General features: G+C 47.5%; 7 protein-coding genes across 27 annotated transcripts; 3 read left to right on the top strand and 4 right to left on the bottom strand.

The window, feature by feature from the left end:
* Positions 1 to 6,677: 6,677 nt before the first annotated feature.
* On the bottom strand, positions 6,678 to 159,004 carry EXTL3 (exostosin like glycosyltransferase 3). 18 transcript variants are annotated; one of them, XM_065630786.1, is made up of 11 exons: positions 135,248 to 135,597; positions 134,504 to 134,543; positions 117,507 to 117,600; positions 113,956 to 114,030; positions 68,375 to 68,467; positions 45,588 to 45,704; positions 39,047 to 41,670; positions 14,553 to 14,680; positions 9,696 to 9,840; positions 9,035 to 9,163; positions 6,678 to 7,227 (listed from the first exon to the last, which is right to left on the bottom strand). In XM_065630786.1, exons 7-11 carry the CDS (start codon positions 41,192 to 41,194, stop codon positions 7,018 to 7,020), a joined length of 2,760 nt encoding a protein of 919 aa, XP_065486858.1. In that variant the 5' UTR covers positions 41,195 to 41,670; positions 45,588 to 45,704; positions 68,375 to 68,467; positions 113,956 to 114,030; positions 117,507 to 117,600; positions 134,504 to 134,543; positions 135,248 to 135,597; the 3' UTR covers positions 6,678 to 7,017. The 18 variants fall into 18 exon arrangements, with proteins under 18 accessions (XP_065486858.1, XP_065486857.1, XP_065486860.1 ...); XM_065630785.1 differs by lacking the exons at positions 117,507 to 117,600; positions 134,504 to 134,543 and adding exons at positions 100,051 to 100,245; positions 104,219 to 104,364; XM_065630788.1 differs by lacking the exon at positions 117,507 to 117,600.
* A 14,091-nt stretch (positions 159,005 to 173,095) lies between these two features.
* FZD3 (frizzled class receptor 3) lies at positions 173,096 to 230,463 on the bottom strand. 3 transcript variants are annotated; one of them, XM_065631166.1, is made up of 6 exons: positions 230,221 to 230,463; positions 204,363 to 204,559; positions 201,960 to 202,991; positions 177,504 to 177,595; positions 175,494 to 175,632; positions 173,096 to 173,345 (listed from the first exon to the last, which is right to left on the bottom strand). In XM_065631166.1, exons 1-6 carry the CDS (start codon positions 230,407 to 230,409, stop codon positions 173,132 to 173,134), a joined length of 1,863 nt encoding a protein of 620 aa, XP_065487238.1. In that variant the 5' UTR covers positions 230,410 to 230,463; the 3' UTR covers positions 173,096 to 173,131. The 3 variants fall into 3 exon arrangements, with proteins under 3 accessions (XP_065487238.1, XP_065487237.1, XP_065487239.1); XM_065631165.1 differs by having other exon boundaries at positions 175,494 to 175,727; positions 177,461 to 177,609; positions 201,974 to 202,991; XM_065631167.1 differs by having other exon boundaries at positions 175,494 to 175,727; positions 177,461 to 177,609; positions 201,974 to 202,262; positions 204,432 to 204,559.
* Positions 230,464 to 241,816: 11,353 nt separating this feature from the next.
* On the top strand, positions 241,817 to 270,827 carry FBXO16 (F-box protein 16). Its single transcript, XM_065632616.1, has 8 exons — positions 241,817 to 241,912; positions 247,863 to 247,898; positions 254,132 to 254,338; positions 255,673 to 255,837; positions 256,536 to 256,741; positions 263,798 to 263,903; positions 267,748 to 267,973; positions 270,760 to 270,827. The coding sequence occupies exons 1-8, from the start codon at positions 241,817 to 241,819 to the stop codon at positions 270,825 to 270,827; spliced, it is 1,110 nt and encodes a 369-aa protein (XP_065488688.1).
* A 2,768-nt stretch (positions 270,828 to 273,595) lies between these two features.
* On the top strand, positions 273,596 to 369,329 carry ELP3 (elongator acetyltransferase complex subunit 3). The gene is made up of 15 exons (XM_065631645.1): positions 273,596 to 273,703; positions 276,340 to 276,439; positions 277,306 to 277,444; positions 279,677 to 279,747; positions 282,095 to 282,158; positions 283,855 to 283,923; positions 286,378 to 286,532; positions 309,803 to 309,964; positions 313,922 to 314,048; positions 329,353 to 329,546; positions 334,826 to 334,916; positions 338,586 to 338,651; positions 343,978 to 344,205; positions 346,254 to 346,335; positions 368,286 to 369,329. The coding sequence occupies exons 1-15, from the start codon at positions 273,685 to 273,687 to the stop codon at positions 368,360 to 368,362; spliced, it is 1,644 nt and encodes a 547-aa protein (XP_065487717.1). The 5' UTR covers positions 273,596 to 273,684; the 3' UTR covers positions 368,363 to 369,329.
* A 14,342-nt stretch (positions 369,330 to 383,671) lies between these two features.
* LOC135987550 (serine/threonine-protein kinase 35-like) lies at positions 383,672 to 387,661 on the bottom strand. The gene is made up of 3 exons (XM_065632541.1): positions 387,116 to 387,661; positions 385,870 to 386,086; positions 383,672 to 383,907 (listed from the first exon to the last, which is right to left on the bottom strand). Exons 1-3 carry the CDS (start codon positions 387,659 to 387,661, stop codon positions 383,672 to 383,674), a joined length of 999 nt encoding a protein of 332 aa, XP_065488613.1.
* A 15,389-nt stretch (positions 387,662 to 403,050) lies between these two features.
* On the top strand, positions 403,051 to 407,642 carry PNOC (prepronociceptin). Its single transcript, XM_065632674.1, has 2 exons — positions 403,051 to 403,170; positions 407,172 to 407,642. The coding sequence occupies exons 1-2, from the start codon at positions 403,051 to 403,053 to the stop codon at positions 407,640 to 407,642; spliced, it is 591 nt and encodes a 196-aa protein (XP_065488746.1).
* A 3,269-nt stretch (positions 407,643 to 410,911) lies between these two features.
* Positions 410,912 to 428,264, bottom strand: ZNF395 (zinc finger protein 395). 2 transcript variants are annotated; one of them, XM_065631305.1, is made up of 10 exons: positions 428,173 to 428,264; positions 422,331 to 422,583; positions 419,602 to 419,816; positions 419,129 to 419,241; positions 418,204 to 418,439; positions 417,985 to 418,085; positions 416,300 to 416,564; positions 415,330 to 415,422; positions 415,022 to 415,125; positions 410,912 to 413,901 (listed from the first exon to the last, which is right to left on the bottom strand). In XM_065631305.1, the coding sequence occupies exons 1-10, from the start codon at positions 428,256 to 428,258 to the stop codon at positions 413,790 to 413,792; spliced, it is 1,578 nt and encodes a 525-aa protein (XP_065487377.1). In that variant the 5' UTR covers positions 428,259 to 428,264; the 3' UTR covers positions 410,912 to 413,789. The 2 variants fall into 2 exon arrangements, with proteins under 2 accessions (XP_065487377.1, XP_065487378.1); XM_065631306.1 differs by lacking the exon at positions 428,173 to 428,264 and adding an exon at positions 427,873 to 427,909.
* Between the last annotated feature and the right edge of the window lie 46,066 nt (positions 428,265 to 474,330).

The following is a 474,330-nucleotide window of genomic DNA, read 5'->3' as shown; positions in this document are numbered from 1 at the left end:
AGCCTGGGGAGGAACGAGGAAGGTGAGTGCTTGGGGGTCGTGGCTTGGGTGGATTTGTGATCAAAAGGCATTGAATCACAGGATGGTTTGGGTTGAAGGGACCGTTAAAGCTCAGCCAGTGCCCCCCCTGCCATGAGCAGGGACATCTGCACCAGCTCAGGTTGCTCAGAGCCCCGTCCAGCCTGGCCTGCGATGTCTCCAGGGATGGTTCATCCACCACCTGGGGAACACAAGTCCCATCCAACAGGTCCCCATTTACCTGGGACTCGTGAACTGTGAACCCTTGGGCACCCACCACCAGGGCCCCATCACTTTGGGGACCCATCACCAAGTCTCGCCTTGTGACCTTGGGGTTCTGGCCAAGTCCCCACGTCCTGCTCCATGCAGGGGGACGGCTCGGTGGGCTGTGGGGGATTTGCGCCTGTGGGGACAGAGTTCTTCAGCCATCGGGACACTTGGGGACCGTGGGCAGGAGCCGGCAGCAGGTAGGATGCCCTGGGCAAGGCTTGGTTGGGGTTGGAGATGACGGACACAATCCTGCGTCTGTCCCAGGGACTGACGTGACTGTCGAGTGTCACCACAGCAGGTGGAATCAAGCAAATTAATTCAGCCCCAGGACGCAGTAATCACCCCAAACTCCTGTTTCTGAAGTCACAGCATCAGTTTGCTGCATTTTTACTGGCAGGGCTGAATGATTGAAAGCTCTTTGCCTTGATTAATGCAAAAAATTAAATTATTCCCCAGCTTTTCTCTCCCTTGGTCCTATCGCTGGCTGTCCCTGCATGTCCCTCGGACACGTTCTTCTCCTCATCCCTGAGCACACAGGTGATGTCTCCACCTCAGCCCAGGCTGCCGAGGGGTAATTAAAGCTCCATCAACCAATATCCTGAGGCAGAACATAATTCAGTGCGACTAGGCCAAGCTTTGGGGTTATTACGAACCACTAACGACCAGCCAGTTCCTATTGGGGCAACAGCCAAAGATGCAAATACTGAAACCAGCTTCCTCTTGGCAAAACTTTGCATTATGATGATGATGATGATGATGATGATTATTATTATTATATTGATGTTGATATTGATATGTGCTCAGTAACAACAAGGCTGAGGGACGGAGCAAAGCAGCCCCGTGTGTGGTGCTACATGGGGAAGCCCAAACACACCCAAACACATCGTGACTTGTCTTATTTTTATTTTTTTTATTATTATTATCACGTTGGCAACGAAACGCACAGGGTCAGAGCTTAAAAACCAGCTGCGCAAGAGAGCAGGGCCCTCTGCCGAGAAACGCCTGCAAGAAGAGCATCCAAAAGGCTTTAAAACCAGGGGGTAGGAACTGGTGTTAAACCCCACTCCTCTCTTTATTATCCCTGAAGGGCAAAAAAAATAGAAAACCAAAACCTGTTGGGTTTCTGCCCCAGCGCTGCTCAGGGACTCGCTGCATCCCCAGGGGAGCCTGGTGGTGACCGACTGAGGGTTATTTTATTTTATTTTTTACTACATTAAATTACTTAGTGGGTTAAAAACCACCGGGCACAATTATCCCCACCTCGCAGGCACAACGCTGAGCACAGCACGGCTCTTGTATTAATTGCCCGGCTAATAACTGCTCATTTCTATCTGACTGCTCTTCATATTTATTATTTCGAGCCTGTGAATTCCACGGTGCCGCCGGGCGCTGCCGGAGCTTTGCGGCAACGCTGCCGTTTCGCCGGCCCAATTCCTCCTCCACCTCTCTGCAGCCTTTCGGTTGCCCCGTGGCAAAACCCGGCTTTGCCTGGGTTTAAGCCAAGCCCAGGGCTCCCAAACACAGCTCCGTATCTGGGCTAAAACCAGAACCACGTGGTGATGGTGGAGAATCCTCCCTGTGCGTCAGGCACCCATGGAAATGCAACCGCCCTTTGCTTTTCAGCCTGTGAATAACTTCTTAAAACACTGGGGGAAAAAAATCCTATTTTTCGGCCTAAAGCCTCTGACGGTTCATCGCTGGCAACCAACCCAAGGTATAAATCCCCCGCAATGCTCAGCACAGGCCCAGCGACGCTCTCTGGAAAATTAATTCTATGGCTGTAGGGATTTATAACACCCCCAGCATCAGCCCGACCCTTTCCCTGCCCGTCCCGCTCCCCCCAACGCCACATGCTCTTGAATTTAAGCCTTTTTTCATTTATTTTAAACAGGAAAGTGATGCCGGGGTACGTGGGCTGCCCTGGTCTGTGGGTGGAAGCAACGATCTAATTAACCTGGGAACGACGGACCCGGCGGGACCTCGGCTTTGCGATGCCGCAGCGTTTTCCTGCATTTCCAGCTGGGAAAAAACCCCAAACCAGCTCATTTCCCGCTTTCTGCCCGTCCCAGCTTGGCTGGGGCCGTGGGAGGGTACGAGTGTCCGTGAGTCCTTCACCTGGGCTCTTGCAGGAGCTTCTATGGCATCGATGGGCAGAACGGAAACACGGGGAGAAATTGCAGTGAAATGGCTTCGATCAAGAAATGTGTCATCTGAAAGGGACAATTTCTGGTGCGGAGGAGTGATGTGAAAAGCACTTCTTCCCCCTGCTCTCCCCCCTGGTAGGAGGGGGATTTATTCCCTGCTGCCCTCGCCAGGGTTTGTTCTCCCATCCCAAGGTACAAACCATCCTGGAGATGGAAGGCAAGGCGAGGCGAGGCGAGGCGAGGCGAGGCGAGGCGAGGCAAGGAAAGGAAAGGAAAGGAAAGGAAAGGAAAGGAAAGGAAAGGAAAGGAAAGGAAAGGAAAGGAAAGGAAAGGAAAGGAAAGGAAAGGAAAGGAAAGGAAAGGAAAGGCAAGGCAAAAAGGCAAGGCAAGGCAAGAAAAGGCAAGGCAAGAAAAGAGAAAAGAAAAGAGAAAAGAGAAAAGAGAAGAAAAAAGAGAAGAAAAGAAAAGAGAAGAGAAGAAAAGAGAAGAAAAGAAAAGGAAAAGAAAAGAAAAGAAAAGAAAAGAAAAGAAAAGAAAAAAGAAAAGAAAAGAAAAGAAAAGAAAAGAAAAGAAAAGAAAAGAAAAGAAAAGAAAAGAAAAGAAAAGAAAAGAAAAAGAGAAAAGAAAAGAGAAAAAGAGAAAAGGAGAAAAAGAGGAGCCGGGACCCTGTGACTCCTCTCACCAAGGTCGCATTAGTTACAGCTGTAAAAATCATTTGCCTTAACAAGAGATTTTTATTTGCTGTGGAAAAGCCTCACAAATGAATCTGCTACAGTTGGATGTCTCAGAGAAGGAGCCTCCACAGCCGCTCTGGGCAGCCTGGGCCAGGCTCTGGCACCTCCCAGTTTCTCCCCATGTTCAGCTGGAGCCTCCTGTGTCCAGCGGGGCAGCCGGAGGGAACAGCCCCTCGCTCGCCTTGTTTCAGGATCCCTGGGGCTGGACCGGGGGCTCTGTTGGCCCAGCCATGAGCTCCCCAACGGGTACAGCTGGTTTTAGCACCAGCCGCTGCCGTTCCCGAGGGGTTTCCACCATTCCCGACCAGCTCACCCGCTCCTGCTCCCTTGGGAAAGGCAAACCTGGGGTGCCGCTTGTTTTCGGGGTACCCGGGGCCACTGAGCCGCGCCTGCTGCAACCCGCTCCTGTCCCGGCCCCCGGCAAAGCAGGCACGGAGACACTCTCAAGTTAAACTCTCCATTTATTGGATCCTTTTACAAAAAAAACTCAACATTGTGCTCGTGTTGAAGGAGTGTTTCTTTTCTCTTGTATTTTTTCCTTTTAAACCTGGTGCTCACGGAGCAGTCGGCACGACCACAGCGCAGGGGAGGGCAGGGGCTGTGCCGTGCGACGCGAACCGGGCGCGGGGGGCTCCATGTCACCGCAGATTATTTTATTTACAGCAAACGCGAGCAAGACCTCGCTCCACACCCGGCACCCGCCGCTGCACCCCTGGGTGGAGCAGCAGGAACGGTGCGAAGGGGAAAAAGCTTTTCCCGGGGGAAAGGGGCAGCTGCGGAGACCTTCCCGTCTCCTTGGGGCAGCCAGGACCGCGCTGGGGCCGGGACGAATCGTGGAACCTCACCTGAGCTTCGGGGTTACCCTGGGACCCCCTGAAAACCACAGGTGGCGCGGGAGGATGTTCAGGACGGGCTGGACCGCTTCCCAGAAACACCTCCCCTCGGAAAGCCGAGGACAGTCAGATCCCGGGATGGCTCAGGAGCAGAAGGTCGGGGTGTGAATCATGAGTCTGGATTCTGGAGGGGTTTGGGGGGCTATTTGGGAGGATTTGAGAAAAAGCCACAGCAGCAGAGGTGCCGGAGGGACAGCACCAGCCCTGCGGGTGGGGAAGGAGATGCTCTTGGTATTTATTTTCTGTCCCCCCCTGGAGCAGCCACCAGCGACTCGCAGCCCCCGTTTAACCCTTCGCCCCCAAATCCGCCTCCTTCGGGGGTCTTGACAAGGACGAACTGGCACACACAGCGATCCCATCGCGCGGCCACGACGCTCCGAGCCTGACCCTGGGCTGTCACGGCACCGGGGATCCTCCAAAAAAAACCAACCCACCACTTCGGGCAAGAGTTGAGCGTGTTAAGAGCCTGGGAGGAAGAAAAATGTGAATTTTTCACTGCTGATCTCTGCTGGTCTCAAACCGAAACACGTCAAGAGAAAGGGAGAAACCCCCAACCTTGGGCTGGCCACCAGCTCCAACCGCAGCCAAGGGACTTGGCAAATGGCAACACAAATATTTCACGTCACATCCCTATTTTCCAAGCTCTCTGCGTTAAAATCTCTCACCAGAATAATAAAATTTCCCTTAAGGTTTTTTGAAAATAGGTTGCTGAGAAGTGTCTCATCTCTCTATTTATATAAAGTGCAATCCACAGCTGCTCCCGCTGGACTCGCTGGGCTGGACCCCTTGGCCCACACCAGGGACCTGAGGGACCATCGCTGCTAACGACCCACCCGTAACGAGGGGACAATTAACGCCCACTAACGAGGGGACAATTAACGCCCACGACGGGAGCGTCAGACCCTCAGGGACGCTGAGGCCGGTGCAGCTGCTGCCAAGTGCCACGTTTCCACTCCGAGTGCCACGTTTCCACTCCGAGCAGGGGCAGAAAACGTCCTCCCAGGTGTTCCGGAGCCTCGCGGGAGTCTCCGATGGCATTTTTCAAGACAATGAGATTTCACATGCTCCATATTGAGCACCTGAGGTTAGAACAAAAAGAGTGTGGAAAGGAAAAAAACATATGGAGAGGACACGATACTGTGATCCATATTTGGCTGCGGTCGGTGCCCCCACCCGTGGGGCTGACGTGAAAACTGGCTGAAACGTGGCTGGAGAGGCCACTTAACACCCCAAACCGTGCCGTGCGGGCAGGGCTGACCCTGGAGCTGCTGACGGCCCGTCCCGGCTCCTCTTGGGACATGGCGGTGACACAACCAGGTGGTGACATCGGCTGCTGCGCCGGGGTGCTGAGCTGCAACCTGCTGCTGTGGGAGCCGGGCCAGGAAAACCGGGTGCGTGGAGGTGAATCACACAAGCTTCACCTTCTCGTCTACCCAGCGAGAGCTTCTCCAGGCTGCCCTTGAACATCTGGGGGACAGCAGGACACGGAGAGAGCGCCCTGTGTCCTTCTCTCCTGCTACGGGATGGGATCAAAGCAGAATGGAGCAGAGTTGAGCACAGAGGTTGGGTGATCACACGGACACAACGGTGTTTCGCTTTGGTGGGAGAGAAACCAGCTCCGAAAACAGCCCCGTGTCACGATCCCAGCAGCATTTCTTGGTGGGATTTACCCTCAGCCCAAAGCCGGGACACGGGAGCGGAGGGGACGGGGCTTTAAGGCAGCGACGCTGAGGCCCGGGGGCAAACCCGACATGGGGGGGACAAGGGACACACAGGCCGGGCTGGCGCTTCGCTTCAGATTGAGGGTCGATGTCTTCTCCTTCCTCCACCTGCAAAATGCCAAGTGACCTCCAGAGAAGCCCCGACACCCCGACTCCCACCTCCAGAGAGGGCCCCGCGCAGAGTCGCTCTCAGCAACCGTGGCCACGCTCGGGTGCTCTTGGCAAACTGGTTTATTTTATCAGCAAAGGCTCCCATAGCCCATGTCCGGGTGCTGCTGGAGCAGGTCTCCGGGGCTGGTGAACGAGGAGGAAAAGCCCCAAAGCGCTTTGTGAAAAGGCCAGGCCAGAGCCGGAGGCTCCACAGCCGCCTTTGGCTGTAGAAAACCGCGGGCCAAGGCACCGCCAGCCCCGTCTGTGCTGCGATGGGTCATTCCCAAGCCCCCAACACGCTCCCCGTCTTCAGAGGTTCAGCAGCGCCTGCCGTGGGCCGTGTGGGGTGGAAAAGGCCACAGAGAACGAGGCGGAAGCGGCCAAACTCGCCAGGGCTGCGGCACAGCACCCTGAGCGGTGCTGGGAGCTGGGGAAGGACCCTCCAAGGTCAAATCCTTCCCTGCTCATCCTGCTTCGAGTGAAGGAGCAGAACAAAGAGCTCGTCACCAGATGACACCTGGAAGTCCTCAGTAGTAGCCACAGGGCAAGGTGAGCCAGGCCCTGGTGTGTGGGAGGAAGGACGGGGACCTCAGTGGTGACCGGAGCTGGGAATAACCTCGCTGTGCCGAACAGCTCCGACCCGGCCTCGCTACGGTCCCCCCGAGTGCGCGGATAGAACCAGAGGGGAAAAGCGGGTGGGTAGAGGGGAAAAAAAGGAAAAAAAAAAAAAAAGCCTCACGCGGCAAATCTAAACCACTTTCATTTTAAATAACAATAATTATAATTAAAAAGAATGGTTGCCCTTGGCTAGCAGAGGCGCAGAGCCGCCAGCCAACGTGCCATTCCTCAGTGTACGATCCCAGGGAGCATCTTCACAGGAGCCGTGAGATCCTGATCCACGTCGCTGCAGGGAGAGCGGGGGAAACGTGCCGTCCCAATCCAGGGCGTCCCTTTTGCTCTGTGGGGGAGGCCGGAGTCTGCAGCACAAGGTGTTTCGCACTCTCGGCCCTGCCAAAAACCCACCTCCGCCCTCGCCCGCCTTCGGATGAAGTCGGGAGAGCCCAGGGGGCCCGGCTGCCTCGCGCTTCTAGATGAATTTGAAGCATTTTGTCTTGTCGTGGGGCAGGCGGGTCTTGAAGAGGACCGAGTCCACGCGGAACTGGGTGTACAGCAGGGGCATGTACCCGTACACCTTGACGAAGAAGTTGATGCACTTGTGCCGCTCGTGGAAGTGAGAGTCGTCGTGCGAAAGCGCCTGGGGGCACCCGGGGCAGCGGAAAGTCCAGCGGGAGGTGACCTGGCAAGAGAGGGACACGGAGGGTCACTGTCACACGGCTCTCCTGGACAGCTGGTGGCCCAGCAAAGAAGGACAAGGTCCACACTAGCTTTGTCACAGCAAAGGCTAAAGGGGACACGATGATCTACGTATTCTTAGTTATTTTTTTCTGGTTTAAGGTTTGAGAAGCTGTCTGAGGGAAAAAACAAGACTTTGAGAAAGGAAATCCTTTCCTTTCACCAGCTACAGACAGAATCACAGGATGGTTTGGGTTGAAGGGACGTTCCCAGGTCCCCCGGTGCCACCTCTGCCATGAGCAGGGACATCTGCACCAGCTCAGGTTGCTCAGAGCCCCGTCCAGCCTGGCCTGGGATGTCTCCAGGGATGCTTCAGCCACCACCTCTCTGGCCAACCTGGGCCAGGCTCTCACCACCCTCAGCACAAACAATTTCTTCCTCATGTCTGGCCTGAATCTCCCTCCTTTAGTTTAAAACCATCACCTCTTGTCCTATTACAACAGGTCCCGCTAAAAAGTCTGTCCCCATCTTTCTTATTGGCCCCTTGAACTATGGAACGGCCTTTTCTGTGTGGAATCGGGCCTCCCATTGCAGCGCCCTTTGTTTTTTGCCTGATTCCACCCTCAACTGCACCAAACTCTACAACCTCCACTTCGTAGTAGCTCCAGATGGGAAGAACATCACACAGAAAAACCCACTCATCATATTTATGGCTGAGACCCATCTCCACAGCAGCTGGCCTGCCATGGGGAGACATACGCAGGGCTGTAAAGAGCAGTTTGGCAGCAGCGATAAAGAGCAGAATGATCTGCAACGAAATTCACGCTCAAAACGGTGACACTGATTTGTTATCACGGAGCAGGGGAGTTTCAGCGGCACCACCGTGTTCGGACCAACAGCCCCCAGCACACAGAGGGGCCTGGATGGCTCTGGAAAGCTACACAAAACCTGCAAGGAAATCATTCCTGCTTGTGCTGTGTGTTATGGAAAGAAGAAAATTTGCCTTTTTGTGATCAGGTGCTTAGAAGGACCTCTGCTGACCCAGGAAACCCTCTGGTCTGAGCAGCAGTGTAAGTCAAACCCCAATTTATCTGCTTGCTGTGGTGGGATTTGGCTGGTTCTGAGGGTTGCACCGAGTTTTCACACGTTCTTGAACACGCACGACACCTTCTCGAGGCCAGAGAGCGGACATGCTGACAGATTTTGGTAAGGATAGTGTGTCCCTCAGGCCAAGAAAGGCCTTGAGGTGCTGGAGCGAGTTGAGAGAAGGGAACGGAGCTGGGGAAGGGGCTGGAGCACAAGGGTGATGGGAGCGGCTGAGGGAGCTGGGGGTTCAGCTGGAGAACAGGAGCTGAGGGGAGACCTTCTGATCTCTGACCTGCCTGAAAGGAGCTTGGAGCCAGGGGGGGTCAGGCTCTGCTCCCCAGGAGCAAGCGCCAGGACCAGAGGAAACGGCCTCAAGTTGCGCCAGGGGAGGTTGAGGTTGGATCTGGGGAACAATTTCTTCCCCAAAGGGCTGTGGGGCATTGGAACAGGCTGCCCAGGGCAGTGCTGGAGTCACCATCCCTGGAGGGGTTGGACAGACGGAGATGAGGTTCCCAGGGACATGGGGCAGTGCCAGGGCTGGGGGAACAGTTGGACTCCATGATCTTCAGAGTCTATTCCAACCAAAATGATTCTGTATTTCTGTGATTTTACTTCCCCCGGAGCAGATCAGCCTCCTAACACCACTTGCCTTTCAAAGACACTGCACAACCCACCGCTTGTCCAGAAACGCAGAGCCCAGAACAAACTCCCACCCGGCACTTTACCTTTATGGGAGGTTTTCTCGTCAGGTGAGAGACCAGGAAGTTCATGGCGATGTCCTCACAGTTGATGTATTCATCCACCATGTCCCGGATGGCTTGTGGCATCACGTAGGAGTACAGGTAGGCGTAGTACTGGGAAGGATATAAAAGCGCAACGTTGCTCAAGGTGTCCCAAGCAGAGAGCTCAAGGATGCAGCGGAGAGACCCCCCGTTACAGTCAATCCTGCACCCAGATCTGTTGTATCCGCAGCAGCAAATCTACCCCAAAGCCAACGCTGATAGAGTCCTGAGGCTCCTGTAACCTCAGAAATCGTGACACGACGGCTCAGGACAAAAAGACATCCCCTCCTTTTCTCGAGGTTTCTTTACTCACTGCTGTATCTCGCATGGACAGAGGCACAATGTGACGGAGCCACTTTCTGCTCTGTTCCCTTCCAACACAAACCAGTGCCTCTCACACCCCCCGGCCAATTCCCCGCAAATTACCGCTCGCAACACTTTGTAGGGCTAAAGATGCTACAGAAAAGACGCAGCATAGGAAAAGGAATGGTGAGCTCCAAAATTTGCTCTTTTAAAGAAAAAACTACAACCCCACAAATGTGCAGACTCCGGTCACTCTGAGAAGGAAGGGAAAGCTCAGGGCGTTGCGGCCACAACGTCTCACCTTGTGGAAGAAGGCAGCACCAGTGAGCACCATCGAGAGCTCGCAGGAGTAGTTGGAGTTGTAGAGCCAGGACTGGTGGGGGATGTCCCAGGCGTGGTAGCGCCCCGGGAAGCCGACGATTCGGTCTCTCGCCTCCCTCCAGACACTGCGAACACAAAAGCTTTCGGTGAGACACAAACCCAACCACGACGCACAGGATTTGCTCTCGACACCGATGGAGCGGCTTCCAAGGTGGGGCTGCAAGTGATGAGGATGCCTACACATGAAAAGGTTGGGCAACTGCTTGTCCAAGGAATGGCCAAAATACCTTGGAGTCTAGGAAAAAAGGATAAATGTTGTTAAAATGTGCAATTACCTTGCTTTAAAGTAAAAATAATTTTTTTAGAATAAAAATTCAGACAATTCCTACATGCTAAAGATGACTTTTCATGTAAGCTATTGAGCTCAAGCTCGCTCAGCTCCACAGGGTGAGGGGCAACGGGCACAGACTGAAACACAGGAGGGTCCATCTGAACATGAGGAGAAACTTCTTTGCTGGGAGGTGCCAGAGCCTGGCCCAGGCTGCCCAGAGCGGCTGTGGAGTCTCCTTCTCTGAGACATTCAAACCCCCTGGACCGACCTGTGTGATCTGCTCTGGTGACCCTGCGTGAGCAGGTGGGTTGGACTGGGGGATCTCCAGAGGTCCCTTCAACCCCAACCAGGCTGGGGGTCTGTGATTCTGGGATTCAACCAAAGCTCTGCTGTCAGTAGGAGGGACCGACCGGCCGTCGCGGCTGCCCCAGTGACCCGTGAACAAGGTCCCTCCCTGAGATAACTCTGATTTTTTTCCTGTTGTAGTGCAGGGAAGGACTGAACGCAGAAATCGTGGCTTTAACGGACAGGCAGAATTTGTTGACCTTCTTGTGTTACAGGTTAGAAGCTGGTAGGTGTGAACTAAAGCATCCCCTGGTCAGCTCTTCCAAGCCTGGGCCACGAGCACTGACCAATGTTGTTCAGCACAGAGGCACCTTCGAGTTGTTTATTCACAGAGGAAGCACTCCTAACTCATAAATTACGGATTTTCTAACTCATAAGGGTTGGGCAACTCTTCCGTTTGCCACCAGCTCCCCACAGCCCATGCAGGGGCATCCACGACACGTTCCCCAATGCTGCTTCTGTCTCATTTTCCTCCACAAAAAGTCAAAAGCAGCCAAGACTTGGCGTGGGGTTAACCCAGCATGTCCTGGCTTCTTCCCCAAACCCCTGGGACTTTGCATGTCCCAGAAGCTGTTTCCTCCTTTGTAAAGTTGAGATAACATCAAACTCCCTTTAGGAAAGCTGCTGAGACGCTGAAGACCCTGGTGTCTCCAAACGGAAGATCTGGAGTGCCAAACTGTCAGTTTTCCACGCCAAACCGGCATCCAGCGGCTTCCCGGGCTCTGTCCATATGGAAAAAAACACTTCACCCTAACACAGGTTTGCAATCGAGCCGCAGGGAATTAAATCATGAGGTTCACATGTGAGCGCGTGGGCTCGCTTAATATTCTGCTGTGAAGCTTGATCTCCTCAAGAGGAATCCCACAGGACAGCTGCAGCGCTGGCAGGAATAATTAAGAAAAATGTCAGCGCCTAATGCCTTGCTTGGGAAATAAACCCACTGGCAGGGGTGCGGGATTCCTGCGGATCCTCCGATGCCACCTCCCCAACGGGTCGTGCCTGAGCTGCGTCTCCAAACTCGGTGACTTGGGGCCACAATAAACAAGTCCCAAGTGGGTGCCTGTTGGACACAGAAGAGTTTTTCCTTCTTCACAGGTGCAAAATCAAGGCAGAAAGTGGCCTTTTCAGGTTTTTTCCTTGGGGATGCACGTTCCCCTTCCCGTGGAGTCACAGAAGCGATGGCTGCAGGGCGATGGCCGGCTGTCGAGGAGACGGAGCTTCTGCGAGCCCTGAGCTTTCCTAGCAGTTACTGACACAGTCAGGGGCAAAAATGTGTTTATTGTTATGTGCCCTACTCAAATTAATGAAACTCTGCCATAACCTGGTAATGAAAACCAAGTAATTAACACCCCAACAGCTTCCCAGGTACCATCCTCCCCGCGAGTGCCTGTTTGCTGCAGTTTCTGTCAATCCAGCGTGATGGTTTTGAAAAGTCAGAGTTGAAACTACTCATTCCCTTCCACTTTTCCCACGTCTCGCTTTCCTGCGAACGTGACACTTTTTCCTTCCCAGCTCAGCCTCAAAAATAAGGATCTTTGCGGAGAATCATTCTGGGTGTGCTCTCCAGAAAGGTTTGCTCTGGGCACCCGCCTCCGGCTTGCTCTTGAGCAGAAAACCGAGCAAAAAGAGGCTTTTGGCCCCAAGAATTACAGCCTGAAGCAAAGTTTCAACAAAACCCAGTTGTTATGGGCCAGTTCATCCATCACCCATGTTCAGTCCATCGCCCAGACACCGTCTGGTCCCCGGCTGAGCACAGGGAGGTTTTGTGTGAACAAGGCATTTTCATGCAGGGGTATGAGTGAGAATAATACTCCCAGTTTTCGTTTGATGCTCTCCATCGCTGACCGGGAAAGCCTCAGCCAGGTGCTGTGGCAAACGGAGACCAAAGAGGGGGAGAAAACGGCCAAGTTCAGATAAAGAGCCTGAAACGGGGCACGGAAGGGAAGCCAGGAGCCCTGACACCCACTCCTTTGCTTTAATCACTTTAACACCTCGTTTCTCATCTTTCAAAGAGCTTGTTGGGCTTCCAGGCATTTTGTGCCTTTTAATCTTCCTCCCAAACATGAGCCAACACGTTTCAGTGGGAGCTGGTCCCCGTGTCCCGCCCCCTCGCCAGCTGCTCCGGGATGAGCAATCACCACCCCCCTCCCAGCCGCTAACGAGCTGTGGCCAAACGAGCTGCAGAGCTCACTCCTTGTGCCGTCCTCACTCCTTGTGCCATCCTCGTTCCTTGTTCCGTCCTCGCTCCTCATGCCGTCCTTGCTCCTCGTCCAGTCCTCACCCCTCGTTCCGTCCTCGCTCCTCATGCCATCCTTGTTCTGTCCTCGCTCCTCGTCCCATCCTCGCTTCTCGTCCCGTCCTCGCTCCTCGTGCTGTCCTCGCTCCTTGTGCCATCCTCACCCCTTGTTCCGTCCTCGCCCCTCGTGCCATCTTCACTCCTTGTTTCGTCCTCGCCCCTCGTGCCGTCCTCACCCCTCATGCCATCCTCACCCCTCGTGCTGTCCTCGTTCCGTCCTCGCTTCTCATGCTGCCCTTGCCCCTTGTCCCATCCTCGCTCCTCATTCCGTCCTCGCTTCTCGTTCCGTCCTCACTCCTCATGCCATCCTCACCCCTCGTTCCGTCCTCGCTCCTCGTTCCATCCTCGCTCCCCGGCACTTCCTTGGCGGTCGGTGAGGTTTCACCTGCAAAACCCTCCCGCAGCAGGAGCCCACGGAACCGCTCTCCTCCTTCGCCCTGAAATTAGGAAGGTTTTCACCAGGGCAAAGTCAAGGGAAGATGCAGATGCTGGAGCAAAAAGGGGGTGGGAATGGGAGCAACCAGCACCAGTCTTTTCTGTGTAACGTCTGCCTTTTCTATCCTTTCCATAAGTCTTAAAAATCTTAAATAATCCTATCGATCGACATGCAACTTCACGCAAATATTGTCTAGATATTTTGATGTATCCTTGTCAGCTCCCAGAAGGCCTTGAGAAGAAATGGTCTGAGGCAAGACGTGAAACCACCGCTGTGCATTTGCTTGGCTCACCTCTGTCTGCATTTGCAATGAAAACAAATACGAGGAATGCACATGGGGTTGTCCTGTGCAGGGACAGGAGCTGGACTTGATGATCCTTGTGGGTCCTTTCCAACTGAGGACGTTCTATGATTCTATGAAACAGAATAAAATGCTCCATAAATGTACTATGCCTAAATCATAATGATTTTTTTTTTACATGTTTTTGAAAAAAGGAAAAGTTAATGAATATCTTGGGTTTTGACTTTCAGCAAAACATCTGATTTGGTACAATATGGAAAATTCTTAGTTCAGGTAGAGAAGATGATGATGAAGTCATCAGTTTGACACATGTAAAAATGTAATATAAGGTATTGAGCTGCATGTTGTATATGGGCTGTTCTGTAGGGCGTTAGAAAAGAGCAACTGCAGCCTTTTTCCAGTAAAGATAATGAAATATTTAGATTACTGACGGGAGATGCTGCACCCATTGCCTGATATCCACCTTCAGATGACGTGAACCCAGACTGGAATAGGTACCGAGAAGGGGTGAAGGATCCCAGATGAGGAGAGCTTGTTTACAAAACCAGATTTGTTTCTGCTAAAACATTTGGCACTGTGAGATTAACAGCTGGACTCGATGATCTTTGGTCTTTTCCAACCAAAACGATTCCATGATTCTGTGCTCTGCAGTGAAAAATACCAGAAGAGCTGTCACATCCCGGTGTCACAATGAGCAGAGGACGGCAGCAAGCACATGAGCATCGCGTCCTGCAAACGTCCCAGCCTTGCCACAGGCACGTGAAGGATGGAACGCAACAGCCTCTTGGACTTGTTTTCCAGTTTCCTTCCACCCTAGGAAGCCACGCACCCCCCAAAATCATTAAGAGAACATGATCAGCACAGCAAATGCCAAAGAGTCAAGGTTAAGAAGCGTGAGAATCAGTGTTGCCAGGACAACCTGAAACCAGCCCACCCGCCTGCAGTCATTAAACAGTTCATTAGCGCGTATTCCTCCTCCAAGAAATTGAGTGGAAACCACGGGAAGGGATGTGCTGGTCCTAGTTCTGGCCCCAGCTTTAGCCACGAAGCCGGGCTGCATCTGAACAGACCCTGGATGCAGAAAACCTCAGGTTAGGTCCAAAGGCGACGTGCGCAGAGGCTACTCACCGGAACCCAAACATGATCTCGTCGTGGCGCAGGTGAGCGTCGTCATCGATGGACAGGATGGCTTCCGTCTCGATCTCATCCCACGGCAGGAACCGGTTGTTCAGGCTGTTTTTCTCTGTGCGAACAACCTAAGAGGTGAACACACAATAGTTATGGTGGCTGTACATGCCCAGAGGAGAGATTTAGGGGTTGGGGCTGTGCACGGTCCAGCATTTTGTCTCAGCTTCGTAGCTCCTGTGATGGGAAAACACTTCCTAAGCAAAAAGCATCAGCCTGGCACCAACTCCAGCTTCCAGCCCGTCTCCCTGCTGCCTCCTGCCTGTCTCGCCAGACGGCCAAAGCCGAACCCAAGCGATGCCCGGTACCAGCTGTAAGGGCTGCGCTTGCGGTCGCTGCCCGAGGATGGTTCAGCAATAACAAACCAGGAGAGGGCGACACGGCAGCCGCGGCCGGTCTGTCCTACGGCTGCTGAAGAAGTGGCCCATGCAGCGTTTCTCCAGCACTGATCTGAACTGAATTGTTTCTGCAACTGCCCACAATTTCTGGCTTGGACACAACTCATTTGCAATGCCTCCCTCTCTCAAAACTCTTCCAAACCCCACACTGTGCAATGTCCCTTATCCCCAGCCATACATGTGTAAGATCAGACTGAATTTCATCAAATCACAGGATGGTTTGTGTTGAAGGGCCCTTCCCAGCTCCCCCAGTGCCCCCCCTGCCATGAGCAGGGACATCTGCACCAGCTCAGGTTGCTCAGAGCCCCGTCCAGCCTGGCCTGGGATGTCTCCAGGGATGGTTCAGCCACCACCTCTCTGGCCGACCTGGGCCAGGCTCTCACCACCCTTCATTGTAAACAATTTCTTCCTCATGTCTGGCCTGAATCTCCCTCCTTTAGTTTAAAACCATCCCTCCTTGTCCTATCACAACAGGCCCTGCTCAAAGGTCTGTCCCCATCTTTCTTCTTGGCCCCTTTTAAGTCCGGAAAGGCCGCACTAAGGTCTCCCCAGAGATTCTCTTCTCCAGCCTGAACACCCCAACTCTCTCAGTCTGTCCCTCTCCTTGACACCCGTTCCACACCAGATCCCTTCTCTCCCTTGCTCTTACACTTTTCATGTGCCCTGGATGATCTATAGACACTCAGTCCATCCCAGGCTTCCCATCCTGTTCAATCCCTCCAGTCGTTTCTCTGGCTCTCCACTGAACAATCCCTCTTTGATTTAAAAATAAAGTCCAGCCTGGTAGAAAGAATAAGGCATCACAGCAATAAAACTCCATTAAATAAGATTACATTTGATCACATTAAAAAAGCCCACGCTGAAACCATTAACAGTGGAAAATATTTGTATCGGGTATATGCATGGCAGCTGGGCTGATGAAATTCCCATGTAAAGCCTGTGTTAGTGCTTTCATCTGTCAATAGCTGCTGGGGGGGGTGGAGAAACAACAAAAATCGGTCTCTGCTCCCCAGGAACAAGCGCCAGGACCAGAGGAAACGGCCTCAAGTTGCACCAGGGGAGGTTGAGGTTGGATGTGGGGAACAATTTCTTCCCCAAAGGGCTGTGGGGCATTGGAACAGGCTGCCCAGGGCAGTGCTGGAGTCACCATCCCTGGAGGGGTTGGACAGACGGACATGAGGTTCTCAGGGACATAGGGCAGTGCCAGGGGTGGGGGAACATTTGGACTCCATGATCTTGAGGGTCTTTTCCAATCAAAACTATTTTGTGACTGAGTTTTCTGGCTCAGAAAGAGGTGACACAGATCTAGATGTGGCAACCAGGCCCCACTCAGGGACACTTTTTGGACGGGAAGAGACGTTCTTCGGACTGGAAGAGCACTTCGTCAAACCAATATAGCGACAAAACCAAAGCAAACGCTGGTGGGGCCACTGAACGCCTCCAGTGGGACACCAACACTTCACCACTTTCATCAAGAGCTATTAGCCCTAATTTTCAGCCATTTTCTAATTAATCACCCAGCGCATTTTGGCATTTATATGATCTAATTTTAGTACATGCGTGGTTAAATGCTTTAGGAAATTTTCTGCCTCCCACGCCTGGCCGGCTCCTTTCTTGGTCAGCACGAGCAACCCACCCCAAACATTTCTCTGAAGGCTTCAGACTTGCAAAAACTACCCAAGAGAAGCTTTCATGGTTTCCAACACAGGCAAGGGCCCCTCCAGTAAATTCCAGCCTAGACCAGTTGGGAACTGGTCATCCGTCTCCCCAACTTAACGATACAAGATGGATTTCAGCTCCTCACGAGCATCGTGCAGCGTGTCTGAAAGCAGCACCATTTCTCCTGGTAAAGTCTTGTGCCACCCAACTTTTTCCTCCTGTTGCAGGTTCTGCCTTCTAGAAAGTTTGCAAAATTATTAAAAATTATTAAAACCAGCTCTGATAATTTAGCCTTCTGCTAAAAAGCATGTGTTACAATGGTATTTCCTCAGAAAGCTCGATTTTGGTGAAGTCTGGGGGGTGTCTTGCTCATTAGGATTAGGGGACATTGCATTGGGTCCACGGTAAATTGTTTTATCAGGCTTTCCAGGCAAGGTCCTGCTGTGCCTGCTGAAGATGATGGATGGATGGATGGATGGATGGATGGAGGACAAAGGAAGAGCGAGAACCACCAGGCTGAGCAGGAGAACCTCATCTCTGCCTCACTGATGCACTGGCAAGTGGGTACCGCTTTGAATTTATCAGATTCCTACTCACCGTGGGTCTTCAACTCAGCTTCTCAGAAAAGATTTGAGGCCCATGTCTGCAAACATCAACTCATTTCTGCTCCCCAAAGCTGGAAATGGCAGCACGGAGGTTTTGCCCACAGCACTGTCCTACTTTTGTGGTCAAACCGCTTCTAAAGCTCTTCTGCTGCCAGAGCGAGACCCTGTGGCAACTGTGGGGTTTTGTGTCACCCATTTCCAAAGGGACTGTGCAAAAGATTAAAGAGAATCCAAGGCTAGGCCCGAGCTTTGGCCGCGATTTGATAGTGAGGGAGAGATAAAGATGCAATGTTCAGCTCAAGAGGTCTGAGGACCAACAAAGCTGAGGCTGGTTTTCAGCTGAGCTTTGGGGTCAGATCCACCTTCTCATGTTGTAAAGATCTGGACAAGAATTAAAACTCAGCACAAGTTCTGCAATGGAAAAGTTTCAGGTCACTCCATCACAGCTGAAGCTTTGCAGGTCTGGAAGTGCTTTTGCATTTCACAGAAAATAGGTGTACTCCTGCCTTTCAGCTGGGAGTATTTAAGATAAAGCAGCCTGTAAATCAATAGATCCCAAGGAAAAAGCCAGCAAATTTTATTGATTCACTTGTTTTCCTGTAATTTGCTGAACAATAACATGATGCAACTACTGTCAACTGAGAAAGTGAAGCGGATCCTGCCTGAAATGTCTGAAATTGGGGACCCCAGAGGACAGAGAGATCAGTGCACCGGTATTTAACTCCTCCCTGAAGAGAAACACGTTACAAAGGAGATGGATGCCCCCACACCTCGACAAACACATTCAATTCATCACATTAGCACCAGCAAAAGCCAGAAGCAACTTAAAGCTGTTATTGCCTTGGATGCCTTGTTTTCAAAGGAACTATCCCGATTTACAGCACTTTTAGGATGCAGCTGATTGTCATCAGACAACTGTTTGGTGGCTCTTGTAAATCCCTGTGCTTTCCTCTGGGTTACCACATCAAGGACCCTCAGACAGGGACCTGAGATGGGAACGAGATTCAAAACCTTCCTCTCGTCTGTCGTCGTCCCCCAGGACGGTTCAAATGTGGTGCCTTCTCAGGCAAGACCAGGTTTTGATCTTGACCACATATTCTGCATTCCAAGCTGCGGAAATGAGGGCATCGCGTTATTAGACAGAAAACACAACTCTTGAGAAAGATAAATGGGGATTTTTGGAAAATTTTTCGGCTTTGATTCAAGCAACTAACCTTGTAGAAACAGGTTAGGAGGAATGGGGAGAGTATTTGATTCAAGGACTTGAAACATTTTTATCTCTTCTAAAGTTTTTACATTTCAATGGGCCTCTAAAAACATCAGATTCCTCAGGCATGAAATGGACGTTCTGGGCACAAACGTACTCAGAAGCTCATTAGGCTGGCTGAAAAAAAGAAGGGTTAGTACACCAGCAAAGAATTAAAAAGTCCAATCCTCTCCCTCACATGGCATGAAGTGAGATTTAGCAATTTTTCATGACTTCATCACACGCTTAAAATACAGCTGAATGACACCTTATTGTGCCATGTCCTCGGCTGCAGGAATCTCTAATCTTCAGCAAGAACTACTTAATCACCCTCCACCATGTGTGGGGCTGGGTGGAAAAAGCCAGTAGATGTTATAGTGACCACAGATCTATATGTACAGACGAGAGGCATGTTGCCAAATTCAGGGATTTACAGGCCAGAGAAGGTAATCTTGGTCATCTTCTGTGACCTCCTTACGTGGTGGACATGGGGACTCCAAGCAACCATCCTTCCTCTGGTAGACTCTCATCACATAGCACCATAAACCAGCTGTGAAACAACTTGGACAAAACCACAAAGCCACGAGAACGAACTTCATGGCACCAGCTGGACTCTAAAAAATTTCTGGATGACCATCTAAATAATTTCTGGATAACCAACAGCAGACAGGTGGTGGGGCTGACAGCAGCAAGTTAAGCCAAAAGGGACTTTGAAGTCACCTACATCAACCTTCTGCATGACCCAGGTCACAGGGACCTCGTCTCTGAGCTGTGGCCACCAGAAGCATCTCTGCTGGAAAGTCACCCTGCCTCCACGTCAAGACATCAAGAGCAGGGGAATCCACCTTTCCTGGGATGTTCATTCTCAAACGTTAACAACTCCTCATGAATTATCAGCCTTTGGGTCCCAGCCACTGCTCCTCATTGGCTTCTTCCACCCTAGAAAACCACACAGGTACCATAACCAAACCTTCTCGCTGTTCCTTTTTTAGATCGACGTCTCGACCTCTCACCTGTTTCTCCTTCCCTCCCATTGTTTTAACGACCACTTTCTACACAACCTTGTTTCTCAACAGTCTTGAGTCAAAAGCTCTGTCAAATCCCAACAAAACATGTTCCCTCAGCAAAGCTGAAACACTGCGGTCTGGCAAAACAGAGTCAGCAGTTACCGAATCAAGGAGATGAAAACAGTGAGGAGGACATGAAATCAGACAATGAGCTACAAGAAAGACACAAACACACCTACCAAAAAGCCACCTTCCCGTACAGCAAACGTTAAGGCTTCAAACACTGATCAGTGGTCGGACCTGTACACAAACCCCAGCCCCTCCACACATAAAAGTACCCCAGATTGTGTATTTCTGGCTGTCTTTATTTTGAGCTTTTCCTTGGGAATACTAAAATGCTCCCTAGCTCAAAAATCATGAACCTCCTAAACAGTCCGCAAACTTTTGAGACAAACTGCAAGACCTAAAATGCCTCTGAGCACCCAACACACCACATTAGAAGTTTCTGCTCCTTTCAGCAAATCAATTCGAGGTCATTCGGTTCAACAACATGGGAGTTTTTTTGACTCAAGGAGCATAAAACCCCACAACTCTATGCAAGTCCATTTGTTCCTGGTGTTGTTCATAGTTATGTTGGCCAAATGGATCTTAGAAATGTTAGACAGAACTAAAACAGAGCATAAATCTAAAGTTTGCCCAGCAATAATTCCCCTAATCAATACATTATTGTAAGTTTTTACACATAAATACAAAAATGCAGTAAAATCAATATCTTCCAGCAATCTCCTTGCTAGTGAGGCTTTACACTTAAGCTTTAAATTAAGTGTCACATACAATTCGACAGTGAAAACATGAAGAATGTCTATGCCCTTGGAGAAGTTTTGGCAGTTCAACGGAGTGAACTGGATTGACTTCTGGGCAAAGAGCAAACTCTGCAAAAAACCCAGGGACCTGGTTGCTCACGTCAGGTCTTCATCAATAAAATAAAAACCAGAAAGATGCCCTCAGGAGGGCTGCATAATTTGAGGAGACAAAGAACAAGCTCTCGGGAAAAGCATCCGTTATATCACTCCCAAATATGTGCCAATTCAAGCCAAATGGGCTGGGGGAAAATAGCACCATCGGCAGAGTGGGGCTGGGGACAGCACGAGTCCTTTCACCACGAGGTTGAGAATTATGGTAATGAAGATGTGGGAGCCAAATGCATCTGAAAATGCACCTGAAGAGCTGACCTCGATCTACGCTTTGAAGGAAAAAGCTCCTGCCAGCAGTTCTCTGGGGAGAATGCAGATTTACAACACGTCAATCCTTTTTCTTGGCACCAATGCTGAACGTTTTATTAAGAAGACTCAGTGAAACACCTTTCCTGCTTTGCAGGAGCCAGAGGTTCTGAGGTTGTGCCCTTTTGCTCACCGTTGTCCCAAGGACTGATCCACTGGACCAGAGCAAAGCCCTCTGCAAAACCCAGCTTAGCCCCATGGGGACAGCAGTGACCTCAGGGTGGGATCAGCCCAGGACCTCATCTAGGGTAGAGCTCCCAACAGGGAGCTTCCTCATGTCACGCCAGACATGAGGAAGAAATTTTTGCCCCTGAAGGTGGTGAGAGCCTGGCCCAGGTGCCCAGAGAGGTGGTGGATGAAGCATCCCTGGAGACATCCCAGGCCAGGCTGGACGGGGCTCTGAGCAACCTGAGCTGGTGCAGATGTCCCTGCTCATGGCAGGGGTGGGACCGGATGAGCTTTGAAGGTCCCTTCCCACCCAAACCATCCTGTGATTCTATGACCCTGCTCCACATGGAGGAGCAGGTAGGAGCTCAGATCTCTCCAAGGAGAAAAGGGATAACGCATCTGCCAAATCATGGGTGACCAGCCTGACCACCTGGACCTGGCTCCAGAGATGGTATGGTCATCATCTCCACCCATGGAGGAAAGCAAAATTTGCATAATTGGGAACTGATGATCTTCATCCCACCCATATCCACATCCTCGTTTCAAGTCGACCGGGCTGCTTCCCATCCACCTTCATGACGGCTTTTTCCTTCTGCAGAAAGCACATGGGAAAACAAATCTTCTGCAGCTTTTCCCTGTGTCTGCACGCTCGCAGCACACATGGTTGCTCTCGGTGGCTAATGTAGTACGGAATGCAATTAAAATCAGCCAAACTAGGCTTAATAGAAGTCAGGGAGAGGTCTGTTAGCAGGCCTTGGGAGATGGCAAACTCTAGCAGAGGGGAACAACGAGCAGGTACGAAGCAACCCTGAAACTATTGTGTAACCAGGCATTTATTTTCAACTCCTAGTCTGGAAAAATTCAGACATCCTCTGATGAAGAAAGTTGCCCAGATCGGCCCTCAAGACCCACAGACTCCCAGATATCCCAGGGTCTTGTCCCCCTGTGCATCTGCATACGAGTGCTGAGATTATTTACCAGACTCCTTAGAAAGAGTTCTGTGTGTGCAGATTCACGTCTGCATGAGCAGGATAGATCACGTCTTTATTTTTACCATGTCTGACTCCATTCCCTGCTCCCTCTGTGACCGAGGTGTTAGATCAGACTGACACTCGCTTCTCTGCGAATGCGACCAGAGACGTGGATGAGGAAGACGATGATTCTGCCTGGTCCCAGGGAACAGCAGCATCCTTGAAGCTGCGTATTTTTGGGGAAGTAAAACTGTCAGAACAGGTTTGCACTGACCTGCTAGAAATGGAGTAACAGCTTTGGGATGTCAGATGGGGCTATGGCAGGAATTTAGGCAGCAGGAGAGGCTCCATATGGCAACTACACACCTGAGGTTTGCTCTCTTTTGAAGAGGACTTTGATTCTGATTTCTCTCGTGCTCTGTGTCATCTTCCCCCCATTTAACATGTCAGGGAGCTGAAAAGAGAAGAAGCCGGTCCCAAGGCAGGCACCGCGCATTGGCTGCACACTGAGAAGCCAAGCTCTCTGCCAAGGAAAAGCCAAAGGAGCTGTTGCCATCGCTACAGGTGCCACCAAAAATCTCTGCAGCCCTCTACCCGTTCCCAGCGAGATGATGTTTGTGTGAATCGAGCAGTTCTGACCAAGACCGCAGGCTTTTTTTTCCTTTATTTTCTCAGCGTTTTATCACTACCTGCTCCTGGGCAAGCTGAGATGCTCCACAAAAGCTGGCAAGGTCACCATGGCTCTCAGCCCAGACCTCAAATCTATTTGACTGCCCTTACCAAGGACAACTCCAGCAGTGCTTATTGAAGACGATCAATTGCCTCCTGAAAGCACAGCATCCAACTCAGCGGCCTCGCAGTCCTGCCCTGCCCACGCAGAACATTTTCCTCCTGCCAATCCCAACTCCTACCATGAGAAAATCCTCTCAATCTGCAGAGGATAAAAATTCATCCAACTCCTACTGGCCAACGTCCTGCTTTCCAAAGCCAAAACCACAGTGAAAAGCACAGATCCAAGCCTTGAGCTCAGCCAGCAATTCTTCATTTAATGAGAAATAAAAAATCTGGCCCCACCGATAAAACACGATGCTCGTCCCGGCATGCGGCCAGGCTGCCGGGGCTGTGCGGGCAAAAGAAGGGATGCTAGTATGGTTTTCCACCCGGGATGATGGTTTTCCTCCCTGCAAACATGCTCTCATTCCCAGCCCGGACCCGAAAATTCAAGGAAACGAGTCCAGTATGACACACAACATGTCAACAGTTCCCAACAAGCTGCAATTTGCAGCCCCGCACCTCGACACACATAAATATGGTGTTAAAGCTCCTTCTAGAAGCCCTGCCAGCACTGTCAGGCCTCAGCAGCCTGGCATTTGGTAAAGAAATGGATGTTCTTTTGATTGTGAGTGTTTATGATAATTTCAGGTTTAAAAACCTTGGGATGCAAAGGCACAACCATGGATGCAGATAGCAACTCATTCAAAACCTCTCCTAAAACCTTAAGATGTTCGTTAAGACAATGATCTTTTGCTGTTATCCTTATGTTAACATGCCCAAATCCAGAAGATATTGATAAATCATAGAATCATGGAACAGTTTGGGTGGGAAGGGACCTTCCCAGCCCTCCCAGTGCCCCCCCTGCCATGAGCAGGGACATCTGCACCAGCTCGGGTTGCTCAGAGCCCCGTCCAGCCTGGCCTGGGATGTCTCCAGGGATGCTTCATCCACCACCTCTCTGGCCAACCTGGGCCAGGCTCTCATCACCCTCAGGGGCAACAATTTCTCCTTCTTGTCTGAATCTCCTCTCCTTTAAATGAGCACGGATGTGTCCGCAGCTCCTGAACGAGCCCTGATACCCCAACCAAAACCATTCCAGAGAGAGATCCAGGCTGCTCGGAACCACCTGCACGTGAGGTTCAGCCGTTCAGGGGATGTGCTCCTCTCCTGACTGGTCTCTCCCCAGCAAACTGGGAAGTGCTGGGCTGGTTCCCAGCTCCACTCCAGCTTCTCTGGATGAGGCCCAGGCCACTGAGCGCTTGGCTCCGAATGGTGCCCCACCAGCATCTGCTTTGGCCGGGCAAGGAGAAAGGAGACGGTAACTTCTCCTCCAACGCCCATTTCCAGACCTTTTCCATCTCAATTCTCACCTACCCAGTACAGATTCTCTGGCATCTGCGCTCTTGCTTGATTTGATGGCGATTGCATCAAAAATACCATCATTTATTTGAAAGTCCACCCAAAACCTGCTCTTCAGAAACACTCTTAGCGGGATGTTTCTTCATCTATTGCCTGATGAGACATCCTTGGTTTTTATAAGAGCTTCCCCTGGCAATTCTTCACCTTCTTGTTTTCTCTTTAATCTTTGCTTGCACAGATGGTTTGGAAAGTCACCGTTGTCCCCTTTCTCGTGTATTAATTATTCTGCTGCTCCTTTCCCAGCGCTTTCTCTTCACCTTGAAGCAGCTCCAGCCCTGAACCAGCCTCTCTAGACTCCAGACTTCTGCACTTTGCTACTTCCAATTTAAGGCATCTTCAAAATTTGAATGAAAAGGATTTATAGACTATTTTAAGACTCATCTCCAGCGGTATGAAAACTGTTTCACTGGAAGGATATTTAGCTGCAGAGCTACCCAAAGGCAGCGTACGCTGCATATAAATTGGCAAAACAGATGCATTCTTAAAATACGCGTAATTAAATAATGCAACATAAAACCAAGCATAAATTATCCCCCACTGAGAACAAAACCACACAGGAAGATACTAGTGGAAATCCTTTTTTTGTAAATGGATACTGTGTCCATACACATAATATGTGCAAAGACTTGGTCTCTCTTTAAGCTGCTCAACTGCGATCAGTGGGTCGCTCGTCTCCGAGATGAGAAAACAGCTTGAGATACAAATAAAACTGATTATTTATTCCTTTTCATATGGGTGCAGCTGTTGCATCTTTCTAGAGAAACTAAAGGAGAAAAATGCTTATTTTAACACTAAAGGCATCTAGAGACTCACTTGTTTTTACTCTCTGTGTGTTGCTGTTAGTGGCTGTGCAATTAAAGATGCACGTTGAGTCGGTTGTCCGATTAGATTTATTTTACAATTATTTGTAATTATTTGGCTCCAAAGCAGGTCCCTGGGATAACAGGGTGTCACTTGCAGTTGAAGGTTTCAAATATCTCATCTCTCAGTGCTCCACCTCCCTCCTCCCTCAGCCTTCTGAAACTCCACTCCGTGCTTTACACGAAAGCCGAGCGCGAGGGGACAGAAAAGCTCATGACCCAACTTCCATTAGTAGGTCTGGGATCACGAGCCAGACACACAAATCACTGTTTGCTGTGAAATGAGAGAAGGACATTTGAGGAGGGAAGATCTTCCACTCGGGGTTTGGATATGAGATCCAAATCGTGGTGGTTAGGGGTTTTTTTTCCAATTTAAGTGGCAGTATCCAAAGGAGTAGTGTTCTGACAGATGTCATGGTTCTTCTTAAAACTTAAAAAGTACTTATAAAACTTTAAAAGTACTTAAAAGGAGCCAATAAGAAAGACGGGGACTGACTTTTTGGCAGGGTCTGTTACAACATGACAAGGGGTGATGGTTTTAAACTAAAGGGTGGGAGATTCAGGCCAGACATGAGGAAGAAATTGTTTGTGCTGAGGGTGGTGAGAGCCTGGCCCAGGTTGGCCAGAGAGGTGGTGGATGAACCACCCCTGGAGACATCCCAGGCCAGGCTGGACGGGGCTCTGAGCAACCTGAGCTGGTGCAGATGTCCCTGCTCATGGCAGGGGGGCACTGGGGGAGCTTTAATGGTCCCTTCCCACCCGAAATGTTCTGCGATTCTATGGTTCTCTAGTGACAGCATCAAAAAACTCATCTAACAACAAAAAGACATTCTCAAACCCTCTTTTCTCAGCCTTCGTTTTACCTATTGAATCTTCAAGCTCTTGCTTCTGGTGGCCCACCTCAACTCTGAACTTCATCCTCTCTCCCTCTTCCTCTTCTCCAAACAGACCTCAGCTGCTACAGTGGTAATTTTAATAGTAAAAAGTCATTGGATAAAGCAGCTTTCTCTTGTAAAGCTCGGTGTAACAATATAACGCACTGTTGAACTTACTGGCATGCTCCAAGCTGACGTGGCTGTGTTTTAACAAACCAGCACCGTTAATCCTTCCCTGATCTTGCAGGGCAATTATTTGGTTTATGAACATTTGCTAACAACTCAAAGACCTTTGGATGGAAAGAAACTGCTGTTTAGCCTGGAGAACAGGAGGCTGAGACGTTATCGCTGTCAACAACTACCTGAAAGGTTGTAGCATGGAGGGCGCTGGTCTCTTCTCCCAAGAGGAAATGGCCTCAAGTTGCACCAGGGGAGGTTTAGTTTGGATACGAGGAAAAAAATTCTTCCCATAAAGGGCTGTCGGGCATTGGAACAGGCTGCCCAGGGCAGTGGTGGAGTCACCATCCCTGGAGATGTTTAAAAGGTGTATAGACGAGGTTCTCAGGGACATGGTTTAGTGCTAGAGTTGGTTAGGTTACGGTTGGACTCGATGATCCTGAGCGTCTCTTCCAAACAAAATGATTCTGTGATTTTCAAGGTCAGTCCTATATGATGGAACTGAAGGGGCAATATTCCTAAATCATGAAAACTAAATGCCTGAAGGCGCAGCATTAATTGAGTGGTGGAACAAGAGGGTTGGATACACAAAGCTGAGACCCAGGAGCTCGGTGCTGGAGAAGCACAGCTCTGAATCACTTCAATACAACACAGAGATGACATTTCTAACCAGCCCTCGCTGCTGAAAAAGAGAACATGTAAACAGACATTGAGCTAAAGGGATCACTGATCTGCACCAGCTTTCCTCTCCTGGGCCTGTTTTGGGTATCGCAGGGAAGCTGGCGCTGCACCACACAGGGCAGAGATGCAGAAGGTGGGAGCGATGCCCGCGGCCAGCACGGCTGCACGCCGCTCGGGACGATGTGTTTTCAGAGCAGCTGGTGAATTCAGAGCAGCAGAGTGAAAACAGGCCAGGAAAATGCCCATGGCCAGGACTACCCTGTTCCTGTACTTGAACCACAGAAATACTGTGTAATACAGCCTGTACAGATGAAGGAGAAAACAGACCAGCTCACAAAGGAACATTGGAAAGCCTGACCTTATTTTGTGTCCCTGCCTCACTTTCCCAGCTGAGCTATGCAGGCAGAGCGCTTATCACAGATGTGTGGTTGGATGTGTTGGGCCAGGTACGATCTCGGTGCGTTGTCCTCCTTGGAAGAATCATAGAATAGTTTGGGTGGGAAGGGACCTTCAAAGCTCACCCGGTGCCCTCCCTGCCATGAGCAGGGACATCTGCACCAGCTCAGGTTGCTCAGAGCCCCGTCCAGCCTGGCCTGGGATGTCTCCAGGGATGCTTCATCCACCACCTCTCTGGCCAACCTGGGCCAGGCTCTCACCACCCTCAGGGGCAACAATTTCTTTCTCACGTCTGGCCTGAATCTCCCTTCTTTCAGTTAGAGCCAAACAAGAGCCTGGAACAACCATGCAAGAGCCTAAGAAAGATGCACAAACTGCAACTCCCTGACCTTATTTAAAAAAAAAAACAAACCAGCAAGCAACCCCCCAAAAGTTCTAAAGTACTGAAGCCCACATCTCTCAGGCCTTGACTCTTGAGATGACTCCACTAGCTCATTCATGCACTTCTAATTTCATTGGAAAAGACATGTTGCCAGTCCCCGGGTCCGTGCTGAGAAGTCTGGCAGCAAATGGACTGAGAGCCGAGGGATGGATCTGAGAAGGGCTGTCATATCTCATCTGCAAGACGGAGAGCGTGTACGAGTCAGCGCGGCAGTTTAGGAGCACCCTTGAGATACCCTCTTTGTGTCAAGCCATCAGCTTGGTGCAATACCAGGTCATCGGTGTCTAAAGGATGGAAACGCAGTGATATTCACCTCAGAAATACAGAATTGCAGAACGGAGAGTCAGAGCATCTCCAGTGGAAGAACGTGCTGCAAGCCCAAGGGATGCAGACTAGGGGATTATTGGAAATATCTTCTTTCCGTTCAGGAAGCGAGGCAGAGCTTATCTCTCCACACTTTGCTCTTTGGCTGATAGCTCGGCTGCTTTAATTAACAGAGACTTTCGTCAGTGCAAATCCTCGGTATTGTTGTGCAATTACTTCTTCTGCAGGTTCCTTCTCTCTCTGCTCGGTATCTGTCAAACAGGATTTCCAGTACAGCGGTAAAACAAAACGCCTGGCAGAGCAGGTGTGATTATTTTTAAATTTGTTAAAAATGATACGTCTGACTCTTTGGAATACATTACATTTAACGATGCTCGTTGATGGTGTTCAGCATTTAAAAGCCGCTGTGTCCCATGCTAGAAGAGCTTTAGCGCAGGCATTCATATCTGGGGGCTGAAGGCATCAAAATGAACGTTACATCTCAACTAACAGAGGAAGAAATTGGGGTCAGACTATTAACTTACTGAGCAGCTACTAAAAGAGCACGTATATAAACCTGGTATATAAGCAAAGCCAAGAAGTGATCGAGTTTGCAGGTAGGTTATTTTTTTGGTGGGAAGAGGGCAGAGGATTTATTAATGCTGACGTGGCTGGGAGCAGCAAACATCAAGAGCACTCGGGTGCGTGAGCCCAGCTTCTGGCTGTCAGGTTTATTCCAGACTGGGAGCTCTGTGGGGACCTCGGAGATGAGAAGGCTGAGATCTCACTGGGGAAGTTCTGATGGGTCTGGATGAAGACAGCTTTCTGCCAGCATGTCTGTCCTCAAATCCATCACAGGACGAGAGGAAACGGCCTCAAGTTGCGCCAGAGGAGGTTGAGGTTGGATGTGGGGAACAATTTCTTCCCCAAAGGGCTGTGGGGCATTGGAACAGGCTGCCCAGGGCAGTGCTGGAGTCACCATCCCTGAAGGGGTTGGACAGACGGAGATGAGGTTCTCAGGGACATGGGGCAGTGCCAGGGGTGGGGGAACAGTTGGACTCCATGATCTTGTGGGTCTCTTCCAACAAAAATTATCCTATCATTCTACTATCTAAAGATGAGAGCTCTTTTATGTAATGTTAGAAGAAGAGAACAAGCAAACCCACACTCTGATTCCCTAATCAGCATTTAGCTGTTGTTGTTCTTGTTGTTCCATGAGTACAGCTCGTCAAGAAAAGCAATTTCCACAGGCTCAAATATCAGAGAATAAGGTCAGGATATTAAGCTGAGTGTGGTCAAATAAAGGGGAAAGGCATTTTCGCCAAACACACAATCTCACCCCTGCAAGCAGTAAAAGCCTTCTCACTCAACATGGCTGAGCCAGTTGATGATAAACCAGGATAAAAACCCCAGACGGGTTTCTGAGGATCTTCTCTTTGCTCGTAGGCTTCACTTGCTGGATCCTAATTGCTGGAACCCTTGGTTGAATCCTACTTCACCTGGCCCAGGTCTCACACCATCCAGAGGAGCAGAAGGCAGCAGCAAGAAGAAAACCATCCCAGGCTCTCCAAACCATGGGCTTTACGGTGGCCGACATCACATTCTTCAGACCTTGGCTTGCCCTGAGCCTTTGATTACCTAGCAATCTATTTAAAGTTCTGCCGCTTGTCAATTAAAAAGTAAAACAAGATCAAGGGGGAACAAATGCTTCCATCAAGAGGTGGTTAATACATTACAAATACATGGTCAGGATGAATCCAGACTGCCATAACCACCTCCCACAATCCACAGCATGGGTCGGGAATTACGGACCAGCATGTGTTAGAAATTATAGAATTCACATAAATGAGGCATAATTAAAAACAATTCCTTCTATAAATGTCTGATAAAATCAACCTAATTATTACCAGTGTTTTGAAGCCAATTGGCTTCGTCACCTGTATTCAGAGCAAGAGGGCAAAGAGCCTTATTGCAAAGAATTATCTAGTTTACAGCTCTTATACTCCCCAGAAAAGTGCTTTTCTTGTCCCCTCTTAGCTCTCTTCTTCCACAGTAAAGGATAGGCTGTCCCCTGCTGTTGGGATAAGGCAGGTTCCCACCAGCCTGGGCAGCTCAGGAGATCAAAATGATGACTAGTTCCTTCACATGGAAGCTGCAAACTGAACCTCCCTGCCCAGAATGTTTTTAATGTTCCATGGCGAGAAGAAAACCCATTTCCCTTCCCTACATGAACCTCAAAAAACCCCGGAGTTCAATTCAGATAAGCACGCAGAAACCTGAAGACTTTGCCACATTATTTTGATCTGAAGATGTTATCTGGGAAGCCTAAGAACAGCTTCACCGCATTTCCCATCTTTCTGCTGCTAGTAAATCTGGAAATAGGTGAAAATAGCATTTCTGTGAGCTTATAAGATGTATAAGTGAATGCTTTAGTGATCAGGTGTGACTTTCTGCTCTCCGTGCCTCAGTTTCCCCTCTGGCTTATTAGCAAGATGCCCTTACTCCCTGCTTATGGTCTTTTTGCCAATATCAGGAGAAGGGAAATATTCCCCAGCTTTCTTCGCAGGGCTAACACAGATTTACATTAATTAACTCAAGGCTTTAAATGAAGTGACTTTAATCTCCTGCTTTTTCCCCTGATTTTCTTATGTTCTCCAAAATGGCATCTCCTCACCGTCACCAGGAAACAAAAAAAAAAGCTCCATCTTTTCTGGGTATCTGTAGTTAATCAGTATGATTTCAGGGATCCAGCACTCAGGACAACAGGAAAACAAACTGCAGCCCTTGGTTCTGACTCCAGCCACTCCATCACCTTCCTGCTTATCGATCGCATTTACAGGAGATGAACCTGCTCCTCCTCCAGAAGCTTTTTGACGAGGGGAGCGCTCCGTATGTGCAGCACGGCAGGGAGATCCGTCACGCTTTATCACTAACCGCAGAGTTTGATTTCAAGCAAAATAGGAAGAAAAAGCATCTATCAGTTCGATAAGGGAATGCAGCATCTGCTTTCTCACCAGATACAGGCAGGTGCTGCAGGGAAAGGGGTAAGAAAGTGTCCAGGAGGTCGATAATCTTGTGGCTGCTGTGCTGCACCATCGCCAGCCCACCGTTCAACTTGGAAATAAGTCACCATCTTCTCTTTGAGAGCTGCAATATCTTTGCTCATCGATCCCCCGGAGCTTGGGAAGGCATCTGTGAGCTACACCGGACACGTAAGAACAAGCAGAGTGATTAAAACCTCTCCCTTGCTCCTCTTGTCCTTCTCTAACCACGTAGCCAAGCGTCACCTTCCTCTTTACAACCTTCTCATGTCCTCCACAGTTGCCTCCCTGATGTCCCAACGCCCTGCAAGGTCCCTGCTGTTCCAGTAAACTTTAACAACATGCATCTTCTTTTATCCTATCTATTTAATACCCACAGGCCGATGCCAAATCCACGACCTCAGTGACTACAGCTCGTTCCTTCTCTCCTGTGCCTCAGGGCCCATTCATTGCTTGTGGTACCGCGTCAGCTTACGGCTGCTCCAGGAGACAAGGCTGACTTCACTTCACGAATCAAGCAACCTGTACAGAACGCACAATCAAATCATTTTGCACAGCAAAACCACTCCACCAAGATGGTTAAAACCATGGGAAGAAACGAAACGCAGACACTCGGGCTCTGGGACTTTATCAAAAGGGCGTAGCTTGAAGTGGATGCCAACACACGGTGTCATATGGACTAAGTAAGATCTGCAATAACAGTGTCACTGAAAATGAAAAGAAGGTGAAACAGAAGGAAAAAAAAATATATATAAATAATGCATCCACACACTGTTCCCCCCACCACTTGTTTCCCTGTATGGAATAATTTGGGGACACTACATATTCTCTTGTTATTTAAACAGGCACACGCAGGCCACCATGCAAAGCCTAAAAGCAGCAGGAATCCAGCCCTGGCAAAACAATGTGGTGTTTTGATTTTGCTGCTGCACTGACACCAGTGCCAAGTCCTATCGTGCCGCTTTTGTCCCTTGGCTGTTGTGACAGAGTCTGCTCCGGAGTGGGGAGCGTTTTAAAGATGCATGGACAGCTTTCGTGGTGATGGTTTAAAGGCTTCAACCCTGGGGGACTGGCCCCCGGGGCATTTTCAAGCTTTTACGTGCAAGAAAAACCATCGGATTATGTACATTGCAGTGTACAAGGCCACTTCCCTCCCTTGTTTTTCCTTTTTAATGCCTTCTTTCTGGTCGTCGACCCCGTTAGCTGCATCCTAAGCCAAGGGAATTGGGAGAGGCTACGGTCCCATCTCATCTACAGAAAAGCTACGACAAACCAGCACGCAACAGAATTAAGCGCTGGTTTTAGGCAGCAGCAGCGGAGTATTGTCAGAGTGTTTGAGTTAATATTCAGAGCGCAAATCCCTAAGAAGTCGGCGCTGCTTGTTAAATTATCAGTGCACATTCACGCATCGCTGCACCTTTGCTTAGGCCCCGCAGTGACAAGCATCTGGATTTTAGCATCGCAGGTAAACTAAGCAGCAAATTTGCTCCTTCCTCTTCTGCTATCGAACGGTAAAAATATAAACGGAGACGGCAAAACTCGCAGGGATTTGAGATCTGATCTGCCTCTCCAGCAGCACCGTGGGCTGCAGGCAGCAGGTGGTGCTGCGTACCCGACAGCAGCACACAGACATTTTCGGGGAACGTCACCCCGACTTATAAAATTGCTCTCATCGAGAAATTTTTTTAACTCATAAACCTGCCATACACTGTCGGTAAAGCTGGTGTGCTGGATGGGGCTCATTTAACCCCTGGATGGTGCGAATCTCTTGTGTGAAGTGACTCGGTGCTAAGAAATAAAGGTGATTTTCTCAGCTGATTTTGTCATGGAAAGCAGAGCCTGAACTGTTCCTTCTGGAAGCAAAGCTGGAGCTCCCCAGGACCTGAATGTCAAGCTGGGTTCCTCTTGATTTTGCAACAAGGTGGTAAGTGCTCGGGGTGAAGCTCTGTCTCACCAAGGAGCTTCTGCAGGTGAGCTGGCCCAGCAAAACCCAAGTCATGTCACCAAGGGTCAGGTACGTCCTCAAGTACCTGGTTGAGTCAGGACTTGAGCTGGTATTTATGTAAAGCTCCCAGGAAGCAAAAGGAACGATTGAAACAGTGGTGTGATCAGTGTGGAGAGTTTTAGTCTCCCATTTAACTGATGGTTCCCTTGAGGACCTCACCATGGATCACGCACACCAGTTTAGCTCAAGTTACTGGTGACTGTGTGAGCTGTTAGTCTGCAAGGTTGGCTCTGCTCTTATCACAAAACCAAATGTGATGTTGGAGGAGAAGCAGAGAAATGCTGCCCCCACGTCTTGCTACACACTGATGTTGCAGTCTGAGCAGCATCTGCTCCTCCTCTTCTGAGCCAGAAGCATCACCCAGGGACCCCCTTGTGCTCCTTAAAATGGAGACACCAAAGCACCTTCACGTATTTTTGGTACAAAAGGTATGCAAACCTAACACATCCGTCCTCCAGCAGCCAGCTCAGCACAGACGCTGCCTGAACAGAAGGGAAAGTGGTGACGGCATTTCCCCCTGTCTGCTCCGGATTAACCAGCAGCGTTTGAAGGGACGCGGCGAGCGGCCAAATGGGTCTGCAGATGCGGCAACGCTTCCGGATTCAACATTTTCCAAACATTATTCCATTTGAAACAAGCGGCTAAATTGAATGAGCTTTCTCAGCTGGCCACCAAGCCCCCAGAAAAGGACATTACGCTGCTGGAACTGGCTGCAGAGATCAAAGTCAGCTCCTTATTCTCTAACGAAGCTGAAGGAAGGGATTAGTCAGTGCCGAAAGCCACAGGAGCTGGCGCTGGCAGCGAACCCAGCTAAATTGCTCAAAAATACCTACAAGCACACACCACGTAACCCCGGAGGAAAAGGAGACAGCAAAGAGCTGCAGGGCATTTTCAGCCACGGCTCCGTCACCGCAGGACCCGCACGCACGCAGAAAAGAGAGAGGAATTGGAAGGTCAAACTGTAATTCCTTAGAACACGAGCAGAGGTTGTGAAAATATTGGGTTTGGGCTGAATAAGGTTTAGCCCCAAATGTGGGAAGCGCTTTCCCAGCTCAGCTGGGTCCACACTCCACATGAAAACCATTGGGATTCCAAAATAACCCAGCTGAAATCCAGTTGTTACTGGGCCAGTGGGAGAGATGGCTCAAAACAAAGTGAAGCTACGACGCAACTGGTTAGTCCTGATCCAACCCCCCAAAACCCAGTAATACACCCTGATATCAGGTCAGCACAAAATCTCAATTACCAGCTAACGAGGACACATGTCACTCTTCCTTTACCCCAGGCTCAGGTGGTGTCACCTGCAGCCCACGCGTCAAAGCGACGGATTTGAGATCGGTAACGCCAGCAGCCACGCTGAGCTGCATGTGAAGGGCTCAGGGCAGGGAAAAATAAAGAGAAATAAAGGCAACATTGCTTGGAAATCACTGCTCGAGGTTCAAACACCCTTGTGAACAGATGAAGCATCTGTCCCCATGAAGCTCTTTGTTCTCCACAAACGTTTTTCTCCTCTGGCAAGCAGAGATTGCTGCGCTGGCAACACAGTGCGGAGCCTTCATGGTTTGAAAGCAGCGGTTCCTCTCTCTGGCTCGCAAAACCTTTACTTCAAACAAGATACTTTCTCCTTACACAACTGAGGACATGGGAAAAAAGTGTTAAAAATGCATCTTTGTCCAGTGTGAGAGACAGACTGACCCGAAGATGCTGGAGTCGGATGGCAGAGGGTGCATACGACAGGCTGAGAATTCTATTTATTTGAGATTATAACCAAATCTAGGCTCCTCCTGAGCTCAGTCTTCTCTTTCCTGGTCTCCTCCCATGTCCAGGGAATGACCCACAGGCTGAGAAATGTGGGTAGCAGAGGAGATAAACTCCTGCTGAACGCACGGTTTGCTTCCCTGGCTCCAACTGCAACTCCTGAGGGGCTTTAAGGCAGTTTTGGAATGGGAAATGGATAATTTAATTGCTGCATTAGAGGATCTGTGGCTGTTCTGAGTGCAAGCTGTTCCAGAGCTTAATCACCTCGCTGCTCTGGGCTTTGTGTTCTCCGCACCGAACCAAGGGCATGTGCAGCACTGGCAGCCTTCTGAAATATATATTAAATATATCAAAACAAACTCTCTTCAGGTAACCCTGGCTGTTCAAGCTCAACTCATTATTTTACATTTCTAGGATTAAAACCTGAGCAGGAACAGGGAAATTAATCCTGTCCCCCTGCCCCAAGCCATGTCCTGCTCAGAGCTGCAGGGAAGACGGACGGTGAATCAGCTCCGGAGGACCTGAAGAGCTGCTAAAACCGCATGTTGGGTTTATTCAGCATCTGGACCGGGCTCTATGCAAGCAAGTGCCCTGCAGCAGCCAAAAAGCAGCAGCACATCAGCGCTGAGCACATGGCAACGCACAGCGGGATCGGAATCTTCCTGGGTGCATCTTATTACCATTTGCGTGGGCTGGATGTGCAGTTGCCTGAGTGTTTTGTTTCATTTGTTTCCCTTCACGTTGATTCAGGCGGATGAAAACGCTGTCAAGGAATGGCAAAGCAAAGAGCGAGGTTTCTCCTGTATGCTATTTAGAAATCCTAGGCGCGGAGATGCTGAAAGGGGATGCTGGAAGTCTCTACCCCGAGATCACACCAGATCTTCTCCTTAACGACTCCTTCTTTATTCCACCACTGGAAATCTTTCCAAGATTAACGTGCGTCCAAGGGGAGCACGGGAGCAGTGGCCAAGTGTCGCCACCTCAAACCTCAGTGCTGTCTTTTCCCCCTGCTCAGAGCAGAGATTTAATCCAAATTCCTTTCTCCTTTTCTTCCCTGGAAGGATGGAAATAGCGGCAGTACTGGCTGGTGAGGTGCGAGCTGTGCCGCATCCAGGAGGGCTCTCAGCCCCGCCACGAGGAGTGGAGCTCAACTGCTGCCAGGTGGTCCAGGCAGTTTTAAAATTACAGGATCAAAGGTTGGTTGGGGTTGAAGGGACTTCTGGAGATCCCCCAGTCCAACCCCCCTGCTCACGCAGGGTCACCAGAGCAGATCACACAGGTCGGTCCAGGCGGGTTTGAACGTCTCCAGAGAAGGAGACTCCACAGCCGCTCTGGGCAGCCTGGGCCAGGCTCTGGCACCTCCCAGCAAAGAAGTTTCTCCTCATGTTCACGTGGACTCTCCTGTGTTTCAGTCTGTGCCCGTTGCCCCTCACCCTGGCGCTGGGCACCACTGAACAGAGTCTGCTCCATCCTCTGACACCCACCCTGAGATATTGAGCCCATTGATCAGATCCCTCTCAGCTTCTCTTCTCCAGTTGAACAACCCCAGCTCTCTCAGCCTTTCCTCTTAAGAAAGATGCTCCAGATTTTGAGTATCCTTGAGTAAACTGCAACTTTGCCAGACGCCGCAGAGATATCTTGAAGGACGTATCTTGAAGGATGAATAAATGCTGCAAGGAAGAGCTCAGAAGTCAAGCAGCAGTTGCAACGTCACTGTTGGTGCTGGTGGAGTCCTGGCCTCCAGGTCCTTCTGCCTGGGGAAGTTCTCCCAGTGCAGTGCTACACATACAAACCCTTGCAGAAAGCAAGTTTTTAAGCTTGCACAAACGAGACTTCCCATCTTTGTTCTTCTGCCGCGATACTATTGAATGTGAGATGGGAGCAATTTTTACAGCTCAACTCCAGCACAAAGGCACTTTAAATTAGAGGGTAACCTACCTACATCTGTTCCAGGGGCAGCCTTGAATGACTACACACACAACTTCACGTTAAATTACATTTTCACCCAGTCACTTCAGGCTTGGTGCAGAGCCAGAATATTTTAACAGACTCCTGTGCACCTAAGGAATTTCACTGATTTTGTAGCAAATTGTGCCATCACAAGAAATCTACATCTAAGTAAAAGCTTTTTCAAAAAATCAAATATATTCCATAGCCCTGTTTATCTCATTATCCATGAAAGATTCAAAGATCCAACACAGCTTCAAGCTTTGCTCTTGATTAACTCCAGCCCACCGGGGAAAAGAAACCACAGAACCTGCTTTGGAAAACCAAATCACAACCAGGGCGAGCGGTTTGCAAGTGAAGTTTGGAGGAACTGATCGATGAACTAACTACCCATGCAGCAAGGAGCCCAATGCTCCTTTGAGCACAAAGCTAAAGCCTAGTCCTAAGTCCCACAAAGGTCCTGCAAAGCTCTGTGCTTTGGGACTTGGGACAATTCTTTGCACCCCAAAGTTACAGGAATGTATTTTTACATAGAGATACAGTGCTGCTTCAAGATCTGAGAGAATCTGATATTCCCCATCAAACCCCATTTTTTTCCCATGAGGAAATTAAATTTACAGCTCTGTCATTTCTTTTGACATCGGCAGTCGTACGGGTTTGTGTTTCTTGCCTCTCACCCTGGTGACCACATCCCACGTCTCAGTCAGCAAAGCTCCAACGGAGCCTCAACCTCTGCTCCCCAGGTTCTTGCTGCCCTTTTCCACAGTGGCTCTTAGGATCTGTCACTGTTTGATGAACCCAGGTAAATTTTTATATCATTACCACACTAAACCATCCATATAGATGAATACTACGGACTCCCGATGTGGTTTAAACACCCCCCTCTGGATGCGGACTTAGCAACAAGCAGAGTAAAAAAAAGGCATTAATGTCCATCAACAGAAACATATTTTTCTTTCACAAATAACACCCATTAGCAACTCCAAGGAGAACAATCCCCACTCCTCGGCTCTGAAGGAGTACACGGTTTTTCAGCAAACACAATGTGAAGATTTTGCAGAACTCAGGCATTCAACAGGACTAATGTGAAAGATTATTTTGCAATTATCTAAGCAATTTTCTCTCCTCATTGTCCCTGGACCAGGCGGGTTTTTCAATGTGAGTAGAAGGATTTATTCATCACGATAATAATAAAACGAAATATTAAATCAATGCATCTCTTTGCATGAAGCATAAAGCTCACATTGTTATTAAGCTTAGCAGCATCCTGTCACATAAACCACATGCAGCTTGTATACTTAAGTACCATCTCCCTCTTTTATTTTCCTCTTCCCTAATTTGTAAGAAATTATCCTTCCATTTGTCCTCTAAACACGAAGGGATTCAGACAACAGCGCTGCTTTTTGTTACTGACTCTCTGCTTGTGCTCTCTTTACGAGAGCACCTGGAGATTTACATTTAATATTGATCACTAACAATGGCCAGTGCAGAAAGTTATGGTGGAATGACAGAGAAGTCCTAAAAGAAATAAATACATATGCAAGTAATAGTTTAGGGAGAATTAACTACAAGCAACACTGCCAATACACAAGCAAGTAGCCGGGCATGAAAAGGAACATCGTCAGTTTTTGGGGGTGTCACTTACTCAGTTTGGCTGGAAAAAAACAAAATCGACCCAATCCTAAGCAAAACTCAATGACAACCTTTGGAGCGTGGAAGCTGTCACGGGCACATTTGCCTTCATTTGTTTTCCCCTGTTTTCTTCTCTCCCATCCTTCGCAATGTAAAGCAATAAATGCCTCCTAAGGCCCTTGCAGTGGATCCCTCTTTTGTTTTTATAAAAGATTTATCTTGTAAAGCGCAGAAACAGTCACTACTTAGGTATTTATAAGGTGCCAACTGTCCTCACAGTGCGACACTTAAAGAGCCTCAGTAAGATTTTCAATCAGCAAGAATCTCTGGCTTTAAGCCTTGAGATCCATATCAGGCTCCTTACAAGCCATCACCGTTTCATGGCACCTCTAAAGATCCCGTATTTTTACAATTTAGGCTCTCCTGCGTAACAGCTCCTGTATTTCATAACCGAACAAATCCTCCCGTGACAGCAAATCATTCTGTGTAAGTTCACATGTCGCAGAGCGCAGCCTCTGAACGCCGGCCTCCCTTTAAAGCCGGTGGAGAGGACCAGGCGTTCCTGGAGCACGAGCCACCGTGTCCTCATGCAAACACCTAAAATGGGTCAGATGAGTCACACCTGTCATCTCCCTGGTTTTCTTCACTGATAAAGCGTCCAGATCAGGTACAGACATCTACAGCCACGTGAGAGAAATGCTGTCCTAGGTGACTTAAGCTAAGCTGACACGCTTAAATTTTAACGCACAAATCCCACCGGAAAGCGAGACTGAAGTAGCTACATCTTTCTTACCATGATTGGGACGCCAATGTCTGGCCACAAGAGATCCTCAGAGGGCAGCTTGGGAGAGTTCCACACTACCACAACTTTATTTAAGTATGGGAGACCATTGAGCCTTTCTAGGGAGTTCATCAACACTTCCTCCCGCTCGTAAGTCAACATCACTACTGTGAATTGCTCCCGGGGGACGTTGCCACCCAAAGCAGCCTGGAACTCCTTCCCAGAGCCACCTGCTCCTCCACCAATTGGTCGAAATCCAGTCCCAGACCCCAAAAATTTCGCTTCCGATGGTAAAACAGGGTCAAAGGGAGTGTAGGGGAAGAGGTGGAAAGGCCCCGGAGCAGAATTCCAATTCCTGTAGATGTCCATTGCCGTGAGGGTGAAATTGCGGAGATATTTGGGAGATGCATAGGGTGGTTCTGTTTCCACAGGCCCCAAGTCCAGGTCACCGTTGTCTGCCATATTGGGGTCTGTACCAGCAGCTTTGCCAGACCGGTGGGGAATCTCCACGGCCGTTTCTTCTCGGATGGGAGCAGCCGGGATTTGGATTCGAGTCCTTATGATAGCTAAGACTGTGCTGAACACGTTGTCAGAGGTGGAGAAGTAGGTCTCCCACAAGAAGCGGCCTTGCCTCCTCATGGCAAGGAGATCGTTGTCAGAAATGCTTCTCAGAAGAAAGTGCACTTCTGTGATACGTGGCTTTGGTATGATTAAGGCTGCCTCGTTCCACCGGATCACATCGTGGTAGGGTAGTTGAACTTGCTCTCCGAGAACTACCGGGATGGCTCCGACTTCCAGAGCCTCAAACAGTCTCATGGCACACCCGGCGGAGATCACCAAATGGGTGTCTCCTGGGGTGATTATCAGTGCAAAAGTAGATAGCTTCAGTAGCTCTAGTCTGTCATCCCTTTCTCCACACAGAGCCCACTCAGTGGGCAGACTCGCCTTAGGCTGGTTCTTACAGGTGAACTCCACCAAAACAAAGTCCAGCTTGCTGTCCTGAACAGCCTTCAAGGTGGTGATGATCCGATCGTCGTAGTCGGCTGGGGCGTTGCCTTCTATCTCCTCTTCGAAAGAGCGAACCTCTTGCAAGCTCGATCTGAGAGACTCGATCTTCTCCCCCTGGAAACTAAACAGATATTTACGCTTGACCGGCACCTGGGGTGGGATTTCTAGGAAATTGGGTTCAGACATAGCGTGGACCAGAGGCGATACCACAATATCGAACCCTGGTCGATACTGCACATCGTAAAAGGTGGACTGGGCGATCATGGCGCGCCCCGTGCTGATGTTGTAAATGAAGTTCTGAGTTTCCGATTTCCTTGACAAATTGATGATGAGATGGTTATGTCCATCAGTCCTCCAATACGGCAAAGAGTGCAACTGTTGCTCTAGTTCAGTAGGTTTTGGCATTATGGGCTCTTGCAATTCCCCCACTAAAATTATATACACACAAGCAATATTTGCATTTTCAGTAACATAAACATTAGTTCTGACAGTCGCCTCGAAGGCTTGTTTAATTAAAGGGTCTAAGGAGCTACCAAAAGGGTAATCGTCACTGTTGTAGACATAGACTGGAAAGCCCGATGTCAACGGGCAGCGTGAGTAGTCAAAGCAGTTGTGTAGCCTGCAGTTCCGATTGGATTTTGGCAGGGGGAAGGTGACATCGTCTTTGTCTGGCAGCAGCCGGATGGGCAAGGAGAGCTTGGGCTGGTTCTGAGCCATCAGCTCTTTGTAGGAATGCTCGGTCTGGCTGATGACGTTCTTCAGCTGCAGCAGATCCTGCTTGGCATTTTCGATGCTCTTCTTGCAGGCCTCGATCTTCAGGTTGAGCTTGGCGATCTCGCTGTTGAGCTCCTGCCGCTTGGCCTCCAGCTGGAGCAGCTCCTCGCTGACCGACTCGCGGATGCGGCACAGGTCTTGCACGTGCTTCACCTCGCACAGCTCGTTGCCGGTCCGAGGGCCAAAGATGCGCTTGCCGGCATCGTCCGCATCATCGATGGTGGTCAGGTAGTAGTGGGCGATGAGGGGAAAGAAGACGAGGATGATGAAGAGGGTGAAACTAAGCCAGGTGAGCCGGATCCGACTGGACCACCTCAACACCCATGGCTGGCCTCCGTTCCCCACTCCCCCATTCCGCAACATCGTATATCCAGTCATGAGTTCCAAAGTCGCTGAGCGCCCAATCACGTTGGATCAGTAGCCATAACCAAAAGAGTTTTTATAGCGAGCCTCTCGAAAAAAAATGTTATTGTGCCTGCTTAACGAGAAGCCAATAGAAGGGGAATTTCATCTTCTTGTTGTGCTGATGGCTCTTCCACGGTCGTTTTGCTGCAGGTGCAACTTTTGATCCCGTTAGACTCAATCATTGACCTCCTCACCCACCTCCAACCCACCCCAGCCTGCAGGCAACCGTTGCTGGAAGTGTCACAGTGTTGTCATGGTGATTCAGAGTCTCAACCAGCAGAAGAACAACACAACGGGATGAAGCCAAACTCTACCGCTGCTCTCGGCATCCTGCATTACCATCCGATGAATATGCAGAGGCAGCAGCCATCGTGGAGAAGGAGCCAGAAGAGACTCGTACAAATGTCAGTCTCTCTCATCGCTGCTGCGCGGCTGATGCTCTGCCAGTCCTACAAGAGAACAATCGTATATTCAGACAACGCAAACAAAACGACTCCTCAGTGACCCTAAGACATTGCTAGTTTTTAAAAACGACTGTCCTCTCTGCAAACGAGCAACCTTTGTACACGTCTAACACCTCTGGGGTTAATACCAGTAAACCTGGGAAAGCGATGGGATTCATTAGATGTGGACACACGGTTTTCTTCAGGCACTTTGCTCTTCATTAGGGCTGCATGCTTCAGTGGCCAGACCAGAAAAATCACAGCCCCTGCATCTGGTTCCTTAGTTCTGCCTCTGTCACTGTCTTGGTGGGTAGCTTTGCAGAAGCTGCTCGACATCTGCAAGCCCCTGTCTCCTCGTGTACAAAATGGAGATATTGATGTACACCCGTCTTCTCCACCCACCTTTTAAACGGCACGTTGTGACCCTGGGCCACAGCGGTGCTGTGAATTTGTGCTGCGTAACCGAGTGTTATCACTATTGTTCTAGTCGAGTGAGTAGAGCTGATGAGGAATTTTTAGATGAAGTGTTTTGCTTTAATTTCCTGCTGGAAAAAATGGGATTCATTGCAAGAGAAAGTTTAAAAGGGAACGTACTCATGTTGGTTACGATCACCTCTACTGCCTGGCTGCATATGAGAATTTCTGGTCAAAACTGGAAAAGTCTACACTGTACATCAAAAGCAAAGATGCCGAAGTTGGGATTTGTTGGGTACCGCACCACCCAAGCGGTATCAGCTGGCTTAGATGTGTGTTTTGCTTGGAAAACTCTGCTATGGCACTGAACACCCACCTAGCATGGGCATAAAAATCAAGGACGTGGCAAATTCAGCTCCAAGCCTTTGGTTTATGTCAACAGATTTAAACTTGAACTGAGATTTAAACTCTGCGTTCCCTTTCACTAGCATCCTCTGAGGTGCCGACGTTTCTGGGATACTCTTTCATATACTGATGAATTTAGTGCTGGACTTAGCATCAACTCTTGCACAGCCTCAAGAGAAGCCTATTCATTTCTGCTTCAATTTTTAATTAGAGGAAAGTCATCTACACTGGTGACGGTCATTTTTCACTAAATCTATTTAATACTCCTTTCATCTACTCATCAAGAATTAGCAGAAAGAAGGCGAGGAAGCAAATCTCAGCTAAAACAGAGAGCTGGAAAAGGGCCAAAGCAAAACAGGAGTTCACCTTAAAGGAGCAGAGAGAAGTCAGGAATAATTTTCAGTGTAGCACCCAAGTGCATGTCAGCAAAAATAAATAGAAGGTTTGATTTTAACCAAGAAAAATCATAATGAAAGGGGAAATAAGTGGAGTAATAACACATAATTCTTAGGCCTATTTTGTTACCAGGCTGTCTGTTTTCCATCACTTCATGGAATCATTGAATCATAGAATAGTTTGGGTTGAAGGGACCTTCCCAGCTCCCCCAGTGCCACCCCTGCCATGAGCAGGGACATCTGCACCAGCTCAGGTTGCTCAGAGCCCCGTCCAGCCTGGCCTGGGATGTCTCCAGGGATGGTTCATCCACCACCTCTCTGGCCAACCTGGGCCAGGCTCTCACCACCCTCAGTGCAAACAATTTCTGCCTCATGTCTGGCCTGAATCTCCCATCCTTTAGTTTAAAACCATCACCCCTTTTCCTGTCGCAACAGGCCCTGCTCAAAAGTCTGTCCCCATCTTTCTCATCAGCCCCTTTGATTAAATGAGAACCCCCTCAAATCTGACCCACAACTGGGAGTTACACAGCAGCACGGACACTTAAAATTAAGGCAGATTTAAAATTCATAACGCTGTCTGGCAAACAGCACTGGTGTAAATCTCTGAAAGCCGGGTGGATAAAAGGGCTAAAAAGCCAGGAAAAGGCTGAATCAGCTTTCTTAGACCTTGGCAGCACAGTCGCTGCGGGCAGATGGGGGCGGCTTCGGTTCTGCTGGCAGGACATTTTATTAATAATTCTGTTCTCTCCACACCAACTTGCATTTGCCCTGGCTGGGAGAGAGAGGCTGGTGAGGAATGTAAATCTTTCCTTTTTTAAGCTCTCCCCAGGAAATCAATCTCATGCTGTCACCTTGTGCGTGCACCAGCTGGTCAGTTTTGAACCTGGTCACAGAGGGTCTGCAAAGATCCTGGAATTGCTGCGAGTTTTCTGCAAACAGCCGGCCAGGAGATGAGAGTTGCCTTAATTATCCTTTTCCTGAGGGACATGGCAAAGCACACAGTCACTCGAACATCAGCGAATGCAAAAAACAGCTTAACTTCAAGGCACATGTGGGAAAACAAGCTCTGTGGTTTTTTTTGGTTGGGGTAAGTGTGGTCAGACCCTGCAGGGATCATAAATGCGGCCAAGAAAGGGTGAAGAGGTGTATGGACACGCAGCTCTGGACCAGCCAGAGAAAACTGCAGCCCCACGGGCAGTAAAGGCAGTTCCAAGGGTTATCAGCTGAGACTGCACCTAAATCTTGTGCCTTTGTAGTTGCTTTGCCCATTCACGAGCCCTAAACAGTACCGAAATGGCAAACTGGACTCGGTAAAATGGCAGCTGGGGTCCTTGAAAAGCTAAATTGCCCCACACATGATCCTCTGCACCTGTTCTGCCACCTAATCCTTCCAGTGGCTCCTCTGGCCCTTCCAGAGAACAAACTTTATCCTCCTGACCTAAAAACGTGGGCTGTGAATTAAAAAAAATCCGTACACTCAGAAACCTGAAGCTGACAAATTGACTCTGCTGCTAACTTGGGAAAGACCACACGGGAAAGAGCAGAACAGGCTGGGGAGGGATTTAAAATGCAACACGCGTGGCTTGGGATCAGTTAAAAAGTATTGACTGTCAGTATGAAATATGTGCTGGTGATAAAGCCAGCACTTCAGACACACTCTCAGACTCTTCTTCATTACTAAGACTTTATTCCTCATCAACTCGGTAGAACCTGAGGTTGTAACACATTGTTATTAGGACTTAAAAAAAAGTAAAAACCCAATGCGTGGTTTTACCAAGAGAGACTTCAGTGTTGTATTTAAAGCAATAAGCAGCCTTGGGGAAAAATGCTGCGATTTCCACAGTTCCCCAAAAGAAATCTGGGAGGGGGAGAAAGGACTTTTTAGTCCTTTAAACTGATTGAGCCCAATGCCAAGAAACTCTTGTTGATGTTACAACACAACATTACCGCCTGATAGACCTAATTACACACACACAGAGGAAAAAAAAGAGGAAGAGCTCTTGGGAAATCAGCAGCTCACTGATTACCAGAGCCTCTTCCCAAACGCCAACCTGACCGACTTCTCGGCACGCCGGGTTCGCACGCTGCAGCTCCCGCTCCTGTGGGGCTGCGAGACTGAATTGCTGAATTGTCACATCTCGGTTCAAATCCCAAGCTGTGCCCCCAGCTTTCCTCAGCTCCACGGCAGGCACTCCCTGTGCCGATGAAATGATGGGAATATCTGAGGTTCTCCCTTGTTTTGCATTTCTAGTAGGAAGAGCCAGGCTGGTCTGACCTGTGGATGCTCGTGGAGTCACCGCTCTGCAAATGTTCAGTCACTAAGGTCCTTCTGCAAGTACCTCAGCACACCTATTCCGCCCTGCTTACACCTCCTTCTGCCCATCTCCCTATAAAATCAGGGAAATATTGTTTCTTTCTCAGCATATTTGTGAACAGAGCCTGGCAATTTTAAACTTGGAGTCCTCCAGAGCTTAGCACAGCAATAAATAACCATTAGGCAGAATGCGGTGACACACACCGCACTGAATTTTCCAGGAGGAAAATCCACAGAGATCCTGCGTGCGCTACATTAGAGCTCCCAAACTCAGTCTGTATGCACCCACACTTGTCCTTACTCTTTTTCCTCATTAAACGATGGGTCTGCAGAGTTATCGCTGCTGCATCACCCCACAAAATTCCTGCTGTGGAAGAACGAAGCACCGGACCCACCTCTGTCCCTCCTGATGAATGGCAAAGGATGTCAGGGAGTGTGCTAGAGGCTCCTGTGCTTTATCTGTCCAGTCTTGAATAGACGGTTTCTATTGCCAGGTCTTTTCTTCACCAGCACTAGAAATAAAATCAAAGAAAAAAAAATAATTTTTTTGCCTTTTTTTTTAAAGGAGAAGCAGAAAATTTGGCTCAAAAAGGAAAATACAGCACATTCCCCTCCTTCAGAAAAGAGTTTCAGGTGAAATGGAAAAGAAATGAACACAGAACAGCCCTTCAGCAATGATAACTTTCTACTTCCTAATGCTCCCAAAGAAAAGGATTACACCCCAAATCTCTGATCGCTTCAGGAACAGGAGCAGTTGGAGGATTTTCCTTCTGCAGTTGAACGAGGAGAATAAATCTATCGGGTGCGTGCTTTAAGGTATGTTTGAGAGCAGATCTTTCAAAGGAGCAGATGGAAAATTCATTCTGAAATGCTTCGCATGCTACAGCCTCAGGGATCATCACGAGGGATTTGTACCATCTCGAGAGCTCATAGGTACAGGGAAATTCTCCCAGGCAAAGATTAACGCTGCTACACGCACCGGCAGTAAAAGGGCTTGTAATCTGTAAATTCAGGGGATAAACTGTATCCCCGGCTTTACAAAGAATTTATCTAAACTAAGGAGCATTCACCACATTTGCAGCTCCACGAAAAGCCAAACCTCCTCCCCATCGGCAGCTGCACATGTCGGGTAACGAGGTCCTGGACGAGCCCTCTGAGAAAGGCCCTTCATGTGCTTGCTCCAGTAAAGTCTTTTGGAAAACCACATGTGCTGGTGATATTAGGGGAAGTATCGCGTACATTCATCCTGATCCTCTGCTCTTAGAGGTTCCTTGCTTATCTTGCAAGTAGATCTAATTTTGACACCGGCTTTGCAGCATCCTTGCTACCTTCTCTCCAGGCTGGTGTCCTCCTGCCCTGACCAGTGCTCCCAGTACAGCATCAGTTCATTCTACAGTCTTCACAAACGCGTCTCCTGCAATTCAGAAATCCTTGAAGGGCAAAGAAAAAGACACACTGCATGTGCAAATTAGCCCAATGGCTCATCCGGATGGGGCACCAGGGCACCAGCCCACAACTCACGTTCCCGCCTTGGAGCTGCTCAGTGCCAGGACCTGCAGGGTCTCCAGGCATGAAACGGATCAATAAGTCTGCAGCAACTGCCAAAAGGATCGTTATAATCAGCACAAACCCTTCAAAATGAAAGAAGGTAGATTGAGATGAGATATAAGGAAGAAATTCTTCCCCATGAGGGTGGTGAGGCACTGGAACAGGCTGCCCAGGGAAGCTGTGGATGCCCCATCCCTGGAAGTGTTCAAGGTCAGGTTGGACGAGGCTCTGAGCAACCTGGTCTGGGTGAAGGTGTCCCTGCCCATGGCAGGGGTTAGACTGGATGATCTTTGAAGTGTCTTCCAACTCAAACCGCTCTGGGATTCTATTCCATGGCTGCAGAGCCGCAGCAGGCAAGGTCAGGATCAAACCTTTCTCAGAAGCAATCCCCTGTTCTAAAGTTCCACGGCAAGAAAACTCAGAAGCAGCAGCATCAGCTGATAATTCCCAACAGGCAAGTCCTCAAGAAGCACATTGGTTTGTACTTTTGCTGGTGTTTTTGGGAGCTTATCACACACAGAATCACACAGAATGTTAGGGATTGGAAGGGACCTCAAAAGATCATCTAGTCCAATCCCCCTGCCAGAGCAGGAAAACTTAGGTGAGGTTACACAGGAAGGCGTCCAGGCGGGTTTTGAATGTCTCCAGAGAAGGAGAATCCACAACCTCCCTGGGCAGCCTGTTCCAGTGCTCTGTCACCCTCACTGAGAAGAAGTTTCTTCTCACATTTAAGTGGAACCTCTTGTGTTCCAGCTTGAACCCATTACCCCTTGTCTTACTGTTGGTTGTCACCGAGAAGAGCCTGGCTCCATCCTCGTGACACCCACCCTTTATATATTTATAAACATTAATGAGGTCACCCCTCAGTCTCCTCTTCTCCAAGCTAAAGAGACCCAGCTCCCTCAGCCTTTCCTCATAAGGGAGATGCTCCACTCCCTTAATCATCTTTGTGGCCCTGCGCTGGACTCTCTCCAGCAGTTCCCTGTCCTTCTTGAACTGAGGGGCCCAGAACTGGACACAATATTCCAGATGAGGTCTCACCAGGGCAGAGTAGAGGGGAAGGAGAACCTCTCTGGACCTACTAACCACCCCCCTTCTAATACACCCCAGGATGCCATTGGCCTTCTTGGCCACAAGGGCACAGTGCTGGCTCATGGTCATCCTGCTGTCCACCAGGACCCCCAGGTCTCTTTCCCCTACACTGCTCTCTAATAGGTCATTCCCCAACCTGTACTGGAACCTTATGACACCTTATGACAGGTGAAGAGAGGACTCAATATGCAAACGAGATGGTAGAGTTAACTATTCCAAGTGTGGAGGTAAAATAGAGCGCTGCTCCCTCCGGGATGGACGTTGAGTTGCCTCATCATCACAGAAAGAAGGAAAAGGAGAGAGGGAGAACTGGGAGATGTGCACTGGACATCTGGGCTGGGAGCAGGGAGAAAAGGACTGGAAGGGCTGGGAGTGGGGACTCCTCCTGCCAAGCACCCGTATCCTCAAATCTATCTGTGGTGGCAGCAACCAGACCATCCAGGGGTCCCACACTGGCGGAATGAAAAAGCACGTGGAGGTTGGGAGTGCCATGGAACTGCAGCTCCGGCCACCACCTGCTTGGCCAAAGCTGGCCCTTGTGATGGGAAGCTAAAAGAGATTCAAACCTCATCTGCACAATGCCCAGGTTCAGAGGCTTCCAGAGGTCATTTCCAACCTAAATGATCATAGAATTCTGCGTTCAGGCTCTTAGGTGGCAATAATCTAGAAATGCAAGCAGAAACCTGGAGTCAGGATGTCCCCAGGGTCTGTCCCCAGCTCTAACATTCATTTATTCGGATGAAATTCCTAGACAGCAAAACCGTGTCTGGTTTTCAGAGAGGTGCAGAGACACAATTTGTGCAAGGTCACCCCAGAACCTGCCTCAGCTTGAGGTTCACTCCACATCTAATTGTTGTCCTGTCCGCAAGATCGTCTGTCTTCCCAGCCTGCCTTTTTCCAGCGGATTCCTTCTCCGGTGCCTTCTTGCTTATTGCATAATGCATTGTGAAATCTACTTTACATACAGAGCTTTTAGCTCTTAAATGTATTATTTAGTGTTGTTTTCTGGTAATAAACCAGCCCCATTGTTTTATTTATTCTTCCAGGCTGCACACAAGCAATTCTCCGCACAAACACCCAGCTTGCCAGCGAGTCCTTTTACATTCTGCGGTACCAAAGGGCAGAGCAGTCGGGATGCAAAGTTCACCCCCTTCCAACTCTCGAAGCAAGGGACCGCAGGGCAGAGTTTTTACAAGAAATCTGGTAAATCCGCACAACCATACAGCGGCTGATGTTGTTCTGCTCATCACATTCCCATTTACACAGTGCTAAAGAGTTTTTGGAACATGGGAAACAAACTGAGGAAGCGGGTACTTCGCTCCATCATGTGCGGTGGCACAAGCTACTCAAGGAGTAGGCGTGTGGCTGATCTTTTCTTCACCGCTAAAAGGGATAAATCAGGTGTGGGAGGAGGGGAAGGTTATTTTTGCTTTTACCTTGAAGCAATTAATCAACAAGAACTGTCTTGAGGTAAAACCACAGACCCAGGCGCTTTACGTGGTACGAGAGAAGCTCGCAGAGGTCAAGTCCAGCCAGGAGGAGAGGGCTGGCTTTCCAAACGCTGACTTGGTGAGGCAGCTCAAGTCCCTGGTATTTCTTTGTGGTTTTCAGCCCTAGATAGCTCAGGCACATTATTTTCCCCAAGGCAAAAATACAAACCTCTCTCGCCTCCCTAAAACACCATCGTGACCACTTCCTCAGCAGCAAGTAAGCACATGGTAGAATTCAGGCTACTGTTCTCTGCTAGATGCTTCAGGTCATAATTAAGCACAAATTTACAACTTTCTTTGTCCTGGATAAGTTGTCTGAACAGCACAGAAACACACACGATATTTAACAGCATCTCACTTAGCAGGGTGGGTCACTACAGAAAACAATCTGTCTTTATGGGTGTTCCAGAAAGTTTGCAGCGAATGAGGCGGTTCTGGAGACTGAGCATCTCCATCGAGGGGCCTCCACAAAGCATGAAATCGTACGGGTGGCTTCTCAGGGACATCAGCGGGCAGGGGGACAGGTCAGCAGCCAGTCGCCGGGAGGTTTCCATCCACGGAAAGCCTATAGAAACCAGGGAACCCCAGCTGCTACATCACAGCAAGGCGCAGTGACATTAGATTTATCAGCGCTACACAGCCAAATTAACCAGGCTAAACAACTCCAAACATACCTTTCCTCCCTGTTTAGCTCTTTCACCTGCTCCCCATTTGTATCCGTGTCTAACACCAGCTTTTCGTCTCCTCCCGGAAAAGCCTTTGATGCGGGGGGCGGGCAGCTGCACCCCATCTCATTAGCGACAGCCTTCTGTGCTTTTTGGAGAACACTTCGTCACCACGTAGAGCAGAGGCTGCTCCGTCTCAGACAGACCAATCGATCACGCCAAATAACTAAATTACCTGATGCGCCGTAATCGCCCATATTTATATAATGGGCGGGTTCTTATCCGACACAGTTCATTACAAAGCGAGTTAGAAATTCGGATGCGCAAACGCAAGTATTGCTAGGACTCTGGACAAGCTCTAAAGAGGGTCTTACAGGCCAAAGTCCCTCTCTTATTACCAGACACACAAGTCGAAGGACATTAAATGCTGGTGTGCGACACAGTAGGAATGCAGTGGCTCGATTAACCTGCATCTTCACCATCTGCAGAAGTTTTAGGGGAAAGATGTCACCATGCCGCACACCGTCATGCCATCATCTCCGCTGGGCTCATATGAAAGCTGTCCCCCTTTAACCGTGACAGCATCCGAGACCCACGGCTACGGCTATACTGGTAGCACTTCTGCATGAGCAGGCTTTGGACTGGGCATATTTATGAAGATTTGGCCACATACGGGACTAGAAATGCACTTTGCACACAGATGGAATCGCAATAACCGCTTCTGGAGAAATCACACCTCCCACAAAACCCAGGCCGTGGGGCAAAAATATATCTAAGGATATTCTGCCTTTTCTAGCCTCTGAGAAAGGTTCACGATTGTCCTGCTCCGTCCTCGCCCATCACAAAAATGGGCCCAGCTTTACTGGTCCTTCTGGATTGCACCACACAACATTTTCCTCTTATTTATTTCTTGGACTCCTCCAGGAGCAAATTTCACTCATCAAACCAACACCACATCTTAGTAAACCTTTTCTAAAGACCTGGCTCAGTGGTGGAACAAGCTGTGGTGAACATGTACATGTGGCATTCTCACCCCCATCTGTTTAACCTCCCCAGGCCACGGCCTAGAGAAGATCAGGTTCGTGACCACCTGAGGGATCTGGACATACATAAGTCCATGGAACCTGATGAAATGCATCCCCAAGTCCTGAGGGAACTGGCTGATGTAGTTGCCAAGCCACTCTCCATGATGTTTGAGAAGTCCTGGCAGTGACTACATCAGTGGACAAAGGAAGGGCTACGGATGTCATCTACCTGGACTTCTGTAAAGCCAGTGACATGGTCACCCACAACATCCTGCCCTCTAAATTGGAGAGATGAGGGTTTATTGGGTGAACTGCTCGGTGGATGAGGAACTGGTTGGATGGTCGCACCCAGAGAATAGTGGTCAATGGCAGAATGTCTGGATGGACACCAGTAACAAGTGGTGTCCCTCAGAGGTCCATACTGGGATCAGCACTGTTCAATATCTTCATCAATGACATAGACAGTGGGATCGAGTGCACCCTCAGCAAGTTTGCAGGTGACACCAAGCTGAGTGGTGCAGGTGACACACCTGAGAGACGGGATCCAGCCAGAGGGACCTGGACAAGCTGGAGAAGTAGGGCCATGAGACTTGCCTGAGGTTCAACAAGGCCAAGTGCAAGGTCCTGCCCCTGGGTCGGGGCAACCCCGGTATCGGTCCAGGCTGGGGCTGGAGGGATGGAGAGCAGCCCCAGGAGAAGGACTTGGGGTGCTGGGGTGAGACATTGGCCATGACCCGGCCATGTGCGCTGGCAGCCCAGAAACCACCCGTGTCCTGGGCTGCATTCCCAGCAGCGTGAGCAGCAGGTTTGGGGGGATCCTGCCCCTCTGCTCCGCTCCGGTGAGACCCCCCTGCAGTGCTGGTCCAGCTCTGGGGTCCTCAGCACAGGACACACATGGACCTGCTGGAGAGGGGCCAGAGGAGCCCCAGAAATGATCCGAGGCTGGAACAGCTCTGCTGGGAGGACAGGCTGAGAGAGTTGGGGGGTTCAGCCTGGAGAGGAGAAGCTGTGGGAAGACCTGATTGCAGCCTTTCTGTACTTGAAAGGGGCCGAGAAGAAAGATGGGGACAGACTTTTTAGTAGGGCCTGTTGCAATAGGACAAGGGCTGATGGTTTTAAACTAAAAGAGGGCAAGTTCAGACTAGACATAAGGAAGAAATTGTTTGCGCTGAGGGTGGTGAGAGCCTGTCCCAGGTTGGCCAGAGAGGTGGTGGATGAACCATCCCTGGAGACATCCCAGGCCAGGCTGGACGGGGCTCTGAGCAACCTGAGCTGGTGCAGATGTCCCTGCTCATGACACGGGTGGCACTGGGGGAGCTGGGAAGGTCCCCTCCCACCCAAACTATTCTGTGATTCTATAATTCTCTCCTTAAAACACACCGAGAACACCACTAAGTGTATCTACAGACCTCCCTCCTGTGCAAGGCACCCACGTGCTGGCAGAAGCGATACAGTCTGTAGCATCCTTGGTGTAAAAACGCTGCTGTAGGAGAGAAAGTCCCCACCTGAAACCAAGAGGCACCACTGGGATGGACCTTTCAGGCAAGATCTCTGCCAGCTAAAGGGATGTTATGATGGCTGAAATAAAGCAATCAAAACTAATTACCACAGACTTTCAAAGCAAAGAGGAACCCAAGCAGGTGGCTCAAGCTGGTCTAACAAAGCAGATGTTTGCAGTCCAGTGAATGAAAGTCTGTGCAGGACATGTGCACTGTACAGGTTCAGATGTGGCAGCAGCAAAACACAGCACTTCAAAATACACAGAAAGGATGAAACACGGTGCCTGAAGCTTGTAGGTGTGCTTAACCAAGTTATTAGCCAGGAGAAGAGTGTATGATAGAAGATAAGCACTAGCAGAATGCGCGATAATTGAATTTCTACAAAGCGAAGTCACTGCTCGGATTTGAAATGCTGGATAATTTGATACACGGTGTGTGCTGTTTTGTCACTGAGGCTTTGCTTGCAAGATATTGTAAAGAAACATAAATGACAACCCCAGTCTCAGGCTGTGTGGCTGCAGGAGACCAAAACTGGCCAGTCCCTGGAAAAGGCAGATTGGGAGACATCAAACTCTGCTCAGCATGTGTGTCCGGCACAGAACCCCCTCCTACCGTAACAGGGAGGGAGAAAAACATACAGAAAACACAGGGGGACAGATGGAGTAATACAGGACCAGTTAGGAAAGGCAAAATGACACCGCTCTGTTTAACGAAGGCTTAAGAGAGAGGTCAGGGAAAGAGGGATCAAAGGAACTTGGCCAAAGCTGGAGGTGAAGGAAGGAATTCACTTTTCACCTGCACAAGGTAGACTCAATCACCAAGCAAGATTAGATGGGTTTTGGAAAGTCACAGGTTATAAAAGTTAAGCTAAGGGTTAGACTGAGTCTGCCTAGAAATAAATTGATCGATTAAATATACCCACTTGCTAATTTTTAATAATAATTATTTTTATAATAATATTAATAATCATAGAATGCCCTGAGTTGGAAGTGACCCACAAAGATCATTGAGTCCAACTCCTAATAATATTTTAATATTTTAAATAATTCCTTTTAGCATTTCTTAATGTCTGAAACTTAACAGGAAAAAAGAAACCTCACCAAAACCGTTAATAACAAAACCCCATAGTCTCATAAAATTCCTGTCATATACATAATTTGCATATTATTTTATTTGGACTCTTCTGGTTTTGGACACATCTGAGGCTCAAGAGGCACCAGGAACCCACGACACTCCAGGAACCATGAGTGTTATCCCATAATGACATTTTTTTTGCGCTCTCACATGTTACACAGTGTTATTTCTTACTGAACCGCCACTTGACGCCTCCACGGGGGCCACTGTTGCGAAATACACTTTGGGATCCTTCGAAGTAAAAGGTAATTCTGCCAAGTCTCAGGGTTGGGAACTCGGGGATATTAGGACAGAGTACAGCTGCAAACCTAATGAGCAAACCCAGCACTTCTTTTGACCTCAAAAATTACTTTTTAGGATAAAAAAGAGGTCTTAAAATAAAAAAAAAGCAGGATGAAATGCTTTAACCAATGGCGCTGCCGCATGGAGCCTGTTCCTCAGCATCCTGGAGCAGATGTGCTGCACTCAAAACGTCTTTGTCTATTAAAACTGTGTCAGCTTCAGAGACTCCAAAACTCCCTGTGGCATAAACAGAATTTCTAATGAACAGCTGCAGGATCCAGGAGTCGCTGCGCAAAACGCAGCTGCCGAGATCATTTGCTTCACCCCTTTCTCACTTTGCTGCCCAAATCTCACCTTCCCCTGGGGTCTCTCCTGTCCCGCTCTCCCACCACCTCACTGTGTCTTCTGCACCCTCCGCAGATGAGCATCGTCAACCCGTCGGTTTAATTCATTCATCTCCTTCACGCAACCCTGTGACCCACCTCTGTCCTCCCTCTTTGCAGAAGTCAGCTAGAAACCAGTAATTTGAGGGCAGATGCCTGGCACCAGTTTCCTCTATTGACATTTATTATTTCCGAAGCCTGCGAGCATCTCTCGTCTCCTTAGACCACATCTTACTGTGCCCGAACGTCTCCTGGTCCAACAGAGCCCTCGAGCGCTCTCATGCCTCTTCAAAGCTTCGCTGCCGTTTTGCCTCCTTGCACCGAGAAAGCGCAAAAGGGAGGAATAAAGAGGAAAAACATTATCACGCCAAACCCTGTAATTCCGCGGAACATGAGAAATCCTCGGGGAAGGATTCAGCCTGAGTAAATTGAAACCCACTAATAGAGCTTTTAGCATCGACGCTGCCTGCCAGGCCAAGGCACCAAAGCGTGACTCTTTCTGTGAGTTGTGTTTTGGCTTTTTTTTTTTTCTTTTTCCTTAAATCCTCTGTCTTTGAAACCAAAAACCTGTCAAGCACGCAGCCTGGTCTGAAGGTACTTCCCAGCTGCTCTCCCAAACCTCATGGTGTCCTGTTCGCTCGCTGGAGAAACAGCTGGAATGGTTATTAATTTAGTAACAGCCCCTGTGATGCTCAGCACTGAAAAAAATATAATCTTTTGACTCAACGTAGCCCCACCAAGTACTTCTGGGAACAACAGCACAAATGAAGTCTGAATTCTTACTGTTTGATGCCTTTAACCTCCTACAGGGCTCTCCAGTACCCCATAAACACCCTCAGTTTCCTATTTTCAGGACATTTATAGGGAGTTAACGCTTTGGTGAGCTCTGTCCCTCTAATTTCAGTGAAAACAGCTGATGAGTTCAAAAGTCACTGGAATAGTAACCAGATAAGACCGGATGCCAAAGTCCCATTTTAGTAGAACACTCTAACATTAAAGAGCGTGTAATGCTCAGCACTAGTGTCTTTCTAAAGAAATCCTTATTAACTGGTATCGGACAGGCAGGACAGCTAAATACCTTGTGGCTTTGAGGCAATCTACCTGATGTAATCATGTAACGTCCAAAAGCTCTAGCGATGAGTGGTAAGACTGGTTTTAGCGCTAAGCAGCTTGAAGCAGCCAAGTTTTTGCAAAGTTAATGGCTTAACAGCTTCCCTGGATCAGTAGTGGGATGTGCAGGATGGATCTTCACAGCTGGCAGGGCTTTGAACAGTTAATGTTCCCAGAGAAGAATTAAATTCCCAGAGAAACTGTGTTTTGGATATTGTGGATATGCTTTGCGCTTCGGGGATCGCCCCAATAATCCTCACCATGCACTGTCCCACCTGCCCCTTCACAGCAGAAGGTGAAGAGAATCCAAATATTAGCGGAGCGGGTACATTTGGGAAGGCTGAAAGTACTTTGGCCAGGATACACCAGGCTTAAAAATACTCCAGGCAGAAATCTCCAACGCACAACAGCTATTTTTGCTGGGTAAGTGGGGCCAAACATCCTCCGAGCAGCTCAGGAACGGGCAGGGAGACATTCTGCCAGATGAACTAATCTCCTCCAGCACAAGCTGCTGTCTCCAAACCACCATCCCAAAGATCAGCCCATTTCCAACTCACGCCAGCGTCAGGGACCGTTTGCAGAACAGATGTCAAGAAGTCCTCATGGACAAGGAAGTCGCAAACATCTTTTCCGGCCGCTGGCATCGGTTCTTGTGGACAGAAGAGCAAAGCCTCGCATCTCTCATGCTTTCCATCTCACTAACATCTCAGTGGCTTGAGCCACAAATGCCTCAGATCGCACAAAAATATTGGCAACAGACACTTTGAAGGGCTCAGCAACACGGCCACCAACTCCACTGCAAACGTGCCGCGCAGACGGACACGAAGGCATCGGCTTGGAACGAAGTCATTAAGATAGGCACAAAATTCACAACTCAGTTTGACCCACTGTACAGAATCCAATAAAAATAATAAAAAAGCAGGAGGACGGCTATATCAGATCAAACCAATGATCCATCCACTTCAACCCCTTGCTCCTGAGTGCTCATTTCCAGCCGCTTTGCTGCAAAAATACTCGTTAGTCATAGCCGCAGAACAGCTTATTCAGAGCAATTTTTCCCTAACCACTAACAAATAGGCGTTGCATAGGCCCTTGAAGAACAGAAGCTGGCCACCAAAATAATTTCTTGAAGCAATCGGTCATGTACATTCTCATCTGTACAAAGTTAGAAAAAAAAGGAAAAAAAAGGAAAACCACATCAGGCACTTGGTTTCACGGCTTCTTGCAGCAGTGAGTTCCACAGCTCAGCTCCGCATGTGATTTCCTTTCACCGGCTTCAGATACAAACCCTCCTAATTCGGTCTGTGCCCTGTTCTGCAGCATCACCCACCTCTGCGGTGACGGGTACAACAGGACTCTCATCACTACGGACCCAGAGGAGCAAGAGTAAGAAAGGCACCGGCACAAGAACTGCAACCTCACCTTCTCTAATCCCACCATGTGCCTCTCTCTCAACTCGGCAGCACGAATCTTTTCAATCCTTGCGATCATCAGCCTTGGCAGAGAAGTCGAAATACGAGGATCCTACTGCCAAGGGGATAATTTCAGCGGAAATCTGCGCGTTTGCTATTGTCTCATCCTTCCTGACGGACACCCTGGATCTCCGACACGCTCCTTTTCTGGACCACCCTCCCTTTCTTTTATCCAACCTGTTTCCATTCCACTCATTTCCCAAATTTGTGCCGAGTCTCCTTTTTTTTTTTAATTGCTCTCAATATGTCACACTATATTACTCAACAGCAGATTTATTTAAACGTGTCAATGCTGTTGCTTAGCAGATCTGGCTGTGCTTTACAATTTAAGCCTGCTTCAGAATCATGTGTTCTCCTTCCCAGCGCTCCCCGGCACGTCTGGATCATCGGGAAGCTGGAGGAAAATAAAAATAAACTGACTCTAAAGGCAGTCAGTCCACTGGCCTGCCTAGGAAGGCTTCACCAGAGATCCTTAAAAAATAAAATAAAATAAAACAATACCATAAACCACCCTAGAAGAAGAGGAATTCTGCGAAAAAAACCCACCCGACTTTTTTTCTCAGTGAGGAACCAGTATCAGGTGCTATTTTGTCTTCCATTTTCTACCTTGTACCCACCAGTTTCAATAGGAGCCCATCAGGTAAATGATCATCAAGAGCTTTGAAATGAGTCCTAATACAGAGCTAATATCAGCTTTCCCCAGGCAGCAAGTTAATTTTAGGTAATGGCCTTCAACCGCGCTATAAAAGGCCTGGAACACCCAGGTGAGAGCATGTTCTGACCTTTAAAATTAGATTTGGGTCTTAGAGAAAGAAGATAATGTGCAGGTAAAGCACACACACAATGTTTTCTGCGTTTCAAGCTCTCCAACCAGCAATGGTGTCGAGGTTCAGTCATCGCCCCCGTGGACTCCAACCCACACGATCACAGCGAGTAACCAGAGGGTCTAATGGCTCCGCACGCAAATCCAGCTAGAGGCAGAAAGGGTCCCAAAATGCTTATGAAAAACACAGTGCAAACCCAAGAAAATCTCTTCTTTCTGCAGCCCACTGAAGCAGAATAAATCCAAATGAGCTACCTGCTACGTGGCCACCGACAGATGCCGAATCTTCCACGCTTTCATCCAGGGCTCGGATTCTGAGGTCGGGTCCATGGGCTTGTCTCCGCTCAAGGTGTATTTTAGACGTTGTCCCTAAACTGACCTCATCCTCTGCCCCTAAATCTCTGGCTCCATCAGCACCCTGCATCCCTCCAGGCCAGGCTCGTTTAGGGGGAAATTCATTCTCATCAACTGATGGCACCACGATAATCTCCAGCAGCTGCTAATTCCAGATTTGGCCTGAAAATCACACCCAAGGAACCAGGTTCGCAACCTCGGGAACTGATCCCACAAGCTGAGACAGCCCAGCCGAAGCCAAAACTTGCAGCAGGACCAGAGCGGCTGCTGATGGGTTTCCAAAAATAACCCAGTTCCATTTCTTCGGTGCCTGATGTCCATTTACTAACAGCCACCTAAAAATAGCCCTTCCCACTTGGATCGATGAAGGGAGCTGAGAGAAGTGAAAGACGCTCATCACTCTGCAGACACACAAAACTAAAGGAGACAAAATACTTTAGAAAAGCAGCGTAGGGAACAATCCCGCGCTGGCCCCAAGAGAGCCAGCTGGATGAGCCTAATGATTCTTCTCCAGCAACAGCTGTGATTGGGTTTATTTCCATTTTACGTGATTAAAAAGACAGATAAAAGGGAGAACTAAAAGTCCAAGATTTCAAAAGGCACTAAAAATAAAATAGTTTGTATTCACTTGGCACCCTACCTTGACAGCATTTTATATATGATAGCCAAGCAGTCCTCAATAACCCAAAAGGAAAACGCAAGTAATTTATAGGCAGGGAAAACAAGGCATGAAAATGTGAAAATACTGACTCAATCATCAATAAAATCAACAGCAGGAGTAGGTTTAAAGGGCAAGTGTTCCTGACGCATTTTCCTATATTCATGCCGCCTCTGTTTATTCTTCATGGAGCCAATGTAATTGTTTCCTTCGCCTGGCAAGCGTAAATCAATGCCAAAGACTTCGGTGGCTCCTCACCAGGAGTCACAGCCCATTTAGCTGATAAAAGTTACCCGGTTTTCAGAGCCTGTTCGCACCTCGCAGGGAACACGCACTTTTTCAAAATTCAAATGTACAAGTTTAGCAGCAGGACGCCTGAAATTAATCCCTTTATTTAAACACTAACAACTTTAAGTGTCTCTAAGCGAATGTAAAGGCTTTATTAGCTCAGGCAATGAAAACCCACGAGCAGCCAAGACGAGACGAAGCCAAGGTTATCAGCAGTAAGCTTCCAAGCATTAACTTTGACAACACGAACTCGCTCTTGGGAGTATTCATACCTCAGAGGCAGGAATAAAGAGAACAGCAACGCAACTGGAAAGGCGGATGGATGGACGGATGGAGGGATGGACGGACGGAGGACCGGGCTGGAGGGCTGGGCAGAGAAGAACCTGATGAAGTTCAACAAAGGCAAGTGGAGGGTCCTGCAGCTGGGGAGGAACAACCCCAGGCACCAGTGCAGGTTGGGGCTGAGCTGCTGGAAAGCAGCTCTGCAGAGAAGGACCTGGGAGTTCTGGGGGACAACAGGGTGACCATGAGCCAGCAATGTGCCCTGTGGCCAAGAGGCCAATGGGACCTGGGGTGCATGAGGAAGAGTGTGAGCAGCAGGGGGAGGGAGGTTGTTCCTCCTGCTCTGCTCTGCCCTGGGGAGGCCCCATCTGCAGTTGTGTGTCCAGTTCTGGGCTCCCCAGTTGAAGAAGGACAAGGAATTACTGGAGGGAGTCCAGCGGAGGGACACGAAGATGCTGAGGGGTCTGGAGCATCTTTGTGATGAGGAGACACTGAGAGAGCTGGGGCTGTTGAGCTGGAGAAGAGAAGCTGAGAGGGATCTGATCAATGGGCTCAATATCTCAGGGTGGGTGTCAGAGGATGGACCAGACTCTGGTCAGTGGTGCCCAACGCCAGGGTGAGGGGCAACGGGCACAGACTGAAACACAGGAGGGTCCATGTGAACATGAGGAGAAACTTCTTTGCTGGGAGGTGCCAGAGCCTGGCCCAGGCTGCCCAGAGCGGCTGTGGAGTCTCCTTCTCTGGAGACATTCAAACCCGCCTGGACCGACCTGTGTGATCTGCTCTGGTGACCCTGCGTGAGCAGGGGGGTTGGACTGGGGGATTTCCAGAGGTCCCTTCAACCCCAACCAGGCTGGGATTCTATGAATCTTCCTGGAAGCCATTCCCATGGCCATGAAGGGCAAGTGGGTGACTGGGGACACCACAGAGGTGATGTGGGCAAACTGACCGATCTGATTGTCTCCTGGAAAAAGTGACTGCTTTGGCAGTTGACGTTGGTTACCTTGACATCGGCAAGGTTTCTGATGTAATCTCCTGTGACTGGCTATACAAGGGGAAAACAAATGACTGGAACAGGAGCCCAGAGAGGTGGCAGATCCTCCACCCCAGTGATGGTCAAACCTCAACAGGACAAAGCCCTGAACAACCTCATCTACCTTTGCAGTTATCTCTACTCTGAGCAGGACGTTGGCTTAGAGACCTCCAGAGGTCCCTTCCAACCTGATTTGTTCTACGATTCAAAGATGCGAAAGAAAAGGTGAAAGTCTTTCCTAGAAATACCTTAACTAGATAAAGCTGTAATTGTATAATAAAAACAACTCTTTGTAAGCTCTTCATTGAATGGATGACCTGGCGACACGGGGAGGTCTCCCAGCACACTGTGCTTCCTCCTCTCTAAAGTCTACATCTTGAAAGAGGAATATATCTGTCCAATTAAGACACATACACCAATTTCACATTAAAATTTGAGGTCCTTCAGTGGCGTCATAGGACTTAATACCTGTAGAAGGTGATAAAACATTAATGAGAACAACATTGTGAGATTAAATGGGCTGGGCTGACATTAAAAGGCATTTTAAGAGTCATCCTTTTAAGGGTTCCTCTACTCCCATCTCTCTTGTTCAATCACTACACCAACATTTCCCCAAATCCTTTCATGTGTCCAGCACACAGAGGGATACACAAGGTGTGCACATCGCAGATTGGATCCATTCTGGTTGCTTTAGTGGGATGGAAAAAGAATGGATCAGATGCTGTCTTTGATTTCTAGGTGTCACCAAGTTTTAGATTTTTTTTTTAAAAATGTCTTCTGTTGTTACTGGAAAATGTAACTATTGAGTTTCTTTCCTTTCACCTTACTCTAACAGTTGTTCTTGCCAAAATCCACAGAAAACAAAAATCCATAGTTCCTAGATACACATTTTGAAATGGTTTCAAAGTGCAGAGCATAGTTTTCATCCTTAACGTGACCTTGTAAGTCATACAGATATCTTCCTGATTTTGCTGGTTCTGATCCAAAAGAAAAAAAAAAAATCCCCAAATGAAAAAAATCACTGGTTTTGCTGACCAGAACTACCTGACTTAGTGAATATCAGCAGTCAAGGACACACGATAACACACCGGAGTGGAAATCACAAGTGCTGGATGCAGTTTCCTTAAATCCTCTGAGCCTTTGCTTCTCCGCTGCAACAGCCATTTAAGTGCTGATAAACTCACTTTTAGATCATTCTCGGAAAACTGAAGGTCAGCAAATGATTTTGTAATTAAGGCCCTCGCATAATTCTCAGCCTGATGCAGAACTCAAGCCTACGCCACCGAACAGACCAGGACTGGAAAACTCCTCCTGCTTCACCAGCTCAGAAGGTGCCTCTTGTCCTGGGTGGCTTTGCAGAGGAAGAGCGAGCAGCTGCACCGACTGGTTCTCAATAACCCATTTCTGCATCTAAAATGCTCCTCTTTTCAAAGCCAATCTGAGGAAACACACTGATCTTGGCCAAAAAAGGTCTCTGATATAGAGAGGTCATTCTAATATCAACCAGTGGAGGGCAACCACACACGTGCACAAGTCAGCATCCTACTGCCTGATACAGAAATAAAACCACTTTCTTCCCATTCCCAACTATCATAGAATCATTCCAGTTGGAAGAGACCCTCAGGATCGAGTCTAACCGTAACCCAACCAACTCTAGCGCCAAACCATGTCCCTAAGAACCTCGTCTAAATGCCTTTTTAACACCTCCAGGGATGGTGACAGAAGAGTTTTTTATCTTTCCCATTCCACATTATTTATGTCTATGCCTTTCCTTGGGACACCTGAACAGCAGCCCCCAAATGGCAGAGTATATTCACCTGGAATTAGGCAAAAGAGACCCTGAATTCCACAGCTCCCCTGCTCAGCAGCAGTTCTGCTCTTCTCCCCAGACATGAGAAGGACCTGCCAGGTCACACAAGAAACCACACAGCAGAAAAGCAACACATTTCAGCATAGAACCATCTGGACAAGATCACTGGAAGAGTTTTACCACCTTTTTAATTTTTGTGGTTTTTTGGTTTTGCTTTTTTTCCAGATACGAGGATTGAGCTGCAAGGGGCCACCCAAATTACGCACTAAGAGAAAACGGCAGCTGCGATCTAGCAGGAACAGATCAGCACCTGGCAGGTCTTCAGCAAACAGAATTCTTACCCAGCTCAGCAATCTGGGTGGGATGTAAAGGAGGCAGGTGAAGGCTGGATGGGTTCTATGCCATGAAGATAAACCACAGTGCCTCTAACCCACAGAAGGCAACAGCGCATCCCCTCCACTGGCAGCTTCTTTCATGCTACCTGGAGACGAAATGCTAAAGCAAGCTGTTATCTTTGGAGACAACACAGCACGGCAAATCAAATAATGCTTTAGCGAGACGCAATCCAATAGTTTCAGCTGAGCGACTGTTTGAATAGTCACAATGCCTTGGTACGAAGACAAGTTAAGCGTCAATAATTCCAAAGTCCAGTCCAAGTAGATCTTAAGCAAATAGAAAACAAAATTCTCATTTTCCTTCACCGCCCCGGCAGGCTCAGATCCCTTTCCATGGTCTGACCAAGCGTGTCCCTGCCCCAGGGGTGAGCAGAGCGGTGCTGCTTGCTCGGCTGAACCGATAACCCCCCGCGCTCGTCCAGACAAGCCGGTCGCTGTACGTGCCGCTGACCTAAGGAGAACACAGTCACAGCTGGTAATTCGGGCACTGGAAGCAAAGAATTTGCTTGTGAACTGGCTATAAATAGCGAAGGGACTGAAGATGTTTTCTCCCTCTCGTGTACACTGTGTGCCGTGCTCGCACAAACCCTTCGGAGCCCGCATCAGCCTGCTCTGATGCTCTGACGAGTCAAAATAAACAGGAGATGGAGGGGAAAGTGTTCAGGAGAGCCCAACAACCGTAACTTTTATACCTTATGGCAGGATACCCTGCAGTAATGTCATTCCTCAGCACTCAGCTGGAAAAGCCAGAGAAAGGCAGGTGTTTGTGGGAGAGGCACCGGGTGAGCTGGCTCCTCACCTTCTCCTTTCTCCCCATCAATATTTCGACAGCACAACACACCGGTGTGACGGGGTGAGACACAGGGACTCGCCATGTACGTGAAATGGAAAGTCAACAACCCAATCACCCCTGATTTTTAACGATACTCATTTCTTCATCACCATTACACTCTGCCGTAATAGTCGCTTTACGAGCTCAGCTAATCTGGGATGCTGTTGCATCATCGCCTGGGAGAATGTTGTTGATAAACAATTATTAAAGAGGAAAAAAAAAAAAAAAAAAGAGGCAAACAGAAATCGTGCTGCTTTTCTGGCCTCCAAAGGATCTTTCTGCACTCAAAGCTGTTTTGGTCACGAGGTTTTTCATTGGCAATTTGGCTGTAGGTTGTGCACAGCACCCAAAGCACAGTGTTGCAGCACTCCTTTGCTGCGTGCCAGTAAAACACTGTGGCTCTCCAGCCAGGGCTGGTTTTCAGTATCATTATCACTGGAAAAAGGGGAAAAAGGGGCTCTGCGGTTTTGGTTCAGCTGCTGTGATCCCAAAGCTGCACCAAGACATCTCCTTGTCCTCTGGCCTCAAGTCCAGCAGGTCTAATCCAGCCACTTTCATGCTCTTAAACTTTCTCACCTTCCTTAACACCGATTCCTGGTTGCACCAACTTCTGGACCCCGGCCGGGGATCGTGTGGGTCAACGGCAGCCGGCTGAGGCCACCGCCGGGTGGGTGACACCGAGTTCCCGTGCCCACGCGTGTCCCCTTGTGCCCCAGTGACCAGGCTCCTGACCCTGAGCTGTGCATCTCGGAGCAGAGCCTGGCAATCCTGATGTTACACTGATCCGCAGCATTTTATAACAAATAAATACCCATGAAACAGATGGGAAGGGTTATCACTTCAGCACGAATAAAGGAGACACTGACGTGACAGGGAACTTCACTTCTCACCTTTTGAGGAGCTGATTCCGCTCTGCTGGTTTGTAAGAAATCCAAACCGTCATCTATCAAAGCAGCAACAAATTTTTCTGTCAAAGGAGAGATTTCACAACAAGGATGCTTTTGGTACGGGCGCCTTCATGGCAAAACAACAGAGCAATGCGAATGGTCTGTGATCGTTTCTTTGCACAGAGCACCAAAAAGCTTTCAGCAGCTTTATAAAATTAGAGCTGCTTATGTTTAACAGCTGAAATGAAAAGGTGGGGAGGGAGCGCTGCCCTGTGCAGCTCTCTGGAAGCTGAGCTCATGATTGTGCTCTCAGTACCTTCCCCTCCCACTGAGCTGCAGGCACAGGGGAAGCTCCACAATTTGCAGAACTGGGTCTTTGCTTTTGTTCCGCTCACCTCCTGCCCTCCCCGCGTCCCCTCCATCCTCCCTTCGACACACACAGATGGAAAGACTGACTATAACACACCAATTAGGTTATTTGAAGCCTTGCACTAGCTACTCTAAATGCAGGCACACGAAGCAGCAGGATTCTGCCGGTGACATTTGGATCACAAATGAAGTCCCCAAGCGTAATAAACAATCAGGTAAAGAAATCTGGAAAGAAATTACCCAGCACACCTCGTCTTCTTGGCCCCCATGAGATCCATATAAAATGTGTTAATGCATCTGATTATGATCTAAATTATGTACAGAGGCTCCTGCCAAGCACTCTGTGAAGTTTCTTTATTGTTAAGTTGGAAGCTGTTTAAGAATGGTCCAGTCATCGTGTTTCAAATTAGATTTGGGAAAAAAACCATTTTCCTACTTTATTGCTGGCTCAGAACATCGGTTTGCGGGAGAAGGTCCATATGTGGTTTTTCTCTGCTGAAGGAAGAGCAGGAGAAGTGGTGAAAGAACAAAAGAAGAATCAGTCTATTATCGTCCTTGTAGCGTAAACCTGAGCTGTTCGGCTTTACAGACACGTGTACAAATAACCGCAGTTTCAGCTGCCTTTCTAGGTCTGTTTTTTCTGAAAGGTGGGTATAAACACCAAGGTGTTCTCATATACACATTCCTTGGACTGTAAAATTTTGAAAGGGTTTCTGAAAATGAAGAGTTTGGTGAGAATGGCCTGTAAAACATCACACAAGACTTCCACCTCGCCTGTAAGGGCTGGCTGAGCTGTCGCTTGCTCTACCAGCGAATCATTGTGTTGCTCAGAGGCAAGTAAAAAAAGCTGGTTTTCTCTCTGGTATGCCATACTAACCTTAGAGCTTTTTAAAAAGCATATAGATACACATGTCCCAGGTATATATTCAATACATACAAGTCTGGGAGGGCGCCCAGAGTTTTATAGGTCAAGCCTAACCATCCACTTGTTGAAACTCCACCAACCCAACCTGCGTTTTACCTTCTGCTGGCGTCTGACCAAGACTTCCCTGCACCCATCAGAGCATCTACTGCCACCGCGCTGCTGGTTTCCCGAGTTAGCAGCCGAGTCAAGGTCACCTTGCTCAGAAATGCTAGGTTTTTTTCAATAGGAGGGTCCCTGTATATTAAAGATCTTCCATCTATTAGCTCTGCCCTTCCGAACACATCGCTGTGTAAGTCTGGACTAAGCACGGCCCTATGGAAGAGAGCTGGTGTATAATAGCTCTTACATACTTATTTTGCTCTATACATGCATATAAATAGATACACACACATATATATATGCCAGCTAGCTGTCTGCACCTCCTCTCAAGGTGCAGAGCTCATCTTTGCTATATAGGGCTTAACACTTCATATTCGTCGCTATAGTGTCCAGCATAACAGACATTTTGAGGTATCAACTGCACCCAACCCCTCCAGTATGTTAAGACCATCATTCGATCTGCACAACAACTGTTGGACGCATTTCATGTTGCTCCACAGGATGACGTTAGAAGTTAAGCATCAGAAATCCACATTTAAGACAAGCCTTTCTCACTCGGCGTGTGCACTAGAGCCCATGTTCGAGCGGCTTCACTTCCACCTCTAAACAGCTCGATTTGCGCAGCAAGGAAAACAAAATGCAGAGCTTAAGGCAGATGTTAAGCCTAAATGTTGAACTGAAGTGTCCTTGTCCTATCTTTCAGTATTCGATCCTGAAAACATCAAGCAATGAGGCAATTACGCAGGTGACCAACGCTCCTGCCTGCGGTGAAATTCAGCGCAGATGTAAAGACTGAACTCGGGAGTTAGCCTGAGCCAGGCCTTGTTATCAGCAGATCTGCAGGAGATTAGGGATCAGAACTACCATTTCTAGCCACCGCGGTAATGTAGCGGTTTAAACACCAAAAAAAATGCTTTAATGTAGGATCACAGGCTGGATCCCAGCCAGCCAGCAACAGCATTGCTTTAAAAGGAACTATTTATCTCTGTGAAACACTTACTAACACATGCTAGGTGCTCGAAAATAAAGCCTTCACTAAACAACCAGATTTTAAACTAAAATTCTGCACGTTGGCATTCTCTTTTGCTGCAGGTAAGACTGACTCCCTTACACAGCTTCTGTATTTTCTCTCTTTTTAAGAAAAAAAAAGCATTTTCTCTTTCAGTTTAACTTTGAGGCAAGAGCACAGCCTGGCCTCAAAGACATGAGATCTTTTGAACTCCAAGTCAGGAGGCTCTCACAGGAGCTGAGCTCGAGGGCTGCTCTGGAATAAATCAAAAAGGATTTACTCTTTCACTTGAACAAGGCAGAAGAAAAACCCCAAACCCTAGATGTACAGATATGTGGTTGGGGATGGGGAGACAGCTAACAGGTTAAAAAAAAATTAAAAGGCATTTAAATTGAGTGCCATTATGGCTTGATTGCCACGATCCCATAAATTAAAGACTGTCTTGCACGGTTGGATTTCCTGGAGGAAACCACCAGCGCAGTTGCTAAGTCTGCTGGAAGCGGTTCAGCCCAAGAATATATGGAGCAGATGCTCCAAACATGACACACAAGGACACGGCGCTCCCGGAGAAATCTTCTGACAGCAAGTCAAAACAGGGCTTTGAACCGGTCATGCGCTATTAGAGATGCAGCTGGGAGTTTTTCCACAGATTAGCAGAGTTTAAAGCAAAAAGGGACCTTGAGAGCACCTAGTCTGCTTCTTGACGTATCGCGGGCCATTACATTTCATCCACGTTTTCCTAAGAGCGGGAGTTAGATCTGGCAGCCAAATCCCAACTTGAGTAACCGTGGCAGCTCCCAGGAACAATCCACGTGCTGCTTCTACTCAAAAACTCCAGCTGCCAGAGCAGCTTTGCGTAGGATGAACTGCCTCTTGGTGCCTTCACGTCCCTCCGCCAGAAAATGCCGCTCCCTGGCATGGGCAGAGGTGACTCCACGCTCCAGCCACTTTGCTTCACGCTTGACACTTTTGCTCGAGCCCAAATTCATCAGCAGCTTTGACAACGCTCCAGAGAGATCAGCACAGGGCACAAAATCTCATCCTCTGGCTTCATTGCAGGAGGGAGAGGAAAACTGGAGGAGAAATGTGCTGCTGGCAGCAGTCTCTACCCCTACAGCGAGATTGCCCGTGTTCCCTGCAACAGCTGAGCATCACACCCATGGACTAATCCTTACGCAGTGAACCTACCTTGGTTACAAAGCTTTTGGGGACAACAATCCACCCAATGAACAATGCTAAAGGAGAAAAATGTTCAGATCACACACGTAGTTTCAGAGTCCAACTCCCCGCATGGAGCTGGATTTGGATCCTGCAAGCTCAGACCATCAGTGACCTTCAACACCGCTTTTAAAATCTGAATTTAAACTGCTGAAAGCAGAATATTGTGAAATGCCTCTTCTTTGCCTGCAGTTCTGCCAACTGAGTTTGGCTAGAACTTTCAGCAAACAACAGATGATTAAATAAAAGAGTTGATGGCCAAAAAAACCCATAGGGGGTTTGATGAAGAGTCCATGGGTGACACTGGACTGGTGCTGCCCAACTTTTACAAGCTTTCCCCACCTCACCGTTACTTTAACTTGACTACAGGGAGAAGGAAGAGTGTTGCTAGAAGGGTCCAGAGATATTTTGGTAAACTGTGTTAAAATACAGTGAGGGAAAAAGCAATTTAAAGCCAGGCATGGAGCAGACTGACACCGCAGGGATTATTTGTGCTTTACCTTCTGTTCCTTGGCTCAGACCTGTCCAGCATCACACAGACTCCTTCACTGCTTTTCTTCCTTCTCCCAGCGCTGATCTCAAGGGTTCTTCTCCTGTTCAACATAAAAACACAAGCAAAACCACATGTGCTTAAGAAAAATATTACCCATCACCTAGAGGCATCATGCAAGAGAGGCTGCCTATTAGCACATCGGCTGAAAACCAGCTCCAAACAGCTGAGAGATTCATAAGCTGTCGGCTTTTAGCCTGAAAGCTCCCATGGGATGGACAATCTGGGCTGCTGAGGAGTTTCAGAGGCCAAGGAGACAAGGACAGGATTAGGCCAAGGCAAAGGGCACCTCCTCAGCTGCTCTGATGCCCATTCTCAGCTCCTGTGTGCTCCTCACCACGGCAAAGACTCACAAAGGGAGCGTAGGGCATCTGTCATCAAAAGAAAAGTGGCCAAAATTCTCCAAGCAGTTTTGATGAGCTGGGCTTCTGGTTCTGAGCTGCTTCCATTGCAAGAATGTGAACTCTGAGCCTCCTCCACCTGGATTTGATGCTTTGGTTTACAAGCGCTGCATATGTACTCACAGGGACAGCTGGGTCCAGAACAACGACGTGAGAGATGCTTTGGGTTGTCAGTCCTGTCACTGGCTCACTGAGTTACCTTCGCTCCACCATTACCTGGTGAGGGATGAGGATCCTCGGGCTTCATAAGAGCCAGTACGATCTCCAGCAGCAGAACTGCAGCGGGAAATGATCAGCACGTTCACACATGCTGCTGCTGATGCCTCTCTTTAAACGAGACAACCTGGAGAAGGGACATCTCCAACCCTGCCTAGCTAAATGAGATGAGACGTGGGTCTCCAGCTCCGTGCTCCATCAGCTCAAAGACGGCTCGCAGGTGGGCTCCCTTCACAGAAAATGTTATTTCCACTGCAACACCTGGCAACCGATAGCTCTCAAGTCACATACATACGACCGCTTCCCACAAAAAATAAAATAAATATCAACTACGTTGTTCCGTAAGTGTCATGGTCAAAGGGGACCACCACAAGCCATCCAGTCTGACCTGTTGCATGACACCCCATGAGCTGCAGCTGCCAGTTCCAGCCTCAGCTCCAGCAACTCACAGTGATTTTCCATCCAGCTTTTTCCCCAGCTCCAACCCTCTCTCAGACATGCTCCTGCTGCAGAAAACTGCCTGATCTCAGCAGCTGAACGTACAGAAAGCTAAAACAAAATAAAATACCTTTTGCTAACTGAAGCCCAACGCTGTGGGGCTGCCGTTCAGCAGGTGGTACCTTTGCTGTAGGTGGCATTTCTTTGTGTTTCAGAACAAAAAGCGCTGTGCACCAGGGCCATCCACGTCCTGCCTTTGCCCTCCTACGCAGCCTTTTGGCCAGGGACAGTTTTGGCGGCCGGTATGAGTGTCCCAAGCCTCTCTCTTCCCACCCCTGCTCTTACTAACGTGTTCCATACTCGGGGCTTTTCACACAGTCCCAGCTCTGCCGCCGCTCCCAGCAGGGAGCTGGTGCTGGTCTCAGTGCTGAGACTGGCAGCTGCTGGTGAAGGCTGAGACTCCATTCTCTTCAGCTAGCAAAATGCTTCCCAAGCGCCTACATCTCTGGGCTACAAAGAAGGAAAAAATACCATGACTGTAGCTCTTCTCTCCCCTGGCAGGCTGCAGGACGTGGCACATTTCCATCTGCTTGAGGCTACAAGACATTTGCAGAAACGAGATCCAAGAGCCACGACTGCTCTCTGTCCCTCACTCCTCCTCAGATTGCAAAGCTCCTTCCAGAGTTCTGCAGAAATCACGAGTAAAGATGTTACTCAACAGCCACAGTTGAGGATTTCATGTCACGCAGCGTCTGTACACAACCCTCACTGGCTCTTTGAGGTCTGGAAATGTTTTATAGCAAGCTTTGAATAGATATAGCTTACAAAATAAAAAGCCATGTTGGTTAAATTATGTTCTTTTTCACAGTCGCGAATAGTTCCATGTCCCCAAAACTCCGGACTCTTGGAGCAAAGGACTCCGGGAGTCAGAGCAGCTGGAAATGGGATGCCCGAATTCTCATCAGCCAAAAAAACCACTCTCCTGAGAGCTCTGTTTTTTAAAAGCGTAATTCTAATGTAAGCTCTGCAAAACATTAGGCTGCTCATGGGATAAATGTTACCTTATGATACAAGCAAAGCCCCTTCTCTAATAAACACTGGGTAACTTATATAATGTAAAAATTACAGCATATGTTAATGACAGTGATCAGAACATAATATTACCAGCAATAACAGTACACATGAAAGAAAAGCAGTTTCTCTCTACTCCCCATCAGAGAAGTGGTGGCAAGTAGCTGTTATGACTTCATTTTATTTTTTATTAGTTTTTACAAGCTAGCTACGCTAAAAGGTTGCACCAGTGATTTAAACTGCAGTTGTCAGCAGAAGTGAAGGACATTGTGGGATACATTTTATTCCAGCTCTTTTATTGTTCGGCTCCTTGGAGGGATTCAAGCAACTTAAGGATTTTAGAGGTACTGTCGCAACAATATCCGGCCCTTCGCAAGCTGCCATTAAAAAAAAAAAACAAACAAGAATACATGGCCAAGCGTGGTCGGGTGCAATGGGGTTTCCATGGGATCAGGTGTGGAAGGAGATCTTGTGCTAATTTGCTTCTAAACAACCCTCTCCTTTACCCTCATGCCTATGCACAAAAATTACCACCTCTCACGGACACTGTGGTTGGAACGCGGCTCACCAAGGCGCTGCTGGCACACCCTGCAGATGCAGGTTGGGGCCGTCGCTTCCTCCAAGTGTGGTCCCAGGAGATGGGAGACACAAGATATCCCCGGGGTATCTGTTTTGCTGTTCCCATCAATCGAGGGCAGGTGATGCCACTTCCCTGCTGTGCCAGCCCCTGAAGGGGACAAGTGGAGGACAGGAGCACAACGTGGCTGGCACAGCCCCAAGCCAGGACAGCCTCAAACAGCACTGGCAAAAGGAGATGTGTTTTGAAGATCCCCAGACAGCAGGCATCTGCTTTTTGTCCAAGCACCGCTCCAGGGCTCTGCTGGACTTGTCTCTATGGACGATCAAAAAGCGATTTAATTTGCATCAGCTTTTCCTTGAACTGGTGGAGCAACCCAACCTGCTTCTGCCCACTAGACTGAGGTCGTAAGAGACGCTGGTCTTCACAGAGCCACAGCCTGGCTGGGGTTGAAGGGACCTCTGGAGATCCCCCAGTCCAACCCCCCTGCTCACGCAGGGTCACCAGAGCAGATCACACAGGTCGGTCCAGGCGGGTTTGAATGTCTCAGAGAAGGAGACTCCACAGCCGCTCTGGGCAGCCTGGGCCAGGCTCTGGCACCTCCCAGCAAAGAAGTTTCTCCTCATGTTCAGATGGACCCTCCTGTGTTTCAGTCTGTGCCCGTTGCCCCTCACCCTGGCGTTGGGCACCACTGAACAGTCTGCTCCATCCTCTGACACCCACCCTGAGATATTGAGCCCATTGATCAGATCCCTCTCAGCTTCTCTTCTCCAGCTCAACAGCCCCAGCTCTCTCAGTCTCTCCTCATCACAAAGATGCTCCAGACCCCTCAGCATCTTTGTGTCCCTCCGCTGGACTCCCTCCAGTAATTCCTTGTCCTTCTTCAACTGGGGAGCCCAGAACTGGACACACAACTGCAGATGGGGCCTCCCCAGGGCAGAGCAGAGGGGGAGGAACAACCTCCCTCCACCTGCTGCTCACACTCATCCTCATGCACTCTTCATCCTCATCCAGCTGCCCCGAGCACCGTGGGGCTGGAGGGCAGAGAACATCCCTGCTGAGATGTCTGCTGGCTGCTTGCCTGGCAAAGGACTTGTTTCCAAACACGATTATGAAAACTAACCCAGATAAACGGAAAGGAACGTTACTTTGTGGGAGGGCAGAACGAACGGGGGCTTCCTTGGTCAAAGCAGTGGGTTATTTTGGGCACGAAACAAATCGTATGACTAAATTCAAGTCCTCCATGGGATGCTGAGTTTCCCCGTGATCCCAAAGTGCCACCCACACACCACCAAGCCATGAAATGCATGTGGACCATCCCACCCCAGCTCTCAGGGTGCCCGCGGTCAGGGGTTGCCCCCAGGCTGACCAACCTCTGCTGGGAGGGCACACGGGGCTGTGCCCCCATCTGCATCGCGGATCCTGATTCAGGAGAAGGTAAAACCAGCTGAACCCAGGTCACTCCACACGTGGGGCAGAGGCAGCCTTGCTGTCTGCGCATCTCGGTTACAACACTCAGTTGTGGCAAGAGCCCAACCTGCATTGCCCGAGGCACAAGGCAGCGTTACTTGGTGCCTCAAAAGCGCCTCTATTACAACGGTGAGCAACCAACGCTCTAAAGATAATGCATTTAACCTGCACAGACAGAAGCCTTAAAACAGCATTAACAGCTCCAAGTAATTCCTGCACCAACAGCCTCAGCAACTCCACCGCTGTCACCACAGATGAAACCGCCAAACACCATGATCCCCAGCGGAGTGACAGAATCACAGCTTGGGTTGAAGGGACCTTCCCAGCTCCCCCAGTGCCCCCCCTGCCATGAGCAGGGACATCTGCACCAGCTCAGGTTGCTCAGAGCTCCGTCCAGCCTGGCCTGGGATGTCTCCAGGGATGCTTCATCCACCACCTCTCTGGCCAACCTGGGACAGGCTCTCACCACCCTTGGTGTAAAAAATGTCTTGTGTCCAAACTAAACTCCCCTGTTTCCAGCTTAAAACCATCACCCCTTGTCCTATTGCAACAGGCCCTACTAAAAAGTCTGTCCCCATCTTTCTCATCGGCCCCTTTTCAAGTACAGAAAGGCCACAATCACGTCTCCTGGGAGCTTCTCTTCTCCAGCTGAACCCCCCAACTCTCTCAGCCTGTCCTCCCAGCAGAGCTGTTCCAGCCTCGGATCATTTCTGGGGCTCCTCTGGCCCCTCTCCATCAGGTCCATGTGTGTCCTGTGCTGAGGACCCCAGAGCTGGACCAGCACTGCAGGGGGGTCTCACCGGAGCGGAGCAGAGGGGCAGGATCCCCCCAAACCTGCTGCTCACGCTGCTGGGGACACAGCCCAGGACATGGGTGGTTTCTGGGCTGCCAGCGCACATGGCCGGGTCATGGCCAATGTCTCACCCCAGCACCCCAAGTCCTTCTCCTGGGGCTGCTCTCCATCCCTGCAGCCCCAGCCTGGACTGATACCGGGGGTTGCCAGGGGTGGAGAATCTTGCACTTGACCTTGTTGAACCTCACGAGGTTCACACGGGCCCACTCATCAAGCCTGTCCAGGTTGCTCTGGATGGATCCCGTCCCTCTGGTTTACCAGATGACAGCTGATGCTACACGGTAAGTGGGCATAATGGGCCATTCTCAACCGCCCACTTGCAGCGGGTCCCTCCACGCTCCCCTCAGCGCATGTGGACACCGCTCTAGGAGAGCTCCATGCTTGCCAGAGCAAGAGGTAAAGATCCCCCTGTACCAGACAACCATGCCTTAAAGTCCATGAAGACAAGCAAAACTTACTTTTCAAAGTATGATCTTCTAAGCAGAGGGATGGCTTTTTTAGCTAGACTCTAAGATTCTTAAGTTTGGCAGCTTTTTTTTTTTTTTTAGTGTATTGAAAAAACATTTTTCAGGTCATCTTTGATGCAAAGCGTCGTCTAAAAGGAGGAGGCTGTCAGATGGTCTCTCAGCAAGGGAGTATCTGTTCCCTAGGCATGGACTCCGAGCCTTGTGAGCTCCCTGTGCCATCTGCATATTACATGTTTGTACTCCGAGCCCCACGGACACTTGTTTGATGTGTTACCGTTTGGTGAGCTGGAACTCCCAAAGGTCTCTCACAATCACAGGAATCCACGTGATATGATCTATTTAGAGGACAAAAACCCTTCCACCCTGTGAAACACAAGTTTCTTGTTGCTGTCTTTTTTAAAGAACATTTAAACTGCATTTTTTCATGTCACTCCTGTCTTCCATCCTTGGTTATTTTGCTGAGCAAACAGGGTTGTGTTTGGCACAGAGCAGAATAGCGCAAACACTGCAGAGACGACGTTTACTGACATCTGCCACTCACCCCATCATCGAGCTCCAACTGCGCTCCCGTCCAGAGAAGAAAAGCAAGTAACAGATGTCTGCTGCAGAGAGCCTCAGCGAACGTGTGTGCGCGTAAAAATCAGTTCAAGTAATAAAAAGGAAACTTCACTCTAAGCAACCACACTAAGCACTGGAGATGGGGGAACTGCTGGAATACATAAAGGATTAAACCTGTCCTTAAGTCTCAGCAAATCTGTGCTGTTATAAGATAAATGTTAGTATGTGGAACATTTTTGGGATGCAGGGAAGGAGGAAGGCAGCAGGAACACGGGCTGAAGGCGGAGTGGGGCGCAGTTGGTGCAGGAAAGCAGCGATGCAGAGATGCCCGTGTGGGCTCCTCCACCTCCTGGAATCCAGCCCTGGTCCAGGACACACGGGCTCCTCCTGGTCTTTCCAGCTCGCTGCTCCAACCTAAACAAACAAGATCTACATCCGCCTGGAAACTAAACCCAGCATCTCAGGTCTGTACACAGACGAGCGCTGCTTGTCCCCAGCAGGAAATAGGGATGGAGAATGTGCAGCCCCAGGTGGCCTGGAGCAATCCGCGTTAAGAAGGTCAAGAGTAAAATGCACGGCACTAAATGGCATCTTGGGACATTTAACTACATCAGTTTTCTGACCTCCTCTCTTCACTAGCCAGCTAAATTTGTCCATTTTCTTTTGCTCATCCTTGCAGCGTCCACTGAAAAGCTTTTTCTTTTATCCCTCAGTCACAAAACCATCACAATCTGCTTTCATCTCGCCCTTTCCTGACAATTACACCCACTTACTTCCCCATTTTCTCCTCTGTCAAGGCTCTCACCGACACTGTTTTTTTATTTCACTCATCTGCCTGTACCATCATTATTTTTCACACTGTCAGGCATGCTATTGCATATCTAAAATTTGTTTTCAGTATGGTTATTTAAGCTCATTCTCCTGCACTAAGGTAGACAAATATTGCAACCTAACACAGAAACATGCCCGTGGAAATCATTCTTGGCAAGCAAGGCTCTAACCCCATCTGAGCAGAAGGCCGAGGCCATCATGGCACATGTGAGCCAATTGTCTGAGGTTCAACAAGGTCAAGTGCTGGGTCCCGCTCTTGGGTCACAACAACCCCATGAACGCTCCAGGCTCGGGAAGAGCAGCTGGAAAGTGTCCGGTGGAAAAGGACCTGGGGGTGTTGGTGGCAGCGGCTGAACAGGAGCCAGCGTGTGCCCAGGTGGCCAAGAGGCCACCAGCATCCTGGCTGGTACCAGCACTGGTGTGGCCAGCAGGCCCAGGGCAGTGACCGTCCTGTGCTGGGCACCGGGGAGGCCAAACCTCCAACCCTGGGGGCAGTTCTGGGCCCCTCACGCCAAGAAAGGCCTTGAGGTGCTGGAGCAAGTTGAGAGAAGGGAACGGAGCTGGGGAAGGGGCTGGAGCACAAGGGTGATGGGAGCGGCTGAGGGAGCTGGGGGTTCAGCTGGAGAACAGGAGCTGAGGGGAGACCTTCTGATCTCTGACCTGCCTGAAAGGAGCTTGGAGCCAGGGGGGGTCGGGCTCTGCTCCCCAGGAACAAGCGCCAGGACCAGAGGAAACGGCCTCAAGTTGCGCCAGGGGAGGTTGAGGTTGGATCTGGGGAACAATTTCTTCCCCAAAGGGCTGTGGGGCATTGGAACAGGCTGCCCAGGGCAGTGCTGGAGTCACCATCCCTGGAGGGGTTGGACAGACAGAGATGAGGTGCTCAGGGACATGGGGTAGTGCCAGGGCTGGGTAACAGTTGGACTTGATGATATTGAAGGTCTTTTCCAATCAAAATGATTCTATGATTATGCAGAAGGCATTTCTGGCATCCTCATGCCTTCAGTACCAAGTGCCGTTAAGCAGATACCGAAGTCCGGCAGAAGTTCGGACAATGCAAACATGACATAGAGCTCTTTGATATTTAAGAGCAGAAAGTTTCCCAGGCTGATGCTGGCAACACGTCACATAAAACTGGCAACACAACCATCTGGGTCCATTAGCTGCACTTGGGCTATAGCATTTGCTATCCGAATTGTTCATGCCTCGTTTGAGCGCACAGGCTGCCCGGCACATTAATACTCCGGAAAAGAGCATCATGTATAACAGAGCTGGAAATGAAGGGCTGTTTGGGTGCCTGTTGTTGTGCAACAATTACAGTGCAGACCGCGCTGGGATAAGGCCAGAGGGGCCTGTGGGGGAAAACAAACAGAAGAAAACCCCAGAGAGCCCCTTTCTAGCTTCCACTTCAGCAAACAAAAAAAAAAAATCACACAAACAGTGAAATTAAAACCCGTTGTTTTAGAGCAGAGAGAAAGTCAAAGATTTCATGATCCCACTGCAAGAAAGGAATTTTTAAAGGCTTGCAAAGAATAGGGATAAAACTGTTAGTTTCTTCTGCAAACCTGAACAGAAACAACCGGGAAATTATTTCCCCCCTCTCAAGAGCTGAGTCCAACCCTGTCAACTAAGGATTAGTTTTTACCACTCTCTCCTTACCCTTTACCTTTCAAAACTGCCCGGCTGGATTCAGACTCGCAATCCAAAGTCAAACAGGTCAGAGATGCCCTAAAAGCTCCTGCCTGCCGAGTCACGGTAAGGAAAAGGGATTTAAACCACTAATTAAACTTACAGCTGACGAGGAGCTTGTCTACACACAGGCCGGGTGCAGCTCACGTTGGAGACACTCAACTGAAGGGTCTGTGTGTCCTCAACCACCCACTCCGGCGGCCACAATTTCCCTTGCAGGGGACGCAACTCTTGACCATGTGGCTGTAGACAGCCAAGTGACCACCTAAATCCCAAACTGTGCAAGATCCCCTTAAAAAAAAAATCCCTAAATTTCCTCAGCAAGCTCAAGTTTGCCCATCAGCTGACATAAAAATGCATAAGGAGAGTTTGTTTGGAGGGAGCGGGGCTTGGCATGAGAAAAGGAGGAATGCACAGGGATGATCAATGCAGAAATGAGCGTGGATAAGGAAAACTGAACATTTACTCTGGCATAGTTAGTCTTATTATTTATCCTCAAGTAGTAACAAGACAAGACAGTATCAGGATTTACTTTTGAGGAAGAAAAAGGAAGGGATTTTTCTTTAGCTACCTCAGAACAAACCTTTAATAAAGAAGCCTCTTGCGTGCTGCTCAGGCTCAAGACATTTAGGGATAAAAACTGGACCTTCAAATTAAGGTCCTCTGTGGCTGGCTCGTCCCTCTTTACCCAATGTCACATCCCACTGCTGAGGATTTTACAGAATCTTTTCACGTTAGACCAGTTGGGTGGCACAAAGAATCCACATGCAAGTGGAGAGATGCTCAGCAGAGGCAAACTAGCTGCGTCAGAGGCACAGCACAGTCTGTCTGAGCACAAAAGAAAATATATAAAGCAAAAGTAACTCGTTATGTGTCTCCCAATGTACCCAGTTACCTGCTTTTAGTTCAAGTACAACTTCTAAAGATGCATCAAGGCTCCATCCAAGTCGATACTGAGTCCACCCCTTCCTGGTAATTTGCTCCGATGATTAATTGCAGGCTGTATCCACTTTCTGAGATCACCCTCCAAAGAGCTGGTGCTTCTCCGAGTCCTGTCCAACAGCCTAGGCAGCACCCAGCACCCTCTCTCCTCACAAGGGAGTTGTGTTTCCCTCTCTCTCTTGACCCAAAAAACACAGCAGGAGATTTGTTTTTAAAAGCTGAAGTCTATGGGTATTTTCTCCCCACTGCAAATACCACCCTGCTGTTCCCGCTGCATGTTTTCCAGCTTCTCCCATGTCTATTTTAAAATACAGATATCAGAGCTAAATAAGTTATTCCACCAGTATTTTCATAAATGCAGTTTTTGGAAGCAAAAACATCCCGTGCTCCCGTTTCCCAGTCCACATGTCCGTAGATGGCATTAAACACTTCTTACCACATCACCACTCTGGGAATTCAAGTAGACTGGGCTTCTCAGAACCACAACAAATATTAAAACCTTTTGCAAACATTAAAACCTTTCCAGAGGGGCTGTTTCTCCCTCTTCCTCAGCCACGACCCAACCTGCAGCTCCTCCACACGCAGCTTCGTCATGGGTCATTTCACAGATGATTTGCGGGACTGCATCATGTGGCTTTCTCCAAGTCATTTCTCGTCTTCTCGTAACGATTTTATTGCTCCATCGGTTTTGTGAAGTCCGCAGATTTTCTCGGCAGCGACTCTATGCTTGATGAAAATCACAAGAACTGCAAGGATGCAGCTATTCCTAAGAACTCCCGTGATCACATTTACCACGCTACGGCTTACCACAGCCTTTACGGGACTTTCTTTCATACATTTGATGAAAAAATAGCAGAGACATGGGCTTACACTGTCTTCATGACAGCTTTGACACTACTCACACAAAACTAGATTTGTTCAGAGCCGTGTTCGACCACAAGCTCGCAGAGAACCCAACTCCTACCTATAAGCACAGGATGTTACCCTCAATCTCTCTTAATAACGGATAAGAGAAAATTGATTAAGCAGAAGTCACCCTCGAAAAATAAATCTGTTTGTCTACTCTCTATCAAATCAGAATAACTTGAAAAAACAACAAATTTAAGTATTTGCCCAGGAGTTAAGACAAATACATCCTTCAGTGACTCTCATGCTTCTCCCATTCAGTATTTCTGTAGGTCTCTGTCACTACAGGAATGATGCTGTATTCTACCAGCAATGATTCTATATTGTCAAGTGCACAAAAGCTTTATTAGAAGGTCATTAAGGCCCAGAGGCTCTTAGGACAACTTTGATTCCACCTACCCCGATGCCAGCTCCATCTTTAAGTCAAGTAGATTGCTCTGGTTTGGTTTGTTCCAGAAGAACATCTCACGCACTTACTAATTCCTGCTGGGCAAGTGGAGCAGAGACAAGATGTCTGTTTGTCTCAGCCATCCTGCAATTAAAACTGTCCCTTATGAGGAAGATAGGCACTAAATTAAATTCTCTGTAATGCCTCAACATATTTTTTTTTCCTGCAGGTCACCACCACCAGAAAGAAAAAGAAGGATCAAAGGCAGGGATGGACTAGGATCAGCAGCTTCTGCTAAGGTTGGGATGCCTCAGACCTCAATATATCTATATATATAGATACATTTTATCTTCTTCACCAACATACATCTATATTTTCACATACAGGCACACACAGAGAGGACAGGTCCCACCAAACCCCACTAACCCTGCACAACTACCCTGTTTACCCGAAAATAAGCCCTAGCGTGATTTTTCAGGATTTTTGAGGATGCCTGAAATATAAGCCCTACTCCAAAAATAAGCCCTCATTACAGTTCATTTAAAAAGTCAATTTAAGTAGCATCCAGGCAGCTATACATGTAAAAAAGCAAGCATCTTTTGGAGCTAAAATTAATACTGACCCTGTCTTATTTTCAGGAAAACAGGGTAGATTCAGGGTCTCAAAAAAAAAAAAAAATACACACTGCTCCGAGGATATTTCTGAAAATGACACATGATGTTTCCCAAAATGACACATTCTATGGCAACAGCAAGGAGAGGATTCAACTCAAGGGTGGTACTAAGGATGCTTAAGCAACACACATTTTTTTCCCTCCTCATCCAGTTTCCTGCCCCTGTTCCCCCACACGTTTCCAAATTGGCCCAACTTTGGTGGATTTTAATGGGATCTGCAAAAGAGACATCTGCCAAACATCAGACTGCTCCCAAGCGCGGGTGCGTGGCAACTTGAAATGCTCATTTTTTTAGTTGTAGGAAAGGGTGTATTTTCTCAGCCTCATTCTCCAAAACTGAATGGTTTTCACTAGAGGCTGGATCTGGGATGTCTCCAAAGTAGGAGAAGAAGGAAAAAAGAAGCAGAAAAGTTCCTCCGAAGGGCAGTTCAGGACAACTTCGTGTTTGCTCAGAAATCCCCCCTCCGAGTCCTCACCTTCCTTCAGTGCCGAAAATCAACCTCCAGCTTCAAGTACCAATTGCGGCAAAATAAGGCGTAATAAAGGCACGACCTCCCCTATCAGTGCAACTCTGTTCAAAATAGAACAATCATACCTTAAGTCACTCCAGGTATTTTTATGAGATTGATTACAGGGGAATCTAGCAGGGAAAGGCTTAGGAATGACACTGTTCGCCTCTCCCAGATAAAAACCTGCATCAATCCCCGCTCAGGGCTCGTCACCCGCCTTTCCCTGCCATTTTCCTTTGCTGCAGTATCCAATCTTAGCTGCATGCTCCTTTGGAAAAAGACCTCGACATTCTATTCATCCATAAAAGTTACTCAGCACATCAACGTTGCTTTGCAAAAAAAGACATCGATTTTAGCCATGAAGGTATGAGTTTTACATAGGGATCCTAAGTAAAACTCTCTTTAGATGTCCTTCTGTTCATGCAAGGGCCACCACCAGGATTTCTGAGCATGCTGTGATACACAATTAGCGTTTCCATAATCAGGATTTCACGTTACTCGAACGCAATTTGGTGGTGGTTTGGGGTTGTTTTTTTTTTTTCAAGTCTCTGACAATCCCTGAAGCAAGTGGTGTTTGGGCCGAAGGAAAAGCTACAACCCTCGCAGGTCAAACGCTTCCAGACCTTTTGCTGCTTTGCACAATCCTTCACCCAACTCTGCTTCTCCGCGGCCAACCTGCAGAAAATGTCAAATGACAAAAATCAGACGGCGCGGTACCCAAGCTCACCAAGAATAAGGAGGAATCGGAAGCAAATGAGATCTTTGCAGGATGCCGATGTGATCCGACACCGCCGGCCTTGTCGGCTCATTACTTTTGGCAGGATGGGCTCCCCGTGGGGTCCCGTGAAGCAGGAACGACTTAATCAAGGGACCTCCCTGGGGGTGAGGGAGACAAACAGGCTCTGGCAGGCTCATGAATAAAAGCATCAAATCAAAGCCTTGGAAATCAGTGTCACCCTATGGAAAAATTGACAGTATCAGCTGGTAAGTTCTTCAGCTGTTGAGTGGTGCCTTAATTCTGCCCCCGTACCACAAACTCAACAGTGCTGAGTGGAGCGGGAGATGCAATGAAAGCAAAAAAGCCAAAAGAAATGCATGTGTGACCCTGTATTAAAACCCACGGTAACTCTCTAAACATATCACAGAGCTTCAACACAGGGAAGCAGAGAGTCAAGAGGCTGATGAGAATAATTTTCTAGTGCATTGGAAAGGACCAAGTGTCTTTAAGAGTGTGTGTTTTATAGCCTGTTTTTTCAAATTAAAACTAAAATAGTTCCCAGATGGAAGCTGTTTCATTCCAACTTCAAGTTAAAGAATACTTTTAAAAAAGTACAAAAAATAAAACAGGCAAAAATACAGAAAACTGGACTCCACAGAAAGGCTGACAGCGTCTTGTGTCTCTCAGAGAGGACTCAGAGGCACGGTGAAAAAAAGCCTTGAGACTTCTTGATTGAAGATTCAAATAATAAGGAAACAGTTACAAAACAGCGGCAACAAAGTTTGTCCCTAATTCTACAACATGTGCATCAGACTGTGGAAAATCTCTTCACAAAGCTCCAGGCATCCACACAGACAGCTGGACTGGGAAAAGGATTCCCTTGCCCGCAGTGAGCTTATCCACTGCCTCTAAGTAGCTTTCCTTCTGAAAAATCAATATTTTTCTTTTTTTATAAGTGTCCCACACAGTCAACATGGCTCTAATACTCCTTCCAGCTCACAGCACCTTAAGAAGCAAACTCTAAAGCTTGAATTTAGTTTTTAATTTGCATCAGTAATGTCTAATGTAAATGACAGTCCAGCTCATCTCTTATTCTGGTGCTGGAGAGGTGATACAGAGCTGCACATTTTCTCCAAGCAAACTAATACTTGCAAAAAGCAGAGAACAGGAGAAGATACAGGAGATGAAAGCAGGATCCTTGAAGTTGGACTTCTGCTCACACGTGAGGGTAGAAGTGCAATCAGCACCTGGCTTCATGTGCATCTTCCAGGTATTGCAGAGAGATCATATGTTTATAATTTGGTAGGGACACGTGTAGAATCATAGAATCATTTTGGTTGGAAAAGACCCTCAAGATCATGGAGTCCAACTGTTACCCACCCCGGCACTGCCCCATGTCCCTGAGAACCTCATGTCCGTCTGTCCAACCCCTCCAGGGATGGTGACTCCACCACTGCCCTGGGCAGCCTGTTCCAATGCCCCACAGCCCTTTGGGCAAGAAATTGTTCCCCAGATCCAACCTCAACCTCCCCCGGCGCAACTTGAGGCCATTTCCTCTGCTCCTGGCGCTTGTTCCTGGGGAGCAGAGCCCGACCCCCCCTGGCTCCAAGCTCCTTTCAGGCAGGTCAGAGATCAGAAGGTCTCCCCTCAGCTCCTGTTCTCCAGCTGAACCCCCAGCTCCCTCAGCCGCTCCCATCACACTTGTGCTCCAGTCCCTTCCCCAGCTCCGTTCCCTTCTCTCAACTCGCTCCAGCACCTCAAGGCCTTTCTTGGCGTGAGGGGCCCAGAACTGCCCCAGGATTGGAGGTTTGGCCTCCCCATTCCCAGCACAGGACGGTCACTGCCCCGGGCCTGCTGGCCACACCAGTGCTGGTACCAGCCAGGATGCTGGTGGCCTCTTGGCCACCTGGGCACACACTGGCTCCTGTTCAGCCGCTGTCACCAACACTCCCAGGTCCTTTTCCATCGGGCACTTTCCAGCCGCTCTTCCTCGAGCCTATAGCGCTGCCAGGGTTGTTGTGAATGTAGGAGCGGTTTGATCCACAGGAGCACAACGTCCAGCTCTGGAGATCTTGCCTGCTACAGGGCAGGAGGCAACAGGACAGGAACCCCTACCAACTCCTGCTCTTCCACTTGCCCCTAAGCATTCACTGCCGCGTCCACACAGGACACTGCTCTAAACAGACATTTGGCCCAACCGAGCAGTACAGGTCTTTTCTTTCAAACAAAGCTCTGAGCAGCCTGCTGCGCACTTACTCTTCAAATACACCAGGTTTCAAGGAGCAAAATCATTACCACGGTAGATAGGCTCTCCTCAGCATGTCGTCCTCCAGCCCTCTGCCAGAGCGAGTTCACTAGCGATCACCAGGGAACAGAGCAGAAAGAAACGTGTGTGCTTCAAAAGAAACGCTCGGGAGAACTGAGAGCAGAACCTCATGTCCTCCCCTTTACTCAGACACTCCTCATTTCCTCATCATGCACCTCATCTCTACCTGTTCACGCCGTCCGTACTCCAGTTTCTGGCTCCTATCCCATTGTGCAGCAGCCCTCCCTTCTTTTCAACATCCTCCTGCCAACACCAAGTTCCAACCTCTGTTACAATTTCTGCTGGGCATGGAGATCCTGTTACAGCAGGTGACTGAAACACTGCCTGTGCGGTGCAGTTTAGCGAGGATCAAGTTACGCTACAGCTCACCCAAGTTCATGATGCTCTCAGTGACCATTAAGAAACCTTTCACTCCACTGGATGAAGGAGAAAACTGTTTGGGGCAAACAGGAGACGTGGGAGGGAAGAGAAACGCTTTGGTTGTAAAAGGATCTTAAAACTTGGTAGAAATTGTGCTGTCAACAGGAGCAAGACACACCACACTGTTACCGCACAGTCAAGAGCTTATTCCGCACTTGTTCTCTCCTAAAATTAATTTTCCAACCCCGCATCCATGGCTCACCTTCTTAGTGGCCATAGCATCCCTGTACTCACAGTTCTTATTCTAAAATGATTTTTAAAAAGCTTCTTTCAAGCAGACAAAACGTGCAATATTAACCCCAGGGCCGTTAGCCCAAGCGGGCGATCAGAAACCCCTCGATGGCCACCAGCTTTGCAGCGGATCCCTGCGGTGCTTCCTTCCCTGTGCTGCGTTCAAGCCGCTCTCACCCTGGCTCACTACAACAGGGGTAATCCCTGGAGCTGGGATTAAACACCGACATCCTCAGGCAGGGATCTTACCCCCCTCCATGTCACCAAACCCACTTTTTGCTAAAAAAAAAAAAAGAAAAAAAAATAGCATCAAACGGGTTCTTTAAACACCAACCTCACGTGAGGCTCCGCCAGCAACCACAACAGAAAGCACAGGTTTCTGTATTTGTTTCTGCTCGCTGAAAACCCTAGGACACAGCAAGACTGGAATAATAATACCAATTACAGATATTTAATGCAGTAATTTCAGAGCCAATTAACATAATGAACCTCCGTCTCTTTCAGATAAGTAATCTCAGAACAATCAAGTTAAAGGTGATCGGGCTGAAGCACATAATAAGAATGCTAAACACTGATTACATGAGCAGAACTGGGAAAGATTTCTACACAATTCTTCCTCAAAAAAACCCCCACTACATTCTCCAGCCTCCCTCCATCTCCACACACATATACAAAAGCAAGATCCATGGTGTTTATTATCTATATTTTGATAGCACACAGAGGGAATAGCACTAAAAGCTTTTTATAAAAAAGATACTGAGGCAAACCAAGCCCTGCAGCAGATGATCTGGAGCCAGAAGGGTTTTAAGGGGGTCTTGCAGCAAACGAGGAAAGGAATAAGCAGCAAGTCTTGGATGAGAAGCAGCACGTTCCTTCTGTATTCACTTGCACGACAGAGAATTATCTGTACTGGAAGAGCAGATGTGTCCCTGTTGTAGGAAATACCCGCAGCCACGTGTGGTGTTTGCTCCATGGCGTGCCTGCCGCAAAAGGCGGCCAAAGAACCCATGAAAGATCCACACAACACACATTTGTGACACTTCAAATCAATATTCTGGGAAAAAAAAGTAACACTAACATATAGGACACTAAGTGGTGGGGAAAGAGGTTACTGATGACTTCCCCCAGACATAAATTTCTCTGCCAAATTAGTCACAACATTAACGCTTTGTGGTGTGAACATGAGAACTCACCATAGATGTGGGACGAGAGACCATCGCAGCGGTGCCCGAGGGGTCCCCGTCTGTCTGTCCGGCACAGCCTTGGTTTTTCTAGCCAGACGTGCAACTCCCAAGAGCCACAACAGCCCGGTCCGAGCCTGCTGAGCCACAGGAAGGGACGTCAGGGTGGCAAAGCTCAGCACGCCAGCGTGAGAATGGGCTGATAAGGCCACACCACAGCTAACAAGGATTTCCTGCTTTTGAAGCTGCAGAAACGGTTTAATTTTTTCTTTTCCTTTTCTTAGAAATTAACTCAAAGTGTCAGTATGGTTAGTGCAAATAGCACAAGAAGGAAGTAAAAACAGGGCGGGAAAAAAGGAATGAAATCAGGGCATATAGCCTACAATCTGAACCTGTGTCCTTGGCCACCAATCCTCATCTGGGACACTTCCCTCCTTTGCTTCCAGTTTAACCACAATTCTTACTCCATTTCTCATCAAGTTCCTCCAAGATTTGGTCCTTTTCATCATCGTTTGGTCCTTTCCATCAGAGAAGTCCTCCAGGATGCTCCAGTAGATGCACTAGGATTTCTTCCTCTACTTCTTTATGTAGAGTCACCCCAAAACCCTCATCCTTGCTGCCCCAACTCTCTCCCGGCATCCCTTGTGCCCCCAGTACCAAACTGGATGCCTCGGAGGTTCATCTCACCCCAAATGGCCCATGTAACACCCAACTGCTGTGCTCAAAACTCGTTATTCCCCACACTGAGCCTTTGATGTGTGCATGAAACACAAAAGAGATCCACAATACCCACAAAAACGAGGCAGCCCAAGAAGAACAATCCAACAGACATAAAAGATGCAAAACACTCTGTGAGCTTAACCCAGACATGTGGGGCACACAACCATTTCTCCTCCCAGGCAGAAAGGCTTGATCACATTTAATAACCATAAATCTCATTGTTCCTCTAATAATACGCACTGTAGACAGGCAAAAGATTTCTAGTCTAAGCTCAGGAAATAAACAGGGTTGTTTGATGCACTAAAGCTTTCGCTCTGTCACTTCAAACCACAGCAAAATCTACCCCAAAATTCAGAAGAAGACCAGTACCAAGGATATGTTTCGATGAGCATTGAATTAACAAATGGATCAAAATAACATAATTGGATTTCCAGACAAGGTCCCACCAGCACCACCTATTAGGATCCATGGTAGAATGGGCAAGGAACCCCACACTGACACCTAAACCTTGTGTTATAAACTCAGTTGTCACCTCTAAGTTGTCGTATTAAACACAGTAAAGAGTTTTGCTGTTCATTTGGCTACAGACTAACAGGGAACCACGCTGAAACTGTCCCCTCTGCAAGCCCAGAGTTTGTGTCATTGCTTCAATGTACAACCAGCAGCACCAATTACCAGAACTTCAACTTGGAAGGCAATAATTAGGCAAATTAAGGCAAGGAAGAGCTAAATAATTTACCCAGAACCACAGATGGCAGTCAGTGATGGAGAAATAAGTTGCATTTCGGAGTCATGTTTACAGCCCTGTTCCCCAAGCCCTGACAGAACCCCCACAAAACCGACTCACGCTGGAGCTGCCGGGACAAAGCGTCGGCATCTCACAATCCACCAAGGGCCAAAAAAACCACGCTGCAGCCAAAATCAACTTTCTCCCCACAAAGATAAGAGGTTCTGCTGGCCACGCAAGTCCAGGCAAGATGTAGATCTGAAAACAGAGAGAAAAAAAAAAAAACAACAGTCCCTCACCCCCACGGTGCTTGGGGTTCAAACAGCTGCTGAAGGGACGCTTGCTGCCCAAGACATCGCACAGTACACGCTCTTTTATGAGCAAGCAAAGCTACAAACAGAAGGAAAAATAAAAGCTTATCCTTGAGAAAGCATCTATTTGCCTTTTTTTCCCTTGAGAAAGCACCATGGGGAGCAGAACAGAACAGGATAAAGCTTACAGGACTCAACCGCCTATGACTCAGGTATCCTGATACTCCAATTACCCTGGAGACAGCAGTAACTAATTAATAGGGAGTCATGGGATGTAAGTGAGGAGCTAGATATTTAGGATAAATTTAATTACTTCAGTCTCAAAAGCATCCCAAAATTACAGCAACAGGAGATTCTCTTTACAGCATCCCCCTAGTAGAGCAACACTTAGTACCTGCACTCCAGCCTCTGCTGCAGCTCTTGACGTCTCCAGTAGCAGAGGTTTCCTTGACAGAGGTTTCTGGCAGCCTGGCTGATTTTCAGTGTTAGGATGTAATAAAAAAGGAAATTCATGAATTGGCTGCAGCAATTTGAGGGAGATTTGTGGCCATAGCAACGTTACTATAATCTATGCTGCCGGGAACAAAAGCTATGCTGATCACCTTGTTCCCCACGTCGTCACACTTGACAACGTCCAGACACTCTCCCACTCGCTACCCCTGACATTAAATCACTGAAAAAGGGACTAAAAGGGACTTTGAAAGACTGTCCAGTGCATCTGCCATCCAGACAGACTCAGCCCAAGCAACTACTCTTGACAGACGATGCTCCAGAGCTGGTTTCGGAAGGGGGCGATGCCTGGCTCCACAGGCCAGCATGTGACAGCGATGATTCCACCAAGGATGAGCTGAGGACACTAATTGTGCTGGTAACAGATAATAAACAGCTCACTCCAGCTTTACCGCCAGTCAACATCACATGGCTTCTGCCTTCTGCTTCCTTTTGCTACACTTGCTTACTCTCAAATCCATCTAGAACACCTCTAGGCTCAGAAAGTCTCTTACATGTTGTGCCGTGATGTTCTAACAGGAGGTCTGAGCTCCACTCAGGCCTGTACAGGTTCCTGTAATACAAATAAAATAATAAAACACGCTGTAGAGAAATGAATCTAACAAGCAGCCTGCAGTACATCTCCTACAAAGATGCACGTGGAGAGGCCGGTCCGCCCAGCGAGCTGCAGGGAGAGATCCATAGTAATGCTCTCCTTATTTTTAGCTTTGCAAATGAGGGGTAGCTGATTCCTGCTTCCTGCCCCCGGACACAACATCTGGGCTCTTCACAGTCGTTCAAGTTCTTTTCCCACAGTGCAGAGCCTGGAATGCGGCAAGGTGGAGCACTGGAGGGGAAGAGGCAGCAAACTTTCCAAATTAGTAGCAAAGAGCAGAGGGGCTGCAGTAATTCTGCAGCTGGGATAGCTCAGCGGCAGCGATTACAATCTGCCTGCTTAATTTGGCCCTGCAGTTTCTATTAGAGAGACACAGTAGGAGGAAATTCTTGTGCAGTAGTTAAAGCGAGGGCCGGGGTATCGGGTGACTGGGGTTTTATTCCCAACTGCGTCTCAGACCTTCCGCACAAGCTCAGGGAATTGGCTCCATCCACTCCGGCTCCCTCGCTCGCAGCATTCCTCAGGAATTCACAAGGGATCTCACGGGTTGCAAATAGCAGCTCGGACTAGAAATATAACTAAGACTTCCTGTCAGCGGGATAGAAAGCATCTTACAGATCTGCTTGTAAGAGGACCAAGAGATGTAACTACACAAAATTGATTAATCTACACCCTCCAACCACCCCACTTCCACAGGAGTAAAAGGGGACACCCATGTCAACCTGTGCCCACAGCCCACCCGGGACATTATTTGAGGACACATCTTGACGGTCTCAAAAGATGACTTTGGGAGACAGGAAAAATTAAGCATTTTTCACTAGTCTGGGTTCAATTATTTCATAGCTCTGACTCTGAAATAAAACCTGAGCATCGGAGTGAGACACGCCAGGAACACTCAAGAACTCTTAGTGGAGCCCGCCTGGCCCCTCAAATTCAACCAGACCCAAACTTCAGTCTTAAAAAAAAAAAGTGTGATAGGAAACTCGCACGAGTTAAACAAAATAACAAAAAGAAGAAGGAAAGGAGTGCTTATTTCTGACACTTCAATCATGCAGTTCTGAAGCTTGATGTTTCTTCAGAAGTGAACGTATTCTAGTACCCAGGATCTTTTGCTGGTTTTCCTTTGCAGGAGGCAGAGCGAGTTCTTTGTAAAATGCCCTGATGTCCTCGAAAACAGGGCCAAACTCAATTAATATTGCACATTCCAGTTCACAACTCTTGCACCAGATGGACTGTGAATCAGTGACAGTGCATTAACTCCTCGGAGTAGCTTCAACACCAGAAAAGCAATTTGGGGTAATTTGTAAAGAAAAGACACATCAGAAGTGGGAAACCCTCATCGGCATCTTCTCCCCATCGCTTTTTGCGCTACCTGCAGCACAGAGAACCAGTTAGTTAATCAGCACGTTTGCGTTACAGGATTCACGGCACAGACCTCTCAGAAGAAAGGGAATGTCACAGCAATGATTTGCACGGATTTAAATCATCATGCGCCAGTTTGAAGGCGAAACACGTACCGCTGAATGAAGCGAGCGGCCGGAAAACAGACCGAGGACGCTTTGCTTTCAGGGTGAAGTGTCACGAGTGCCACTTGGTAACACTGACCTACTTATCCCTACAAAAGGGCCGCACGAACAGCCGGCAGCTCCGTCGCCGGCTGTACACAGCTCCTACAGTTCCGAAATCTCTCTGGAAAACAAAGAATACAGCATGAGTGGGACCTCCCAAGAGCTCTCCAGCTTCCACAAAAATAATTGCTATTTTGCCACTGTGTTCTGTGAGGGCAGAGTCAGAGCGAGGCTGCATTGAGGAAATTCCACTTTGCACCTTTGCCTTCCAACAGCATCTTTTGGCCAGTATCTCCCAAATATTAAGACCCCTCTGCAATCTTTCCAGGATGAAAGGGCAGACAGACTTCATTTTTTCCAGGACAAAAGCTTTCAAACCTGCAGGAGGGTTTCAAAAATGATCATTCACGCTCGCCAAGCCAAACAAAAACCCACACACAAGTACATGGGAATGCTAAAGAGAAACAGCCCACGCAGCGAGTGGCATTACACTGACCTACAGCCCCATGGGCCCGGCAACCTGCTGCTGCTCCAGCCAGAGCCGCCACTCCAGCGATGCGTCCACAGAGGGAGAATAAAGCTGAGGGAAACAGCACAACTGTTGATTGAGAGCAAAAGAGCCGTTTGACAACTGGGAAACACGCTGTGTACAACCAGGGAATGGGATGAACCCAAATCACTACAAAGGTTGGGAGAGGTGGGGTGTTCAGCCTGGAGAAGAGAAGCTCCGGGGAGACCTTAGTGCTGCCTTTCCGGACTGAAAAGGGGCCCATAAGAAAGATGGGGACAGACTTTTTAATAGGGACAGGACAAGGGGTGATGGTTTTAAACAAAAGGAGGGGAGTTCCAAGCCGGACATGAGCAAGAATTATTTTTACACCGAGAGTGGTGAGAGCCTGTCCCAGGTTGGCCAGAGAGGTGGTGGATGAACCATCCCTGGAGACATCCCAGGCCAGGCTGGACGGGGCTCTGAGCAACCTGAGCTGGTGCAGATGTCCCTGCTCATGGCAGGGGTGGCCCTGGATGAGATTTGAAGGTCCCTTCCCACCCAAACCATTCTGTTACAAAGCCCAACACCCCCTTCATGGCACCTTGCGAGGTCTGAAGTTACACCTTTACTTTGAGTTAAAATAAAGCCCCTAGTAAAAATTTAAGTTCAGAAATTCAGTATTAAAGTAGACTTTGCCAAGAACAAAAGGCTAAATGATAACTCCGTAATAACGGAGAGCCAAAAAGTTTGCAAGGCAGCAGAGACACACAAAGCTGAGGGGACCCAGGACCTGCCCAGCCAACCCCATCACCAACCTCTTAGGACATCCTAGAAACAGATCCTGCTGCACAGCATCATTTATAAACACAAGACATTGTTTATGAACACAAGACTGGAAGCCCAGCAGGGTTCTGTTGTTTCATTTGCAAGGAAAGAACTTCAGAAAACTCTTCAAATCAAAGCTTCCTGAACACCAGCCACAACTTCTGAATTAACACTCCGGCAGCAGATTCCTCCTCTATCCCAGCTGATGGTGTGATGGCTCTTTACTTGCCAAACACCTGCTCATCAGAGATGAAGCTTAGTCCTTTATAGCATGAAACAGACTCTGCAAACATATGAACTAACCATGCAAATGAAGCACTTGCTCAGGCTTCACGCGCGGCAGATCTGCCGTTCGGGCGGCTCGCGGGGATCACACACAACTGGAGCCCTGAGAGCTTCAGTCAGTCGCCCATCCTGGATTCTTCTAAATCCTGGCCCCCGTGAGCTGTTCTTATTCATCCCAGAAGCCACCCTTAGGGAACAAGAGCGCTACAGGCAGTGCACACATATAAATAAACATTTAAGAGTTGACAGAGCCTCCATTGCCCCAAATCTCCTAAAGACCTGAGATTTTTATGACGTTTGGCATCTAACTGCTTCAATGTGCCACAAAGACGCGCAATGACAAGCAGCTGCATGCCATTAACGCGAAGCATCGCTGTCTTCAATTAAAGTGCCTCCATTTCATATGACTCAGGGAGCTCGGTGTCATGTTTAATTTTTTTATACAACAGACTTTTCCGGGGACAATAAACCCAGATCCAGACTTGAGCCATACAAATAAACTGATTCCTAATGAACCAGTTTAACCCTTGTGCTTTGACTTCCAACGCGACTATTTCTTCTGCTAAAATCTCAGCGTCTCCACAGATGATCCACAGGGTCAACTAAACAGAACAGACGGAAAATCTGTACGTAATTCTCACTGAAAATGATGCACAGGTACTTAACCCTATTCAAAACAGTCCCCTTCCTACACAAATCTATATGTCAACTCCAAAGGCTACTGGCGTACAAGAAGTGCTGCCCATAGCACGTATACAGCACTTTGCTCCTTCAGCTTCAAAAGTATGGGCGCAACAAGAAACGGATACACACAAAAGGCAACTCAAAGACATTTAGCTGACCTAAATAATGGCAATTTCCTAGTAATTTCACGTATCAACTTTGGAATTTGCAATTGACGCACACTGGCTGCACAGATAAAAGCCGATGGCTTTAACTTTCCCATCTGAGACATCCCTTCCAGTGTGCACATCTCTGACAGGCACCCAGCTGGTGCAAAGAAGAACCGCAAGACTGAGAAGTCTCAGATCTCCTTTTGATTCTTCTAGCTCCTAGAAGGCGCTTCTAGACTGCAAAAACCTGTGAAAAAGCGCTAAAGAGAATAAAAACAAAAACAGTGACTTGTTTTCACTGTATCAGTTCAAAGAGTCACGTATTCTTTAAATCAGAAACCCCACTCGAGAAAGGTGCACGTGAAGGTTGAAAGCAAAGCATTTCTTAAAGATCTGGATTCATAAGGAGGTAAAACTCTGTTTGGAGAAGGAAACAAAATATTCTGACTGAAATGGGAATTTCATAGTAACAGTAGACAGGAATGAAAGATCCACTTTTGCTACATTTTTATGTATTAGCCTCAACTGCGTCTGATTCTGCTAACACAAGATGTTTGACGTGCCTCCAACGTGAATAGCAAACAGGTTTCAGTACTTGTCTTGGATTTCTCCTAAAAAAAAAAAAAACCAAACCAAACTATACAGTTTTTGTAGAGTCTAAAGTTCTAGCCGTGGTATGAAGAAATAGAGTTCATAAGGTATCATCTAAGGCAACCTATTGGTTTTTTTAACTTCTTTGCTCACCAAAAGAAAGCAGCCTTGTTCTTTCTCCTCCAAAACCTTCAAGACCATGTGGGATAAAATTTTTTACATTATTTAATGGATTAAATATATATATATATATATATGTATATGTAATTTGAGCAACATACAGCCCCTGCCTCTCTTCTTTTGGTGCTGGGGAAGCCCAGTCCCTTGGATGGTGCAGACCACGGATAGAAACGTGGACATTGCTTCTCCCACCACCCTCAGCCACACACCTCGTAACCACAACTTGTAGCTAAAACCTTTTGGTGAAACACGGATTTCCCATGTTTTCATTTCACATTAAAGACTGGACACACTGGCAGGGGAGGGAATACTTGAAGGTAAAGACCAATCAGAGAAAGATCCTGCATTGTGGCAGGCAGTAACGCCACAAAAAAGAGAGAGTTTTAAGGCTGCGAACAGGACTGCAGAACAACCTTTTAACAAAGAAAGACAAAGCAACACTTCTATAGTAATGTCAAACAAGAGAAACTAGAACAAGGACAATCCTGCCATGGGAAGACCAGTTATTACCAGCAAGTTTAATGGTGATACAACTGTGTGCTACTGTAACGTGAACAGAGATGGTCCCAAGAACATGGTCCCCGTGCACCGTCCTGGAAGAGAGTCCCTCACCTGGAAGAGTTCGGTCCCTACACAGAGACATGACAAGAGAAAAGCGATTAAGTGACAAAGACAAGGACTAAAGTGCCTATAGCGGTGAGGAAATCCTTCTTTGAGCTGTTCTGGAGGTTTCCTTACACAGCATATTCTAGCATCACCATGAGACACCTCAGCTCCAAAGAACGAGCGCTCTTGGTCCTGAGAGCTTTGAGCTTCTGGCCGATAAATTCCTGTACTCTTGCCTGGGGAAAAACCTTGACCTGCGGGCCAAAACAATTCCTGTCTTAAAGAAACAAAATAAATGAAACTAATGCTTCTCTTCTTCCTCCAACTGCTCTGAAACCAACACGTAAGACTGAAGAAGGAACCTGCACACCGTCTGTCCCCTTATCCACCGTCCCCAGCCTTCACCTTTGGAAACGTTCACGATGCAGCACTGGGTCACCCTGCAGCCACCTCCACAGAAGGGACGAAACCCTTTGGGAAATCCTGACACCGCCACGCAGACTTTGTAAGCTCTGAAAAACAACGGATCAAATCATCGTACGTATTTTTAAGTGCTTACAGGTGAGAGGAGGCAGAACCATGTGTTTCTGCAGCTCCTGCAGTCTGGACGTGTGCTGAGTGGCTCTCACTTTGCGTCTGTTCCTGACAAAAAGGGAACCCGTCCACCAAAGTTTCCAGCTGTATTTGCTTTATTAACTAAACAAAATGAACTGAAAGAATATAAACATTTAACATTTAAAAAGCAGGTTAATCTCAAACTAAATTATCAGGCTAAAACCCCATCTACAAAGCCCATTTATCCTTTATCTAATACTTAAATAATCATTTCATTCATTTGGGAAGGGCGCGGTATAATTTTAATCCTCATGACAACAGCATTATCACGGTGTCAGTGACAACCGATAGCTGCATACGACAGCCACACAACTCATACAGGCTTTGTGTATTTACTCACAGGCTGAAATCGATGCCGAGGCAATAATTCCTGATGGCAATCAAAGCTGTTATAGGCACCTAGGATCCCAAATTATGAAACAGTCATCACAGTCAAACTATGTAATTTGTTACAATTAAAATGCAGTAACACAATTCAGGTAGAAAACAGGACTACGCAAGATAAAATATACAAGGTCTAACATTAAGGGGCTTTTATATAATTTTATTTAGTGGCGCTCAAGAGAAATTGTAGGTCCCTCTCCTCTGCTCACACATTAAACTATAATAACAGCCATCTGGGAGAGTTCAGATGAGCGCAAGTGTTCCCCTCCCAGCAGGAACTGGAGAATGAACAAGATTTTAAAAGTCAATATGTATAAAAAGAACAGCAGCTCAAGATGAGGAAAATGGCTTAAATTTCACTTCTTCCAAGTACCTGCAAAAGCACCAGCTCTTCCCCTTCACTCAAAGATCTTAACGCTTGTTTTTCTTCTTTATCTCCGTTTATTGATTTTACAATGAAAACCAGCACCAGAGCATTTGCCAGGGAAGATGAATTACGTGTATAGATCCAGGAGGTTTAAAGCAGATTTGCCCTGAAATCTGAGAATCAAGTTCTAAGCAAGATTATTCAGACTTTACTATGGCCACAAGGGAAACACGTTTTCAATGGGAGAACAGATCCATGAGCTGCCTAAGCTTTCGTTTTAGACTATTTTTCATTTTTGGAGCATCTTTAAAACCTTTACATTTCACAGCAACATTAACGTTTTCATCGTTAATTTCAGAAAAATATATAAACAAAAATGGTAATTTCCTAAAAGTATGGAGGAAGCTTTCCTTGTTTATTACTTTACTGCTCTGGAAAGAAACATTACTTGCTTTAGAATAAATTTAAAATGAATACTGGTCTGCTAGACTCGAGGCATCTTATTGCATAGAAAGGCAGATTTCACTTGGCGACATGGTGGATTTGCTGCACGCAGGGAAAGCTCCACACCCAGTAACACATGGCAAGAAATAAAAAACACCCTCATCGAAAGCACAGAAATGGGGCAGGAATAAAAGCAAGCGAAAAACCCTTCGACGACGGCAAGAATTCCTGGGTCCTAACCCAGTGTCGGCTTCACTACAGGGCCACTCAGTGAAAATCACTCTATTTTAACTAAAAGGGTATTAATCCAAGCCAATTAATTCAACCATACTACACCTCTATTTGCAGAAGTGACCTTCTTTCGAATTAGCTTAATTTGACTCTGGAAGGAAATTAAACCAAACCTTCAGGCAAACTTCACTCGGAGCAAGAACTAAATTCCATAAACTTCACACAACCAAAGAACCTGGGGAGTGGAATTCACGTTACTTTGCATATCCCTGTGCAGATGAGCCACGAACCGCCCAGCAATTCTTCCCAACACCCCACAGCAAACTTGCTGCTCCTGGACTGAAGCGTGATACGCTTTTCTAGTCGATAATCAGATTTTCGCCTCCCAGATGGCTGTATTTCCACCAAGCTGTGAAAGTATGGCTGCTTGAGATCCTGGGAACGCAAAGCATTATATGACGCTTAAGGATATTAGACTTGTTCGTTGAGTGCTGTAGCCCGGTTAAGAGAAAAGCCATGATGAAAAGCTCTTTAAAAGGGCTCAATAGGAGGTTTCTGTTAAAAAAAAATCTATATGGGAGACTAGGGAGTTTGAAAATATTAAGGAATAACAAATTTGTTTTCCCAGTTCATTTTACTGAGTCGACTCTTAAGTGAAAAAGACGGCTCAGAGGGTACAAACTGAATCAATCACAGCAGTTTAGGGAAAACATGACCCGGCCGCAGGGGGAATAACTAATAACTCACCCGGCTTCAGAAACGCCGGCCTGCTCGGAAAAGGAAAAAGGGCAGCGGGGCGGGCAGAGAGCAGAGAGGTCAAACACGAGGAATGGATTTCCGCCCAACTTCTAATGCGAGCGATGATTAAATACCAGCTGAAGTTGCTGAGACGCAGCTCAGCAATTAAATCCAGCCCAAAAGGAAAGGGCATACAATGAGATAAACTAAACAAGATGGGGGGGGCGGGGCAGGGGGCGGAAAATTCCTCAAGTGTTGTAATTAAGGCATATGTAAGGAAACACATCATGACGAACTTGCTTGTTGATCTCTTCTGCTCCAGGAACAGAAGAGCCCCAGAGCTGAGAGGAGTTGAAAAGCAGCTGAGAGAGGAACGCATTATGATGGCTCCCCGTATTTGAAGGGAGAGGAATTATCCAGCAATGATACACAAGGCTGTGCTTGAAATGACAGAAGTACAATTTCCGAGATTAATTTTGAGCTTTCTTCAGATGATGGAACCCTACTGGAACATCAAAAAGTCCCCGAAGAGCAGAAGCCCCATTTTTTCAGCTATAAACCCACGAGATGATGCATGGTAGAGAAGCAGTTTGGATCCCGGTCCCAGGGTACGGCTTGATGGGCTCCCTGGTTGCTCATCTCACTCAACTTGTCCGTAGCCGTGAAGATCATTACGTTGCAGAACTGCACGTAATCAGAGCTCAGGGTTACAGAAACAAATTTTGCACATGTGTTTGGCTTCATTTCCTCTTCCAAGTGTCTCCTCAAAGCCACTTTCTTCTCCCACTCAGGGTCGTTGGTCATGAACAACCAAGTTGCCACAAGAGGCATCTGCACACATGGTGTGAACGGTTGGGTTGTCACATGCAGGGACAGGAGTTGGACTCTATAATCCTCTTCCAGCTCAGGACATTCTGTGATTCTATGATTGCCCCAAATGGGGCACATGGTCATCAGATGGGAAAGGGGGTCGGGAGGGGAGAAAACCCAACCCTTCCAAATCAGATGGTGAAGCAAAACTACTTCCAAATACCAGGCAACATTTCTTGACATTTCTCAAACCAACACCACAAGCTCTTTAGCAAAAAAGGTTAACTCAAAAGCTGAGACCAGCATTTGGAATGTCCCTCTTGGTGAATCACTTCCACCAAGGACAGGCAGCCCATGGCAGCAGGAAAAGTGCTGCCACAAGCTCAAACCTCAGCAGTTGTTTAAAAAAGCAAATTATTATTAGGATGCTCAGATGAGCTCATCTCTGGTTTTAATCAAACCTGCTGGTTATGTCACTGTTCACTTGAAGATTTTCCATCCCCTCTTAAGGCACAGGGAGGCAGTGGGGGATCGCAGCTCACCCAACAAATGTCCCAGACGCCAGTGAGGAGCGAGGTGCACGCACCGTGCTGAGATTTATTACATTGAAAACCATCAACGACACACTTGGCAGGATTCAGACTTCTCCTCTGGGGAGAAGAAACTTGGTACATTTTATGTGGGAGTCAGACATCTCCACACCCATAATGAAGTTCACGCTGACAAACGGGGACACAAATCTTCATGAAGTTACGCAACTCCCCCCACTCTTAGTGCGAACCAGGGATATTCATTTCAATTTGGAGCATCAAATCCCTCAAGTCAGAAGCCCCAGGCAGAGAATAACCACATCTTACCGTGTACTCCGCAATGTATAACTTGGGATTTAAAGAGAAGAAAACAAGTTATCACGCTGCATTTTATTTTTCTGGCTCTTAAACCCTTGCCAATAATATAAGAATCTGTCGCTAAGAACCAGCTCAATTTTCAATCGCGGTGGGACAGACTCCAGTCCGTTCTCCCACAGCATCGCTCCGTCTGAAGGGCAAACAGGAGCAAGGGTTTAAGCACTAAAGCAAACAGACCCAGCTTTAACACACAGGCTGATGAAAGCTGCTGTACGTAGCTGCTCTTGAAGTCATTTCTTTGTAGCCTTCATTCCCACAGATAATTATGAGCTTAAATGTTCCAAGACTTCAAATTATATTTTGCACTTTCTTCAAGTTGAAGAAAAAAAAAAAAAATCTTATGCTTTTTAAGTCGAGATGAATGAATCCTCACAAGAATAACAGTAATAGCCACAGTTACCTAAGCGATAGATTTGTGGGGGCGCTCTGGGGTGCCCAATTTTCCCAAAAAGCTGTTTCCCACGTCTGTACTTCCCTGGTCGGCTGCCTGTGCTCAGCCCACCTCCAAACCCACCAAACCCGGCACCAATACGTAGAATCATAGAATCGTTTTGGTTGGAAGAGACCCTCAAGATCATCAAATCCAACCATAACCCACCCCTGGCACCGCCCCATGTCCCTGAGAACCTCATGTCCGTCTGTCCAATCCCTCCAGGGATGGTGACTCCAGCACTGCCCTGGGCAGCCTGTTCCAATGCCCCACAGCCCTTTGGGCAAGAAATTGTTCCCCAGATCCAACCTCAACCTCCCCTGGCGCAACTTAAGGCCGTTTCCTCTGATCCTGGCGCTTGTTCGTTGGGAGCAGAGATCAACACAAAAGGTTGAACCCCTAACTAATTAATCTAAAAATTGTTAAGTTTAACATTATTGTCTTGGAGACTATATACATACAAGCCTTCCTTAAAAACTAAATTTGAGTAATATTGATTTTTACAAAGAGGCTTTTGCAAAGTACCGCAAGAAAATCAGCATTTAGGAGAACAAAGCTGGAGGTCTCAACTCCGCAAATGCTGCAGGTATGAGCTCAGGAGGAATTCATCTAGTGTTTTGCATGCACCTTAAAATAAAAAAAGAACACCAAATGGGCCAGCATGCCTATCTGGAGTGACTGGGTTTTAATAAATTACAGCAATATTTTTAAAAAAGAAAAAAAAAAAAAAAAGAAACGGACACCGTCACCCCCAAAAAGGGTACAGACCAAAAAAGTGGGGCAAGAGAGAACATAAAGTGAGCCACAAATAATTTGTGATGGAAAAGAATAGGTTTTATTCTCTCCCCCAGATTCGGAGAGCGTGCTGTATTTTGCGTAGCAAGTGTATGGGGAGAAGGAGTGAGGGGAGAGAATATCAAAATCCAAACAAGTCACAAGGCATCAACAATCCCTTGATGACAGGAGAGTAGTTTTTGTTGGCACAGCTCACGACAGCTGGAGGAATAATTGCAAAGCTGAGCGAGAATGCCTAGAACATATTTTGCCTTGAGATTCTCAGATGAAAGATGCTATCCACAAGCACTTTGTGAACGTTAATTAAACCCACACAGCCCCTTTTGGCAGATCAAGAGGTATTTATCCTTATTTTGCAGAGAGGAGAATGAATGTCTCAGGCACTTCTAACATAACTTCTAACTCTTTCTACTTCGGAAGTGCTCCACAGATATATCCACCACCAAAAACACAAATTAACCTTCTGAGTCCAGCAGCTTTTCCCAGCACACAGCCAGGATAGAGCTTTCCCTCTGATCGCTGCCCCAACAGAAATCTTGACTCTGCAGAAAAAACAAGCCAGCTCTGGCTGTGCAGGTCAAGAAAGATGCGTATGAGTACTACAAACAAGCTTTAAAGCAACATCGTCCCCTTAGGAGCTGTAAAAATCAATTTAATCGCTCTTCCTTTGGTTTTCCTCTTCATCAAAGATGATTCAGCCTTTCCAGACCAACTGGGCTTCATGATGTGAAGTGTCTCCCACGTTTGAGCGCCGTTCCCTGCAGAATTGCTGCTTCTCAACACGGCTTTAGAGACACCCACCTTTGTAAAGCTGCTGTCCAGAGAAATGTCCCAGCGTGTCCTCGTCACCCCCAGCGATCTGCCTGCGCTAACACCAGCTCTCTCCTCCTGGAAGAGGAAAATTACTTCTAGGATCTTCCCCGCGTGATGCTCCAATTAGGAACTTAAGTTCTCAGCTTTGGCCGCGTTCCTTCTCGCCGAGCCCAAGGCAAGCACCTGCAAATCCAGTACAAACCAGGTTTCATCCATCTTCCCCCTAATTAGACGTTATATCAGCATACATAAGTATTTCAAAGTAGCTTTATGCCATCAACAGCTACTGCTACCGTTCCAAACGAGCTTTCCATTCCATATATTGATATAATACACCACTCTCCAGTGAGGTAAAATAAAATAACGTTAAGTGTAAATTTAATCCAATACGCTGGGTTAAAGCAGGGAGAACCAGTGGAGATAAAAATGAGCAGTGAAATATTTACCAAAAGAAGCAAAAGAGGCATGAAGTATTTGAGACACCTACACTGGCAGGGCTGTTGTATTCTGTGAAAAAAGAGCTTATCCTCAAAAGAAAACCTGCCAATTATTTGCTAAACTGACCTGGAAAATTTTGTATTTAAGAGGAGAAGGGTCAGTTTATTGGATCTACAAAGAGTAGCTGAGAACATCTGCAAGGACAGGAAGAATATGCATAAGCACACATGTGAACTAAAAACCCAAAATACACAGTGATGGCCGATGTCTGTGATCTTGTCAGGAAAATAAGTGTATGTGGTCTTTGCTGTTAAAACAACACATCCTTGAGGCAGCTGATGAAGTGTATATTTCAGCTGGAAATACATTTAATGATGCAGTGGGAAAGGAAACCTAAGAATAAGTGGAGCACATTCAAAGACTTAAGACACTAAAAGGCATAAAATCCTATTCAAAAATCTCACCCCAACATATATATAGCTTAGGAGAAGCTTAGATAGGAACATAATAGTATAAAATATGTAGTTTAAAACCTTGTTTCTGTTCTAATTTCTTGTCTAACACATACTTGACAAAGACCCCTTCAGCCTTACGCTGCTGAACAGGGAAGGAGGATCTCGGAGGTGACAAAGAGCATTGGCTCTTCCCCCACCATCAGGTGCTGCCCCAAAGCTGGACAAACAGGTCCCTTTGCAGATCCTTTGGACGTGCCAGTTCAGCAGCAATAACAGGTCCACCAGTTTCTTATTCATTGAGTGCACTGAGTTAAATTCTTCTTCAACCTAAAGGAACTACCAAGGAATTAAGAGTTTGGGGATACAAACTGCCATTCAGATCATCTAGTCTCATGCTCTAGATTCTGCTTTACTCAAATTCAGTGTTACTCAGGTTATGTTTTCCTGCAGCAGTGGAGGTGAGGACATTTTCAAATTGGCCATCGCATCAGCTGCTTTCTGACCCTGCTCCACCAGCCTGCCTGGCTTAAAAACCCACCTAGTGTGGTCATTTTATTCAGAAATCGGCATCCGCCAGAAATGCTGCCGGACAGCGTGACTTCTGCAGAGCTCCGATACTCAAGGGCACCCACTAGTTACACCAACCTACTGTAACTCTGTTATACATACATACATACATACATATATATACATATATATATATAAAAATTATATTCTGTTGATGTTTAGAGGGTTACACCACGGCCTAGAGGGCACAGCACAGGTTTCACCACCACCTGGCCACTGCGCTCAGCAAGTCAGAACTGCCCGGGGCCGCAAGCAGAGCTTAGAGCAAGCACAGAAGATGAAAAGCTTTCCCTAGACTAAGCCAGTGTCCCAACTGGCTTTCTTGGGAGCTTGCAAGCTCACAGTAACTTTCCACAGGAGCTGCAAGGTTCAGTTTGTAAAACCAGGCTACCAAAAGCCACAGCCACCACTGAGAAGCCAGCCTTGTCACACAGGTGGCCACCATCATCTCTTTGCTAACCCAAGGCAGAGGCAGCTCCTAAGCCCATGAAAACCTGAAACAGAGCCAGGGAACCAGGTAGCTGGTTGTGCAATTCCAATATTACATGTGCTGTTGCAACCTGGCACCGCCAAGAGACGACAGAAACATTTGGGTTGGAGCCAGCAGATGTTTGCTGCTGCATTTAGTTACCCCTGCTCTGACCCTTCACAGGGAGGCAGGACCCACGGGGAACCTCAAACGCTCCCTCCACCCAGCCCCACGTGCCAGATCCAGCTCTTCCCAAGCAGACACACGATTCCTCTGCCATCCAGCTTGGAGCTGCTTCTCCAACCCGCTCCCTCAGGACAGTGGTAATACAGGGGTTAAAATAACACATCTCAGCTGCATGTATTAGTTTTTAGCGATAGATAGGATCAAAGTTTTTTGGCCTAAAATTTCATCTATGCCTTTGGTTTCTGGTTAAATTAAGAGTGCACACAGCGAGGTAGATATGGAGACTTTATTAAAGGCGTCCATTGCATTCAGAGCAATTTCCACAGAAACGTATGTAGAATGTCCTGAGTTGGAAGGGACCCACCAGGATCATAGAGTCCAACTCCTGCCCCTGCATGTGACAACCCCACAGTTCACAGTGTGTGTTTGAGGATGTTGTTCAGCCTCTTTGTGAATGCTGTAAATTTGCAGTACACTCCATCCGGATGACAACTTTGAATTGAGCCAATTCCAAATGAGAAACGTTGCTGCGTTCTAACACGCACCGCGACGCAAAGCAGCCGCACTGACCTTTCCTGGCTGCCTCCCCGGCGTCCTTCCGACAAACGTTGGCAGTTTTCAGACTGGTGTGGATTTCCACTGCCCTTTGAGGACGCAGAGCAGCACCTTCCAACACGGAGGAGCAGCAACCCTCCTCTTCTGATCTTCAGGGAGAGGTTTGAACTCCAAGGAGAGGTTTGAGGCTCAGTGCGAGGCGCAGGAGGAGCAGCGCTAACAGGGGGTATCTTCTACACGCGTAGGCGAGGGCCAGGACTTGTTATTTCGTTCTTTACGATAAGAGGCAGAGCACATTTTTGGCCTTCCCACGCAAGTCCATAGTTGTATGACAGCCAGCTCTTTATCGCTTCCCATTTCACTTTGTTTGTTTGTTTTAAGCTTTGCCCAAGGTTATGTTCAACAAGGGTTTCTCCCTCCAAATACAGCATTAAAAGTACTATCACGTTAACATCTGGAAATTGCACTGAAATCCTGCTTGGAATTGCACGCTTTTCAAAAGGAAGCCCCAACCAAGCAGAAGAGCAGCAAATTTTTGCCTGACGTCCATTTGCAGGTGAAGCATTTTGCAGAAGCCGCCTTGCAGGTCGTCCTTACGCCTTTCCATGGATCAATAACCACCCCCTCCTGCCCTCACGGGAGGCAAACCCCACAGCACACACATGTCACACAAAACAACCATCACTCAGTATCCCTGAATCATGATAGTGAGTAGAAACAAGCATGGGATCAACCTCCTACATCAAGCACAACCGGCTGCAGACACCAACTCAAACCTTTTCTGAAAAGCATCAAAATGTTTTCGAAAAAGCCCATCTGGCTGTTGAACTCACCCTCTTTTTCCATCCAAACTACTATTCTACAGCTGCAGATCTCATGACTAAAAGCTCCCTTCTAACTCTCAGTCCCTGTATATTTGTGACCTCATAATATCATTTTTCTTTTGGAGATCACTGTCCTTTAAGGATTTTTACCCCCTCTATGATATAATCTGTATTACATATTTAAAGAGAGAGACCGTAACCCTTCTGGCCTCCTTTCAGCATCCCAAACATATCTCTTATCAACCCGGCAGCTGCTCAGGGACGGTGTCAGGGTCCCTTTTGCAGCTCCTGTGTCCAGAAAATGTTCCACGCTTCAGAGAAGCAGCAGTTTCTTACATCACAGACTCTTCCACATCATCCTTTGCTGAGCCTAATGACTCTGGAAAGATCCCTGGGGAGGGATCTGCCAACAAGCTCTATTAAATATCCAACAAGAAACAGCAAAACTTTTTTTTTTTAAATTATGTTTTCAAGTTGGCTGTAACACACAGAACATCACATGCCATATAAAAGATTTGCCCTCAGTTCTCTGCACTTACTTTGAAGCAAGGTGGCTGTACGCAAACGCAGCTTTTTCCAGGAGAATTAACAACTCAGGACCACAAAGAAATATGAAAACACATCACTTGTCACAGGACAGAAAGCAGAACAACTGCAAATACCTTTCAAATACTGGCACGAGAGACTTCATCTAGGATATGGTTTCGTGCAGTCGCTCAGCTGATCTAATGGCCTGTTGCTGCCAAAAAGAGATCTCTTTTCCAGCTTCCAAACCTGGATCCACAGCGAGCTGATTCAGGGAGTCAAGCTGGAAGGAAATTATCTGTACTGAGAAGGAAGGAATCGGATCCGTATCAAGACAAAAAGATCAGCGGGAGCACAAAGCCGGGAGCAAAACCTTTCCATGCAGCACCAGCTTGACGTGATAGCAGTTCAGCTACAATGCAAAACCACACTCTAAATTTAGACAGCTTTAGAACTATAAAGCCGTATCTCACGTCCATTATTCCTCTCCCAACGCAAGAATGAGCCATTCTATTCTAAACGCTTTTATATCACCGTAGCGCTCCCTACCCTACAGGAGCACACATCAATTATGGATAAAGTGGTTCAACTTTTGAATGTAGACAAAAATTGAGACAAAGCTAATGGTGGTGAAGGACAGGTTGCCTGGGGAGGGAAATGATCACAAGTTTAGGAGAAATGGGGAAAAAAAACCTCCAGACAATTTACCTGGGCTTGGGTCACCACTCATTAATGCACTGAAGAGAATCACTTCACACGTTATAAATCATGCTGCTCTTGGCTTAATCCCTTTTTATCCACCTCAGACAGCATCCAGTACCTTTCACACACACAATCTAATGGGAACACTTAACTCTGATAAAACACACAGGAGGAAAAAGAAAAAAAAGAAACCTGAGGGCCTTAATTTGAGCAAGAAAAACCATCAGGAGATGTAGTAATGGCATCAGTTTTCACCACTCACTTCTCTAAGCCACTCTCCGCATTTCCACCTCCTCCAGAAAAGGGAAAACGCCTCTGCAAACAAACCCCGGGCGGTGCAGGCAGAGAACATGGTTGTTTTCTCCTGTTGATGTGTTTCTGTCTACCCCCTGCTGATATGGAATTTCCAACAGACTTTAAAAGCTTTCCCATTCAGGCTGTGCTCCGTTTTAAGAAGTTTCTGGATAGGGCCAATTGTGTTCAGTGCAGACATATAAAACTTTTAATTTTGGCTATTAGGCAAAGCTCAGGGTTCAACAACAAGTAGCCAGTCTCTGTCCCAATTTTTTTTTTTTTTTCTTTCTAATCATGGCTTGAAAAAAGCAGCCATGACACACCCTTCCTTAAATATGTATCAATTTTTTAATGTATTGAAACAAAATTTAACATCAGACAGTAATAGAATCATAGAATCATTTCAGTTGGAAGAGACCCTCAGGATCATCGAGTCCAACCATAACCTAACCAACCCTAGCACTAAACCACGTCCTTAGGAACCTCATCTAAACGCCTTTTAAACACCTCCATATACCAGTGATATCTTCTATCAGGGCTGGCAAGGGTAAGAACACTTTTTTCCCCACACACACTTTCTAATCTTCTCCTAGTATCACTGATAATATAAACTAATAACAATTATTAAAAAGTGCTTTAGTCTAAAGGTTCAAGGTTGAAAGAATCCACAACCTGCCGAAAGAACAAAACCCAACTTCAACCAGAAAGGCTAAAACATCCAATTCCAGCCTGAGTATTTTTGTCAACTCTCCTCCTAGTGTTTGCTAAAGCTCCAAAGCTACAAACCGTGCAGTTACAGTCCCACAGACAGCAGCAGACTGACGCTTCATCTCACTCTTACAATACGATCTCAGGGGCAGAACCACATAGAAACAGACACACTTGACTGGCGAACCCAAGAGGATCGGTATAAATTGGCTCCCTAGAGACCTAACGAAGGTTTCCTCTCCTCCTCAAAGGCATCAGCTCTGTGATGCCTCACGGTGAGCACTGGAGACAGAATTAAAAGGACACAAAATCTGTGCACAGGGAACGGCAGCAGCTGGATCAGCGGGATGAAGCAGAGGATCCAAGCAGCAGACAGGAGGGGAAAGGAGAGAAATGCCCCCTCCTTTCCTTAGGGACAGTGTCAGTGCGGCAATGCGTTCACCTGCCACCCTTCCCAGCTTAGATCTCTCTTCTGAAAATGGTTTCGTAGGAACTGCCTTATAAAACCTGAATTATAGCCTGTATGAGCTGTGCTGCCCAGGGCAGCAGCCACCACCGGCCACTTGTGCAGAGGGTTGAGGTTCTGTGCAACACACCTCAACTCAGTCCAGATCCAGACCGACTTTGCACCAGCTTTCAAAATCTTCCCCGTGTTGTTTCAAGTGTGTAAACACTAATATGCAAACCAATAATCTGACTCTTCATCAGTTACTAATGCAGGTCCAGGCTGAAGTCTGTTCATAGAGGCAGAAGCGAGGGAACCCGCACCCTGTGCTGCACCACTCTGGAGGAAAATTTCCTCTTCTAAAATTAAGTGAGACGTCCCCGACTTCCACATCAGCCTTTGTGCTGCCCAGGGGAGGTGGAAATATAGGCTCACTTTGGAGGGAGTGACAGAAGAAAGGTCTGTAGAGAAATAAATATCTCCAGTCATCGGCATCACCAGCTAAACGGCCAGAGAGCAGCAGGCCTGAGAGCCACTGAATGCACAAAGCACACAACAAAAAACACTTCCCAAAGTGGAAAAAATTAATAACCTGGTTATCATTTTTGGAAAAAATAACACCACTGATTCCCACTCTTCCTTTGATTTGCAACAGGAGGAGGAAGGAGTGTGAAGGAGGGAGAAACAAGTTGTTGAAACAACAACAGCTGCTACATCAATACAGGCATAATTGAGTCGCAAGCATCGGAGCAGCCGCTGCCTTTTAAAGGGGACTTTACAACCTCAAAACACAAACGTCCGGCTGTATTTTCTTCCTAATCAGAAGTCAATTATCCTGCCGAGCGATGACAGAACAATTCCACAAAGTAAATCCTTCGCATATCAGGGCCTTCTGTGATCACGTTGCACTGGAAACTTCCTCGCCCGCACAAAAGCCAGGAGGGTTTCACTCCCGGTCCCCATGGTTGCTTCCGACGGCCTCTCTCCAAACTACCACGTGAACCTTCAGCATAAAACAAAAATCTTCAGCTGACAAAGTGAGCTAATGCACATTTATCCAAATAGAAATTTCACCTGATCTTTTATCAAGTCTGAGGCTGTCCAGAAAGTGTGTCTGTCCAGCTGTCTGCACATTTTACTCCTAGAAGCAAATGAGAGCTGCTGGGAAACATTGTTCCCTCTTCCCAATCATTCCCATAGTAATACAAACCTCTCGGAGAGTCCCTTTTAATACTCTTTTAACCACTTTGAAATAGCTTTATTATAGTAAACCATTACTGCAACATTTTCATATCACGAGCAAGTTTTAAACTGTTCTCTGGCTTCGTACATTGGAACATTCTAGTCTCCAACACCATTCCCTTCCCAGATGCCAAAGCCCAAATAGATTTAAATTATTTCCAATGGAGCAGGCTGCCAGTACCTGCTTTTGGATAAATTAATGACATTGCGCTCACCAGAAATCAAGGAAAGTGAGAAGTTCTTAAATCAAACTGAATTCTGGCCAGTCCCCAGGGTTACTAACCCCATTCTTACAACAGAATCTTTTAATGAGCACAAACAGTCAAGGCTTCTGCTTTACAAATTATCCGAAAAGCTGCTGATTCCTGTCACAGGGAGCCCTCATACCCCTCAGCCTATCACCCTGTTGGCAAGTTTGGATGTGATTTGAATTCAGATTTATTTCCCTGGCCAGGACACAGGTTAGAGCCAAGGTACCTTTTATTTTACAGAGATCCCACACCATCCCCCAGTTCTCCAGGTTGGTATAAGCTCTACTCCCAACTTGTTCTGTACACAGCCCTACAAAACCATCCACATTGTCTGATCAGCTGTGTTATATCGAGAGCAAAGCACATGTTCAGTGAGAGGTTCCCACAAACCACACTTGTAGATAAGTACGAAGACAAGGCTGGTGGAAAATGGTCCCTCAGAGAACATGTGAAAAGCCTCATGATCCTGGACCTCAACATCAAAATTGCAGCTACAAGCTCAGTAACTTTCTGCCTATTTCTCTCTACTGCTTTAGAAGTGTCATCCCTGCTCCAAAAGGGAAGTCCTGCCTCATATTTCTGAACAGGAATGATTAGATTCTGCCCCCTCCTTTTTAGATGGTGACACAAGACATCAGAGGAGAAGAAACTGCTCTAGAGCCTTGTTTCTATAGCAGAGACAACATGAAAAATACAGCTAGGGAATTTGCTCAGATACCCTCCCAGGAACAGCTCAGGAACAAATCCAAAAACAGCCTGAAGAGCAGCAGGGGAGCTGGAGCCATGGTCCAACATGGGAGAGCCAAGCCTATTTATTTAATATCGAAAAAAATAGCAACACCAAGAGGATAAGAGAGACGGAGGGTTGCAGACCTGCATTAGCACATTACAGAGCATGCAACCTGATGGCTTTAGCCTCACTCGAGTGCTCTTCCTCTAACCTACCATGTGATTCGAGAAGAACTGTGAGCAGAAAAGAAATAAACACGCCAACAGTGACTTATTCTACCTAGATACAAACCAGTTCCTGGAGGGGAAAGGAGGAGAACAGAAGCCGAACTGATAGGACAGGCTTAGCAAACAGGAGCACTTGAGCACATACTGCCGGCTTCGTCATCCTGCCACAAAGGCAGCCTGTTCCAGCTCTGCCGTTCCAGCATTGTCCCACGCAGCCTCAAGGCTCCGTTTCAATGGCTTTATTAAATTTAAAAGTCCCCTTGGTGATGGCACTAGTTGGTTTCTCGGAGCTCCCCATTGCTGGATCACAGCAGAGATCCCTCCAAACCTTCCCTCGCTCCAAGCCAACACGTGAGGTTTAACCTACATGGAGTCTCCATCACAACAAATTTTTCTGGGCTCAGCAAAATTCCAACATACAACTCAGCATTTTACATGCTCTTTTCATGCTGGCTATATTATTCAATGTACTAGTAAAAATAAAATATAAATAACGCAGTATTCCAGTGCTGTCCAGGATGAGCTGATCCTTTCAGAGGGATCAATGTCTGGCACATCTACACCCTCTAAGGGCTACTCAGCCAAAAATAACGCCGAAACCAAAAAGAGAAACAGCCAGTTTGGTTGTTCTTATCCCAATCACATTAAAAATTATTCTCCATTTACTATCTTACTGAACTACATCTGAAATTGTTAGAGTAGGCTGGCTGAGGGCTGGCACGCTAGCTGCATACAACTTCACAGAAGCACATGTAAAAAGAAGAATGAGAAAGAACCCTAAATATTATATTATGTACAATAATATATTATGTACATGAAGACGACAAGAATAAAAAAACCTCATGCCAACAGTCCTTCACTTCGAACAAGCAGGGGCTGGGACATCCTGCGTAGTGACAGAGCCCAGATCAAGCTATGGTTTCTGGATGTATTTTTCTCCCTCTCTCCTCCTCCTCGTGCCGTACATGTCCCCTGTCCCAGGGGACTCCACAGCTCAGATTTGGGACTGTGTGACTGCACGAGGCAGCTCGGTGTGCCCAGGGTGACACACCTTGGCAGGCCAGGTGAGGCTTCAGGGACCTGGTGTTCTATCACCAGTGCTGGGACAAATCTGCTCCATTAGATTATGATACATTTGTTGACGTGCTTTCCTGGACACAGCAGCAACGCTGGCCTTTTCAAGAGAAAATTGCTGTGAGGACTTGGTCTGTGCACATCTGTAGGTCTAATTTACAGCACTGTGATACCACAGACTTGCGGCGTAAGAGTTGGTATCAGGCTGGCATCATGGTGTGGCAGAAATGGTCACCATGCCCTAACTCTGATCAACATGGGCCCCTTGAAACATGGGGCTGGTTGATGCGGATGGAATCTGGGTCCTGAACAGCACAAAAGCCACCAGGAGCACAGGTGAGCCTGAACGATGGTGTGCCTTCTTCAGTTTTATTAATAAAAGCAGGAAGGAAGCACTTGGGAAGGTGGCAGAGAGGAAAGAAGAAGAAAAGCCCAATGGCAGGATGGCCAAGGATGCCCCAGGACTTGGGAGATAAGCCCCCGACACAGGGAAAAACTGCTCTGGATGGTCCACGGAGCTCTGAGGAAAACACCCGAGTGTCCTGAGCTGAACCCAGGTCAGGTTTCCCAGGCCGCCCCCAGGGCAGGACTTTAACCACCCTTGTGGGAGGTTTAACCAACCTTGTGATTCAGCTCGGGGCAGCACAAAAGCCACAGGGATGAGTCAGGGCAGATACACAAAACTTGTGCGAGCCTGCAGACCATCGCTGCAGGCTGGGACCACAGCCCTGAACGTTAAGATTTCAATCACGTTGTATTCCGGTTCTACTTTTTGGAAGCCACAGCACTAATAAAATAAATATGGCTTATGCAAAGAAGAGGGGATGGAGGGGCAGGCCTTTCCCTTGCAGCCCTGTTTGATAACACCAGTTTATATTTACCTAAATAAGAATAATTCTCTCTTTTGGTATCATTTCCCCTCTGAACCAACGGCTAGGGGAAGGTTTAACATCCAAAGCATTTCTTGTCCCCATTCAGAAGATGCAGTGCACACCAGCAGCCATTTAGTTTCACAAAATTGCTGCAGGATACAAAGATACATCCCATATCCTGGCTGACAGCTTTAGCACAAAGCCACACAATGTCTGCCAGGGCTCCTTGTTAAATACTATATTGTTCTAGTGACTCAGTGCACTGGAACGTATCAGGTTTATTCATAGCTTTTCTGATAGTGTCTTTAGATTAGCCACATAAAATTCTGCTTTTTAGAAAAAAAAAATAAGTCTATGGCTTATTATGTGGAGCATACAAAATTCCTAGTTTCTTTTCTGGGGTTATAAATACAGAGAACTGAAGCAAAAGGACAGGCTCTCAGAAATCTAATGGTTCTTTCAAGCTTTCTAATAAGTAGAACTGTAAGAACATTCAAGAGCAGAAAAAACAGACATGCACCGTGACCAAATGTTACCATCAAAAGGCAAGAGGACAGAAGAGTAGTGAAGATGGTCAAAGACACAGAGCACCTTCTCTAAGAAGGACAGTTGAATTACTCAGGACATTTTAGTCTGGAAAATAAACCTCTGATAGGGGACATGGCAGAGATTTACAGAACCCAAACCAGCACACAATAGACAAACACAAAAGCAACAATTCCCAAAACAGGAGGTTATTACAGTAAACTAGTTGGAAGAAGGTTCCATTACCAAAAGGAGGTGGTTCATCGCACAAAGTTAAACTTTGAAATGTCTGATACCAAAAGCACACGTGGGTTTAAACAGCAGCTAAACAAATTGATGCGAGATGAAGGATATTTCTACTGGCCGCTGTGGGAGACAGGACAGATCTCTGGCCTCCCGCAGCTCAGGTGTTTGTTTGCCATGCCCTGAGTTTTTAATAAAGCAGGGAAGTCTATGGTACCTTCTGAGAAGAACAGCAGCAAAAAGCAGGAATTCATCTCCCCTGCTGTCTAGTGCTCCTCAGGAGGACTGTAGGCAGCACAAATCCTTGCAATACCAAACTAACTGTTCTCACTTCACCTTCTTAATTGCAGTCGTGAGCAGAGACCACAGAAGCATGTACACAGCTGAGCCTGGTGCTTGGACTGGAAGCATCAGACATTCACACAGATGATGCCACATCCTCCTAGGAAGCAACCTGCAGTACAACCTCCCGCAGCACTTAGCTTTGCTGCCAAGCCAGGAAGCCTCAGGTGATGCTCAAAGATGAGTCTCCTGAAACTATTTTTATATTCCAGCCACAGCCCAGTTATTGAGATATTTAGTGCCGCAGAGACAGTCTTGCATAAGAATGACTTGAGGACGCCCTTGGAACAGGTTATTTTCCCGTTCTGTCCCACGGCAGTCACAGACAGCGTTTCCAGCATCTCTTCTGTTCCAGCTCTCTGCCAAGAGCAGCCCTTCGCTCAGCTATCTCCTACTGACCTAAATTCACGCGTGCAGTTCTCCTGCTTTAATCACGATCTTCCACCCTGCAAAAAGACTCCAAGCCTGAAATCCTTGTCTCCTGTGTTCACTCTTCCAGCCACCAGGCCCATAAATGCATTAGCATTGCTTCTGAAGGTCAATGCTGAGCCCGCTCCACGCAACACCGGCCATAATAAGTGTTCTGCAGGCCAAATTATGCCCTCAGGGAAGCTATGCAGCCCTGTGGCCTTCTGCAGATTGTACAGCTGTCAGGCTACAACTTACTATGTTCTACTTAAGATATGCAAGGAGAAAGAATTCAATGGTATCGACTTATTTTAGCTCCTGAAGTCAGCAGATCTGACTCTAAACACACACTGGGATTAGATCCGTCGATGAAGACCATGGCACGACAGCACCTTTGGTCAATAACAGCTTCATTTGTTCTTCATATGACCTCTCTGCTACTTCCAGTTTTATTATTCACCATTGCGTCTGTTACAGCAGCTATGTAGAGAGGAGAGAGTCCCCACTGTGTTTGGCACAACAAAAGTAGAGTAAAAAGACTCCTCTGAATCCAGAAGTAGAACGAACTAAATCAATGCTGTAGTAAGTAGGACTAGAACATCTGAACCACAAACATCCTGCGTGTCATGTTATACTGGTCAGATAGAGAAGTTAGGAAGCCACAAATAAATAAGCCTCTTTTTCCCCTTCTTTCACAGAAGCACAGGAACACTCTGCCCTGCTCCCAGGATGGATTTAAACCAACCTGACAATACGCTCCAGTCTCAAAGTGTATTACTGCATCCTTGTCCTTTATTAATGAACACCCTCAGTTTTAAAATTCATCATCCCATGTTATCCTTAGGGGAGCTACCTGCTAGGACTGTTAAAATAAACTTAATTGTGCAGTGGTCTCTATCTGTGCAGCTCCTACACTCTGTCTGCACCTGCATTTTACACCCAGGAGTAGAGTGTCGTCCAGGCTTGCAGACAACTACTGTGGGCAGTTAACTATTTCAGTCTGGCTGTGCCCCCCGCACCAGATGGGCCAAGATGCTCCAATTAACCAGTACTTACCGGCTAAAGTCCCACACAGTAGCAAGTCTAAAAATACTCGTAGACACCTCATAAAGCATGGGCTCGTTATTATAGCCCATTTAGCATGCATGCAAGATATTTTAATGTGTAAAAATTCCCCATGAAATAAAGATTTTCTCCTCTACTTTCAGAAATAAAAAAACACCACACTGTCCTTACCATGAACTAAGCAACACTTTCCAGTTCTTTTTTCTTACACTTTTCAGCCCACAGGACAAGCAAAGCCTAATTTGCCCAATTTCACAGCACGCCTTTATGAGGAACCCCCACGTGTGTCACGGCAGGTCCCTCATCCACCCTCCTTGCAGAGTCCAACACCTCCAACAAGGCTGGAATAGAGGAGAACATTTGCTCTCCTGACTCAAGAGCCTCCTCTGCTCCGCACCACAGGAAACCACGCATGACACATCGCTAAATTATGTGGCAACACCTTTAGTGTTGATTCCCCCACAGCCTTGAGCAGGTCCAAGCCATAACTGCACCAGTTCTCCACTCTGATAAAACACGCACGCTATTGGAAGTAGGATACACATAAAATTTACCACTTCAGATAAAAGGAGCAGGAGCCAACAACATCTGCTTCTCCCAAAACAAGAGTTAAGCCAAGGAAGCTTGTTTTTCTAGGACAACATCGTCCAAGCATGCAGACGTAATGATGCTCCCCAGTGAAGTCAATTTTAAGCCAACATTAGGCACTACAGAAAATCTTATTCTTGAAATATTAAGGTACTCACTGTACAAGGTGATCAACTGGAAAACTGGAATCTGTCCCTCTTCTGTACTCAAGTCTCTACTCATTTGTCTGGAGCCTATTAGAGAGGAAAAAAGTTGTAAATATAGACAAGGCAACCAAAAAAAAAATATTAAAAAAAAAATCAAAGCAATGCAAAACAGACACACACACGCACCCAACACCGAGGTCAAGAAAGAGCTTATAAAGCTCACAGCGAAGTCCCTCAAGCAAATGCTGTGATGTTTGAAAAAGAACTATGGCATTGGCTGCCTCTGGAGGTTCTCAAGAAGGTCAGACCTGCTCCAAGCCAAGAGTAAAGCAAGATGTTTATACAAGAGAGTAGCAGCAAGAGCTACACAAAACTCCAGGAACAGCACATAGCAGCTCTTTGTGACACATGCTGATCACCAACGCACCATTACACGTGTGGTCAAGAACATTAAACACGGAAACGAATTTTTCCTCACTGCCCACAAAAACTACTTTATCAAGAAACAGTCCTGAAGGGTTAATGGGATGTGATGTAGCATACAAAGAAGTTCCTTTAATACATTGGTTGTTTCGACTCACTTTATCTCCTTAATATGAAGCCACTGAACTTCTGCTCAAACCCATTTTGATTAAGTGAAAGATTACCCATGGAATGGTGCTTGGATGCAGACAAAAGGAAAACCCGTGGCTAGACATACATGTTAGTTTACATCACACACAGACCAATTATGCTTCAGGGAGACATTAAATCCCTGTTCAATTAATAGAGACACCTCTTAAGATGAGCATTAAATAATTCCCTACGATGCAGCGTGACAACTGGCTACTTCAGTAAATTGGAATAGAAATAACATCTCCCTACCAACAAAATCCACATCAAAACTTGCCCTTAAAACAACAAGAGGTCAGGAAGGAGGGATGGGGGCAGGAATGGTGCTACCACAGCACTATTGTATGCTTATATTAAAGACTCCTCATCAGAAAATTAAACGAAATGGATGCCTTTCATGTTTACCAATAAGAGAGATAATGGTTTTTATGTAAATGACATTACTTCCAGCCAGATCTGCAAGAGACTCGAGCCATACAGCCCCATCTCCCCTTGCAAGCGACTCCCCTTCAGGCAGCCAATCTAAATGCAAATTATAATCAAATGGCAAAACCAAGAGTTTTCTGGATGATGCCGAGAACTTAAAACTAGGGACAAAGCGTACATATTTGAGAATGACCCTCCTCTTTTGGGAAGATAGGCTGATCTCACGTTGCTTTTTCAGCCTGAACATGCATAAAAATTCAAGTATAACTTGGTTCTCATTTACAGCCATATTATTTACCTTTACAGCGAATAGTATCATCTGCTTCCATCCTACTGCCCTTGGTGTTAAAACAAGGGGGGACGTTCTTCTACCACGCTATGGAGAGAGGATCTGTCTCGGAGGTGTTTCACCCACAATGAGAGCATCTCATCAGCAAGGATATTAAATCGGAGCAATAATAAAGCCCCAATTGGACTTTGCAGAACAAATAGCACTTCTATATTATCAGGGGAAAATTTCTCCTTAGATCAGAGTTGTTTGTGTAATTCGGAGGAGGAAGGTGTTATCACAGGATGGTTATTAGGAGGCAGAGATATAAAAGTGTCGTCAGCACAAGGAGCACCGCTCTTTAGCATAAAAGCTTTCTTGAAGAGCACTTAAATCCTGACCCCTACCTGGGGCATATATCAAGTCAGGTGCTTTCCCAGCACTGATTAAAACAAGGGACAAATGGCAAATCTGAAAAGAACTAATATTAGAAACTGCAGTGTTTAATAAGTAGAATGCACAGAGGAGAAACTAATGATTAAAACAAAGGCCAAAAAAATCTGTCAGCCTGACTACGGCACAAGTCCACAAGCGTGTCTCGGAGGGGACTTGTTACTACCACAAGCAGCTAAACACCAAAACTACTGTTCCCAGGAGGCACACACATCCTCAGAGGGATGCAGCTAATTAACGATATAGGCATATACATGCTCGTTACACGGGTGAAGAGCTTCACGTTTTGTATGTTTTGAAAGCGCAGACTGCAGGAATATTCATAGAGCAGAACCTCGCTAATTAACATTAATAACCGAGGGACCACTTCTGCAAACAGCTGGATTTTGTGAATTAGGCAGCGAGAGGACACGCAAAGCTGGGAAGCAGAGAGACAACGCAGCCCAGCAGGCACCTGGCTCGCTTCACTGGATATCCATAAATAATCTATCATTGTGCCTCAATGTATATGAGTGAATGTGCAGACTATAAATAAAGCACCTCTCATTATGCAAGGCCCTGCTAAATTTGATTAGTAGGGTTTGACTGCCCATCTGAGGAGGTTATTAAATTAAAGAACACAATCTGGACTACCTTCTCTCAAACTTTTCACGTGTGCCAGCATTTCGGAGAACTCATCAACATTTTTTTTTCAGCTGTTCTGACATACTGCATGGTTAAACAATTACAGATCAGACGAGGTTCTTACAGACATGGTTTAGTGCTAGAGTTAGGTTACGGTTGGACTCAATGATCTTGAGGGTCTCTTCCAACCGAAATTATCCTGTGATTCTATTGATTTATACACCAAAATGCTGCTTTTCAGTCCTCGATCACAATTTGGAATTGCCAAAGATCCCTTCTTCTCCTCTATAAGTCCGGTGAAGCAAATCTTGCTGTGCTGCTACATGGTGGATCTTCTCTAACAAAAAGGGACAGGAGCCTCAACTCAGAGCTTCTCACCACACCGACCACACGCAGGATCAACCTGTGGGGGGTGAAGAAAGGAAGAAACCCTTCCAAAACAAGCACATCTTTTCCCCAATTCAGACATTTCAGCAGCGCAGTTCGCAGTACAAGCCCGTGAAATGTCCTGGCAGAAGTGGCAGCGCAGGGACACAATTATTCAGGCACAGCAACTCGGAGAGACGACTCCGCTGCTCCAGAAAACATGTCATGCAACCACACAGCGGCGAGTCGGCGACGGTGCCACCCGGGATTTCACACTCGGCCACCACACGCAAGCGGAATCTGATTTCGCAGTCGGATTCTGACTTCATCCGTCAAGCCACAACCACGGCACATTTGCTGCAGCAGCATGCGCAGCGATGTGCTTGCAAACCAGAGCTGTTCTGGTAGCAAAGCTATTTCCTCCCAGAACTGAAGGTTTCAAATCAGGAACAGCGGATCCGTCTGTCAGCGTCACACGCGCCCCAGCCGCCACTCGCACGCTGCCACACGCTCAACCACTGGCTTTAACCAGGAAGTTCGATGCCAGAAATTTAAAGATTTTCCTTCAGAAGCTTCCAACAATCACTTGAATTTTGCAATTTTGCAAAGGGAAGGAAAAAACCTGGAAATATTTCCCCTTGCAAACTCCTTTCTAATGGCTCCTGTTCTTAGCTGTACAACTCAAGCCCGTGCTAAACTTACCCGACGCTATTATTTTTTTATTTTTCCCAAAACAGTTGCAATCACATGCAGCCTGTGGCTTTCCCTGTTTTTTCCCCGGGTTTATGCACGCCAGAACAGAGTCTTTTCTTACCGCCTTTTGTGAGAGGCTTCATGCTATGATGAGTGCGTAGAATTGCAAAGCAGAAGTCCACACAAAAAGAAGCCAGTGTGTGAGGTGGTTTTGTCTTAAAAAGAAGAGAGGCAGGAATGACTTATCGCCTCATTAAAGAGCTCCAGTCTGCATTTTTATTAGATATATTTAGACACCAGTGGTTAAGGAGGAAAGAAAAAAAAGGCAGTTAAATTCTTAACATATGGCCCTGGATCAGTCACATGGATATAAACGAAAATAGGCACAGCAGATTCTACAAATGCAGGAATGGAAATCATTTTAATGTTGCACATGACCTAGAAAATTTCAAGTAATACCAAGCCACACAAAGGTGCGATGGGATTTAGCGACTGCAGGGCTGCGTCTTGTTCCCATTAGCTTGCGTCACATACACCTGCACATATCAGATACTACAGAAGACAGTAAGAGGGAGGAAAAGTAACTCCTGCTTGCTGCTAATATATTCTGCCTAAAATAATTTCACACCCCAGCCATCAGCCTCTTCACTACCAGGTGTCTTCTCCCGCATGGCTGCAGCCCAGTGTCACCCCAGGCAGCTCCTGCCTCCATCCTGCAAGGAACACACAGCTCCAAGAGAAAACTTATCTCAAAATCAAGAGTCAATGTATACAATTCTGGCCTGCATGAAGCACAGATCACTAATGTAAATGATATCTCTCCTAGCTTAACGGCAATGACAAATTATGGCCAATCGTATCTGCAGACACTTGCACTGAACAAAACAATGCGGCACACCCAGAGCAAGCACGTCCCGCAACCACTAAACACACGTCTTGGTGCTGTACATGGGCAGCAACTGCTGTCCGGAATATTTTACCAGCAGAAACTGCACTGCTTGCTGTAGAAGAAAAAACAAAACCCAAAAACCACACATGCATACACACACAAAATACATGTCCTTACAGTAAAAAAAAAAAAAAAAAAATTTCCTCCTCATACTCAAAGCCAGAACATAAGAAACAAATGACATAATTATTTCCACACAAGAAGGAAAATAAACCCAAGAACACACATACAGAAAGAAATAACCCTCCAAAACTGGATTTACAAAACAGTTCAGGGGCTTCTGTGCAGGGCTACAACCTCACAGCGGAAGCTGGGAAGAGCAAAAGTTACAGCTAAGCCAGCTTGAGGCTGAAAGAAAAATACTTTCCTGCCTTTCACATCAACCCCAGTGAATGTCAGTCCCCCCCACCTGCCCGGAGATATTAATCCATGACAGGTGCACCATCCTCTCCATCCCGAGGATGCATTTAGTGCGCCCGTCCCAGTACCAGCCCAGGTTCCCCAGCTGGACCTAAAATCCTTGAAGGTCGCAGGCAAACCAACCTTCAGCAGGAGCAGATAGCAGAAGCACGGCTTAGACACAGAGTCTTCACGGCTTGGACACACTCACTCTTCACGGACAAGTAAAAGCACTTTAGGGAGGGCTTTTTTCCCTCCTTTCACTTTGTTTTAAATGGCTGAAGAATTTCCTCTGTGAATGCTCCCAATTGTGGCTCACGCTGAGTTATTTTTAAAAGCACAGAACCAGATTTTCAAGACCCTGAATGAGGAAATGTAAAGCTTTTATTAAGCAATAATAGCCCAGACAATGGTCACGATTTCCCAAGGGTCTGAACACGGCAGCTGACAATAAGCTTTATTTCTCCACAAAACCCCCTTCACAGGCTCGGAGGGTTTGCTTTGTATGATCTAGTCTTAAGCTAGAGAGTTAAAACAAAAAGCTCCGTGGTCGTTTTCAGTGCGATTTCCTCCACCAATGCACATCTGACCAGAGATACAAAAATCACTGGGAAAAGACCCTTTTCGCTACCTCATTCCTCCCTTTCCTAGTGCAGTAAGACCCCTCCAAGCTGCTGCCAGGACATCGCCCCATCAAGCTGGACCTTTGCCTTGTGGACGGACCACAGCTGACAAACTGGCCAATCCTTCCAGGGTCAGGAGACTGAAAGAAAACTCTCCAGCCTTCTTCACTAATATTTGAACCATCACACAATGAATGACTGTCACTAAAATGGCCAGAAACGCGCTTCAAATCTCAGACCGGCTCCCCTGTGGTCTAATCAGAGCCAGCGATCATGTCAGCTCTTCCTTTTTCTGAGAAGGAATTTACAACTACGAGGAGTCTGTACAGTCTCCAAAACTACCCAGCACGCAAGGTCTGGCTTTGCGTAAGCCACTTCTCATTCAATAAGGTGTCGTGGTTGGCCACAAGCGGTTACCATTACACCTAAACGAGCTGGTCTGGCTCTCTCTACAGATAGCAAAGGAAACAGGCACTTCTGGGGCACATAAAACTTGATTGGTTCAAGATGGGTACTCAGGACAAGACGAACTGTGCTACAGAAATGGTTGTTTTTCTCCGCTGACTATAAAGTGGACCTCAGAGGAAGAAAAACAAATCCAAACCACAATTTGTAGACGACTACATCTGTACAAAAAAGTTGCAACCTAAATGTTTCCCGCTTGAATTCTGCCCTCATCTTAAATAGCAAAGAAGCTAACACCATAAATTCATTAGTTCTTCAAAACCAGAGTATTTCTACCCTCCCACCATCTCTCCTTGTCCCAGCGAAAGCACAGTGTGGCTGCACAGCAGATTGAGGTTACAATTAACCCCGCAAACAAGAAGCAAGCTTAGATTCAATCCGATCACTTCCCAGTCTGGTCTACCACACAGCCAGGAGAGACGGACCACAGGACGGCTTTTTTCCAGCTTACCACAACTTCAAGGGGTTCTGAAAACATTTCCTAAACTTCCGCCCATCTGTCAGTCTGTAACCAAGAGAATTTCCGAGCCCAAAAGGAGAAATGCTTCAATACCCTTCACAAATACCTGTAACACTCCTGCTGCTGGTGCACCCTCCCCAAAACAGCCACCATGAGCTGCAGATGAGAGATATGCACATCTGCTGCAGCTGTTTTCCCCCTCCATCACTCACAGAGGTACCAGACACTGGAAAAAGGTTCCAAGTTTGTCTACAACTTCCTAAGGGACAGAAGGAAAAGGTGTTTACAGGGTTTCATTCAAAATATGCTTCAACCCCTTCCCTTTTTTCAACTCTGCCTGTAAAATCAGACATAAGACAACAGCCTCTATCATCCTTCGTCTCTTTCTCTGTAAACTTCAAGGATTCTTGACCCAATGTACCCCCTCAATTTGGCCCAAAACGCTACTGAAAAATTATTAATAATCTGCTTATCTGTAAAACAGCTGTCCATGTTATATGTGCAAGCAACTGCATAGTCTGTCCAGAAAAGTATGCAGAAATTCAGGATATGTTCAGAAAATGGATGTGCTGAGAAACTGAGGATGCCAAACACACCCAGATATTGCTATTCAGAGAATTCACAGAAGCCCTTTTTGTGCAGCAACATCTGTAAATCAAAGCATATTATTTTCCACCTCATAATCAAGAGATTTGCTAGATTATCTAGAGATCTGTCTGATCACGACAGACAAAGCTGTCGAACCTCGCGCAGCTGCCTGAAACGCGCACTCGGGCAAAGAGCTCGCTCGTGACACCGAACAACAGACGCAGCCCCTTCAGTGTTCACTTCCAATTAGCGAAACTCTCAGTGCGAGGAGGAAAGAGCAAGAGGAGTGGCCACAGGTGACAAATGTGCGTGCCAGCAGCCGCCACTTGGCAGACGAACCGCAGTCCCCCGTCTAACGAAGTGAAGATCAGAGGCAGACCACAGTTAGCGCTTCATCTGCAGGAGAATGAGAAGCCAGAGAGACTGGAATATCATTAGGACAGACAGCAGAACTTTAAAAGGCAGCCTTGACAGCGAGTGGAGCTTCAATTAACAAGCTGTATTTGCAAGGCCAGATTCCAAAATGCTCCTCAGCATCTAATCATTTAACTGTCGCTTAAAGACATATCATTATAAGAAGGAATTGGGTATCAGCTGCCTGAACAACTTATCCCAGCCAGATGCTAAAACTACCAGCAAATATTCATCTGTCCCACACCATTCAGGGCCCTACAAGGGAGAACAGTCACGCACCACCGCTGTGCACCTGTGAAAATGGTTCAAGAGGTTCCTCGCGGTCCCGAGTCCACTTGCCAAATGATATTTCATTTGGTGGTTGAGGGGAAGGCAAATCCCGGCCCACCTCATTGCAGAGAGAAGTCTTTTCATTGCTCTCTTTCCAAATCATGTTACGCAACAAGTAATTCACTCCTACACGTGTAGGAGCAAAAAATGCCCTTCAGCATTAATAACTATTCTAGATTACTATAATATTCATAGAAATAAGATCACAGAGATTTTATTATACAACTCGGCAAATTACTTAAATCAAGCAAAAAAGTACAAGGTTAAATTAAGATTCCTTTCCTGCATTACCCTTCATGTCGGCCTGTGAGAGCATACACAACAAAATTAAATTGAGCTGTTAACTTTCAGACACAATGTAACAGCTATTTAGTGACCTTTGGAGGATCTGAGCACCCACCTCAAAAAGCATGTGCCACAGCTAAGTTGTTCCAGGTACTTCAAGAGACGCTGGTCTCGAAAGTGGGGACAGATACCATCTTTGGAAAGATTCAGGACCATATTGTACTGAGCCTTCATTGCCACCAATGGCTTTTACAGTAATACGATAAATATTTTAGCATATAAAGAATTTGCTGCATTACACTTCTCTCTGAGCTACTGAAGATCAGCTTGGAACTCATCAATTGTAGGGATAAAGCTCCCACGAAGCTGAAAGCTACAATGGAGATCTTACTGCCTGCATCAAAACTGCAGCAAAAAGATGGAGAAAGGGTGAAGAAAATAAGAGGTGTCTTCAAAAAAACCCAAGTCATGAGCTCACAATTTACATAAGCTGTCACCAGATCCGCAGTACCAGCAGTGAGATGCCTGCAGTCACTCAGGCAGGACATGTCCTGAAGTTGAATGTTTATTGTTTGGATCCCAAGATTCATTTATGCCAGCAACAAACCACTCAAAGATAACCTCCAAAACCCACAATCTTCCCAGCAGTTTGAAGGACAGGCTGCACAGTGGAACGTTGCGTATTTTGGCTCCATTTCTGCCATCAGCTCACTCAGATGACTCTTAAAACTTCAGACACGTTTTTGTGTCTCCATTTCTTTGTTTGGAGGCACCGGTGCTTTGTCATTTTGCAGAATCATCTCAAAAACACTTGGAGTTGTCCATATCTCCTCAACCCAAGGAAAGGAGATGCCAGTCTCTTTCTATATACCCTTATCTCCGCAGAGGGTAAAGCATCCAGAGAACATGTGAAGCCAGCAGATACGAGCCCCGTGTCTGCTGATGTCTGCAGAAACCTCAGCCAGCCAGATTGTCTCATTTTTTTTGGATCTCATTTTCAACAGATTAAGAAAAATTATCCCAGCAGTATGGCAATGGACCAGAACACAGGAGATCATTTCAAGACATCTGTAATAGCACACAATTAAGGACAACTCCTCAATTTTGTGTTATGACCTCACTCATTAGGAAGAGTTTTTATCACCCCCAAATAACATCTTTACAAACACTCCCGCCCACATCTCTGCCAAGTCTTTCCTTACTGTCATTGTAAGCCTGAGGCTTCTCTTTCCTCCCCTTGAGACGGAGTCAAGGTAAGATCTTAATTTCCTCTACCATCTGCAATGAAACTGCCAATACACACGTGCCAAACAAGCTAAAATTACACCATTAATTTCAGCTTAGTCAGATCACACCACAGACTAAGTCAATATTAGACAAATATTCAGTGAAGAGTACAATTTATTTAAAAATCAGCGCATCGTGCCCACAGGAGCAGATATAGCAAAGGATGAGAGACAGCAGGACACGCCGTTTGGGATTTGGGGGACAAACACTTGCCACTAAATAACTGCAAACTTCTTTTGGCTGGAGACCTCCTGTTGTCAAAAAAAGAGGGCTGAGAGAATAGAAGGACCAGTGTCTCCTGAGATCAGTCTACAAACCAGGCCTGCTTCACGAGAAACAACCAGCCTTCCTGCGAACAACACCATGTGTGAGGGAGAACATCTCTTTCAGAGAGGCGGGGTTGCTAAGGCGATCAAACAAGAGTCCCGTTGTCCACACCAGCCCATAATTTCTCAACACATCCCCATCACCAGCTATAGGGCAGTACAGCCCATACAAGGAGCTAAATCTAGTCTCCATCGCAAAATTGGGCATCTGTGAGCCATTCTTGAAAGCTCTTCATGTCTGTTTGTATCTTCACAGCTGTGCCACAGCTGGCAGAGCACAAGGAAATCCTGAGGAAAAGGATTTATGTGAAAATAATGCTGAAGAGGAGGAAGTCAAGTCAGCAAGCGGAGCGTGAGGAATCTAACAATAATGAACAGAACAGATTAAGCACAACTTCATCATAAATTGAAACCGGCCCACCGCTCTTGCTCTGAGTTTTCAGCAGCAACCATGGGAAAATTAAGAAACCATCGACTGCAGAGCAATCTCTCAGCTTCCCACCCCTTTCTGCAATTTTTATAAGCTTCTAAAATCCAGTTGTTTAAAACAAGCACAGCCCAGCAGATATCGGTGCTGTGAGTCAGCAACATCTCTTCACAGATGTCATTCCTCCCAAAGGAACTGTTTTCCAGAGCAACATCTCCAGACCAAGCGCAGCATCAGCACAACTTGCTCTCAGAGTTTTCTGCCTGCACTGTTTAGAGGAAAAAAAAAAAATTGCTGAAACCACCCGGCATACCAAGTTGGTTAATGACATCGCAAAGAAATAGGTGTCAACTTTCGCATGAAGCTGCTCCAAGTTAGAAGACTGACATTTTTTCCTTTTTAAATATTAAGAGCTAGAGAAATTAGAAACAATTCCTTAAACTGCCACCTCATTTTCTCACAATAGCATTGTCTCCCCTCCTCTGTGGTTGCAGGCTGATCCTAAAGCTTCTGGATCTGTCTAACCCCATTGCAAGTGCTGGTTCATCCTGCTAGTTGGCAAAGTTCTCGGTACACATGAGCCCTGGGAAATGGTGCCAAAACTGAAGATTAAAGGAATAGGTCAGTGAAAAATCCCAATGAACAGAGCATCTCAAGGGGGAAAAAGAAAAAAAAAAAGCAGCATTGATACAAACCTCTGTCTTACACAACCAACCACAGTAAGTCCCCTGCTGTCAGCAGACATGAAACATTACATGGGTCAGAGCTGCCACCGGCAGAGAAAGCTGCTCATAAAAAACAAAACTACATGAGTGAAAACTAAGTGTTCCTTGTTTTGTACATAACTGTCTGGGAGAGGAGAGTCCAAACACCAGGAAAACAGCCCAAAGCAGCTGCAGAGTGTGAAGCTTCCCACCCAGCAGCATCCCTGGGACCGTGCAAGGAGCTCATCTTGCTTGGCAAAACGAAGGTGCCGTCAAAAACACAAGATCCAAATTCAGAAGAAACTCTGTTTCGCAGTGCTGCAGCTCACCAAAGGGATAGTCTGGGTTTTAATTCAGTTGCAGAATAAAAATTAAAAACAAAAAGATACATATCAAGGTTTACAGCAACAAAAGGTTTATAGCAATATTTTCTCTTGCCCCTGGACAAACTGTTTGGCTACAGAAGCTGAAGGAAATCACACTGACAGCAGTGGACACACATTTGTATCCTGCATTTAAAAGCACAAAAAATAAAGCTCTGCTGAACCTGGGAATTAGAAAGCCTGATAGATTTAACTCTGGTTTATCCCCTGGCAAATTAGCTACTGTTTAAACATGGGGCTTGTGCATTACATCATCTGTTTTCAGGGAGGGTTTTTTTTTAATTTTTTTAAAACGAAACCATTCTTGCATTCACAGCTTGAGGAACATCATTCATTCCTAATAGGCTCAACAAAATGAAGGGGTGGATCAAACTCTTTGCAGGAGCCCTGCAAGCAGGGAAGCACACACCTAAACTGCTTTGCAAGTTCAAACAGCAGCAGATCTTATCTAGAATTTAGCAGGAAATACTGAGTGCCCCTCAGGTCTGACTATTCAGATCCAAGGATGAAAAGCCTGCAAGTAATGATGTGCAAAAAAACCAGCCTGATTAGGGGGCTGAAATCACACATGCTTCTGCTCACCCAGCTCCAGTTCCATGTGGATCTAAGGAGACATGTGCCTGGGTCCTATTTGATTCCTCCACTCATTTCTGTCATCTATATATAAATAACTCCAGCATTTCAGTCCTTCTAGAAACCACGGTGCCTTAGTAGAGCAGACTGAGAGGCAGGAAAGAACCAGATGCAAACTGGAGGTATTTTCAGTGTCTGTTCTCTTGTTCCAGCTTTGACACTCATTTTGGAGACTCATTTTTCCCTCGGGAGATGCAGATCTCCGTCAGCACAAGTTTGTTTCTCAACACTTGGCAGAACCCTAGTTTTGCAGCACCTGCTCTTTGACGTCTGTTTTGCGGAGCTTTGGTGTACTGGAAGGACCAACCTCTCCAAGTACGGCTTCGGAAAACACACAGTGCAACAGGCTTTCGTGTGAAAACTCAAACACTGAGCTGATCTGAGAGGTTTCACACAATCTGTTTATCTGACCCTTTGAGCTCAAGAGTTGTCAAATTTTAGAGATGAAAGAGGAAGAATGACAGAAGAGACATTTCAAAAGGGTGAAAGGAAGAACCATTGGTCTCATCCCCGAGAAGAGCAGTTTGTGTGGAGGTTTTTGGTTTTGTTCTAAATCTGGTAAGGTTCTATGACCTAAGCACATTAAAACCTCTTAAACTAAAAAAAAGGAAAAAAAAAAAAAAAAACACAACCCACACAACCAAACCCAAACCAAAACCCCAAACAAAATCCAACAAACCACAGCCCTTTCATCATCACGCCTCTAGACATTCAAGAATACAGTGAGAATTTTCTCCTTAGATTAAAAATCCAAAAAGCATTATTTCGATATAACACCAAGGACAAGCAATGCTGGCTATAAAAAAAACACGACACCCCAAAGTTTCAGAAAACTACATCAGTGGAAGTCTTGTTAAAGACAGCTTAACCTTTAAAAAAGCCAGAAGTGTAATGCACACAGAAGAACAGGCTTTGATGTCAGAATGTAATTAAAAACAAAAAAACCCCCAAACAACTCAATTCTGCTCTCTATCAAGATAGCCAGGAGCCTGGGAGAAAGTCAAGTAAACAAATTTTCTCTCCGAGATTCCAAAAGGTCATCGCAAACAATTACTAAAATGCAATACCAAAAACGACATATGCTGATTCTTTTTTTTCAATTTAACAAGTTATCTTTACTGCTCTAGTTATTACTTGGAAAGAGTAATAATCCCAAGGATCACATAGCCAGTTAGATAATGATATGACTACCAAAGAACCATTAAAACTGCATTTCAAAGTGAGTAGGCTACACAACTGTTTGTTTCCTCTTCCTCTGCTTTTGCATAATGTGGTTCCCAAAACAGATCTCATCTGCAGTTAAAGTTGGGCCAAAATGAAGACATTCCTTCCCATGTATGGGAAATCAGGGAGATTATTAATTTTGCTTCTCATAACAGAAGAGCAGAAGTCATAGTGAGAAGGCCTCAGAATAAAAAGTCAGGCAATAAAAAGAAGCATCGAAGTCTGAAAAGCTCTGTACCAAACCCACGTCTTTCCAGTTGTCTCCCTGCCAAGCAGCCTTCAAAATGGGGCATTTTCTTCTTTCAGTGCAACTCCAGTCCCCATTAACAGGAACTGTGAGTGTCAGCACAACTCTCGACTTCACCCAGCAGCATGTGGGAACTGAAAAATGAGCATCCTCTTCTAGGGACCTTCACAGTCATATACAACAGCCAACTACTCCTGTCCAGTCAGCGCGTTCATTTATAACAAGTCCCCCTGCTTCATTAAATTACTCTTGTTGGTCCTGAGCAGGCTCTAGATTTGCGATGAAGATAAACGAGCGCTAGAGCAGCCCTCTGATGTGGCACAGCAGCTCTGTCACCGTCCCATTACCTATTCGACGTCTGCCCAAGCCTCGCAATGCTCAGCCACTCCTGTCGCTGCCAGGGGAAGGGGACAAGAACATAAAGACACCGTCCTCCCTTCCCAACCTCCCCTCCAGCTGCAAAGCAGCAGCAAGTCCAGCTTCTCATTGCTCTGCCTCTTGCTTTGCCTTGTGAGTAGCAGAAACATCTCAGCTCCTGCCAGGCAGCTATCACTCACAGCCTTGGGGCAGCAAAATTCAGAGTACCAGAGCTGGATAAAAATATTAAAATACAGAGATCCTCCCCGTCCTCCACCAAGTGAGCAGGTCTCCTCCTCGGCACTGCCAATGCGTGTATCTCACATCTTGGGAGAGACAGGTTAGACTGAAGAAGGGAATATCTTAATGCAGGATCATTAAGACAGTAAAATATCAGTAAGAGAAGAGGAGAAGGGGTGTCTGGCAACCTCACCCCCAAAGCCTACCTCCTACCTCCCCCCAAAAAATTCACAGGCAGTTTCTGAGAGAGGGAAGGGGACCCAGACCATCCCTTCCAGCAGCAAGCTACGGAATCAGTTCAACCATGTCATGAAGCCCGCCTCTAAAGGTTCATGTCAACAAGTCCAGGGCAGGACTTCCCTACATCCCAGAAGCACTGCGATATGTTCAGAAAATACAGAAACATTAACCTCCATTTCCTAAAGATTTATAAAGCATGGAAGCAGGGGAAGGTGACAGAAGAGCTCGGGTATAAACCCCTCCCTCCCCAAAAGGCTCCACGTAAAAATACAAATAGTCCATACATAGTATGAGTTAACAGAGCACTCCCTCGATACGCACAACACAGCTTTCGGTAAACAGGCTAAGAATAGGCACAGGGACAGCAAATGGTCCAAGCAAGACACCTCTGCAAAGCAGCATTAAGCTCACAAGGAACATTGGCAATGCTGCTTTTGCTTTAATCAGTTTTAAGGAGAGGAAATTCACTTTCATTCTTTTTATAATACCTACTCTATTACGTTTGTCAAACAGCTGCCACTTTCTGTCCCACATATAGCTGCTTTCAGTGGTAACCAAAAGGATCGCTGTGACTGCGCATGTATTATAGATCAGAGATGCATATTAAAACAGACTTGAGATCCATCTAGAGATTACATGTCACTCCTTCCAAGTCAATGGAATTATACAGAGATGCAAGTCGGTGCAAAGCCTGGGTCGTATTTGTATAAATGACTCCGGAAGATGCTCTGGGCCTTGCTGCCTGAGAAATCTTGTTTGAAACGAAGCTCAGTAAGACAGACATTCAACTGATGCAAAAACATCTTCCCCGACAGCTCCTTTGACGAGGAAGAAATAATTGTGTTGCTTGGCCTTTCTAATCAAAATCATCATTGTCCCAGCAATGTAAAAGTCATTTCCAGGGAAAGAGCAGGTCTGCTTCCGGAGGGGTGGGGGAGAAATTATTTCTGTACAAAAGCCTTGAGATACCTGCCAGCTCCATCGCTACTCCTGCCTAACTGCACCCTTGAGACACTCGCAAAAGGCTGAGTGCTATTCATCACTGCCACAAAGTAAAAACAAAGTCAGAAGACCCTGGAGGCAAATGTGAGAAAGCAACTCCAAGCTTTGAGTCTTTTTATTATTACTGTTTTCATTAAATCTTAATTTTTGTCCAGAATTCCAAGATTAACGTCAACACTAACACTTTGCAGATGTTACTGATTTACAGTTTTCCTGTGAAGTAATGTAGCCTCCAACCTGTTTTAGAGATGAGAGGTGTAAGAAATTTGCAGAACGTGACAAAGCCCAACAGCGAAAAAATCAAAGATCTTCTGGGTGCACCAAAGCCTGCGCACTCTGCTAGAAAAGAACCACGTCAGAACCAACTCTATGTTCTGCTTTTAGTAAGATCAATGAAACAACCACCACCCAGAACTGTTTGGTTTTGTTTTGTTTTTTCCACAAGATCATTACAAGGACAGCTCTTGCCTTTCTCCAGGTCCTTGTTGTTTCCTGATGCACGGTTGAGAACTTGCAAGGAAAGGCTTAACAAGAGCTAATTGTCAGACACCACAGTAATTAGTGGCAACTTTCCAACGAATCCATCTCTGGCTGGTTTTCCGATAGCTGGCTCCTCCTCAACCCCCACATTAAAATGAAGGTACACAAGGTAGGCGGCACATTCATTTACAAGTACCGAGGTCTTCCCAGGAGAGATGCCTAAGGAAAGAAATATCTTCCCTAAACAATGCATGGGTTGGGTTTTTTTTTTTTCTCCTTCCCAGTTGCTATAAGACTGCTATCTTTATTAATAATCTGAGAATGAACTTAACCTATTCACTGACATAAATTATAAGATGCACACTGCATTTCTGGGAGTCACTGGGCTCCTGTATCACTTGTTATCTCTGGCCAGCAAATTACCTCTAAATGAGGAGGACAGGATCATATCATTCTGCCTTCTGCCCACCTGCTGGTTACCCATCACAGCTTTGATATTACTATTCCACTTCCATCAAAGGTTTCCAACCTATTTTATTTGCAGGCCCTTACCCTGCAGACAGAAACGCTCCCAGTATCAAATTCACAACCACTTTGCTTAGACCTTACAGACCCCTTAGAAGAAATTCACAGCGCAAAGGCTCACACCAGTGCTCTATATATTTAGGCTCGGCTCTTAGCTCCAAGGCTCCCCGCTTGTTTGGCAGCTCTTCTTGTCACAAGCCCCAACGCTTTCATGCCAACCTTTTCCAGGCGTCATCTGCATGTCAGCGGTACTCCACAGCGTATACTGTGCTCAACACCAACACAATCCAGAACACATCGCTTCCCAACTAAGTGCCTACACAGAGCAGACCTGCAGTATAATTACTTCCTCATGCCTGTAATAGAAACGCTAGAAGACGTGTACAAATTTCATCCTGGCACGCCCCTACGTTACATATGATGCAGAGGCATTCAATCAATGGAGGAAAACACAAAGTCTTTCCTGCGTTTGGTGATGTGTTTAATTCCATCACGCTCAAATTTGGATGCAGAAGGTGGGGTACATACGGGACAGGGAAAAGAAAAGCTTATCTTCACATTGATAGGACAACATAAATGTTTTTAATCGTACTGCCTTTATATAAGCAGAGGACCCAATTTCCACATTAAGTTGCCAAACTTGAACTCCTCATCTGTTTGACCAGAATTAGAAAGTACTCAACCTGTCAAGAAACATTCCTTAGGGAACACAACACATCCATAGAGCAATTTATTTCCCTCTCCATGGCGTTTTGGCATTCAAATAAATATAATTCACTTCCAAATGAATATATACATCACCAATACACTAGCATAGATTTGAGATGACTACATAGCTCCACAATCCTTACATGTGACACAGAAGGGCTGGCACAAAACAGTAAGAAAGCTCATCCTACAGAGTCAGATGTCAGAATATACACTTAACACAGCAACACTTGCACCAAAACACAACAGGAATGGAAACAAACCTCAGACTACATGCGCTGCCACTATCCTGAGAAGAAAGTCAGCTAAGAAGATATCTGCAAGTATTTTGAATCATAAAAGAAAACATTTTATGAAACAAGACAGATAAAAAGCTAACCAGCTGGAAACAGTACATTAAAAAGGAAATAAAAATGTTACTTGTGCAGTGGGAAATGTTAGTAGCATTTTTTTATTAGAAGAAACTTGAGAGGGTTTCTTAAGTCCGTGTGTAAATCCCATGTTCTTATAATACTGGGTGATGGACCCAATTTGAAAGCAGTAGTGATTTCAAATTGGGTCCATCTTTTTGGAACACCCTGTACTGTCAGGCAGCCATATGCATTAGAAAAGTAAACCACTTTCTTAATGCACCAGAATTCATGGGCAAGGGGGAGGGCGGGGAACAGGCAGAGAAAACACGCCCCCCCCCCCCGCCCCAAATCCAGGTAATGAGATCCCAGCCATCTAAGAAACTGACTGTAAGGGAAGAAATTTTGAGACTCATTAAAACACACACCTTTAAAAAAAACTCCTGTGCATCCATTAGTGGCTACAGACTATCTGCTGGTTTGGAGTTTTACGATTCCCTCCCCTTCCTGACAAACATAAAAGATTGATTTGCGTGATTTATGAGTCTCAATTTTCTGTATTTCACTTAATTTGATCAGTGAGGGACAGGTCATTTTGTAGTGTTATTGGTTATGTCAATATAGTCCTGAGAAACCCATGTCCACTCACCAGGAGTTAGCAGGGGCAGATGCCAATGGATGGAGCACAGCACACCTACACAATTCTTATATGAAAGACTGGATATTGTAAACTTCTTCTGCAAATGATAAATTTAAAAAAAACCAAAAAACAAAAACAAACCCTGGAACTTGCTTAAAAATTGCTGTAGTGTTGTAGGGAACGTCCAGCAAGTCAAGATACAAAATGTCCTTTCAAATCCATTTGTGATGGATAAGTCAGTCCTCTATAAACTGCTCTTGCTGGTAACAGACATCAATTAACTAACAGCAGTGATCTCGCAAAAATGGGATTTCAATTTGCACTTCAAAACCGGCCCTGCAACTGCTGTGTAATAACATCAATTTACCTGGTTGGCCAGCACTCAAGGCTTCCTACACCCAGGCAATCCAGGGATCGATTAGCTGTAAGCCACGGAGCTGTACATGCTTCTGTCTTTATCCAGCCTAACAAACCCCAAAAACCTCAAACTGGCTTTGCACCTCTTCTCAGGCAACATCCACCAACAGCATTTGCATCTGACAAGCAGCCGGCTGAGCTGCAGGAGCCAAACTCAACCACGACAATCCCCAGTAAACAGTACTTTTAAATATTCTCCAAGAAGAAAAACCATGGGCTCTTTGCTTTTGAGGATATGTCTAAATTGCAACCACAAAAGTGCAAGCACAGCCTGTGTCAGTACGGGTTATGAGACAGCTCAAAGTCCCAGCTGTGTTCCCCCAAATCTCACGTGAATGCTTCCCCTAGGAGAATCGTGCCTATCTGTACTGAAATGGCACCTGTCTAAATATGTCTATCACTTGCTTTTTTCACAAGGAAGTAAACAAAAACCCACATATTTTGCTTGCTGGGTGGTTAAGACATAGGAATCTCAGTCTGAGTCAGGATTCGTTTAGCAAAAAGTCCACCCTGGTTTAATACTCCAGAGTTAGGAACTGCTTCAAAGTGTTCACAGTCTGCTCCTGCCCCCCAAAAAGGGGTATCTGGCACAGACCACAGGTAGAGAAGTGAGATGACAAGCACTGGAAAAACCTATCTGCTGATGAGGAGATCAGATGAAATGATCCAGAGGTCCCTTCCACTTCAGTGTTTTTATGGGGTTTCTAAAGCAGAAATATTGCCTCTGGACTCGGAACCAATTCACATTTGACTGCTGTGATCTTGGCTTCAAACAGTTAGGATATGCGGTGAGCTGCATTTCCCACCCCGGTGAAATTGTTATTGGGCAGGGGGAGGAACATCATGGGAAGACGGGCAAGGGAACTGGTAGAGGCAGTAGGAGTCAAAGAGCAAGGAGAAAAATCAAGCAGCAGAGACTGAAAGGAAAAAGGAACAAATACAGTCAGGAGGAAAGCAGCAAAGTCTACAAACAAGATGATTGTATCGTGGCATTTCAGGACATAGTAGTCATGGAGGGCACACTCAAGATGGGGTCTGGCTCTACATATCTAAGCAAGCCCTTGGAATGCAACAACATTCAGCTCCTTGCTGAATAGTCCCAGAGATCCACACTACAAATATTCAAGGGAAGATGATGATGATGATCTTTCCCATTCTAACAGCACACAAACAGCTCTCCAATTTTGCCATATTTTGTTGAGAAACTGCCTAAACGAAGGCAATTTAACAATCATGTTTTTCTTGGTTTGCATTATTTGCTGCTTTTGCTCTGACTTGACAACTGCCAAAAATCCATCCTCGCATGCAAACAAACATGAGAGCTAACAGCTTTCACTTGAAAAATTGGAGAGTTTCAGAAAGCTTCTCTGGACTTCCCTTCTGCAAAGAGACATCAAGAACTTCAAGAACTGTCTGTACCACAGCTGAGCTGCCAGAAGAATTTGACTGTACTGGACTCAAACGAAGACAGCCAACTACCGCAGCTCCAGAATCTCTTAATGCTGAGCTGAACCAATGCAAACTCCCATTTCTGGAACAAAAAACTGAAAAGCAGAGGCATCCCAAAGCTGTGAGTAAATACAGATAAAGCTACATGCAATGACGTGTCTCTCAGATGGTACGTGAAGTTAAGGGATTTGTTGGGGGGAGAACACTGTGGTTCATTTCTGATGCTATTCTGTGCATAAACTAGCTTAAGATTCCTCGTTAGTTGATAAAACCTGGCAACGTACAAAGCAGACCTCACGTTCCAAGAACCTTGCTATCTAAAATATAATAGAAGCACAAATCAAAATACATTTGTAACATGTTTTAGACTTTGATGTCTCACATATATCGATTTCTCCATCAAAACAGAAGTATCTGGAAGATAATCACCTGCATGTGACAACCCTTTCAGGAAACAAGCTTATTTATTCTTCTTTATACAGCCGTTAGATTTGCAGCACGGAAACCCAGAAATTTTAATGCCAAGTGATCATATCGGCATATCAACACACACAATTTATCAGGCACACACAAGCAACAAGAGATCGGAAACTAGTCAATGAGACACACAATATTTTAACACGCGCAGCAATAGAACGGCATATCTAGAATGCTTCTCAGCATCTTTGTGAACCCTTAATACCATTTTAACCATTTCCAGATCTGCCAGGCTCCAAACTGGGTTGGTACCAGCATAACGGGGTGTTCTGCAGCCAGCAGCAACGCATTAACCCCACATCGGTAAAATTTTTGATTGATGAAAGACCCCTATGTTTCTGAGCAAGAAGAGACCTCATGTGGGGAAAACAGCCAGGAAAAAAAAAAACCAAAACCAACAATAATAACACGAACCTCAACTTCAGCAAACAATTCACAGGAGCGTTAACACGAGCATACCCGAAATGCTGAGGAGCCCAGAGACAATACCTTTGTGGTTTCTGTCCTCACCATCTCCCAAGGCAAAACCCTAGAGAAGCAACAGGGAGCACGATGGTGAAAAGCCCTGGAAACTGAGGGGTTGGTCAAGTTTCCAGGGCACGGGACACGCCGGGGTCAGTGCTCTGGGTGACCCTGGGAGCCGAACCAAGCACTAGGCCTCAAGACCCACCTCAGAGGGAGCGGACGGGGCTGCACCGGCCGTGGGGGACGCGACATCCCCCCAGAAGGGCTGGAGGTGTTGCGGGCAGCCCGGAGACAGGGAACAAGGGGGTCTGGGGGCGCCCCGGCTCCTCACAGAGTTAGCTGAAAAAGGCGGCAGGGAGGGAGGGCGGGGGGGGCGCTGCAGGCGCCTCCCGCCATGAGGGTCCCCGACCTTATGGGACCCCCCAGCCCGCGGTGTCGCTCGCCCTGTGAGACCCCCACAATGTCACTCACGCTTCCCTCGCAGTGTCCCCAGCCCTGAGGAACCCCTCACCGCAACACCATGTCCCCAGTTCTGAGGGAACCTATCCCACCCCCCCCATCTGCCTCTCACGGACACTCCGGCCGGGCTGGGGAAAGGCCGCCCCCCCACCCCGCCGCCTCAGGGGGCTTCCTCCGGACTGTACCACTCCTGCCCCTCACTCGGCCTCACGGGCTGCCCCGGGGGGTGCTACCGCCACGAGTCGCTCTGCCCTCCCCCTCCCCGCCTCACATACACACACGCCCCGTACGGGGTACGGTCCACCCTACCTCTTGGCGCCCTCACTTCACCCTCCTGGCGGAGCCGCGGTCCCGGCGCCCGCTGCGCCGCTCTCCGCCAGTGGCTGGGGGGGGAGCCATAGCCGCTGCCTTGTCCTCCCCCGCTGTCCGCCCTCCCCTGCTCCCCCCCCCCGGTCCGGACACAGTTGGTTTGCTCCGAGAAGCCGGCCGGTCTTCTCCTAAACCGCTGGATCTCTCACGTCTTCGGCCATTTCCGACCGAACCGGCGGAAGCTGCCGAAGTGGTGGCGGAACTTAACGGCCTTATCCGAAGGACAGGCGGAGATAGCCGAACCCCTGGCGGAGCTTGCCGAAGAGCTGAAAGGGCGGGGAGCAGAAACGCGGGGGAGGAGACTCTTGGCTCCGGAACCTACCGGGAGTAGCCGAAGCTCTCCATCTGTGCCCCGGAGAAAGAGCCCAAAGCTGGCAAGGACTCGCACCGTTACCACTCGCTCTCTCCCGGCTCCGAGGAGGGGAATAGGGCGGCGAAGCGAAGGCGGAGCTCTGTCCCTTTAAATGATGGCGGGGGCGGAGCAGCTGCTCCCTCCCCCCCGAGTGCCCGCCCATCTGCCACTGCGCATGCGCGCTGCGCGGAAGCGCTTTTCCCGCCTAAAGACGGGCAGGTGCCCGGTCCCCTCCTCCCCGTCCCTCACCAAGGAGCCGCCATGAGGAGCCGCTGTCCCCTCAGTGCCTGACACTGCCTTGCAGGAGCTGCCATGTCACACCCCTTTAGCTCTGTCCTTCCCCAGCTGTCCCCCAGCACCCCTGCGGCGCTGCAGGCGCGCTCATAGAGCTCAGTTACGCCTCAAGACATACCAGTCGAACCACTGTGGTGGCTGCAAACTTTCCACCAATCTCCTCAGAAATACGTCCGGGTGACTCCTGGAAAAAAGGGGTTATGAAATCAACTATATTACGGAAAGCCTCCTTACAAGTACAAAAATACCACTACGGCTTCGAATTTGTTACAAATTTACACCAAGTTCCAACACAGAGGGTCTGCATTAACAGCACGAATTATCACTCATTCTGGACAAAATACTATTAAATACTACAGAGGTGTTAAATGCCATTAGTGGTTAAATGTTGTTAAGCCACAGCAGCTATGTAAAATTTAGGGCTGCAATTATCGAACATACCATGCAACAGATGGTGACTGAGACAAAAGTGGGGGGAAAAAAAGCAATGGGAAAATAAAGTCAAGTAATGGTGCCAACATCTCACAACAAAGCCAAATCAAACAGGTTCAGTGCTCTGCTTCCTTGCTTTATGCACTTTAATTTTATATTCCACGGCCCCCATGAAAGGCATCTATGGGCATCAAATCTCACCTCAGAGCACACAAACTGACAACTTTTGGGGGAATTTCAGAGGAAAAAGCAGGGGTTTATCTCCATAGGAGAGGAGAGGGTGGCAACTCCAGTGTGTCTGTGGCCACAAAGCTCCAGAAACCTCAGTTTTAATAAAACATGAGCACTTCAAATCTGCGAGAAACCACTTTTCCACTGTTCTGCACTTTTTAACAGTCATTTACATGTGTGTGAAGAATGCAAGGAGAAACTAACTTTTATACTGAGATGAAAAAACGGCGGAGAGTGAGGAGGGGGGGCACAGGTCTACCCTTTGATAAACAATACAAAATCCAACCTCACGAGCGGGGAACGTGCTGAACTGCAGGTTCAAAGGCTCTAAGAAACAATCCTTTATATTTTTCAGGGGAAAAGGAAAGGCAGACTATGACTGCATTGCACAGTGTGAAGAAGAAATTAACATCCGAACCATCGAACACACCCACGTTGTTCTAGAGCACACATCTGCTCCCACTCTACCAGGGCTTGACGTTTTGCTATTCCACCCGGCTCTACCTGGAGTTCTGCTTGAGGAAATGGGGAGACAATAAATTCCCTTTCAGGACCTCGCTGAGGAAGAAATTCAAGCAGAGAACATGCACTCCAGGACACAAGAGAACAATTTCTCCCAAAACAAAACAAGCTTTCAGGATCAGCAGCCAGCCTGGCAAGTCTTTATTTCAGAAAGTGCTGTCAAGGCTTTACACATTGTCTTGACGAAGACACCTTCAGATTTAATTCCCTTCTCCGTGTGCCTACCCTTCTTGTTCTAAGGTAAGAGCAGATCAGTACTAAAGAGGAGTTTTCAGTTTCCCTTCCACCAAGCTAAAAATCCACTGCTCAACTGCCTTCTGTAAATCCCAACAGAAAAATTCCCATTTTCAAATATCCTCTTTTTCCACCTTTTCTGCTACCCGGGTTTTTGTTTTCTCATACATAGTATACAAGAACACGTATAAAATTTTCACAGCAGAAGTGGATCCTGATGGGCAGAGTCCGTAACCTGGGATGAATAACAGTTTAAACAGGAAAATAAGTGGCATAGAAAGTTGACCGACTCCTTCCCCAGCGAGGAGAAGCCTTTTTACTCCTCCTACCACCTTCTCAGCCTGGTTTCCCAAAGGAAAGCAGCCTAAACAGCAATAAGAAGGTTTGGGATTTGGGGGGTGCTTTGGGCTCCCAGGGAGGCAGCAATAAAGAAGAATCTGAGGATTTACAATAACGACAAGAAGGAGGTTTGGGGGTGATGAGAAAGGGAAATGGGTTGAGGGCCTGTGGTGGGGGGACAGAAGAAATGGTGGCAGTCAGAGGCTATAGGTGATAACAGGAACAAAAATATTTTAGAAACCCCAAGGCATAATGTAGCAAGACTCAGCCTAATGTAGCAAGACTAGGTCTAATGTAGCAGAAACCTAACAGAGAAACAATAGCTCTGTAGAGACTGGACATGAGGTAAACGGGATGTCCTTGGCTTGCAAGCTGGGAAAGTGGAATGTTCCACTAAATGAAGAAAGAGCTACGTTACTTTCGCTGAGTAGCAGCACAAAATGACAATATGCTCGAGAAATTAAGCCAAGAAGCCGACACCGGGAGGGCACCATGCTGTGAAGACACCGGGGACCACTAGAGACCCCTGATGAAGACTCTGGAATACCAAAGATGGACTGTCGGCAAAGGGCGGGGTTATGGAAATAATTTCTGTTTAATGCATTAACTAAGTGGTAGAAACAAATAAATATGCAATAGGTACATATAATAAATATCAAGAAGTGGAATCACGCGCACGCTTGATTAGAGGAACGATCCTCAGAGTGTCCGTCGTGCTGCAATAAAAGTGCTGCTTTTTAACACTTTCAAAACAATGTTAAGGAGTCTTTTTGCCGACTTTTCGGTATTGTTTTCTGGCGACCCAGGTGGGACAATCTGCCTGACTTCCCGTGGATCCCAGGATCTCTGGAACCTTACCTCAGCACCAGCGAATTCCTGGAAGGGGCCACACATCCTCAGACCAGCCTAGGACGTGGGTAGGACCCCATCAGTAGAGATAAGGCACTTTTCTTTGTTTGGTTTGGATGCTGCCTACATAAGACGTGTGGTGACCCCAGCGCTTTAGGTGGGTTAGTAGATTCCATGGAATTTGGATATCGATACTTTTGACCCAAGTGAGACATGTGGAACTTGTCTGCTTCTCGGGAGGACACCAGCACACTGGGTGTTTGGTAACTTTGGTAACTTTAAAAAAAGGAAAAGGGAAGGGCCGGGCAGGGCAGAGCAGGGCAGGGCAGGGCAGGGAAAGAAAGGGAAGGCAAGGGAAGGGAAGGGAAGGGAAAGAGAAAACAGTGTTAAGGAGACTTTTTGCCAACTTTTCAATATCAGCGGGAAAAGACAGAATCTAAGAAAAACTGCATTCCTGAGTCCCACTGCTCACAGAACAACTTATTTAGACACCTCTGTATGATTCCATGCTGGGAACCTCCCTTATATTACCTTTTAAGTAGCTCTGCAGTTGGCAGCTGCAGCTGAGTACAGTGAATGCCCATGACGCTTTTGCGTCCTCCTCTTCTTTACCTCTTTTCCTCACCAAATTCCCTCTTCCTCATCCCACTTACTTGTAAGCATTTCTCACATACAACATACCAGTGTCTCCAATCTGCTGTAAATTACGCCAAGTCACTTCGAGCAGGTATTAAGGCGTTCCAGAGCCAGCTAATGCACAGTTCCATGGCATGCTTCCAAGGCCTGAAATAAACCTCAGAAAAACATGCATCGCTCCTCAAGGGAATGGCAATCTAAGGGGAAGACCCCGAATTTTCATCTTTTCCCTTCTGCAGACCTTTTGGTAGATCTTTTTTTAACCTTTCTCCTCCTTTCCACAGGAGACAGCACCAAAGCCGGACCATCTGCGGATTTTACAAGCTTCATGGAACGTTTTCAGACCACACTTTTAACATCAGACGCTCCTATCAGATTTCATAGGATTCAGTCAGTTCTTAGCCCCAGGGTGCTGTGGGTGCTAAACAGATAATAGACATTGCTCAGCCACCATGGAACGACTACAGAGCAAAGCTCCGTTTTTAATCCTGCTGAGACTCTGACCGCTTTTGGCCATCAGGTATCCCACAGCATGCTTCACAAAAGAAGAAACATTAATCTGGAATGCTGGCCAAATTCCACTTGAGGCAATTAGATTCTGACAATTTACATTCTCCCTGCCGTTTTTAATGGATATGGGTATTTTTTTTTCTCCTTTGTGTCATAAAAGCCGTGACCTGGTCCTGCTCCTGCTGTTAGAGCAGCTGCCAGGCTTTGCAGAATAAGTAGCTGTATTTCAGTGGTAGGTGAAGGCATCTCAGTACGTTTAAATAAAGCACTTTGAAGACCCCATGGGCACAAGAAGTATTTTAACAATACATCCTACTGCTGGCCAAAAAGCACAGCAAGGGCTAGAACATGAAACGAAGCACTCACTGGCAATATCTATGTTGGGAAAGGAAAAGTTAGCATAAAAATGGACACATGGACGTAAAGATGTTTCCCTCCTAAATGCTAATTCTAGTTTGGATCCAGTGCAGTGCCAGCTGGGATCCAAAGAGCAAATACAATGAACTGTTGGCATCCTGCACAGGGGAACCAGATCCTGATGGCAGAAGAAATTAAGTTTATAAAAGCAGTGAAAGCTTTTGGCAAGATGCTGGAGGACACTGCCTGGTCGTAACACAGGGCGAGGAAAAGAAATGCCTGTTCCCTTGTTAATGAAAGCACAGTGAAGTGTTTCTGATTTTACCTAACTATCTGAGAGAAAAATCTTGAGGCAGGAAATGGGGTAGAAGGTTTTGTTTCAGGTGGAATATTATGGATCACACTCTGAGTTTGTCTGCCACACATTTGAGAATAAACATTCTAGCTAAATTAATTAAATGACTGTATTATGCTTTGTTTATAAAACCATGCATAACCACACAATGTTATTTTCTTCAAGAGAACCACAATGCCTAAAAGGTTAATTTTCATATTTCAGCAAAAATGAAGTAAGAGAGATGAGGACAGTGGTTACAAGTAAACCCTGAGAGACCAGATGGCTCAGAGGATGGGTAGAGACACATGGAGCTTTCCCTCCTCCCCCAACATGTCCCAGATCATTAGCAACCAAATGCTGTTACTACCACTGCGTGAATATTTTTCACAAGAAGCTTATTGACCAAAATGTGGTTTTCCCCATCCTTAAAACTACCAGCAACCCAATTTGAGTATAACAAGTCACTCCAGGCTGTGGTGGAGCCAGACACAGGGTGACGGTAGAGTGGGTTTTCTTCCCCTTGTGCCTCTGACTGCTCACCGTAATTTTACAGCAATTCTGCGAACCCATCAAAAAAAATATCCAAAACATATCTAGTTAAAATTTATCTACAGAAATAATTTTAAAACCTCATATTAAGAGACTTCATATTGCAATACTCCTGGAAATTTCAGTGGCTATTAAGAAAGACGCGATCAAGAGCAGGAAGCAGCAACCCGGTCTGGTGACAGCCAAGCAAAACTCTTGAGCCCTCAGTAATGGCACAAAACCCCAGCGCTGCCTCTTTGCTTAAGGCTTCTTCCCCTCCCGAGCCCTGCTACAACTAAGAAATCAGCTGCTTTTCTGTAAAATTCCCTTGAATTCCTTGAGTATTACAGCTAACCATGCTTCCCCTTCACTTCAGACACTTTGAAGTTTTCCAAGGACACCCAAGAAAGAAGACACATCCAAATACCTAGACAACCCCCAAACTCCACCCTGGAACAGATGGTGAGGTTATAAATACAGAAGCATCTGGTAACCACTGGTATGAAAAAGCTGGCAAGCGACAGCTTCTTCTGTTCTACTAAATATTCCATAATTCAAACTATATTTAAACAGGAGTTAAAAAGAAACAATCACTTCATTTGTATATAACATAATCCCCAAACGCCTACATATTGTAAATGCAGGGCAGCTTGGGCATTGCACTCTTGTCTACCAAAAGCACTTCTTTTAATTAAGCATTCAGCACTGTCTAAACTTAAATTCAAAGTGACTGCAAAACAAGCAGCTCAGGAAAGTACAAAAGCATCATTTTAAGCGTGTGCTTTGTTGCACTGGACTCAACGCTGTGAGTTTCCAGCACTTCAGCTCAAACTTGAGTCCATGTAGCTTTGAGGGGCCTTGACAACCCGCCAGATGGGCAAGAGTGCTTGAAAAGACGGAGGACTCGAGGAACGCAGACTCTGTTCACAGAGACCTGTGTGCTTCAACCAGCTCTTTTGTTTGTCCCCGGGTTTGGTTACCACAAACTGAAGATAATTCTTGCTACATGACAGTCAGAAAAACAACCTGTTAGAAATTGTAGGCATCATATAGTAAAGAAGGTCAGTAAACATGTAAAAAGGTGGTTAAAAAAAAAAACCAAAACAACACACCCTCAATGCTCCAAAGCAAAGTCAGACCCGAGCATGCACACTACCCACAGTAACCCCAAATCCACTTTCAAAACTCTATTGAAATAATCTTTTGGGACACTGCTCCGTGGTTCTTTCTGTGAAGGGAGTGAATCATCTGTGTTTGCTAGAAATCCAAAGCGATAGCATGCATAAAACGATCGTTCTGGATTAAAGTCACTTAGGGAAAAGACTGTAAAAGGCTGTCTGCTGGGATTGTGTTAGAGGTGCACTGGAGACCCCACCGTTGGATTTGGATCTGTGCAGAGAGCTTTTAAAAATGACTAGAGAGAGAAAGAAATACTCCTAGGAACTGGCTGATAGGGAAGTCTTAAATTCCAGATATAGAAGGAAAAACAAATACTAACAGCAGGGCTCTGTAAGCCTGGGATGTAATAGCCGACAGACTTCTGTACAAAATAAGTGCCGAGCAAACGAGAGGCGATTCTGCTGTGGACTTCGGGCAAACAGTGAGATGTTGTAATAAAAGCTGCTTGTAATCACTCAATTCGAGCCTGTTTTCCACAAATTGGTTCAGCTTAAGCAAAATAAAAGCAGGTCTGTGAGGTTTTCAATTTCAAAAGGAAAAGTTGAGGTAATTAAGGGAACTAGTCTGTGAAGCTAACGGGGTTGAATGGCTGAAAGGCTCCAATGGGAAGATCTTGAAACAGAAGATGAAAAACCATCTGCCATTTGCATCCTGAATAGAGGAGGAGAATGAAAAGCACATGCAGGGAGGCAATGAGGACATGCTGGAGATATAGGCAGCGTCGAGCCCTCAGACTGAATATAGATGCTGCCTCACCTTTGAGTAATGAGGAGAGCGTAGAACGGAGGGATGAAGGCAGGGTGGGCTACGAGAAAGTCTGCCCGCGATTTCCCCAGCCGGGGGAAGGTCAACTGCACTGCTCGGTGCGCTCTGCTCCAGGCTGCCGAAATGTCGTGTCCACCAGCAAAGCCTTCTGACAGGTCTACACAATCCTCCAACTCAAATTCAGAAACCTTCATCATAAAAGCTTGGAAGTGCTGGAATGAACCTCCCGCTCCCACAGCTCGTGTTTGGAAGCACCGATGTGCGTGACTGGTGTTTTCGTTTAGGTGAAAAATGTACATTTTTCATTACAGCGCGGCATCCCGTCAATACCAGCCTCCTTCAAACAGCAGCTCTCCCGAATCACGGCGATCGGCAGCGCTCAGGGAAGCCACAGCTCTCAGTCGCAGACAAGATCTGAGAACAGAGCCCAAATCAAAATATAAAAGGCACGGGAATGCAGCATGTAAGTGCACCGTGAGATCACGGTTACATCGTGCTAAAAGAACCTGGCACTCCTCTTTCATAAAATAACCGGCTTCTTTTGACAAAAAGGCAGTCAGTCTTATTTACTGGGACTTTAGCAAAGCAACAAGAAAACTGGGGACTATTAGTAAAGGAGGAAAATGGGGATTGATAAAGAGAATGGTGAGATCGATAATAAATGTTATTGTGCATTAAGCGCGGCAGGTTTTTTTAAAAAGCATAATTACAAAGGTAAACAATAATGTCATCATTTTGAGCACAGTCTATTTCAAGGCCTAACTTTACTATAATGTACCAAAATGCTCTAATTTTTATATATATATATATATCTCTCTAAGCAGTACAGGCCTGCTGCCAAAATCAGCCACTAAAATAGGGGAATGGTTGCCAGCTGCTGCTTTTTCCCAGCGCAGAAAGGACCTTCCTTCTTTCCGCAGTTCGCTCAATTCAGTTATTGGTGCATTAGAAAGAGAGAAACCAACTCCAAGCTGAATCATTATGAAAATATTTCTTAAAATAGAAGCCTTCTATGTTTTTACCTGCAGGATTCTTAAGTATATTTACAAAAGCACAGGACCGGAAATCCTGAGTCTGATCCCTTAATACCGAAGTCAACCACGTATCATAATCCCATTAATACATTTATCAGGCTCCATCTTCACAGTAATCAGGTTTTTAGCCCCTGTTACACAATTCCCATTAGAAGGCTATTCAAAAACCTCACTTGGTTTGAAGCCATTCTGCTCATTTCCAGCCTAAACTTATTCAGAGCCATTTGTTCTAGTGCCAGAATTGACATTCAACTTAAATAACTCTTCTCTCTCTCTGGTATTTATGCTAGTGTATTTATAGAGAAGGAATATAATTTTTCTCTGCCTTTTTTTGTCACTGCCTTACTGTCCAGGCTCCTCTAATTGTTTTGTGAACCGCTTTTTCTCTTTTCCAGATCATTTCTAGCATTTTCTAGCGGAAATCAATCTTTCTCCCACATGGACAAGGAGCGCATAGTACATTTTAAACAATGCCTCACTAAAACCTTTTGCAGTGGCATTCACATTTCCTTGTCACTCGTGGAAATGACTTGGTTGACAAAGGCGATCCCAGTATATACATCTTTGTCATTGGGACATCAGAATTAGCCTATGATTGATTAATACATTCCAGTTCCAATATAGAAACCCCAGCTTTCTATCAGAACTTGCATTTGCTTACAGGCAAATAGTCCTAAAGTCATTCATTCTTCTGACGGGATGTCCTATTTTTCCCTCTTTTGATGACATCTCCAAATCCCATTTATTTCTGCTATATCATTAGGTAATACTTTGATTAACACTGGTCTTGAGACGAGTCCTTGAGAAACACTATTGCTAACTTGCCTGCCAATCCTTCTTCAACCATCCTACCCTTCCTACCAGATTTATTGATGCAAAACAGAGAGCCAAATACTTCAGTTCTAAGTGATTGATTGAAACTGTCTTGCCTTGTATTTTTTGTCTTTTTATTCTTAACGAAGTGCTGACTTTTGCTGGTGGAGAACAGGCATATTTCTCTGTAAATCAGGCCTTTGGCTACACTGGAAATCTGTCCTATTTTCACAGTTGGGCACTTGTAAAAATTAATAAACCATGCAAGTCAACACAATTTATGTTAAAAATGGTAAATGAAGTTTCTTAATGACTGGTCTCACTTTTTAACTGTACTTAGGATTTATGTCACAAATTTAAAAAGCAATTAGAATGCAGGAAAAAGGCATGTAAAACTTGTAGTTAAATAAAATTAAGCTAAATGTGCTGAATACATAGTTTAAATTAAAACAAACTGGTTTATTGTACAAAGGAATTCTGCAGCCTAGAAATAGAGCCAATTTCTATCTGTTCAGCATGTCTTCAGGTTTTCAGAACTTGAAAGAAAATTAATTTCTATTCTCATGCAAAGGAAGAGCTGACGCTCAAGTAAAATGAATGTGGCAAAAACTACTTCATTAAACATTTTCTTTTAACCCAGATCACTGGTGCCACCCAGTCGCCCACGCAGCCATGCCCGTGTTGTCAGCAACGCTTTTGTTCACGGAACGGAGGAAAAGCAACACCAGCGAGCAAAGGTGGGCACGGGGGAGCAGGGTTTGTGTAGTCCTGCCTAAAATGTTTGCGAAAGTATATTTATGGGTGGAGTTCTGGGGGCAAACCGATCTGATCTAGACTGCACTCAGTGCCATCCCGTGATCTTCAACGGGCAGTTGCATTTGCGGTGTCTTATGTTGGCGCTGGGGATGGCAAGATCGCAGAGCAAGACAGTTCAAGGAGATAATAAAAACCCAAGTCTGCCCAAGAAAGCGATTTCTCTTCTGTTTTTTCCTAAATGCAAACCCACGCGCTCAGTGCCCGGTGATGGATGTGCAAACGCTGGCTTCTTTAATTTGGTTATCGCTCACGGATCTCCTTGGCGGCAGACTGACTTTGACAACCACCAAGGCAGTAAGACGGTGGTTCTCCGCAGAGATGGACACGAGCTGCTTGGACCTCACGGAGGAGAGGACCGTGCACTCACGCAACCCCAAGCACACACACTCTCCTCCTCCCGTCCCTTCTCTCCCTCTCTGTAAAGTCAAGTCGACTCACAGCAGCTCTGCAGAAGCACACGGGCTGACAACACCACGTCGCTTTGAAATCTCATCACCTACCAAACCAGGCAGTGAAGCTTTTTATAGCATCAGTGCAGAAAAGCCGAGGTCAATGAGAGGGGCAACCGGGAGAATAAACATGGAAATCGCTCCAGCTGGTGTGGGGAGGGATGTGATGTAGCACAATAAATAGGCTGCTGTGGATCAGGAGTTGTTGTCCCCAGTAGTCGTTACCTCAACCTGAGCCCTGGAAAGTTGTTTCGGCTTCTGCATGGGTAGAAGAACTAATGACATTCTCCAAGTCTTCTTCATTCACTGGTCCCGAAGTGCTTCGAGATCATCCAACAGATGGCAATACTTGTGTTTACTCAACACTAGTACTGGCTCCCAGGAAAGCAAGGACAAACAATAATTTGCCCTTATGATTACAGCAATATGCCACTAAAACCACTATGTCAAGTTTTAAATTCAATCATCTCTAAAGATTAAGAAAAATCCTCCCTTTCTCCCACCAGTGACAGAACAATACAATGCTTTGTCCTTTTTTTGTGTGTGTGTAATTAAAATATAGGTTGAACTTCAGGAGTGTTATTGCACTTGAAGCAGTAGGAGCAGCTGAATAAAGTGCATCATAAAAAGACACCACTGGGATCAGTTGAAGCCAACAAAATTGAAAACATTTAGAAAGAACAAAGCCAAAAACACAGAACCAGATTCAAACTTGGCGCACACTGTGGCAGGAGGCCAGAGGAAGAAGTTGTTGCTGGAGGAGCAACGAGAGGGCTCCAGGTTTCAGCCCACGGATCAGGTGTGATGGGCCAGACCATCAGGCGTCATCACCTGGGATGAGATCAATGAAGTGATGCCGATCTCAACTTGCCGAGGTTCCGTCCTGGCGCATCTAAACTCAGCTGTAAAAAAAATCCTCATCATATCAAGCCATGCCGTTTATAAACACTGAGCTGTTCCACGCCACTTGCCATCTTCAGAGAGCTTTAAAACCAATAACTAATCCTCACAACCACCTCCTTGGGTGCCAGGAACTGTTTAAAGATAGGAACAAAGGCGAAATGGTGAAGTCGTTGGCTACAGCTCCTAAAACACAATTTTTAAAACCAGCCGAGCACAAGCAGAAATTCGGGGCTCCCAGTCATGTACTCTCTTCACTAGGCAGAATTTCCCTTGCGTTTCTTTTACGGGAGACACCTACAACCTAAAATATTTACCCCCAAACCTGAAACCTCATAGATAAATTTACTTCTCAAGTGGGTATGAGACCGATTTTGTATCTTCTGTGCACAGGCAGGACAGGCCAAGCAGCAGAGGAGGTAAAATGCGTGAAGTGATGGTACGATGGAGATCAACAGGGAGTTTTGGCCACTAACTTGCATTTCAGCTGATGTGGTTTAACCAATAAAATAAAAGCAGCTGAGCCTACTCACTAGAAGGTCAGTAAATCACAATTTCTAGATTCTCTTCTCCATCTTAGTTTTTCCTCCAGCAAACAAGATTACCTTAAAATTTACAAAAAAAGACATGAAAAAAGTCATGCTCATAACAAACTCACAGAGAAAAAATGACATACAGAGCAGATCCGTTACTAATGCTCTACTCAGCAGAGATTTCCAGAAGACACCAGAACTGAAAAAATATTTTAGCAAAGTGCCAGAAACAAGAATAAGTTACTAAAGGGAGAATAAACCCAACACACTTGTGTTTCTAAGCACCTCGATAACATTATCAATAAGCCCAGGTGCATCCTTTCCACAAATGCAGCAGCAACAATTGACTCAAATGGATGACACTTCTGTAATGCGCCTATTTGACTTTTAAACTGAAGGAGATAAAAATTCAAAGATTGGACTTCCTTGGTGTTTGTATGTTAATACACAAAGCTTTAGTGAAATTGTTGCAACTCAACCTACAATTCATTCTGTGCAGTCAGTGACACTCAAGTACCTACTGGCAATTTTCATACCTCTCACGGTGTATCTCATGGGCTGTCATCAATCTGATGCATTATCTTTTTTGCAAAAAAATCTGTCATGCATGCCAGGCAGGCTTCCCCTTGGTTCAGGTAGGCAGGAACAGATCTGACTCATCCTCTTTGTTTTCCCTTTCATCCTGATCTATCTTGTCTCCTTTTCAGTTTAGTTCTCTCACTTTACACAAGGAGAAGGGATCTGGCTACACATGCATGTGCAAGGAACAGCAAAAGAACGTGTTTTTAATCTCCACCTATTCCTCTTGCTAACAGCTCCTTTTACTTCATCTCCTTGGAGGTATTTTTTATTAAAACCAAATGAATTCTCGTTTTCTCTTGCTTTCGTTGAAAGAAAACAACAGGACTTGTGAGAAACCCAGCTAGGAGGAAATGTTCACAACCTGGAGTCCCTTGGATTTGCTGAAGTCCTTCGCTGCTCCAGAAAGCAGGCGAGTGGCTACACTTTCCACCAAGCCACTGGTTTCCCCAGCGCCATCCAGTTTCTACTCGGGCTATTTCTGTCCAAACCACCATCACATTTAAACTGAGAACAAGTTTAACTGCAAGTAGAGACCACAATCCATGGGCCTGGGGTCTAGCAGGGCAACAGAAGGGCCACGTTCTGGTCTGGTTGGTGGTTCTCCTGACCGGAATCGTTGGAAGATCTCTCCCTCATAGGCACTGTCTGGTATTTGCTCACACAAGCTGCGGCTGCACCTCTCCCTGAGGCTCAGTAAGTACCTGAGCAATCCCTAATGCCTGTCTGCCTGTTTGTCATGAACTTATGCAACCTTAATTACCCTTGCAGACCTGTACCTCTTTGTCAGGCTTGACTAAAACAGGCCGACAGGTTCAGAAGTTATTGGGGTGGCGCAAACACACATACATATGGGGTGATAAGAAACTTGGATGAGACTGAGTCTCATTTTGTAAGAAAACAAGATGGATGTTGATTGTAAGGGCAAAACAAGAGAGTGTTGTCACAGATCAGAGGAGAGATCCTAAGCAGTGAGCCATCCACAGTGAAGCAACCTGAAGATCTAGGTATAGCCACCCAGAAAAATGAGTATTTGGATGTACTCAGGAATACGCAAATGTCTAAAATACCACATTCATAAAGAAACCTCCAGCCCACCTTCTTTCTTCAAGACTGATGAAGGGCTAGAATGCCACTGCCATGGTCTCAGGGTAGCTGATGCCAGACAGGACCAACCCCAACAGAATCAGAGGTTGCACCAACCTCCCAAACTACTTCACCAATGAGTGAGACCACAGAAACAGAAGAACAAAGCTGAGATGGACCTGAGAAAGCCTATCCCTTTACTCCAGGCTGCAAGAAGTTTTGCTTCAGTCATTTTTTCTGCAGCTGCCCACCCAGAGTTCTCCAGAATCTAGTCAGACTACGGTTAAGCCAGCCTCAGCTCAGTGACAAACCACGTGGAGGAAAAGCTCTAACTCATGAATCCCTTTAATTCTTTAAGCCCTGTCTTTTCACCACCATTATGGTGATGTTTTGCTTTTAACAGGCTTGGCCGAGTGATGGGAGATGCACTACCTGAAGGTTTGGCATCAGGATGCAGAAAGCCCTGCAGTCGTGAGACTGCCGTGTGGTTTTAAGCGTCCCACGGTCGACGGGACAGCAAGGAAAGAGCACGGAAACCAGCACTCCTACTTCAAGCTAGTGCCAAGACACGAAGAGTTGAGAGATTTACGTAAATTCAACAGCAAACACAGCCTATACTTGGGTAACAACCTACTTTGCACTCAATACTCGTGATTAATATTACGCATATTTACTCATTAACAGTCAGAGGGTGAGACCTTGTCTTTGCTCAACAGCTACCAGGCAGCGTCCCCATCCTCTCCTCCTGCAATCGGCACGGCACAGTGCATGGAACAAGTGTTTCCATGCACAAAGCGTGAAAATACAACACAAAAAACCAAGGCTGCTAACAGTAGCGCGTCGCCCATCTGGGCTCTCCTTCTGATGAGCCTTCGAGGTAACATGAAACACAACAAAACAACCAGCAAAAAAAGTCCTCAGGTGGCCAAAGATTCATTTCAACAGGCAGAATCATTCCCTTCATCCTCTCTCCAGCCCCCACTTAATTGAGTTGCCTGCTAAATTGATGAATTACAGGTAAATGATCTCGCTGTGATGCCTCTTGCTGATGAATGAAGAATGCCCTGCCAGAGCCTCCTGATTTCAGGTGATGGATTCGAGCTCAGGCTGAGACACAATTCCTTGTGACTGACAAGCTCAGCTATTTTCACTCTTAATCTTGGTATTATTTGATTGAATAAATCCAAGGTCATAATTTCCTAGCTGGATATCGAAATACCACCAGCCCTCCAATTACTTTTATCTGCATCTGAAAAGAATTAAGAACATTCATGTAAGAGCTGGTAAGATCTCAGCTTTGTTGCCAGGAAATACCTACACCCAAAACACACCTTTACCGGAACACAAACGAGCAACTGTGAAGTGACATTTTTAGGATGCAAACTAATTTTTCCTTCCCGTGTTCTTCTTCAAAAAGGCACAAACGGGAGCAAAAACTTCTCCAACTTGGCTGCACAGAACTTTCAGACAGATCTCTGCCCAGCATCAGCTGGATCCAAAGATGTTGTGTCATGCGTGAAACATTCCAGCGCTTTATTGTGCAAGCTCCTAATTATCAATGTCTAGGCCCTGTATTTCTGCAGCGAGATTTATGATGCAGCTTAAGGGCGGTGGATATGAACTAGTTTTCCCTCAAATCTACAGACAGGGAACAACAGAAATGTTTTTTATCCCCTCAACTTCTATAGACTCCGGTGCAGAAAAACCCCAAGGAACAAACAAGCCCCTCAAAGGAGGAAATCTGGGCGAAAATTGTCCTTCCCCGCCTCCACCACTACCACAGGAGCACAAATGTCTTTTAAACAACTCCACGCTGTCCCTTGGGGACAATACACCCAGATCTTGAGAAATTTCACTGTTGTATCTGTATTTAGGGGATATAAACATCACCACTGCAAATCTCCTTCCCTCCCACACCAGGTCCAGAAGGAAACGCTGTCGCCGACCTGGCTGCGGTTCGTGCCTTCAAAACCAGTCGGTGGGGATGGAAAAGTCTTGCCAAGGAGAAGCAGAAAACTTCTGGGGATAAAGGGTTGCGCTTCTGCATGTAAATTTTCACAGCAAACTAAAAGGGAAAAAAAAAAGTCTGGAAATTAAGCTGATTTTGGAGGTAAACGCTCGGTTGGGAAGTCAGATCAAGCTAATCTCCCTTGCTCCCCAAGAATACGATACATTGGAAAAACCTGTAGATGAAACAACCAGTATCCAGACTAGTGGCACACGCTGCTCTTACTGGTCTAACAGGGGGTTAACACGGCTTGTGCTCCAGAAAACAACCATATTTCATATTTATATATATGTCTGTGGGTGCATATAGATATGCTGAATCACTTTGTCTGCAAATATTTTTTAAAAATTAATATTTTGGCTCCAAGATGTAAGATTAAACAAAAAAAAATTAAAAAATCTACACGTGCTATTGCAAGAGTTGCAATAAAATCAGCGCTTCTGGTGCCGGTGAGTTATAGGTGCTCACGACAGGCAGGATAATGGGATTTTACCATATTTTGTTTCCTTGGAGGTAACTGCACTTTTATCAGGACATGCAGGATATGAGGCTCCGACACTGCTCTGCTCTGATTCATACACTGGAATAAAGCAGAGATTTGATGGCATCTGCATTGCTGACTCAATCACGTATCTTCGCTGTTGATCTTGTCAGTGCCGGGAAAAAGGATTTGTGGGGAAGAACGCTCTTCTTGCCTGCATGCAGCCGGCAATGCGGCCTCAGCTTTGCTATTTTGCCTCAGGGCCTCGCTGGTAAAAATAGGTAAATAAAATAAATGCATTCCTGTCTCCAGCCCACATCCAGTGAGGCAAGGTTTTCAGCTGGTTTTCTCCACCCAAACTTGCAAAAGCAATTTTAGAAAAGAAAAAGAAATCCCAATTGCTCCGCTTTTGGAATATATTTGAAATTAAAAGAAAGCAAAACCTTGCCCCTTCTTCTCCCTGTGCTTTACTCCCAGCCGGCCTCAGAAAAAAGTGGAAGACAAACACTTTTCGCACTGAGGCTCATTCTACCTCCCAGTGGTTGTTTCCAAAGTCTAGATTTATTGTATGGTGGTGGTTTTTGTTGTTGTTTTGGGGGGGTTGTTTGTTTGTTTTTTTCCTAAAGTTTAAGCCCTGGCACATCTAATTTTCCTCCTTTTTGGGGAACAAAGAAGAAGAGCAGCAGCTCAGCAGGCAACAAAACAGCTTCTCCTCCAATTCTAAAACTACAGAGCTGAGACCACCGAGGTGACAAAGAAGATAAATTAGCACCTCAGAGGATGCTAATTGCACGTGGGAGCGGAGCTTTCCGGCGGGCGGGCGGGTTTTGCCTCGTCTCGTGCTCTGGCAGCCCCTGGTGAACATGCACAGCCCCACACGCCAGACCCATGGGTGGGACTGCTGCTCGCGTTCTCCTCCTGCCAGGCCCACACCACCCACAGCTGCGATGGAGGGAGCTCCTCAGCCTCTTCCCCGCTGTGGTTGTGGAGTGAGAGGGGCTGTGACACTGTCTGAGTTTAAAAGTTGGTGATTTAGCAGGAAAAATATTCTGCCGCTGCAGCCGTGGGCCTTCATCCCCATGGCATGACCCAGGGTGGGTTGTCTTGCGTTGGACAAAAACGACACTGGAGAGGACTGGCTACGCCACATGTCCCTCTTTGTATTTTATAGACTCACAGAATCATTTTGGTTAGAAAAGACCCTCAAGATCATTGAATCCAACCATTAACCTCACGCTGCCAAGTCCAGCACTGCCCCATGTCCCTGAGAACCTCATGTCCGTCTGTCCAACCCCTCCAGGGATGGTGACTCCAGCACTGCCCTGGGCAGCCTGTTCCAATGCCCCACAGCCCTTTGGGGAAGAAATTGTTCCCCACATCCAACCTCAAGCTCCCCTGGCGCAACTTGAGGCCGTTTCCTCTGCTCCTGGCGCTTGTTCCTGGGGAGCAGAGCCCGACCCCCCCTGGCTCCAAGCTCCTTTCAGGCAGGTCAGAGATCAGAAGGTCTCCCCTCAGCTCCTGTTCTCCAGCTGAACCCCCAGCTCCCTCAGCCGCTCCCATCACCCTTGTGCTCCAGCCCCTTCCCCAGCTCCGTTCCCTTCTCTCAACTCGCTCCAGCACCTCAAGGCTTTCCTGGCGTGAGGGGCCCAATCCTGTTTAATTCCTTGAGGGTGCAGACAGGACCACAGGTTGGGGCAGAGTAAAGGTTGTCTCCTCTGCTGTCCTGTCTTCGGTGGACACATGATGCCAGAGCTCTTGAACATCCTCCCAATCTGGCTCACTTGAGCCCACGCGGTCAACATCCATGATGTCCACGCTGGCTCTGGAGACCTTTGGGATGAGCCAGGAGAGCATCCCCATGGGCTGGTGAGGTGGCCGAGGCCACTCCAAGTCCCGATTCCCACCCTCCCACCTGGGCCCCACCGAAATGAAGACCCAAAGGAGCCAGAGGAGTTACAGCAAACAAGAGCAGGCCTGGGGTTGATGGACTCAACACCTGGTGCCAGGGCGAAGCCTCCTCTCCAGGGAAGTCGTGTCTCATCTTGCACAAAGCCCGTTGGGGTTCCCTTCCCTCTGAGACCCCACCACTCTACCCAACATGGTCAAAATTAATTCAAAGCATCACTGGGGATGGACAACAAGCAGCATCTCGTTAAGCCTCCTGTTTTTGGGAGCCACCATCGATGTCACCGATGTCACTCCTGCTCATGATGCCTGTTGCATTCACCTTTGGAGCTCAATACTTGCTGAATTTTCCCCGTTCCACTTCATGTCTACTGTTTTATTAATCACATACAGAAATTCAGGGGAGCGTGGCTTTCCTAGAAGGGTGGCGGTATACACTCATTAAATAAAATATAAACACCTCATCTATACGTAATGTCAGGTTTGATCTTCACTGTTTTCTTGCCCCTTTTTCAAGCCAATTTGCAATTGTTTTTTGGTTGCTTTTTGGGAAGGGAGAGTGTAGGGGAAGGCTGACTTAATGCTTAATCTCATTTTTGATCTATTATTAAATGGCTGCCTTTTTTTTTCTTTTTTACCCTTTCTTTAGGAAGCCAGAAGCCCCAGCAGAAATTACAGCCAGAAAGAAAGGTGAACTGTGAAATGAAAACTGGGGGAAAAGGAATTGCTTGGGCATCTTTTTTTTCAGAGTTTTCTCATGTTCAGCTATGAGAAATCTCTACGATGCCAGCCAAGTAAAAGAAAATATGCCAAAAGTGATGAAAATGCAAAGTTTTGGCCCCGATCCCACCGCTGACACACGTAGCCAAACCCACCGATTGCAGCCGGCACGTGTGTCCCCATGGGATTCCTCCACGGAGCCGCTTTTCAAATACAAACACGTCGACGTTTCCTCACCATGCACCAGCGTTAGTAATTCTCCAGCAAATCCCCAGGCTCGGGAAACTGTGCTTTTGTGCCACGAAGCCACGCACTCAGATTTTTAAACTGATGCCAGAGCCAGGACGTAGTGAAAGCCCGGGACAGGACCGCACAGCATGAGGCCAGTGGCACTCAAGACATCCAGGAATATATGTGTGTATATATATATATTTACCATTTTTATGCTGCATCTTTCAACGGGGAGCCTCACTGAAGGAATTCCCACCAATATGCAGGAGGACAAGCCAAGGGACCATTAAAACTCCTGCAGTGCCCCCCCTGCCACGAGCAGGGACATCTGCACCAGCTCAGGTTGCTCAGAGCCCCGTCCAGCCTGGCCTGGGATGTCTCCAGGGATGGTTCAGCCACCACCTCTCTGGCCAACCTGGGCCAGGCTCTCACCACCCTCAGCACAAACAATTTCTTCCTCATGTCTGGCCTGAATCTCCCCTCCTTTAATTTAAAGCCCATTTGCCTCTTTTTGGCCCTTCTACATCGCTCACATGGAGAACACCCCTTGGCAGCCCCGGGGAGGAGAAAACACTCCTTAGCATTTCCTGTTACTGTAATTAATCAAGTTAAGCATTTCCTATTCATTTCCTATTATAAACATCACCTTACTGGCTCGCAAGAAGAGAGCCATCCCCTAACCATCAGGAACACAACCCAGCATGAGTCCCAGACACCAAAACTATTTTTAGGGGAGAAAAAGCAGGTTTTTAAGTGCCTTTATTTTAAAAGAATGACCCGGGCAAGCAGCTGAAGATTTTGCGGCAAAACTGGGCAGGATCAGACCCAATCTGGAGGAAAAAGCATCACCAGGCCACGTTCCATGGCAAACCCTCTGTTTTTTCCAGGGGAATATGGAAAGGGCAGGGAGGTGACATGCAGCCCAAGAGAGCAGTGGGGAAGATGCCACCATCTCCTTCTGCCCCAGCTGTCACTGGACATCCCAGTACCTCCTCTCTGGGAACAGCCAGAGGATGTTTGGGAAAGAAACCCAAGAAATGGCCCATCCAGAAAGAGCCATCCCTGGGTGGGAGCAGCCAGCAGCTGTGTCCACCTGTCCCCTCCCGTCCCAAAGGCCACCAGGACCGTGTCCTGGTCCTGCTACGAGGCAGCACACACCACAAAACCTTCCGTTTGGTCATTTCCAGCCAGCCGCTCCCAGGGCCCACCAGAGAACAACCTTGGATGTAATAAAGGCAAATACTGACGTGGGACGAGAAACCCTTTTCTCCTTCCCAAGTGAGACAAGACAAATGGAAGAGATGAAGGACGCAACCACGAACCTTTAACTCCAACTCACCTGACCACCGCAAAATCCTTTTTGGGATCCCCAGTGATCCGATCGCAGCTGCCACAAAAATTGATGCTGGTGACGCTGGAGCAGAGGTTCCCTCACCTTCAGATTTTGGCTGGAGATGATTGATTCAGCTTTCTGGGCAAAAGTAAAGTTGGAAAGAGCCTGTTCCCAGAGATACATTTCTCCTAAAAAACCCAGAGCGGGATGTCACCGTGACGCAAGGGGCACACGTGCCACCTCCTTTTTCCATCTCCAGCCTAAACCCCCTCCTGCCTCCCCCTTAAACTCAGCAAAACTGAGCCAAATCAAAGCAACTGTCTACATTTGGCTTTATCTGCTACAAAATGTCAAACTTTTCTACAGGGATGATTACATTTCCATCCTCCCTCCCCCACAAAGCATGAAGACTGGTATAAAGAAGTCAAAAACATGTCAGAGAAAAGAAAGCGTCATCTAACCTGGTCACAAATTGTGGGATCAGCTGCAGGTGCCTCTTGGAGAACAAGGGGTCCTGCTGGGGAAAAACCCACCTGGGTTCCTCCATCCCCTCCTGTCACCTCTGATTTTCCTTCTCACACATTTGCTTATATGGAAATGCGAGTACACACGTGGTAAAAAAAAAAAATAATGTATATATATAGCCTGTGTGCTGGAAATATTATGACTAATGGATGGGCACCTGTGCAGTGTGTAAAAAAATCATCCCTCTGTCCCGATCTGACAGCATTTTGCATGAGCTTGAGACGTTGGCACCTACGTTTCATCTGCTTTCTCAAAAGATGATGGAATCCATTTAATGAATTACACTGATTTTAAGTCTCAGACATAGATTCTGTGCTGGCATCACTGCAGCGAAGAAGCCACAGGCTACGGGGCCCATCGCTACAGGGTCACTGGGCTCCCATTTATTTTGGAAGAGCACATCAGGGCATGGCACATCATCTAATTTTGATCTTTCTTTTATTTTTTTTTCGCTAGTACTCTGCTTTCCCCAGCATCCCTGGTGTTTGCCATCCAGCCGGGTGGCACAGGACCACATCCCACACATCCTGCCGCTCCCACACATAGAATCATGGAATAGTTTGGGTCGAAGGGCCCTTCTCAGCTCCCCCAGTGCCCCCCTGCCATGAGCAGGGACATCTGCACCAGCTCAGGTTGCTCAGAGCCCCGTCCAGCCTGGCCTGGGATGTCTCCAGGGATGGTTCATCCACCACCGCTCTGGCCAACCTGCGCCAGCGTTCTACCACCGTACACGGTGCCCACCCCACGTCGCTGGGACTGCACAGGCTCACGCTCGAGGTTTCCACGCAGGCAATTTGGGACCATTTACAGCCTCCTAGAAATCACGTGTACCGACCCCCCCAGCACTGGAGCCCCCTCGGTTCCTGCATTGGAAAGACACATTCCCGCGCTCGCTGGGTTGGATCCAAGCGCCAGCTCCCCGACCCAGCCAGCTCTGCAGCAGTGGGGATGGGTAGAGAAATATCTCGAGGCTTTTTTTTTTTTCCTAACAGCCCTTCCAGGGACAAAAATAACATGAATTACCTGTTTTTCCAGCATCCTTTCCCTCCCGAGCCGAGCAGCAGAGCGCGCAGCCCGACCGATGTGCAGCCGCTGTCAGGTCAGTGCTCGCACCTTCCACACCTGCAGCATCTCTCACCTGCTCCCGAGCTGCTTCGTGGGGACAGGGCTGGAGCAGAAACCCCACAAAACCCTGCAAAACCCCTCCCACATCAACCAAGAGGAGAAACACCCAAAAGAAGAGCACGCGGGATGACGAGGACGGAGCAGCTTCTGTAGGCAGCGAGGTTTGCAGAAAGGAGGAGAAGTTTTTTATTGCTCAGCCCCTAAGTTTGAAGATGAAGGGTGGACGTGGAAACATTTGTGGCTGTAGGGAGCCCAGACTGCCCAGACCAGGGTGGAAAACAAAGAAACCCAACCTCAACATGATGAAATACAAGTTTATTTGCTTTAGCCTGTGTCCAACTTCCCTCTCTGGCATAGAAAAATTTCATTAGTGCTGCTCTGGCTGGGGGCTTTTGTGCAAAGCTGAGATTTTTAAACAACCAACTGACCCAAAACATGATTTGAGGGAGCTGGTGAGTCCCAAGCGCCTCCAGATCCCTCACACGAAGGGGGAAACAAGCAAGATCGGGGCATCCTGACTCCCGAGCCCTTCTGCTCTCCCTGCACTCTCCTGGGTCACGTCCCAGGACGAGGAGTTAACGCAGCCACAGCCAAACGATGGAGAAGAACCACTAACCCAGCAGCGATGGGCACACGAGGGGTCCCGATACGCCCCTCTCAGGGGACACCAAAGCCATTCCCCGCGCTCGGGGGCCACTTGCTTCCCCCCCGGCCACCCCGGGCTGGGATTCCTCCTTGCGGCTCAAAAGCCCTTTTCAAAGCGGCCAATTTTCCTGGCGTCCCCCACGGCCCAAATGACCAAACTCTAAAGCAACTTTCCCCAGGGGCAGAGGATCCCGCTATTTAAACAGCTGCTTTCATATTAACCATTAATTTATGTTGCACCATCCCAGAGGAGCCGGAGACGAGCCGGTGCCACCCAGAACCACGGGGACAAGTTTCCCTTAACTTTGGGGCTGTGTGTGTGTCCCTCGCCAGGGCTCACCCTCTGCTGATGCTGCTCCAAAAATTCCCCACCCCAGAGACACCCCCAGCCCGGGATGGGGAGGGAAAAGGGGGGCGGTGGGGACCCTCCAACCGGGATCCATCCTGGCAGAGGAGGGTGCTGAGCCCCGGGGTACCCCCCCATGGACTGGGGGGATTGTAAAGGAAAAGAAAAGAAAGATAACAATAAATTAAAATAGGAAAAGTGAAATAATCGAAATAAAAAAATAAAAGTAAAAAAAAAAAAAAAAGAAAGAAAGAAAATTTAAAAAGAAAATAAAATAATAGAACGAAACAGAATGAAACAGAATAAACCAAAATAAACCAAAATAAAAATTAAAACAAAAACTAAAACAAGAAATAAAACAAGAACTAAAACAAAAAATAAAACAAAAAATAAAACAAAAAATAAAACAAAAACCCTCAAAAAATGTAAAAATAAAAAATAAAAGGAAATAAAAAATAAAAAATAAAAGAAACCAAAATGTAATAAAACAAAAGAAAATAAACCAAAATCAGATAAACCAAAATAAAATAAACCAAAACAAAATAAAGCACTCGAAGTAGCCGAGCTCGGCGCGGGGGCAGCGCTTACCTGGGGGGCTGCGGAGGCTGCGCGGGGGTTGCGCGGGGCTGCGCGGGGGTTGCGCGGGGGTTGCGCGGGGGTTGCGCGGGGCTGCGCGGGGCTGCGCGGTCCCTGCGGCCGCAGCGCTGCGTGCGGAGCGGAGCGGAGCGGAGCCCCCGGCCCGGCTGCATTGTGGGAAGAGGCGCCCAAAACTGGGGGGGCGCTGCCCTCTGGTGGCGGGTCCGCCGGGAGGGGTTTTGGGGTCCTGAGGGCCAGATGTCTGTAGGTATCTATAGTAACCTATATGGCACCGCAATAATCCCCATGTGGGGCTGACATCCCAGTGGGCTCTGACCACCCCCGAGGAATTTGGGGGGGCTTCTCAGGGGCAAACAAAATCGGGGTGCTGGGGAGCGGCGGGGATTTGTATGGAGCTGCTGCTTCTCTCTGCCGTGCCAACGCAGCACCCCAAATCTCTGCTTATTCTCACCCAGAACCCCAAATCTCTGCCCGTTCTCAGGCAGCACCCCAAATCTGTCTGTTCCCATGCAACACCCCAAATCTCTGCCCGTTCCCACCCAGCACCCCAAATCTCTGCCTGTTTCTATCCAGCACCCCAAATCTCTGTCCCCAGGCAGCACCCCAAATGTCTGCATGTTCTCATGCAGGACCCAAACCTCTGCCCATTCCCATCCAGCACCCCAAATCTCTGCCTGTTCCCATCCAGCACCCCAAATCTCTGCCCATTCCCACCCAGCACCCCATACCACTGCCCATTCCCATCCAGCACCCCAAATCTCTGCCTGTTCCCATCCAGCACTCCAAATCTCTGCCCGTTCCCACCCAGCACCCCAAAGCTCTGCCCATTCCCAGGCAGCACCCCAAATATCTGCATGTTCTCATCCAGCACCCCAAATCTCTGCCCATTCCCACTCAGCACCCCAAATCTTTGCCCATTCCCCGGCAGCACCTCAAATCTCTGCCTGTTGCCATCCAGGACCCCAAATCTTCACCTGTTCCTACCCAGCACCCCAAGTTGCTGCCCATTCCTAGCCAGCACCTCAAATCTCTGCCCATTCCATCCAGCACCCAAAAAAGGTGCCTTAAAACACCTCGGAGAAAATAAGCGACATGAGACGCAGCGGTTTGGGGAGGAAGGGGCAGGCATTGGGGCACATCGACTTTTGGGGTGCAGCTCGTGGCTAGAGGTGCAAGATCTTGTGTATTAGACACACCTACAGAATAATAGATGGCTATAGAAATGTATAGGTATACTGTATATACCCCATGGGGGCTGCAGGAGGGACGAGGGGCCAGGGGGATCTCCGACTCTTTCTGTCCCATTTATTCCCCCAGGTATCTCCTCTCTGCTCAGGCTGCTTGGATGGGTAATTAAATGCTGCTCGGGTGGGTAATTAATACTGCTTAGGTGGGTGATTAATGCAGCTTTGTGGAAGGATTGACTAAATATTAATGAGACTCGGTGGCTGGCAGGAGATGTCACCACCCCGGGACACTGATGGAGGATCTCAGCGGTGGGATCCTACTCAGAGGCCAATAAATAATTCAGTAAAACCCCAGAGAAAAGGAATCCCAAAGGGGTAATGACCACAGTGGAGCGGGACCCTACACCCAGCCAGGGCTTGGCCACCCCAAAAATGGGGTTAAATCCCAAATATTACTCTGAAAGGGGGTCAACAGGAGGCCCAACGTGCTTTGGTCCACATTCCCCATTTGCAGTGGGCTCCTCTAATATAATTCCTGGGTTTTTTCCAACAGCAGAAGCCCCCAGAAAAGAACCACCGGCAACGATGGAGGAGAATTATTGAAGGAATCGGCAGAAAACCAGAAGCACAAGCAGCAGACGTGTGCGCGGCTCGAGCTCCAGCTTTGTCTCGTGGGTACGACCTGGCTTTCCGATGCCACCCTGTGCCTTTATGTGACATTTCAAATCCCACCAGTCACTCGCTCTGACTCAAAAAGCCTCTTTTTCAACCAAATTCCCCATCCCGTTGGCTCTGTTCGCGCTCCCGTTGCTTCCCGGGAGCAGGGATGTGACTCTGGGGACATCGATGTCCCTGTCCCAACCAAGGCTTGGCCAAATCTGGGGGCGAGGCTGCAGAAATGTCTCAAATCCAAGGGAATCCCACGTTTTCCTGCTGTGACGTGGTGTGTTTGCCAAGTCCTGTGTCTAGAGCAGCAGCGGCTGTTTCATACAACTGCTTAAATAAAGTCAAACCTTGGGGGTGTCCCCTGGGGCTGACCCAGGACCGGGACAGGGGGTCCCTCCCAGGAAATTTTGCCTGTAACTGATTTTTCTGGCACCGTTTCCTCCGGCTCCAGGTGGCGGCTCGGACACGGATAATCCGCCGTCCTCAAAGGGGCCGGTTGCTGCCGGGATGTCCGCGCAGGGATGGGATTTGCAGAGATTACGGAGGCTCAAAATGTTCCTCCAGGCTACAGAGCACCCCAATCTGGACAGACCCGCGATGGACAGACGGACAGGGCAGAGCGAAGCCACCGAGGCCACCAAGGAGCATCTTGTCTCCATCACCCACCGCTGGGGCGGCTCCAGGGGTACCCAGAGGGAGTGAGTTTAATCTTTTCCATTCGATTTCAATCAGCTCATCAGTGGTGGGCACGGACGGCGTGGCCGGCTAAGAGGCTTACGGCTATTATTCCCGGAGGATTAGCCTTTGGGATCGCAGCCGAGGGAGCGGGGCATACGTCGTGCCAATGATCGGACGTAAAACCGTCTCTGCCCCCGGTTATTTGGCAGCCAGCAAAGGCTGCTGTCAATTTATTTGCACAGCCCGGGGGGCCGTCTCCTTCCTGCTGCATGTCCAGCAAATCCCCCCACCAGCCTTAGGGGCACGGTGATCCCATATGGATCCTATAGGATGGGGGGGTACCCCCCCCAACAGCCTCGGTGGGACCGTACGGGGCGTGTGGCCACACTTACGTATTCGCACAGGTGCCCTTCTGTGTGTGCGGTACTAAAGGAGCAAAGCTTGACCCTAAAAAATGCTCAGGGGCAGAGGGGTCCTGTTCCAAAAGCTTCTTGTCCCCATTTTGCGCCCTGAAATAGTCTCTGGGGTACGTGGGCACGGAGGGAGTTGGATCACGATCCTGCATTGAAATCCTCCGTGGCAGGAAATTTTGGGGACGTCTCTGTGCTCCCTCCTCGTGGGTGCTTGTCTTACATGAACTGAGCTGCACCCAAAAGCACCCTCGGGTCCCTGGGTGTCGGGGAGATGCCCATTGGGGTGTCCCTGGTCCCCGGGTGTCGGGGAGACACCCGTCACCCACCTGTGCTTGTTGCTGTAGCTTGTCCGGCAGCGGGATTTCAGGATGCGTTGCTGCTGCCTTAAACACCGCCCTATATGTGCACAAAATAATTCCTTCCCTCCCATCCCTCCTGCAGGCCCTGCAAATACAGCGTGACAATGAAATAATCCCAAACATCCCGTATGAGGTTCCTCCCAGGGCTCAGGGAAGGGCTGGGGACACGGGAGTCCCCTCGCAGGGTCACCCATGGGATATTCCCGTGTCCCCCCCACCTCATGTCCCCCTGGGGCAGGACATGGAGCAGAGGAGGGGACCGCGTGGTCCAGGAGCCACCAGCCAAGATACAGAGCATCAAACAGCATAAAACCCCCTTTTGCAACCCAAGAAAACACCAAGTGTGATGTGATTTCCGCACATTTCACGTTTCTGTGGGTTTTGTGTTGTCCCTACAAACCCCAGACAGTTCTGGCATCTGCAGGATCCCAACTGCAACGGGATCGAGTGGTTCCCGTGGGGACACGGCTGTCACCCCTTCCTCACCGCCGTGCCCGTCTCCAGTCCCTGGGTGTTTCGGCCCCCGGCGCCACCACCCCGCTGTGACAATTGACCCCGTCCTGCCTGTCACCCAGCTGTGTCCCAGCCAAGGCCACTTGGGCCACCGACGCGCTCGTCACGGCGGCCCAGGGCTCGCACAGCGCACGGGGTGGCACTATTGCGTTAAAAATCCCAGCTGGCCTCGGGGGACGATGCCTTTTTGGGATCATTCCCCACAGCCCTCCAGGCCCCCAGGGTTTCCCCAGGGGCTCCCCAAACTCAGCGGCAGCCGGTGCTCAGCCTCACCGGGTTGAGACCTCACATTTCTCCAGGGGTTTTTCCTTTTCCGAGACAATGGAAGAGTTTCTGTCCTGGGATTCGGGTGGAAAAGCCTCAGTGGGTCCTGCCAAACTGCCCCGAGTGGCAGCAGCTCAAGGGACAGTGTGGGACGTGGCCCACACCCAGGACCTTGTGCAGGGCTAATGTCACGGCTTCTCCCATAACACCCTCCCGTAACCTGCCCAGTTTGGTCCTACAAAGCCGTTTACAGCACTCAGCAACTTTGCAAGCCCAGGCTCATTGTCTTTGCTCTAAGCAGGCAAGATCTTGAGCTGCCTCAAGTTCCCACGCCTGTTACCATGAGCAGCCACCCCCAGGAGCATCCCTCTCTCCTCGGGAGCATCCCTGTGAGCATCCCTGCATCCCCACAAACATCCCTCCCTCCATGTACATGTCCCTCCACCCCTACAGGCATCCCTTCGTTCCTGTGGGCATCCATCCCTCCTCATGAGCATCCCTCCATCCCCGCAAACATCCCTCTCTTGCCATGAGCATCAGTTCCTCCCTGCGGGCATCCATCCCTCCCTCCCCGTGAGCATCCATTCCTCCCCAGGGGCATCCCACCATCCCTCCATCCTCATGAGGGTCCCTCCGTCTCTGCACAGGAAAGCATCCATCCTTGGAGCAGATTGCTCCAAGAGCTCTTTTCCAAGGTCCCCCAATTCCCCACTGTCCCAGGAGGGAGGAATCACAGAATATTTTTGGTTGGAAAAGCCCCTCAAGATCTTTGAGTCCAATTGTTACCCCAGCCCTGGCACTGCCCCATGTCCCTGAGAACCTCATGTCCGTCTGTCCAACCCCTCCAGGGATGGTGACTCCAGCACTGCCCTGGGCAGCCTGTTCCAATGCCCCACAGCCCTTTGGGGAAGAAATTGTTCCCCACATCCAACCTCAACCTCCCCTGGCGCAACTTGAGGCCGTTTCCTCTGCTCCTGGCGCTTGTTCCTGGGGAGCAGAGCCCGACCCCCCCTGGCTCCAAGCTCCTTTCAGGCAGGTCAGAGATCAGAAGGTCTCCCCTCAGCTCCTGTTCTCCAGCTGAACCCCCAGCTCCCTCAGCCGCTCCCATCACCCTTGTGCTCCAGCCCCTTCCCCAGCTCCGTTCCTTTCTCTCAACTCGCTCCAGCACCTCAAGGGGTGTCATGAGGGCCCAGAACTGCCCCCAGGGTTGGAGGTTTGGCCTCCCCATTCCCAGCACAGGCCGGTCACTGCCCTGGGCCTGCTGGCCACACCAGTGCTGGTACCAGCCAGGATGCTGGTGGCCTCTTGGCCACCTGGGCACACGCTGGCTCCTGTTCAGCCGCTGCCACCAACACCCCCAGGTCCTTTTCCACCGGACACTTTCAGCCGCTCTTCCCTGAGCGTTCATGGGGTTGTTGTGACCCAAGTGCAGGACGCGGCACTTGGCCTTGTTGAACCTCAGACAACCGGCCTCAGCCCATCGATCCAGCCGGTCCAGATCCCTCTGTATGGCCATCCCGCCCTCCAGCAGATCGACACTCCCACCTAACTCGGTGTTGTCTGGAAAGGCCCTTAAGGCTGTTTTGTGCCTGGGGAAACAGCGCACAGAGGAGCAAATGTTTCAGACCGAGCTCTGCTCACAGCAGGAGCAGAGGAGGATGAGGCTGATGCCGGGGTTGGGTTGTGCTCAGCCTCAGCCCTGGTGTCCGTCACACGAGTTGGTGGGATGGTCCAGCTCTTTGCCTGTTCCCGTACTGCCCATGATCCAACTAATTTGATCAGTGCAAAGCCCCAGAGGGTCTGGGGCGGCATTGGGAGTTTGATTTATTGCTGCTCAAGGGGGGAACGGTGATGGCTTGTGACAGCCCCCGGTGCTGCCGCAGCCGCAGGGCTCCTCACTCCTGGGCTTTAAACAAAACCACAAAAGTTTCGGTCCTGCCGGTCACAGCTTTTCCACCAGCAGCTGCTCCATGTTTTCCCCCCGTTATCCCGATCCCACACCCTGTGGGATGTGGGGGACACCCCTGGGGACACAGGTCACCGCTGCGCCTCCCACCGCTGCACAAAGACGGATCAAAACCCCTCCCCAGCAGCTTGGAGGGAGAAATGTCCCCCTGGAACAGGTTGAGGGGTCACTCACACTGAGTGATGGGGAGACCTGGGGTTTTGGGGGGCTCTGGGGGTCACCCAGCACCTGTTAATGGCCGCAAAGCTCAGCACCTCTTCGTTGCATCACTGATAATTTATCGCAGCCCCAGAGGCCGCTGCGGCGAGGCCGTCACTCCAATTAGCGCTGTTGCCCTTCACCCTGCTCATGGGCTAACGAGCTCTGGCACGATTCAGGGATTTTGCTCACAGTTAAAGGCACCCAAAGACCATCATTAACCCTTCATCTGCCGCGGTGCGCCCAAGCTCCGCTGCCGCCATGGTCAGGTCCCCCCGGGGGAACTCCAGGAGATTTCTGGACAACCAAGTCCTTCAGGATTGTATTTGGGGAGAAACTTTTCAAGGTCAAAAAAAGATTTGAAATATAAAGATGGCTTCTTGTTTTCATTGGGGTCCAAACACTCGGTCAGTCCCAGATTTTATTGCTTCTCCACCAACTGGCACATCGCCGGCCCCGGTCCCTCCGTGCATCGGTGCCACCGTCCCCAAGGGCCTGGCAGCACCTTGGGGTTCAGCGACCACCGTGAAAGCCCCAAACCCCCCCCAAGCAAGAGAGAACCTGCACAAAGAGCCGCTTCCCTCCCCCAGACGTTAAAAATTAGGAGCGAGTTTGGCTTTTGTCTAATCCCACTTTCCGCGGCCAAGCAGATGTTTCACCTCTTCTGGCAGGGGCTGAGCTTTATCTGACAGCCGCGTTTCCACGGAGAGATCAGAGGGCTTGGAGCTGTGTCGGGGCTCGTCACTCCTGACGGATTCCAGGTGGGATTTGTAGCTGGATTATGTTGCAATTCAGGGCCTTAGGGGATTTTTTTCAGCGCATTCTCCCAAAGGCAGGAACCCTCCGCACCAACGCCGGGCCAACAAACACGAGAAGCAGTGGAGGAAACGTCTACGCCAGGCAAGACGGATTGTAAAAGCCCACAGGAAGAAAACAAAGGATGTTTTCTATACTACAAGACAAAACAGTAAGAAATAAAATCAATATTTGAAGCTCTAAGAGCCAAAAATATGTCCTCAGCCGGTGCCCAGAAGGAGCAGAACAGGCTGCTCCGAGGTGGAGCTGGAGCTTTGCTGGGTTTGCCTTTTTCTCCAGAAATAAAGATATTTCACACTTTTTAAAAAACCCCAACCTGTTGTTGGAAAGACAAGCTTGGTTTAAACCAAAAGATGAAACAGCAGCCACCTGAGGAGGCTCCTTCTCTTTCCACTTCGGCTGCCGAGGTGTCTCCAGGTCTCGTTTGAAACCTTCAGGGTTAGAAATGCCTTTTGGGGGTTAAATAATTATTACAGTGAGCTCTGAGACACAGAATCCTGTTTTCTGGGATGGCCGCAAAGCTGCGAGGAGTCTGACAGGACCCTGCACCTTCCTCATCCTCATGTGGCTGGTGCAGATCGACGTGAAACCATCATCATTTTTCTGATGAAACCAACATAACCCCCAAAGGACAATATAGTCATCAAACCCCCAAAAAATCAGAAATCGGGGAGAAAGGTGATTGGGGAGAAAAAAAAGAAGGCAGCAGCCTAATGCTGGGAGCTAGAAATGCAGAATTAAAGCACCCGAATGGAGCGTTTTGCTGGATTTTTGCCTTGCACACCGCCTGCCCTCGGGAGACATCCCGGCCACCCAGGAAACTTTTTCCAAGCCGGTGGCAACACAAAGGCATCAAAACATACCCAAGAGCCGCAGGGGGAACTGCGGAGGCGATGGGATAAATGGGGAGCGAAGCAAAGGGTCTGGGCAAAGGGGGTTTAATAAAACAGAAGAGCAAAGGGATGAGGGAGGAGAAATGGGGCGAAGCCCTCGGAGGTGTCGCCGTGGGATGGAGGGGGAGCGGGAGATGCCGGCGGGAGCGGGATGTGGGTGTTGGGAACAGGCACCGAAACCGGAGGCTGAATATCAATCAAAGGCGCTCGAGTATTATCCTAAAAACCAGTCGGACCGGTAGCAAAGCACGTCTGAAACGTGGATCTCAGCACACGGTCATGTTGGAGGGTCCGTGGCTTTGTCCCGCTGCGCGGGAGCAGCTCCGAGCTGGCGATAGTGCCTGAAGAAAATGAGTTTTTTAAAAAGATCCTTCTATTTCTACCCATTTTGATTCAACCTTTTGTTATCAAGGATTTCCTGGAGATTTTACTTTCTTTGGGATTTGTGAGTAGCCGGATGCTCTTCTGCCTTCAAACTGGCGAAGAAATGGCAAAGAGGGCACTGGTCGGCAGAGCTGAGGGGCAAAGCTGGACCCAAAACAGCAAACAGGGTCCGAAGGTGCATCAGGAACGCGACAGCAACTAAAATTCGCTGCCCTTAATCTCAGCGTGGGCACAAACGGGGCTCTGGGCTGCCTCAAGTTCTGCCATGTCTCCTCTTCCATTTGCTCTTTCTTATTTCATACTCGTCCCCTGTTCCTCACCTGCAAGTCATCTAAAACATCTTTAAACCTTGTTTCCGTGCATCCCAAGGGCTGAGTGCTCTCCGGATGACTACGATCTCCCCCTAAAACCCTTCATCCCCTCCATGAACCCCTTTGGGTCCTGCTAACGCAGCGCAAAAGTGAGGAGATAAGTGATGCGAGCTCCGATTCCTCATCCCTGATGGTTTTAGCTCTAGTGAGAAACCCCCCGGCTGCCCCAAGCTGATCAATTCATCAGCTGCTCAAGTTGCGCCAGGGGAGGTTGAGGTTGGATTTAGGAACAATTTCTTCCCCCAAGGGCTGTGGGGCATTGGAACAGGCTGCCCAGGGCAGTGCTGGAGTCACCATCCCTGGAGGGGTTGGACAGACGGACATGAGGTTCTCAGGACATGGGGCAGCGCCAGGGGTGGCGAACGGTTGGACTCGATGATCCTGAGGGTCTTTTCCAACCAAAACGATTCTGTGATTCTGATTCGGAGCCAACACACTCACAAACCAGAACAGCAGCAGCTGAAATTCAGGGAAGAAGGAGGAGAAGGGCTGTTGTCCTTACGGCAGGACGGGCAGCGGCCTTTTCAGTGTCCCCAAACCAGCTCTGAGAGTCCCCAGCGCTCGGTAGCCGCAGGCTCGGTAGCCACAGCCCTACCTGTTTTTTCCCTGGAAGGAGTTTTCCGTGGCCGCTGTCTCCGCACCGAGGGGCTCTTCAGGTGCTGCAGCTGCAGAATCTCCGGAGAGGCCGATGTTTCAGGATAAGCAGCTCTGCCGAGGACGCTGTGCCGGGACGCGCACACACCGGCTGATTTCACCGCTCCACATGGCCCTGCAAGAACCGTGTCTGAACCAGCACCTCCTAAAATGTCATCACTAAAATGAGTTATTTATCTTAACGAGACCCAAACCAGCACCGCGTGTTAAAACAGCACCATCTGCGGTTATTAAAACTACATATTTTATCGCCAGCCGTGCGAGACAGAACGCACGGCTTTCCAAACCGCGTATCAGCCCGATTGCTAGACAGCTACTTAAAAAAAAAATAAGTCACCCTGGTTTTGGGTTTGATTTGGCAATAAAAAACCCAGCACAAAGCCCCAGACACCCCTGGTACTGCTGCTCCCAAACCCGGCCGCCGTTCCTCAGCTCACTCGTCTTTTTGCTCGCAGAACGCCGGTGGTTTCAGCGGCCTCTTGATTGTAAAAGTTTGGAACGAACCAGAGCCCCAAGTCTGCGGAGAGTTTGTGTTTGCTGGAAGGGTGCCCGGCATCCACGAGCGCAGACGTCAGGGGAAGATTAATCCTAGAAAAGCTTTCTTCAAATTCGGAGCGCCGCTAGCCAGAGTAAGATTTAATACTTAAATCTGAGCTACCGCTGATCCAGGTTTTAAAAGGAGGGGTGGAGTTGCACACATCGGAGAGGGTTTGAAAGCCTGTTGACGAAGAGACTGGGATTTTTCATTCGTTTTATTAAAAACTTTGGAAGGTCTAAAATGAAAATGTACACCCACTACAACAGAATCAGTTTGTACACTCACAGTTAAAGTGCTAAAAATTAAACGTTACAAAAGCGACACCGGACTAACTGTAAACAAGTCTACCAAGAGCCGAGTGCAAGTCGGGTCAGCGACGCTGGGGTATGACCCCACGTACAACACAAAAGCTTCTTCCTCTCTCATTCAGAAATGGATGAAATTATAAAATATACACGAGCGCGTCAAGGGGAAGCGCTGAAGAGGCGGCACCGAGTTCCCCAGCGCACGGACCCGACAGGCAAAACCCACATAAAACATCCCACCTCGGGGGAAAATAAATCCTGATCCGCGTATAAATGAAGTACATTGGGATGGGGTGAAATTTCACATTCAATTTGACATTCTGCTGTCCCCAGCTCCTCCAGCTCTTCTCAGGGTCTCCCAGACCCTTCCCAAGGGGTTTTCTCTCCCCTTCCTTGCTGGAACCATTTGGCTGCGGCTGGATTTCAGCTTCTATCTACAGCTTCTGTAGCAAAATTCAGGTCAAAGCGCTAAGAAAAGGGAGAGCGCTTGAGAGCAGATGAATTTACAACTAAACGTGGCTTTTTGCTGCTCTCGGGATTTTTACACTTCAAAAAGATGAGCAAGAGGCAGGTGGCTGCGCGTGGCCCTAAGAGCCTTTTCCATGAGACACGATCACATCTCTGATTCGTGATATTTCAATGAACGACGAGAGCTATGAAGGGATTAAGGACCAGCAAAAACTTGGGGGAGTCTGTTGTCAGTGGCAATCGGGGCCCCCGTCTGGATTCACCAGCCCCAGCTCTGCCCGGACAGGACAGCAAAGGTCTCGGAGAAAAGCCGCGTTGTGGATAAAACCAGAGATTTAGTTCCCTGGGAATACTGAGAATAAGAAGCCGGGGATTTTATAGGAAGCTTCAATATTGCAATATTGGAAGGCAGCATTTTGGGGCTTCAGTCATCGTACGTGTAGGATGGAGATACATGAACTTGCCGGGGGATGAGCTGGAGGAACTGGAGCTTTGTACAGCGAGAGGGTCAGACTGAGCAGTGTGGCCAAACAAAATGATTCTGTGATTCCGTTAATTCTGCGGAACATGAGCTCAGCTCCAGGTATGTCAGCTCAGCCCAAGCACAAAGCAACCGGAACATTTCGGCAACTGCGGAACCGCCGTCCTGGGCGGGGGTTTAAGCTCCGGGGGAATTTAAAGACTGGCACAGGTCCCAGAAACCAGGCACCGGAGCTCTCGGCGGTACCAGGTAGGAAAACACCCCAAAAATGTGCCCTGGTACCCCTGTGGAGATGGCGCTGGGCTGCATTGGAACTCAGACACGCTTCAGAGACCTCGAGCATGTGGATTCAGGAGGTGAAGCTCTGTGAGTGCCCCGACCGGGGAACCCTACACGTGAAACCTGAAACGGTCGTCGGTAAAGGGCTTTGAACTCCCAGGATGGAATGTTTTGCAGAGAGAGCGACGTGCTAATTCAGGCGTTGGAGATAAAAGGGAGGGTTTGGGGTTACAGGGGCATAAAACCCAGCAAGAATTTGAGTTTTACGTTTTAATCACCTCTCTGGGGTGATGGGAGCCTGTCCCTCATGTACAGGACACATGGGCTAGGAACAGATCAGATATTCCCATCTGGAAGCAATACGGGGACTAAACCTCACAAATTAACAAACTCGCAAGCAGGATACATTTCAAACTTCCATCATCATTCCCCTCTCTGACAAGTTAAAGCATTGGCTACAATTAAAAAAAAAGTACTGGAAATTGAGCCAAGAAGATCAACGTAAACACTTGAGCTTATTTAGTTCAGTTCCAGCATTCAGGAAAACTACCCAGCGCCTTCCGCAGATCCAGATTCCTAAAACTATCATCCCTTGGAAGCAGCAAGTTACTCAGTAGAAGCTGAACTGGAAAATAAAAACGGGTTTTTCACCTTTGTGGCTTATGGGGATTATAGTTGTGCCAGTTTAAGTCACTCTAAAGATTTTTCATGCCCCTCTGCTCTCAAAGAGGGGATCTGGTGGACCTGGACGGTTGTCACTGTGGACGTGTCCCTGCAGTCATCCCCTGGGGCTGTTTGCTGAGCAGAGTTTGCTCTGCCCCGGGGCGGTGGGATCAGCAACATCCTCACCTGGATTTACAATAAAGCAAGCGCCGAGTTGTCGCTAAACTTCCTTATCCCACGTTGGGTTTGGTTTGTGCTTCTCCTCTGGAGCAGAAGCCTGGTGGAAGCAAGCAGGACAATTTACGGTAAATATATTTCTAAGACACGGTGAACTCCCAGGGCGAGCTTTGATTTCAAAGAGCACACGGTTACGTGCTTTGCTGTTGTGTCATCGGCTCCCATTAAAATGAGGAATCGCAGTGCAGCTCCGCTTGTGCTGTTCGCCAAAGCCTCTGACGTTCGCACCTCGGGTTTTTCCCCGTTCCTGCTCTTGAGGTGGTGCCAATAAAGGCTTTTCAACACGCCTCAAACAGGTCAAAAAGGGAATTATGTCAGGACAATGCAAAAATAACTATTCATTAGCAGGGATCTGTAGTAATTACTGAGGTAGGTTTCAATGCAATCAGTGTTTCCTCGTGCTGAATGAATCTTGCAGGAGATGCTTCAGAAGATCTGCTGCACCATCCAGGACGTGCCTTGGCTTTTGCCTGCGGTGCCAGTGACGACTCGCTGTAGCCCAACAGATTATTTACACACAAAAAAAACCCCAAACTGAGAATTCTCTACCAGGGAATGAAAACAAAACAACCTACAGCAGAGGTCGATGGGCAATGCAAGCTCCTCGGCTGGGAAGGAGACAACAATTCTTGGTGGATACCAGTCTCTTCAGGGCAGCAATGCAGCGGCTGCCGCATCCCGCTCTCTCCCTACCTTGATTTCTCCCACTCACATCTAAATTCTTGCTCAGCACAAAGAGAACCCCCCCAAAAAACAGCGCAAGGAAGGTGGGACATCCCTGATTCAACTCCTCCTGCTTTGGCCTCCTTCCTCGCCCAGGCTACGGGGTTTGTAAACAGGCTTTGTTCTGTTTGGAAGGAAAAGGATGTACATTCCAGTTTGGGCGACAAATTCAGCTTTTTCTATTATTATTATTATTATTATTTTAAATAGATCAGGAACAGGCAATCTCAGCTTTTGTACATTAATCTAAAAAATAAGTGGCTGAATATTATCTAGATAACCGGTTTTAAAATTGATCTCTTCCTACATAAATTGTAAACAAGTAGAAAATTTAAATAGTACTTTGTAAAAAAAGCAAGGACAATACAAGTTATACAAAAATCACTCTTCCCTGCCTCTCTGCCCCCCACCCTCCCACCCCATCCCACCCACTAAGCCCGAACAGCTCTGGAAAGAGCTGGTGATCACCCCCGGAGTTTCCTTTCCTTCTCCAAAAGGCTCATTCCTGTGTTGCATTTCCAGTGTAATAATTAAAACCACCCGCCGATTCCGCACAGACGTCCTTTATCTGGCATTTCACGTGCGTCCCCTCCTCCTGCGCTTGATGAAAAGAAGTGCCAGTTTGTTATCTAATCAGAGAGGTGCGCGGAGGAATTCCTGCAATATTCAAGAGTTCCCTTATGCCTTGCAAGAAAAAACCATCTCAGCGTGACCCTGCCAGCGAGTTTTCAAGGGGAACACCTACCGACATGCGGAGCCGTCAGAGGGAGGGGGAGACGCTTTTCAACAAAGAAATTCAGCAATGGTGTCTGATGTGTAGCAGTTGTTGAATAAATAATTACCTACAGATAGGTTCACATGAGGCAACCGGCTTTTTACTCAATAATTCAAGATTGCTGAACGCTCCAGCTCTGACGCAAGCATGAGAACGCGCTGGCTTCAACGCGACGAAGCCAGTTTTGGCTTCCTGACGCGCAAAATGAGCACCCGATGAGAGGCGTGATAATACTGAGCGTTATCGCATCACCAAGGATGGCACCGCACGCCGGGCGGCTCCTCCTCGCCGAGCAACGCGGCTCAAGCACTGGTGCCGTCCTCCTCGATGACGCGGTTCATGCTGGTCCCGTGCGTGATGTGTGTCATGGGGTTGGTGCTGAGGTCCCTGATGCTGCTGTGGCGCGACTGCTCGTTGAGCCGATGGGAGCTGCTGTGCCTGGAGTGGTCGGTCAGCCGGGACATGCTGCCGTGAGGTAGTCGCTCCTCCACGCCTCTGTAGCTGCAGGGAGTGTACCTAGTTCATCAAAACAGAGGACAGTTACAGAATCACAGAATCACAGAATGTCAGGGATTGGAAGGGACCTGGAAAGCTCATCCAGTGCAATCCCCCCACCAGAGCAGGAACACCCAGATGAGGTTACACAGGAAGGTGTCCAGGCGGGTTGGAATGTCTGCAGAGAAGGAGACTCCACAACCCCCCTGGGCAGCCTGGGCCAGGCTCTGGCACCCTCACTGGGAAGAAGTTTCTTCTCATATTTAAGTGGAACCTCCTGTGTTCCAGTTTGTGTACCCATTGCCCCTTGTCCTGTCATTGGTTGTCACCGAGAAGAAGCTCCATCCTCGGGACACTCACCCTTTATATATTTACAAACATTAATGAGGTCACCCCTCAGTCTCCTCTTCTCCAGCTCCAGAGCCCCAGCTCCTCAGCCTTTCCTCACACGGGAGATGCTCCACTCCCTTCAGCGTCTTCGTGGCTGCGCTGGACTCTCTCCAGCAGTTCCCTGTCCTGCTGGAACTGGCGGGCCCAGAACTGGACACAATATTCCAGATGAGGTCTCACCAGGGCAGAGCAGAGGGGCAGGAGAACCTCTCTGACCTACTGACCACCCCCTTCTAATCCCCCCCACGTCCCATTGCCCTTCCTGGCCACAAGGGCCCAGTGCTGGCTCATGGTCACCCTGCTGTCCCCAGGACCCCCAGCTCCCTTTCCCCTACACTGCTCTCTAATAGGTCATTCCCCAACCTATACTGGAACCTGGGGTTGTTCCTGCCCAGACGCAAGACTCTACACTTTCTCTTCTTGTATTTCATTAAATTTTTCCCCACCCAGCTCTCCGGCCTGTCCAGGTCTCTGGATGGCAGCACAGCCTCTGGCGTGTCAGCCACTCCTCCCAGTTTGGTGTCATCAGCAAACTTGCTGACAGTCACTCTATTCTCTCATCCAAGTCATTGATGAATATATTAAATAGTACTGGTCCCAGAACTGACCCTTGAGGGGCTCCACTACATACAGGCCTCTGTATGGACTCTGCCCCATTGACCACGACTCTCTGGCTTCTTTTCCTTCAGTTGATTTCCTTCAATTATTACTATTGTTACCACCACGGACATGAAAGAATGTAAATAAATCTCACAAACTCTCTGCTTTTGTGAAAAAAAAGTCGTTCTCTGTTTAGCTTAGTCATTTAGCTCATACAGCCTCCAGGCAAATGTTTCAACTCCTTGCGCAGCTTGGTTCTTGCTACAGCGCTGTGTATTGTATTGATAATTAGGCGAGTAAACCACCTGATGATAAATTATGTTCTAAACCTTTACTACACCTCAAATTAGAGTGGGTAACTTTTATTATTGTCTACGTCAGCAGGGCTAAGGCTATTTACAGAAACAAAATCAATTCACACACACACAAAAGCAGCCACAAAAAGCTGATTTGGGGAGAGATTTCTTTTCCCATGCACTGAGATGATGTAACACAGATCGTGGCCTTTGCAGGAAAACCAGTGCTGAACACGTTCATGCCGTGTAATTCATGAAGACTAGCACAGACTCTGAAAAACATCATGGTATTTTTTTCCCTTTCCAACCCAGACACTAGAAAGGAGACGAGATGCAATCAGAGAAGTAAATATGAGCACAACTTCCAGTTTTAGCAACGCGATGACCAAATGCCCAGCTAAGCAGAGGCCTGTCCAATTTTCTCCATGATTTTAAGGAGAACGAAAGATGCTGAGGGGTCTGGAGCATCCTTCTGATGAGGAGAGACTGAGAGAGCTGGGGCTGTTGAGCTGGAGAAGAGAAGCTGAGAGGGATCTGATCAATGGGATCAATATCTCAGGGTGGGTGTCAGAGGATGGAGCAGACTCTGGTCAGTGGTGCCCAACGCCAGGGTGAGGGGCAACGGGCACAGACTGAAGCACAGGAGGGTCCATCTGAACATGAGGAGAATCTTCTTTGCTGGGAGGTGCCAGAGCCTGGCCCAGGCTGCCCAGAGCGGCTGTGGAGTCTCCTTCTCTGGAGACATTCAAACCCCCTGGACCAACCTGTGTGATCTGCTCTGGTGACCCTGCGTGAGCAGGTGGGTTGGACTGGATGATCTCTAGAGGTCCCTTCACCCCCAACCAGCCTGGGATTCTGTGATTCTGTGATTCTGGGAACGTACCGGCCGTCGCGCGATCGGTGCAGGCTGCCGTGGTAGCTGCTCACTTTGCTGTGGATACTGCCGGCCTTGCTCCTCTGGTCGTCCAGCATGGCCAGCTGGGTGGAGGAGGCGTGAGTGGAGGTGCCCTGGGTGGAGGTGCCTCGGGACTTGCGGATGATGGGGGTGTTGGGATCTCGCAGAAGAGACTGAGCGAAGTCCGGCTCTTGCAGCACTTGGCGACTCTCATTTACAACTCTGAACGAGACACGTGATTGGAATACTTAACGTTGATAACAGCAATATATACATGATTGCAGCAACAGTGCTGTAACTATTTTATAAATGGAACAGACAAATATTACAGCTTGGCAAATCAGACTATTTATTTACATTATAATGTCCCTATTTGCCTGATTTTGGATATTTTAGCAAAGTTCATATTCTTGAATCCTTCCTACTCCCTGTATTTGATGCTCTGGCCGAGACATGTGGAATAATGGCAGCGTATTTTGCCTTAGTTTGTGAATATTGTTACGAGAACATCCTTGGGACAGCGCCGCAACTGGGCACACTCGGGTTTCCCAGGGAACTGCCTCTCAGGGAATGCGAGAAGCTGCTTCCCCACTCAAATGAGCATTTAAAATCTGGATTCAAACTGGCAGGAAGAGCAGATGAAATACAACATATCTAATAATGCATAAACAACCCTTAGATCGGTGGTTACGGCCCCACAGCTCCTCTGTTTGCCGGAATCCCTTGCTGGGAAGGGCTGGCAGACAGGCACACGCTTGGCTGCTCTACCACAGCATGATGAAAGGAGGTGCTATCACATCCTCCACATGCCTTTTTTCTTTCATTTTAAAAATACTTTTAATGGAGAGGCTTTTTCCTCTCTTCCCATTTTCTATATTATCCTTTCATGTTCTGTTTTCTCCACCTAGCGAGCTCCTCGTCTTAATTTTTGTGCTCGCAGAGGATCACAGGCTGCCCAAGGAGGGAGGTTTGTATCGACTCCTATTTTATAGGAGCCACCCAGCTCTCTCTGAAACAGGATACGACAGTCCTGCAAAACCGCTTCCTCTGCCTTCATGAACTCTATTCCTGTCCTCTACCCACCCAACTAGTATGTTACCTCTATGTAAATCCTATCTAAATGTATATAAGTGTATTAAGATCATATTCATTTGTTGTTAATCCGGGCATATCTTAGTAGGTCATCTTCTGAATAAAGAAAAATTTACTCCAACTCTACAGAAGTAATTTTACTCGAACCTCAGCAGAAGGCCAGTTCTGTTAAGGGTGTACAAGTCAAACTCATGGAGTAGTCACTTAAAGGCTTGTTAGATTTATGCATCTCTTTTTGAAACATCTACTTACAAGACAATATTTATAATTATGAAAATAGCTACTACATAACCATATAGTTTGTCTCTGAGTTTATGACATACCTTAGCCTAAATTAATTTCAATCTCACAGAAGTGATAAGACATTCTTAAACGTCATTTTATCAAACTGCACTTTGGCACTAATGCATAAGGGGAGATTAAAAGCAGAGACAATTGCTTCTAACGGCAATCATGGTGAGAAGAGCTTACGTTTAATTTCAACTTAAAGGTCTGATTCAGTTGACTAGATAAGGATGTTTATAAATTAAAACTTTCAATTCCACCTCTCAGTAAAGTTGCAATATTCAACTGAAACCTAATTCTTGTTTAAAAATACTTTGCAAACAGATGGAGCAATGTAGATTTGATTCTGGGACTAAAGAATAATTTTGGAAAAAGTAAGTAACAATTCTTCAGCGGTTTTTTGAGCTGTTGCTTGTCTTGCTCCTTTTTGGAGAGGGAGGGATTTCTAAGAAAAATGCCCCTATCTATTCCAGTCTCTGCCTCCATGAAAACCCAAACAAAATACTCTTCCAGGACTACAGGGGAAGAGATTATTCACCATTACTCAACCGGTTTGTCTATCAGATAGCGATACGCACTCTTTTTTCCTGCGTCCGTGGAAGAAGCTCGCCCACTCAAAACAGGTCTTCTTGCTTCCGACCCAGAAGACAGAGGGTATCCCGACGACCAGAGCCATGAGATATTTCATGAGAAAGAGAATCAAATCCGGACGACTCATCTGAGTGACCTAGGGCGAAAAAAAGAGAAAAATATTATACAAACCAGCATAGTTCAACACTCTGTTTATTAACTCATTTAAAATAACTGTCTGTGCCTTCAGCCAAAGTAAACATCAACAGGGTTCCTTTGTTCCGTGGCTCTAGGGAGCACGACTGAGTGTGTTGTACAGCCCCACTGTTGGGTAAAACAAAAGACTCAACTGCTGTGAGGTCCTGGCCTTGATTTGTATTTCTGGTCTTTTGTCTGTGCCCTGAATAATTGTGAAATATTTTCTAGTCTAAAAACCATAAAGTCTCGATTCTTTGATGGAACGAACCTATATAAAGCCAGGTGCTACATTTGCTGTTGGGAAAAATCTCAATGAAATGCTCCAAGGGATGTGCAACGCTGATCCTTTATTCCTTACTCTCCAGCACATGGTTATATCCATAATTTCCGTCCCTCAGGAACTCGAGGCATCGGCAAGGTATGACCAATTCTTACTGACCTGGCAAAACTGCCCTGCTATTCAAGGGGATCAATTTAATCTGAAGAAGCTTACAAAGCCGACTTTTGCTAACATTTTGATATGCAAAGGTTTTTTTTTTTTGGAAAAGGTGCAGAGAAGATGCAAAGATATTATTTCCAGGTAGGTCTGTAATGTAGCTTTAAAACAAACAGGCATCCAGGCACTCTTGAATTAATAACCCAGCTCAATCACTGAACCTTCAAGGACAGAGAACTTCCAAGTGTAAGCTTGAAAGATACCACTGACTTCCTACGAGAAGGCTGTAGAGAAGAGGAACCAACTTAACCTGGTGTAATTAAGTCCTCTGTAAGCATTTGTGTGACACTGGCACTTAAGGGTGCTCTAGATCTCGAACATGCACTGGTCATTAATCATAGAAGAGTTTGGGTGGGAAGGGACCTTCTCAGCTCCCCCAGTGCCCCCCCTGCCATGAGCAGGGACATCTGCACCAGCTCAGGTTGCTCAGAGCCCCGTCCAGCCTGGCCTGGGATGTCTCCAGGGATGGTTCAGCCACCACCTCTCTGGCCAACCTGGGCCAGGCTCTCACCACCCTCAGTGCAAACAATTTCTTCCTCATGTCTGGCTGGAATCTCCCTCCTTTAGTTTAAAACCATCACCCCTTGTCCTATCGCAACAGACTCTGCTCAAAAGTCTGTCCCCATCTTTCTTCTCGGCCCCTTTTAAGTCCGGAAAAGCCGCACTAAGGTCTCCCTGGAGCTTCTCTTCTCCAAGCTTAAACGAATGGGAATTTGATTGATCTCCCATTAAATTCTCCTGATCCCAACAGAAATGAAGCAGGTATGTAATAGGACAACAAAGATCCACAGATGGCCCAAGGATTAGTACGGTAGGAAGGTTCGGGGCTGTTTAATTGTGGGGAGATGCTCACGAAACTCGGTCTCTTTCTAACAAGGAGTCACTGCAGCAACAGCTGTGAGACTGACAGGGACGCAGCTGATAAAAACCATTCCACTTAAGAAACACGTACACAACCTTTTAAAACTATACAAAGAACCGTTTTTTTTCCCCAAATGAAAATCTGAACTCATTGTATTCACTGTGTCAAGATGATTTGCCAGAAGAAGGTCCATGCCCCATGATTTTCCAACCATATAATGCTGAGGGGCAGCACAGCGTCTATATGGACCAGTGAAAATCCAGCAATCAGTGCTTTAACACTTTGTATTATGACACATTTTTTAGTAATATCACCATTGTAGATGGATGTTGAAGGTCTTTCACAACACTATGGACGTTCCTACGCTTGCAACCATCTAACCGTGCAAAACGAGTCTGAAAGTGGTTTTGTAGGTGGTTTTGCAGTCGACCTGTGAGGTTCCACTCAAGGAGAAAAATATTAACAATTACCCAATTAAAAATTATCCAACGAAATTAAGCTCTCAAAAAATTAACCTCATTATCTCATTTCATAATGCGCAAATGTGGCATTAAGTGGAATAAATGGCGAAATTCATAGTTTCCTAATGAAAGTCATATTCAGGTAAATTTTTATATTTATATATAATGCTCGTTCGCTGGGCCAAATCTCCCCTGGCATAACTACCGCCCTGAAGGGAATTTAATTTTGATTTTTGCATTAAAAATAAAACAACGGTTTAGTGTTAAAGTTCTTAGTTGCTCATTGCACTACAGGACATATTTATTTTATTGACTGAGTCATTCTGCTTTATTTTAGAGCAACAGAAATCAGGAGCTGTGATGTGTACTATTGCCCACACCGAATAAACAAACTAAATAAACTATATTATTTCCATGAAGATATTATACTAAATCATTTGATATCAAAACTTCTGGCTCAACATATTCGTGCTGGGTGTTACAAATAATTCCAAAGGAAAAAAAAATCAATATATACAACTAATTCTTTCAGGTGGAAGGAAGAACATCCTACACTTTGGCAAAGTTATTAAACATCATTACATACATTTCTTGAAAATAAACCTCTTTGCACAAAGCAAGCTATTCAAGTAGTGACACATATTAGACTCCCCAGCCATTAATACTCAAGTGACTGCATCTGTTTTAAACAACCTACATCTGCGGATTATGAGACATTTGTAATCATTAACATAGGGAAAATAAAACTTGAAATTACTATTCCAGGCTTATAAAACTGAAAATCCCAGGTGTTTCAACCCAAACCCGAGCCCACTTCCCAGAGCGTGGCGCTCACGTCAGTCCCAGCCCAAAATGCCGAAATTTTCTGTCATTAGGACAGAGAACAGGCTGCAGAGTTTTTAAAAGCAGTAAAACTACACAACAACTCACGCTCACCCTCAGAACTTAAATTTGGGAGATATTAACTTCGGCTGCGCTGCACGGCTGTGTAGGAAGAGTAAAAAACACAACTTAAAACAGCAAAGCATTGCATGGTTAGATATATGCACAATACTTGAAATCATCATTTGATCTGGAACATCCAAACTTCACCCATCGCTTTACTAAAAAGCCAAACATTTTCCGAAAGCTCGCCTATTAATATTTATGCCTCCCGCTGAGAAAATCCAGGTAATTAGGATTTCTGAGGCAAGTTTGGGGTGAAGCATCAATGCCAGCAATTCCAGCACTATGAAATCACTTGCTTTTCCTTTTCTCCACAAATTCATTGTGCAGGACCCAAACTCTTCCAGAATATCCAAGTCCAACACATCAAACCTCGATAATTTTCTGGGGGGGTACTTAGATGTAAAGCTTCTGTTGTAAACACTGTCACACTTCTAAAATACTCAGCATCTTAAATTTTACAAATTCTCTCGGTTGAACGGCTAAAAGAGACACAACACTAAATTCCAGATTTTTGTCTCTGAAGACAACAGTGAAAACTAGACAAGATCCCCAGTTTCTATTTATCTTCTTGGAGAGCGAAGATGATGCAGGCAATATAAATATTATATATATATATATATATAATGTGGTCCTAGGTGCTGTTGAAGACCATCCTCCTATGCTTGCAGAGATTATAATTTTCTCCTCTCCTCCAGTCTGTTCGCTCAGCTTTGCTTGATTCTTCGCAGAAAACCTTTTGTAAATTTGAGGCAAGAGAGGATTCATTCAAATTTTGGATACAAGAGAAATGGGCAACCGACTGATCGACAAATGACACATTCAGGTCAATGATGCCACCCACGCTTATGTAATAAGGTCACTCGATGCACAATCTAGTGTTCGTAAAAATTCAGAATATAAGCAAAATTCTTCTTGAAGTGCTAATTGAGTCCACATGCCTCCTTAAAAGTGAGGACATTGGGAAACATCTAAAGAATCTGAATGTATCTATTGTTCTTTCTAAAAGAAATACTACAACTTTGAGCAAAAAATGGTTGGAATTTATAAAGCACCAAAATTGAAGTGTGGTGGAATATACAATTTGGAAACTGAGAGATGGCAAGAATGGGAAGAGAAGTTTTCCTTTTAAAATTGTAAAATTCTCAGAGAAAATCTCTTTCCAGTTAGAAGCTGTGAATGAAAATGTGGCAGATCTTCTATGAGAACAACAAAATGGGCAAGCTTATATCAGTGATACTGTTTGCCACAAATATCAAAGTTTCTTTAAGAAACACCCCTGAAAACGAAACTATTGACGTATTGAAAGGAGGAAAAGAAACTGAAATGCAGTTACTAAGAATTTAAAATGTATTTTCACCTCTTATGGACTTTTCTACAAAACCCTCCACAGCTGTTGGTTTCTGCTGTAACTATACATAAAAATTCTGTAATAACAAGGGATAAAAATCACTAATATGTGTTCTATGCAGAATCTCTTACAGAAATACAACGCAAGCAAAGCACTGCTAATAGTCATTACGCTGTAATTTACTCAGGAGATACTGTTAAATATAAAAAGCACAATCTCAGTGGCGCAAAGGAAAAAAGAGCCTAAGAAATACAGTCTATTATTTGTGCTTTGATTTTAAGCACATGGTAAGTAGCTTCTGCAGGTACAATTAAAAGAGTATTTTAGCCAGGTAAGTTGAAGGCATTCTTTGTTACATTTTTGGGTTGTACGGCAATAATTTTCGTTTTGTGATGCGCTACATCCCTCTATCCGTCATCTCGAGATATGGGATGTCCTCCTGCCCTCCTCCACTGGTTCAAACACTGAAGAAGTTTTAGATATTCAGCTTAAAAGTGGGGATCTAAAGGGCAATTTGATCACAAAATACCCTCTGCAACTGCAGCACAATCCAGCTCACCTTAGTTGTCTATTTTAGGATTTCAATATCAACCCCAGATTATGTATCATAGTAATTTCCCTTGAAACTAGTTCCGTATGAGCATTAACGTCAACTTTAAGCTCTGTTCCGCAGGTAATCAAAGCTGTGAAATGCTAATAAAAAGTCCCAACATGCATCTAAAAATCGAGGGTGAACGCTGTTTCAGCTATAAAATAACTGCTCTCAAATATTATGACTTTTTGGCACAGATGGAGAAACATGAATCCCATTAGAAAAGTGATCTTGTTAATATTAGAGATTGAGTTCCATGCAGATGCAGCCAATAAGGGAAAAAACACTTAAACCATATGATGGTTTAGCCCTCCTACACTCACATTATCAACTAAAACAATAAATGTGAACATCTACTAAGTAATTTAATTCAGTCATTTCTTCAGTTTCCCTCTTGGCACCATTGCCAGACTCTTCTTTACATCTGTTAATCTCAGCGCTCCGCTCATTATCATGTATCAAAGGCTTTCAGAAGACCTCATATATCGGCAAGCGACCGACTTGGATCTAGAGACACCACAGATCTCCTCTGGGCCTTAAAAAACTGTGATAATACCTTTTTTTCTAGATAAAAGTCCATCTTACAAGCATCAGAGCTGCTTTTCCACGAGGGCAGCCAGTGCCAAGGCAACAAAGAGCAGAAAGTGGCCGGCGGCGATGTCCTTCAAGATGAGAACCTCTCCTAGAGGAAAGATAATACTGGTGGCGATTCTCCGTTTTCCTCCATACCCGATTGCTTTCCCAGAGATGTGAGAGGGGCTCGTGCACTTCGGCAACATGAGAACGTGGCGATTTAGCAAAGCCGGCGCAAACAAGTCTGTGTGGGTCTCAAGTGACAGCCCGTCCATCGCACACGGAGTTGGACCCGCCGCAAAGGCGACTGCAAAACCTTGACGGGCTTCGCGCAGACGCCGTGTGATTGCACAGATCAAAGGCCCTGAAATGAATTTGTTTTGTTTTGCAGCGCTCGGCCTTCGGAGGCATCCAGCTAACAAAAAATAATAGGCAACGAGACGCAGAGGTTTGGGTTGCGCGCTCTCCGCTCCGCTCTGTTCTGTCCAGACACGTCTCGCAAGCAGCGCGGGCACCGACGTTTCACCTCCTGAAGACCAACGAACAAGTTCTGTCAGATACAAAGATTGCATATGCGATAGCAAGATTTCCGCAACCCTTTTTATGTCTTTTTTTTCTTTCCTCCCATCTGCTGGGTTGGCACAGATCATCAAACAGAAAGGCGCTTTCCTCGGTGAAGAGGAAAAGACGTTCGTCTGAACGCGTTGCCTCCCCGCTGAAACTACCCAGTGGCAGGTGTTCAGAAAGGAGGTTAAAAACATCAATTTCAGCATTCCTCCGGGGAAAAACAAGGCTGCTTTGTAGGCACACTGTTAATTTAAGATGCTTATATAACTAATTTCTGAATATTTTCCCCTTCTGCCCCCGAACGATCAATCACGGTTTCTTTTTAGTGACAGAGACCAGTGGCCTCTTCCTACTAAAATGTATGAAATCGCAAATTAACGAGCTCGCTGCACACGTGGAGCGAAAGCACAAACACGACACCTGTCCCCCTCCTCTGGGGCACGGTTCCACAATAATGCTGATCATTTGATATTTCCCTCAGGATAAAAAGCACTGAAATTCAAATTAACCCATCCTTTTGTTGAAAACGGGAGGAGCAGGGGAAAGACCAAAGGGAATCTGCTCCAACAGTCTCGTTTTCATAACCATTTCCATCACTGTCACCGCTTTGAGACTTAGAATATTATGCTCACACTGCTCATTTCCCAGTAAAATGTAGTAGCATTTGTCACTGTAAAGCAAAATTATTTTTCAGGGTTATTAAAATCTTACGGTTTGCTTGTTTTACTCTTATCCAGCCAGCAAATCCACGCCACTGTTCTGGCTACAAGCTGAAGAATTGAGAAACTAAAAGCACCTGAAAAAAAAAAGGCAATGGCTAAGCTGATTTAACCCTCATTTAAGAGCTCATGACAAAGCCAATATTTGTTTCAGGAGCTTCATGGTAGCTCAAGTCTGTGTGAAACAGTCTCAACGGGATCAGGAGACTTCCCTGCATCCCAAAGAAATGAAACTTCTCTGGTTCTAAATACCAAAAGCCACATGGCTCGCGACACATCCGGACTATTCCAAGCAGAATCAACAGGATCATTCAGAGCAGGGGATCACGTGAGAACATGGATCCTCTTTGTTTCTTACTCCCAGTTGTAACTCTACTCAGCCACAGGAGCACGAAAGCGCCATGCCTTAACTTTGCCCATTGGCTTACATTAAAACAATTAAATTCACAGAATCACAGAATCACAGAATGTTAGGGATTGGAAGGGACCTCAAAAGATCATCTAGTCCAATCCCCCTGCCAGAGCAGGAAAACTTAGGTGAGGTTACACAGGAAGGCGTCCAGGCGGGTTTTGAATGTCTCCAGAGAAGGAGAATCCACAACCCCCCTAGGCAGCCCGTTCCAGTGCTCTGTCACCCTCACTGAGAAGAAGTTTCTTCTCACATTTAAGTGGAACCTCTTGTGTTCCAGCTTGAACCCATTACCCCTTGTCTTACTGTTGGTTGTCACCGAGAAGAGCCTAGCTCCATCCTCGTGACACCCACCCTTTATATATTTATAAACATTAATGAGGTCACCCCTCAGTCTCCTCTTCTCCAAGCTAAAGAGACCCAGCTCCCTCAGCCTTTCCTCATAAGGGAGATGCTCCACTCCCTTAATCATCTTCGTGGCCCTGCGCTGGACTCTCTCCAGCAGTTCCCTGTCCTTCTTGAACTGAGGGGCCCAGAACTGGACACAATATTCCAGATGAGGTCTCACCAGGGCAGAGTAGAGGGGAAGGAGAACCTCTCTGGACCTACTAACCACCCCCCTTCTAATACACCCCAGGATGCCATTGGCCTTCTTGGCCACAAGGGCACAGTGCTGGCTCATGGTCATCCTGCTGTCCACCAGGACCCCCAGGTCCCTTTCCCCTACACTGCTCTCTAATAGGTCATTCCCCAACCTGTACTGGAACCTGGGGTTGTTCCTGCCCAGATGCAAGACTCTACATTTCCCCTTGTTATATTTCATTAAATTTTTCCCCGCCCAACTCTCTAGCCTGTCCAGATCTCGCTGGATGGCAGCACAGCCCTCTGGCGTGTCAGCCACTCCTCCCAGCTTGGTGTCATCAGCAAACTTGCTGATAGTGCACTCAATTCCCTCATCCAAGTCATTGATGAATATATTGAACAGTATTGGTCCCAGAACTGACCCTTGAGGCACTCCACTAGATACAGGCCTCCAACCAGACTCCGCCCCATTGATCACAACTCTCTGGCTTCTCTCCTTCAGCCAGTTTGCAGTCCACCTCACTACCCGATCATCCAGTCCACACTTCCTCAGTTTTGCCGTGAGGATGCTGTGGGAGACGGTGTCAAATGCTTTGCTGAAGTCAAGGTAGACCACATCCACTGCTCTGCCATCGTCAATCCACCTTGTTACGTCTTCATAAAAGGCTATGAGGTTGGTCAAACACGACTTCCCCTTGGTGAAGCCATGTTGACTGTCCCTGATGACCCTCTTATCCTTGATATGTCTTAAGATGGCACCAAGGATAAGGTGTTCCATCACTTTCCCAGGGATGGAGGTGAGGCTGACCGGTCTATAGTTGCCCGGGTCCTCCTTCTTGCCCTTTTTGAAGACCGGAGTGACATTTGCTTTCCTCCAGTCCTCAGGCACCTCTCCCGTTTCCCAAGACTTGGCAAAGATGATGGAGAGCGGTCCAGCAATGACTTCAGCCAGCTCCCTCAGCACCCGCGGGTGCATCCCATCTGGACCCATGGATTTATGGATGTCCAGATTGCTTAATTGCTCCCTAACCCAGTCCTCATCAACTGAGGCAGACTCCTCCATTGTCCTGCCTTCCTCTGGGGCCTCAGGGGTACGGGGCTCCTCAGGACAGCCTCCGGCAGAGTAGACAGAGACAAAGAAGGCATTCAGTAATTCTGCCTTCTCTGTATCTTCTGTCACCAGGGCACCCACCCCGTTCATCAGTGGGCCTACATTGCCTCTGGTGTTAGTTTTATCTGCCATGTATTTGAAGAACCTCTTCCTGTTGTCCTTGACCCCTCTTGCCAGGTTTAACTCTAAGGAGGCCTTAGCTTTCCTAGTTGCCTCCCTACATCCTCTGACAACAGCCTTATATTCTTCCCAAGTGGCCAGCCCCTCCTTCCATGATTTGTAAACCCTCCTCTTCCACTTGAGTTTGCCCAGCAGTTCCCTGTTTAACCACGCAGGTCTCCTGGCTCCCTTCCTTGACTTCCTGCGCGTCGGGATGCACTGATCTTGAGCTTGGTAGAAGCAGTCCCTGAATGTTAACCAGCTATCTTGGGCGCCTTTACCTTCAAGCAGCCTTGCCCACGGGATTTCCTCCAGCAACTGTTTGAAAAGGCCAAAGTCGGCCCTGCTGAAGTCCAGGGTTGAAATTCTGCTCGGTATTCTGCTCCCACCACAGGAGATTCTGAACTCCACCATCTCATGGTCACTGCAACCAAGGCAGCCCCCCACCTTTACTGCTTCGACCAGACCCTCCTTGTTAGCGAGGACAAGATCCAGCAGCGCACCTCTCCTAGTCGGCTCCTCCACCATTTGCATCAGAAAGTTATCGTCAATGCACTGGAGGAACCTCCTAGACTGAGGCTGGCTGGCTGAGTAGTCCTTCCAGCAAACATCAGGGTAGTTAAAATCCCCCATAACAACCAGAGCCTGTGACTGTGAGGCCACGCTCAGCTGCCCATAGAAGGCCTCATCAACTTCCTCACCCTGATCTGGTGGCCTGTAATAGACACCCACAACAGTATCAGCCCTGCCAGCCTGCCCCTTAATTCTCACCCACAGACTCTCAACTCGCTCCTCAACCGCACCTGGACAGTACTCTATACATTGCAGTTGCTCTCTCACATAAAGAGCAACTCCACCACCTCGCCTGGCTGGCCTGTCTTTCCTGAAAAGGGCATAGCCATCCATGACCACATTCCAGTCATGTGAGCTGTCCCACCATGTCTCTGTAATTGCCACCAGATCATAATCTCCTGACCGAACGCAGGTTTCTAACTCCTCCTGCTTATTCCCCATGCTGCGCGCATTGGTGTACAGGCATTTCAGGGAGCGAGCCGAGTACACCGATTTCACCCTAGGGGCCTGGGGGGCCTCCCGGTCTTTATTGATTCCAGTGTGCTGCCCCACTGATGCAAGCCCAGCTACAACCCCATCCCCCTTCAAATCTAGTTTAAAGCCCTGCAAATGAGCCCTGCTAATTCCTGTCCCAGCATCTTTTTTCCCCTGTGGGATAAACCTTTCCCACATATCACTGACCGGACTGGTGTCTTATAAAACCAGCCGTTATCAAAGAACCCAAAGCCCTGCCTGTAGCACCAGTCCCGAAGCCAATCATTTACAGACTCAATTTTTCTATTCCGTCCCACATCATCATCCGAAAATGGAAGGAGGGAAGAGAAGATAACTTGAGCCCCAGACTCTTTCACCATTTGTCCCAAGGCCTTGAAGTCTCTCTTCATTCCCCTCAGACTACGGGATGCCGCTTCCTCCCCATCTGTCTGGAAGATCAGGAGGGGATAATAGTCCGTTGGGCGCACCAGTTTGGGGAGGGCCCTGGCGATGTCCCTGATCCGAGCTCCAGGTAGGCTACAAACTTCCCGATGCTGAGGGTCAGCTCTGCATATCGGGCCTTCTGTCCCTCTCAGAAGGGAATTGCCTACCACAATTACCCTTCTTTCTTTTTTATCGGAAGCAGTCTTGAGGCGTGGAGTCGATCGCCTCTTCCTATGTGACTTCGTAGGCGGCCCTTGCACCACATCCCCACCTACATCTTCTTCAATATCCAGGGCCTCAAACCTATTACGGAGGGGCACCCGGGGAAGCAAAGCAGGTAGGGAGGGGGGTTGCCCGCGACGCCTAACTGGAACTCGCTTCCAACCCTCCTCAGCTGTTTGGCCCCCTACTTCTGCCCGACAGTGACAGGGCAGGGGCTCTCTCAAATCCTCCCTCTCTGCCCGACAGGGCAGGGGGTCCATCACCTTTTGGGGGGTTCCCCCTTGGGGCCTTCCTGCCTGGCACGCCAGGGAGTTACTCCACCAGTCAATCTCCCTTTCACACTCCCTGATGGACCTCAGCGTCTCAATCTCCTCCTTAAGCTTTGCAACCATGACGAGCAGATCTTGCACCTGCTCACACCTCACACAGGCTGAATGCTCATCTCCCTCCCCCGGCAGCAGCAGGCTCTGGCACTCCCTGCAGCCGGACACCTGGACAGCCACGGTTCGAGGCAGTAGCTCCGTCTGAGTCGACACAGTCTTCTTTAAGCAAGCTCTCTTCCTGGAGGAGACCATGTTTGGCAACAGTCAGGGACACTGGCAGTAGGTAAGAGGGTCTAACAAGCGAGGAGTGATAGTCTCTGCACCCTACTGCACGAGCTGCTCCACCTGCCGCTGCAGCACAGTGTGGGTGATACTCACCGCGTCACAAGCTGGTTGCCTCTCCCAGCGCCTGGTGGGCAGCGACGTGTCGCTGCCCTCCCTGAGGCTTTTTCAAGGCGAGGGGCAGGGGTGTGATCGCCGTCCCCGTGGTAACGCCCACGCCACGTCAGCCGCTCTCGCAAGGGCTGCCGGGGGCTGCCGGGTCCCGAAACCGAAACCCACCCCCACGCTTCTCCTTACCTCGAGATCGCTCTGAACGGCTCCGGCCGAGCTGGTCCCGATCAGCTGATCTCGACGACTCAATTGTTAGAACAATTATGAAAAAAAGCCCTAAGTACTCTCCAGACTTACTTAATAACTACTGAGTTGCTGTAGAGTGGAAATTAAAGTAAAATGCTCAGCCTAGGCAAGACTTGAGCCAGTAATAGATAGCTTAGAAACCTAATCCAAGTTAAAAATAAATAAGACTCTGTAATAAAAGCTTATAAAACAACCATCCGAACGGGATACAGGCTGTTCTGGAGGAAACTTATTCACCACAGAAGTTAAGCACTAGCACTACACATCCACCTCACCATGCCGAACTCATCTACAATACATTCTTTTTTCAAGAGTTTAATACGTGTAAGTGCCTAAAAACACATTTTTACGAAAACTGCCTATACGGAACACTTTCAAATGCAATGAGTTGTATTTTGGAAGAGTTTCTCTGGGAAATAAATATATGGGAAATAAATATTTGGGAAAGAAATTCTTCTGTCCATAGAAGAACACCACTGGTTTCCACCAGAAGTCTGCGTCGTGCCAGGGGAACACACTGGATTCTAATCATCTCCTGGAAAAATAGCTTGAATAAAGAACATCCCAGCAGAGAGTGGCCTCTCACAAGGTAACGCTGCAGGGTTTTCCTCATCCATCTCCTTGATAGGATCCCAGAGGACAACTAAAAAGGTTCTGACTCATGACTGGAGTCTAATAACTCGCCTCCAACGCCTTTGCCCTGCAGCTAGTCCCAGCGTCAGCAACTGGCGATCATCAAGAAGTTCAACGCCGACGGCTCTTGCGCTCGTGGGATGGGAATGTAGAAGACAAGAGCTTTGGTATCTCACAATCATCATGGGACGGGTTGATTCTGCAGCTTCCGGAGACTAAATCTGGGAGAGCTGAATCTCAGTGACTCTCTCAGGGTGTCTGATAGTCTGTGGCTTTACCTCAAAAGAGGAGACAGCGTTCAATCGCAGCAACTAATTTTTTAAGTGGTTTGTAATTAGAGAGATTGCTCAAGCACCTGCCTTCTGTTTTACCACGATGAGGAACTGGTGTCGCGAGTCTCTTAGCACTAAAATGGGACAAGCAAGTCTACATGAGCATCCCACCCAGGAGAGACTTGAACCTCTCTTTGCTTTTCCTGAGAACATGTAGGGGTGTCCTCTGGAGAGACATAAAAAGCAAACAAGTCCTCACCCGCCACACAGTTGTTTTCCCCAGCACAGCTTATCTTTCCTCTTGTCACTAGAATAAAAGACTCACGTCACAATTCTTGAACGCATTGCTCACTTTGGACCGTTCAGATTAAAACGACAAAGTATTACTTCAAGTCAAGGAATGACTCACCTAAAGGTGTTGAAAAGGAACGATGAAACAAAACTGATCTACTACAATTTATCTTACTTAAATCCCAATGCTCACAAAAAAAAAATGCCATGCAGTTGTCCTCACCCCTGTTGTGGAACCAGATGGCGTTACTGAAATATTCTTTGTGCAAACGGGGATTGTGGTTGGCATGGGCTAAAACAGGTCAATAAACTTACAGCTGACACCACGTTTTATCAGCAAATGCTTCTTTATGGGCACCTGCAACACACCGCTTGACATATCTGCCTTTCACAGAAAGGAATTCCTGGCAAGTCTGTCAAATTAGGGATACTGAGGGGTCGCTGCGGTAGGTTGCATTTGGAAGATTTGTCCCATGGCCAAAGAGGCTGGCAGCTCCCTGTTGCCATTCAGAAACAAATAGCTTTTTTTTTCTTCCTTCAGATATCAGCACTTCATTGAGACTCAAACAGTTAAGTCAGGAAAAAAAAATAATGAATGAGAAAATCTGATTTCTGTCAACCCTGCTGCTAAAAATGTGCTTGGACTAAAATCTTAGCAGCTTTAATATCTGTTTTGGCAGTAGATAATTCTTTCTCGAATGTATTCAGTTCTTACAAGACAAAATTTAGCAAGCTTACTACGATCCAGGCATGGAGTATATCCCCATTAATAAATTAATAACGACTTGAATGAAGACGCTTGGCATGAAGGACACAGAACAAAAGACACATCCTCGGTCAAATCAAGTCTTCTGCTGCCGGTGATGGCACACGAGCCCGTTCCGTTATCAAGCTTTGTCCTGAAATCATCAATTCATCATCTAATTCTCTAATTTCCAACCGAAGTTTATTCATGGCCATGTTATCATTCTGCTGTTTGACTTGAACAGCTCTTATTTAATGTCCTTTATGGATTTTTGCATCCTTTCTTATTCTTCTTTTGCAAGGCACCCTTCTCCCTCAAAGGCAAGTGCTAGCAGAACCTTGTTCCTGCCACCCTTTAATTACTTTTCATTTATTTTTTTCTCCATACAGTCTTTTTTCATCCAACGCAATGCAGTCTCTCAATGCCATACAGAAAAAACTAGTTGCGCATGAGATTTTATTTGTTCCAAGAATGGAATGAGTAATTGCCACACTGTGAAATTGCGGGAGCTGAAGTCGTAAGAAACAAATTAGTGTAATTTTGTAAAGATGCAAATAATCGCCAAAGCATAGCTTAAAGCAAAAGTACACAACTTAGGAGAGAAGAAACAAATAGCTATTTTAGCAAACATAGTATTTATAAAATATTTCTTATCCTCTCCAGACATAAATACCGTATTCATTAGTCTAAAGGCCGCCTTTTTCAAGTTAGAGTGTGAATGGAGTAACGTTAAAGATCACTTATATTATTTGATTAAAAAAAAATCAGTTCAACTGAATCTTTGACAAATAATTTGGTGTCAGGGCTGTCATATCAATTGAGAAAATTTTACAGGGTAATGCTGAATACTCTAATGCTGTCAGGGTGATTGACCAGGTTGCCAAGGGAGGTGACCCAGCTCATGAGTTTTGATATCGCTTATCAGTTTTGATATTCATCAGTTCATGATACTGCTCATCACTTTGGTGTTCATACTCGGACTCTTTTGTGGTGAAATTGAGAAATACTCATTGGTCTTAGGGTTTTGAGCGTAGCAGATATTTTAACATAAGCCAGCGTTAAAGATTATCTATAATGACTTCAGAAGCTCTATTAATAAGAAAAAATGCATAAACAAAACACAAGTAAATATATAGCCATATTACTAAGAATATAAACTCTTAACGGAAAACGTGAATAATGCGACTCTTTAGATAACTCAAATATAGTCTTTTTGGTATAAAAAGAGTATTATTTATATTTTTTAAAGTATTTTTGTGTTCCTCAATTGAATTTTGCAGCTGCACCTGATTCTTGAGTGGGCTCAGCTGATGTGGAAGCGATACTCTACTCTTTGTCTGCATTTACTTTGCTAGGAAACACAGTAATTCTCTGTTAAGAAAAAGAACGAATAGAAGGATGGTGCTGGGGAGCACTGTTTGTTCCGATGAATGATGTAAACCAAAAATCAAACTTGAAATGTGCAACTATTTGTTACATTTTCATGCTACGTAGCCTAGACATGTCTGAGCTAAGCAGATCAAGGGCCATATGGAACATGTCTCAGAGATCCAGACCAGTCTTACAGGTGAACTTGAAATAGTTTATATATCTCATTATTAGGATATAGCCATCATTAGAATAGATCTATTATTTTTAAGTACAGACTTTACCTAAGAATACTTATTTCAGGTCTAGAAACAAATTATTTTAATGCAGAGAACAACCACCTTTCTACATTTGTGTATTTACAGGCTGTATTCTGAACTGCTGGATGTTACGCCACTAAGTAAATCTCTCAAACCACTCACCACAGGAGTTGGGTGCCCACGTTACACCCCATGGTGTTACAGATCCGGCGATTACAATCGCAATTTCCTGAAAAGCCAAAGATTTCTGAAGAAAATCTATTGTCAGGAGTGTAACTGTCAGAGCTGCTTAGTCCTGAGACCAATGATATTCAAACGTAAGTACCTTTCCAAGACTGGAGTTTTAAAAATTGGTCGAAAATAACAATGATACTCTGGAATAATTAGGAATAAAGGTACAGGAGTGCAGTACCTCTGCAATTTATTGTATTATACCTTGTGTTTCTGTGCTGACGGGACAAGCTGTTAGATGGTCAAGGAACGCTACGGAGAGCACAACGAAAGCCATCGTACCGAAATTCGCTCAGACGCAGAATATTCGGACTTAGAACCATCGAAGTTCAGCATTCGCTGGGATTTTGGCAGAAATCTACAGTTCTTATAACTCCCCATTAAAGATTTTCTCTTTGCAAGCTGCTCGACAGCTCTTTTGGGGTGACTGTCCAACAGCTCAAAGCAACTCTGCAAGCCAGTGAAAGAGCCATAATCGTTAATGAATGCACTGCTATTCTGAATTATCAAATGCAAATTACAGGCAATTTCCTTTCATTTATGAAAATTAAAAGTTAAAACTTTTTGGAGGTGACTGATTTCTTAACATATGTATTGCAACATTCAATTCTGACGGTTAAAAGTCACTGGTGCTTCAAAACCAGAGAAATCAGAGCTCCTAACTTAGGTTTTGTTGCCATTTTAATAGCAATTAAAAGAGTCGGCGGAAAAAAAGAGCTGCCTTAATAATCAGAATTAAAGGCTGTTCCAGATATACGGCATGCTTGTTAAAAAGAGAATGGAATGAAACGGAGAACTCAAAAATAACAAGATCTGACCTCCTTTGGCAAGTCACCCTCAGCAAAATAGGGAATAAAGAGAAAAAAGCAAAAGGTGACCTTGAGGAGTCAGACTTGGGTACAAGTGCAAATGGAACGGCTGAGAAATCAACATCTCCCTTTGTCTCTAGCTCAGTCAATCCAATTAAAAAAACGCAGCCAGAAATGAGTCACGTGAAGGAAATGATTGATTCCACTCAATATGTTAATTGACTGGAAATTGCATACGTGCCAAGGTGAGATAAGAGAATATATTGCATCCTATGTAGGATTTATCAATGTCCTGGATGCGTAAGGAGACAGGATGGATATTACTAATGCTGAAAAGGAGAATTCAGAGAAATTAACTTGAGTATATTCTTTTCCTTGAATATATTCTTTTTCCTAAGCATCTAAACCAGGAGACATTAATTGAATCACTGCTAGGAAGCAGTGTATTAATAATACTGGCATTAAGGTTTTTCTGAGCTGACATTACTTCTGTTTTTGAAAGAGGCCTAAGTCATAATTCAGAATTCCTCAGTCTTTTCTGAGTAAACAGCAACATGGAAAATATGTTTTTATTTCAACCTGTTTTTTCTCTTTTTTTTCTAGGACAGAATAATCACATTCAACAAGAAGCAATTCCTTAGGGCAGATTTAAGCAAATCCATTACCTCTTCTAAGAGGAATTCTAAACAATCACTAACGAAAAAGAGGAGGGAGGAGAAATGTAGATTTATAGACATCTCTAGATATATTCTCTTCATGCCTGTGCCACACATCAGCGGCGCTAAGACATTTCCTAACAAAGCCCCTTTTCTGTACCCAGCACGTTTCTGCAGACCCACTGTAACACAGACGGGAAAATAGCCGAGATGTTTTGTATTTAAAAAGCAACACTCCTGATTAGTGGAGGAAACGGCAAAAAAATGGAAAACGCCGTTTATTGCAGCCAAAAAACCGGGGAAACACCATCTCAACTTCACCAGCACCCCAAAACCACAAACCCTATGTCTCAACAGTTATTTCTCGCTGCTGTTTTGGGCAAGATGTTTGCAAGCCCCGTCTTTTCTTCTCCCCGGTCCGCACATGCGATTGTTCTGAAGCGCTTGTGCATGAAAAGAAAGGCTGTGTCAACAGGGGTTATGCTTCACCCACAACGCGGCCATGGGAAGAGACAGTCGGCCGCAAGAGCGTCGCTTAAGCGCACGCGATGCAACTTCGCCACCCTACAATGTAAAATTTCTACAGTAAATTCAAATGTCTATCAAGAATATTTTTGGGGGATACAAATAGAGTTTATAAAGTAAGGTTTCTTCTTCAATTTAATTACCTTCTTCTGGAGAACGGGGGAGAAATGAAGAGATGTAGCTACAAAACCTGAGCTGGAACTTAAGGCAGCTTGTCTCAGCGTCTCTTTTCCTTCTCCCCAGTTTTATTTAAAAGTAGGCGCTATGAGATATAATATTCCGTGGTGAAATAACATCAGAGGAGATGACTAAACACTCCTGGCTCCCAGCCGACCATTACTTTACCCCCACGGTTGCTTTTCGGTTGGCACCTGTTCATAAGAAAACTTCCCTGTGCTGAAACGGTTCCAAAGTCGGCATCGCGTGGTCTCCGCTCTCCGGAACGTTCCTGCGGGGTTTGTTCAGAATGTAAAAAAAAAAGGACAAAGCCACAAGAAGTGGGAATAAAATGCACTTGAAAATGGTACCTGGGCAGCCTTTAAAAAGGATGCAAACCAAGCGATGCGGTTTATAGTTGTTCGTGATCCAAACCAGTCTGAAAGGGAGAGACTTTTATCGCAGTGTTAGAATCATGGAATCATCAATTTTGAGACATCTAAAATGACCTTGCAAACTTAAGAATAAAAAAAATGAATAATAGCTGTGATTAAATCACAAAGTACATTTATGAAAACAAGAAAGCTGACAAATTTTTGAGCCAAAATCATCAGCAGGTAACAGAGATTAATCCTCGTATTAAAATCCATTTCTCCAACGTTAATTGTCAAATGATGCCTTAAAATAATCTGTAATGCAATGTAATTTAAATATTAAGAGCAATCTCTTAGCAAGATTCTACTTTGTTTTCCTTTATGCCCGTACTAGATACATATAACTGGCACTGACAGATGAGAGGTACTATTATATTAACAAAACATTCTTCCCATTTACGCTTTTGGTCTCTTAGGTAACCACAATTAATCCTCTCTTCTCTCTCCGACACCAGCAACGCACAGAAGTGAGTGGGTGAGAACTCCCATCTTCAGTAAAAACCCGTTTGAATCTATTCCACAGCAAAACTGGGGCCTTGTACTGGGGTGAAATAGGTAGAGCGGGGAGGAAAGAAAAATTAGCTGATGGAAATGATATTGCTGCTGATGGAAATGATATTCGGTATTACATCATCTTATGGCATTGCTCTCAATAATTCAGTCTCTAAAAATACCGAGGCAGGTTTGATTTTTGTTTTAAAGTGAAGATCAGAAGAAAAATAAGAACGATTTAAAGAGATAAGCGTGGTGACTGCTTCAAGAACTCGGAGTTGGTTAAAATTACATTTGCAAAAATAGTTGTGTTGGGCTCATTGTTCTTGCAGGAAAAGTCTTCTCCATCAGTAGTTGAAACATGTTTTTTGATGCTTAGCAAACCAAAATTACCTGTCCATAGGATTCCCAAATTCAGGCCTATGTCCTTCCAGGTACTGCGGTCTTAGGTGCTTATTTATGCATTTTCGTAAAAAATGAGCAAAAATCATGTTACTAAGTTTTCTTTCTGGATTTTTTTTATTCAAATCAAGATGGGTCAGGTTCTAAAAGTGTATTTAAAAGGTGTCGAGGCACATCTTGACTTTTGAAGGGGAGAGATTGCAAAAAAAAACCCCAAACCCAACCTCTCCTCATCCTTTCCCACAAAAAAATTCCCCGGAATTTTGCAGCAAAAATCCAGACATAAATATATCCAGTAAGAGCACACGTGACCTCTTCAAACAGACAATTAATTAAGCCAGGATTCATTGGAATTAATTTTTATAGTTAAAAATGCCATTTTTCTGCTTCAGCTAGAAAAGGAGGCCAGGATGCCTGGCTCAGATGGAGGCATCTCAAATGAGATAAACGGATGTTGCTCTCAGTAGCTGCTCTTGATTTTCATATCGTTTTCATTCTAATATATGCCCATTATTTTCTCTCTGACATTCCTCTGGTCAAGCCCCAAAGCTAAAGAAATGATATCGGGGTGTAGACACCTAAATTGAGTTCCTAATGAAAAATAAAAGAGTTTCCAATACAAAATTCATTCTAAACTCACCCTGTTATTAAGATTTCCTCATCAAGAGGAAATCAAACGTGTTATCCAAATCTGCTTCTATTCCTCTAAATAATATCGAAAAGATAAGCGGGGTGTAGCACCTTCACTCTTAGCAAGTTAGCACTAAGGTCTTTTAATGCGGCGAAACAGCGATGAATATCAGATCTCAAGCAAAGATAATCACGCTGCTGAGATAATTTCTCAAGGACTCCCACCAGGGCAGCAAATGCCTTTGAAATAGTTTATTTTTCTTTTTTTTTTTCCTCTTTAATATCTAAATTAGATGTTTCTCCCATCAGTGCCCAGCCTAGCCCTGAGGCATCTGTGAAAACGGTGGAGGGTCTATTTACATTTGGATTTATGAGAAATGAATCTTAACTCGGAAGCTTCTTTACTTCGCAGAAAATCTGATTTTGTGGTTCAGCCCAATAAACCTTCTCAGGCCTAAACTCCCTCACACAGCTCAATTATGGGACTCAAAAAAGAGGCAAAAGCTTTAATTCCATGCTCTACCATTCTGAGAAAACAGATGCATTTCCTTATCTTGGGAAGATGACAATTATAATTTTCTTCCACCTTTGAATTTTCTGGCTTGATGCAGCCCGTTCCTTCTCTCTGGGCTAGAAAGGCCATATCGATGATTAGAATTCCTACTTTTCATAAGAGAAACATACATTATAACCAGTTTTGCAGACAGACTTTGCTGAGTATCTCTTGCACTTTGTACCCAAATTCATCCCAGCTTTGAGACATATTTTCACAGACTGGGGCAGGTCACCATGTCCCAGTTTTAACTCCCAAAAGGAACAAACCCAACACTCTCCTTGTAAAGAACAAATCACCGTGGTGCCTGGAGGACGAGAATACGTAACAGCAGCTAAACGCACTTCGAACTTCTTTTTCCCTTTCACCCTACATTAGACATATCTGAGGTTAGATGTCCGATAGAAAGGAACTTCTTGCTTTTACGGCAACAGGAACTGAAAACCCAACTGGACGTGGTCCTGGCCTGACCCTGCTTGAGCTGGAGGGTTGGAATAGATAATTTCCAGAGGTCCCTTCAACCTGAGCCATTCTGGGCTTCTGCAAAGCGACAGGCCCAAATCATCTTCATCTGATTAGTCACCATAGCACAACATGCTCCATCAACATACAAGGCAGAAATTGCAAAATAAGGAAGAGACAAACTTGGAAAGCCAAGGACTGCGGATTAAAAAGCCAAGCCAGTATCCAGAACTTGTTAAAAATGGTAAAATTATTAAAGAGATGATGAGGATGATGGCCGCACTGAACGGCACCAGGAGCACAGCAAACCTTATTTCCCCAAATACTTGTCCATGAGTCCAGCGTAACAAAAATCCAACTCTCTGCTCCAAAGCTCTGTCCTCTGAACGACAATATCATTTTGGTAGAACCACCACAGTTACAATCAGAAGCAGGAGGAGGAGCAGAAGAGGAGGTATTATATTTTTAACCATAGCAAAAGAGATGACCAGATGTGATTATTTTAGGTCACGCTTCCTTGCTTTTTCTCCCTTCATTTCTGCATTTTACCTTGACGTAAAATCGCGCTATATGCTCTTAAAAATATTCTGTACAAGATAAAAGTCTGTCCTGAAGAACACGGAATGCACACAGCCCAGCTAAAATGGGAATGTGGGCTACCACATTCTGGTATAATGGGAGTACTACAGCTACTGAAAATCAGTTTTATTTTTCCCTGCATGAACTCCTCTTGCACAAAACCACTTACTGAGGCCAAGCAGCAATTCCTTTTTTCAAGGCAATGAGTGAAAAGTGGGATACTAACAGAAAATTCAGCTCTTCCTTTGAGTATTACTGTGCTGAAAGTCGATTATAAAGGTGCTTATTCCCCCTCCAGAAAAAGAAAAAATGTCCCAACCTTGGTGGGAATGGAGATGGATGGTTAAGGCATTTTTAGGTTGCTGTGAGCAGGATTTCACAGAGAAATAATACTGACTGGAAACAGATTACACCACTGTGAATAGTCCTAGCATCAAAAACCATTAAAATAATTATTTGTGACAACACCTGAGTCAATTTGCCTTTATTCACGCTGAAAGAAGGATGCTCTAATATAGCAACCTTGATATTTCTAACTAAATTAAGAGATTTATCCAGATTGATAGAAAACGTAAATCCCCCCACCACATGTTTAAGTTGACACCCACAAACCCAATTCATTTCCCCTATAATAGGAACTAAACTAAATTTCTTAATGTGAGGTAAATTGTCTATACTGTAAATAAACCTCACCTCTGAGTGTAGTAGTGTTTTCCTCATGAAAGGAGACTCGAGGAAACAATATTGACTCAACTTTCGAGGGCTCAGCTCAGAGCCCACCTGAGCCCTCGCTGCCTGTTTTACCTCCCGGTGCTGTCCAGGGAACAATTAAAGCCACTGCCTGAACCGCATGTGCCTGTGATGCTGCAAAAATCAAGGACGGGGACGTGTTCACGGGCAGAGAGCTGCTGCTGGCTTTTACAAACCCTGCTCCTCCTTGGTCTCTCCCAGAAACTTGGACACTGGTAACATGAGCAACTTTCTGCCCCTCGAAGAGAGGGAATATTGGGATATTGATTGCCTGTCTTTGTGAGAAAAAATCAAGTTTTAATTTCACAAGGAAAGCAACAGATCTGACAAATAACCATAATTATACGCAGCCTGCTCAACCCAAGAAACATCCACGCAGCCAAAAATCAAGATCGAAGCGTAAAGATATCTTGTTGCTTCCTCCATTTGGGGAGTACTTAGTCCTTTAGGTAAAGAAACGTGATGATTATTTTTCATTTGACCGGTTTAGCAGCAGCCAGGAGAATCTGCAGCAAATGATTAACCCCATGGTACCTCCTGCATGAAGCAGCTGCATCCCCCGACTCCCCCATCAGCGGTTTTCCAGAACGAGTTCCTGTGGCATCGGCCTCTGATGGCAAAGATGATGTAACGGTTGAGCAGACTAATGAATTTTTAACCTCAGATTTGCTGGTGTTAGAAGCAAAGTGCGGCTATGCAAGCAGCAAATTCTAACTATGGCAACGCTGTACAGCAAATTCTAACCGTGGCAACGCTGTCTAAGGTTTGCACGTAAACCCTACGTCCGCTGTGGAATCGATTACAGCTCTCAATTTAGGATAGTTTAGTATCAGACACTGATATTCAAATATTTGAAGTTAAATTACATCAAGGCTTAGAAAAAATACAGTCTTATTTCGCAAGCAATAGTCTCCACAATGCTTTAAATTTTCCCCTAATTTAATAACAAATTTTACTAGCACAATCTAAGGATAAAATTATTTTTCCCCACAGCTTTGGAAATCTGTTTCAATTATAAGTCTGGGTAGTTTAATTAGGGAAACATGTTTAGTTTAAGAAAAAAAAATTGGATGGGTTAGAAGAAAAACCCTTCTAATGCTCCCTAGGGTCTCTGGGTCCTTCAACCCAATTTGATGTGAATGAAACCATTATTGTTCTTTTGACTCCCACTGAGCCATTATGGCAACGGTTTTCCAGAGATTTGAGTAGCATTTTACTACATGTTTTCATTATTCCACTAGCCAGGATTTTGGTCCTTTGACATCAGAAGATTTCAACTTTAAAATAGTTTTTGTTCAACACATCCTTTTAATTTTGGAGATTAGTATACACAGTTCAGATTGGCATATGGTGGGTATTTGCAATTAACTGAGAGAAAACTGCATGTCCCTCATTTTCTCTCTTTTTAAGCGTCAATCAGTTTAATGTATTAAAACCTGCAGCAATGAGGACTCAATCAAGCAAATTAAACTGAACACACCCACTGACAGATATTTCCTGCGATAAAAACGCTCACACGTTGGATGGGAGGGAAGAGTCACACCCTAATAAAATCGAACAGAGACAACAATAAAAAGTTAAAAGGTAATAAAAGGATTATTATCGAGCTATATAGGCTAAGCCAAACCTTTAAGTGATATGTTATTGTACTAAAATGTGAGCTTTGAGGATCCAGCTGGTGTTTTAACTGCTTTAGAGCCAAAATACTAACTTTTTTTTATACCCCTGTGTGTGCAGCTATATAATAGATTCTTGCTGGACAACCTGCTTGAAATGAAGTTGCTTTCAAATAAGTTGTAGAAAATATCTATGCAATATCATTCCAAAAACCAATTTGCCACTTTGGCTCAAAAAGCAAAGTAGGCTTCAAGTAACTAATAGTTCTAATACTTTCTTTGCGACCGCAGCAGCCTAACGCTGCAGTGAACAGGGGGCAGGTTGATATCTGGTGCTCTTAGAGGCTTCTGTCCTGGGATAACTCAATAAAACAAATGAGCAGGTAAGCGTAACTTCCTTGAAATAACAGAACTGATGAGCTGTAAGCTCTGTTTTTCTTCAGAAGACACTTAACTAAGATTTATAGAGACGTTTCTGACACGTGCGTAGACTGCACTAAAACGAGCACAGAACCTCTAGGCTAATCAAGGCAACAAAGCTGTTACAGACGAACAACAAAAACTAGAAAAAGCAGCAATCAGGCCGATGACAGCTCAGCGTAAATGCCAAAATTCCATCAGAGCAAAACTTCTAACGTGTCTATAATGACCAAAAATAAACTCATCAAGTCCTGTTCTTGAAGCCAGTTTAAAATAGCATCTTTATACTCTGTATAGGTCCCATACAGCCTACAATCTCCACAAAAACACACCAAGCAGCTGACGCAAGTCTCGAATTTTCCAATAATACCTAGTCTTCCAGAAGGCCTAACACATTATCCAAATAACTTCAGTACGGCAAGAACCTTCCCTTGTAGGAACAACAGCATTTTCAGCTTGGGATGACAAGTAAATCTTAACATATCCCCTCGTTCCCCATTTTCAGCACTCCCGAATATGTCACGTTGGTTTCCTCACCTGATAGGGACACGGGATGTGATATTCTCTGCAGCGTTCTTGAATCCACGTCGTCTCCCACACGCCGCGATAAGCCTGCTCATAGAAATAGCAGCCAATTACAACCAACAGTGGCACGAGGTACAGAACACTGAACACGCCAATCCGGATCATGAACTTCACCAGTTTGTCCTGGTTCTCTTTTTCTAACGGGATTTCAATGCGGACCCGATTGAGAGAGATAATCCCAGCTAGCAGGAGGGAAACTCCGACGACAACATACAGGCAGAGAGGTGCAAGGACAAAGTATCTCAACGCATCCACGTCATAGAGGCCGACAAAACATACGCCGCTAATATTGTCACCTTCGATTTTATTCATGGCTAAGAGGATGATGGTGAGAGTTCCCGGAATGCCCCAGGCGCTGGCGTGGAAGAGCAACGCTTTCTTCTCGATGGCTTCGCTGCCCCACTTTGGCACCGCCGCCAGGAACCAGGTGATGGTGAGAATGACCCACCAAACGCTGCCGGCCATGGTGAAGAAATAGAGCACCATGAAGAGCATGGTGCAGGCTTTGTTGTGAGAGCCCTGGGTCACCGTGGACGCCTTGTACTGGGCAGGGCTGGAGGCGTTACACGCTACTCGGTCTTCGAGCAGGAAGCCGATGAAGAAAATTAACGACACCATCATGTAGCAGACGGCATAAAATATGATGGGTCTTTCCGGGTAGCGAAATCTCGTGACATCGATCAGAAAAGTTAAAAACGTGAACAAGGTAGCGGAAAGGCAGACGATGGAGATGACGCCGATGAAGTAGCGAGCAAAGGAGAGCTCTTCACGCCGAAAGTACATGTTTGGGCAAGGAGGAGAACAGTCCCGTACCCTCAGGAAAGAGTAACCCAGATCAGGGTCTATTTTCAACTCCCGAGGACACCAAAACCCATAATCCCTCTGGACTGCCATTGGGGCCTCTTCTGTGGGCTCCCCAGCTAAATTGAGGTCAACGAGGCGAGGATATGGCTCATCACAATCTGGGAATCTAAAAAGGAAGAAAAGAATTATTTACGAGAAATATACACATACTTGGCAAAGACTAGTAACCTTATTTACACGTCTGACTTTAGACACACCAATTGGAGCGAAAACAAAGACAATCTAAATAATGGGTAATCCATGAAATACTACACTATGTTTAAACAAACTCTAGAACTCATTGTTCTATTATGCGGTGGATGTTGAAACCATGAAATCAGTTTAAAAATAAACCACAGAAATAAATGGACCAAAGGCCCATTAGGGCTTTAAACATAAAGGTGAGGAGGATACAAAATTCACCTCAGGAGGTCTATAAATTCAGGCTTACTGCAAACTGAGACTATGCGCCCAAGAAAGCACAATTTTATTGAACGTCTTAAAACCCTTCCCTAAGCAACTGTACCAGCCGCTATCAGACAGGATGGCAAGCTAGTTAGACCAAAAATTCAACCGAGAATTAATAAACTGAAATCATGATGAAGACATTTCTGTAATGAAGTCCTCTGCCACAGTTCGTGTTCTGGCACAATGGCACTAACACAGCACCAGCAAACTTTGTTTCTGAGCTCTGGTTATGAAATTTCACTGCCTGGGTCTTACTGAGGAGATGGAGAGACCTAAAGGGCCCAGGCACCTGTTTGGAGTATGGAGTTAGAGCGAGTTTTGATCTACATTATCAGGACCTAGAAACATCTTATTCTTTTGCTAAAACATTTAATTATTTTTCATCCTCTCCGATCCAACTGTAAGAGACACTATTTCCTCCTGTATTTTATCAGCTGTTGGAGTCATTTATTAAAAAAATAAAGCATAAAGACATTGTTCTCAATTTAAGGTATATTCTGTTTCAAATATCATTGAATATTTTTCTGTTATTTGTGTAATGTAAAGCTGAAAACTGCACACAAGCTCAACAAGAGGTGGATGCTCTGAAAATAGAGCTTTGAGATTTTATACACCCATCAAAATCAGACAGCTCCCCTTTCAGAGGAGACTATGAATCTTTAGCGTATGTAATTTTGCCTCTCAGAGAAATTTATAGCAGTATCACCTATTAAACTTCGGTATAGCAGACAAAACCAGGTCAGTATAAATGACAAAGAAGGAGAAAAAGAGATGAGTATATAAATTCATTTAAGAATACGCATGTGCAGAAATTGCCCATAGAAATTTTCAACTTATCTCTTGGGCAGATGATAAAAATACGACCTCAGTTTCCACGCCAGGAAACAGGCTGTAACACACATGGAAGAGAAAATAAGGGCGCTTAGAATGGAACAGATTTAAAATAGCTGTTTCAGAACATAAAGTGTCCTACATCATAGTAAAATTTTATCCTGGGATTCTGAAAAAAACAAAAACCAGATTTGCTCACCTTGTGCACTCCATATCCTCAGGCCAAGAGACCCCAAACATCTCCATGAGCTTGGAGCACTCGCTGAACGCTCTTTGGCAGAGCCGGCGACACGGGAGCGTGACCCGGCCGTACTCCATGCACACCGGGGCGTAGAGGGCACACAAGAACGGGCGGAAATCGCGGGAGCATTCCAAATTCACCATGGGATGGAAGGGCTGGAAAAGAAAAAAAAAAAAAAAAAAAGAATTCAATAGGTACAAACAGCAATTTGGTAGAACACTTCAGCACGAAGCTGTAATTTGTCTCATGAGGCATTAGGGCTTTGACAATCATAACCATGACCTTATTTTTCTGAACGTTGTTGGAAAAAGTGCTCATCGTAACACAGCACTTAGATATTTTAGGAAGACAGGCAATGAAGAAGCCTGAGGACAATGACAAAGACTCACATGGGACATTTATGTACTCGATTTGCATTAAAATCAACAGCAATCAGACAGCTAAACACCTCTGAGGATTCAGGCTTAGCTTCACACTCTCCAATAAGTAACATAAACTCAATTCTTTTTAGTGCTTGTGTGACTGACAGACACATCACAAATCAGCAGCTGCTTATTTGGTAGGATAATACAAAAAACTCGCGTTCAATTGATGAGATTATAATCTGAGGAATGTCAGATAACGCAAGATTCCTCGACAATATAGAAATACAGCAGACTATGATCCTTCAAATATTATTTTCAGATCACGGCATAATAATTGTAAATAACCTATTTCTTGAGTTTCTTCAGCAGGGCAGCGTTCTCCCTTTCTTTCTACAAAATGCAAACACAGGATATTTTCCATTGCGTTCTTGCCACAGTGTCTTGTCCAACTGAAGAGAAACCATCTGCTAAAATCTCAGTTCTATCATGAGAATATATCCAGAGACAGAAAACAGTCCGCATGTGCGTGTTCTCATTGTTATATACATTTTCATACAGACATAGAACTTGGTAGTTTCCAGAACAGGGCTGTAATCACAGTGAAATCACTTTTTTTTGACTAACCATCTGAAAGCACTGGGAAATCAAACCTGAAAAAAATCAGTCATAAAAAACAACTGGTGTTTTGTGCTGCTGTGTTGCCTTATGACAGCTTTAAGTAACAGTGATAACAACACTCCTCGGAAGCACCGCAAGAAAATCGATCACAATTAGCCAATATACAGCTGTTCTCAAGTATTTCTGAAGATGAAAAAGAAGGGGAAAAGTAGGACAGGGATTTATGTCTTAATAAAAACTGGTGTGCATGGATAATCTTCTTACTACCCCATGTGGGTTCTCTTTAACTCCCTAAGAATCAATCAATAGAATATTCTGAGTTTGTGTGGCACCTACCAGTATACAAAGCCTCACCGTATCTTTGGATATTAATATAAGTTAAATTATATCCTCTTTGGACTGGAACTACAGAATACCAAAATACATTAGTACTTATGACTCTAGAATAAAACAAAATTGCGTGTGAATGCTGAATTATTCTGTGACCTCCAGACGGGAGAAACAGCAGTGACATTTACTTTAATAAGTCACTTCTTTTCCTTGACTTATATTTCAAATCATAGCTTGAAGGGAAAAGGCGACAGTTGCTTGATCAATGGCAATGCTCATCTGAGCTCCGTTCTAGATAGATTGTTATTAAAAGTCCATTATCTTGATACCAGAGTTTCCTCTTCTCCAAGCCCAGCAGGATTATAGAGCAAGAAGTCTAATCTTCAGAATTTGTGGGGCAACAGCAGAAGCACAAATGAACCTGATATATATATATATATATCTCTATAAAACCTAAATCTTCTTATAACTGAAGCTGAAGAGTAGGCTGTAGAAAGATTATGTTTTGAAACAGTAATTTCCTAAGAAGTATTCTAAACCACTTCAACAGTTTCTTTTTTCCAAACTATAGAACAGAACAGACCTCACAACAAAAAATAGGTCACCTTCTGTGGCAATATAATGACAATTACCAGAAACAATGAGGAAAAGTTTCACATTTCAGTTCTTCCTTATCCCTCCCTTACTCTTCCAATTCTTCCTATACGCCTCCTTCTCTTTGCAAAAGGGTTATTTTTGGAATATAAGACACAGCCATGCTGTGATTTTACTGATTTTTTTAAACATAAATATTATTTACTAAGCTGAATAAATCCTCTTCAGTGCTATGCATTTCTGGAAAGGTTGTCACGTGTCACCAAAGCCGTGCAATTCAGCAAGAAGAGCCGCATAAAACTTCAGAGCTATTGACAAGGAAAAAGGAAGCGACAGTTGAAAAGTATTAATATTTACATTTACAAGCTCGTTGTTACTCCAGGAACACTTTATGTACGACTGGGCATTTACTTCAGATGCATATGTGGTTTTATTTTTAAACAGTTATTGCCTATAACACAGTTAAAGCTATTGTTTGACAACAGGGATACAGGAAATGGATTCTAAGTAGTTAAGTCACCTGAGACAACTGGAAAAACATAATATAATAGTCTTCCTTTATTTGATACAAAGGGAAAATAAAACTCCACTTTTATTTTGGGAAGTGTTTAACTTTCCTTTTTTTTCAAAGAACCTTGAAAATAAGAAAATGAAGTTATATCTTTATGAACTCTCTCATGTCTTTCTACTATGCTGTCACTGACTTGCATTTCAATTTTCATGAAGAACTATTTGCTTTTTGTTGTAAAAACTTACTTCTTTGGAGTCCTTTTGTAGCTTTGCTCTCCTGATGGGTATTTTAAAGTTTTTTCTTCTTCTTAAAGAAGTGTAGAAAAAATTTTGGATTCCAGTTGATAAGCTTCAGTCTGTCATCACTCAGGTTTTATACTTTTAAGATTATAGCTGTGTAATAGCTGCATCCTGCTCAGTCAGGATTTTACCTTATTACTTACATCTGCCTGAAATGCATTTATTTCAGAATTTGAAACCACACTGCCTCTTTTGCTTTACTCAAAGTGCTCATTAGATTCTTATTAGAATATGTTTCCAAAATAATTTTGATTTTTATGTACCAGAAGTTGTGACGCTAAGTATGTTAACTGACGATGCACAATGACAAATAGTCACACCCTTAACAAACGCAAATTTATTTGTTTCATAGTCTGAATTTTGCAAAACGACAAGTAACAAAGCAGGTTAAGAGAACAGAGAGTGACCAGCATCTCCCTGTATCCTGTTGATCCTACGAGGGACCAGCGGCTGTTGAAATGGCTTTCGGCCAACTCCAGAGGACACTGGGCAATGATGTCCCAGGGAAAACTGGAACCGAGACAGGAAACACCCAAAAATGGGGATGCAGATGGTGTTTTTTGGCAATGAAAGGGCACTCGCCATCCGAGCAGAGCGTTCCCTGGCTGTCACCTTCAGGGCTAAGTTACAGGGATTCAAAGGCGCAAGATGCCAGAGAGCTGCTGAACAGCAGCTTCTGCTGCCATCAAAGGGTCTGGTGGACAACAGGGTGACCATGAGCCAACAATGTGCCCTGTGGTCAAGAGGCCAACGGGACCTGGGGTGCATGAGGAAGAGTGTGAGCAGCAGGGGGAGGGAGGTTGTTCCTCCCGCTCTGCTCTGCCCTGGGGAGGCCCCATCTGCAGTTGTGTGTCCAGTTCTGGGCTCCCCAGTTCAAGAAGGACAAGGAATTACTGGAGGGAGTCCAGCAGAGGGACACAAAGATGCTGAGGGGTCTGGAGCATCTTTGTGATGAGGAGACACTGAGAGAGCTGGGGCTGTTGAGCTGGAGAAGAGAAGCTGAGAGGGATCTGATCAATGGGATCAATATCTCAGGGTGGGTGTCAGAGGATGGAGCAGACTCTGTTCAGTGATGCCCAACGCCAGGGTGAGGGGCAACGGGCACAGACTGAAACACAGGAGGGTCCATGTGAACAGGAGGAGAAACTTCTTTGCTGGGAGGTGCCAGAGCCTGGCCCAGGCTGCCCAGAGCGGGTGTGGAGTCTCCTTCTCTGCAGACATTCAAACCCGCCTGGCCCGACCTGTGTGATCTGCTCTGGTGACCCTGCGTGAGCAGGGGGGTTGGACTGGATGATCTCCAAAGGTCCCTTCAACCCCAACCAAGCCAGGATCCTGTTATTCTAAGGTCCCATCTATTTTCCAAGACACCCACATAGGCCTGGACAATGAGGCCCAAGATCTGTCCTCTCTTGGGCCTGACAGATACGACGCAGGGTCTGTGTGGAGACTCACTCCCTTCTGGCACGGCAGCTGGAGGCTGGGTTGAAGATGCGGAAATATCTGAAGTACCACGAGTGTCACTGAATCTTCCCTCACGAAGTCCCCCAGAAGGCACGTTAGAGCTGCAGAAAACAAGTCTGGTTTTGGGTATGGCCTTGGTATACTCCTTAAAACCCAGTACAGATACAGTCGGCCCCAACGACACTGAAAAAATACACTTAAGTAGGGGTAATTTAATAGGACTGTTCCCCTAGTGCTGGCTGTTCTGTTTTTCAGCAGCTCCAGGCCTCTCTCACACCATCCTGTCTCTCAAAATAGCAACTGCAGGCAGACAAAAACTCTCTTATGAATTATATCAAATCAGTTTATCTTAAAATCACGATGAGGCTAAGCTAGACAACACAAAAAAATCCCCTACAACCACTCCTCAAAATGCAGAAAAAGAGACTCACTTTCATTTGTGCCTGTGAGCAGCTTGGTCTGTAAGCACGCTGTCTCTAAAATTACCATTTTTCATTGTAGCGCCTAAGATGAAAAGTCACTTACATCTACTGATCGTGTTGTTCACTATTAAAAATAAAGCCAGAGAGATTAAGAGACTTTTTTATGCTCTTGCCCAAGGATGCAGATAAATGTTTAAGGAGAGATAAACACTTCCTCAGTCCTGAAGGTACTTAAGTATTTAAAATATGCCAGATCACATAACTGTATAATATATCTACAGTTGTACACCCGCTGGTCCTTCTACTCCTGAGAATGATCTTTATGACCATGCAAATTCCAAACCCAGTGCTAAGAGCAACATCATGAATTTGACTTTCTCCAGGCTGAGTCAGAACACTCTCATCCCTCCTCTGCTTTGCCGTGCAGGTGTTGTGTAGCAAATACAACCCAAAAACATATCGCTGCTTTTCTCTGAGCACTTCACCCTTGCCCGTCTCTTCTTTCCCTCTTCTCCAGAATTTTCTTTGCTCGGAGCGAAGCTGCTTTGAGAAATTCCCCAATTCCCAGCAGTGTGGCTCCAGCTCTTTCCCTCCCTACAATTCCTGTCTGCTCAAAATGTTTGCATGGCCATGCTCTAACAGAGAGGAGAAATTTCCTATGGTTTTCTCTGTTTTTTTTCAGAAAAGGATGAAAGACAAAGGAAAGCCAGAATGGCATGTGTAGATTTTTCGCCCCACATAAACTTTTAAACACATTCTCACTTTCAGTTACAGAGCAAGAGCAATAACTATCTATAAAAACACTGTGGAACTGTGTTACAGTTTCAAACTTCTCATATCGCTGAGATACAACACAATGAACCAAATTCTACCTTTTATTTTCCACAGCAGTAGCCATTTAGCTGGCTGTCATCTGGACAGTGACGCTATTGCTAGATTTAAACAAAATAATTTTGGTAATCTTTAATTATTCTGTTTCTATATTCCTCTCTTCTAACAGAAAACTAACCAGGACGCATTCTCATAAACTCACAGACGGAAGGAGAGAAGTTTTCCTCCGTCGGGCTCAGGGGACGAGAGCGATGCTATGACTATCGATTACTGCTGCAATTCCCTGGTGGACGCAACCGCCTCGGGGCGCATCCTGTCTCAGACCAGCCACATCATCTGCTCTGGGTTGCCTGTGTTTGAATTTAGCTCCCTGTTCATTAGGGAAAAAACCCTGAATTGTATCTCAGAGTGCACGGGCAATGATGCTTTCCAGGCTGCTTCCTGAGTGGAAACACAGACGCTGCAGATTTAACTCTGCAGACAACTGCTGGTTAGAGTGAACACATCACCGCCTGCTGCTTTTGATACCTACATGTCTTCTCCAACCAAACTGCCCTCACAGCTCTGACAGTTCATGTCAATGCTCTCTAGAGACTGTTACAAGCAGAATTGGTTTTCACAGACCCCCAGCCTGGCTGGGGTTGAAGGGACCTCTGGAGATCATCCAGTCCAACCCACCTGCTCACGCAGGGTCACCAGAGCAGATCACACAGGTCGGTCCAGGCGGGTTTGAATGTCTCCAGCGAAGGAGACTCCACAGCCGCTCTGGGCAGCCTGGGCCAGGCTCTGGCACCTCCCAGCAAAGAAGTTTCTCCTCATGTTCACATGGACCCTCCTGTGTTTCAGTCTGTGCCCGTTATTCTATCGTTGGGCACCACTGAACAGAGTCTGGTCCATCCTCTGACACCCACCCTGAGATATTGATCCCATTGATCAGATCCCTCTCAGCTTCTCTTCTCCAGGCTGAACAGTTTTCTTGAGACAGTGGGAATCTGTTCTCCGACAGCTCTGACCTGCACGCTCCTCTGAATCCTTCTGGGTTTGCTGTATCCCATCGCCACGCTGGTACGCAAACGTAACCTGAAAATATTTGCTGTAAGCTAATATCTTGAGCTGTATAACTGCTGTAGAACTTGAACTGCCAATGCTGCCTTCAAATGAGGCTGTACTTGCGAATCCGGCCTTAATCATGTTGGTATCTTCTACAGGAATCCAGTGAGTGCTCACACAGGCACAGCAGGGCTGATGCTTTGCAAAGAGCACTGAGCAGGGGCACCAACTGCTTCAAAAAGGAGCACAAGTGTGATGGGAGCGGCTGAGGGAGCTGGGGGTTCAGCCTGGAGAACAGGAGCTGAGGGGAGACCTTCTGATCTCTGAACTGCCTGAAAGGAGCTTGGAGCCAGGGGGGGTCGGGCTCTGCTCCCCAAGAACAAGCGCAAGGACCAGAGGAAACAGCCTCAAGTTGCGCCAGGGGAGCTTGAGGTTGGATCTTGGGAACAATTTCTTCCCCAAAGGGCTGTGGGGCATTGGAACAGGCTGCCCAGGGCAGTGCTGGAGTCACCATCCCTGGAGGGGTTGGACAGATGCGGAGATGAGGCTCTCAGGGACATGGGGCAGTGCTAGAGTTGGTTAGGTTATGGTTGGACACGATGATCTTGAGAGTCTCTTCCAACTGAAATGATTCTATGAAAAAAAAATGTAGCCGGATCTAACAGAAAGCTGCTTTTTTTCCCAATCAGTTTGTTCCACTCAGATAGCGCCACGTAGCCACAGATGTAATGGCTGCAAAAAGGGACAGAAAACACCCAGATGTGTAAGGGGACGGCCACTTCTTTTGGAATCCACCCACACTTGCTCAGCTTCATGTGACTCTGGAAGCACAGCTTTACTACGGACATTTTATTTTGTTTTCCAAAGGCAATAGGTTAATTTGCCCACGCCTGCTTTTAATGCACAGTGCCAAGGCCAATTTAGCATGGAGCACTTAGCATAATGCACGCTCAAAGCTTACAGAATCATTAACTTCCTTGTCTGAAGAAGCTTCGGTCTGCTTTATATTTTTAAATTATTTTTAGCTCTGCACGGTGATGCAGCTGTCAAAACCCAAACGTGGTACCAACAGCAATGAACACCAATGGGTATTTTCCCATTACCTGTGGGAATCCTTATGAACCACACAACCCACTGCCTTCTGATATCCCACGTCTCAAAATTCGATGTTCGCTGGAAAAATTACAGTTGCAATGAGGATTAGATTGACACTGTACTACCTTAGGGACCGGGAAGTAAAAAAAATTCAAATTGTTTTGCCTTAGTACTAAAAATACACTTCCACATTTAAATAGCTATTAAGTCATTCCAACAATAAAAATGTCAGGTAGTTAGTATGGTTTTAAATTATATTTTTTTCGTGCTATAGGTTGAACCAGACACTAACCTTGTTACTCACTTTAAAACCAAAGACCAATTATTTCACCTGCCTTGTGAAAGGGCAGGAATCATACAAACCATCCTGAGCTTCCTGGGCTGTAAACAGACAGCTGAGGTTAATTTCACAACTGCAGAAAAAAATAAGTAGGATAAAGATGAAAGTAGTTAAAAGCCAGCAAACGACATTAATCTCTGTCTATGTGACTAAAGAGCAAAGCCATCTGCTCTTGTTCTTCAAAGGGGTCTCGTGCTTCATTTGAAATTCTGAAGTTCCTTTGGACGACACTGAAAAGATGGCATCCATCTGTCAATGTGCACTTCTCCTAAATGCGATCGTGATGTTTTAGGGACTGACGAATGCAGATGGGTGGTCCTGGTAACAATTTCCATTTGCAAGAAGTGTTAGTTTTTCTAGCAGAGCTGAGACTGCTTGGACTTCCTCACCATACGCCTGCTGCGATGGGCTTGGGACTACTCCAAAATATCCCAGAGAAATAAATATATAGTCCTCTGGACCGTGTTTTAGATATCATTAAGTTAAGAGGCTATAAGGCACACTTGCCTGGACAAGCAAGAGACTATTGGGCAGGAGCTGTAAGCCTTGGTAAAATAATATTTTTCACTTAAATGACACATTTCTATCTCCTGTGGTTGCATAGACGACCTTCTGAGTACAAACCATGTGTGATCGCTGCTTTGATGCCTGCCGAAAAACGCGCCAGCGCTGCTGTCGCTGTGGGAAGGAGCAAGATACCCGTTACGAGAAGTGGCGCGTTAGCGAAAATGAGCTTTTCTTTCCATCAACTCCGCCACCGCAGACTGATCTGCGTGTCAGGGACTCACGGACTAATTGCCAGCTCAAGGGAGGTCTGTCTCCTTGAGGAATAACAAGAGCAAAGAATATTAATATAACCAACTTGCTGCTGGCATGGCGCTCAAAAATTTATCTTGCTAGGTGAAGGAGAAAAGCATTTGTTATGAAGATTTCTTGGAGGACTTGATTGACACTGACTTGAGAGCACACAATGGAGTTGGGAGCCAGATCGAGTTCTTCAGAGCACATAAAAAGGGAATTTCCAAAACTGGGAAACACGAGGGAAGATCCAGATAAGGACGCAGCCAAGTTGCAAAATCACCAATCAGATTAGCTTCGTCTTTTCATTTTTACTGCCATCGACATACAGAACGACAGGGTCTGCCAGCTAATAAATGACATTAATACCCCGCAGAATAAAATTAGAGAAGCTGGATTTCTAAAATACAATGAAACTAACACTGAATATGCCTATTGAAGAGAATTTACTTTTATTTCTCAAAGGCTTGATGACTTCTGCTGTTGCATGTGTGGCTTCGCTAACTGTGGTTTTTTACGTGATGTAAATGTACATGTTTTAATATGACATAGCAGAATATCTAAGAGAGCTTATTATTCCAAGCCAATGCGGACTGTACGAAGTTCCATGTTTTCCACTGGGTTGAGGACAGAAGAAAGCTGCTGTTTTCAGAATTCTGACCTCCAAGGTGCTTCTTGACAGACCAACCAAGGGAATCTACAGTGTGCTGACCCCCTTAAAAGTAAACTTGCCCTGTGCAATTGTCATAATCAACCTCCTATATGGCTGTGAAATGAGGACAAATTACAGTTGTCATCTAATGCACTTCAGGGAGCAGTTTCACAACAGGCCACCAGCCTCCTTTGCACTGACCTGAGCTTAAGAGTGATTTAAACTGCCCACAAAACCAACCTCAAAGCCACACGTGCTCTATTTGGACCAGTAGCAGCATAAAAAATCAGGATAAGATCCTGAATGCTGAGATCTTTAAGTGTTAGCATCTAAATACCATTCCTGTAGGCTTAGGATAAAACTTCATAATACACCGAGGCTGATCAAATCGCTTTTTTCTAAGCTTAGGTTTTTGCTGGTTTAGCTCCTTACTGGCCTTATAATAGGTTTGGGCAAATGGAAGAGGTGCCAAAGGGACATGTTACTGGATAAAAAAATGGGGCACAGCTAAACTCATCTTTCAGGTAATTAACACTGAACCCTAAGCTCAGGACATCCAGTGTGTTCATAGAATCACAGAATCATTTTGGTTGGAAAAGACTTTTCAGATCATCAAGTCCAACTGTTAATTGAGCACTGTCTTAACTACCTAAAACAGAGTTCAACTGCCCTGGACCCAACTAGACCCAGAAAATGTTATAAGGATGTGTTTCAAGCAAACCTTTGAGTTTTATAGCACTATTTCCTCAACGCAGAAGACAAAGACTTTGTGCTATGGTGGAGAACGGGCGTTGATGGCATTAAAACCCAGGAGCACAACCTTTTGCAGACAGAAGGCTGCAAGAGTAAAAACACACAAAATGACTTCAAGAAGCTCTATTTGCTGCTCTCTTGGCATCCAGCCTGCTGTCAAAATCATCTCATCCAATTCTTCTACTAGCCAAAACACCTGGTTGCATTTATGAGAAAGCGATGGCAGATTCAGTCATCATAACAAATAAATTTACTGTTTGACCTTTGAACATCAGACAGTGTTCTCAAAGCAGGAGTTATCATTCAAAAACTCTCATGTCTTTCCTCGTTGCATTACGATCGACATCTCCTTGGGCAGAGGTTAAATTACTTAATTTTGTTCCTCTGAAAGCCCATCAAGAGTCTAACCAAAATACTTCAGGGAATGATCTGGCAGCATCCACTACGATTGTTACTTTGTCATGTACTATTATATAAAAAAACCAGAACTAGTTGTGCCAAATGAATTTACAGATGTGTTTGGCTACATATTGAAACTTTTCTTGACTCTGCCCAGTATTTATTGCCCAAATTGAAAATCAAATTAATACTCAGGTAATATAATAATGTCTCTCTAACAACAGTAAAGTCGGGGGGTGGTATATACGGCTCAGAAAGAAACAAGAGCATGACACCGATCCAGTACAACTATGTACGTAAATAATGTGACGCAAACTGAACCAATAACATAATCTGTTGGATTAATACTGTAAAAATTATGCTGAATAGCAAGCAAAAACCTATCTGCAAAATGAATGCTAGCATTCTAACAGCTGGGTCTTAATCTAACATTATAAACCATCTGTTGTATCTACATAGCAGTAAAAATACATACACGCACACAGACGTACACATACATATGTCAACAGTTGGATAGGAGGGACGATTTGCATCTTCGGGTCTCAAAATAAAGGATATTTCACAGGGTAATATTTAAAACATATTGTCGATTGGCTTGACAACTATTTATTTTCCTTCCCTCACAATTTCCAGGAAGGCTCCACTAGCAGTCTAATATATTAATCTGTCTCTTGGTATAGGTAATTCTAAAAATTAGCAGGTTGTTTTGCATGTATAACCAATGCAGGGTAGTTTTCCTGGCTGTGTGGTCTACGCTGTACAAACCCTGCAGCCCTGCCATCCTGTATATGCATTTACTGGAGTATTATCCAATTCCAATCAAGCTGCACCACCTCCAAATCTCAATTCAACAGCAGTTTCCACTTCATTTTTCAGAGTTACTCCGCTAGAACTGTTAAAATTTATCCTGTCTCTCATACACCAATTACAGTTTTCAGACTATTTTGATTGTAAGGATTCTCAGGGGATTACGTCTGGTTTTGCAGTTATTTTAGCCGATTTCTAACACAAGAAAAGTAAAGCTGCAGTAGTTAGTGCTCTTCACTTGCATTAATTGGGTAGAAGTGGGCAGATCATGATATAATCCAGATTTTATTCAGGAAAATTTGGATATTTGCCTGGCAGCTCGAGTGAAAAACCAGCAGCATTCTCTCTTGGTGTTCCCAGGGGCTCCACGCAGAATTGTCCTGTCCTGTTGCTGTTACTGCAAGTACAATAAAGCCATTAAAAAACATAAAAGGTCACCCGTATAGTTGAATCTTGGGATCAACTTCCTACATTTTGGTATCACGCATTAAATTCTTCCGTTGTGCCGTTTGTACAGCATGTACAGCTGGACACAAACTATGGGAAAATTAGGTGGATTTTTGGGAAGTTTTCAATCTTTAGAAAGCGAATTTTCTCTCATTATTGTAATTCTACAGTGAGTCTACACATTCCGACCAAACATCGACTCTATCTACTGAATGGCTTTTTTAACTTTTAAGAGAGATTGTCCATCCCAATACTTATTTGTTACCTAATTAGAATTACAACAGGGTCACTAAACAGGCACCTTTACTTCATCAGACAGTAACACGAAACAGAAAAGTTAAGACTAAGAAAATCTCAATTTACTCCAACATATTAAATGAAAACTAATTCCTGCTCAAAATAGAAGCTTTAAGATAATTAGTTGGTGACTTCAATTTAAATAATTAACCATTTTTAAAAAACATGTCTGAACACAGCAGCTGTAAATTAAAATTCAATATTCATCAGGGGATCCTGTCCCTCCCACTTAGTGCCAAGTTAATGAGGTCACTGATGAACTCTACAGGGGAAGACAGAAAAAGAGAATTAAAAAAAATAATTGCAATGACAACACTTTTCCAGCTGTTATCCACCTCACACGCATCTGAATGACCAGTTCTGAAAGCCGCACCAAAACCGTCAAATTAAGAATAAAACCAAGCTCCTGAAGTTGATTTTTCTTCCCTACAGTTAATAATTGACCAGCTAAATATTTGACAGGAATCCCCACAGTGCGTCGGTTTCTTTGTTTCTGCAGTACCCTAAAAGTGTGCTGGCTTCTTTCGAAATACATTAAATCATATTTTGCCCTCCAACGGCCAGAAGTTTGTCCCTGTTGAGGACAAAGTTTGTGTCTGCTTCTCTTCTGTTTCACTAGTGTCATTTTGGGAAAAACTGCTCCCACGGCATATCCTGCACGTCTTCAAAACACCCTCGACAAGCAGGATGAGCCCTAACACAATAATGGGATTAATAAGACAGTGGGAGGAGAGGGGGGACACAGATGGAAGGAAACAAGGGAACGCAAAAAGATTATGCATGTGAGGCCCCTACACAGGATGACAGACCCAAACTATTTTCCAGTTAAAGAAATAAAATAAAGAGACGCAAATATCTATAGGTGTTGCAGAAGAAGTAAGTCTTCAAAAGAGATTTCAAACGGTGACACTCGAGTGTACTCTGTGTGCCAGGGTCTGTCTGGAATACACGGCGGGGGCATTTGCAATGAGGAAATCGAGAGAAAATGGAATTAGTGGGATCAAATGATAAAAGAGCAGGGCAGATAAATAGGAAAGACTCCATTAAATTGCTTGGAGATGTAAGAGTGATGCAAGACAACAGGAGATAAGCGTGTTTTCCCATTGATTGCCTCTTTGAATAATTGCCCAACGCTGCAAAAATCTCTTTTATATATATATATTGGTGTCTAAAAGGCTTGAAAATGCATTTGAGCAAAGCCCAGGTGTGGGGCTGGAAGGTGGGGAAGTCAAAAGAGCTGGAAACCTGCCGTGATAAGCCCCCGTTGTCTGGCAGAGCACACAAGACCAGTCCGAGGCCGTTTCTGCTCCAAAGAACCATAGGAAGTTCACAGAGAGCTGGTTTTCCAGCTCCCCTTGTCCCTTAAACCACCAAAGCAGCAGGATGGGGACAGGAGAGTGGATGGGAGTGTACAGACGTGCATTTGTTAATGTTTCACGATGAGTTCTGTTTAACAGCTTGCTCAATTTTACTCGTACTTACCTCCCAGGTGAGGACTAACACCTGGAGATCAAAACCGCGTCGTTTAATCCTCTCGGATGGGTACAACAGGTTCTGGCAGAAGAATCGGTTGCCGCTGTAGAACCACAAGCTGTAGATCTTTTATAGTCCTGGTTTCAATTCAACACCCCTTTCTTGAGTCCCCTCCGTGACCCTGGCTAATAAGAACAACTCGTACAAAGTGGGAGGGGAACCAAAGCCTAAAGTTTCAAAGCCTGGAAGCTTAGTATTTCCAGACAAAAGCAACAGCCTCCTGTTGTGTCAGGGGAAAAAAAAAAAGCAAGTGATGTATCGGAAGAATTACACTGCCTTTTTATGATGCCACTTAATTAAGGTTATGCTGAAGAACAGGAGAAATATTCCTGTAGGTGCAAAGTAAGACTAAGGAAAATGTCTGTGAACTCTTCAGGATTTGAGATTTTTCAGGATTTTAGCCACAAGATTTTGTAGACGTGCAGCTGGAGGGCAAATTTTCAAATCAGACCATTTAAATGATGTTTCTTCTACACAAGGTAAGGACTATTCTTCTGTAAGAACCAAACAATTTGTCATTCAAAAAGCTACCATGGAAAATCTGAAGACAAATTCACTTCGTTGTTCTTTAAGAAATCAATATCAAACTTTAATTATTTAACACATTCGTAAAATATGCAGATCAACTATCCCAGAAGGCTCTTACTATCCTGTGACACGTTTTTGTTTCCTTGATTATTTTCTTTATTATTGACAGTAAGCATCAAAACTGAAATCCAAGGTCAAACTTCGTTACCGTATTCTTCTCTGCAGTTATATTTCCATATCGCACCTGCCCAGATCAGACCACAATGCTAAAAATGTCCAATAAGAAACCGAAAGAAATAGTCATGAGCAGCAATCCAACTAATGGGTCTGCTGATTCTGAATGGCGGATATTCATCCACTCCTCTGCAAAAAACAATGCACGGATGTTAGATAATTGGCAGTATGACTGAATTATTACGAAGGGAGAAAATGTAATACATGTCAGTTTTCCGAGAAAAATATTAAAAACATGAACGATGCTTTTGGACCTGTGAGGGCACAAAAGCTAAATGAATGGCTGACCAGAATTTTCCCATTGAATTTTAAAAGAAAGATGTTTCGACTTGCTCAGTGCCACAAACATGACAACTTTTGTTCAACAAATCAAGAAACAGGGAATATAAACAAGTTTACAAATTGAAAGCAACTTCTAAAAGATAAATTTCAGGTTTCTACAACACACAAAGATGAACTACAAGGAGCCTTCCTCCCTTGTTCAAATTCAAATTAACCAGCCCTTTGTGCTTCTGTTTTCTCCTCTTTTCAAATTTCCTCCCTCGTTTCCATAGGAACCCCCTGGCTGACAAACCTCCGAGCAGAGCCAGAGGCCAAGCTTAGCAAGGGGTGTGAAAAGGGGAGAGAGTCAAAGGGCAGAATTTGGCTGGGGAGAATCAAGATGCCAACCTTTGTCACCCCCCAAAGCGGGGGTAACCATAGGAACTGACTCTGCGGGACAGAGATGGGAGGAGGAGGAGGGAGAATCATGACCAAATTCACAAGATGGGAAACGGAACAGGAAAGGAGTTATTAAAAACGCAAGACTAGAACCTACAGGGAAAGTAAATCATCTTACAAATTAAAAAAAAAAAAAAAATATATATATATATAAGGGATTGAGAGTCCAACTTTGCGCTGGTTTTAAGTTCACATAATAGCATCAAATTAATTTATATGAAGCCACAGAGAAACTGGGCAGATCTGATTCTCAAATCCAACACGAGTATTTAATGTTCTCCTGAAATGAAGCAGAATCATAGAATCCCAGCCTGGTTGGGGTTGAAGGGACCTTTGGAGATCATCCAGTCCAACCCACCTGCTAACGCAGGGTCACCAGAGCAGATCACACAGGTCGGTCCAGGCGGGTTTGAATGTCTCCAGAGAAGGAGACTCCATAGCCGCTCTGGGCAGCCTGGGCCAGGCTCTGGCACCTCCCAGCAAAGAAGTTTCTCCTCCTGTTCACATGGACCCTCCTGTGTTTCAGTCTGTGCCCGTTGCCCCTCACCCTGGCGCTGGGCACCACTCAACAGTCTGGTCCATCCTCTGACACCCACCCCGAGATATTTATCAGCATTGATAAGATCCCTTCTCAGTCTGGGCCAGCTTGTCTAGACCGGGCTTTTGCCATGAAAGGTTGGACCAGATGATCCTTGTGGTCCCTTCCAACCTGGTATTCTATGATTCGATGATTCTCTTCTCCAGGCTGAACAGCCTCAGCTCTTTCAGCCTTCCCTCCTAAGAAAGATGCTCCTGTCTCCTAATCATCTTTGTAGCCTTTTGACTTCGAAGATGTTTTCTAAATGCCTCACAGATAATGGGAAACAACACGGCTTCAGGAAGATTGTTATTGAGCTATGGCTTCAAAGATGCAGAGACAGTTTACACTAACAGTTCTGCAAAATATGGAAGATAATCTAGTCATTGTTACTGCAGGAGCAATCTGACAGCCTGGATTTACATACAGTATATTAAAATGATACTGCATTCATATACTACATAAAGTATAGATTTGGGATACTTTTATTCTTATACCTTGTAAAAGAGACAGCAGGAGGATGAGGCATGAAACAGCTCTATAAAATCACAAATGATACTTAAAGGAAAAAATATGGTCCAACTGCTCACTGTATCTTTAGCATTAAAAGTAGGGACATAAAACCAACAGGCGGCATGTTGGAAGAAAAAACAAAACAAAACACAACAACAGCAATTTTTTCACACACCACCTTAACTTCTGTACCTCTTTGCCACTGATTTCTGTGGATGCTAAAAGAACGTTTGAGTTCAGGAAGAAAACTGATTAATTTGTGGAAAAATACATCCGAGGTTACTAATGCAAGCCCCGATTTGCAAGCCCCGATTTCCAAGCCCCAGGCTGCTGACCACGGGAGAACTGATGGCAGATGGTCGATGGGTGCTACACACCTGATCCGCTCCATATGACACCCACTTAGGGCCGCCACCGGGTGACAGAACACCCGGCTGAGCACAGCTCTGCTCTGACTTCATATCACTCTTCTTAGCTTCCTACATTTATCCATCTCGTCCCCATTTCCATTTCTCCTAGCCTGTCTCTCACACCAAATATATTCTTTAAAAGCACGTTTTATAAAAATGCTATTGTTTTGCAGGTCTGAAGTGTCGCGAAACTGAGTAGTGAACTCAGTTCTAAAGTGCTGGGTTCCTTCAGTACCAGTTTGGTGCTACATTTAAGACAAGCACAGGCTCTGTTTCCTTCAGAAAGTCGCCAAACCCTCATGCATTTGCATCTCTTAATGACCAGGTTACAAAATGGAGAATAAAGTGGCAGCGCACAAGTGAGGAGCATGTGAATTTCAGAAGATTTTTCCTTTGAACATTAACAGCATGCTTTGGTGAATTCTTCTTCTTATACCACAGAACACAATAGCTTCACAGCCACACAGGAACATCCCATTGATACAAAAAATTATTCAAATCCATAAAAGCCATCCTAACTGTCTCTAAAATCACCACAAATGTCTCCCAAAACAAAGAAGAGAACTGCAGCCATACCAGCAAGAGAAACGGTAAAATTTATGGCAGCTGCTCCTTGGGCATTTATTTCATACTCTCTTGTCTTGACAGCCTGTTGTGGCTTTATTTCTGAATCCGATTGTCCTATAATTAGAACCATCATCACACACTAGAGAAAGCAAGGAACCACCATTTCCAAACGACCAGTAAAATAAAAAGTTCATCCTAGCCAAGCCATACGATTTTTAACTAGTCGACCGTTATCTGCATCAATGCCAACTTTTTGCACAAAAAACATATTCTGAAAGAATGGCAAGTCAAAAAGACAGAAAACTAAAGAGCTTCCAACCTATTATGTCAGCTTACAGGTTGTAAGTCAGATATCTAAATAATCTTAGTATCAAAAGAGTGTAAAGGGGGAAGAGAAAGGTCTTGCTGGTAACTTGGACCAAACCGAAGTGGTGACTTGATTCTCCAGTGGAGAGTTTATGGTTGCAGATGTAAAGCTACAACTGACTATAAAGCACATCGTCATTTAACTATTCAAAATAAATTCATGTGTGTTCCACCTTTCCTAATAATTCCTCTTTAAGCCGGCACCAGATGCTCCAGAATCAGCCACAATGCAGAGCCATCTGCCTTCACGACCCTGAAAACAAGCCCGCTGTGAATACATGTTGATTAAGATGTAGATCATTTGCTTTAAACTGAAACACTACGTAAAACTAATGTTTTTTTCATATGCTTGCACTAAACTATCAAGGCTAAACTTTGTTTCCATATTTCCACTGAATCGTCATTCAGAATTAATCTTTTATTCAATGAAATATGAACATGGTGACAGAATTCATCTTCAATTCACAAGCAAAAAAAAAAAAACCCCAACCCTACTTCTCTTCATTTTCCCTCTTGCTACTAGTCTGCATTTTGAAAATATTCATGTGGCATCTTGTTCTCATTAACAAACATAAAAGACTAGGAAACAGTATTTCTGAAATTATTATTCTCTGGAGAACGTCTGTTAGCCAGGCAAAAGAAAATAAGGGTTTTTACCACTTGCTATCTAGCTCTGCTATCTGAGTGTTGATGATCTGGATGCAGAAGTTTTAACCCTTGCATTCTTTGTATTTTAGAAAGAAGCATCTCTTTAGTACTCTGTTCTTACTGCTCTGTACAGCACAGCACTTGAACACCTTTATCTGGTTTCTGGAAATGCAATGATGTGGGCCCTGGAGGCAAGAAAAAATAAATCAGAGACACACCATTGTGATTGTTCGCATTAAACAAACATCCATTCCTCCTTAAAATGCCACTTATAGTTCATATTCCCTTTAATTGTTGTACTAGGATAGATCACATGCTCAGGTATGATCTAGGTCCCCAAATCTATTCAGTTCGCTATTCGGGATTCTATATTTGACAGTCTAATTGTCAGAATTACAGTGTTCTCCCAGACACAAAACACTGCAGGGAACAGCAGCGGAAAAGTCCATTTGTGCATCTATTCCTGGATGTTACTCTGTTTGGGTCAACAACTTCACAAGACTTCCAGCCAAAGACAAAGCTCTTTCTCTTTCTTCCTTATTGAAGCCTCTACCAACTTCTAAGTAGGTACATACAAGTAGCTCTATGATTTATCTCAACACAATTATCTCAGTTGGCTGTTCCTCCTGTCCAAGGAGTCGAAACGCTTCCGCATTCATAGAATATTCTTCATTCAGATTATCTTGAAGTTCACTGGACCTTAATGTGAAAAGGATCGAAGGTTCTAATATGAGACCATTTAAGGCTACGTCCAAGAAACAGCTTCCTCAGCAGCCTCATTGTACAAAATTGTCAGCTTGTACTGATTTTTGTATGGATCTGCTTGGGGATGTAATAGCTTTAGTTCTTCCCAAATTGTTCTTACCCACTCAGGATTTCTATTACCTTTGCACAACACTCACGGCCCTTACAGGTCAAGATTGAAACCATGAGTTGATGCGTTTCAAACAGACAGTCCTCAGGTATTCCTAAACCAGAAATTTTTAAGCAGTATATTGTCAGGAATTCCTTTGCTCTGCCTGTACTCTGCAGAATATCTTTGCAATTCTAGCTTTGAGACATTCTGGTTTAACAACAACAAAATCTAAAATCTTTATGTGGCTATTTCTAGGGTGAAAATTCAGAGTGGGAATAACAGAATATAAAGTTAATGAAAGAGGAGGCTTTAATCAGCTAGTGCACAGTTTGCTTATGATCATGTACAGCTCCATTGTTCTGTAAGCATCATAATCTTACACACTAAGGAGAAAATTAATCCTTACTGCAAATTGGTGTCTAAGATTAGAATGCTTACAAAACACCAGCTGATTAAAACCTACTTCTCCATTAGCTTTATATTCTTCTACGAGTTTTGCATGCAGAACTGAAGAATACAGAAAGCCAAGGAAAAGTGCTAAGATTTAGCAGGGTATAGTGCAAGGGAAAAGAAGACGGGGGACAGAAAGGAATAAAGATGGGATTATGGGGGGGAGAATTTAAAGGTCTTCCACCCTACATTCACCCCATCCCTGCTGCTCAGTACAAAACCAAAAAAAGGTGCTTCCCACTTCTATCCAAAAAGAATCACTCAGAAATAGAAGAGGAATGGGGCAGCACTACCTCCCAGCTCCAGGGAAGGTAAGAATCACAACCACGTTAACCAACATCAGCAAATTTTGCACACTTTTCCCCAGCTCTTATACAAATCAAGATTCAAGAGACAATATTCCACATTGAGTCCAAACCCTGATTATCTGAAATCAGCTGTAATATATGCCTGAAAGAAAAGCTATTTGAGAAACACCATTAAAATGGGCCACTTAATATTTGACCTTTCTATATCGGAAAAATGCCTAACTCCTATCCCACATACTAAGACCAGGCTGGGAATAAATACTACGTCTTCTTCTGATGTCATTTTAAAGCATACTCCAGTTCTTTTCCACAAATAAAAACCAAAAAACCAAAACAAAACAACCTAAGACTCCAAAAAGCACTGCTGGGAAAAGAAAAAGATATATTGCCACTAAAAAGAAACACACAGAGATAGAGTTAGCAAGATACACAAACCTTGCAGCACGCATGCTGCTCTGTGGCAGGTCAACGGCATTACTGTCTACAAGAATCAGTGCAAGCCAGAAACCACTAAAATTGAAACAAAACATGAAAAATCAGCTGTCTTCACATCTGTAGTTGCATATCTGGTGACAAAGTCCATTAACTATTCACTACCTCTGCCATCTAAATATTCAGAATTCCATGACTGGTTAGTTCATTTATATTAATGCGATGATTCCCAGCTGGTGAATGCTGCCATGCTGATGCAGTAGAAGTATATGAGTCAACATCACACCTCTCCCCTTCCAGCTACCTCCCTCACCCTGAAAATAAAAGAGTAAACTGCAGAATAACATTATTTCTCTATTACAGAACCACAGAAAGATTGTCCCTTTTCATCTCCCACCTACACACTAATCAACCTAGCCATGGTGGATTCGTAGTCCCTACTACTGCTCTTTTTTGATAAGGAAAATAGGAATTCGAGTTGAGACACAGTGCAGGGGAGTAGCATGTTATCTATTCTGCCCATATGGTGAGTGTATCATCTCATTTCTGGAGCGCTCGACCTCTGGCATAATCCCAAAAGACAACGCTGCTGCCTTCACAGAGAGGGACCCATTTAGCCCTTGACTATGTCTGGTTCCTGTCCTTCAAAGCCTCTTTTATCTCTAGTATCATTTGCAAGGTCCCATAAACATCAGGGTAAGGAGAAGGAAGAGCTGGCAGTATATTCAAGTGCCAAAAGACTGGCAATCATCATATTAAATCACTTCTCTTCATCAGTGACAAAAGCTTTAATAGCACGCTCTCATGCTCCAATGGGTACCAAGTTACATGTTCGCCGACAAAAACATTTGTCTACAAAAATCACACTATAGGCAGATAAAAACCACTGCTTGCTGGTGTTATGCATAAGCAAATCCTTCAAAGTCAAAGGAATATTAAGTGAAAAAGGGAAGGAAGATAATTCTTCAAGTTGCAGCAATAATAATCCAAGAGATGGGTAAACAAGGGCAGGACAACTCCTGGCTCCACTCAGCTGGGGGCTCCAAAAAATACACACCCTTTATACCTATTGTATCTCCATCCTGCATCACAACCAGTGTGCTGCTCCATAGGAACCGGCGTCACTCCTTTTAGAAAGAAGCAGATGTAAAATGACTCTCGCTGTAGTCTCTGGCCAAGCAGATGTTAAGAGAAGTTGGACCAATGCAGCCAGTGTTTATCCCCCAGCAAAAGGAGCCAAGTCCCTTTAGAGATACTTGGGGATAAAATAATGTTCCAGGCCCTTAAATGGAGAAACTCCTCCCTTCCGTCTCCCTGGATTAAAGCAAACCTTGCTGCTGTAGCGCAGCAGAAAGGTTAAGGCATCCTCGTAAATAAAGGCACAGGAACTGATTATTTGAGTTTTGAAGAAATAACAGTAAATAAGTTTTTAAACAGTTCCTTCAACAAAGCAACCAGTGGTACGGGAAGAGAAGTACACAGAATTTATTGATGGTAAGACAATAGCTGTAGTGGTTCTCTTTTTCACTTCACATTGACTCTTTCTCGTATTGTATTCTTACAGTACAAGCTGAATTTGTCTTATGGGTTTTATTAGGAACTATTGTAAAAAAGCACTACCGAAAAACTGTGAGAACGACAAGGCCTCCCCCTGCAATACACAAGATGAATCACACTGATTTTGCCGCTATATTATATTATTTTATGCCAGGGCAGTTAGGGAGGGCTTGGACACGAAAGACGTTTACCAGAAAAAGCCACAATGCAAGTTTTAATAAACATAATTCAGTTCAAAATTTGAGTGCTCCGTTCATTTGACTGCAACATGAAATAATGTCTAAAAAGCCAAATAATAAAATCTTACTTCTTGCCAAGTACAGATTTAAGGGGCAATCTAGGCTAATACAAGGAGTGGAAATAGACTTACAAAAACCTGTGGCTTTTCATTCTTTTTTTCTGTTCAAACACCTAAAAAGCTCTGCAATGGAGGTACAGGCCCCTGGATAGGGAATTTAAGTTTGATAATAGCCTTATTTCCCTGCACAGTCTTCACCATTTTTCACGAAGCATTCAGAAGCAGCCCACAGCCCATCCCCAGACCAAATCCACTGGCCTATGTGCCCATTACATTGGCAGAAGGGAGTTCTATACACACCCACAACACCACTGCGCTCATGCTAAGTTTAAGAATGGCTTTGGCATCGAGTCAGTGTATGAATCGCAGCACCACAGTGTTTCACACGAGGTAATTTCTGCTCTTAAATTGAGCTTTATACCACAGAGTGCAGAGAAGTAACATTCGCTTCTCAGCTGTTTCTCTCTCCGTAGCAGAAAGCTATTTTATGAAGATAAGAACAATTATGTCAGTTATTCTGGCTCAGTCTGAGGGTCCATATAATCACTGCTCTGCTTCCAACAGTGGCCATAAAAAGCCTGTTAGCGAAAGCGATATTTTTGACAGTTCTCTGAACTCATTGGTTTAACGTAACAAAAGCCAGAAAAATGAATGTCATATTGGCCATTACTAGGAGGCTATTAACAGCAAAAAGCGTGATTTTATTTATTTTATTTATAGAAAAACCCTAGTGTGCCTGCATGTGGAGTGGCGTGCCATTCTCATCTCCACACCTCAACAAGGACAAGGCTAGAAAAAGGGATGGAGAAGGGTAACTAAAATTATTACAGGAATGAAGCAGTTGAATTGCAACAAGAAAGCCAAAACGGCTGGAACACTTGAGTTTGGAGAGGAAAAGCCTGGGAGATAAAACTGAAGTTTCCAAAATCACAAGTGTAGCAGAGGATTTAACTGCAGCATAATATTGCACAACTCTGGAACAAACAGATATTAAATGAAAGTAGCAGGAAATTGACTTAAAACAGGTTAGAGAATAAGTGCTTCTTCATGCAGCGGGTAGCGAACTGGTCGACAGTATTCAATCATAAAATAATTTAGATAAATTAATCACTAATAGATCCATTAAATCATACTGAAAGGAACTGGCAGAGAGGTACTTTCTAACATCCATAATTCAAGGACTGTGGGTCTCAGGGAAGCACCAGCCCATAGACATGAGTTCCCGCTTGTATCCTTTCCGAAAACAGTCCCTCCTCTTCCCATCAGCAGATACAGAGCACTCGGTAAAACAAACCATGAGCTGGACATTTCTTACATTCCCTAAACGCTGTCCCAGCCTGTGACAACTTACTGCTGCATGGAAGAGCCTGAAGTGCTTTGTTTCTACGCAGTCACCCTCATCGGCATCATCTTCCAAGTTCTGGTCCAGTCTCCCCAGACTTTTTGCATCCACAATACTGGCTAAGAGTTTCACAGCTATTTTTGAAGAGTCACCTCTTCCTCTTTCTTCTGCCTTGGCTTCTAGCAAATTCATTTGATGGAGCCTGGTTCCTGTGCTGGAAGAGACAGTCCATCCCTATAGCCCTTCGCATGCCATTTATGATGGCAGTTTTTGTTTTGGTTTTTTTTTTTTTTTTTTTTTCTATTTTAAAAGTAGGCTAAGCCACCCTGTCATAGTCTAACATTCCTCATATGGGAATTTTTCCTTTTCTTCTCTGGCCCTCTTTCACTTTAAATGCATTTTTTGCAATAGCTCAGAACTTCACCCAACACTCCAGCTATTTGTGAGCCACAGGATTCTATAATACCACGGTCATGTCTGGTCTTCATTTCTTTCTTAATTATTCCATGTCTGATTTGCCTTTTGGTTTTCTTACTGCTCAGTCATGCTTCCAACTCATATTTCAATGGAACAAATCATCCTAAGTCCAATGAAATCAGCTCATCACCACTAATGTGAGGAATATTATTCCCCCAACATATACATATTTATCACTTTGAATTCTCTCAGCAATTTTATGGCTTAATGTATCGCAAACGTAGTCTCCAGATCTTTACAATTCTTCATTCCAATTTGACCTCAGCTTTAAGTTACCACAGTATCAACAGGCTTTCTCATCTCACTGCCAGTCTTCTCTTCCAGATCATTTAAGAAAATACTGAAGTGCACAGATCCTGAAAGCCTTTGGCTGATAATCTGCCCCTCCAAGAGGTGAACATCTACTTCTCCAACTGCCCAACAAAACCAAAACCCACTATTATCTCCACATCTCTGCAAGCCAGTCTCAGAAGCCTTTAATCCAGTTGGTTTTCATCAATTCCTTTAATATCCTAAATTCCACCTTCCAAAGATGAAATAAACAGTTTGTACACACCTACATGTTCACCCTGTTATCCTATTAAACTTCGTTACTTGCTCTGGCTCCATCGTTCCTCCTTACAGTTAGATCTTCAAAGGTCCTCAGAATTTACCCCAACCAATTTAAAAAAAAAAATCATTCCCGTTGCTATGTATTTAGCATAATGGGAATCCCTGGCCACATCCAAACAAGCCATTGAAATGCAAGTCCATAGTTCTTTCAAAGAAAGCAAATTTAAGGGTAAGAATCTCTATTTTCTTCTTACAGTAAAACACCTGTCAAGTCTGGTTCACAACTCTTCCATAGAAAAACTATACCAAGCTTTGTCTTTATATCATTTCACAAGAACAATTAAATTAGGTTTCTATATCGTCAGGGAGAGCATTCAAAGATGAAAACATATGATTAATCTTTCTGTTCTCAGTATACAGTACAGCGTACCTATCAGTGAGGACTCCCAAGCACTTCAAAAATACAAATAATCCTCATCTGCACAAATCTCTCATGAAAATTTGAACAGGCTGACAGCAAGACTTGCCTAATATTCTGAATTTCCACAGAATACCAAGGAAGGCAACTCCTTAAGTAGGGTGGCAGGATAGAAGACAGACTGAAGTGAACTTAAATGTCTTGTACAGATAAAAAGAGGCTAACGGTGTTGTTGAAACCCCATCAGGAAAGCTCTCCAAAGAAAGATCAGACAAATATCAGTGGAAATGCATTGGGTTTTTTTAAAAGGAGAAAATTATTACGTTTAAGTCCAAATAAGATTTTAGGGGATAATGGCAACAGTAATAAGGCACCATTATAACAAAGCAAGTGCAAGTCTAAAAGCTTGTCTGCCTGGATAGAGAACAGAAAAAGGTTAAATAAACGGTCTACAAGAAAAGAGACTTTCTTGCAGCTGAGAAAAGCAGTACTGATGAATGAGCAATTCCCATTATTTTCATAATATGCCTTATTATTCTAATTTTCTTCACACCAAATTTCAGGCGAGTAAGAAAAGGTCAAATATGACAAAGCCACCAAAGAACGTACTCTTCAGAACGCAGAATATTCTGTTTTTCTGGCATTTAAATGCGACAGACCATTCAAAATACGCATCCTTGATCTGTCTAAATATTTAAAGTAACAGACTACCATACAAACACATCCAGAGTATTTCACACTCAGTTATAGTAAATTAGGCAAACTTTGCAGTCATAGAATATTTTAGTATATATTACAGCACATATTTTGCAAGTGGTGTTTGCTTTTATATTTAAATTACTAATTATCTTGATTTTTCTTTTTTTATTTTTAATATAAATACCTTCCTGGCTTCTGTTACCAATTAATTGTCAACCAAAGGCCAAAAACATTAATCTTGCTGAAAAAAAACCAGTCTTACCTCCATTGCTAATGCTGCTGTTTGCTGGTCATAATGATTCAGAAGATTAGGCATAAAAGTGGTGTTGTAAGGCAGATCCTGGCACATCCGCAAGATGATGGGCTCACAGGAAAATAAACTGTGCCCTCTTGTGTGCCCCAGCAAAACATCCAGAAGCCACAGGTAGCGCAGCATCCAGGTCCCAGCCATCCTTCCACACCGGGAATGGGGCCGGTCACTGAGTCCCGCCAGAAATCTCCTTCAACTCCTCATGTACCTTCAGATTTCACTTCCACAGCGATATTTTCAGTCCTTGCCTAAGGTTTTTCAGAATTGGGATGCTCTTTGTGTACGACATCGTTGGCTCAGTCCAGAAGATGATGTATTTGAGATGGATGTGCAAGATATCTTGCCTTTTCTCAGTATTATACAGCGTGTATTAGGCTCAGGTATTAAAATGTTTAACCGCATTCCCACACAATTGACCCCATCGTGACAGAACAGCAGTTGAGTTACGTTCTTCTTTTGTTGGATAACCTAGAATAAAAACCACAACAAACAGAATACAGTAAAAAGTCTTGTAATTGATTAAAATATTTTAGTTCTAAATAGCCCGGTAGACAAATTGCTTCAAGTTCTCGTGTGCAAGACTAGAGGGTCCCTTGACGAGTTTTAATCCTGGTTTCAGACGATTTCTGGTGGAAAAAAGACGGTGTGCTGTAAAACTCAGGATAGCGAACAAGGAGAATGTATTTAATATGAAGAAAATACTTCTAGAAAACCCCACACTTTAAATTTAACCATGTGAGCATTACAATTGTTGACCACACTGAAACCAAGCTATTTCTGACTCAGCATCTCCACCGGTGCATTCGCAGCGATAGCATCTTTTTAGCTGCGTGGCCTCACAGCTTCTGCCGAATAATTATAAAACAAAAACAAAACAGTCACCACCACCAATACACAAGTCCCAGCTTGCAGGACTACAGGCGACTGTTCTGTCCAACAGACACGGGTTTGGCTACCTGTGTTCAAATACGGCATTTTAGTTGTAAACAGCTTTTTTGTTGTCTCTAAGCCATTTTACTTGCACAAATCTCATATGTTCCTCTCCAGAAACCATGAGAACAGGTAAGGATAAACCAGAAGACAGCATTCTTCGAGCAACCCTTCCTCCACACGCTCTCAAACATGGAAATTACAAAGGGAACTACGTATGGTTGTTCTGCCAGTTCCACTCTACCTATAGAGCCAATTTAAACAGCAATCACTCCCCAGGCTGGATCTGCAATTTCTCAGCACTAAGGGGCTGGAGTGGAACAAGCAGAACAGGGACTCAGCATATTGTGCTCATCAACCGGAGAAACAAACTCTGAAACTGGAGGTAAAAGCATGGCAAAAGCTGACAGAGCCATAAAAGTAGAAAGAGGCCCCCTTCTTAAAATAATTTTGTCTTACGGCAATAAAATTTGCAAAATTCAGTCTCTAACCAACTGCTTTAAAAAAAAAAAAAAGGTTTGCACTTAAAGGTAACAGAAACTTGAAATTGTTTGAATCAGAAAACCCCAAGTACTTCACCAATATTCCCCAGGGTACGGCAATTTGAATGGACTTCCAGTCTTGATAGTTTAATGGTTTTTTTTAGATATTCAGAAAGGGAAATAAATTCTATATTCAGAGAGGGGAAAAAGAGTCTTTCCTTTTTTCCTAATGCAAACTTAGGGAGAGATATGAAAGAATTAATTCCCAGACTTCAGCTGGTATCCGCCGATCAAGAAAGTTCTGCGTGCACGCTTTTGTTTACACAGGCCCATCTTATGGTCAGAAAAATTAAATACCTCTTTAAACCCTCAAATACTTTGTGGGTTGGACTAGATAATCTTGAGAGGTTCCTTCCAACCTCAACAATTCTGTGCTTCTCTTTCAGATCATGTGCGGCAATGGTTTTGGCTGGAGCTGTTCAAGACAGGCTGGTAAAAACAAATATGCAAATAGGAAAAAGCCCAAGATGCTAAACATAACCATGTTAAATTAAGTTATTGACAACTTGCTTTCACAGGCTGCTTACTCTCTCACAGCTATTGACAGGGAATCCATGTTTGACGCAGCGCATAAAGAAAATAACACAAACAATACTGTTCCAAACCTAGGAAAAAATAAAACATGGCAGAAAAAGCAGAAAAGAGAATTATCTACAGCTTAAGCCAGGCAGAAGAATGAACAAACATAGCTTAAATTGCTTATATTCTGAAGGGAGCAAGTGCTGCTGTGAAGAGCAGTCAACACACCGAATTTAAAAGACCAAAATTAGCCACAAGACATGTTACATCTGACCACACCTAACTTCAGTCCAACCTCAAGTTCATATGGCATTGAGAAGCTGTGGCCTCCTGATCTAAGGAAGCCATTTCTCAGACTTATTTTTCAAGAATTTAGCATCTCTTTCCAAAAAAAAAAAAAGCCAAAGACCTGAACTATGCCATCTGCGAGGCCAGCATTACTTAACCCCCAAGGACTCTGCATATTCTCACACCCTGACCAGAAGATTACAAGTTACAGACAGACAAAATCCATTCCTATTTAGTTTCGTACAAGGCATCTAATCCCCTTTGAATCCAGCCTTTTGATTTTGATATTTTATTAACAGGTTTCCGAACTCAGGAAAAGAAACCTGAAAAGTTCGTTGCCACCTCCAAAACTTTGGTTTCAAACAATTTTTTTTTTCTTTTTCCCAAACACTTCAGCCACCAGTTGCAAGAGATTTTATGCAATAACTTCAGTGAAGTCAATTTGTAGCGTGGATTAACAATTGAATTTTTAGCATGCTCCCTGTAATTCAGGTGCCATTCCAGCAGTGATCAGAAGATAATGCTTCATAAGAGTGGTTCAGAAGCAATTTAAGATGAACTGTACTCACACCAGGTATTGTGTTCAAGCTGGAAGCACAAACATTGGGCAAATCCCGGCCAGGATCTTGGGAAAAACTCCAAGAACACTTCGCGAATCATCATATTAATGACATTCAAAGTAGAGACTCCAAACAAATCCACCCATCCTCTGACTTCCTCACAACCTCAAACTGAAAAAAACCCCATGCAGAAAGCTAGACTCAACAAGCCACAAAAAGTTTTAAACTGTGCAAAAAGCATAAAAAATTTCATCGTTTCCTTTCAGGGCTTTTCAATTTTATGTTCAAGATCTTATAACTATACAGTAGCATAAAGGAAACAAAGTCTATATTTACTAGAGACAGAAAAGAACATCAGATTATATAGCCTAGTCATGCAGCGCCCTTTCATGGAAACAAAAAAAGAAATCTAGGTGAAAGTAAGAAAAAAGACAACCATATAATTGCGAAAGCAGACGAAAGTTTTGCAAACGAGCATATGGATGACCTATTAATTGGTGTAGACAGATGAATGCTGTAATAAGCAATCTTTAGTGTCAAGATAGTTTCTTACCACACATCCAGTTCTGTACACTCATTGTTGAGCCTCTACATATGAAATTTTGTGGTTATTTTTATATGTATATAAAACCAAAACACTTGTGATGACACTGGGGATAAAAGAGGAGGAGGGGATACCTGCCCATCTACCCCAAGGCACTGCAAAAAAAGAAAAAAAAAACCAGCTAGTTTGTTGGTGTGGTTACGGATTTATACAGTATTTACAATCATACGAAGCTCATGCAATTCCTGCTGTAAAGGATAAATTAAGACACGGGTAGATGACTATTATAAAGAGTGAAAATCATTAAATGAAAGGGTCGACTCCCACAAGTGATGAGTTTTTTTAATATAAATTTCAAAGTTCCTAAAGGAGCAATGAGAATAACATCATCAGACTTTAGAAAGAAAGCACGTAGGTGGATTAATTAACAGTTATCTGTCCCAGAGAAATGGGGTGATAAAACAACAAACTAGACTCCTCCTGTGCAAGTGAGAAGAGGAGAATGTCACCTTAGTCACTCCCCACCCAATTCTGATGGTGGAGAAAGGAAAGGAGCTCAGTCATTGCACACAAGCACCGGCAGCACTTCCCCAACCCATTCCCACCCACATGAAGGCACAAAAGGAGAATACATTATTCTCCCAACTCCATTTTAATTAGGCAGTGGGAAAGAAACTCCAGCGCTGCACTCCCCTTGTTCTCCACTTGTGTTATGGATTAAGGGAGAACCACACTATAATCCCCTACATCCTCTCTTTCAATTAGGAGACTATGGAGGAAAGAAGGCACATCCTGCACTCTTCCACACTCCTCCTCACTGTACAACGGGACAGATGCTGAATATCTCCTCTTAACCTGTCCCTCTGCACAGGGACAACACGATGGTCCCTGCTCCAGTCCCCATAGGGAGGATGGAAAGACAGAAATGCTTTCTGGTGAGATTCTCTATGTATATGGAGTGATAATTCTACCACCTCTCTCCATTTGAGTATTTGAATATTGCTTGGCAAGCTAAAAGGACCAGAGAAGGAGCCTTAGCCTAGAAAAGGAGGTAGAGTGCAGATTGATGCTAATCCCCTTTCCTGTTGAATCCTCACTGTGTTTTAAGGGGAAAAGAAACAAATGCACACACAGAACTAGCATTCTCTTGGATTCCAGCTGCACTGCAAAGGAAAAGGAAGGATATCATAGAATCATAGAATGTCCTGAGCTGGAAGGGACCCACCAGGATCATGGAGTCCAACTCCTGTCCCTGCACAGGACACCCCCACAGTTCACACCGTGTGTCTGAGGACGTTGTCCAGTCTCTTCTTGAACACTGTCAGGCTTGGGGCCGTCACACCTCCCTGGGGAGCCTGTTCCAGTGTCCAGCACCCTCTGGGTGAAGAATCTTTTCCTTGTGTCCAACCTGACCCCCCCCGGCACATCTTCCTGCCATTCCCTCCCGTTCTGTCACTGGTCACTAAAGAGCTCAGCACCTGCCCTTCCTCCCTTCCTTATGTACATAAGACCTGCACCCGTCCCCCTGGGTCCCCACTGCATTGCAAAAGGAAAAGGAAGGATATATATGTATATAAAACCAGCAACCCTTTCCCCGGGTGCACACTGTATTGCAAAAGGAAAAGGGGAGCGTGTGGCTGGAGCTGGTCCCGCACTGCACAGGGAAAGGGGGAGCCGGGTGTGCGTGGGGGTCACGTCCCTTTGCTCCTGGGTCACTGCAGGATGGAATGGGGGAAGCGTGGGGCTAGAAACCTCTTGGATCCCCAATGTACCGCAGAAGAAAAGGCTGGGGGGTGTGGAGGGGGTAATGCGGTTCTCAGGGGCAGCGCATCCTCCTTTCCTTTTGGATCCACACCAAGGAGAGAAGGGAGGGGGGTGCACATGGCCCAACACCCCCCGGGCCCCCAGAGCACTGTGTGAGGGGGAGAGTCCCTGGGACCGCATCCCCCTCCCCTCGGCTCCCTGGTGCAAAGGGAGGGGACCCGCACGGGACGAGCATCCCCTTGTGCGGCTGGAGGGAGCGGGGATTCGGGACCAGCATCTCCCGGCCCCGCGGCGCTGATCCAGCACCTCCACGGCGATCAGCGGAGGGCAGGACCAGCATCCCCTGCCCCGCGGTCGCCCGACTGAACCCTCCGCTCCGCTCGCCCCCCTCCCCGCCCGCAGGACGCTTCATGGCCGCCCCCCGCCGCGCCGCCTCCCGGAGCGGGTGTCTCTGCCCTTGGCGAGCCAGGCGGCGGCTGTGGGGCTGAAAGAACGACACCCCTGAGGGAAAACCCCCGCTCATCTTTCACATCCCGGGGCCCGGGTCCCCGCCGTTACCTCAGCGCAGGCTCCCGCCGCGGTGACCGGGGTCCGCACCTCAGGTGGCGGCGGCGGCGGCGGAGGCAGCGGCCGCGCCTCCTCCCGCCCGACCCCGCCGCAGCGCCCGCCCCGCCCCCCGCGCGCCGGCCACGCCCTGCCGCGCCCCGCCCCTCTGCCCTGCCGAAGCGAACGGGCCAATCAGAACGCGCCGAACAGGTTGCTAGGTGAATCGGAACCTCCGGCCGTTCTGCCTTCCCGCCCCCCCGCCCCGTTGCTAGGAGCTGATTGGCTAGATGCCTCCCCGAGGGGGCCGCGGGAAGCGGTTGCCATAGCGACGGGAAGCGGCCTGGCGGGAGGACTAGGCCGCGCTGCCCGCGGGCGGGAGGAGGCAGGTGAGGGGGCGCCCGGGGTCTGTGGGGACACGGGGCTGAAGGGTCCCCTGGGAGAGCGGGGGGCACGCGGGGGTGCGTGGGGAGGGGGGTACAAATGCACTGGGACACGGAGTGGAAAGAGGGGGGAGAAAAAACCACCTGCAGTGCTGGTCCAGCTCTGGGTCCTCAGCACAGGACACACATGGAGCTGCTGGAGAGGGGCCAGAGGAGCCCCAGAAATGACCCGAGGCTGGAACAGCTCTGCTGGGAGGACAGGCTGAGAGAGCTGGGGGGTTCAGCTGGGGAAGAGAAGCTCCGGGGAGACCTTAGTGTGGCCTTTCTGGACTTAAAAGGGGCCCATAACAAAGATGGGGACAGGCTTTTGAGCAGGGCCTGTTGCAATAGGACAAGGGGTGATGGTTTTAAACTAGAAGAAAGGAGATTCAGGCCAGACATGAGGAAGAAATTGTTTGTGCTGAGGGTGGTGAGAGCCTGGCCCAGGGTGGTGAGAGCCTGGCCCAGGTTGGCCAGAGCGGTGGTGGCTGAAGCATCCCTGGAGACATCCCAGGCCAGGCTGGACGGGGCTCTGAGCGACCTGAGCTGGTGCAGATGTCCCTGCTCATGGCAGGGGGGGCACTGGGGGAGCTTTAATGGTCCCTTCCCACCCAAACCAATCTATGATTCAATTATTCTACACTTCAGGGCTGACCAAAAGTCAAAGCATATTGTCCAAATGCCAGTTAAACACTGACAGACACGGACCATGAACCCCCTCTCTAGGAAACCTTTTCCAATGTTTGACCATGCTCTTGCTAAATGCTTCCTAGTATTTAGTCCAAACCTCTTCTAACGCAGTTTTGAGCCACGGTCATAAAGCGAATGGGTGTGGAAGTTAAAGCAGCGCAGCACGGACATTGGCAGGGGACAATGGTGTGGAGGAGCACAAGGGATTGGGGTCTGTGGAGATTGTCACCTCTGAGATGGATGTGCCAACACCTTGGTGGGCATCATGGACCAGGGAGGAGCACAGAGTTAGTTACTCACTGCCTGGGCTTGGGGTACTCAGACCTTGGGTAAAAACACAGGGGTATTTCGAGCACACTCTGGCAGGCGTAAGGGTGTGGATGTCATGCAGCGCAGGGTGCACAGGGTGATGGTGCTGGGGAGAGGCAGAAATATCAGGGGCACGAGGTGCTGCAGGCGTTTGGGTTTCTCAGTACATGGCATTGCCACGTTTTGGGCTTTATTGATGCTGCAGCGTTGGTACCACAGAGATATCTGAAGCCAGGTGGACAAACGTCTGTGCCAAGGTCACAGAGCCTTCCACGGGACTGGGGACACCCGTGAGGAGATGGATGCGGTAGCGGGGATCTCGGCCAATATTGTGCGGTCAGAGATGATGTGTTAACCAAGGACAGGACGTTGCTGTGCAAAGTGCAGGTGACAAATGTGGAAGGCTGGATGATATCCGTGCTTTGCAGCTTGTGGGTTAAGGGCTAGCTCAAGGGAAAGGAGGAACGCAGTATTGTTATAAATCATTGCAAGTGTGCACTTAGCCTCCTGCCCTTCTCCTCTCGCCATCCTTCTAGGTGTCTCCCTACATATGAGGATCTGTTTCACATTATCTTTTCCACCCAGAGCTATCCTCTTGAATTTTCCCATTTTGAATGCTCTGTAGTTTGGCCTACATTCTAGATTGTTTTTCTGTTACTGCTGTTTGAAGCATTTCTTCCATAGCATAAATCATCACGCTGTTTATTGTCGATATAATAATTTACAATAAAAATTACTTCCCTGCCTGATCTTGAGATTGATTCAGTTAAATTCTGTTTATTCGCAACGGAACTCCTCGACTGTGTCGTTGTCATCACTTGGATGAATGTGATGAGGCTCTTTCTCTGCAAAATGCGTCTTTAAACCTCTGAGTGCACCAGGCTCTGTTGAACCACAAAGACTCACTGCTATAGAGATGTGGCCAAAAACATGAATAAAGTGGGTCTGCCTCTGAAGGACTTGTTTTGAGTATGGTTTGCACAAACCTCTGGAATGCCATTCCAGAGGGTTAAGCAGAGATTAACCCAGCTAAAGGAAATGATTCCAATGCCCTTAGTTATTATGATATGATCACTATGTATTCTTAATCTTTCTTAAATGCAATCACGTTTGTTTTTTTTTTAAACCGAGGGCTTGACCCAACTTGTACTGAAATCAGTGAAAGTATTTCCATTGGCTTCAGCGGGGTTTCGATCAGTAGTGAAATTGTCTCGCTGTTAGATGCCATTGGTCTTTCCAGCCCTGTGAAATTAATGTCTTTCTTCTTCATACATGTCAAAACCCACGAATCTCCTGGCTCCCCACTCAGTATAACCTTTCACTTGAACTGTAAACCATTCCTAGGTACTTTTTGGCTGTAGTAACCCAGGCAGTTTCGCCCTTTTTTAACATTTGCGCTCTGCCAGGCTCGCCGGCTCTCTGCAAAGTGGGTAAGATAAGTGCTTTGAAACAGCTGGAGATCTCTGACCAACTTGGTGTGAAGTTAATCAGACAGAACCAGCTTGCAAACACTGTATGTACTCATAAAACTTGGTCTTTCACCCAAATCACTTTTGCACAGATATTTATTATGCCTGCCATCTGCTCCTACATTGCCTTTTCTTTTTCCTAGGAGAAGGATATTAGATTTTTTTTTAGCATTATCTGTCAACAGCTTTTCCTCTCTGGGTACTGAACCAGCATCTTCCTTATCTATATTTAAAGCCCGATTTCTTCTTAACCTCATCTTGCATCTCTTGCTGGTTGAATGTTTTTGGATCAGCTGAGCTGGATGAATTTCATCCCAGGATACACAGAGAACAAGCTGGAGCAATCTCTGGAATGTTATTTTGGGCAGCCAGTCCAAAGATAACGACTATTGCAGAAGAAAAGTGGGGCCCTGGCTAAACAGCTTGACAATCGCTGGTCTGCACGGTACACCAGCTGCTTTTTAATGCTTTTTTAACTCTGATCAGAGTTAGTCCAGGCTCTTGAGGAAGCCAGATTAGTTTTTAATCCTGCCAGGGACAGGGAATTCAGGGTGAAGACAAGCGCAGGTTTCCCTTTGGGGAACAAGCAGCTAAACTGTAGTTGATAAACCAAGTCTCTCCTTAGAAGACCTAGAAAGAAATTTCCGTCCAGTTTTCAGGCTCGATGATCTTGGGGGTCTTTTCCAACCAAAATGATTCTATGTTTCTAAGTGACACCGCACAGTCCTAAAATCACCAAAGAATTCCTCATGTGAACACACGCCGCTGAGGCTGGATTTGGGCTTTCCTCCCTCCCCTCATCATGATTTTGAGTGTGGCCAGGGACACGGGGAGCAGAGCGGTCGGTTGTGGGGCGACGCGGCAAAGGGGCAGCGAGGGAGGGATGTCAGGCTGGCACATCGCGTTCAGAGTTAAAACGTTTGGCTCCGCTCACCTTTGTGCCTGATGGTACCTGCCCTTGCAGCCCTGTTTCCACATCATGCTCAAACGCAGAGTTTTACGGCATGTGCAGCTGGGGGCATGATTTCTGCCAGGTGTGTTGTGAGCCACAGGTTTGGCACGGAAGCAGCACAAGAGGGTCCGGAGGCACAAATTTTGGGCTAAAGGTTTTTAACACACCAGCTTTGTGAACGCAGCTGCTCCGGCACCAAGAAAACAGTGTCCGTGTAGGGAAACTGGAACGTGAATCCCGAGCTGGGAGTGTGTTGTGGCGACAATTGATGTTTTTGTGACTAATGTAGAAGGTCATCCCTGAAAAACAGGACATGGTTGCCTAAACCTGTTTTTTTTTTGGCAGTGGAGCTGTTTCCCTAGCTTGTAATGTTGTGTTTTCTGTGCATTGGAGAGGGCAGGGGCCTTGCAGAAAAACAAAACAAAACAAAAGCAACCCAGTAGGTGATCCCATCGTAATGCGTATCCCAAATGCACCTACTCAGTTGCACAAGAAGCCTCCGACATTGGCCAACTACAGAATGTGGGACTTTTAAACCTTAGCAAGTCTTTTAACTTCTCTGTGGGAAGTTAAAATTGCAGCGTGCGGACAATAAGTTATTTAAGGGTCTCTAGAAAGAATAAAAAAATCTCAGATTCTTGTTAATGAACTTATTTCCTAACCACGGAGCACGTTACATCACTGGATGCAGAGACAAAGATATAACAGCTTTTACATTTTTTCTTTACACTTCTTTGATTCCATAATAACTTAGGAGGGAAAAGGAGGAAAAACTGCTCCGAAAGGTGATGTGCCCAGACAGATCCTGGTTTTGAAGATTAATCTCCCATTGATCTGGACAGGAGTTTTGTTTGGGGAAGGAACGAGGGACTGGGCTTTCATGAAGATGTGTTTTGTGAGCCTCAGAGCTGTATTAGCTAGAAAGGTCCATTTGCTGGGTGGTTTTGAGATGCTTGGGTTTAGGGTTGGCTGGCAACACAATATTGGAGTTACTGAGTGGATTTGCCTTTTCTTTTGTTCCAGAAGTCCTATTATTCAACTTGCCACCCTGGAGCTTTAAAGCGATCTGAAGTGTTTACAGAAAAATTGCCTCATAACTATATGCAGGGAAGTGAGATATTTTTTAATGTGGTAAAGAAATTACTTGGTTTTCAGGCTGCTGCAGCTTAAGGCTCCAGTCTGGAAATTGGATGCCTGAGGCGAGCAGTGACATTATCCTACAGAATCCAACCGCGGGATACAAGATGAAGCAAAAGAAGCTTTTCCGATGTTTGGGCAAAAATTTATGAAGAAATGGCTTTGTCTGAACGTGGTCCAGTTATTTGGTGTCACAAAAGGGGTGGGAAAATTTTGTTAAATGTCCAATTTACTTCAGATAGAAATTTTTCTTTAAAAGAGCAGCACAGTCAGTCTAAACCATCAAAACCAATCTGGCTGAGCACGGGACTCTGAGAGATTTCAGTCAGTTCTGAACCATTCCGGATTTCATTCTTTCAGTTAAGTGTTACAGAAACAAATTGGCTCTTTGAGACCTGGCATTATACGCCCATCGAAACCAGTAAAAGCCCATGTAGTGTCACTGAAGTATCTGAAGTTATCTGCAATTTCCAGTGCCAGCAACTGGAAAGAGAAATTTCATGTACATTCTAGCTCGCTGTAAATAATATGTTGTGATAATTCATGCAGCAAAAATCAAAGGCATATTCAATAATATTTCTGATGGGGAAGACCTGCTTAATTATGATTTATTTATGTGATATTAGTTCCGTCAGGAAATGTGGCCTTTACTGTCACGATTGCTGTGGGTACATAAAATAAAAGGCCTTACCCTAGCCGGCTATTCAAATAGTTTTACTTGTGTCATTGCTATGCTGTGAAATCATTGAATTCCTTCCTAAAATGATTTGCTTTTCACTTAGTGAAGTAGCACAGAGGTAATATTGGTCTTTGCTCTGTTCAATCCTTGTAGCCGCCGGTGCTGACAAGACGGCAGAGGACCCACCATCTCCCACACCGATGGCATTTTCACCTCCGAGAACCATGGATGGCCCCAAGCTCCAGACCAAGATGAGCACGTGGACTCCGCTCAACAATCAACTCATGAATGACAAGGCGAGTTCCGTGCGAATGGGTCAAATTCGTAGAGTCGCACAATTGTTGAGGTTGGAAGGGACTTGTGGAGATCTCCCAGTCCAACCCCTTGAGGCAGAGCCAGCATTTGCTCAGGGTCTTGGCTGGTCAGAATTTGAGTATTCTCAAATCCTAAGGCAAATTCTCGTGTTCAATTCACAAATTCTCAAGCCGTAAAAAAAACCCAACAACTTATCTTTTTACCCGTGTAGATCATGAGTAATGGAATAAGAACTTAAAGATTTTTTTACTATTAGAAGTATACATCAAACACATATACAGTCTTCATTATGTATACCTATATATAAAACCTAATATGTAAAAACTGAAAGTTCTGATGTACGTTGTTTAAAGCACGTAAGTGTTTTATTCAAATATTGTTATTTTGCCAAATCAGTTGATTTTAAACAAAAAATGTGTATCTGTTTCTTAGTGAAAATTAACAAATCATTCTTTTTCTGTGCTAGAAGGCTTCAATTTAACCGCGGAGCAAAGCGCGTGGCCGGTGTGCTCCATAGGAGCAGCTCATAGGAGAGACCTTCGTACCTATGCCCTGGCTTTTCTACTAAGCCTGGCAGTGCTGACGCAAGCTTGATATTTTGGAAACCGAAGTGATGCACTTAATTTATAAATAATGAGTTGCATTTCCATGCCCTCCCACTCTGTGTACTTTATCTGGGATCTGCTAACATCACTGAGGGGGGTTTTGGCTCATGTATCACCATATTCCTCCCTCAGAATTCCGTTTAAGTTTCTGTTGATGATTCATATTATCAAATTTGATCCCGAGTGGGCCATGACATCATGTAGTCTGGCTTCCTGGGTTTCTTGGGCCCTCTTGTTTCACACAGTTCTCCCGGTCTTGAGCTCAGGAACTACAACTTAGCTAAAATATGTCTTCCACAAAGGTATCCAGGCTTCCTTTGGGCTTATCAAGAAATGAACATTTCATCACTTCCCTTTAATTTTCTCATGATTAATTCTCTATACCATCAAAAGATAAAACGTTGTCTCCTGTCTGAATACCTCTAGCATTAGCTTCCATCATTTAAATCTTCCTCTGCTAGCTTATTAAACTCTTCTGTAACTGGTATTTTTTCCTTCTGGAAGGATTTTTGCCCTGCTTCAAGCCAACACTTGAACTTTTTTTGATAAACTAAACAGATTGAGCTCTTTGAAGTCCTTTCAATCTGGCATATTCTCCAGCCTTTGAATCATTTTAATGTCTGTTTCCTACACCCTTTATAACATATTTTTATAGATGCACATCACTGTGCAATAAAGTATGATCTAACTAGAAATAAGTATGTGGTTAAAACCACCCTTTCCCACCTTTTTACACCTCTGCTTTTTAAGCAGTCTGATGTTGCACTGGGCTGCAGCAAAACTTTTAGGAACTCATATTGGATTGTTGTATACTCCAACACTTAATGATGTTCCAGGTAGGAAAGAACATGCCATAAGCTCCCAGACCTCTGCTCAGTGATGAAATTCATGATAAATAGTATTTGCTTGTTTCTGATCCAGGTTTTAAAGCATTGACCTGCCTAAAACTCCTTTTCATGTATCACTCCACTGCTTTCAGTGCTGGCTCTGCAGAAAAAAAAAAATAGTTGCAATAAAAATATTGCTGACAGCTAAAATCAGGAGATAATCCAATTGATATATACAGGGAGCTAGTGAGTGACAATGTGCCATTTTCATACAATCGTATGTCTGTTCATTTTTGCACTCGAGTTAAGAGAAAGCATGAAGGGAGAAAAGAATTTCTAGATAAAAGGTATGTGAAAAACAGTGAGAAGATGAAAACATAGAGAGAAGAGCTGCGTAAGAAATGTACAATGAGGGGCAGGAGTGGTGGAATTCAGAACTGATCCAAGGCAGAAGCATTTAAGCAACATCTAAACCACTCTTAGGAGCAGACCCAAGAACAGTTAGTAGCGTAAACCTGTGTAATTTGGGGTAATCCTGGGTGTATTCCATCAGTAGTTGCTCTAGGTCTTCCTGGATTTTTGACATGCTCAAGAGTACGTTCGTCTGCATTGTTGGTAGGACCCAGCTCTCTCCTGCATATTGTACCTTGGGGGTTGGACTAGATGACCTTTAAAGGTCCCCTCCAACCCAAACTATTCTATGATTCGACGACATCCCAAGTCCTGCTGCCTCCATCTATGGTTTTGTGCCCTTAGAGCAGCTGTGAGAAAAGTCTATTCAGGGTGTGACTACTGGGATGTGGGCAGTCGTGCTGGTTTTAAACCCAGGATCACCATCAGGGACGGACCAAAGTCAAGGAGCGAAAGGTAGGAAACCTCAAATTATGCAGTATTCATGGTCAGAAAAAGAGAGGCAGAGTCTTAGATACCCCAAGGTTGTTCTACGGCGAAAGACAGACTAAAGGAAAGAGACGGGGCAGCCTGCTCGCCCGCAGCAAAACCAGACTTCAGCGTCGGTCCTAAAAGGCTGTGATACCTTTAAGGAAGGACTGGAAGGCAGAAGATGATTTGTCTTATGCTGGGCGGTGATTCAGCCGTGGCGTAAAAGAGCCTCCAGCGGCATTTGCAGCAAGGGCTGGAGGGATTTGCCAGGCAGCCTTGAACCTGAGCTTATTTAAAACCACCTGAAGGCATGGATGGGAGGTGGCAGGGCTCAGGAGCAACCTAAGCCTTGGGGCACATCCAAAACCAGCCAGCTTAGGTACGGTATAGGTTTAACTCCAAGGCCTTGGAGAAGAGGACAGCAAACATGGGCTCGATTAAGGCAGTGGATGATTACACCAATTTTGGGCCATTCTGTTGCTAATTAATGCTTCCAAGTGCCTGGAGTAGGCAGAACTTGCTGTCAGAGTTGGCTCAGATGTATCTCCAAGAATGCTGAGAGCAAATATGCGTCTTTCTTTGATCAAAGGCCATTAACATTGCTTGCAGTTATATAAATAGCTGCCTGCTTCACTTGAATTATCCAACCCAAAACTTAGATCTTTGACTATTCATCACATGCCTGCGGCAAATCCTTTTCCAAGTTCCGCTTGTTAGAGTTTGGTTTTTTTTTTTTTTTATTTGCCAAGTGTCCCGCATGCAAATGGAGCAAATAGTAACTGTCAACATACAAATAAAAGAAATGTCATTTTCTATTCCTCACAAGAGACATTCCTGCTGAGAGAGACAGAGCTAATGCCGTCAGCTGCTGCACCAGACATCAGCACTGATAATGTCTTTCTCTGCAGGAACCTTCTTTGCAGGCTGTCACAGCGATAACATGTTTGGAGTTTCTAATGATCAAGCATGTTTTCCTAGTTGCGATTAATAGCTGATTTTATGTGCAGTTATAAGCTGGGCTTTTTCCTCTTTGATCTGTCTTCTGGAAAAATCACCCACAGCATTTCCTCACTTCCCAGGTCACAAGCCTGAGTGCAGAAGTCAGTTTTGTGATAGTGGGAAGTCACTTGCTAGTGCTTTCAGGTCTAGCTCCCTATGGATAGAGGTCAACATCATAAATCCTCCTCTATATTTTGATACTGATTATCCTTCTTGTTAGTTGTCACTGTAAAGTGGCGAGAGAACAAAGACTGGTCTTGCTATCCTACTCCTAATGGTCTGGCTGCACCAAGATTGAAGCCGTCACTAGGGTTGTGTGATAGGACCTATGTTGTGTCCACTCTGGGAGATTTCAGGCACCCAATGTTTCCAACTCAGGAAAACTGAAATTTCTAACACAGAGAGATGAGAAGCCCAGTGTCTGGTCTCACCGAAGCATGTGAGACACCATGCATCAGGACCAGAGGAAACGGCCTCAAGTTGCGCCAGGGGAGGTTGAGGTTGGGTCTGGGGAACAATTTCTTCCCCAAAGGGCTGTGGGGCATTGGAACAGGCTGCCCAGGGCAGTGGTGGAATCACCATCCCTGGAAGTGTTTAAAAGGCGTATAGACGAGGTTCTTAGGGACATGGTTTAGTGCTAGAGTTAGGTTATGGTTGGACTCGATGATCTCGAGGGTCTCTTCCAACCGGAATGATTCCATGATTCCATTATTCTGTAATCACTCTATGCCCAAGAGAGCAGAGAGCTATGTTGGCACATCGCATGTGCGGTAGCTGCAAAGTAGGGAGCTGGAGATGAGAGGTTCACATCGCAGCCAGTCTGCAGAGCTGTTCTTCAGTCATGCACACATAGCCCTTGAACTTCAGAGAGTTTCTTCATTGAAAGGAACCTTCCACAGGAACCAATCTGTAGAGTTGCAGAAGATCAGGAAGAAGTAGATGAGGCCTTTCTCAGACAAGTAGAAGAAGCTTCATGTTCACAGGTCCTCATGGGGAACTTTAACTACCGTGATGTCTGTGGTAAGGGCAACACATGCACTCCAGGAGGTTTCAGGAGTGTATTGATGATAACCTCCTGACACAGGTCATCGAGGAACCAACAAGGGAAGATGCTCTGCTGGACTTCATACTTACAGAGAAGGAAGGACTGGTTGGGGTTGCGAAGGACAGGGGCAATGTTGGCTGCAGTGACCAGGAGATGCTGAAGTTCAAGATACCCAAAGGGAAGGGCAAGATGAATAACAGGATCACAATCCAGGTTGACCTCTTCAGGGATCTATGTGGAAGAATCACATGGGATATGGTCCCGGGCAGAAGAGAGGTCCAGGAAGACGGATTGATTTTCAGCCTTTAGTAAGGCTTTCAATACTGTCTACCATAACATCCTCAGAGACAAGGTGATGAAGAACAGATAGAGAGTGAGGTGGACTGAAAACCAACCGACTTACTGGCCTCAAAGGATCATGGTCTGCAGCACAATGTTCAGCTGTAGGCCAGTCACTAGTGGAGTACGCCAGGGGTTGGCGCTGGGGCCACGATCATTTGAAGTCTTCATTAACAACTTGGATGATGGGGCAGAGTGCACTCTCAGCAAGTTTGGAGATGATACAGAATTGGGAGGAGGAGTTGATAGACCAGATGTTTGTGCTCTCATGAATCATAGAATCATAGCACAGCCTGGGTTGGAAGGGACCTGAAAAGATCATCTGGTCCAACATTTTGTGGAAAAGGGAGCCTAGATGAGATGATCTAGCACTCTGTCTAATCGCATCTTGAAAACCTCCAGCGATGGGGACTCTACCACATCCCTGAGGAGGCTGTTGCAGTGATGAACAGGGACCTGAAGAAATGGGCTGACTGTCTGGAGAGCAGCTTAGCAGAGAATGACCTGGGAGTCCTGATGAACACCAAGGTGACCACGAGCCAACCAAGGTGGCCATCATCATCCTGGGCTATATTAGGAAGAGCGTAGGTGGCAAGTGAAGGGAAGTGATCCTTCCCCTTGACTCAGCAGTGGTGAGGACAGATCTGGAATGCCGTGTCTGGTTCTGGGCTCCTTGGTACAATAAAGACTGGACTTAATGGAATAAGTCCAGTGTAAGGCTGCAAAAATGAGTAAGTAATTGGAGAATCTGATGTGTACGGAAGGGTTGAGAGCTCTGGGTTCAGCCTGGAGAAGAGAGGCTGAGGAAGGACCTTATCAATGTGTGTAGATATCTGATGGGAGAGATAAAGAAGACAGAGCCAGACTCTTCTTGATGGCGTCCAGTGAAAACACAAGAGGTGGTGACCACAAATTGAAATACAGGAAATTCCATTTAAACATAAAAAAGAATGTTCTTACTATGAGGGTGGTCACAAGTTGCCCAGAAAGATTGTGGAGTGTCCATCCAAGAAGATATTGAAAACCCAGCTGGACGTGGTCCTGAGCAACCTTTAGTTGACCATAGCAGAGCGTTTTGACTAAACGATCTCCATGAGTTCCTTCCAAACTCTACCATTCAGTGATTCCATTGATATTTTGTGGGTTGCATAGATTGTTTCTCAAGCTGTATTTTTCTTAGGACATACTGAATCCCCTTTAAGTATTAAATTTTATTTACATGTCTGTTTTATAGATATTCGAAGAAAGAAGAGCCCTGCTTGGAAAATGGGTAAACTTTCCTCTTTAAATATATATTTAAAGGCACCTGGATTTCTGAACTGATCAAGAGATTACTCTAATGGGAATGTAAAGAAAATGCTGTTTTGAAAAAGGGGTTCATTTTTCCGATGTGAAATTGAGCTTTAGCTGCTTTACTCTAGAGGAAGGTAAAGGTGTAAATTCCCTCAGTGCCCACATTTTGTAAGTTCTGAACTCGGGAAATCATATTCCATCATCAGAATGATCTGAAATGGGATAAGACACCCTGGGAAAAGCCTGAGAAGTCTTCAAAGAAGGTGCTGGATGTTGAGATATTGCCGTTGCCTGGTAGCAGGTCTTTGAAACCTGTAATAAGTGACGTGTTATCTCCCAAGCGCACACATGTGGCTTCTCATCCTGTAATCACTGAGCACCTCACAATCTCTTACTGTCATTATCTTCACAGCTCCTACACGAGACAGGAAAGTGCTGTCACCATGTTTTGTAGATGAAAAAAAAAATGGGGCACACAGAGATGTGAGGTAGAATTTGTTTACCCCGACCACAGATGACTGCAAGTCAGACATTTGGCCAGGTCTATATGTCTGAAACATAACATTTAAGCCTGGCTGGTTTGGTCATCCCAGGCTCCTTGTACAGTCAACAGAGAGAAAGTGGTAATTCCAGAGAGTAACTCAATTTGCCCTAGTCCTAAGCTCACCCCTTAAAAATTGCGTTGGGCTTTCTTTTTTATAAGGCAAAATCCGTTTACAAGCCATTCCAAGAAAGCAGCCGTAATCTGCTCAGTCTCTTATGCAGACAGGAATACAGACTCAGGGACTTTTTTGCAATAAATGAGTGAATTCAGCTGAATGTAGCTTGGTAGTAACTGTATGGTCGAGTTCTGGGCACATCTTTATAAATGGAACCAAAGAACCAGTTACATGGTCACATATGATACATAAGCTAAATCAAAATACAGAAATGTTGCTCCTTATCAGCACTTTGATAAAGAGCATTTGCACAGCAACTTTATTTGAATGATAATGCTATTCTTTATGCCTACTAGGTCACTCATGGGAATTTTTTCCATTTGAACTGGTCTTTACAGACAAGTATTTTGATTTTAAGATCCTAGGGATTATTCATCTTCATAGGCAATATGCTTTCCATAACTTGTTGACATGCACGTGTTTTGATACTAAGGGATTTCTTGGATACTAAGAGAACAAAATACACCTTTTAGCTTGATAGTCAGGAGCTGACAGGCCTAAAACCCGTCTCTTGAAAATTGTTGCGTACTTTAAAACACCCATGGGATAGTCTACGGCAAAGGGAAAGCACAAAAGCTGCTCTTAACTCTTAACGGGAGAAACGGTGTCAAGAAATCACAGTGCTCTGGGCAGGACTTTTTACATTGATTCACATGAGCCTCTCGTGCTCTCAGGGAGAGTGGACTGGATGAAACTGCTGAAGGGTGGGTTTGTAAGGCTGGGAACCCATATTCAAAGTAGTTCTAAATGATTTATTATGAAACTGGAAGGCTAAAGTCTGTCCTAAGTCCAGAACTGTGAAGTGTTTCCAGCAATATCTGGGTGACAGAATGGAAAGTACATACTCACCTGCAGATGATAACGGGCTTGGAGGGATTTCAGGAACTTTGGAGGTTAGAAATCAGAATGAAATGTTCTGCAGTGTGATAAGGACAAGTGAAAAGTGCTGCTTGTAATGACGACATTTACAAAAACTGCAGATATGAGAAAACCAAAGTATGCCAGAGTTCTGCAAAAAAAAAGTTGCTGGGAATTATGGTGGATCACAAACTGAATATAAGCTGACAGTATAATTGTAGTAAAAGGAAATATCCTGGAGGGCTGTCTGAAATGTCCGCGGTTCTGGTCCCTGCATTTTGAGAAAGCAAAGGACCGGCTGGAGATACTTCTGAGAACAAGTCATATGTGAGAAGAGTCTCAGGTCCAGAAAATAAGAAAATGATCCCTTTACTGTAGGGAAGATGCAGAAAAGATGTAATAACATCTTTCCAATGACACACAAAAGATTTCTGGAAAGACGGAATGATCTGATCTCTGTGATCACATCGGGTAGCACAAGAATTCATGGCCTTGAGTTACAATGGTGGAGACACAATTTAGACACCAGCAAAATCCAGCGCTACAGATAATTCACTGCTTGCCTAGGGGTTAGGGGTGGAATCTCCATCGCTGGAGCCTTTTGAGAACAGGTTAGACAGACACTTATCAGGAATGGTTTAGGAAGAGTGGATCCCACTGTGCAGCAGGAGATTTTAGCCTGGAGAGCAGGAGGCTGAGGGGAGACCTTCTGATCTCTGACCTGCCTGAAAGGAGCTTGGAGCCAGGGGGGGTCGGGCTCTGCTCCCCAGGAACAAGCGCCAGGACCAGAGGAAATGGCCTCAAGTTGCGCCAGGGGAGGTTGAGGTTGGATCTGGGGAACAATTTCTTCCCCAAAGGGCTGTGGGGCATTGGAACAGGCTGCCCAGGGCAGTGCTGGAGTCACCATCCCTGGAGGGGTTGGACAGACGGAGATGAGGTTCTCAGGGACATGGGGCAGTGCCAGGGCTGGGGGAATGGTTGGACTCAACGAAAGGGACCTGGGGGTCCTGGTGGAGCCAGCACTGGGCCCTTGTGGCCAGGAAGGGCAATGGGACCTGGGGGGGATTACAAGGGGGGTGGTCAGTAGGTCAGAGAGGTTCTCCTGCCCCTCTGCTCTGCCCTGGGGAGACCTCATCTGGAATATTGTGTCCAGTTCTGGGCCCCTCAGGTCCAGCAGGACAGGGAACTGCTGGAGAGAGTCCAGCGCAGCCACGAAGACGCTGAAGGGAGTGGAGCATCTCCCGTGTGAGGAAAGGCTGAGGAGCTGGGGCTCTGGAGCTGGAGAAGAGGAGACTGAGGGGTGACCTCATTCATGGGGATCAATATGGAAAGGGGGAGTGTCAGGAGGATGGAGCCAGGCTCTTCTGGGTGACAATCAATGGGAAGACAAGGAGCAATGGGTATAAACTGTAACACAGGAGGTTCCATTTAAATATGAGGAGAAACTTCTTCCCAGTGAGGGTGCCAGAGCCTGGCCCAGGCTGCCCAGGGAGGTTGTGGAGTCTCCTCCTCTGCAGACATTCCAACCCGCCTGGACACCTTCTGTGTAACCTCATCTGGGTGTTCCTGCTCCGGCGGGGGGATTGGGCTGGATGAGCTTTCGAGGTCCCTTCCAACCCCTGACATACTGTGATTCTGTGATCTCGGGGGTCTCTTCCAACCAATATGATTCCATGATTCTATTCTAAGATGGCTGGGGAGGGAGGGGAAAATTGCTTCTTCTGAAGTGAATCATCTCCATCTACTTGCGAGCCATTCCTCAAAAGAGCCTCGCTGACCCGAGCGTTCCTTCCTACGTTTGCAGAGCACGGGGATGCCTGCGTGTGATTGTAACCCCGTGATCTCCTGTCCATATGCTGGTTTGGAGCTGAGGATCACGTCCCGTTGCAGCGGTTAGTTCAAGTCAGTAAAACAACCTGTCTCCTATAGCAGAGAGCGGCTCTTTAGGTGAAGCGACGGAGCCGCTGTACTTGGGTGCTGCGGTCCTGGGCTCTCCCCTTGGCGTCAGGCCGCGTTTTTTGTGTGTGTGAGCTCATGGATTAATTGTAAACTGATCGCAGACGCAGGGGCTGAGCACTCCCCATTGCCAGCGTAGCCTTATGTCATCCAGTCCCTGGGGAGACATTGTTTGCTGGGGCTCAGGGAAAGGCACAGAAAAGGGAAAAAAAATAAAAAATGTTCTTAGCTGGGGACAGAGAAGGTGCAACACCTTGAAAAGGGGAATCCGGTCCGACTGGTTGGGTTGCTGTAATCAGAGGCAAGGGGAGGAACTCCGGAGAAAAGCAGCCAAATGTAGGATGGGGACATGCTTGTTAATACTGGAAAAGAGACAAATTATGCCGGCTTAAGTACTTGGCTGCTGCTGAATGTGGCGGGGAAGAAGCTGCGTGTTCCCATGGTCCTGACTCTGTGGTGCTGATTTAAATGAGAGTTTCCCTGGCAGGCTGAGCACAGGCTGAGGATGCTGCAAGGAATTGCTTTACTGCAAAAGCCGGGGCAGAATGGGAAGAGTTACATGGAATCATATATTCTGTCTTCTCTGAAGAGAAGCTGCATTTGCTTTGATTAATTCACTTCATCTCTTGGTGTGGAAGGGAGTAAGCCAGTTACCCCCTTGTCTCTGGAGCTTATATGGGAGAAATTTATCTTTGCAAAGCGGTGATTGCAGATTGTTTTAATGAGAAGAGGATGTAGCTGTGATCATGAATGGGGAATCTGTGCAGCAGGAGCTTTTCCCCTTCACCATGTGACAGAAAAAGCTTTTCATATCAAGCTGAGGGTGAGAAGGGGACAGACAGAACCTCCTTTTGTCCCCCTCTGCTACACCTTTGATTTTATTCTTGTTTCTAAGCCCCAAATCCAAATGTCCTCCTTCAGTTTCTCCTCAGTATGCTGCTAAACATCATTAGAGGTGAAAGTTATATGCAAAAGAGGGATGGGAGGGAAAGGGTTTAATCCTTTAATTCACTGTCTGTGTCTGACAACGCACGGACATTCGGGAGCTTTCTTCTATTTGGCTTTTTGTCTCTGGGATCTCAGGAATGCCAATTCCACCCTTTCTTCATGCTGACCTTCTTGAATGTCTTGCAGAGGTGTGTGCAAGAAGAGCTATTTGCTCCTCCATTACTGGAATTAAATGCATCCAAGTAAAAATAAAGAAAGAAACAAAGGGTTCTTTAAAATGATCTGGAAAAAAATTACTTCTCCATTACCTTTCATCTGCACAGTATATTTTAAACTATTATTCTGCCACTCCTCTACTTGACCATAGATTTTTGTGGGTGGGGGCAAGCAGAGAAAAAAAATCCAGATTTCTAGTCTGTTTTGTTCTGAAAGGGAAAATAAGGGACATGGGACATTAAACCATTTAACCACAATGATTAAAAAAATATTGGAAGAAATGTGTATTTTTTCTTATTTTTGGAGGTGACATTTAAATAAGGATTTCAAATGCTCCCGAGGTTAAATGCACAAATGAATGTGCTGTGATTTGAGCTGTGGAGAGCACGTTGTCAGGTGGGGAACGCTGGAATCAGGAGACAAACTCCTGAAAGCAGAGCGTGTGTTTTGGGGACAGCCAACACGTGAGAAAGAAACAACCGGGGAAAAGCAAAATTCCCCGAACAGGGGAATTCCCCAAACAGTTTTCCCTTTGAAAAGAAGGTGAGTTTGGGTCAAGACTCGTCTGAAATTCACGTTTCACCTCTGCAAAGCCATCTTTAGCCATGCCGTTCTCACCAGGGATTCCTGCCGACTGGGTCCTCCGATGTTTCCTCTCCGCCGGCACCTGGCGCAGGTTTTGAGCCAGATTGCCTGGATTGTGGCGATGAGGTCAGTCCCTTCCCAGGAGATTCCTGCTGACGGGGCCCTTTTCCATCCTCCTGCTATCAACACAAACGAACCACCAGCCACCACCACCGGTGCTCCCACCCTGTTTACACAGCTCCGCTCCACACAGCCTTGTTGTTGCCGTCGTAGCAAAGGGATACGTGTTTGTGTGGTTACCTACATGCTCGTTTCTTCCCACAACCATTTTAATCCTCTTTAGGTACCTGTCATAAGCATAGAAATGCTGTGAAAAAATCTTTTGTGCCACAGACTTCACTTGTGAGACATGGGCAGCTGGTTTAGATTCTCTTTGCTCTGCTTCTCTGTAGTGGGGATTCCTCTCCTCTGCAGCGGGATTGTGAGAATAAATATTTTAGAAATTGTGAGGCACTCAAATACCGCAGTAGCGGGGCCATATAATTGTCAGGGTAGATGGGGAAGCAGCATTGAACTCGTCGTAGTTTGGGACCTGGTCCTGTGAGCACACATCTGAGTCTCCTCCTTTCCACGAGTGAAGCCAAATCTCAGAACTGGTCCCAGGAGCAAAGAGTCTTGTAAGTACGAGCGTGTCCTGGACGAGGCCATCCCGGATCCTTTGAGGATTATAAATCATATGTTACATGGCTTCAGAGTTTCTTTTAATGTAGCCTCTCCATTTGTTCCCAGTTCCTACGTGCTTCGCTCTTGAATGAGTCACCAGAAGCTGCTGCTTATGCATTTTCCCTTGTCTTAAATGTATGCTTTATTTTAAGAAGTTGAATCTCCAGTTTCTCAGAACCTGAAACTCCTTTTTTTTGTTTCCCAGTTTGACAAGTGGACAGATGGCCAGAGGCGGAGGATCCTGGGGGACCTGTTGGCACGCTGCTCCTTGTCACAGCAGAAATTCTGTGCCAAGCAGCTGCAGGATCGAATTCCCACCGAGGCTCTAGATTTCACCACAAGGCTTCCTCGAGTCCTCTCTCTATACATCTTCTCCTTCCTGGACCCGCGGAGCCTCTGTCGATGCGCACAGGTAAAAAAGCCAACGTGTACGTAAAGTTCAGAAAGTCGGGTGAAGCTAGTTAAAAGAAAAAAAGGAAACAGCACTATTTTCAGTAAAGACATGCCAGTTGTGTTCTTCGTAATGCAAGGATGTCTTCTGACTTGGCAGCCTGGTGCCAAATGCTTCGTGATGCTTGTGTGAGACCACATGCAACATTTCCACAGATCCTAAATGAATCCAGATTGGCCAAGATTTACAGAAGCGAAGAGTAATTTTAGATGCTCAGCTCTAAGGCATTTAACATGTGGCACTTGACAAGACTGATTCTTCCCAAGAAGGAGGCCTGGTACTTTCTGGAAATCATATTATTTTAAAGTACGGTGTGCAGAATCATTCATTGCTTTGAAAAGTGTTGGCTTGTGCTAGTTGCAAAGAACTGCACGTGATGCTTTAAGAAAACCAGGTCTTTTAAAATGCTTGAGGGCAAAGTGTTGGATGCGGAGAAGCAGAGAAGTTACAGATGTGCTTTTGAGTACAGCAGCTGGAGCTTGTGTCTTTTGAGCACAAACAAAACTATGTTTGCATGAGATAAAGCGCTGTGAGGTGATGCCCCAAGTAATTCTGAATGAATAAGTTCAGATACTGGTGACGTTATCACTGCACTAACATAGCACTCCATATAATACTATGAATATGTCAAAACCTCAGCTTGTTTAAAGCTTGTTCTAGTATCTCGCTCCAGCATTTCATGTTTTATGTGGATGCAATTCACACTATTCACTCACAGGCAGGGAGAAGACAGGTTAGGAAATTACTTAGGAAGAAAGGTCCGCACAGTTCTACTTGTGTCGTATCGTTGGACAGCTGCTATTAAAAGCTTGGCAGTGCCAACAGGTGATGTTTGTCCTGAAGCTGGAAGAAGCATTTAACGCCAAGTGACTGTGGGATGGAGTATAACAGCAGAACGAGAGCAGGAAGAAGACCCTCAGAACAGGTCTATCAGTCTTAGGGAGTTTATTGATGCTGTTTTTCTCAGTGGAAGCTGATAAAAGGGTTATTCCAACTACCGTAGCTTATTGAGGAGAAGTGCGGGAAGTTGCCCCAAACAAGCTGAAATTCTTTCTCTTGGCCCATGTTTTTTGGAGTATTTCACCCTGTGCTGGAGATCAGCTAACACTTGGACACTGAGCATGTCATGAAGACCTTGAATGGTTTATTGAAAGGTTTAAATGGAGCATAAGCAGTGCTGAATATAATTGTAGCAGTGTAAGGACATAGGGGAATTACATCCGCAGCGCAGAAGTCTCTAGCTGCAATCTTGGATGCTTGAAACCCCAAGGTTTTCAACTTACTGGGCTTCACAGGTGAGCTGGTACTGGAAGTACCTGTCGGAACTGGACCAGCTCTGGATGCTGAAGTGCCTCCGTTTCGGCTGGTACATCAACTTCTCTCCAACCCCCTTTGAGCAAGGAATCTGGAAGAAACATTACATTGAGATGGTGAAAGAGCTGCGCATCACGAGACCAAAGGTATGTACCAACCACCTCTAGAGCTGTTCGGGACCAGTGGGAAAACTGGGCTGGTTGGGTTCCTGACCCCTGTGCCTCTTTATCTTCCTGTAATCTCCCTTGAGTAAAATGGAAGATATGTAATTTTATAGAGCACATGATAGCCAGAGGTAGAGTGCCCAACATCACCCCTGCTGACATTTCAGAGTCACTTTCATACCTAAAATCAGCAATTAGTAATAAAATAAGTCTGGTGGAAGGGAAAAAACACTCATTATAGCCCTGTTATAGCCCTTGCTGTTGTTCCTTTCTCTCTTCTTCAAAGGGAGATGGAGCATTACTCAGTAGCCTTTGCTTTTTCCTGAGATTCACTGCTGCCATGCCTGGTTTGCGGGGCTGTGGGGGTGGGATTCTTCTGCCCTGAATTCAAAACTCAGCCCTCTAATTTTAACCAAACTCACCCATAGGCTTTCTCCATAGTCAATAGAGAGAAGCCAGAGCATCTCAGGAGTAGTTCAGCTCAGCTTAATGCAGATTTTGGGACATGGGCCATGATGTGCACCATCCGTGTCCCTCTTTCTGTTCACGGACCATAATGGAGCCTGGAGAGACTAATTTCGAGTTAATACCAAAGTCTTAGAATTCTGAAGTTAGACAAAATAAATCTCACTTTCATTATAGGCTAAAATTTGTTTCCATCTTTTCTTCTCTCTTATTAGACTCTTTCAAAGGATGACTTTGTAGTTATTGACGTGCAACCCGTAAGAAGCAGCGTCCCAGAGGCAAAACTTTCGGTGCCAGGAAGGAGGACAAGCAAGGAGAAAAAAGAGCTCCCGCCGTGGCGTTCAGCAGACAGGCATCCTACAGACACCATCCGATTCAACTACCTCGACAACTACGATCCCATCGAGCAGGCTCGTCAGGCGTAAGAGCTCGACCTCTTCCCTTTTACATTTTCTGCGACGTGGGGTATGTCTGTGTCCTTTGCAAACTCACCGTCTGTGCTCCGAGCTGCCTGGAAGTTGTTCAGCAACCTGGTTGCAAACCCACTTTGCTGCTTTTTTGGCTTTTCTTGGATTGATCTTGGTCCGGTTGTAGTTGCAGCTGCTCTACTTTGTGCCCTTTCGGTGCAGAGGTGGGCACAGCTTAGTAGTGTCTGCCTATAAAATAGGCTGTAACTCCTGGGGAAGTTACACAGCTGTAATGGGAGGAATCAGGACGACAGTTTTGAAAAGTATTAATTACCTAAATATTTAGACTGCATGGGATAGACTGCCTAGATCCATCAGTTCCTAGGCTCCCAGGATTTTCTGATTACCAACTGGCAAAATAAAGGCATTAGAAAGGTGCGTGAGGAAGAGTGTGAGCGGCAGGGGGAGGGAGGTTGTTCCTCCCCCTCTGCTCTGCCCTGGGGAGGCCCCATCTGCAGTTGTGTGTCCAGTTCTGGGCTCCCCAGTTGAAGAAGGACAAGGAATTACTGGAGGGAGTCCAGCGGAGGGACACAAAGATGCTGAGGGGTCTGGAGCATCTTTGTGATGAGGAGACACTGAGAGAGCTGGGGCTGTTGAGCTGGAGAAGAGAAACTGAGAGGGATCTGATCAATGGGATCAGTATCTCAGGGTGGGTGTCAGAGGATGGAGCAGACTGTTCAGTGGTGCCCAACGCCAGGGTGAGGGGCAACGGGCACAGACTGAAACACAGGAGGGTCCATGTGAACATGAGGAGAAACTTCTTTGCTGGGAGGTGCCAGAGCCTGGCCCAGGCTGCCCAGAGCGGCTGTGGAGTCTCCTTCTCTGAGACATTCAAACCCCCTGGACCGACCTGTGTGATCTGCTCTGGTGACCCTGCGTGAGCAGGGGGGTTGGACTGGGGGATCTCCAGAGGTCCCTTCAACCCCAGCCAGGCTGGGATTCTGTGATTTCCACCCCAAAGTATAGTTTTGCACATCGACTTGCATTAGGACTGTCCCATGCTTTTTCCTTTGACACATCTGGCATCGGATATTTTCAGAACCTTAGACCTGTGGTCACATTTCTGTGCATCAACAAGCGTCAGCAGCAGCCATCGCAAGGAGGTTGCTGTAGTCACCTCTGTGCCGTGTTCAGCCCGTTTCTCGTTTAAATCTGTTAATACCACCTCTCATTTTTCACAGGCTCACAGCAGTTACCTCCATTCAGCTGATGTACAGTAATTTGTGCAACAGGTAATAGTATCATTAAGTTGAGCTTGGTGAACAGGTAATGGATTAACTTGAGTGCGAGTCCCTGTGAAAAGGATTGCACAGACTCTCCCCCAAGCGAATGTGCCGAGAGGAGGAGATTCCTCTCCACTGTGCCAACAAAAACCTTGGGAACCAACTGAGCCGCGGTGAAAGCATCCAGATTGTACTTTACGTGAATAACTGATAGAGCTGAGATTAGCCTGGTGCACAGGAACAATCAACCCATGAATTACCCCAGCTGAGCGGTTCTTTGGCTCAGCAATCGTGCACTTGCGTAAGCTCTTTCTCAACGTGATTAACTTCGCCGGACCCACCACTCCTCCGGGGTGTTCCACAAAGTTCCCAGTGTCTGAGCTCAAGCCTTTTATGAATCATTTTTTAATCCGCGTCCCCTAGTCCGAGGATACTGTGCTACTTCAAAGAGCTTTCCGGTTTCCCTCACCCTCTTTCTGCAGTACGTTTCCAAACTCCAGCACCATTTTTGGGTAGAGTTCTTTGAAGCTTTTAACTAAATATTTTGACAAAATGCCTCTTATTGCAAATGGATGTCCTGATATTCATTCTCAGCTGTGCTAAATGTTTCTAGGTATCGGCTCCCAAAGGTTTCTGTGAGGTTTAGGGTTCCCTTGTGCTGACCGTGACCCAGTGTCAAAAGGGGACAAGCCTTGTTTGAAGAGTTTAAAAGTCGCTTTTTCCAGCATTGAGCTGTAGATGCAGCTGACAACCAGATGTAAATGATTTTGAGTTGTTAACGATACAGTCAGTACATTGACTCTTTTCTTCTTGTGAGATTTAAGCCTCTATCCACTTGTGCAATGGAGAGTATTTAAATGCCAAGTGTTCGAGCAAATCTTGCATTTATCTGTCATTACAGAGGATTATTGCAAGGAGAGAAATTAATTCTGTGAGATTTCCTTGTTTATCAAGGATCTCCCTTTAATATCACTTAAGCCAAAAGTAATTGCTAGTGTGTAGTCTCATCTGGAATGATTATTCAGCAATACAGGTGTGCTGTTTCAGTGCTGGCCCAGCTGCCCACTCACAAAATTATATTCTGGTGCTTCTTTTCCGTGGACACATTACCGATGGAGTCCCCTCTGTGGCTCTTTCTCAGATGTCCTCTCGCTAAGGGTCTATATTGTGTTCTCCATCCTTTGCTTCTGGGCAGCTCCCCAGGGATCGAGTTGTCAGCATTTCACCCGGCTCCATGTCTGCGGTGGGAGCAGGACGATCCTCAGCACAGGACACACATGGACCTGCTGGAGAGGGGCCAGAGGAGCCCCAAAAATGACCTGAGGCTGGAACAGCTCTGCTGGGAGGACAGGCTGAGAGAGCTGGGGGGTTCAGCTGGAGAAGAGAAGCTCCGGGGAGACCTTAGGGCGGCCTTTCTGGACTTAAAAGGGGATGAGAAGAAAGATGGGGACAGACCTTTGAGCAGGGCCTGTTGTGACAGGACAAGGCGTGATGATTTTAAACTAAAGGAGGGAGATTCAGGCTGGACATGAGGAAGAAATTGTTTGTGCTGAGGGTGGTGAGAGCCTGGCCCAGGTTGGCCAGAGAGGTGGTGGCTGAACCATCCCTGGAGACATCCCAGGCCAGGCTGGACGGGGCTCTGAGCAACCTGAGCTGGTGCAGATGTCCCTGCTCGTGGCAGGGGGGGCACTGGGGGAGCTGGGAAGGTCCCTTCCAACCCAAACCATCCTGTGATCCTATGACCACCTTTCATGCTTGAGTGCTCCTCCAGTGTAGGCTTTCGGTGGAGGTGACAGGAGCAGTTAACGGGTGGCTTGGTCAGGTGTAGGGTGCCTATCAACAGCAGCACAATGGCAAAGTGGTCAGGGTGCCCCGCTGTGACACCAAGATTTGTCGCTGAAGGCCACACTCAGCCAGCTGTGAGTGAATGTCGAATTGGTTGAGCCAGGGAGTCTCATGTGAACTCCATGTGAGATGATCTACCTCACTGCAGCCTCCAGGCTCCAGCAGACCCAGCCTGACCAGTGTACGGGGTTGTAAAACAGAACAGAAAACCCAGATAAAAATCTCTGCCCCCCCGGGCTGTGTTAGGTAGAGTTATTCTTCAGATTAGATGAATTCTTGGAGCTCAAGGGCATAACAACCACTCTTCATGTAAAATGAATGTCACAGGTAATGTAATCTATGTAAAATCAGGTCGCTAAAACAATAGGAGTGATTTCCCACAATACAGGATTTTGCAAAGGTAGCCTGGGAGAGGAAATGAGTTTTGCTGCTGTCTGGGTGCATATAGAGAGGAACCAGTATTTTCTTGAGGGGATGAGCGGGTGTGAAAAGACGCAGCAGAACCAGCAGAAAAGCAGCAGGAAGCCAAAGCTGAGAGAGAAGGACCAGAGACAAGACTTGTGGGCAGCAAGTCGGCTGCAAAGCCGTGAGCCGACAAACCATTTTTTCCATCTGAGTTCTGCTGCGCCGAGGAAAACCTGACTTGTAGAAAATTCTTTGTGAATAAACAAGATTACATCAAAGGAACACCTGACGCCATCATCAAAGCAATGTGTAGACTAGTCACTGGCTGCTTCTTTGAATCGAAGTTAATCTGCCTAATGTCAGGTTAAATTTTGTAGAATTTAAGAGGTAATGAAACAATAAAGTTTTTCCTAGCTCTGGGACCTAGTTAAAAATCTCCTCTTGAGCTGAACCTCACATTACACTTGCTTTCTGGCCCAAAGAGAGGTGACAACTCTCCTGTTTATCATAACAGGGTGTCCATGCTACGCCAGAATATTGTCATTTAAATGGCAGAGATGTCATCTTTCCGTATTCCCATCCATAGCGGTATCTAAACAACACTGCTGTGAATTCATAGCAGAGAACTTATCCTTGCTTAGCCAAAAAAAGGGAAACATGGAAAGCATGACAAGCTACAGTTGATTCTGGATTATAAAGGGGAGCAGAGGCAAAGGGAGTCCTAAAAGAGGTAACACAAAACATATACTTTAGGCTGTAAGACAGTAATTGAGTATTGACCTTAGAAAAACAAATAAATCGAAGGAGATGGGACGCAGATCCCTGAGTGTGGGGAGGTTGGTTGGTTTAGATGGGATAGTGAGGGATACGATTCATAGTCACTGGGCAGTGAAATTAAGAATAGCAATGATCTGATGAATAGTCGAGGAAAGAGAGGAGAGGAGAGGAGAGGAGAGGAGAGAGGAAGAGAGAGAAGGGAAGGGAAGGGAAGGGAAGGGAAGGGAAGGGAAGGGAAGGGAAGGGAAGGGAAGGGAAGGGAAGGGAAGGGAAGAGAAGGGAAGAGAAGGGAAGAGAAGAGAAGAGATGAGAAAAGAAGAGAAGAAAAGAGAAGAGAAGAGAAGAGAAGAGAAGAGAAGAGACAGGGCTTGAATTAGAAATTGCCTGGAAGGGCTTATCAAAATCCCTCGGTAGAATTCTAGCTGTGACTTTCAGTGTTGCTGCATGTGTGTGTGCAATTTATCATACAGGTGGTTTCTGGTAGTTCTGGTTTGTTTTCTGTCTGAACCATCCAGGTAACTTGTTGTTTATATACAACAAAAACAAGAACACAGCAAGGATAGATTTGTGTCTTTGGGCACAAAGCGATACTGCAAAGGTGATGTGAAAGATTTTTATCTAAAGTGTGGAACCAAGTTAGCAAATTTTCTCCAGGGCTCTGATCTGCCTGGAAAGGTCCAGGAGGGCTGTTTCCTTCACTCCATGCACACACAGTTCTGCTGGAAGGCATCTGGCGTTTGTGCTGCTCGTTGCCAATAAATCAAAAGATTTGCCTCCCACTTTATCAGGAATAATGAATTCCGATTCTGGCCTCACGCCAAGATTGTGCCTCAAGAAAGAGCCCTGCGCCTTCTCAGGACAGCAGCTCAGCCAAAACGCAACCTCCTTCCTCCCCCGCCAACCAGCTCGGGCTTCTGGAAACCAGCGGTAATTCAGTTAGATAATTTATGGCTCTAAAAACAGTTGTGTATTGTACTGGAGTGTTTACCCAATGAGAAAATAATTACTTTCACTAATTGTTCTGTCAGCAGCCTGGGCCCAGTTTCTGACAAAAAAGGGGCTGGCTTGCGTGAGAAGGGCACGGTGTTCCGCTGTCCTTCCGAATCCCGGCGCCTGTCTCTTGCTTTTCATGTTTCTGAATAGCCGGCCCCGTCCTCTCTGCCTGTGCGGCGTGTGGGAATTAAAAATGTTCCTTAAAGGAGGGAAACGGGGTGAGAAACACCCAGTTCAGCACTGGGAGTGAGACCTCCCGGCCTCGGCTCGCTCTGGTGCCCTTTTCCTTTGCAGCCTTGAGAAACTCATCCTCACTGCCTACATTTTCATAGAATCATCGAATGGTTTGGGTTGAAGGGACCTTCAAAGCTCCCCCAGTGCCCCCCCTGCCATGGGCAGGGACATCTGCACCAGCTCAGGTTGCTCAGAGCCCCATCCAGCCTGGCCTGGGATGTCTCCAGGGCTGGGGGTTTCCTTGCAGGGAGATGAGGGTTCTGACCTGCTGCGGGGGAACGCTCCGACACCACGAGCATGGGCATAGAACACAGCAGCAGAGGTTAATATCTTAATTTACGATCACAAGGCCAGGCCCGTGTTCTATCTAAAGATCACAGAGTCATTGAGGTTGGAAAAGACCTTTAAGATTGAATCCAACCGTAAACCTGACGCTGCCGAGTCCACCCAGATGACCAGTTCATTCCCCATAATAATAGTTTGGTTTGAGTTTTCTCTCTTGACTGTTAGTAAAGTGTTTATAAGCAGATTGCAGTTTTCCTCCATTTGCTATTTGAAATAATTTGTCTGATTTTTCTTTACCGTTCTTGATCTGCAGCTGATCTGGGACAAGTGAATAGCAGATATGTGCTGGTGTTGGCTGCTTTTGAGGTGTGTGTGTTACGGGATGTGACTCTATTTCTATACAGGGATAAATGCTGTTTTTAGCATCTATTTCTACTCTTCATATTCATGATTTTGTATTCATACTGTGCTTTTTAGCTGACCAAGAGCCCAGAGATGCTGGTGATGGGGCTGGGAGATCAACCCAGCCAGCACACAGTTGTTGCTTTAAATTCACTAATTCTGTATTGCAGAATTGGAATGTGGAAGGGGAATGAACAACTTCCGAGTCAATGTGTTTAAGGACTGACTATGTTCTTAAAAAAAATCCTCCTCATAGTATGAATTTTACTCCTGGTATTGGAAAAATGTAACAACTGGCCACATTCTGGTGTACTTAATTTTCAGAGTCTGGAATATTCCTGTTCTGCCAGTTAATTATATGGACTTTATTAATAGCTGCATATACATTTATATACATACGCATGTACGTAAACATATACAAGAAGAAGTATTTGGCTATGAAAACAATGAATAAATAACCTGTTGGAGAGGCGGTCCTCCAGCCTTATTTATGTTACAAGTTACATGGACTTAACAGAAAACTCTTGAACTGATTTAGCTAAACTGAATTCCCCTAAGCTGATGTAATGTATTTAGTGATTTTAGCTTAAATCAGTAAGTCTTGAGCTAAGGGCATGTGTCTCAGTGCTGTAAACTTACCATTACCTTAAAAACTAGCAAGTTGCCAGCTTCCTCTGGGCCACCGCATCCGATTGTGCGCTCTTTGTTTGCCCCAGGTGCAAGATGAAATGTATTATCTCAAACCGTGTCTTTTTGGGTGGCAACATCACACGGGATTTTCTTTTTCTCAGCCCCAGGGAACCAACTCCATAAGGCTTGTTAATACTGTTCTGTTCCACTCTGCAGGAGAAAGAAAGGAGGAGGGGAGACCCCAGACCTCAGCCGGCAGGCAGCGGAGAGAAAAAAGAGAGCGAGTCGTGGATCTAATAAGCTCCATAAAGCAAAATCACTGGCAAGTATCACCCGCTTGGAATTATATCAACCGCGGCCCAGCAGCAGGGACACCCAGGAACATTTTGGCTCGGAGCTGTCTGTATGTAAGCAGTGACCTTGTTGTCTGCTCCTCCGTCACGTATCCCGACAGCTAATTTCCATTTTTTTCCTAAGCACTGGATCAATTCTCTCTCTCAATTCTCAATTCTCTCCCCAAAGCCGCTCTTCTGCGCTCGCAACTTGTGATCGGCACAATTTGATGGGAGTTTATTCTCTGTTCATCATGCTGAGCCTGAGCGAGCAGCCCCAGGGTCTTAATACTGAGGATTCTTTGTGCTCCTGGCTGGTAAAATGGGGCGTCCTCACATGAAAGGAGTCCGGGGAAGTCAGCCTTCCAGAAAACATCCCAGCTCGAAGCTTTTGTAGATACGGCAACAAATAACCGTCGGAAGAAGGACGTGCTCACAAGCGTATCGGGGGTTTTTCCAGACCTGGAAGCGCATTTCCTAAGCGATGAAAGCCAGGGAACACATGTGAGTTGAGCTAAAGAAGGTTTACATGAAAGAGAGGCATTGTGTCCCGAGATCGGGAGGCATTCTCCTGACCCAAATGCAGCCTGTTGGCGAGGAAGTAGATTCAGTCACTGTTAAAGAACAGAAAATATAATTATTCAGCCTGTGTATTCCATTTTCCATTCCCCAATGGCTTCCTCTGGAGCCCTTAGATCAGAGCGGCCTTACACAGTTTCATTCCACCACGGCTTCCTGTTTCAAATTTAAAGCTATTTTAGTGTCAGTCTAGAAGTGAAAAAAATCTTAGTTCAGGGCAAAAAAAGGTGAATTTGGTTTTCTTTCCCAGATTTTAGAAAAATCAGGTGTTCTTCAAAGTTACTTAACCTGAAACCCACAATCAGGAAGGCACAGGCACTTAGTCTGACTCCCACCATGACATCCAAACCCTCCCACGCAACGTCGGTGGGAGTTTTTGCTATAAATTGCAGCAGCAGAGGGTTGAACGGTATACGTGGATGTGTCACCTTCTGTTGGCTGCCCACAGTTCAAAAGGGACATGATGATTCCTTGAGCAAACAGTCACCAGAAAGCACGTAGCCCGCACAAAATGCTCACAGACGGATGCCTGAGGGAGCACGTGGAGTTGGCGGATACTAAATCCTCACCCCACAAAAAGCCTTGGGACAATCTTCAAGCCACTGCCGGTTTCCAAGCTCCACCATGATCCCTTGGTCCCTCCTAGGCAGTTAGGACAGCCTAACCTCGGTGACATGAGCCCAGAACAGAGCTCTGTGTCTTCATGCTCTGCAATTTTGGTAGCACTGGCTTCTCTTTGTGTGAAAAATCTGGTAGTTGCTGTGTCACTCTTTCCTAGAGCCTTATGTTACAAATAGGCTTTTATTTCTCTAAAGTTGTCCAAATCTCAGTAGAAGAGCTGTGTTTCTTATTCTCTGATGTATAAACATGCTCTTAGGCTGGCCATTAATGACTACGTGACAGTAAAAGTTAAATTGTGGTACGCCGATGCATAGAAAAATTTTATATATATATAAAAATATATATATATATATAACTTGCTAGGAACAATCCAAAATTAATTTCCATTTATTATTAAGGTAGCATTGGGAAATCTTGTTGAAATGGAGACCTTTGAAAAGACTTGTATTTAATTGAGTCCAAATAAAGAGGCTTAACGCTCAAAATCTTTTAGTAAATCCTTAGAAGAACAGACTATGATGAAAGTGCCCCAAGCAAGCAAACATTGAGTCAAATGAAAATGAAGCTCTTAAATAGATCAATGATTCAAGGGCAGAAAGTAGGTGAGAATAAAGTAAATTACAGCCAATAATGAAGACGTGAAAAGGGCTATTTTATGGAGCTCCGAGCTCCGGAGGCTGATGAACAGCACACAAAAAGAGAAGAAACATGTAATTAAGGTGATGACCTGAGTCCTGGAATTACATCCACTGGCTCCATGTTTGCATGCGGTGAATCAGTTCTCCTCCTAGTAAATCTGTGAGGTTTTGGAGTTTATTAGTAATCATGGCAACTGTAGCAGAAAATGTGACCAGGCTCACACTTCATTTGGAATAAATTAAATGAGCTAAATTAGAATAAGTAGTAAATTACAATCAATTAAGTTAATTAGGTCTCTGAATGAAGGGCCGCGTTCTTTCTTATGGATGCCCATGTCTCTGCAGCGGGGAGGGAATTCCTGCTCTCTCTTTACCCAGGGACATGCCTTACTCGAAGGATACGTCTAGTTGCAGTGTTAACCATCTCTTGAAGCACTTTGCTGGATCGAGCCTTTACGGCTTGTCTATACCCCCGTGATGCTTGCGTTGTCTTCAGCAGCTGCTGTCCCAGTATTTTCTATAGAAAAGTGAAGAATACAACGGGTTGGGTGATTTCTCCAGGGTTCTACCAGGCTGTGCATGGAAACCAGATTGGGTTTGGCCCACTCTATCGTCCCTCTGTTCACTCTGACATGGGGCTGCGTTGCCCATCGTGATTTTTGAGCTCTGGCCCTCCAAGTCACTTCGCAGGTGTCACCGCTGCCACATCAGTGTCCTTTACACAGAACTTCCACTGAGGACTCTGCTGCAGCTTCTCAGCAAAACAGGCAGTCAAGATGCCCAGATACTTCATTAGGAACGCACAATTTGACGGATGGTTTTGACAGCTTTGCAAATGCCTGCGATGTCAGCAATCGGGCTGGTTTTGCCTTTCGGGCTGTCTGCTTGTTTCTGTTCGAGACGGCTCCACCCTCACAGCTGTTCCTGAATTACTGACTTATTTTTAGTACTCACTAAATAACGTTTTCTTGACAGGATCAGTCATTCTTGCCTCACTGCCTATATCCTAAGGTGATAAGATTGCAGCATTTGAAGTCAGGAATAAATTTCCCTATGACGTATTGACAGGGAATTGATGTTTTGAGTATGGATCGCATTTACGTACCGTGTGGGTACAGCCCACATGAAGCTCCTCAGCACTTAGATACAGTCCTGTCCAGTGTATATTTATAGTCTGCAAACCTTATGTTGAATTTTATTTATTCATACAAGAAATCCTGTTGAACTTCATGGGACTACTCCTGAAAGTGAAAATAACGCAGTATAATGTTTGCATATTCAAGCTCAGCTTATATACGTCACTCTAATTTTAAAAGTATAACCTGGCTCTAATAATCGATGCCTGTCTGTTCCTTAGAGCCTTGGCTGCCCACATTGCTTTTTAATGAGTTGCTACATAAATGTTTGGGTTTGTTAATGTTTGTTCACTATTGTTACCAAATAATTCACATCTGTCAAAAAAATCCAAAGCTGCTGGTCTGCAGCATCTGTGTTTTTTGAATATTTGGGATCTTCCTCCAGCAATAAACAATCGTGGTGTTGCTAAGGGGATTTTTTTGCTTAATTTTTATTTTACTTTAGTAAAATGTTCATTGAACAGGATGTTAAAACAAACTACATCCTTTAAAATGCGAGACTTCAAACAGCAAGTGAGACTGGGATCAGTCGAAACCATATGCCCAGGGGAGAATTTGTACATTAACATATGAATTGATGTGAAGAATCAATTAATGAGGGTTTGGCTTTACTAGCATCAGTTTCTAATTGGGTCCTTTTGTCCTTAAGGTAAATTTCAACCAGAGCACAGATCACTGCAAATAATGCAGATTATGCTTGTATCATTTAGGAGTATCATTTAGGGATATCATGTAGGAATATAATTTATAGAATGGAGATAGAATATATAGAATTTATACAAGTTCTCAACAAACTCTGACATTTTCAGCCCCTCTGAAGCTGTCGGGATGATATGACTTTTACTGCCTTCTCTTCCCAGCTATCACTTTCTGCAGATCTTCAATCTGTTCCAAAAACACCAGTTCGTCCCAGCTGGGCTGCTCACCAATCAACTGGTTACCTGCCCTCCATAGCAGCAGCAAAGATCCTGCTCCAGAGCTCCCAGTGGAACGCCGGGATCCGACCAGCACCTGTTCGAGCTCTGGTGCCGAAACCATGTGAAAGAGGAAAGACAGACTTCACAAGGACGAACAGCAGGTCCCCATGTTAGTGTCCTGCCCTGTGCCACAGGGAGGCTATTGCAGAGATTGCCAAGATCCCAATTTAGTGCACGGAGGGAAGGAGATGGTGCCGGCAGCGTATTTCCGTAGGAAAAGGAGAAGGCAGGCGTTCCGTATGGTGGGAATGCAGATGACAGTGATTTGATGCATCAAAAGAGAACATATGGCCAAAGACGTCACATCTAGCACTTGTGAGAGCCACCTGCCTGTCACGGCTGTCATCTTGATATTGAACGCTGGCACGGGATTCACATGGGTTTAACTCGCTAATACTCAGTGGCAGAGCAAGAGACAGAATCACACAATCACAGAATCGTTCTGGTTGGAAAAGACCTTTAAGATCATTGAGTCCAACCGTTCCCCCAGCCCTGGCACTGCCCCACGTCCCTGAGAACCTCATCTCCGTCTGTCCAACCCCTCCAGGGATGGTGACTCCAGCACTGCCCTGGGCAGCCTGTTCCAATGCCCCACAGCCCTTTGGGGAAGAAATTGTTCCCCACATCCAACCTCAACCTCCCCTGGTGCAACTTGAGGCCGTTTCCTCTGCTCCTGGCGCTTGTTCCTGGGGAGCAGAGCCCGACCCCCCCTGGCTCCAAGCTCCTTTCAGGCAGGTCAGAGATCAGAAGGTCTCCCCTCAGCTCCTGTTCTCCAGCTGAACCCCCAGCTCCCTCAGCCGCTCCCATCACCCTTGTGCTCCAGCCCCTTCCCCAGCTCTGTTCCCTTCTCTCAACTCGCTCCAGCACCTCAAGGCCTTTCTTGGCGTGAGGGGCCCAGAACTGCCCCAGGATTGGAGGTTTGGCCTCCCCAGTGCCCAGCACAGGACAGTCACTGCCCTGGGCCTGCTGGCCACACCAGTGCTGATACTTAGATCTGAAGTGACAATGGGCTCAATCCAAAGTCCACGGGGACTCTGCCAGGTCCTGGATTGATGCCAGGAGGACCTGGGAGGGTTGGGTTGGAAGTAGAGCATTCAGCAAATTACAAAAGAAAGCAATCAGCTCAAGGGAGATGGGAAAGCAGCTGCCTTCTAAATGACACAACCAGAGGGAATGGCAGGAAGATGTGCCAGGGAGGGTCAGCTGGACATGAGGAAAAGGTTCTTCACCCAGAGGTGCTGGACACTGGAACAGGCTCCCCAGGGAGGTGTCACGGCCCCAACCTGACAGTGTTCAAGAAAAGACTGGACAACGTCCTCAGACACACGGTGTGAACTGTGGGGTCGTCACATGCAGGGACAGGAGTTGGACTTGATGATCCTGGTGGGTCCTTTCCAGCTCAGGACATTCTGTGATTCTATGAGTGACACGATCAAACCCAATTTTATGCCATTTCAGTCTAGGATTGTCTTGGGCAGCTGTTTTTGAAGACCTCACCTCTTGATACACCCAGCACCTCTGTGTCTGCAGCCAGCTGGGAAAGTATTGGCTGTTTTTCAGAAGCACCCAACATTTTGGCAGATTTTGGTGGAAGTCCTATTAGTTCACAAGTGGGTTATTAACATAAGGATTGCAGTCTGTGATCCCGATGATTTTTAATAGCACAAGAACGATGGTGCATAAAGAACCTGGAGTGAAGAAAGGAAAAGAGGCTTCTGATGTGATAATGTTGGGATTTTCAAAGAGATCACAGAGGTGGAGTGAAGGGAGCTCCTACAGGGCAGCGACTATGCGGTAATTATTGATGATCTCAGCTAGAAAGGAGCTAACCGAGCACGTGGAGGCCTCCAGCATCCCTTTGGATCTCCCTGGCGTAAGCGCTTTTGCAGGTCCATAGGCTAACCACCCATCAGGAGGATGCATGGTGCAAATGAGCGATTGCAAATCCTTCTGTCGGAGAAGAAAGAAAGAATCCAAACACAGATGAAGGATGATATGTAGGGGAAAGCACTGGAATGAGTAAGATGAGGCTCAAGGAAAGCTCCATGTAGGAAGCAGGACATAAATGCGTCCTGGTCGTAAAAGGCAAGAGAGGCTAGAATTACAGACTAAAGAAATTTCTAAAGAAATACAAGTTTTCTACAAACTAAAGCACTCACTCTGAAGTCACACTGCCCGGGCAGAGTCTTAGGAAGGTTTCAGGCTGGACTGAAGAGTTAAGCAGAGACTCGGGGCCTTGGTTGAGTTCTTGGTTGTCCCAGTCGATCAAGGGAATCCCACGGGTCTGGCAGCAGCGCTGCGGCCTCCCAGGAATGCGGCACTTAACTCCGATGCTGCCATCCGGGAGGCGCTGAGAACGGGGAAAAAGTGGTTCTTCAGTCTCTTAATTTCTGCAAATCAATCAGCAACTGCTGCTGGGGTGCGGTTTAGTGTTGTCAAAGAGGATGAGGAAGATGGAAGAAGGGGAGCTCCTGTGGGGAAGCTATCGCATGGTGATTATTCATTATTTGCAAGGCAAAACTATATATTTTTTGTATCAGAGAGAGACAAATCCTATCTAAATTCCTTCAGTGGCCTCTCCTGGACCTTTGTGATCCCTGCCAGGATTTTCCCAAGGTAAACTCGCCAACTTTAGATATTCCTGCAGCTGGGCTTTGCCAGGGAATGTTTGTCAGAAAGGTGGGCAGGAAAAGTAAAGATGTTTTGATTGACAACTATTTTGTCTATAATGAGATGAATGCAAACCGTCTTTCCATTCAATCCAGATTTGTAAAGGTATTTGAGGTATTAAATGCCACCGAAATCCCAAGGATTGGCTGAGTGCCTAAATATGTTTAGAATCTGAATCCTCTGACTAAATTACTCTGATTCTGACATTATTTCTCTTTTGTCCAGCACCTCCACTGTTTGAGCCCCAGCCCTGGCATATTCCTCCATCTAACCAAGGATCTGACGCAGAGTAACCGAGGATCCGGAGTATCTTTAAGCCTGTGGGATGGAAACTGAATTCAGCTCTCCAAAAAACCCTGAAGGCAGGAGAGAGGTAGCAAAAGGAGCCAATGACCTAAACCATATTTTCAACCTCTCTCAGCATCTCTTGTCATTTTTTTCCTGTCATTTGGTATTTTTTTTTCCTTTTCTTTTTGGTGGCCTGTTTTTCTCTGCTGCCTGTTCCCTCCTCCTCTGCAACGCTGTTTTGCCATCCAGGCGGCCTCTCCCCTCTCCTCACTGCCAGGTTCACGTTAATCACAAAGAGACCCACCAGAGTCTAGCAGTTGTCCAGGATGCCACCAGCAAGGAGACGCAGGAGCTGGTGGCCCCAGTGAGGCTCTAACAGCAATGAACAAAAGCAGGTAGCTCCCCACGTGAGATATTAATTCAGTCGTGGAATGCCCAGCCCGGAGAAGTTGTAGATGTTGAAGCACCTGTGAGCTCTAGAAGTCACTGGAGATTCATGGAAGGATCTCAAGCTGATTTCATAGAATCATAGAATCATTTTTGTTGGAAAAGACTCTCAAGAACGAGGCCAACTGTTAACCTAGCACTGTTACCACTAAACCATGTCCCTGAGAACTTCATCTCCACGTCTTTTAAATCTCTCCAGGGATGGTGACTCCACCGCTGCCCTGGGCAGCCTGTTCCAATGCCCAACAGCCCTTCCGGGAAGAAATTGTTCCCAAGATCCAATGTAAACCAGGACTTGGGCATACGACTGCAGGAGAATTAGAACTAGGAGTGACTCCAGGAGGTCTCCGGTCCAACCTCCTGCTCTAAGCAGGGTCAACTCTGGGATCAGCCCAGGTTTCCAACGGCTTGGAAGACCCACTTGGGTCTTCAAATCCTCCAAAGATGACACAACTGCTGTGGGCAACCCACTCCAACGCTTGGCTGGCCTGGCAATGAAAAAGTTCCTCCTTACACCCAGTTTGAAGGTCTCTCCTAAAAACATAGGTCAGTTACTTCCCACCCTCCCACCACACACTACAGTAAAGACGAAACCTCCTTGGAGGTACCGGGGGCTGCTCTGAAGTTCCCAGAGCCCTTTCCCCTCAGCATCTCCCCACAGGAGCCCCTTGCACACTCCCGGGACTCTCCCCTGCTCTCTTAGACTCTTTTTGGCAGCTGATTCAGGCTAGGTAGAGAGGGATAGAGACAGCTAGATACCTTCAATTCCTCTGCTGTGAATAAAGGGAATACTCCGTGGCAGCCCCATCTTCATACAAGAAACTAAGGTGACAGAGGTAAAATAAATAACCTACGTGCTGCCACTGTTAAATGTCACTGGTAGTGAAACCACCAACCTCTGCTGTGTCGGTGGAAAGTGAAGTTGAAGGCAGCGACTGTTCTCTGCGCATGCCAGTGCTGTAAAGTTTGGAGGAAAGTGAAGACGCGTGAAGGGCACAGAGCAGTGGTGGACAGTACAGCTGGGGTTTGGGGACGGTAACGTGGAAAATCCACACATAAAGCCAGTGGATACCCCTGAGACAGGAGGAGACACATCCTTCAAAAAAACCCAAACCAACAAGAGCAGTAATGTTACACACTGAGTCAAAACAAGACATTTTGGGGCCAGGACAGGATGTCAGTTTAGCACAACCCCAACACTTCTCACCAAGAGGAGCAAGAGATTCAGGGCTTAGAATAATTTTGGTTGGAAGACACCCTCATCGAGTCCAACCATTCCCCCAGCCCTGGCACTGCCCCATGTCCCTGAGAACCTCATCTCTGTCTGTCCAACCCCTCCAGGGATGGTGACTCCAGCACTGCCCTGGGCAGCCTGTTCCAATGCCCCACAGCCCTTTGGGGAAGAAATTGTTCCCAAGACCCAACCTCAGCCTCCCTTGGCGCAACTTGAGGCCGTTTCCTCTGCTCCTGGCGCTTGTTCCTGGGGAGCAGAGCCCGACCCCCCCTGGCTCCAAGCTCCTTTCAGGCAGGTCAGAGATCAGAAGGTCTCCCCTCAGCTCCTGTTCTCCAGCTGAACCCCCAGCTCCCTCAGCCGCTCCCATCACCCTTGTGCTCCAGCCCCTTCCCCAGCTCCGTTCCCTTCTCTCAACTCGCTCCAGCACCTCAAGGCCTTTCTTGGCGTGAGGGGCCCAGAACTGCCCCAGGGTTGGAGGTTTGGCCTCCCCGGTGCCCAGCACAGGACGGTCACCGCCCCGGTCCCTTCCACCACTCCCCCTTGTGCTCCCCAGGAGCCCGCAGGTCTCCCGGCACCTCTCGGACAGCGGCTTTTTACAGTTTTCTGAGGAAAATCCCGCAAGTTCCTCCTCACGCCAACACTTTGCTACCCCCTAGTGCTGACTGGGCGCAGGGACCGGCAGCCGGCGTGGGGGGGGCGCTGAGGGGGGACTCGCACCTCGCCGCTGGCTCCGCAGCAGTGTCGATAAATACCGGTAAATGCTGAGGGCTTCAGCTTAACACCGGGCACCATAAGGAGGGTCGGGCAGGCAGGCAGGCAGGCAGGCAGTCCCGTGAGGCCACGGCACACACGCGTGGGGTCCCCTGAAGGACACGCCACCCCCTTAGGTAGCCCCGATGGTACCGCCCGCCGGGCCCGGTGCTCCGCCTCGGGTCCGCGCACAGCGCCCCCCGGCGGAGGCACTACACAGCCCCGCACTGTGCGCATGCGCAGTACGGCGCCACACGCCCCCCCCCCCCCCCCCCCCGCCTCCCACGGTGGGCAGCCCTCCTGTCGCTTTCCGGCAGCGCGGCTGTAAGGTGCGACGTTTTCACGACGGCGCGTGTGGCGGGGCGGTCTCGCTTCACGGCGGGAGGCGCTGGCCTGGTCCGTGAGGGAGCGGCTGAGGAGAAGCGGGCAGCATGAGGCACAAGAGGAAAGGTACCGGTGTGGGGCCGTGGGACCGGTGTGGGGCCACGGCAGAGCCCGGGGCTGGCGGCAGGGTGGGCCATGCCCCGCTTCCAGGAGCTCAGGGCAGTGGGACTGGGCTTTGCTGCCCGCCCTGGCCAAGGGGATGAGGGGCTGTGGGGCTGTGGGGCAGTCCCAGGGCCTGACCCTCCTCTCCATTCACCTCAGACTCAGCCAGGACCTGCTGGAGACCTGGCTGCCGTTGTCGCTCACGTTATGGTAGAGACCAGGCAGGGGATTACGTGCTGCTTGGCCCATAGAATCAAAGAATCATTTTGGTTGGAAAAGACCCTTAAGATGATGGAGTCCAACCATTAACCCAGCCTGGCACTGCCCCGTGTCCCTGAGAACCTCATCTCCATCTGTCCAACCCCTCCAGGGATGGTGACTCCAGCACTGCCCTGGGCAGCCTGTTCCAATGCCCCACAGCCCTTTGGGGAAGAAATTGTTCCCCACATCCAACCTCAACCTCCCCTGGCGCAACTTGAGACCGTTTCCTCTGGTCCTGGCGCTTGTTCCTGGGGAGCAGAGCCCGACCCCCCCTGGCTCCAAGCTCCTTTCAGGCAGGTCAGAGATCAGAAGGTCTCCCCTCAGCTCCTGTTCTCCAGCTGAACCCCCAGCTCCCTCAGCCGCTCCCATCACCCTTGTGCTCCAGCCCCTTCCCCAGCTCCGTTCCCTTCTCTCAACTTGCTCCTCCTCACTGTCTGCCCTGGTGAGACCTCATCTGGAATATTGTGTCCAGTTCTGGGCCCCTCAGTTCCAGCAGGACAGGGAACTGCTGGAGAGAGTCCAGCGCAGTCACGAAGATGCTGAAGGGAGTGGAGCATCTCCCGGGTGAGGAAAGGCTGAGAGAGCTGGGGCTCTGGAGCTTGGAGAAAAGGAGACTGAGAGGTGACCTCATTCATGGTGGTCAATATGGAAAGAGCGAGTGTCAGGAGGATGGAGCCAGGCTCTTCTTGGTGACAGTCAATAGTAGGACAAGGAGCAATGGGTATAAACTGTAACACGGGAGGTTCCATTTAAATATGAGAAGAAACTTCTTCCCAGTGAGGGTGCCAGAGCCTGGCCCAGGCTGCCCAGGGAGGCTGTGGAGTCTCCTTCTCTGCAGACATTCCAACCCACCTGGACACCTTCCTGTGTAACCTCATCTGGGTGTTCCTGCTCCAACGGGGGATTGCACTGGATGAGCTTTCGAGGTCCCTTCCAATCCCTGACATTCTGTGATTCTGTGATTCTGTTTGGGCATCGTGGGGGTCTGTGGGACAGGGCTCCCTCCCCATCTTGCTTCCCCTGGTCCTGTGGGGGTGGCAGCTCGGGGGCATCAGTGATTTACCACATCCCCTATTGCTGTGCCTGTGTGTGGAGTGGGAAAATGGGGCAATAACTTTCTCCCTCCCCTTCCTGTTGTTTTGGCGAGTGATGAAGGGCCAGCCTCGACCTTACATGAGGGTTGCCGGGACTTAGCACCCCTCTGTCAGCCACCTGTTTTCCTGTTTAACTGGCGCCGTCACTAGAATGCAGAGTCCTTTGCACCCATGTGGGTGCTCAGGAGTTCGTTTTGCTCCTGACCGGTGCCCTGGTTGTCAGATGTGGAGTGAGGTACAGGGGGCAGGAGAGTCCAGGTGTCTCTGGGCTTCTCCCTCATGGCGGAGTGGAAAAAAACAGAAGGATGTAGGAAGCAAAGATGATGCAGGGCAGCAGCAGCCCAGTCTGCCCCACAAAACTACCTGCAGACAGAGACCAGATGGAGCTTTGCTGTGATGCTTCTCCTGGGTGTGTCTAAATGCCAGATTTCAGCAGAGCTGGCACAAACAGTAACTTGTTGGAGCGGGTGTGCACCCACCTGTGTCCCTGCTGGTGGCTTTTCTGGCAAGCTTGGTGTGTAGGTTTTACTGCCTCAGCACTTAGAGGTGTAGACAGCGCTGCACGAGGTGAAATCAATGCATATTGTTGTCCAAAGTGTGGATAGTTCTTTTAACAGAATCACAGAACATTTTGGGTTGGAAGGGACCTTCCAAGCTCATCCAGTGCCACCCCTGCAATGAGCAGGGACATCTGCACCAGCTCAGGTTGCTCAGAGCCCCGTCCAGCCTGGCCTGGGATGTCAGCAAGGATCGGGCATCCACCACCCCTCTGGGCAACCTGGGCCAGTGTTTCACCACCCTCAGTGCAAACAATTTCTCCCTGAAGCAGCATTTGCTTTCTGTGATGGGGAGAGTTCGCAGAGCTGCCCTCTCCATTCGGCTTCTCCCACTGTCCTCACAAACGCGTTCTGTTCCTTACCGCAGATCCTGGTCGCATCAGACTATTCTACTAATCACCTTTAACTTCCAATGACTTTTTGTTTCTAGCTGTTGTGCAAATTCCTCTGGCACAAGAGGGGGAGTTTGTCCTAGAAGTAAAAGAAAACCAGCAATTCAAGGCAGTGACTGTCATTTTTTTGGGAAATGCTGCAAATCAGGAGTGATAACGTGGTGGCAAAATTCCCTCTGCAGGCAACAATTGTAACAAATATTAAAAATTAAACACAGGGCAGGTGCGCCCTGTTGTCACAAGCAGTTAGAAAGCACTGACTATACATGTGGTTTGTCATTTTGTTCTCATTTCAGGAGACCTCAGCCACGCCGAGCTGATGGTGATGACGATAGCTGACATCATAAAGCAATTAATTGAGGCTCATGAGCAGGGAAAAGATGTGAATCTGAACAAGTAAGTCGCTCTGGGATGACACTGAAGAGCTGGACCACTGCTGCTGAATGTGGCCTGTACAGTCTGCTACGTTCAGGCTTTATTTTAAAATGTTTTCTTTTCACAGACTACTTTTATTTCTATTACCGTTTTCTGATAATAAAGGCAGCAAGATTAGTAAATTTTGTGGTAATTTGTGACATCATTGGCAACATTCAGAGCACAAAATGGGTTGTGTTGGTGAAAAACTCTAAGAAATTTATCATTGCCTTTTTGTGTTTCCATCTGTGTTCATCCTTCAGTAGTCCTGAAGTTCCATCAGGGAAAGGAGAGATTAATATACGGATGAAGTTTAAATCAGATTTTCTTAGCCATGTGTTATAAATGAGGTTGTTGTTTACAGAAAGTTCTTCTTTACATATGTGGAATAACAACACCTGAATTTCTCCCACTGTTTCTGTTTCATTTACATGATATAATTGCAAACTTTTTGCTGATGCTGGAAATAACTGACACGACTGTCTTAGGAATGAACTCAGCTACAGTCTGTGTGTATAGGGGTTAATCACAGATGTGAAAAGAATTAAATCGCAGAGCCTGTGGGTGTGCTTCACAGTGTTTTGATAAAACCATATTTAGAAGAAAGATATACAGAAGGAGAAAAAACATAGGCAGTTGTTGCATATCAACTTTATTTGGAGTTTATTTTTGGTATCTTAACACACAGCACAGCTGTTGCAAGGAATGACTGTATGGTCGTTAAAATAACTTACCTGGAAAAGTAAATTAGGAGAACTTACCTAGATCTCCATGTAAGCGAACAGTAATATGAATATGGGTGTGCAGGTCAGAATGGAGTTGTTAATCGGAGATATTTCTGCTTTCAGACTGAAAACCAAGACGTCAGCAAAGTACGGACTTGCAGCACAGCCGCGGTTGGTCGACATCATCGCTGCGGTTCCCCCGCAGTACCGCAAGGTGCTGGTACCGAAGCTGAAGGCCAAGCCCATCAGAACGGCTAGCGGGGTAAAGCACATACGTCATTCTGTCCATCCACCACCAACCCCTGTGCTCTCATCAATAAATTGTATTTAGTTGTTCTCAAAGACCAGCATATGGAATGTCCAGAAGGTTTAATGTAGGTGCACTGGTGCATTCGCAGCTGCCAGGTGGCCTTTTCTGTGGTGACGTGGCAATCAAAGCATTTTGGAGAAGAGAAAGAGGAGGTCTGGAGATTTGGCTTCAGGGCAGCATGTTCTGTTTTTTAGAATAACAGAACAGAATCATGGAATCATTTAGATGGAAAAGCCCCTCAAGTTCATTGAGTCCAACTGTTATCCCACCCCTGGCACTACCCCATGATTGATCCTTTTACAGCAGGAAGCCATGAGGGTTGGAAACCATCACCTTGCTGGTGGTAGGAATTGAGATTAAAACTTAAACTGACTGTGGCGGTGACACACAACAGTGGACTAACAGGTTAGAAGAGACCTCTGAGGTCTGTTGTCCAGCCCCACTCAAAGCAGGTCCAATTAGATCACGATGGTGATGCTTGAATATCTCCAAGGGTGGAGATTCTGCAGTTCTATGACATTCAGTGGATGTGGATGGAAAGTCCACAGTGTCAAGGTCTGTGTTTCAATATTAGACCACCCATGTATTGAAAAAGTTTCTCCTAATCCTAGAATCATTTTGGTTGGAAAAGACCCCCAAGATCGTCAAGTCCAACCGTTCCCCCAGCCCTGGCACTGCCCCATGTCCCTGAAAACCTCATCTCCGTCTGTCCAACCCCTCAGGGATGGTGACTCCAGCACTGCCCTGGGCAGCCTGTTCCAATGCCCCACAGCCCTTTGGGGAAGAAATTGTTCCCCACATCCAACCTCAAGCTCCCCTGGCGCAACTCAAGGCCGTTTCCTCTGGTCCTGGCGCTTGTTCCTGGGGAGCAGAGCCCGACCCCCCCTGGCTCCAAGCTCCTTTCAGGCAGGTCAGAGATCAGGAGGTCTCCCCTCAGCTCCTGTTCTCCAGCTGAACCCCCAGCTCCCTCAGCCGCTCCCATCACACTTGTGCTCCAGCCCCTTCCCCAGCTCCGTTCCCTTCTCTCAACTCGCTCCAGCACCTCAAGGCCTTTCTTGGCGTGAGGGGCCCAGAACTGCCCCCAGGATTCGAGGTTTGACCTTACCCAGCACAGGATAGTTGCTATAAAAACAGCGTGGCTTAATCTGCAGGCCCTCTTGTTGAACAGAGATAAAATGTTTGCATTTAACCTGTTTCTTTGAAAGGTAATTGAGGCTGAAAGCAGGAATAGTAGTACAGTTAACACTCAGCTGTGTGTTTTTAAGCTTCCCTACTATATGTACAGCATGCCTAATGTCAGGTTAAGAAGAAAAACAAACCAAACAAAGAAAAAAAAACCCACCTCAGCAAAATCCAGGAAACGCTCAATTTTTATAACTTAAAAAAAAACCCCAAAAGCCAAAGAATCCCCTAAAAAACCCAAATTATGCAAAAAACTCCAAACAAAACCACAAAAACCACCCCACTCCTCCCAAAAATGCTTAATTTCTTTGATTTCTTCTTTTTGGCTATGGAATGCTTCATTAAACTCTTACTCCAACCAAGATTTATGAAAACTGGAGATGAGATATTGCAAGTTGGGCACCCCAAATTAGCAGACATTAGAAAACCTTAGTGTGTCCGTCCCTTCTTCTCTCTGCTTCTTTTTAAAAGAGAAGGCAGCATCTTATGTTGTGTTTGCATTTAATGTGCGAAAAGCTGCCTGGGGAAAAAATGGCTTGGCCCACTTAGGTGGAGGAAGCTGTTTTTATTATCTTCGGTTTACATATTTTTATTTCTCTCCACTTCTACCCCATTTTCATCCCTTGGTTGCACACTCTCACCGTCGTGCTATTTTAGATGCGTGTTAGATGGTCCCCATGAATACCTGAATATCCGTCTGCGTCTTTTCAGCAGGGCGGTTAATCAGATTTTTTATAAGACATCGGGTTCTTTATAATACACTGCCAGTTTATTCTGAATTGTGGAAAGATTAAATAATAGGATTCCTATTTCTTGATGTATTTGTTATCTCCTTCAAGAGTTAACTCACAGATATTCTAGGTGGCAGACTAAGCAGAAAACATCTTTAAATAGCTTCTCGCAGATGCAAATGTATATAAAGCCTTCCAAGATGCACTTGATTTTTTTAAATACAGAAGCAATTACTATAATTGTTCCTCTGTGTAACTTTGCTTCTTCCAGATTGCTGTCGTGGCCGTGATGTGTAAACCACACAGGTGTCCGCACATTAACTTTACAGGCAACATTTGTGTGTAAGTATGAGAGCTCAGCTGATCTAACAGGACTGTTTTCCAGCATTTCTGTATAAATCTAATACTGGAGTAGCATCGTACTGCGGACAGGCTTCCTTTCTGCACAAGCACAAAGCTGCAGATTGCCGATAACTGCACGTTATATTTTAGAATTCTACTTGTTTTCAGTTTTTCTTCAAGGAGGAAACCTTTTTTTTTTCATGGGCCAAAGCCTGCTTACCTTAGTAGATACCCAGTTTCGTGAATATAGTAATTAGGATAATAAATTGATGATCAAATATGAGTTGCGTTACTGTGCACAGGTGTGTTGCGCAGATAACTGGGTACTTAAGCAGGTTGGAGAAGACTATTATAGAAAAAAAAAAAACGGTTCCATTGGAAAAGTTGGAAAACTGCTGAACTGAGACCCACCTGAGGAGACGCAGATGTTGTCTGTAAAAACTTGCTGGATGTGACAGTCCGGCTTGGAATGAAACACATGAGAGCACAGATGGAAGGGAAGGTTTCCAGCTGGCGTTAAGGAAAAGTTTCTGAATTTTATCTGAATTGAGAAACCCGAGCTGGGTTTACCTTGAAGTTTGTTACCTCTGTTTAAGAGTCTGTGCACCTGAAATCTCACCTGTTTTTTTTCTAACCGTATCAATTGATCTATTTCAAACCATTGCTTCTTTTTCCCACTTTGTCACTCCTGGAACATCATTGTTTTTCCCTAACAGAGAGTGAGCTGGCTCCATTCTTGTTTTCGTGTGAGCAGCTTTTCTGTTTGAGATGTTCCAGGTAATTACATGTACGAAACAGCTTCAATTGGCTTGCACAACTTTTGCCAGCAAATTAGCTCGGCCGCAGTAATTTGGTAATTAATTTTCTAATGGTGACAGATGACTTGAGTTGAGTTTGCAGGGCAGGCAGTGAGGAAACTGATTATACTGGGAACGGAATGTGTCTGATTTGATAGAGATGGCATTATTTTGGTGTCTGTGTGCTTGAGATCCGCACCGTAAGTAACGCTACGCTGACTGCTCGGTTATCTCGTCTGCTGGAGGAGCTCAGTGCCCGCAGATAACGTCGAAGGGGTTGTCAGCCCTCCTGTCTCGGGCACATTTTTGAACACAGAATGGCTGTAAATTGGTCATGAACCCACAGTCCTCCAAAGAAAGCAGAGGACCCTTCAGGATAAATTTATATTCCTTTTAATGGCTATCTGCTGTGTACCATTCCGCTCCTGGGTAGCAGTCGTGCTGTGGTAGCTGCAAATCTGTCTTGCTGTGTCGCGGAATAAGGGTTTCAAACAAGCCTCTAGATGCAGAAACTGTAATTTAATACCAAATATCCACAGTCAATGGATTATATTCTTTTGAAGTAGCCTTAGAATGCTGTATTCACTAAATAGCATGTTCCTAAGTTCAGAAAATAAATGTAAATGAGATTTCTCACCATCAAGATATTTAAATTCTATGAATTTCTGGAAAATAAATGTAGATGGCGTAACGGGATGATATCTCTATTTTATATCTTTCCATGGCAAACAAAGGTCCTATTTTACAACAAATGAGACGATGTTCTCAACGGAATGGTGGGAAATATTTAAATTGTTTATGATTGTAAAATTTACTTTTAAAAAATGTAATAATCTGTGGGTAACTGTTATTCCTAAGCTGTATGGCAGCTCCCTAAAATAATGCCATGTTCCAGAAATACGTTCACGGTACATTCTGCTTCTCGTAAGTCTTATCAAGTTGTTTCATGTGGGTGCAGTCATTGGACAGGTCTGAACTGGTTTTTGGCGTCCCGTTCTCATTAACATTGAATGAAACAACTGTTTTGCACAGTATACTGAGTTTTTGTAGACACACACAGGCTCAGTTCCTCGCAGTGTTACTGGATATCGTAGAATCACTCTCTCCAACATGTGCGTTTGGGTCTGTACCTACAAATCTACATCGGGTGATGCAGAAACACGGGAATTCATTCCTTCATTCATTCCTTCCTTCATTCCTTCCTTCATTCCTTCCTTCATTCCTTCATTCATTCCTTCATTCATTCCTTCATTCATTCCTTCATTCATTCCTTCATTCATTCCTTCATTCATTCCTTCATTCATTCCTTCATTCATTCCTTCATTCATTCCATGCTCTGAGCTGACCAGTCATGAGCTGGTTTTAGTCTGGGAGCTGTATTGCAGTGTTAAGTTACCGTAGCGCCTGACCTAACAAAACCTTCCTTTTGTGAATTTGTTGTTGTTGTTGTTTTTTGCCTATTTGAGAGCTCTGGAATGCCAGGAGCCTGATTAAATTGTTGTGATTGTATGAGTTTGATGCCTTTTTTTTTTGTCTTTTAATATTTGCAGATACTGCCCAGGTGGACCTGATTCTGATTTTGAATATTCGACACAGTCTTACACGGGATATGAGGTATTACTTCGATCTGCCATAACGTGTTGCCTACACTTGATAAACTTGGGTTAAGCTGCTCTATTTCTACAAATTCACTCATACTGCGAGTACAAAAAACAAAAGCAGACTTCATAAATCTTGAGATCTAAAGCAGCTCAGCTATAGGACTGGAAATTCTTCTCCCTTATTGTAGTGGTTGTTTCATTCTCCTCCCTTTGCTGCTGTTCATACTGTTACACGTGCAGCCCATGATTCTGAGCAGGGCGAGCGCAGCATCATGGCTGAACCCCACAACTTGCTGGTGTCGTGATTGCTACAGGAGCTATCAATCTGTGCCCAAATTTTCTTAAATAAACTGTCCGCAGAAACGTAGTTTTACTTGTGGCTCAATATGGGTTTAAGGAAATTAAGGCAGAGAAGCCGGAGCTGGACTTCTTCTCAGAACTGGCCAGTGGAAAGCTCAGAGGCAACAAACATGAGTTAGACTGTGGAAAATTGTACCTTAATTCAAGAAAATAATGTTTTAACATGACAGTCATCGAACACCTGAGTAGGGATCTAGAGAGGTTTTGGGATCTCTGTTCTGGACGCAGCCCTGAGCATCCTGTCCTAGATGGACAGGACTTCAGGCAGGTCCAGTTTACAGCACCCTCTGGATTAACAAAGGTCAAGCTCTGGAAAAAAAGCCCATTATTTAGCTGTTAGTGTCTCCGAAATTACATTTATGCCCTTTTATGTCTCCGTATCTACAGTGATCGCTCACTAGATAGATAGATTTCTGAAATAATGCTCTCCTGTTGTCTGGAGAAAGTTTAACAGCAGAAGATCTTGTTGTGACTCAATTATTGTGACTGGTTTTAACAAAATAACTCATAGCTGTAATACAGATGCAAAGTAGCAAAATGAGGTAAAATATAAACTGCATTAATTTGGTAAACAGCGATGCAGCATCCTTTTAGTCTGGATTTTGTCTGCTGTTTTCCACTTCTCGGTGACTTGAAACTTGTCCTATTAAAGTAGGAAAATCCTATGTATTTGTAAGTGCTTTATAATTCGTGTTGGTTTGGATATGTTATATTCATTTGTTTAATACTAACAGCATGTGGGAGTTGTGTGCGATTAAAAGAGTCCCCATCCTTTAGAGCTTTTAATATAACAGATACAAAATACCAAACGAATCCAGAATACACAAGATGCTTGAAAACCTTATCTTAGATTATTATTAATAGGCGCGCATCAGCTAATAATATAAAAAGTAAGTTTGTTAGAGATTTCAATTGAAATAATATGTTTAGCTTGAATATTTGAAGTTTAGACTGAGTTCTAAAGGACACTACTTGGATAACTGTTTTGGAAGTGAAGAGAAACTAAAATGATAGGGACAGAAAAAGCGGTACTTCGAAAAACAGCTTGTTTGTGATTTTTGCAATATTTTTTGTGGCTCACGACAGAGTTTCTTTATCCATCCTGTTGTAATGCACTAAGAATTTGAAAAATTGTCTCATTCTTTTTATATCATCTTACCATCTCAGGGTGAAAGTGTGTTTCATTGTTACAATTGGATGGACTCTTTGGTTGTGAGACTGAAGACTTTGGGGTCAATTAGGATTTGAAGACTTCATCCATTTCAATGCTACAAGTTGTCATTTGTTCTTTTTCACTGCGTCCTTTAAAAAAAAGTAGTTTACAAAATGCGTCTCCTTGTGTTTTTCAGCCAACATCCATGAGGGCCATTCGGGCTAGATACGACCCTTATCTCCAGACAAGACACAGAGTGGAACAGGTAAATTTTTACAGTGATTGTGATGAAAATAATGAGAATACTTTTAATTGCCTGAACTGGTGGGCTGGAACGGTTGTGATCAGCAGCACTAAGCCCAGTCTCTAGTGGTACAACCCAGCTGTCAGTTTTGGGTCTGATAATCTTTAACCTCTCTGATAATGACCTGGATGTTGGGACAGGACACACTGCAAGTGAGTTTGTAGATGATACAGAATAGGTGGATGAAAGACCAGAGGATTGCACTGCTGTTCAGAGAGACCTGGACAAGGCTGGAGAAATGGGCTGCTGGGAACTTTTTGAAGTTCAACAAAGGGAAATGCCAAGTCCTCCCTCTGGGGAGGAACAACCCCAGGCACCAGTACACGCTGGGAGCTGACCAGTTGGAAAGCAGCTTGGTGGAAAAGGACCTGGGGGTGCTGGTGGACACCAAGATGACCATGAGCAGCATTAGACCCTTGAGGCAAAGAAGACCGAGAATCTCCTGGGCTGTGTTAGAAGGAGTGTTGCCAACATGTCAAAGGAGGAGATCCTTCTTCTCACCCCAGCCTTGCTGAAGCTCCACCTGGAGAGTTGTGTCCAGTTCTGGGGTCCCCAGAAGACGATACGGGAGCACAAGTCTTATGAGGAGCACTTGAGGGAACTGGGGCTGTTTAGCCTGGAGAAAAGGAGGCTGAGGGGAGACCTTATCGCTGCCTACAACTGCCTGAAAGGAGGTTGTAGCATGGAGGGTGTTGGTCTCTTCTCTCAAGTAGCAAGTGATGGGACACGAGGAAGCGTCTTCAAGTTGCGCCAGGGGAGGTTGAGATTGGATCTTGGGAACAATTTCTTCCCCAAAGGGTTGTTGGGCATTGGAACAGGCTGCCCAGGGCAGTGGTGGAGTCACCATCCCTGGAGGAGTTGGACAGACGGAGATGAGGTTCTCAGGGACATGGGTCAGTGCCAGGGCTGGAGGAATGGTTGGACTCGATCTTGAGGGTCTCTTCCAACCCAAATGATTCTATGATTCTAAGTCTAGCAGAAGACCGCTAAGATGATGAAAGGACTGGACGATCTGAAGAGATGCTGAGAGAGCCAAGACTCTTTAGGCTGGGGAAGAGAAGGCTTGGGGGCATCACACCATGTGTATAAATCCCTGGTGGGGGGCTGTGAAGAAGATGGATCCAGGCTCTTCACAGTGGTGCCTGCTGACAGGACACGATGCAATGGGCAGAAATTTAAACACAAGAAATTCCATTGGAACAGTTTTTAACTGTGAGGGTGACTGAGCACTGGGCCAGGTTGCCCAGAGAGATGGTTCAGTCTCCATCCTTTGAGACACTCAAAGCCTATTTGGACATGGGATGATGGTTTTAAACTAAAGCAGAGGAGATTCAGGCCGGACATGAGGAAGAAATTGTTTATAATGAAGGGTGGTGAGAGCCTGTCCCAGGTTGGCCAGAGAGGTGGTGGATGAACCATCCCTGGAGACATCCCAGGCCAGGCTGGACGGGGCTCTGAGCAACCTGAGCTGGTGCAGATGTCCCTGCTCACGGCAGGGGGGGCACTGGGGGAGCTGGGAAGGTCCCTTCAACCCAAACCATCCTGTGACTGAACAAACTGATGTTGCTGACGCTCCTTTGAGAAGAGATTGGACTAGGTGATCTCCAGAGGTCCCTTGCAACCTCAGCTTTTTCGTGATACCATAATTCTACATTAGTCCGACTTGATCCCCATAGAAAAATTATTTTTAGACTTTTTTATTGTCTGTAATTTCCATTAGATAAATGACAAGTTTTGAACCTCTTATAAGATCATGTGTGTTCTGAATAAAACCCAATTACCAACAAGAGATCCTATTACAACAAAATTTTGCTGAATTTCTGTGGCTGTTGCTACTTCTTGGTGTTTACTTACATGGAGAATTTAGTACTCAAACAGTGGCTTTCCCACCAAGATGATTTTTTTGGGGGTCGTCACTGAAGAATTGGAAGATCTGAAGAGTTTCTCAATCCTGTTCTGCTTTAACTGGTTTCTTGTCTATCTCCGAATTCACTGGAAAATTCTCCCTCGATTCCGTGTAGTCCTTTTCTCCCACAGGTTTGTAAGGAAAGTTAGTTCTGTGTGTATTGAAGCAGATGCGAGGAAACTTTTCCTACTGGCCTTAGGTAACTTCAAACTGCAACCAGTGTAACTCCACTAGCAAAGTGCCAGGCTCAAATAATTCTGCTTCGTCATGAAAACCTGTTATGCTGGGCTCAATATCTGTATCATGTTCTTGCAGTAGAAAAATAAGTTTTGAGATTTTTTGGGGGGGTGATTACAAGAAATGTGTACAAAAGGATTAATGGTTTGTCATTCATAGGAGTTATGACAACTAAAAAAAGAAATTCAGTGTAAGAACGTCAGGATTTTCAGAAAAGTCTTTTAGATAAGTCCTTGATTGGTAATTTTTCCCTGGTACCTTTAATTTTACAGCTGAAGCAGTTGGGCCACAGTGTGGATAAAGTCGAGTTTATTGTGATGGGTGGAACATTCATGGCCCTGCCTGAAGACTACAGAGATTATTTCATCAGAAACCTTCACGATGCCTTATCAGGTCACACTTCCAATAATGTAGCAGAGGCTGTCAGGTAAACATCTTCGTTTTCCTCGTTTAAAAGTGTTCTTCAATTAGTGTAAAGCCAGAAAACACTGAAGACAATTTTTTTTGTTGAAGGCAATGTTTATCCAAATATGTTTTTAGGCACAGGTCTGTGTTTTATCTCTTTTTCTCATGGAAGAAATGCTGAGCCACTTCTGATTTCTTGGCGTTCCACCCGGACTTCTACCTTTTATGCCTCGTCACCTTGATTAGGGATTGTGATGAACGGCGTTGCCGTGGGATTGATTTCCTTTGGCTGGGAAGGGGAGCTGAGCGTGGCTTGGAGGGAGGCCAGACGTCAGCTCCCGCCAGGGATGAGTCACCCGCACAGCGTCAGCGCTCGCAGCCCCTCGCGCACTCTAACGCAGTCGCCCTTGCGGCATTTCGGTGTGACAGGGAGACGCTCCTCTTATTTTACAGTCGATAAACTGAAAATCAGAGGCCGATTTACCCACGTGTGCTTTAGGTTGTGAAATCCGTAACTTTCCAGCGCGTTTTGTGGTATAAAACTGAGTAGAATGAGAAAGATTTGACATTTTGGAGCTGTTCAAACGAGGTGAGCGTCCCTGCTGGCAGTTTTAGTTTTTTACCTTGTTGTCGTTCAGTGTGGTAGATTTTCCTTAACACCATCCTCAGCTGCTACAGAAAGCAGTTTTAAAACTGAGCAGGACCAGCCCTTGTCTAGTTTCATGTCTTTGTATTTTAAAGTTGTAATTTCATTTGGTTTTCCTCTGGAGGGCAGCAAACACTTCTGCTGCTTTCCTTTGTGTTTTTTCTCTTGTCATTCCAAACACCAGACAAAAAGTGCTATGCTGCTCTTTCCAAGCAAATTTTATCAAGGTAAAATCACAGGCAAGATGGGAAAAGAATTGCTTTTCTTTTGCTCTCGTGCCCTGGTTGTGAGCACAGAAGGACACAGCTCATGATGGAAGAGCGGTGGAGTTTGCGGGTTGTCTATTCAGATCAGTGCTGTGGTTATATGTACGTCAGATGGTTCGGGATGTGCTTATTTCATATTTTTGCTGCTGCAGGTGTCTAGCTAATCTTATTGGACCTAAAATTGTTTTCCGAGTAGCCTCTCCTTTGCTCTGCAGGTTATTGGGAAACTATTTACGACACAGATGACGTGACCAAGTAATTTTAGTTGCATACAAAAGCAAAGTGACTGAAGTCGGCACACTGCCTTGCGAGCATGCAGATCGAGCGATGTGAGAAAACCTGCACTAATGATGTGTATTTTTTCCAGCAGATAAATAAAGGTTTATATTTTTAACATAAAATTCATGCTAAGTGCATAGTAAAGGGAGGTACATGGGAGTTATTCCAGTTGCACTTCCTAAATATTCTAGAGGCGAGAAAATTGGGCTCAAGATGAATCAGATCTTTTACTTTTTGTGCTTCTTGTGTTGAGCTGCTGTCCCCTGTCACTGCAGTGCTGTTTTGAGATGGCCAATGACACTCGAAATAAACATTCAAGGTTGGATTTATTTCTCTTTGGACATGAGGATTCAGCCCTCCTCCCTCACCGCTTCCATCCACAGAGGCCATGCTGCACGGGGAATACCGACAGTATTTTCCTTGTTTTACGCTGTGGGTCTTTCTCACTCCTTACTTTGAATGGGATTATGGTAGCCTTAAAATTTTTATTAAAATTTTGGGCAAATCATTACTTTAGATTTTGTACGGCGATTCCCTGACAGGGAAAAAGACCTTCAGCCAGGTTACTTTTTAAAAAATCCTTCTGAGCTTGACCTTTGGTTAAGCCAGTGGAGCATCTATCTGTATAGGCTACAGGTTGGAGTATTTTTCCCTTTTCGTCCAGTCATTTCTTTACTTTGTCCTAAACCTGAACTCTGCTTCTATGCCCAACGCTGTCTTTCCAGCGACGGTGATACGCTGAATTGTGCAGCACTCAAGGGCTCATCCATCTGGCATCCTCCTCTTGACGTAATTGGGAATTTTCTTCATCTAATGCTTTGTCTCGATCAGCCCGCTGCAGCTTCTGGTCCCAGTTAATCTGATAAAAAGGATGTGACTCTGGGCAGTTTGAACCGTCGCCTTCCGTGGAGGTATGTACTGTTCCTCACCAGGAACCGCGATTCTGACTGAAGAAATAAGTCCTCAAACTGCATTGGCCCTTGGACTCCAGCTGATATTCCGAGTTGGCTTCTGTTTTTCTTACAGATTTAAAGTCTTAAGCCTCATGGTAAATCACAAAGCTGCAAACCCAGCAGTGCCTACATGAGAGAAATGATGTGGGACCGGGAGTGATCAGTCTCGGGGATGTGGGGCACTGCTCCAGCCAGCTGCTGCCGAATAAATAAGGCTGAAATTGTGGTTCTAGAACCAATTGACAGAGCAGGGTCTTCATGGGATGGCTCAGAGCATCCAGGCTTGGTTGCTGCTTTAAACTGTTTCCAGATAAACTGGGCAGCTGACTTTGAGGATGCGAAGAACTCCCTTTACACCTCTATTTATAAAACGGTGGGAGATCCTTTTTGCATGAGTGGACCTGAAGTGAGTGAAGATTTTGGGTTTTATGGATGCATGAATAGAAGATGAGTCTAGAAGTGACCATATTTACATAATATGAACTCGCCAACCAAATGTGTGATTTTTTTTTTAAAAAAGATAAACTGCTAGACTTTCATAGCGACTCTGTTGCAAATGGAGGAAGGAAATTATTTCCCCAAGAAAGTGTCGCTGGTGTTTAGTGTTTCCGTAGCACCTCCCTCTTGAGGTAATAAACACTTTTTAGACTATTCAGGCGGAAGTCTTTGCTTGAGGTGCTTTGGTGTGCTTGAGAAATAAGTTGGCCAAGGAATGAGTGAAGAATTGCAGAGCCAGAGGGGATCTTTGTTTTGCAGAGAGTGTGCAAGGAGATTGAGAAGTTTTAATTTTTATTTGCTGAGAGCACCACGTAGGAGAGTTGTGTGCGCTTCTGGATGCCTGTAAAGCAAGGTTGTGGACTTGGCGATAAGGTTCTCTTCTTTAGGAGGAGATTTGTAATTACTGCTAGAGAATCGCTATAAGATTTTTCTTTTTGTACACTAGAGAAATACGTCTTTCTCCAGGAGTTGTTCCCATCAAGCCAAAGCGTTGGCTTGATTGCTGCTGCCTTTGCTCTTTCGTGAGGACAGTGAACCGAGGAGGTGTAAAATCCACATGTAAATGAGAATTGCTGCTCCCCATCATTTTGCTCGCTCGTCTCACCTGACCCATGAGTCACTGGAGGTGCTGGGTATATTTAACCGCCACCGTGACTCACCGCTTCCAAGAGATGCTCAGCCTGTGAAGCCAGGAGCTGACTTTTAATTAGCAAACGAGGCCAAAGGAGAACTTGCCTGTGTGGAGAAAGGTGGGTGTCGGAAAGGTCCCCCCAGGCTACGCGCCCGTGCGCCTCCTTGGACTGCGACACCGAGCCTGGCTTCTCTTCGTGTATTTAAAAATGCACAGGAATTATTTTTTAAATTCTATTTCAACAGCATCGCGCGTTGCCTGATGTTCAATCTGGTTGTAAATCACGCTAATGGCAAAGTAAGAAGGAGATAAAATAGCTGGAACCTCAGTTTTGCAATTCAAGTATCTTGTGCCTCTGATATTTATGTGACAATATTCAGGTACGCAGCAGACATAACAACTATTTCCATAATAGATCTGTAATCCGAGACTAGTTCGGCTTTACATCCGCTCATCAGTCGGTTCTCGTTTAAAAAGCTCCTCTTCCACTTACATTGTGCGTTGAAGCCCAGAACTCGCAGACGCGAGCGCTATCGGCCGCATTTGATTCCTGGTGGAGAAATTGCAGCTCCTAATGCTGGCTGACACCATGAAAGTGCCTTTTTCTTCGGGCTTGTCATTGATTGCTTTTGCCGAGCGTCCTTTTGTGTTTTAGCTTTGTCTTCTGCTGAGCTGGTGAGCAGGCAGCGACACTTCCCGCTGCCACTAATGTTTTCACCATGCAGGAGAAAATTTCCTTTCGATATCCCAAAAGCCGTATTGATCTTTTGGCAGGCGGTAAGCACATAGATCCAGCTACTTTACAGCTTTTGCTAAAGGATAAAACACAGGTTTTAAATAACTGCTGCTTAGGGCTGGATTGTTGTGTGTCCAGTTTAAGACCTTTTAGTCCATCCGAGGAAGGAAAAAAACCCCTGAGCGCTGGCAATTTCAGCAGCAGTTGGTTTGATACATGGAGCTCCTGACACATTTTAAAACACAGCTGGAAATGGCTCTTCTTGAACACACCAGGTCAGAGCAACCCATGAAAAATGTGTTTTGTGTGGTTATCAGCTGATGTGTTTTCTGGAAAGGTTGTTATATTCTTTTTCTTAAATACTCGCATTAGGTCTCCTGTATCAGTAATTTTTCTAATATAGAACTATTGTGATCGCGAAGGTTGACAACTAAGCAACTCTGAATTTTGCTTTTCAATAGTGAGGAGTAAACCTCCTTTCAAAAGGTCGCAATTTATTGTCAGAGTTGAAGTCTGTTTTACGTTTCCCAAATAATTCTTCAGGAATTTTGCTGGAAGACGCGGGTTTCTGCAGGTAAGTCTTGTTGCTGCCACTGCTGTAATTTTCCCAAGATTGAGCCCGGCTGCTTGACTTAGGGCACAGACCTGCGATGAGGTGACGTGGGATAACAAGTGGGCACATTATGCCTGTGTGGTCACAGCTGGCTTGATGTACGTATTTAGCTGACCCCACTTGTGAGAAATTCTACTGTAAATCTAAAGGAAAGATTTGATCTTTACCTTGTGGTTAATATAGCCAAAGAAGACGCTCTCCTACAACTCAGCTGGCTCAATTGACATACGGTTGCTCGTTACACTGATGTATCTTAATTGTGCTTTCTGAGTACTAATTGTGACTCTTGCAAAAATAACCGAGGGCTTTGACTCACCAGCTCCAGTGATTCATGCTGGGGCAATTTAAGAGGTTACCATTCTCTTTTTATCTACCTCAACCCTCTGCTTGAGGTGACTGCTCCCAAAACAGGCAGCTAAACGTAGTCGGCCGCCCTTCAGCTGCCGGAGTTCACCCCGTGGCAAATGAACGTCACCTGGAAGGGATCGTGATTTAAGAAGAGACGATGCTTCTTTTTCTGTGGGAAGCCCAGCCTTGTTAAATCGCCCTGTTACAAATTGCCGGGATTTGATAGTCAGATCTCACCTCCCGACTTGCGGTAATGAGTAGGTGCTGTGACAGGTACTCGCGGAGCTCCAGCACAAACCGCTGTAATTGCTGCCTTGAGCTCCTGTTCTAGCAGCAATTTGGGCAAACCGGGGTGTGCGGGGACTTCGCCGGTTCTGTGTCCCCTCCTGCGGCTTCTGGCAGGGAAGGAACTGAACAGCGGGAGGCAGAAATATTGCAAATTGCTCCGGCTGGGTCCGTCAGAGCTTTTCTGTTAAATCCCTCGGGACATCTGACCGGGCAGTGATTTTTCTGTGCCAGGCAGGAGATAACTGGCTATTGTTTTAGTGCCAGATCATTTGCAACAGATTCTGCCTAAATTTTGGTTTGTTCCCAGCGATTTGGAGACGAGCTCCTAATGTTCTAGAGAAGCAGGCAGATTTTTCTTTGTTTCCAGCTTTGGATGTCACTCTTCCATGGTGCAGGCGGCTTGTTTGCCATTAAAACATTTTTGTTCCTGAGTGTTTACCCCTAAATACCCTCAGTATGGATAACATCTTTCCAGCTTGCAGAATTTGGGAAATTTACCCCAAAGCTGGCTGGCCTTTCTTGGCATCCTGTTACTTTTGCCTTGCTTATTTTCTCCAGCAAGACCCAACTTTTAGCCACTGAAATATGTGTTATTTGGAAGAAATGTAAGTGAAAGTCATTTTATCAGATCCTAATCTTGTTACGTGTAGTTGCTGATCTTTTTTCCTCCTGCAGCTATGGGAAGTGATTGCCTATCCAGTTATCTGTCCTGTTCAGTATTTCTGCAGCATTTTCTTCTGTGTGTGAAGTATTCAGGTTTGTGGCGATGAGGAAGCCGTACCCACGTATTTCTTTACATGTGCAACAGCACATCTGATATTACGTGACTTTAGGTATTTTAAGGTGAATGCTGGAACCAAATATGTCTTTTTCAAAGGTTTACAAGGTGATAGTGTGTTTATTCATAACAGAAATTTGTGCTACACCACATTTAGCAATATCTGTAAATGCTGTTGATCCGTATTTTATCCTGTGCTGGTGGAAAGGATAATGGCCTTAGCGGTCATGACATTGTCAAAGCTAAATAATGAATTTCAGTGCCTTTTTTTGTACATTTTCAGCAAATTACTGCTGAACACCTGCCAAAGGGAATACTTTTCGCATTTTTGCTGCTTCACTGCTGTGCGTGTGTAATTTGGCAAGCGTAACAAGTTCTCCAGTGACCTGCACTAAAATGTTAATGGTAGGATGGGATCTGAGTGGTCAGCTGGGATTGGCAACTGGAGATGGAGTTTTGTTCACGGCTTGGTCACCTGTATGAATATGAACCTGCCCTGCTGATTATTCAGTTCTAGTTCAAATTGTGCTCATGATCCAAAGGTATTGTCACAAAGAGACGGTGTGGGATGTACTAAATAAGCTTTCTGGGTTAATTTTCTCCTTGACACAAGTATTACACTGGGCTTTACAGACGTACCACCTTAGTTACTGTTGTATTCTGATTTTTCCAAGTGGGCAGAAGATCAAACATTACTGATTGCTTTGAGTTCTGTAAGGATGCAAACAACCCTAGACTGATGTTCCTGTGCCCTGGAGAGCCAACATGGGACCTGGGCTACCTTTTTTTCCCTTCTTCCAGCAGAGATGGCTTTCCAGCCCAAATTAAAATGGGCTGGTAGAAGAGTGAGATGCGCTTTATAGTTCCCTCAGCTGTGCTGTGCTTGCCTCATTGATATTGTAAACTGAGATCCACTGCCTTTCAACAGCGCTAAATTAATTTGAAAGAAAAGTAATTTTCTAGTAACATGGTGGGTGCAGTAGGCATGCAAAAAAAAAGAGGTTTAATTTTCACGCTTTTATGGATGGATGTAGTTTTTCTGTGACTGTTCTGCGAACACTGTGCTGGGCAGAGCAGAGACTGTTCGCTTTTGAGATGCGTCTCTCTGCGATGTTTTGCAGCTCCTAATGTGCTCTGGGTCGTGGTGACTCCTCATGGCCCATCGGTTTGCAAAGCCTCGCTCTCAAAAGCTGGAACTGGCAGAGCTGGGGGCGTTTGTGCAGCTTTAATTTGGTCACCCCTTGTCTGGGCCTTGGATTATACAATTCCGTATTTTATTTCTCTTTCTGCGAGAACTTTGACTGGTTCATCTCCAAAGATAGATCATGCGCTGGTCTGAAAACTCTAGTGAGAAGGGCCTTTGTTCCTTTGATATTTAATAAAGAAGAGTCACCTTTTCTGGGATGTGGTTCGATGTGTGGGTTAAGGCAGCTCAGTTCAGGTGTTTCCCTGTGAACCGGATGCCTCAGGCCAGCGGAGATGTGGTCAGGGGAGCCCAGAGATGGATCCGGCTCGTAGAATAATCTCAGTTGGAAGAGACCCTCAATCATTGAGTCCAGCCATAACCTAACTCTAGCACCAAACCATGTCGCTAAGAACCTCGTCTAAACGCCTTTTAAACCCCTCCAGGGATGGTGACTCCAGCACTGCCCTGGGCAGCCTGTTCCAATGCCCCACAGCCCTTTGGGGAAGAAATTGTTCCCCACATCCAACCTCAACCTCCCCTGGCGCAACTTGAGGCCGTTTCCTTTTGTCCTATCACTTGCTACTTGGGAGAAGAGACCAACACCCTCATGCTGAAGCAGGAACCGGCACTGGGGTTGCCTCTTGACCATGCACAGCAGACAAGAACGTCAGCTCAACGTAGGTGTTTGCATCCAGGAGCTGCACTCAGAGTCTCGGCTCCAATTCAGGCTCAGGCCAGAAGTATTGTCTTCTTCATCTCTGACTTCCAAGTAGCAAGAGGTACGACAAGAATGGCCTCAAGTTGCGCAAGAGGAGGTTGAGGTTGGATCTGGGGACCAATTTCTTCCCCAAAGGGCTGTGGGGCGTTGGAACAGGCTGCCCAGGGCAGTGGTGGAGTCACCATCCCTGGAGGGGTTGGACAGACGGAGATGAGGTTCTCAGGGACACGGGGCAGTGCCAGGGCTGGGGGAACAGTTGGGCTCAATGATCTTCCCACCGAATGATTTTGTGATTTCTGACTCCTTGAGCTCGTGCTGGTTTTTGTTGCATTGTCGCTTTTTCCAAGATATTCCTGTTTCTTCCAGCGTTGCTTCTTGTTCCCATTCTCCTTTCCAGGTCTTTGCTTTTCCCCACCTCTAGGAAGACACAAGTGGTCACTCACCTTTGGTCGTACTCTTTTCTGTGTCCTCTCTGGTGTATTTGTCTTGTCAAAAGCCAAGCTGTGCCATTTGCGGCGGGTTGTAGCCATGATAGGAAACATTTGGCTTCAATACTTGGCAGAACTTGCTCCTTGGGACCAACTGGAGCTGCGAGGGATCAAGGCAGTTTTAAGCTACTGTAGCTGAAATACTTTTCCAAAGCCCAAGCACCATTAAAAGTTAAATAGCTGTTGGCACCTTACACTGTGTTGGAGCTGCAGTGGACGGCAAACGGAGCCAGAGAAATGGCACCGTCGGTTCATGTCATCTGCAAAAAGCTTCTTCCTGAGCGTGGTTTTACAAGCACGGAGAAAACAAGCGCATGTATGTTTTTGTAGAACTTTTTTTGAGATTATATTGCAGCTTTATAGATGAGGGAGTTGCTTTGGCGAGAGAAGAAGATTAGCTAAACCGCAGCTTTTCGCTGGCAGTTTTGGCTGATGACTGCTTTTTATTAGCTCTGTTTATAATTTTATTGACACAATTTCTTTGTTTCCTCAAAGCAGCAATCAAGCTGATCTTCCTTCCTCAAGCTAGATGTTTATACCGGAGTGTCAGATGAGGACAAGGCGAATTCTGTTGAACAGGTAGATGCAGAAACTACAAAGCAAGGTCTTTACTGGACACTGTCTTTTTATTCAACAATAACTTTTAGGGCGATGAGTTGTCAGAACTATACGCAGCACTGCAGAGGTGGTTATTTTCTCCAATAACAGCTGGTTGTTATTAAGAATATGCAACTTTCCCTAGGCCACAGTGAGTCAATATCAGAAGTGAAATTGGAACTAGATTTTTTTAAAAAATACGTATAAGTCTCACCTAGCGCTGACTCTCAACCATAGCAAGAAAACCTTGAACTTCAGTTTGGATTTAATAAGAGGCTGTCATGTCATTTCTTTCGTAATTTTAGATATAAGGATTTTTTTTCTCCCGAATCCCTTTTTAGCCTGCATCTCTAACTACATATCGACTGCTCCGTGGTAAACTGTCTATATAATTATGACCTAATCATCGATCGTATTGATTTGGCAACAGACATTTAAATTGTTGTTCTCTCAGGTTTCCCTGAACTAAATTGCGCAGCAAAGATGTGAGAATTCAAGGGCAAATCTTGGGCATCTCCTCGTGGAAGTTTGATAACAGCCTTCGTTTCGGTGTCGCTGCCGTGACATGGTTTGTTGTGCATGGGATGTGTTATCTGCCTCTGTGCACTTGGATGAAAAGACAAAGGGACGTAGGATAAAACCTGTCCTGTGGGAAAAGCCAATATCGATTGCCTGATACAGCTGGAATTTAACTAAAGGTCAAATAAAATTGTACTGGAATCCATGGAAGGGATGGCTGAAATGGGACTAAGAGCTACTTCTTTTTAGATTTTTATATCGCTTGGTGAAAAGACACCGGAAAGGCAAAATTGACCAAAACGAAATATTAACCAAACACAGCCTGCAGCTTTCTGCTTTTCTCCCCTTGAAATACCGTGCCGGTTAAGCCACCACGCTGCACAGAATTGATGCTTAAAGCAGAGTGCAGGACTCTGTATTTAGTGTTTATCCTGAATTACTGGACAGAAATCCCCAGATTGTTACTGAGAAATGCATTAGATTCTTTCTAAAACTTTATAGCTTAAAGTGTCTCCAATTTTCTGTCACTGTGCTGAGCATATTTTGTTTCCAAGCTTTTCTTCTGCACCATAAGCTGACAAACTGCTTTGAAAATAATACTGTTTGGGGTTGATAACACTCATACATGGGTTTTTTCCTTCACTTCAGAAGTGACCTCTGTGGTTTTGGTAGCCTGGGAGGGCAGGTAATTACTTATAAACTATTTTATTTTCTTAAAAGGAGAGGAGCAGGGTTTGGCATGGGAATCTTACCCTATTTTTATAGCGAGCCCGCAACTTCAACCAACTGTGCTGCCATCCAGCGAGATCTGAACAGGCTGGAGAGTTGGGCAGGGAAAAATTTAATGAAATATAACAAGGGAAAATGTAGAGTCTTACATCTGGGCAGGAACAGCCCCAGGTTCCAGTACAGGTTGGGGAATGACCTATTAGAGAGCAGTGGAGGGGAAAGGGACCTGGGGCTCCTGGGGACAGCAGGGTGACCATGAGCCAGCACTGGGCCCTTGTGGCCAGGAAGGGCAATGGGACCTGGCGGGGATTAGAAGGGGGGTGGTCAGTAGGTCAGAGAGGTTCTCCTGCCCCTCTGCTCTGCCCTGGTGAGACCTCATCTGGAATATTGTGTCCAGTTCTGGGCCCCTCAGTTCCAGCAGGACAGGGAACTGCTGGAGAGAGTCCAGCGCAGCCATGAAGATGCTGAAGGGAGTGGAGCATCTCCCGTGTGAGGAAAGGCTGAGGAGCTGGGGCTCTGGAGCTGGAGAAGAGGAGACTGAGGGGTGACCTCATTCATGGGGATCAATATATAAAGGGTGGGTGTCCCGAGGATGGAGCCAGGCTCTTCTCGGTGACAACCAACAGTAAGACAAGGGGTAATGGGTTCAAGCTGGAACACAAGAGGTTCCACTTAAATTTGAGAAGAAACTTCTCAGTGAGGGTGACGGAACACTGGAACAGGCTGCCCAGGGGGGTTGTGGAGTCTCCTTCTCTGCAGACATTCCAACCCGCCTGGACACCTTCCTGTGTAACCTCATCTGGGTGTTCCTGCTCCGGCGGGGGGATTGCACTGGATGAGCTTTCGAGGTCCCTTCCAACCCCTGACATTGTGTGATCCTGTGATTCTGTGAACTCATCGTTCCATCCGCGTGCGGCTCATCCATCCGCTTGTCTTGGCTGCTGGAAACTCAGGCTGGTGGTGTCTTGGACAGGCTGCATCTTCCACACATACGATAGATTGGTTTATTATTATTATTTTTTTCTGGCATCGTATATTAGTGTGAAATTTCAAGAGTCTAGCTCGTGGTGAAGGCAAGAGTGTACACTCCGCATCTAATAGGTTAAGTATGGGCTTAGGAAGTGGACATTTTACAAGCACTCGATGTTTTTTCTTTATTCAGACATCTTGGAAAAAGTTGCATTTTGCTGTTGTGTTGGACCTCAGTCGTCTTTATTAGGATAACGGGTTTGGTTTTCTTTAGCTGCTAAAAACCCGAACCACCTCCCGCTTTATGGAGAATGAGTATAGAGAGATTCTTTTTTCCGTAGAACGTGTTTTCGTCTTACGGCAGATGAACTCCTTTCCTCTGGCTGCTTGAAACAGGATAACATTTCAGCGAAACGTCCAAGTTGTAGTTTTCTTTTAATCATTTGACAAATATGTGTAAATTTACCTGGATTTCCAACGAGGTCCTTCTCAAAAACCTCTTCAAAGATTGTGGGAATAAGAGGGAAGACTTTGCGTGCATAAATAACTGAAATAAATTAGGAGAGGGAAGAAACAATCAACTTACACAATAGAAAAGTCAGTAGTGGTGTCCCAGAGGCATCTGTGCTGGAATAGGTGGTCTTGACCAAGCAGTTGTGGGTGGTGAAGGGGCAGGTGAAAATCAGTGTAGATACAGAGTGATGTGGATAAGAAAGATTTTTCCTTATTTTACTACAAGACAATGATCTCCAAGTTGGCTGATGCTGCTCAGGAACAAGATTTTCAAGTTAGAGTAGATAACTGTGAGAAGCACAGACTCGACGCTCGGTATTAGTTAAAAGACCCAACTCAGTGTGAGGGATTATAATGAGGGGAATAGAGAGCAAACTGGGAAATATTGTTATGCTGCTGCGTAATTCAGCAGTGCCTTCACAGCTTGAACCTCTGTTCAGTTCTTCTTTTTAAAAATAAGTGAGGGAAGAAGGAAAATGGTCCTGTGGAACCAGGGAAAAATATTTGAGAGTGATATAACAGATTTATGAAATTCTGAGCAACATGGAGAAAACAGGAAAAGGATAAACGTTGATTGTTTTCTAAAGCACAAGAACTGGAGCTGTCAGATGAAATGGGGATTAAACATGAAGGAGGCGTTTCTTTGTGTGCTACATAGTTGGGCTCAGGGGTGATTAAGTACATTCAAAGGGAAAATATCCACTGAGAGCTGGTGAGTCCTGAAGACACCTACTAGAGATATCACCACTGGCTCAGGGGGTCCCTGGGCAGGAGAGAATTGGGAACTGAGAGAATATTCAAGGAAAATACCGCTGCTGCTTGTCCTGCTCCTGTTGCTCTAAACATCTGCAACCAGCCAGGAGTGGATGGGATGTTGGGTGAAATTATAGAGTCCCAGCCTGGCTGGGCTTGAAGAGACCTCTGGAGATCATCCAGTCCAACCCACCTGCTCACGCAGGGTCACCAGAGCAGATCACACAGGTCGGTCCAGGCGGGTTTGAATGTCTCAGAGAAGGAGACTCCACAGCCGCTCTGGGCAGCCTGGGCCAGGCTCTGGCACCTCCCAGCAAAGAAGTTTCTCCTCATGTTCACATGGACCCTCCTGTGTTTCAGTCTGTGCCCGTTGCCCCTCACCCTGGCGTTGGGCACCACTGAACAGAGTCTGCTCCATCCTCTGACGCCCACCCTGAGATATTGATCCCGTTGATCAGATCCCTCTCAGCTTCTCTTCTCCAGCTCAACAGCCCCAGCTCTCTCAGTGTCTCCTCATCACAAAGATGCTCCAGACCCCTCAGCATCTTTGTGTCCCTCCGCTGGACTCTCTCCAGTAATTCCTTGTCCTTCTTGAACTGGGGAGCCCAGAACTGGACACACAACTGCAGATGGGGCCTCCCCAGGGCAGAGCAGAGCGGGAGGAACAACCTCCCTCCCCCTGCCGCTCACACTCTTCCTCATGCACCCCAGGTCCCATTGGCCTCTTGGCCACAGGGCACATTGTTGGCTCATGGTCACCCTCTTGTCCCCCAGAACTCCCAGGTCCTTCTCTGCAGAGCTGCTTTCCAGCAGCTCAGCCCCAACCTGCACTGGTGCCTGGGGTTGTTCCTCCCCAGGTGCAGGACCCTGCACTTGCCTTTGTTGAATTTCATTGGGTCCAAGTCCAAACAGACCTGTGGACTTTCCCCGGGCACTGCTGGTGTGTTTGTGGAGTGTGCGGGTCCCTTGTTCCACCTCCAGACCAGCTTAGTTTGATGTGGTGCTCCAGTTGCCATCTGAAGACGTTTTGGAGACTTGAGCCTCCCTGACCCTCGCTGCGAGGAGGCTGGTACCTTGTGTCGCTGCTTCTGCTCTGGGAGAAACATGAAGACTTGGGTCTCCAGAACCATAATTTGGCTGTGCTCACTGGGACAGGTTTGAGAAAGGCAGAGGGCTGAGATAAGGGAGGAGGAGATCACGGAATCCCAGACTGGTTGGGGTTGAAGGGGCCTCTGGAGATCATCCAGTCCAACCCAACCTGCTCAAGCAGGTACACCTAAAGGAGATTGCACAGGATCGCGTCCAGGCGGTTTTGAATGTCTCCACCGAAGGAGATGAGCACTCTGGCCCATATTAGCCCGGTTTCAGCTTTTTCCCCTTAAACCTTTAGTTTTGACAGAGATAGGTAAAAAAGAGCTTGCAATGCAACTCCTGTTAGAGCAACACACGTGTTTTTCTTGTTTGAAATATTTCACTCTAGCATACGCTTATTCATCCTGGTGCTTTCAGTTATAGCTTGCTAATAATTTATTGCTGAAAAAAACCCCCCACAACAGTGTTACCTGTATTGCTCTTACCTTGAATTTGAGGGATGGGAGCTTAGAAAATGCACCTGCACTGTTAGAAGTTCCTGTCGGGGTTTTCTGTCCAGTGTCCTTTTTTTTTGCCTCCCGAGCTACGACAGACCTTTCCAGGCCTGCTCAGATGTCCTCTGAGAACAGGCGGTGATTACAGCTTTTTGAAATAATTGCGCATTTATTAGCCCAGCTCTGTCCTGGCTGTCGGGAACGACACGGTCCCTCCAGCAAAGCTCCAGCCTCCTTGCCCAGAGGTCCTCTACATGATGTTGCTCTGTGAATGATACAAAAATAAACCAAATAACTCCCCCACCCCCTTCCCTCTCTGCTCAACATCATTACCTCCTTGTCGTTACAGCCAGGCATTTAATTAGTCCATGCAAATAGCCCTGCTTTGATTAGGCCTGAAGTGCGTTCGCGTAACCGCGCTGCTTCTGCTCGTGCTGTGCTTTTTCTTCGGAGGATTTTCAGATGTCGGATCCATTCACTGTGGTTACAACTTGGTAAACAAATTAAGAAAAAGAGAAAAGTCGTAAGTTCTAGGGCTTTTTGCTTCGGAATGAATACTGTTTTGAACATAGATCCTATCTTGGATTTCAAACACCAAGTGACACAGCGGGAGGGAGCATAATTACGTATGACTTATCTGTTAGTGACATTTCACCAAAAAAAAGAGAATTTGTTCCTGCTTATCTTTTAGCAGGTATAAATAACATTACTTTGTCAAAATTGGGAAATTATATTTTAGTCAATAATTGACTGTATTTTAAATAACTGGAAGTTTTTCAGTATTTGAAAACCGAACCTTGGGAATCTGATGCTGCTAAGAAACCAAAGCAGTTTGTTGTACTCCTGGTACTGGTGATAAAGAAAACACTGAAATGTTGTAATAAAAAGGGAGCAGTGCAAAGCCAAATAACTGGCATTTGAGCTTTCAGAAATATCTGCTCTGGGCGGTCATCAAACACGCAACTTTTGAAACATATCGGATGAGTAAGATGCCACCTGTTCTGTTTACTAGCAGGAAATTGTAGATATTGAATTAATTATTGCTAACTATGTTTCAGAGATTGGCGATGTGATAAAGCAGAGCTATTAGAGATCAAGGAGGAGGAGGTCATTTAAGTAATAGGCGAGGATGTGGTACGTAAGATACTTGTGTATTATAGCAGCAGCTTCATCTTCAGAAATCCATGGTATCACCTTTTGTGTTAATTTCACACATGTAGACATTGTTGTCTGCCTTGAACACCTGTAACTGTGTTACCACGCTCCTTGTAGTCAAGGGCACAAGAAGGTTTTTTTTCAAGATGTCAGGCTTGTTTGAGATGCTGGATGTTCACAGTCATAGAATCATAGAATTGTTTTGATTGGAAAATACCTTTAAGATCATTGAGGCCAACTGCTAACTGCACACTGCCAAGGCCACCTCTACCCCGTGTCCCTGAGAACCTCATCTCCGTCTGTCCAACCCCTCCAGGGATGGTGACTCCGCCACTGCCCTGGGCAGCCTGTTCCAATGCCCCACAGCCCGTTGGGGAAGAAATTGTTCCCCACATCCAACCTCAACCTCCCCTGGCGCAACTTGAGGCCGTTTCCTCTGCTCCTGGCGCTTGTTCCTGGGGAGCAGAGCCCGACCCCCCCTGGCTCCAAGCTCCTTTCAGGCAGGTCAGAGATCAGAAGGTCTCCCCTCAGCTCCTGTTCTCCAGCTGAACCCCCAGCTCCCTCAGCCGCTCCCATCACCCTTGTGCTCCAGCCCCTTCCCCAGCTCCGTTCCCTTCTCTCAACTCACTCCAGCACCTCAAGGGGTGTCGTGAGGGCCCAGAACTGCCCCCAGGATTGGAGGTTTGGCCTCCCTGGTGCCCAGCACAGGACGGTCACTGCCCTGGGCCTGCTGGCCACACCAGTGCTGGTACCAGCCAGGATGCTGGTGGCCTCTTGGCCACCTGGGCACACGCTGGCTCATGTTCAGCCACTGTCACCAACACCCCCAGGTCCTTTTCCACCAGGCACTCTCCAGCCCCTTTTCCCCGAGCCTGCAGCGCTGCCTGGGGTTGCTGTTCACAATGTTAAGGCCAGGAACCTTCTCCCAAGGACTCCTTTGGTCACTCATTACAATTCTCATTTTTCCCACCCAGCCCTCCACCACTTCCCTCTTTCCACGAGACTCCAGGCACCTCTTCTAAGGCAGGTTTGCAGCTATTTTGGCTTTTGGTTTGCGTTCAGGCTAAGGGTAGATGAGCAGAAGTGCCTTGCCTTTCCCAGCTAAGCTGTGAGCACTTATTGTGATGTGTATGAGTGTGGAGCACCACATTTTGTGGAAATTGCTGCTGTTGGATGATCTGTTAGCAACAATGGTGATCAAGTAATATGAACATTTTCATAATTTAATCTGTCCACCTTCAAGAAGGTTTTCTTTGGCTTTTGAAGTAACGCTGGAATGTCCCGCAGGCAGGTTTTTGGGGACTGTTGCATTGGATGAGTTGTTATAGATCCTTCCTATTGTCATCCCAAAACCAGAGTTCTGTCATGCGGTGTGTGAAGAAGCCAAATTGTAGCACACACAGATGAGAGATTGTTTATTACAGAGTTGTGCAAGCCTGGGTGCTGGAATAAAGCCAGCACGCCAAAAAGAAAAGTAGCAGCCATTATATACAAAATCTTATCACTACTCAGGGCAGTCCTAAGGAGCCAATTGGTTGCACATTTGTATACTGGTTCCGTAATCATTTTAGCCTATATGGAGCAATGTTCAGCTAAAGGACACTTGATCCAGCGGTCTCGAGACAGGTGTTGAAGCAAGACTCAACTGATTGTGCGGGCTTCAAAATGTCTAAAGCTGCAAGGTCAGACTCTCTGATTAGGTGATTTGCAAGTTGCCCTTATCTTCGTCAGACTGGCCTAAAACTGAAAAGATTTATGTATTTTTAGGTTAGCAATTGCAGAACGGATTCATTCTTTTAAGTGATAATGGCAACACCATCTTTCTATATAGATGGCAACACCTAAACGCTTCTTGCTCTTGTTGGTTGGCTCTCTTTGATGCTGCCTTTGAGCTGTTTCTGCTGCTTCGTGTGCCTTTTTCTGCTCTTTTGTCTCTCCATTTGCCTCTTTACGTCCTCTCCTCCTCTGAAACCTGTAAAACAGATAAATGGTTCAAAGCTGTGTGATTAATGTGCTGTATATGCAGCATTTTAACCCATCTACCTCATTCTTGTAGTTTTATCTTTTCTGAGCTTGTTGGGATGCGTTAAGTCTTTCTGTTTTGTTTTGGCATCGTGCCACTCTGGTCCCAACCAGAGAGTTTGGAAGCTGCTGTAGGATGGATTGTAAATAATGGAGTCTTTGATGTTCAGGTCTCATGAGACTTTCATCTGTAGACCAAAGTTTAATCGAGAGTGAGCAGAGGCTTTGTGAAATGAGTTGTTTCATGCCAGAACGGTGCTGTCTGTTTTCTCTCTAAGTGAGAAAGTACCTGAGACCCTGTGTCAAACTGGTGGAGAGGTAGGTGCCTTTTTGATCTGAAAAAATATGAGCTTATTTTAGAGGCAGAGCCTGATTTGAAGGTCTGCTTAATGTACCAGCTTTCTCTGAAAATTCAGTTGAATATTCTCTAATGATGAAAATTAATAATCTCTCCTTTACTTCTTCCTATTTCAGGCAGTTCTGTAATCACACTGAAAAAACCTGACTTTACAATAGCTATGTCTGTGCAAATCTTAAGGTTTCTATCTCATTTCCTTCATTTCTATGGCTTAACATCTATTTTATTTGCATAATTCTCCTTTGCGGTCGGTCCATTATAAAAATTGCCCCACTGTCATCTTGTACTATACACTTACCTTGATTTCTGATTAGTCTTTTGATTATGTGGAGATACTATTACATGTATTATAAATAATTACATGTATTATAAATATCAAATAAGACTCTTCCAGGGAAGGAAGAGAAATACTGTAAGATGTTTATTGCTGCTGGAGAAGATGAAATCCATCTCCACACTCAAGTTCCAGAAGAAATGCACATCATAAATATTAATGCCAGAATGAACCTGAAAACTGGGTGAACTTGTATGTACAAGACCATCACAGGTGGAGTTTTCAACTTGGGTTCATCGGATTTCTCAGGGCTTTCTATATTTTGCTTCTTTCAGTCTTCAGTTAATAATAGTTTTGGTTGTCTTGGTCATCAGCAAGGTCATCTTAACCTCTTGTGGCTGAGTATCCTGAGTCATCCTCTTCAGAGCTCTAGATATTTGCTTTTCAGGCTCTCTGCCTAGTTGGATAGAGTCTGTTCCCTCTTCCTATCTTCATATTCCTGGAGGATATGTGGCTAGATGTTTGTTGTTTTTAAAGATTAAAAGAAGGCAAATCCATCATCTCCATTATCATGATAAGTCACTGTATCCTGTGAGTGAGCTTAGAGGCTTTTTTAGAGAAATGGAGTGTAATATGCATAAACTTCTGCAAAAGAATTGACTTGGTACAGTGAGATATTTTGACATTAAAAAAAAGAGACTAGAACAACATGTCACCCATTACATTGATTTTCAAAACAGGCATAGCAGAAAATTATTGTCATTGACCTGAATGATTTCTGATAGGATTCTGCTGGTTTTGCCTCTGGGCTTTGTGTTTAATAGTTGTGTTAAAATAGTAATTTCTGAGGGTTGGCAGGTGCTATCAATATTGGAGATGAGCAAATAAGGGATAAATCTGTATTCCATAGGAAGCTGTGTACAAGCAAGCAGTGTACTTTATTATGGGAAAATGTAAAGCTGTTTTTCTAGGAATGGTTCAGGATTCTATTCTGAGAGGCAGCGAAATATCTAGAAAATACTTAGGAGTTAAGTTGCATTATCATGAGCTTTCTGTATGATTCAGCAGCCAAATTACCCTTGACTGTATAAATAGTGGAAAATTGGATAGGAATAGGCAAATCATATCCCATCTGGATATAGCGCTGGTGTCTCTGCAAAGTTATGTGGCTGTTTTTGGTATCAAAGGCAAGAAGAAGAATGCTTAAAAACTGGAGATAATGCTATGAGAAGGTATGAAAATGATGTAAGTATTAAAAAAAGATGCATTTAATGACCAATATACAAAACTCTTTGAATCTAGTCTGACACCCTGATACCTGCTAGAAGGGCAACATAGTGGAACACAACTAATTTAGGAGATTGTCGGAGTGTATTATGATGATATTTCGAAATAGTTGGCTCGTCCAGTGTCTAGGAAAGGTATTAATATTTCATGGGATCTGCTACTCTCAAAGAGCTGGTTGAGGTGGGGATTTGGTCTTGGCTGGGATGGCTCTGAGATGGTAGAACTTAAGATCCTGAGGGATGCAAGTAGCAGAATAAAGATGTCAGAATTCAGGACAACAAACTTGAACCATGGAGGGATGCCCTGAAAGGTGAATTAACCCAGGTGAGTTTAGCTGATCTTCTGGGACAACTTCCTCAAGTTGCAAAGAGAGTTAATGTGCGGGAAACCAAGCAGACACAACAGGTCACCAGCTTTGCTTAATGGAGAAGTCCCGATGGAGCTCAACCAGGAAAAAAGGAGTTGGTGCAGAAAGTGAAAGGAGATGTGGGATGCCCAGGAGGGAGACAGGCAGTGGGGACATAGGAAGCCTTAGCTGGAGTTGAAACTCAAAGGGATTATCGGACAACAAGAAGGACTTTCATAGATACCTTGCCAGCAAAGAAAGACCAAAGAAAATGTGGATCTGCTGGATAAGGCAGGCAGTTCTGTGAGGAAGGACATGGGAAATGGCTGAGGCGTGCATTGTTTCTTTGCTTTGGTCTTTATTTGCAAGATCTGCCTTTGTTGGGGACCCTCGCTGGGTGCCAGTTTGGGATGAGAGGTTGTACCCATGGCAGAGGATGGTGTTGGCACCACCGTCAGGTTGTACATGTGGAAGGGGAAGGGTGAGGCAACTCCATGTCACCTTGGAGAGATCGTGACAACCGAGAGGCCCCCAGTGACTGGAAGTGTCATGTCTATCTTCAAGAAGTTGAGAAGGAGACCTCCAGACTGGTACGTCTCGCCTCGGTCCTTGAGAACATCACGGAACATGTCCTTGTGGAAGCTGCTTCCATGGTCGGGAAGGTGGCCAGGAGGACTCAGCAAGGATTTACCTACCTGACCTGCTAGAAATGTGGGAAACCACTGTAATAAACAATACCTCGTCTCTGTGTGCTACAATTTGGCTTTTTTCTGCATGCTGGGTGACAGAACCCGGATTTTGGAACAACATTTCCAGTGGGCGGTTACGATGAAACCTGTAAAAAGTAGATGTGCAAAGTCAAGCTTGAAACAGCCCATCTACTATAAATTGTTACATAAATCACTGATTAATAATAAAAAAGTTGATTTGAAAACTGCAAATCAGGCTCAAAGATATACTTCTTCAACAATAAGAAACAAAAAAATCCAAAAGCTTTCTCCACTAAAAAAAAAACCAAAAAAACCATTACTCTTAAGCACACATCAGTTTGTCTTTTCTTTTTCTCTATTGGCTGCATAATATTTATCAGTACAGCTTTTATGGGTACTGTTTGGTAACTCCTTCCATGAAACGACAGGTTATGTAAATCTAGGAAAGGTTTTAATTCATGTCTACCTCTGGTGCTCTGGATTTGGCTTCTTGACTTACAATCTTAAAATTTGTGCCTGTCCTTAGTTTTAGCATTAGGTTTCATATGAAACAGAGTTGCTCATTCTGCGAATAGAACAAATGTTGAATGTCCAAATGAGTGTTTAAAGTTTGAAAGAAGACAAAAACCAATTTCTCTTTCTTTATTCGGGAAAATGATGGAGATGTGTTGCCAGAATCACCTTCTGAGGAAGATTGACTGTCACACACTCATTTCTTTTTGACAGTTAGCTGAAAGCAATCTCTAGGCTTTATTAAATATGGACCATGCAATTCAAGATTTTATTTTATGTTGATAAAATAGAGTATAAGACGGTGCTTTATTTGCTCACCCTTGGGACTGCTGGGGAGAGCTGGAGAATGTGATGCTCAAACTGAAAATGTCACATACAGAGGATGGTGGGTTGAAGAGACTCATGACTTTTCTTGGCAATGTTGTATTAGTTACTTTATCTGTTTTGAGCTCATTTTTGGTTTGCTTTTCTCATTATCATTAAGACACACTTCTCTTTATGGCACAGAGTCGAGCAAGACAATTTTACCAGCCCTTACACCAACCTGAAATCCTGTTGGTATCCTTAGTAAATGTTATAATTTAGGGTCTGTTGGCGTTTGGCATATTCGGCATTTAATATCTTGGCTATAAATTTGCTTGTGGGGTGGGGAAGCATAATTATTTTTAGCTCCCGTCATTATTTCTGATTACAGGTGTTTAATATTAACCTGCACCCTCTGGCACGATGGGCGAGTTTTCTGGTGACCTCCACCCCTCCCTTTGCTGAAACTTCTGTCTTTAATTCTTGCAAATTACATCTTTAAAAATGAGCGGTTTTAGTTGGATGTTAATGAATCACACGTTGGCAATGTTTTTCCTGACGCGATAAACAATTGTTCTGTTAATCTGTCAGATTAGTGAGCCACAAACTCTGAAATGTTTTACGTGTTTTCTGTTTTGGTTTTGGTTTTTTTGTTTGGTTGGTTTTTTTGACAATGCTTGTTTTGACAGCCATTACAGTCTATCCCGTGAATATCTTGGTCTTTATATATCTTACGCTCTAACAGTTTGAAGGGAATTAATATTTTTGCTTGTAATTCTGAGCCCACTTGGGCTTTTTGCTGGTTTTTCGGTGGGGATTGAAGGCTTGTTGTTGTGGGGTTTTTTTGTTTGTTTCATTTTTTGGGGAGGTTTTGTGCTTTTATTTTTGGTGATGTTTGTGTTGTGGGTTTTTTATTTGTTTTTCCTTGTTTTGTTTGTTTGTTTTGGAGTTTTTTTTGTCAGATTGGACCTCCAAGCTCTAAAGTAGACTCTGGAGCTTTATTTTGATTCAGAACACCTAATAAAGAGCTGAATTCGGTCACCTTTGTGATTTTGCTGTGCAATACTCTTTCGAGTACCAGCATAACATCTCTCCCTTACTCAAGGTGTCCTCTTTCTGGCAACATTTAATATTAATACTGAGATCTTCATCATTTGGGACCATTAAAGAGACCGATATTCCTCTCACACAGTGGCTGTTAATCCTGCCCACATCCCAATTTGGGAATTTTCCAGATTCTCCGCAGTTTCAGATGATTTCAAAAGAAGAAGTTTCCTTCTTCCAGCTGTGAATCTTTTCCCCTCTCTTACACAACCACCATAGTCTGCAGAAGAGATGGTCAAGTGAAATGATTCCTACATGGAAAAGAATATTATCTTTGCTGGTAGTGTTGGAAATTATGTTGATCAATGGTTTTATTTGGTTCCAGATCACCTTGGATTCCTTTATTCTTTCGTTTTACTCTCTCGTAGGTCAATAACTTACCATTTGTCATCAGTAGGTTTTTCTACTCGCTGGAATAATTAGTCTCTGTTAGACATCCAGTGATAAATGGGGGAAAAAGGTTAACAATGAATTTTGTTTCACCATTAGACTTCAATGAAGTTGAGAGTGTGCCGCTTGCTCACAAAGGGAGGGATTTGTGGCATTTTTCATAGACGGTGTTGTACGTTTTCTTGTGAGAACGCAGCTGGATCTTCTCCCAGTCCCTGCAATTTATCTGTACACCCTGGGAATCAAATGAAATAGTACCAACTACCCCAAACTCTCCCTAACGGGAGATCCTCCATTATTGTCAGGGCGAGAGCAAGTGCTCAAATCACCTTTGGTTTATCCCCCAAACCAAGCACAGTTTTCATTGCCTGCTCTGACTTTTCCTTCTGCCCAGGCTTCATTTCCAGATGATGAGAACTGAAGGCTCAGTCTAGTCCAGGATCATCTTCCTCACAAGTACTGTTTAAAAATAAAACCCTTCAAAGCTGCCACAGCCCAGTTCTCTTTTATCCAAAGCAAATCCCAGACTTGTATTGATGTATTTGTGTATTGCTTCATCCATGCATTGCCATAAGGTTGAAGACACCCTCGCTACTGGGATATTTGAGGTTTTTCACCTCCATTTTAATTCTGGTGGTGACGCAGAAACTCACCTGGAGAAATATTAGAAACCGAAGTTACTTGTGACAACTTCACGATTTTAATAGAGGATGATTTTTTTTTTTTTTTTTTGCAGGTATTCAGAAAGAAGCCTGACAAAATGTGTCGGGATAACCATAGAGACCAGACCAGATTACTGCCTGAAGCGACATTTGAGCGACATGTTGTCCTACGGCTGCACGAGGCTGGAGATCGGGGTGCAGAGCGTGTACGAGGACGTGGCCAGGGACACCAACAGGTGAGGAGAAACCCTCAGGGGGAAGCTGAGCGTGGTTGCTTTCTGGAATTCCAGTTTGTTTTGGCAAATAGGTAAAAGCCTGGACATGTTTGTTTAGCCACCCAAAACTAATTCAGTATAAATAATATTGATTTCCAGTTGTGAACTGTGGGTTGTCCTGTGCAGGGACAGGAGTTGGACTCCGTGAACCTTGTGGGTCCCTTCCAACTCAGGACATTCTGTGATTCTATTATTATAATTCTATGATTTGCTTTCTGGAACACTCTTGAGGAGCATGTCTTGGCCTGTTTGCTTGAACATCCATTTAACACTGAATTTTGAAACACTGAGCTCATTTCCTTGCTGCATGGCCACATGTCTGTTAAGAAAAACTAATAAACTGCCCTGGCTTCATGGATTTCTTTGTGATATTGTGTAGAACACGGCTTGAGAAAATTGAGTTATTTCTGATGTTTTATTTTAAACTCTTTCCGGTATTGTACATCACTCTCTTTGTTTTTTTGATTGCTTCATAAATAAATGTGGTTTAGTGAAGCAGAACATGTGCCCAGAGAGAGCTCATAGTTCTTGTCTTAAATAATTCATAATCTATAGGCTTGAGTAGATAGGGTGCAGCATAATCTCTTGGAGGTATTTTACCAGCAAACAGCGCGTTTTCTACACCAGACGCCTTTTTCTGCTGAGAAATAACATTGGCAAGTACAGAGGGTGAGGCACAGCCAGAAACAACACCTGTCAGTAGATTAACCACCGTTGTTCCAGGCACACGGTATCTCTAGAGACCACAAAAATTATTTCAAGAGGCCTGTGATTTATTCCATGTCGCCTTGGACCTGTGGTCAAAAGAACAGTTGTCCTGCATAGGAGAGCACACAATATATTGTTCATCCCACTCCTTACAGACAAAGAAGCCAATCTCTTTTTTTTTTTTTTAATTGCAAGTCTCATCATTCTATTCAGATTTTGAAAGAAACATTTTTTCCTGTTTTTTTTTTCCCTTCTAACACTTGTACAACTTCATTCTTGTTGCACATTCCAGTCACCTACCAAAGATGTTAAATAACCATAATCACACGTAATGACAGAGAGATTATGGTTCAGTAAGCAAAGCACATTTTGGTTAATACCTACCTTAAAGGCAGCAGTGCAAAACTGAAAATGTTGGACATTTTCTTTTAGAGGCTTAAAGAATCCACAATGAGTTTCCTCCTGTGGGTTTAGCTGTAGTTTTGCTGGATGTCACCGCTATGAAATGGTTGGGTTCCAGTTCTCAATAGGCAAGAAAAGCCATTTATTGAGTCGTCCAAGAGTTAAGGGCTAATATTTATAGGTGGTACTTTCCTCCTCTAGATGTCAGAGCTTTCCAAAGGAAAAGATCCGTACTAAGGATGTGTTCCTAGATGTCACTTTTAGGCTCGATGTATTCATACAGATCGCAAATTTAACAATTTCTCTTCACCTTTTACTTCTTTCCACCTCAAATCTTTTAAAGGAGTCTTATCCTAAGGTGGGACTTTAAAACCTCACTTAACTTCGGTCGTCTTCGGTTTTCCTCCTGTTCTCTCCGTCGCATCAGAGCCGGTGCCATAAATGATTCAAAGCTTTTGGCTTGTGCGTTTGCTAACGGACCTTTGCTTTGCTGCTGCTGAATCAGAAGAAGAATGAAGGGGTGTATTACAGCCTTGATTTCACTCAGAAATCATCCTGTATAAAACGATACTTCTAAAGGTTTTTGGCACTTTTCAAAGCTGCTTGCAGAATTCCTAAAAGGTTTTGCCGCAGGCTGGCTGGGAGCAGGGAAAACACAGAGCGTTCGCTCAAATATCTCCCTCCGACTTTTGAGAAGAATGAATTGGAAGACACTTTTAGAGGAGGGTGATTCAAGTTTCTTCTGCAACGACCTCATTTTGCTTCTGTTCTTCTGCTTTGTGGGGGAAGTGTTTTGGCTTCAAACTTTTAATATTTCGCTCATAGCAAAATGTCAGATTACAACCAATTAGGCTAACTGTTTGGAAATTACTTTCTATTATGTTCCATAAGTCATTAGTGAGGTTTTTGAGTGCTTTTGGTGGCTGTGAGGCAGAAAAATATTCAAGAGCAGATCTAGGCATCAAATAATCAAGTTATTGATGCAGCTCAAATTCCACTTCTAATAAGAAAATAATTTTTATTTATGAAGCAAGTCTCCATTTACTCCCCTCAGGCTACTCAAGGTCTTGAGTAATACTGTCCTTGAACAATCTCTGATAACACCGTAATACTTCTGAAAAAAATCGTAAATAAATCTGTAGTCATAAAACTACATGTAGCGATTTAAAAGAGACAGAATCTTCCAGTAGAGAGGAAGAAAATGGTCCTTAAAAGAAGGGAAGTAGCTGTTTGGCTTGGTTACTGTCAGGTCTCGGCAGAAGGTGTGTGTTTGTAGAGGTGCTCAGATGATGTTAATTTTTCATCCAAAGGACCGTGGCGGAGAAGAAGAGTCACTTGCTGAGCTAAGCTATTGGCAAGAAATTAAAGAAAAACCCCAGGGTGCACTGGTGTAATGGGAAGAAAACGGGGACTGGAAAGAAGGCAGGAGATTCTGAGAGGATGGAAATGTCCAGAAATGTCAAGCAGCAGTGGAAGAACCTTCCCAGCTGGGGCAGGGCAAACACTTTGTGGGGAGATGGGTGATGGGGACCTCCTGGTCATGGTTGTGGGGGCAGGAGGCTCCTGAAGGATTGTTCAGTTTTGGGCCCCTCACGCCAAGAAAGGCCTTGAGGTGCTGGAGCGAGTTGAGAGAAGGGAACGGAGCTGGGGAAGGGGCTGGAGCACAAGTGTGATGGGAGCGGCTGAGGGAGCTGGGGGTTCAGCTGGAGAACAGGAGCTGAGGGGAGACCTTCTGATCTCTGACCTGCCTGAAAGGAGCTTGGAGCCAGGGGGGGTCGGGCTCTGCTCCCCAGGAACAAGCGCCAGGACCAGAGGAAACGGCCTCAAGTTGCGCCAGAAGAGGTTGAGGTTGGATGTGGGGAACAATTTCTTCCCCCAAGGGCTGTGGGGCATTGGAACAGGCTGCCCAGGGCAGTGCTGGAGTCACCATCCCTGGAGGGGCTGGACAGACGGACATGAGGTTCTCAGGCACACGGGGTAGTCCCAGAGTTAGGTTATGATTGCACTCTGGATCCTAAGGATCACTTCCAATGAAAAGGATTCTGTGAACCATGGAGGCGGAAGGAGGCAGAAGAGTTTGCTTTCATCCTAATGAGTTATGTGAGGTTCAGCCTTTGCTCCTGCATTCGTTTGTACCCCCTGTCTCACTGAGCTCCAGCAGAGCAAGCCTGGGTTACTTTGGTTTGATATCAGTGGAGAAGAACATGGAATACTTCAAAAATCCCAATCCAGCCTGTGATTTTCTAGGTTTGACACCTCTTGGAAGCTGAGAACAATTGTAAAATCATAGAATAGTTTGGGTGGGAAGGTACCTTCCCAGCTCCCCTAGTGCCCCCCCTGCCATGGGCAGGGACATCTGCACCAGCTCAGGTTGCTCAGAGCCCCGTCCAGCCTGGCCTGGGATGTCTCCAGGGATGCTTCATCCACCACCTCTCTGGCCAACCTGGGCCAGGCTCTCACCACCCTCATTGCTTTAGCAGATGGGTTGGAGTAGATGATCTCCAGAGGTCACTTCCAACCCCAACCGTTCTGTGATTCTGTGATCTGGGTGAAGATGTCCCTGCTCATGGCAGGGCTTGGACTGGAGGAGCTCTGAAGGTCCCTTCCAACCCAAACTGTTCTATGATTCTATGACTTTTAGCCCATATTGTAGTTTAATTTATTAGCAACCATGTTGCAAGACTTGAGTGGTGATAAACTCATAATAGAACTCAGCCCTTCTCACTTCCTAGAGAATAATCTCAATTAAACCTATCAAAATACGTTTTATTTTCTGTGTCATCATGAATCTCTTTTGTCTCTTCCCAGAGGTCACACCGTGAAGGCCGTGTGCGAGTCTTTTCACTTAGCCAAGGACGCGGGGTTCAAAGTGGTGGCGCACATGATGCCTGATCTCCCAAACATGGGCCTGGAAAGGGACATGGACCAGTTCGTTGTGAGTATAGCCTAAAATAACCAGGAATTTCTGTTTTATTCCAGCTTTTCCGTCTAAGGCAGCTTCTCTTTCTTAGCTCAGCTATTAGTTACGATCCAGGCCAGAATTGTTTTTTAAGGACAGATAATTTCAAATTCGTTTTTGAAGGTGGAGGTTGAGAAAGATTTGTTGAACTACTTCATCCAGAAAATTATATCCTTGCCTCATGAAAGCCTGAGTCACTCGGATCTCTGTGGAATATAGCTTTTCCGATATTAACTAGGGCTCTAACTTTTTTCCAAGGTGGTTTTCTTTCCTTGGATTTAGAATAGTACATGATTCAAAGTTAAAACCATGCTATCTCGAAGGTAATTGATTGCAAAGTAGAGTGTATAGGTGTATTATATAGCATCTCTGTTCTTGGCTCAGTGCTATTCAATATCTTTATCAATGATGTGGAAGAAAATATAAAATTATTTCTAGAGAAATTGAAATGAGAAAAGAGCAAATGGTAAACACTAGGGAATAAACCACTTTATCTGGTGGCGTGGTAGATTTTTTTCACTATATATATTTTTTTTAAGTCAAAATTGTTTGTCTTTTTAAAATAGCACAGAAATTGCATTCATGATATAGGAACCACAGGTATATTTCTGTGCAATGTCAGACCAGGTGCTTTCTGGCACTAACAAGCTGTCAATGTGATGGAATATATTGATTAGAAGTACAGGCAGAACGCAGTGGTTTATCTTGATACGCTGCAAACAGGCACGTCTGGAAAGAAGCAATCGAAAACACGGCTGTATGGTACAAAAATGAAATTCTGTAAACAGCGGTAGGTACTTTTTTTAAAGGGTTTTGTGCAGAATTCCTTGAGCTCTTCGTAAACATAATGTCATATACTCAGCAAATATTACGTTCGTGTGACAAAGTGAGAGGCTGGGGCAAAGTGATGTGCGTAAAACTAGAGGTGAAATCCGTGATGGAGCTGAAAGTTAACTCAAAATTCCTGCCCCAGACTCTTGTTGCTCCTGGATTATTTTATAATGCTGAAGGAGATAGTGAATGTCGCATGAGCTGTGGTTTTGTGGAATTACTTGTGATGCAGGATACGGCAAACCCTGAGTCACCTATTCGGTATCTCATGAAGCTGCAGCCGTAGTACTCGGTTCTTTATGGGTCTGTCATTACTAGAAGTAATTTTAGGCTGGAGAGAATTTGTGATGGAAGAACAACGATACTGACTAAAAGATTTAAAGAGAGAACCTTGGGTAAGACCCGGCAAAGAGGAGACAATAATCTAAGGCATTTGCAAGATGTAAAACTGAAGAGGGAGGAATTGTTTAAGACAGAATTACAAGCTTCCATAGAAAGTATTTAGTGATTATTATTCTTTGCTGCTTATTCACGATAAATGACTAAGGGTTGGATCTCCAGTTGCTCCTATTTAATTGCAGGAGATTTAGAGAGACCATTTAAAAGGTAGAACTTCAAGTGATGCTGAAGTGCCTCAGGATTCTGCAGGCCAGCAGGCTCCCGTGCTTGTTAGGAGAAGGGTAATACCATGTTGGTTTTTTTCCATTTATTAATGACAATTTTAGAAATAGAAGAGGCAGAAGGCAAAGTGTTCAGAAAGAGGAGACAAGAATTTGGCTAAAAGGCTGGAATTGTGAGAGGGGGGATTCAAAGAAAACAGGGAAAATAGTTGAGCATAGAAAAGCAAGAGAAAGAGAAAGCAGAAAAGAGAAGGTCGACTGGTTTAGACTGTTTCTGCCAGAGAAGTCTCTTGGCTTTAGGAGCTGGGGAAAAATTTGATGGTGAGCCAGCTCTGGGACACAGCAGGGAGGATTTTGTGTTGTGATGGGGAAGGATGGGAGAAGTGAGGGAAGCCCGAAGAGAATTAGGAAATTTTTCAATTTGGAAAAGGAAAAGTTAAGATAAGATCGGAAATTCTGTGCTGAAGGGCTGGAACTGGCAAAAAAAGCTGGTTGGAGGGCCAGGGAAATGATAAGCAGGGTAATAGGAAAACCAGGTGATAGTTTAAGAGGGGAGATTCAAGAATACAGAGAGGGTGACAAGGGGACCAGCTCAAGTGACAGCCCTGTTGACGAGTTCAGAAATTTGAAGCAGGACTCAGAAATCAAATTAAGATTTGATGCCCATGAACATACAGACGAGGAGTTGGAGGATGAGTAATCAGTGTGGAGGATGAAGCCCTCAAGAAGTAATGTAATTGCTGCAGGAAGGGAAATGGGAGTTGGAGAATCATAGAATAGTTTGGGTGGGAAAGGACCTTCAAAGCCCATCCAGTGCCCCCCCTGCCATGAGCAGGGACATCTGCACCAGCTCAGGTTGCTCAGAGCCCCGTCCAGCCTGGCCTGGGATGTCTCCAGGGATGGTTCATCCACCACCTCTCTGGCCAACCTGGGCCAGGCTCTCACCACCCTCAGTGCAAACAATTTCTTCCTCGTGTCCGGCCTGAATCTCCCCTCCTTTAGTTTAAACCCATCACCCCTTGTCCTATCACAACAGGCCCTGCTCAAAAGTCTGTCCCCATCTTTCTTCTCATCCCCTTTTAAGTCTGGAAGGGCCACACTAAGGTCTCCCCGGAGCTTCTCCTCTCCAGCTGAACCCCCCAGCTCTCCCAGCCTGTCCTCCCAGCAGAGCTGGTCCAGCCTCGGGTCATTTCTGGGGCTCCTCTGGCCCCTCTCCAGCAGCTCCATGTGTGTCCTGTGCTGAGGACAAGAGAGAGATCACATCGACATGGAGAAGAATTATACCTGTGTTGTTTTAAAGAGAAAAAATTATGGGAAAGGAGAGAAGAAGGGGTCAAAAACCCCTGTGTTAGAGGTGCGCAGGGTCCCCACGGCCATCTGAGACCAGAAAACACATGAAAATATATCAACAGAGCTGACGTCCAGCTCAGTGATCTCTGTGTGTTTCTGAAATGAGAGCTGCAGGGAATGAGATGGAGAGGTGCTGGATCACTGGGACACGTTTCCAGGTGGAATGGTGAATGAGACAGCTCTCCTCTTTCTTTTTACCTTCTCTGCCTTTCTCATCCGATCTTAAATGCTTTATAAGTTATTTTTAAAAGATCCTTTGTCTTAAATAGGAAAGAATAGATGGTAAAAACAACCCTCTGGGGTTCTTATCCAGAGCCCTGCACTGGTGAACGTACTAGAAGTATTCAGCAGACAATAATTCCTTCTTTCCGGGGAATTCAGCTAGATACTGCGTTCTCTATTTCCTACGTTAAAATTTTATATCATGGTTTTGAGTTATTAAAACAGCTTATTTATATGCCATGCTGTATAAATGTTAGTCCATGCTGGTAAATATTTAGACACTTCTACTGCGTAAAAATAATATGAGAGCAAAGAGAGAAACCAAGTGGAGACCATCTGTTGTGTTCCTGCAACCGCACTGAGCTGCTCACCAGCAGCAATAATGCTCTTTTATGTGGTATTCTCCTAGTTTCCAAAAAATCATCTTCCTCTGACTTTCTGAGGCAAAGACACCTGCAGCTTGTCCAGGATCCTTAGAGATTTTTAGATTTTGCAGTCAATAGATCTGGAAAAAGTCAGCGGTTTGTTGTGATGCTCACCTCCTTTCGAGCCACCCCGCTTCTTGGACCAGGGAGAGGTAGGACAAAAAGGATCCAGGTGACTTTAGAAGGAGGTCTGAGCACCTCGCCTTCATCACTGGTTGATATATTAAAACCAGGAGCTCCTCCTGGGAAGGTAATAACCTGCTGATTGTGCTGACTGCGTACTAAAAATACTGGGTGCTTCTTCAACTTGAACAGGTAATTATGGTTTCAAGAGTAACGTTGCTTCTGTCCCTTACGACCTATTGATTTTGAAGTGTTTCTTGCTACTTTATCCAGCAGCGAGGATGCCCATCAGTTGCTCTTTTGCAAACATATCGAGGTTTTTAAAGTTGTGTGTAGCAACTGTTTTCCTGGAGAGTTTATTAATATATTGATACGAGTGAGTATATTAGATAGATCTTTCATTATATGTATATATATTTTTTTTTGCAGTAAGTGGCAGGTGTCCGGCCTTTTGCCTGCCTTCGTCTTGAAGATCATTACAGTTAATCTTTTTAAACAGAGTGGATGTACTAGGCCTGTGTCCCACTTATGTTGTGCTTCTCCGCTCCTTCCCCCATCACACCTCTTTTCTTCCCTTCTTATTTTTTTTATTTTTATAGCCTCAGAGGATTTCCTTCCAACTTCAGGTCTTTCCAGCCCATTCCACATCTGGGCAAACGCGGCGGGGAGGGCGCGCGCTCTGCTTCCCCCCACCGCCCGTGCCGTTGCGCCAGGTAGCGTACGTTTACACACACATACCGCTACTTATTGTTAGCAAACGCCGGCGTGAAGATAAGACCGATTCACAGCGCCTCACGTAGCAGGTGGTCGGAGAAAATAATTAGAGTAATAGCTAGAATAAATCAAGGGCTCAGCGGGAATAATGGAATTGTTACCAGAGCAGACACCTCATTCTGCGGAACGCGATAAACGCTCAGCTTGGCTGTTGTGGCACGGGAGAGATGAGGTGACTCCAGGGGTAAATGGTTGGGAGGATTCATGAATCACACTTGCCGACAGGGCTACCAAGCAGAACTTTGGATTTAAGCAAAAACTTTAGGAGGCTGAAGAATTCCCAGGGTGCTGTTACTCATTTCTCGTTCTGTTTCCACAGAGCCACTGAGTGGCAATAGTCTAATCAACAAACTGTATCTGCTCTAGAATAACTCTTACTAAGCTAATAACGTTTATTAATGGAGAATATCTTGCCTTTATTTTGGTTTTACAGTCTTTTCCTAAGCGTGATTTACGGTTGCTGTTCCTCTTGGTCCTCCATGAGGGATGGCTGTAAGCCCATCTCAAACAACTTTAAAGACCCTTCACAGAGAAAATAAATCTGGGGAGCAGGAAAAAATGAAAGGGAACAGGGAAAAGAGCCAGAAAATGAGAAATGTCAAGTGTGGGAAGCGTCATAGCAAGTTGTTGGCAGAATCTTCCAGGTCTGAAGGCACGTGGGAGCTGGTGGATGCTGCCCAGAAACATCAGGTGGACCTTCAGCTGCTGAGAAGCTCTTTTTCCGTGAGGAGATCCATGGGGAGGTCCGGTGGCTTCACTCTGTCCACCTAAAATCTCATATAAATAGAATTAAGAAGGTAAAAGCACAGGCAGGACCATTCAGTGGTCCGTACAGGAGATAAATATCAGACTAAAGAGATTTTGGTCCAATTCGGCAGAGCCGCTCTTATGTTCTTTAAATAAAATGCAGTCATTGAATGACTTTAGTCGGGCGAAAATTCCTTTTCTTACAGTCATGTGTCAAGCTGTGTTTTGGTTTTTTTTCAGAAGGAATTGCAAAATAAGCATTTCCCAGAAATAGACTGATTTTAGTGAAATGCCTGATGAATCTATGATCCAAGTGTAAGTTATGCAGGGGCTACAGCCTCCTTGGTGTGTTGAACACAGGAGAAAAATGATGGTCAAGTAATACAGTGCATAATATGAGTGTATTTGATGTTGTTGTAAAACTTCAAAACTATTGTCTCTCCTTTGGCTGTAAATTAGGAGATCGTTTTCCTGAGGGCTCTCATTTTTATCAAGGAGATAAAACTCGTAATGAAACTAATATATTGCACCTCTATCAGAAGCTTTTAATAACCATAATAAAAGACAGTTAAACTGTTGATCCACATTGATTTTTACTCTTTTGGGAAGACAATTATCTGTGTTTTTAAATGTAGCTCTGAAATGTTTAGTGGGGTAAATGATATTCCTTTCAGTTCCTACTGAACATCTCATTGAATCACTATTACTGGCAGGTAGCCAGAATTACCTCTGAAAACTTATCTCTTTTTTCTTTTGTTCGTGGGCACATTTACAGAAGCAGACGAGTCGGTATTTAATGATCGGTCCTTCAGTTCCTAGAGCTTCTGTCAGCGTCTTAGTAAATGTTAGAGCTAAAAAGCTCTTCGCTTTGGAAACAATTACAGCCTCATGAACTATGGCCAACGCCGCGGTAATTTTTATGTTAATGAGAATCGTGGTAGTAAGGAACAGGCTATTTTTAGAAACTATTTTCACAGACAATTGCACTCATATTTCTGTGGATAAAATAACCAGATAAAGTCCCAGTGTGTGCCCACTTCTGCAGATGGTGGAGTTGTGCACACAAAGCTTCTCTCCCTGTCCGGCGTCTGCGTGGAAATAGATTTAATTTGCTCGCTGGGTGTGTTTGCTGCGGCTCAGGGTATGTTTCCTGTAAAGCAGGTCTGATTTCTCCCTGAATATGTGCGACACAGGAAAAAAAAAATAGAAGTTAAAGATGCTGCCCTTGGTGTGATGATGTGCGGGAGCAGAACAGCTGAATCAGTTGAATAGTCCAGGTAAAACCGGTCCCTTATTTTCTGTGTCACTTGGGCATCCTTGCATAATGTGGGTAGGGGGTCACAATTTAAACCCAAAAATGCAAAGGATGGGGGTTTCAGTACTGCGCGATCTTTGCTACGTTCCATTGTACCGCATAGAAACACTACATGTTGCTGGACCGTTAGTGTGGACATGATAAATTGCAAGGCTGTGTGGACAAATTGCGTTTATTACGGGTCTTGGATTGTTTCCTTTGTCTTTCTGAATTAGTATTTTGTCCGCACATGCGTTCTCCTCCAGCACGCCAGCCGTAAAAGTCACGATAATAATGATCGCTACCTTTACAATAGCCTTTCATTCAGAAAAAGCTTCTGCTAAATATAAAGGTACCGTTGAGATCCTTTTTCCACCTGAACTAAAAGATCATTTCTGCACTTAAGAGTTGCTCTATTTGAGTGGTGGTTTTTCAAGCCAGAATTCAGAAGTTGTTTTCTGGGGCTCTTTCACTAAGGCCTTTGCTGCGGGAGGCAATAATGAGCATATGGCTGGGAACATCCAGCCAAATGGGAAGGAGAATAAAGGGAATAAAGGGACGTGACTTGTACTGAGAGTGCAAGTTTGCCAGATATGTAGGTGTCATTCAATAAAATACGTGTTTTACCACAAACCATCATCAGCAACCCAATGCTTGCTGTCAGGGTGGATAAACCATGATGTCCAAATGAAATCTTTGAGGACTTGGTTGTTGGGGGGGATTTAATTTAAAAAAAATAAAATCAAGCATACTGGAAAAGTGTAACGGTTTTACCATGAACATAATAAATGAGAGAAGCTTTTGCAGGGCTGAGTGGGGTGGGAGAGAGCACGTGGCTGTATTGATGCTCCGTATGGAAAGGTCTGATGAAGGAGGGTTAGATTATCAAAAACATGATACAATTGCTGGTCTGGGTGTTTTTTAGGGTAGAAGACATGCTTTAAAGGGATTTGTGTTGTGAAACTTGTGTACTTAAGACAATGAAAAATGCTATATTTCTTATATCTAGCCCTAGGGACAAGCCAACCCTTCCAGAAACAGAAAGCCCAGAGTTTCTGTGCTTGGTAAAAGTGAAGGTGAAACTTCACAGCAAATGGATTGAGGTATTCTCATGGGTTTCTCCAAAACTGCGTAATAAACGGAGACTCGCGTGAAGCACCTGCAAGACGAAGCAGATGGGGCTGCTCGGTGCAGTGAGCACAATCTGGAGAGATTTGTCTTGGCCTTCGAGTAGATACTGTGTTCAGGAGTCACACGCTCCAAGGTCACGCTGCTATATGGACATTAGTTGTAGCATGGAGGGTGTTGGTCTCTTCAACCAAGCAACAAGCGCCAGGAGCAGAGGAAACGGCCTCAAGTTGCGCCAGGGGAGGCTGAGGTTGGATCTGGGGAACAATTTCTTCCCCAAAGGGCTGTGGGGCATTGGAACAGGCTGCCCAGGGCAGTGCTGGAGTCACCATCCCTGGAGGAGTTTAAAATACACACAGATGAGGTTCTCAGGGACATGGGGTGGTGCCAGGGCTGGGGGAACGGTTGGACTCGATGATCTCGAGGGTCTTTTCCAACCAAAATGATACTATGATTCTTTATATGTACTCATACCATGCATCACAGTTAATATTTTTCCCCATTCTCTGAGTGGTAAACTTGACCTAAAACCATCACGAGTCGGAATCTGCAAACAGATGGTGTTCAGAGCCACTAACAAATAGTATCATACCGTGTTCTGCTAAGTCTGAGGTCACATAATTGAAAGATATTGACGTTAAGTGACTTTAAAATGACGGCGTTGGTGCCACGTGTCCCTGCGTCCCAGGTGACAACTGGTGCTTGACGGTGTGTGTGTTCCCAGGCTGCTCCAAAGGCAGCAAAAAGGCACATTTTAGTCTCTCCTTTTCGGTCAGTAGGCCATTGTCGGTATCAGCGAATGCAGATCCTATCATTACATTCTAATTAGACTAGCATTTACAAGAAAGAGGGGAAAATGCAAATTTCGAGTTAAAACGGAGCCGCATTTTTGAGCCACAAGCTTCTGTTAATGCATATAATTAAGCTACTAAGTGATTGTTCGTTCCCTGCGGAGTTGGAAGTGTCATTCAACGCAGTAGCTTTCAAGTGCTACCCTTATTTGTGGTTATAAATAATACAGCTGGCGGAGATAAGGAATGCTGTAATATGGAGAGTCAAGATAATGTTCATCTTAATGTAGTCAGACCTCAATTTTATAATCTGTTTAATGCAGGGACTATAGTAAAGGAACCAATTCAAGAATCAGGTTGCGTGGCATCTGATTTCTAGTGGGCAGTCATTAAAAACAGGGTTTGGTGACCTTTATTTTTAACAAATCCTGACATTTTAGTAAATTGCTTTAGAAACTGCTGCACTTGTCCTACAGCTGATATCTCCTCCAACAGCTGAACATCTGAAGAGCAAGAAGGTTAAAGATGGCAACTGAATGCTTGGTCCGTAAAATGTTCAAGTGGGATCCCATAAAGTAATCTTTTTCTCTTTTGGGATAACTGCAGCTTTTGGGTGTCATCAGAACATGTTTCTAATTTGCTCTGTACTTTAAGTGGTCAGTAAAATCAGATTAAAACTGCAAGGTGTAATCTTTTAATAGTGGCTATTACCGAACTTGAAAATGGGACCAAACCGCTGCATGGTCTCATCATGATCCCAAATCATTTGACCTTTCTGTTGCAACTCTGAACAGACACATGAGCGACTAACGGGTTTTCTATTTAAAAAGCTTATTGCAAACGCACGTGAAAGTGAAATGTTTGAGTTCAGGACTTCATCTCCTGATTCCATCTCCTCTGATATTCTGATAGCTCACGTGGTGTTACGTTGACTTTTGGTTATCAATAAATACCTGTTTTCTTGGACAGTAATAGCAATGTCATGCAATTTTTAAGACTCAGAAGCAATTGATGGGAGTTGGACAGAAGGATTCCCTCGTGCGCTTCGATACGTCTGCCTTGACGGAAAAATCAGTGGCTTCTTGGCATCTAAATGACTAATTTTACACCCATTGGGCCTCGATTATTCATAGTGGCCGTGAATTTATGAGGTGGTGGATGAATGGATCCTATAGATGCCATTAGGTTTAATAACAGGGAACTTCTACAACAAAGGCATATGCTACTAAAATCAATTACCGTTCTCATAAAACATGTTAGTGGCAAACTTGTATAACCTTGTAGACTGAGCATGTGTTGACGGGCTCTTATTAAGATTCATTGTTTGTAATTCACAGAGCAGCTGTTCCTACACACTAAAGTATGTTTAATGGAGCTCAGGTGAGGCAAAAAAAAAAGTGAATTCCAGGATTCTCTGGTTACTCATTATATTATTTACTGTGAAAATGTACTCAACTTTTCTCCAATACCACATAAATTGGGCAAGGTTATGGGAAACATTATTTTAGGGTATAAAAAGGTCCGTATTTATGAACCTCCAGATCGTTTAAGTTTCGGCTGATCTGAATTGATTTTTCTTTTTTTAATTACAATTAAGCCACTACAGTAACCTTTCATGTCCTGTCCATCATCTGCACACAAAAATTTAAAATTTTGCTCAAGCATCCATCATTATTATACAAGACGTGCTAAATGCTTGTTGATTTAGTCTTTAGCTAGAGGGGAGAAAACTTCAAGTTCAAAGAAAATTGGTTTAGTAGCTTTGAGGTTGTACGTGCTTCCATTTGGAATATTCATGTATTCACTGCACCGCGTCCTCAAGTGATTCAAAAAAGCCTGGAAATACGTCAGGATCCTTTTTCTCTAGGTCATCTTTGACCTCTAACTTCGCAGTGCATTAGCAGACCTGGATTTAAGCCTTGAGTAAGTTCTTAGTAAAGCTGATGTAAAACCTCCTGTTGACTCCAGTGACGCTATGGATGGTGGTCTCTGGAACAAATATTGTTTTAGGGATTGGATTTGTTTTGGCAGCAAACTGTTCGGAATGTTTTTATCAGTCAAAGACACCTTTTAAGGTGTCTAATTAAAAAAAAAAAAAACGGCTACAATTCCCACTGAAGCTTGGCATGTGTTAGCATATTATAGTTCCTTTGTTTCATGAGAGACTTAATCAAATCTTTGTAAATGGGAAAAGGTTAAGCCTTTAAATATTGGGATTTACCGGAACTATTTAAAGTTTACCACTGGAAAAAGGGGTTCGGGGAAAAAAAGGAGGCAGAGCTTCATTGTATTGTTTGAAATTAAGTATTTTTAAAGTAATTAAACTCGAGGAGTATTTCGAGAAATAGTTTAAGAAATAAAGAAGAAAATGTATTGATATTTTTTTTCTTTTTTTAATGCCAGCATTGCCAAAATATGAAGCAGCATTATCAGCTAGCTTAAAATATTGACGTAAAATGTGCGATGTGTATGAAGTGGCAAAACTAAGGATGTGATTAGAAACCGTAGCTTTTGACCTTGCCTTTGCTGGACGGCTTTAACCTCAGGGCCGTGTCCACGGCCGCCTTTGATCTGCAATGCAAATCAGGGGATGTTTCAGCATTCTGACTGGTGAATCATACATGCTTTTGCATTCGGTATCGTTGCGAATACTAATATATAACCGTATTGGAAGCCTTCTTTCCTTACTGGCATGGTTTATTTACCTTCCGATATCTCACTGGGGAAGCATCATTGCTTCCTTACCGTAATGTCTTTCTCTTCCTCGGTGCCGCTTGCCCATCGAGCTCCTCATGTCAGAACAATCGCCTCTTACACAATTTTCTTATTCCTTCTTTCACAGTCGCTTTGTTTTACGTTAGAGCTCCTCTAGCCACCCACAAAAGATGGAATTCTGTCCTTTTGGGATTGTTCCAGGACAACGGGATTCTGAATTATTTTTGTCACCCTCCGCTACTGTCTGACTTTGGATTACACACCTGCTTCAGCTGGCTGGTTTGGAAATGAGTCCAGTGATTTATTTTTTTGTCCCACTTTTTGCATCTTGAGCATCAGCTGCACACGAGGGCCAGCGCAGAGGTGGTCGGCCAAGGGCAGAGCGTGTCTGCTGGATCTGACAGCCGCCAGCGACAGGACTGACCTGTAACGTCAAACTGAACCCTCGGAGCAGAGCGGAGGACGCGCGCATCCAAGAGATGCATTAAGCAGACATGTCACGGGGGGCAGATCCTGTTTCCGACCTTACTTTCATAGAGTCATAGAATTAGAGAATCATTTTGGTTGGAAAAGACCCTCGAGATCATCGAGTCCAACCGTTCCCCCAGCCCTGGCACTGCCCCATGTCCCTGAGAACCTCATCCCCGTCTGTCCAACCCCTCCAGGGATGGTGACTCCAGCACTGCCCTGGGCAGCCTGTTCCAATGCCCCACAGCCCTTGGGGGAAGAAATTGTTCCCCACATCCAACCTCAACCTCCCCTGGCGCAACTTGAGGCCGTTTCCTCTGGTCCTGGCGCTTGTTCCTGGGGAGCAGCGCCCGACCCCCCCTGGCTCCAAGCTCCTTTCAGGCAGGTCAGAGATCAGAAGGTCTCCCCTCAGCTCCTGTTCTCCAGCTGAACCCCCAGCTCCCTCAGCCGCTCCCATCACACTTGTGCTCCAGCCCCTTCCCCAGCTCCGTTCCCTTCTCTCAACTCGCTCCAGCACCTCAAGGCCTTTCTTGGCGTGAGGGGCCCAGAACTGCCCCAGGGTTGGAGGTTTGGCCTCCCCATTCCCAGCACAGGATGGTCGCTGCCCTGGGCCTGCTGGCCACACCAGTGCTGGTCCCAGCCAGGATGCTGGTGGCCTCTTGGCCACCTGGGCACACTCTGGCTCATGTTCAGCCGCTGTCACCAACACCCCCAGGTCCTTTTCCACCGGACACTTTCAGCCGCTCTTCCCTGAGCCTGGAGCGTTCATGGGGTTGTTGTGACCCAAGTGCAGGACCCAGCACTTGGCCTTGTTGAACCTCAGACTTGGCCTCAGCCCATCGATCCAGCCGGTCCAGATCTTACTGGCAGCTGGACTCAATGATCCTTCTGGTTCCCTTCCAGCTTGAGATATTCTGTGATTCATTGGTGATGCTCAATAGACCATTCCATAAGTCAGCCCAGTGCTGACACAAAAGAAAAGCTCTCCCCTCAAAATGCACGTTGGTTTCTCTCGCATTAGTGATGTGAGTCATTCTGGTCAAGGGTCTGTCAGGAACCTGAGCTGGCACAAGGTTGGGAGCAGGACGACGTGGCTGGAATCGTGGGCAGGGCAGGGAACCATCACATCTGCTGCCTTGGAGCTGCAGCGCAAACCAGCCCAGGGTCCCTCCAGATAAGTCATTTATGTCCTGTCCTCAGAGGTGATGATGATTTCAGTATTTCATAGAGCTGGCAAGACATATAGTTTTTTCATCTCATGTTGACCATGGGAGGTTCGTGACAAACAGTAGTGTTTTTGGAGGGCATAAACAGTCCTGGGGAAAGGAGGAGACCCACCTTACATCTACACACGCTGCAGAGCGAGCACCTTGACACTGGGGTTGAGAGTCGTCTGTCTTGATCTACTTTTGCCCAATTCAACAGCATGTCGGGCATTGGACCAGGCTGCCCAGGGCAGTGCTGGAGTCACCATCCCTGGAGGGGTTGGACAGACGGACATGAGGTTCTCAGGGACATGGGGCAGTGCCAGGGGTGGGTTAACAGTTGAACTTGATGATCTTGAGGGTCTTTTCCAAGTTCAACAGTTCTATGGTGGTAACTCCCTTGTAAACCATTTACTTCACAGACAGCACAGCTTAATGGGCTGCAGGGTTTGTTACCCGTCTGGGATGGTTGATCTTGTGTCTTGGATCCTCTTTGAGGAGGACTGAATCAATTATCTCTCCTGGAGGCTGAGGATGGAGAACGTGGATCTCACTTTCTGCATGAAACAAATTGTTTAGCAACTCCATAAGGAGGTGAGGGCAACGAGGCTGTGCCTGGATGGGGTTCTCTCATCCCCAGCAGCTTTTGGCACAACCGTTTTGCAAAGCTGCAGGTAATTCAAGTCAGCAAATCAAGTTAAAGCAAACCTGCAAAATTTAAAACCAATACCTCCCCCTTGTGATGGTTTTTTTTTGTTTTTTCTTTTGGGGTCCATCTGGGACTTACTGCACCTTAAGCCAGCAGTGCTGCTGGGATGATGATGGCTGAAGCTTCATTAGGCCATGAACACAGGATTTAACAGTTAATTTGGCAGCAGCCGTTTGGGCTTGGGGGTGTTCAGCCTGGAGAAGAGAAGCTCCGAGGAGGCCTTAGTGCAGCCTTTCTGGACTTAAAATGGACTGAGAAGAAAGATGGGGACAGACTTTTGAGCAGAGCCTGTTGCGACAGGACAAGGAGTGATGGTTTTAAACTAAAGGAGGGAGATTCAGGCCAGACATGAGGCAGAAATTGTTTGTGCTGAGGGTGGTGAGAGCCTGGCCCAGGTTGGCCAGAGAGGTGGTGGATGAAGCATCCCTGGAGACATCCCAGGCCAGGCTGGACGGGGCTCTGAGCAACCTGAGCTGGTGCAGATGTCCCTGCTCGTGGCAGGGGGGCACTGGGGGAGCTGTAATGGTCCCTTCCCACCCAAACTATTCTATGACTTCATCCATGATCCAGATCTTGTTTTGTCTCTTAAACCGATTCAGTCATCCCTGTCTCGCTCTTTGTGAGGATGTGTATAAATGAGTCAGGAGGCTGGTCTGCCGGGAAAAGACATATATATATATATATATATATATATATATATATTTTTACTGTTTTATTTTCTCAGCTGGATTAGCTCGGTGGGATGGCCCAGGAGTTCGGGCACCCAGGCTTGGGCAGGGAGTCTGCCCGATACAGCCTGCCATGGTCCTGCCGTTCCCCTGGCCTTGCTCACCTCCTCCCATTCTCGAGCTGCACCTGGCACACATTCCAGTCTGTGCAGATCCGTTCTGGTCTGCTTAAGCTAGCAGGAAACCGTTTGCTGCTTTTTATCCTGCTGGAGAAGGGGTTTGTGAAGCACGGGGAGCCGACAGAGCTGCTTAGAGCTGCCCAGGTGGGGAGGTCCATTAACTCAGCTTAACAAACTTGTAGTTTTTTATTTACTATGAGAATACCACGCTGGAGAGTGATCAAGTGGTGGTTTTCAAGTGTGCAACAGTCTAATCCAGTATTAGATCTGGCCCATAGATGCAGGGTTTTATATAGATATTATATATATATACAGATATATAAATAAATATAATGAGGACCATGTCATCGCATCAGTCATTTTAATGGTTGCGTGGTTCAAGGTGCCTTGCCTGATTTTTGATTTTTTGTAAGCGATTTTATTTTAAGTGTCATGACTGAAATTTGATCTGCAAAAACCAGCCAATGTGATTGTTGTTTAGGGCAGAGTGCTGCTCAATTTGCAGTACTGTGCTGGGATTTAGTCATAGGAGTTAGCAGGAGATACACTTTGTCCTCCTGTTCTCCGGGATTGTTCAGAACATCATTGTGGAATAAATCTGTTTTTCTTCATTGCTATTCAAATGATGTGTCCCAGACACATTGATTAATCTCTAAATGTGGTCTGCTGAGATCGAAGATAAGTACACTCATTTCTATTGTTCTAATTCCGAGCAGAGTCTGTTACAATAAATGGTGCAGTATCTATTGAATTCGTGCTGAAAAGTAGAAGTAACACACAGATTTGACTTGTAGCGTTGTCACGTGGATTTTTTTCTTCAGTGGTGCCTCCTTAAATCTAGAATGTGCTCTTTTATTTCAAAAGGAATGTTGTAAACTGAAAAATGCTGGCAACTCAATGTAAGCCAGTAATTCTTAAAACGTATTTACAATTGTCTTTTACGAAATCAGCCTTAAAATTAGTTTTGTTGAAGCCCCAGGAAATGTAGTTTGGTTTTGCCCTGACTTGCATGTTTTGTTCCGCTTCTGCAGGAGTTTTTTGAGAATCCTGCTTTTCGCCCGGACGGCATGAAGCTCTATCCGACGCTGGTGATCCGCGGCACCGGTCTGTACGAGCTCTGGAAGACTGGAAGATACAAGAGCTACCCCCCCAGCACTCTTGTGGATCTGGTGGCCAGAATCCTGGCCCTTGTCCCACCGTGGACACGCGTGTACCGTGTTCAGAGGTAATTCCCTGCTGTGGGCCTTGTGCCTTGATTTATTGCACTTGGAGGGGTTCTTACTTTAATTGCAGCGAGATCTGACTCAGCCTTTTATGATTTTACAGTCTTAATCGTTAATGCACTAAATATTTTTTAAAATTACTTCCTACCTATTCAGAATGGGAAAGGCCATGTAGAATGAGAAGCTATTTAAACTGAACCGCCTCTCTAATGCCCCCAGAAATGTCAAGATTTCTGGAGGCTCCGCTTTCGCTAGGGCTGCAGCACGTGTTGTACTTTAATGATATTGATAGATAATTGCCTCTTGGCTGTGGGGGAAGTTTCCTACATTTATTGCAGGAGCTTCAAGGTGTGTAATATTTTTTTGGCTGTGGAGACTTCCTTTCTTTCCCCCTGGGTGTTGCAGGGTTTTCATAAATGTACTACGGTTTTGCCATTATTTCCATCACTCACCTCCCAGAACAATAGATAATACTTCCATTTAGCACTGTATCTTCAGTGTGGGGTCTTCCTTGGATTATTTTTCTGCTGTTATCTCCTCCATCTGTCTGATATTAGGGAGGGAGGCTATAGCATCCTCGCCTATTTTTACGTGTGCAGACAATACTGGGTTGGCTTCCAGCTACACGAGCTGGAAACGGTGGAAACTGGCTCTCCAAAGTGTGCAGAACTGGGGAGCCTCGTGCATTAGACCTCACCTGCCTGGACTTCTCTAAGGCATTTGGTTAAAGATATAAGGAAGAAAATCATCATGAGTGTGGTGAGACACTGGAACGGGTTGTCCAGAGAAGCTGCGGATGCCCCATCCCTGGAAGTGTTCAAGGACAGGTTGGATGGGGCTCTGAGCAACCTGTCTAGTGGAAGATGTCCCTGCCCATGGTGGATTGGAACTAGATGGTCTTCAAGGTCCCTTCCTTCCCAAACCATTTGATGATTTTATGCTATATCAGAAATACGACGGAGCAGGGATAAGCAGAGAAAGATGGTAGAGAAGAAAGTGGCTGAAGGCAAGAAACACTGAGTAGCTTTGACAAAGAAAGTACGCACTCGGGGTTATTAGTAGAGTTTCTCAAACATCCATTGAAAAACTGATTTTCCTCAAAATTCTATTTATTTACAATGACACAAAAAGTACTAAGGCACTGAGGAAATCTTGCAGGGCTGGGAAACATCGCTGGAAAAGAGAGGAGGTGCAAGCAGGACCCGGTGGTGGCGAAGCTGGAGTGATAGAGATGGGATGAGATACAGTTCAGGGAAGCTTGAGGTCAAACTCAGAGGAGGTTTTGCTGCAAACCATGAGGTCACCCTGTTAGAAGAGCAGAGGAGCAAAGTTCTTCATGTCTTGGTCTCTAATATAAGTAAGTCAGGGATGTGAAGCTGTGAAAAGTATTTTTTTCAGGATAACTCTTCTGAGAGATGAAAGTATTAATGCAGCAGCCAGACAAAGGTTTTGGTAAGAGCTTGTCTGGAATAATATCTGTTTTTCAGGAAATGAATGGTGGAAATATGCACAGAGGAGCATCAGGAGAGGTTTAAATTGGATATTAGGAAAGATTTCTTCCTGGAAAGGGCTGTGGGGCATTGGAACAGGCTGCCCAGGGCAGTACTGGAGTCACCATCGCTGGAGGGGTTGGACAGACGGAGATGAGGTTCTCAGGGACATGGGGCAGTGCCAGGGCTGGGGGAATGGTTGGAATTGGTGGTCTCGAGGGTCTTTTCCAACCAAATGATTCTGTGATTCTGCTGTAGATGCAACGGCCCGTTTGTTCATGATGCTATCGCCATAGCATCGCATCTAAACCCAACAGGTTTATTCTTAGAGGATGGCATGACTTTTTAGCCTAGTAGGTCTTCTCCTAAGGAACGCCGGCCTGGAAAAGTCTTTCCTTGGAGTGCTGATTTGCCTAAGCTCACTAGGATTTCTCCTGTCACCAGCAGCCTCCGTCCAGCTGTCATCTGCTCCTCAGTTATTATGTTCCAGTGCAAAAGCTGTTTTCTTACTGACTGGCTCATCTTATCTGAAACTCGTTCGTGGTGATTACAGATTTTTACACCTCCAGTGCAAAGTCCAAAAGCTATTACTTTGATCTAAATTGCTTTCAGGGCTATCGTGTGACTCCATAACAGAGTAATGAACTAAACCAGATTTCTAGAGACGTTTGTGGCCAGTTCCCAACTCTGCTTCATTGAGGACAGCGGCTTTTTTCCCTTTCTCCATTGCTGCCCCGGGCCCTTCCCATCTCCCTCCAGCCTGTTGCCACGAGCCCTCCATCCTTCACATTTTGCATTTCAGGCTTTATTTCCACAATCCTTTCAGATTTGACTTGTCCGGAGCTCTCTGCTCACTGACTGCCTGTTCAATATGTGCATTTTCTAGCAAACACCACCAGAAAAAGGCTGAGTTATATATCCCCTTCCTTATTAGCACCACTGTTTGGGGTCTCTGTCCCGTAGTACCGGTTTTTGAAGAAACATAAGACACTCGATATTTTTTTAGTCCCTCACATGCTCAAAATAATCAGTTTAAGGAGTCGGGTGAGCTTTGGAGAGGTGTCACTGACAAAACACTGTAGAAGTCTTTCAGGAAACCAGGTTAAATGTTTAAAAAATAAATAAGATGCTGTTGCTAATGGCTGGTTGGAGGAGAATAAATCTTCCAGGGTGTTTTGTAACTATCAGAGATGCTTAATACTGTGTTTATCCCCAACGTTTGTGAACCTCATTATCTCTGAAGTGCTTTGGTGTGTGAGAAGGTGTGAAAAGACGGGATGGTGCCACACATCTCGAGACTTCTTTTGTGAATCTTGGTGGTTTATATGAACATTATTTTCACTGCAGTGAGGGGAAGATGCAGATATGAAGAAATAAAATACTTACTCAACTGAAATCATGTAATAAGTCAGAGCTGAGAGCAGACTCAAGGTCTTTAGACTTTCACGGTGTGTTTCAATCAGCGGCTTCACAAGTGTCCTAAGTAATGCAAAATGTTTGAGAAATAGATTAAATAGGCCTTGCTGAAGCTTCTGGCAAATTGCACATTAACTTTAATAAGGTCTGGATTTAATCCCCTGCATCCCTGAATTTGTTTAACATTTTAACAAGTCCTAACATCACTGGTACAGTGCTGTCTTGTGGCTATTTAACACAGGCAGTTCGTGTGTACGCTCACGATGCACACGGATATTTATTTAAATACTCTGCCCTAATCTGAAGTGGGGATGGAAAACCTATTTCTTGCTTAAAAAACTGATTTTTCGTGTGCATATTTTAATTTAGTTTGCTCCCTAGTAAGCAGATGCTACTCAAGTCACTGCATCTTGTAATCTATCTTTTATTTGCAGCACTTCATTTACTATTTAAATGGGCGACTCTGGATTTAGCTGAAGACTTGGGACCGGAAGATGTCGGGATGTTTTATCTGCATCCCTGTGGGGAAAATACACACAGCCTGTCTTTTTGGAGTTGTTCCATAATTAGGAGAAAGGCGCTTAGTTAGATTATCACTGTAGATCTAACATGCTCTGGTGAAAATGCCCTTCTCCTCTAGCGTGTCCTTTAGTCACAACATGAAGTGCCCATTTCCTCTAATTGAAGCTCTTTGAAGTATGTTTTGTTGGCTCTGCAGTGTCTTATTTACTCCAAGAAATCCACCGAATAAATGAACCGGTGAGCTAATTGTATTTTATCTCAACTTTTTGGCATGTGAGTGTAAGAGGCGAGGAATTTTTCACAGGGTCTTTGAATAAAGAGCAGGGAAAACAGGGGAGGAAAGTAAAATACTGGACTTCCTTTATGCTGGAGAAATTTGTACCGAAATTGGAGAGCGATGCTGAAACGGGAGGAAAATCCTGGAGTTCTGATGCCCTTGTTTTCATTCTTAACAGGAAAGGAAAACTCCTTTTCTCGCCCCCCTTGGCAGTATCACAAGGCTGAAGCAGCACGGGGATCAGGTCTTTAGGACCCTTGAAGCCCTTTATCTTTTACAGACCCACTGCCAAAAATAGTAAATTGTTAACGGGGGCCGTGTGTGAATGCACGTCCTCAAGGAACTGAATAGATCAATTAATACGTTTTGCGGAGGTCATCAGACAGCTGCCGGCCGGTGAGGACTTTCAATCACTGCTGAACCAAGATGGATTAAGCTAATTACATTACCAATTCCCTCAACCAGCCCGTTCTCTGTCTGGTTTGTTTTTTGTTTTTTTTTAATGTGATATTCTAGTCTTTATTCTGCTGGATGCTTGCGCAGATTAATTAAATACTCACCAATGTCTGAGCCCTGTTTGGAGACCAACCTGTTGTACGATTTACGGAGTATCTTTTCTGCTTTTTAGTCCTTATTTCCCTGGGTCTGGATTACGCAGCGGCGCACTTGGGGGTGTTATCAGAGGTGCCAGGGTGGATTTTGAGCAGGGGGAAGGAGAAACATTTGAAATCTCCATACAGTACAGCGTCAGGTAGAAGGAGAGCGTGGAGTGGGATGTGCCAATAATCCACACGTTTCTTTTTCAGCTCGATGTGATGCAGAAATCCTCCTTTCCCTAAGGGTTGGTGTCCCGCTTGCTTGATGTCCAGAGGGACAAACTGCCCTGGAAGGCAGCGGAGAGGCCAAACCTGCTCTTGCTTTCAAATTTCATTTAATACCCGCCCGGAGAACTGCAGGACGGAGTTCTGCCACGTGCAGCCTCATGATTTACATTCCTGTTTTGATGCCCTAGACTTTCTGGCTGCACTTTGCTGCAAATCATTTGCTAAACAGAACTTTTTCGCTTTGAAGCAGCTGGCGTCCCGGTATCGAAATGTTGTAATTCTGATGAGTTTTCCCTGATGGGCATTCAACCTGGAGACGGCAGAAAGACACAATCTGGTCCCCAGTTTTGGTCTCCAGCAGCAGATACCGTGAACAGCATTGACCTGGAGTCCTGGGCGGGACTCAGGCTCCGCTGGATGATCCTTTTTTTTTTTTACCAGACTCCCAAGTGACAGACTGAGAGCAAAACTATAACCTATTTCTCAGGATTGCAAGCGCCTACTTTAGTCTTCATATTTTACCAAAATAAAACCTGTAGCTTTTTCCCTTTTCTTTTTTTCTGCTTTTAATTCTTCTCTTTTTTTTTGCCTGTGTTATTTCTTGTTCAACCAAAGACGTGAAACAACAGTAATTCAGATAAATGCTGTGGTCTGCTCCTGGAACTCTTGACTTGGGTGACTGTAATGGTGCTTTTTGGTGTATTGTCTGCTAATGCAGTTGTTTGAGGTTTTTGTTTCTCTCTTATCTGCAGAGATATCCCGATGCCGCTGGTCAGCTCTGGAGTGGAGCACGGGAACCTGCGCGAGCTCGCCCTGGCCAGGATGAAAGATCTCGGGACGCAGGTAATATATTTGTCGATTAATATTGAGGGAGAGCTGCTTGGTGACTTTACACACGGTAGCAGAGAGGAAAAGAATGACCAGAAGACATGGGACGAGCCAGATTTACTGCTGGATTAAAACTAGCTGCAAAAAAACATTTTAATGACTGAAAAGCACGTTGACGACGCTTCTGAAAAGCTGGGTTTGTTTGGTTGATTTTTAGTTTAGCACTTTCACTTACTGAAGATACTTGGTAACTAGTTTGTGATATTCCATCCTTTAACAGAATGAAACCCTTAAATCAGAGAGAATGCAGGGAGGTTTCTTTTTAATTTATGCTATTAGAAATTCTCCGTCTTTTCTTTTTCCCACGCACGCACTTACTTGACTGAACAACTGGAAGAAAAGCTCTTAGTCTGAGGCCAGAGAAATCTTGCAAGAGAGATTTCAGCACAAACAAATGAGACTTAATATTCTTGATATTTCTACGGTCAAATAAAAATATGAGCGGGGGTGGAGAGAGGGAGGAATTACATTGATATTTGAAGTCACAAAGAGGTACGCACACCCAGTCTTGATTTTTCTCAGAAGGTCGCTGTGGCGTTCGGCATTCACGGTGCCCACCACAGTTTCCTCTGACACTTCTCACTCTTTGAACCTCTCTCTGAAACCCGATTATCAGCCACAGTTTGCAAGCCCTCTGGTGAAGTTATGGCCAAGTTCTTCCTTTCTTGGGATGTCCAGCTTCCCAGACAAAATATCATGCAAACCCTGTGCTCCTTGAGGCTTTTCCAAAGGGCTTTAATTGCTCTGCTGTTCAGGCAGGGGCAGATCCTCACCACAACTCCTCCATGGATCTGTATTGTCATTTAGCGCTCTCTCTTTCTGGCTCGCCTTTTTCCAAAGAGTTTTTAAGGCATTCATAAGATCATTTTGGTTGGAAAAGATCCTTAAGATCATCAAGTCCAACCGTAACCTAAAGCCAGCACTAACCCATGTCCCTAAGAGCCTCATCATCACTGCATCCAGCAGTAGTAAAGTCTTTGGCTGCTGTTGGTGTCCCTGTAGTCTCACACCAATTTATGCCGCTGCCCTGTATTTTTGATATTTAACATGGATAGTTCTCCAGGCTACATCTACCTCCTTACTGCCTTTGCCATCTCACCTGGATCTTGCAGCTGCAGCGCAAAAGATCAGAAAACATACTCCAGGCTGTCATCCTTCCAGCTGGGCTTTCCACGCTGGTTAATCACTCCTAAGCTGGTGCCCCGGACTTTCTCCTTAAATCATTCCTCCCAGTCTTACTCCGGTAACAAGCCAGGGTTTGGCAGACGCCTTCGCCAGCCACAGGAGCTTCCATCCCTCCTGCTGACTTTTCGCTTCAAAACCAGGCAGGGGAGACAACCTCCGTGATGCATCTGAGCCTTTTCAATTGATTTCTTTGGGGCTACCAGTGCACTCTTCCTGGGGTTTGATACTAAAACCACATCATTTGATCTGAACGTGATCAAGAGCAGCTGGAGAAGCTGCTCCGTGGCAGTCAGGGCAGAGCTGAACCATTAAAGGGCTTGTCGGGCTGGGAGTCGTCGCTTTTAGAAAAAAAACCAAACCTGGAAATATCTCCGCTGTGCAGATGATTACAGATTTTAATTTAGTGAGGCAGAAATGCTGCAGCTGGTGGAACGAGGAACCGGTCTGCCGCAATATGGCTTGAAATGTAAGGTACTGTCATGTTCTTCTCGTGTCATAGAAAAAAAAACCCTATAAATATGCTTTGTCCTCTTGTCTTTTAGCTTGGAAAAGGAGAAGAAAAGGCCAAGGCAAGGAAGGGACTCGTAGGAATCATATATTTGTGGACAGTTCTGGCGTTCGTCTTTGGGGAATGGCGTGGCGAGGAGCGCGTTTGAGGGATGGGGATCAGTCCTGCCAACACTGCGACTCGTGTTTCTGGTTGCTGGAAAGAAATTATCCTTTAGGAGCTGGAAAGTAATTCTTCTGGAGGGAGCAGATGCTGGCCAGCGATTGCCAGCCACTGAGCGCAAGGGGAGATACGCAGTTGGGACACAGGATTTTAAAGGAGCATCCCAAAATACATTGTCCTTCAGCATTTCTGGGGTTTTGAATGAAGAGTGGATACTTCTCTGCCTTTTAGTGTGATATTTGTGTAGCTAGGAAACTGTAAAGCAGAGAAGAGTTTGTCTAACCTAGAATCTTGGTACGACAGTGAATCCGGGTTTTACCGTAGACCACTGTAAAAAACAAACTCAAACCCACTCGTTTCTGCTGTTTGGGAGATTGTTGCTTTATATTGATAATGGAATTTGAAAACATTCAGAAGGGGACAGGGCGTGAGATAGAGCTGTGCTCGTTCTGGGTGCTCTGAATTTCTGTGTGAAATGAATTTTCACACATTCATAGAATCATTTTGGTTGGAAAAGTCCTTTAAGATCATCGAGTCCAACCATTAACATCACACCACCAAGTCCACCACTAAACCATGTCCCTAAAAACCTCATCTCTGCATCTTTTAAACCCCTCCAGGGATGGTGACTCCAGCACTGCCCTGGGCAGCCTGTTCCAGTGCCCCACAGCCCTTTGGGGAAGAAATTGTTCCCCACATCCAACCTCAACCTCCCCTGGCACAACTTGAGGCCGTTTCCTCTGGTCCTGGCGCTTGTTCCTGGGGAGAAGAGACCAACACCCTCATTCTTTCCCTGTCTAAAAGTCTGGCTTTTGGAAATACGTGGGCAGATAGATGTTGTTGCTGTTAAAGCATTTTTAGCCTATTGGTGGGGATTATCTTCTTGCCTTCTGGAATGGAATGAGCATTTGCAACTTATCTGCTTTGGGTAAAACTATTGTGGCTGCACTTTGTTCACCGAAGTTGGGTTAAGCTTGGACTGGACTTTCCACTAAACCCACTAAGGTGTGAATACATGTCGTCTCCAATGGTAGAAGTTTATACTATCGCAGCTGTTTGCTGATGCGAGTGGGGGCCAAATTACTCAACTTCCATTGGCTTTGAGAAGCACAGAAGTTTACGCAAGTTATAACCCACCTCTCGAGCACTGAGCTTGGAGCCTCATCTCTTCTTCTCTGATTTCTGAGGAAGGAAGATCTATTTTGGCTGCCTTTGTATTCTGCACCATTGGTCCCAAGCCTCAGTGGTGCTCAGTGGATGCCAGATCAACATTAGCTTTACTTTCTGATATTCGGGTCGGGCTTCTGCAACTGTTCTTATTTAAAAACAAGGATTGCTGAGGTTCAAAAACTGGCTGTTTAAGGACTCTCAGATGCCTTGGCATAGATTTCACCAACGTTAGACCTTCCCAATCCAGGGTAAAAATGGATTAGGCCAAAGCATTTTTTTTTCCCCCTCTTATTTTTTTTCTGTACGTTGACTTTGCCTCCATACCCTGTTGTTTGTGAATCAAAGTGTATGTTTCCTCATGAGCCATAATGGTTGCTTAGTGAATTGATTTTTGCCAGCATGTCTTTCCATTTAGCACTAAGACCTCTTTCTGAGGTATATTAGGGATGGATCGGTGAGCACTTTTATTTTGAAGTCTACCCATTTGAAATTAATCTGTGCAACTTCATGCTATTTCATTTTAGTTTGGTGGCTGGAAATCTCTAGAGCTTAATGTTTTTCTCCTATGTAATTTTTTCCCCCTCCCTTTCTTTTCCCAGTGTCGTGATGTAAGAACAAGAGAGGTTGGAATTCAAGAAATTCACCATAAAGTGAGACCATATCAGGTAAGATTTGTCTTTTTTTTATCTTGGAGCTCGTTTCAGACACGATTTGTAACGTGTGTTTGGTGCGGAGGCGTTGGGACCCATTTGTTGCATGTCCTGCCTTTGTAGATGGATCCAATTTTCCATTTATTTTCGCCGCAGCTCTGGATGTCTTTTGTTTGAGCACAGTCACATGTTGAAATTTATGGACCACCGTGTTCAATAAACTGACTGCAGCCAGCAGTTATTTTGGTATTTGCACCGCTATAACAAAATAGCTGCCTTCCCTTTTCTCCCTCCTCATTACAAATCGGGATTTAGAAAATACGAATAATACTGTGTGTGCATGGTGAAGAGGAAGCAAGATGAGTTTACTGCCTTTTTTTGTGGATGTGCATGTTCATATAGGCAAACTGTAAGTGTATAAATACGCTTCTGCACATATGTGTACGGGGTGTTTCAAAAAGATGGACTCAATTTGAAATCACTATATCTTTGAAACTGGGTCCATCTTCTTGAAACACCCTGTATATATGTATATATGAGAGTAGATCCGTTTAGCATATGACGCATGCGTTGTGGTTTTGGTTCTTGAAATCTTGAAGCAGTCTACAAAGGATTGCTCTTCTTATTTTATAGAAAGGAAAAGGTTCACTGCTGAACTTCAAGCATCCAGTTTAGGAAACTAATCCTCCCGTTCACTGTAGTCACAAGGAGGGACCGGTCCTTCCAGAAAGCGCTCAGGAGCTCCATGGCACCTGAGGAAATGCATTTTTTAAGTTCACACAGGGTCTGATCCATTTTACTATACATATAAATCACGCCCTGGAGGTATTTTCTTCCTGTTCCTTTGCTGGCATTAAAGAGGGACTGAAATGAGTCTGGAGTTTATCCATCATATATTGCCTTTGCATTCCAAGCAGAATTCTTCATGGCAAGCAGAAGATACTGCCAGCCTAGGCAGAAAGATGGGTCAGAATCACACCTACATTCCTTTCTCTTGTTCTGTGCAGTGGGTTTTAAATGTCAACACTAAACTGGGCTTAGGCTTTCTGTGGCAGCACAGGGGGAGATTCCTAACAGAGGTCCTCTTGCTTGCGCTTTGATTATTTAGGTTTCAAAGAGGCTCTGAGTTTGGTGCCAGAATTAAAGTAGAATTAATATTCTCTGAGCTTAGCAAGGGGAGACCTTCTCGCTCACTACAACCACATGAAAGGAAGGTGTTGGTCTTTTCTCCCAAGGAACAAGCGCCAGGACGAGAGGAAAAGGCCTCAAGTTGCGCCAGGGAAGATTCAGATCGGATATTAGGAAAAATTTCTTCATGGGAAGGGTTGTGAAGCATTGGAACAGGCTGCCCAGGGCAGTGCTGGAGTCACCATCCCTGGAGGGGTTGGACAGACGGAGATGAGGTTCTCAGGACATGGGGCAGTGCCAGGGGTGGGTCAACGGTTCGACTCGATGATCTTGAGGGTCTTTTCCAACCAAAATGATTCTATGAAAGATGTTCTCACTTTGCAAATCAGAGATTACCAGGAGCCGTATTCTGTTTTTCTCCTGCCGTTCGGTGAATTCAGATGGAGTGCAACTCTTCCCATCCTGCATAACAGTAGTTTAACTGGGTATGACATACATAAATATATAACCATCCCAAATAAATGATCTTGTTCTTAGCAGATTTCTGCAAGAACTGAGGCTGTACAGACTCGTTTGTACACAGGCCGTGCAGCCTTTGTGCTCTGCTCCTCTTATCTGATCTGTGGTCATTTCATGAAATATCTTCCCAAGATGTCTGTTGTCAGCAGCGCTCATCTAATTTAAATTGTAAATGTATTGAGTAGTTAGCAAATAGCTTATCACAGGGTTTTCAAAGCAACGTTCTGTTGAAAATTCCCTTTGTTAAACTCATGTGTCTGAGTGGCAGGAGGATGTCATTATGTAGTCGCAGCAAAATTTATCATGACAGCGAGCAAGAGAAATATTCCGAAGATGGTATAATTTTTCATGCACTTTGGACTAATTACAAGGTATGATGTTTTTCTTGGCTTCCGAAGTAAACAACGCATCCTCTTGATAAGAGAGGCTATCATGTCACATCTAAAATAAATTAATCGCTTGCTGTAATTAGTTACACTTTTTGCAACTTCTTTTTATTTAGGCATCAGTGGGCCGTGTGTATTTTTACAATGGTGATGGTGTGTCTGCTTCAAAAAAGTGTATTTTTTTTTTAAAATCAATTTGAAGTAGCTTACTTGCCTGTAGCTGTCTCTAAGCCGCCTTTTCAATTAGTGGCGTTTCTCCGTAGGTATTTTGTTGCTCTCAGAATGGTTAAGGCTACACAGCTCTACGTAATAACCTTAAAAACACTTTAGCGAGTTGTTGCTGTAAAGAGATTGATGGTTTTTGAAAGGCGAGGGGCAACAACAGTTCTGTTACAAGTAAGAACCTGTATTAGTGTTAAACAGCATAAAATGTACAAGCAAAATGTGGAGTTTTGTATTAAGATAATGATCTCGATGTAGAGCCTTAGTAGGAATAACGCAGATTTTTATAAGCCGGGAGTAGCTGCTTTCGGTTAAGAGTGTAATCTACAACTGGGTTTCCCCTTTTGTTTGTCTAAGTAAGTTTAAAACAGACATTTAATAGGATTGCAGGTGAAATGGTGATCACCCTGGTGAGGTGGATCATCCCAGCGCACGGGATGGTTTGTGGAGACGGGACCGACGCTGGGGACGGCAGCCGCACGTCGCTGTGCACCCACCGACCGGGAGGGGATTCGGGCTGGATTTGCCCATGTTTAGACCAGAAGAAAAATGTTTTGTACGTCTCAAGAGTCCCTGCAAACCCCTTGAGGGGATTCATCTATCCCAGGACTCTCTGCACCCAAGGGAGAGCAAAAAGCTCGATCCAGTTGGGGCTTTTCTGAGCTGCTCAGCTTGTCTGGTCCATGCCTATGATGCTATAGAAAAGCACACAATATAAAACCTTCTGATGAAGGTTCCTGGTCTTGCATCTTTTGTTCTGCAAGTGGCTTTTGGACTGGATGTGGGCACAACGGGACATCTAGTCCCTGCTGGAGGACGAGCAACGAAGCCACGTTTTCCACTCATTTTGGTTTGTCCTCGGGAGAAACCAGAAGTTCTCCAATCTTACCATTTCGAACACTTAGTACAGCAGCATTTAATAATATTTTCTGCTTTTCCACTTGGAAAACGACCTGCAGAATCTGGGTATTTTAAAAACCTCGTGCTCTTTTCTTTTCCTCCGCCTTTCCCTTTTGCCAGCGGTGTTACGTTGCAAACGGCAGCTCTGGATGGGCGCGTGTCAGCCGTCCCGACACGCAGGCTGGAGTTGTGCTCACGGAGAATGTGGCACATGGGCAGACACGGCGCTTCACCCCGCGAGCCGCACGTCAGCGTCCAAATGAGCTTCTGTAGGCAGCGAGGGATTTAATTGTGAGCTGAGTTCACCCGAGCTTCACCGTGGAGGAGAGCAGGCAGGCGACAGGATCCCGTACGGCTGCCGTAAACAAATCTTTAATTCATGGGTTTCTGGGTATTAGAGGATTTGCAGAAAAAATACTGAGGTGCTTTGCTTTAGTGTAGTGGGACCGGGGAGAGCACGGTAGGGTATACGTAGGAATCAGTCCTATACTGGGTGTGAATGTTAGAAATGCTGGTGCACGGGGCGTCCACTGACACTTGCCCTTCGCGTTTGAATTCCTGAAGTTAAAGGAGTCTCTTAAAATGATGGCAGGTTGTACCCGTGTGGTGGTTTTGGTTCAGATCAGGGGGTGCTTTTGAAGCAAATCCTCCGGTCATTCCCCACTTCGAAAGCATCAGGAGCACAGAAATGTGATTCCTTTGGGGTTGATCTAAAAAGCGCCTTCCAGGAGCGCACGTAAGGCACCCCAGCTGGCGATGGGTGCCCAGCTCATGGGACTGAGACCAGGACTAGTCTCTACTGAAAACCTCCCAACGTATTTTTTAGAAATAAACGGTCTGCGCCGAGGGTGGCGAGAGCCTGGCCCAGGTTGGCCAGAGAGGTGGTGGCTGAACCATCCCTGGAGACATCCCAGGCCAGGCTGGACGGGGCTCTGAGCAACCTGAGCTGGTGCAGATGTCCCTGCTCATGGCAGGGGGGGCACTGGGGGAGCTGGGAAGGTCCCTTCAACCCAAACCATTGTATAATTCTATATTATGGTGTCACCAGGCTCTCAATATTGCAAACTGTTGCTAACGCTCCTCTGTTGAGTCCCTACAGCAAGATGGGCGGCTATTTGAGCTATACCATATCAATTCAAACCTGGGTTTTTTCTTCTTTGTGCTTTCTTATCCACCAGTTGCTCTTTATAGCTTCTAGGTGCTCTGCAGACATAATTTCTTCTACCCAAACGTGGTCTTTATTGTATCCTCCACAGCTGGCCAGCTCTCGCTTCACTTTTCCCTTCTGCTTGTCCTGATCTTCAGAGCTGCCTTTGTCTAGATCGTTATCAAAAATTGGATTTGAGGCAAGGAATATGTTGTTGCTGTCACTTCTCAGGGTAATTTTCTGCCTGGTTTTGGTGTCTTTGGTACAATCTGAATAAGAAAATGCTTCCTGCTGATTCTGTAAAGCACACGTAATGCAATACTCGCTCACCAACAGCTCTTCCAGATCCACTCCTGTTACATGGCACAGTTTGCTCGTGTAGGTAGATCCTGTGCGGTGCTGGAAGGAGCTAATCAGTAATTAATGAAGAAGTTGAGTGCTGCTTGGAAGACCCGTGTTCTGTAGACATCTCAAGCCATTCCGTTGGCAAAGCGGTAGAGAAATGGACCTAAATGCAGATTTAGTGAAGGCAGATGCAAAACTGCTCATTCTACATTAACAAGTTTGTAACTGGAGCTGAATTTTCAATTAGAGCAAGTCCCTTGGTTAGTGGCGAGAGTTGCTGCCTCCATCGCTTTGCAGTGATTATGAAACTCAAGTAACTCAAGAAACAGAGGTTTGAGGTTTCTGATTTACAAAGAGGTAGCCACAAGGGTTAGCAGCCCTTCTTGAAAGCTCATAAATAGGGACAGAAGAGCAGTTCTGTCCCATTGGCAAATACATATCTATTAAATAGGCGCATGTTTTATCTTTAATGTGACTGTGGTAACAGCGGTTCTTACCCAGCGCTGCTAAAATCCATCTAGAATTAAATTGGCCTTTAAGAAAGCACTTCGTGTTTTCCCTGCATCATAATAGTTTATGCACCCATGAAATTGCTTTTGGTCTGTTCAACGTGTCACTTCAATATTTTTAAAGGAGTTTTTTCCCTTTTCTCTTTTCCTCTTCGTATTCATCACCGCTTCCTCTCTTTGCCCAGATCGAATTAGTCCGAAGAGATTATGTGGCTAATGGTGGCTGGGAGACCTTCCTGTCCTACGAAGACCCGGAGCAGGACATTCTTGTTGGCCTCCTGCGCCTGCGGAAATGTTCCGAGGAGTCGTTCAGACCGGAGCTGAAAGGAGGAGTTTCCATCGTCCGCGAACTCCACGTGTACGGGAGCGTCGTCCCCGTGAGCAGCCGGGATCCTTCCAAATTCCAGCACCAGGTACGAGGCATCTTTATTTTGCATCTGTGCCTCTTTCTTGCACCCTTTCCCCCCATATCATTGGAGAAAAAATTCATTTAACACCTGAGATTCATTCAGTTGCTTTGAATAGCCCGCTGCAATAGAAACAGAGCTGAATTTGAGCCACTTTTCGCGTTTCACCTCCTGAAATTGTGCTGCTCCTGAGTTTTTTGCTGGCATGATCATGTGTTATCTGAGATTAAAAAAGGCCAGTCAATGCTGTCAGCGTTGCTTCGTGCCCGTACAATACGAGCTCGCATCTGCTGGTGCTAATTTGCCTTTCGAGCACGAAGCATCTTTCCTTTGATCTCCTGTATGGTGCATCAGACTTCGCTGCAAACCGACTGAAAACGAAACAAAGGAGATATATCCATTGTTTCTTTTTATTTCCTCTTAAAGTGGATCTTGTTCGAGAGACGAATTTCACCTCTGAAATAATTACATGTGGGAAGGCGAGATTTTATTCGGCACTACCCAGTTTTCTTTCAAAGGAAGGTTTATTGAACGTGCTCTTCCTACAAAAACAAGAAATCCAGCTTCGGTTCTGCGACGTGTATCAGTTCAAGTGATTTAGTGAGACACCCGAGTGAAGTGTCTTAGTTGGGTCTGACAGGTTTTTTGCTTCAGACACACTTGTGAAGCCATTTCATATATATCTTAAAGTGTGTGAAGAATTGAGTGGAAAGCCACGGTTCTGATTCCTTGCAGTGATTTGTACGAAAATGGCACATTATCCTTCTGCTGCATGGAACGTGCTGTGGCTTGCGGTGAGCAAGAACGGGAATTAAATTTTGCCCCAGTAGGTTTTGAACCTTTAAACTGAGCTTTTTTAAAAAAAAAAAAAAACAACCAATCAGTTTCTTCTCTTTGCCAGAAGTGCTCCGGGCCGATGTTTCAAATTAACTCCCTTGTATTTATTAATCTTTCCCTGAATATATGCATTAAGATGCAGTTTGGCTAGACGGTGATGATGTGTGACCGTAAGGCAGTGGCTGGGGGGGGTAAAAAAAATAAAATAAAAATTTAGGAAGGGAAAAGTGGTCATCCCAAGGATTTAAAAAAAAATACAAAAACAAAAAAGAGAGAAAGAAAATCAATTGAAAGTAGCCAGCTACAAACACTAAAATAGGCTGAAAATTGAAATTTCATGGCATACGATGCACTCATGTTCATTTGGAATAGTCAGTGTTCAAGAGGTTAATCAGAGAGTGTTCTTCACAGTTGTGGGGGCAATTTCTGATTAGAAGGACATTTTAGAGTGAAGAGTTCTGTGTGTTATTTAAAAATGCCTGTAAGTGTTAAATGTTTTCTAGAATTGAATCGCATCTGCTTCAGCGTCGCCACAGCCCAATTTTGTACGTCTTGTCAGGAAAACAGATGAACAAAGAGCCGAGTATAAGTCCTGCATCCTAATGTTAGGAGTGAATTAATCCAATCCATTATTCCCAGATATATGGGACAACAAAGTTGTTAAATAGAGTGGAAAGGCTATTCCCTTATTTTGAAGCATTATTGTGATTGCGGCAGCTCTTCTGCTGTGCAAGATTTCCGAATGTAAATAGAGACATGGATCTAGTCCAGAATATTAACGTGTTCTTCTGCGATTCTTTTGGATTGGGCGTCTCCTGTGTCATGAGCCGAGCTTAGGAGAGCCGGGTCTAGTAAGGCGGCCGTTGAGTGGGAGGTTGTTTTTTAGGATTGGTTACCTCACCAGGAATTACAGGTTACCTACCAACTTAATACATCAACAGATTTAACTCCATTCTGTTCCTGGTGTTGAGAAGCAGCCGGACACCAGAACTGCCCATGAATAATTTCACAATCACAATAAAACCCCCGTCGACGCTCCGCTGTAAAGCTTAGTGTTAGGTCACCTCAAGCAGTGGTCATTCCTCACCTTTGGTCATTCCTGTGGCAAAAATATGAGTCTTTTGGAACTGTACTAGCGCTTGCATTCTGACCTTGCTTATGCTTTCTATTTTTACAGAACTTATATTTTTTTTTCCCTGTTATTTCTCCCATTGTAGGGATTTGGTATGTTACTAATGGAGGAAGCAGAAAGAATAGCCAAGGAGGAGCATGGGTCATGGAAAATTGCTGTAATTTCAGGTACCTCGCTTTATCTCTATTATTTTTATATATATATATATCTCTCTTAATCCGAAAATCAACCCGCTGCAGCCAACACCACTGCTGTGAACATTCATATCAGGTAGACAACGAGCATCAGCAGACGCTTCTTCGTACCGTTCCGTCGCGGCTTTGTCCGGACGATGCTATTATTGCAAGCGGCGTTCTGAGGACACGCCGCGGGGAAATGTCCTGCTGTCCGTGCCGGAGCAGACGGACAGAATGACCGTGGGCGTCCTCCTCCTCCAAACGCTGCGATTTCCAGCCCCGTCGCGGGTTCTTATTGTCCGGGGCTGCTTTCCAGAGATGACGAGGATAGAAAATTGCCGGTCCCCGTTTTAGAGCCTTCCTGCAAATACCGTCATTAGGGTGGACAGATGTGCTTTTAGGAGACATTAAGCTTTATCACGAAGGAGGGAGCTATACAAGAAAGAGCTGCAGCCTTTTCCTTTATTTCATTTTCAAGGCGTTGTGACTAAGAGCGGCATCAATTCATTGCCTGGGTGTGAGGTCAAAGTCGGGACTGCCTTTGTGTCTTAATTTATCTTATATTAGCGGTTATGGTAGCTATAGAAAGCTTTCAGAGGCATATAGGTTATGTAGAGGTGGAGTTGGCGGTGTGAGGTTAACGGTTGGACTCGATCTTAAAGGTCTTTTCCAACCAAAATGATTCTGTGATATTCTACAAGCTGGAAGAATGTATGGGAAGAGGAACTCTTGTTGGCATAAAATTCATATATGCTGGGGAATTTAAACCGAATAGCTGTAATATAGACCTTTAAAAAAAAAACCATCATCATCTGCTGCTGTCCCATTGGTAAAAAATCAAAACACAAAAGCAGGAAACTACAACTTTAGTCCAAGCTGCTTGAGTGCTCAAGCAAAAAGCTTCTTCGTGTGTTTCCAGCTGTGTCGTGTCCCTGGATGTTAAAAAACCAAAGTGTCGATGAACACGCGCGACAAGGGCCGGAGCGCGAGTGGGGACAGCGTGCAGGCAGTAGCTTTAAAATAAGACTACGTTCTCTGGTTTTGATATTTCTTGTTCACTTAAGACATGTGTGGGTCCTGTTTCCCCATTGCTGCTGCGTGGGTGCCGATTCGAACTGGGAATTTCATACGGTGAAGAAACGTCCGTAACCGCGTCACTGCTCGGTAAAGAAAAAGAGGCAAAAGGGAAAATGGTTTGGTTTGGTTTTGCTGGTAGCTTTGTGGCTTGGGACGTGTGGAGAGAGGCCGTTGCGATTCCTCCGTGCTAAAGAACACTTCTTTTGAGAAGGACAGAAAACATACAGCAATTACTAAAAAATTATTTGTGAAAGCGTTCGTGTTACTAATTTTAGCTGTATTTTAGCAAGCTGATGTGAAGAATATCTGCTTTGCATCGAGATCAAGTGCCCGAAGTCTGTTTTGCTGCATGGACCATTTGTGGCATCCAACTAAGACCTTGTCTGCAATTTTTATTTTTTTTTTCCCCCAAGTGCAAAGTACAATATGGTACAATTTGTCTTTAAATACAGGATACTACAGCATCTGCAAAGAGCACAAGTTTTCCTGCTGTTTCCTTGGAGATGTTACCACTTGAATTTCACTTCTCCTGTAGGTTTTATCTGAAATAAAAACGCAGCCAGAAGTTCTTTCTCCATTGGAAGAGGAGCTTAATTTTGCTTTCAAAATAGACTTTTTTAATCTGGGAACCCACTGCAAGGTTAAGTCTCCAACATATTGCAAAATTTTGACTGCTTTCTAGAGAGAAGTGTGTAAGGGAGATCTGCTTTGAAGATCTCTCGCAGGACTCCATCTCATTAGTACTGCGTGGTTTTTCGGAACGCTTCGTTGCGGTGTTTTGTTTAGCAGGGTCCTTTCTTCAACAGTATTTTGCAGTCTTGCACTCAGTGGCTACATCAGCACTAGGGTCCCTGGTCCTCACTGATGTCTGTCGGGGCTGAAACCTCCTCAGGGCTCCTGGTAGTGAAGTAACAGAGTGGGCGGTTGAATTTCTGTACTCTAACAATCTCTAGGAAAGTTACATCTAATTAGCAAATGCTCTCTTTGATTTCTTCAAAAAGAAATACATGCATTTTTAAGATAGGAGAGCACAAAGGGTTTTTATTATTGGCTAAGGGCTAGGGCTCATCCCTAAGATCAGTTCAAGTTTGGCTCTGGTTAGAAATGAGCAGTTCTGGTTAGAAATTCATAGAAACAGAGAATGGTTTGGGTTGGAGGGACCTTCCCAGCTCCCCCAGTGCCCCCCCTGCCATGAGCAGGGACATCTGCACCAGCTCAGGTTGCTCAGAGCCCCGTCCAGCCTGGCCTGGGATGTCTCCAGGGATGCTTCATCCACCACCTCTCTGGCCAACCTGGGCCAGGCTCTCGCCACCCTCAGCGCAAACAATTTCTCCCTCATGTCTGGCCTGAATTAGCAGCTCTGCTTAGAAATTAGCAGCAGCCATCGTGACGGAGGGGGTTGGACAAGGAGATCTTTAAAAGTCTCTTCCAACTCAAACCATCCGATGGTTCTGTGATCACCTCTGTCTGTTCCCTACCCTGGCACTGAACAGGGACATCTCATACTGGTTGTTTTAGGACCACCCAGTTCCTAGAGACCCCAAAATTATGGTGCCCCCCGTAACCTGCTGTATGGCAGAGCTTTGCTTTGCACTGTTGGCCACTGGAGATATTCCTGTCTCTCCAGATGTGTGAGGCCAGACGTCCATCTCTAGCTGATGGGGGGGGGCTCACACACCCTTCAGGGAGTGAATTTGGGGAGCCAGATGAGTCTGGAGGGGTCCAGGAGTCTCTGGCTGATCATTCGCCACACCCTCGGTTTGAAAATGCGTTTAACTCGAGCCAGACTAAGGTAAATTCAGATAAAAGTGTGCCTGGACGACATCCAAAACAGGCAATACAGTACAAGTGGTTATGAAAAACAGGAAAGAAAAAAACCCACCGTATGACTAATCTGCTTTTAGCGGGGTTCCATTAGAAACGCCTCTCTCCTGTCCAGCTGATTTGCTGCCCGTCCTGATCAAGGTAGTATTCGCCATTTCCTGACATCTCAGGCTGTGTCCCTGACAGCCTCGCTGATTAGAAACCTCTTTTCTCCATGGCAAAGCCTGTCGGCTGCCAGAGCCAATTTTCCTTTTGTCCAGACTCCCTGGAGAACTTCAGGCATAATCTTTTCCCCTCTGCCTCTGCTTGTTTCCTTCCCACGTGTAAGCTGGTCAATACTCTTAATTAAACATTATTTCAGATGCCGATGGCCCCTTCGTTAGGTCAGGTGTCGTGTCTTGGACTTGCCCGTTTCTTGCTTTGAGGAGGTTAAAGCTCCTTCCCCCTCAGCGGTGAGTCAGTGGCGTATCTCCCTGTGAACTGTTCGCGTTTCTATATTCTCTGTCAGGCTGTACCGTAAAATCACTTGCTACAAACATGTAAATGGGCAACAAGTGAGTAATCGATGATTGCCCCCTGATTAAGATCAGGAGGACCATGATAATCAGGTCGGGGTGATTGATCCCAATGTCTTTCCCCTAAGCTCACTGCAGCAGCCAGGAATCCACAATCGCAAGGCTGTGAATAGACATTAAACTAACACAGCCTGTTTTCTGTGGTCTCCACCAGAGAGAAAATGGTTGATTATCGTCGGTGACTCATCTCCCAGGCTGTTGGTGCTGCTTGAGCGCCGGCTCATGTGTTTTAGGAAACCGTGCTGCTCTTGCCTTCGCCTTTTGCAACTGGGAAGAAAACAGAGGTTCAGAACTTAGAATCACAGGATGCTTTGAGTTGAAGGGACCTTCCCAGCTCCCCCAGTGCCCCCCCTGCCATGAGCAGGGACATCTGCACCAGCTCAGGTTGCTCAGGGCCCCGTCCAGCCTGGCCTGGGATGTCTCCAGGGATGGTTCAGCCACCACCTCTCTGGCCAACCTGGGCCAGGCTCTCACCACCCTCAGCACAAACAATTTCTTCCTCATGTCTGGCCTGAATCTCCCTCCTTTAGTTTCAAACCATCACCCCTTGTCCTATCACAACAGGCCCTGCTCAGAAGTCTGTCCCCATCTTTCTGATGGGCCCCCTTTAAGTCCAGAAAGGCCGCCCTAAGGTCTCCCCGGAGCTTCTGTTCTCCAGCTGAACCCCCCAGCTCTCTCAGCCTGTCCTCCCAGCAGAGCTGTTCCAGCCTCGGGTCATTTCTGGGGCTCCTCTGGCCCCTCTCCAGCAGGTCCATGTGTGTCCTGTGCTGAGGACCCAGAGCTGGCCCAGCCCTGCAGGGGGGTCTCACCAGAGCGGAGCAGAGGGGCAGGATCCCCCCAAACCTGCTGCTCACGCTGCTGGGGACGCAGCCCAGGACACGGGTGATTATTCTGGGCTGCAGCTGCACGTTGTTGGCTCATGCCCAATTTTTCACCCCCAGCACCCCAAGTCCTTCTCCTGGGGGCTGCTCTCCATCCCTCCATCCCCAGCTGGGACTGACTCCGAGATTCGCCCCGAGGCATCACAGCGGCATTAATTTCACCTGCGATGAAGAACATTAAGGGGAGAAAAACTCAGCCGGCATATAAATCAGAGCTAAACTTTCAGGGCACATTCAACAGCACTGTAAAGTATCCTAATTTCCCTGTGTAAACAGCCTTTTGGTCACCCTAGAAGTAATAAATCACTTGAGTAATCAGCGTCTCGTAATTCATATTGGATGTTGATTCATGGGCTGATTCGGAGATTGCCAAGTGCCGGGCTTTACTCGGGAGACCTTAGGACGAGACTCCAAGGTGGTGCTGGGAGGATTGATGAGGTCTGGGGGGCTCCCTGGGGTTTTCCTTCCAGCGCCGGTTGGTTATTTTTAGAAATGCCAATCTTACTAAGCTATTAATAAGAAAAGAAGTGGCCCGAGGTAAGTGGAAATATGGGAACGTTAATGAGTTGTCTCTCTGATGTTTGTCTGCTTCAGATTGATGGCCTTCAGAAAAAAAAAAAAAAAAATTAGGGGGATTTGGAAGAAGCGAAGGATAAACCCGTACGAGGGGATTGGTGCTGTGGAATAGCTGCCATGTACAATCCTCCAGTTCGTAATGAATTTCAATTTTGAAGGTTTAATAGTGTAACAGCTTTGAAAACAGGCTTGATACTATAATAACTGGAGTTTCGGCGCAGGCGTGAACAGGAATATTGGTGTCCTTAAGCAAGGACGCTTCTGCGAAAGCTGGAATTCTGCATGGTGTTTGGTAGGAAGCTTTTTTTTAATATACGGATCTTTGTAAGATATATTTTGATAACGTGACCGTAACTCCTGCGTAACACAGACCAGAGACATCCACCTGTCCCAGGTGAGCGTGTTGTGGAAAGTGGGGACCTACCTTAATTTGTTAAGGATTTTGTGTGGTCTCCATCTCCAGGAGCTTTACCTAGAGGAAAAACTGGTAAAATAAACCCTACACAAAATCTAGTGGAGTTGAATGTTTGGGGATTTACTCCTTTGGGCTTCTTCCTTCCTCAACAGCCCTTTCCCCAGTCTCAACCCAAACTATCTCCAAGTTTATAAAACCCAACCAACTAAAAAAAACCCCACAGATTCTGAAATTCGATTGAGTAGGAAGTACTTAGAAGCCGGATTAATGACGAAACGAAGGTGATTTCCGTCCTAGTGACTTATAATACACAGCAGTACAAGTAGAGTTGAATCAGAGCTGTGGGCAACGGCAGTTTTCAGGGATTTAAAAAATAAATATCGTTTTCTTTCACAGGATTCTTCGTCTCTGGCTGGCGCTGTTCTTACGCTGCCCGCGAGCCATAATCCTCCTTTTCAAGGCTGCGCCAGGGGTTATGGCCTTAAAGCTCGTTCTTAGTCGAAGCTTTGAGCGCCGAGTCCGTTGAGTTGTGGGTTTCATCTTTGTCATGTTCGTAACCCAAATCTGATGTGCACTGGCAGCCCAGCTTTGCAACCGCTGCTTAAGCTGAGAATTACATCTGGCTTAAGGCAGGCTTATCTCCGGTGCGCTTTGTTGGTCTCTAAAGGCTGTAATTGAAAGACTAAGACTCCTCCCTGGCTTACCAGTCTGGCCCAGCTGATCTGAGCAGCGTTTGGCATCATCCTACCCGAAGCGGGGCAGATATTAATGAAACGGTGAGCGGATTTTCCTTTAAAAGCACATCCAAACCAAATTAATGTGCTGCTTCAGAGCGCGCTAGTTTGCACTCCTAGGGAAAAAAATAAAAATTCAGAGTTTCCCAGCAGATTCTTTCCGAAGCATTTTGTTCTCCCAGCTCTTGGAGTAAACAGGTTCAGCTGAACCTGTCTTCTGATGGTAAGTCTCTTGGCTCTTGGGGTTGTTGAATTTACAGCCAGAAAAGGAAAAAGATGCGGCAGGATTTAGCAGAATTGCAACGATGGTACGTAAAACCACGCAAGGTTACACTCAAACAAAGGAAAATCTGAGGTCCGCGGCATCGGGCACGCAGGAATCATCACGGGCGATGAACCGGGGAATGATGCCCAAGGCGAGCGTGGCTGCACGGCAGCTGCCTCGTGGTGTATATAGTTAAATATCACTCCATTGGGAGAGGCCCGGTGGGAGAACGGCATTTAATCGACTGTGGAGTCGGTGACAAACGCACCAGGAGTGCGTTTGGAAGGGGAGCTGAGCGTTCGCAAGGCAGGTTTTGGGAAGGGCGGTTGGGATTGTGGCGGCACACGGGGAAATGAGGGTACGGATGGGGTGGGAAATGGTATCGGCCATAAATACGCTGGTTTCTACCTCTGGTGTTGCCACTGCGCGGATTCGCTGCTCTGTTTAAAGCTTGGATGCTTGCGACCCTGGATGCTTTGGAGCCTGGATGTTTGGGATCGCAAGGTACGTCCTTCCCCCCAGAGACACAACCTCACATCTGGACGTTTGACTAAACCAACCAGAATTAAATACTCACATGGTTTTGCCGCCCGTTCGCGAGATTTTTGCGCAGAACCCGAGTTGCGCCGTCTGCTCCTTCACACTAGGGAGGAGGTGCCCCCCACACCGAACCCAAAGAGCAAAGTAAAAAAGCCGAGTGGCTTGTTTATCATGAAGTCGTTGCTCATTTAAGGTAATTTTCTGCATGAGTGGTGCCTTTCTACTCTTCTGATGTGAGCAGTGTATTAGTATGCAGGCTTGGGTAGCTGAATGGTAGACCCTGGAGGCATCACTCCATTATTCAGAGCTCTGGGGAGGTCTGATCTGAAATGTCTGTTTTTCCATTTTCCAGCATTTGTAATTGCATGTATGTTTTCTTTGCCTTTTGTTGGTTTTGTGTTTTCTTTTTTTTTTTTCTCTTTTAGTTATACCTGCTTTGAATTTGCATGTTTATTCCCTTTCAAAAAGAAAGCCCCCACGAACGTAAGTTACACTAAAACAATTTAGAACATGTTACTCCTCTGATGTCCACAAGGCACCAAAAATGTAAAAACCCTTGGTGGTTGAGGCCAGTGGATGGGCTCATAAGCTTTGCTGAATTTATCGCCGCTTCTTTTTGGCAATAACCGATGCTCGAATTCTGTATTCAGAGTTTTCTCTCCTTTTGGTGTGATGATGCTGCTCCAACCCCTAACGAAGTTTTCCCTTCCCGTCCTCTTACCATTCGATTTAGGCACCTTTATCTGTTTCTATTTGGGGTGGGATTGTTGTGAGCTCTATTTTGAGGCCGTATCTCCTGTTTTGTGGTCTCGAGGTGTCGGCACTTGCCGGGGTCCCTTTTGGGAGTCGGTGCCGATCAGTCGCACACGGAGACTCCGGCAATACGAGGGTTTTGTCAGCAACTGCACAGCGTCCAGAGGAGGATTTGGGACAAATAAATGTCCCCGTGTTCCTCCCACGAGATAATTACAATGCAGCCTCGTGCCTCTTGTTTCTTGCAGCGTATTTGCTTCAGACTTTGCCTGAAGAACACAAGTAGGCTGCAACGGGTTGGGTGAATTTATCATTTCTGCCAATGCTGGGAGTCCCGGGGAAAGGAGTAAAAGTCGAGTAAGGATGCAGACGTCTTCTCAGCCTCTAGGCATTTGTTGCCCAAGGACTTCTAGAGTCAGAGAGGGTGTCTCTGTGTCTGATTTTTCTGCTTTTCCAGTCTGGCTGCCTGCAACAACTGATAAACTTCTCTCCCCATCCCTTTCTGTGAGGTTTGGGAGGAGGAATCGCTGGGTTTAGGTGAAGGTGGATAAAGGACAATCCGTTCAAACCTTTCCTCTTGTCCCCTTGAGGGTTCATTTGCCATTGGTTTGACTTTACTGCTTGGCATCTGATAATTAGCCCCTTCTGACCCTAATCCTGTAGCAAGTACTTCAAATTGTTCCCTTAAAACGGCACCAGGGAGGAGTATGTGAAATGTAACGTACAATCAGTTCTGAAATATTAGAAGTCCTGGGTCCTCCCCCTCTGAAATGACAGAAGCATAAAGCTCCTGCTGGGATGTGCTTAAAAATATTCACATGTTGTGGGTCTGTTGTGTTTCCTCTAAGCAGCAACTCGATTGTACTGATGTTGTCCTCCGATTTGGGTGATTATCTTTAGCAATACAATGACCGGAGAGATTGAGGCCAGTGTTTTACAATTACTTGAAGCACCTGAGCAATGAAATTACAATGCAGATACCTTTCTCTTTTAGCAGTTACATATGATCCTGAAAAACACGTGGCAGAAATATTTTCCGGCTTCCTGTTAAAAATAATCTTTGTGAGCTAAATTATGTGTATGCAGGTGCAGTTCTGGGAAAGTTCCCATCTGAAATGTTTCTGTTCTTTCAATGCATGTGTCATCTATTATAGAGATCTAGGAAATGCGGAGAGAGGCTGGAATGAGCAGGGCTGCTGAGACAGAAGGTACAAATGGGTGAGTGTGGCAGAACCACACACACGTTCCAGGTTGCTAAAAAGGACTTGGTGGCCCTGGAAGCGCCCGGCACCACCAGCCAAAGCCCTGGGTGCTCGTCCAGGGAGGGAAAAGTGTCACAGCCCAGAGCGGAGCCAGCAAGGGGATCTGCTTGGTGCTGCTGTCATCCCTGGCCAGGCTCTGGGCTGTTCTGCTTTGTGAGCTCCTTGCAAAGTCTGGGGTTCAACAAGGCCAAGTGCCGGGTCCTGCACGTGGGTCACAACAACCCCATGAACGCTCCAGGCTCAGGGAAGAGCGGCTGGAAAGTGTCCGGTGGAAAAGGACCTGGGGGTGTTGGTGGCAGCGGCTGAACAGGAGCCAGCGTGTGCCCAGGTGGCCAAGAGGCCACCAGCATCCTGGCTGGGACCAGCACTGGTGTGGCCAGCAGGCCCAGGGCAGTGACCGTCCTGTGCTGGGCACTGGGGAGGCCAAACCTCCAATCCTGGGGGCAGTTCTGGGCCCTCATGACACCCCTTGAGGTGCTGGAGCGAGTTGAGAGAAGGGGACGGAGCTGGGGAAGGGGCTGGAGCACAAGTGTGATGGGAGCGGCTGAGGGAGCTGGGGGTTCAGCTGGAGAACAGGAGCTGAGGGGAGACCTTCTGGTCTCTGACCTGCCTGAAAGGAGCTTGGAGCCAGGGGGGGTCGGGCTCTGCTCCCCAGGAACAAGCGCCAGGACCAGAGGAAACGGCCTCGAGTTGCGCCAGGGGAGGCTGAGGTTGGATGTGGGGAACAATTTCTTCCCCAAAGGGCTGTGGGGCATTGGAACAGGCTGCCCAGGGCAGTGCTGGAGTCACCATCCCTGGAGGGGTTGGACAGACGGAGATGAGGTTCTCAGGGACATGGGACAGTGCCGGGGCTGGGGGAATGGTTGGACTCAATGATCTTGAGGGTGTCTTCCAACCAAAATTATTCTAAGCCCTGAATCTCTTGCTCCTCTTGGTGAGAAGTGTTGGGGTCGTGCTAAACTGACATCCTGTCTTGGCCCCAAAATGTCTTGCTTTGACTCAGTGTGTAACATTACTGCTCTTGTTGGTTTGGGTTTTTTTAAAGGATGTGTCTCCTCCTGTCTCAGGGATATCCACTGGCTTTATGTGTGGATTTTCCACGTTACCGTCCCCAAACCCCAGCTGTACTGTCCACCACTGCTCTGTGCCCTTCACACGTCTTCACTTTCCTCCAAACTTTACAGCACTGGCATGCGCAGAGAACAGTCGCTGCCTCCAACTTCACTTTCTACGGACACAGCAGAGGTTGGTGGTTTCATTACCAATGACATTTAGCAGTGACAGTACATGGCTTATTTATTTCACCTCCATAACCTGAGTTTCTTGTACGACGAAGGGACAGGAGTTGGACTCGATGATGCTTGTGGGTCCCTTCCAACTGAGGACATTCTGCGATTCTATGATAAGATGGGGCTACCACAGAGTATTCCCTTTATTCACAGCAGAGGAGTTGAAGGTATCCAGCTGTCTCTATCCCTAGCCTAAATCAGCTGCCAAAAGGAGAGGGACAGCACCTTTGTACTGCCACGTCGTCCTCAAAGCGTTGGCCTCTTGCAGGTTGCCCTCGTCGCCCATGCTGGTGGCAGCAGAGGAGCTCCCTCCTTGCTTTAGTGGGTCAGAAAGCTGTGATGCCGCAGGTGAGGCTGCCGGCTGCTCCAAGGGCAAGGGCCAGGAATGCACAGCCCAAATATTTATGCGCTGTTAAGACTGCAAATTACTTTTCAAGCACTCCGAGCCGGCTCTATAAATACAGCGCTCTTGCAGGGAAGAGCTTTTTCGGCTGCGGTATCTGCCGTGACGTCTGTCAGCGTTATCTGTTTGTGCGGGCATCAGAAAAGCAGACTAGCTTGGCTTGTAGCAACAAGATTGTCTCCTTATCTCTGTACAGAAGATGCTTGTTTGGGGAGGTGGGGGATGAGATTGAATTCCCCTATCGCAGGTGCTTGCCCTGTTCAAACCCAGGCCCATTAATAAGCACCCTTTCCTTTCTCCATTAAAGCGCCGGGGTTTTGTCACTTGTGCCAACCCCGTCTCCGGCCGCCTTTAAACCAGCCTCATCGCTAATTCACTCCCCAGACTGAAGAGGTGCCTGGAACTGCAGCCAAATCCTCGCCAGCACGCCTCGTTTTCTGAAGCCGTAGGTTAATGCCTCCCTGCAGCGCGATTTCGCTGTAGCATCGCTCCATCCCAGTGACGTAGCAGCCTTATCGCGGTGCTGTAAGGTCTGGCACTGCCGCCGTCCCCCCCGCTATAACCTAATTACTATGCGGCAAGATGATCAGTTGTGGTTGTTTTTTTTTTTTCTTTTCGGCCAGACCAGGTTTCTATTTGTGTTCTGTCAAGTAGAAAATTAACATGGACACAGGCCAGGGATGTTTCACGCCTGAGTGAGCCGAGGCTGAAGGCGGCGGTGGGGAAGGCAGGATGGATTTCTGAATGGTAGGAGCGGCTGATGTCAAGCGTCGCCGGCCCGTTTCGTTAGCCAGATCATCAGAGAAGTCGAGTAGCTGGGGAAGAGCCGGAGAAAAATCGCCCGTAGCACGCAGAGTCCTAATTAACCGCTCATCTCGGTGTGCTTTGTTCAGAACGAAGCTGAAGGGTATTTCTGCAGAGCAGGTAAGGGGTGTTGTCTGCAGCGAGAGGCTAGCTAGGATTAACTTATATTAACTGGTTTAATTCATTGTTTGCCACGCCGGAGGCTTTTCAGGGCCTCCTTGCGCTGCAGAGACTCAAGCACGATTGACGTGACCCTCTGCACGTCCAGAAGAGCACACAAACTTGTAGGAGCCCCATCAACAACTTTGCAAGAGGGACAATGAAGCAAATACATGTGAAAATGAGAAGAGATTGTAAGGGATTTTTCCCTGCATGGGCATTCTCTCTTATTTTTAATCAGCTGCATTATTTATTTTTTTTTTAGTTGCGATGCTTTTTGTTAAAAATACGCGTGGTAATAACCTTCAGGTGGAGCCACCTAAACTGCTGAGTGTGCCCGTTGCTCACAGGAACACATCACAGGGATTCCTGCTGGGCATTTGGGGTCTTTCTGCTCTTTTCTCATACTTTTTTCACTCACCAGAAGTCACGAGAGGCTCTTAGGGACCTGGTTTAGTGCTAGATTTAGGTTATGGTTGGTCTGGATGATCTTAAGGGTCTCTTCCACCCAAAATGATTCTATGATTCTATTCTATGATTAACCTCTGATGTAGCAATCAGCTCTATCAAACTGCAGCTCTCCAGGAACCTTTTAAGTTGTTCTTCAGTACAGAGACATCATATTTATAGCATGAATTATCTCGTTCTGGTGAGTGAGAAGGGAAGTTCAGAAGAAAAAGCTGGTTCTGACCCCAACCTTCCTGCACTGGGCAGGAACCGAAACAAATTCCTGAAGCCATTTGCTGTATTTTTCCACCGAGGATGGGGGGAGCCTGGCCCAGGTTGGCCAGAGAGGTGGTGGATGAAGCATCCCTGGAGACATCCCAGGCCAGGCTGGACGGGGCTCTGAGCAACCTGAGCTGGTGCAGATGTCCCTGCTCATGGCAGGGGGGGCACTGGGGGAGCTTTGACGGTCTTTTCAACCCAAACCATCCTGTGAATCTATGAAGAAGTAGATACATGAGGAGGCTGCAGGTTTAACGGCAGGTCGGCTCACTCACGAGATCGCTGAGTGTTTCTTCATTGGCGTTTAAAATCTCGTAGCCCATAGGAAAGCAAATAGATGGTGAATGGCTCACATGTGGGTGAGTCATCCTAAATCCCCGATCCCTCAGCAATTCCTCTCCAGCTGGGTCAGATATTTCAGCAACCATCTCTGGAAGAAGCCTCGAGACATTACGTAGCGTGTAGATCTAAAATCTCACGAACCTTTAACTTGACAAATTTGGGGTTGAGTAGCAGACGCATTTCACTGTCCCTGTCTCTCTCCATGCCTGGTGGCAGCTCCTTGTTAAAGCGTACAAGAAGTTACGATATTAACTCTTAAATATTTAATTTTTCTTGGTTTCGAGTTGGAAGATCTGTCAGCTCCAGCTTCATCTGCCGCGGTTGACGGCGGTGGCGGGTTTCTCTCTCCTGACAGCGGATGCTTTCGGTGCAGCTTTGGGCAGGCCCGTCTACTCATTAATGAAATAATTGCTTCTGTAATAAAGAGATCAGTGAGATGTAATCTCACCATCTGGACGCTCTAGGACGGGTCTTCACTGCAGACTCACTGTTTAGAAACCAGTTCTAGCCCAGGAAGCTCCTGTGTGCACCCCAGAAGTTGAATGATGTAAAATCAGCTCTTTTATTCTATCGTTAGATTTCTTTTCATTGCTTTTACATTAAGAAAAAGTCTTTGTTTTGATATTTGGCCTTAAGAACAAATCAGAAAATCCCCAAACGATCCATTTGTGAACATTATAAAGCTTTTGCTGTGGTTTCCCTTCACCAACATGCAAATTCTGCAGCGTTACAGGGTAGGAGGAAATATCATATATCTGCTCTGCTTCAATAAAACTGCGTAAGAAGTTCACTAAATTAAGGTACTTAAGAATTCTTACAACCCAAATACCTTTCCAGAGCGGGGCTGGTGCATCTGTACCCCGCAAAGCCCTCGGGCACGTGAGGCTCCCACCCTGTCCTGTCCATCCCGAAATTTGCCACGTTAAATCATATTTGGTGCTTTGGTCTTTGGCAAAACCTACCCTGGCAAATTAGAGGTGTCGTCCGAAGCCGGTGTCCCCAAACATGTCTTTTTCACCTTGAAATTGCTCCGTTACGGAAGGATTTGTCGCAGCTTGTGTTCACCTTTAACGTTGAGGTGGTTCTACCAGGAGAGCGCTTTGCTGGATTAAAGATCTCCCTGGATTAAAGATCTCCATTTGAAAGGACTGAAGTTAATGCGAGGATACTGCCCTTTACGTGCAAGAAAAAGGAATTTTTCAAATTGGTCAGATCCCAGACCATGCCAAGCCATTCTAGATTTAAATTAAATGAAATCTTTAGTGTATAAAGAGTAAGTTGCCAAGGGGAGAGTAAAGGTTTCCTGTGCTGTTTTCGTAGCGTGGTTTCTTCCTTTATTTTTATTTATCAAGCCCAAGAGCTGACTGCGAGTCGGAGGAAGCATCAGCTCCATCAGAAAGCGACTGTATCTCTGCGTTTGCATCAAATGCAGAGTGTGTTTAAATGGAGCGGGGGTTGGATTTGTTGGGGGCGCTGCTGGGGATATTCAGGGCTTGGCTTGTGGGTCACGGCTTCAAAAATAATCCAGTTTGGAATCCACGAGGCCATCAGTGTTTGGTGATAGTGAAGCGGGTGGCTGAGCTGATTAAGGGAGCTTCGAAACTCGTCTTTTAATCGCAGAATTGCTTTGTGATTTCAGACAAATTCCCCGGCTGCCCGGGATCTCGGCTCTTCTTGGGGGACGTGGCGATGACAGCACCTCCCTGCTAGACAGAGCTGGTGTGAAAATAATAATTTAAAATCTCTGGGAAGGATCCGCGCGGGAAGAAAGCACAAGTTGCATTTGACAGGAAAAAAATGAGGTTTTCAGGTGCAGATTTCTCTTCCAGGTCCAACAAACAGACTAAATATAGGTTATGGACAGTCGCGGTTTAATCATTTAGATCTCATTAGAGAAAGGATTATGAAACGCTTCACACGTGGCGATATTAACAATCGTGTGAGTATATGAAGATGTGTCCAAATCACAACTCAATCGCCGCGACGCTAATTGGCTCTTTGTGGTTGCTGCGGCAGCACGAGGTCAAAAAATCCCGAATTCTCCCATCCCTGGATTTAGTCGCTCCAGAGACCGGGGAGAGTTGCTCTGCGGGGAAAATGCTCCGGACCCCAGCGCTGGGATGTGCTTATGGGTGCAAAAATATATCAAAAAGAATTTCCAGTGCTCCATTTTTGAAGCAGATTCATTGAAATAATAATATTTTCAATGACCTTTAAAAAAAAAAAAATCATATTCCTATTTTCCATTCACATTGCCCGGATTGTGTTTTCTGCTGACTGCCAAAGCATCGGTATTTCTCAATAATTCTCAACAGAATCTGTTGTTTTAAAAGTGAATACGTCTGTGTTTTCTCTCTATGCGAACCTGAAAATGGAGAGCGTTGTATTTCTGAGATACTGGCTAACATTTCCGAAAGCCCCTGCTTTTAATTTTTCAGAGGGTTTTTATCTCCCACTATCTTCAGGAACTTTCAGGAAATGAGTTGCCAATTATCTAATCTTTAACAAAAAAACCATATATCTTTGCTGCAGGGATAGATGTAGGGATCGTTCCTTGGTTTCTTAAATTAATAACTGTTTTTTCTGATTGCTCTGACATGCCCAGGTTTTCTCAGCGGTGTTAAGAATGTTGTTTTTTTCTGTCTCCTCGGTGCTGATAAGGCGTGTTGGTTATCTCAAATCCTTCACCGATTGCCCATTGTTGCCGTTCTCTGCGGTTGGTTCCCAGGGATTCACATGAAACGGCCTCGCGTTTTCCCTGCAGATAAAACCCAGCATTGTGGAAAGTGTAAATGCCAGAACAAACTCGTCGGAGGTTGTGGATGGATCCGCTGCGCATTCTTAACTCGTGCATCAGTTCAGAACGTGGTGTGTGGCTTTTTGGTCGGCATCCAGTACACGATAGCCAAAAAAATGTTCTCCTGTCTTATTTTCCTACTGCTCTTATGAATTTGAAACCCAGTTTTGACCCTTCCTCATGTAAACAAGTCCTACCAAGTGCCAGCAGGGGTTGGCTTTGCTTTAAGTCCGACGCAGAGTGTAAGTTTGGATAGCAGAGGATTTCACGAGTTTTTTTGACAGCTGCCAAAGTGTCTTCTCGGACTTGGTGGAGGTCAAAGCAAGGAGTGTAAAGAAAAACCTAAGAATTCTCTTGAGTCTCCACCAAGACCGGTGGTAAAAAGAGGTGCGTGTTTGCTCACTTGCCATCAATATCAGGCTCCAAGTCACCCGATCCCAAGTTTTGAGAGAATCTAAAATGTGAGGTTCGTGCTCTCTGAACAGCGGCCTGAGTCCTCATGATGCTTTGGCAGCCTCGCTCTGATCACGGGAGACGCGCTCGGAGGCCAAGGAGATTCTGTGAGGCCTCTTGTTTTCTTTCTTCGCTTTTGTGTTGGAAATGCAGATGTTTATGGTCTGTCCTGTGGCAGCGGCGCCTTCCAAGCTTCCCGTGCCATCGCTGTGTTTAACCCATGTCTTTTGGAGTCCCGTACGTGACTGCGGAAGCTTTTCTGCCTTCCTTCTCTGTGCCTTTGCAAAACCTAAAAAAAATACAGAATCACAGAATCATTTTGGTTGGAAAAGATCCTCAAGATCATCAAGTCCAACTGTTACCCAACCCCTGGCACTGCCCCATGTCCCTGAGAACCTCATCTCCGTCTGTCCAACCCCTCCAGGGATGGTGACTCCAGCACTGCCCTGGGCAGCCTGTTCCAATGCCCCACAGCCCTTTGGGCAAGAAATTGTTCCCCACATCCAACCTCAACCTCCCCTGGCGCAACTTGAGGCCGTTTCCTCTGCTCCTGGCGCTTGTTCCTGGGGAGCAGAGCCCGACCCCCCCTGGCTCCAAGCTCCTTTCAGGCAGGTCAGAGATCAGAAGGTCTCCCCTCAGCTCCTGTTCTCCAGCTGAACCCCCAGCTCCCTCAGCCGCTCCCATCACCCTTGTGCTCCAGCCCCTTCCCCAGCTCCGTTCCCTTCTCTCAACTCGCTCCAGCACCTCAAGGCCTTTCTTGGCGTGAGGGGCCCAGAACTGCCCCCCAGGGTTGGAGGTTTGGCCTCCCCAGTGCCCAGCGCAGGGACAGTCGCTGCCCTGGGCCTGCTGGCCATACCGCAAATATTTTCCAACCACGGCAGCGCATTCCTCTCGCAGAGCATCACTGTGCCAGCAGCAACGCTGGCGGTCGTGGGGAAAACATCCTTTCTGATACCAAGAGCAGCAGCCTCGGCCGTCCCAAATCCCAGGGCCTGGCTTGAAACTTGCTGCTGATTCTGGGTGAAATCCGTAGCGCTTTGGCCAGCGTAGCATCCCCCTTTCCCGTTGCCTCCACTAACCACAGATCCTGTTCTCAGCACCCTTGAAGGACAGTCCTCCGAGATCCTCCAGATATCCGGGTGTCCGTGCAGCGAGCAAAGCACCAAGCCAGGTACTCAACTCCCCAAAAAACCTTAAAGAGGCTTCGCTGTCACCAGAATTGCAGCTGGAATGTCCATGGATTGAGGCAATTTGGAAAGTTCAGCCGACTTGGGTTCTCTGCCACGTACACAAGGTCCCACTATCTGCTTCTGAGGAATATTTGGACGGGGGAATGAAGGTGCAACACACAATATGCCTTGACCGTGCATCTTCAGAAACTAATTCAGTCATTGCCAAAAGCTGCGGACACCTGTGTTGGAGCCTCTCGGGTGCCTCAGTAAGTCTCCGCGCTGGAAATTTTATGAACTACGATCCCAAAAACAATCTCATTTTCACTTAGTTCTGTGACTGGTGAGCCATGGCGAAGGAATCTTGGAGGACGCTCGGCCTGGGCGATATTTCTGCGCAGCGGGGCTGAGTCGGGTGGATTTATGGGCTCTGCGCAGAAAAGGTCACGGGCAGGAGGTGCCGCATGTGAAATCTGATTTCTGCCCTCCTCTGGGTAGCAGTTCCGTGCCGATCACTCATCCTTCTGGGCCAGAAAAGTGTTCAACCCTGACGCCATGGTCAGCTTTCTCTGTCCCTTGCTACAGGCAGACTTTTTAAAAATTTAATTAATTAACTTTGAGGTTTACGTGTTACGCTGGAAAGCCACGTTCGGGGTTTTATCAGTAGGCTTCACTATTATTCAGGCGCTTCCAAAGGAAGAGAACAAAAGGCGATTAAATTATCCAGCAGCCGTTGCCAGAGGATGTGTCATTTGAAGATTGTGGCGAGGGCCGCGTCCAAAAAGCCGCGGCTGGCCCATGGCCACGGGTTTCCATCCATCCAGGCAGGCGGGACCAGAGCCCCTGCCCTTCAACCACATCACCGGCCGTGAATCTGGAAGAGGTTGGTTGAAAACTGCTCTGTTGAATTCAAAATAAGCTCTCCTGTACGCTTTGATACGGAATATTTAAAATACAAAAGCCTGGTTTAGAGACCCAGAATGAGAAATGCAGCCAATTCTGGATTTGAAAGTCACAAAGCTCCTCGGGCCAGATTTGAGCCTTACGTGGCTGTTCTTGCTTGATCTCCTGGAGAACAGGAGCTGAGGGGAGACCTTCTGATCTCTGACCTGCCTGAAAGGAGCTTGGAGCCAGGGGGGGTCGGGCTCTGCTCCCCAGGAACAAGTGCCAGGAGCAGAGGAAACGGCCTCAGGTTGCGCCAGGGGAGGCTGAGGTTGGATTTAGGAACAATTTCTTCCCCAAAGGGCTGTGGGGCATTGGAACAGGCTGCCCAGGGCAGTGCTGGAGTCGCCATCCCTGGAGGGGTTGGACAGACGGAGATGAGGTTCTCAGGGACATGGGGCAGTGCCAGGGCTGGGGGAACGGTTGGACTCGATGATCTCGGGGGTCTCTTCCAACCAAAATGATTCTGTCTTTCTTTTGTGGTACTTCTTGGGTGACATTTCTTTTCACTGGAAGGCGCAGGTATGACTTGGAGCAGTGGGAAGAACAGGTCCCACCAGCTCTGTTGTGTGTTTGCTGGAAATTAGAGCAGCAAAGATTTGGGAAGAGAATTCGTGCCGTAGATGAGACCTTCCTTTCAGGTAGGCTTGACGGACAAGGACTGAATCCATGCTGGGCGTTACGAGTTGCTTCTCCAGCACTTACCGCTTGGATGACTCATTAACAGATGAAATGACATGTTGTTTTGAGAGCTGTAGCTCTGATTTTCTTAGGACTGTGTGTTCATACTCTCTACATGATCAGAACTCAGCAGGACAATCCTGTAACTTTGGGTTCTTTTGGCCTTTGAATTCATATGAAGTTGTGATAATTTCACAAAATAGATGTGATGGGTTCCTTCTGTGTGATTTATAGGCAGTTATTAGTATCCCACAGATCTTGTATTCTATTTAGCAGTGTTTTCTGTCTTGCATTTCTCTCATGGATGAAGAAGTCTGTGGATGTCACCCCGTTTCTCTCCCAGTCGTGCCGTGCTGATCTCAGAACACCCTCGGTTCTGATTGTGATTTCCCTGACATACCCTGACTACAAGGAGATACCTCCATGTTCGCGACATCCTGGTGAATATTGTAGGCTGGGTTTAATAAAGCCTTTGGGTTCAGAGCACCTGAAGTGAATCCCATCTCATCCTCACTCGTGCATCAGTTTGGCTCACAGGGAGGTTTTGGTGCCTTTCAGGGGAAACGAAACCACGAGCTGTGCTCCAGGTGCAGATCAAACACACTTCACCCTCTGAAGGGGCAGAGGGCTCTGGGTCAATGGCTCTTTGGCCAAATTCAAGTGTGTGGTGGAAACATGTGGCCCAGGGTCCCAAAAATCCAGTCTGAAGCCACCCCCCAGTCACCTACAGTGTAGAGGTGCGGGCTTAGAATCATAGAATAGAATCATTTTGGTTGGAAAAGACCCTCAAGATCATCGAGTCCAGCTGTTCCCCCAGCCCTGGCACTGCCCCATGTCCCTGAGAACCTCATCTCCGTCTGTCCAACCCCTCCAGGGATGGTGACTCCAGCACTGCCCTGGGCAGCCTGTTCCAATGCCCCACAGCCCTTTGGGCAAGAAATTGTTCCCAGATCCAACCTCAACCTCCCCTGGCGCAACTTGAGGCCGTTTCCTCTGGTCCTGGCGCTTGTTCCTTGGGAGAAGAGACCTGATGCTTGAGCCCCAAGTGCTTCCATCGACTGATCCGCTACACTGGATGAGATTATGTGGGTTTGTTTTTTTTTTCCCCAAAAGCCTCTTGCCTTAAAAACGTTCCTGCAGCGCTGGAGCGAGCGAGACGCCCCCAGTTAGAGCTGGGCAGCGGGGAAGCCACCCTGTGTCTTCATGGCAGGTCTCAGCTTGAGGCACTTTCCGTCTCCTCTTCACAGAACGCTTTCCTGTTGAAGGACGGTGATTTTGTGCCAGGAGTTAGTGCTGAGATGAAGGCTGAGCTGCTTTGCGAAGCGGCACAGCCGGGGACCCCTGGGGCGCAGGGCTGGGCAACTGCATCATCACTCTTGTTAATGGCTTGAACCCGTCGCCCTCGAACCAGGAGGAGCTGGCGCTTAACTAGCGCCACTTAATAGCTCTGAGATTAATGGAGGTGGCACATGATGCTCTGGCACAGCCTTTAAAATCCACACCTTTCCCAAGGGCTTCAGAAAAAAAGGGGGAATGTTAAATAACTGATCAAGGTGTTATTAAAACAGTCAGCTGAATTACTGAGTTGTCCTTTACCTTCAACAGGGTTGTTCTTCGGCTTTAGTTTTCACTCATAGAATCACAGGATGGTTTGGGTTGAAGGGACCTCCCCAGCTCCCCCAGTGCCCCCCCTGCCATGAGCAGGGACATCTGCACCAGCTCAGGTTGCTCAGAGCCCCGTCCAGCCTGGCCTGGGATGTCTCCAGGGATGGTTCAGCCACCACCTCTCTGGGCACCTCTCTCCTTTAACCGAGTTGTTCCACGCCACGCGTGGGGTGGCTCTGCTGCTTTACTGCCAAAATCTCTATGTTGTGCCCCAGCATCTCTGCTGACGAACCCAGAGGATGTTTTTTTACACAAAATACTGTCAAGGTGATGGTTTAGAGATCATGACCCTCCCGGGCAGGGATCAGGAAGGGACCAGTGGACGTGTGTGTGGTAGACTTGGGTTTTTCCTTTGCTCCAGGTTCCTGCTGAAGCTGAGTGAATTTGGATCCCTTCAGGACGCTTTTAGCTGAGGACGCTGCTCTGCTGTCATGTCACAGCGGCTTTGCCACTGCTCAGAAGGAAACTTGCTCAGGTGTTCCCCAGTTCGGGGTTCTTTATGGTTTTTCAAGCTCTCCCCAGGTTCAGCTGGAATGAGGAGCACGAGGCCACCTCAGGTCTGGGTTTCAAGTGCCTTTCCATACCTTAAATTAATAAAATGCTTCCGCAGGGTTTTGGCTGGGGAGTTGTCTGGAGCTGCAGTGCTTAAGCCATTTGGTAGCTTGGTGCGTTCAGGAAATAAATTACCACTAATTTAAACAAGTTTGTCCAAGCAGCGATGGGTGCAATTGCCACAGCGTGGTGTGGGCAGGAAGGGGTTACCCACTGCTCCACTCACCCCCTGTGCGGGAGATTCGATTCCTGGAGAGCCATTTGGGAGCGCCAGGGTTTCCAGGAACCTGCTGGAGGGAGACGAGAAGATAGAAAGGGGCTGCTTGTGATGGAATAGCCGCGTCCTCTCTGTCCTCCTGTCCCTTCCCACCAGCTGCGCCAACAGCAATGCCGGACGCCAAATTCCTCCTTCTCCCTCCCCTGATGATTAACGTCTGTGAGTAATTAGCCAAGGTGAGGAGGAAGGCTGGGCCGGTCCTGCCTCGCTCCGCGGGGTCTCATTAAGAGAGGAAGGAGAAGGACGAGGCTGTTTGAGGACCGAGGCGTTCGGCGTTGTCCTTTTCAACGAGGAAATTGGATTGCGGCGGCGGAGCCCGCTTGTTTTATCTCAAGTGGAGCTGAGCTCACTTCTAGGAGCGATCGGATGGGGTTTGTGGGGTTTTAGAGCCCTTCAGTTCCTGGTAATGATGCCGGCAGCTGGGCCGCCTCCTCTCGAGAGCCTGTTCTTGGGGTTTTGTTCTCCCCGAGGTGCTCTGAACTCTTGACTCACGTTTCGCCGTTGTTCCCGTGTCGCTTCCTCTCTCCCTCGCAGCCTTTCTCAGGACAAAGGACACGGTGCGTAATTCAGGGTAGACAGAACAGCGATGTTCCTGCGTAAAAACATCGTAATTAGTCCAGATGCTAACGAGTAAACACCCCCGCTCCACGGCAGCTGGGGAGGCCCAGTGCCCACTGTTCAGAGAGGCCGAGCTCCTTTCAGCAATGTCACTCCATGGAAGTGACTTTGCTGCCTGGCTGATTTGTCATTAATTAAACCTTTTTGTCATTCTTCTCACAGGTGTTGGCACGAGGAACTACTACAGGAAGATTGGCTATGAGCTGGAAGGGCCTTACATGGTGAAACAGCTGGAGTGATGCCCCAGGAGCTCCTCACCCCACCAGCTGCTGGTGGGAGAGGAGAAGAGACGAGTCTCATCCAGGAAAGAAAGCTCAAGGTGACGAACTCAGACAAAAAAACCAAAATCTGCCAATTGCGAAGGACTTGCTTAAGCCAGAGCCACCGGCAGCAAATGTGGCATCTCCTCTGGGGAGGACGGTTCTCCAGGATCTGCCCATCGCACCAGGAGAGGTTTCTGTGACCTGGTCTGCAGGACGACTCTGGTGCATCGCAGCAGCGCAAAGGTGAACTGAAAACGTTGTTTCTGTCGTGCTGTCAGCGAGCTTTTGACGTTTCAGCGTTGAAATTGTGTGGGTTATTCTGTAACATGAATTAATTCTTTCTCTCTGTGTATTTATTTCTGCTGGGCTCAGCTTTTTCCTGTCCATCCCAAGCGATGCCGATTGATCCTTTTACAGCAGGAGGCCGTGAGGGTTGGAAACCATCACCTTGCTGGTGGTAGGAATTGAGATTAAAACTTAAACTGACTGTGGCGGTGACACACAACAGTGGAGTAACAGGTTAGAAGGGACCTCTGAGGTCTGTTGTCCAGCGCCACCCAAAGCAGGTCCAATTACATCACGATGGTGATGCTTGAATATCTCCAAGGGTGGAGATTCTGCAGTTCTATGACATTCAGTGGATGTGGATGGAAAGTCCACAAGTGTCAAGGTCTGTGTTTCAATATTAGACCACCCATGTATTGAAAAAGTTTTTCGTGATCCTAGAATCATTTTGGCTGGAAAAGACCCCCAAGATCATTGAGTCCAACTGTTCCCCCAGCCCTGGCACTGCCCCATGTCCCTGAGAACCTCATGTCCGTCTGTCCAACCCCTCCAGGGATGGTGACTCCACCACTGCCCTGGGCAGCCTGTTCCAATGCCCCACAGCCCTTTGGGCAAGAAATTGTTCCTAAATCCAACCTCAACCTCTCCTGGCGCAACCTGAGGCCGTTTCCTCTGCTCCTGGCGCTTGTTCCTGGGGAGCAGAGCCCGACCCCCCCTGGCTCCAAGCTCCTTTCAGGCAGGTCAGAGATCAGAAGGTCTCCCCTCAGCTCCTGTTCTCCAGCTGAACCCCCAGCTCCCTCAGCCGCTCCCATCACACTTGTGCTCCAGCCCCTTCCCCAGCTCCGTTCCCTTCTCTCAACTCGCTCCAGCACCTCAAGGCCTTTCTTGGCGTGAGGGGCCCAGAACTGCCCCAGGATTGGAGGTTTGGCCTCCCCGGTGCCCAGCACAGGACAGTCACTGCCCTGGGCCTACTGGCCACACCAGTGCTGGTCCCAGCCAGGATGCTGGTGGCCTCTTGGCCACCTGGGCACACGCTGGCTCATGTTCAGCCGCTGTCACCAACACCCCCAGGTCTGTATTTCCAGCACCTGCTCTGCTGCTTCTCCTCCAGCCCAGAACCCAGTGACCGGTGCATGAGGAGGCCCCGTGGCAGCGGTGGCCTTGGCAAGGTGGCAATATCTGACACCCACAAACCTCCCTTACCTGCACAGTCATGTTCCTCAGCCAGGATCTGGCCACGGGGGATCCCTCCTGGCTGTTCCCAACTCTTCCTCTCTCTGTCCCACAGCTGGAAAGGGCTTTGGGGAGAGTTTGGTCCCTCCCAGTATGGAGGTGGGAGCTCCTCAGATCCTCCTGGTCCTCCTAGGAAATGGGTGTGATGGTCGCCTTTTCCAGGCATCAGGAATTCTGCCAGGAATGATGGAAATTTTAAAGATTCTCTTTGCAAACAGAGCCTGGATGTGAGAGCGAGATGAGGTGAAGATCTCAGAACCTTTCTCACTTCGCCTCGACCCTTTGGTGCGTTGGGGATGGCCCAGGACATGCGGGTGCCCTTTGACATCATTGATTCAGGGTTTTTTAAAGCAGCATCTGGTGCTGTCTGCTTGAGTTAACAAAATAGAGACAGGACCAGCCAGAGCTCTGACCTCCTCTGCTGCTTTTTTATAGTATTTCCATCAAAACCAGGGTTGAAATCCCAAGTAGCAGCTTGTAGAGAAGTTGACGTTTCAGGTGTTGCTCTAATCAATGACTCTGGCAAGAGCTTTCTGGAAACTTCGTCACTAACGAGCGCTCGGATGCACGTGATGAACTCAGCGGAGCGGTTTGGGGCGGAAAGCTCAGTAAATGCGATTCTGCGCCGTGATCTATCGCTGGGCAGAGCTGCGCTGACGGCTGCTGACGCACAAAGGCTGGAGACAACCAAGAAACCTGCAATAAAGTTGTTGTTATTGAAGGTAAACGCTGGTGTCCTGTGTTTTTAATAGTTGGGGAGCGAGAAACCACAGACCCAGTGGTTGGTACCAAAACCCTGAGCGTGTTTGAGCTTCCTGCCCCGTTTCGATTTGAAGAGGGGAGACAGAAGCTGGTGCTGCTTCATTTGTTGAACTGATTTTTTTTTTTTTAGTCCTCCAAAATACTGGTAAATGGGTCACGTTAAACTCCTGACACTATTCGAGCAGCAGAGATAGAAAAGGATGCGATTTCCCTGCAAAAAATTTTCCGCAAAATTTGTTGTTCTGATGCCGCTGCCATAATTATGGATCACTCTGACACTTTCAGCTCTGACAGCCCAGGGCTTTTTGTTTTGTTCAGGTACTGACCAGAAAAAGCTCACGGCTTCCGTGCGTCTGAAAGCGCGGCCCTCCGGCAACTCTAGGAAACATCAGATATTTTTTCTTCTGGTTTGTGGGGTTTTTTATTTTTTGAGGCCAATGTGTTTTGAGTTAACTAGCAGCTTTATCAAGAAATAAAGCAATTTGGGGGGATATTATTTTTAGCTTCCCATTAGTGTGTTCTTTCTGGGGTGATTTCACGCTGCACTGGTTCAGCAGCTGCAGAACTCGCCGGGCTTGTCCGCACAGGCTGGGCTTTGAAGTGTGATGGATGGATTGGATTGTTTGATACAAACACAGCGGAAGGAAGAGCGGGTTTGTACTGGGAGCTGGGCACAGGGAGTTCCTCCAGCGTGTGTCCCGGCTCCTGTGTTGCTGGCATTTGGATTTGCAATCGGGAGCCAAAAAGAAAACAAAAGAAAACAAAACAAACCAACACAAGAAAAATGCAGTTCATACTAAAGCTGCTCTGGAGGGATTTGGGCTTTCTTGTTTTTTTAAGTACATCAGGCAACAACAGCAACGAAGTCACGAAGTCTGGTGAGATTTTTCGAGACCTTTACCTGCAAAAAAAGGGAAGCAGAAAGGAAACGTGAGGCAAAACGGGGAGAAAAGTGGCTGTGCAGATCCCTCCCATGAGGACACTTGAAGCTTTGTGGCCACCTCTTGAGCTAAATGTCATTAAGATGTGGTGGCCAGGTATCCAAATAATAAATTTTGGGTGGCCGAAGCGATCCTGATGCGGCATTTAGGTGAAGTCCAGTCCTGGTGCTGGTGGTCATCACAACAAACCGCTTCTGCAATCCCTGCCAGGCAACAAATCAAATAAATCTTGGGGTTTTTTGTGGTTTTTTCCCCCTCCCACCACTTAAAATTCACACCCCTGGCTCAAAAAGAGCAGAGGCCTTGCCCTGGGCATGCAGGGAGGAAGCCAAGATATTTATTGTAAGAGAAATTACCAGTAATGGTTTAATTTGGCTGTGTCGGCTTTTTCCTCGCCTGGTGGCTCATTTTGAGTCTTGGGAGCCAATCAGCCCCACCCAGGACTTTTCCAGTTGGTTATGACATTCTTTTTTTGCAATATTCTGAAATTTGGGGCTATTACATAGGGGTTTGGCTTTGTTGTTTTTTACTCCCCGAAAACAGCATCCGTTTCAGTGCAGGTACGTCATTCTTACAGAGCTACCCTGTAGGAAATCAGCTAATTGCATCCTGTAATTAATTACAGAAGGGAGAGCAGCTTTGAAATCCAGGAGCTTCGCTGCAGCCTGTGAAACGTTTGCCCGCCGCCGCCGTGAATTGTCCCGCAGTTTGAGGTTGGTTAAATGCAAATGGTGTTGCCTTCAGTGGCCAAACCCGGCGTCTTTTACATGGGACTCAAGAGTGTAGTGAAACCAAAAAATCCACTAAAAAAAGCCCCACACCAAGGCGATTTGTATTGAGAAGCTGCAGCTCCTCATTCTTCTCCCTTCCGGACAGGAGTGAGGTCGGTTAAGCAGACAAGGGTTTGCACAACTGTTCCGAAGATGAACAAAATCCAGAAAACTCAATTTGCCTGTGAAACCCAACAGACCAAGGGCTGGGGATGATCCTGCACCTGTGGAAATGAAATCTGGGGCTGGGAAGGGCACAAATTTCCTTGTTCCAGGTTGAAATGGTGAGAAAGCAGCAGCGAGGGTTGCGCTCCCCAGCTCCTTCATGGCCGATGAGGAAAAAGCACACGCAGGCACGAAGAAACCAAGTCATTAATGGCAGCTGCTCTCTCGTTTCATGGGCAAACAGTGGTGAGCAGCTTAAAATACTCTGAAGAAGAAAAAGGTGAGTCATACTCATTTCTGCATTAATTTTTGTTGCATTCCTCCTGCTCTGTCTTTTTGGGATGCTGATGATCTCTGCCTGCAACCAGACATGGCCAAGATGTGGCAGGGACCCCAGGTGCAGCTCGAGATGCGATTTCAGGCACGAAAAGCAGCTCTGCCACCTTCAGTATTTTTTCTACTCATGCTTTTCCCTCATTGCTTTAAAATCATCTTCTGCCCCTGCCTCAGTGGTGCTGGAGTGACTGGTGAAGTGCCCAGTAGGCGCAGCTGGAAGCACAAGGGCTGCAGAGCTGGTTTTTTGTGTCCCCGCAGCCATGAGAAGACGCTGAACTTTGCCCAGGAGAACAGGGACGAGAAGAAACGGCCTCAAGTTGCGCCAGGGGAGGTTGAAGTTGGATCTTGGGAACAATTTCTTCCCCAAAGGGCTGTGGGGCATTGGAACAGGCTGCCCAGGGCAGTGATGGAGTCACCATCCCTGGAGGGGTTTAAAATACACATAGATGAGGTTCTCAGGGACATGGGGCAGTGCCAGGAATGGGGGAACAGTTGGACTCGATGATCTTGAGGGTCTTTTCCAACCAAAATGATTCCATGCCTACGTTTTTCAAGCACACCTGGGCCCCTCTGTTCTTTCTGCTTTGCTGCTCAGCCTGAGCTTGGAGGATGTGATGAGTATCATGCTCCCACATGAGTGAATGCGCAGCCCCAATCAAGTCAAGAAGTAGGTGAATATGATGATTCAACCACCTTTTCAGGCAAAAATTTTTTAAAAAAGCGCTGTTGCTGGGAGACACACCAATGGCTTTTGCTGAAACGACCCCGGGCAGTAACTCCTGCCAGGTGGAAGAACTGGCTGCTGGAGAAGGACGTGTGACCACAGCCCAACAGCAGCACATTTAAGAGCAGCCAGGAGATGCCTCCAAAAATATGAGGTCTTCAAGCCCAAAATGGCCAAGGTGAAGCATCACCATTCCAGGAACTGAGCCGTAAAACAAGAGGACACCAACACCGAGATGAACGTGGAAAAGCAGGGGATGAGCAGCTCAACATTAATGACAGCAGAGCATTAAAGGCAATTTTTATGTCCAAGAGACCTCTCTGCTTTTGAAAGGGATGAATTCAACAGAATAACTGCTGCTCAGTTTGGGGGAAAGAATATGTTTCCAGATCTTAGTTTGGCACATCCTGCATCCAGCTCCAAGCCAGGGTGAGTGCCGTTGCTTCCTGAAACCCCAGCAGCTCTATCAATTATTAAAAAAGTGAACTAGGGAAAAACAAACCAAAGAGAAATAGAGGAAAAAAAAAAAAGGTGAGTATCTCAGAAATACCTAATAACACTGGGCAGCCTCCCTGGTGAGGCCAAGTAGTCCATGGTGGTGGGGATCTGATCTGCTCTCAAGCATCGATCCCCTTCTACCAGCTCAAATTTTGTTTTTCTTCTCGGCGCGGCAGCAGCAGGAGCTCCCTCCTGCCTCCAGTGCAATAAGCTGTCACGCCAGGGGCTCGGGGAGTCTGCGGCGAAGCTGTAAGAAAAGGAGAAAATTAAATCAAGAGATGCAGAAGTCAGAAAGGAGCCTGATTTTAAAAAACACAGCAGTCACAATCCGGCCACGCTCACCAGCTTTGTTTAATGAGGAGTCCGCGGTTTGCAAAAACGAAGTCGAGGTAAAATGGCACCGCTCAGACCTTGGGTAAACAGCAGCACAGGATCTTTGGACTCATCTCGAGGCCTTTTCCAAATGGGAAAGAAGTGGTTTGGCATCGATTTATCGACATCGCCGCCTGCTCCTCCTTTTGTCCCTTCCCTATTGCAGCCGCAGGGATTTTGTGCCCAAAGTTCCCCTCCCAAGGCCACCAGCCCCAGCATGGACTCACAGAGATGCTTTGGTGGTTCTAAACACTTGCAGCTTTATATTTTTTCCCCCCTCCCTTCTAGTTTGCTTATAATTGTGGGAAAAAGCCAAATGCAGTGGGTTTAGCCTCAGTTTTTCATGTAAGCAAAAGGCTGAGACTTCTCTGTCACAACCTGCCAGCTGAAGTCATCCAGCACGTCTTCAGCAGAAGTTGGTGCTGGTTTAAGGTAAAAAGGCTAAAAAAAAAAAACAACCTCCTAACTCAATGTGTACAACTTCCTCTGCAGATGCCTCCTTTCATTGATGCTTCCTCCCAGAATCTGTTCGGTTCTAGTTTTTGTCCTAATCCAGCTGATACCACAATCAAAATTAAATAAAAGCTTTGGCCACGTCTACCAGCAACTATTTTAAGTACCCACTGATGGTTCTTGGGCACTAGACCTATGTCCAAGCCTTATGTATACACCATATAAGCCTTAGATATATGTATTTTTTCATCCCTGGAAGGACTGGACACATCCCACAGCCCTTCCAGATCACTTCCCGGGCAGCCAGGGGTGAAACACAAGCTCAGGGACGCATCTCCCCACGCAGGAGCATCCTTAGACCCTTCCCTCCTGTCTACCGCTGGGATTTCAACCTCCCGCACCATTGCGTGTATCGGGGCGGTCCTAGAAATTTATTTCCCATGAGTAAAGTTTCTTTAATTAAACCTCGATGCAAGAGGGCTGATGGCTTTCGGGTTTTACACCCCTGTGTGTACATCAGCACGTGGTGGGATGGTGGCTCCCAACGTCCCTCTTGTCCGTGTTCTTGGGAAATCCAGCTGGTTTGTGCTCCCAACATCCCTCTTGTCCACGTTCTTGGGAAATCCAGCTGGTTTGTGCTCCCAACATCCCTCTTGTCCGTGTTCTTGGGAAATCCAGCTGTTTTGTGCTCCCAACGTCCCTCTTGTCCGTGTTCTTGGGAAATCCAGGTGTTTTGTGCTCCCAACATCCCTCTTGTCCGTGTTCTTGGGAAATCCAGCTGTTTTGTGCTCCCAACGTCCCTCTTGTCCGTGTTCTTGGGAAATCCAGCTGTTTTGTGCTCTGGGCTGTTCTGCAAACAGGGAGCAAGCAGGAGGCTGTGCCGAGCAGGAGCGCTGCGAGGAGGTGTGAATCATGCCAGCAGACTGCACATTGTTGCCATTTAAAAACAATTCAATCTAAATTCTCTGATCCTGCAGCTCTCCGAGAATAAAGGAACGCTAAGTAAGCTTAAAAGGGAGCAAACCGCTGCTTCCAGCTTCAAAAAGCCTCGGCAAAATCAATTAAGAGTGTACGAAGGATCTTGGAAGAACAACAGGGACTGACAGATTGAGCTGCACAAGCTCAGTACGTTTTGAAATCCTCTCTCTCTGATGTTCCTGCGCGACGGCAGCCGCGGCACGTAGGAGTCTTTACATTTTGCCTGCGAGAGAACCTGGATCACACTTTGCAAACAGAATGCAAATCCGATGATTAAATGCAGCAGCTATTTAATGGAACAAAGGAGCAACACATTCTAAGTTTAGGATGAGAGAGGAGGAAGAACGAATGTGAACCAAACGCTCCAGTGCTAAAGGTTTTCATTAGGAAATAGTCTGTATCCGTGTCCGATGGATTAAGCCGCAGGTTTCCCCATTTTCCCTTATTTTGCAGAAATATTTCTCTGGATTCAGTCAGGCCACGAGCGACGCCAGTTCATTTCTGCGCCCACACAAGTCCATAACTTCATTCTTACCTCTCCAGCCGTGAAGAAATTAAGTTCTTACTCTGACCCCTTTGCAAAGGGAACGTTTCCAGGTGATGAATCAGGATCACGGGAGCAGCGATGCCGCGGCCTGGAGCTTTAGCTGAACCCAACCTCCCGTCTTTCCTCCTTCCCAAGCCAGGAGAACAGATCGGGAAACCTGCTTTCCCTGGTAAATCTGCTTTTTTTATCTCTTCCTGAGCCCCTGCTGAGAGGAGACAGAATCACAGAATCATTTTGGTTGGAAAAGACCCTCAAGATCATCGAGTCCAACCAAAACCCAGCCCTGGCACTGCCCCATGTCCCTGAGAACCTCATGTCCGTCTGTCCAACCCCTCCAGGGATGGTGACTCCAGCACTGCCCTGGGCAGCCTGTTCCAATGCCCCACAGCCCTTTGGGGAAGAAATTGTTCCCAAGATCCAATCTTAATCCAACCTGCTCCCGTGTCCCAGCTGGGAACAATCGGCACCTCCAGTCACCCCATCTACCTGCAGAAAACTGCCCGGTGACAGGTGGCCGGAGCCCCTTCATTAGTCTTTGTGATTAACAGACCTGGGAATCTATTCAGTTCCAAAAAAACCCCCAAAAAGCTTCCCAGCAGCTGTAATGCTACCAGCTATAGGGATGTATTTAACAGACATAGGAAGAAAAAAAAAAAGACCTTCTGCTGTCTGGTAGATGTGCTGGGGTTCATGATTAACGGAGGATTCTGCTAACGAATTATTTGGAGGCAAAGCTTAATTTTAGAGAAAAATAGAAGAGTATTGACTGACTTGATCCTGACCAGGGACGGCAGCGAGTATTTAATTCCTCCCCGGATAAATTCAGCCTTTAGCTATCTCGTGTCTCTGTGACCGATGTTATTTGTCCCACTGAAAAAAAATTAACTAGTCTGAAGCTGCCTTAATCCAAAGTAATCAATTAAACTGCCTGGCTCGATGGACAACTCCAGCATTTAGAGAGGCTGTTCTAACAAACCGTGCCAATGCGCATGAGGCTCGTTGCAGGGGAAGAGTAGAAAAATGGAGAATTTAACACGTTATTTTTTCCCCAAAGCAGAACAAAGCTTCACCTTCGCGATCTGCTCACCTGAGATACAAAGCTGAATCACTGATCCATGTTCCTCGCTGTTCTTTTTTCCTTCGAGAGGGATTATGTCGCAGAAGAAGAAACGCAGCGGCACGTCCTTAGTGACCGCTGCGTGTGCTCTGAAAAAAAAATAAATAAAAATAAAAATCAAGAGATGAAAGCCCTACGATCGGGCGCTGAGCCCAGGAATCCGCTTGCAGCGCTGTTGCCCCACAATGCGCTTGACAGCACCGGTTTCTTCCCAAAACGTGGTCAGAAGCGGTTATTGCTGGCGAAACTCTTCTTCTGGTCACCAAAGCAGCGGTTGTCACCAAGACCCAGGTACTTTACTGGGGGAGGAGCAATGGGTGGCAACACTGAGGGTTTAGTTCTTTGCAGAGCAGCATCACCGGCTGTCCTGGGAGCTGCAAGAAAAATTGTCCACAAAGAGGGCACCATGAAGAAAACAGCTCCATCAGCACCCAAACAACTCCCGGAGCCAAGTTTTGCCCTAAACCCCTGGTCAGTAACCACTCACGGATTTATTTTCCACAAACACACCTGATTCCAGCGCTCTCACACCAGGGACTTCAGCAACCGGCCATGCACATTCTCACAGCACCAGCGAGCACCATCCATTCCATTTTTCTCCATAAAATACATCATTTAACAAATTTCCCATCCCCCATTCCCGAATTGTAGGTCTTTCACAAACTTCTCTGTATTTTCTTTTTTTTAATCTCTATTATTATTAATGAGCTGTGTGCAGCTTTTGAAACAGAATACCACGGATTCACACGCTCTTCCATTTTATTCCATTCCTTTCCTGGCTACAGACGTTACATTTATGCTTTAGATCACTTTTTGAATATAAAGCTTGTTTTCAGAGAGCTACACGCTGCAGCTCCAGGATTCTCGCCCCGCGCCCACCCCTTTCCTTAAGAAATAGTCACTTAAATTAGAGGCTGTCATCGCACGGGTTCATTTTCCAATTCACCAGGTATTAGAGTGAGACTTACTAAACGAAAAAAAAAAAGCAGCGTCACACGTGATTCTAAAGTGATGCTCGGTATCACCATGCTTTTCGATGCGTTAGTAAAGAAAAAAACCCACACAGTATTTTATAAATTTATAAATTAAAAGTACAGAGTTTCCAGCGATTAAAGCGTACGTACAGACTAGCTAAAAATATCTAGCAGCTGGGAGGATACTCGCCTAGTGTAGTAAAACAAGGAAGAAAATGGGAAAACAAGGAAGAAAATGGGAAAACAAGGAAGAAAATGGGAAAACAAGGAAGAAAATGGGAAAACAAGGAAGAAAATGGGAAAACAAGGAAGAAAATGGGAAAACAAGGAAGAAAATGGGAAAACAAGGAAGAAAATGGGAAAACAAGGAAGAAAATGGGAAAACAAGGAAGAAATGAGCCATTCTTGTGCCCCGCAGTTTTGTGAGGGTGCGCAAATCTATCTGTATTGCAGAAGAACGGACCTGATCATGACTAAAACCAGCCCTGGAAGAAAACCAGTGTGCTCTGAGGTGGCAGAAATGAGTTGCAGTGAGTATAGGATTAAAAAGAAAAGGATGGAGGAACCTTATTTCAGAAAAGCAGCTCTGCAAAGAGGAAGCGAAAGCTGCGGAAAGGAAAACCCAGCAGCCAGTCCCAACTGCCCCAGAACTCCCAGGTTAGGTAAGAAATCCAAGAGCAAGGATTAGGTAAAACCAGGCTGTACTGCAGGTGTTAAGCTGAGACCGAAGTCAGACCTGTCTCCTCAAGATCCAGACCCCCTTTTTCAGCCCGTTTCTGCCTGCACGGAGGTGTCAGGAGCTGAATGAGCTTCAAAGCAACTGCGTCTGTCGTCACTGCACACAATCCATGACACGCCGGATTGTTGATTCTCTAAATTCAATTTTGAAGTTTAATCTACCAATTTAAATTAACTTATTTTTTTCCACACATTTCCACAACAGCTCTTTTCAGGCACCGCTCACAGCGGGCGGCCCGTTCGTTATCTGCTACAGAGACGGAGGTCAATTAGTGCTCGTTTGTGCAGGGTAACTACGAGCTGTATTTTATGGAACGCATGAGAAAAATCTTCCGCTTCCTTGTGGGAGGCTGGTGAAGCCTCTGGATAAAGTCACAGCAAGAAGATCCTCTCTGTGAATTAACTTACAACACAATATTTATAAGAGAGTCTTCAACATTGCAGCCAAAATCTCAGTAGAGCAGGGGGAAGAAATATATAATCTGTTTTTAACAGAAACAGATGTATTTCTGTCCTCCGTGTGGCACAGGTGGCTCACCCCATTATCTTTTTTTATTTTGGCATTTATTCCTTTCCCACAAAACGAATCTGTCCCCAAAGGACACTACTTCACCTCCACGCGACAGAAGAGTGGAGGAAGAACCTTCCCCAGGAGCTCCTTAAAGAAAAGCAAAGATCAGCAGCAGTTTACCGAGACTTTCAAATATTTTTCGAACAGGGTGCAAATTAGGCTCCCCATTTACCTGCCAAGATTCCAGTTCAGTCCTTTTCATCCCCCTTGTAAGAACAGCTGGCGCAAGCCGCTAACACAGCAGGAAGCACGATTCCTTCAACTACTTTAAGTGTTAGTGACGCATACGTTCTAATCAAGAGTTGGCATCTTTAACGTTCTTTGTATTTATTTTAAGAAAGCGTTTTAGTTAATCTAAGCAAGAATATTCAAAAAGCTACTGTGAAGAAAATCCATTTTTTTGTGTTTCTGCTCAAACTTCGCAGAATAGATGCTGAACACTTTGCCAGCTCATTCAGCAGACATCACTCAGTTACGTGGCCAAGAAACATGAAGAATTACACTAAAAAAAAGCTCCAATTAAACCTCCTGAAGACAATTTCTGCGCCAAGGACAAGCAACATGGTTTTATCAGCGAGAAGCCAGGACTGGAAAGGGAGTCAACACGAAACAGGGCAGAGAAGCCTGTCTCTAAATGGTTTCGGCGTGTTGTTTTGCCGTCCTTCGAAAGGGCAGTCAGGGGATGTCAAGTAAAGGGTGCACAAGGGTTGTTTTAAACAGAGCAGGTGCAGAAATTCCTCTATGAGCACGGCCAGACAGCCAAGGTCACCTCAGCCAAGTTTTCACCTGCGCTACTCACCAAGTAAGAACACAAATGTAAAAACAGCGAGGGTTTGCATAAAAAATAGACTTTCTGTAGTTCTCCTCTTAAAATTACTGTACAAATAAATAAAATTGTTGTCCATTTAAATATAACCGTTGGGGAAAACTGGCAGCTGGCAATGGTCTTCGGATGGACCCGCTCGTTCCAAAGGCAGGCAGAGTTGGTCAACATCCCCGAGGCCTCCAAACCGCGATACCTGCAAAAGAAACATGCCAAAGTTGCAAAATAAAACACTTTTTACCGAGAACACTGGCCCACAAAGATCCCCTGACCCACCGCTCTGCCTTGGGGATGTCAATTGTCCACGTACACTTGGGAAGAGCACAAGGCAGGTACACAAGCAGCCTTTCCTCAGTAAAAACCAAGTTCTGAGCAATGTTTAACTTTAGGATGTCTTGAATCACAGGTTATACCCATATCCTTGTCTTTAAATCCATGAAAGAAAATTCATTTTGATGTTTTTCACGCTGTTCTGAGGAGATGTAGCGTTTGGCTGCCCTACACTGCAGAGTTCATTGCCCTGTGATAACAAAGTATTATGGAAAAAAACAAAAACCAAAACATCTGTTTGATTTGAACTTGCCATTGGAGAATTTCTTCTGAAGCACCAAGATTTAGGATTGCGAGAAACCCTTTTCAGCTTCTGTCCTACTCCTGATTTTAGGTTAGGAAAGTCTGATACAAAACCCAGTCTGTTTTCTGGACCATGAACTGGCAGTTCAGACAAGCCCAGTTCAGAAACGCAAGCTGGTTTTCATTTTAGGCCAGACTAGCACAGCGTGAGGCTCGCGCCCAGCGGTGCGGCTCGCGCCCAGCGGTGCGGAATGCTGTGCCACGAGTCGTTGCTGCATCAACTCCTGTTACACGCCAAAAACAACTAGAGGAGATATTCAGCCAGCTTCCTACCAAATGAGAAAATAAAATGAATTGAGACAGAAGTGGTTTTGAGGGACACATCCTGGTGGTTTTACCCTGAACCGAGGCTGCAAATCTATTTATAATCATGGTTTCATCGTGAAAAAGAAAAAAAAAAAAAAGAAAAAAAAATCAACGGTGGTAAGCCTGACATTGTGCTGCTAGAGCCTTTTTTTCCGGCTTTATCCTTGCAAATTCCTCTCTAGCAGCGAAGCACTTCAGGGCTGGGCTGCCAACTAGTGGTACTGTCGCTATTTCAGAAGCCCGTGCGCCAGTCTCCAGAAACGAATATCCTATCAAGCTAATCAAGCCATTCTCAGAGATAAAACTGATTTTTGTTGCTAAAAAGAAGCGTTGGTCTCGTCCACTGAGATCTCAGTAAAGCATAAATGTATTAGACAAGAGAAGAGCGAGATTAGTAAAAAGGAAGATGTAAAGCGGTTAACCTGGCCCAAGGGAAAAGTGAACCGGATAATTTGGAAATGAAGAGGTTAGAGTCGAGTTTTATCAAGATTGGCGCTGGCAATGGACTTGTTTAATTAATGCTTTCACTGACAGCCTTGGCACAATTAGAAGTGGGCCGACAACACAAGGTATTGCGGTTATAAAAGAGATGAGGAAATGATCAGGGTTATTCACCGTTTCTTCTAACTGACAGGAGATGAAACTCAGCAACAGAAAACATCAGGTCATGCATCTGTGAACAGAAGTTTCTGCTGTAACCCAGAATGCTATCGATCTGAAGCAACTCAAGTCAAAAAGGGCTTTAGGATACAAGGAAATTATGAGAGGATTAAGTGATACAGATATGAAAAGGAGAGAGATGCGATCCTGGAACACACCAGGAGGAATATTTCCAGACTAGATAATAAATTCTTGTGCTTTACAAGGGCTTGAAGAGACTTGTCTAGAGTAAGAAATTATTTGTATGTGGAGGAGACGGAGGAGCCAACCTACCAACCTCAGACAGGAGGAAATGCTGCTAAGGTTACAATTGTTCTCTAGAAAATAGTTCAGAATGAGCAAAAAAACAGGAAGGAGAAAAACATTTTAAGCTAAAGGACAAATCTGTCACAAGATCAAGAGTATTAAACAGCTCAGAAATGCATTTGTGTTGCAAAGGATAACGTCCTTAGCTATAAGGACAACCAGATGCTCAGTGATAGTATCAGACACAAAACCCTTTATGCATTTATGATGCATTTACCAAATAAATTCTAGGATATGATGCCTGTGATAGCAAAAAACAGGACTTGAAAATCCTGGAAACTCCCTTCTGTATTTTCACTGCTCTGCTGGAAAACACGGAATCTGATAGACCACCTTGAATTTTACGCTGCACGTTCAAACTTCCATCGAGGCAGAAACTAAAGAGGCCATTAAGAGCTCATAAAGATTAGGATCGGTGATTTTTTATTTTTCAAAGAGGGCACATAAAACCAAGAGTCTCACTGCAGGACTCAGCCAGACCACCAGTCCAGACTTTTCCAAGACATTTTTCAAGGCCTTTAAACAATTCAGGACAGGATGCTCCTCTGTCACCTGGTGCACCCTGCTCTGATAAGCTCTGAGCATTAGAAGTGCTTTAATTAAAGAAAAATAAACCTGTCTTTAATCTGACAGTTACTATCATACCTGAATCTCATATTTAAGATGCACACCTACAAATATGCAGTGGCTTTGCCCACTTTGGCATTTATTTAGTTAGAAAAATATATTGTAAAAGCAGCAAAGAAGCATGGGAGCGACGGCAGAAACCTGTCGTTGCTTGTGGAAATAGATGAGGTTTAAGGTAACAGACAGGCTTGTCCAAACCCAGACAGCAAAGCCAATTCCCCAAACACCCCTGAGGAGGCAAAAAGTTTCTTTGTTAGAGGCACTTCCCCCAAATTCATTTTCCAAAAGGGTTTTATTTGATTTCTAGTTTGACTGAGTCATTCCGTGGCTGAATTTTCAAAACTACCACAGGTCACATTTGATTTAAAAGGCTTTGGCCTGGAGGTCAAGGATAGAAAATCCCCTTTAAGCTCAGCCTAAATAGGGAGTAGTCTGGCAGAGGCACCAACCTGAACGTCCTTCGCCTCTACGAGACAGAACGTTGGCGTTTTTTGCCGTAGGAGATTTGCCTGATTCGGACCTCCAGCTGGAAGGCATCCAACCTTTCTTTTGGGTTAAAAGCCAACATATCACGCAGGAGCTTGCAGAGATCATCCGGCATGGACTTCTTGCTCTTCAGGGGAATCTGTAATTTCAGGTTGGGATTCTCCAGCAACGCTTCTCCGAGGGGAATAAGCTCCTTGCCTTGGCAGATGTAAGTTCCTGAACACAGATTAGGAGGAATCGGGTTATACAGGTAAAGGCTACAGAAAATACTGTCACGTCCAAAAATGCCGAAAACAAAACATCTGAAAGATTACTGGGAAAAATCACTCATTAAGAGGCAACTGCCAGGTCAAATATTGTGAGGTTGTTATCGGAAGAGGCTGCTGAAATTAATTTCCTCCATATTCCTCAATTTCACCCTATTCAGAAGCTCTAAAAGAGGGAGGGAGACTCTGGTTGGCTGAGGTGACTTGAAAGAGTTAAACACAAAACTTATTTGCTCAGTTAGTCAAACAATTTTCAATTAAAATGACAGCACATGTCATTTACCGTTAGCCAACTTCTCCCCGACAAGATTAAGGAAGGGAAATGTAAATTTGCTGCTGGTAATCTAAATAATTTTACCGGTTGTTGAAAATGATTAACCGGCTTCCAAAACAGACAGTAAAACCAGCTTTGCTCACTCAAGCTGTTCTGCCCCTGCACCGAGCAAAGAATAAATGTTTCAAAGGCAGCGACCTGTCTGTGTACAGAAAAGGTTGGCCTTGCAAACTCCTTATCTCGACTTGGCGGGCAGCTGGTTTAATGAAATCTGTTCATGCTTTGGTCTCAGCTGCAGCCATTTGCTTGTTTTCCTAGGCAGGAACTAAAACATTTATCAATGTTCGGCATTTCTAAAAGGAATAAATGATAGAATTAGAACTGAGCCTACTTGAAGGTGGAAAAAATAAAAATAAAGGGGTAGCACAATAGCTTCTTAAGTTCCTCTGTAGAAATTCCTTTTAAGAATTTAAATATTTAAAAGACAGACAGGTAAACTATGATCTCAGAGCCTGGGTAGATGTCTTCGATTATTATGCTAATGTGCACGACTGGCATTCTTTCCTCCGGAGATGGATTTTCCACCGCAATGTACCTTTCTGAAATCACTCAGTACAGAATATTTCAAGTGTGTGTGTATGTGGGGGATTTGGAGTAAGGAGGAGGCCATCGGAGGAGTCATCCCAGCGAGATGTTGCATCCCTAAATGCGAGGAAACTCAGCCAGATGGCAGCGAAGCTGATCTAAACATCCTTCCCCAGTTTATTATTTGGCTCCTTGGAACATCCTTTCAGTGCTCCGAGTGATCTCGTCCCTCGGTTACGCCAAGTCAAGAATACAAGCAAACCCGTAAGCCCAATTCCAGAAACGTTTTGGTTTTAAGAGCATTAAAACCAAAAATTTTTAAGAGCATTTCTGAGCAAATGGGAGTATATGGACACTAAATCCTCTACGAAGAGCAGAACTGTAAGACAGACGTCTCACCAACAGCTACGAGTTTTTTCTCTTACAATTCATTAGTGACAATAAAGGCCAAATCCACTTTTAAAGAGCATTTCTTAGATTAAAGGAACCCTGACAGCAGAGAAGCCAGAATCATAGATTAGTTTTTGTTGGAAAAGACCTTTAAAATCTAGTCCAACCGTTAACCTCACACTGCCAAGTCCACCACTACCCCATGTCCCTGAGAACCTCATCTCCATGTCTTTTCAACCCCTCCAGGGATGGTGACTCCACCACTCCCCTGTGCAGCCTGCAATCTTTTCCCTTAACCTTTAAATCCCACAGAGTATTTCTAGCAGGGGGAATGATCTTCCAGACAACATGATTTTTCAACACAAAAAAGCATTCCCTCTGCCTTAGTGATATTGCTTCAAGACCTGGAAACCCAGCATGAGAAGCAACCAAATCAGGAGCAATGTGTGCTGAAGAAAAAGGGATTTCTTTACTGTTCTCTTAAAAACAAAAACCCAAAACGTCCCCAAAAAAACCAATTTTGGGTTTCTTTGGGTTGCAAGGGGCTTGGAAAAAGTCACATCTAAAGCATTTGTAACTACGCCTGGGAGAAACACCTCTCAGAGGATCCCTATGGATCCAGGGCGTCCCCTGACAACAGGACAGCGCTGATCCGACCCTCACCGAGCAATTCCTTCTCAGTATCCCCGTCTCGGAAGGTGATCCTCTCCACCATAGCCCAGAAAATGATTCCAAGGGCAAATACGTCAGCCTTGGCTGTGTAGTGACCTTCCCAGACTTCTGGAGCCATGTAGAAGTTTGAGCCGCATGCAGAGGAGAAGCGATGCTGGTTCACATTCCCTTTCCCCTGACACACCTTGCTCAGGCCAAAATCTGCAACCTGCAACGCGTCAAACGAAAACCAAAATCAGTTATTCACAAACACCGTGTTTATGAACAGCAGCTCAGTGAATTCCTCTCCGAAATGCCCCACAACGTGGCACCAACACTTGTCAGGTGGCAACCCTGGTGAAATGAAAAGCTGATTATTTCCTCTGAGCTGCCCGTTCCCAAAATTCCTGTTGTTTGTTCCCCTTCCCAAGATGGGCAAAACAGTTACCTGAGCGTTATCTTTCAGTGCAGCTCACTCTGATTACATCTAATCAGGCATAAATATACATTGAACAACATCTACGGTAGAATTAGCTCTTACTGTTCCGTGGTGAGCGCGCTGAATCTCTTGCATTACCATTATTATCTACAGTGATTAAGACGACATTGATTTAACCGTCCCTTGATGGCTCCTACAGGTCAAACTACAAATACCATTATTGATCTGAACGGTCAAGAAATGAATTATCTACCAGCCCGTTATTTTATGTCCGACTATGGGAACTCTCAGGACCAAAAGTTCGGGAGCGAGCTGGCTCCCAGTGTTTTCAGCTCGCTGAAAAGCGGCTGCACAGACTTTCAGTTTGGTGCTACAAGAAATGCAGCCAAACATCTTCATCTCCATCAGGGCATCAACCCACACGCAGCACGAAGACACTCCCCACCTCCCCTGAGCATCAATATGTGCTTGAGGCAGCAATATTGGAAGCGCTGGTTGTTGTAACGGGACAGTGTGTTCTTAAAGTTTAAGGGCACAGAAAATATTGCTTCATTTTTCGACTGATCGTCATCTCTCTGATTATTTAGGGTGCAGAAATTCAACAGCCCTGAACTGCTCCTCTCAACGGACATTAGAAACACCACCGTGACCTCAACTTCCTCCCAAGACTCCTAAAAAATTAAAACCCACAACTGATATCAGATGTTCTGAGTACACTTATTACAAGTATCACAAGACTCACTAAAAGCCCGTTCCGAAGCACACGACGTGTAAGCGTGTAGGTCACACACTCGTTACAGCCAAGTTTTATTCCCTTACCTTCACGATGGGACTTCCACATCTATGAGAAATCAAAATATTGTCGGATTTGAGGTCCCTGTGCACAATGTGGTTTCTGTGCAGGAACGCCACAGCGCTGCTGAGCTGCCGCATGAAGCTGTTGTTCAGCTGCGCATCGGGGCCACGGGACAACAGGTATTCGTTCATGTTGCCCCCATCGCAAAACTCCATGACGAACCACAGAAAGCAGGCGGATTTGGGATCCATGCACCTCCGCCCTTTCAGGCAGGTCTCGATTAGTAGCAAATGGCTGTCTGATTTCCTGTAACGATGACTAATTGGCTGAAAGGCTTGCCCATCCTGCAGGATACACTCCTCCAACTGGATCACGTTCTCGTGTTGCCTCCGGATGCTCTGCAGGGCCCAGAACTCTTGCAGAGCCAGTTCGACATTTTCGGGCACGTTGCAATGCATCCTTTTCACAGCGACTTTGCTCCTCGTTTGGTTAACGATGGCCTCGTAAACCACGCCGTAGCTCCCCCGGCCCACTTCTCGCACGATGCTGTACTTGGCTTCCGCAGCCATCCCTCGCTTCAGCCCAGCAAATGGCAAATCAGAGGAAAATATTTGAACTCATGGCAACTGGTCATCACCTACAGTAAAACCCTGGAAAAGAAAGGGATTAAAAGCTTAAAACTCTCCCAAACCAAGCAGTTTACCAACTATCAACTGCAAATACTTCCAACCGGTATCGATTTTATTGGCATATGTATCAGGATATGATGCAGCTGCATGAGGACAGAAAACGAAACTGGGTTTTTAAGATAAAACCTATATCCATGATAACTTCAAGACATTATCAAGTAGAATCCTGACTGCGCAGCGGGACGCAACCACCTGGGAAGTGACATTGATTTGTCCACAGCAGATGAAGTTCAGTGAGAAAGAAAAAAACGTTTTATAGACACGTTTCCTGAGCAGGGCATGAAAGGGAAGACAAGACCTCCTGGGTAATGGCTGTTTCCAGAACTGACTTTTAAAGAAATTAAGTTTGCCAAAAGCGCCAGTTTGGCACTAGATCTTTTGCCTTCAGTTTCCCCCCCTCATTAATGTACTTCCCCATCAATGGCTATGTTGTATTCCTGCATTTCCACCACTGATTTTCTACTGGTTCGTGCCCTGATACTCACCCCCTTTCTCCAGTTCACCCCTTCACAAGCCCCACACTGCATTTCGCCCCCACCTCAAGCCCCCTGTCCCATTCCCACATTACCTACCCCAGGTGATTCTTCACTCTCTAGCACAGACTCCCTGAGATCGTCATGGTCCCTCACTCAATTCCCCCTCACAGTCTTATCCCCTGAATATCCTGGTCCCACTTTAGCCCCTCATCTCACTTCTCCCTGCCCCAGTGCTCTTTAACACCAGCCCAAGTTAGATCTTTAATTAACAAATAAATTCTTCTCTCCAACTCAAATTTTCTCAGCTTTTTTATGCCCCACATGTTCCATTCACAACCCCCTCAACCCCTCCCCTTTCAACCTCCCCCCTACCCCGCAGCTGTTGCCTTCAAAGCCCCACATCCCCCTAAATTCTCCTCCCTTCCCAAACCTTCTGTCCAGCTCCCCCAACCTAACCCCTTCCTCCCCACCCAATTTTCTTTCTCAATCCCCCTCCAGCTCCATCCCCTAGCTGTTCTCCTTTCCCAAATCTTTCATCTTTTCACCCAGTCCTCCCAACCCCCTCCCACCCTATTCCCTGCTCTCCAGCCTGCAGCCCCCGTCACAGACCAAACCCCAACCTTCTCCCAAACCCACTCCCCACCAAACCCCAACCTTCCCCCAAACCCACTCCCCACCAAACCCCAACCTTCCCCCAAACCCACTCCACACCAAACCCCAACCTTCCCCCTAAATCCAGCCTGACCGAACCCCAACCTTCTCCCAAACCCACCCCCACCACAGCCCAGTACAAGCCCCTATCTGCATGTGCACAAGCCCAGTCCCCTTCCCCACCTCACACAGAATCACAGAATGTCAGGGATTGGAAGGGACCTCGAAAGCTCATCCAGCCCAATCCCCCCGCCGGAGCAGGAACACCCAGATGAGGTTACACAGGAAGGTGTCCAGGCGGGTTGGAATGTCTGCAGAGGAGGAGACTCCACAACCTCCCTGGGCAGCCTGGTCCAGTGTTCTGTCACCCTCACTGAGAAGAAGTTTCTTCTCAAATTTAAGTGGAACCTCCTGTGTTCCAGCTTGAACCCATTACCCCTTGTCTTACTGTTGGTTGTCACTGAGAAGAGCCTGGCTCCATCCTCCTGACACTCACCCTTCACCATAACCATGAATGAGGTCACCCCTCAGTCTCCTCTTCTCCAGCTCAAAAGCCCCAGCTCCTCAGCCTTTCCTCACACGGGAGATGCTCCACTCCTTTCAGCATCTTCGTGGCTGCGCTGGACTCTCTCCAGCAGTTCCCTGTCCTGCTGGAACTGAGGGGCCCAGAACTGGACACGATATTCCAGATGCGGTCTCAGCTGTAGCTGGGCTTGCACCAGTGGGGCAGCGCCTCATCCCCTCCCTTAATTATCTCCATAGCTCCCCACCTCAACTCAGTCCCCCTCCCTCATCCCCTCAGGCCCGGCTCTTCCCCACTTCTCGCCTAAAACCCCCCCACCCACCTCAGGCCCCTCGCCCACCCCGCCCTTGTCCCTGTCCCTTTCCCCACCTCCCCCCTCCCCTCAGGCCCAGCTCTTCCCAGCATCTCAACTAACACCTCTTGGCCACCTCAACCCCCTTCCCCCACCCCCCTCAGCCCCATCTCCTTCCCCACCTCAGCCCTTTTCCCTGCCCGCCCTTCACCATCCCCTCAGGCCCAGCTCTGCCCCGCTCCTTCCGTAAGACCCTTTCCCTTCCCCGCCTCCGCCATCCCCTCAGGCCCAGCTCTTCCCAGCACCTGGCCTAAGACCCTTGCCCCACTTCAGGCCCCTGACCCACCATCCCCCTTCCCCGGCAGCCCCTCAGGTCCAAATTCGTTCCCGCTTCCACTCGTCCCAGCCCCTCGCCCGGGCCGGCTCCCCGCTCACCACAGCCGCCCGCTCGCGTCCGCCGCCGCAATTCCCGCCACTACCGGTCACCCCGCCCACTAGCAGCAGCCGGCCAACCAGAAAGCAGGAGGTGCGGCCAAACCAATCATAAATCAGATACAGGGTGGGAGAGGCCGTCGCCGGGCCAATCGGAGAACGCTTTCCCTTCCCCAGCTCCGGCAGCCCGGGAGGGGAAGTTCTGCGCCTGCGTGGTGGTGGCGGAGAGGTGAAAACTACAAGTCCCAGCAGCCTTTGCGGCGGACGACAGGTGCCGGCTAAGGACAAACTTTCTCGAAACGCCGCGTGTGCTGGAGGTGTGGGTCGTGGGGGAGGCGACAGCAAGTGTTGTGTCTTCCCCATCCGTCTGTCTGTCCCCTTGTCCCAGCGGTGCTTAGTGAGGCGATTGTGCAACACAGGGAAATGCAGCCGCTCCTCTGCTTTGGCCTCTGACCTCTGGTTTGGCCCAATGATTTAAAAAAATGAAATAAATACTTTTTTTTTTTTGAAACTTTTGGCAGGTACACAGAGGGTACTCAGCCCACCTGGGTCCTGCTTCCCCTGCATCAGGGCGCTGGTGCAGCCCCCTGCAAGGCATGGTGGCATCAAACGCCCTGAAAAGAGCAGCGGAGGGATGCGTCCCCACCCCAGAGCATCATTTCTGGGGCGTTCACCCCAAACTGTGGGTCACCCCCTTGTTCTCAGCCCTGGCTTCGTGTTCAGACCATGCTGAGGAGGAGGAGGAGGATGGGGTTTCACCATGGGCAGGATGATTTCCAGCTCACTTCTCTTAATTTGCAGCATTTTCGAGCAGTGTAAAAGTGCCTTTTCGATCCAGTTTCTTATTTCCCCCCGAGTTGCAGCCAGGAGAAAAAACTGGGTGTGCACAAGCAAGACAATTTCCTCACCACACCTGCAGAAATTAGTGAAACAAACCAGTTTTTAATGACCTGATTTTGCCAGAAAACTGAGCCATTTGCTGATATTTTACTTTACAGAGAGCGACTGGATCTGGTTGCTTGGCTGGGGAGGCAAATTCCTTGACGAGGGGAATTTCAGACCATCCCACGTTTTGTTCCCACTCCTGTTAAACTCCGCCTGGCCACGTTTCCAAACTAGAATACAATTTTAAGGGGTGTCTTTGGCACGTGCAGTTGAGCTGCTGGAGATATTTGTGCCCTAAGTAAGATTTTTGCGCTGATGGGGCTGGGAAAAGGGACCAGCAAGAGGCAGCTGGGACTATCTCCATCCCAGCAATGGGGGCTGTTGTGGTCCCTTGGTGAGAAAGCACTTGGAACATCCATCCTGGTTGCATTTGCATTAGGAATTGCAACCGAATAAAACCCCGGGGTGCTCCCAAACGTCACTCTGGGATGTCCCAGAGATGGGGACCTGGGATGGCAGCCGGGTACAAGCCCCGGGGATGGAACATCGTGGTCCCCCGGTGTTAATCAGCAAACCCGAGGAGGTTTCCCCCGGGGCCAAACTCTGCGTGGGCATCACCCCTCCTCGAAATCGGTTTTAATAACAGCTGGAGCTCCCGATATGAAATAAAACCACAGAAATATTTTCTCACGTCTTAAAAACGAGGAGCCAGACCCAGGGATGTGCTGTCACCCCCTGGGGGTACATCAGCCCCAAATCCTGGCTCCATGTGGAATTGTTCCAGGGAGGATGCGCCCGGTGGGACGTCGGATCCCACCCCATCGCCTTCCCAGCCGTGTCCCGCTGGCGGGGAGGGTTTTAATTGCCTTTCTCTGGGTTTTTATTCCCTTATTATCGCGGCAGCATCCTTCAGCAGCTGCGATGTCCCACAGCAAGGAGCCCATGGCTCATCCTTCCTCCTCTCCCCTTCCAGCCGCCCATCTGCTCGCTACGTTCCTGTATTTTATCCTGGAGAAAAAAGTCATTTTTCTTATTAACTTTCCTGCCCATGCAGGCTCTCCTAGACCTCTAGCGTGTCTGCCTGAGCTGCCTCTTTCCTCATCCCTCGTGGGGGGACCACCCCATCCTTCAACATCACCAGAAACCCGCTCCCACTATCAGAAATAATTGTTATTTTTGCATTTGGGTTAAAAAAATAATTAAGCATGAAGAGGACCGGTGGTGCAGTCAGTCTGTCCTTCCTCACCCGCACAGCATCCACTGGCTCCTGCAAACACATCGTCCCACATATCGGGGTGTTGAGGGGGAAGATATTTTAATGGAGCAACCTAAATAAATAAAATAAATAAAAACCTTGAATATTAAACGTTGGGCCCGCTGGGACCGTTTGGACTCTATTAAAAAGCACTGCACATTCTTCCAGTGACTCAGAGGGTTTATGTGCTAAAGACGACAGTGATGTAGCAGTTTTTCTTTCGCAAAGCACCAAACACGGGGTTCTGGGGGTTATTTTTTTTGGTGCATCGTGGTTTAGCAGGTACCAGCCCAGGCTCTTTACTGGGAAGATACTGGGAATGATGGGGCAAGCGGAGGCTGCAAGGCTGGGCAGGGGTGATGGGCGGTTGGAGAAATGTAGTTGCTGCTGAGCAAAGAAATCCCTTATTGTTATTTTTTTTACTATTGATTGCTGAACCTGTTTCATTAAACTTCGAGATTTTTTCTCCAGCATGAGCGCGGCTGGAGTGTTTGGGGCTGCGCAAGGATGGATGCTCTGGGCTTCAGATCCATCCTCCGCACTCGGGTGGGATCATCGGCCCCTCAAAACCCAAATCCTGCCCCAAAACCATCCCCCCAGCACATCCCTTGGTTGGTTATCGGCTCCATCGCAGCGCCTATAGACATCACGGTGTCTATAAGCGATGGTGATCTCCTAGGGAAGCTGATTGCTAATTATCTCCCCTCCTGGGGACAGCTGCCAAATGTCACCCATCAACGGCCGCTGGGGGGACATGGGGGGTCCGGGTACCAGCGGGGACGAAGCTGCATCCTCATCCCACGTCTGGCAGAGGACGGCACGTCATGAGGATACAAAAAAAAAAAGAGAGAAAAAGCTCCAGTTAGGGTGAAAACTCATTTGCCAGCCCTGCAGCAGCGCGGGGGGGGTCAGAGGTGGCTGCGGGGACCTTCCGACCACCTGATGGATGTTGAGGGGGGGACACGGCTGCTCTTCTCCCCCAAAATAGCCACCGGTGGGAAATGAGTCACTGGTTTCAATCTGGTTTCCCACCAGCCGGTCCCCGCCACCATCCATCAGACGGGGCTGAGCCGAGAAGATTTTTTTTTCCCCCGGGGAAGATGTTTGGGTTTGTTTTTTTTTAGTGGGAAGGGGGAGACAGGGGGGTGCTGTGGCCCTGAAGCGAGAAGCGAGGAGATGGTTTGAACATCATCCTTCCCATCTTTCAAGTGCTGGCCCCAGGGGTTGAACATAAATATGACAACCATGGGGATAACGGCATCATTGCTCCTGGATGCTTTGGGGGGCAGAATCTAGGCTGGTAAATTTTGTATATGTCTATGGACATGCCCATCCTTAAAATGTTTTATCTTAAAATCTTTCCCCTACAAAGCTTGTTCTCTGCCCTGAAGTCAAGAGCTTTTCCCCCCAAAAAAAAATCAGACCGTGGTGCTAATAAGGTGATTTTCTCACATTGGGATCAAGCTCATCTCCAAACAAACCAACTCTTGGAGGAGACACACAAGGGATGATACACTATATGTCAGAGCAAATTTGGGGTCAAATCTACCATTTCCCCCCTCCATTTAAACAAAAGCACTGCTACACAACCTTTTATAACAGCTCATCCGACATCCCATCCGAGCATCCCCGTGGCCTCCCGGTCCCCACGTGGCTCCTGAGAGCCAATCATCCCATGGGACGCTCCAGATGTGGCTCCACGGGTGATGAATCGAGAAGGGTCACAGCTTCAGGCGCTTCTTCTGAAATTCAAAGACCATCTTGATGGCCTTAATTCATCAGTAAAGAGGTAATTTGTGAAAGGACGGGTGATCTTCGGCAACGTCTTCTCGCTCCCCGCTTCAGCACTAATAAGCAGCTGCAGAAAGGTTTGAGCGACAGCTAAATGAGCACAATTGGGCTTTCAATAAAACTGCAATAATTTCTAACTAGATGACACAAATACTTGGCGGGGCCCCGTCAAGCCCCCACCGCTTGTGTTGCTGACAATATCTCCCGTTGGTTTTATTTCTTGAAGAATCTATTGATGGTTCTGCTTGGAGAAGACCACAAACCGTTGTCCAGCCGTTCTCTGCTTCATGGGGTCACATCAAGGTGGGTACGGATAGTGGTGGCAGCTACCACCTGTGTGTCCCATGGGACAACAAAGCTGAGGAGGGCAGAGCCATGGGGACATTTTGGGGATGGTGTGTCCCAGCATGGGGTAACCAGGGGGATGGTTTGGGTTGCTGGCACAAAGAGTTTTGGGGGCAAAAATCACCTTGAATAGCAAATTTGGAGATGCTGGAAGAAAAGATATCACCCGCCTTTGTTTTTTGTATAGAGTTGATGGGACAGGACCCCCAAAACCAACACTGGAGGAAGGGTGGGGGCTCCAGGTCCATCTGCAAGGAAAGCAGGTGCTGGTGGAGGTTTTCTGATCTGGTCAGGGCAGTTTGGCACCACAAACTAATCCAAAAACCACCAGGATGGATGTTCTCCATCACCTTGCCGTGGGCCAGAGATGATCTCTGAGCGCTGCCCCATCCCCACTGGGACTGGCTCAGGGATGGAGATGGAGATGAGATGGAGATGGCCACATCCTGTAACTCCAAGGTTCACTCCCTTACTATTTTTAGTAAAGGTCCTCCTGGCCCATGTTGTGTCTCTGGTACCTTTTATCCCCCGTGGGTCAGAAAGTCCCAGGAAGGTGGGATGGGATCTCTGGAGGTCTCTGGTCCCAACCCTGCTCAAATCAGGGCCAATCTCAAAGCTGCTCAGTGCCTGTCCAGACATGGTTCCAGCATCCCCAAGGATGAAACCCTGACGTTGTGCAGAGAGGAGCAGCCACGTCCCTTGGGCGTTGGGGGTAAAATCTCCCTTTCCCAATGCAAAGTGGAAATTCCATGTCCAAATTGCCCCTTCGCGTCACAGGGATGAAGGCCACCAAGCAGGAATTACGATCTTCTCAGATGTTGCCTCAAGTTGAATTGCTCTAGTCCCTCTTCCATTGCAGGAATATCACCTTCCCTTTCCTGCTCAACGCAAAGTGCAGGAAGGAATTGCTCTCTCATCCCTTTCATGGTTTTTCCCCTTAACATTTCTCCGAAATCCCTCAACTCCTCCATTCTTGACCTCAAACTCAGCCACGACCTGCTGGAGACCCAGCAGCCATTATTGCCCATGTTATGGTAGAGACCAGGCAGGGGGTTACGTGCTGCTTGGCCCATAGAATCATAGTATCGTTTTGGTTGGAAAAGACCCTCAAGATCATCAAGTTCAACTGTTAACCCACCCCTGGCACTGCCCCATGTCCCTGAGAACCTCATCTCCGTCTGTCCAACCCCTCCAGGGATGGTGACTCCAGCACTGCCCTGGGCAGCCTGTTCCAATGCCCCACAGCCCTTTGGGGAAGAAATTGTTCCCAGATCCAACCTCAACCTCCCCTGGCGCAACTTGAGGCCGTTTCCTCTGGTCCTGGTGCTTGTTCCTTGGGAGAAGAGACCAACGTCCTCCATGAAGAGCCGCATCCACACAGGAGGATGGTTTCTGCCACCTCAGCCCCCTTCCTGAGTTCTTCCAGCTCACTAAAGTGCTGGAAAACTGAGTAAAAAGCAGTTTATTTCCCCACCCGCAGTGGGTTGAAAGAGCTCCAGCCCGTTTCCAATATCACCGTCAGCACCTGTCAGTGATGGAGCCAGAGGGTGCCCCGCCATGCGCCTCACCCCCAAGGCTTGGCAAAGAGCTGCTTTCCCTCCCACGACATTTAAATTTGGGGTTTGCTCGAATTAGGGTGGTGGTGCTTCGCATGGAGACACAGTGTGCCAGCCCTGAGCTGCTCGTGGGGGTGCAGAAAGGGCTCGAGCCTTCATCGCGCTCATCCTCACCCCACATGGGCAGAGCTCAAACCTCCCGTCGTTGCTGGTGGGGTGAATGGCTGAGAGAGCTGGGGGGTTCAGCTGGGGAAGAGAAGCTCCGGGGAGACCTTAGTGCGGCCTTTCTGGACTTAAAAGGGCCGAGAAGAAAGAAAGATGGGGACAGACCTTTGAGCAGGGCCTGTTGCGACAGGACAAGGAGTGATGGTTTTAAACTAAAGGAGGGAGATTCAGGCCGGACATGAGGGAGAAATTGTTTGTGCTGAGGGTGGTGAGAGCCTGGCCCAGGTTGGCCAGAGAGGTGGTGGCTGAAGCATCCCTGGAGACATCCCAGGCCAGGCTGGACGGGGCTCTGAGCAACCTGAGCTGGTCGCAGGGTGGTTGGACAAGATGGCCCTTGAAGGTCGCTCCCCACCCAAGCCATTCTGTGATTCTGTGATTCTAAATCAGCAGCGCCGGTCTGTACTCACCATTGGCATTTATCAGCCCCAAACTGGGGACAATGAAATGCTTTAAACTGCTGCTTCATCCTCTTAAAGCGTTTCATCGCAGCTGCCCATGAGCAGGATGCAGCCCCGGCATCGAGTGCCTGATTTTTGAAAATACTCAAATCCTGGGGGCAGTTCTGGGCCCCTCAGGCCAAGAAAGGCCTTGAGGTGCTGGAGCGAGTTGGGAGAAGGGAACGGAGCTGGGGAAGGGGCTGGAGCACAAGGGTGATGGGAGCGGCTGAGGGAGCTGGGGGTTCAGCTGGAGAACAGGAGCTGAGGGGAGACCTTCTGATCTCTGACCTGCCTGAAAGGAGCTGGGAGCCAGGGGGGGTCGGGCAGCGTCCAAAAGCGAACATGGGCTGTGTCACACCGCTTTGGGTATGGCCTTGGCCCCTCCGGCTGCAGCTTTCCACAAGACCAGAGGAACAACACGACTTCCCAGCTCCCGAGTTCTCCAGCTCCTGCGTCCTCCAGGCAGCTTTTGAGTCCCCTCTGTGTTTCCCTTGTGCCAGATCCCATCTGCTTTATGTTTTCTCCCTGAAAAGGATCGTTGCTTTTTCGCTGCTAATTGCCTGTCACTCTGAATCCTCCTGCTCCACCTCACCGGGGATGCTCTTCCCATAGCCGAGCCAGGGAGGAGAGTGCTTGGTCAGACCCAACTTTGAACCAGAAATGCCCAAAAAACCTTTAGAAAAAGAAAAAAGCATCTGTATTTTCCAATGTAATTTTACACAGGGTGAATATTCCCCAGATTTCAAACCTGATCGCTCCCCAGTACCACTGATGGAGGTTTAGGTGCTGGTACCCACGTGGATCTGGAAAAACCTGGAAATGCTGCAAAAATGAGTATTTCTCCTGCCTAGCGTGCTGCCTTTGGGCACTTAGGCTGTCAATCACCCCCCTCCACCCCTCCGTTAATTAGCGAGACCATAAACGACGTCACCCCGATGTCATTTGCTGCCTCCTGCTCCTGCCAGCTCAACAGCATCATCATCATCGGCTTGAACAAGGGGCCGTGGAGGCAATTCCCTTTGGCCAGATTAGGGGAGAAAAGGCTCCGTCACCTCAATAAACACCGAGAAATTGAGATTTTGGGGGGCTATGCAGGGAACAACAGCCCCGAGAGCTTGTAAAATTACCCCAAGAGAAGACAAAAGAAGCACGAAGCCTTGCTGCTCCGGCTCAGCTTTGCTGGGGAATATGTCCTTAATGAAAAATCAAGTGGTTAAGGAAAGATTGAAGCAATATATATATATAAAATATGATAAAAAATAATAATATAAGATATATTGAAAAAATCAGCATCCCTATCTCCAGCGCTTGCCTGGGAGCGTGATGGGGAACCACGTTACCCCATAGGTCCTGCACGATGTTGCTCACCAGCCCCGTTTTCCCCTAAAACACCCCAAATCCAGGCTCATATCTTGCCCCCAGCACCAGGCGTGTCGCCTCCATCCACTCCTACTATGCCGTTTCACTTTTTGGCATTTTGATCCATTCCTAGATTTTTATTTTACGCCTGCTCAAGCGCCGACGCGTCCGAGTTCTCACCCAGGGGCATTAAACGCGACAATTTAAGAGCTGTAGCCGAACCGAAAAGCGGGCCAAGGCGTTTCGCTCAGATCTCCAGCCCTTCCTGGGGAGTCGTTACAAGAAATTACCAAGATAGGATCACAGCGCCGCGGCAGATTTGATTTTGTAATTGCCGAGGTGGGGCAGGGTGGGATGCTCGGGGGATTCTGGCTCCGTACCAGTGCCAGCGGGGACGAACATTGTGGCTCCAGGTCAGTTAAATGAGGAGGAAAATGGGGTGATGCTGGTTAGCAGAAGAAACTGTCAAAGGTTGAGATCAATTTGGCCTTTCCAAATCAAAGGCAACATCTCTCCCTGACGCCGGAGCGGCCAAATCCGCCCCCACGAGGTGCTGGCATGTGGCTGCGTCTGCCTCGCCGGGCGTTTCCATCATCCGTGAAATGTAAAGTTGGAATATTTTTGCTCCCCCCGCCCGCCCGGCATCATCCACCGAGCCTGAAATCCATTATTCCCACCCGCACGCCTGCCATCGGTGCGCGACGCGCTCGGTGGCCGCGCAGCCGTGCCGCAGCCGCGCCGGAGCGGGTTGGTAATGGGGGTCGGGGACCCCCCCTTTCACATCCTCCTGGGGGCTGAAGGGGGAAAAACACCCCCCCAGAAAGGGCTGAGGGGAGATTTTGGGGCTGACCCAGCTGCCAGTGCCTTCAGGTCCTTGCAACCCCCCAAATCTAGGCCGGGGCACACAGGGGACACGAAGCAGCGGCGTCACACCCCCCCCCGCCGCAATCTCCATCCCAACCCCACCATCCTCAAGACACCGGGTGCCACCTTTGGATAACCACGAGGCCAACGTCCCTCACCTCTTTCGGGGGCTGCCCCTCGGATTTGGGGAGGAGGAGGAGGGAGGGATGAAGGATGCGGGAAGGGATGCACATCCCTGGTCCCCAGCTGGCGCATCCCTCCGCCGGCAGCCCCCGGGGGTGGGCTCAGCGACGCACGTGTGCGGGGAGGGAGGTGTGGGGACGCGTGTGTACACCGTCTATATATACCACCGTGGCACAGGCGCCGGCGGAGTCACAGATCAGAGGAGCCGGCAGCCGACAGCACACCCGCAGGTAGGAAAATCCACTTTAATTTTCCATCCTAGGGGGGCTTAGTTTGTTTTTTTTTTAATCCAAGGATGGTCCGTCCGTCTACGATTCATGGACAGATATTCCCCTCCCTGCTAAGGGTTAAATGAAATATCTTCCTGGAGGGGGAAAAAAAAAAAAAATCTTTATCCCAAGAGAGGAAAAGTTTCAGCTTTACTATCCAGCCCCCAGAATCGAGCAGAGCGGAGCTGGAGGGACGCAACAGGAGTCGGTGCGGGACGCCTGCCCGAAAAACCACGGGGTGATGCGGGATGCCTGCCCGAAACCGGGGGAAAACCACGGGGTGATGGCGGGTTCCTCCGGGACAAGCGGGATTTTTTAGGGGATTTATTTGGGGACCCGCCGCACCACGACTTGCCTCGTTCAGTATTTCTGCCCTTTTTTCTTGTAGCCAGGACTTCACCGGGGTCACTGCAAGATGCTCCGGGAGATGCCGGCCTTGCAGGCAATCTCTTTTTTTCCTAAAAAAAAAAAAAAAAAACAAAGCAAAAAAAGCAGGAAAATGTTGTGGATTTTGTTGCTTTGATTTTTTTAGTCCCCTCCAAATAGCAGGAATGAATGGCTGAGATATGGGGACACAGAGAGAAATGTTCTTTCCGAGCTTTTTTACCTCTAAACAGCCTCTGCTCAGCCTCTCCAGCCCACATCTGTGTTTACAGTCGCGCTGCAGCGTCTAATTTTGGCCAATTATGGCCAATTACCTGATTGAGGGGGACCGACAAAAGGAAACGCTTATTTTTCTAGTGAGTGCCAGGCATCTGTAGCCAAGCCCCTCCACACCCCCAAATCCCTCCGATTCTCCCCGAAATCCCCCCCAAAAGCTGCCGGCACAAAGCCGTGCGGCATCGCAGGGGTTTGGGGGAGCCAGTGGGAGACACTCTTGGACAATATTGCAATTTTTAGACTGAAACAAAAAAGCTATGGCTCCTTCAACGCTGGGTCCCAGCGGGGCCAGATCCTGCCCGGTCGTATCTCTGGATCAGGCCTTGGCTTATTGGCAGTGGGGGGGAAATTAGCAGGGGGAAAAAAAAATTAATTAATTAAAATAATGGTTGTGCTCTGGGAGTGGGAAGCGAGATGCTCCAAAATGTGCTCCCCACATGGTGCGATTGATCCAGACCTGGGAAAAAGCGAGAGCATCGTTGGATTTAAACCCCTGCGAAGGTTTTTGGGGATGGACGGTGATCTTGCTGCTGGGATAATTCCCAATGTGTCCCGGTTCGCATCTCCCATGGGAAAAGGGGATGGAGCATCCCTGGGGAGAGGCAGGGAGCATCTCCCCAACCCAAATTGCCTCAAATCAAGCGAATAAAAACCCATCTCAGCAAGCACCTGCTTCCCTTTTCACCTCTTTTCTGGTTATTCACATCCCACGAGCTCCTCTCCATCCTTCCCCCCCTCCAAATCAGCCCTTTTGTATGGCTGCATCTCCCACATCATCCCACCCGGAGCGATAAATAAAAAGCCGCTTGTCCTGACGGATAACCAGACCCCGCCGTTATCTGAACCGCAAGCTGGATTTCTAGAAAAACCTCTTTTTTTTTCTTCCCCCCACCCCCAAATATTAATGAGGATCATTCAACTGGATTGAAAACTCCAAAGGATGCACCCTTGGGGCAGCACGTAGCAGTGGGAGGGGGTCCCAAAGCTATTTTATGGGATGGAGTGGCCGTATCCTCATACCCCTGGCATGGATAGGTTTATTTTTCAGGGAGGAAGAGGAAGGTTTGTGCCCAGGAGCAGCCGCATTGTCCGAGGAGCCGCGGGGGTGGCTGTGGTGTGACACCGGGGCTGTCGCGTCCTTTGCTGGGGTTGATGGCATCTGTGGGTGCGAGGGCGGCAGTGCCGGACGGTGCATCCCTTGGGAAATAGGGTCCAGGTTGGAGTTTCCTGGGGGGAAAAATGGAGAAAAATACAAAAAAAGTGGGGGGAAAAAAGAGGGAAAAAAAATAAGAAAAATGGGAAAATGGGAAAAATTTTAAAACGCGAAAAATAGGGGAAAATGGCAAAATGGGGAAAAATGGGGAAAAATGACATCCCTCTCTTTCTTGAGGGTCTGTGGCTGCAAAACTCAGAAAGGGGCTTCATGCCGTCACCACCCCCAACCCTGCCGCCCCTCCTCACCCCAAACACCCGAGGGCAGAAACAAGAGAAAAATCCATCGCGCTCAATCCCTCCCTTTTAACAGGCTGATTTAATATTTGGGGGAGCACCGATGTGCAAAGCGGGGGTTGTTTCCCTCCTTCCCACCCCTGCCCCGGCCGGCGATGCTGGCAGGTACCGCATCCCGCCCGATAGCATCTTTCAATTAACCGGGAAGAAAAGCCGAGCCGTAATCTCGCAGCCTCCTCCGCAGCCAGATGTGACCTGCTTTTCCCAGGACTTGGTGGCTCTTGGGGACATGGGGACAGCGCTGGGGGTGGGTTGCAGCCCACTCCTTGGCTCCGCTGAACCCCGTTTTGGGGCTCAGTGATTTTTCGGGGGGGTTTGCCCTCTCCTGGGAGCTTTCTGCCAAGCCTCTGACTCACGCCGCCAGCCAGTTTTAATGAGACTTGACGAAGATTAAGCCTTAATTCCTGCCCCTTATCAGCTTCCCCTGGTCCCCTCCAGCAAATGACAACGGGGAGCTGCCAGGGTCTGTGTCACTGCCCGGCTGGTGGGGACAAAATGTGACCGTGACACCGGGCAGGGACCCCAGCGGATGCTCTGCCTTCATGGCAAAGAGTGGGGGTGTCCCCCCACCTTGGTAGGGTGTGAAATAAAAGGGGACCCCCTGCCCAGCTTCTCAAACCCCCCCCCAAAGCAGCCTGAAATGCTGCTGGAGTGACACATGGGTTGTAAAGCCACTGTCACCGAGGTCTTCCGCACCTCTGACATCCCGGTACAGGGGTTCCTGGGTGCTGCTCGGGTATGGAGGGACCTCAGTGCCACCAAGGGTGACACCAACCCTCATGTCCCCGTCCTGCTCCTCTCTGTCACCTCCACCTCCTCCCCTCGTGTCACTGTGCAGCCCCAGGACCTGCTCCCAAGGACCATAGGGATGTCACATCCTTTTTCCTGATGGGATGAGGGCAAGGGGAGGGTCAGGAGGACCAGCCCTCCTGTTTGCAGATGGCTGGGGGGATGCGTGGGGCTAAATTGCTGGGAATTGGGAGGGAAGCGCACTGCCTTGGTCATGTCACTTAATCACCGCCTGTCACCGGTGTCGGCAAAGCTGGACAGGACGCAGGAGGTTCTTTGGGAATTGGCTTTGCTGCTCCACACCGGGTGGGCTCAGATCCCAGCAATCCCTCCTGGCAGCGGTGGCTGAACCCTCCCAAGATAGAGACAGGGGCGAGAGCACCCCAAAAATGGCCAGAAGAGGAAACCGAAGCAGAACAACCTCTCTCAGCCCTGGTGATGCTCGGATAAGGAGTGTCCTGTTCAGGGGACAGCTGGGGACGTGCTGCCCCACCACGTCCACCTGCTAAAATAAGCCCCGTCTGGGACTTGTGCCATGAGAGAGCCTGGAAAAAATAAAGCTGGGACACACCGGATCCATTTTGGGGATGAGGGGGCAGCCGGGCTCCTTTCCCAAAAGGATAATTGCGGCAGGGGGACCAGGTGGTGAGGGAGGACGGGCTGAGAACGGCCACACTTCGGTGCAGGGCTCGGCGGTGCCGGTGCCGTCCTGGTTTGACGGGTTTTTCTCTCTCCGGTGCCGCAGCCGCTGCCGGTGCCAGTGTCACCATGAGGACCGTGCTCTGGGACCTGCTGCTGCTCTGCCTCTTCGCCCGGGCGTGGGGCGACTGCCGGGGGGACTGTCTGCACTGCGACCGTCACCTCTACCGGGACAGCTTCGACGTCCTCGTAAGTCCCCTGGGGGTGGCACCCATGGGTGCCGTGCCAGCTGCACCCCCTGTACCGGATGGGCGCCTTGTGCCGGGGTTGGGGTTTGGGCTTTTGGGGGGAGTTTGGCTACCGGTTGGTGCCAAATCTCAAGGGGATGGTGCCACATCTCAAGGGGATGGTGCCACATCTCAAGGGGATGGTGCCACCTGCTGTCACTGTCCCTCCTCCTTGGGCGCCCCGCCAGGGACACCAAGATGGTCCTGAGGGAGGATGCAGAGCCCAGATCAGCTGCTGGGGGTGATGGGGACAAGGCTGTGGTGGCCCAAAGAGGGTCTCAAGACCCCCACCATCCCCAGCTCCCCTACCTCCATGGCTTGTGGCATCACTGTCCCCACCTATGCCAACCCGAGACCCCCCAAGCCCCCACCCCATCCTCCAAGAAGCCACCAAATTCCCCTTCGAGCTCCATCAGGATGCGACCAGCTTTACAGATGCCCAGTGAGCCGTGGTGTTTCAGGGGACGGGGCACCCCACAGACCCTCTACCCTCTTGATTTCCCTCCGATGCTGGATGGAAAGAGCCATTAAATTACATTTTCGGGGGTTTTTCCAGCCCCAAATCCTTCCTTTTCCCCTCCACTGAGCCGTGGCCATGTCCTGCCCAACAGCATTTCTTTCCCTCCTGTTCTCCCTCCGCCCTCGGGGGATTATCCATCACCCGCTCGCTAATTTATTAACGATGATAAATCACAGTGGGTTGAGACGTCTACCCAAAAGGACCTGGCATCCCAGGAAGCCCCCAGGGCTGGAAATGTCTCCCCAAAACCAAGTGGGATCAGTGACTTCCAGGGCTTCCTGGAGATGCTGGAGCCACCCCAGTGCCACCCCCTTGCTGGCAAAGCCTTCTGCAATCACACGTTGCTGCCACCAAGTTTTGGGGCACAATTGCCCTGTTTATGCCCCAAAATGTTGTTTTGTAGTCTGAAGGCACCAGCGTCTCTGCAGGGACAACCCCCTCCTTCCCAGTCCTGCTTCTGGAGCTGCATCTGGACTCGATGATCTTGAGGGTCTCTTCCAACCAAGCTGATTCGATGATTCTATGATTTTGCTCTGTCTCCCTTGGCCAGTGAGATGGAGATGGGATGATTGGTGGCTCCTGGGTCCCATGCAAGGTTGTATCTCAAAGCAAGAGTGGTTTGAAGCAGGAGCAGAGGAACCCGGGGTCTTTGGAGGCTTGGTTTCAGCTGGAAGAAGCGGCATGGTGGGATTTAATACAACCTTCCACCATTTCCAAAGCAATGGCCAGGGAAGTTCCATCAGCAGCGTGGCTGATCCATCCTTCAGAATAGAAACACGAGATCCCTCTGAAGTCACAGGCACCATCGTCACAGCTTGCAGGGCAGGACAGGAAGCAGCTGATGGAGCTGGTCTTCAAGATGTGGATGAATCACCTATGTCCTGCTCCTCAGAGTCATCTAGGGATGGTGCAAAGCCACGGTGGCACCATCAATGTCAAATGAAGATTGGAAGGAGCCACCCCAGGTAGTTTCGGCGCTGGAGGTGGTGGACTGTTGGATGATATTTCCTGAGGACTCCCAAAACACCGCGAGCAGAAGCTACTTCCATGTGAATTAAGACCACAGCATGATGGCTGAGGACCCTGGGATGTTTATGGTGCTGCCTTGTGGACGAGCAATAGGACTGTGGATGGTCTTCCAGTTGACGCCTCGGGTAATTCCTCTTGAAGCCTATTAGCTGGTGCTCATCGGAGCTGTTACCTACACAGGATCCACCACCTTTCATCTCAAATGCAGGGCACTGTAAGGACACTGTCCATCAGCTGTAGACCTTGGAGATCGATCCCAGGAAAGAATCTTGGCTCAGTGCAGGATGCCCTTGGTGTCTCCACAAGGACCCCCGTAGGTGTCCCAGCCTGCAAGATCCTCATCACCATCTCACTTTGGGACAACTATTTTTCTTTCGTCTTTTTGTCTGAAGAACCTGGATGCCCTCAGGGATGGCAACGGCCACGTGCTTGAGCTTCAGCCCTGAGACACCGCGTTGGGATTTGTAGCACCTCTCACCTGGTGAAGTTAATGAGCCCATGGTGAAGAGAGTCTTTGCAAAGGTTTTGGTCTTGCAGGTGGCCTGTAGCAATGAGACACGCCAAAGTGCTTCATCATGGCGTCCCCCAGTTGGTGTTAAGCATTTAGAAGAGCCCACCATGAAGCTCATGTTGGGATGGAGACACTTCAATGGGAGGGAGGACAACCTTTCCCTCCTGGGCCCTCCAGCCCTGGTTTCTTTTGGTATTTATTTAGTTTGGTTCTTCTACAAATGTCTCCTGGATGGTTTCCCCTGGGTGCTGGTTTTGGTGGTACGAGCCCACTTGGGGCTATCACCCAACAGCGGTGCCAGGTCTGTGTCCTGCCTTGGTGGATGAGGCCTCTTGGAAAGAGATGAGACACAGAAGTGGTAGGATGCACCCATGGGTGCTGAGGAAGCCCGATGGGACCTCTTGATGAGGCTGCTCTTGATGGCCTTTGAAGGGATGTGGAGATGGAGGCGGGTTCCTGGGGGCTGGAAGGAGGCAGATGTCACACCTGACTTTGAGGAAGGCATGAAGGAGGATCTGGAAAGCTATGAGCTGGTTGGCCTTACCTCAGTCCTTGAGGAGGTGGTGGAGCACATCATCCTGCAGATGTGTGAAGGACAAGAAGGTCACCAGGAGCAGCCAGCATGGATTGATGAAGGGGAAGTCATGCTCGACCAACTTTATCGCTTTCTGCAGGGAGACAACCAGCTTGTCCTGACTTTCATCAGGCTTTGATGTTGTCTCCCATGACATCCTCATAGACCAGACGCTGAAGCACAGGGTAGATAAATGGGCAGTGACGTGGACTGAAGCCTGGAGGACCTTGACATCTTCATTAATGACCGAAACGATGTGGAAGAGGCACCCTCAGCAATTATCAGAAAATGCTAAGTTTGGAGGTGTGGATGGTCGACTGCAGGGTTGTGCTGCCATCCAGAGGAACCTCGCCAAGCTGGAGAAATGGGTGGGTAGGAACCTCCTGAAGTTCAACAAGGAGAAGAGCTAAGTCCTGCCCCTGGGGAGGAACAACCCCGGGCACCGGCACATGCCATGCATGGGTCTCTTCCCACCTCCACTGTCCTGCGACTCAGTGATTTTTTGGGCTCATGCCCAGCTGAAGGACCCAGCAGTGCAGAGCATGGGGTGGTGGGACCAGAGTGTGTCCAGCGTGGACCACAGCCTGTCCAGGGACGGTTGGGAGAGGGATGTTGAGCAGCTGCCATAGCTCCCCAGCATCTCCACCACCACCCCTGGGAGCCCAGAAAGGGTGTTTGGGAGGGGACACCTCACCAAATGAGGCCAGGCAAGGGCTGATGAGCTACTGGCACCTTTCCATGGGTGTCTTCCAACATGCTGCATCACTGGACGAGTTGGACATGGGGAGATTTGGGGAACACTGGAACAGGCTGCCCAGGGCAGTGGTGGAGTCACCATCCCTGGAGGGGTTGAATAGATGTGGAGATGAGGTTCTCAGGGACGTTGGTTAGTGCCAGGGTTGGGTCAACGGTTGGATTCCATGATCTTGAGGGTCTCTTCCAACCAAAATGATTCTATGATTTAATGATTGTATGATTCAATGATTTGATGATTCTACACCACGCAGTGCTTCCCAGTGTCCCACAGTCCTGGTGAGACTGAAACTCACCAGACACCGATCCTCATGTCTCCCGTGGTCTTGGTGGGACCCAAACCCACCTGACACCCATCCCCATGTGTCCCGTGGTCTTGGTGGGACCCAAACCCACCTGACACCCATCCCCATGTGTCCCGTGGTCTTGGTGGGACCCAAACCCACCTGACACCCATCCCCGTGTCTCCTGTGCTCCTGGTGGGACCCAAACCCACTTGACATCCATCCCTGTATCTCCCGCAGTCCTAGTAGGACCTAAATCCACCTGACACCCATCCCCGTGTCTCCCACCCAGGTCTGCATCCTGGAGTGCGAAGGCGAAGCCGTGCCGCGAGCCACCTGGGAGCTCTGTGCCGCCGCCGCCGGCCGAGCCGCCCCGCGTCCCCGTGACCTCCAGGATGCTCCCCGGCGTGGCGTGGTGCCGGCGGTGCCACCAGCGAACCCGCTCCAGGTAAGCGAGCTGCTGCAGCGCCGGGAAACCGAAGACAACGAAGGCGTCGAAGCGGCGCCGGGCGCTTTCCCGCAGCCGCCCGAGGACATTTCCCGACGATCCGGTTTCCCCCGGGGGACGCGCGGCTGGTGGCCGGCGCCGACGGCGAAAGGGGTGCAGAAGCGATACGGGGGTTTCATCGGGGTGCGCAAGTCGGCGAGGAAGTGGAACAACCAGAAGAGGTTTAGCGAGTTCCTGAAGCAGTACCTGGGCATGTCGCCGCGCTCCAGTGAGTACGAGGTTGCCGGCGGCGTCAGCGAGCACAACGAGATCTAACGGAGCCCCCGCCGCGCCGCCACGGCGAGGTCCGCCATGGCCAAAAAAGTCAACCCTCCTACCCCTCTACACCACATGTCCGTAGGTGCAAATTAAAAAAAAAAAAAAAAAAAAAAAAAAAGGGGGCAAAAAAATTTGGAAAATGTTGATTTGGAGAGTGGGAAGGGGTGGGGAGAGCGGCCGTCGCAGCATCCGGAGGGTGGTTGGGGAAAAGTCCTTTTTGTTGTCAGATTTCCACCCCCCCAGGCAGGGAGGATGGGCAAAAGTTGTTGGTTTTGTTTTTTTTTTTTTTAATTTGACCCAAAATAGGTCTGAAGGATGGTTCAGCACCCCCCCAGGAAAAGCAGAAAAAAACCCTAAAAATTAAGACATTTTTTAAAAAGGAAATTTAAAAATTAAGGAATTTTAAAAATTAAAAATTAAATCAGATTAAAGTAAAATTTTCCTTGTAGAAAATTCCTTCATCCTAAATTGCTCCAGCTCCACCTCACCATATTCCGCAGCGGGTTGTCCCTGTGCTGCCACCCCCCCAGGACCAGTGTGTGTGTCCCCCAGGGACGCTCAGAGCCCCCATCCCCAAATCCGTCCAAATTTCTCATTTGGAAGAATTTAAATTTTTTTTCCCCCTTTTTCTTGGTTCTTTTTCATTATTTTTTTTCCCCCCGGGTGGCATCTCCCTAAATTCAGGGATGTACCCCCAAACCCTGGGAGGGAGCCCCTTGCTCCCTCCGCTTTCGGCTCAGCTGATTTTTTTTTCCCTTTTCTTTAATTCTCTTTTTGCTTTATTTTTTTTTTCTTTCTCTTTTTCCTTATTTTTAATTTTTTTCCTCTTTTTTCTTCTTTTTTTTTTCCTTTTTTTTTTTCCTCTTTCTTTTCTCTATTATTTTATTTTTATTTTCATTTTTTTTATAGCGTTCCGGCACCGCATCCCAGCACCTTCCGCCAGGCACAGGCAAAATTAACCCTGCTCCTGTCCGCCCCAGCAGCCTCCATCCTCTCTCTGACGGACCCCAAAGCGCTTCAGACTCGCACGCGTTCAGAAATCACTTTGCTCTTCACTCACTTAAAGCCAGATTTAAACCCAGGACCCGAGGAATTTCGGACGGCGACGGGGAGCGAGATGCCGCGGGGAGGGGAGGGGGACAGGACTGCGGGGGAGCTGGCAAAAATTTAAATGGAATAAGGGAAAAAAAAAAAGAAAACAAAGGGGGGGATTTTTGCAAAAAAAAAAAAAAAAATCTGATTTTTTGGGTCAGCCACTATGAACAAGCCACCCTGGATCCAGCAGAAAAATCAGCCTGGCGCCCAAAAACCACGTGGAAATGTTTACTTTTAATTTGTTCCCCTTTTATTTTATTTTTCTTTTTCCTTTTTAAAAGTGTTTTCCTTGAAGTTTGATAAAGCCTCTGGGGTTGACTTCTTTGCTCAGCAATACAAACCGCGCACGTGTTTTCGTTGCGTCCCCCCCCTCCCCAGCATGTGTCACGTCCCCGTCCCGGGACGCGGGATTTTTATTTTTTTCCATGTCGCTCCCAGGAGAATGATGAGAATCGGTTGATTCTCCTGATGAATTCGCTACCCAAAAAGAAGAAAAAAAAAAAGCACATCCCGGGAGTGACTTTACCCGGGTCTCACCCGCAGCACTGCCCTTCTTCACTGTTTGTAAAAAAAGAAAAAAATATAATATAATATAATCCCTCTGGAAAAAAAAAAAAATTATCCCAAGATCTGGTTCTTTTTAATTGTTTCATACAAAGATTTCTCCATTAAACTTGTACATAGCAAAAGGATTAATAAATCAGTTTACTGTTTCTACGATATTATTGCGACTGGCGACCGTCACTTGGGTCAGCGCTTGGGGCGCAGGTCCCTGACCCCCCCAAAAAGCCACCATGGGGGGGGATTGAATCGCCCTGCGCGGCTGGGAAATAGTTTGGTTTTACGGGGAAAAAAAAAGGGGAAAATTGGTAAATTTGCATTATTTTCAGAGCGTTTTTGGGGTCGTAGAAATCCCCCCTTGGGTGGAATTTTGCAGAGCTGCCGGGGGTCTGTCCTGTTGCAAACGTGTCCGGCGGCCAAAACTGGGGTGAATTGAGGATTATTTGGGGGAAAAAAAGTGAATTTTAGGGGGTTTTGCACCAAAAAGCAACTTCCTCAAGCGCTCTGGGCCACAAGAATTTTCAGGATGCTGATTATCCCCCACCCAGTTTAGCACATTAGTCCCTCCCAGCAGCTTCCAGGTTAAAAACTTGATGAAATTGGGATTTTTTGAGGGAAAAACCAGCAAAATAAAGCAGTGACGGAGGGAGCGGCAGCACCAGGGCCGGGCAGACACTGCTACCTAGTGGTGCCGCAAACGGTTGTGCCAAGGGAAAAAAATACAAGGTTGTGCCTGAGAAATCTCCAACGGGTCGCGAATGGTGGTGAAAAGTGTCCCCAGCTCCAAACCGGGGGACACGGGGGGACACTGGGGGACACCCCCACAATTTGGTCTACAAGGACAAGGCAGAGCCAGCGAGCTACCAGGTAACTTTTCTTTTTATTTCTTATAAAATATATTTCATATTGCTGCTGTAAAAATTACATTTCACATTTTTTTATCCTTTTAACTTTTTTTTTCCCCACTTTTTTTTTTTTTTTTAAACAATAAAAATAATACTTGGAAGACAGCTGAGAAAAGCTCCAAGACGACAGAATGTTCACTTGATACGGCATCGGCCCCGCTCGGCCGGTGGCCCCTGCGGGGCACGGCCACGGTGACAATGTCCCCAACCCCCCGGTGACATCTCTCAATGGGGCACCGAGTGACAACCGGGGGTCAACCTACACTAAACCGACCCACTTTACCTTTCGGGGTCCCGGCTGGAGAGGGGAGAGCGGCCTCTAATTAATTAGTGCCCAATTAAGGGGTTCCTATATACATACATGTACACGCGCCGGGGGGGATTTACAGGTCGGGGCTGAAGTTTTTGTGAGAGCGACGAGACTTGAGTGTCGGGAAGAAAAGTCCAATGGTCAGGAGGTGGCTGGAAGTGAGTTAAAAATAATAGGAAAGGGAAATAATGGGGGGGGGAATATATATATATATACACATAAAAAAATATATCTCCAGCATCAACCAATCCGATAGACACGGTGGAAGCCTTGCTGTCATTTCTGCAAGAGGAGGAGGTGGGTTTTTCTTTTTTCAAGTGTAAAATTTCTAAAATGCTCCCAAATAGGAAGGAGAAAAAAAAGAAAAAAAAAAAACAAACAGAACACACCCTGAACCAATTTCTCCGTTGAAAAAATAAAGAAAAAGGAAAAAAAAAAAAAAAGGGAAAAGAAGAAAAAAGAAGAAGAGGGGACAAAAGAGGGGAAAAAAGGGAAGAGGGAAGAGAGAAAAAAGCAAAGAATAAAGGGAAAAGCGGAAAAAAGGGGAAAGCAGGGGGAGGGGGAAAAAAGGGGGAAAAAAAGGAGAAAAAAGGGGGAAAAAAAGGAGAAAAAAGGGGGAAAAAAAGGAGAAAAAAGGGGGAAAAAAAGGAGAAAAAAGGGGGAAAAAAAGGAGAAAAAAAGGGGGAAAAAAAGGAGAAAAAAAGGGGGAAAAAAAGGAGAAAAAAAGAAAAATAAAAAAGGGAAAACCCAAACCAAACCAAAGCACAACACAGAAAAGAGCCGCAAGCACAAGGCTGATTTTGTCCGGCCACGTCCGTACCACAAAACCCCTCAGAAAAGCAGCTTTATGCACCTCCCACCCCCCCAGAGCCCCAGTAAAAAACCACTGGTATCAGATATTCCTACACTGCTTGTTCCAAAGCCATTGACAGCTTTTTCTTTATATATATATATTTTAAAAATCATCTTTAACATAAAAGCAGAACGTTCTTTCTGCATTGTTTTTTTTGGACACGCGAGCTCCCACCAGCGAAAATCCTGATCTGCGCTGGGGGTGCGTGATGCTCCACCCCCGCTTTGGGGGGGGATGAGCCCCGATGGCTTCGTTTGACATTTCCTGAGTGATTTTGCTGGGAGCCGAGATGTGTCCGACCAGTGCCCGGTGCCGTTTTGGGGCAAAAAGGGCATAAAAAGCAAAAAGTTCCATCTCCGGTCCTGCCTGGGGCTGAGTCATGGGGAGAAAGGCACAAGGTTTGAGGAAAAGCGCAAAATCACCCTTTTTTTTTTTTTTTGCCTTCCACGCTCCAGGCGATGCTTCGAGCACCGTTTTTAATAAATATTTGGAAAATTCAAATGCAGCTGGGTGGGATTTGCCGAAGCGCCGGTTCATTTCTGGAGAAGCACCAGCATCTCCGGCATCACCGAAAAACGGAATCGCGGGGGGATAAATGCGCCGAACTCTGCAACGCGATGCAGATAACGTCGGCTCGGCCCTTCAAATGCTGCAGGTCAGCAGCAAAAACATGAGGGTTTTTAAAAATTTTTTTTAAAAATCACCTATTTTTGAGTAGTGCAACAAGCCCGCCAGGCGATGAATTGTCACCAGCGCTTTGCAAAGTCGTTCTGGCTGTAAAACGCTCAACTTGGGAACCTGCAAAGAGTCTCCGAGGGGAAAAGGCTTTTCCCGACATTTTGCTCCTAAAACAGGGATGGGAACCTGAGCGAATGGATCTCCAGGAGAAAAACCTCTTTTTTTCCCCTGAATTTGAGCCATCCGGGGACGTCACGCGCGGCGGTTTTCTCCTCTTGCTTTCTAGTAGCCTAATTTTTGCATCCACCACTTGGATACCGGAGCAAACAGATTGCAGGATGATATACTGATCATATGTACAAAATCACAAACGAACAACACAAAAATATACTCAGACACATCGACAAGCACCAGTAATACGATAAATGCCTCTCGACCTGCTTCGCCCGACCCCTTTGACGACAGGAGCGATATCGGACTCTCCCAACCGCTTGATTCGCTTTTAGAAGGAAAAGTTGAGTCCTTAAGAACAGCCCGGGCTCAGGGATGCTCTGGGCTCAGCAGCTGTGGGGTACGGACTGTGATTATCGAAAACGCAGCAAAAAAACATTAAAAAATACGATCCAAACGGCCGCCCACCCCAGCCAGAGGAGAAAAGGTGACGGGGCAATCCGGCACATCGCGACACCACGAGCGATGCCGGTGTAGGTGCGATAGTCACGATAGTGAAACCAGGAGCAATTAGGGTTGGGTAAAAATATGTTTTAAAGGATGGAAGTCAGAAAACTGATTCCCAGCCAGCACGATGGGATTCCAAAGCAAATTTTGAAGCATTTCGCTGAATTGGGGCCATACGGTGATGCGAATGGAAAGCCCGTTGCAGTCCTCCCAGCTGCCTGTGTGGGTGGAATCATTAAATTTAAAAATGAAATTGCTCAGTCCGGTTTTGAAAGACACGGCGAGGGCCACAACGTAGCTTTTCACAGGGCTAAGCCAACTTACAAACCCTAAAATGAGAAGGAACACCAAGTTTTGCCTTAAAAATTCTCATAGTTTTCCTGATTAATGTTTTGGGTATTTTTTCCCCCCTTCCAAATTCCTCCAAAAATGAAGCAATGGAACCAACCGGAGACACGCGCAGGTTGGAGCTACCGGTGGGACGCGACACGAGCAAAAACTTCAACCACACAGGGAAAGAATCCTCCAACTCCTGCCCTGAAAATGGTCCTGCCTTGTTTGCAGCAACCCAAGAGCAAGTTTTTTTTAAGCTATAATCATTACCGACCCTCTCCCTTAAAGGACATGACAGATTTGCACTTTTTAGGTAGTCAAAGGACACAGGAAGCGGCCTCAACGCCTCACCCCAGCCACGCTGCGACGGTTCAGGAGATTTTAAGGGCTGATTTGGGAAATGCAGGAAGCTCTTTGGTCCCCAGATCACCCACAATCTCCCCCAAACCCTGAGGAACCGACTTCCCTCCCAGCCCAAAACTTTTACTGTACAAAGGGAAATATTCTTCAGGTTAAAAAAAAAAGTTGGAAAAAGGTTGGTTTTTTTTTTTTAAAAAAAAAGGGGGCAAACCCAGCAGATGGTACAATATACAGAAGGAGGAATTTACACGCAGCTCTGGAGGTGTCTTCTGGGGCGACAGGAGGTACCTCCAAGGTCCCTGGTTGCAGCAGTGAGGGACTCCCGTGTCCCCGGGGGGAGCAGGGAGGGACGTGGCACCGCGGTGCCGCGCTCAGTCCAGGAAACGCTGGCAGGCTTTTTTCCACCGGCAGGCCGTGCACCACTGGTCCCGGTGCTCGATGCCGTAAACCTTACGGCACTTTTTGGCTTCGCCACGGACTTTCCTGCAAAAAGGGGAAAAAAAAAAAAATCACATATACCCGCTCGTTGCGGAATTTCGGTTGCGTATCTAAGGGTAGTGACGTGCGAGCTTCGTTCTGCTGAACCTCAATGGAGAACACAGAATCCCAGAATGTCAGGGATCGGAAGGGACCTGGAAAGCTCATCCAGTGCAATCCCCCGCCGGAGCAGGAACACCCAGATGAGGTTACACAGAAGGTGTCCAGGCGGGTTGGAATGTCTGCAGAGAAGGAGACTCCACAACCTCCCTGGGCAGCCTGGGCCAGGCTCTGGCACCCTCACCGGGAAGAAGTTTCTTCTCATATTTAAGTGGAAGCTCCTGTGTTCCAGTTTGCACCCACTGCCCCTTGTCCTGTCACTGGTTGTCACCCAGAAGAGCCTGGCTCCATCCTCGGGACACTCTCCCTTTCCATATTGATCCCCATGAATGAGGTCAGCCCTCAGTCTCCTCTTCTCCAGCTCAGAGCCCCAGCTCCTCAGCCTTTCCTCACACGGGAGATGCTCCACTCCCTTCAGCGTCTTCGTGGCTGCGCTGGACTCTCTCCAGCAGTTCCCTGTCCTGCTGGAGCTGAGGGGCCCAGAACTGGACACAATATTCCAGATGCGGCCTCACCAGGGCAGAGCAGAGGGGCAGGAGAACCGCTCTGACCTACTGACCACCCCCCTTCTAATCCCCCCCAGGTCCCATTGCCCTTCCTGGCCACAAGGGCCCAGTGCTGGCTCATGGTCACCCTGCTGTCCCCAGGACCCCCAGCTCCCTTTCCCCTACACTGCTCTCTAACAGGTCATTCACCAGCCTATACTGGAACCTGGGGTTGTTCCTGCCCAGATGCAACACTCTACATTTTCCCTTGTTATATTTCATTAAATTTCTCCCTGCCCAGCTCTCCAGCCTGTCCAGGTCTCTGGATGGCAGCACAGCCTCTGGCGTGTCAGCCACTCCTCCCAGCTTGGTGTCACCAGCAAACTTGCTGACAGTGCACTCTAGTCCCTCATTCAAGTCGTTGATGAATATATTGAATAGTACTGGAGATGCGGGAGGGGAGGGTCCCCCCCCTTTTTTCCAACCTCTACTCCTCCACTTTTTGCCGGCGGGACCCTCACCTGGTGCCGATGGACACCCTGGGCGGCGAGGCGACGATCAGGTGGGACTTGAGCATCGGCGTCGGCGGTTGGGGTTCGCTGAAGCTGAGCGACCGGCTCCGCACCTGCGGGGAATCGGGCGTCAAAAGGCAGGGGGAACAACGTGGTCCCCGTCCTGTGTGGCCCACGGGTGCTGTGACGGGGCGGTGGGAGACACAGGTGCCCCCAAACCCATAAATCTAGATGTTTAAAGTGAGGAGAGATGAGGTCCCCATAGCTCCCAACCCTGCACCTCAAAAGGATGAAAGGAAAACGCAGGCAGGACTCACCGGTGACAGGGACGGGAGAGTCGAGGTGGCAGTGGCCCAGCTGATGCTGGTGAAGATGTGGGGGGACACTGGAATTTGGATCGAGGGCAACGCCTACGGGGGAAAAGAGGGGTCAGCATTAGCCCCACGTTCCCCCTGTTCCCACACACTGCCCCACGGGCATTCGCCTCCCCAAGAAGACCTGTCTGGAGTACCCACAAACTGGGAGCACTGGGGGTACGATGGAAATCCCTGTGCAAACTCCTCTCCAGCACCGGATCCTGCACATGTGCCGTGTAACCCTTTGCCAGGGCACAGCAGCTTCGTCACTCCCACAACTGCTTTTGGTTGCAATACCAAACCACGTGCCACATCCTCATCTACATGTATAGATTTTCAGACTTCTTTAGGTGGGCCTTCTGCTTTTAGATGGTGTCGCATCCGCTCCCTGGGATGGAAATGCATATATGTGCAGCTTATAGATCTATACAGTCTATCCCTGTGCCAGTTCGCAGCTCCCCAACAACGCTCTGCTCCCAAGCAGGGACATCGAGGCAGGGTGACCCTGCAGCCACCGCACCGGGTCCCCAAATTTCCCGTGCCTCAAAAGCCTGTGTCCTGGTGCGTGCAGCCAAGATGTGCAGTTGAGACGTGCAGGATCCTGCGCGGCCGCATTCCAGCTCCCCCCCTCCGCGTTATCTGCCGGCAGAAGGGCGTGTTGCATACCAGCACCCCGGGTAATTGCAGGGGAGCGGAGACCGGCAGCTCCCCCCAGCCTGGGAACGGTGGCAGAAGCACACGAGCCCATTAACCAGGTGTTAACGAAACCGGTTGCTCAGCCAGACAGTGCTACACCAAAGCCTCTCCGTGCTGCGGAGGTGGCAGCAAGACAACCCTGCCACCACGGGGACCTGTAGCAAACCGGAGCATGACCTGTCCTTCGGCAAGATTTTGGGAGGCGACGCGGCCCCGGGAGATGCCACCAGCTCACCTGGTAGGCGTGATCGGCCTGGATGTGCCAGAAGGAGCCGGGGGCGGACTGGCTGAGGGCGCTGCTGGCCAGCGCGGGCTCCAGCGCCGGCTGCTCCACCAGCAGCGCCTCCGGCTTCGCCAGCGCCGGCTGGATGATGATGGGGGCGGACGCGGACGTGGGGCTGGCGGCAGCGGCGGCCTCTGGCACCGGCTCTTCCTTCACCTGCACTTCGGTGTAGTAGAAATCCTCCTCCCGCTTCCGCTGGTCGGAGTCCGCACCATCCCTGCCGGGGAAAAAAAAAAAAAAAAAAAAAGGGTCAGCGGTGAAAAAGCGGCCCGGTTTCCATCACGGGGAAGGTGAACGACCCCCAGCTCCACCAGGAGGGAGCAATCTCGCCTTGCCGGGCAGAGCAGCTCCACTCCAAGCACCAAAGCATCATGTTTGCTGCAATCAGCACAGCCGCTTCGCGCTTCCAAGGAAGATCAATACCCCTTCCAGGGCCCTTAGAAACACTGGCACATCGACCGGGCGCCACTGAAAATCCCCTGCTCATTTCTAATTGAGTTCATCCAGCACAGCTGTGAACGAAGCCCCACGGTTCACCCAGCAGGAAAACAGCCCCTGAAGTCTTTTTTTGTTTTTAATTATTTTTCCAGTGCGTTTAGCTGTCACTGGATGGCAGTCCAGCACTGCCCACTGCACCGCGGCCCTTCTGCCTTTCCCAGAGCGGGTGCCCGTGCCAGCCCTGACAGCCACCGCCGCACAGGCACAGATTTTAGGCTGCCAGCCCTCATGAAATCCAGCTGGGACGATGCTTTTTGGCCTCTGCCCAGAAGCCCAGGGCTCACGTGTAACCTGAGCCCCCACCCAGTGCAAAACGACACCCGAGCTGGGCAGTCCCCAAGCCCAGACAGGGCTCCTGTGCCTCCCGAAAAGCCCCGGGCTCCCTGAAGGTGGGGACAACAAATACAACAGTGGCTTTGGTGACACCAGACTGCTTGGCTGAGAACTGCCGAGCTCAGTGCATGAGGGAATGACGAATTACTCAGTCCGGTTTTGAAAGACACAGCGAGGGCCACAACGTAGCTTTTCACAGGGCTAAGCCAACTTACAAAGCCTAAAATGAGAAGGAACACCAAGTTTTGCCTTAAAAATTCTCATAGTTTTCCTGATTAATGTTTTGGGTATTTTTTCCCCACTTCCAAATTCCTCCAAAAATGAAGCAATGGAACCAACCGGAGACACGCGCAGGTTGGAGCTACCGGTGGGACACGACACGAGCAAAAACTTCAACCACACAGGGAGAGAATCCTCCGACTCCTGCCCCAAAAACGCTCCTGCCTTGTTTGCAGCAACCCAAGAGCAAGTTTTTTTTAAGCTATAATCATTACTGATCTCCTCCCTTAAAGGACATGACAGGTTTGCACTTTTTAGGTAGTCAAAGGACACGGGAAGCAGCCTCAACGCCTCACCCCAGCCACGCTGCGACGGTTCGGGAGATTTTAAGGGCTGATTTGGGAAATGCAAGGAAGCTCTTTGGTCCCCAGATCACCCCCAATCTCCCCCAAACCCTGAGGAACCGACTTCCCTCCCAGCCCAAAACTTTTACTGTACAAAGGGAAATATTCTTCAGGTTAAAAAGGTGGCAGGGAGTGCAGCTTCAGCACCGAGCAGGAATCGAGGAGGCGAAACCTTCGTCTTACCCGAGGTGCTGGGTCTTGACGTGCCGCTTGATGCCGACGATGGAGCGCAGGACCTTGCCGCAGCTCGGCCACAGGCACTTGTACATCACCTTCACCGAATTCTGGCAAAGAGACAGCCCGTGTCACCTCCTGCCCAGCACCAGCGTCCCCTCCGTGGGACAACGGCTCAGCCAGAGCCACCCCACTGGTGCCAGGACCCTCCCACCACAGCAGCAGTACCTTTCTCTTGCGCGGAGCGGGTTCGTCGAGGAGAAAGGGGTCGGAGTCGGTCTCGAAGCCGTCGTCTGCCTGGGGGGAGCTCAGGGCCTCGCTGGAGTATTTGGGGCTGCCGGCGGGGTGCGGGGGCGACGGGGTGGAGATGCCGCTGCCCCCGCTCCAGTGCCCGCTAGTGGTGCTGCTGCCGCTGTCCGAGACGTCGCCGCTCTCCTTCCAGGGATCGCATGGCACCCGTGTGGCTGCGGGGAGGGGACACATGCTGCCACCCTTGGCTGGGGGCCACCTGAACCCCCCCAAGGGCACAGACCAGCCTTGAGGCTGGGTAACTCTCAACAATGGTTTCCCCTCTATTTATTTTTTTGTAAAACCTTGGCAAGGTGAAGCCTTTGCACCTTGCTCGGTGCAAACTCCCAATTATTGAGAGTTCATCCCCTTTTTTTTCCCCCTCCCCATCCTCCTTGGCACTGGTGCAACCCCGCGGGCACAGCCGGCACACGGCGAGCAGCCAGCGCCGGGGCACGCACATTTCCCACGGCTCCGGCCGGTTATTTTTATCCCTCCGGCTGCATTTGACTCCTGGGGAATGAAACCGCCTCTAAAAAAAGGAGTGACCGGACGGTGCTCCCTGGTCTGGGACTCCTGCGCGGGGCTCCCCGGCCCCCTGGGACAGCCGTGGTGAGCAGGGTTACCCTCACCGCGCTGCCAGGGCTGTCCTGCTTCGCTCGGCACCCATGGGTGGCACCGTGACACTGGTGCCGGTCCCCGGCCACCTCCAGCCCAACACGGTCCTGGCGGCTATTCGGCACGTCTGCAGCAAGCAAGAGCCCCAGCACTGAGATCCAAAGGGCACGGCGTGTTTCTCCACATCTCCTTTTGTTTCAGACATTGGTTTTTTTGAGTAAATGAATGTTTTTAAACATGCACTCACGGGGGATGCCGCTCTCGCCGGCGGGAGGGCTCTGCACCACGGGGCTGCAGGAGAGGCTCGTCAGCACCATGGCTGCCACCATCTCGTCCATGTCCACAGCGGTGTCGGCTTTCCTGCAGCACGAGGGGAGAGATGTGAAACATGTGGAGGAAAAAGCAGAGAAACAGCCCAGGTACGACCTGGGGAGTCACCAGGTACCCAAAGAGCAGCAAAGCCATGCAGGTTCCCCCTCGCCGCCTCCCTCCATAAACTTTTAAGTCACTGGGAAGGATGTTTTCTACCCACATGGAGGAAAAAACAAATTAAAAATCCCCTTAATCCTAAATTAAACCATCCTCCGGATAATCCCACGCTGGGAAAATGGTTATATTCCCAGCATCGCTGTTCTGTCAGTGTAAAATGAAGCACGAGCACCGGCAAAGCTGCCAAGAACCCCCCTCCCACCAGAGATACCACCAACCAAAGGCACAAACCTCTTGGGCACGTCGATATTGCTGGATACGGATCTCTGCAGTGCCTCGGAGGGGCCGGGACCGCCGGCCGTGGGCAGGGCAGGGGGCTGCACGTCCTGCACCCTCCAGCACGGCTGCAAACCCTGATCCGGCAGCAGCACCTTCGCCTTGTCGCTCAGCGGGTTGTGCTGCTCCACCGGGCCGGGACACTCCTGCCCATTGTAGGTGGCGAGGACCTGAAAACGGCACGAGGGGCGGTTTGTCGATGCTACCAGCCGTCCTGCTGCTCCCGAGGACGCCCCCCGCCTCCTCCTCCCGCAGCAAAGGGGGACGCAGAGGGTGTTAGGACAAAGGGACCTAGACTGCTGTCACAGCAGATCAGAGGGATGCCAGGGTTCATCCCAGCCCTACCACCCAGAGATCTGCCCTTCCCGGGCACAAGTTCTCCAGCAAACCCAAATTGAAGGATTTCCTGAGCCGGTATCAGCTGCATCTCTAAGTGTTGTGACTTTGGGTGGATTTTTTTTCCAATGAATTTGTCTCCTTTGGTTTTGTTCTCATACCATCCCACAACTATTACACACCCTGGCAAAGTAAATCGATAAAAGGATTAAAAGCCAGAGGGGGATGAGAGAACAGAGGTTTCCTGGGCAAAGTGATCCTGAATTCACACCTTGGCTCCTCCAGGCAGGAGAAGGAGATGAGCAAACCTCACCTCCTCCTTCCCACAGCCTCCAACTCCTTCTGACGGGCAGGTTTCCACCACTGCCACCCATGAGCCTATTTCTGGTGATGGAAATGCATCTGTGTCAAAAGACGCTTACATGTGTCCTCGGCTATTTATAGGAACAGAAACATCTCTTTATGGAAACGCCGCGGGACGGACACACACACACACACACTCCCTGACCGGGGACGAGGTTGTGAGACCATCTCAGGTGGGACCTCGGGCAGATACATCAAGGTGGAAAAAGCCACCCATGGTGGGACCAGCGTAAAGGGGATTGGTTCATGGATCAGGACACAGAAAATCCTGACCCTGCTTTCTTGGGGGCACGAGGAGCCAATATCTCCTTCAGCTTTGCACAGCCACCGGCACAGGTCCCGGCTGTTGCTGGGAGGTGAAGACGCCCCATCACTATTTTTATGCCGTTCCCAGCAGCAAAGCAAGCAAAATCCTCCACAGCGGCGCACGTAGGAGAAAACAACCCTCACTGTCCTGTGCTTGAGAAACACGGGACAGGAAGAGCCAGAAAACCAAACAGGGGCCTTATTTACACTCAGTTTTACAAGCTCTGCCCAGAAAAGATTTTACGGACCTGCAGGTAGGAGTCAAGAAACAGGCCCTTGGACAGCACTGCCTGGCCAGGCGTTGATGGGTGGGATGGAGAACAAGCGCTGTTCCCTGCGCTATGCAGCATCCCAGCCAAGGCACAGCCCTCCTGAGCATCAGGGGCTCGGGGCACAAGAAATGGCTTGTCCAGCAGGATTAGATGTCTTTTCCGGACAAGCCATCACACCTCAACTCTTCCCCGAGAGCTTCTTCACCACCTACATCCACACCATTGACCCTCATTCCTGCAGCAAAAAGCTGTGGCACACTGAGCTCTGAGCCACGAGGCTCATGGCCATTGTGGCTGAACCGGGGGGGCTCCTTCAGCTGGAAACGTGGGTTATGGGGAGACAAGACAAGTTCACAGAAGAGAAGTCCACTGGGAGCCGCTAAACGTACAGAAACCACCTCCCTTAGCTGGAGAACACTGGAGGGAAGTGCCAGGTCTTATCCAGTGACCCATTTGTGGCCAGGATTGGAGACATCTCCTCGAGAAGATGGATCTCCACTTGAGCTGGTTTGGTCTAAACCCATCAGGCATGGTCAGGGCCAAGCGCACAAATGCTGACACGCATTAACGGCTCTCAGTAACTACAGATTGCCACCACACAGAATCCCAGAATGTCAGGGATTGGAAGGGACCTGGAAAGCTCATCCAGTGCAACACCCCCGCCGGAGCAGGAACACCCAGATGAGGTTACACAGGAAGGTGTCCAGGCGGGTTGGAATGTCTGCAGAGAAGGAGACTCCACAACCTCCCTGGGCAGCCTGGGCCAGGCTCTGGCACCCTCACCATGAAGAAGTTTCTTCTCATATTGAAGTGGAACCTCCTGTGTTCCAGTTTGCACCCATTGCCCCTTGTCCTGTCATTGGTTGTCACCCAGAAGAGCCTGGCTCCATCCTCCTGACACTCACCCTTTATATATTTATAAACTTTAATGAGGTCACCCCTCAGTCTCCTCTTCTCCAGCTCCAGAGCCCCAGCTCCTCAGCCTTTCCTCACACGGTAGATGCTCCACTCCCTCCAGCATCTTCGTGGCTGCGCTGGACTCTCTCCAGCAGTTCCCTGTCCTGCTGGAACTGAGGGGCCCAGAACTGGACACAATATTCCAGATGAGGTCTCACCAGGGCAGAGCAGAGGGGCAGGAGAACCTCTCTGACCTACTGACCACCCCCCTTCTAATGCCCCCCAGGTCCCATTGGCCTTCCTGGCCACAAGGGCCCAGCGCTGGCTCATGGTCACCCTGCTGTCCCCAGGACCCCCAGCTCCCTTTCCCCTACACTGCTCTCCAACAGGTCGTTCCCCAACTATACTTACACCTTACATCAGTAGAGCCCCAGGAGTTTTATTCCCCCCCAGAACCACCCACCAGAGCACATCCCGCCAACCAAGGACACTGAGAACCTCCTCACGTACCTGCTGCCCGGCGTGGAGCTGCTGGCAGCCGGGGCTGGGGAACCGGGGCGCGGGGCCGCTCTCCTCCGCCGACAGCACGCAGGATCCGTCGTCTCGCGGCGCAGACGCCCGGCCGAGGTCGGCGGTGGGCAAGCCGGGGATCTGGGTGGCCGCCAGCACCCCCTCGGCCAAGGCGGCGGGGGCAGAGACGCGGGTGCCGAGCAGGGAGCGCTTCCCCAGCCGCCTGGACAGCATGCTCGCCATCTCGGACACGCTGCGGAACAGAGAGATCATCAAGCCCAACAGTTCACCTAACAAGCTGGTATCAAACTTTGTTTCCAATTCCTCCCAAATCTCTTTTTTTTTTCCACTCCAACTTCTGCCATGAGTAACTTCCAGTGTGAAATTATTAACTTCTCTTTTCACTGAAAGGCTCTTTTTCCCCAATAATTTTGCATCTTTTGTTAGGAAGACTGAAGAGCTGATGCTGGAAGTGAGAACACTTATTCTTCTTAAATTATTAGCAGGAAAATTATTTCATCAACGGTATGAAGTGAGGTGAGATAAAAGGACTGAAGTTGGCTATTCAATAAGAGATTTAGGCATCCTCGGGGAAGACTGGGAGACATTGTAGCTTTAATTCACAGCAACAACATAAAAACCTTCATTCACTTGCTGCCTCATTGCACTAATTCCTAATAAAGGAATTTGATTTGATTGGACCTGATTAACACCTTGAGAAAACACTGAGGTATACAGTCAGATCATCGCAAGCAATCACCCAGCAACTAGATTGCATTAATCTCCGGTGCAGGATCGTGATGTTCAACCCATGTCCCCGATGCCACGGCCAGCCTGGGAGCCGAGAAAGCAGCTCCCAGACGCTGAGACCCTTGGGGACGTGGGGACAGCGATGAGCCTGAGCTCCCCAAGCCCTGCAGCTCTTGTGTTTTACGGTCATTTCTAAAGCCCTCTGGGATGAAACAGGGATGAGCCAGCCCAAAGGGAACCCTGCCGACGCAGCTGGGACAGCCCTCGGAGCCCATGTCCCCTCCCCAAGCTGCCACCACGGCTCTTCGTGCCCATCGCGCCGAGTCCCGCCATCAGTGCTCAGCAACCTTGACCTCCAGACTTGGCCATCCTGCAACTCCTCTGCCCACACCCTGGCATGGTATGAAAACCCTCCGGTGGTGAAAGCCAGCACCCCTTCTCAGCCGCAGCCTGGTGCTCCCCGTTTCGGGAGCTCTCGTGCTTTTGGGAGAGGTTTCTCCAAGCTCACAGCTCATGCCCAGCCCTCCCAGGGTCAGTGTGGCAACAAAACCGGAGCATCCCCCTGCCCTGCATTGTTAGAAAACGAAAAAATTGGAGCATTTTTATCCTAAACTGTTTCCCTCTATTCTATTTTTGCCACCCAAATAGCTCCCCTTTCCTCTGACATGAGTTTTCCTTGTGTTGGTGTAGCTCTACTCGCAAAGCTGATCCATGGCGCAGCTTGCCTGCCTCATTTCTTCGGGTTTGTCCATTTTATTGCTGTTTTAAAAGAAAAAAAGTGCTTACAGTTTTCCTCAAAACAAGGGGCACCCAGGCACGGGGACAGAGGATAATACCCAATGGTTCCAGCAGCATGTGCTGTCCTCTTTCCCACTGCAACACCCTCTGCGAGGAGCACGGGAAGCGAGGATGCACATCACAGCGAGGCCGAAGGCTGACGGGGTTTGGGAGGAAGGAGAGGAGGCAAGAGGTTTGGTGCAGCCCCGCGTCTCGGGGTGCACTGAAAAAGCCACGTGCTGTCACACCGCCAACAAATCTGTCACCTTTGCCACCCTGCCTGGGCTTGTCAGCGAGCGACACCCGGCAGGCTGGGGGTCGCGGGTGTTGGTCGGGTGTTCGTTGGTGTGCGGGGCATAACTTGGGCCACGGAGAGTCCAAGTTCAAGAAGCTGCTGCTTGTGCAAGAGAGAGGATTAACCCTGAGCCACGGGGCACTTGCACCCAGACCCTCCCGTCCTCACCGCAAGAGATGTTCGGTTCCCCATCACGAAGCGGCGGCATTTTAATGGCAAATCCAACTTGTTTTTGCACATCTGACTTACGCGGCGCTGTTTTGCACGCTATCTCAGACGAGAAAAGTTTCCTGAGGAAGGGAAGGGGAGCTCGCCGCTCCTCTCGACCTCTGGCTATCCCGGGAAGGGTTACTCCAAACCGCGTCTCGCTTCAAAGGACGCTCAAGATTTACGAGCGGTTTTATGAACAACCATGCGCGCTCCGCTTGCTTTGCCCTCCCTGAGTAGAAAATTAACAGCTATTTAGGAGCCATAAAGAATAGAGGAGGAAGAGCAAGACAGGGTGCAAAATGGATAGAGGTGTGTGCCGGGGACAGCACCTCGCGCCAGGGCTGCCCGTCCCGCAGCGCTCGGCGACTTCGCCGCTGTCACCGGGATCAAAGGGGCCGCGGTGGTGGCCGAGCAAGAGCCATTCCCCGTTCCCCAGCTCCTCTCCCATCTCGCCCTGCCCGAGGAACACGCCGCACGTTGCAGCGTCTGGGGATCACCGGGGGCGTTCCAGAGCCCACTGTCTGATAATGTCTTTTTTTCCACTGTGCAACATGTTTTCTGATGAACACCAGCGAGCTGGTTAAGCAGTTCTTCTCCCAGATCTCCTGTACACCCAGACGGGACGTTCTCATCCACAAGGAGACCGAAAGAGCTGGGGACACGCACACGGCAGTTTGCCTCAAATCCAGCGCAAAGCTGCAGCAAAGCCCCTCCAGCTCACCGCAGGAATTAACCACCAGACCAACGCTTCCTCCAGCATCACCTTAAACCCGCTCTCTCGGATACCCCGAGGATTTGGGAACTGCCCCTCCGAGGGCTCGGGGAGCTGATGCGGCAACGTCGGTGCCGCCACCGCGTAGACGACGGTGCCAAATCTGCGCACGCCGGTTTCAAGGCAGCGCCAGGTGCGGGGAGGGCAGCGCCGACGGTGGGAAGCTGCTTTTCATTTCCTTCAGGGTTCCATTTCGCCTCCCCTTTCCTTCCCGGGGCGGGGAGCGGGAAGGAGGATATAGGCACCATCACAACCAGGGGAAGAAAAACCCTCCCAAAAAGCCAGTTTTTGGAACCACATCTGCTTCCAGCAGACCTTTGAATGCCAGATCCCACTTGGGCGCTCAACCCACAGCCGACACCAAAAAAAAAATCCTTCCCCTGCCATACCCCCAAAACACAAAGCGAAGAAGAGGAGCAAGAGCCGGGAGGGCGTCAGCGGCGCAGGCGGAGCCGGGAGACCACGCTGCCGCCGGAGCCCTCCCAGCTGTTCGCAATCACGCGCCGCAGGGGTCAGAGCCGGCACAGATCCCAAATTATTTCTTGCTTCAATGCCGGGAGTGTATTTTAGACGGTGTTTTTTTTTTTTCCGGCTCTCGCCGGGGAAAAACGTCAGCCCTTGTGCCTATCGGCGTCGCTGCCGCCGGCGGCTGAGCGAAGCGCGGGGGGAGGTTTGGGGTTTGGCAAACGAGGGACGCGTCGTTTAGCGAGCGGGGAAGGTCGAGGGGGCACCGCAAAATAGGGGGGTGCCCCGGCGCTCACCCCGGGGTTCGCCGGGAGAAAGGTAACTCCTGCGCAAACCAGGGCCACCACCACAAACCCCCTCCCCAGATAACACGCAGTTACAGCACACGCTGGGTTTTTCCCCTCATTTATTTTAAGAATAAATGCTGGTAGGTTCCCTCAAATCCAGCCTAACTCCTGCCACAGACCACCACGCAACCCGGACCGTAAAGTCCATGCTGCAAGAGACCCTAAACGCCGCAATGACTCACAATAAACCCCAGTTTTTCATCTTCTCTCCCAGCCTGTGGTTTCCAAAAAAGCTCCTTCTCAACCCAAAACGTCCCAAAGCACTTTACAAACCCCACTCCGGCCCCACGCCTGTCAGCACACGTGACCGGGAAACAAGATATCCGCACGGAGCGTTTTGCAAAGTTTGGGCCTTTTTTTTTTTTAAAAAAAAAAGCAGCAACAAGGATCTACTGACCCCGAGATGGAGCCAAACCCACCCATGACCTAACACAGCCAATAACACAGAACAGGCACTTTCCCGAAGAGTTTCCTCCTCATCCCGCCTCGGCGCTCGCCACTTGGGTTACGCCCGCAGACGTGTCACCGCGGGGCTGCACCAGAAAGGGCTCCCTGACCCTCGCCCACGCCAGCGTTCGCTGGAGAAAAACACTTTTGGGAGATGCCCGCCTGCCTAAAGACGCATTTTCCGGCAAAGGCGGGAACGCCGGCGCAGCCAGAACGACGTTCCCGGGCACCCGCGGGCCGGTGCGCACCGGCGGCGAGGGCGGCCAGGAAGGAAAGGGCGGGAGTTTTGCTGCTTTCTGGGAGCGGTGCCAACCGAGCGCGACTCGAAGCCGTCATTCGGGTACCGGGAGAAGCGTGCAGCAGGTGACAGGGCACGCACGGCACACGCGTGTGCATGTGTGCGTGCACACGCGTGTGCAGGGCACGTGGGGAAGATGCGTGTGCCAGGGCCTGCAGCGCAGGGCGGCACCGGGCAGGGCACGTGTGTGCAGGGCGGGGGACATGCACGGGGAGGGGGGGACACGCACACACATGCACAAGTCGAGGGGCGGGGCATGCACCGGGCTGGGGGGGGCGTGCACCGGGCACAGGCCCCGGTTGGGCAGGACATGCACGGGAAGGACGGGGAGGGGGGGTGAGAGTTGGAACGGAGCGGGTTCGGGCAGCGGGCAGGCCGGGGGCGTGGCACGCACCGGGCAAGGGGGGGTGTGTGCAACGGGGGAACGGGTGCACTGGGCAAGGGGGGGCGTGCATAGGATCAGAGGGGTGCACTAGGCAAGGGAGGCGTGCACAGGGTTTGGGGGTGCACCGGGCAAAGGCGGGCATGCAAAGGATTTGGGGGTGCACCGGGCAATGGGAGGGCGTGCACAGGGTCAGGGGTGCACCGGGCAAGGGGGGGGCTGTGCACAGGGTCAGGGGTGCACCGGGCAAGGGGGGGCTGTGCACAGGGTCAGGGGTGCACCGGGCAAGGGGGGGGCTGTGCACAGGATCGAGGGGGCGCACTGGGCAATGAGGGGGGCGTGCACAGGGCTTGGGGTGCACACACCGGGCAATGGGGGGGAAGTGCACAGGGTTTGGGGTGCATACACCGGGCAAGGGCCATACACCAGGGGGTGGGTGCACCGGGGGAGTGGGTGCACCGGGCAATGGGGGGCGGCGTATACACCGAGCAAGGGGCATGCACCGGGGTGGGGGGTGCCGTATATACCGGGTAAGTGGCACGCACCGTGTAGGGGTGCACCGGGCAAGGGCGGGGGCGCATACACCGAGCAAGGGGCATGCACCAGGTGGGGGGCGCACACACCGTGCAGAAGGGCAGGCACCCAGCAGGCAGGCCCCGCGGGGGAGCGGGCAGGACTCGGGGGAGCGGGTACACGCCCCGGGGGACGGCAGAGAAAGCGGCTGGGGCAGGGGGGGTGCAGAGCCGGCTGTACCCCCCGGGAGGGTCGGGCTGGGGAGCGGGCCCGGCTCGGCGCTTACCTCCGGCGCGGCTCCCGCCTTCCCCCGCCCTCCTCCCCCGCCGACAGCTTGTTTTGAAATCCCCGTCCCCGCCGCCCGGCTCACGTACGCGGCGGCCCCGGGCTGGAACCCGCCGGGCGGGGCGGGGAGGAGCCGGGGCCGGGGGGGGCGCGGCCCGGCCGGGCGGGAACCGCTCCCGCGCGCGGGTTTTTTATTATTATTCTATTTTGGCTTCCCCCCCTCCTTTTTTTTTTTTTTTTATTCCCCCCGCAGCGAGGAAGGGCTGCCCTGCTTGGGGGCACGGCCGCCCCCGCTACTCACAGCGTCCGGGTAGCCCCGCTCCGCTCTTCGCCGCCGGCCGGGTTAAAGCTCCCGGGGCCGGGCTGGTGTAAACAACCTCCCCACATGCTCGGCCCCTTCCTCCGCATTGGCTCCGCCGCTCCCTTTAAATGCACGCCCCCGCCAGCCCAGCCCGGGGGATCCCGCCGCTCCCGGCGGGGGGAAGGAAGGCGGGAGGGCGGGGGAAGCGCTCCGGTTCTTTCCCGGTCCCTTGCGGTTGGTTGCCGGTGCTTCCCCTCCGAGCGGGCGGCGGCCCCGCGGTTCCCCCCCCGCTCTCCCCGCAGCCCCCCGGGGCTCCGCTGTTTACCCAAGCGCCGGGCGGGGGGAGAGGCCAGGCGTGGCGGCTGGCGGCGCTCCCGCTGCTTCCTTCTTGCTTACTAAGCTGGATTGGCCTGAAAAGCGCTTTTTTTTAAAAAAATTTTTAAAGTTCTGGCCATCGGGGCTTTTTTGCCTCCGCAGGGCCGGGGGTCCTCTCGCTCCCCAGCATCCTCCGTCACCCCGCTGTCCTCGACCCCTGCCAATGCACAGACACCCTAACGGGCCCAACCGCTGATTTATCTTAATTTCGAGGGGACACCACGGTGACCCCGACTCAAGTCTCTGCCACAGCACAGCCACATGCAAACCTCGAAGGTTTTTCTCCTGCCACGGCCTCACCAAGCCTGTTCGGCAATAAGGGGAAATTAAAATAACACCAGCGATGCTCTTCTCGGGGTTTATTTTGGTTTTGGGCACTGGATTTCCCCCCTCAAAGCTTTGGCTTCTGTGTTCCCCGTGGCAAAAATTCCCACTTCTGCTGCTTGTGCCATTATGGCAAAGTACAAAATACGTTTGGGCTTTACGTGGGATCCCCCCAAATACCAAACACCAATTCCTACCCCCCAGAATAATTCGGCATATGAGGATTATTTAGTATCAAAGATAAAATTGAACTAAATCAGTGAGGAGGGGGGGAAGGAATAAGCCAAGACCCTGGCTTGTTTTTTTAATACTGAAAAGCTTTTTTTTAATTATTATTTTAAAGCTGGAGCTGCATGAACATGAGTGGGTCCTGGATGACTTTTGATCCCAGGTGTTTTTTATTCCTGGGATGTGTCTCGGGACACCCCAGGGGAAACCTTCCTGGGGATCACGCCGTGCCCTCCGAGCCCGGTTTGTCTGGCAGGGCCTGTGGTTTAATTTCTAATTTGAGGGGAAAAAATAACAAAAACCACATTGACCCTTCCCGCTGTCAAAAGGGCCGCTCACTAGCAGCCCGTCCGGGCAATCACCTTTAAAACCTCGGTACAGGCAAAGCGATTTGTTTTAATGTCTGTCAGGTAGCAGAGACAAACGCTGGGCCCATTGCCAGCTTAGGAAAAAAAAAAAAAAAAGTGTATTTTTACCAGCAACTAATGTAGACCAGGCAAGGTGAGATTTTACTATAGTTGTTCAAGGTAAATTGTTGGGATGGGAAGGAGTTATCATCCACTCGTATAAAAAATGAAACCTGCCTTGTCTGCATGAGGTCTCTAATATCTATTAACACTGTGTATAGATGTATTTTGTCCAGTAAAAATAAAGCACTTTCTCCAAAGCACCCAAAGAGAAGAAAATGTCCCTTTCAGCACTGGTTGTGTGCCTACGTTTCCTCCCAAAGTCCTCAGGTGTGGATTTCCAAGTCACCTCAATACCTGTTGAGATGAAAAGCGAATTATTACACATGCGGATGAGGGCAGGTGCCTACGAAAGCCCTCGCCTTAACGTCTCATCTCCTGCCATGGCTGCTCCTCACGTCCTCACGGCCACCCCTCATCTCATGACCTCACAAGTCGCCATCCCTGGAGAGGTTTAAAAGACACATATATGAGTGGAAAGAAGCTGCTAAATTAATGTACACTGTGATTAAGTTATCAAAGACGTACCCGTCATTAACTAGTTGACATGATAAACGCTTTCTGGCCACCTGCAAAATGAGGGGATGTTTTTCAAGTTTTAGATCCCTCTGCATGACAAGAGGAGACAGAAGATGAAGTGATACATTGTTTAGAAGCAGAGTGCTTAGTTTATAGTTAACTAATAATTAATAGACATATTGTAAGTAAGAAATGAAACAATTATAACATCATCAATTATTTCTTAGTATAGATGTCAAAAATTTCAAAAATTGTAATCCTATGTAATAATTATGTGAATATAAGCGACGCAAGAGCATCCAGTCTTTGGAGCACTTATGGAGGATGGTCCCCAGTGTTGATAAAGAATGCCGCTTAACAGTATAATTGACTCTGCTATTCAGTTTATTTCTTCGTTTCATGAGGTTCTCAGAGACACGCGGCAGTGCCAGGGCTGGGTTAATGGTTGGACTCCCATGATCTTGAGGGTCTTTTCCAACCAAAATGATCCTGTGATTCCATCTCTCCTCAAGGATGCTGCCCCTCATCTCCCCCCCACGTCACGCCTTCCACCCCACGGCCATCACGCCTCATCCCCTCATGGCCGCCCCTCATCTCCCCTCACGGTCACCCCTCATCTCCCCTCACGATCTCCCCTTATGGCCGCCCCTCATCTCCCCTCATGGTCACCCCTCATCTTGCCTCATGGCCGCCCCTCATTCCCCACGGTCACCCCTCATCTCCCCTCACGGTCACCCCTCATCTCCCCTCACGATCTCCCCTCATGGCCGCCCCTCATCTCCCCTCACGGTCACCCCTCATCTCCCCTCACGATCTCCCCTCATGGCCGCCCCTCATCTCCCCTCATGGTCACCCCTCATCTCCCCTCATGACCGCCCCTCATTCCCCGCGGTCACCCCTCACGATCTCCCCTCCTGGCCGCCCCTCATTCCCCACGGTCACCCCTCACCTCCCCTCACGGTCTCCCCTCATGGCCGCCCCCCCCGCCATCCCGTGACGTCCCCTCCGCTTCCCGCCTCCCGGCGCTGGCGGGAACGGCGCGTGCCCTCCCCGCCCCCCCCGCGCGCCCTGACTACGTGCAGCTCCCCACGTGGCGGCCGCGCGCGCCCCCCGGCCAGGGAACAGCGCGCCCGGCACGTTCGCGAGCCGGGGTGGGGGGAGCGGGCGGCCAATCGGCGGGCGGCACAGCGAGCCGGAAGGGACCAATGACGGGAGGCGGTGCCGCGCGGTGGCCAATAGCGACGGGCCGCGGCGGGGGAGGTCCCGCCCCCACCCCGGTGCCCCTGGCGGCGCTGCGGCCGGAGCGCGGCGCCAGTTCCGAGCGGCTGCGGCGGCGGGAGGGCGGCGCTGCCGCCTCCCCCGGCCCCGGTGGGGGCTGTGCCAGCAGCTGGCGCCTTTCCCGGCACCCTTGCCGGCACCCGCTGCGGGTTGTGGCTCCGCGCTGGCGACCCTCCCTCCGTTCTCCGGTCAGCCAGGCCGCACCGCCTCAGCTGGGGGCGGAGGCCCCGCTCGGACCGGCGGCCCCGAGGAGCCGGGAGGGCCCGGGGTGCTCATCTCCCGCCCCCCCGGGACTGTGTGAGGCGGGGGAGCTCCCGCTGAGGGAGGGGGAGCTCTGCCCTCAGCCCTGGGGGTGGCGGGGGCTGCTCCTCTGAGGGGATCGGCCCAAAATCGGGGTGATGGAGGTGGTGGCTCTGAAACGAAGGAATAAACTGGACAGCAGAGTCAATTTTTCTTTATTTTATCAACACTGCGGACCATCCTCCATACGCGCTGCAAAGACTGGGTGTTCTTGCGTTGCTTATTTTCACATAATTACTACATATGCATTACAATTTTTGAAAATTTTGACTTCTATACAAAGGAATAATTGATGATGAGGGTTATAATTTAGTTTCTTACCTACGATGCACCTGTTAATTATTAGTTAAATATAAACTAAGCACTCTGCTTCCAAGCAATGTATCACTTCATCTTCTGTCTCCTCTCATCCATGCAGAAGGATCCAAAACTTGAAAAATATCCCCTTGTTTTGCAGGAGGTCAGAAAGTGTTTTATCGTGATGGGTACGTCTTTGATAACTTAATCACAGTCTACATTAATTTAGCAGCTTCAGCTCAACCTCAGGTTGGCGTGTGGGGTTCACAGTTATTTTACTAAAAGAGGGATAAGTTAGGGTGAAAGTTTAGGGAAAATTATCTGGTGTTTTCACTTTTTTTTCAGTGTGAGAAGCAAAGAGATGATGGGCAGCAGGCGCCCGCTGCATTGCAAGTAAGCCCTGTCCTAACTAGGCTGGATGCTCAGCCCAGGTGAACTGTGTGGCCGCAGCATCGTGCTCAGACAATTCCTACTTAGATATTTCACCGCTTTGGTTTAAAAAATTTTTCACGGCCCATTAAAAAGCCATAAAAGCAACAACAACAAACAAATCCACGACAATAAACTATCCTAAACCTTGCAAAACTCCTTCAATACAATGTAAAGCTTTCACCTTAAGATATTATTTGGTCTCTTGCCTTCCCAGTTTCACTGATTCTCATCGCGCTAATTCCACCTTTGTCATCAAGGGTTTGGGCTTCATGGCAGATTAAATCTCAGCTGAAAGTATGCTAAATCTTAGGAGAATAAATACTAATGATACTTGTATAAAGTCCAGATTTGGAGACTTGGTGTAGTATTAGAGCGTTTAATAATACAGTAGAAACAGTATGTGTGTGATTCACTGCTTAAATATTCCAGATACTTACCCAGTCCTGAGCAGCTCTCGATGTACCAATAAAGTGTAACGTGATCGATACCAGTGCGTAAAGCTCATTGATACATCAGTGGCTGGATTTAGAGTTGACACCCTGTGGCACCTCTGCCGAGATTGTGAGTGACGGGGGTTAGCGCTGGTGAAATCTCGCACCAAGATTGTTGCATGCAGCAGAGAAAGCTTTTTTTTGTGGTTAATAGTCCGCTTTTAATCCACAGAACATCCTCCTATCATGTTTAGTAGCACTGACGCACCTTTAATCCATTAATTTCTTTTTTGAACCATTTTAATTGGCCTGGTCTCTGTGACATTCTGCTCCCACAGCTTTGATACGTTACAAACTTCTTTGCTTTTGTTTGCTTGGGAATTTCTTTGGTGTCTCCAGCTTTTGTGTTAGGTGTTTACTGCCTAATTATTCCTTCGTTGTCCCTGTGGTATTTGTGACTCAGGAGCTTTATCAGGTTCTCCCTCTCTGCCCCACCGGTCACGTCCTTCACGGACTTTTGGTTTTCCCTTATGCAGAAGCCGACTTCTCCCTCTGATTAATCGCGATGACCCTTCGCTGTAACTTTAGTAATTTTACATACGCTTTCGGAGATGGGGCGACCGGATCCGCATCAGTCACCGAAATGTGGTATTTAATACACCAGCATAATGATGTTTATTATTTTGATTTCTATTTTTCTCCTAACAGCTGCCGGCATTTGGTTTGACTACAGCCAAGCCTTAAGCTGATCTTCTCAGACAACTTTCAACAATTGCCCCCAAATCTCTTCTTTCCTGAGAGGTAATTGCTGATTTAGAGCCCGTGACTGTACACGTATGATTAGTGTAATTTTTACAAGATGTGTTTCTTACTGACATGAACTCACATCTGCCAGATCCATCCCAGTTTGGGATAATTTTGCCTGTAAATATCATCACCTCACTCCTCATTCCCTGGTCAGATTTTGTAACGATGTGTTGAAGAACAGATCGCCCGTCCCAGATCCGCGAGGGATCCCATCTGTTATCCTCTTGCCTTGGGGAATGGACGTGAAACTGTTTATTCCTCACCTTGGTTTCTCACAATTTTTATTATAAACCAATTATCTACAACAGAGGTTTCTGTTCCTATCCCACGAAGCCCCAGTCTCTCTGAATTTGACAGGGAATCTTGGTGAATCTCCGTGAACCCATAAGTGGAAAATCCCAATTAAAAATATTTAGAGATGCTTTAGTCTGGTTTATGTAAGTAGAACTAAGACATGCTTATTTCTGGTGGTGGTTTTTTTTTTTTACTCTTTGTAGTATTCTCAATATTGCTATGTGTGCAGAGTGAGCAACACACCCAATTTTTTAATTAATTGTGCAACATTTTAAAACAGAGTGGGAAAAACACAATGGAAAAAAAAATGCCCTACATAAAAAACCCCCATGTCCGCAGGACGACCATTACTCACGGCTTTAATTTCAATTAATATTAAATGTTAGTTAGAGTCCAACAACGCTGAGCAGTTGAATAAATCTGGCTTGGTTTTACCACCCACCGCTCTGCCCGGCATTTCACTTTGGCCTCTGTCCCTCGACCTCAAGAGATTATTCATTTCTGAATGCACAAGCTCAGGATAAACTGCTTAACTGACATTTTAAATCTATTAATATATTTCATTTTGTTTTGATAGGAGATGAACCAGAGCCAAGCCACCGATACCAAATTAACCGAATAAACTGGAGGATAATTTACTAGATTTTCCTATGTGTCGTTGCCATTATAAATGACCTGGGTGACTCCAGACTGGGAAAATCCGGATCTCAAAGTTGCTGATTCTTGCAGTTGTTGGAATGGGATGTTTTTAAAATCCTCGTCTCAAGACATTTAGGGAAGAAATGTGGGGGAGACGAAGTGACCACACTGTTGAAGAAAAGCAGGAAAATTTCCCCAAAAAGCATCTTCTGTGAGTTTGGCTGCTGCCCTTTGGGTTTCCTGAGCTGCAGCATCTTGTCCTTCTGACAGCTACAATTGTACTTGACTTACGCAAGTCAACGGACACGTCGTTACTCATCATCCTCCTTCCCAAATCGGGTGTCAACAGCTGGGACCAGCAGCACGAGAGCCTCTGAGTCTCAAGGCGCCGGCACTTCTTGAAATCACATCTTGTTGGGGTCGTCTGCTTGGGAAACCAAGACTTCTCCCCGTGTTTCTGGGGTGTTTGATCCCACAGGACCTCAGAGCTCTTTGGAACTGTTGGTTTGGCTGTCAGAAGTGAGGAGCCCCTGCGGTGGCACATGGTGCCCATGTAAAATGGACATTACATCATCAAGTTGCACCAGGGGAGGTTGAGGTTGGATCTGGGGAACAATTTCTTCCCCCAAGGGCTGTGGGGCATTGGAATAGGCTGCCCAGGGCAGTGGTGGAGTCACCATCCCTGCAGGGGTTGGACAGACGGAGATGAGGTTCTCAGGACATGGGGCGGTGCCAGGGCTGGGTTAACGGTTGGACTCGATGATCTTGAGGGTCTTTTCCAACCAAAATGATTCTGTGATTTGAAGTTAATCACGTCTCGATGGGACTCTTTGCTTACTTCCCATGCTGCAAACGATGAATTACTTCTTGAAGCCAGGCATGCAGAACCGCTTCTCGTGGGGTAGGAGGCCTTCGGTGGTGACTGTGCAAAATGGTTCATCTCCCTGCAGAGGCTTCTGGCGAGTTGAGAACTGCAAGAGGACACCGTGGCCGAGCATCATTTCCTGCAAGCATCACATTTTTGGGATTCAGGGCACCTGCCTTGTTCATCTTTGTTTTGCAGAGCATAATTTATAGGAAAAAGCTTGAATTGGGCTGTCGGGAGGAGATGAAGTCCTGGAGCATGTGTTTTTGTGCAGCCTCTGGTCCGGAGCAGATGACGTGACCTGCCCAGGCTTGGCACGACCAGCTGGAGGGGAAAAAACCTCTTGGATTTACAAGCAGCTACCACCCCTCGTCTGATCCAGAGCTGCTGCGGTAAATGTGTGATCAGGGGGAGGTCTGGGGAGAAGGGAAGGAGGCATCCACGAGGAATAATTTGTTTTTAAGTGAAATAATCCCAGCTTTTTAATTTTCTTTTTTTCAGTGAGCCCTTTATTGCAACGTGCCCATTCCAGTCACTGACACAAAAGCTGGTGGTTGGATCCTGATGCCCTTTTAATACAATTTTGCCAATTCTCCCGTGCGGAAGCTTCGTGGATGCTGAGCAGGACATCAGGAGCTGCTCGAAAAGATTATCTGCATTTCACCTCGCTGTGCGTGACGTCGTGAAAGCTTTCTGCAACGCGGTTATTTGCAGCATCTCGCACGAGCGGGGGGACCCAGGAACGCCCTGCGGGGACGGTGGGATGCCTCGCATCAGCACCCCCGGAGGAACCTCCAACCTGCACATGAGCTGCTGCTCTCGGCTGCGGCGTTTTGGAGTCATGAGGAAGATGATGATACGTGGCCGCGATTCCCGCTTGTGCAATTCAGCCGTTTGCAATTTTGCTTCTTTCCAAACGCCCTCTGGGCTCTTTTCCACATTATAAACAAACCAGCCTGCAACATTTCGTGCGGAAGGCAGAAACCGGTGCCCTGGACACTCACCCTGCGCTGCGTTTCTGCTTTTTTTTGGTAGGGAAACCTGAAAATACCACTTGGTGTAGCGCTTTGGTGATGCTTTCCAGCCGAGTTATGTCAGATGAAAGAAACTGCAAGAGCAAGCATGTTTTAAAAAGAAACCTGTGCTTTTTTTTGCTGGGGTTTTGTTTCAAAATTAAAAAAGGAGTTCTACTCCGTGTCCATATATAGTGCAGTAAAGGGTTTCGTGACACGGCTGCGGGGAGTGTTCAACGCTCGGCATTTCCAATTGTGATACAAAAAAGGAAACAGGAAAGAACGATGTAAACAGCGGCAACGGAGCCACTGCTCCTCCTCTCGTTTTCGGAGGGGGCCATGGAAGGAGGAGAGACGGGCGCTGGCAGAGCTTTGCAGAGCCCTTGGCTGGGTTGCAAATCTCCCGATTGCCTCCACCGCCTCTTGCTTCCAGCTGTTGGCCCTCAGCCCCTGCTTGATGCAACAGGCTCCTAGGGGGAGAAAAAAGGGGGCAAAATAATCTCTTTTTTTGCATGACGCATCACCGTCAGCTGAAAAACCAAATGTCAGGGTGCTTTTTTCAGGCACTGTGTGACTAAGGCCCACGGAGACACCCCACTCGTACATTTAAAAAATTGCTTCTTCTAATGCAAGTATGAAAATATTTGGAAATGTGGTGCGAGTGCTCTCCAAGAGCCTGAAAAAACAGTTTTGTGGGTACCAGATGGGCCACAGAACAGCAAAACCCCCAAAGCCAGCACCTGCTCTGGCCAGGGGATCCTCTCTTGCACCGACCGAGCCCCAACGGCAAGAGCTCGTTTGGGGAGCAATCGCCTTAAAAGTCATCCCTGGGCTCCCTCTTGGATTTCCTTCTGGTTTTCTGCAACCATATAATTATTTTCTGATGTGATAATGGTGTGGTTACCCTTCACCCCCCAGCACCGCTTCGGCTGTGCCCGCACCCTGTATCGCTCTGCTTGTGCCACCGCCGCGCCTCCTTGCTCCCCAAATTACAAGCGGACAATGTATTTTGTGTGTTTTATCCCAATTCTGCCAGGGAACTCGCCCAGGCTCCCTCGCTGCCGAACGTGCCCGTCCCGACAAGCTGCCAATGGAGCTGGGAAAGGGAGAGGGAGCGAAACCGCCTCTCTCCCGGCTCCTGGTTCTTACTGCAGCCGCTGCTGGGACGCCCGCGGGGAAGCGGAACCCGCTCTTCCGTTAACGAGCTCGTCCCAAAATCCGCATTTCCAAATCGCGGTGTAAGCACCCAGCTGTGTTTCACTGCAGGAAACGGTGCTTTTAACTACTCGCCGCAGCTCCTGGCTTTCGTGGCAATGGTGAAACGCGGCGATAAGCAGGTTTTTTGGGTGCATTAGGGAGCTCACGGCCCCACTCCTGCTCCTGCCAGGGAGAGGTTTGCTCGGTGCCGGAGTCACAGGGACATCTCTGGGAGCTGAGCCCGGCTCCGTCCTTTCACTGTCTGAGCAAGGAGAAGCCAAGAGGGGAAAAGCCGCTCACAAGGTTTCCTTTTCTGCTCTTTGCCGCCTTCTGCCTTTTTTTTTAAAAAAACTCTGGCCTGTTTGCACTTTCCTCCCCCCCGCCACCTCTTTCCTTTGGCTTGATCCTATTTAACTCTTTGCTTTCTCTCCCAGCACTGCTCTCTGCATGGTTTCAGCAAATTCCAAGGCTACACAAAATAGTTGAGTGGACTGGGCACGGGCTCTGTCTTGCGTCGGAGCTGGGTTTCTTTTGGAAGCGGAGCGGATCCAAAGCTGGTGAGTTACGGAGCTCCTGGGATGTGATGAAGATTTAGAAGAGCAGCAGAGCTGGGGACGGGGCTGGAGCACAAGTGTGATGGGAGCGGCTGAGGGAGCTGGGGGTTCAGCTGGAGAACAGGAGCTGAGGGGAGACCTTCTGATCTCTGACCTGCCTGAAAGGAGCTTGGAGCCAGGGGGGGTCGGGCTCTGCTCCCCAGGAACAAGCGCCAGGACCAGAGGAAACGGCCTCAAGTTGCGCCACGGGAGGTTGAGGTTGGATCTGGGGAACAATTTCTTCCCCAAAGGGCTGTGGGGCATTGGAACAGGCTGCCCAGGGCAGTGCTGGAGTCACCATCCCTGGAGGGGTTGGACAGACGGAGATGAGGTTCTCAGGGACATGGGGCAGTGCCAGTGTGAGGTTAACAGTTGGACTCGATGATCTTGAGGGTTTCTTCCAACCAAAATGATTCTATGATTCTGTGATCAGGTGTGGAGGAGCCCATCTCCAAGCAAAAGCTGGATCAGCTGTGATCTGAGGAGGAAACAGCGATCTGCACAGACTGCATTGCTGTTGAGGAGGAAGGAGACACCCAGGAGGAATGTGGCAGATCTGTAAGATGGTGAGTGGCTTGGAGACAGTGAATTTTCCTTTGCTAGAGGGGAAAATAAGCAAAACTGGTTTGCAACAAGTTCAAAACCATGCGGAGTCTTTCATCTCGGTCCCCTGCGGAGCTGCAGGACCCCTTGCTGCAGGATGCTCTGGGTGCTGAAGGTTCACATGACTCCAGAAACTTGCAGGACATATAAATGGAATAAAAATGTGCCAAGGGCTCTTAAATACAAAAACATCACTTCCCTGCAAAGCTACCAACCTGCAGGTTGCTGAAGGCTGGAAGACCCTTCATGGGGGATGTCAGCAAAGTCTTGTCCTCTCCTGGGTCTTCTCCCTTCCAAAATGTCCCAGGGCTGGGAGAACCCCGCAGAGATCTTCCACCTGAGCAGGTGGCTTTGTCTTCTCCTGGTTCTTGCTGGCAGCAGGTGAGATACGGTCACCGCTCCCTGGGCGGGTTTTTAGAATCATGGACGTTTCTTCTTGGCCATGCCCGTGTCGATCTCACCCTGCCCTTCCCTGCAGTCCTGGACTCCTCACCCAACCAACCCTCTTTCTTTCATTCTGCTTCATTTAAAATAGAAAATTAATAATTAACTTGCCGTCCTTTGAGCAGCAGGTAAAGAAAATCCTCAACACCCGCCTTACGGCTTGTCCGTTGCTCTGGAGTTTGTTTTTCCATGAACAGAATACTGGTGTTTGGGGTGGCCTCCTGACCAGCCCAGGGCTTTCCTCCACCACCTCTCTTTGCAACCAGCCTGTCTTCCTGCAATACTGGCCACAATATTTGTGAAATATTGTGAATATTTCAGAAGGTGAATGTCTTTTTTGCATCTGCAGGGCGTTCCCTCCGAGTCCTGGGTGTGCTGGTGGGTCACAAACCCCCTGCGGCATCTCGCCACCTTCTGTGACCTCCATCCTCTCGTCCCCATCTCGCAGCACACGTCGACGTGCTCCAGCTGCTGAAGGTGGAACAGGAGGCGACTTCACCCTGCTCTGAGAATTTCAGGAGACAGAAGGATGATAGGAAAGGAGGTAGGAGCCGGTTGGTTGGATCTCTTTCTGCTTTTTTTTCCCCACTTTATTAATGTATTACCCTTTGATGCTTTGGTTAGGTGGGGAGAGAAGGTCCACCTTCTTTTCCAGTGGAGAAGTTGAGATTTCCCATCTCAGTCTAACTGCAGCCCAGGAACATCACCGCCCCCTTCTCTAGAACTTCAACAACGGCCAGAGAAGCAAAAACGCCTGTTTTAGATCCATTACATCTAAAACCCAACACTTTGGGCAAAACTGGATGAAAGGAATCCTCTTTCATAAAAATTCACCCTCCCGATTGACTGGCGAATGTACAAATGCTCCGAGCCCACTCCCTTATTTTTACAACATCCATAAATACGTCATTAGTGTTAAATCTCCATCCCAGTGCAAATGAACCGATTAATTAATATTTATTAAGGGACGGGGCGGGTGCTGCAGGTGACAGCAAAGCCATCAGGAGAGAAACCTGCTGGGGCAGTCGCGATTTTTTCTTTTAATCTCCATTTTTAGTGTTTCTCTGGAAGGGCAGAGGACTGTATAGGAAGGCAGGTGAGGGCAGAGGAAGGTGGGTGGGCATATAGGAAGGCAGATGAACGTATAGAAAGACAGTTGAGCATGTGGAAAGGCAGCTGAGTGTATAGGAGGGTGGGTGAGCATATAGAAGGCAGGTGAGCGTATAGGAAGGCAGGTGAGCATTTGGGAATGTGGGTGAGTGTATAGGAAGATGGATGAGCATATAGGAAGGCAGATGAGTGTATAGGAATGCAGGTGAGTGTGTAGGAAGGTGAATGGGCATATAGGAATGCAGGTGAGCATATAGAAAGACAAGTGAGTGTATAGGAAAGCAGGTGAATGTATAAGGTAGATGGGCATATAGGAAGGCAAGTGACCATATAGGAAGGTGGATGAGCATATAGGAAGGTGCATGAGTATATAGGAAGGCAGGTGAGCATATAGAAAGGCAGTTGAGCATGTGGAAAGGCAGGTGAGTGTATAGGAAGGTGGATGAGCATATAGGAAGGTGAATGGCCGTATAGGAATGTAGGTGAGCATATAGAGAGGCAAGTGAGTGTATAGGAAGGCGGATGAGTGTATAGGAGGGCAGATTAGTGTATAGGAGGGCGGGTGAGTGTATAGAAGGGCAGATGGGTGTGTAGGAAGGTGGATGAATGTATAGGAAGGCAGGTGAGCATATAGACCCCACCGGGGTCAGGTATCTGCACCCCAAGCAGCAGCACCTCCCTCCATCAGCAACAGCCGGTGCTTTTGGGGGTGCTGGGATTTTTTGGGGGGACAGGCCCACATGAGCAGGAACCTCTGACCCCCCGAGGCTCCCGCACCCAACCTCCCCTCAGCCACCGCGGCCGCGCCAGCACAGCCGTGCCAGAGCCGGCATGCCAGGGCTGCGCCGCGGTGACTCATCCCACACCTCGGCAGCACAACTCTGATGAGCCGCACGTGAAAATAGAAACGTCCCCGGCTCCTGAGCCAGCAATAACGTCGCAGGGTATTTTTCTTTTTCCCTTTAACGTGAAAATCCCTTTTTAAAAATTCTGGCTCAGCCCCAATAAAGCCACCGTGTAGCAGCAAAGTCCCCTCCCCAGTTTCTCCGCTGTGGCCCGCGGCACGTCGGCCACCGATGCCGGTGGGGGCGGATGCGGGAGGGGAGAAGCAAAGCCCAGCGAGGTGGATTTAGGGGGATGACACCACATCCTGGTGGGACATGACTTGGTGTTTTGCCAGGTTGAAGAGCCCAGGAGCAAAAAGGGGAGGAGGAGGAGTTGGGGTTGTAGCCCAGGCTTTTTGGGAGGTTTGTAAGATGAGAGGATGAGGAGGAGAGGATGGGTGACTGCTGGGACAGAGAGCTGGGAGCAGCCAGAGCCTCCTGCCTTGGTGGCAGGACGGGGACAAGGGGTCTCCTTGGCTTTGGGGTGAGCTGGTGGGGTGATGGAAGGGGAGGTGACAGGGCTGTGCCTGTCCCCATCGAGCCCCGCCAGGGCCGGTGGGTTGTCACAGCCATAGGGGCGTGCGGGGACATCCTGAGAGCAGCCACAGGATCGTTATCTGTCACCCCTCGTCACTGCTGCTCCTGTTCCACACTGGCCCTGCCAGCCTTTTGCGGGGGGAGATGAGCCGAGTCCCACCGCTCCATCAGGCCAACCCACACCTAGGATCCAGCAAAACGCGGCCACTGTCCCCACCCCTGCTCGTCACCCCCCAACAGAGCCCATCCAAACCACCCCAGGGATGAAGCAGGGCACAGCACACCCATTAAAAACGATTAAAATAGCAATTAAGGACTATTTACACAGCTCTCCATCCACAAACTCTTGCTCCCGGGAAGCAAAACCATGCTACGTGTGATTTTTTTCCCAGGGGATCCCAGCTGGATGCGGCGTGGAAGTCATTTTGGAGTTTTTTTTGGAGCTTCTCCAAAAAGATAATCCCCCATTTTCCTTCTGCTGTTTTTCTTTGGTCAAACCCACGTGGGGGCCGCCCGGTGGGGGCCCAGAGGGACACTCGCGGATCCCCGTGCTGGATGTTGGGGGATAACCTGGGCCACCTACACTTCATTTAAGAGCTGGGAAGGGAGCGGGCAGCTCTCCAGGGCCGCCACAGCCGGGAAAACCCTTCAGCAAACTTGCACAAACCCTCCTGGCCCACGACAGGTCCAGAACATCCCCGGGATGTCCTACACCACATCAAATCGTTTCTCCGGCAGCGCTGGAGGTGCTTCTTCTTGGGGTTCAGGGGGGCTGTGGGGCTGCCGGGGCTGCGTTCCCCGGGGCGGTTTGCACACCCGGGCGTACACAGGGCCGGGGTCCCCCTCGCTGTCTGTTTCCTCGTGGGCTGTGACATCCAGCTCGGGGACACTCGGTTCATCCCCTCTGGTCAGGAATATGGAGTCCCCCGAGTCACCCGGGGTGCTGCCGGCATCCCGAGGCTTTTTCAGCGTCCCGGGTTTGTACCGGATACTTTCGTAGATACGTCCCTCGGCACCTGGCACAGGGTCTGGCGCGGCAGTGCCGGCATCCCCAGGCAGGACCGGCAGCTGCCGGTGCCGCAGGAACTCAGGGGTTCTCGAGGATGGGCTGGAAGGTGCGTGGGAATGGGGTGTCCAGCCCGGCACGTGGAGCTTGGGGTCCCCCACAGTAGGGTTATCCGTGTCCTCCGGAACCGCTGGGCTGTTCTCCTGCTGCCGGGGATCACCGGGAGACGGGGTGTCTGCGGGGAGGGAGAGGGGGGATGCTGAGCTGGGGAGGGTCCCCCCAAATCCTGCTGTGCTGGGGGAGCATCCCCGGCTAGTGCGAGGGGATCACAGCAACAAGTAAATGGGATTAAATGGGTCCCACTCCTGCTTCTGGCCCAGCTCTCTGCTTTTAGCAAGAAGGATCATAAAATCATCAGATCATTTTGGTTATAAAGCCCCTCAAGATCGAGTCCAACCATAATCCACCCCTGGCACTGCCCCATGTCCTTGAGAACCTCATCTCCATCTGTCCAACCCCTCCAGGGATGGTGACTCCAGCACTGCCCTGGGCAGCCTGTTCCAATGCCCCACAGCCCTTTGGGGAAGAAATTGTTCCCAAGACCCAACTTCAACCTCCCCTGGTGTAACTTGAGGCTGTTTCTTCTCATTCTAAAAGATAATGAAAAGGACAGAAGCAGCGGGGGAGCACCCCCCGGGTTGCTGGGGAGCTGTGCTCCCTGCCGTGGGGCCAGCGCGGCGTCAGGACCTGCCGCTCGCCTCTGCTCAAATATTGATTTAAGAAGGAGGCTCCGCTGCGTGCGCAGGATCTGTGGACGTGGGGCTGGCTGAGCAGGACACCTGGCCGGTTTGGTGGCTCCGAAGGTGAAAGAGGCTCTGGAAAAGCTGCAGAACCGGGTGTTCCACTCCAACGTGAGCATCCCCATGTGAGCACCCCAATGTGAATGCCCCACTGTGGGCACCCCGGTGTAAACACCTCCAGTATGAGTACCCCAGCAGAAGCATGTGCTGACCCCCCCCACCATGGGCACCCCAACATGAGCACCCCAAAATTAGCATCTCAATTTGAGCACCTTCAATATGAGCACCCCAGCACAAGCACCCCGATGTGAGCACCCCAACATTAGCAACCCAATGCAAGCGCCCCAACGTGAGCTCTCTGGTTAGCACCCCAGAATGAGCACCCCAACATGAGTATCCCAAAGGGAACATCCCAACCTGAGCACCCCAAAATGGACACCTCAGTGTGAGCACCCCAACCTAAACACCCCAACATGAGCATCTGAACATGAGCACCCCAACACGAGCATCTCAATGTGAGCACCCCAACATGAGCACTCAGCACCCCATCATGAGCACCCTATTGTGTGCACCCCAGCCTAAGCACCCCAACATGAGGACTCCAGTGTGAGCACTGCAACAAGAGCACCCTGACACAAGCACCCTGATGTGAGCATCCCAACATGAGCATCTCAATGTGGGCACCCCAGCATGAGCACCCCCAATGTGAGCACCCGTGTGAGCGCCCCAACATGAGCATCTCAATGTGAGCACCCCAGTCTGAGCACCCCAACATGAATACCCCAACATGAGTATCTTGATGTGAGCACCCCAACATGAGCATCTCAATGTGAGCACCCCAGCCTGAGCACCCCAATGTGAATACCCCACTGTGAGCACTCCAGTATGAGCACCCCAGCACGAGCACCCCAACATGGGCGCCCCAACATGAGTATCTCAGCTTGAGCATCCCAACATGAGCACCCTAGTGCAAGCACCCCAACATAAACACCCCAGTGTGAGCACCCCAACATGAATGCCCCATCTGAGCAGTCCAACACAAGCACCCCGATGTGAGCACCCCAACATGAACATCACAGCATGAGCATCCCAATGCAAGCGCCCCAACGTGAGCACTCTGTTAGCACCCCAGAATGAGCACCCCCAATGTGAGCAGCTCCAGCATGAGCATCCCAGTCTAAGCACCCCAACGTGAACACCCCAACTTGAGCACCCCAACACGAGCATCTCAATGTGAGCATCCCAGTCTAAGCACCCCAAAGTGAGCATCTAAATGTGAGCACCCCAACATGAGCACTGTGTTAGCACCCCAACATGAGCACCCCCAATGTGAACACCCCAGCCTAAGCACCCCAACATGAGGACCCCAACATGAGCAGCCCATTGTGCACATCCTGACATGAGCACCCCAACATGAGCATCCCAACACGGGCACCCCGATGTGAACACCCCGACATGGGCATCTTGATGTGAGCACTCCAGATTGAGCACCCCAACATGAGCATCCCATTGGGAGAACTTCAATATGGACACCCCAACATGAGCATCTCAATGTGAGCACCCCAGCCCGAGCACCCCAACATAAGTGCCCCAGTGTGCGCATCCCAAGGTGAGCACCCCAACATAAGCATTCCAACACAAGCCACCCAACATGAGCACCCCAATGCGAGCATCTCAATGTGAGCACCCCAGCGTGAGCACCCTAAAATGAGCATCTCAATGTGGGCACCCCAACCTGAGCACCCCAAAACGAGCATCCCATTTTCAGCATCCCATTGTGAGCACCCCAACATGAGCCACCCATCATGAGCACCCCAACATGAGCACTCCAATATGAGCACCTCAGCACGAGCATCCCAAAGGGAACAACCCTGGTCTGAGCTCCTCCTTGTGAGCACCCCGGTGCAAGCACCCCAACATAAACACCCCAATGTGAGCACCCCAACAGGAGCACTCTGTTAGCACCCCAGCATGAGCACTCCCAATGTGAGCACCTCAGCCTAAGCACCCCAACACGAGCATCCCATTGTGAGAACCCCAGTATGGACATTCCAATGTGAACACCCCAAAATGAGCACCCCACTATGACCATCCCAGCATGAGCACCCTGACATAAGCACCCCAATTTGGGCACCCCAACATGAGCATCCCAACATGAGCACCCCAACATGACCATCTCAATGTGAGTACTCCAGCCTGAGCACTCCAACATGAATGCCCCACTGTGAGCACCCCAATGTAAACACCTTCGGGATGAGCACCCCAGCACAAGCATGTGCTGATGCCCCCAACATGGGCACCCCAACATGAGCGCCCCAACACAAGCACTCCAATGTGAGCACCCCAACATGAGCCTCCCCATGTGAGCACTCCAACAGAAGCATCTCAATGTGACCACCCCAGCCTGAGCACCCCAACACGAGCATCCCATTGTGAGAACCCCAGTATGGACATTCCAACGTGAACACCCCAAAATGAGCATCTCAATGTGAGCACCCCAGCCTGAGCACCCCAGTGTGCACATCCCAAGGTGAGCACCCCAACATAGGCACCCCAATGTGAGCACCCCAACGTGAGCACCCCAAAATGAGCATCTCAATGTGAGCACCCCAGCCTGAGCACCCCATTGTGCACATCCCAAGGTGAGCACCCCAACATAGGCACCCCAATGTGAGCACCCCAACGTGAGCACCCCAACGTGAGCACCCCAACGTGAGCATCCCCATGTAAGCACCCCAAAACGAGCATCTCAATGTGGGCACCCCAACCTGAGCACCCCAACATGAATGCCCCAGTGCGAGCACCCCAACTTGGACACCCCGACACGAGGATCCCACCGTGAGCCCCCAATGTGAGCACCCCAGCCAGCTACCGCGGTGCACCCCACATCCTGCCCGCGCACCCCGAGGGGCCGAGGCTTCGCATTTGGGGTGTCCCTTCCCCACCCCGCTGCAGCAAAGGGGGGAAACGCGGCGGGGGAGCCCCAGGGATGGGGTACGGGGGGGACACCCCATAAAATACCCAGTAGCCCCCCATGGCAGCCCAGGGAGCAGCAGAAATTTCTCTTGAGCATCTCGGAGCTCATGACCAAACGGGGCAATTAAGACGTGGGGTTTAATTATCCTCGTTATCCAGCGGTGCTGATTAAAGCAAACAGGCCGATTCCTCAATCTGGTCGGAGGGTTTGGAGCATTAAAACATCTTTTTTTTAACGCTTTCCCGTGGCAATTCCCCTTCTGAGAGCGGGCCGGGGGATTGTGAACATCTGGCACGGTCCTGCTGGGGGAACTGGGACTCGCAGCGGGTTTTACTGGGATGTTCTGCTGTAACTGGGAATTTTAGGAGCTGATTTTGGATGCCCGTGTGGCCTCCTGCGACCCCCTTCCCTATATCATGGGGTGTCCCCATCTCGTCTGTGCCTGGGAAGCGAGAGCGGCCACTCGCCGCTAATGAACTTCACTAATTTCCCCTGTTTCGGCTGCCGGGGGGCTCGGGGGTGCAGCCCCCCCACGTCTGGCCAAGAGCCGGCTCAAAGTCCCGCCAACTCCAAGTTCATCAGCCGGGCAAATCATTAACCGGGCTGGCTCGGTGTCACCAGGCTGAGCCTCGGGGACCTTCGGACCGTGGCGCCCAGCTCGGTGACACCGGTGTGGCCCTTCCCCGCGGCACGGCCAGTGTCCCAGTGTGGGGGGGTCCCCGTCCTGCTGCACCCCAAACCTGCGGCGGGGGCCGGGGGGGCCCGGGTGGCACCCAGCACCCACGTCCCCAGGTGTGCGAGGGACCTGGGAGCACCCGCAGAGGGACGCGGCCACGTCCTTGTCCCCAGCGTGTCACCTACCTCCCAGCAGCGCTGTCCCCCCGTCACTGGAGCCCAGCCTGGCCAGCGTCACCTGCAGCAGCAACGAGGGGACACTTGCATAGTGACCCCCCAGAACTTGTGCATCCCCCCCCAATGCTTGTGCACCCCCATCCCCAACACTTGTGCACCTCCCAGCACTTGTGCACCCTCCCCAGCACTTGTGCGCCACCCCCAGCACTTGTGCATCCCCCCAACACTTGTGCACCCCCAGCACTTGTGCATCCCTCCAACGCTTGTGCACCTCCAGCACTTGTGCACCCCCCCAGCACTTGTGCACCTCCAGCACTTGTGCACCACCCCCAGCACTTGTGCATCCCCCCAACACTTGTGCACCTCCAGCACTTGTGCACCCCCCCAGCACTTGTGCACCTCCAGCACTCGTGCATCCCCCCCAGCACTTGTGCATCCCCCCAACACTTGTGCAACCCCCCCAACACTTGTGCAACCCCCCAACACTTTTGCACCCCCCAGCATTTGTGCATCTCCCCAACACTTGTGCGCCCCCAGCACTTGTGCAACCCCCCCAGCACTTGTGCACCCCCCCAACACTTGTGCACCCCCAGCACTTGTGCAACCCCCCCAACACTTGTGCACCTCCCAACACGTGTGCACCCTCCCAGCACTTGTGCACCTTCCAGCACTTGTGCACTCCCCCTCAGCACTTGTGCACCCCCCCAACACTTGTGCATCCCCCTAACACTTGTGCATCCCCCCCAACACTTGTGCACCTCCCAGCACTTGTGCAACCCCCCAACACTTGTGCACCCCCAGCACTTGTGCATCCCCCAACATTGTGCACCCCCCAGCACTTCTGCACCCCCCAACACTTGTGCACCACCTCCAGCACTTGTGCATCCCCCCAACACTTGTGCACCCCCAGCTCTTGTGCATCCCCCAACATTGTGCACCCCCCAGCACTTCTGCACCCCCCAACACTTGTGCATTGCCCCCCAGCACTTCTGCATCCCGCGCATTTGTGCATCCCCCCCAACACTTTTGCACCCCCCAGCATTTGTGCACCCCCCAGCACTTCTGCATCCCCCCAACACTTGTGCACCCCCAGCACTTGTGCATCCCCCCCCAGCCATCATGCCCAGCCCCCAGCACTCATGCATCTCCTCTGGCAATTTTGCATCCCCCCCAGGCACTCGTGTGCCTCCCCAGTACGTCTGCATCCCCCCCAGCACTTGTGCATCCTGCCTGATGCTTGTTCACACCTCCTGGGACTTGTGCATCCCCCCCTCCCAAATTCGTTCCCCCCCCAGCACTTCTCCATCCTCTCCTGGCATTTATATATTCCCCAAGCACTCATGTACCCCCCAATCGCGCCCCCCCAACACTCGTGTATCCCCCTCAGGCACTTGTGCACCCCCCGGCACTCCCGCACCCCCAGCACTTGTGCATCATCCCCCCCGAAACTGTGCATCATCCCCCCAGGAACTGTGCACCCCCCTTGTCACTCAGGCACCCCCCAGCCCTGGGGCCGTCAGTGCAGGTGTTGGGGGGCTCAGAGGACCCCAGAATTTTTTTTTGGGGGGGGACGTCAGTGTGGGAAAATGGGGGGGGGGGGGCAGCTGCCCCCAGCCAGCACCAACCAGCACCGACCAGTTCCAACCGGGGCGGGACGGGGGGCACCGGTAGCCCCCCTGCACACCCTAGGGATGGGGCACCCACAGGGACACACCGTGGCCAGGGCCACCCGCTGTCCCCGTCCCCTTGTCCCCCATCCCATTTCCCCCGCCTCCCACCCCAGCCCTGATGCTTTTTTGTTGGGGGGGTGCAACTGAACCATTTGGGGTGAATTTTGGGTGGGGAGCGGGATGCTCCCCGTGCTGCCACCGGAGGGCTGACAAAGCACATGGCCCGTGTGGGGACAGGGGACATGGGGTGACAGGCCACTGTCCCCCAGCCCCCATCCCACCACCTCGCTGGGACGAGCAGCCAGGAGATGCCACCCGAGCAGGGGAGGGGACACCCTGGGGACTGACCCCTCGGACGAGCCCGGTGTCTTCTTCCATTTTTGGGGTGGGAAACGGCCGTTTTGTCCTGCAGGAGAAGAAGGGAGCGGTCAGTGGTGTCACCTCTTGTCCCCAGGGATGCTCAGGACAGGGTGGGCTCAGAGGTGACACGGACCCCCCCGTCCCCTCCCCTTGCTGCTGTTTATCCACCCCCGTGTCCCCTGCCCCAGCGCTTGTCCCCACCCCAGGTTGGTGGCACCCAGATGTCCCCGTGCCAGCACGGACAGTGACCCCCCCATCCACGGCATTTCCCCGCTATCCGTGACAAACCCTCGGGAAAAAGCCAAATCCCCCGGTTTTACCCCCAAAAAGCGAAGGTACCTGTGGAAGAAGGAGCAGAGGAGGAGCAGGAGCAGGATGGTGGCCAAGCCCCAGGCCACCGCGGCCACCGCGGCCACCGCGGCCACCGAGCCCTGCGCCGGGGCCATCAAGCGGAGCTGGGGGAGAGACGAGCCCCGGGTCAGGCCGGTCTGGGGGGGATTGGGGTGATAACGGGGTGCGCAGGGCTGGTGAGGGGGTGCTGGGGGGAAATCCCGTTCTCCCTTTAATTTCAGGAGCAATTTTCCCAGCGATCGCTCCCCAGCCCTTCATCCCAGTGGGGTGCCCAGTGTCACCCCCCTCTCCCCCAGCATGGGAGGTAATACTGGGGTGCGGGGGGTGATGCTGGGATGTGGGTGCGATGCTGGGGGGCTGATGCTGGCTAATGGGGGGAGATGCTGGGATGTGGGGGGTGATGCGCGGGGGCTGATGCTGGGGCACTGGGGCAAGATGCTGGGGTGTGGGAGGTGATGCTGCATTGTGGGGGGTGATGCTGGATTGTGGGGGGTGATGCTGGGGCATTGGGGGGTGATGCGGGATTGTGGAGGGTGACACTGAGCGGTGTGGGGGTGATGCTGCGGGGGTGGGGTGTGATTCTGGGGTGTGGGGTGTGATGCTGGGTAATGGGGGGGTGATGCTGGGGCATTGGGGGGTGATGCTGGATTGTGGAGGGTGATGGCAGGGTGTGATGCTGGGATGTGGGGGGTGATGCTGGGACACTGGGGGGGTGATGCTAGGGGTTGGGGGGATGGGGGTGATGCTGGAACATTGGGGGGTGATGCTGGGGGTTGGGGGGATGGGGGTGATGCTGGGACATTGGGGGGTGATGCTGGGGGTTGGGGGGATGGGGGTGATGCTGGGACATTGGGGGGTGATGCTGGGGGTTGGGGGGATGGGGGTGATGCTGGAACATTGGGGGGTGATGCTGGGGATTGGGGAGATGAGGGTGATGCTGGGACATGGGGGGTGATGCTGGGGTTTGGGGAGATGAGGGTGATGCTGGGACATGGGGGGTGATGCTGGGGGTTGGGGGGTGATGCTGGGGGTTGGGAGGATGAGGGTGATGCTGGGACATGGGGGGTGATGCTGGCACATTGGGGGGTGATGCTGGAGGTTGGGGGGATGAGGGTGGTGCTGGGACATTGGGGGGTGATGCTGGGGATTGGGGGGTGATGCTGGAGGTTGGGGGGATGAGGGTGGTGCTGGGACATTGCGGGGTGATGCTGGGGATTGGGGGGTGATGCTGGGGGTTGGGGGGATGAGGGTGATGCTGGGACATTGGGGGGTGATGCTGGGGATTGGGGGGTGATGCTGGGGGATGATGCCGTTGCCCCAGGCATCCCCACCTTATCCCCACCTGGGTGCCCCCAAACCCGCACCGAGCACATGGAGCCCCCCGCTTTTAGAAAACACATTCCCAGCCTCTCCCAAAAAAATCCTGAATCCTTCTCCTACCCAAGCCCCCCCCACCCCGCCTAAATCTTGGGGTGACCCGAGCTCCCTGGCAAGCCCGGCGAACCGAAACGCCGAGCAGGCTGAGCCCGTTCTGCCGGCTGTGACTCAGCTTCCCGGCGCGACACCCTGAGCCCCGGAGCCGTGTGGGGGTTCAGGGACCCCCCCAGCTCCAGCAGCCCCAGGATCGGCCCCCCCCACCCCGCATTGGGCGTGATGACAGGCAACAGGCCCCGAGCCCATCCTGCCTCAGTTTCCCCAGCTGGACCCTGAGACGGGTGAGACTGGGATCAACTCAAAGTGCCTCCCCACACCCCACCTTGTTCGGGCACCCCAACCCGGGGCGGGGATGGGGCTGGGGACACCCCGCAGCCCAGGACCCCCCTGATTCCCACCCCCGAGAGAACCACTCACCCCACGGCGGTGCCGGGCCCGCGGGGACGGGCACAACCGGCTCCTCTGGGTGCTCGGCGCGGGACGGGAGGGGTGGCTGGGTGGCACCCGCCGCACCCCGCTTCCTGCTCCCGCGGGACGTGTCTGCAGCGGCCACGGGCATGTCGGGGTCACCCGCACCCTGGGGTGGGGGGCCTGCACCCCAGGAACGGTCCCGCACCCCCAGGAGGGTTCCTGGTCCCCCAAAAGGGATCCTGCACCCCCAGACCCAGCACCCCTAAAATCCAGAGCCCCCAGAGGGGTCTGAGACCCTGGGGAGGGGTCTTGCACCCCCAGACCCAGTACCCCAAAACCTTCACCCCCAGGTTTGTCCCCCAAAAGAGGCTCCTACACCCCCGAGCTCGGCACCCCTGGGACTGGGAATCACAGAAGGGGTCCCAGACCCCCAGGAGGGATCCTGTACCCCCAAACCCAGCACCCTTAAAATTCAGAGCCCCCAGAGGGGTCTGAGACCCCCAGGAGTGGTGTTATACCACCAGACTCAGCACCCCTAAAACCCACAGACCCTGGAGGAGTCCCAGACCCCCAGGAGCGCTGTTACACCCCCAGACCCAGCACCCCTAAAATCCAGAGCCCACAGATGGGTCCCAGAGCCCCAGGAGGCGTGTTACACCCCCAGACTCCCAGCACCCCTGAAATCTGCACCCCTAGGAAGGCCCCTGGTCCCCCAAAAGAGGCTCCTGCACCCCCAAGCTCAGCACCCCTGAGGTTGGGAACCACAGAAGGGGTCCCAGACCCCCAAGAGTGATCCGGTACACCCAGACCCAGCACCCCTAAAATCCAGAGCCCCAGAAGTGTCTCAGACCCCCAGGAGGGGTGTTACACCCCCAGACCCGGCACCCCAAAACCTTCAACCCCAACAGGGCTCCTGGTCCCCCAAAAGAGGCTCCTGCACCCCCAAGCTCAGCACCCATGAGACTGGGAACCCAGGGAGGGCTCCTGGTCACCCAAGAGGGATCCTGCACCCCCAAACCCAGCACCCCTAAAATCCAGAGCCCCGGGAGGTGTCCCAGACCCAGCAGCCCCAGACCTGCACCCCAGAAGGGGTCCTGCACCCCCAGGAGGGTTCCTGGTTCCCCAAAAGAGGCTCCTGCCCCCCCAGCTCAACACCCATGAGGTCGGGAACCCCAGAAAAGGTCCCAGCCCGTCATGAAGGGTCCTGCACCCCCAGGTCCAAAAGCCGATCATACCCTAAAGGAAAGTGGTTGCCTTGTCCCAGCTGAGGGAGAAGCACATTTTTTGGGGAAAAAAAAAAACTTTCTGGTCGCAGATATACGGGTTCGTAGCATCTCAGCCCCTTGGCGTGTCCCAAAAATGGGGTTCACACCCAAATAGTTCAACACCCCCCTGAGCCCGGCACATCGTCGCCAGAATATTTCGTTTATCACAAGCTCATCTGCAAAAGCGTCGTCATCCGTCGGGATTTTCTGCAGAGGGCAGCACGATCCAGGAGATCAGACGCGCTTTTCCCTCCCGCTGAAAGATGGTGGAGATCCATCAAATCTATATTTTTCAACAAAACGCGTGGTGGAGTATTCCCTTGTTGGTGCCAAAATGCTTTGGAAAAAAGGTCTTGATGAAACGGAGATTGGTAGAAAACGGCATTTTTAACAGTAAAAATTCAGAGCTTTTTTCCTCTATTATTTCCATGCTGTAAATACGGTGGGATGTGGTGGGGTTTGGGGAGCAGCTGTAGTTCCACGGAGCTTCGCCCCGTCCCGGCTGCAGCCTCCGAGCTCCTGCTTTGGTGAACGGGTCCGTGCACCGGGGCATCCAGAGACCAAAAACCCATTTTTTTTAATTGTAAAAATATTGAAATAACCCACATAAGAAACATTCCTACTCCCGCAGGGTCCGACTGCCCCATCACCCGTGAAAGAAAGGTCCTGGGCAGATTTAGAACTTATTTTCACTAGGTCAAGAGCAATAAGCTGCGGACTCGGCCACAAGAGGAGGATGCACCGGTGTGAGCATCATTATTTTTTTGGTTATTTCCACTGTGGTTGGCGCCTCCAACAGCGCAAATTGATTCTCCATCAGCTGAAGCCGTGTGAGCGGGAGCCCGATGTGAATGTAAATAAAAGTAGACGTGTCGCTTGTCGATTAAATCAGTTTAAATTGGAATTTGAATTCCTACCTGAGTGATTTAACTGCAGATGAGAGGGGTGGGGAGAGCGGGGGAGCCGGGCAGGAGTCGGCCTTTCTTGGGGCAGCTCTGCAACTCACCTCAGGAATTAAACAGGGAATTAATCATATTTTATTCTGGTATTTGCTTCTCAAGGAGCGCGATGAGCCGTCACCGGGGGTACAAGCACAACTCAGCTTATTCTCCAGCCCCTACACCAGCCCAAGTGCTATTAAATTAACTTCAGCAACCAAGAGAGCAATTCATAGAATCACAGGGTGGTTTGGGTTGAAGGGACGTTGCCAGCCCCCCCAGTGCCCCCCCTGCCATGGGCAGGGACATCTGCACCAGCTCAGGTTGCTCAGACCCCGTCCAGCCTGGCCTGGGATGTCTCCAGGGATGCTTCAGCCACCACCTCTCTGGCCAACCTGGGCCAGGCTCTCACCACCCTCAGCACAAACAATTTCTTCCTTGTATCTAGTCTGAATTTTCCCTCTTTGGGTGCAAAATTTTGCTGCTTTTCCCATGCAAAATTCACCGCATGACTCCCAGGGATCCCACAGACACATTGTGCACTAAAGCATCCTCCAAAATCCCCACCTCCTGGCCAAGAGGTTTCTTTGGGCTACAAAAACCCTCCCAGGAGCATCTTTGAGGATGCTCCGGTTTGGAGAAGAAAGCCGAGGTGGGCAGGAGTCCCACCACTGCCTTTGCATCCTGGGCACACCGAGATGCTGAGCACCCAGGGGCTGGGATGAATTTTTTTACAATGAAGAAATTGTTTGTGCTGAGGGTGGTGAGAGCCTGGCCCAGGTTGGCCAGAGAGGTGGTGGCTGAACCATCCCTGGAGACATCCCAGGCCAGGCTGGACGGGGCTCTGAGCAACCTGAGCTGGTGCAGATGTCCCTGCTCATGGCAGGGGTGGCACTGGGGGAGCTTTAATGGTCCCTTCAACCCAAACCATCCTGTGATTCCATGAGATGGTGGCTGCCGAAATTTCAGCGAGCCAGGCCCAAGCCTGTGTCTTCCTGAAACGGGAGCACTGGTGACATTTGACAATCCTGGCCCGTTGCCTCTTCTAATTAAACCCTCTGTCTCTAGCAGTCATTTGTCGCCCTATTTTAAGCCGGCTGGAGCTGCTGTGCCATTCTGATGTTCTTGCTTCAAAATTTAATGACTTTTAAAATTCACCAGAAGGCTGAGAAACGCAGCTCTGTGGTGTATCTTCATCTCCTTTCTATTTTCTCACGAGAGCTCCAGGCTTTGGTGCGTTTTAAAAGCAGCTTGACCAAGCGATGGGCACCTGCAGCCAAAACCGGGAATTGAGAATTGCATTTGGAGGAGCCGGCGAGTGGAGTTTTTGGCTTGTTGGGAAGGTGACACCGTGTGCAAAGTTGAGTTTATACCCTTTATTGTGCCTAATTACGGTGCCTGAAAGGAGCCTGGTGGAGTTGAAGGGTTTCTTGCGAGTCAACGCTATCGGGATGGGTTTCGACGGGAGTGGCCGCAGGGTCAGCCAGGGTGATGCTGCAGTGCCCTTCCCCTGCTGATTTCACCCCAATTTCCATCTCCGAGGGGTCCCAGAAGGTTTCTGGCTCCCTCGGGCTCTTGGTGTTTTCCAAGCACGAGCGGCTGATCTCTGTCGTGCCGGTTTATCCCTCCACCGTTGCTTTTTAGGGACATGGTTTAGAGGTGGACTTGGCCGTGTTAGGTTTATGGTTGGCCTCGATAATCTTAAAGGACTTTTCCCACCAAAGTGATTCTATGATTCTAGAAACAATGTCAGGAGCAAAAACTATCTAAGCTGAGGGAATAAAAATTATTCCCCACCTTTCTCTCCCAGTTTATATATAGGATGCCAGAACCCAACTGGCTCTCCAGCCCACCAGGAAAAGCAGAGAAAACTCTATAATTTTTGAAATAAGCAGGGAGAAACCCTCACCTTTTAGAAGCTTCTTGTACATAGGACAAGTGCTTTGATATCTTCATCGGGGAACGAATCACAGTGGAGCAGCCCAGCTCAGGACCCCCATGCCCTCGCACTTAAGCCAGGCTTAGCTTGGAGCACAGCACCCCATCTAACTGACCTGGAGGGCTTTGCTGGAGGCTACATCCAAGGTTTGCTCCAGACTTACTCAACATCCATCGTCACCACCGGGAGATATGTTAGGGCACTGTGGACTCAACGTGTTTCCCCACGCATCCGTGGCAGTGACTTCCACCAAGAGCAGGGCATGAAGACATGGGTGTTCAGCTAATACATCACTTCAGCAGCAGCGGCTGCCAGGAACACAACCACCTCTCCTCCACCACCTTCCTGGTTGCGTTCCACATCATCGTGATGTTTCTGAGCTTTGGCCCAGGACACTGAAAAACTGAACCTAAAGCTGCTGATGTTCACACTTCATTTATTTGGTGAGCATGCTAAAGCTTTCTCCATGAGGCTGAAGGTCAGAACTGTAGCTATTATGATGCTGAGGTGTATTTTGGGGGCACTTAGGCAACACCTGATCTCCAGCTGAGATGATGAAGCTCAGTGCAGGAGTTGGTGGCTTTGGTGCTTCATCTTACAAGCGGCTGAGGGAGCTGGGGGTCCAGCTGGAGAACAGGAGCTGAGGGGAGACCTTCTGATCTCTGACCTGCCTGAAAGGAGCTTGGAGCCAGGGGGGGTCGGGCTCTGCTCCCCAGGAACAAGCGCCAGGAGCAGAGGAAACGGCCTCAAGTTGCGCCAGGGGAGGTTGAGGTTGGATGTGGGGAACAATTTCTTCCCCAAAGGGCTGTGGGGCATTGGAACAGGCTGCCCAGGGCAGTGCTGGAGTCACCATCCCTGGAGGGGTTGGACAGATGGAGATGAGGTTCTCAGGGACATGGGGCAGTGCCAGGGCTGGATTATGGTTGGACTCGATGATCTTGAGGGTGTCTTCCAACCAAAATGATACTATGATTCTCTGAAATTCTATCTCACCGACTTCCCCATCATCTCCTCTGGCTTCAATAAGACACCATCATGGTCACTGTCCAGGGGAGACTCCCTGCTTTGGAGCCCCATCCTGGACGTCCCTGTGCTGCGGTATCAGTGTTGACCATGACGCCAGGTGCTCCACCAAGCTCTGCACTGTCTCACCTTTCCCCAGATCCCAGGATTTTGTAGCATTCTATAACTTCCTAGAGAAGAGAGGAGCTTTGCTTTCTTCCAGTGAGGACAAAAGGGAGGGGGGAGGCAGCCAAAGGCGAGGTGAGCTGAGGAACAGCATCCAGGCTTGGAGTGGGAGACCAGCTGGAAATCATTACCCTGAGAATCCAAACACAGCCACAGCACGTTGGTGAGCTCCATGTGTTGTCCTGCACCTCCTACACATTTAACCAGCTCCCGGGGCTGCAAGGGGCTTGTGGAAAGGGGTGTCACTGTCCCCGACATGCAGGACTTGAGGCTCCCCATGAAGGTACCCGCAGTGCACGGTGCAGACGTGCGGGTGGACGTCGGTGCTGCAGAGCCAAAGCATTTCAAACCCAGGTTCATGGAGGACGTGGTTGCACCATGGAGGTCCAACTTTCAGATTGGATATTAGGAAAAAATTCTTCACAGAGAGGGCTGTGAAGCAGTGGAACAGGCTGCCCAGGGCAGTGGCGGAGTCACCATCCCTGGAGGGGCTTGAAAGGAGTATAGATGAGGTTCTTAGTGACATGGTTTAGTACTAGAGTTAGGTTATGGTTGAACTTGATGATTCTGAGGGTCTCTTCCAATCAAAATGATTCTATGATGATTCTAACTGCAGGTGTGGTAGGTCCCTTGGCTTCTCCTCTGGAGCTGTCATCTGCATCTTCCCCTTCCAGATGTGGCACCTGGACCCTCCTGTTTCTCTTCCGTCTGCCACATCCACCCCTGCTGCATCTTTGGGCAAAGAGGATCCAGTATCCATTGACTCAACCACCCCCAAATTTCAGGCACCGTGGGCAGAGGGGCATTTCTCCAAGGTAAAACCAGGTGTTGTGTTGAACCATCGGGCCCGTTACACAGCAGAAGACCAAATGCTGAACACGAGTGGAAGGACAGGCTGCTGAAAAAAAAAAAAAAATTTTAAAAGAGTCTTTGGAAAAACCAAGTATTAAAGATGCTGTACAACTGCCCAGTGTTTTTCCACAAGGAATTTTCTAGCCATGAGAAGCGGACAGTGAGATTGCACGTCACTTGGTGGCAGAATCAGCTGAACCAGGACAGAGAAACCTCCAACGTGTTTCATGTCTGGTCTTGCCGTGTGCGGGGAATCAGAGCAAAACCCACTGGCCACATCCCTGCCGGTAAGAGAAAATCTCCTCTGGTTTTGAGGGTCATCAGCTGGTCCCAGGAGCCCTGGACCTAAGCCTTAGTTTACAGTGAGAAGCCAGATTCAACCTCAATTTGAAGCAGCTCCTCCGGATCTGTCATACTGAAGTTTTTAGAGAAAATGTGATCAGTGCCCAGACTTCAGCCAGGAACATAAAAATGTTACGATCATTTAATACATTCAGTGGAATCAGGATGTGAAGTATTTCTTCGGGCAGCAAGATGGTAGCATGTGGAATTCATCAAAAGGCAAAAGATCCCAACTCTCCTCTTGTTTTCACCGGCATAAATCACCTCTTACTTGAGGGGAACTTCTCCAAGAGCAGAGCTAAGCTCAACTACCCTGTTGGGTTTAACAGTTTACAACTAATATTATTGTAGCAATATATATAATACAAAGTCAGCTGCAATCACATCTCCTCAAGGTTAATTTAGTGTTTCGGAGCCATCGCAAAATTAATATGGTGACATTCAGTGGAGTATTCGGGCATTTTTTATCTTTCGTTTTGAACCCCAAATACAGAAATTGGATATGCAGCATGGTTAAAACAAGTTGGAGCTGGCAGAAAAAGGACTTAAAGTGAAAAAGAATGGTTGGAGATAGAAGAGGGTGCGTACGAGAGCCAAACAACAGCTCCAAAGGCAGATTTGACAAGAGAAGAGCGAATGAATGCACCAAACTCGAGCCTCCTAGTGAGCACAATAGCCCGAAACAATACGGAATTGTTAAAACGAAAAAGGAAAAAAAAAAAAATACAACAAATAAGTTCAGAGCGGTCGGGTTTCTTGCCAAGAGCATTTTCACATGGTTGAATATAATAAAATAAAGTGTTGGCAGAGCTCTGCCTGAAGATGATGGGATGGAGGAGAAGAAATGGCAGTGAGGGGGGTACGGCGATGAGGCCGGGGGAGCAAAAACTGCTTTGTGCTTTTCCCCGAGCGATGGCTGGTGAAGCTCCCGGGGTCCGCAGGATGCCGGCAGCGCTCTTCAAAGCGAGCGGGGACTGCGGTATTGATCTCAAGTGGAAAATATGCGGTGATGTATAGTATAACCAGCCACGGGCCAGCCGGCAGGATGAAGGGAATCTTTCTTACAAAAGAAAATTGAGTGTAACAGCGGGTCGTAGCGACTGTACCCGCCTGCTGATATTGCACGCGAGCTCTGCTCCGTCTGATCCCTGTTCGGAGGGGAAGGAGGGAGGCAGAGCTACTGCTGCAAGAAGATGATTTTGGAGAGAGATGAGGCACATACAGCTCAATTAGGAACATCTGTCTCCCATCGCCTGCACTGATGCCCGAGATCCCATCCCATCCCATCCCATCCCACCCCACCCCATCCCATCCCATCCCATCCCATTCCACCCCATCCACCCCACCCCACCCCATCCCATTCCATCCCATCCCACCCCACCCCACCCCATCCCATCCCATCCCATCCCATCCCACCCCACCCCATCCCATCCCACCCCATCCCATCCCACCCCACCCCATCCCACCCCACCTCATCCCATCCCACCCCACCCCATCCCATCCCATCCCATTCCACCCCATCCCATCCCACCCCACCCCATCCCATTCACCCCCATCCCATCCCATCCCACCCCATCCCATCTCATCCCATCCCACCCCACCCCATCCCATCCCACCCCATCCCACCCCATCGCATCCCACCCCATCCCACCCCATCCCACCCCATCCCACCCCATCCCATCCCACCCCATCCCACCCCATCCCACCCCATCCCATCCCACCCCATCCCACCCCATCCCATCCCACCCCACCCCATCCCATCCCACCCCATCCGATCCCACCCCACCCCATCCCATCCCATCCCACCCCATCCCATCCCATCCCACCCCACCCCATCCCATTCACCCCCACCCCATCCCATCCCATCCCACCCCACCCCATCCCATCCCACCCCATCCGATCCCACCCCACCCCATCCCATCCCATCCCACCCCATCCCATCCCATCCCATCCCATCCCACCCCACCCCATCCCATTCACCCCCATCCCATCCCACCCCATCCCACCCCATCCCATTCACCCCCATCCCATCCCATCCCACCCCATCCCACCCCATCCCACCCCACCCCACCCCATCCCATCCCACCCCATCCCACCCCATCCCACCCCATCCCAACCCACCCCATCCCATCCCATCCCATTCCACCCCATCCCATCCCACCCCATCCCACCCCATCCCATCCCACCCCATCCCCAAAGCCTCTTGGAGAACACTGGAAGCCCACAGATTTTCACTGTTTCACTGTTACATCCCTATTTCAGAGCTTTTTGCAACCAAAACATTGGAACAGGGAAGGGATTTTTTGCTTCACAGCAGGGGCCACAAAAGGGTGTTGTATCCCTAGGCCTTAATGCAAATTTTCTGGGGCAAAGTGGGAAAATCCAGGACTGTAACTGGCAGATGGCTGTAACCCGCCAATGTGCAAACCAAGTGCAGATTCCCGAACGGGTTTGTTTGGGAAAGCTTCTTGTTTTCTGCAGGGGTTTCTGGAGGTGAAATGCTGGGAGGTGAGCAAGAGGGGTCAGGAGGAGAAGCAGCATCTCTGAGAGCATCCACTGCACTTAGAATCATGGAATCGCAGAGCATCTTGGGTGGGAAGGGACCTTCCCAGCTCCCCCAGTGCCCCCCCTGCCATGAGCAGGGACATCTGCACCAGCTCAGGTTGCTCAGAGCCCCGTCCAGCCTGGCCTGGGATGTCTCCAGGGATGCTTCATCCACCACCTCTCTGGCCAACCTGGGCCAGGCTCTCACCACCCTCAGCGCAAATAATTTCTTCCTCATGTCCGGCCTGAATCTCCCTCCTTTAATTTAAAACCATCACCCCTTGTCCTATCACAACAGGCTCTGCTGAAAAGTCTGTCCCCATCTTTCTTATGGGCCCCTTTTAAGTCCAGCAAGGCCACACTAAGGTGTCCCCGGAGCTTCTGTTCTCCAGCTGAACCCCCAGCTCTCTCAGCCTGTCCCACAGCAGAGCTGCTCCAGCCTCGGATCATTTCTGGGGCCCCTGGTACCTGTTGGGACCCTTGAACACACCACGTTACAGCACAAAGACATTAAAGGGTAGAGTTGAATGTTCAAGTGGGATGGGAGACGAGTGGAAACAAAACCAGCATCTGGATGAGTATGGATCAGCAGATGGGACATCGCAGACACCGCCGGTCAGCTCGTGGTTGGTGGCAGACGAAGCACAGGATCACTTGCTTGGTGCAAACACTCGTGGTTTACACTCTGCAGTTGAATCTCCCCCGTTTATTTCATCGATTCAGGAGACAGGGCAGATGTCACCATCAGGGGGGGCTGCTCCTGGTGGATGCTGGTGGGACATCCAGGGTAAGTTCAGCCTTTTGCAGCCCCTGAACAGCAGCTATTTAACCAGATGAGCTGAAAAAATAGCATCCTTGAGGCCAAGGAAATCAGAGCTGCGTAACAGTCTGCTTGTCCCAGAGTCACCCTGCGCGCTGTCTTGAATGAGAGAATAAGCCAACAGGAAATGTAATTGAAGCAAAAAGAGATGACTTAGATCAAAATTGCCAATTTGGCTCCGATTCTGAACTTCCCCAACTGGAGAAATTCAGATCTGCAAGTCAGATCCAGACCATTTATCAGGACAGCTTACACTCACACTCTCTCTTTCTCAGGTACAACCTTGGCCAAAATAAAATTAGAAGTTATTGAAAGCATCTCCTGGAGGTGCAGCACCTGCCCTTCAAGCACATGAATTTCCCCAGACCTGTGGATGAGGTGGTATTTTTAATTTTGCTCAGTGTGATGCCTGGGATTTTTTCCAAGTCCCGGTCAATCGAAAGCATCTTGGGGCTGCATGGGGTCGAGCATCTTCTCCAGTAAAAGAGAAAAGCTCCTTGAGTAGCCCCAGAAATGCCAAGGGAGGGCACGTGGCTGAAAAGCCAGAGCAGGAGGAGCGATGCAGCCGGCAAATTTTGGGGCTGACGGAATGACATTACGGAGAAAATTCAGTTCCAGAACGAAGCAAAAAAATACTGAAAAAAACTTTACTAAAGATGATAATTGCTTTTATGAGAGCTGCCAAGGATCTGTTGGCAAGGGACTGAAAAATGAGGCAGAATAAAAGAGGAAAGGGAACAGCACAGTGAAGAAATTAATCGTGGGAGTGGTGCTTTTTCACATTTAGTTTTCCTTTTAAATTTACTGTTAGAAGGGGCTGTATTTTGGAGGAAGTCATTGATAGTGGCACTTCCCAATTTGCTCTCCAAAGCAAGATTCAAAACCACTCGCCCTTGCCGCATTGTTGGGAGAAAGGTAAATAAAATTACCCCTTTTTCAATGAGGTGGCGAGAGTGAAGCCTCGGTCAGGTCCAGAGACTGAGGAAATCTGGGATCTTCAGGGATTTGCACCAGTTTCCATCATCTGCCAGTTTGCCCAGGAAAACTTCGCTGCCGCTCCCAAGGCTCAGTGACAGGTGTGACAAAGAGCCAGGAGATGAATTGAGGAAATCTGAACTCCTGCTTCATGCTACGAGCCAAACTCGCACACGTTTCGGTGGAAAATGGGGTCCTGTGCACGCACCAGTCGTACGCTCCAGAGGAGCCCAGTCCAGCATCTTCTGTGAACTGGTCATAGAATCGCAGGATGGTTTGGGTTGAAGGACCTTCCCAGCTCCCCCAGTGCCCCCCTGCCATGGGCAGGGACATCTGCACCAGCTCAGGTTGCTCAGAGCCCCGTCCAGCCTGGCCTGGGATGTCTCCAGGGATGCTTCATCCACCACCTCTCTGGCCAACCTGGGACAGGCTCTCACCACCCTCAGCACAAACAATTTCTTCCTTGTATCTAGTCTGAATTTTCCCTCTTTTAATTTGAACTCGTTATTCCTTGTCCTATCACTACAGGCCCTACTAAAAAGTACGTATATCACGGTTAAAAAATTTATATCATGGTGAAAAAGAGGCTGGCAGGGTCAGCGTAACTCTGTACGAGTTATCCCCAGCTCTCAAACTGCCTCTTGGAGCCCTCAGGAGGAGAAAGCAAACTGAGAGATGCCCTAATTTATATTAGGATCTAGGCAAGGATTAACAAGTTGTAAGATAACGGTACAATCTGCTTGCACCATCCTCCAGTAACCCTGTGTCGAATGCAGCATCGCCGCCTTCGCAGATGAATGGGGCTGGTTCATTAATAGCTGATGCCTGGGCCAGAAAACTCATTTATTTTAAATCATTAGCAGAATGGAAAAGGATCACCCTGTAGGTTAGAAACAGTCTATACAACCCCTGATTTTAGATTTTCTCTTTGGATGGGGTAGTTTTAGCTTCCTTAGATACCATCGTGCTGGATATAATAAAGAGATAAGCAGCCTCAGACGCTGTTAAACATCAGATGAAAGATGCAGCCGTCGTCAGCACTGAAGACGTCAGGCGTGTGGCATTCCAAGTTATGTGACCTATGGGAGAATGACAAGAAAATCCTGAAATTTTATTCTAAAAAGGAAATTGCGAGGCTATGAATGAATCCTTGTGCCGCTAACGAACGCCATTGCCAGAGCTCAGCTGGTATTTTAGGGGATGCTGGTATGCTCAGGGCAATAAAAGCCCATGCTCATTTTCATGTTTATGCAATTAGAAATACAAATGCGTGAGGGAAAACACTTTATCCCAAGAAAATTCCCTGTTGCAGAGATTTGCTGGAGCACCCGCTTTACAGAGGGGTGTGAAAAATAAGGCAGCAGCGAACTCAGGAAGGCTGATGTAGATGGAACCGTGTCAGTAGACGAGTTTTCTCATTTTTGGGGGATAATCTTGTGGCTCTTGCTGTTAAAATCCCATTAATCTTCTGCTGCCCAGTGAAGGTGGGTGCTGGGGTGCCTGTGTGGTGGTGGCAGCTCTTTGGTGCATCCAGGCGTTTTGGACCTTGCAGCCAAACACCTTCCTGCATGAACCAGAGCTGAGACAACCGAAGCCACCCAGGAGCTCAGAGGAGCACCCAGAACCCACCGAACTTCTGCCATGGCCACGATGCAGCCCAGGACAGCCTGTCCATCCTGGGAATCCTGATTTTGGAGTTTCAAAGGCATTGGTTTCATGGACCAATCAGCCCATACACCATTTTCCTGACTCCTGTCCAGCCACCGACTTCTCCATCTGTACCTCCAGCGCGTTTTGTACCTCCCTGCAAATGTCCACGAAGGGGTGAGGGCAACAGGGAAATCAAATCTGCCACCTTCCCACAGGTCATGTCCATACAGTGGTTTTCAGTCCTGGCTCCATCATTTCCTGCTCCCCAAACCCCTCTGAAGAACTGGGACCAGACATGAGGAAGAAATTGTTTGCGCTGAGGGTGGTGAGAGCCTGGCCCAGGTTGGCCAGAGAGGTGGTGGCTGAACCATCCCTGGAGACATCCCAGGCCAGGCTGGACGGGGCTCTGAGCAACCTGAGCTGGTGCAGATGTCCCTGCTCATGGCAGGGGGGCACTGGAGCAGCTTTGAGGGTCCCTTCAACCCAAACCATCCTGCGATTCTCTGATTAGATGATGGGAAAAGGCCTGGCACAAGGTTGGCAAATCCTTGCCTCTTGTAATTTAGTCTCTAAAAGAGCTCCGGTCAAATATTCACAAACTATACCCTTGGCAACCCACGAGTTTCATCAGTTCTGTTCTCACATGAGGTTTGCATCAATTTAACTATATCAGTGTGGCTGTGCTAATGCTAAAGGCCTCAGTCCAGGTAAGATCTGCCCAGCAGCACTGATGGTCTGAAACGGTTGGACTCGATGATCTTGAGGGTCCCTTCCAGCCAAAATGATTCTTGATTCTATGAAACAGCAGCTTGGGTAAAACTGAATCATCCCCATATAACTGTGCAGCCCAACAGCTCTAAAACCAACGACTTAAGTCAGTAATATTAGCTAATTTGGCAGATAACACAGTATTAAGTTCAGGAAAGGAGGGAAGATTAAGGAATTTCAGCAAAAGCAGGAAAGCTCCGTGTTGGAAGCATCACCCGCCGTGCCTGTGTCTGCGGGGAAACAAAGCGGATTTGGGCATGAAAAGCTGAAAGTAGCTTTTATACACTAAGCTGCCTGCCACCAAGATTTCGATATCTTTTTCCACTTATCATCCATTGAATTGGATTTTAGGGATAATATTTTAGCTCCTGAAAGTGTTCCCAGTGATTTTATGTTTGACGAAGGTCCTGCTGGCTTTGGCGGAGAGAGTCAGACCTTCCACGAGAAAACACGGTTATTTTATGTTTTGTGAGGCGTAGTGTCACCATATAGCCATTAACCAAAGAAAAGCAAACCATAGGATCACCAAGAGGGGGAAAATGGAATGTCCTCTTCCTCTGACCTCCAGTTCCGTCTTCAAGTTATCCTGTGTTTTTGGAAATACCGCTACGATCAGGTGGCAAAGACATGGGTGCAGTTTGCCTGTGTACGCCTATGGAGGAGGTTTGAGGCAAGCCAGGCTCTCTGCCTCCCTTGCTGGCTTGTTTCCACTCAGAATTCAGCAACTGGGGAACTATTATTGGATATTTCATACATAGCAGATGGCTCTGCATTTGCTGAATCCTAAATGAAAACCACCAAGCCAGCAAGAAAATAATATTCCGTATTTCACCGTCCTTGGACGTGCTGTGGTCTCTCTGGGAAGAACGCAGAGCGTCCTCGGGGAGGGCGGCCGCACCAGTCGAGACTACGAGAACAAAAGGGATACAAGAAATAATACGTATTTATCTGATGTGCAACGTTAGATTAATTTGCCATCTGCATGGGCAGAGAGCTGCATGGCTGTAGCAGCAATAGTTCTCTGATGTAGAAGATCAAGTACAAAGATGAGAAATCAAACCTCCAAGGGAACAGGGAGGTAGAACTCAAAAAAAAAAACCAACCAAGAAACCAACAAAAAAAGAACCTGAGATGTGTCAGGGAGAATTCTTGACATGGAGAAAAATTTATTCCCTGAGCTAAGGAGCAACATTTTGATGCCAGGATCTTAAAGCACTAGGCAAACACAAATTAAACCTTGTAATCTGGTACTTCAATAAGTATTGTTATCCTCGGTTCTGTCAGTGAGGAGACAGACACAGGCAAGTCCAGCGACTTTCTTCGATGTTCAAGTCACGTCTGCAGCGTAACTGTGTCTGCAACTCCCATCCCCGGCTCCCAGCCCTGTCCTCCCAACACAAAACCTGCCCGACTTCTGGGAGCGGATTCCTCAGCTCTCCCAGGCAAGAAAATACCATGAGGCTCCTCCCAGGACAATCTCCATCCTCTTTGCTGAGCAAAACACGACGAAAAGCTTCTCCCCCCTCCCAGCGTACACCCACATGTGTATGGGGATGGCAAAATCCTGGAAACCCAAACCCTGTACGCTTAATTTCAGTAATATCCTCTGGAATAACTCCCTAGCACCAGGATTTTCATTATTATCCCGAACTGTATTTATCAAGATGGTTTCAACAGTTGCACAAAACTTTGGGGCAAATAAATATTTGATATATGGACATTAGCTGTAGCATGGAGAGTGTTGGTCTCTTCGGCCAAGGAACAAGCGCCAGGACCAGAGGAAACGGCCTCAAGTTGCGCCAGGGGAGGTTGAGGTTGGATGTGGGGAACAATTTCTTCCCCGAAGGGCTGTGGGGCATTGGAACAGGCTGCCCAGGGCAGTGCTGGAGTCACCATCCCTGGAGGGGTTGGACAGACGGAGATGAGGTTCTCAGGACATGGGGCAGTGCCAGGGCTGGGTAATGGTTGGACTCGATGATCTTGAGGGTCTTTTCCAACCAAAACGATTCTATGATTCTCTGATTTCCAATTGTACAGAGCTGGTTTTATAATCTGTATTTTATTTGCCATTTCATAGCCTATTTATAGAATCATTTAGGTTGGAAAATATCTCTGAGATCCTTGAGTCCAACCACAATTGATTTTTACTTTGTAGCCCAGGTGACATCAAGAAGCATTTCCCCATGAGGAGGTTTCAGCTCAGTAAAGGAAGCCCATCTGCCTTTTCTCACAGTATTTGCTCTGTCTTTTCAGCAAGGTAAACCCCGCAAAAAGGGCCTGTAAGTATTAAGGTTATGCTTTCTAAGAAGCCAGGAACAACTATAATACCAGCATCCGTGGCCTCTTGGCAGATCTTCCCAGCAGCGGGGTTAACACAGCCAGATTTTCAGAAGGAGAAAGAGGATGATGTGTGACTTCCAAGAGCATCTCACCTCCTCCCAGGCTGCTGTCGTTAGTGCTGCCTGATTTGTTTGCAAGGGCAGAGCCAAAACCACTAATAAAACTTGCATTGAAGAAATGGAATAAAGAAGTGGAAAGTCTCCATAAAAATAAAGAATCGCTTTCTGGTCCCTGTGGGCTTTCCTTCTTTTTCTCTTCCTATTCTCTACTTTTTTGTCATCGCAATTTTCCCCATTTAATATGTTTTCTTCAGACTGCTTTTCGTCCCTCTGCTTCTTTAAAATGCTCTCCATGAGATGCAGTTCTTTTCTGACTGACTGTTAATTCTTCTGATACCTCACTATTTCTTTTCTCCACTCTCTTTCACTTCTGTCCCCCTTCTTGTCTCTACCAACATACTGCCCAAACCCCACCCCGTCATTTCCGAATCCATCCTTGCAACAACACCCCTACAGAAGAGAAATTCTGCATTTTGCAGCCTGTGGCGTGCAACTCAACAGGAACTGAGGCGGGGATTTGTGCCCTCTGGTGTTAAGATACCTGGTGGTGGGGTGGAAATTAGAGACCTGGCTTCACAGGGCTCCCCATGAACCCGTGGGAAGAGCCAAGACAGTTCCCAAGGTGGCAGCTTGCCCGGTGGCTCTTGGTGTTGAAGGTGGATGGGACAACTTGCTTCGGGAGCCTGGGTGCCACAGCAAGTGTTAAAATGAGGTGGGATGGATCCAGGAGTACGCAACTGCTCAGAACACACAGAATTTCTGCTTTTAAGTGAAGACATAGAATCACAGAATCATTTTTGGTGGAAGAGCCCCTCAAGGTTATCAAGTCCAGCCGTTCCCCCACCCCTGGCACTGCTCCATGTCCCTGAGAACCTCATCTCTGTCTGTCCAACCCCTCCAGGGATGGTGACTCCAGCACTGCCCTGGGCAGCCTGTTCCAATGCCCCACAGCCCTTCGGGGAAGAAATTGTTCCCCACATCCAACCTCAGCCTCCCCTGGCGCAACTTGAGGCCGTTTCCTCTGGTCCTGGCGCTTGTTCCTGGGGAGCAGAGCCCGACCCCCCCTGGCTCCAAGCTCCTTTCAGGCAGGTCAGAGATCAGAAGGTCTCCCCTCAGCTCCTGTTCTCCAGCTGAACCCCCAGCTCCCTCAGCCGCTCCCATCACACTTGTGCTCCAGCCCCTTCCCCAGCTCCGTTCCCTTCTCTCAACTCGCTCCAGCACCTCTAGGCCTTTCTTGGCGTGAGGGGCCCAGAACTGACCCCAGGATTCAAGGTGCAATGATCTCCAGTTTCTCCTCTCCCTACTACTTCTTCTCCATATTCCCATGGTTCTTCCAATCTGACTTTATTTCTCCATGTTCCTCCCTGTTGCAGTTATCCCCCTTCAGTATAGTCATCCCATGGTTTCTTTCTGCACCACTAAGGTCTCTTCTTTCCCCTTTCCGAACTGTCATCTCCTTGTCTTTCCTTTTCTCTTGGTTTCCCAACAGTTCACCCGCACTCTTGCAGTCAGAGCACTGGAGTCCTGCACCAAAAAGCTGTTAGGAGACTGGAAACGATAAGTAGAAATAGATGGTTGGTTCTCATCTCAACTACACGGCAAACATTACTGCTACGTAGGGTTCTGCAGTTTGTCTGGTTTTTAATGCATTTATTAAAAGCCTGATTGGGAGAGGTGCAGTAATGACAGGATTTCAGGTGAGGTTCAGTTCGGCAGTTTCTACAGAAAACAAAACAAAACAAAAGACCCAAACATTTTTCAAAGGCATTGATGCAAATCAAATCAGCAGCAACACGGTGGTAGGTACCACGGGCAAGAACTGCAATGGAAATAAAACTGCTCTTCAACTACATCTTTCAAGAGAAGGCCAAGCACATCGTTGTAGACAGATCTTGCTCAGTAAGCAATTTGATAGGAAACAAGCAAGCAAATTTTGGGGTTGCACAAAGAAAAGCGCGTGGAGGAATGGGGTGTAGCACCTTCGTGGACATTCGCAGCTGCACGTCTCGAATCCTGTCTCACACAGTATTGCAGAACTGCGGGGGGTTCAGAGCTGCCCACCCCAACGAGCAGGATCCTCCAGCACTAAACAGATCATGAGGGCAAAGCGACGCTGTTTCCCAACGAGACAAGGAGAACAAAAGCTGACATTTAGGCCCAAAACCGGCAAATTACAGAACGCGAAGCCTACTGTGGTGACCAGCTCTCCAACTAACTTCACCGAGATTTCTTGCTGTGGGTTTGCTAATGCTTTAGCTGCTCGCTGCACCTGTTGCAACTCAATAGTAAGTTTACTCAAGGGATCCCACACTAGATGGTCTTGGCTGTACCAGAGGGTGAATACTGCACGTGTTTTACCTCTTTATCTGCATTAGAGACATTACACACACATTTTACTCTGGGAGAGTGTGAGCTATTTGATGTGATCCCCACCAAAAGGGATGTGGAGAAACAATATAAGCAGAGCTGCCATCTCCAAGAATCATTAACTATTAATTGGTGCCACGCACACGGAGTTATTCCCTCACTAGGAGCACAAGATCTTTCAGACTGTATTTAGCAGGACTTATTTAATTCCATGTTCACAGTGTATTTCTAAATCTGTCAGTACACCGTTACCAAACGATGGACCTTTAATATTGACTATTAAACCATTTGGGGTAACGCGAGTCCAGTTTGCCCAGACATACATTTTCTGACAGGTTGCTGGGTTTTCTTTTGCATGCGTAATACCTCAGCTCACATCTCTTGATAATGTGGTCCCATTTCATTTCTAGAACTGGAACTTAAATCAATCTGGACATCGGTTTTTACATAACACGTGTTCATGGTAATAGGTATTTTTGTGGTAAGAGCTCGTTGTTGAGAGAGCCGACTAATTCATCAGTAGTCTCAACAGCAAACAGTTGCATTTGGGAACAAGCTGTACTAACGCTAAAAATATTCTCCAGTTTGAACCCTTTTTATTGTAAAAAAATTTACGTGTTTCTATTGCTTTTGGTTCATATTTTATGATCCCGATATGACTTCATTAAATTTTCCCTGGATTCCTAAATTTGACATTCACCGTCATTGAACACGGTGTGTGGCACCTCCTCAGTTGGGCAGCTCTTGGCTAGAGGTTCCATACAGAAGGAGTTAAAAGCTTTCAGCTGATAAAACAGTATCAAACGGGCCTCTTACAATGTTGTATAGCATTGTACCAGTCGTGAGCCCGCGCTGGAAATATTTCCTTTACTTAGGGGCCACATTTTCGCTCAACTTTGAAAAAAAATCAAAATATTTTTGGTGATGCAACAGCCTTGTTGCCACTGCAGGGAAGTCCTGTATTGCTAAACCCACGGGTTTCTTTTTCTCAGGAAGGATCCATGATTATTAAAGGAGAAAGCCATGAGCTAAATATGTTTAATTCCTAGTTTTATTTACCGCCATGTTCTGGGATTTTATATTCAGTTTAACCTCAGGCTGTGGGATTCTCCAGTCACATGTCTCAGGTCACTCTGATGTCCAAGCTCCGTTATAATTCCTCTCATTTGCACTAATTTTCCACCAATTACAAGAAGGACAATCTCTCCGATTCAGGTTATTGCCATTTTTAACATCGTACTTTCCACGAACTGCAGCATCCTGAAGTGTTAACAATGTTAGTGACCCTTTGCAACAACTTTTGTCACCTTCAAAGCAGCAGAACCGGTTACGATTATCAATATCAGGAGGCACCAACAGAAATAGAGTTGCCCCCGTTTGAAGCTGGAATTGGTTTTTTAATTTTTAAAAATTTTTAAATTTTCCCTGCCCTTATTCTCCTCCCGTTCCTTTCTTGCTTCTGATTTCAGCCGTAGCAGCTGACCAACAAGGGAAGTTGTTAAATACTCACAAAAGGTGTAAGAAAAGCAACCGAAGCAGAGAAAACCCAATATTTAATATTCCATGATTTTTCATTCTTCTGTGCTACCTGTGAAGGACAAAACGGAGAAAATTTTGTTCGTGATGTATAGATTTCAGGTTGTGACAAGGGTCCCCATCTTCCCTTTGGACTTCATTGATTTGAAATGACAAAGAACTCATTAACTACAAACACTTCTTCCCATTTATCCTGCATGTTGTACTCCTGAAGCACCACCTTTTCCTCTTTCCTCTCTCCTTGGCTGCTTCCCCTGTATTTTCTCGCATTTCTAATCACTTCTGGTGTATCTGTTCTCCAGGTTAAAGCATCTGCCTCTGCAGGGGTCTCTGGAACAAGGACCTAATTAACGGCACAGGATTTCAGGAAGGTGGGAGCTCAGCAGACCCCAGGTAGGATGAGCCATTTTTGAGGATAACAAGATACCCGGGATCCTCATAGTGAAGGACAACAAAATTATTTGGAAAAAATGTTTTTTTCTTTTCTTCCACCTCGTGCTTCAAGTTGCAAGTACCGCTCCTAATGATGAGGCAATGGGGAAGATCATAGAATCATGGAATCAGTTTGGTTGGAAAAGACCCTCAAGGCCGTTGAGTCCGACCATTAACCAACCCTGGCACTGCCCCATGTCCCTGAGAACCTCATCTCCGTCTGTCCAACCCCTCCAGGGATGGTGACTCCACCACTGCCCTGGGCAGCCTGTTCCAATGCATCGCAACCCTTCCCATGAAGAAATTTTTCCTAATATTCGATCTGAATCTTCCCTGGTGCAACTTGAGGCCGTCTCCTCTCGTCCTAAGATTTTGCATTAAACCTCTATCGGCAGCGACCAACGCAACAGTCACCTGGTGGTCACCATGGCGGCGTCAGCACCAAGGGTGGAAGGGACACTGGTGGCACCTGCGGTGATTCAAGATCTCAAATTAGTGGGGAAGTGGTTGTGGTGGCATCAACCCTCTTCTCTTCTTCCCAACGAAGTGATGGTGGGAGCCAGAGTCGAGGTGGAGGAGCAGGAATCTGGCCTTGGGCGCTCTTGGAAACGACAGAGGGAAGGAGATGGACTGACAGGTCTGTCTGACGGCAGCAGGTCTGGTGAACCTCATGAACTACTCCTGGGTGTAAAAGGAAGCACTTAAGTACCTACTGGCTGCACGAGGGCTTTCGTGCTCTTCAAACTAGTCAAGCAGATGATACTTCAAAGGCATTAAAAGTAGGTTAAGGAAAAGTATTTCACAGACTGAGCAGATATCTGAATAAAACTGACAGTCTTTAAGCACAGATGAGTAAATAGAGGGGGTTCTCAGGGGGATAATCTCTGTAGGGTTAGAGAATAGCTCGGCTTTATTCCCTGTTCAGCACTTGGTCTCTCCGGCGCGATTGCCAAAAAAGGACAAGTTACACCAACTCTGATGGGAGTTATTCCACTCACCAACAGACTGAAAGAATTTGTCCTTTTTCTTTTTTTTTTTTTTTTTTTTTTTTAACACAGGCCACCTAAAAGCCAGCAACAAAAAAAAATACCACCAGGAAAGAATGACAAAATACTCTTTTCTTTTATATTCAGTATTATCTAATTAACCCAGCAATTTACAATTGGGGTGAATTGCAGATAAAGGCAAACACGGGCACTGATAGGGATGAGTGATCTGACCTGTGCGAGGGCTCGGGACCTTAAATGGGCTGAAAAAAGCTGTTTAACACTTTCCTCTTAACCCTTAACCATCTAGAACCAGCTCCCCTGCATCTAATGAGTCCACTTTAAAGGGCTCCGGAGCATATTTAAATGCACTTAGAAATATAATTTACTTCTGTGATTAGTAACACTTGAGCTGACTAAAACCGAAATAGTGTATTTCCCCACCCCCCCCTTTTTTTAGCCTTTTGCTCTGATGAGATAAGGAAATGAGGTTACACGGTTTCCCTTTAGAGTTTATAATCAGCCACACTATTTTAATAATCTGCATTTAGTTCCACTTTCTGTTTCTTAAATGCCAGGACAATGCAGCAGTGTTTTGGTTGCAGGCTCCACAGGAAGACATTTCAAAACCCAACAAACACGATCACCACAATTTTTTATCATTATTATTTTTCCTCTTAAATGTCACGAGATATTTCTACCCACAGGAAAGTTTGTAAATCTTTTTACAAGTGATTTCTCACCTTAAGCCATCTAATTCTAGGGAATTAAAAATTAGCTTTTTAAAAAAAACTACGCATTAGCTTGAGTAACTTTTCAACCCATAAGAGATCAGCAGATCCACGTGATCTGCTCTGAGAATCCACCAGCACTAAGTGCTGTGCCTGGCAGGAAATTTTTGCAGAGCCTGGTATTCCTTGTGGTAGGAAATATAAAGCTTTGGTATCACTGATTTGAGAACAACAGGATTCTGTGTAAGTGTGTCACCAAAAATGAGTATATCTACGTGTAACAGTAGTTAGCAAAACACTACAACCTCCTTTTTGCAACCAGCGCTGTCATTAAGTCGTCCGGTGTTCTAAGAAATGAAATAATTATCCTACGAAAGACAGGAATTAATAATAGTAACAATAACTTCAGTTAAGTGCATAAATATAAACACATTATTAATCATTAACAGAAATCAGCCCATTAATATTGCTTCAAAGCAGAGGAACTGTAGGCAACTGAGATTTCCTCTGTATTTTAAATTGGGCCACTTGTTCTCCAGCTTTATTAAATGAAAAAAGTGCTTGTTTAGGGAAAAAAAAAATCTGTTGCTATTTCGCATGGCTGTCCCTCTTTTGACACCATCTGTGGGCAGATTAAACACTGAGATCTGAATCAACATCTCTGCGTTTAATCTCTTGCTGATACTTGCGCAGATTGAGATGTAAAAAATAAATGATTACAGGGGGTTGGCCAGTCGTACAAGTGTGAGTTACAGCAGTGCCATCCTAAGGAATTTCTTAAGTCAAATGTAAATATGACCCCGGAATTATGGAAGCACACGTTTTCGCTCTCTGAGGTCTAACAAAAACACCAAAGCTTTCTCTCCGCTTCAACGCGGCATCAGAAGCGCTTTGCAACGTACCCCCGGACTCTCCGCAGCTTCTGAAG

This window comes from Caloenas nicobarica, chromosome 3, assembly GCF_036013445.1.
Source record: "Caloenas nicobarica isolate bCalNic1 chromosome 3, bCalNic1.hap1, whole genome shotgun sequence".
In the NCBI taxonomy this organism is placed as follows: Eukaryota; Metazoa; Chordata; class Aves; order Columbiformes; family Columbidae; genus Caloenas; species Caloenas nicobarica.
Note: the sequence above shows the minus strand (reverse complement) of the source record. Positions and strands in the feature narration are given on the sequence as shown.

Bases quoted from the DNA above. Each gene is read 5' to 3' on its own strand.
- EXTL3 (XM_065630798.1), bottom strand. From the start codon at position 41,194: ATGACTGGATATACGATGTTGCGGAATGGGGGAGTGGGGAACGGAGGC. The intron at 9,841-14,552 runs GTGAGTAGCCTC...TTGTGTTCGCAG, and splicing joins GAGATCATGTTTGGGTTCCG to TGTCTGGAGGGAGGCGAGAG. The intron at 9,164-9,695 runs GTGAGACGTTGT...TATCCTTCCCAG, and splicing joins GTGCTGCCTTCTTCCACAAG to TACTACGCCTACCTGTACTC.
- FZD3 (XM_065631165.1), bottom strand. From the start codon at position 230,409: ATGGCTGGGACCTGGATGCTGCGCTACCTGTGGCTTCTGGATGTTTTG. The intron at 177,610-201,973 runs GTGAGGAAACCA...TTTTCGCCCTAG, and splicing joins ACATCCCGTGTCCCTATCAG to GTCACTCAGATGAGTCGTCC. The intron at 175,728-177,460 runs GTGCGTATCGCT...TGTCTCGTTCAG, and splicing joins CACGGACGCAGGAAAAAAGA to AGTTGTAAATGAGAGTCGCC.
- FBXO16 (XM_065632616.1), top strand. From the start codon at position 241,817: ATGGCATTTTCACCTCCGAGAACCATGGATGGCCCCAAGCTCCAGACC. The intron at 247,899-254,131 runs GTAAACTTTCCT...TTTGTTTCCCAG, and splicing joins GAGCCCTGCTTGGAAAATGG to TTTGACAAGTGGACAGATGG. The intron at 254,339-255,672 runs GTAAAAAAGCCA...TGGGCTTCACAG, and splicing joins GCCTCTGTCGATGCGCACAG to GTGAGCTGGTACTGGAAGTA.
- ELP3 (XM_065631645.1), top strand. The intron at 277,445-279,676 runs GTAAAGCACATA...TGCTTCTTCCAG, and splicing joins CCATCAGAACGGCTAGCGGG to ATTGCTGTCGTGGCCGTGAT. The intron at 329,547-334,825 runs GTAATTCCCTGC...TCTTATCTGCAG, and splicing joins CGCGTGTACCGTGTTCAGAG to AGATATCCCGATGCCGCTGG.
- LOC135987550 (XM_065632541.1), bottom strand. From the start codon at position 387,661: ATGGCTGCGGAAGCCAAGTACAGCATCGTGCGAGAAGTGGGCCGGGGG. The intron at 386,087-387,115 runs GTAAGGGAATAA...GACGCGTTGCAG, and splicing joins GTGGAAGTCCCATCGTGAAG to GTTGCAGATTTTGGCCTGAG. The intron at 383,908-385,869 runs GTGAGGGTCGGA...ATCTGTGTTCAG, and splicing joins TACTGAGAAGGAATTGCTCG to GAACTTACATCTGCCAAGGC.
- PNOC (XM_065632674.1), top strand. From the start codon at position 403,051: ATGAGGACCGTGCTCTGGGACCTGCTGCTGCTCTGCCTCTTCGCCCGG. The intron at 403,171-407,171 runs GTAAGTCCCCTG...TCTCCCACCCAG, and splicing joins GGGACAGCTTCGACGTCCTC to GTCTGCATCCTGGAGTGCGA.
- ZNF395 (XM_065631305.1), bottom strand. From the start codon at position 428,258: ATGTGGGGAGGTTGTTTACACCAGCCCGGCCCCGGGAGCTTTAACCCG. The intron at 419,817-422,330 runs GTACGTGAGGAG...TGCCGTTTTCAG, and splicing joins AGCTCCACGCCGGGCAGCAG to GTCCTCGCCACCTACAATGG. The intron at 413,902-415,021 runs GTGAGGGTCCCG...CCCTTTTTGCAG, and splicing joins AGGGTGTCCATCGGCACCAG to GAAAGTCCGTGGCGAAGCCA.